Source organism: Pleurodeles waltl, chromosome 6, assembly GCF_031143425.1.
Source record: "Pleurodeles waltl isolate 20211129_DDA chromosome 6, aPleWal1.hap1.20221129, whole genome shotgun sequence".
Classification (NCBI taxonomy): domain Eukaryota; kingdom Metazoa; phylum Chordata; class Amphibia; order Caudata; family Salamandridae; genus Pleurodeles; species Pleurodeles waltl.
The window spans coordinates 1,437,601,222-1,438,177,937 of record NC_090445.1 but is presented as its reverse complement, the minus strand read 5'-3'; the positions used below and the strand labels follow the sequence as shown (position 1 = coordinate 1,438,177,937).

General features: G+C 44.3%; 1 protein-coding gene and 1 non-coding gene across 2 annotated transcripts; both read left to right on the top strand.

Moving 5' to 3' along the window:
- Window positions 1–156,695: 156,695 nt before the first annotated feature.
- Window positions 156,696–574,570, top strand: LOC138300931 (inhibitor of nuclear factor kappa-B kinase subunit alpha-like). The gene is made up of 21 exons (XM_069240833.1): window positions 156,696–156,951; window positions 171,401–171,495; window positions 177,126–177,240; window positions 190,141–190,210; window positions 204,437–204,525; window positions 208,559–208,648; window positions 229,621–229,745; window positions 237,925–238,032; window positions 280,689–280,824; window positions 286,062–286,256; window positions 302,866–302,968; window positions 314,595–314,718; window positions 317,026–317,177; window positions 317,359–317,420; window positions 363,615–363,724; window positions 374,036–374,085; window positions 404,783–404,879; window positions 408,298–408,445; window positions 466,085–466,224; window positions 557,463–557,562; window positions 573,302–574,570. Exons 1-21 carry the CDS (start codon window positions 156,847–156,849, stop codon window positions 573,326–573,328), a joined length of 2,241 nt encoding a protein of 746 aa, XP_069096934.1. The 5' UTR covers window positions 156,696–156,846; the 3' UTR covers window positions 573,329–574,570.
- LOC138302252 (U5 spliceosomal RNA) lies at window positions 514,458–514,573 on the top strand. Its single transcript, XR_011205346.1, has one exon. It is a non-coding gene; the product is annotated as a U5 spliceosomal RNA (small nuclear RNA).
- Window positions 574,571–576,716: the final 2,146 nt, after the last annotated feature.

Genomic DNA, 576,716 nt, shown 5'->3' with positions numbered 1-576,716 from the left:
GACTTAAGAGCTTGCCTCACATTGCGGACACAAAGATGACACAATCCCTTAGTAAGTGCGGGTCAGGATGTGAAAACAAAGGAAAGCTCTAGAAGGCGAAAGTAGAAGGGTATCAAATTAAGAAAGAAATAAAGAAAAAAGGACTGAAAGAAGGAAAGCAAAATGAAGGAAGGGAAGAAAGACAGAGAGAAAGTAAATAAGAAAAACTAGTAGGAAAGAATGAATGAAATGAAAGAAAGAATATTAGGAAATGTAGGAATGGAAAGAATTATACAGAAATATAGAGAAATGAAAGGAAAATGAAAGAAAGACAAAGAGGGGAAATAGAAATGGACTGAATAAACAAAAGAGGAAAAGGGAAATAAAGCAAGACACGAGATGAAGAGAAAGAGGGAGATGGAAAGAAGAAAGGGCTAAATAGAATAAAAGAGAAACCCTTGGAAGCAAAGCTAATCATTCTGAGAAAACTACATGAAGTCCACCTAGTATCAAAGTAAGTCCACACATAGGAGGTTCTCTGGAGCCACCGGTGAGCTCTATCAAGGTTACACCCAAGAAAAGAAGATAGGCAACCAAGCAAATCCAAACATGAAAAAGGCCTTGATGGTCCATTGGAGAGTAAGTGAGGGGAGCGCATAGGATTGGGAATTATAGAATCAGTGGTATACCAGTGACAGGGCGGGGCAAATAGTGGATCCTGGTGAAGTTAACCTATTTCTGCCATGTGAGGTCTTCTTGCTTTTGAGTTTTCATTGCGCTGATGTCAGTGCAGTCTTTTTTGATGAACATGTCAACAAGTAGCACCAACTTTAGAAACACACACTCGCTGTGTGCATAGCGGCCATCTTGGTTGTGTGATTCTCTTTGAGGAACAATAAAAAAACAAGTTGCACCAACAGTAGAAAAGTACATTCGCACTGTGCATGTCTTTGATGTATTTAAAATATTTTTTTAATGCTTGAGTTTTTGTGTAATACAGATTGCAAGGTCTGGCGGCCATTTTTGTGTGTATTTATTCTGCCTTAATGAAGCTCATTGAAACAGGTGAATGACCCTGGCTTCACAGGGATCTAGTTTTTAGTAAACCCATTCTTTTTCCAGAAAAAGGTAAAGTTTTGCACTACATCAAGATAACATTTTGTAGATTAACAATTTTATGCTTGGGAAATTCATAATGTTGAGACTTTTTATGTGGAATGGCCCTGCATGATATGTTCGTCAGTCTGTGAAATGGTCTAACTGGTATAAATTCAACATTATTGGCATTGGCGTTAAAGGAAAAAATGTGCACACTTCATATGTTGCAACCACTCTAGCAATTTCATTATGTTTTCTAGATTCCTCAAGCAGTACTTACATTAATAATCCATTGAACATGCAAAACGGCATTCCTCCTCCCTATTTTTTTATGCATCCAGACTTCTGTAAAATGGGCAAAATGGAATGAAAATGTCCTTACATTATACCAGAGTTTGTGCCACTACTATAGGTGCTGAAAGGAAATTAGCACTGCTAATGTACACCCAAAAGATGGAAATTCAAGAAGGTTAGAGAACCTGAAAAGGAACAAGGATTGAATGAATTTGAGGTTGCCATGATTACATTGGATTTACATTACTTATCAGTTGTCAGTAACATTATGGAAAGGTACTATTTTGGAGAAGAGTTAAAAAAGAAGATGAATTGGTTGAAGAGCATGTTACAATTTTAAGAGTTTTCCCAAATGCTAGTAATAAAGGTCTGAGAGTGGTACTAATACATGTAGTTGATGGAGAGGAGAGACTTGTTGCTGGTCCCTCCAGAGGCTAACTATTCCACAATTAAAAAAGAGGTGTTGGTGGTAAGTTGGGCAGTAAAATAATTCCAAAGGGGGGCATGGACATGATGGCAGGTTAGTAAGACTCATCCTGCCGTCTCTCCTGCATGCCAGTTTTATTAGTCTAATCCATGCCCATCAAGAAATAAGCAATATGGATGACTGAGAGTTGCTTGGGGGATTTCTGGTGGCCTCTTGTTTGTCTGTTTCGGGGCAGCTGTAGGTGCTGGAGAGGTATGGTGTGGGGAGCTGAGGCAGTGCTGGACCGGTGGCCGGGCATGGGTGGGCTGCGATTGAGGATCCTGGGAGACAAATGGAAATGCACAGAGTTGAGTCGACATTGAGGAGTTGTTGACCCTCTGAGAATCAGAAAACGGGCTCCATCATGAGAAAGAGGCACTGAGCTGCTGTGGGGGCCGACTGACAGTCCTCAGCGTTTAAGGGGCCCAAGACCACGTGAACTGAAGTTGTGAATGCGTAGAACCTACCTCGCTGGTGATGAATGTGGGCTAGCTCTGGAAGAGGCAGGGAAGCGCTTGCACCGAAGAGACTCGATAGAGCATGGCACCTGCGGCAGGGCCACTGGTGTCGAGGCTGGTACTGTGGGACCCACTAAAATTTTGAATACCGGCTGCCGGTCTCATAGAGGGGTGCCCCTAGTGCCTTGGGGAAATCGACTCTATCTGACACTATTAACAGCAGACCACGGGGTCTTGAAGGTCATGAATGTTGGGAGCTGTTAGCGGCCCCTGGCTATAGGTGGAGGCTGCTGGCCCCCAGAAAATATTCACTGACGTCAGGAACAGCAGGGGAGCATTTACACTGGCACACCTCACGCATTCTTGGTCCTGCGGCTGTGGGGTCCTACAGCTCTGTTTTAACTGGTGTAAGACACGTTATGATGATTGTGGGGATTTTGATGTGGGCCTCTCGGCCAAGCGAGATGGACCTCCTGTGTGGACTGACATAGCTGTTCCTGCTCCAGAGTGATTGTCCCCCATGAGAAAGGCTCTTCCGGTTGCATTGATGGAGTTGGGGAGCTGCGGCATACATCTCAGAGGGGGAGGTACCCTGGCGCCGGTGGTGCTTTGAGGGCAGTGGGGTGGCTTCCCTTATGTCCCTCAAGGAGAAGTCCTCATTGAGGCCTCCTCAACTACCTGGACAGATCTCAGTGTACCCCCCCCGTAGAGCCTAGTTCCTCCATGACACTTCCAACATCTGACTCTGCAATTTTATGACCGAACTACGAGACGAACTTCGACAAGACCTCATCAAAGGCCTCACTGACCTAGGCTCACACCTGAGGGCTAAAATAGCTGGACTACAAACTGATGTGGAGTAGTTGGTCCTCTGAATCCTGGAGACAGAGGGAGGGCTGCGGTTCATGACAGTGAGCCAGTCTACCACAGCGGAGAGATGTACCGTACTAGAGGAGCAACTTAAAGGCGCCATTGATAAGCTGAATACCCTCGAAAACCTCTTGAGGAGAGAGAACTCGTGGCTTAAAGACTAAGGGCCTGATTATACCTTTTGCCACAAAACTTCAGAAATGCAGTTTTTCAGGAAAAGTATAGCACAGGGTTGCGCCATTCCGCATCTTCAGCTGGGCGCCATATTAAAGGAATGGGTCAAGCCAGCGCTAAACATGGGCTAACGTCTTAAAAGAAAACACTAGCTGGGTGCAGGTGGCGGTAGGGAAGTAGAGGTCATCAAAAAATGACGCTAGCCTGGTTAGAGGCAAAAAAAAATGCCTCTAACCAGACTATCGCCATTTCCTGGCGCACAACCACCAAAAATATTACTCCTGTCTTAGGAAAGACAGGAGTCATGCCCACCATTCCAGTGGCCAGCACAGGGGATAAGTGTCCCCTGGTCATGGTCATTGCACCATGTGCCATGCAGGGGGCCCGAAGTTAGGGCACACAATGACAAAAAAATAATAATACTTACCCAGACTTACCTGGGATGGGGTCCCCCATCCTCCAGTGTCCCTCTGGTGGGGGTGGGGGTGTTCCTCTTGCTTGGGGTGGGCACCTGTGGACCAATTCCATGGTATTTAACCATGGAAATGGGTCCAAAGGTCCCAAACGCCTGGTCTGACCTAGGCGTTAAAAAATATTTTGCCCCTCCTCCCACCCTTGCATCATTTTAGCACAGGGGAATAAATATGGGGCTATTGGGATTGCACCATTTTCTAGATGGGAATGCCTACCTTGCATGTCATTGACGCAAAGTAGGTGCACGTATCCAAAAAAATGGTGCAAACTCCTATATTTTGATGCTAGACGTGTCGAACGTCAAAATATACATATGGGGTTAGGTTTGCACTGAATTTGCATAAAAAATGACGCAAATTCAGTGGAAACAGAGTATAAATCTGCCCCTAAGTGAAAAAATCTCAGACTCAAATATTGATATTCTTTTTTTTTTGTGGAAATGCTCTCATCCCTTCTGAGTGACCAACACCCATATATAGAGTACATTGCACAGGTCCCAGGTACAGACCTGCCGCAGAGGCCCAGGGACGAGCTTGTTGAATTTCAATATTTTACAGAAAAAAGGAAGTTCTTCAGCAAGTTAGAAAGACTGGAGACATCAGCTTTCAGGGCTACTCCATCACAGTCTACTAAGACATCTTTCAGCTTACCGTGGAGCGCCAAGTTTTGCCAATCATGAAGAAACTCCGAGAGGATGACATCCAATGCAGGTGGACATATCCCTTTGGCCTCTCCTTTTAAATTGGGGACAAGCTCCATGTAATCACGGGGTCCAGAGAGCAGTGGCTTTGCTGGGACTGCCCACGGGGGGCTCGTGCAGGGACTCGCAGCTGGAGGACTCTGAGACCCCGCTGTGGGAAGAAAGCCCCAGACACTAAAGCCGCCCAGGGAGCCACAATGAAAGTATAACTTCCAGAGTGAACCCTGGGTCCAAAATACAGAACCGATGGACCGGAACTGTGTGAAGGGCCCGGACTGCTGGTGTGTCGCCCAGGGGATCAAGAGCAGGTCCGGCTCTGCACCTTGGATATGCAGGCGGGACTGTGCGGCCCCAGTTGCAGAACTGTCTCCCTGAACCCTTGATGGATAATGCAGAGGTCAAATATGGATAAATACCATTTGAGGTTGGACGCCCCTGGGGCCAAGACAGCTAAGGGATTGACTATGTGTGCTTGTGGTGGGCAAGTTGACGAGGGTCTGCCTTCATTCCTTCGTTTCTTACTCAACCAGCATAAAGACATGGGTATTACCAGATGAAGGCATATGCCTGGCCAGGCAAGAGCTGGGGGAGACCAAGTTGTTTCTGGCTGGCAGTCTCGTGGTACCTGGATAAAATGTACCTAGTCTGGGGACCGATGGACCTGTCGGAGAGGACGGCCTTCTTGCTCTCTGGCCGGTGAAGCCAGGGGCAGATATCCCCTTTACACAACGAACTTTATGGGGAGACAGTTATCTCCTTGTTGCTTCAATTATATCATGGTATGTCACCCTTTGTTGTTTCCTGATTGTTGCTTTGTTTCATGTTATTACACAGTTTTTGATTTGGTGAGGTGGGTGGGAGATTGTCCACTGCACAAAAGGTTGGTTTTATGTTGAGCCTTGGCTTCTCATCTCACACAGGTCTCTCCATTCCCAATTCAGAGATGGTTCGAATAGCTGCACTCAATGCATGGGGCCTGAACTAACTTAACAAATGGGGAGCCATATGGCAGACCCTCCAGGAGTCCTGCCCAGATATCATATGCTTCCAGGAGACCCATCTCCTGTGGAAAGACCAGGGAAAACTTAAACACACTGCATATCCAACAGCCTACTATTCTTTCGCTGATACCAAGCAACGGTGGTGGCAATTTTCCTGGGATTCACTGTCCCTCTCACAATCTCTCACACTAAAGAAGACAAAGATAGTAGATACCTCATACTGGTTAGATCGCTTGAGTGAAGCCCTATAATTTTAGCCACTGTATATGTGCCCAATTTGGCACAGGGCTTATTTCTTTTGTAGTTCTTGGAGGATTGTTTTGCAGACTGGCCCGAGGGGGGATTGTCCTTATCAGAGATTTTTAATATGGTGTGGAACCCACACAGGGATCGGGAACGAGGGACAGCAATATGCCATGGCGCTTTTTCTATATAGTTGAAGTAGGCTCTAGCAGAGCTATTCTTAGGGTTTGGCTGGCAGGTAACACACACAACTAATTCTACTCCCATGTCCGTCAGGCACACTCCCATACTGATTATATTTTACTGAGCAATGCCATGATGGGATTGATGTGCATGTGGAGATTGGGCCCATAGTGGTTTTTGATCATGCTCCTTCCTGGTTCGTCTGGATCTAGGGGTGCAAAAACAACTTTGTGGCTGCCGACTCCATGTCTCCTTATTGAGGCGCTCAAGAATTAGGGACGAAGTAGGTCAACAAATCTATGAATACTTCGAACTTAGTGAAGATGGGGATGTTTCTATCACTAGGGTCCGGGACACCTTTAAGGCGATCATCAGAGCATGTTTTATTGGAGCTGCGGTGAAGATTGTAGATTCTGTAGGCTAAAGGGGCAACAGCTGCAGCGAGAAACCCAGGAGCTGGAAAAAGAGAAGATGCAGAACCCTTACTGCTGCGTCACCTATTCCCTTATTGTGGCCAGAGGGCCACTTTAGCAACATGGCAGAGTTTTCCCTGCTTTACCTTAATAAATGCCCCCATGTCACTGGCAATAAAGTAGGCACCCGCTTGCTATGGCTTTGAGGGACAAAAGAGAAAACTATTATGTAAGGGAACTACAGGGTTCCAGCACTTGCAGATGTGGAAAAGGCTGCGGAATTCAGACGTTTTTATCCAAACCTCTATCCTGGGGATGCCACCTCCTTGAAGCATTGGGATCCTTTTCTGGAGAGGGTGCAACTCTTGGGACTCACAGATGTTCAGAGGGATTCACTGGGGAGATGGATTCTACCTGAGGAGGTCAAAAAAGCTATTCAATCTCTGAAACTTAATAAGACTTCTGGCCCAGATGGTCTTATGTCCAAGTTTTACAGCACATACCCTTCCACTTCAGAAAATGGGCTCGGGTCCCAAGTTTTTATAGATGATCTATTCTAGTTATGTTCGCTCCACAGCCAGAGTTACTCTGAATGGCAGTCTTTCGACATACTTCTCTCGCTCTATGGGAACCAGACAGGGATGCCCCTGTGACCACTTTTTTGGCCTACTAATAGAACCCCTAGCCTGTTTGATTTGGCAATATACAACGGTAACTGGGATTATGCTAAGGCAACGATAATTCAAAATCTTGCTCTTTGCCAATGATGTACTTCTAACAGTGGGCTCCCTGAACACCTCACTCCCAGCGGTTGTAGATCTACTCCAAGCCTTTGAGCTGGCCTCTGGCTACAAGAGTAACCATGAGAAGTCAGAGATATCAAACTTGACAATGGAAACTGGGGAAGCAGTCAGACTGACCCCGCTACCCCCAATCCAATGGACCAAGTGTTCCTTTTACGTATTTGGGAGTGCAACTTCCACGGACCAATGAGAACTTTTCGATGCCAACTCCCCCTCTGGTAGCAGCTATCACAAAAGATTGAAACTGTTGGGGAAACCTGATGCCTTATTGGCTTGGCAGATTAATACAATGAACATCCTTCCATGCCTTTCCTACCTGTTCCAGGCCCTACCAATATGGATAGACCCTACCTACTTGAAAATAAATCCAGCGGTGATGGAAGTCTTTCATATGGAGGGGAAACGCCCCCAGGGTCTCTCAGAAATGACTGATCCAACCAAGATAATTTGATGGTTTGGCTGCTTCCAGTAGTCTGCACTACTATTCAGCAGCTCAAATACAGGTAGTAGTGGAGATGCCCAGGATGGCATCTGAGAAGAACTGGCAGCCCACGAAATATGCCACTATTAGGTGACATCTAAGGGACTCTGTGTGGCTCGATAGGCCCCCCCAATGCATACATCAGCACCTCAGTGTCCCCCGCTTTCAAGACAATTGTACATGGGGTTGCGAGGTCTGGTGTTCTATCTGTCCCCTTATACTTTCACTCACTACAAAGTGGCTTTTACACCAGTCCAAGAGGGTCAATCCTTTTACAAATGGAGAATGGGAAGATGTGACATGGTCTTTAATACATATGACAGTGCGGTCCCCAAGACATTTTTGAAATGTAAAACATAATTCGATATACCGCAGTCTGAACAGCTTCGCTATGCCCAGATCAGACATTGGGTGACACACCCCTCAATTTGAGCTGGGGCTACCAAAGCCAAAACACTATTTGAAACAATGTTCCCTAAATTAGTAGGTACCAGAGGGCCATTTCCAGGCTCTAGAAGATGTCATTGGCGCAGGACGCCTCATCACCATGGCATCACAGCAGGCATCACAACAGGGAATCAGAATGCATCTTGGTAATACAGATCACAACTAAACCCTGGAAGCGACTTGGTAGGGATAGTCACTATTCCTCCAAGTCCAATCTGGAACATGAAATACACACCCAGATATGGTACGGTTGGCCTAAACCCCCCACCAGACTTCACTGCATGCATTACAATGATTCTCATAGATGATGGAGGGGATGCAGAGAGCGGAAAGAAGTACCGCACATATGGTAAGAATTCTTGGTGGGCTGTCCCTTCTGGGAGGACGATTCCAAATTATTAGGCAATGCTTTGTGCTACCTGAGCCCTCCAACGTCAGAGGTGATGCTGCTAAACCTTAAACCTGCAGACCTAAGGGTGATGACTAACCATGAGTGGCAAATGAGTCTTCAGTGCCTAGGGGCTGTGAAACACACCATAGCTCACAATTGATCAGTGGTATCATACGCTGTAGACCATACTTTCTAAGGAACGTTTGACTATTAATATGAATAGCACTTATTTATTACATAGTATCCAATGGAAACTGTTATTTGGTCAGCTGAGTGATGGCCCCCCTCCCTAAGCACTTCTGACATGCTGAAGGGCTCTGTGCCTTTTTCACTGACGGATGCGTGAGCTTCTATATCTATTTTCATTGGCATTCCTGTCTTGAGTGTATGCTAAAACATGTACAACAATTCTCCATTTATCTATCTGAATTGTCACTATTGGTGGACACTCAGTGGTAGGCTGTTTTTCCTTCTGCAGTTGTGTTTGGTAGAAGGTGAGAGGGACAAAGGTGAGCAAAGGAATATATTTTATTTGCAGTGCGCCAGGTATTTTTCATTGCTTGTACAATCTGATTACTGTAACTTGAACTTATATGTTATCTAAGCTTATAAAGGCCATGGTAAAACTAAGGCTAGGTTTTGTGCTAGTTTCTGGTGTCCTGGACTTGGTTTGGAAGTAGGAATGAAATTCCAAGAATGTCATGAGTGCAAGTAAAGTGATAACATTTAAAAACAAGAACAACTCGGAAAACGATGCCTACCAAAAGGACCTGCACAAGAGATAGCCATGGATCTGGTTTCCCTCATAAGATATGAACATTCCACTCCATATTTATTTGTGGTGGTAGATCTTTATGGTGTGGTGTTGTGGTGGTAGCTCTTTTTTCAAGGTGGCCAGAAATCGGATGTGTTTCAGATATTTCTTCAGGAGCTGTTATATGTTTCCTTCGTAGACCAGGAGGTGCCCCTAATGGTATACTGACAGATAATGGAGTACAATTTTGCTCCTATGAGGGGAAGAAGTTCGTATGGCATTGCTCATGAGAAGTCCTCTCTGTATTATCCACAAACCAATGGTATAATAGAAAGATTTAATAAAACCATTAAAGAGGGGTCACAGATTGCCAAGTACTGTGAACTAGACGGAAGAAAAAAGTCTTGGCTTATTTGGCTGCAGATATATTGGCTCCACATACCACTACTGGTCATTTTTCTTTTGAACAGTTCAGAGGAATGAAGCCGTATTCAAGACTTGTACCTGGCTGGATGAAATGGAATAAGGGAGAAAGGTTGGGTTAGTGCGTCTGTTGAAAATTAATGTAAAACAAACTTGAACTTCACAGTTAAAACCTTGGTTTAACTTTTAGAGCCAAGGAAAGGCATTAAAATCATCAAGAATGGTCCCAAAACTTAATTTGGCAGAATTTTGAATATTAGAGCTAAGTGACTCCGTTGTAAAAGTACAGCCAGGAACAGAAGAAAGATGATTCTAGAGTCAATGATGGATGAGATTACTCTACTAAGGGTGTAAACCTGAGTTATGAAATTGGAAGTCCTTCTCACATTGCGTGCCCTAAAGGAATTGCCAGGATACCGAGCTATTTGAGAAATTATGTATAAATCTTACTGGAATCTCAACTTTTAAAGATTTGTGGTATCTTGCTTGCTATGCTCATGCTCATGCTCACCACTGGGGGAAAACAACAGTTCTTTGTAGTGAGAAGGCTGAGGTTGATTAAAGAGGATAATTGCTTCATAGTCACTCATTCTTAAGTGTCTTTTCCAGGAGGAAACCACAAAGGCAATGAAAGGCAATCCTATAACTTCAGTGGAGATGGAAACCATCATGCCAAACCACAAAGACTGGTGCAAGGCCAGCCTGTCGGGACAAAAAGCCAGTAGGGAAATACCTGCTATAGAAAGCAACAAAAAAAAAAAAAATAGCATGGGACAAATGTTTCATTTTGCCCCTGTGAAATTTAAAATCCTGCTTTAGCCTAATTTCAACTGCTGTGACCATCTTTCTTCTCAGTCCTAATCAATGCTACCAAGTTGTGCTGATATCTGATGCATATTGCTTCACTCTCAGTGCTGGAACTTCTTTGTTTTAATCTCATCACATGGTTTCCGTTGGAGACCTATGTATGAAAACCTAGAAATTTGTGGAACAGGGAAAATCTTGTTGCCCAACCCTAGACCTTTTTTTACATTTGTTAATAAGCATTTGGAAACCTCAAGTGTTATAGGAGCAGAATTTCTTTAACGTCCCAAATCATGCATTACTGCACTATTAGCACAGATAACACATACAGGCCATAAGTGACATGTAGCAAATCAAGCTGTACAGTGAAGGGTGCAGGGGAGTCCAGAATTCTCAATACTCACGGATAGTGGTTAAGGAGTAGGAGGGTGAGGCCTAGGGCTTATGTTTCTCTTGTGCTGTTGCTTCACTGTAGGGTGGCACCTGGGGAGCGACAAAAACACATGGATGGGAGGGAGAAACAGGGCCACTCACAGGGGACAGCAGGCCAAAACCAGTGAGATGTGTGCAAGTGGTAACCATTTCTTCACTTCTTTTTCCCAATATTTGTTAGATAACCACTTAGTTTTAGAAAATAAATCGGTGGGTTGGAATGTTTCTCGGAGTAATTACCAGTGACTGTTAAATCAAGTATTCAACACATAAAATGTTTTGTTTTTCTATGCACTCACAACAGTGGCCACATAGAGACTACCTGTGTGTATGCACCAGAAGACGCCCTTGTCTCTTCTTCCATCACTAAACTGTGCAGTGATTGGCTTGGAAATTTAGGACCATTCCTGGTGCTCAGGGCTCTGTTGAGCTTCACTGGAATAGAGGGACTTGTTCTGTCTGGCTGCACAATTGTGAACCTATTGCATAAGCTGTCACTCAGCTCCGGCTACCTTTGAAAATTCAAAAGCCTGAGCTTTTGCCCTTGTAGGACCACGCCCCTTCCATCCCCTGCCGTACCCATCGCATCACAGCTCTCCCCAGTTTTTCAACTGTAATAAAACAACCCTTCCCCATGTCCAAGCCTGTTCATGAATATATTGTTTTAACAGTGGGATCACCAACAAGTCAAATACTCTTAAACAGTGGTGGGGCGTGGGCAAATAAGAAATGAAAAACATAATTAAAAAACACTGAGCTATTAACATTGGTCTGAACCTAACATGATTTAAGGACCAGCTTACAGTACAGGTTGGAGTTCTATCCCGCAGCATTATTCATAAATCCCTCACACAGCGCCATTGTGTAAGAATATTTCCCTTATACCGGTTTACTGAGCAAAGAATGCACATTTGTATGGAATGTATGCCCTGTGTGAATGGTATCTTTGTTCACTGTCCTCCCCCTTGCATCTTAGCCACGGTGTGGGGAGGGGGTACGTCCTACAGTATGTTATCTTGCCATGCAGTCTATAAGGAGCAGTGTCAGTGCCAGTGCCTTCAGCCTGACCTCTGCAAATGTATTCACCCATCTTGTAATGTGATTCTAGTCGGGATTGTGTGGCTTTCTGCTTCGGAAATGCAGAGGTTTATAGTCCAGCAGAAGAAGCAGTTCAGGACTGGAATAAAGTATGAACAGCTGAAACTCGAAAACAACCTAAGTTTCCAAAAGCGCTAGTGGAGGTCTGGAGCAGTACATGAAAACTCGAAGCCCTCATTTTGAGAACCTCTAAATATTGATTAGGGAGGAAAAATAAGTTTCAGCCCACATCACTAATACAACTAATGTGGTATTAGAAGATTGAACTGTTGAGGGCTCCATTGAAGACCATGGAATGGATCAAGGCCAATAATAGCTGGGACAGGCCTTCTGCTCCAACATTCCAATGTTTGACTTTCTTTTTCTCTCCTAAAATTTAGAACATCCTATCCTTAGTGGGTGTGATGATCTAATAGCTCTATAGCCCTTATGTGTCATGCTACCTGGTTGTTAAAGGCCCTCTCCCTCATTAAAGGTCCCCCGTGTCCAATATTGGTCTCCATTCTTAATGAATACATTGAACTATAACATCAATGACACATCATGAACTTAAGTATACCAACAGTATCCATAATTATAGGTATGTACCTTCGGGTCTGAAATGATTGCAGCAGTATCATCCCTACACTTGGATTGTGGGCCTAAGTCTTTGGGGGAACCCAGAGGTAAGCAGCTCTAGTGGTACTTAAACTCTACATGTCCTTCAGATCAGGTATCCACTGACATGTAGCAATTGCAGACAGGGCCAGACCAGGAACCAAAAGCATTCTGGGAAAACATTATTTAAACCAGTCTGACACTCCATTATGTAAGTGAGCCAGCCTGAAAATTACTGGGGAACTTTGTGGACATTGTGGGCCTGATTCTAACTTTGGAGGACGGTGTTAAACCGTCCCAAAAGTGGCGGATATACCACCTACCGTATTACGAGTCCATTATATCCTATGGAACTCGTAATACGGTAGGTGGTATATCCGCCACTTTTGGGACGGTTTAACACCGTCCTCCAAAGTTAGAATCAGGCCCTGTGTATTTTAAAAAAAACTCTTGCTAAAAAGCAGTATGTCTAAGGTGCACTTCTGAAGGGAAAGTAATACTGAAAGATGTCAGAATCTTTAAGAAACAAAGAAGCAATTTTTGTCCAAAGCAGAAAATAAGTTAGGTAACTATAAATAATGTGCCACATACAAATAATGGATGCACAGCAGGTAATATTTATAAAGAGTGAGATGCAAAGCCTACCTGATACATCGTACCCCGATGAATAAATAATTAGTGCACAGTGTACAACATCTTTTCAAAGCCTCCTATATTTCTGTAGTTTAGTATGCACGAAAAATGTTTTAAAATGTCAAGAAGGGCATGAGATATACACTAATATGCTCTCATTTTCAATATTTTATATATTTACATAATAGGTAGGTGACAAAACCAAATAGTGCAAGAATCCAGTGATAAGAATAAAAAATGCCCCAAAAATAAATTAACAAGTTACAATACAGTTCTATATATAATAGAATTTCTTAGCAATCAGTAACTAAAGGATTTTGATTGCTTCAAATTGGAAATTGTCTGGGTCATCCTTAGGACGGGAATACTTTAACTATGTTGCAGACATTAATTGTATCAGTCAAAGAGGATGTCTGGAGCATCCTAAAATTAATAGAAAATGTAACAACAGGAGTGTCCAATAAAGGAAATTTTTTTATGTTTGGGCGAGTTAACTGGCACCCTCACTATTAAGGGATTTCAAATGAAAAGGCAAAACGTATTTTTGGGATTTTCCAAACATAAACAGTCCCACCATTGAATACATTTTCATGCAAAATTCTATAGGAAGAGAAATACTGCTGGCTTAAAATTGTTTGTTGGGACATGTTAGAAGTTCGGTCTCTAGTTTGCAGAGGTATGCACCTTGTCCAAGTAGGGACCACAGTCCTAGTCAGAGTAAGTCAGATATACACCCTAACCTAACCTCTGCTCACCCGCTGGTAGCTTGGCACAGAGCAGTCAGGCTTAACTTAAGGCAATGTGCAAAGTATTTGTGCAAGACTTAATTATAGTAACACAGTGAAAAACACCACAAAGAGACTCCACACCAGTTTAGAATCATAGAAAATACGCACCTCAGTAAAACAAGACCAACACTACAAAAATCCAATGAGAAGAAGTTGAGATATGAATTTTTAAAGATTAAGGCCCTCATTATGACTTTGGCGGTCTTTTCAGAAGTCCACCGAAGCCACGAGTGCCAGAAGACCGTCAGTGCTGGTGATCTTCCGACCACCATATTACGAGTACTGAAGGATTTCTGCCACAATCTGAGCAGAAATGCTCCAGTAGTCGTGCTGGCAGTCGGAGGCGCAGGGGCCGTTCCACCACCAGCCCCGCCCCACCAAAAAGACTCAACCAGCCGTATTACGACCTGTAATATGGCCTGGCGTTGTCCTGATGGCGGGCGCTCCCGGTGGTGGAAGTGTGTGTTCCCTGCCAGAAGACCTCCTCACCGGACAAGATAGGTAGATCGTCTGACAGGGGAGGGGGTGGGAGGGTGGGGGTGTTGTGTGTGCATGTGTGCATGTGTGAGTAGGTGTTGCCTGCGTGTGTGAATGTAAGTGTGTATGCATGTGTGTATGGGTGTTTGAATGCATGTTTGACAGCGTGTGTGTATGTGTGTTTGAATGCGTGTGCGATTGTTGAAGTGAGTGCGTTTTGGAATGTATGTGTGAATGCGAGTATGGATGCATGTGAGTGAATGCATGTGAGTGAATGTGTGTATGGATGCATGTGAGTGAATGCGTGCATGTAAGTGTTGATGAATGAGTGTATGCAGGGTGCATGTGGGTGTGTGTGAATGCGGGGAAGGGGGCTGTGGGTGGGGGGAGGTGGGTGCTCCACTGGAAAAGGGGTGGGGGTGCTGTACTGGAAGGGGGGTGGTGGGTTCTGGCACGGAACGGGGTGGGAGGTATTGGGATTGCAGGGTGGTTGGGGGAGTTGTCTGCCAGTGACAGGAAAGAAAGTTCCCAGCACTGGTAGCCTTTCTGCCAGTTTTTTTTTGGCAGTGCTACCATTGCGGAAACCCTGGTGGAAAGCTGACTCGCCGTACCGCTGACGGTCTTCAGTGGACCGCCGGATAAGAGATGCTAATTTCCAGCCCAGCTGTCCAACCACCCTGGCAGTACAGGCGGGATGTGGTGGGTTAGCAGAGTCCGACCCGCCACACTCATAATGTGGCGGTCTTTACCGCCGGCCCATCAGCGGTGAGACTGCCACTGTGGCTCTGGCGGTCTTTGGACTGCCAGGGTCATAATGAGGGCCTAAATCCGGAAACAGTGTTTAGAAGTCAATATCACTAAAAGGTTACTTGAGGTCATGCTGGACCGGGGTGAATCCAAAGTTCAGGTCAACCACAATGGAGGGCATACCGGCTACAGGACTCAAGCAGAATCTGCCAAAAAAGTACCTTGGATGGAGCAAGCTTCGATGTCGAGGAGGGATGAGAAGTCAATGCATCGGTTTCGATCCATGCCATCAGGTAGATGCGTCAGTGTCGAGCCTCACAGTCAGGTCCCGTGTCGGCATTGAACTCCATTGAGATGTATGCGATGTGTCATCAACGAGCCATGCAGCAAATTCCTTGGATCGGCGCTGCGTCGTCCTTAAACCTCGCAGTCGGGTCCTGAGTCGTTGCTGAATTGTCAATGCTTCGGCGCCGGAGGACACTACGTTGGTTCTCAGCAGCGCAACAGCTCAGATGCATCGATGTTTGCAGAGAAACAGCTGTAAAACCCACTGGATTTTGACCAGGACTGGATTGGCACCTCGGGTAAGGGTAGGACTTACAGATGGCAGAGTCCAGCAGCAGGAGCAGAGTTGCAGGCAGCCTTTATTGTCCCTGAGACTGCAGTAAACAGGAGGCAAGCCAGCAAGCCCTTGGAGTCATGTGGTTATGTAGAGTATGCAGAGAGCAACGTCCAGTCCTTCTTGCTCCCAGGCAAGAGGCAGCAGGCCAACACAGCAATTTGAGAGAGCAGAGTGGCCACGCCTCCTGGCAGCACAGCAGTCCTTCTTCCTGGCAGAATGTCCTTCAGATACATATACCCACTTGAGTCTTTGAAGTGGGGGGAGGAACTGCAAAGAGAGGCCTTTGAAGTGCACACATTTCCTGCTCTTTCTTCCCTGGTTCCAGAGACTCTACTGGGGGTTATGTAGCCTTTTGTGTTGATAGAGACACAGACCTATTCAGGTGAAAGTGTCAGCTCCTCCCTCCCATCTAGCGCAGGAAGACTCATCAGTCTGTTGATGGCCATCAGGAGGGAATGTCACACCCCAACTCTCTTTGTGTTTGACTGCCTAGAGGGAATGCACAAGGTCTAGCCATCACCCACCCCAGACGTGTATTCGAAGATATGCAGAGGCAAACAATGGTAAGTAAGAAAAAGCCAACTATCTAAGAGTGGCATTTTCAGACTTATAATTTAAAATCTGACTTTTCCAAAAGTTATGATTTTAAATTATGAAGCCAGAGACACAAAACTCTAAATTGTTTGAATACATTGCACCCTGCCCTTGGGGCTAACCAGGGCCTACCTTAGATGTGCCATATGCAATACAAAGGAGGGTGTGGGCCTGGAAAAGTGAGTACACTTGTCAGGTTGAAATGGCAGTCTAAAACTGCAAATACAGGCTCTGCAGTGGCAGGCCTGAGGCATGTATAAAGGGCTACTGTAGTTGGTGGCAGTATCAGTGCTGCATGCCCACCAGTAGCATTTAATAAACAGGTCCCAGGCACATATAGTGCACTTTACTAGGGTCTCACAAGTACATTAAACATGCAAATTGTGGATACTCCAATATCACCATGTTTTAGAGTGCAGAGCACCTGCACCTCAGCACTGGTGAGCAGTGGCAAAGTGCATAGAATCCTAAAGCCAGCAAAAATGAAGTCAGAGAAACAGGAGGAAAAAGTTAGGGAAATCTACACCAAGGATGTCATGTCTAACAGGACATAAACCCTTTCGCTCTCCCCATGCCAGACAAGAGTTCATCAAAATGTTTGTGCTGCTAATAATGTGATTTTTATTATGCCAGCATTCCAGAAGATCACAATTATGACAAGGCATTTCTCAAAATGTAATGCTGTCAAGGGTGATCACCCCTGCTTGAAACAAGAGTCTGCAAACTCTGCCAGAAGATAGCTCCCTTTGTGTGTCTAAGGTCTGCATAAGGTGCCAGGGTTGTTATTCAGCATGTTAGGACATGTGAGGGTTAGTTAATACACAAGCCTATGCCTCAGACATTAGAATTACACCTTTGTTTATAGGTATTGTCATAGTGCCAGTGCTCACACAATGAAAACTACACTTTACCATGGCAGTTTCTACATTGACTCAATATGTAAAACATAACTACCACGCATGAAAGCCCTACGACTGGATATGTAAATCACCAATGTCATGTGAAAGATCACATTTCCTAAGTATACAAATAACCATTTGTAGAAAAGATGTCCTTTCTGCAGGGTCACCCTTGATATTTTGACTATTGCTGGACCCTATGTTTTTGCTGGATGTACAACTCTGTGCACATCACTCTTCCTTAAACTGCCCGTGCCCCTCCATTCCAACATGCAGACATTGGCATACCTATAATCGGCATATATAACATATCTATAAATCCCTAGTATATGATACAAAGTGTACTCAGTGCTTGAAAGTTAGATGTCACTAGTAGATTGCAGCACCCATTGTGCCACCCACTACAGTGATAGCACAAACATGACTGCACACCTTCCATTTGTAGCCTGGCGGTTATAGTATTAGCCTGCAAATCTGACCTGTCATAATAACCCCTTTTGACAGGTCTAAACCTTTCTTTTAAATATTTATAATCAAATGTAGGCCTTATTACACACAAGACCAGATGCACTGTCATTAAAAGTAGGACATGTAGGAATTTAAAGTTGAATATGACCTTACAATGAAAAAGCCCTAAAAGCTGTTTTCACTGTAGCAAGACTGGCTGTGGAAACACTGTGTTACATTATTACATTTAATAATGTTTATTTGGGTTAGGAAACAGCTACAAAAAGAATTAAACAACTATAATAGTTTTTAAAATACAATTCAATTGTGAGTGAGGATTTTTTTTAATAAACATTAAAGAAAAGGTACTTTTGTAAGGCTACCTTTTCCTGGCCAAAACCTCTGGACACCCATTTGCATTTGTTCTCCCACTTGTGCCAGCCAGTAATTACCATTTGACTATGTGTGAATGTGTGTAAATTCCTCCCAGGAGCAAACAATAGGCTAAACTGGATGGGCAGAGATAACACCTTTGAACCTGAAAGAACATGTAGGGTGGTGCTGTGAGCATCATTCCTGATAATACAGTGTCAAATACTGCTTGAATGTCAAATCCAGCTTAACAGGTCTACTAGGGTTTTACATGTAACCCTTGGAGCGCACCTCAAAGAGCCCCCCCCGCCCCACATGCAAATGTTAGCTGACACCTGTGCAAGGCCCTTCCTTTGTCGCCCCCAGCTAGGTAGGCTCCAATCACAGTGGGCATCTTTTTGACATTACAGTGCCATATCCTGCTGACATGTCCAAATCCTGCTTGACAGGTCTGCTGGGGTTTTACATACAACACTTGTGGCACATCTCAAGTGGTGAGTACAGGATGGCAAAATAATTCTTGTATATCCACTGTCTGGTTACAGGAAAGACATACTTTGTCCTATAAAACTTCTATCTGGGGGTATATTGGAACAGTGATGCTTCAAAATACATTTTAGTGTTAGATGGAAGATTACACTAGGATTACTATAGTACATTCCCTATCACTCCCGAGGCCTCAGAGCCCCATTTAGTATGGCCGAAAATGTTTGTCATCTTGAGAATGAGCTGTACCCAGATGACCAGTGGCAACTGGACCAAGACTAAACACTTTTGCTGGCCTCTGCCCGACAACCTCTGAGTCTTTCGAAATGTACCCCTGTTGTAGATTCATAGGGCTAAGGCTGAAAATAAAGTCTTTGATCAAGACAAATCTGGTTGGTGTATCTGCCATTCTCCATCACAGTCAACATCAAATTGTATCCCAGTCTACTATGACCATTGACTATGATTGGTGCTTTGTGCTTTTTTGCACTATTTCTACTTAAACCTTTTACAAATCGTATCTCCGGTTCTCCTTGTTATATTGTTTATTAAATGTTATTCTATTTTTCAATTTTTTATTCAACTTTTATGTTTTATATTTTGACTTTATTACTATTTTGGTGCTACATAAAAAAATTACATATTGCCCTAAATAAAGCTTGTGTTATATTAGGCTCGAGTTTAGAATGGAATGTGGGATTGAAATGTAGAGGGCTGGGGATGGAATGCTGGTGTTTGAAAGCAGACAGTTGCCACTCTGTGTCCCCCCTGCTGATTGTGTACTACTTAAGATTAAAGAATTTACTGTATAAATACAGCCAATGTGAAGTACCTTCTTCCTTCAGCTTGTCTCCTCTGTTCACAGGTACCAGGGGACTGAGCTCAGTTTAATTTAGTTACTTGGAGAGATCAACTTGTCAAGGGCTGTGATTTTTCCTTGAGGTAGGCACTCGCTCACCTCAAATAACAATCAAGTTTCTTACACCGGAGTACTATATTTGGGTGTTAGAGACATTCCCAGATTTGTCAGTCATTGAGAATATAATGAAGAAGGAAATGCAAAGCGGATCAAAAATATTTTGTAAGAAATTTGTTCATTTGATAATTAAGGCTATAGTGTGCCCAATAACTAAAGAATGATCCTAGCAGCTGAACAGAGAGAGCCGGTGTAATTAAATAACATGAGCTACAGCGACTTGGGAGCTATGATCCTTTTTCCTTGGAGAAGTATTCCTTCTTGGGTAGTGGACAGCTAATGCCAAACGCGGTTCTTTGTCCTGATTGTCCCCATCATTTTTGGAATGCAATCTAAAGGGGCCTGTATCAATCATTCACAGGCATCTCATGCACAGGATCCCATGGACAGAAGTAAGCTGTCCTTGGCCAATCTGTCTCGCGTTTACTGCCGTTTGGAAGAATTTTCTACATTACAAAGTTCAGGTGGGAACTCCAATATACGTATTGCATATTGTTGCGCATTGACTCCATTGCTGTTTGAACACCTACAATGACTGTGTTTGGTAATCTTCTTACTGTAATTACTGCCACCAGCATTCTAGATGTTCTGTTGCTGTGGACAATGCTTTCACGATGTAAACTTTTGATTGTCACTATGGTGAGGTTATGAGTCATCAGCTTCTTCCTAAAATGATGGCATGCCCACCTGAAAGCCACAGCATCCTTCTCGGTTTGTGAGTACCACTTCTGTGCGGTATATGCATTCGTTGCTAGTATACCTTACACAGTGACCTGAGTGAGGAAGCAGCCCTACTGGACTTGTACCAAAGATTACTTCTATTGTTCATAGTGGAACATTATATGCCATGTTGTGGTATCTTGTTAATTGCATTGTTTAGAAGGCGTATTCAGATGTCACAGTCAAACCCATGTGTGCTTTTGAGAGGTATCTAGAAGGTATAGTGAGTTGTGCACCGCTGTCAGTGAAACACAGGCTGTAGTTTACTAGTCCTAGAGAGCCTCTCATTTCTCCTACTGCATGGGTCGACAGAGGCATTCTTCATTACTTCTGCTTTTAGTGGATCCAGATACAGACTCAACAAAACAACATGGATCTAGATAATTCAATGCAGCGTAACATGAGTTGCCATTTTCTTGGTTAAATGTAGGTCTGTTATATATGGGGGAATGGAGCACCATCTTGCCTGTTGTTCCTTTTCGGTGACTGCACGCACGAGAATGTTGTTACTTACATTGGATAATCTGTAAAGTACAAGTCAGCCAGGAGTGGCCAAATCTGCATTGCTTAAGAGAGGTCCATTTAGATCCTAGCATTTGCCTAGGGCGAGGGATCCATGAGCAGGATTAGAATTAGCAGGTATGTGAACATTAGCATCACACAGGACTCAAACAGTAGAACCGAGATAATGTGCCTGTACCTACTGTAAACACATCCCTATGCGTGCTCCCATGGTAATATTTGGCAAGCAATGATTTTCAACTGTGTTCATTTGTATAAATATATTTTCCTTTTTCATAGTGTTTTTTTTTTACAATATCAGAGCTGTTTGTACCTCTCCCACTTTATAGTGTGTCTTACGAAATAAAAGTTGTTTATACTTCTCCTATTTTATAGTGTTTCACAATAGCAGAGCTCCTTGTACCTCATCTGTTTCATAGGGTGGCTCACAATAATATTACTTCTGCAACCTCTCCTATTTCATAGCGTGTCTCACAATATCAAAGTTATTTGTACCTCTCCTATTTTACAGTGACTCACCATAGCAGAGCTGTTTGTACCTCCTCTATTTCGGAGTTTGCTTTACAGTATGATTGTGGGGTCTTTCCACTGCTAAGTAGATGAAATCATATGTCATTGTAGCTTTTTTATGCTTAGGCTTTACAGCAGAACAGATTCACGTTTATTTCAGTAAACTAAATGTTCTTCTAGCTATTGGTTAATGTGAGCTACATATTCATATACCAACGAGTTAATTAGCAGTTTGAAGATTGCTACACAATAAATGTAATTTGACCACCTTTCCACAGTCTTTTTTGTTCACGTCGGTTTATTCTGAAAGATGTAAAAATCATTGGTCTGCTATAATGAAAACCCAGGTAGGAGCGTATACCAAATCTCATTAAGGTTCTCTGCATGCAAGACTTGTCCCCACTGCAAACAACAGGAAAGCTGCATGGTCAAATGCTGGTTGAATACTCAGCCAGCAAGCATTTGCAAAGTAAATGGGTTTCGTCTATGGGAAATCTATTGGCACTGTCAATGTTTTTTAGACATGCTATCTAGCAGTACAGGCAGTTGAACACGGGGGAGGGGTGTGGGAAGCAGAAGGGCTGCTGACACATGCACTCTTATTGAGTACATGAAAAAGGTTTTTAAAAAGTATGTGAAGGAGCACGAAGCCAGTGGAAGGAACTGGTCGCAGACAGGTAGATGCTACAAGGTCCATGCTCCAAGGCAGGAACAAACACTGAAGCCCCAGGAATAAGCAGGAGATGAGCAGGAGGTGCTGACCAATAAAAAGTAAGGAAACGAGAGAGATGTCAAAGCCAGCCAATGGTAAATAATGGTAAGTAATTGGCGGGCTCTAAGCCTCTTTTAAGGACCCTTCAGCCCAAGACCAATGAATATCTATGTGATATGGGAGACTCAGGTTCTGCAGCGGGCCCAATCATTTTGCATTAAGCCACTGATGCACTGTGCCAGGTGAAACATAAAAATGTGGCTCCCCTTCATTTGTTTATTTATTTATTGCACTTATGTGTATGGGTCTTTTATACATGTTACGGCATGTTCTGAACCATTTGACCAGCCAAGGAGGTCTCAAGAATGTGAAAAACAGCAACTCTGTAGCCTTCCCTCAGAGTGGGGAAGTCCTGTTAAAGATTTTCAGATTTAGGTACTATCAGGCCTAACCATCTTCCTGGAATGAACTGACCTTAGGTTCATGTCAACTACCATAGGCCCTCCAACCTACCATGAACCCTTCCTATGCCTGGGGAGGCCCTGCAATTGTACAGAGTGTCCAAGCAGTTTCAGTACCCAAAGAATTTGTACCTGACAGAGCCGGGGTGGGGTGAGGTAACTCGTACGGGAGGATAGGATTCGCACTGGTGAAGCTAATGCTCCCTACATCTGTAGATACCTGGCCTACACAGTTATTCCTTTGTTTCTTTTGATGTTGTGAGCTTGTCCAGACTGGTGTCCAGGCAGAAATTATTTGTAAAAGCACAAGTGCAGGGCCTAAAGTTTTGTCCAGAAACCCATGTCCGGCACTATCAAAGATTGAGCCCCTTGAGTGTGGCAGTCTTAAGACCAACCTCCACATTACCAATTCTAGGCCGGCCGACGGCCTAGTGGTGTCGGCGGTCATAATCCTCCAGGGCAGCACTGCCCTGGGGATTACGACTCCCATGTTCGCCAGCTTTTTCAAGGCAGTTCCACCGCCATGAAAAGGCTGGCGGAGACTGGGTGCCGGGAGCCCCATGGGGGCCCCTGCACTGCCCATGCACTTAGCATGGGCAGTGCAGGGGCCCCCATGGACAGCCCCTTAGCGCTGTTTCCACCCGCTGGCCTAGCAGGAAACCCAGTCATAGGGCCAGCGGGTGGGAAACCGAAGTGGTGGTCTTCCGGCCCAAAGAGTTTGGCGTCACCCGCCAAACTCATAATGAGGTCCTGAGTGTGGAAAATGCCAAGGCTGCATAGTCTTGGTTCCACTTCATGCCTCTTTAATCCACCACTAGATACCCCATGCCCCTTTATCTCAGTCTTGCAGGCTCTTTTTCAGAATGTCACTCTTTTTGCCTTCTTCTGTCTCCTTTTTGTGTTTTTCTCTCTCTTGCTCTGGATCAAAGTCTGTAGAGGAAAATTACCTGATACCAAAAATGAGGCCGGACCCACAACCAGCAGGATACATTAAGCACTGTTCCTGGCAATAATTGTGAAATTAACAGCTTGAAAATGGCTACCAAGGGCAACCTTCACCTTGTGACTTTGGGGGGTTTCTGGGACCTTTTACAGGAGAACCTTCTTCTCTTACCCAATAATCCAGGTCCCCTAATAATAATGACCACACTTATACAGCACACTATAGCTTTATCTAGTCTAAGATGATGAGAAATCATATTTCCCAACTTACTACTGCTTGTTTTATTATACTCAGAAGGATGAAATGCAGAGTTGGGCTTCTGGGCTTCAAAGTTCAAGTTACACATATATTTCTAAAACGGATGCTTTAGTCCACTTTGGTATCCTACTTTGCTGGAAACATTAAGGGGTCTGAATGTGCATGGCAGTCACTTGTAGACTGATATTTGGAAGGGGACGAGGAACACATTTTGTCCCGTTTAGAGGATATATGTTTTGTTGTTTTCTCGGGTGTGTAGAAGGAAAGGAATAAAAGATTATGATTTTAAATAGTTTTGCGATATCAACAACGTTCATGGGGGGAAAATGTAATACATTACAGGTTTCTCAAGATTATAAAACTGTTTTGAAACAACTTCCACTATACCCTTCTTTGTTGGATATTACTATTTGTACATCAGTTGAATACTTCTTTGAAGCACAAATGTCCGATATTATGTATTTAAAAGTGAGGATGCCCAACAGCTGGTTATCAGTGATATGAGTTTTAGATCAGGTAAAGTTTGTTTTCTTAGTTTTGTTTAAGTTTTTATTTTAGCCAATGCTTCCGTAAAGCAGCAAGTCATGTAATGTAAAATGTTTCAGGAGGACAGGGAGAGCAAGGCTACGAAGGGAAATAGCCTTTTCCAAGCAATGGCTTTACGATGTGGTCTTTATCATGCAGGTGCCTTTACCGGGAATGTCATTACTATACAAGGTGGCATATAAATTAAGCAGACGTATACATATATATATATATATATATATATATCTCACTGAAAAAAACTAAGGTTACATGGACGTTATAGTTAGGTTCTGAATTTACTCTCATAAAACTAGAGAAAATCAGCAGTTATAGTTAATTCAAGTAACTATAATTTGCGCCCGAGGGTAACTATAACTTGCATCCTCGCCATGCACAGTTTTCTCATCAATAATAATATCAATGATGCCATAGAAGGTGTCATCAATGAGGTAATATGTGGAATAACTAGCTGTGCATGGTGATGTCAATTTGTGTGAGTAAATTCAGAACTATAACGTCCCAGTAACCTTTGTTTTTTAGTGAATTTCTATGTTTTTTTAGCATGCACAGATGAAAATATAACTGGCGCCAAGCACGGCCTTCGGCTGTGTGCAGCAGTGGTTGGCTGCTGGGCCTGGCCTATGGCCATGGCCGGCAGCCAACCCTCCTGCATGCACCCAAATCCAAACTGTGCACAGCCTTAGGCCATGCACAGAAAAAGGTTGGATGGATTGGATTAAAAAAAAGAAAACAAATCCTCTGGATCCACAAATCCAACAGTGGATCTGCAGGTCCACGGATTGGTGGATCCTCAGATCAGACAAAAAATAATAATTGGGCTATTCTTTTTACCCACAAGGGGTCCAGGACCCCTCTACGTGTCCTATGGGGGTCAGGATACCTGTATCCTGACCCATTATGTGTTTTTTTCACTGATTTTGTTTCCTCTCCAAGCCGATGCAACAAAAGAAAATTGGCAGCCATAACTTTTCGGTCAGGTTGCGGCCAGCCAATCAGGGCCTTGCTTTTCTCCAAATCCGCGAATCCGAATACGCGGCCCTATATATCAATATTTTAAAAACTCAAATATCTCAAAACTACTGAACAGATTTACACCAAATCACAAAAACCACACTTTCTGGACCAAGAGCTAGCTTTCTGCCAAATTTGTTGACATTCTGTCCAGCCCGTCAGGCTGTAGTCGTGTCTAAAATCTCTATGGGCCAACCCCTGCCACTCCTGCTGCGCACGTGCCCATAGGTAACTATAACTCGAGCCCTTGCTATGCACTGCTAAATTCCCCATATTTTACATCACTCATAACATCCTCTATGACATCATTGATAATATCACTGCAATATTTGCAGTAACATTATTGCTGAGAAAAGTGTGCATGGCGAAGGCGTGAGTTATAGTTACCTTAGGGCCGAGCTATAGTTACTTGAAAACTATAACTGCTGAATTTCTATGGTTTTGTATACCTGCAATGTGAGCTGTAACTTTTGTTTTTTAAGTGAATATATATATATATATATATCATACCACGAAGCTCTTTGCACGTTCCAAAGAGAACCAGGACACTTCCGTATACTGTTTCCAAATTTTATTCACAGCAAACAAATGAAATCCAACGAGTTTCGGCACTCTGCCTTGATCACGGATAGAGCAATGTTTCTCCATCTCATTTAAATATACTAATACATCAACATAAAAAGAGGACTAGTTCGATACATGCCAATGGCGGCCATCTTAATATACCTCTATTTACCTAAATAGCAGCTTCATTGATAGAATATATCTTTAAAATTAGATCATTTACTGCACAATTCTTTATAAAAAAAACTTCAATTCCTAACAATTTCCTATATAATGTGTTTCCTATTGCAAAAAACTTCCAATTTTATTCCTAAAGACATACCTTTATACCTTTATACACATGCATTAAATCTTATACATGATGTAATGCTGCCCAGGTGGCCAAGATTACTTTACCATGCTGCTGTCCTCTACCTAATTTTTCCTTTCATTACTTTTCCTTCTTTTCTTTTTCTTATTCCTTTTCAAACCTTCCTCCCATTCTCGGATCTAATGTAGTCCTCATCTCGTGTAAATCAAAAAAACTGAAAAGAATTTTTAAAGAAAATTTAAACAAACAATAATATAGCTCAACCCAAACAAAAAAAGAAATTTTATAAATACACCTTCAACATACATTATTCATCCCAGATGTGTGCTTAGTTCCTCACTGTAATTCAGTCCCCTAGGGTCCAATGTCTCAAAGTCTATAATATAATGTGACTCCAATATATCCTCAACTTACATTCTCTATTCCCTCCCTGTTTGCTCTGATTAACCTGGTCAATAACCACAAACTTCAGGAGATTCTCATTGCCCTCATGGTGGCTAGAGAAGTGCTTCACCACTGGATAACTCTTATCATTATTTTTAATTGCCCTTCTATGCTCCAACACCCGCTTCTTAGCAGTATGTATCGTGCTTCCTACATATAGTTTGTTACATGGGCATATAAGGCAATACACACAAAAACTTGTCCCACAACTGTAACTTCCTTTGATAATAAAGGCCTTATCTCGCCCCGGTATTTTCAACTTTTTACAGTTATTACTCGCCTTACATGCTTTGCCCTTCATACAACACGAAAATCCATTTCCTAGGTTTGTCCTAGTATCATTCTCTCTTAGTATTTCATTTCTGCATAGGTCATCCCTAAGGGACCTACTTCTCCTAAATGTTATTTGTGGTCTTTCTTCAATGCGTTTATCCATTAGTGGATCGGTTTGTAAAATATGCCAGCTCTTATTGAATATCTTCCGTACCTCATAGGCTAGGTTACTGAAGGTTGTTACAAATCTAACCTTATCCTCACTTCTGTCTTTGTTCTTACATGGTAGAGTAGATTGTCCCTCCTTAACTTCTCCACTTTACGACTAGCTAGTTCAATAGTCTTAGAACCATAACCCCTCTCTTTGAATCTCTCACACATCTTATCACATTCTTGCTGAAAATCCAACTCATTACCACAGTCCCTCTGAGCTCTTAGTAGCTCCCCATAAGGGATACTCTGTAACAGGCTCCTCGGATGTGCACTACGAGCATCCAGTAGACTGTTACCCGCTGTTTCTTTTCTATGTAATTTTGAAATCAGACCACCTGTGGTTGCTGTAATTTCCCCATCTAAAAACTCCGCATGTTTAGGATGTAAAAGTTTTGTAAATCTCAAATTGTACTCATTTTCATTCAATTTCTGTACAAAATGCACTGCTGACTTCTCATCACCCTTCCACATCACAAAGATGTCGTCTATAAAACGACACCATAAAATTACATTCCTGCCAAATTCTGTCATTGTTTCAGATACCTGTTCTTCCCAACAGCCCATGAATAAATTTGCCTAGCTGGGGGCAAAACATGTACCCATTGCTGTACCCTGCAACTACTTATACAGTTTGTTGTCAAAAATAAATAAATTGTTCCTAAGACAGAACTTCATCATATCACACAGCATTTCTGAATTAAAAAACAATGACAATGATCTTGCCCTCAAAAAGTGTTTGGTGGCATTTACCCCTAGATCGTGATCTATGCAGGTATATAAACTGGTAACGTCTAATGTTAATAGGAGATAATCATCCTCACACTGGATGCCCTCAATGATCTTCAGAAAGTGTGTTGTGTCCTTTAAATAAGATGGTAATGCCTCAACAAAAGGACGTAAGAAGTGATCTATATACTTTGATGTATTCTCTAAGAGAGAACCCATGGCCGAAACTATCGGTCTCCCTGGGGGGTTTGTCCTATCCTTATGGACCTTAGGTAGAAGATATAATACTGGAATCCTGGGATGGTCACATTTAAGGAACAAAAATTCATCCCAATCCATTAGACCTTTCTCCCTCCAGTCAACCAACATGCCATAGTATTCATCATTCATCAATTTGATATCCTCATAGCGAATTTGTTTATAACACTCGCTCGAACTTAACTGTCTTAAACTTTCAGCCACATATTTGCTAACATTCTGAACCACTACATTGCCACCCTTGTCAGACTGTCGGATAACAATAGACCGATCTTTTTTTAAATCTTGAAGAGCTTCCCACTGTACTTTCGATAGATTCATTTTACCATCTCTCCCCTTATATCTCATTCTTTTTAGATGTTTGATGACCTCACGTTTAAATACATTAATAGCATTACATTGAATCGCTGGTAGGAATGTAGACTTTGGCATCAAATTACTGGGACAAGGATCATCTAAAGAAATACCCAATCCTTCCAAATTCAAAATTGCATCCTCATGTACAGATATCCCATTATGCAAATCTGCAAGTGTGTGCAAAATCTCAATGTCTGAAAGGCACAAGTTACTGTATTCACATCGTACTTCCTTTTTCTCCAGGCTACTGACTTTGGTCTGATACCATTTCGTCAATTTTAACTTGCAAATTAATTTAAAGATATCTATTCTAGTTTGTACATAATTAAAGCAGCCTGTTGGGCAGAAGGAGAGGCCCAGGGCCAAGAGACTCTTCTCATCATTGGATAACGTCCTGCTTGACAAATTTATAACATCCAAATTATTTACTTTCGAGCACGGGTAACCACTAACCACTCCCACCAGTCTTGAGTTTCCTTCTCCGTCTTCTGTTCTTTGCCTGTCTGTTCCTCTTCTTTTTCCTCTGGGCCCACCCCCACTGCCTCTCTGAGACTGAAAATCTTTGTACTGATCCGTACGTCATTGATTCAAAAGTCGAAATTGTTTAAAAAAATTAGATCTCTCTGTTCCCTTATCAACTACCACACCCTTAGACAATGTTGCATCTGATACATCTGATAAGTTACTGTCTGAAACATCACTTTCCACTAGTTCCTCTGTGGATCCTGCTGTAATTTCTAAGTTCTTCAAGTTTACTTCAGATGCTTCTTCTTTATACATATGATCGTATTTCCAGTGGAAAGTTAAAATACGGCCTGCCTGATAATCCTTAAAATCTCGTATGAACTTCCTTTGTTTTTTGGTCGTAATGCCTTCCTCCATCTTCACTAATTTCTTTTCCAAACTTCGCATGAAGTCTTCCAATGTCTCTTGAGTAACAATCATTAATAATTCCAGACGAGTCTTATCGATCTCTTCTAATATTTTACTCCTGTCCCTAGCTGCGTCTTTGATTAGTATCCGCATCATGTTTAATGAACTTTGTTTAGAATTTTCAGCCCATTCTTCTAACATTTCTAGGTCAGGATCTTCGTACATTGGTATGGTGTAAATTCTCAAACCCCTGGGGACTCGTTCAACTACGATGTATTTCTGCAATGATTCTACCTCCCACCATTTGAAAGCTCTCTTTTATGTAATCTTTCCAACTTGTCATATACCGTTTGTAGTTTCACTTCAGCTCCAATACTGCCTTGACCAGATTAAGTAGACTGTAATTCCTCCATTTGAGAAAAAAACATCTTCCTGGATTTCTCTTTTCGTCGGGCTTCCCAATCAGGAGCCATGTTTGCTCTGATATACTACAAGATACTTCTACTCTACTCCACACTTGGGCAGCAATACATCATGTATAAGATTTAATGCATGTGTATAAAGGTATATCTTCAGGAATAAAATTGGAAGATTTTTGCAATAGGAAACACATTATATAGGAAATTGTTAGGAATGTAAGTTTTTTTTATAAGAATTGTGCAGTAAATGATCTAATTTTAAAGATATATTCTATCAATGAAGCTGCTATATAGGTAAATAGAGGTATATTGAGATGGCCGCCATTGGCATGTATCAAACTAGTCCTCTTTTTATGTTGATGTATTAGTATATTTAAATGAGATGGAGAAATGTTGCTCCATCCGTGATCAAGGCAGAGTGCCGAAACACGTTGGATTTCATTTGTTTGCTGTGAATAAAATTTGGAAACAGTATACGGAAGAGTCCTTCTTCTCTTTGGAACTTGCAAAGAGCTTCGTGGTATGATATATTTGGGCATTCCCTGTGCCCGACCAGGACCGCTGTGTTGAAGCGACCACATTATGGGGATTAACTTTGGTGAACAATATATATATATATATATATATATATATATGTATAGAGAGAGAGAGAGAGAGAGAGAGAGAGAGAGAGAGAGAGAGAGAGATTTTACTGACCTTAACTATATCCTTGAGAAAGGCATGTATAGTAATGTCACAGAACAGCTGTATGAACAGTTCTCAATGATACTTCAAGGCAGGCCTCAGCTGTTAATTTCATGCATATTACCTCACATATAGGTGTCTGTTCACATATCAGCAAACTAGATTAATTAATATAAATGTCAATGTTTGACATTTTCTAGTTTGAGACGCAGTGAACATAGGTTTTACTACAAAACAGGAGGAGGTTGCAGTTGTGACACATCAAACTGCAGACTAAACTCAATACCGAAGTAAAACGTTATTGTGGTTTAAATTGGTAGAAAATGCTGCCTCGGAGATGGTTGCATCTCAGCTTCCATAATTACGGGTCTCCAACCCTTCGTGTCAAATATAGACTTACTCCAACCTGTGGTTGGAAAATCATGACATCACTGCATTTTGAGAGCAAAAGCATAATATTCTAGTGAAGGTCAGAGTAGCGGACATTCATGTTAACCTTCTTGTCTAGCTTCTGTGCTCTGTCAGGGCGACATGTTGAAAGGGAAAGCATGTCAACCCTTTTGTAAGAGGGGACCTATATCACTAATCCCACTCCTAGCCATTTTAACCCTGTAGGTGCGACTCTGAACACCCCTGCTCGTTCTCTGCATGTGCGTGCACCAGGCTCAACATTTATGCCAATCAGCATGCCATCCATTCGCTGAGGGGGCAAGCTGTGTGTTAATGTGCCAATATATTTGCAGGGCAACCGGAATTATGCGATTCTACAGCCTCGGTGTTTTTTGACCTGTAAAGGATTTTGCGTACTTGCCAAATAAATCAACATAAGCGGCATAATTTTCAGATTTCAACAAAATCGATTGTAGCTCAACTGGATCGCAGGTTACTAAAACAATCAAAACATCCTTTGAAAAGGATTACCGGTCACGTTTTAGTTGATGATTAACGTATTCCCGAGATAAGCTGATTCTAATTAGGTGAAACATTTACCCAAACATTATTTCTATGTGTTAAAATGAGAAAATGTGCTGTATTGTACTTAGCATTCTCTTGATAACTATTTTAGTCAAACTAGCCGCATAAATTTGTCTTGTGTTGCCACATAATTCTTTTGGCCCTACATATATCTAGAAAATAATAAGCACCTTTACTCAGTATCAGGCCTATGAGTTATACAGTTCCTAAACAGCGAGGCTTTGTTTCGCTGTGCCATTTCCCTATATCCTGCAATCCGATAGATGATTTGCATTGTACCTATATGTCAGTTTTCAGATTTGCCTCTCTTTATCAGTGGCAACCACTATGGGCCTGATGTGCAAAATGTTTGAACAGTTTCAAACCCTGACATTCAGTAAATCTAAGGGTTTTTGACGGGTAAACACTTGTTGTAATTCACTTAATCCAATTAAGAAAAAGGTTTTCCGAAATGTTAAATGGGTTAAGTAAACATTAAGACATTGCTATTTGAAAGAGTAAGGGCATCGCTTCCTAATACGGATTCCTTAATAGATGGTTCAATGTTTTGCGACCAAAATCGGGATCTAAAACATTCATATTTGACCACCAATTAAAACTTGATGGAAAGCCATTCGCAAACAGGAATGTGACAAAATGTTTTTCGTGAGTAGGCAGTGGTCTATGCTTTGTTTAACTTTCTTTTTTTTTTTTAAAAGGTGTTCTGATTTCCGAGGAGCCTTTTACAGGACTTTTTGGCATACATGTCATGTAATAATCTGAACCCGTCCTTTACATATCAGGTGCATAATAAAGAAATGCATTTTTTGGATGTGCATGTCGAGATAAGAGATGGGAGAGTCCATACTTGTCTGTTTTGTAAAAAGACAGCATTGAATAGCATCTTACATGCCCAGAGGCATCACCCAACAAAATTGAAGTGGAGTATCCCCTTTGGAGAACTCTTCAGTGCTATGCAAAATTGCTGTAGTAAAGAGGCTTTTGACAGGAACAGGATGAAATGTTACATAGGTTCAGAATTAGAGGTTATCCCAGGGAAGTCCTTATGGCTGCTAAAGAGAAGGTGGACACACTGAAAAAAGATGATCTCTTAGTGCAGAAGACTAACCCAGTAAAAAAAAAAATCACCAGGTGAGATTGGTCACTATGTATATTGCAGAATGAAGTAGAATCAAGAACATGATCACTAAACATTGGCATCTTCTGAAAACTGATCCGATAATAGGATAAAAGATCTCACAATACCAACAAACTACCTATCGGAAGGCAAAGTCTGTGAAAGACATTCTAGTTCACAGTTACATGAGGGTGAAACACAAGGGTTGGCTTTCTGAACAAAATGGCTTTTACAGATGTGGGAAACGTTACCCATGCAGGAATAGTAGGAATGTTAAATCTTACGTGTTACCAAATGGCAAGGTGAGAAAGATCAATAACTTCATTACACGCAACAGTGCTTTTTGTGTTTATGTGCTGACATGTACTTGTGATCAATTTGGATGAAGAATTGTTTGTCCATATTGGTTAAGTCTTCATAACTGCTTTAGTTTTTCTCCTTCAATCATTTATGTGATACATAGAACAGACTTTGTGATTTAGGTTTTTCTGGTCCCTTGCCGCCTACCTAACATTTGCGTTCCACTCTGAAGGTATGGGGTGTACACACCCTTCTTCTTTCTGAAGATCGGTGTTTTTTATGAACAGGTTTCTAGCTACATATCAGCCACTGGGACCAGACTGAGTATGGTACACTCTGGAATCCTGTATATATATGTGGAATCCTTATGTTAATATGGGGGCAATCTTGTTACCAAGACGATTCTTTTGTACATATTTTCGCAATAACATACACACCATTAATAATATGTGACTTTTTGTTAATTTATGTTGTAACGATCTTGCCAGTCACACATTGGCCACTGGTCCTGGATTGGGTATGGAATATTTTGGTGGGTTTGAGCATGTTTTATTTTCATGCCCTGAGAAAGATCTTTGATAGATCAAAACATGTTGCCATTAAAAACATTGTGGGCCCGATAACCAGACTTATGGAGTGTGAGTTTTGTTTCCCTAAATAGGGTTCCATTTCTTTTGAAAGAAACGCTGCACTCCTGGTGGTTCCTTTAGGAAAATTTAATTTACTTCAGCAAGCTTCATGCAATAACAGACGCCACGTTGTGTTTTAACTTTCGTCTTCCCTAGGTGGTGATAATCTCTATACATAAGTTGTTGCTCTTAGCCTTCCTTTTATTCACACAGAGGCATTCTGGGAATTGTGGTACAATATATATAATCTGTGGGAGTCATCATTTTAAATATAGCCAGCACTACAAGGTGCTGGACTGGTGGGAGGAACATTTATCCATGGTTTAGGAAATGGAGAAATTCAATAATTGCATTGTGGTTTGGTTGTGCTACACAGATGCCCTCTTCCTCATTTGGGATGGGACAGAGGAAGAGTTGCAGGCATTCACACAACATTTGAATAGGAATTAGTTAAATCTGACCTGGACTGTTATCTTTATAAAAAAATTAATTGACTTCCTTGATATCCGCATTGAGGCAGGATGGGGCGAAATTATCAACTTCTCTTTTTAGAAAGGAGACACCAGGCAATACAGTGCTGCATCCAGCTAGTGGTCACCCAACTTTTATGAAGTGCAATATTCTGTATGCGGTACTGGTGAGAGCGAAGTGGGCATGTAGCACAGGGGCTAAGTTTCAGGAAACATAAAAACACATTATTGACAGGTTCAGGGCAGAAGGATATCCCATGGGGGTGCTTGGAACAATGATCAAGAAAGTAGATTCTAGAGACAGTGGAAGTCTCCTGCATAGAACCCCAAAGAGACAGGGGGATGGATTGGGGGCACTTCTAGGATGATAAGGGTCATTACAACCCATAAATGAGACTCCAAAAAAGAGGGATATCCTCACAAATAGATGAGATTTTCTAAATAACGAACAAACAATTAGGGAACATATTGGTCAGACACCCAAGATTACTTACAGGAGATGTAAGAATCTCAGGGATATGCTGGTGCACAGCCATTACCGACCATCTAGAGGTAAGTCTTGGTTGAGCACGGAGCCTATGGGATTTTTTTACTTGTAGAGCCTGTAAGGTGTGCAAATACAGTCCACAGAGAACAACTATGAGGGCAGCTTTCAAGAAGAACCTTACAAAATACATAACTACATAACTTGTAGGACTGAGAATGTAGTATACTGCATAGATTGCCCCTGTGCCTGAAGATACATAGGGAGTACCACCTTTCCGGTTAAGAAGCGTGTCTTGGAATATGTAAGAGCTATTGTTATCTGAAATCACAGATATTCAGTGGCATGCCGTCTTCAGGCAATTCATGAAAGTGATTGGACTCAGATTAGGTTGTTTGGTCTTGACAAGGTAAAGAGACAGCAGAGAGGGGGAGACTGGGGTGCTATCTTGAGGAGAATGGAATCAAGGTATATCATTCATTTGGAGATAGTGGAACTAAATGGTTTTAACATCAATGCAAAATCAGCTGTTCATTTGAACACATAACCAGTGGAGGTTTAGAGCATCTTTCTCCTGAGTGTTATATCCTTGGTTTCTTGCTTTCTTCCCCTCCAGGTGATTCATGCAAAATGTCTTTTGTAGGGGAGGTCTTGTGCCTCCGGTGATTTTGAAAGCGTTTTTAACATTTACCTTTAAAGCCTTCCTAATTTTAATTTTGGTCTGTTTGCTCACTGGGTCAATTCACAAGCACATCCCTTCATTAGGGATATGGAAGATGGGTGGAAGTTTTTGTGAACCATGTTATATCTTAGTAGGAAGTCTTTGCCCATTAAGGGCTCAATTGTTGGAACAAGAATTGACCAAGAATTCATTTTAGGAAGCCTGTGCCTACTAGGGCTTAATTATTGCTACTAGAACCACCCCATAGGTCCTTGTCCTCACATGAGAGCAATGGAAATTTAAGGACAATTGGGATGTAACTTGACAGTCTATTATTTCTTTTTTTATTTAGTTCTAGGAATGAAATTTGACATGATTGTAATTAAGGAATAGCAAATAGGAATGATATGAACTGAATATGAGTAAAGGGAGAGAACGACTATAGGTTGTGAAATTAATATTTTTTTTGTTGTTATTTTGGAATTGTACACTATCACTTTAAAATGGAGGTGAGGCAATGCCCATCCATGAGCAAGGCTCGGGTTGTGTGAGCCAAAACACATTAATCGGTGGCGGCATGCCATAAATTAGTAATTTTGATGGAAACAAAAGCTCCAAGAAAGTGTAAACTGGAGTATATGTATATATGTATATATATACATATATATATATATATATATATATATATATATATATACTCAAGTCGGCCTCCCAATGGAGGTAACAGAGGACGCTCACTCTGTGGAATAAATTGCAGATGAAGTTTATTGGAAATCCGGTGGTCTCGTCAACGCTTTTCAGCACTGGCTGTGCCTTGGTCACGACGCTAGCAGAGATTCACTAAGTTTATTATAATTATACTAGGTGGCAGAAAGTGAAAAGGGACAAAAATAACAAAAAACTAGGTCTTCCCATCTTGGAGCAGAGTCTCATGTAAAGAATATGATACTCCAACGGACATAAGCCGTCCAACTAACATCCAAGACAATTGTTCATTACCAAAGTATAAAAAAAATTACTTATGACATATACATTTTTCCATAATATGAAAAATGATCCATGCATGATGCGTGTTACCACTACACGTAGAACTTAACATCCCTCCATGAGGCCCCCGTGGGCCATAAATCAACAAGTGCATCCCAAATATTACTGATAACATGCAGACTTATTGATTCAAAGAATAATCCACATTTTCTGTGCTTAACCATTACACTTAAATGGTAACATCCCACCATAAAGCCCCAGTGGGCAAAAGAAATCCGCAACATTGCATTGAACTGAAAACTAAAAATAATACCAAATTTAGATTGCTTCAACAATAAATGAAATTTATACATTTTTATACTCAGAGTAGAATAAGCTACATCAAAATCTATATTGTGTCACATCATTTTCATACCTGAAGCAACATAAAAAACATTTAAAAAACCATTTGTTAGGAGTTAAAACAGAAACAAGTAAAAAAGTAGTAATTGAGCACAAGCCCTTACTCAAGCCAGACACTACTACCAGGCACGTATATTTCAAAGATGAACATACAATTCCTCATCCATATTTAACCCAAAAAGGTTCTTACTATCCAGATAAGTCTGGATTCCCACACCCCCTATCTCCTCCTCTCGGATTTTTAGGGACGTGATTAATGGCACTCTATGTTATTAACATGTGGTCTCCAGCATGAACCTTATGGAAATGGCGAGCAACCAGGTAACTGGGATCATTATTCTTGATTGCATGCAAATGCTGCGATTTGCGTCTATCTACTCCCAAGGTACAGTTTGGGGCAAGGGCACAAAAGGGCCTATATAGCATATTCTGTTGTACAATTCAATTATTTCTTAATGCTGATACTTCTGTTAAATGGTGTACATATTTCAGTCATGTTTTTCCAATTTTGCATGCTTTGTACTTGTGAGATTTCCGAAAAACAGCTAGAGGCTTAAGCCATTGTTGTATGGTAGCTGTCACCTTGCTCCTAACCAGGAAATCCTTCATGGAGAGGGCTCTTCTATAATTAATATGTGGTCTCGCAGTGTCACAGTTATCAATTATGGCATTGCTCTTACTAAGATTCCAGTGCCTATTCAAAACCTTCCTTAAAACAGGATGTTTAACATTGAATGTAGTTAAGAACCTGATAACATTGTCACTCTGAATGTTACTTTTCTTCTCTCTGGGCTTAAACAGAATCGTTTCTCTTTTCACCTTAGAAGCACGGTTCTTGGCTGCTTCCAAGGTGCCCTTAGATTAGCCACTAAGCTTGAGTCTCAAAATCATCTCTGTGCAGCATCAAATTGTTCAAAAGTACTACAGATACACTTGGCCCTCAGCAATTCTCCATAAGAGATATTCTGTTTCAAAGCCAAAGGGCGAAAGCTTTGGGCATGCAGGGTGCTGTTTCCAACTGAAGGCTTTCTAAACACTGTATTAGTCAATTTGGAATCCTGTACAAAAAAGTGTAATGTCCAGAAAATCCAGATGATTCCTGCTCACGTAGCACGTAATGTGCAGAATCAAATCATTATAATTTATGATCTCAAGAAATGTGGCAGCTGATTCGTCGTCACCTGTCCACAAAACAAAAAGATCATTGGTATACTTTGTCCATAAAATAATTCTATCAGTCCTTTCACTCATTTCTACACTGTGCACCACCTGCTCCTTCTACCAGCCCATATGCAAATTTGGATAGCTGGGGGCAAAGAAGGTCCCCATCACAGTTCCCCTGTTGGAACAACACACCATTAAATAGAAATATGTTACGTGTCAGACACCACTCACTCATACTAAGCAACATGCTGTTATGTGATAGATACTTCAACGATTGTACTCTCAGAATATTTTGCACTGCCCTCAGCCCATCACACTGGTGTATGCTTGTGTACAAGGAGTATACATCCAAGCTGATCATAAGCATGTCTTCCTCCCAAGTCATATCAGAAATTATTTAAAGAAGCTCATACGTATCTTCAATATAAGATGGGAGGCTCTGTACCAGAGGTTTCAAAAAGTGATCAATGTAGGTGGAAGTACTCTCAAACAAACTACCGATTGTCGCTACGTTGGGCCTAGCAGGAGGTTTCTGAACATTCTTGTGAATCTTGGGAATAAAACATAGAAGATAGGGAGAACAGGTTTATCATTCCGCATAAAGTTATGCTCTTCCCAATTCAATAATTCAGACCCATTCCAAGCAATGAACTGGATTTTGATTTAGCTGGTTCTATTCTTAGTATGAAAAAGCATATATGTCAGTTATTGTTGAGACAAGCCAAGTTTGTTTTTATTTTTAGTTTTCAGGTCGATGCAATGTTGTGGATTTTTTTTTCACCCACTGTGGCTTTACGGTGGGATTGTTATCATTTACACATAGTGGTTTAACAAAGAAAGTGTGGATTAATGCTTTGAATCAATAAGTCTGTATGTTATCAGTAATATCTGGGATGCATCGTTTTATTTATTGTCTACTGGGGCCTCATGGAGGGATGGTACATTCTACATGTACTGGTGACACCTGTCATGCATGGATCATTTTTCACAGCATGAAAGAAATGTGTATGTTATAAGTAATTTTCCTTTATACTTTGGTAATGAACTATTTGTATTGGCCGCTAGTTGGAGTGCTTATGTTAATTGGAGTATCATATTCTTTGTATGAGACTCTGCTTCAAGATGGCAGGACCTAGGGGCAGATTTAGGAAAAGTGGTGCTGCATCAAATGCAGCACCACTTTTCTTGCTCCCCTTAGCGCCTCCCTAACGCCACCATGTGCGTGCCGTATTAAAGATATGGCGCACCATGGTAGTAGTTAGGGAACTAGTGCCAAAATTCTTTACGGTAGTTTGGCACTTTTCAGGATTTTTTTTATGCTAATCCTGCAAAGCACATTGAGGCCCATCATAATTAATGGTGGGCCTCCTTTTAACACCTGCTCTGTGCAGGCGTTAAAAATGCCATAAAAAATGGCTCAAAGAAATCTTTTTGATTTCTTTGCACCATTTTTTCAGCCCCTCTAATAGAGGAACGCCTCCACCCTTGCATACATTATGCCTGGTGCAGGCATAATGTGGCACAAGTGGTTACAAATTGCCGCAATGCATCCATTGCACCATTTTGTAAATCTGGCAGGGCGAATTTGGCCTTGTTGGGCCACATTAACGTAAAAAAAAAAATGATGCTAATGTGGCGCAAGAATGCTCTAGACCCTCTTACATCTGGGCCATAGTCTTTTGTTATTTTTGTCCATTTCCACTTTCTGTCACTAAGTATGTTTATAATGTTTATATTGCACTGAGCAACTCTCAGCCAGAGTCGTGACCAAGGCACAGCCAGTGCCGAAACGTATTGAGACTGACAGATTTCCAATAAACCTAATCTGGAATTTGTTTCACAGATTGCTGCATCCTCTGTTACCTGCTTTGAGAGGCCGACTTAAGGATATATTTGTGACGTAACGCCACTTTTCGTCTGCAAATCGGCCCTTGGGCTGCCCGTGGGTAGTACGCTGCTAGACTGTTTCATATGCATGCATATGTATATATTCACTGAAAAAAACAAAGGATAGAGGGACATTATAGCTAGGCTCACATTTCAAGCATACAAAACCATAGAAATTCAGCAGTTATAGTTAGAGTTACCTCAAGTAACTATAACTGGTGCCCCTGCATATCATAACAGCCCTGGAGAGGTGGTGGTCCCCAGGATAGAGGGGGGGACACGCCCCCCCCCAACATAAACAATATAAGCCCTGGAGAGGTTGCGGTCCCTGGGGCAGCGGGAGGGGGCCAGGAGGCCACCCCCACACACACCTTTAAATAAAACTGCCCCTGGGATTTGGCCCACCCGGGTCTTTATAATAAGGAAGCACGGGAGACCGTGCATGTTTTTTTTAAAACATTTGACGGGAGCTCTGCCACAGATCCGACCATAAAAAAAAATAAAAAAGCTTTTTAGCCTTGGGGAGTCCCACTGGGACCCCACCACCAGAGCTAAAGGGTCAGGGTGTTCGTATCCTGTCCTCTTTTCTACTGTTTTATATTTTTTTCTGGTATTCAGCTTCAGCTGAGTCCCAAGATGGCTGACAACAATTCTGTTGTTGAAGTGTTATCAGCCAGTCAGATCTCTGCACGAAACCGGGAGGGGTTGCGAATCTTTCGCGTCCCTATATGTACAAATTTGGATTTTCTTAAATTTCTCAAAAACTACTAAATGGAGTTACACCAAATAACAAAAAGGCCTCTTTCTGGACCAAGAACTACCTTTTTGCCAAATTTGGTGTAATTCCATCCAGTGGTCTCGGCGCTATCGCTGTTCAATTTTTCCTATGGGAATTAACATTGGAAAAGCTTCAAATTTCACCCCCTCTTTATCTCTGCCCCTGCTTGATGGATCACCCTGACATTTTCCAGATAGCAGCTCACATGACTGTCAAATTCTTTTGGAAATATTTGTGAAGATTCGTAAAGCGACACCAAAGATATAGGCAAGCAATTAAACAGCTTTTTCTAAAGAAACTAGGCCCAAACTATAAGCGTGGGAGACCGTGCATGGTTTTAAAAATGTATTTACGGGAGCTCTGCCACAGGTCCAACCGTAAAATAAAAATAGAAAAGCTTTTTAGCCTTGGGGAGTCCCACTGGGACCCCACCAACAGAGCTAAGGGGTCAGGGTGTTCGTACCCTGTCCTCTTTTCTACTGTTTTATATTTGTTCCTGGTACTCAGCTTCAGCTGAGTCCCAAGATGGCTGACAACACTTCTGTTATTGAAGTGTTATCAGCCAGTCAGATCTCTGCACGAGATCGGGAGGGGTTGTGAATCCTTCGCGTCCCTATATATCCAAATTTGGATTTTCTTAAATTTCTCAAAAACTACTAAATGGATTTACACCAAATAACAAAAAGGCCTCTTTCGGGACCAAAAACCACCTTTTTGCCAAATTTGGTGTAATTCCATCCAGGGGTCTCGGCGCTATCGCTGTTCAATTTTTCCTATGGGAATTAACATTGGAAAAGCTTGAAAAATTTGTGAAGATTCGTAAAGAGACACCAAAGACATAGGCAAGCAAGTAAACAGCCTTTTCTATAGAAACTAGGCCCAAACTATAACTAATATATATATATATATATATATATATATCGCGCGCCCTAGCGATGGCTACACGCCTTCGATTGATACAAACATATTATCTTCACACAGCCTATCTCACACCCATCAAACTACACAGAGCGGGCTTACGCCCCACAGCGGAATGCCCTCGCTGCAGAAACCCTACATCCGACTTTTTCCACATGGTATGGACCTGCCCAGTCATGGTGACATACTGGGAGGCTGTTTTGCAGGAAATCTCCGAGGTCCTACAGGAAGACATAGAGAGGAAACCTCTGCCCCTCCTACTGGGGATCATGGGCGACACTGGGTTGAGGAGACCGGACCGAGCTTTCCTTGGGGTGGCGTGCCTGGTAGCCAAGAGGGATATAGTGGCGGGCTGGAAGGCTATAAGTGCCCCATCACTGACTAAATGGAGAAGAGGGGTAGACTGGTGTGCGCAGAATGAAGAACTTGTATATGAGGCCAGAGGCTGTCCAAACAAATATAATAAGATATGGGGGAAGTGGGAGGCTGCAGCAGGTCCTTAGATTAAACAAAGTATAGCCACCAATTATATTGTACTGTCTGGGAGTATGGGCTCGGCTGTTGTTAGATGCACGATGGCATCCTGTTACATGTGTGTACCATTGTATTTACCCTTTTTTTTTCTTTTTGCAAAATAATAAAAAGTCTTTATAAAAAAAATATATATATATATATATATATATATATACACCTACTGGTGACCGCCAGTAGGTAGTTATAGTTAGGACCTAGTTTTCATAGGAAGAGTGTTTTTTGTTTTGCCAATAACTTTGGTGTCGCTTAATGAATCTTCACAAAATTTTCCAAACTTATATTACAGTCAGTTCAGCTTCTGTCTTGAAAGATTTGGAGTTATCCATCAAGTGTGGGCTGACAAAGGGTTCTCTGTTAATAAATGAAAACCAAATTTTTAAATATAGGGACGGGGATCTTCAGCGGATTCAGAGGAAAAGCAAGGCCCTGATTGGTTGGCAGCAACCTGACAGAAAAGTTGAGGCTGCCATTTTGCTTCTCGCATTACCTGGGGGGGGGGGAGCGACAGTCTAAAAGCTTTTGAGAGATCAGGATACAGGTATCCTGACCCCATAGGGGACGTGGGGGGGTCCATTAGGGAACCCTCAGGGGCAAAAAATAGCTTTGTTTTTTTTCACTGGATACGCAATTTCAAGGATCCTCCTCGGATCCTCCTTGAATCATGGGAAAAAGCAAGGCCCTGATTGACTTGCCGTAACCTGACAGAAATATAAACCGGTGCCTTAAAAAAAAACATAGAAATTCACTGAAAAAAAACAAGGGTTACAAGGATGTTATAGTTAGGTTGACGTTTTACCCATACAAAACCATAGTAATTCAGCAGTTATAGTTATACTTATAGTTGTACTTATCTGAATAAACTATAACTTGTGCTGGAAAGCAACTTTAGGCCATGGATTATTGTTTCTTAACATAAATATAACCCTAAATATAACTATAACTGTTGAATTTCTATGGTTTTGTATGGGTAAAACATCAACCTAAATATAATGTCCTGTAACCTTTGGTTTTTTCAGTGAATATATCTCTCTCTCTGGAAAATGTCACTTACCCAGTGTACATCTGTTCGTGGCATGAGACGCTGCAGATTCACATGCTGTGCATATCCCGCCATCTAGTGTTGGGCTCGGACTGTTACAAGTTGTTTTTCTTCGAAGAAGTCTTTTCGAGTCACGAGATCGAGGGACTCCTCCCATTTCGGCTCCATTGCGCATGGGCGTCAACTCCATCTTAGATTGTTTTCCCCGCAGAGGGTGAAGTAGGAGTTGTGTATATAGTAATAGTGCCCATGCAATGGATTAAGTATGTATGTACATAGTGTGATTAAAAGTGATATATTTACAAATTTACAAATGTACAAGTTTATTTTTATCAACTTATAAAGGCTACAGGCTCCCGGGGAGGTGGGAGGGCGCATGTGAATCTGCAGCGTCTCATGCCACGAACAGATGTACACTGGGTAAGTGACATTTTCTGTTTGATGGTATGTGTAGCTGCAGATACACATGCTGTGCATAGACTAGTAAGCAGTTATCTCCCCAAAAGCGGTGGTTAAGCCTGTAGGAGTTGAAGTTGTTTGAAATAATGTTCGTAGTACTGCCTGTCCTACTGTGGCTTGTTGTGTTGTTAACACATCTACACAGTAATGTTTAGTGAATGTATGAGGCGTAGACCATGTGGCTGCCTTACAGATTTCTGTCATTGGTATATTCCCTAGAAAGGCCATGGTGGCGCCTTTCTTTCTAGTGGAGTGTGCCTTTGGTGTAATAGGCAGTTCTCTTTTTGCTTTAACATAACAGGTTTGAATACACTTAACTATCCATCTAGCAATGCCTTGTTTGGATATTGGATTTCCTGCATGAGGTTTTTGGAAAGCTACAAACAATTGTTTTGTTTTGCGAAATTGTTTGGTTCTATCAATGTAATACATTAGTGCTCTCTTTATGTCTAATGTATGTAATGCTCTTTCAGCTTCAGAGTCTGGTCCTGGAAAAAACACTGGGAGTTCCACTGTTTGGTTTAAGTGGAACGGTGATATAACTTTTGGCAAAAATGTTGGATTTGTGCGTAAAACCACTTTATGCTTGTGTATTTGTATAAAGGGTTCCTGTATGGTAAAAGCTTGTATTTCACTTACTCTTCTGAGAGATGTGATAGCTATTAGGAAGGCTACTTTCCAGGTTAAGTATTGCATTTCACACAAGTGCATGGGTTCGAATGGTGGACCCATGAGTCGTGTTAATACAATATTGAGGTTCCACGAAGGAACTGGCGGTGTTCTTGGTGGAATGATCCTTTTTAGACCCTCCATAAATGCTTTTATGACTGGGATTCTAAATAGTGAAGTTGAATGTGAAATTTGTAGATAGGCAGAAATTGCTGTGAGATGTATTTTAATGGATGAAAAAGCTAACTTAGACTTTTGTAAGTCTAGTAAGTAGCTTACAGTGTTTTTCGCGGACGCGTGTAATGGTTGAATTGGATTATTATGACAGTAATAAACAAATCGTTTCCATTTATTTGTGTAGCAATGTCTTGTAGTAGGTTTTCTAGCCTGTTTGATGAACTCCATACATTCTAGTGTAAGGTCTAGATGTCCGAATTCTAAGACTTCAGGAGCCAGATTGCTAGATTGAGCGATGCTGAATTCGGGTGTCTGATCTGTTGTCTGTGTTGAGTTAACAGATCTGGTTTGTTTGGTAGTTTGATATGAGGCACTACTGACAGGTCTAGTAGTGTTGTGTACCAAGGTTGTCGTGCCCAAGTTGGTGCTATTAGTATTAGTTTGAGTTTGGTTTGGCTCAACTTGTTTACTAGATACGGAAGGAGTGGGAGAGGGGGAAAAGCGTAAGCAAATATCCCTGACCAACTCATCCATAACGCATTGCCCTTGGAGTGAGGCTGTGGGTACCTGGATGCGAAGTTTTGGCATTTTGCGTTTTCTTTTGTTGCGGATAGGTCTATTTGCGGTGTTCCCCAGTTTTGGAAGTAGGTCTGTAGTACCTGGGGATGAATTTCCCATTCGTGGATTTGTTGGTAATCTCGACTGAGATTGTCTGCCAACTGGTTTTGAATTCCTGGGATGTATTGCGCTATTAGGCGAACGTGATTGTGAATCGCCCAATGCCAAATCTTTTGGGCTGGAGCTTAATCATACCAAAACTAAAATCATGACCATGGGACGTGGTCCCTCTAAAGGATATACCATCCTTTATAAAGGGACTCCGTTTAGCAAGGTTTGCTCCATTGATTACCTGGGGGTCAGAATTAGTAAGGACATGCAGAGGGAGGCCCAGATTAATAAAAGCTCAGCCCTTCTAGCACATAGATCTGGGTCAAATTTGCGCTTCCACAAGTTGACCGTCGAGAGAGTAGTTACTCCAGCACTAAAAATTTATCGGGCAAAGGCCTAGAGTGCTGTGGCTTATGGGGCAGAAATCTGGGGATACTCAAATGCTGGTAAACTTTCAATAGGCGAAAACAACTTTGTAAGATCACTCTTGGCTTGTCCACGTAATACTCCTTTGTTACCAATGTTTTGGGACCTTGGACTTGCACGTATCTCAGACATTATTGCTCTAAGACCGCTGCTTTTCTGGGTACGTGTTTGGTCTACTCCTGAGCTACTCACATATAAGGAATCCATCCAAGATATCTTAGATAGACCTAACGTGCTTACTATCCCTTGGTTTAAACACATATCTAAATGGTTTTGCATTCTGGGTCTTAGTAATTACTGGAGCCATCCTCATAATTTAAGGAAAGAGCAGAAGCATCTAAAAACAGCTTACTGGGCGTATGTCAGGGGAAACTACTTACTTCATTTGTCTCATGGCAGATTGACTTCTCAATTTCTTGACATTAAGTGGCATCCGTGTTTTTAACTGTTTATGGATCTTATTACTGATCCATTAAGCAAGAGTTTGTATATTCAGTTCAGATATGGATGCCTACCCCTTAAATCTTTTGGCAATTGGCGGGATTCTGCTCCGAGTACTGATCTATGCCCGAGTTGTAGTATTTCTCCGGAAACCATTGTGCATTTTATGTTCATATGCCCAGCATATAGGATTGCTCGTCAGAGATGGCTACGTCCAGTTTGCAAGAATATGGGGATCAGATGCTGTATAGATGCTTTAAGGATTATGATGAGGGACACATCCTGCACCCTGTTCTGTGCAGTTAGCAAGTTCCTTGCGGCTGCATGGCATACACAAATTTGCCAGTTAAAACTTTTTTCTTGATTATTATGAGGCCTATGATTAGGGTATTAGCTCATTGAATTATATTTTGGCTATCCTGAGGAATAGGGGCTAGGTACTTATGCACTGTGTGAAGAGGAATATCTCCTTGATTTTAGTATTTATGTTTTATTCTTTTATGTATTTTTGGAATGCCAGATATTTATGATTTTAAATTTTGTTCTTGTATTGTGTGATTTATGCTTTGATGGTTTAAATTAACCGAATAAAGCGATGTGTTGATTGATTGATTGATTGAAATAGCTAGGGAAGATGAGAAAATAGGATGGTTACACCCAGTACCCATTTTCCTGGCACCAGGGCACTCAGGGGCTACCCCGCTGTAATCGCATCAACTGGAGTGTCCAGGACTGTGTCCTGGGGCCTCAGTTATAATGGACCCAAAACTGCATAACAAAGTACTCCTCTCCAGCACTTGACGCTCTCAAGTTAGCAAGGCAGAGCCAAAGCTTACTCAAGGAGGTGAGATGAGTTTAGACATTTAGAATACAGAGTACAAACAGTGAAAACCAGACATCTCTACAACCATTTGGCCCAGAGTTCTGGCTCCAAACAGTATTATAGCACCTAGACACTAAGCACTATACAAACACAGTTAGCATGTAGACACACAATCAGCATTGCATATTACAGACTATGTTGCACAGGGTTGCTCTCATTTGCTAGAGCCAGGATACTAATCAGTGTATGGTAATGGTGTTGTTTCAGCATATGATGTGAAGTCAAACTTCCAGATTAGCCCCAGAGCCCACCACCCAAAGAACAGAAGTGCTCTCCTGTCCTTAGCAAGGACACTGCTCTGGTGGCGTCAGGGATTTGATCACAGGTGCCTGATGTCTTGGCACAGTTTACTGGAGTCCCACTAAACCAGTAGCCACTGGCTAGCTGTAGGAGAGTATTAGCTGGCCAGAGTGTCAGTAGCCCCATGTGTCACAAAGAGAAAGGTAGAAGGCCTCTACCACAGGACACTCTTCCCCAGCTACAGATTGTAACTGTAGGTATCCCAGGCTCCAACACCACAGTGGAGGGGTCTGGGCAGAAGTGACCTCATCTTCAAAGGCTTGGTGGAATCAAGCTTCCCGTCTTCCTATGTTGATGTGCTGCAAGGGTCCTTATCTTGAGCAGCTGTTTGCATTTTCCTTGTCTTCCAAGCCGTTGCTGCACAAACAGCTGGTCCTCTGCTTCCGCATTCAGGCTGATGATTGATACTTGTGCTCTTTCCCAGCTGGCAAATTCCTTCACAGCAGAATCCATCCATCACTGAGAAAACTCTCAAGTTCAGACGCGGTGAGCAAGCTTCCTTGCCTTTACACCGTGGGACAACAGCTGGCTTCTGCAGATGCTTGTTAGAACCGAAGATCATTCTTGAACAGCTACAGACCACTAAGACCAGACTTTTACCACCTCTGATTCATAGTCTGATCCAATTAGAGAGTCTGCTAATTTTGAATCCTGGGTACCCCTCCAATCATGAGGCCATTCTGCATCATGCTCATTGTGTACGTAATACATGTATAGGATGAGTTACTGGGCTTCAGGACAGGCTCTTGGTATCAGCCCAGGCTATTCTCCAGAGAGGAATTTTAATTAACTCCAGGCCAGGAGGCACTGACCATCATCCCTCCTAGCAGAGATTGGGCAGCTAAAACAGATAAGAGCAAGTGTCTACCCCAGCCCACCAAGCCTTTCCAAGGAATCGGGAGGGACTCAGGGGTGCTGGAATGGCAAGCAGAACAGCTCAGCTCACATTAAACACAATAGCTCACCTCACCATTCACCCTCAGGGAACCTACTGGCTCTTAAACATGCATCCCAGGAAGACAAAGGCAAAAGGACCACAGGCAAAGAAGACTGCACAGACTTGATCAGGAGGGTGGCTAGTAGCCCCCCACAAGGATACATGTATCCCTGACCATATATTTATCGCTGCCACCACTGTCAGTCTTCAGTCTACCACTGCCTTGGTAGAGAGGGCAGTAGCCACTCTCTGTGAGATTGGGGTGTACTATGCAGCGCCCGGTCAACCTCAAAGCTAAGATCTAGGGTCTCAGTCCATGTAAACAGTGAGATCCTCAGTGGACATACGTTTGTCATGTTCACTGTGGTAGGGATCCAGAAACCATACAGTAACTTTTAAATGACTTGCCTGTAGAACACCATAAGGCAGGGGAAGCACACTTTCCAAAGACATGCTGAAGATTTACCCTCCCACCAGGGACCCCCCACTTTTTACCATCAAACATTATGAAGTGTCCATAATGCATGCTAAAGTGAAAAGGGGAAACTTGGCACTCTTACATACATCCACTTAACAATGTTCTTGTCATCTGAATGAAAGAGTGACAGTTGTGTCACCCTGACAATCTCTTCCGCTACACAAACCTTGTGGTAATCCCTGGAATATTCCATCCTATATGTGGCAAGTTTGTTATTATCGAGACAATTCCTAGAGCAATCCCGTTCTAGAGTTGACACTTTGTATCTAGAGCCCACTCTTTCTATATTATTCTAAATAATAAAATAAAATAAAACAAAACTCAGGCTGCAAATATCTCAGTGAAGCTTTATTTGTATTTTCATACACACCGTTTAGTGAGTTAATAATATCATGTAAGAATGTACAGTCAAGAACACTGCAATGTCACAGTCTAACATTGTAAAACAGGCATTGCCTATAATGTTGTTGCTCCACAAAGCATCTGAAGTCTATCAGAGAATCACGTCAAAATTAGAGATAGTTTGTGGGAGGGAAGGAATGGGAAAAAGTGACTGAGGGTCAGACAATGGAGTAGAGAAAAAAGATTGGGGCTAGTGAAACGGATATTGCCGAGTGACAGCTGTAACCAACCCCGCCAACAGTGTGGCATGCAGCCCACTAAATGCTTCTAATGTTGGACCCCCATGAGGTAGAGTAGTCTAACCATTTTAAGCCACATGAGCCTTGGTGGTGCAATGGTTGGAATTGTCTAAGGGTTGGAGGCTTCAAGCCTTCAGTGCTCCTTGTTTTTGTGTGCTTCCAGGATACAGGTTTCAATTGATCTAGGGGTGGAAGCTCCATTTCAACTAGTGAGAGGGTGGACGCTGCAAATTTTTGATGTCCATGGGGTGGAGTGTTCGGAGTTCAGTAGTACTGAGTTTGGGTGTACAAAGGGTTGGCTTTTCCTAGTTTTGGGTGTTCATATGGATCTGTGCACCCAATGTTAGGTACTCTAGGAACGTATGTTCCTAGGGTCGGGATGCTCTGGAGTTGGGTGCTCACAGGGTTGGGTACTCAGGTGATGGCTGTACCAAGAGTTGGATGCCCTTGAGTTGGGGTCTCTAAGGTTTAGATACTTCTAAGGATCTAGGGCCTAAATGTGCCAGAGTGTGGGTGCTCCAGCTGTCATCTGTATCTAGTTTTAGGACTTTATAGAGCTGACTCCTCTTGTAGTTAGTTATTCTCGAAGTTAGGTGCTCTGGGGGTAGGTGCTATCTGGATTGTCTGATCCTTGGTGGACTGTCTGAGGCCTTGTGGAGACCAGTTCTGTTCACAGGACTGACCTGTCAACAATAGCAGCAAGAATAGCAAGACAGGAATGATAAAAAACAGCAACTCTGACAATATTAAAACACGTGAACCATTACAAAAATTATACAAAACTCCATAAATTCAATAACATCATTAGTAACTCGTTTAATAAAGTGACCTGTTAAATAGATATGTGTAAAACATTAAAAACAGCGCTCTCTTCTATAAAACTATATCTCAGCTCTAAAATACATTATCTATGACCTGTATCACAGAAGGAGTATTGGCCTCTTTCGAACATTATAATACAGTAAGCTAGTTCTTGGTCTGCCTCTGAAGGCTTTTGGAGCAGAAGAGGTTGTGGTCTATTTCAAGGATATAATCAACCTTTCTAGTTCACAGCACTGACCTGCACTTGAACATGGAATCACTCTTTCGGCTCAGGTAGGATACATAAATCGATAGAGTAATGCGCAAGTCGAGTGCAGACAGGTCTATGGTAATAGCAAGTACTTCATGCAGGATGGTAAAAACTAAAATAACAAGATATATTTAATCACCATGCCTGGCAATAAACGGCCTCATAGGAAAAACAGAATCTGATCTATATTGAAAGGTGATTTCTGGAGGAAATGGTGAAATAATCTCTAGACAAACCCTGTATTCATGGAATGTGCTTTATGTTATGTCATCTATTATTATATCATCTATTATAAAGAGTGTATGCTATATTACAAAGTTTATTAGAGTGTATTATGGAGAGTATGCCATATTTCGCAGGAAGATTGGAATTGGTTTATTGCAGGGAGAGTATGGTCTACTAATGAGTACAGGAAAACTTTACCTTAGGAGTCTACAAAAGGAGATAAGGACTCCATCGAGATGTATGATCTGCTAAATGAAGGCTGTGACCTATTACTGAAGAGTACAGTATCTCGTTGGGGAACGTGACCTATTACAACGGAATGGGGCGAGTTACAGTGAGAATCAGATCAGCTACTTGGAGGGTGTGTTCTTTTGCCAGGCAGTATAATATCTTGTGTATTAGATGACCTGTGATAGGGAAAATGGTTTATCAGAGTAATATATGACCTGCCCCAGGAGGATGTGATCTACTGAAAGGTAGGTGACATCTATTGCAGTGGAATATTCTTACCTAAGGGAAGACAATGAACTATTACAGGAGGATATGATCCATTAGGAGAATATTATCTATTGCCGAGAAAGTGGAATTTGTCAAGTGTGCTGAAATGTATTAAAGGTGGTATGGCCAATTACATGTTTGACACAATCCATTAGGGGGTATCATACAACAACACAGACCACAAAACATATTTTACAAAAATACAGAATCCAAAATGTAGACTTCCAAAGTCTCTACAAACACAAATTTCTCCCTACAAATTATTTGGCCCGGACATAAACCATCTCACGAAATATGCAAGGAGTGTAGCAAATTAATTCAGTCCTACAACACAAGGGAAGTGATTTGTTCAAACTGTTTATAGGAAGGTATGTATATCAGGTTTAGATGATTAAGTGGACTTTTTGGTGTCAGTATACTTTTTAGAAAATATGTTTTTGCAGTTTGTCTTTACAGTCTGTCTTTACATGGAACCCTATGCATGTTTCTGTTACAGGAAGGAGATGCTGTGACCTATTAAGAGGGGAAAGTCCACGGTTCATCAGATAATGTATGCTTTCTCTAATGGGGTGATAAGGTCCATGAAGAGAGGATGTGATATATTACTGAATGATCCAGTCTGTTATGCCGGAAGTGATAGATAAACAAAGGTAATCTGTGTTCAGGAAGATATGGGCATATGCTGGAATATGATCGAATACAAAGGGGAATGTTCTATATAAACTTCATTATCATCTGAAATTACCTTCTGTCAGGCACTGGCATTAGGCACCACAAAATCACAGTATAGACTTTATAGATACCTGTGCACAACACTAGGAATAATATTAGTGATGGTGAAAAAGCACTTCAGTGTTCAGAGGTGATTTGAAGAGATGACCGTCTCTTGATTCATTGCACACAGTGATCAAGGTGCTACATGGTGAGAAGAGGCCGTGCACAGAGAGAGATACACGTATTGCCAACCTGTACATCCCGGTTGTCGATTTGCTGCTCTGTGCTCCAGTGCAAATTCCACTCCTTCACATTCCTGATCATTCCCATCCTCACAGCTCTGATTATTCTGACCAGTACCCTCATTACATCTATTGCCCACGTCAGTCACACATTATCTCAGAACATTCCTGAATAGCGCTGGCAATCCACTAAAACAATCTTTGGTGGTGTCAACCCCTTGAAGTGCCCTTCACACTTCAAACAAGGAAATGCCTCCCATATAATTCAACGAGATGCAGTAATGTCAGAAGTTTTAGCAGGGCCTGGTTGAAAATGCAATTCGGATTCCCACATAAAACAAACACCTGTTTCTAACATACAAAAAAAATATCCTCAAGAGAAAACACAGAACCACCAGCATCTGGAATCGTCTAAAGATATAGCTGTATTTTCCTTCCGCATCATTAATAGAGTGTATGCTTACTTTAACATATGTACATTTTGTAGCAAGAGAGTGGGGCCCCAGGAGAAATTCGAGGCCTGGGGAATATTGCCACCTTTGACTTCACCTATCTGATGGCCCTGATGACATGAACGTCAATTCACCAAAATGCCAGGGGTAGCGGAAGTGACATCACACACTCTTTGACCTTCAATTTCATTCACAGCACACATGCTTACACATACACACCAGGCCTCAAAAAATCTATTTGCCTTCCTGCTATGGCAAGTCATAATTTATCAGGTCGAGCTATTTTTTAGAACCTACTTGCACCCTCTTGGAGTTGAGGTTCTGTTCAGTCAGAAACTAAAGATTAAGATGTCTTTAAATCTTGTTCTTGTCACATTCCCTCTGTCTTCAGAGACAGAGGTCAAAAGTCAGTTTGTCTACCTGCAATTGATTTTCCTTCTTACTGTAGAGTTCCAGAATTTTGTAAGGTGAACTTCTGACCTGTGAGAAATAAAAGGCTGTAGGGTATCAGGTTTTTCCTATCACACAAAATGTATATAACTAAGTCAACTTTACAAACATTTCGAAATAGTTTTTCAGTAGCTGTGAAAGACCATTTTTATTCTTTTGTGAGATAAAAACAATATTTTAATAGGATGAAAAAACTCAGAATGCTTTACTTGATGATGTGCAAAAGATAAATATATTTTCTGAAACCCAATTTTCACAGATTATTGTTAATACCCTGTACCGTTTTATTAGTAAAGCTGCAAGTTAGTGGGAAGGTTTTTGGACATTTCTTGGAAATGTATCTGTAAATGACAGTGCACTACCACATCATGCTTTAGTGATATATTTATTAAAAGTGAGTGTTTAAACATAAACTCAGAAAAACTCCTGCCCTGATGGCAAAGCTATTAGTAAACTAAGATTCAAGTCACTGATTATGTGTACCCTATATGTGGGCTAGATTTATTATAAATGAAGAAAATGATTAGTCTATTTAATCAAACAAAACCGTTTTTTTACAGCAGAACTGCTGAATTCACATATATGGAATGCACTCCTATGTGAGAATGAACAAAAAGGGGACTCAGCAAAATAAAATATTTCCCAAGGATCACACAATTCGAGACCTGCTTCCTGGTCAAGTACATTACAGTTAGGTCGAGTAGATTATTCAAGTTACTTGACTTGCAGGGCTAGTAAAAATGTCATGATTTTTTGAGGCCTGCACACATTCACACTTATACACACTCTCTTTCACACAAACACACACTGACCCTCAAGCACACACACAAAATGCACTTAAAAGCATTTTTTACTTACCTCAGCTGCCAGGGACAGCCATGGTCTAGCTAATTGTATTTTTATTACACTTATAGAGAATAATTAGACATTATTTACTATTAGTGTAAAACAAATGAGAGAAAACAATGAGAAGGGAGCCTCAACCGACATCCGTAAGGGTTGCAAACACAGTTCCAGGGGTCACAAGGGACAAGCCAGGGGTCACAGCTAGGACCCCCGGTGACCCCTAAATGACGGCCATGCCTGAAGAGATCACCAGCCAGGTAAACCTTCCACATTCTCCAAAAATATTTTAATCTTCATCAAACGGGTGTGCCCTCCCAAATAATTGTATATCTCCCTCCATGAAGACTGAAAATGTTGATGCGTTTGCTCTTCTCCCTTCACAGCACCATAGCACAGGTGAGCCTTACTTGCCTGTATAGAAGAAGAAAGTTTCCATTTCCTAGAAATATCTGATTGAGCTCAAGGTCAAATGAATAATAAACTAAACCAAAAGTATGAGTGGGCTTTTTGTGACTTTAAGGTCAATGATTGACAACATTACGCGCAAAAACGGGACCACAGCTGTAAGATGGCATAATGCCTCGTCTGCCTATCCTCTCCAGTGAAATTACTCAGTGTCTCAGTCCATCAAATTGCTGCTACCAATGAGCTCAAAATTAACCCAATCCTCCCTTCCAGTTGCTTTCCGATTTCACGGAAGCCTCCGTAACCTAGAGACTGATAGGTGATGTAATCCAGAAATAGTTAGCCCACGTCATACAATTGCAGGGTTTAATACACTGTTACCACGCGACTCAGAATAGGCCATCTGTGGGCTGAGTTGGTCCCTGTCCAGGGAGCAGTGAACCTACTGAGGGCCTCAGCTGTTTCACTCTATCATTCTGGTCTAAAATGATGGAGCATCGGAAGGAATATTAGCATCTGGAGGAATATTGGCGTACAGAGAACTGGGAGATTTCACAATAGGCCTATGCCTTTCAAAGGCAAGCAGCCAATGGGGCCGGGCATTCATTTGGCTTGCTCAACACAGTCCAACGTTTGGCAACAAGTTGTTGAGACAGTCTTGCTCTAGGTAGGTCAAACACCCTCTCAATAAACTCTTTATAGTAGTAGTGGTGCACACATCCACACACTGCACGGGAGACGACGCAAGGTTTCACTTATCTTACCTAAATATATTATTTACACCACCTCTGACGTCACTGTGTACAGTCAATGCATCGCCTCTCTGCTGTGACTTGAGCCCCCAAAATCCACTAGTAATGGGTTTTTTGGGGGAAATCTGCTCACGCTGCAATTCAATTAAGATAATCCTCATAGTTTAGACAAAACACATTACTAGCAGCAGTCAGTGATGGCGTTCACTTCCTGCTGACCTTCTTTCAACTACAATGTGCATAGAGTTTCATCAAGTACTCTTTTTGACAACATACAGGATGGATGGAGGCTTAAGTAACCCCTTTCTTTCCAATTCACAGAGTAAAACATTTTCAGAACACGTTTTCTCCCCAAAATGATGAGGTTCCTTCCCTATGTGCATGAATGCAAACTGGAACCTAAGATGGCGACATGTCATGCAGAAACGTCTTCTGAAGATGACCTCCATGTGTGGCTAACTCATTAGAATACTGTTCGCATTCCTAGGCTACGTGGTACAACTTAATGCTATCTAAGTTTGGCTTTCAACTAATTTGTTTAACGCACCTGATAATGATTTGTAGTTGAAAGCTGCAGGGCTGGAAACAGTGTCTATGAGGACATGGAGTGAGGTGGACATCAAGTGACCAGGCCTCTTTAGCCCAGGCCTCGCCCAGCAGTCCGGGCTACTGTTGCTTCTACAAAGTGGGTACAAAGCTGTAAACCTTTCGCCTACACCTCTAACCTATAACGCCTCCTATCACCTCTCATATACAAAGTCCTCTTCTGGTTTAAGCCAGTCTTTTCATGCTGGGATCACCACAGAAGTCGGCTTTATACAGCGAGGTGATTCCAGAAGCCATAGCTTCAACTCGGCGAAGGTTCCTCCCATCTACTGAAATATTTCAAAACATTCAAAATGGCTCCAAGGGCTAAAAACATTCCACTACCCTTCTCCCGCCACTATTCCTCGTCAAAACAGTTGAAACAAAAAACATACGTTATTCCGATAGTAACTGTCTGACGGAGCAGGCCTTTACAGCGCCAAAGTACCATTAAAAAACCCTTCTGCTGCAGAAGGCTCAGTTCTGAAAGCATTGATGGTGGCGTCTATAACGCTAGTGTGAAGGGTGACATACGGAGTCATCCAAACTGATGTAGGGAGCCGGTCATGGTGTTGACGGTAACTATACGCAATCCTTCATGGTGCAGAGGGTACCTGTAAACAGTGTCCATGGTGCAGAGTGACCCTCTACGGAGTCATTCATGGTGCTGAAGGCGACTCCGCACAGTCCTTCATAGTGCTACTTGGTCCTCAGTTCCAGTAGAAATCACAGCACAGAAGATCTATTCAACCACTCCAGGACAAGGGAGACAAACACTTGGCAGACTCTTGTGGAGTTAACCTGGACCCTAAAAACAGTAATAGAGAAAGAATAGGATGCACAGCACGACAGTCACCAGCGCCACACACCTAGGAAGGAAGAAGACAAAATGTCAATCAACGGGTGCATCATGTCATAGCAGTAACATACATTTAGGTATTAATATGTCTGGTCCAGAGGCTTGACACTTGGAGAAGGTAAAAATACAAAGCTCCTCCTCATGCATATCTGGTTAGTGCTTAGAAGCCACAGCACACAAAGTACGCAAGGTGTCTGTGCGAGGCAATATCCTGAATGGACACCGTAATCCTCTGTTAGCCTCTGAAAGAAAAATATCTAATCCACTGAGAGGTATTTTTAATTCACTGTCTCACATATTTTTTTATTACACTCTGCTAACCATTACCCACAGCATACAGTTCACAGTAAGATATCCCTCTAGGTAACACCTAAGAGCTCCTCTCAAATTCTGTGGGAGTTTTAGCCCACACCACTAACCTAGGTGTGAGTGATGTGAGGAGGAACACGATGACAAAGCATGTCACCTGTGGGTAGGTGTGGGTTTTCTTGCTAAAAACAGAGATTTTCTTTTCCTTTTTTACTTTCCTCCTTTCTTTCAGGGTCTAACAGAGGATTAAGGAATATTGCCTCGTACAGCCCAGTGCGTATTTTGTTTGTGTGATGTGATATAGCAGGGAGTTATGTGGTTGGGGTCTATAAGTACTCCATTTAGGTCTGCTTTGTGGAGCGCTGCTTTCAGGAGGCACATAGAGCTGCCTTCCATGCTGTCATCGAGAAGCCTGGCGAATCTGGCCCCTCCAGAAGGCCTCAACTTCATATTAGCAGTGCCCACCGATGCCTGGCTCAGTAAGCCCCCCTCGTCAAAAATCAATGCTGTATCTACCCAGTTTAAACACCCCGGGGCTGAGCCGCAGAAGGGCAGTCTGTTGTTTTTGCATTTGTCGCCCCAAGTAGGAAGGGTATGCCCCGACGTGGGTCCCGTTCTTGCTATGCCACCAGATTCAAGCTAGCCTGGTTGATGAAGGGTGTTACCCTGAAACAGGTTCCAGGGTGCTTGTTTCTGGTTCAGGAAGTACCTGGCCTGGCAGTTCGGACTGGACTGTTCCCATTGGGCATAGAGCCAAGGCTGATTTGCATATGGCTGGGTCCAAACTGGAATGGCATGGCAAGCAAAACAACTGACGGATTAAACCCAGATCTGTGACTGGGGTGAATGTTTGATTTGCTCTGCATTTCCTTCATCATCTGTTGTTTTTGCATTTGTCACCCCAAGTGGGAAGGGTATGCCCAGACGTCGGTCCCGTTCTTGCTATGCCACCAGATTCAAGCTGGTGTGGCTGATTAAGGGTGATACCCTGAAACCAGTCCCGCGATGTTGGTTTCTGGTTCAGGGAGTACCTGACCTGGCAGTTCAGGCTGAACTGTTCCCACGGGGCACAGGGTCAAAACTGATTTGTATACGGCTGGGTCCAAACTGGAATGGCATGGCAAGCAAAAAAAACTGATAGATTAAACCCAGATCTGTGACTGAGGGTGAATGTTTGATTTGCTCTGCATTCCGTCCATCATTTGTTGTGTTTGCAGAAGGGCAGTCTGGCAGAAATTCAAACCAAAATTAATTCTGATATAAATGGATTCCCTGTAGACTCTAAAGAAGTGAGTTACTATATAAAGGATCACTCCATAGCATAGGATCTGGGATCATGAAGTTTGATGTAGAAAAATGATTCACAGGTATTTTTCTCAGACTTCCACTAAACAGTCGTTTATTAGTGAAAAAAACACTAAATATTTTTAAGGGAAGAGGATGGTGGACTACTATATCCTACATTTCAACCCAGACAAAATCATGTGAATGGAACCTGATGGTCAACTAAAGAGATACAGAATGGTGAAGGCTATAGACATTCAGTTGACTAGTGAATATTATTTAGAAAAATTACAATTCTATTTTGTAAATACAGTCTAACCTTAAAGTAACACATAGGCCCTACTATACATTTGTAACATCTCACAGCTACCACACACCATCAACTGAAGCAAGTCTTACTTTTAATGTATCATAACACCAAACGAATTCTCATTATGTGGCTATTAAGACTATTTATAAAACTGCCAAAAGTCTGGACTTCCCTTTCAATACTCTGAATGCTACTTTTGAACATACCCAGCTCTCACACTTCCATTGCACACATAATCTTCTTTCTGGTACAAGTGTATGTCCAAGAATTAATCTTAGATGTATTTATTAGGAATAACTTGTACATTTAAATTAGTATTGACAACCGGTGTATATTTTACAGATTCAGCAACAGCAACTGCAGTTTTAATTGAGTTGCACTTACATCTAGAAAACATACTTTTATTGCTAAGTAAGTTAACCACAAATCTGCATTACATTTTGGAAAACATAATATAAATGTATGTGTCCTGTGGAGATTTGTGGAGATTGGTCAATGGGAGGAAACATTATAGTCTCGATCTGATTCAAATTCGCAAAGAAAAGAACAAAATATATAGCATACGCTTACCCCAAAACCCAACCCGATTTATACCAACTGTTGCTTGGTTTAGTATAAATTTATTCCAGTAGTTTTTGAAATATTCACAATACAATGTCTTAATTAGGAACATGTTCACAAACTGATATTTGAGCTTGAACACCAACCTGCTTAGTAGAGAAGAGGTAATATTTTCACAAACCCGCACCCCCAATTTACACTCCTCACTTGGGCAGAACATTTTCTGTGACCAAGGGAGGGCTTCTAGGAAACCACCTACCATAGAGTGTGACTAGGATCCATCACGGAACGGAGGAAAGTGTGGAAATTACAGTTATTTATAGAAAAAAGATGCAGCATGATTAATACACAAAAAGGGCCCCTTCATGAACTTATCTAAGAAAGTTTGGTAATTTCTTTTCACTTAAAACAGCCACAAAATGCATGCAAATTCATACATTTTAAAGAAGGTGCAGCACATGAGTTTGAAATGCGATCTCTGCAAGATACAGCCAGTAACGAGCATCAAAGGCCCAGGACATCAAGAAGTCTGAAAGATCCCAGTCATTAATCTGTTCACTGCTCCAACACCCCTGTGCCATTACAAAATGTGGTGTTAGGTTGTTCAAATTGATAGACCTTTTTGTCTTTTCCAACCAAATCTGTTTTTTCAGGTCATTCTGACTAAGTAGAATTGGACCCCTCACATCAATATTTCACAGCATCCCGAAGATACCATTAAAATGCGGATCTGTTTTTATTTTATTTTTGGTAAATGTGCTTAATATTTTGTTGTATCTTTTGATCAAACATAAATCACGGTAACGTAACCAAGTAAAAGTTGCAATGAGTGTCTAAAGCTGGAAATGTTTTATATATATGGGTTTTCCTTTGTGATGTGGCCTCCACAATCAACTAAATAATACTGGCGCAGATCAATGAATTGAGGTAGAATCACTGCTTAGGGTGCACTGTTAATTTGATGACAGACATCAAACCCACAACCAACTGAAAGGTATAAAAATTAAGGACCAGATTTACCAACATTTGAAGCAATGCAGCAAGACAACTTACTGCACGGTGTCAAATGAACAGAGCAGGAGTGCAGCATATTTACTAAGATATGGAGCCTTCCTGCCCTCTCTCTGCACTGGTGCACGGTGTACAGCCTATCGCCAACACAACCACCTGTGCACCATGGTGCAAGGGTGCTTGTATTAAAGCCAGGATTATCATTCTGCACAAAAACAATCCTCAGAGGCTTTTCCTCTTTCTTTGTGTGCTGCACAATGCAGCACACATAGAAAGAGGAAACAACGAGGATAAATATACATATTTCTCATTCCTATGCCTCTGTTGGGATGGTGCAGCATTTTGACGCATTACCAGGTTTACTACCCTTAGCAAATCTGGGAATGCACCAAAATCCATGGGTAGATGTTTGGGAAAACCCATGCTCTAACCTTGTAATGCCTTCCCAACGTAGACAACGGAAGGCAGCGATTTGAGCTTCCTTGTGTTATCCTGGATTTACTGAGCCATGCTCAGCCATGCAAGGTGGATTTTCGTGGTTTATTAAATATTACTTAAGCCCTTGCATTGCCTTGCATCACTTTGCACAAGGGCAATGCAAGGGCTTAATGAATCTACCCCCAAGTAGTTATTAATTCTGTACAACCTAATTTATCTACTGGTGCACAATAGATGTCCCTGGTTCTGATTGGCTGGCAAGGAAAAAATGGTGAACATGAAAGATTTTCACCAATTTCTCCTAAAATGCAGTAATTTCCTTGAGGCTTTCTTATGGATGAATGTATCACTGACAAGGCTTGATCCACATCTGTATTTCTCTGGGTCACTTCAGTAAGGGCCATCCGACATGTGTGGTCTTTCAAAGAGTTTCATATGGCCACAGGCAATACACTGAGTGCAGTGCATTGAGTACATTTTGAAAGCAACTGAGAAGGAAATGTTGGTGCAGGGTAACTGTATTATGGTTATAGATATCACTCCAAGGGTGAATGGGGCCATATTATAACCATATATTTTCAACATCAAAACAGCCTAAGGTTTCACAATTGGTTGCCAGACCTCCCTCACACTGGTTAGCTGGAAGGGACAATGTGTTAAACATAGTGCTTGCCAATTTTCAGAATTTTTAACAAAAATATGCTATTTCCTTAAAGTCGTCCTCAGACAGTATCAGGCGGTTGCCAAGGCTTGATGTACATTTGTTCCCTTAAGTCTCCTGAGTATGGGGTAGCAGACTTGTGCGGGATTTCAAAGTGCTTAGGGTGCCCATGGGTGATAAAATGAGTTCAGCGCATTCTGTGAATTTGAAAAATACTAGTTTAGGTGTCTGTTGCCTGGACTCAGGTATCATTGTTAGGACCACAGTTACCCTGAAAGGTGCATGCCTCTCTGGTCGCACATTTTGTCTTTAACTGCCGTGCAGGGGGGCCTGAATGAGTGCGCAATACAAAGGCATTTTCTGCATAGAAACATCAGCACATTTAGAATGGCAAATGCATAATGTAAAGAAAACAAAAGGGAAGCTGTTGCTCAAATGAAAGAAAGTGGGTTCTGCCATACATGGCAGTGCTGGCCTTTGAATTGGTAATTTAAGTTGATGTGATAAATGTTTTCCAGTTCATTTTATAGCTCAATAAATAACTTCTTTCTAATCTGCTGACTGCAATCTGCTCTGCTACAATTAGTCTGGCATGTTCAGAAAACATGTCTGAGAGGCAGGTAGCGCACTGAAAGCGTTGCTCTCTTCATCACGTCTTTGGCAAAGCTTAGTTTTTACCCATTGGTTCCTAGGGATCATGTTTGCAGCGTAGACAAAAGATGTGGTAAATGTGCCTTGAAATATATTTGTTGGAGCATGCTGAACCTTTAAAGCTGAGAGACATACTTAAAAACAACATATTTCTACAACTTTTAATTGTGGAAAGGTGGAGGGGAGTATGGGTTCCCTTTTTTGCCCCTCCATGACATTGCTGTGACTTACTGTCTGGAGCTAATACTTGAGCCACTGTAAGAGGCTATCAACAATGCCTCCACCACGGAGCCTGATCTAGGTAACAAGGGTTGGGAGACTCTCTCATGGATATTGTACTGGCAGATTTGGTATAAAACACCTAGATCTCATTAGGTTAGAGATTAGGTTCATCATGCTAGGATATTAGGGTTCATTTCACATCTATTTTACATCTCATGTTATGGCAAGATGGTGGGGATCTATGTGTTCATGACTCTCGATTTTACCATTCTGTTTCTTGCATTGTTCATTATCCTAATCATTGCAGCCCATGCAATTGATAGTAGATTGCAGTCTTGTTAATAAAACCTATTGAAAAACTTTACTGCATCTCTTTCATTGCCTGTGTGAGACTTGTTGCTCAAGTGAGAAGAGGATACTCTCCATTTAACCACGTCTCCCCTGAGATGTTGCATTCTTGAGTCCATGCTTAAAGGCTGCCACAAATCACCTTTTTACTCTATGGGCTTTTGGTGAGGTAATGCTTGTGAGCCGGGAGGGTTGGGCCAACAGTTGTGACTTGTTGTAGGATTGGCCTAGTCACCTACAAACAAAAGTGCTGTTATTCCTAAACCACTAGTCTTGCCTAGAGCAAGAGACCAACTACGAAAGCATTGCCATTCTTCAGTTGTAGTCTCTATGAATGGTGGGTCAGAGGTTGTTATCAATGACTTACGAGTTTAGCTGAATGTAGTGCGTGTACAAAACAACTGCACACAAAAAATGACGGCCCTAAACTGTTATTGCTGTCAGCCTGAAAACAGTCTAGGTGTTCTTTATTTTCGATCACTGTGGTGACATGGCTCAAAAGGTATTGTAGATATTATTCCATGCGTTACATAGTGATATGTGTAACACATAGATTGGAACCAAAATAAAACGTATTCTTTTCACTTTTTTCTGCAATTAACTATATTTTTGTAAAGTGCAATTAGAGGTTCAGAGCTTTCAAATCTCTTTCTCAGCCTGCTCTTGATACACAACATTTGTATAAAGTGATCTGGGCTGGCTCTAAGCTGGAGAATGCACAACATGGACACAATGCAGTGTGAGATTTCTGCACCAAATGTCAAATATCACAACCAGTACTACTCTGCAACCTAACAGTACCTATCCTTCTTTAGCTCATCTTCTAATCTCACCAGTCCCCAGCCTTAACTCACATACACCCCCTCCTAATTAGCTCACATAACTCCTACTAATTTAATCTAGCACAAAAACACTGAAGTAATTGCATGGAATAGTGTCCTTGAGCGCTCCAGACTAACCCCAATAAAAAACAACAACCACTGTATTAACCATTCACTTTGGGTTCCTGAGCACCGTGCTGCCAGGCTTAAAATGCTTCAGTGCCCCATGTAAGATAATAAGCGCAACATAACTACAATTTGAATTGTAATACAATACCTGTAAGTGTCTAAGGTGCTTCTAAGTCATGACTAGCTTGTATTAATTGCTTGTATTAATTATTCATGTGAGAGCTATATTTACTTAATTTGAAAGATGGGTTTACAAGTTGTGATGAAGTTTTCAGTGCTGCAAAAGAGAATTTGTAGGCACTTCAACAGTGCACCCACCCTCTAAGCATTTGAGAAGGAGAGGGTTTTTTAAAGTACATTTGTGTTGTTAATTAGCATCAATATAGCACACTTAGGGGGATGAGTGAATGTGCCATTCCTAATAAGCAGTGAGTTTTGGGAACTGGTTGAGACTACAGAGCTGTGTCAAAATGTTCATGTATTTCCTCAGTTGTTATGAATGCTAATTACGCAGCAAATATATGCACGTTTGGTAGTTGATATTGCAAGTGCATTTTGTTGACTGTATGAGAGTTGTATTTAAGCTAAACATGCAATGAAACAGCAACACTGGAAGTAAAGGGGAGTGAGGGCTTGATTACAATTTGGTGCAGATTGCACACCCACTAATAATATTTTGCACTGAATGTGGTAATTAGCAGGTGCACCTTTTGAAACCACCTCAGAGTTGCAGTGCTCAGAATGGGGAAAACATGCATTACATGTAAATTTCACATTTTCATAAGATCAAGATGCATATATTGGCATTTTAAACTATTTGCATCAACTAGGTTTTACCTGGAGAGAACCCAGTAGGAACGATAATGCAAATTCAGGTACAAATGTAAGGTAACAATTGAAATGGCATGCGGAGGTGGCTGCCCACAGAGACATTTGGTGGGGGAGTAACTGAAGTGTTGGAATCATGTTGTAAATGCTTCTTGACTCATTAGCTATAAATGGAATATTTATATTATTTATATATTTATATGTTTATTATATATACTAACTCTGTGGAGAGCTTGTTTCTGTTGCACTCTTCTTCGGGCACAATAATTTTAAACTGCAAAGAAGCCGCCCTGCACGATATTGTAAAAACAGTCACCACTCAGCTCTCACCCCCGAGAAGTAGCTGAAATTCATCGCCATTCGCCAGGTACCAAAGAGATACACACGGAGGCCGGAGTGAAACGCGTCCTTGACAGCAGGCTTGGCTGCACTGGAACGCGTCCTTCACCGCGGGCTCGGCTCGGCTCCCAGGAAACAAGTCGAAGAGCTTCAAGAAATGTCCAGCCAACCCGGGTTGTGTATAGAACAACTCGTCGCCAAAATATTGGGAATAAGAGGTCCGGGAAGGGTTCAGCCAGATTGGCCAGGCTTGCGGCTTGGCTTCAAGAATACATTTACACCATTGAGTTTTTGCAAGGGTGGAGGAATGTCCAAGCAGATTGCTGATCTCGGCTGTCACTGAACTGGGAGGATGTGGATGATGGTAGTGTGAGAGATACTAATGAGGAGGGAGCTGTTGCTACTGTTCATGATGTAGTAGACAGTGGGACTGGTTTATTTTCGGCAAAGCAGTGGGAGGAGAAGATGAAAGAGGATTTGGTAATGAATGATGTAATCAAGATGATTAAAAATGGTGGAGTGAGGGATAGTGTTCTAGCCCCACTCATGAGGCCATATTTGAAAGTTCTAGAGGATTTATCTGTTTATGATGGTACTGTGGTTATGAAGGAAGACTGTTTTATTCCTCCTGCGGGGTTGCGTTTTTGCATCTTCCAACTAGCGCATGAGGGTCATCTGGGTCAAGGGCTGACCATCAGAAGGGTGAAAAACAACTTTTGGTGGACAATCAAATCAAGGAGTGGGTTCGGAGTTGTTACTTATGCAAGGAGAGTGAGAAGAAGTGGGTTTTGGAGAAGTGTGAAAATGGGCATTTGGAGGACCCTGGGAAATCTTGGCATACTGTATGCTTAGACTTTATTGGCCCACTGAGGGAGTTGCCTTCAGACATGAAATTTGCAATGGTGATGGTGGATATCCATTCAAGGTGCTTGGTGGTGGAATTCTTAAGAGATTCACCACAAGGACTACCATCAATGTTTTAAAAAAAATCTTTAAGGAGGAGGGGGCTCCAGTTGTTCTCTTTACAGACAATGGTACACAACTCACCTCATATGACATGACAGAATTTCTGAGAGCCTGGGGAGTTAGACATTCTTGCACTTCCTTGTACAATCCTAGAGGGAATGGTGTGGCTGAAATAGCAGTCAGAATGCTTAAAGGAACTGTGCAGTTGGCTTTGACAAACCATTGTGATGTCAGAGATACCATTTCAAACTGGGCCTTCTGTACCATGCCACACAGTGTTACCCAGAGGGTTCCTTTTGTGGACATGAGGGGGTGGCTGCCCAGCACCAAGCTAGTGCCGCATTGGTTAAAAAAATTATTGTGTGAAGAGACAGTTGTTAGAAATTCCATTGGATCTTCAAAGAAAGGAAGTGAAGAACTTACCACATTGCGAGTAGAAGTGGGGGACTGGGTCAAAGTGAAGTCGGGCAGAATTCAAGGAGGTTTAAATAAATTCAAGGGTCCCTTCCGGGTTCGACAAGTTGCTACTCAATATTTGATTTTGGAAAATGGCGACAGGTGGAACTTCAGAAATGTTGCCATATACTAAAAAGAAGGAACAACTGATAAAAAATTGGATGAAGGTTGTTCAGGGGCGATGTTCATAAATGATGATGAAGTTTTAAGTGACGCTGAACACATGTCGTTGAATGATTGTGTTGAGAATGTTGCAAATGAACATGGTGCCGATGAGAGTGTGGAGGTGTTCGCTTCCCAGGAAAGGGTTAGAAAACCACCATCTTACTTGAAAGATTTCATCAGATGAACTTTGTGGCTAGGCAATTTTACTGATATGAGGTATATAGAAAATTCTCAGTCTACTGTGTGAATGTTCTTAAAATAACAGGTTTAAACGTCTTTTTAGATATTTATTGTTAGGTTTGTACATATTGTTTGTTCAATATTACAGTATTGTTTTGCAATCTGTTAATGAACGGGAGAAGATGGGTTGTGATGCATGAGTGTTCAGTCTGAACATTCTGTGCATCATGAGTCACAAGCAGTGGAGAACGGAGATTCGATTACCGGCGGTTGAAGCGGGAGAGGGAGAAATGCCGGGTTGTGTATTAGAGGAATAAACCTTACCAAGGAATCTGCTGGTGTTCCGGACCTCTTATTCTCAACAATGTCATTCAGGGGTTGCCAGAGGTCGCAGTTGCGACCCCTCGCTCTCCCTTGCGACCCCTGGCCTCTTTAGTGACCAAACTTCACTAGAAAAAGGGAAATCCATTTCCTGCTTTCACTTGTCCTTTTAAAAGGGACTGTGGCTGCGATTGTAAACAGCTGCTCAGAAACTGTTACAAATTGTCTGGTTACAGAGCAACCCACCTTTCAAGCCTAGGGTCCACAGAAACCTCTCTTCATTGTAGACATTTGACACAACACTGGACACACTGTGTCAATTTCACTTAAATAAACCAGAATCGAAACAAGTTCATAGAACTTGCAATGCTGAAAGAGGGGTCCCTGTGGAGAAACACCTTAGAAAATTTTTATAAAATATTACAATATTCTTTGCAGGCCTGTGCTTTTATTTAACAGTTAAGTGTATTGTGGGTGACTGTGTGTGCGCATATGTATGCGCGTGCATATGTGTGTGAGCGTATGCATATGTGCGTGTGTTCAAGGGAGAAAGAGAAAGTGCGTATGTGAGTGAAGATGATATTTTTATCACCTGTATGTAGTTCTTGTAAAAAGTCTGGCACACTGTATGTAATTCTTGGTTTAGGGAGTACACCCATTTTAAATTCGGTATACACATTGACATACGGGGAGGGGCAACCGTTTGAAATAAAGGGGTCAGCCCCTAGGAAGCGCCAAGGTACATATTCCTTGGCACATCAATGGCTTTGTTCTACTTAGTTTCAAACTTGACCCCTTGTTTTTCAACTTTGCCTTGGAGAAAAATCCCCTCAAGGCCTCGTAGCAGAAGTCTATGAGTGTGATTGAAGCATGCACTGTTAAAGCCAATGCTGTTCCTGATCTTTTCATGCGGCACTACGGCTGCCATTGGGGGCAGTAACTGGACTTTGGGGGCAGTAACTGTCCATCTGGCAAATGATGGCTGCCACCTGATATGATGGTAGTCGCGCCGGAATATGTGTAATAACTTGCACCACTGTCCATTTTTTTTTATAACCCTGGTTTTAAAACTTTGGTGATGTCACTACCTATGATATTATCATGGTCAAAGGTCATGTGACATAACTTCCTGCTATGAGAACAGGGGTGATGTCAAGTCCCATGATATCATCACTGGTCAAAGGGCATGTAATGTCACTTATGCTACCCCTGGAAATTTGGTGAATCGACGCCCATGCCTAATGCCTGCCTATTTACAGATGGTGGAGAATTGGTTGTGCTGCTTCCAGTTTTTGTCTGTTCCTCCACGTTTGCACACATTGTGAGGGGTTTTCCCCTAGAAAATTGGGTATTTCCACCTCATGAATAGAAACCAGCCCACCATTTACACCATCTTTGACCGGTGGATCATGTTTTAAAAAATTAAGCAGTGGTAGGATATAAAATACAGATACTTTAGGATAAATGTGGCTTCATTAGCGTAAAACTAACGAACGAGAGAGAGAGAGAGAGAGAGAGAGAGAGAGAGAGAGAGAGAGAGAGAGAGAGAGCGAGAGAGAGAGAGAGAGAGAGAGAGAGAGAGAGAGACTATCTCAGCAGGATATCCAGCTGTCAGATTGAGATTTTAGAACATAGGTACTTGATAATGGGTTGCTTCCTAAACATTTGAATAAAAGGGCGCTTTTTTCTGACAGGTTAACATTTCTTGCTTTCTTTGGCACCCAAATATGTGCGAGCAGTACAAAACTACTGTCTCAATTACTCTGCCTCCCTGCGTGTCGGAGAAACAGCAATGAAACTATTAACGTAAAGAATTTCCGCATCAACAGGCTGTAACCAGTATGCAACAAAATAAAAAAATGTAATAAACCTGGAAGGTGAATTAAATGTGTTGTAAATACTATAAATACAACCGAAATTTAAAAAGTGACAACCCTTCCAGTATACATTATAGATGTTATATAGAATAGATCAGTGCTGAAAAAAAATCACTTTGCAATAAACTGTGCTAGAACAATAACTTTTGGTAAATTTCATTGTAACATGCGGCCATATGTCAGCAAGGTCACGTCGATGGGTCTGGTATTGCCTGGACGAGGAGCAGCGTCAGTCTGGCCAACCTCACCCCACCTCTTGCGGACAGGACGTGCTATAAAAATGCGGCGTCTTGAAGGTAGTCTTCAATATGGGTTTATTGATATAGAATTGTCAGCTCACAACCAGAACGACTGGCATCGAAAGGCATAATCTCCAACTCTCAGACTCAGGGAAAACTTGCATAACAAGAGGCACAAAATAGGAATAAGCACATGAAATAACACAGGCCCATTTCATTCAATGTTTGCGATCAAACGTAAGGTAAGCAGGATAGCTGTCCTTTGTCAAATTTCCAGATGTATAATTACAGGCCAAAAATTTAGTTCTGCTCAAGAATGTTAGGAACAGTCAGTCGATCAGTGAGAGTATTTGCCTTTTTTGTAATTACCCACTGCCCTTAAGCAGTTTAATGTTTAGATCTATAATTAACTTATACCTATTGCACAGCTATACTTTTGTCTTTTTTAGGGTCGAGCCTGCTTTGCATGCGCTCGCGCACGCGTATCGCAGCGAGGCGCTTTAGGGTTTAGAAAAGGGCTCGGAGCCCTGTCGACGTCACGTCAGTGTTTTTCATTGGTTCGTGGGCTTGCCTAATAAAATCTGCTTGCTTTCATTAGTCGAAGGCATGCATACGTCATGCCTTTTCCGGTGGCTAGCCCTCCTCGAGCGCATCGACCAAGTACAGAAAACATGCGAGGCTCACTGTTTTCTGTCCGGTTCGTGGACTACTTTTTCTCTAATTTACTAGCGCGATTTCGCTTGGCAGAAGTCGAGCGCTTTACATAGTTAATTGCACTTTTTCGAGTTACGTACATAAATGCACTTTTGCCGATAGGTGAAAAGTCGGGTTAGGAGTTTACAACGCTATCAGCTCTAACATGAGCAAACGCGAGACCCGTTGCATTGCAAATGCTTGTTTTCAAATTGGTTGAACCAGAAGGATGGCCCCACGTTCCTTCCATATTTAGTGGGTTTTATTTAAGATGTTCTTGTGATTTTTGCAGAGACAGTTCTACACTGAAAATCCTAATGCATCATGAAAACCCCATTGGTTCACCCCATATGTAACTTGTTCTATTACTCAATATGCATTCAACCTTTAACATTTCATGGCAGGGGTGTGAGTTTACAGTGTTTTAGATGTTGTGTTGTATCTGCAATAGTCCGTACACAAACCTTAACTGAAGCTTAACTAAGGTTTTCCCCAGTGACATGCATATTATAGAGGCGGTAATAGCTATAGCTATGGTTATGGTTAGATCATTTACACTGCAGGAAAAGCAAATTTTGCTTTGCTGATAACTAAACCTTCCTTGAATATTTGCTTACATTGCGAAGGGAGTGAGAGTGGTAAGGTTAACGGGATGTCCCAAAACAAGATTTTAGCATCTTTAACTCCCAGAAGGGGGCTAGTGATACGCTACAATAAGAACTAATGGATGGAATGACATCAAATTAGGTAGCCACATTTCTCTGTGTGATTTTCTAAATGTAATGTGAGTGCTTTGAGCAGTTTTCTGTAGTACCGGTGCAAAAGCACCTACAGTAGTCGCATGTTCACGGCTTTGCAATCTTATGAATGGATGCAGAATCTGATTGTCTGTCCATGGATGCTCAGACACTCATTTTGGCATGCTGCATGGTCTTAAAGAGCTGCCACGAAGATCCCAGACGTTGTACTGGTAAAAGTGTTACTAGGGAGCAAGGATCAGGATGGTAACACTGCACTCCCAGGGAGCACTGTGGCCTTCGCTAGGAGAATTTTAAATACTCCTTAGCCCTCACAGACAAAAGGATATATATAGCCATTGGAGCGCTGAGACAATTTACTGTCAACAAAAACTTAGTTTCAGATTGCATTAGTGCACCTCTACTATATAAATTTAGCCCTAACCCCATCCCTGCCCAAACCCTAATCCAAATACTTCATTGGTTGCAGTATATACTGCGCAAAGGGCCATGCCTTGTTCACTGCAGTAGGTGCATGAATCAGTGGAAGATCTTCTTATGAATTGCACCCAACTTTGGCTCTCCATGACAAGTCTAAGTGAAACATATCAAAAAACTAAATATACCCACTCAGGTTTGATCCTGGAAAGTTGTTTGCAGAATGACCATGGAGAGAGGGAAGCCATACAGAGTATTGCATATTCCTATGAAATTCCCAAAAGAATTTTATGATACACAATGAGGAAGGATTTCAATAGCAATGATGACCAGTGGGTGTGGGGGGTGAGGAAATTCCCACAGAGCGAGAGCAAAAACAATGTGTAGTCAATGCTTAGTGACAAGGCCACAAACCTTGCCCAATGGGTCTTGTGGCTGCAGGGTTGAACGCAGGATATGCCAGAATACCTACCAATCTTCCCCTGTTCCTGCTAGACACAGGCAAAGGTTCAACCCAGTGTGCATTGGGGAGGGTAATTTTGACAATGGAAATGGCTGAAAGGTACACCCTGTGTCCAGTATATATTGGGAACAGCCATTTGCTATGCCGAGCATGCACTAGGGAAATGAAGGCCACACCCTGTGAACACCACACTGTTCGCTGGGCATATTCAAAAGTGGTTTATTCTGGGCATTATCAATACAGTGAATTGCACATCAAGTGTGGCCAAAGTTGATCCCCTGCACCCACTGAGTAGAAGGTGCTTTATGCTGGGCGCTCAGCATGGTCAAAAGATATACCCTGAGTCCGATACCAGATGAGCGTGACAAAACACCAAGATTACCACTTTCCGAAGCAGGAAGTAATGGGTTTCAAAAAGTATAATAATATAAAACAGAACAAGTCACTTAAAACATGCATTAAAGATTGATATATTAGTATACTTAAACAAGTAACTTTTCAACATTGTTTTAAAAAACTGAAAAGAAATCCTTCACAAATATCACCATAAGTGATGTCATGGTTGCAACTCACTGCTTACGGCATCTCAAACATCATCAACATCATCACTGGCAACATCATCTATAAGGTATCCAAAAATATAATTATATTGCATAGATTGCAAAAGAGATGTTTTACAAAGAAAACTTGGATTAAAATCCTGTGTAAACACTATTAATCCTCACACTCGTGCACTACTAAGATTATTTTTCTGTAATGAACTACAGCTACCTTGTCAAAGCTAAGGCCATACTCCATGTGAGTCAACAATTGAATCATGTGCGAGATTCTGCAGCCTCTCTTTAGATTGGCAGCCAATTATTGAGGCTCCTCGTTAAAGATCAAGCCTTGCGCTCTGTGAGCCAGGTAACAGGTGAACACAGAGCAGGGCCATCATAAGAGGGATTAAGATGGGACATAATTTTCCAATCCCCGTGATTTTGAAGGACCCTGCACTCCTGATTCAAAACGAATGTGTAGATTTTCCAAAAGAAAAATCTCCTGTTTTTTTAGGGTTTGCATTGAGACAGCCTACGTGCATATTGTGTGTCCTTCCAGACCACAGACCCCCATTCTATGCCAGAATCTGTAAATATGGGGAGCCATCAGTGCCATCCATAATTGTTGTGTGTGTTTAGACGAAAGTCAAAATCATACAGAACTTGCTATCATGAACTCAGACAAGGCTGCATGCTCTCCTATGGTTGGAAGGTGAAATTTTCTGCATTAACACTCTGCACAAAATATTCATAGAAATTGTCATAAAAACCTCTCTTGATTGGATGTTATGCTTATATTCCAAAACCTAAAACTCAAATTCACCAGGCATGGTTGGCAGTGCAAACAAAACTCTCCCATTGACCCATACATGTTGCACACAATATCACAAATTACATAATCAATTGTGTCAGTGGTGACACCAAAAAGTATACTTCTAACAAAGCCTTCAGTCACCAGTTAGACAAAGCCTTGGCCATTGCCGGTCATCTGTGGACTGTTTCTGCAGACAGATGGGCACTTAAGTGTACAAATCAAAAGGGACAGAGGACCCAGCAAAAGCAGGATGATATTCCTAAGCAGCAGTCACTAAAACCGTGACAGTGTAACAAGTAGATAAATCCCAAAGTGTCAGGTCCAGGAAATCAGGAGGATTGTCCAAGATTTAGGGTTAAAAGGACACACATAACAAAATATGCGACTCGTAATACGTGTCCGGGGAGTGTGGTGACCTAAGGATAAGATTAGCTCAGCGAAAAAACAGAGAATCCAGATGCCAGTCTGGCATTACGAGTCGAGGTGAGATCTCTTTGAGTTAGTGACAGTATCTGTAGAAGAATGACACGCCAGGTAAGTAAACTTTTGTTAGAGAGCAGAGTTACACAGGCTACCAGCAGTTGAAGCAAGCTGCAACATTTATCGATCGTGCAACCTCCAGCTCTTAACATTCCACATGGAGTGCAAATATTCTACATTATATATCATAAAGCTCTCTGATGCAATACCCATTTCTCCTCATAAAAAAGAAGCAGCAAAATTAATGAATTAAAATTCAAATCAGCAAATGCTTTTTTGATTTGAAGAATATGCCTAGAATATAAAAATGCAGTCTAATGTTACAGCTTTTATCCCAGCATTGTGAGCTATACTCAGTCCAGAAACAAACTCAATGCTTGCTATACTTTACTCCCTTCAAGAACCCCGATCATTGAACAAGAATGGGCAATACCATTTTATGTTGCCATTGGGACCTATTGGCTTTGCCAGTGCCTTTTGGCCATGCTCTAAATCAGTGGTTCTTAACCTTTTGACTTCTGTGGACCCCCACTTTATCATTATTGGAACCCAGGACCCCCCCTGAATGATTATCGGAACTTTGGGACACCCCCACTAAGTCATAACTGGAAGCTGGGGTCCCCGGCCTAAACATTGTCGATGATTTGAATCGCAATACACAAAAAATACAGAAACAAGTATTCCATCAAGCACATACACAAATTATAGCACATTTTGTTAAATTTACAAACAAATTTATAGATAGATATAATTAGAATTATAGTAAGGAGGCTGGAGCTTTCTAAATTCAACTGAAGCCACACATCATATATACTATTTTCTATTTGATGCACCTGTACTGCTCCCCAAAATCAACTAATTTAATTTTTAGTCTCCAGTTTCAAATTCCTTGACATTTACAGTATGTTTTAAAATTTGCAATAGTACATTTAGTCACTTTTTTATATACACTTATATAATCTGTTATTATTATTTAATTTTACAAGAAGTCACGGACCCCCTGAGGAGGCTTTGCGGTTCCCAGGGGCTCCCTGACCACAGGTTGGGAACCACTGCTGTACAGTTTCAGCAAGAAAAAACCCAAGAACAATGCTAAAAAAAAAAGCATGATGACGTGGCTTTGTCCTTTTTTTAGTCTCATGCATGTTCTATTATGCACACCGCCTACAAAATGATACAGGTTTCAGTTTGTTATTTACTGACACATGATGGATTGATAAATTAGAAAAAATAGAAGTAGCACAAAAGCACTTTTAAGGTAGATACCAGCAGCAATTTGTTGACAGATAATCCTAAAAAAATAAAACTACAGTTTAAAAAAGACCACTTGTGGAGGCAGGGTGCAACCGCAGGGTGGGGTGGAAAGCAATGGGGAGCAGGAGGGTGGGAAGGAGAAAAGCAGCACCAGTGAGAAAGAAACATAGGGGGAGACACACACAAGGGTGAGTGCAACACGCAGATGGTGGTGAGAAGCACACAGGTAAGAGCAACATGGAACGCAGCAGAGGAGTGAAGAGAAGTAGACAAGTGAGACATTTGGAAAACATATGCACTTTCATTGAACTCTTAACCAAAAAGTGAAATGTAGTTCCCAAAAAGTAAGCATGAGTAAAGAGGCTATGCTCTGGGAGAGTGACAAACACAGAAGATAAAGACAGGCCTACACAAGATACCTAATATAAAGCAAGCTAATAAGAGTGACACTAAAACCAAACAATGGTAAGCAATGAAAAGGCTCAAGAGATCTTTTGCAGCTGTCTGGTAGGCTCGACCTAAAAACAAATTCTTGAGAGTTTTGTGTGCTGACAAAAGCGAGATTCCTCATTGTTGACTACAGATTTGAGAACAGAAACAAACTGACAAATACTAAATTGGCAGGTGGTGTGGAGATGCAGCAGAGTGCAGGAATGGTCACGAGTGTAGCATTTCTCAGAAGCCTTTCTCTCCGTGAGTTGCACTATTTCCAAACAACGTCTGCTTTTTGGCATTGAACTATAGACTTAGGGGTATATTTATACTCCATTTGTGCCAAACTTGCATCATTTTTTAAAGTAAATTAGGCGCAAAACTAACTCCATATTTATATTTTAACGTTAGACCTGTCTAACATCAAAATATTAGAGTTTGAACCATTTTTAAGATGCATGAACCTACCTTGTGTCAATGAGATGCAAGGTAGGCATTCCAATCTAAAAAATGGTGCTAACCCCATAGCCCCATATTTATCCCCCCATGCTAAAATGATGCACGGGTGGGAGGAGAGGCTAAATAATGGTGAAAAGCTTGCTTTGCACCAATATTTAACGCCCACCCTATGCCCCGGCGTGCGCCATTCCATAAGTATGGGGCCCGGCTGGCGCTCAAGAATGGCGCAAGCTGATGCTAAACGTTTTGATGCAAAACTGCATTAGTGAAGTTTTGCATAAAAAAGTATAAATATGCCCCTTACAGCCTTCTTGCATGCTTTTATTGCTTGTAAGGCATCAGCACATTGGGATCAAATACGATTGGATTAGAGAAGAACACATATTGATATGGGTCAGGGACTCTGAGACAATCTCCATAGCGCTGGCTGTGCTACTTCTGAGATGTGTCAGAAATCTTACAACCTCCCAGCGTCTCTATGTCAGGTACACTCGCCTCTTACCACTGCCCCTATCACCCCATGGCAGAACCGTGTCAATGCCACACTTACTCTAACTCCGCAGGTCCCACACATACGTGTCAACAAAACTCCGCTTCTTTAGCGGCATATTGGTGGATGACATCCTGAACACTGTTTCCTCTTACCGTGATATCCCTTAAATGAGGAATACACTGTAGTCCTCCAGGGAAGGGTGTGGTGACGTCCTCTAACCCCGCTCCCTTTCCCCTAAAAGCCCGTAGCACTGGAAAGCCATTGCTCCTTCTTGGGTTACTGATTTGATTGAGAAGAAAGCGCAGGGGTGATGGTGAGAAATGTGCCTGAGGTTCAGACAAAGTAAAAATGATTCGTCATTTCCTGTTTTAATTTTTGCACATATCCGGAACGGAAATGAATGAAGCACGTTCGCTGCAGATGACGTTCTCTGTCGCCGTTCTCTCAGATGAAAGGATCCTCATTTTAGTGCACGCCATGTCCCAAAGATGGATTCATCAGAAGCTCAGGTGCCGCCGCCATTTCCTTTCCGATCTGCGCCAGCTTCCCCTAGTTGCTACCTTGTCCAAGCTAGGTTTCCTTACCTGCAGCTACAGCCCAGTGTCCAGGACGGGCCTGTTTTTGTCTCGATGCTGAGCTTCACTACTGAGCCTGGGGACGCATTGGCAGTGTCCTATTCTGCATGCAGCGGAACTCCAGCTGCTTCTTCCATGTTGTGTGCGGTCGAGTCTCCAGCTCCGAGGAAATCCGGGTTGGATCAACTTTTGGAGCTTTACTGGGTGGTTCGGACCAGCCGTCGATTAGGATTATAATGGATTGACATAGGAGTGTCTAATAACGGCCCCAGTGAGCCATAGCAGATTGTTAGAATATGCACATTGTATACATTTACAAAAGTAGAGTCTGAAGGAGATACTGCTACAGTCACTAGTGTTCATTTAGAGCCAGATGTACAAAGCCTTTTGCATGTCGCAAACTGCGAAAAACGCAGTTTGCGGCATGCAAAAGGCCGAACGCCATGCTCATCCCCAAATTGCGAGTCGGTACTGGCTCGCAATTTGGGAATGCGACTCGCAAATAGGAAGGGGTGTTCCCTTCCTATTTGCGACCACATCGCCATTCAGAGTTGCTTTGTGACCACGAATGCGGTCGCAAACCAACTCGCAATTACCACCAGTGTCACACTGGTGGTAACTCATTCGCAAAAGGGAAGGGGTCCGCATGGGACCCCTTCCCCTTTGTGAATGCCGAAAAAAACGAAACCAAATGGTTTCGGTTTAGTTTTCATTTTGCAGCTCGTTTTCCTTTAAGGAAAACGGGCTGCAAAATGAAAAAAAAAAATGCTTTATTGACAAAGCAGTCACAGACATGGAGGTCTGCTGACTACAGCAGGCCACCATACCTGTGAGTGCAGGGACTCGCTATGGGGTCGCAAACTGCGACCCACCTCATGAATATTGATGAGGTGGGCCTTTGCGACCCCATAGCGAGTCGCAGGTGTCTGAGACACCTTTCTGCATCCAATTTTGCGAGTTGCAAATTGCGAGTCGGTCAGACTTGCAAATTGCATGTCGCAAAATTGGAGTTTGCTACATCTGGCCCTTAGTGCCTTAGCGTAACTGCAACCCCTGTAGCCTTGTTGCTCATTCTATTCATGTCACATATCTGCATCTAAATCGAGAAAGTGTTGACTAGCTTGTTCATTGGATAAAGATGAAATTCCTGTAACAACTGAACAGTACCTTCATTTTTTTCTCATGATCTCCGACTTTGTTATGAATAAATATATATTTAGGCAGTGCCTTTGTTTAGGGAGCTCGCTTATTTTATGGCTGCTGGAGGAGCCCTTGTCGATCAAATCTGTGGCTCAGTGATAATATATTTTTCTCTTGTTAATAAACCCAAATTCCGATTGCCATGTGCATTGGTTTTACTCTAACAATACTTATCCTAGATACTTGGAATAGATCACCAGTTTGTGGGTTAATGTTGGAGAATTATCTGCTAAGCACCAGGAACCTGTGCTATTTGAGGGGTTGCCCTCATTGATTCCAAACAGCTTCATAGCAGCCAAAGAGCCAAGGTTTTCTGGAATACAACTTTATGCTGAAAGTTGTGCATTCTCATATGGTGAGACTGATGCCCCTTGTAATACAATGATTGAGGAAAGCTGTTTTGGTTGTGAACTCAAGCAGTGTAGTGTGCTGCATCTACCTGCTCTGAGCACTAATTTTATATATATAAGACATAGAGTGAGTGCCTGGCTCTGAGCACCGGAATTTTATAGGTAGCCAGCATAGTCATGGTTTAGAACATCCAGTGTTGTAAAGACAAGGTATAGAGAGATTCTTTGCTCTGTTTACATAGTTCTTCGGGCTACGGTTTGAACAGGCGTCCCATCTAGAGCAACACTGCCCAGAGCATGCAAAGGCAACACTTGTCAGGATGAATCTCATGGGACTGATAGAGCAGAGACATATACAGCACTCACGGCCAGGCCCTGGCAGCCCATATTTGGGGATCTCCCAACTTAGTGGTGAATCATGCATGGCACATCATGTCACGAGGGCTGCTCTCAGTGATCTGAGACAGCTATTTACTCACAGGTTCTATAAGCACACCTCATTCTGAGACACCTCTTTCTGCCAGCTATTTGTCCCTCCCCCTGCACAGAGTAGCAGGAGAAAAGGTGAAATCTCCTGGCACAGTTACCAGTGGCTGCCTGCTGCCACCCTCCACCTTGCTGTAAAATGATTAGGTTGCAAGCTCTATTCCCTCCTGGGGGCAGCTGACATCACTGCCAGGACACACCCTATCTCCTACTAATGCCAGGCTTCCAGGGTAGTCTGTCTGGTTTCGATGCTAATTTTGGTTAATATGAACCAAACACATACTCACAGAGACCTCACTTCCTAAAACTTCACTGGGGCACAAGTCGTTCACTTCTCTCCGCTCTCTCCCAACACTTCAATACCAACCCTTTGCAAAGTGTAATGTGCACATAGCAGGCCGTGGAGCAGGGAGGGCCTTCATAAGGTAGTGTGCCACTGGTTGAGAAAAAGTCTCTTGAACTTTCTATCCTGAAAGGGGCTTTGGGTAAGGATCTTCATGTGAAAATACCCATCATAATGTCTCTCTCTATGTTCTTATGGTGTCAAATACCTGTGAAACATGCCCAGGCGATGTACCCATTACTGTAACATCTTAAGGACAGTGCTTGCAATGGGATTCATGGAGTGATTTCCCCCCAAGGCATGCTCCCAAAATCCCAGACCACAAAAAAAAACACCTGGAGTGGCGACTCTACTTAATACACTTTTTGGCCGTCACTCGACACAGACCATTTTGGTTTTGTTGCTAACACTGTGTTACAAGTGGCTTTGAACACAGGGGGATATAAAGTTAAACATCGATTGATATCAGAGCTTCCCCCTTTCAAGTTTGCTGCTGTGGTGGATGCATGGGAGAATACCAGACCTACCATCAAGTATGTCTGAAGACTGACACATAAAGCATGGGTCTTTCTTTGGTAATAATACACTATTGGGGATTAGGCTGGGATTATAGAAGTCAGAAGCCAGCATATCAACACGTCACAATATTGTGATCAGAATACTGAGGGACAAAATATCAAAGGTAAGTTTGTGTAGACTTTCTATACATAACTTCAAGTATATGTACCTTGATGTTATATATGTCTTGAAGGTATATAGATGTGGAGCTCTATACCCTAATAATACTCTATACTCTAATAGTAACTCTGTACCCCCCTGTATGCAGTCACCTCTTCAATATTTGGTCCCTCGATTTTCTGATCAGAATAATGTGACCTGTCAATATTCTGGAACACATCCAGTATGGGCCCCAGGAGCAGGGAATTTTCTCTAAAAAATGAAGCAAATAATCTGCATGGAGAATAAACAAGATATTATTTGCACCTGCTAAATAACAGTATCCTTAGGATTGTTATTTAGCTAGTGCAATAAACATCTCCAACCATGCGTTTCCCCCATATTATTAGGGGAGCAGGCAGATGTTGATCCTTTGTTGACCAAAGTCCACATGTTTCAGTAATAACCAGCTCCATTTCTCAGGTGAATTTCATTAGGTTTTCACCTGCCGAAACTGACCTGGGTAATAGTGCCAGTGATTACTTGGTGCGGTTTTCTTGGACTTATTTGTAATTCTGCCTGTAAAGGAGGGGCCTAATAGACAATTTCTGTGAATCTGGCCTTCTGCTGCAGCAGTGGCATAACATAAAATGATGGTACCCCCTGCATAATGTGAAAAGTCTTCCATATCCCACACATATTCCTTGGCCTTGGAGGGTACGGGGGCTCCCTGAAAGGTCATAGGGCTCTTGAAGAGTGGACCAACCCTGCACCACAGGGGCTGCAGGAGCCTGCGTTACGTCCATGTTCTTCAGATGCAGGCTCATGAGGGAAAGTCTTTGGAGGGAGGAAGGTCTTTGAGAGCTATGGAGGGAATCTAAACTTCATCTGAAAGCTGCAGAGAGTGAAGTGACAGGTTCCTTGGACATTTGAATATAACATATAAGCTCGTCTTTGCATGTTAGTGAGTGATTTAATAATAAATAAATCAGTGATTTCTCTTCTGAGCTGTTTTGCTATAAAGCCATCTGCCTCAGTATTACATTTTTTTGCAGCTTCGAGCGGTCTTTTCCAAAAAACGTATCTTACAAAATACTTTCCCACTTAGCAAGTAAATTTTGAACTTTGCTGGGCCAAATGTCCTTTTAACAGGGAATTGAATGTACTTGTTAATTAACACGTATGAAAGTATTCCGCCGTCCCTATTATTTTAGTATGGTTGCTTTACATGCTTTAGGGGGTATACACTTCTGGCGTCATCAATAACAAGACAGCTGTATTTACAACATAAACTTGTATGTCTGAAGTCTGAGATGAACCCAACTGTTCCTCTTCGCACCAGCGAGTAAATTCAGTCAGATTAATCGAAGAAAAGGTCCCCAGCTAACAAAGTGTCAATACAGTTTTATATCAGACTGAACTCCATCTTAGATACTTGGCATGGCGCACAAGACTGTGCTTCTCTTGAGAGAGAGGCATGACGGAGAAATACCCAACATTTATCTTTATTCGTTAGGACAACAATTTTGATTCCGAAGGGGTGTCATGCAGAGTTCAAAGTGTGTACAAGCTCTTACCATGTTCGTGTCAGATAGTTCTATAAAATTGCCCCCAAACTCTCTTCCATTTTGAGCACTGGGTAGTATTAGGTCTGCACAGGCTAATCCCAAGGAAAGACACCCTCACCCCACTCATTCTTATTTACACTAAAGGTTGGACAGCCTACAAAACATCTCAGTCAAATAGAGAAGGAAAGATGGTTTATGGTGTATTTCATACAATGGCTGTGAACTTGGACACCAAAAATATATAAAAAAGGATGGGTGGAATGTTTGAATTAATCCCAGCTACAGGTAAAAACTCAGGCTGCACACCAGCCCACTGCAAATATTGCACACCATGCTACCTCAGTTTGGACCCAGCCACATGCAAATCTGTCTTAATCTGGACAATCCAGCACAAACTGTCTGGCTAGGTTCTCTCTGAATGGAAATACAAGCAACCAAGGACTGATTTCACCTAGTTAGGTCTCACTAGCCAAGTATAGCTTGGTTCATGGGACTCACGCTAGGGTATAACTGTCCCAGCTAGGGCGACACACTACACTATACACAAAAGTGATGGCTAGAATGCTTGGATTAATCTCAGCCAATGGTAAATGTTTGGGTCGCATCCCAGTCCATTGTTATTGTGCACAACATGCTACCTCGTTATGGACCCAGCCATATGCAAGTCAGTCTTGACGTTGCACCAACGGGAACAGTTCAGCCAGAACTGCCAGATCAAACCCTCACTGAACCAGAACCAGGGACAGCTTTGGGGGGTGCGACCAGTGCAATTGCACTACGCCCTGTCCTGGAAGGGGGGGCACTGTGATTATCAATAAGTTATGATTTGAAAGCACCTGATGCAGAGTACCTTTCAAGCAGCAATAAAAATGTGAAGATAACTCTTGTGAATAATGCTCCTGCTAGAGAGAGATGGGAGTTTTGTCCAGTGGCAGTTGTGACGACATAAAGGAAAGCAGATGGTTAATATGCCGGATGCAAAGAACAAATCTGTATTTTATGTGGTTAACAGTGGATTAGTAAAGCCAGCCTTTACCAGCACTTTAAACCAAATAAAATATATGTGAGAGGGGCTATGGATAGATGAGGGGCACTTTGGACAGTTGGTAGTGAAGGAGTGCAAGGAGTAGTTCAGGGTGGGGGTTGTACCATAAAGATTGTCACACCGGGTATCACCAGCGCTAAAGCTGGCCCTGACCGGTACTCAAGCAACCTGGGACCGGTCCCAAGCTCTCTCCTAGAGACCCTGTAAACAAGCGGTGGCCCCTCTTGTCCCACCACATTGCTCAGGGTCCCAGTGTGCAGGGCTGCTACTGAAACATCCAGCCCAGGCCGCTTGCGGTTTCTCATTATGACCCGACTGGGTGTCCTTGCATCCTTCTCTCAGCACCAAACTCCGAAGCAAAAATAATGCTACTACACAGTAGCGCTTTTGAGGTGCTTAGGTGATAACTGTAGTCAGAAGTTTTCCTAAAATTTGAGAACAAAAACACACGTCCATTAAAAAGAAACACCAGCCTAAGAGCCTGTTGCTCACTCAAGGCCAGGTTTTAATCCTGACAGAATGATCACACTCTGAAAGCTCAGTACTCAGTTCCTTGGCCTGTATCCATTCATTTGTGGACAGACTGACGACAGCTCAGGCTTGTTCACTGCTGCAGGGCGCACGTGTACCCAAGTAGAGCAGTCTGGTTTTGGCACAGCTGCAAATGATTTATCCAAAATATCAAGGCATCGCCTAACATTCACCGAGCCCTCTGGGATATGGGAGGAACCCTAACTGGAATCTCTACCCCCTCAGGGTTCACATTCTAGGAATTGAAACAGGTGGGGGTTTAAGATTTCGGAAATTATGCATTTCAATAACGTGGAGATTTGCAAGAACTAATAACTGAGGACTTTACGAAGAAAAGTTAGCTGTGCTGGATGGGTTTATGATGTACTGATAACAGTATGGAGGAAACGATGAAACTGCAGAACAAAAGGAGAAAATAGCAGGGCTTTAAGTGGTCTGGATCCCTCCGGGTCTCAGATGTAATAGTAATTAAAACAAGCATTTGCAGTGCAATAGGTCTCGCCTTTGCTTGAGTTAAAGCTATTAGCGTTGTAAGCTCCTAACCGGACGTTTCATGCCACATAAACCAAAAATGAAAAGTTAAACAGTTTCCCATAAGCGAGCCGATCGCCGCCATGAGTACAAAGCAGACACACAAAAGGTAACAGAAGTTTGCTCGCAGTGGAACATATTGGCAAAAGTGCAATTAGCCATGTAACCGGCAAAAGTGCAAATGTCCATGTAACAGGGTCAAAGCCATGCAAAGCTGTCCACTACTACCCAGCGAGATCGCGGTGCTTAGGAAAAAGTAGTCCAGAAACTATACCGAAACCATAGAGCCTTGTGTGTTTTCAGCAGTTGGCCGGTGCACTCGAAGAATGACGTATACATGCCTTTCACTAATTAAATCAAGCAAATTTTAAAAGGCAAGTCCATGAACCAACCAAACTGATGGGCTTGACATGGGCGTGATTAAAAGCCCACAGGGAGATTACACCAGGGACATATCACTTTGGGGGCTCAACCCTAAAAATGGATATTGAAACAGGTCTCTATCAAGCCCTATGTTCATGTCCTTAACCTGGTAAAAGCACTGATAGATTTTTGAACGATGAATGTAAAACACTTTAAAACAATCAATGCCAGTGATTTAGTTCCTGTTTATATTTCAAATGTTTTATTTAATCTTGCATCCCTATAGAGGGTTTGCTACATTAAAGATGCTGGATTTTTGTATTTTTTGTGTGTAACACATTACCCTTGTTTTGCGCATACCTCAAATTGAGTCGGCTCCTAGTGTTTATAATGGAATAAGATTGAGACCTCTGGAGTTTAGGCTGAAGCCAGTGTGAGGTTCTCACTAGGCGTGTCAGTAGGTCAACACGGTGTTCAGAACACATGATCATCCAATCCTTGGCATCACTGCCGAGCACACAGAGGGTTGGTCATGTATTTCAGTTGCAAGAGTGATTCTGTGTGAATGTGTATGAAGAAGGTACACAATTGCCGAAATGTTGACAAGGTGAAAGTAAAAGAAAATCCTGTGCTTGCAGGGGAGTAGCCGCGTTGTGCGTTAGTGGGTGGTGAACTGAAGGAGATGGAAGGAGATGTGTTCAAAAGAGTGAAACAAGGGCACAAGAGAGGAAATAAATTAGGTGCAAGATATGCAGATGGAGATGTGGATAGAAAAGGGCATACATGTCTAAAATAGAATGAACTTAACAGGAGTGATTGAGACATTCTGAAACCATTACCCCTTCCACGGGCATCAGTAATGTTTCATTCAGAGTCTCACAATTTAAGAATTGAAACATTTATTATTATTTATTTATTTTAATGGGCTACTAATCATTGACAAAGCCAATAGTCATGGCTGGTTTTAGGTGTATGTCAGTTGTGTTATATATCTGGATGCAATAAACGAAAGCTCAGAGAAGCAAATACATGTCAGGTGGCACACTGTGGAAATCAAAGAAATTTATTTTCCAAGCTACACCCTGAATTACATAGGACACTCCCCTTTTTGAGATATCCCCCTTTTTCATGCCACTAAAAGCCCTGGAAAATAGCAATAAAAATTAGAGATAAAAGAGGCTGTAGGAGATCGATGTTGGAAAGCACAGATGAAAAAAACAATCTGGCAAAAGAAGGCAAATGGAGAGAGGGCAGGCTAGAAATGATATAGTGAAGAGAGTAAATCAATCAATCAGTTTTTGTAAAGCTCTGCTACTCATCTGCGAGGGTCTCAAGGCACTTGGGGAAGGTGAGGGACCTCATCCAAAGGGCCACGTCTCGTGGTTCTTCCTGAAGACGGTGAGCGTTGGGCTTTGTCTGAGGTGCGGGGGGAGGTTGTTCCAGCTCTTTGCTGCAATGTAGGTGAAGGATCGTCCTCCGGCAGTGGTTTTGCGAATACAAGGGATGGTGGCCAGGGCCATCTGGGCAGAGAGGAGGGATATGGGGGGGGTGGAAGGAGTCGTGGTGGTACAGGTAGGCTGGTCCTGCTTTGTGAAAGGCCTTTTACGTGTGGGTGAGTAGCTTGAAAGTGATTCACTTCTCGACCGGTAGCCAGTGGAGGGTCCTCAGGTGGTGGGAGATGTGTTCTTGACGTGGAAGGTCCAGAATGAGTCTGGCGGCAGAATTCTGGATGAGTTGTAGTTTTTTGATGTTTCTAGTTGAGGTGCAGGCATAGAGGGCACTGTCGTAATCGAGCTTGCTTTTGACTAAGGCGTGGGTGACTGTTCTGCAACAGTCTGCTGGGATCCATCTAAAGATCTTCTGAAGTTTGCAGAGTGTGTGTCAGCAGGAGGAGATGACTGAGTTAGGATAGGGAGGAGTCGAGGATGATGCCTAGGTTGCAGGCATGGTCAGTCGGTGCATAGGGGGAACTGAGGGATGTGGGCCACCAGGAGTCATCCCAAGCTGAGGTGGTGTTTCCAAAGATGATGAGCTCAGTCTTGTCAGAGTTGAGCTTGAGGCAGCTTTCTCTCATCCAGGTGGCGACAGCTTCCATTTCTGAATTGAAGTTCGTTTTGGCAGTGTCCGGGCCTTCGGTGAGGGAAATAATGAGTTGTGTGTCATCGGCTTATATGACACGATGCTCATACCGTGGCTTCTGACGATGGCTGCGAGAGGGGCCATGTATACGTTGAACAGTGTGGGGCTCAGTGAGGATCCCAGGGGGTCTCCACAGTTGACTCCTGTGGGTCTGGACATGCAGGGCGGGAGTCTGACCCTAAAGGTACAGAAAAGAAAAGAAAGAGGGTGGCGAGAGGAGAAAGAGAGACATAGGAAAGGAAGGCAGAAAGAGAGAAAAAGAAAAATGAGTGGAAACAAAGAGAAGGAGGGTTGGAAAACTGAAGGGAGGATAGAAAGATGGAGAAGAGAGAAAAAGGATGAGGAGCACATTGGCGAACGGCATGGGAGCAAAACCAGAATTAGTAAAGGAACGTGAAGGATAATAAGATAGGATATTCGTGGATAATGCGAGAAAACCTTGCAGTTGCTATCATAGCTCCGTCGGATAGGTAGGCTAGGTGCCAGGGACGCAACAGGTTTCCCCACACAGGAAGGAGCCCCTCGGGACCCTCTGTAGCAGCAGTGTCACTGCGAGATCGTCAAAGCCGGTGCAAATACAACCAGCGGTTGCTGTCGTGGTGCGGGCTGCTGCTCGAGAAATGAGAAGTTCCCCCAGAAGAAAGAAACAATGCAAATTGTACTTTTTGTTGCTGCTGGTGTAGAGAATTCCGGGCGGAAAGACACATGAGGAAGTTACAGCAGAGACAAGTGAGAAAGAGACAGCTGCGTGCGCGCTTGAGTGTGTATGTGAGAGAGGGAGCGAGACATTATGAGAGGGGTACAGCAGAAACGAGAGGTGGGTTCTAAAGAGACAACACATAAGTGTGAAATATACCTGTGGGTGTGTGAGGAAGACAGTGAGGGCTAAGGAAGTTGCAGAAGAGACAATATACACGGGCTGAAATTAAGCAAGTAAGAAAGAGACAGCTGCGTGTGAGAGAGAGAGAGAGAGACAGAAACGAGAGAAGCGGAGAACAAAAGTTTCAAAAGACTAAAATGACAAAGATACAACTGAGTGTGCGCATGAGAGGGCAGTGCGAACGTGCAAACATGAGAGGGAAAAGGCGACCAGTGTAAGAAAAAACTACGGGGTAAAGTAGGCTAAAAGTATAGAGTAACAGGCTTGTGTATGAGAGGTCAATAGCAAAGAGACAGACGTGAGAAAGGTATGTTATGAGACACACGTGAGAGAGGAAGACATCACGAAAGAGATCTAGAGAAAGCAGACGCATGACCCAGACACATGTGAGACTAAGAGAAGAGAGAAGACATCAAGAGGTAAGCGATAGACAGGAAAAGAGAGACAGCATTTGAGTGACAAGAAGGCGTGCGTTTCACAGAGAGATTTCAGCTGCAGTCGAAAAACATCCAAAGATCAGTGACTACAGCATGGTGCTAACTAAAGACGTGTAAACCCCACTATGTCCGCGTCCTTGGACTTAGCACGGCCTTTATAGTGGGGCGATAATGGGGATTATTGTGGGCCCCTCGCAACCAAGGCCTAAGTTCTTATGATGCTCTCTGCCTTTCGTTGGGACTAGGGCTCAGACCTACGAGCAGCAATGCCAGGCGAAAGAGGCCAAGCACGGTCTGTAAGGTCAGCATCTGAGGAGTACAAGCTGCCAGTGTGGGACAGGTGCACAGTGAAAAGAATGCCTGTAAAGCTGGGGCGTGTGTTTACGAGCCCATCTCTGTCAAATTTTGATGCTGGTGTGAAGAACTCCGGGCAGAGAGACACCAATGTGTCTGGAGAAAAAAGTGGACTGGGGGTGGGGGTGGGAGGGTGTTGAGCGAATCAGAGGGAGGATGTGTAAAGGCTGGGAAAATACCCCTTCGCAGAGACAAGATGAGAGGCGCGCGCGCCTGCGTTTGTGTGAATGGATTCTAATTAGACATGTGAAGGAGCGTGTCTCCGTGTTTCCGTTACTAAGTTATTTTCGTTTTTTATTGTACAAAATCTCAGTAGGTGAAGCCCATGAATACAGTTGCAAATGTGAGCAAGCAACCATTCCCCCCTTCATAAGCTGGCACAGTTCAATGGATGTAGATATCTCTAGTATGATATGATGGTCACGTGTTCTGTGACATGTACATTTTGCGACATATGCACTGCTTAATTTAAAAACAAGTGCTAGGGCCCTTCCAAGGCTACAGCAGCTTGCACTACCTATTGCCCCAGCCAGCCTATGCCAAAGCCAGTGCCAACACAACCGCTGCCAATCACTGTCTCACAAGTGTGGGGATTCCGATGGCCACACAAGTTTTTAAGAATGGACTAATCGGCTGGTATTATTAGTTCTGAATGAATGCTAATTATTATACACACTGTCAGCTCACCTCAAAATAGACAAACAGCTTCACTATGTAGTGAACAATCTTAGGAGATGGTGCTGAAAATAAAGTGCCAGTTCTGAGCTCTAGAAAACACCCGCTCAAATTAAGCCCTGGACATAAATAACCTAATATTTTTGTAAGGCAAAACGATGTGCACGTAATAATAAAATGGTTAGTGCATACTTTATTTGCGATACTTGGCATATTCTTTCGTAGTTTCACTGCCATCTTTGTTGTTTGGGTGCTAAGGTATACTTAAATGTCTTTCAAAGGGTACTTAAAAAAAGCAGGTTAATTTTGTTGGTAGCCTAAGGACATGCAAGGCTTGTTTCCTTCCAGGAGTAGGGCTGTCATCGTTGAATTGATATGGGGTCCACTGCTATGCACATTCACTTTTGGATATCCATCCCTTTTTCCCACCACCTCCATATCAAGACTATGGACCCAAGCAGATATCCCAAACTGCATCCATTAAAGAATGACAAAATCCATTAGCTTTTGAGGCTTCACCAGATACAAGACCCAACTGCACATAGACTGACATTCCCTGAAAAATATGGTGACTTCAGACAACTTGCGAAGAAAGCACCACACTCCGATTTAGGCTGTGCTGGTGTCTACAGGGTCTCCCACGTTGTCTTTTCAGGTATTTAGTATTGCACATTTGTTGACGTTCATATTGATATTCGTGGCTGTCGTGCTAATAAGGTCGGATAAGGCAGCTTGTTGAGGAAACCTCTCTCAAGTGTCTGCAAAGAGTGCCACATCGCATCTGAAAGTTACAAACACTGCTTTTGAGGGAGCAGGGTGGGGGGGGACATCTCATGGCACCTAAAATCCTTACACCTTTCTTATTAATATTGTCCAGCTTGCTCCAAAGTCCACAATGAAGAGTATGTGCTACCAGTTGAGTTTTGACGCATCATGCAAGTCAGATATACATATGACAGTATTGATGTGTGTCTTGTGCAGCCCACAAAATGACACAGTTATAACGTCTATATATTTTGACTGTAAAGTACATCTCCCATCTTCATTGAGGCTGTTTTTCAAATAATGCAAGCTATTAACTCTGGATCACCAGAGTGCCCTGATCAGCTTGTATTCCCATCTTAAAGGACTGATTATTTATGTTCCTCTATGTCAGCTTGCAGCTTTATCTTATATGGCTAGTATATTGCTGCAGGATGGGAACCATGCATGTTTAGTTCTGTTATTAAAAAACCTGCACTGGATCCTGCAATTCCAGGCACAAATCACCATATTTCCCTTCTTGACAGTCTCAGCGGCTCTGAAGTACCTAAACAAGCACCTATATCAGTTCATCTCTTAACAGTTCTTTACTCAGTCCCAGGCAATCTGGTTTCCATTCGAGCACACAGGCTGCCCTCATCACAGCCCAAAATACTTTGAGAATGCTCTAGGACCCAGGAGGTGATGGTGGCCCTCATCCTTCTCGACCTGTGTTGCCTTTCACACTGGTAGCCACTCTGTTCTAATAAACAAGCTGGTGAGTGTTGAGGACGGTGATGTTACACTGAAGTAGTTATTCTCCTTTTGGAGAGGTATGAGCCAAGTAGTAAACATGCCCCCAGTAAGGTCTACTACCAAAAGAGTCTGTCTCAGAGTGCCATTAGGATTTTCTTTAAACCATACACTTTCAATCTTTACACAGCTCCGTTAGCAAAACTGACCCAAGATTTACACCTATCCAGCATATTCTATGCGGATGGCAATCAAATTAAGACTGGATATGCAAAGCTCTGATGCCAATCTTTCCTTTTGCCCTGCCATTGATAACGTATTTGATACCATCTTCCACTAATTAAAAAATTTAAGAAAAAAACCTGCTCTGTTCATTCCAAAAGATGGACCCAGCCACATGCAATTCAGTCTTGGTCCTGCTCTAATATGAACAGTCCAGCCTGAACTGCCAAGTTTCGTCCTCACTACACAGGAATTAAAGCAAACCAAGAGCTGTTTTTTCTGCTTCTGGCTTCTCAGTTGGGTGCGAAACCGGTCTTCCATTGTTTGTGTTCTGGTTCAGGGAGGACCTGGTCTGGCCTGTCCTAGACTGTTCCTATTGGAGAAGGATCAAGACTGATTTGCATATGGCTGTGTTTGCACTGAGGAGGCATAGTGGGCAAAAGAACAATGTTGGAATGCTACCCCAAGCGACTGCCAGCAGTTAGACATATTGCAAGCATTCCTCCTATCACCTTTGGTATGTTTGATGTAACACACATGAAGCTTAACCCTGCAGTCTAAATTCAAGCTCGAGGAACTATGTTATCTGTGGGATAGCTCAGACTCATTAGGACTCATTAAGGCACACATTAGGAGATTCTATGGGAGCAAGATGTTGTGGGGGCCCCTTCGTCAGACCTTGCATGGCAGCACCACAGTGCTTACTGTGAGGCAGTCTGGTGGCGCATTAGAAAGGCATGAGGGGGAATCAAGACTACGCAGCCTTGGTATTCGGCAACCCGACTTTCAGTAGTGGCAGCCTCTGACTTATGAGTAAAACTTTGGACCCAGCACTTATTATTTCACACATTAAGCACTAAGGCCCCCTAAATTTTTGTCACACCACTGTGAGATGGCCTTACACTAGAGTGAGGATACATTCATCTCCTTTTCCTTTTCTACGTCACTTTGGCAGATGTTGACCAGTCTCCATATACTGTGGGCACAGGCTTGAATGGCTGACATTTCCTGGTTATTGGAGAGAAGAAATCCAAGTACATTAGCAATGAATGGGGGTGGAGGCACTTTTATATTTGAACTATCTTTCTTTAAATATGGAATGGCATTACAAAATGGTGCAGTGGCACTTGAACTAGGGGTATGGGAGGTGCAGCAGAACCCTCAGCTAACCTTAAGAGTTCAGATGAACAATGAGTGTACAGAGGGTTTTGAAGTGGTTTTTTTCTAGAAGCATGCAGTTGTTTTCAAAAGCGGACTTAAATCTCAAGCACTGCCAATGCCAATGCCAATATGTCTGACTTCAAAGGAATGTTGTAGGGCAAGATGACGCATTACAAGTAAATGAGTACCCCAAGGCTCCTTTGGGAGCCCCACACATTTCAACATCTACATGGCCTCGCTTGCATCCATCGTCAGAAGCCACGGACTGAACATCGTCTCCTATGCCGACAACACCCAGCTGGTAATCTCACTCACCGAAAAACCTACAACTGCCAAGAAGAATTTCCACACCGGGATGGAAGCTGTCGCCACCTGCATAAAGTAGAGTTGCCTCAAGCTCAACTCAGAAAAGACCAAGATCCTCATCCTCAGACCTTCCACATCAGCCTGGGATGACTCCTGGTGGCCTGTTACACTCAGCACCCCCTCACCCCAAAAACCACGCATGCAACCTCGGCTTCATCCTGGATTCATCGCTCGCCATGACCCAACAGGACAACTCTGTCCTTCAAATGGATCCCAAACGACTGCCGCAAGACTGTAACCCACATCCTGGTCACCAGCAGACGTGACTATGGCATCGCTCTCTATGCCACCACCACCCAGAAGAATCTGAAGAAACTACAGCATATCCAAAACGCCCCCGCCAAACTCATCCTTGACGTCCCCTGCCGCAAACACATCACCAGACACCTAAGAGACCTCCACTGGCTCCCCGTCAAGAAAAGGATAAATTTCAAACTCCTTGTCCATGCATACAAGGCTCTCCCTGGCCTAGGACCCACCTATCTCAACCACTGCATCACCTTCTACTCCCCTGCCAGACCTCTCTGCTCCGCTCAACTGGCACTAGCCACCGTACCCCGAATACAGAAGACCTCAGCCAGAGAAAGATCCTTTGCCTACCTCGCGGCAAAGAACTGGAACACCTTGCCTCTTCACCTCAGGCAGTCACCTTCGTTACCTCAGTTCAGAAAGGACCTTAAGACCTGGCTCTTCGATTGAAGCACAGAGGACCGACCCCACAACGCCTTGAGACTTTTATGGGTGAGTAGTGCGCTCTACAAATTCCAATTTGATTTGAATAAATAGCATGGGAATAGATATAAATTTATGTGGAAGCTAAGAACTGTACAATAACATTGGTGTAGGTTAAAAGGCTAGGTGACTGTACTGTCAAGCCAGGGCTAAAAATCCATGTAGAGTAATGACTGCCTCCTCTTATCTGTAGGGCTGACAGCCAAATGATCATACATTATTTAGCTATCTAAGACACCTAAATAGCATTCCATAGTCATGTGTGTTCCACCCGAAAGTTCAAGCTTAAGCAACTGGATAAATAAACAAAATGATCACAGGTGCGTGGAGGCAGGCACATTTTATGTGGAAGTACACACTTTCTGTTGACCTAAAACATATATTCCTGGCTCCAAAGAAGTGGGTGGAGCCAAAGGCCCTCTCTAATGATGCTCACATAATTGCCAGAAAACAGCTGTACTTTAAATTCAAACCATAAAATCTAATAATAATTATTTTAATATGAAGATGTTTCATTATCCTTTCTCTGACTGAGAAGTAAGGGCATTTTGTGGCTCTAACAGTGTGAAACATAATCTGGATGGGCTTATCTTTGTCAAACCACTTTAAGCAAACATGCATGCCAAATAAGTTATGTTGAAGCCAAAGTGGGTATTTACTTATGAGATGCAAAAATCAAATGTAATTGATGTGCAATGAGTTTTTGCCTGCACTTTGAAGACATTTTTTCTAATTTTCCTGCATTGGTTCGCCATGCAAATCCACACAAGACTCTGATTTGAACGGCTCTTCTTAAATAGGATGGGACTTCTGATGTACATAAAATGGTGGCAACCGACAAAGAGTTTTTTCTGATGGAGCTATGGGAGGCTTTATAGGTGGAAGCTTAACTGGACACACCACCTATAAATGAGGAGGCGAAAACCAGGGTTAAGCAAAGCGAGACGTCCACCAGTTTCTGTGCATGTCATGAGGACGCCAAATCCTCAACGAGGCCTTACATTTACTTTCCATGATAAGAACAAAATAAAAAGTGCCCTGATTTATTATTTCTCAGCTTTAATTATGCCCTGTATTACTTTAAAATGAATGAAATTCCAAACGCATAATGAGTGTATTTTATTATACAAGAGTTATGCCCAATATATTATTATCAAACTATAACATATATCTTTCCTCACATATTGCCAATTATTTCATGAATCAGGCAGTATACATAGGTTATTGGGTATCCGGCATGTTATCTTTTCCATGCATTATTCGTTTTCACCCTTTGTTAGGAAGAATTTGGTAGCAGGTTTGGACGTGGATGATGTCACAGGAAAGGTTTCCTTCATGACTCCTCGGGCTCTTGAAGTAATATCTAGTCCCTTAATGAAAGGGACTTCCCAAATTGACAGATTTAATGAAAAGTGGATCCTCCTCTTTGCTCTTCAAAGTCTCCATTTATTGTGCAGTGGTGAAGAAGGGGTGGGAGAGGGTTGAAGGGGTGATAGGCTTACCCTGTTGTTCTGCCCCTACCAATAGCTAATGACTGCAGTAGTGATGGCCTTGCCAGACAGCCTAATGGAAGATGGAAGACTGAAGTGGAAGATATCAAACTGAAGGAGACTGAAGGGGAGGATGCCTTATCCCAAGACATGAGAGTTGCAGAGGCGGTGATGTAGGTCAGGGATACAGGCCTGACTGAGTATTAGGGCTGTGGTGGGCGACAGACCTACCCAAGTGAATTACTGAAGAACAGAGTCAGAGGGACTATGGCCATACTCTGGAGGCAGTGGATGGCAAAGGGTGGGTGATGACCTTACCCTGACGGTATAGACATTCTTTGGCAGGAAGTGTGGGGCATGCTCTGGCCGAACCCAAACATCTAGCCGTTAGAGGAGGACACACAGAAAGAAAGGCAGCATGCTGTGTTTTATGGGTACCACTGGTGACTTTAACCGCTTGAGTGCCTCGGACGAGGTGATCTTGTCCCAGGCACCAGTTCCCGGGGGCCTTGGACGAGATCACCTCGTCCTGCACCCGGGAACTGGGGGGAGCGCTAGACCATTTGTGTCCCCCTTGGGGGAAGATCGGCCGATTTTAGGTCAATCAGCCCCCAAGGGGGCAGAAACCACTAGGTACAGGGGATTTTTTTTTTGCGCCAATGTCACGCAAGGGGAGGGACCCCGTAGGCAAGGGTCGCTCCCGGATGGGGTTGTGGTGGGGCAAATTTATTTTAGGCCATTTCTCCCCCCCCCGGGGGCAGATTGGCCTATTGTTATTAGAAACCTCTAGGCGCCAGGGCAAATTTCTTTTGTGTGTTTGTTTTTTTGGAGATGGGGACGACCCATTAAGCAAGGGTCGCTCCCCTGGGGGGCAAATTATATTTAGACCATTTCTGCCCCCATTGGAGGCAGATCGGCCAATTTTAGGTCAATCAGCCCCCAAGGGAGCAGAAACCACTAGGCACCGGGGATTTTTTTTTTTTGCGCCAATGTCAAGAAAGGGGAGCAACCCCGTAGGCAAGGGTCACTCCCCGGGGTGGCATATTTATTTTACGCCATTTCTGCCCCCCCCCCGGGGCCGGCTCAGCTAGAGGCCAAAATCCACAGACAGGCACTTTGTAAAAAACACCTCTGTTTTCTGTGAAAAAATGTGATGTGTCCACATTGTGTTTTGGGCCATTTCATTTCGTGGGCGCTAGGCCTACCCACACAAGTGAGGTATCATTTTTATCGGGAGACTTGGGGGAACGCCGGGTGGAAGGAAATTTGTGGCTCCTCTCAGATTCCAGAACCTTCTGTCACCGAAATGTGAGGAAAACGTGTATTTTTAGCCAAATCCTGAGGTTTGTAAAGGATTCTGGGTAACAGAACCTGGTCAGAGCCCCACAAGTCAACCCATCCTGGATTCCCCTAGGTCTCTAGTTTTAAAAAATACACAGGTTTGGTAGGTTTCCCTAGGTGCCGGCTGAGCTAGAGGCCAAAATCTACAGGTAGGCACTTTGCAAAAAACACCTCTGTTTTCTGTCAAAAAATGTGATGTGTCCACATTGTGTTTTGGGGCATTTCCTGTCGCTGGCGCTAGGCCTACCCACACAAGTGAGGTATCATTTTTATCGGGAGACTTGGGGGAACATAGAATAGCAAAACAAGTGTTATTGCCCCTTGTCTTTCTCTACATTCTTTCCTTCCAAATATAAGAGAGTGTGTAAAAAAAGACGTCTATTTGAGAAATGCCCTGTAATTCACATGCTAGTATGGTCACCTCGGAATTCAGAGATGTGCAAATAAACACTGCTCCTCAACACCTTATCTTGTGCCCATTTTGGAAATACAAAGGTTTTCTTGATAGCTATTTTTCACTCTTTATATTTCAGCATATGAATTTCTGTATACCCGGTATAGAATGAAAACCCACTGCAGGGTGCAGATCATTTATTGGCTCTGGGTACCTAGGTTTCTTGATGAACCTACAAGCCCTATATATCCCTGCAACCAGAAGAATCCAGCAGACGTAACGGTATATTGCTTTCAAACATCTGACATTGCAGGAAAAAGTTACAGAGTAAAACGGAGAGAGAAATTGTTGTTTTTTTACCTTAATTTCAATATTATTTTTTTTCAGTTGTTATTTTCTATAGGAAACCCTTGTAGGATCTACACAAATTACCCCTTGCTGAATTCAGACTTTTGTCTACTTTTCAGAAATGTTTAGGTTTCTGGGATCCAGCATTAGTTTCCCGGCCATTTCTGTCAATGACTGGAAGGAGGCTGAAAGCACAAAAAACGTAAAAATGAGGTATGTCCCAGTAAAATGCCAAATATGTGTTGAAAAATTGGGTTTTCTGATTCAAGTCTGCCTATTCCTGAAAGCTGGGAAGCTGGTGATTTTAGCACCGCAAACTCTTTGTTGATGCCATTTTCAGGGAAAAACCACAAGCCTTCTTCTGCAACCCCTTTTTCCATTTAAAAAAAAAAAAAACATTTTCACTGTATTTTGGCTAATTTCTTGGCCTCCTTCAGGGGAACCCACAAAGTCTGGGTACCTCTAGAAGCCCTAGGATGTTGGAAAAAAAGGATGCAAATTTGGCTTGGCTAGCTTATGTGGACAAAAAGTTATGAGGCCTAAGCGCGAACTGCCCCAAATAGCCAAAAAAAGGCCTGGCACAGGAGGGGAGAAAAGGCCTGGCAGCGAAGGGGTTAACAAAGTGTACAGTTTACTAATTTTAGCTATAGTATAAACTGCTTTAGTTGTCTAAAAAAAAAAAAATTTTTTTTTTGAAAGGTACAATACAACAAAGTACAGAGAGTGTTCTTTGTGTCAACTCCCTTTATCCATTTATTTTCATGCATGTGTCTCAGTTTGCAGTTCCTTGGATAGGCTGTCCATCGAAGCAATGTAATTTCATGGATGATTACATTGCCCTATTTGTATTTCCGTTAGGGTTTCATGACCGGGCATTAACTAGTCCTTCCTTTGGACTACAGATATATAATGTATTTGACAACGTATGGGTGTTCTTGGTGGATTAAACTTGGTGATAAAACAACACGTTAATTGTTGAGTTAAAGTGGTCTGGTTAAGATACTTTTTGGATGCCTTAACCTTCAGCAAAGACAAGGTGATATTCACTCATTACTCTTGCATATACATTTGTTTTTTTCTGCTCTCATGATATGTTGTTGGATTTACAGCAAAAAATTAAAGCATACACATGGCAACGCATAGGCTGTCTTAAAGATTCAACAAAAAATACTGTGCAATTTTTGCTGTTTATGTTTTTAACTGTTCCACTTACAATGCAAAATTCATATTCTGATTACTTTTCACAACACTCTTCTTTAAGGGCACAGCTTAACTCTGCTGACACAGTCTGTTCAGCTTAGAGGTCCTCCTTTCACTTTCCATATTGTTATAGACTAAGATGCTGTTCATAGCGTGATATTCTTTGTAGGAAAGCTGAGAGCAACTCGAAGTCCCACAACTATTAGTAAATACTTCTAACACAAAAAACAAGTCGATTAGCTTTGCCGATGCTCGTTTCACCAGCAGCTTGAATGGGGCAGCAAATACTGCATTTGCTGCATCTCTTCCATTCAGGTGACATGTCACCAAAGTTCTTTACTGGAGAATGCACCCATACCCAAAGGACCTTCTGCGCTGATGAAAGAAAGTTAATACTGTTTCTGAACATGTCGCTGCCGGGAACTATGTCTCAATGCAATAAACATGAATGTCTTTGCCATAACTCATACAAATTCATAAAAGGGCATTAAATCTTTTTAAGAACTATTTCAATCACTGGAATAGCAAAGACCACAGGAAACAACTGGCGAAGGTTGCTTCATACCAGTAGGAAGAGATGGAATCCCTAAAATGCACATATTGTGATGCTCTTGCCTTCATTCTACCCTCATTTTCGTCAATTAATGGGTACTTTACTGCAGGATCATCCACAGTACTTAAACAATTTAATGAATTTTAATGGAAAGTTTATGTAGGGCTAGTGTTGTAAAGCAGAAGACCGATATTACAATGTGCAAGCCGAGAACTACAATGAATGGGTGACGTGGCACGAAGTTGGTGAGGACATTTATTTGGTATGAGGGCACATAATGAGTGAGGGGTAACAAAAGAGTGGAAGCGAAAGTGGATATGGAAAAAGAGCAGAGTGAACAGGGCCAGATACTGGATGAGGACGGGGGAGATAAGGGCTCAGAGTTGGTGAGGGAGCTTGGAATACACGAGGAGAGACTGCATGGCTGTGTGGACACAGTGGGTGGGCACGGTGAACAAGAGGTAGACAGTACTAGAGGGTCTGCGAAGTGAATAGAGGTGCATTCTCATGGGTGGGGGTAGAAAGAACAAATGGCATCTAAGTGGCATATAGTAACACCTTTATTATGTCTTGCAACAAATTGGGGATCAGAAGCCAGAAAAAACGAAAGAAGGTAACACAAAACTGATGATTCTAAAGTGGTGAAAACCTAATGTTTTTTCTTAAAAATGCGAGTAGAATGTAGGCAGATGTAATGGAAAGGGGATGGGAAAAGTGGTCCTAAGTTAGAGAGTGGAAAGAGGTATGCAGCTCCAGCCAGGAGTATAGGTGATACGACTGAGGTAGGAGCACTGGTATTGGGATGCAGCTAGGCATGGCGGTACTATGTTATAGGTGTGGGTGTAGGCTCTAGAGTATAGTTGAGATACTAGAGATGGGTAGAGCGTGGTACATGAGCTAAGATAGAGGTACTAGAGCAAATGCAGGGTATAAGTACTAAGGTATAGGTGGAGTAGAGATGCAGATGGTAAGAAAATACATAATTGAGGGACAAGGAGGAACCAACATAGGCATAAGAAAATGAACGTGAAAGTGGAGAGAAAAAGGGTGAGGGTGTCCCCTCTCACAAACAAAACAATGAGAGGAAGGAAAGGGAGAGTTAAGGAGAGTGGTGGGGATTCTCCCCCTCCCCCGAGGAGGAAACAATAGATCTATTAGATCTTAGGATAAGAACGGTGGTGATTTTTTATGACATGCACCATGATGGGTTAGACATCTTAGCAAGGCATTAGATTTGTACATATCTGAGGCTACATGTTTACAGAGAGATTCTAAAGAACAGATTTCCCGAAATCTGTTCAAAATGCAAAATCACATCCAATCTTTTTTGGAAAGAGTCCATTGAAATTAATAAATCAGACCACTTTGGGGGGTTGGAGAATATTGGCGGGGAGGGGGAGCCATGGAAATCTACAGGATGTATTTAGCACATGTAAAGGGGCAAGGAGTAACAGGTGGGTGATAACAATCACACGAGGGCGAGCAGAGAGGCGTTTGATTGGTCACACAGAGTGAGTAACAGGGTACCAGAGAGTGAGAGGCAAAGAGTGGGTCGGCGAAGAAAGTGGGTTAGGAATTTCAGAATTGACGAGGAACACAGGATAACACAACAGTGAGGGAGGAGACACAGTGCAAGTGGAATGGAACTCACTGAATTAGTGAGGAGGCCATAAAAGAGAGATTGTGACACACAGTAGATGATAGCCACATAGTGGGTGGGAAAAGAGTGGATTAGGGGGCACAGGCTAAGTGTTCTGGGATCAGAAGCATAGACTGTGAATGAGAAGCACTGAAAATACCGGTATGATCATATATGTGGGAATACGAAAAACTAAGAGGAATAACTTCAAACATTAAGGGCCAGATGTAGCAAAGGGTTTTCCCATTCTGTGTCAATGGGAAAATGTGTTTGTACATATGGCCCTAAGTCACCAAAGAGGCAGACCTGAATCTGATGGGATGAGTTTCTCATTTCCTGTTGTCATGCAATTGGCAGGCTAGGGGTCAAAGCATGTCAAATAATGAAAGTACATGAGAAAAATCCACTCTCACAGTTACGACTGACTAGACTAGCGTTTTTTTGGAGGGTGACGAATAACCAAGAAGTTAAAAGTCAGATTGGTGAGGAAAGAGAGAGAAGCCTAGAAATACTGACCCACAAACATTGAAAAGGCTAAGTAGAACAGAAGATAAGTTTGACTGTATATGTCTTTGTACCAGTATTATAGTGAAACAATTAAAAAGTGTATGTATATTTGTAATTTACAATACCATTATATGGTTTAATACTGAACAATTGTACTGAAAGCTTGAAAAACGTCTTACGGGTGTTTATGCAATATTTTTTCCTCAATGTTTTGTCCAGTCAAAATATCGTGTCAAGAATATTGAGGGCAAACAATTGTGCAGGTAAGTTTATTTGGCAAACCACATTTTTTATGATATATAACTCTACATATATGTACATATATGTACCTTGACAATATCTATATCGTCAAGGTACACATAGCTGTGGAGTTAAGAATAGTATACTTCCCTATTTGCACTTACCTTCTCAATACTTTTGTACTCAATATTATTGACAATATTTTTCCTTGCGCTATATATGTAGAGAGAGAGATACACACATATACAATCCCCAGTTACTTTATGTGCAAAAATGGTGGCAGGTAGTGAGAGGAATGAGCTTACTACCAATATTAGATGTCATTTAATAAGTATTGGCAAAGCCAATTGCTATGGCATTTGATGATGGTTCACAGAGCTGGACATGTTGTGATTGGCTGTGGTCTTGCAGGTATATTTTGACAGTGCTTTATCTTTATGAACCAACTTGTCGGAATGACGGAGTATGACAAAACATACAAAGATGACCGCACTTGAGTTGTGCGAAGTAAAAACAGGAATAACAGTTTAACAGAGCAACGGATTAAGTCTCAGTTGAGTTTCGGACACGCTTCAAACAAAGAGGCAGCACGCCACCTAAAGGCCGGAATTTACCAAGAGTTCCCTCCTGCCATTTTGCAGTTTGTGTAGCACTCTAAACGTGCCAGAGCTTTGTTTAGAGTTATATTGTTTATTTAAGAATTTTGTCTTGGAAACTGGAGTACTATAGCAAATGCAGTACTATACCATTAAAACCCCAACCAACTATTTTCAAATGTTTATGGTGAGACTACATATTTTCTCTGAGGCCCACTTTCATGGTGGAGTACTGTTTAAGTGGTTGAGGGCATCCTGTCCACTTATTAGTAGGGGGGGGGGGTGTATAACTGTGTCAGGCCAGAATGGCTATCTGGGCAAAAGGGTTTTTCCCGAATATGGATTGTACACATGATCTGCAGTGCTACTTGAGAAAGCAGAAAAGACAGCAGGAGTTGCTGGAGAATGTTTGAATTTTAAAAGAGCGCGATCGCAACCACTGTTTTTCTTCTGTCTCGATTTTTAACTACTAAATGCCCCTTGTTGATGTCCCTGCATGGTGGTAGGACCATGGTCTTTAGGATGATTTAATATTTATTGATCAGAACAGGAGGAAAGCACATAGTATGAATTAATCTCAGAAACAGGTAATGAGTTGTTGCTACATTCCAGTCTATTGTTCTACATCTCATCTGTTCAATTACAGATAAGGGCGAGCCATATGCATATCAGTGTTGTCCCACCCAAAAAGGGACAGTCCATACTAAACTGACAGGGCAGTTCCCTGCTGAACAGGGAGACAGTGGGTCCCGGAGCACAACCAAGGCTGATGTTAATCGCGTTGGTCCTTGCAGGGGGCGGTGGCTAGGGTTGGAGCACAGCGAGACGTTCAGAATACTGGGAAGAAGTATCAACCAACCACTTTATTGCCTCTCTCAGTGCGACACCCTAAGCGCAATGGGTATGACCATACATGGTTTCCCTGCTCACCGAGTCATAGGATGCAAACTGTACATCACTAATAGGACTCAACAAGACTGAAACTGGATCGTTTTGTCTTTATTTCCCTTTAGAGGAGATCTGCCCCGGCCCGGCACTTCAGCCTGGATGAATCTTCATGGAGTTGCACCAAGGCTGATTTGTATAAGGTTGATCCCCATCTGAACTGGCCCAGTGGAAAAAAGGATGCCCGGGAATGTTGCACAGAGCAATCATTACCAGTATCTGAGATAATTGCAATCGTTCCACCTATCACTTCTTCTGTTTTCCTCAGTAAGTTGTTGTAAGTTTAGCGGTTATTCCAGATGTGCCCCCCCACACCCCAGATGAGTGTACTCTGCTTGCTGTGCCTTACTGAGGACTACTCTGGCCTATGGTTGTTTTGGTTCCCTTTCGCAAGCTGCATGGCCTAGCAGTTCGGGCTGAACTGTTCTATTGAAGCAGAATTGGGGCTGAATTGGATAACTGGATAACCACTGTTAGGAGTGTCATAAAGCACAAAAATGGACTGGAATGCAGCACAGATTAATTACAGAGCCTATTACCCAGTGTTTTGTAGTAGGGGCCCAGTTTTCTTACAAGCACATCCATTATTTACAGAAACAGTGGTTGTTAACTACAGTTCTTAGATACTGGCAGCCTCTGAAATACTGGAACACATCATTAGTTCTGCAAAGCAAACTGGAAGTGCTTGGGCGGAGCTATGCGTTGGTCTCCAGATGTGAATCACTGCAGGACAAGAACGAGGAGCCCAGACGAGGGCTGCACCATGCATTGTTTCCTATACTTTTCTTTTCCTTTATTCCATTAGTGACATAATTTCCTATAATGTGCAGGGTGCCACGACAAAGGCGGCAGCTGCAGAGGGGGCTCCCCCACATTCTTGCCAAGGAGGGCATTCCTTCATGAGTCAAGGGACAGAAATAGCGATGGTAAGAGGCAGGCCCATTCCAGCTGTGTGGCCAACACCTGATACCCAAAGAGCCCCACAGAGACGCACTAAAGCACACCATGACTGCCTGGAAAAGTAGCCTCTCCAGAGGCCACAGCTGCTGAAGCCTACTACAGAGTCACTGCCCGGCTGGACACCAAAAGCAGCCCCCGGAAAAATATGTATCAGACCAAACAGTGTGTGATTCAGACGGTGCATTTAATGGCGCTCCTTAAAAAATATATTAACTAAAGGCTATAGATAGGTTTTACAGTTAACTCGGAAGGAGAATCTGCTATTCTAATACCAGAACCTACATATCACTCTACTAAGACAACTCATTATTGTAGTCTCCTAGTGTTCCAGGAATGTTACTCAAATATCTCTCCTCCAAGTCTGACCAAACCTACTCCACTCGGGCCAACCAAGCTGCACCTCAGAGCTCAATTGCCTCCCTAACATTCTGAACAGAAAGATCTGCTAAGCACCTCTAATTTGGCCACTAGCACCTTCTGTGTACTAAGATCCACAAGCAACTGTGTTAAGTTACCTCATCTCAGGCTTAGCACACTCTACTGTTTTAGTACTGAGAATGAGACCCAGCGTTCTTCGTTTACAATCCTTTGACATGAGGGATGCAGGACTATTCCGGTATCAGATCCACACATAACTGCCATTATCTCCAGCAAACTTTCTATTCTAATATTGAGGCCCACACACAGCGCTACCAATGTACCCCCATCTCTGGCCTAAAAACCTGCTACTCTAATATTGGATTTACCGACAGCTATGCCTGTGCCCCTAAATTCCTAACTGGAGCAATCCGTGAAATTACAACTTCGAGATCCACAAGTAGGTCTGCGGATGCACCTCAATATGGATGCAGCCTCTCTCCCTTTTTGCAACACAAGGACTGAAACATATTTATGCCAGCATATCCCAATTGTGACTTACAGATTCCCCTTAATTCTAGCACTGATGCCCACATACAGCTGCTCTGAGGCACTTAAACTCTGACCTGCTGCATCTCATTTTATTCTAGCACTTTAACCAATGCACTGGGCCCTGCTGGTGCACATCAATGTTGTTCCCAGCACAGGGACCCATATATGGTTCTGCTAATCCACCTCAGTCCTGCCCTGCAGTACCCATGCTATTCTGCTGCTGAGACCCAATGCCTGGCACAAGTTAGTGGGTGGAAATTACCTTGAGGATGCCATAATCAATGGAGTAAAGGATCCTGGGGCTAACCCTACCCACTTCGAACATTGTCAGGATGGCCGAAGTTTTTTTAGCCACACTCAACTTGTGCTTTGAGGGCTAAGGTGTGTGTAGGGTGTGTGTACTATGGCAATGCTAGTGTACCCCCACATCTAGCACTAAAATCCAGTTTTAGGCAGCCTCTGTTACCCAAGAAACACAAAGACAGTCTGTACAACAAAGCTGAGCTTTCCGCAACCAGAGAAAGGATTCATACAAGTTGTATTGCCATTCTGTTTCCCTCCTTTGAAGTACACCCTAAGTGTCATATGAAAAGCCCCATCAGACCTGTAAAGATGGACTTGAAACTTTAATGTAAAAAAGGAGCCTCCCAGTTTCCCTAGCACATTCTGTCATGTTCAGAGAGGCCATCTCTGCCCGTTCAGGTCACCCTATTGTTTTGCTCCGTGAAGCAAGATGACATCTCATTCCCACCTATTTAAATTCAAATTACTGGCTGGCCGGAGTGAAATAACAAAATGCAAGTTTGGCTTTCAGAGACTTCAAGCAGGGCAAACCCAACTTTGTGAGAGCTACTTTTCTGTACTATTGAGAAAAAAAAACCTCTGACTTCACCACTGAACTGGATTTTAATAACTACTGAAAATAGTTGTCTAATTGTTTTTCTAGGTAGTCCCATTCCTGATACAGGACTACTATTTAATATTGCATCCAGGTGTTTTCCTAGGGAACAGCAAGTCTTGCTGCAGTGAAAATAGCTTTGCATTACTAGTCACTGTTAGGACATGTTTAATAAACTTTTACATGTCCTATTTTTAAACGGCATGCACCCTGCCTTTTTGAGGAATAAGCCCCACTTACTGGTGACCTAATTATTTAAGGTTCAACTCTATTTATTTGTTTTACCAAGGTAACACACACACTCAATTACAGCCAATAGCCAGTGAGGCATAACCCAAGAGAGAAGCAGTGACAGTACTGTTGTTTATGGTAAGGGAAATTAGAGAGGGAGTGTTGAATGGAGGAGAACAGTGTGTAGTCATGAGGAATAACAACGCCATTTCTGGACCTAGTCAACAAACTAAAAGTAGTATATACAATTGGTTTGTTCTGGTAAGTCTTGCTGTCCAGTAGACCCACCATCCATAAGGGGTTTGAGAAGTGGAGGTCATATTTGTAATGAGTCACAGCATTTGCAGGTTACTATGGCAAGTGAGTTACCTGAATTCTTGTGAAAGAAATGTTATGCAGGGCCCCCACATTTTATCAAATACATAATCTCCCTCACCTTGTACTATAAGCCTGTATTAGCATTCAGTCTCTTGAACAATGTTCAGAAATTGTTTTTCCTTCTAGGTCCAAAACTGGCTTTGCAGTAGCCGAAATATTTTTCGTCCCAAACACTAAATTGCTCAGAAATCCCGTTCTTCTATCATCCCAATACTGATCTCCTCCTTCTTGGAAAACACCTTTGTGACTAGAATTACCAATGAAGGTCTGGTTTTGTGGTAGCCTATATTTGTTCACTGCCATATACTGCACTGCCTAGAATCCCCTACTTGCTCTGTTATTTACATCATTGCAGGCCAACAATTTTGGGATCCGCACCCCTATTGCTCGCAAGTGCTAGCTTAATCACGGATTCAAAAGGCCAGGGCACTCCTATGAAATAAGATAAGAGTCTGTGCAGTTAGGGTCTTGGTCTTCGGAGAATCAATATATAATCCAAACAGAGTTAAAGTTCAGTGTCTTTATTCTTGTGCGAGGTTTTCATACATGTTCATCACATCAGAAAGATTCCATATGTGGTCATCACAACAACATCCAACAGCCAACACGTGTTTCGTCTCCGAGAAATTAATCTCATTGACTTCCTCAGGGCAAAGTATAAGTAAGGTGTTAACATGAATAAATGGCTTATCCTAATCAAGTAAAACTCTTCAAGAGCTGCTGTTACCAACATTCTTTTCCTTGTATGCCCCTCCCCCTCTCCCCCCCACGAGTCCAACACAGATGCTCAGCAGCTGATTAACAATGAAGGCGTGCCACCCTGTAACGCTCATTCCCTTGCTGTTAGGGGTCCTAGTAAAGGAGCAGTGTCACTTTCAGGTTCTAGTAACTGAGTGACAGCAGGGAAACTCAGCTCCTCGCAGCTTAATGTACCCCTAGTGCTAAACTCCCTGACATTGCAGGCGATGTTTCAACCCTAAAAACGTTATGAATTTCCTAGTCAAAGCTGTCTCACTTTCGTGCTTTGGCTGTGGGCTAAAATATATATCAGACAAAAGAGGGGCTTAGGGACTTTGATCAAATGAAAAAACAACATTCCTTACGGGGAAAAAAAACTGAAAAGAACTTTCTGTTCAAAACTTCAGATAAAGTGATGTCATAGTAACAATTAAAAAATCTAAAAATGACTCAAAGTTGCCTGGGGTGATGGCCTGCACCGCCACGGCGCTCTCCAAAGTACTTCTCATAACCTCACAAATAACCTTATCAGTGCAATCTCAGGTGACATCACATGATACATTTCGTCAGTAAAGGCACTTTATGCCCTAAGGTTCACTTGTGTCGACTATTAGCCATACCCAGCTTGATCTTGGCCAATAGACTGCTTTTTTGGAGATGGAGAGTGGGAAGGAGTATTAATCAAACTCAGCTGCGTCAGCATCACCTAGATACTACGTCTGACCTTAAGCAAGGCCCTGTTAAGAGAAGCTGCTCTAGACGTCATCCTGTACTGAACATTCCCTATCCCAGGAACTCACTAGCTCAGGATGTAAACCCTGAATTTCGATCCCACACTCACAATATTCTTGCACAAGACTTCCCATTGTGTTCTGAATGCTGGATTTGAGTTTTGACACAGCTGTTCACTCAGCACTACTGTCTTCAACATTGTAGGAGGCTGGACTGGCTTGTAGTGAGTACCAAGGGGTACTTGCACCTTGCACCAGGCCCAGTTATCCCTTATTAGTGTATAGGGTGTCTAGCAGCTTAGGCTGATAGATAATGGTAGCTTAGCAGAGCAGCTTAGGCTGAACTAGGAGACGTGTGAAGCTACTACAGTACCACCTAGTGTCATATGCACAATATCATAAGAAAACACAATACACAGTTATACTAAAAATAAAGGTACTTTATTTTTATGACAATATGCCAAAGTATCTTAGAGTGTACCCTCAGTGAGAGGATAGGAAATATACACAAGATATATATACACAATAGCAAAAATATGCAGTATAGTCTTAGAAAACAGTGCAAACAATGTATAGTTACAATAGGATGCAATGGGGACACATAGGGATAGGGGCAACACAAACCATATACTCCAAAAGTGGAATGCGAACCACGAATGGACCCCAAACCTATGTGACCTTGTAGAGGGTCGCTGGGACTATTAGAAAATAGTGAGAGTTAGAAAAATAACCCTCCCCAAGACCCTGAAAAGTGAGTGCAAAGTGCACTAAAGTTCCCCTAAGGATAAAGAAGTCGTGTTAGAGGAATAATGCAGGAAAGACACAAACCAACAATGCAACAACGCTGGATTTCCAATCTGGGGTACCTGTGGAACAAGGGGACCAAGTCCAAAAGTCACAAGCAAGTCGGAGATGGGCATATGCCCAGGAAATGCCAGCTGTGGGTGCAAAGAAGCTTCTACTGGACAGAAGAAGCAGAGGTTTCTGCAGGAACGAAAAGGGCTAGAGACTTCCCCTTTGGTGGACGGATCCTCTCGCAGTGGAGAGTCGTGCAGAAGTGTTTTCCCGCCGAAAGAACGCCAACAAGCCTTGCTAGCTGCAAATCGTGCGGTTAGCGTTTTTGGACGCTGCTGTGACCCAGGAGGGACCAGGAGGTCGCAAATTGGACCAGGAGGTAGAGGGGACGTCGAGCAAGACAAGGAGCCCTCTTAGCAGCAGGTAGCACCCGGAGAAGTGCCAGAAACAGGCACTACGAGGATGCGTGAAACGGTGCTCACCCGAAGTCGCACAAAGAAGTCCCACGTCGCCGGAGACCAACTTAGAAAGTCGTGCAATGCAGGTTAGAGTGCCGTGGACCCAGGCTTGGCTGTGCACGAAGGATTTCCGCCGGAAGTGCACAGGGGCCGGAGTAGCTGCAAAAGTCGCGGTTCCCAGCAATGCAGTCTAGCGAGGTGAGGCAAGGACTTACCTCCACCAAACTTGGACTGAAGAGTCACTGGACTGTGGGGGTCACTTGGACAGAGTTGCTAGATTCGAGGGACCTCGCTCGTCGTGCTGAGAGGAGACCCAAGGGACCGGTAATGCAGCTTTTTGGTGCCTGCGGTTGCAGGGGGAAGATTCCGTCGACCCACGGGAGATTTCTTCGGAGCTTCTAGTGCAGAGAGGAGGCAGACTACCCCCACAGCATGCACCACCAGGAAAACAGTCGAGAAGGCGGCAGGATCAGCGTTACAGAGTTGCAGTAGTCGTCTTTGCTACTATGTTGCAGTTTTGCAGGCTTCCAGCGCGGTCAGCAGTCGATTCCTTGGTAGAAGGTGAAGAGAGAGATGCAGAGGAACTCGGATGAGCTCTAGCATTCGTTATCTAAAGTTTCCCCAGAGACAGAGACCCTAAATAGCCAGAAAAGAGGGTTTGGCTACCTAGGAGAGAGGATAGGCTAGCAACACCTGAAGGAGCCTATCAGAAGGAGTCTCTAACGTCACCTGGTGGCACTGGCCACTCAGAGCAGTCCAGTCTGCCAGCAGCACCTCTGTTTCCAAGATGGCAGAGGTCTGGAGCACACTGGAGGAGCTCTGGACACCTTCCAGGGGAGGTGAGGGGAGTGGTCACTCCCCTTTCCTTTGTCCAGTTTCGCGCCAGAGCAGGCTAAGGGGTCCCCTGAACCGGTGTAGACTGGCTTATGCAGAATTGGGCACATCTGTGCCCAAGAAAGCATTTCCAGAGGCTGGGGGAGGCTACTCCTCCCCTGCCTTCACACCATTTTCCAAAGGGAGAGGGTGTAACACCCTCTCTCAGAGGAAGTCCTTTGTTCTGCCATCCTGGGCCAGGCCTGGCTGGACCCCAGGAGGGCAGATGCCTGTCTGAGGGGTTGGCAGCAGCAGCAGCTGCAGTAAAACCCCAGGAAGGGCAGTTTGGCAGTACCAGGGTCTGTGCTACAGACCACTGGGATCATGGGATTGTGCCAACTATGCCAGGATGGTATAGAGGGGGCAATTCCATGATCATAGACATGTTACATGGCCATATTCGGAGTTACCATTGAGAAGCTACATATAGGTAGTGACCTATATGTAGTGCACGCGTGTAATGGTGTCCCCGCACTCACAAAGTCCGGGGAATTGGCCCTGAACAATGTGGGGGCACCTTGGCTAGTGCCAGGGTGCCCTCACACTAAGTAACTTTGCACCTAACCTTTACCAGGTAAAGGTTAGACATATAGGTGACTTATAAGTTACTTAAGTGCAGTGTCAAATGGCTGTGAAATAACGTGGACGTTATTTCACTCAGGCTGCAGTGGCAGGCCTGTGTAAGAATTGTCAGAGCTCCCTATGGGTGGCAAAAGAAATGCTGCAGCCCATAGGGATCTCCTGGAACCCCAATACCCTGGGTACCTCAGTACCATATACTAGGGAATTATAAGGGTGTTCCAGTAAGCCAATGTAAATTGGTAAAATTCGTCACTAGCCTGTTAGTGACAATTTGAAAAGAAATGAGAGAGCATAACCACTGAGGTTCTGATTAGCAGAGCCTCAGTGAGACAGTTAGGCATCACACAGGGAACACATACCTATAGGTCACAAACTTATGAGCACTGGGGTCCTGACTAGCAGGGTCCCAGTGACACATAACAAACATACTGAAAACATAAGGTTTTCACTATGAGCACTGGGCCCTGGCTAGCAGGATCCCAGTGAGACAGTGAAAACAACCTGACATACACTCACAAACAGGCCAAAAGTGGGGGGTAACAAGGCTAGAAAGAGGCTACTTTCTCACAAACATCCACTGGGTCTGTCATTTCAAGCTTTGCAAATACTCAGCACGTGTACTGACCGTTAGTGGTAATCTGGTCCCATTATCCCACCAGCAATAAAGTTCCATTATGTCATGCATGATGTCACTGTGGACGGTGGTGTAGTTATAGTTGCTCACCTCAACTTAACTTGCACCTTTAAGAATTGCTTTCCTTTGGGATCTTAGCAATGATGTCTCTTCACCTGAAAGTTACTATGTCCTCATCTGAGCACAGAAATGCAGATGTCTTAAAAAGAATACTGAACAGAGTTATTAAAATAAGGATACAGTCTGAGTAAAGTTATAGCTTAACACCAGGTTTGCTGTAGTTCAATTCAGCCGTATTCGCTGTAAAGGAGCGCAAAAACTCCTATGAGCATTGAGCTCGGTTTTAGCATAAACGCTCTAAATGTGATCCTCACTGACAAATATGCATGAAATTTGACCACACTGTCCTTAGCTGGTATGGACGAAGTCACCGCAAAATTATATGTATATTCATCAAACTGTCAATACCAATTCAAGTATTATATCTAGTAACAATCCAAGTACCTATCGACCAGATTTACCAAACATAATCATTACCACAAACACTTTGATATACATCACAAATAGAGGATGGAAAGCCTGTGCTGCCAACAATATCTGAGATTTATATAGAACACCTGTCACTTACTAAACTGACTCTACAATAGTCGTTCTCACAAACCTGCAAGGACCTGCAGTGCCTCCCAGTGGAACAAATGGTACATGCCGCCAACTATATAGAACTATTAAACTCCTATAAAATAAAGCGTGTTCTGCAACCTCAATCTAATTTTAGTTACTGGGCACTGGCGCCGCTTTTGCGACCCCCTAGCCTCAGAAGTGGCCAATTTAGTGCCAGGAACACAGTGACTACTTGTCCTCCTGCAAGTCAGCAGGGTCTCCGCTCTCTCTGTTTTCTGTCAATCTTGTAGTAGGCTAATAGTGAATAATTACATATTGGAGAATAATTAGCTGCTGAAGTAAAGACAAAAAATGCTTTTATATGTTGTGTGCGTACTTGCGGGTGAGAGTGTGTTTGTGAGACAGAGATTGTGTGCAAATAAATGTGTGCGAGTTAAAGAGAAGGTCAAAGTGTATATGATTACAATTCCGCTACCCCTGGCATTTTGGTGAACTGACGTCCATGCATAAACACTTGGCAGAGCACTCATATGTCTTCTAGAGATTAAATGTACTTGGTAGGGTGTGGCTCCCTATGGCGGATCACGAGCCATAGACAGGGTTAATAAACACCTGCCCAGCAGCAGCAGCGCTTAATTTATGCTGGTGACTGCAGGTGATTGGCCAGAACTCCTTTTTAGAGTCCAGGATTTTATTTTTATCATCAGACTTGAACCTTCAGCAGTAACGAAAAAGGCATAAAAGGGAGGAAAGAAGGAGCGAGAGAAAGGTAGAAACAAACCAGCACTGTCAAAGCCACTAAGGCTCACAGATGCAAGAGCTATTGGATTTGCCAATGTGTTATAGCCATGGTGTACACCAACGAGGCTCCTGTTAAGCACTGATCAAAGTTAGTGGTGTGGAGTGGAGATGTGAAGAGTTGAGTGTCTTAGAGTTAAATGGAGTGTTGTGGAGTAGTGTAGAGTAGATGCAGTAAACTGTCAGAGCAGAGTTTAATTGAGTTGAATGGAGTGTGAGGCGTAGAGTGACATGGAGGGGCGTAGAGTAGCCTAGAGTGAAGTGGCATATAGTGTCTTAGAGTGGAGAGTCAGAGTATTATAGACTGGTGTAGAGTGGAGTGGCATAGAATGGAGTAAAGTGTTGTGGAGTGGATTAAAGTGGCTAAGAGTATAGTGCGTAGGGTGGGACAGTGTAATTGAGTTAAGTAATAGACTGTAGTGGAGCAGAGGAAAGTGGCATGAGTGGCAAAGAGAGTTGAGTGGTGTAAAGAGAAATGGCATAGAGTGAAGTGGTGTAAAGTGGCACAGAGTGGAGTGGGATAGAGTGGAGTGGTGTGTAGGGGTGTAAAGTGTCAGAGTGGCGTACAGTGAAGTTCAGTAGAGCAGCGTAGAGTGAAGCAGTGTTGGGGAGTGGGGTAAGGGGGCATGGAGGGAATTGCATAGAGTGGAGTACGGAGTCTTCAGAGTGTCAGAGTGGAATGGCATAAAGTGGCTTACAGTGGAGGGGAGTAGAGTAATACAGAGTGTTGTGGATTGGAATACTATGTCAGAGTGGAGTGGCATATAGTGGCATACAATGGAGTGGTGTGGAGTGTTGTAGAGTGACAGAGTAGTGTGGATTAGGGTGTTGTATACTGGGGTGTCATACAATGGAGAGGCGTACAATGCAATACATGGTTGTAGAGTACAGTGGAGTGGTGGCAGAGTGGAATGCCAAAGGAAGAATTGTGCAGAGTGGATTAGAATGGCATAGAGTGGCAGAAGTGGGGAATAGTGGAGTAAAGTCGCAGAGTGGACTGTTGTAGAGTGAATGGGCATAGAATGGAGTGTTTCAGAGTATCACAGTGGAGTTTGTGGAATGGCGTGGCGTAGAGTCAGAGTAACGTGGTGCATAGCAAAACAAAGTAGAGTATCAGAGTGATGTGCCGAGGAGGGGCTGAGTGTAACATGTCATAGAGCGGAGTGGAGTGGCACAGCAAAAAGTGGAGTAAAGTGTCATAGTGGAGTAGCTTACAGTAGAGTAAAGCGGCATGGAGTGTCGTGGAGTAGCATAAAGTTTAGATATGAGTGTTGCGGAGTGTTGTAGACTGAAATGGCATAGCATGAAGCATCACAGAGGATTGGCAAACAGTGGCATATAGTATACAGTGGAGCAGCATAGGGTGTTGGAGAGTATTGAAGGGTTGAGTCGAGTTTCACAAAGTTGAGTAAATTGTCTCAGAGTAGCGCAGAGTAGAGTGTCACAGAGAAGAGTAGTGTGTCGCAGAGTGGGATGGTATAGAATGGAGTAAAGTGTCGTAGACTGGATTAGAATAAAGTGGTGTAGAGTGCCGTAGAGTGGAGTGGAGTGTCACAGTGTAAGGTGGAGTAAGTGTCCTAGACTGTAGTGGAGTAAATGGCATGGAGTGTAGTGGAGTAGAGTGGAGTGGAACAGAGTGGAATGTCTTAAATCAGAGTGAAATGGTGTAGAGTGTCAGAGAGGGGAGGCATAGAGTGGAGTACAGTGGGCTAGAGTGAAGTGGCACAGAGTTAGGTTGAGTGGATTGTCATGATGTGGAGTGTCAGAGTGGAGAGCCGTAGATGTTGAGTGGCATAGAGTAGACTGGAGTAGAGTGATGTACAATGCAGTGTCAGGGTGGAGGGGCAAAGAGTTGAGTGGTGGCACAGAGTGGCGTATAGTAGCTTGGAGTAGAGTGGAGTGATGTGGAGTGGCATGGGGAACTCCATAGAGTGGAGCAGAGTAAAGTGTTGTGCAGTGGCATAGACTGGAGTAGAGTCATGGAGTGTTTTGAGTGGCATAAGATTGGAATAGAGTGTTCTATTTTACAATGGCATAAAGGGGGTTATTACAACCTTGGAGGAGGTGTTAATCCGTCCCAAATGTGACGGATATACCACCAGCCGTATTACGAGTTCCATAGGATATAATGGACTCGTAATACGGCTGGTGGTATATCCGTCACTTTACTGTCACTTTTGGGACGGATTAACACCTCCTCCAAAGTTGTAATAACCCCCAAAGTGTCTTAGAGTGGGGTGGCCTAGAGTGATATGGAGTAGTGTCAGAGTGGAGTGCCATTGAGTGGAGAGTTGTAGAGTGAAGTAAAGTGGAGTGGCATAAAGAGTAGAGTAGAAATATCAGAGTGGCATACAGTAGAGTGGAGTGGCAAAGAGTGTTGTGGAGATTCGTAGAGTGGCCAAGAGTAGAGTAGAGTGTCATGGATTAGAATGGTGTGTCGTAGACTGGAGTGGAGTGGCATAGAGTGGAGTAGCATAGGGTGGAGAGGCACTGAATGTTGTAGAGTGGAGTGGCATAAAGTGGAGTGCGCCTAGTGTGGTAGTGTACTGCCATTACAGGCAACACATATTAACTGAAAAGACCATTACAGTTGCAAATACAGTTTTACTGATAAAATGATACAGCACGCAATCTGTGGAAATGGCATCACCTAGTGTATTGTGTTGTTTTGCTCGTATTAATATATTGTTTGCACCAAACCTCAGAATTACAAAGATGTTTTAGGTGTGGTTTCCTAATTAGGATTCTTTCTGAAATATAGGCACAGCTAATAAGCAGACACTTACATTTTGTTGTGTGCTAGGAAAAAAATGTTTGCTTCCCCCGCACCCCACAACTGTCACATAAATCTGCTAAAATGCCATGGGCACTGAAAGGGTGCTCATCACAAATCCTTTCATAGTGCGTCAGGCCAATGAAACTGAACATTCCCCAGGAGTTGACCCTGTTTTTAAACCCCACAAAATGTGCTGTTGGTGTACTCATTTGTCATAAATGACCTTCTTTGTGCCAGGGCCAGCAGTTTGTCAAGGGCACCCCCATATGCCATAGTTGCCCCTTTATCTAAAAAAATAAAATAAAGAATAATAAGACAGGACCAGGAATTTGGAATTTCTGCTGTCTATATACACAATAGATGACACTTATCCCAAAACGTTACGTCGGTATGTCAAGGTAAGCATTGCATCATGGCTGCCACCCTTCCATATGCCAGATTGTCCACCTATATGATAAAAAGTACTTCCACTGTGCTAGTACCAACATTTTCCAAGTAGTGTCCACATGCCAATAATTTCCTTAAGTACACGAGTAATTTTCCCGAGATGCCATATGTGTGAAGAATGACCTGCAGTATGTCAGTACTGGTGCCCTTTATGCCAAGAATTACTGCTAGTATTTTGTCACATGTGTCTCTCGTGCAAAAATCAGCTCAAGTATACCAGCACCAGTATTTTGCCTTGGTAGTTTCTACAAGACAATTAACTGCAGTAGACCAAGGACAACAAACTCGCAAGCATCACATCCTGTTCTTACTCACATTCACTCATTCATTCTCAGTCAAAAAAAATTACCTCTTTACACTCATTTTTATTCATTATCACTCACTAACATTCACTTCTATTCTCAGTCCCTCATTTGGGCTCACCTATACTTACTGACAATCTCACACAACTGCACCCACTACGTTTCACTGGCTTTGTCACACTTGTCACACACGTGCTTCTATACATCCAGAGACACATGCAAATTCATACTTATTCTCACAGCAAACACACATACCACGTACATTTAAAAATATATTTAATTACCGCTATAAGTCATTAGGTTGTATGTTTTTGAATTACAAAGTCCCACTTTGAGAGCTTTCCTTAAGCAGAAAGGTTAGGTGTGCAGCCACCTGAACTAAGGTGGACGAGCACCAACCTTGCATTGATGGTACTACCCTGGCGGACTGTTGACCTAACTCTAAATCGGCCCCATAGTTTGCAGAGGGTCATAAATATTAGTAAGTGGAACCAGCACTTGAACAGCATGGCTTGCTTTATGGAAGGGTTGAGGTGCACTCCCAGGTTTTTAGGTCACGCCTGCAGGCAGCATGCATGTGCTGTAACCCACCCATTACTTGTCACTCGTAGCCATCATATTCACTTCTCTGCTGCCTTCTAATTCTGCAGTGCATGCCAATTCCTGCATCACTTCTTGTCCTTTCTGTGGCGCTTGAACCAAGTACACATTGATTAGGCTTAATTAGTGTGCGTCTGCTGCTCGTGCTGCGATTCGGGTACTATTTCTTTCACTGCTGCCACCTGCCCGATTTCCGAGTTGGACATTACTTGGCTTGCAATTAAATTACATAAAGAAATCAATGGTTTCTCGACAAAAGGAAAAAGCATATCCATATCCTCATATGCTTGCTAACAAGAACTCCGAAGAAGAGATAATATAGCCCATAAAACAAGCTTCGCTGCAAGACGCCGGAGACTTAAGACCGAAAGCGCCACTTGTGCAAAACGTGTCAGGTCGTCATGGACTTTTTCAAACACCCTGAAAATAAAATGAAATGTTGTGTCTATATGCAGTGTTTGCAGTCCCACAGACATTTCAGTTCCACTGAAAAATTGCTATCTAAGTGCACCAAGGAACATTACCAAGCAGTTTAGCACTTTGGTCACACAATAAAATCACTCATACCATAGCTGTTAATACAGCACCTTGCCGTATCTTTACCTGTGGCAGCTGCTGTCAATGAAAAGTGGTGGGGTAGCGAGGGTGAGAATAAATTAAAAAATAAATAAATAAAAGAATACTTAGCTGCTGTTGCTGGCCGTTGCCTCTGTGCTCTTCTTGTCTTCTCCTGGGCTTGTGCACACTGCCCAAGCGCCTTGACTCCCCTCTGCCAATCCAGACGCTGCTGTCATTCTGGTAGTACTATTACTCAGCATGAGAAGCACCAGGATTGGTCTGAGCGGGCTGGTTTGTCACTCTCTCAGGGTCAGGGAGCCTGTGCTCACCTGGCTGTGCAACACAGCTCAGGTTGAAGAAATCTAAGTGCGCATGTTGGTTTGACCATCCTAAGACAGCCGGACAAACCGACATGAGCACTTGTAATGCCCACTACTCCTCCTTCCTGCTGCTGTCTGTCAGGACAGTCCCCGCCCTATGATTCTGCCGGCTCAGTGAAATGATTATGATAAAAACAATTTTTACTAACCTTGCATCTTGCTGGCTCTCAGCAGTGGGGCGACGCTCCGCTGCCCCAACATAGGAGTGGCACACTTTACACACTGTGGTGTTTAAATCCACTTAGCACCCTTACATTGCGTGTTTAATTGCCAATACAGTTACCTCTCTTCAATCCTGAAACACACAAGTGTTGGTGTTCCTGCTAGAGTCATATTTAGTGAGTGAAACTTTTCTTTCACCATTCAATCCCTTCTCTCATCTGTTTGACTGAATGCAGCTTCCGTGGCCAACTTCTGTGACACTAATTAGTACACCTATTCTTTTCAAAAGTGGATCAGCGCCGGCGCTCTTTGAGCAAACTGGTGATCTCAGTGGTGTGGCTAAAGTTCTAGCCTGGTTTTGATATATATTTAAGTAAAGAACGGGTACCTCAGAGTAAGCTGTGTTGAGATTTACCCTGGGCAGAGTGCATGGAGTTTCACTCTGCGGAATTCTGCGGAGCAACCGAAAACCTCCGCCGAATTTTGCAGAGTTCATGGGCTGGGAAGAGAATTGCTCAGCCACCGTTCAGTGACAATGCCTTAGGCTAATGAGTGCAGTACAGTCCTATTTCTATGGCCAAAGTTTTACAGCTGACGTGCTTTCCTTTCACACGCTGTGGATCCGGTAGCTCAGCAGGACAATATGCCACAAGTTATCCAGTAAATTCAATGTAAGGTGACAAACTGGCAAACAAAATTATCGCCAGGGAAAGAAAAAAAAACATGTATATCCAGCTCTAACTCTTTCAAAGCACTGTAGGAACACAAAATCAATGAGTTGCAAAACAGATAAGTAAATTAAGTATCCAGTTATAGCATGAAGCTCTTGTTCAAATTGTCCCGCTACTGTGTTAGATCTTGTTTAATTCTATATACATAGGATGCACTGATCAAAACTATTTGCGTCAACTACATAACTTTGGTTAACAGTGCAGTTGTGTATTCATTTAATGAAAAAACAGTTTGAACGGGTCTTTTTAAAAAAAGGAAATTAAAAAAAAATTACTGAAATAGGGCTGTCTAGGGTATAACATGATTAGCTACAACATACAGTTTGTTTGAAACATCAAATACGTATTCCAGCACTTTATCTAAATACTACCTTGTGGAAAACTAATAACGGAACCACTGAGAGCTTCATAATGTTCTGCATGTAAATGCTGTGCGTCATCCCTAATGCAGGAGTCCCACTCTGATTAAAGAACGGGGTCATTAAGTGAGCAAATTGAAGATGTGAATATTTCACTGGTGCGGCTTATTGTTGTGCTGTTTGCACTTAAGGTATAAAAGAAATGAGGGACGCGGGAAGTGGAGCGTGGAGGGGGGCGAAGACAAATTAAACTCTGCTTTAGTGGAGGATATTAGGGCACATGCACGAACAAGGCATTTAATTTTGATTTTAATGAAAAACAGAAATATTTTGTAGATTCTTACCTCGGGTTTTCCCTCATGAAATACATCTCACAAGCGGGCATGCAGGTCGGGCATGAACTGTGCGTGTGGCCTGCTTTTAATTTATCAGTTGGAGACTGCAGAGATAGAGCCAGTGCTTAATTTGTGCTTGTTGTTTCCGGTGCTGAGCACCGGCACTTATTTTTGCGGGCCGGGGCTTATTCTTCTGCCTCAAGCATTTGCTGCGAGCAAAAGACACGAATGGGAAAGACGGAAGAAGGAAAAACTAAAAAGCGTCATAAAAGGGAGAAAGTAGAAAGTTGCAGGATGAGCTGAAGGGGCAGGGGTGGCCGTAAATGGATTGAAGAGGCCCGAGATGGCTTCAGGATTATGCTGCCTCAGTGTTCAGTGCTGGCAGATTTAATTACAGCAGGCTTGTGTTTAAGAGAAGGGCTTTGAGCACTGACACCTCCTAATTTACAAATTAAGCACTGGATAGAGCCCCTTGCACACTAAGACTGAGTAACGGTCTTCGCAGAGAACATACAAAACAGCCAAAGCGCTCCACGTTTGTCATTGTGTCTGCCCCTTATAACCTTCACGCGAGCAAGACTGCGGCACCACAGTTAATGACTCTAGCAGCAGCCAAGGACAAGGAGCCGGATCCAGACTCGGCATCCGTGTTCTCCAATCACAGGACAGAACTTCCCTTCCACTGGGAGCGGCTCTCAGATCTGTTATTGTCTTGCCGTCAGGGATCAGGCGACAGTGTGCATGATTTGCAGTGCACCGGCTGGCAAATGTTCAAGTAATGTGCAAAGTCTAGAATTAATAATAAATAAAACATACACATCACTACTTTCACTGACGAAGTGGTCTTGCCACGTGGAACAGAGCTTGAGGTCTTGGCTGTGTGTTGTACTCGCTAGTCGCGAGCGGTGTTCTGGTGTTGCCTAGCGCGACGCGCAGAACGAGCTCGGCTGAAACGAAAAAAACAGTTCCTGCGTGAGTGCCGCCTCGGACGCGTTTGGAGACCGGGGGCACATTTTATCACCTAATAAATTTTACTAAGCTTACCACGTTTATGTTTTCCCTCGCTTACCTAATTTGGCGACGAGGGTCATCTCCAAACGCAGCGGACCTGCGCGGCAAATTCAGGCATGGCTGGTTTCTCCTCTGTGATTCTTCACTGTTGGAGGCAGTGGCGACGTTAGAAACACCAGGAAGTCGTTAAAAAAAAAAAAAGTCATTTCAGCACCTCGAGGGAGTGGCTTTGTTTCCTGGAGGTACTCCAACTGCCTGCAAAAATCAGCCCAACGCAAACTAAGGAGTTTGTTTACTACAAAATATAAACAGAGGTATGGATCTGGTCTACAGATGTTAAGAGCTTTGCCACTTTACGTTGTCACAGTATATGCGTACAGACAACGTGTAACAGACTTAAGACAATATTCTCAGAAGCTTTTTAAACTTTGTTGTGAACAGATGCTGTTGGAAATCAAACAATTGTTGTAAAAGGAAAAACCTCAATTTTTTATTCTGGTGTGTAGTGGATAATTCATCAACATTATTTTTTCGTTGTATTTTTTTTTATTATTTTCGAGTAGCTTCACCATGCAATCGGTTCTGCCACCACCACCATTTTTAGACAGCCCAGGTGAACCAGCTATATGTTGGAAACAATGTTTGATGCCTTCGAAACATATTTAGGGGCGATTGGAGCATCACGATACAGGCCAGAACGGAAAAAATGTCTGCTGCTCCATTCTATTGGCTTTGAGGGTAGAGCGATTTTCAAGCACCTACCTGAAGTACAAATGGAGGATGATGAAATGGATGAGTATGAGTCTGCGGTGAAGAAAATGAGCAACAGATTTGATGCTCCTCCCAGCTTGGTGGTGGCTAGACACAAATTTTTAAAAAGAGAACAACGTTCAAGTGAAGATGTGGACACATATATTTCGGCGTTGCGCCTTCTAGCTGCAGAATGCCAGTTCGGAGTGCTGGGTGATCAACTTATTAGAGACCAGTTTATTTGTCAAGGGTCAGACAAGTCTACAGACAGAAGTTATCATCGCTGGACAATCCAACATTGGTGGAGACGATAAGAATTGCTAAGAGCATAGAATCTTCTATCAAGTCTTCTAAGGAAATAGAATTGGCAACGTCTAGCAGAGTCAATGCTGTTGTCAACAAGGATGACAAAAAGACTGGGATCAAATGTAGTGGACTGAAAAACAATAAGTTTGCCAATTCCAATGTGTTTTTTAAACAAATTTTTTTTTGTTTTAGATGTGGTAATTCTATGCATCAAAAAGGATTTAGGAGTTGCCCAGCGTTGGGTGTCCAATGTAGGAGTTGTGGCAGGTTGGGGCATTTTGCAAAAGTTTGTCAAGGTGGTAAACGAGAATCTGTCATGACGGTGATGGAAGAGAATGATGAAGCGGTGGAGCACCTTATGGGAGAGGTTCAGGACATGGTTTTGAGTGTTGTTGAGGGAGCGGCTAAGACTGGTGAGCCGGATAATTGTGTGGATCCCTATGTTTGCATAAGAGTGGGAGACAAGCCGTTGCGTTTGCTAGCAGACTCAGGGGCTAGGATCACCATGATTACTCTGGACTTGTTCAAGCTGAATTAGGGAGAGCGTGTCCTTGAACCGCCAGACAGGGCTCCAGTGTCCTACGAAGGGAGGAAGATTGAACTTTAAGGTTTCTTTGAGAACATTCTCGAGTTTAAGGGGAGACGCATATTTGGTAAGGTCTATGTAGCAGCTAGAAAGTTGAACATTTTAGGCTGGTTCCATCAGGTCCTGTTTGGAATGGTGTTGCGGCCTGGTACGTCTGAGCAGGTTGCAGTACTAAGAGATTCGGGGGAGATTGAAGGCCTTCTCAATGATTTCCCTTTGGTCTTTTCAGGTGAATTGGGAAAGTTGAATGGGTTTAAACATAAAATAAAAGTGAAAGCCAATGCGATTCCAGTCAAGCACAAACTAAGATCTGTTGCTTTTAGTGTTAGAGAAGATTTAGAAAGAGAAATGGAAAATGTACAGAACAAGGGGATTATAGAACCAATTGAATCCTCTTTGTGGCTCTCTCCATTAGTAGTGGCTAGGAAAAAGAATGGGGAATTAAGAATTTGTGTGGACTTGAGAGCACTCAACAGGGAAATATGGGTGGACTCACATCCCCTCCCCAATATCAACGAAATGTTGTCCACTATCAAAGGTGCGAAGATCTTTACGAAGTTAGACTTGGCTAGTGCGTATCATCAGGTAGAACTTGATCCGGAGTCCAGGTATTTAACAGCTTTTGTGTCGCCTTTTGGTGTTTTCCAGTGTTGCCGTATGCCGTTTGGGCTGGCATCGGCGGCTTAGGTGTTTCAAAGAATCATGTGTACATTGTTAAAGGGGATTTCCAACGTGGTAGTTTTCCAGGATGACGTATTAATTCATGCACCTGACCAGCAAGTGCATGACAAGATTCTAAGACAGGTGTTACAGAAATTTATGACTTATGGCATTGTTCTTAGGAGAGAGAAATGTCATTTCATGAAGTCGTCGGTTGAATATTTGGGTCATGTAATAAGTCAGGCGGGGGTTAGTCCCAAACCTGGTTTGATTGATGGGATCACAGCTGCTCTTCAGCCTACAGACAAGGCTGGGGTTAAAGCGTTTTTGGGTATGTGTGAGTTTTACTCTCGATTTATACCGGAGTATGCGAGTCGAGTGAGAGTTTTATCCAATTTATTGAAAGACAAGACCAATGTTGTGTGCGGTTCAGAATGTGAAAAAGCGTTTGAGGACATCAAAATCCAGTTGACACAGGCCAAGGCGCTGAAACGGTATGATCAACGTTTCCAATGTTGTCTTACGGTTGATGCCAGCAATATTGGCCTGGGTGCAATGTTGACCCAAATGATTGATAGAGTTGAAATCACCATTGGTTTTGCATCTAGATTATTAAGAACACCAGAAGTGCATTATTCTGTCATCGAAAAGGAGCTGTTGGCTTGTGTTTGGGCCTTTGAAAAATTCAGGTGTTAGGTGTGGGGGAGACACTTTCTGTTGAAAACAAATCATAAGCCGTTAGTCTCAATTTTGAAAGGGACTAACGACAAAACAGGTACACCCAGAATTGCTAGATTTGTAGCGAGATTGATGCAGTATGATTTCGAAGTCAGGCATATACCTGGGGGGCGTAATGTAAGGGCAGATTATCTGTCAAGATTTCCCAGTCAGTGTAGTCCGACGTTTGATGATTTTGTGGACGACGAATGTTGTATGATTGCAGCAGTTGAGGTTGAACAAGTGTGTGTATGTTCTGAGTCAGAGTGGAAGGAGAAGTTGGCAACTGATAGTGACTTGTGCACAGTTATGAGGTGTATAGTTGAGGGCTGGCCGTATGAGAGGGACTTGACGACGGCCATTCAGCCATTTTTGATGAGTTGACAATTGAGGATGGTATTCTCTTGAGGAACGACAAATTAATTCCCCCGGAGGGGTTGAGGTGTTCTCTATTGAAGAAAGCGCATGAAGGTCATTTGAGAGCAACAATGACCAAAAGACGAGTGAGACAGCTTTTGGTGGCCTCGCATGGACAATGAAATCGAACAATTAGTAAGGAATTGTGTTGTGTGTTCCAACTCTGACAAGAGTTTGAAACCTGTGACACCACCCCTTATGCCTATATCGTGTCCTGGTGGTCCTTGGCGTAAATTGGGGGTTGATATGGTAGGACCTTTTCACTCGCTAAATTGTAAGTTGCGGAATGCGTATGTTGTTGTTGACTATTTTTCCAAGTGGCCTTATGTCAAATTTGTTCAGGACCGGAATGCAAAGACTCTTGTGATATTCTTGAGGGAAGTGTTTATGAGTGAAGGGTTTCCAGAGGAAGTCATTTCGGACAATGGAGTTCAATTTATGTCTGAAGAGTTTAAAACATTTTTGGAGCAAGGTGAGGTTAAACATCTGAGATGTTCTCTTTATCAACCCCAAACGAATGGTTTGGTTGAGAGATTCAACCGTGTATTGGGGGACTGTGTCAGGTGGGCGTTGAAGAATGGGTGTGATGTGCAGGCGTCGGTCCAAGCAATGCTGTGGTTTTACAGAACAACTCCTCATTCCACCACGGTGGTATCTCCTTTTGAAGCTTTGAAAGGTAGAAAGCCCAATACGCAAATCAAACCTGGGTGGATGTCCAAGTTTTTCGAAAATATGCAGGTTGGAGACCGTACTGACCTCATCAAGACTAATGTGGAAAACAAGAAGTGTGCACAAAAGAGATACTTTGACAGCAAGAAAGGGGCTAAAGAGTCGCTTATTGCAGAAGGCGAATGGGTTGCAGTAAAACTGCCTACTTTTGTTAAGAAAGGCAATCCCAAATTTTCTGAACCGGTTAGGGTTGAACTGGTCTTGGGTCATGCTGTAAGAGTTCAGGGCAATAAGTGGTGGAACAAATCCAAGATTGTCAAACTGAAAGGGAGATCGGATCCTCAGGTCGTGAGCAAGGGTGATTTAGTAAGGCAGTCTGACTTGAATGTAAGTGGGACTGGTTTAGTGAAACAGTCTGATTTGCGTGACAGTGGTGGTGAAGGTTTGGTCGTGCGCAGGAGTAACAGAGTAAGAAAATTGCCTTGGAAACTGCGTCAATGAGTTAACGTGTGAGATTTTTCTTGAAAACTGTATCTATGAGACAATGTGTTCGCTGGCAGCGTTAATTATTATTTGTTTCTTTTTGGGTGGTTTGTAGTATTTGTAGATATTGGGGTATTCTTTCTGTTGGGATGGGGGTCGTGATGGTTATGTAAAAAAAAAAAAAAAAAAAAAAACACAAAAAAAACCTCAATGTTGTACTCGCTAGTCGCGAGCGGCGTTCTGGTGTTGCCTAGCGCGACGCGCAGAGCGAGCGTGGCTGAAACGAAAAAACGGTTCCTGCGTGAGTGCCGCCTCAGACGCGTTTGGAGACCGGGGGCACATTTTATCACCTAATAAATTTTACTAAGCTTACCACGTTTATGTTTTCCCTCGCTTACCTCACTGTGCTCACAGGCACCGGTAACCTCCGCTTTGTGGCAGATGGCGGAGTTATTGCCTAACTCCGTGCTCCAAGTGGAGGTGAAAAACTCCACAAACTCTGCCAGCGGACCAAAGTTTACCGCACACCTCTAGTTGAGACCAGTCAAATGTTCCCTCAAAACTCCCAGTTGGACATCTTGCCTACTGAACATATACTGATGTATGGGGTATACATTAACAGCTAGAGTGTTTCATACACATTACAATACACCATGTGCAATGCTAACAGTATTTGTATAGCGACCTCATGCCATTTGTATGCCCTCCAGGTGCTTCTTTCGACTGTGGAAAAAAACACAAATCTGCACGTCTCAGCTAGCATTTTGTGATCTTTGTTGTGCATAAATCTGACTTAAAACTACTGTGCAGTTTTGCCATTATCTGTCTTTGTGCTGCATACCTGTACATGTTCGGCACCACTTCCTTTTAAATAGAGTGCTCGGGCAGCAGCGATGTTTCCGGCCAATGCTTGCACATTTATGAGGACATGCGTTTTCCTGTTTGCTTTTCGTCGCATAGGATGCCAGCACAATGCGTTTGTGTACTCACCACCCCATAAAAATTTTAAAAAAACACTTGTCTGCAGCCACCAGATGGTTTCACAATGTTGATGATGACACTGTGCAGAGTACTCTTTCCAATCAAACCGCCTGTTTCTGCCAGACTGCTGCGTGCAAGTACGAGTGAATATTTGTTCCCTGAATACCTCGAGTGCTGCTGTTCTTGCTGCCGTGGAACAAGGAGAAGGAAATAATTGACAAAGCCAAGTGAGCTCTCATAAGCGAGACCTACTAGCTTTGCCAATGCTTGTTAAGCTCTGGAATGGAAGGACATGATGCTCACTACGACAACAGTGCTTAGAGAGACCGACATGTTGCTTTCAGTGGTGACATAGCAAGGGTCTGAGCTAGTCAGTGTTTTGGAAGAACAACTGTTTTTTGGGTTGTAACTGGAATGACAGCACCTGATGTAAGCCAGGAATATAAGCCAGGATAGAGGTATTTTAGAAGAGTTTGATGTGGGTGCAGAAGTATCATGTGAGATTTCGGGTGCATTAGTAAAGCAAAAACAACCGTGGCCTGACGGCGTGGGATGCTCAACTGTGGAATGGCGGAGGTAGCCACAAATCATTTTAAGATACTTTGGTATTGCTGCATATTGGTCGCAGTCCTGGAGCAGGAGGACGGTGGGGAGATGCTACAGCTTTGAGGACCACTAATAAAACTGTATCCGGGTTGACTAGGATGTGACATCAGTGGTCTGGATTAAGCTGCATTAGTGAAACCCAGAGCTAGGTCTACAAAGGGCTTTGCAAGTTTAGATTGATTACCATTCACATATTTGTCTGGGTTCCTAGTATTGGACAGCACGGGCGTTGCAAGCTCAGAATTGAGGCGCATTGGCAGGGTGGTGTCTAGGTCCTAAAAGCGCAATAGCAAAGAATGTTCCAGGTTACAACTGAGGCTCAAGTGACAGGGGTCAAGTACTGAAACAGCTGGGTCATTGGCTCAAGATAAGGGTTGAGGTGCTCTAGCAGGTGGGATGAAAGCTAAGTCTGGTGTCCACTGGTGGAGCTGAGTCTGGGGAAAATGTCCAGCAAAAAAAAAAAAAAAAGAAGTAGGTCACCTGGATCGATTCACTGTTAAAAGGACAGCGAGGCAGGTATAAGTAAAAGGGCCTTGTGATGACCACATTCCAGGATATGGAAGGATTATAAAAGAATGTCCTCGCAGGTAAATGGAATGGCACTGGGCGAGCACGCTTAGACATTGTGAATAAAAGATGATCCAGGATTCCCATTTAAGATTAAAGCTGGGGGATTACGGTCAATAACCTACTGCTTGTCAACTGTATTCAGGCTTGTTAGTGACTGGTGGAGCTGAGTCTGGGGAAAGCCGAGTCTGAGGAAAATGTCCAGCAAAAAAAAAAAAAAAAAAAGAAGTAGGTCACCTGGATCGATTCACTGTTAAAAGGACAGCGAGGCAGGTATAAGTAAAGGGCCTTGTGATGACCACATTCCAGGATATGGAAGGATTATAAAAGAATGTCCTCGCAGGTAAATAGAATGGCACTGGGCGAGCACGCTTACACATTGTGAATAAAAGATGATCCAGGATTCCCATTTAAGATTAAAGCTGGGGGATTACGGTCAATAACCTACTGCTTGTCAACTGTATTCAGGCTTGTTAGTGAATACCCAAAAACGGGTAAGCAAAAGCAAACTAAAATCTTTTTTTTCTTTTTCTTTCTTTCTTTCTCTCTCTCTCTCTCTCTCTCTCTCTCTCTCTCTCTCTCTCTCTCTCTCTCTCTCTCTCTCTCTCTCTCTCTCTCTCTCTCTCTCTCTCTCTCTCTCTCTCTCTCTCTCTCTCTCTCTCTCGTCTCTCTCTCTCTCTCTCTCTCTCCTCTCTCTCTCTCTCTCTCTCTCTCTCCTCTCTCTCTCTCTCTCTCTCTCTCTCTCTCTCTCTCGTCTCTCTCTCTCTCTCTCTCTCTCTCTCTCATCTTTGCACTAGGGTGCAGAGATGTGTGTGGTACTAGAGAGTGCTGCTGTGCTGGGAAGAGAGAAGCAGCATCACATATTTGTAGATATGGCACTGTCCTGCTCTCCCTTTTACACAGCGCAGTAAGTTGCTGCTAGAAATGCATGACAAAATATTAAATTTGCTTCGAGCTGTTCGACATCTATACAGGCATCACCGTTATACGGTGTCAACAAAAGCTAATGAACTAACAGACTACTTCAAAAATAAAAAAATAAATAAAAAAAAATAGCTGGAAAGATTGCAACTAAAGGTCTATAACATTACTGCGTTGTTAGGTAACCAGGAGCACCAAAATGACAAAATGTGATTTTGCTTGGTGATCTGATCATCCTTTGACTAGAACGAATTGCTGGAAGAGTTTCGCCAGACAAGCTTCCACAATGTCAGAGATGCATATGCACAGGACACAAGTACCAGACGAAACGAGACAACACAGATGTGAAAAAATACTTTATTATTAGCCACAAATGGATAAAAACATAAATATAAACATTTGATAATGAAAGTGTGAACGTGCAGGCTAGAGATAAGAGATTAGAATTGTTCTCTCAACAACAATTCAAGAGGCAATGAGAGTAATGTAGAGTACAAACAAATGTTAAATGCGGTTGAGAAAGAATACAGAACCTCTGAGAAGCAAAGGGAGTAGAATGCTGATGGAAGAAAAATGCGAACGATTTGATAATGAAGTAGCAAATTGTGCATGGGAGAGCTGGACGATCTGGCGAGAGGATATACGAGGAGCAAAGGAGCACAAAGAGAGGTAGACCAAGAGATAAATGAGAATTAAAGGACATATGAACATCCAATAATGAAATGGTGAAGATTTCAGTGGAAATAGGCTCTGTTTGCACTGACTATTTAAAAGATGCACACAGGACATCACATGAGAAGACACAAATTTTATATTTTGGAGAAGACATCAGGAACATTTTAGGAAACATGATGCACTTGGAGAGGACACAAAAAGTCCTGCTTTAAAAGTAACACCTTAACCGACTTATTTGTTTTAAGGGGACAGTACACATGAAATCTATTAAACACAAATATTTTTATGTTTTCACAGATGTGTAAAGTGGTTCTGAAAAGGTAGTGGTTCGTACTTCAAGGGACCAAATACTAACCACTTCTCACACGGAGTAAGAACTGCAAGTCCCATCTGTAGAACCTTTATCAACATTCATTTCTTTCAGGTCTGGGACAGCTCCAGCCGTCACTCTGTTTTTTTCAAACCTATTTTGGTAGCCTGTTTTGTGTGTCAACTGCCACTAATTAGTGCTGCCAAGGAAGGTCACATAGTGAGCTAGGACAGAACTGGGGATGAGACTGTAAAATGCACTATTTTCATGTGCAAGATCCTCTGAATACAGGTGTGAGTGTCAAGCAGAGTACCTCACAAATTGAGGAAGGTATTGGCTACACTTACAGCCCTGAATGTGGGAGTAATGTGTGTGAACCAGAAGAAGGCCGAGGCAGTGTGTCACTATGTGCATAAACATGCCACTTTGTGTACCAGATAAAAAAAAAAAAAAAGCAGGACACACCAGTAACAATGGTGACAACTAAGTATAGTTGATGTTCATCTACAAACGACAACCTTTGAGACAGTTGGACATAAAAGGACCATCAGTACTCAATACTAGACAAGGCAGATGGGGCCTGATAGTGTTAAGCTGTGTTCCTTTAAGAAAAGTTATACAAGCTAGGACAGTATGAACCAGCGGGCTAATCAAGAACTTCTGAAAAAGACAGTCAGGTCCGTGAATTATCACTAAGCTACTTCTTCAACCTCTATACAGAGCTGGTTGGTGCTCTACTGCCAAATAACAGCATCAAGATTTATCAGTGATAAACAACTTTACTTGAACGTTTCCTCTGCTTTAGACATTCAGCGCCTCAAACACTGCCTGCACATCATTCAGATCTGAATGTCCAGTGCCTACCTGAATCTCAATCCAAACAAGACAGCATTTTGGTTATTTGCCAAGAACAACAAACAGTACAAACCTGGGTCATTGACACGAACCTTGATGGCTTCAAATCCCAACTTTCACCGAATGCCAAGCCACTTCAATTCACCCTGGACACCAACCTCACCATCAAAGAACACCTTGTCAGAAACACAGACGGCATGGCACCAGCTCTCTCTTCAAAATAAAGTAAAACTGTGTCTTTCACAAAGCAACTTCATAACTGTTGGTAAAGCCTTCAGACTCCTGCATCTGAATGGTGGTAATGCCCTGCTCATTGGCCTTTAAGACTCCATACTGACACTACTTAAAGGCTTCCTGCACGCCGCAGCAGGTCTTATCCAGTGTCTGATGAACTATTATCACATGACTCCCATCCTGATACAACTCCATTGGCTCCCCTTGCCTGCCCGTACCATACTCAAAACCAGCAGCATCATTTACATATCAATCACAATCAGCAATACCACTTTCCATGCAGACACGCTCACCATCTCTGGTGGTTCTCAGCACACCCACATCCAGGAAACATCAGACTGCAGACTAAGAAGAATCAGGAACAAATCCCCATATTCATGGGAACCGTACCAAAGCTGCTCCAATTATTGTAAGTGTTGAAGACTCACTTCTTTGAAATACAATGCATTAACCATCTATGACCCCCAGCTACCTCTCTTGGACTTTATGAATGTCTCCACGACAGCTTCGGACACCAGACCCAACCATACACCACTGAACCCGCTTCCCCGGACATCACCCTCAACAACTGGACCCACATCAACACGGAAGAAACCAAATCCATCATGAACTCTATCCACTCCGGCGCCCCTTCGGACCCCTGCCCGCACTTCATCTTTAACAAAGCCGACGACATCATCGCCCCGCACCTCCAGACCGTCATCAACTCTTCTTTTTCTTCTGCTACCTTCCCCGAATGCTGGAAGCACGCTGAAGTCAACGCCCTACTAAAGAAACCTACGGCTGACCCAAGCGACCTGAAAAACTTCCGCCCCATCTCTCTTCTACCTTTCCCAGCCAAGGTAATAGAAAAGACTGTCAACAAACAGCTGACCACCTTCCTGGAAGACAACAACCTGCTCGACCCTTCACAAACCGGATTCCGAACCAACCACAGCACGGAAACCGCCCTCATCTCAGTCACAGACGACATCAGAACCCTGATGGACAACGGTGAAACAGTCGCCCTCATTCTCCTCGACCTCTCGGCTGCCTTTGACACCGTCTGTCACCGCACCCTAATCACCCGCCTACGCTCCACCGGGATCCAAGGCCAGGCCCTGGACTGGATCGCCTCCTTCCTCGCTAACCGCTCCCAAAGAGTTTACCTCCCTCCGTTTCGCTCAGAACCCACCAAGATCATCTGCGGCGTACCTCAAGGCTCATCGCTCAGCCCGACACTCTTCAATGTCTACATGAGCCCCCTCGCCGACATCGTACGCAAGCACGACATCATCATCACCTCCTACGCCGACGACACCCAACTTGTACTCTCCCTCACCAAGGACCCCGCCAGCGCCAAGACCAACCTACAAGAGGGTATGAAGGACGTCGCAGATTGGATGAGGCTCAGCCGCCTAAAGCTGAACTCTGAAAAAACGGAAGTCCTCATCCTCGGCAACACCCCGTCCGCCTGGGACGACTCCTGGTGGCCCACGGCCCTCGGCACCGCACCGACCCCCGCAGACCACGCCCGCAACCTCGGCTTCATCTTGGACCCTCTTCTCACCATGACCAAGCAAGTCAACGCCGTGTCCTCCGCCTGCTTCCTCACTCTCCGCATGCTCCGCAAGATCTTCCGCTGGATCCCCGCCGACACCAGAAAAACCGTGACCCACGCCCTTGTCACGAGTCGCCTGGACTACGGCAACACCCTCTACGCCGGGACCACCGCCAAACTCCAAAACCGCCTGCAACGCATCCAAAACACCTCGGCCCGCCTCATCCTCGACGTACCCCGCAACAGCCACATCTCCGCACACCTGAGACACCTGCATTGGCTCCCAGTCAGCAAAAGGATCACCTTCCGTCTTCTCACCCACGCACACAAAGCCCTCCACAACAAGGGACCGGAATACCTCAACAGACGCCTCAGCTTCTACGTCCCCACCCGCCCCCTCCGCTCCGCTGGCCTTGCACTTGCTGCCGTCCCTCGCACCCGCCGCTCCACGGCGGGTGGGAGATCTTTCTCCTTCCTGGCGGCCAAGACCTGGAACTCCCTCCCCACCAGCCTCAGGACCACCCAGGACCACTCCGCTTTCCGGAGACTCCTAAAGACTTGGCTGTTCGAGCAGCGATAACCCCCCCTTTTTTCCCCCCTAGCGCCTTGAGACCCGCACGGGTGAGTAGCGCGCTTTATAAATGTTAATGATTTGATTTGATTTGACCTTCTACAGCACTTACCTGCCTTTTGGCTAGGTTCGAGCTATAAAAATACCAACTACACAGATGTACACATAAGCATTTCAGAAGCACTTGTTATGACCCTTGGTAAGGCTGATACACTATGCTGTAGTGGAAATGCATGTGCTAAGGACTTTAGAGACACTGGTGACTTCCTGTGGGTCACTTACTGTCCCACAGAACAGACCATGTGCAGACAGAGAAAGAGATGTTTTCTCCAGGTATGTGGACTTTTTTTTAAAGTATTTTCACTAGCTTGTGTGCTCTACTGTAAACAGTGAGCTTTTCTAGATATTGCTTCTCAAATACATTTTGAGTGGAAAATGTATGAGCGCTTGCTAGACACTTAAAAAATATATTGCAGTTTGAGGTTTGTTTAGTAAACAGTTCTAAGCCAGCTAAAAAGTTAATCTAAAATGGTTAGTGTCTAGAAGGCTTGTTCGTAATCAGTCACTTAGCCACGTTTTGGGGGGAGGCAGGGGTCCTTGTACAATGCACATCATGAGTGCGGGTGGGTTTAACTAAAAAATGGGCCGGGGTGCTGAAGGCTCAAATTGAAGCTTGTGTACATATTGAAGCTGTTTTGTAGCACAAGATGGAGTCCCAATATGACGAAGGCGGGGAGGTTGTGGGCTTGGATGGAGTCTTGTATACATCATAAGGGTGGAGGGGAGCAGTACCTCTAGATGCAGTGTCACGTATGCATTGCATGTGGCAATACTGTACAGCAGGATGATGTTTCTTGTACATACTGAAGTTTATGTGTCATAGCATCATATGGAGTTTCATGTATATCACAAGGGTGGGGGCTGTAGTTCAAGATGGTCTCTTGACAGCAGGGGTATTGTAGGATTGGATATAGTCTCATTCATGTGTTAAGAGGTATGATTTGCATCATCAATCTGTGTTTGGTGTATCAAGGAGTGTGGGGGGTATTGTAGTTTAAAGTGTACTCTCTTATGTCTCATAAGGGTGGGAGGTTATCCTCTAAAGTGCTGTCTCTAAGAAGTTATAAAGGCAGAATGTTGTAGCAAGAGATGAAGCCTTGATAACACTTTGATACCTCGCATAGAGATTCATTTAGGGCATTAGGGCTACTGTACCCTAAGTAGTCTCAGACACCTTGTGATACCTCCTCATGCCCATATAAGGCTATGCATTTGTTAAGGCATCGGATGAAACAAGGTACCCCTAAACTCAACTGGAAGTGCGTTTTTAAATATTTGTTCTAATTAACAAACACAAACCAGTTGTTGGCGTTGACCCGCTGGTTGTTCTGCTCCTCAGGGATATCGCTGGTGGGTCGGGCCTCCTCCAGCTCACTCTCAGAGGCACACGGCTGGTAGGCTGGCTGCTGCCCCTTACTTCTTCGGCTCCCAATGAACTCAGACATTTTCTGTGGTTCCCCACTATCTCCATCCTCACGGTCCGAGAAGTCTAGAAGGGTACTGGATGCCTCACTATCCCCTCCAATTCCAACAGCTTTCCCACCAGGTTCCATCTCTGCTGGCACCAGGGGCTCCTCGCAGGACATTACGACTCTGTGCTGAGGCGCGACGAGGCACTGGAACTTCAGGAGACAGGAGCTGCTAAATGCTACAGGTACACAGTCTTCAGACAAGACAGCCCACCTGTGGGTGTTTAAATAAAAGAAAATAAAAACGATGACTACACATAGTACGACTTGTCATATAGCACAACTCACTAACTGAACTGTCTCTTTAATTGGGAATAAAAAAAATAAAAGCCTCGGACCAATGTAGAGTATAGCTGTGAAAAGACCAAAATTAAATAAACATGCTATTTTACAAAGTGTACTATTATGGTCACTTGGCAGTTTATATTAACGCAGTACGACGCTTATAGAGTTTGTTTCAAAAGTTAGGGCAAGCTTTAAGTTGGGGAATGGCGAGAAAGTAAATTACTTTGATTTCTATAGAAAGCACTAAAAATGGAGAAGATACTAGAGGAATTCCCTCCAAAGAACAGTGGAATCCCATCAGAATTTATCACTTTGAATAGAAGTCGGAGGACTTTCAGTGGCCACCCAAAATCAAACCAGGTTAACAGGGAACACCGATTTGAAAAATAATGTAAACCCGATCTAAATATATTAACATGTGATGTTGCAATCAATGAGCCTAAAGGCAACTTAGTCTGAGGCGTGCACTATGAAAGTCTTTTTAATTTCTGCTCCCAATGTTTTCAGTTAAGGAAAATAAGGCACAGGGAAGTTAATTGATTTCCAGAGGGGAACATTTTGGTCAAGTGGAAAAAAGTGTTTTTTTCCGGACCATCATTTCATAAACTACACTTCAGGCTCCCTCCTTTTTTCTCTCCCTTGACACATCATCCCAAAACTTTCCTGACAGATCCCGAAGTTAGCGTCATATTTTCTAGGAAAAACTTGTGAAGATTCATCAAATTTCACCAAAGTTATTAGCAAGACAAGAAAAGTCTTTTATATAGAAACTAGGTCCTACACACACACACACACACACACACACACACACACACACACACACACACACACACACACACACACCCTTAATTTTTATGCTTATGTGAAATACATATAGAAACAATCATGTTTTGTACATTCACTGCTCCCACTTAACATTAGCGTTGTAAATTCCTAACTTGACTTTTCTTGCCATACAAACTGAAAATAAAAAGTAAAACGATTCACATATGCAAGCCAATTCAAAACGCCGCCATGAGTGTGAAGGAGACACACAAAAGGGAAAAGAACTTCACTCGCAGTCAAAGTTATCGGCAAAAGTGCAATTATCCATGTAACAGGGTCGATGGCCAAGGCGGTAACAAAACTGCCTTAAGGAGAGACAAACAAAGCAGTTACCAATGGAAAAAAAATGGATTTTTTAAGGGCAAGCCCATGAATGAGTGATGGGCATTTGGTGGGTGTGATTAAAATCCCAGATACACCCCAACATGTCGGAAAAGCAGTGCTTGCACTCTGCTATGCTCGACCTAAAAAGCGGTTAGGACATGAATGTGGATTCTCCATATCACATTCCATGAATCCAAAGACACCACTAGGCTGGCTCTTGGTGTCACCCTTAAACACACAGAAAAAAAGGATAATACAACAGATGAAAAGGACTCTCAGAGACCCATTTTATTTGTGTCCCTGCTTTTATTTATTTATATTTGTTTTTGTATAGCACGTCAAAATTATTGCCTAAAGGTGGGATAATAGTACTTTAACATACAAATAGTGATACAAAGAACTTGCTCATTCAAGTGAAAAAGGCAAAACTACATTCTTCAGGAATGAGTCCCCAAGAACTTAAAGTCACAGAAAAACGTCAATGTTTACTGGCCAAAGAAAAAGCCCAGTTAACATATCATTATGGCATGCTAGATGCTGCTGCATTTGTACTTTGTTAGTTGTTAGCTGACCTATGGATGTAAGCCATTTACTTTGTGTAGTAAATTTAAAACGGTTGTATGAATTTCTAAAATTTTATGCAACTCCCATGTGGGGTGGACTGGGTTGGGGGAAATGGACTGCATTTCAGTGGGAGGGCGGGAGGGGATTGTGGTGGATTGCACGGAGTGGGGTGAATAGGACTGATGTGGGGTGGACTGGATTGAAGTGTGGTGAAATTTTGGAGTGGGGTGGATTTTTGGAGTGGGAAGGATTGGAGTGGGGGAGATTAATGTGGACTGGAGTGGGACGGATTGGGTTGTGGTGGACTGGAGAGGAGTGTGGTGGATTAGAACGGGTGGAATGAATTGGAGTGGGAGGACCGGGTTAGACTGGATTGGAGTAGGATGGATTGGACAGGAGTGGGGTGGATTGTGGCAGATTGGAGTGGGACAGATTGGAGTAGGGCGAACTGTAGTGAGATAGAATTGGGCTATATTGGATAGGTGTGGGGTGGATTGAAGAGGGATGAAATGGGATGGAGTGGATTGGGGTAAAGTGGATTACAGTGGGGCAGAGTGGAATGGGTAGATTTTATTGAAGTGGGGCAGACTGGAGTGGGGTACATTATTTTTGATTGGAATGGGGCAGATGGGAGTGGTGTAGATTGTTTTGGACTGGAGTGGGGCAGATTGTTTTGGACTGGAGTGGGGTGGACTGCGGAGGATCCTATTAGAGTGAGGTGGATTGGTCGAGGTGGACTGAATTGTAAAGGGGTGGACTGCAGTGGGGCAGACTGCTCTGAATTGGAGTGAGGCAGACTATTTTGGATTGGAGTGGGACAGATTGTTTTGGGTTGTAATGGGGCGGATTGGAGTGGGCCCGATTGTTTTGAATTGGAGTGGAGCAGATGGGAATGGGGTGGACCGGAATGGGGCAGATGGAAATGGGGTGAACCGGAGTCAGGCAGATGGTTTTAGATTGAGTGGGACAGACTGGAGTGGGGCAGGTTGTTTTGGATTGGAGTGGGGCACGTTGTTTTGGATTGAAGTCAGGCATATTGCAGTAGGGCAGATTGTTTTGGATTGAGTGGAGCAAACAGTTTTGGGTTGGAGTGGTGCAGACTGTAGTGCGGTAGATTGTTTAGGACTGGAGTTGGGCAGACTGTTTTGGATTGGTGTGTGGCTGATTCGAGTGGGGCATATTCTTTGTGATTGGATTGGTGCAGACTGGGCAGATTGTTTTGGACTGGAGTGGGGCAAAATGTTTTGTATTGAATGGGACAGATTGCTTTGGATTAGAGTGCGGCAGACTAGAGTGCGGCAGACTGTTTTGGATAGGAGTGGAGCAGACTGGAGTTGGGCAGATTGTTTTGGTTTGGAGTGGGACAGATTGCTTTGGTTTAGAGTGGGGGAGATTGTTTTGGATTAGCGTGGGATGAATTGGAGTGGGGCAGACTGATTGTTTTGGACTGGAGTAGGGCAGACTGTTTCGGATTGGAGTGGGGCAGATTATTCTGGGTGGAGTGGGGCAGACTGGAGTACACTGATTGGAGTGGGGTAAATTGTTTTGTATTGAGTGGGGCATATTGTTTTGGATTAGAGTGGGGCAGATTGCTCTGCATTAGAATGGGGCAGATTGTTTTGGACTGGAGTCAGGAAGATTGTTTTGGATTGGAGTGAGGCAGACTAAAGTGATGCCGACTGTTCTGGATAGGAGTGGGGCAGACTAGAGTTGGACAGACTGCTTTGGATTGGGGTGGGGCAGATTGTTTTGGTGTGGGGGAGATTGTTTTGGATTGTCAGGGGATGGGATTGGAGTGGGGAACACTGGAGTCGGGCAGACTGTTTTGGACTGGAGTTGTGCAGAATGGAGAGGAGCAGATTGCTTTGGAATGGGGCAGATTGTTTTGCATGGGAGTGGAAAAGATTGGTGTGGGCAAATTGCTTTAGATTAGATTGTGGCTGATTAGAGTGGGGCAGATTGGTTTCGATTCGAGTGGGCTGGATTGGAGTAGAGCAGATTGGAATTGGGCATATTGTTTTGGATTGGAGTAGGGCAGATTTTTGGGACTTTAGAGGGGAAAGACTGTTCTGGATCGGAGTAGGGCAGATTTGAGTGGGGCAACTTTTTTTGGATTGGAGTGGGGCAAATTGTTTTGGATTGGAGCACATTGTTTTAAATTAGATTGGGGCATATTGTTTTAGACTGGAGTAAGGCTGATTGTTTTGGATTGGATTGGGGCAGACAGTTTGGGATTGGAGTGGGGCAGATTGGCTGGAGCAGATGGAACAGGGGCTGGAAGGACTGGAGTGTGGTGGATTGGAGTGCATTGGGGGGGGAGTGGTTTGGTGTGGACTGGAGTCAAATGGATTGGTCTGTGCCAATTGGATTGCAGTGGGGCGGATTGGACTGGAGTAGGGTGGATTGGGGTGTTACACAATTATGAGTCAAAGCATCATTTCTGAAATTACACATAAAAAAGAAACAATGTCGCTTTGCAATATTTAGAACAAGATAATTGTCATGTTGTGAGAACAGTGCCCACGAGCAAAAACAAAACACAAGGGCAAAGTGAGAATAAAAGACTTGGTAAAATAAAAGAAAAAGAGTTACTATCAAAAATAAAAAGTAGTAATTTTGTTTCACCTGCTGGGCACGTTTTTGCCAGTCACGCGTCTTTTGTTTGCAGGGGCCTAGAAGTTAAAAAGAACTACCTCAATCACAGCAGACAGGTACTGATTAAGTTGAATCAATCAGTGCTTGGTCCTTGTTCCACAGACAGGAACGGAAATGATGCTAGGCCTGCAGTGACAAATTACAAGATTATAAAGAAGAGTGCCAGTAAGCCAACAAATTGGTAAGCAAAATGCGGGCTCCAAGCCCTTTTCTAGCTGACCACAGAGCCTTCCTTGTGAGACGCATGAGTTAGCACACGCTACTGCAGTCTCAACCCTAAAAAAAAAAACACAGAGCTGGAATGCTGTAAACTCCACTTGCAGTGGTTTGATTCTAAAAGTGTTTACATGTTGCAAAATGTAATAATTTGCTTATATTCACCACACTTCAACTGTGCTCCTATATTATATGCAAATAAAGGCAGAAGATTGGATATAAGATTGGAGACTTGTTTTAAAGGTAGAACATACGAAAAGTATTTGAAATCGGAGAAAACAAAAAAACTAGATGAAGATTACCGGCAGTTTTAATAAACTACCATTTAATTTACTTTCAGAATAAAATGGACCCAAATATATTGGCATACATACAAAAAGGTTTGATACAGTTTTGCTAAATGATTACGCATTTTTTAGAGACAACTTTAAATAGCATTCGCAAGACATCAATTAATAAAATATGTTTAATGCATGGTGCTATCTAAAGTAAATAGATTGATACATAAGATAGAAGGTTGTAAAGCTGTTATGGACAACATGTAACAAATAATTAGGAGCCCCATTCTTCAAGAAAGGCATAAAAGTGCATGTCAATGCCGATTTACCACATTCAATGAATTCACAAAAGACTACAGAAGTATGACTGGCAACCTGCAAATGGTGCAGGTGTCCAAGCATGCTCCTAGCAAATATTTGTGAATTTGCTTTTCGCATACACAAATATAAAAACGCATTTATCTTTGTTCAGCTAGAAGGAGGAAAAGCCAATGTTTGTATTCAGAACTGCAGCTTTAATTATGCTCTGGATTCGATCTTTCCTCTCGCCTGCTGGCTTCGGCTGCATGAATTGTGACGGCAAAACTCAACTGTGATTATTTATTACAGTGGCTACGTTTTTTTTTTATTATTACAGGAGAAGGAAATTAGAGACAGGCTTTTTTTTTTTTTTTTATACAGGGATTGCAGGCTCCCATGTATGATATTTAAAAAGCAGGCACATATTTTCTGTTAAAATTAAAGCTGACATTTTTCCACCTGGGTTAGAGCCTATCTGAAAGGCTGTCCAGGTAAACTATGAATTGTCTGCGGACATTTGATTTCAATCTAGACTTTCATCAGCGTGTGTTCAAGTAAGGAAAACAAGCAGTAGCAAAGCCAACGCTTAGGGGTTTTTCTATAATGAGTGTTTTCTCATATTTCAGTAACACAGAATAGGTACAGTGGTGCCAAGCTCCCCCGTGATATAGGACTATTTCAGTAAGCTCTGATTTTAGCTATGATTAGGAGGAGTCAATCCGGGCACAGAAAGCTGAGGGTGAGAAAAGTGGGAGATAGTTAGCTAGAGAGGTCAGAGTTGATTGACTGGATAAGGGACCTTTACCTTCTTTGACCAGGTAAATGTAGGGAGCTCGGGCCGGTTGGAGAGGGAGTTCGAGATTTTAACTTTAGCTCCATCGCTTTTCCTGACTGTTGCCCTTATAATTTCTCACTCTCCACTTCAATGGACAATTTCTTGTAATGTTCACACAACATTTTCAGGAGCGTCTTGTATGATTAACTACTAAATACAGATAAAATGGATTTGCTTAGTGTTGGAGATAGCCTTTTCTCCACAGTCACCCCAGATTTTTCACCTTTGGCTGGACCCTAAATATTTGTTGGCTTTAGAACTGTGTGCACCTTACCCCTACTAATTGGTAGTAATGTTCCTCTGCTCCACCTTTAAACTTGGGTGAATTGGAACTGGTATACTCCTAACTGGCATACTTATCTTGCCTATAAGTCTCTAGTATTGCCATGGACCAAACATGTTGTGATCAACCTCTGATTGTGAGGAGGTTGGGAAGTCCAGTTTGTAACAGTCCTGATCTGCCAGAGGTAAGTGCACCTCCTTCAAGTAGCCATGATGCTGCCAACACATGATAGTGACTAAGCAAATAGTGCAAGGCCCTTCCAGGGAAAGGAGTTAGAGGACGGGAAACTGCAACCTGGTCTGAAACATGCTCGCCTCCAGCTCATCCAAGATCAACTTGGAAACTTCCATCTGCAGGAGGCCGATGCAACATGTATAAGGAACAAAGTGTACCCAGAGCCTGGAAGTTAAATGCCACTAGTGGAGTGCAGCTCCTATCGTGCCATCCACTATGGTGGCAATGCAAACATGGCTTAGATCTAACACAGTAGCCTGACTGTAGCAGTTTAAAAACTGTAATTTGATCAGTCAAAATAAACCCTTTTGTAAGGTTCAAGCCATCCTTTTAATTATCAATAATCACCCCAATATAGGCCTTTTAGAACACAAGTTGAGGTGCATTTAAAAATAGGACTTGTAGAAATGGAATGTTAACATGTCCTTATCGTGACTTGTGCACAAACGCTATTTTCACTGTGGCAAGTCTAGGTGCCCTATGTAGAAAACAGAGTACAGATTAAAATAATATTGCATCTCACAAATAAAACCAGCCAGAAAAATAATAAAAACTATCCTTAAGAGTTATTAAAACTACAATTCAATAGTATTTAATAAATATTAAGGAAAAGTGAGTTTTAAAAAGTTACCTTATCTCTGCCAGAAGTTCTTGGAGACTAATTTGTATTCGCTCGCCACCTTTTCCCAGCCAGTAATTGGTGTGAAATGCCATCCAGGAGCAAACGATAGTGTGACCAGAATAGGCAGAGATGACACTCTGAACTCCACAGAATATGTAGGGTGGATGCTGTGGGAATCCCTTATTTTTGTTTTAGAAATCTTTTTATTGCATTTAAGGTGAACTAACATAACTGCACAATTTAGAATATATTGTAGCACAAGTACATCAGAGTAACAGATTCACTCCCCCCTAACTTCAAAAAAATGCAAAGGCAAGGATGGTCAAATGCTTCAAAGTATTAGCCACCATCTAATGTAACATCAACCATTTATCACATCGGTGTTATTCTGGCTGCCTGACAGAAACTTACCACTCAGAGCAGGCGGAAGGGTGTGAGGCATGGGGTGGCAACAAAAGTCCTGTCAAAACATCAAAGGCAACCATTAACACCCCCACAGCATGGCATGCTGGGCATTCCCGGCAACAGTGCATGCGCAAATCACGTGGGCAACATAACACAATGGCTCTGTGGGACAAAATGCAGTAGAGATGCTTTTTCCTCGACTAGCCACCTGACCTCCCTACCATACCCACTACAGCTTCTGCCTTAATGAATAAGACCCTTCAACCACTTGAGCAACTAGCTAGCATTAGATCTGCCTAATTGAGCAAGTGATAATGTGAGAGTGAGTACCCGCAATACTCAGTGGAAAGCAGGTGTCTTGGAACAGTCAGCAGCTGCTCTTTCAGACAGCAGTGATGTCAAGAACTGCTGCCAGCTTGGCTGACATAGCAAAGTCTCTAGCTTTACTCATATGATGGTCAGTTTTTTATTTTTGTTACTGAGGGCAGGTTAACACAAACAGCTGCTGCCTAGTACCCCCCCATCCTTGCAACCCTTCATTTCATATGATGAGCAACAAAATCTGGAATACTGTTTTGCTAATAGGCGAGACCCGAGGTACGCTTTCAGTTTAAGAAGTACAATTAAAACCCACGCCATTTGCCCACTATGCATCGAAATACTGGCACACAGGGCGCCCAGGTTTACAGCTGCACTATTTTGGCAAGCCCTCACAGTAAGAAAGTCTGAAGGCCAAATTTGGCCTCAAAAAGTGGGTTAGACCTCAGCATCCCCGGACTACAAATCCCAGAATGCAAATTCAAATTTTGGACTGGAGCATTAAGTCACTTACGAACTTCAGAAACTAGGAAAGCAGCTGTAAACTTAACAGGTCTAGTTTTAATGTTATCTTATTTGCTGTGGGGATACAAATACCACCATGCTTAGTTTCTGACTAGAATACAGAGGCACCCTCATTAAGTGAGATCTTTTGATCGCAATATGCACCAGATCATAGTGCATACCGCTGCCAGAGCCACTGATTGACACTTCTGTGCACTGTGTCCTTCCCGCCCCCCCAAAACCAATGTACCCACAGAGGGCAGGCCTGTCTGTATCTATTCAGCAAGTTACCTGATCGAAGACCTGCAATGCAGTCCACAGAGGTTTGGAATTTTATAAAATATCTACTTGTCCATGGAACAGGTTGCTTCATAAATCTACTTGTCCTGTAAAAAAAATCCACTTGTCCCTTTGGTGACATGTAGTGTGGCGACACATTATTACAGGAAGCATATTATACAAGAGCTCTGATAAAAGCCTCTCTGATTAAGCCAGGGCTCGTGATATTTTAGGATTTGAAAACTATCAATTCCCTTATTTTGCCATCGCCCAGCAGATCTAAATACTGTGGCTGGAGATAGGGGCAAGCAATAGTTCCAGAGATGTAAAGCACTTTTGAGTCTGTGCAAACCCACTCACTTTCATGTTTTAGGCGTTTTCATTAGCTCTTTTCCAATCATAAACCAATACTGAGAAAGGTTGGGAATGGATTCCTCACAAGGACAGAAGGAAAACGTCTTCCAGGGTTGGGGAAAAAGTGGTCTACTTCTGTAAAATCATTAAAAGTCATGAATCTGCACTAACGCAAGGACATGTACCATGGGTGCACTTTGTGATTTTCTTTAAGGTTTGTGCCCCTAATGGGTTATCCAAGACCTTTTGTTTTTATTAAAATTCTCTCTCTGTTTATTGGCTGACTTCGCTGTAAGTGACAGCATTCTGCTCTTTCACAGGGAGGATTTTGGCACAAAGTAGTTTTGTTCATGCCAGGACCTACTGTAGGAATGTGTGCTTTTTGAAGACAAAAATATTTTTGCCAATGTGTGTTGTGAAGGTCCCACAACAATAAAGTTTTTCAAAAGTCATGTCAAAACAAGATACACATTGACAAAGCCAAAAGGCTGACCACCAATGTCAGACCTATCGGCTTGCCAATGCTTGTTTATTTTCCATAATGTTGCTGAAACTGGTATTTTGAATATATGAATATTTTTGGGAAATACTAGCATGCATCAACACATTTTCCTAAAAGATGGTTCAAAGAATTGCCACCTAAAATTTCACAGTAGTTTAGCAGAACATTGCTTCCCTAGTTGCATTTTTTGTTGACATTTTATTTTGAAAGCAAAGAATCATCAATCTTGCTTTCAAGATTCTGAAGATATTTGCATCTAATCTGGCAGCATTCTTGGAGCATTAGACATAGCTTCTTATTGTTAAACTTTACAAATGTTTGTACACATTTTTATATTGGGAGCACTGTCAGAAGTGCAGTCCGAGTTTACAACACTTTCTTAGAGTGCGCAACCTAATAATAAAGGCTTTGCATTAATGAATCATAAATACAAGTTCAAACACCATGGACACAAACATTACCTTAACTACAGACAGTGCCCTTACATTATCCATAATGTTATGCCTGCAAACTGGCAGCCAAAGTGTTTGTGCTACAGAGGGTTTGGGCCTACTTGCCCCAAAGACAAAAACATGAAAACTTGTTGACCTTGACCCCAAAAAATATGTCCTGGGCATCCGGCTATAGAAATTCCACATTCCTGAGTCTATAATGTTCCAACTCAACACTACAGCAGTTATGCAAAGTTGTAATTAAGCTTGCCAGTGGAACAAAAACAGCCCTGAAGATCCACAAGCCTTAATCTACTATGTTTTTCCAACCCATTTCGCTCGCTCGTTAAAGTAAAAAAAAAAAAAAAAAAAAAAAAAAAAAAAAAAAATCAAGAACAAGCACACGCAATTGGTCTAATCACTAAAGGACCTGAGATATTGAAGTAAAAACAAATTTAAAAAATGAAAAGCACACTGAATGACTGTCCTGGACTCCCATTGTTGATGTGAAACGTTCTTAATGAATAGTAATTTGGAAATTGCATAGGGATAAAACTTCATAAAAGGCATTTTCTGTTTCTATTTCATTTACTAAACATAAACTAGCAGCGTTTTACATCCGATGAGTTACTTTATCCAATGTATAAATATCTAATTCTATGCTTGTTTCCACTGCGTTCTGCCCCCCATCCAAAAAAACCTACTCATTTACAAACAGCACTTGACCAGAAGAGTCATATTAGGAAACATTTCTTATTTGACTATAAACAAGCTGGCCACAAGAAGGCGCCAGATCGAATACATTTCCAACAAACTGAAGTCCGTGAGGTACAGCAATGAATAGAAAACAAACTGATACGTATTAAGAGAGTATCCATGAGTTAAAAAAATATGAGGTTCAATAGTAAAATACCGTAGTAATAAGCAGGCGGGTCCAGATTTAGTCCAGACCGTCTTCAAATAGTTTATTTTCTTGAGAGTGAGCGTTACTTACGGGGTGCAATGAAAAATGAAGTTGCTTAAACACAGTGAGTTTCCGTTGTGCTCACTTTGGATGTGGAATAAAGCTGGGTATGCTGGACTACCTGGCAGAGCGGGTGTGCGACCATCCACCGGGTGAGGTCCAGTCCAGGGCATAAAATAGTTAACCAGCTCTCTTAAGCTCCAAGGGGTGAATCTCCCACCGTGGGCTGCGATTTACCCGATGAAACATTACCCTCTCCAGCCCCCTACCTCAACCAAACCATGCACAAAGGAGATATAAAAACAGTCATGCATTAAACATGCATTTTATTTCCTGTGGGCAAGTTTGTTTCTCCTAATACAATTAACCAGAACTTCAAAATCCAGATATCTGATGAAAGAGGGAGACGGACTCACTGAACTCAATGAAAATTAACAAAATATTTGCAAATGTAGGGTCCTTACTCACCCTTTCTGAAAATCGCTTCTACTCTTGATATCATTTATGCAAAATAAACAGATAAATACCATAATTGGCTCCCTGCTAAAATTAATTACTGAAATTAACATCACATCTATGCTGTTAACTGCAATTGTGTGCTTTTAGCAAATCACTTATGGGTGCAGTGTTATGGGATTCATAGAGTGCCAGCAGATTTAAACCAATGAGATACAGATAAACATTATCAGTTAGTAGGTGCAGTTTAATGCGAGTATTTTCATAAATAGTCCATACAATTGTACGAGTGTGGATGTCGTATTACATTCGGGAGGTTTTATGTTAAACACATTTATAGTGCTTGTCTGCACAAGCACCACTTGCATTAGATGTGTATGTTTGCAGTGCCACTGTTATAAAGTTTAGTTGTGCACATACTATTTAGATCCAGGAGAGGTGTTCAGAGCGAGTTTTGTAAGCTGCTGCTTCAGGCTAGAAACGATTTTGTGGCCGAAGATTGAGAACATATGGCAAAACATGGGGAGGGCTGGAATTAGAGGAGGTGGGGAGTGGGGTTGATGGTTGAGGTAGGGGGAAGGTCACGACAGTTCATTCTGTGAAGCATAAATGTTATACCTATTATTCCCCTTTGGATTTACGGACCGTTTTCGTCAAACAGTAATTATAAAACATCCGGCGTTGAGAGTGAGCACATGTGCATTACAATAAAACTACAGAGTTCACATAAAACAATCACAACCAACTTAAATAAATAAAAACTAATGAGAAAAGGATAGAAATAAATAACAGCAGATCTAATCTAGGATGGTATGAACTCTGGCGGAGGTCAAGGACAATGGGACCACCTTCAAAACGTTTGCTACAACCTACTCTTTCTGTCTAGATCATCACTGGGTCCCCACACTAGGTTAGTGGGGTTCCCAAAAGAATAATATCTCCCGCCATTTAGTTTCTTTTTAATCTCTATCATGACTGGAACGTTTGTTTTATTGCTGAGTAGTTCGTGTTCTAAGGGTCTTAGTATTGCAGTAGGACCGCTAAGCCTGAAAATGTGTAAGGCATTATACTCTCTGGAGGCTAAATATATGGCTACACTGCATTACTTTCTTCCATTCGGTTTTCATGTGGTTATGCCCTCTGGGGGCTGACTATATGGTTACACTGCCATGGTGTCCTCCAGGGGCTGTTCTGAGCATTACAGTCAACATACTGCAATATTTGCTGCACTGTGCTGTCCTATAATGCTTTACAGGGCATTCTTTTACAAAACATGTTTGCTCATACTCTTTCTGTCTAGATCATAACTGCAGGGGTGTGGAATTTTTTTACAAATCTGCTTGGCCAGGGGACAAAATGTAACAGAAATCTGCTTGTCCTGCAAAGACATCTGCTTGCCCCACATGCTCCTTAAATCACTAATGTACATCTGCACAGTGGGAACCTGCATCTCCATCCTAGGGCCAACTCATAGCTGTCCAGCTTAAAAAATACTCCTGTGTGATACTCTGATACATGTGTGGATCACAATAATAGCACTTCTTGGCAGAGCATATTAACTGTTCATGAGGCAGCAAAACCGCATAGCAGAGCTGCTGTGGTTCATTGAGGCAGTGTTCACAAGTATATCCTCAAGTACACATTCACAAGAGGCAGTAATGGGCAGTTAAGTCAATCTTCCCTTTTACACTCCTGGGTGGATGTAGTGTGATTATACTATTGTGGACTCATGGCTACATTTCCACATTCTTCACCCACACCAGGAGCATATGCAGCACTGGCAGTAAAAGTACAGGTTCTCTTGTGCACAGTACTGGTATAGTAGTGGCAGAAGCAGAGTCAGCTTCTATAACAAAGAGATGCAGCTCAGCAATAAATGTTCAAGTTTGTCTCACTCAGATATGTAGAACATGTAGCAGCTATTAAATCTTCACACTCAGAGTTGGAAACACTGTCCTGGCCGCTTGGGGAGTCAAATGCTAACTGACAAATGAGGTTTGTTTATGTTTTAGCTACAAGGATTTAGAAATCCAATATTAGCTTGTCAGCTGAACAAACACCCAAAAGTGCCACTGCTTTATTTTACTTTTATCTCCGTTGTGGTGTACTATGGCCATCTCATACCCCTTGCTGCAGCCTCCCATCTGGTACTCCCCTGAAAGACCAGGAAAGGTCTGTAGGAGGGAGATCGCGAGGGGGTTATACTAATACCACAAGTAGAGCACAACCAACTCACTGCACAAACTCTCTCTGCTACCTACCCATAAAAGATGTAAATGTTTTAAAATACAGAAGGGCCCATCACATATATTGAGTTTTATACTCTAGCAATTAATGGAGATCTACAACTCTCCCCAACAAATCTTCCCACGACTTTAGACAAATACAATAGAAACACACATTTTGCACGGACAGGAAAAAATACTGTACACACTATCAATAACAGGAACATAAAGCAATGTATACAGCACTGTTGGTTGCGGACACAAAGTCCCTCTAGTAGAGGCTCCCACCTTTCAGTCCAATGCAAATGTAAATACATTTAGACAAAGATGTGGTACTGTTTCTTCACAGAGGGCACATCTTTAGCCCAAAGCAGTTTGGGGCTGGGTTGCTAAAAAATATGTGCATGATAATTTGGGAATTGGTCGAGTCTTATTAGATGCCTGGTCCACTCTGAGGGGGAGCCTTTTACCTCAGTACTACTGAAACAACTTCTGCAACCAGATTATGTGTGTCCTATTTCGGACCAAAGACAGAAAGTAGACATTGGAAATGCTGGAGTACCATTCGACCAAAGTCACAAAGTAGACATTGGGAATGCTGGAGCACCATGCATAAGTGTGAGTGAGCCACATACTTACACTTATAGTGGCAGCAGGTGTGTAAACCCACTGAGCTATTTTTCTTGCTCATATGTCCTATTTTCCCCTTCCTGTAGGCTCTATGTTCTGCATGTTGAAGGATAAATGTTGGAAAGTGGCAGGTGCTTTGACCAGCACTTAAGAAAGCATGTACCAAGATTTATGCAGCAGGTGCAACCACATGCTGTGCTATGTTACTGATATGTTCTCTTCCCTCACACACCATAGAATGACTCCTCCCCTTGTACCTAGCTGCAAAACCCAAATGTTGAAAGGATCATGGTTCAGAGCACAGCGTTCCTTGTTGAGGCTGTGAGGAAGACAAATTCAGTTGGAACTGGCAGAAAGGTCCTTGCACACACGTACATCAAGTGAATATTTGTCTTAATTGGTGCAGAAGCAATGGGCGATGAGCCGGCACTTGACTGCACCACTAAGTATAAACAGAGACTGGGCCCGTCCACTGGCATTCCACATTTGTGCCAGGGTCTAATGCAGTAGGTCACTGGATGCTGGTAGTTTATGAACTGCTTCAGCACCCCAACCCCGTCAGAAAGAGGAGAAAGTGTAGACCATATGAAAACTTACCTTCCTGCCGCACGCACCGAAAGGAGTTGGTCACATGTACTTATGACCATGGAGAATTGCAGAGAGTGCCTTCTGGGACTGAGATCTCTGAGCACAAGGCGCCCACATGGAAAGGAATGAGATCCTCGGGTGAGACAATAACCTACACTTCCCTACATACTAGAATGAGGAATGCACTGGAGCAAAGTACAAAGAGAAGACTGCAAAATTACAGGAGTGAAAGGCCCTCTTCTCCTCCACCCCTACCACGACCCCACCCCAGCTGCTTACCAGAGAATGCTGGAAGTGCGTTGCATGGGAGCAATGTTCTTTTGCCAATTCGGGTGCAGCTTTTCTAGGGCATTGGGGCATTGAGATTGCCTCCATTTCAGGCCCTTGCGAAATGCACATAGATTCTTATTTTTTCTGCACAGTGCTGCTAACCCACCCCACCCCTCGTTTTCTGGCCATTCACATGCCATCATTGTGATGCTTTACTCATTGATTAAAATATACGTGTAATATAAACCATACAGGATCAGTCATTTCAAACATTCATTTCTGTCAGGAGTTCTTTTACGCTATCTGATCACATTTAGATAAAATCTCACTACATCTGGCAAATTCACACTGTGCCAGTGGATTCACTCTACTGATGTACACATAGTATGTGCTGACTGGAGACAAAACAACGCACACCTCTTAAAGGTCTTTAGTAAAACATATAAACTGTTTCCAAAAATAGAATAATATCTGGACATCTGCTGCATAAATGTTTTCCAAAACTTACAAGCTCGCAGCCAGGTCTCAGCTCTGATGGGCACCCACGTCGGCCTCTTTTACTTTGTTTTTGTTGCAGACTGCCCTTCATCATTAAAAACACACCATTCGTACCCTTTAAAACTGGGGTCAGCTGGAAGTCTCACAGAGACCACGTCAGTACCGCGGTTGCCCTGAAACAGATAAATCGGCTCTTAAAGCCACTCCGATATTATGAGATTTTAAAACAAACTTCATGAAATGTTCTCCATCCATTATAGAAGCTCAAACCTGTGAGTGAAAAAGCATTTTTCTTTCCTCTTTCATTTCCTTAAATTCACTAGTCACGGTGAAACAGGTGAATGTTTGTTTTAAAGTTTGGGTAGTTCTCAGTGACGGTCTCCACCCGCAACTCCAGCACAAAACCAACCGCACTTGCGCTTCTGGTATTCCAGGCACGGCCGCTCAGTGGGAGACACCTGCATGCTGAGCTGCAGCTCGGGCCAAAGCACCAGGTAGAAGAGGCAGTCCCGTCAGCGCAAACAGGCAGCCGAGGCCCAAAGCCGGTCAGGCGCAAAGAGGCAGAAGATGTGCACGATCAGCTCGCTAGGCAGCGACGCAGCACTCACCTCCCCACGCAGCGCACCCATGGGCGCCCCTGCTCTCTCCGACCCTGTCACAAGCTGCTGCTGCCGCAGGTTCCAGTCTGCAAACACGACAACAACATTCAATGACGTTCGATTCCCTACGTTGTTGGGTTAATTTGATTGATCCTGATTGGCTGTTTGCACAAGAGTGCTGCAGCTCAATAAATGTTCATTTTAATTTAAGGTCTACTTGTCTCACGGACAAAAAAGAAATGAACACTTCTTGCCCCTCATGGAAATCCCCATGTCTCGGGCGTCGGGCGATAGGAATCCTGCATCCCTGTCACTGGGTCCCCACACTAGGTTAGTGGGGATCCCAAAAGAATAATCTCTCCCACCATTTAATGTCTTGTTAACCTCTCTCATGGCTGGAGCTTTTTTTTTTTTTTTTTTACAGCTGAGATTAATTTGTGTTTTAAGGGTCTCGTTTGTAATATCATTGCAGTAGGCCTGCTACCCTGAAAGTGTGTAATCCACTATGCCCTCTCTGGGCTAAATATATTGTTACACTGCATTACTTTTGGTAATTTTCTTTTCATGTGGTTAGGTCCTCAAGGGGCTAACTATATGGTAACTTGACCATGTTTCTTACAAATGCTATTTTTACTGTGGTGTCCTCTGGGGGCTGTTCTGAGCATTACAGTCTAATACCAAAAGTTTATTTCTGATAAAATTGTTTATTGGGTTTATAGGATAATTGTATATATGTTTTATTAATCTCTTTGTATTGCAATTATTACCATGTTTCAGGCCAAATTAACATCGTTATTGAACTACGACTGTTTGAACACTCTTTATATATTTTGGTGACCCTTCTAGTTTAGTTCTCTTGTTACTCCTCCGTGGCTGTTTAGTGTCTTTAGTGGCAGGGTTGGCCAATTTATGTTGCAAGAAAAGGCATGGAGGAGTCTGTCCACTCTTGAGGCCAGGCTGTGGTTTGTGTGTTAGAGGGAAGGAGTGGTTTATCCTGGGTGCTGCGCATGGGGGTGAAGGAAATTGACACTTTTTATATATTATATATAATTATATGCAAGGCCACTGGAAATATGTGGCAGGGAAAGACCAAATTATGAGGCAGGGTTGGCCAATTTATGTTGCAAGAAAAGCCCAGTTATGAATTTACATCGCCAATAGCTCTAACTTAAACAAATACCTATTGCATTGCAAATGCTCCTTTTAAACTTGCGTGCAGTTGTAACCTGTTCTTTCTAACCTAAATCTTGCTCATCCTCACATTATAGGTGTGTTGGAATTGTGGAGTGCAGTTCTGTTGCTCTGATGGGTATGTCCTTTGAGTGAGGTCACGCCAAGCACTGTGTATGCTTTGCTAGCTCTGTACACTGTGCAGGAAGATTCTGCCATTTGCAATGTACAAAATTTCATGTATAAGCCATGAGGTTTTCCATTGCTAGGCACTATGTCTGCAGTGATTGCACCGCAGTATTATCTCCTCTCTATGTCCTGTGATTGTAGCGTATGTTTAACTTTGATTTGCTTGCCTTGCCCCTTTCACGTAGAGTATTTCATAAGACATAACTGAGGATGTACTTAAAGGGAACGTGAGGGAAAACTGTGAAGAAAGATGATAAAAAATATTTAGAAACACGTTGAGCCATATAGCCTTACATTACCATATTTTTGAGCTACCTCTAATACTTCTTTTTAGCCAAATTTTAGGAGACATTATGTTGAAAATGTGACTGTAGTTTGTGACCATATTTTTGTGTTTTCTTTAGGAGAGTCCCAAACCACCAAGGAAACGCAAGGCTTACCTGCTACACCACAAATGTATTCGAATATGTCATTAGTGTCCTTTCCAAACATCTAGATTTCAAACTCATCTATGTGGAGAAAAATCTCCAAATTAAGATATGGCCATATATACAAACATTTTGCAGGCCAGAACATGGAAGTAGGGTGGGCTTTGCATACTTTTTTGTTCAAATTATAACAAGCACTGGCAAAGCCAATAGCTCTCGCCTTTGAAAGACCTATTGGCTTTGCCAATGTGTTTTAGCCACGCGGTACACCAGTGTGGCTGCTGTTCAGCATGTCTAAATGTTAGTGACGTAGAGGAGAGTCACGTGGAGTGCTGTAAAGAGAAACAGTGAAGAGTAGATTAGAGTGTTGTGGAGTGGCAGAGTGCCATGCATTGGCGTGGCATACTGTGGGGTTGCGTAGAGTGGCACAGACTAGAATACAGTGGCATTGGATTCAGCAGGTATACAATGCAGCGTCATATAACACATTGGCATAGATTAGAGTGGAGTGGTGCAAAGAGCAGAGTAGATATGAGTGGCTTAGAGTGCAGTGTATAGTCCCATAGACTGTAGTGGAGTAGAGTACATTAGAGTGCAATAGAGCAGAGTGGAGTGGCTCGGAGTTCAGTGTCAGAGAATGCAGTGTTGCAGAGTAGAGTGTAAGAGTGTTGTGAAATAGATTGGCATAAACAGCAGTGGCACAGAGTACAGTGTTGCAGAAAGGAGCGCAGTGGCACAGAGTGCAGTGACAGTGCGCAGTTGTGTAGAGTGCATTGACATTGAGTCCAGTGGTGAAAATTAAATTGGCGTAGAGTGCAGTGGCAAAGAGTGGAGGTGCGCAAAGTGGAGTAGAGAGCAGTGGTGTAGAGTAGATTGCTTCAGAGTAGAGTGCAGTGGCACAGACCAGAGTGGTGCAGGGTAGAGTGCTGTGTGTAGAGTGGCAGAGTGTAATGGCATAGAATGCAGTGACATACAGTACAATGGTGCAGAGTATATTAGAGTGGTGTACAATGGACTGACGTTCGTTCAGGGGCATAGAGATGAGTGTTGCAGAGTAAAGTGCATCAGGATAGAGTGCACTGGCATAGAGCGCAGAGGGATAGATTGTAGTGGCACAGAGCAGAGGTGTACAGTGTAGATTGGTGCACCTAGACTGGAGTGGTGTATAGTGCAGTGGCTAAGAATACATTGGTGTAGAGCACATTGGAGTAGAGTGGTACAGGGTAGAGTACAGAGGCGTAGTAAGAAGTGGCATAGAGTGGTGTGGTGCAGAGGAGCAAATTGAAGTGGAAAAAAGTGGAGTGGTGCAGTGTAGAATACAGTGGAGCAGAGTAGAGTGGAGTGGCATACAGGGGAATGTGCATAGTATGATAGTGCGCTGCCACTACAGACAACACATTTTCAATTGCAATGATCATTACATTTGCACAGACAATTTTACTAATAAAACTATACAGTGCAGAAGAGAAAATGTGTGGAAACTGCATCACCTAGTGTAAGGATTTGTTTTGATCATATTAAAGTATTTGTTTCCAAAGCACTCCAGAAATAACAAACAAATGTGCTTCATTTGCGTTACTAATTCTGAAAAACGTACCTAGCTCATTTAAATGTTGTGTGGTAGAACAAAAACTCTTTCCTACTCCCAGTATCCAGCAAGATTGTCACATAAATTCTCTCACTTTAAAGTTGGAGAAAGAAAAGTAAACAAACACCCACAGAAAGCAGTGCCTGACATTTGACCTCGGCCTTTGAGTACACAGCAAATGTGACAAGATGAGAGGAAGATTTAAAGGCCTGTCATTGAAAGGAAGTTCACAGAAGGATACAGTAAAAAGGGCTTAGGCAACGGGAGGGACGAACTGAACCTGGAGAGCCTAATGCAAGTAAAGCCAGCAAACAGAAAGCCAAAAAATTTAAGCTACAAACCACAATGCCAATGCTAATCAACAGGTGTAATGCATTCCTAGGGCAACTTTCTGAAAGGCCCCCAAACATCTTTAGCAAGCCAGAAATCTGTGCTGTCTGGTAGGCTGCAACCTAAACAAGCATTGACATAGCTAATACGTCGTGGCAAGCCGAGAGCATTTGGTGTTGTCAATGTTGTTGTCTTTTAGCCATGTTTAGCAGTGGCATTTTGGCATTTACTAAATGTAAGCTCAGCCTTCCATCCTTCAAACCAGGAAATGTGGGAGTTGTGTTACAGAGGCTTGTTAACTCAAACTTTGGATGTACTGGAATTGCATTTAGCAGGGGGAATAGCATATCTCACATAGTAGCTCAGTGGGATTTGTAACTGCTGCAGAGAACTGTGTTCCCCTATAAGTTAGTGGAACATAACCTTTTATTCTGTTAAGAAGCTTGGAGTAAGTACCACTGAGCTGGACAGCAACAGCACTTTTTTCCCCCAATTGCCAAATAACTGCAAATTGGCAGGGCATCATTTTTCATTAGTTGGACGGGACAGGAGCACACCAACACTACGACTCTCAGAATGCATTTATTTGTATGTTATAGATTAGGACTGAACCACAATGATTAGCAGGCATTGCGTGTTTGTTTACTCTGTGTAAATGACCTATAACTATCCCATCCAGTGCCTTCGACTCAGTGTTTTAGGAACATGCAACTGTAACAATAATTAAGTGTAGCAAAGTCTGAGAAGCTGCTGAACACAGAAATATTTACCTGCAGAAATTGTTGTTGGGATCTAAAACCAAACACCATGTTCAGATTTTGAATAGTGCATAAAAGCACTTACACCCGAATAAAAATATCATTGGTATGTAATCACTGTAACAGAAATTACAACCGCCTCACCACACAAAAAGCAGATATTAAATACATATATATTTTTTAAGCACTCTGACCCTAGTGGGGCGGAAAGCCATACACGCAATGTTCCCCCTTTAAAAGGGATCTGTGTGATCTCATTGAAACAAATTTGGGGCAAAATGAAAGGTCCTTCTAATTAATTAAGAAGCAAATGGCTTGGATCAAAGGGGAAGGGGGCTTTAGTGCCTTTGTACGAGGTAACTTCAGGCCTGATGAAGCGGCAGCCCCTGCTGTGTGCAAATGGCAGCTAGGGACAACACCACCCTGGCAGTCAGCAGAGAGACCGCCTTAAAAAAAAAGCCACAGAAAGAGTTGTAAAATCCAGACACACACAAGGGCGGGTGGGGAAGAGAAGAAACAGGGACAGGGGCAGGTGGGGGGTGAAGAAGAAAGGAAGGGTTGGCTGCAGGGAAAAGAAACAACAAGGGACGGGGATATGGCACACAACATAAAAACACAAGCACTCATATGGAGTGCTTAACACAAAAAACCAAGGAAGTAATTTGTAGCGTACAGGGCGTGCATGCTAAAACACTGTCAAGGAAAAAACACTTTGGTATTTATAGTTTATGTTTTTGGTTCAGTTCTTAGATTTTCTGTCTATTTTTAGGGCAGTGCATGCTGTGTCTCTGCATTGATATTAAGTTGCTTGTACCACTATTATTGTCTTTCTTAATATCTGCTGCATGGAGAGGTAACGTTTAAAGTCGCTGCGTTAAAGTGAGCTAACAATGCAAATCACAGCAAGAGACACAATGCAACATAAACTGAACACAGCAAAAAATGAACACGTTTGGCCCAAAGTTCATCTGCTCAGCACCTGATGCCGGCTTTTAATACGTTTCCTGATGCCCATAGTGTTGGTGCTGGAGGAAGCTCACACTAGACCGAAGTTTGGACTCCTGCAGGGAGTGAGCTCCCAAGAAAGCAAGTACCCGGGGAGACTGCTCCAGTCCAGACCCAGAGCTTGGACTTCTCAAGTGGGTGATTTGATTTCCGGAGGAAGCAGGAGCCTTGAGGCGCCTCCACACAGACCCTGCCCCCACTCCTCTCGGGCGCAGATGTCTGTTTAATTACTGTTGCGATGGGTTCTGGCTGCAAAATGCGAACAGGCTGGGTATTGGACGGCTATAAGAAGGCAGCTCAGACTCATATCTCCAGTCTCAGGTATACAAGCATAGCACACCTTTCACGACTTATGTGAGGCAGAATTTCAGGAGGAGACGGAAAGCCCATACTCCCAAACTATGATCGGCACCGCACGCACAGAGTTAAAGGGAGAGTGTGAGGGCTAGGAAACCAAGAAAAAAAAGGCACTATGAGCTCTGAGCAAATTAAAACAACAGCTCTCCCGAGGAGGGCTCATAAACCAAGGGAAAAAGTCCATAAAATTAGGGGTAGTGTATGGATATTGTTCTTGATTGCAGCTCTCAGGGAGGGGGTAAACACAGAAGAGGAATGAAAAAGGCATGCCATGGGACAAATGAGAAGAAAGAATAGCAGAATGGCGATGGAGCCAACAAATGGGAAGCCTACGGGCAGGCTGAACCCCAAAGAAGTAGATATAAACTAGAGGGGTCACCCAAACATATCAAGGGTGTTTAAACAGTCATAGTGGAATAAGGATGTTAAATTGTCCTGAATCATGGTCATAATTGCAATAATGAGAGATTAATAAAACGTATACAATTATCATATAAACCCCATTAAAAACCTTTATCAGAAATACATGTTTGGAATTAGACTGTAATGCACAGAACAGCACCTAAAGAACACCACAATGAAAATAGCATTTGTAAGAAACATTGTCATGTTACCATTTAGTTAGCCCCTAGAGGGCATAACCACATGGAACAAAAATGACTGAAAGTATTGCAGTGTAACCATATAGTTAGTTCCCATAGAGCATTGTACATTACACGTTTTCAGTACTAAGAGCCCTACTGCAATAATATTACAAACAACACCTTCAAAACACAAACTACTCTCAGCTGTACAACAAATGTTCCAGCCACAAGAGAGATTAAAAAGACACTGAATGAAGGGAGGTGTTATTATTTTAGGTGTCCCACTAACGTAGTGCGAGGACACAGAGATGATCTGGACAGAAAGAACAAGTTGCGGTGAGTATTTTGAAGGTGGTCTCATTGTCCTAGGACCTCCACAGTCTGAGTTGTGAGCAAAACCGTTTGTAAAAGAATGCCCTGAGAAAAGCATTATGGGACGACTGAGCGCAGCATACATTGTAGTATGTTGACTGTATTGCTCAAAACAGCCCCTAGAGGACATCACAATAAAAATAAAATTTGTATGAAACATAGTCATGTAACCATATAATTAGCCCCTAGAGCAGGGGTCTTCACACTGAGGGGCCTCAAGAGATCTGGGGGGCGCCAGGCTCTGGATAAAAGCAGCATTATACAGATAACAGGGCTGTGTTTCAAGCATAAACATGTTATGGCATTTTTAAAAAGGTAACAGTACTTAACGGGATTGTTTAAATAAGTCTAGCCATATTTAAACATTGCCATCTTTATAAAATAATTGTGAAAAATTCTGAGGGGGGGGGGCAATGATTTTTATTTTTCAACTGGGGGAGGGGCGGAATTAAAACGTTTGGAGACCACTGCCTTAGAGGGTATAACCACATGAATACAGAATGGCACAAACTAATGTAGTGCAGTCATATACTAGGCCCCTATGGAAGTAGTGCCTTACACGTGTTCAGGACTACTGCAACACTAAGCCCCTTAGAACACGATTTACTCCCAGCTATTAAAAAACAAAAAAAAACACAGCTGTAAGAGAGATTAAAAAGGTACTAAATGGTAGGAGGGGTTATTATTTTGGCATCCCCACTAATGTAGTGTGAGGACCAAGAGGTGGCCTAAACAGAAAGTGTGTGTCACACTGAAAGTTTTGGTGTTGGTCCCATAGTCCTAGGACCAGCACAGGCTGACTTATGGGCAAACATGTTTTGTAAAAGAATGCTTGCAAAGCATTAAGGGGCAACTTTTCCCCAGTGCAGTGTATATTGCAGGATAGGCTCTCCTGCTGTGCCTGGAGAGCTGCTTGAGGATTTCTGTGTTTTTTTTAAGTAAGGCATTTAACAATTATAAATGTTTTTGTGAAAACTATGGAGTGTAAACGGGAGAGCCAAAAATAATTGATCTGATTAGGTAACAGTATGAACATCGTGACCAGCGTTTCAATACCGCAGATGGAGTTTGCGCTGTTCCCACTGTGAGGACCATGGCTGCCATGGCACACAAAAGGGAGAGACCAAAAAAAAAAAAAAAGTACATGCACGCAGTATATCCACAATCGTGCAATTATCCATTTAACAGGGTCAGTCTGCAAGGCAGTAACAAAACTGCCCCAAGGCAGGAAAACATAAAGCAATTACCAATGCCATCAAGGGATTTTTGAAAGCCAAGCCCACGAACGAGTGGGCGTGATTAAAAGCCCACAAAGATTACAACAGGTTAAATCTCTTATGCGCTCGACCTAAAAAGGCTCAGCCTCCTCCCCCAAACAAAAGTTCACCAGCCGCCACGGCTAGACATATAACAAGTTTCCAACGTAAAATAAATCACTTTTGTTCAACCTTTACATTGTAATAGGTTGAGCAATCCGAGTCGGATACTACTCAAAAGAGATAACTCCAACCATAACCAAACTGCACTTACCCCGCAGATTCATGCAGTCATCACAGCCATTCATGCAGTCATCACAAAGGGGGCCAGCGCCTCAAATTCAAGCACGGGCCCGAGTCAAGGAGGGGGAAAACGTACTCGATGGTGGGCAGGTGCCTTCATGCCCTAATTCCTCTTCACGGAAAGTGAACAACCTCCTCATTAATTAAAATGATGTTCAATAGAAATTATTCGACAAACGTATTTCATAGTGTTATATCGAACTGCTGTGCTCCGCCAGATTCGAAGTAATGTACTATGTGATTACTCGAAGTAATATACTATCTCCAGTGTGGTAGGACTTCGCCATCTCTTTTTATGAGGAAATAACCCCGCCCCTCATAACACACCTTTCCTCAAAAGAACACTCACCTCACCAACACGCTGCCTGCGCCCTAACCGTTTGAAACATTTCCGCAGCCTTCACTGTAGAAGACTGGAATTAAATGAATAACGAAGATAAGCACGCCATGACCAGTAAAAGAGGACTTAGGCTTCAACGATGCGTCGTGAGCGAACACCTCCTAGACATTTGATGTCCCTGTTTATTATGAAATCAAATACACGATGTGCAAATACCACGAACCACGACTTAATTATTAGAACAAACGAGGGAGATTTATTATTTTAAAACTGACAGTTTCGCTTTCTCGTTTTATGAAATATATTAAAATATTTATGTACAATTCAATATTTTTTCATTTGGTTAATATTATTATAATTATGATGGAATCAACAATCTTATGTATGTTTTAATATCCTTTTTCTCTTGAGTTTCGCCTTATTCTGAGCATTTACCTTTGTACGCCAACATGGCAGCTTTGGAAGTCGTGTATCCGTCTTCTAGTTCTTCATGGAAAATGAAATTAAAAACAGTGACGGAAGGGCGCAAAGACCAAAAATGTACCTCGACTATCACTTGGCTAAGAAGAGGCCTTCCTTTCTATTGGATAGAAGTGTGGGCGTAACTATTTTTCCGGAAACGGAACGAGGCTTGACACTCGGGAAGCTACGAGGAAGAGTGCAAACTTTAGTTTCCGTCAACATACTTTTAGACGTCACGACGTGCAGCCAATGGGAAGTCGAGATAGGTTTGCGCATCCAATGATCACGCGTCCGGTGTGGGTGGTTGTTATTCCCTCCCCGCCTGTGCGATTACCTGATGTGTGACAGGTTATTCGGTACCACGGAAACGGGCACGGAGGGCCATGGAGAAACCACCCCTACAGCAGGCTGTGCATTGCGGACCCTGGGAACACCGCGAACGCCTTGGCAGCGGGGGCTTCGGGAACGTCATCCTTTACCGACACCAGGTATTAACGGGGCTTGGCTTAAGGGGCGTAGAACGAAGGGACGATTACACCTGTGGCTACACAGGGCTCCATTCCTATGAGGAATAACCTCCAGCTCTGCAGGCAGAGAGAGGGAGCGCAAGGTGGGTTGGAGGAGGTGTGAAGTAAGTGACAGCATGAGTGTTTTACCTGGGATGGGTTCTTTCTTTCTTAGCTTATGTAGTATTTACATACACTAACCTGGTGCAGTTTAAAACGAAGAAAGTCTTAAATTGCGTATGAAGAGGGTGGTCAGTGTATTGTAAGCGTATACATTATTTGTTTATTAGGTACCACTTTTCTTCCATGGTTCTGAGGAGGCCCTCAGTTGATAGGGGCGGAAATCTGTTGACATCGTCTTTGGGGGAGTAGCTTGAAATTTAAATAGGCATTTAAATATGACCGCGCTTTAAATGGGCCAGTACTGAGTACTGGCACTTTTTTATATTGAGAGGGAGAGTACCTGCACTTCATGGGAAAAACGTAATACATTTAATTGGAGAGTACTGGCACTTCTCAGAAACAAGCAGGTACTCTGGTACAGAGTACCTGCACTTCTATTTTTCTATTTCAAGCACTGAAATATGTGTATGTGAACCACATTTTCAGAAAGAAGAGGACGAAGTGTCCTTTCGATGTGCTGTCATTTAAACTATCTCCATTGTGGACTGATTCATAAATGAAGGACTGCAACCACATCAAATTGAGCAAATTGGAAGATTGGAGTAAGATTCTAATTGTTTTTATATAGCGCTTACTGCTCCTGGTGAGGAGTCAAAGTGCTTTTCGGTGCGTAGCATGATACTCTGGAACCCAAAAAGATTAGTAGTGGATTAGTATGGGAGATATGTTTTTTATATTAATATAGGGAGGTTTGAGTTAATTTGAGCAGAGGACATGTGAGTCTGTTAGTTGATTTGAAAAGAATAAGAGGGATAGCGGAGTTAAGAATCCAGAAGTGTTGACTGGGGGATCATAGTAGTGAGATGAGGTTGAGATGAGTAAAGGAGAGGTTGGAGGATGTAAGAGTCTGTAGAAAGGTGTTAGGGAGGTCATAGTAGTTAAATGGAGTTTGGGATGAGTCAAAGGAGAGAGAAATGAAGGAGAAATTATTAGGATTGTTTGAGAGTTCATTATCATAAACTGAGGTTTGGGGTGATCCAGGAGGAGTAGAGGAGGGAAGAGTCTGGGAAGGATTATTTTGGAGATCATATTAGTAGAAAGGTTTTGGATTGAGTCAGAATGGAGATAGAGGATAGATTGATAGAGATATAGGGTGATGGTTAGACAGAGTAAAGCTTTTGAGAGAGAGAAATGTGGGATTTTTCCCTCTCATACAGTACGATTAGGGTAGTAATATATAGATACATGATTACATAATCAAGGGAATAAATGCGTAAGGAATATAATATATTGAGATTTAAAGTTGTATCATATAAACACAGGCTTTCAATAGTTACAGTATTCAAAGCTATTTTATTTGTATACTTTTATAACACTATTATATCTTTCCTCCTCAGTATTTCAGTAGTGAAATGCTTGTAGATAAATAGTTAAGATAATATTTACATATTGTGATAGATAAAATAGAAACAGATTCATAAGCATCTAATCAAGCAACTTGTATAGAACCTATGCAATGGCCTATAAACATGTCAAATGTAGAGAAATATATACATACACACACACACATACACCTACACATACAAATAGATACATATATTTATTTCCTTGAAGTAAAATATACATTTGTTAAACAGGCCTAAAGGGTATCTGTATATTTTAAGATAAAATAGTTATTATACAAATTTGTACAAAGAAATACACACATCTAGATGTATGCACATAATCAAATTATAAGATGTTTACATACACTGGGATATGCAGTCCGCTGCTGTTTGAGCATGGTGGTTAGGTAGAAAAGAGACAACTCTTGAGTAGTCTTCTGAAGATAAGATATTTATCCATGGATCTTATATTTGGGGGTAATGAATTCCACAATTTGGCAGCTTAAACAGAGAAGGATGTACCCCCTGTTGTCTTTTTCCTGTATGGTGGTGTTTTGAGACAGGGTGTTAACCTTAAGCTGAGGTTTCTTTTTTCAATATATTTGGTGATTTTATTCCTGATGAAACGTGGTCTTGTTCCATGTATTGTTCTGTGGGTGATACAGAGCAGCTTTAAGGTGGATCTTTTGGCAAACAGTAATCAATTTAGGGCCCTCAAGACAGGAGAGATGTGGGCTAGTGGCCTTACATGTAGGAGTAGTCTGCTGGCTAAGTTCTGAATGCGTTGTAGTTTTTTCATAGTAGGTAGAGATAGAGGCCATGGTACAGGCCATTGGCGTAATCCAGTTTAGATAGTTAAAGAGAGATAGTAGCCTGCGCCTTGTGTGGAAATCTGAGGTGGGGAAAGATGCATTGCAGAGTTTTCATGGTGATGAAGCTTGATCTTGCTAATTTGTCCACTTGAACTTTCATTGTTAACTTGGAGTCCATGGTAATTACAAGGTTTATAACTTCCTTAGATAGTTTAGGAGGTGGGCCCAGATTGTCGGGCCAGGCGCAGAGGCGGTCATACTTTTTCCAATCTCCACATGTGGGTATTTCTGTTTTGGAAGCATTCACTTCAAGATGGCTCATCTGCTGATCAATGTCTCTGAGGCAGCTGAAGATTTGTGAGTTTGTGATGTCTTTGGGGCATTTGTTTGTCACCTGCATAGTTGTAGCATGTCAGTTGAAATTCATTGATCATTGTTGGTAATGACATCATGTAGATGTTGAAAAGCATGGGTGAGATGAATGATCCTTGAGGGACCCCCGCTTTTGTGAAGTAGGGTTTGTATGAGAAAGAGGGAGTGTGGATGACATTAGTTCTGTTTTGAAGGTAGGATATGATCTACTCGAGAGCAGTCTTACTCTATGCCTGCTTCAGGGTCTTTGTATTAGAGAGTATTGAACAGCACTTTTAACTAGAAGTCTGGCACAGTTTGTGTCTGTCCTTTTGAGTTCTAGTGATTATTATGTTATATGGTTTTTGAAGTAGATATGATGTTTTCACATTTCAGGTGCTTAGTGCTTCAAGAAACCGGCTGATGCGTGATGTTGATGTATTATTAAGCGATGCATTCTAAGAAATGCTTTTCTATTCCTCCAGTGACTGAGGTATTCACTGGTGTAACAACAAGTGTAACATTTGTCCCTTCTGCTGACATTGCCCATCATAGGCATGGCAGTGTCCCCAACCCCCCGAAAAAGGGAAACTGTCTTCCTGTTCCCCTTGAGGGCTGGTCTGCCCCTGGGTGGGAGAGGGAGTAGAGAGATCCCCCTAGCACCGGAGCATTAAAATAAATAAAAATAGAGGGGTGGAGCCTGCCCACTACCATGGGCCCTGCCCCCAACTTAAGAGGGTAGCAGTCTTCCTGCTCCCCCTGTGGACTAAAGCATCTCATCCCAATAGCAAGCAAGAGGGTGTTTGATTCTTTTGGTTGTTGATTTTACAAATAACCCAGGAGAGCTTGGTTAACTCCATATATCGTTCCACTTGCAATGGTGAATGGCTGCACTTTTTGAGCTTGGGTAGGCTACCACTTGGAAAACTTACCAGACCTGGAAAGTTCTGAAAACTAGATATCTGGGGCATTCCAGGGTGGTGTGTTTCACATGCAGTTCACACCATTTTCTTACCCACAATGCCCTTCAAACCTCAAACAATGGCTAATGACACATTTCCCGCCCATTTCAGTGAGGAAAACTTCTGGAATCTGTGGGGAGCTACAAATGTCCTACTGCATAGCATTCCCCAAGTCTACCGATAAAAAATAGTACTTAACTTGTGCGGATAGGCCAAGACACCTTGACGCAAACGGCCTTAAAGTGCTACAAGGAGAGATCAGCAATAAGGACAGCTGTAGGATTTGGGGCCATGCTAAAATGTCACCCATAGTAACCTACCAACCACAGACACTTTTGAAAAATAGACAACTGGGGGATTCCAGGGTGGTGTGCTTTTTGCAAATCCCATGATATTTTCTTATCCACAGTGTCCTGCAAATCTTAAACTTTGCCTAAAGTCATGCATTTTTCCTAAGTTTCTGTGATGGAATCTTCAGCAATCCACAGAATTCCTACCACCCAACGTTGCCTTATTTGTGGCGATAGAAATGCTGTGCCATTTGTGTGGTTAGGCCTAGTGCCAGCAATAGGAACGGATCCAACCAAGACCAATAGGAGTCCCCACGCAAGGGCTCCCTTTAGCCCTGGTTCAATCTGTTCCTGTCGCAGACACTAAGCTCAGCTTCACAAGTGTGGCTTCTCTTTTATCGGCACAGGTGTGGCAATGTTGGGTGGTAGGAAGGTTATGGATTAATGTGTTTCCCGGAAGTTTCCATCACAGAAATGTGAGGAAAATGTGTTTGGTTTAGTCAGAGTTTGAGATCTGCAAGGGATTTTTGGTAACACAGCCTAGTGAGAGCCACACAAGTCGCCTCATCCTGGATTTCCCTCTGTGTCTAGTTGTAAATAATGTATAGGCTTGCTAAGTTCCCAGGGTGCCAACTGAGCTAGAGTCCAAAATCCACAACTACCCACTTAGCAAGAAACAGCTCAGTTTTGAGGGGAAAAATGTGATGTATCCATGTTGTGTTTTGGGCCATTTCCTGTCGTGGGCACTAAGCCTACCCACCCAAGTGAGGTACTGTTTTTGTCAGAAGACATGGGAAATGCTGTGTGGAAGCAAGTTTGTGGTTTCCCGCAGATTCCAGAACTACCATCACTGAAATGTAAGTTAAATGTGTTTGTTAGTCAAAGTTTGAGGTTTGCAAGGGATTCTGGGTAACAGAACCTGGTGAGATCCACACAAGTCACCCTATCCTGGGTTTCCCAAGGTGTCTCGTTTAAAAAAAAAAAATGTACAGATTTGCTAGGTTTCCCTAGGTGCCGGCTGAGCTAAGATCCAAAATCCACAGCTAGGCACATTGCCCAAAAAAAAAAGTCAGGTTTGAGTGTTAAAAATGTGATGTGTCAATGTTGCGTTTTGGGCCGTTTCCTGTTGCGGGCACTTGGCCTATTCACACAAGTGAGATACCATTTTTATCAGGAGACTTAGGATTGTTATGGACAATTCTCTGACCTTCGAGACCCAGGCCAGTTTGATGGCCGATACCTGTTTTGGGCTTTTGAGGAGCCCTAAACATATTCTCTTTATTATTATTTTTTCTTAGTTTTACTCCAATACGCAACAGATTATTGTCCAGGTTGCAGTTTTATCTGGGCTGGATTATTGCAATCTTCCCCCTTGGCATGATTCATTGCACTTTATCAAGTTATATTAACAATAACATTGTGAAGAGTGGACAGTATGATGAGACTTCTAACTCTTGTTGTGGTTTGTGAGACAATGGCTTTTTGAAGGTTCCCTCACCTGATGCCACTCTTATAGCCGTGGGGTAGCCCTTATTGTCAGCCTCCATTGAGTTACTCCACGCACCCCCCGTCACACATCATTCACCAACAGTCAACCCAAAGTGAACCCTTGCCTACGTTTGGCCCTCATTTAGGTGACAGGGCTGACTTTCCTTCTATCCAAGGTGTATCCCCATTCAGACCCTTGTGGGTAAACTCCACCTGAGTCAACCTAGTGCAGCAGCCCCAGGTCAACTGCTTACTCCACATATTCAGCGACCCATGATCCACACCCAATTTCAGTTCCAGGTGTGCACCTCCATGTCCCTTCAAACAGTGACAGTTTTCCTCTCACCCCTATCCATGAGCACCCCACCTTCCATCGTAGTATGCACTTTATAATACGTTTTGTACCATAATACCATCAAATCCCTCATTCAGAACCTAGTTGGTGCTCCTTTTAGGTAAAGATGTGCACTTTCTTTCATCCAAAGTGGGACTTCCTTTCCGGAAACTAAATCTCAAAAATATACCTCTTTATTTTCTTTTGATGAAATTGAGAAAGGAAAACTAAAATGTAAGCAATTTATTGCAATCAGTGTTAAAATAAAAATACAATTTTGCACACACACACTAGAAAACGAATAAACAGTACATGTGACGGCACAGAAAAAGAAAATTAACGACTATTCGTGCAAATCTTGTTCAGCATGAGTTGTTTTTTCTTCTTATTTTTGTAATGGTACATACGCATTCATAAAGTTTTAAATCAGTGACCAAGAAAACAGAAAGACATTTCAATAACTGCAATTTCATTACAAGACCGGAGACTCCCGTTATGCATTATTCCTTTAATACTACTCCACGCATCACTTAAAAGAAAATCACATCACAAGGAAAACATTCTAAAATAGAACGTTCATTACACATAACCAGTCAATGTAGACAGCATTCTGCCTCTTTTAAATGCTCCTCCTTGCATATAAGTATCATTTTATACCTGCTCTTGTATATTTAGTAATCTATTATACTTTGTATGTATTTATTGTGTTTTTGTCGGTTTTCAATTCATGGTTACCTTATTGAGTTAGCATTTAAATGTACCTACTTGTACTATTTATTTAATTTGGTATTACATGCAATGTAGACTTTACTGGTGAGCGCATAGACCACATTCTTACCCCTTTTTTCGGACTGTTCCAAGAATTAATCTTGGTCTAGAAGTCACGATCACAGGCTCTCGCCCTCAGAATTCATGATTCAGTTTCACACGTATTAGTGGATTTTCTCTTAAATACGACCCCCTTCACCATTCTCTCTCGCGGCAACCTCACTGTGTTCAACTTTGGTGAAGACATGATCCGACCGGGATCAGGCCGCAATCGGCTTCATCCGAGATACATAGGCCTTCACAATCCGCGATCGGCTGCAGCCAAGACGCAGAGCTCACACAGGCGGCATAGAGCCATTAGAGGAATGCGTTGGGACACGGCAAGCCATCCCAATGCGAAATCCCAGCTCTCCATTTTAAGTTGGTGACAACTCCATCGGATTTCCTAATATTACGCTGCTGTTTTGGGAGATCATAACGCGTCATCTGTGACAGTTACGATCTCAGCTGATCGTTATCCCTCTCAGCTGATTCCTTATCGCTATTTCATCGTTCTCCTTCTTTAACTGACAAATTTACACTAATTCCTGTTGAAACGTGCTATATTATTAACACTTTTAAAATAACAGAGCCATAAAAAAAAGATAGTCTACTACGTTGAATGTTATTACTGTGCAGTATGTCTGATGATGAAAGACAGTCCTTTGGCCTTTTTCAAGGAAGAATTAATGAAGAAATTATTTAAAAAAATGATTCACCACAAAATGCGCACATGCGTTAAAGCATCTTTGGAGCAAGTCATGTCGACCAGAAACACTCTTAATAATGAAAAAGAGTGTGAATCCTCCTCAAAGGTTTGTGAATCCATCTTGCAAAAAAGAAGCATTACGAACAACAAAGGGTAGGAGAATAAGAAAAATTCAACATATTAATGAGCCAGAAAGAAAGAGCCTGGTTTATGAAGAAAAAAAAAATGGGTATCCAAAGCACCTTCAACAGAACGGAGGCCATAAGCACCTGAAAGAGAAGTTGAGGTCTAAGAACCCTACAACAAATGGATGCTATACGTGGCACAAAGATGAATACTACCTCTTGGAATAGATTTGATTCACACACTCCCAGTGACATGCATTTTTCTGATGTGGGTGAGGAGGAATTCCGTACTGAAAAACCTCTGGACAAATATGTCCTGGATCCTGATGGTGATGAATCAGGTTTGATCTGGACAATTTATTCATGGAAGAGGATCTTTCCCCTTCTCAAAGGATGTGGTTCATGGATCCTCTGGGGGAGGAGATCTTTTCACCAAACAATAATAAACACCCAAGAAGTACGGAATGGTACCCACAAGCACGTGTAACAAAATTCATTAAAAATGGATTTGCAATCCTCTCGACAAGAGAGCCAGAAACATTTTAAAAGTTTAATGCTCCCATCCTGTAATTTATGATCAAACTTGTCTGACCCCCAACCTAGACCCGGAACTGATTACCTTTCTATTCAAGTTAGGTAGAGACCCGAGAAAAAACCTCAAAAGGTCACTAAAATGTGGTTTTAGCGACCTTTTGAGGTTTTTTCTCGGGTCTCTACCTAACTTGAATAGAAAGGTAATCAGTTCCAAGACCGATTCCTAGATGTAGTGGTTCCTTTGGCTAGGATCGTTGATATGATTGAGGAGGCTCACATCAATGAAATACCTTTAGAATTACCTTTTAATTAGAGGATGGAGCCAAAGGACAATGGTCCTTCAGGGCAACGCTAATGCTAAACTAAATACTGAAAGGCAAAGAGTTGACTTACTAAAGATCAGCCCGAAACTTGGTGATCTGGCTGAACGCTAACCTTCTCTAAACCCAAAAGGACTTCTCTTTGTAGAAGATATGATTATGACTTAAGGAAATTATAATTGAAGAATCGCTATTACTCCGGAAGCATCACTACTGAGTTGGCATAAGTTGAATGATAATGCCTTGTCCTCCGTGTGAATTCCTCCAGTCACAAACATCTGTCACAAACAGCTAAGATGCTCATTGTGTATGCTTAATAAAGGCCAGCAAATACACAATATGCCATTTGGTAATTATCCAACCCACATCTAGAACCTTTTCAGGAATCACAGGGTGATGGGAGTTACTGGGTTCATGTTGGGGAACGAGAAGAGTTTACCTCTGGAGTCCAGTGACTTAAATTACTGTTCAACCCAAAACATATGACTAAGTAATGACAGGGTGAGGTCCCTCTAGCTTTGCCCGGGTAAGCTGGAGAAAACCATTCTGCTCACTCCTGTCAGGTATGGGGTCACTTCTTTCAAGGAACTTCCTGGGACCCAAACATAAGACCATCCCTCAAACAAAACAAAAAGCACACCATGGATTACAGAGTTGGCAAAGTGGGCTAAATAATTGTGATCACCTAATGCTGTTGCAGCCCTTCATTGCACCAAGCATTTTGTGTCCTTGAGGTAAAACCATTAACCATAGTTGCAATTCTTCTCCTTTCCAAGCCGCCTAAAACTCTTTGTGGGCTGGTCACTAATTCCTAGTTACATGGGGACCATACTGGCTGCCTAGAGCAGTTATCCAGGGATTGTCCGGGTAGGGTGCTCACACGCAAAATCAGACTCAAGAAGCAATTGGTTTTTAACACTGCAGAAAGAAATAGGGACAAGAGGCTTCACCATACAGGTAGGGTCCATAGCATAAACTTGCAAATAAGCCTTACTGGTTTGCCTGTCTAAACCATGTGAGGTAATGTGGATTATTATATGGCGGGGTTGTGAGATCTCACCATGCAATAATGAGACAAATCAATATCCAGTCTGGTTTGTTTGTAAAACTTTAGCTCAGTCCTGGGTAGCTGTAGCTCAGGGCAGTCAGGCTTTATCTAAGCAACAAATGTAAAGTATTAAAAAGTACAAAAACAGTCGAATAAGAGGAAAATGCAACATATTAAAAATGCAGCACTGATTTATTTTAAAAAATGTTTGTATTTTGTTTCTTTAAGTTGACCCCACAACAACAAAAATCCACCAGCGGCTTCCCAAAATATGAATTTCCAAAGAGACAATAAATCACTGCTTTTTGTGATTTAGGGTTAGACACAACAAGCAATTTGAAAAAAAAACTATATGGGCATTCTTGAGAGGGCAATTCTGATAAGAAGTCAGTCTCAGGGACCAGTCAAGTCCAGGGGACAGTTACCTTTGGGTGTAAACATTTCTGCGTCCTATGGGCAAACCACCATAGACGTCAATGTAGTGGTCCTGATGCAAGATGCTGAAGATGTTTGAGGATGCTAAGATGATGTCAAGGGGCTTTCCTGTGGTCTCTTCTTGGTTCTCCAGCATGGGAAGGTGACTGGCCTTAGGGGTCGATGTCCCACGAAGTCTGGGTGAAGTGCAGCACAAAAACAGTTGTCATTGGTCTACAGTTCCCTTTAACTTGCAGTAAATTGGGTGGCCAAACTGCACTCTGATGACTCACACAGGCCCAGCAGACTCCGTGCATGTTTTGAGTGGTCAAAACATGATCACCCAGGTAGCACCTCAGTGCCCAGCATCAGTCAGGCTTGTTGGCGCTGGGCACTCAAGGGTGTAAAAGCTTCTCAGCTTTTAACACCCAGTGGCAGTATCTGGGAGTCAGCCAACTGACTCTTAAGTCACTTTTGCGTTTGGGGCTAATGGGTAACGTTTCCATGTGCGGAGCACCACAGGCCCAGTCCTTTATTCAGTAGTGCAAGGGACAGTCCGTGCAGTCCAGTCTTTGCAGCCTCGCTTTGCTGTGTCCAGGGAACAGCAGGGCAGTCTTTCTTCTGTTCTTTCTCCTCAGTATAGATGTGATCTAAAGTCTGGGTGCTCAGGGTGCTACTTTTATGCCCTCCACAAGCCTACAGGGATGTGGCGACTAAGTAGCCAAAGGGCTGCCAAGTCGCCTCCCATCTAATGACTTCTTCCTGGGAAGTGCAGCGTCTGGCTATCCCAGAATGCACTATTCTTCCAACTCTCAACCTGGCAGAAGTCTTCTCTCGGTGTGTGGAGCTCCCTAGTCCAACCAAGAGATGTGGCTACCTGGGGGCTACACTTACTCTTCTTGAAAATACTATTTGCAATGGCTTTTCCCTCTCTGCCAGAGATGCCAGCCTGTCTGCTAAAACAAGTAGTTAGCCCCTTTTAAGGGTATCTACCACTTGCCCTTCAAAGGCAACTTCTTGTTTGAAGTTTGCCTTTCATTCGGCCATCCTGCCAAGAGGAGGTCCTACCTTTTCCCTTGTAAGATCCTTTGTTTACCTTCCTGAGAGTCATTCACACCGCTCTCCAAGAGGGCAGCAGGCTGTCTTGAGGGCGGCTACTTAGCTACTTTAGACAACTAAGTGGCAACTTTCTAAAGCTGCCATTTGTGACCAAGTGACATTACATTTTATTTGAGCAATAAGTCAGGTTTAATGCAGTGATTATTTTGATACCTTGAAGTACAATGTTTAGTAGTCCATTTTGGAAGTGTGCACAGCTGAGTTGTCAGTGGATAATTCCATACTCGCCTTTGGAGCTACTAGCCTGCCTATAGTAAAAAATGACAATGAAGGGTTTTTATTGCCAGGACATATAAAAACACGTCCTTTTTAATGTAGAGCACCCTTCCCTAGGGCTCATTAGGATTTCCTTAGAGGTAACTTATGTATATTTTAAAGTAAAGTTTATGGTTTGTCATAAGTTTAAATGACAAAGTCGTGTTAGCAGTTTAAAAACTGCCTTACCAGTCTGCAGGGGTGGACATACTTCGCTTTGTCACACTTGTGGCTGCACAATCAGTGCTGCAGTATCAAGGACACTTAAGTTACAGGCCATGGGTACCATATGCAAAGGACTTATAAGTAAGTTATGTAATGCAATTGGAGGAAAAAACTGTTAAACATACTATTATGGGTTGGAGCACGTGCACTGAGTCTTGATCAGCATGGCCCAGTGCACAATTGTCATAACACCAGTACTGCACAGTCAAAAATGAGGGCAATCCAGAACAGAAAGGGGGGAACTTAAGGTAAGCTTAAGAATGTATAATTTTAATTGTGGAACACAGGATTCCTGTCTGATCCATTTTCCCAGAAAAAGTAAAACTTGGAAACTGCCTCCCTCTGGGGTGGTGTTCCTCCTTCTAAGACCCACAAAACCTGCCAGCCCCATCACAGCTAACTCAGACTTCTAGAGTTACTGCCATTATCAAAGGGGCTTTTTGCAGGAAGAGCCCTAAGTATTTTTTTCACCCTTATTTTATTTCTTTATTTTTATGCTCTCATTTTGCGAATACCTTTACCTTTCCCAGAGTCAGGTACCCCTTGATGTTTCTGAGCATTATAAATAGGGGTCACAGTGTTCCATTTTTACTGATATTTTTTTTTTTTTTTTTATGTTTAAAAACTTACCATAAAATTAGGAGCCATAATTATAAAATATCATACAAGGTGATTTCCACACATGGTAATGTGAAATAGCAGAACAATATGGCTCCATGGAGAAGTATAGACACAAAGATCAACGTTTTAGCAATCAAATAAAAAGAGTTTACTGCTCACTCCTCTTCTCACTGAGGATTAAAGCATGGAAGGAGCTCTACTATAATAGCCAAAAAATGTCTGAAAAGTGTGCCAGATCTCTTTGATACTAGGCATTCATTGTTAGACACTGTCTGTGAAATTGTTGTGTTGGCCAACACTGTAACAGCCCAGGGCTTATCTGTGGTTCAGCAAAAGCTCTCTGGTAGTAGAGAAGAGGATACTGTTAAAGGCAATGTCCAATATATTTTCCTGTGCCTCGTGTTCTGTAGCATGTGTCCCTCCTGTTGGATGCAGCACAGAGAATAACTTTGTTAGCTAAGGCTATAAAAATGATGGCTGTTTAATAGTCATTTGCTTTCTTTCTTTGATCAAACCAGGAATCATCTCAGATATCGCTGACATAGGATAATCTGCAAGTGTGTGTGTGTGTGTGTTTTGTTTTCTAATTTCTACCCACATTTGCGTATCCTAGTTACATGCTGCTGTATTTGCCTCGTAGCAGTTTTACTTTGACGTTTGACTTTGCTACTCCTCTGTAGCTGAAACCTTTTTTTATCCGACTAGAACAAATATGCTGGCAGTGGGTTCTCATTCCATCACGTTGGAACACCTTGCTCAGGCTCCTTAATGTTAAGCCCAATTCCCCATCAGAGGGTCACACTGATTTTCATTGATAACATGAGTACCAATTTCATGATTAATAACTTCAGTGCCTACCTTAAGTGCTTCCACACCAAGACTAAGTTATGAAGTGCTGCATAAATAAAAGGTAGCAAAATGCAGTTACAGCAAGGCAAAGTTTAATGCAAATTGTTATAGTCTATCTTTGCCCTGCTTGAACAACCTTCTTTTCCTGTGAATTTTAAATCCCAGTGCCTACAGAGAAAGTGAGAGTTATTTTCTGCAACCCACCACTGTGTGTGGTTCGTTGTATGCAAGAAGCTATCCCCACAATCCTTCCACCCTTTCTCACTTCTGTGCCTGTGTTCCAGACACACTCCCAACCCACTCCCACGTCCCTCACTTGTCTACTAGGCTAACTCTGTATAGCAGGGAATATTCCAGTGAGGAATACTTTGCATTGAACTGGCTGCATGCTCCATGAGCAGGGCTCGAAAAATCATAAAAATGTTACTAGACCCGCAGGTCGAGTAACTTAAATAATCTACTCCACCTAACTGTAATGTACTTGACCCATAAACGGTCTCAAATTGTGTGATCCTAGGCAAATAGTTTACAGAGTTGCCTTTTGATTCATTCTCACATATGATTGCAACTTCAAATATGTAAGCTCCAGCATTTCTGCAGTACAAAAAAACCTCTTTTGTTTGTTTAAGTAGGCTTTATGTTTGCTTCATGAATCACAAGAATCTAGCCCACATATCTGTGACTTCTAACCGACATAACCTAGGACTTCTTTTAGTTTACTAACCACATTGCCATCAGGGCAGGAGTGTTACTCAGTTTGTCTAAACACTCAATTTTAATAAATATAATACTAAACCAAGATTTGGTAATATATTGTCATCTATACACAGTAACTTTCCAAGAAATGTCTGAAAACCTCTCCACGAACTTGCAGCTTTACTGATAAAACAATATAGCGTATTCATCTTTGAAAATTGTGTTTCAGAAAACATATCCTTTGCACATAAACACATAACATATTCTGATTTGTTTTCATCCTATTAAGACATTCTTTTCATCACACAGAAATGTAAAAACGGGCTTTCACAACTACTGAAATATATTTTGAAATGTTTGCACAGTTGACTTAGTCATTTAAATGTTGGGTGTAAACCTGACACCCTATATCCTTTTATTTTACATTCTAAACAGCGGGTCACACAGTTCACTTTACAAAGTCATGAAACTCTGCAGTCAGAAGGAAATGTAATTGTAAGAGAAACTGACTTTTGACCTCTGTCTGTTAACACAGAGCAAATGTGGCATAAGAACAAAATTTAAAGGCATCTTTTATTGCCCCTCCACTTTTCAACTGAACAGAACACCTGTTCAGTGTCAACTCGCCAGAAGGGTCATGTGAGTATTAAAAATAGCTCGACCTGATCAAATAAGACTCACCAGTGCGAGCGGTCGAGTGGATATTTCGAGCGCTGAGGGTACCTCAGAGGTCCACATGCTAATAAATCAGCCACCACCTTGGACTGTCTAAGGAAGAATTCCTGAACTTGCCACATCGTCATTACTTATTCTCTATTTCGTCTTGGAAGGGCAGCTTGAAGGACTCCACTGTGCACTTGAGATCTGCTTTTTATCTACATACTTTCTGACAGTCCCATAATTCATAATGTCTCATTACTGTTACTCTGGTCACTTAAAGCTCCTTTTCTTTTTCTTCCCATAGGAAACCGGTGTGAAGATTGCAATCAAATCATGTCGACTGGAACTTAGTGCGAAGAACAAGGAGCGATGGTGCCATGAGATCAAGATCATGGGAAAGTAGGTTTACTTCAAGCAGTAAAGTCCCTGAACTGATGGATGACAGGATTAGTGACCTCTGAATGTGCTTTCTTTTTAAAAGACCTGGAACAGTTCATAAGACTGCCAAGCAGCCCCCAACACCTTTATTCACCAAGTCTCTCCATGCAGTTTCTGTTTCCGTCATCATGATGCCTGGTGTATTACTGTAGTCCTGGAACTAGTTAGGTTGTCTCTTCTTTTCCACAACCAGGACATGTTGAGACTGGACTTTTAAAGCTCAGCTTCTGTGCTTTACTATAACGCGTTACTCCCCTCCTCCTGAGTCTTTGTTAAAAACAACTTTCTTGAGAAGACAGGTGGACTGAAAGTAATCGATTATATGAAAGAGTGGTTGTGCTTTTATCTTAATTCAGAAAACAACTATTGTACCTGGTTTTACTTTCTTGCTTTTTAATGGCAATGTTGGTCTGTTTTGCACATCCTCTACAACTTAAGCAGATGCCCGCCTATCCTACATAGGAAGTGTCAGAAGTGGATTTTGAGAATATGCAGCATATGAATGCCTGGCTGTGCATGTCATTTCACAGAGCCTAGGGCAGGGGGAGTTGGATATAACTAGTGGAGGCCCAAAAACATACTGCGAGTCTGATCTCGGCACTGTCCTTGAACACAGCATGTCACATCATGATGCAGCCCTCATGGAGAGTGGGCCATAGTTGTGGGAACTTTCTGTGAGAGGTGGGAGTGCAGATTGTCCGATGTCCAGGAGCAGGACAGTTTTGTCCGTGACTACCAGGAATAAGCTTGGTGTCAGTGGCAAAGGGGTTGGAGAATCTATGTAGGGAAACTAAAGGTCAAGATTAATTGATGGAGACCAGAGAAGAAGTACATAACGTGAATAATGGGTTCCATTGCTAATGCACTGTAGTTGGATTACCAGTGTATTCCCTTTTGGCAGTTGACGTGGCATGAGGTGGCAAAAGTAAGCTGGTAGTGGCCTAGAAACCAGCATGACACAGTAAGGATCAATGATCAGCCAGACCTATCTCTAAAAATGATAGGTCTTCTTTCTCAGGAAGGTGAAGGAGAGTTAATGTAAGATCAACACAAAAACAGAAGATGCTAGCTGAACTGTGACACTCTCCCAAATATTTTATAACATTTCTGATCTAGACTCTTATAACCCTGCAAATTCTAGCAAGTCTTATTTTGTGGGGAAGAGGTTTGTGTTTTCAGCTGCCATTGGGAAACTTGCTTACTGCAAATCATTTCTGTTCATACAGTCTATCGGCTTAAGTGAACACAGTGTATCAAGTTGCATTTAAGATGTCTGAATCTTTCTTTGCTTTTTCGGTGACCCACGGTGCTGGATGGGACACTCCATTGGATTGTAATTTTAGATGCAGAATTTGCCTCAGATCAGTTCCAAAAGTAGTAAAACTCCCAGCCCTGAACCAAAATGGTAAATGGTCACACTGAAGTTAAAAAAAAAAAGTGAAATCAGGGTGCCAAAGCAAAGTTCAGTAGGCTCGGTGTATAAATGCTCAGGGGTGCCGGGGGATCCAGAAGTCCACGTTTCTAGTGCACTGGATACTAGATTGTAGGTGGAGCAGGGAAGGGTTTGTGCTTTAACTGACCCATAGTCAAAAAGAGGGATTTTGGGTAACTTATGCAAGGCACTCCAGCAAATTTCACAGTGTGAATCAACCTTCAAGGCCAGTCTCTTCGCAATTTGCAGACTAGATTCTCAGTTTATGGAGGCATGCACAGGAGTGAGTCACTGTCTGGAGTCATGTGTTCCAATGTGTTGTAGTGGCATTTAGGGCAAGTGGCCAACCATCACTTTAACCACACCTAACTTGAAACTAATTAGGTCTAAGAAGATATTTCTAACAGCTACTGAATCGATGCAGCTGCCCCCCCCCCCCCCAATGGGACCCTATTCCAAGACTTGAAATGGAGAGAAAATCCTGTCTCCCTCCTCGGGGCTGTTTTTGGATAGATGGAGTCACCCTAGTATACTGGGCGAATGCAACTGTCAATGTTCAAAGCTTATTGCAGTGTGGAAAGAAACGCTGCAGCACCTCAACATATGAATCTGTTATTTCTTTGTTCATTGCAGCACTGCACTGCTGCAAACTCCTGGTGGCTACTTGGCATCTCAAACTAGGGAGAGACGTCTTTGATATCTGGCTCCAATCATCGGGCCTGGTGTTAGCTCAGGTCCTTGCTACTTCTCTCACTGAGCAGTTAGCTTCACCACCTTCTAAGCAGATTAAAAACGGTGCACCGCTCAAGTATGTATGCAGTGGATGTTGGAAATTATGAACTTGATTAAAAAAAAAATCAAATGAAAGTCATTCACTGGAAAAAGACACAGTGTTGATTCTGGCTCAAATGCACAAACCACTGATATCCACCATTTAGGATTACCAACGCATCCTATATTTGCTCGTCATGCTCAAAATCCAAGTTGACCAACTACAATGAAATAAAGAAAATAGAGAAAAGTTAGTCAGTTGATAACCATAACTGGGAAGATTCAATGGATTTGGTCCATAACCAGAACTAATTTTTAGGTTGAGCGCGCAAGTGCCTGGACCTATAGTAATTATTGTTGGCTTTTAACCACACCCATGTCACGCCTATCACAGTAACTCATTTGTGGGCTTTCCTTTAAAAAATCAGTTGATGTCATTGGTAAATGCTTTATGTTTGTCCCACCTTGAGGCTGTTTTTGTCACACTTTGCAGACTGTCCCCTTACATGTATTATTGCACAATTACCTATATACTTCAGCGTGAGCGAACTTTTTTTTTTTTGTGGTCTCTCCCCTTTGTTCTCCAGGGCGCTCACAGTGCGAACAGGCACAACAGCATTAACTCAATCTGCGGTATTGGAGCGCTGGTAACATGGTTCACAGTTACCTAATCAGAGTCATTTCTTGTGGCTCTTCCCTCAAAAAACATGAAATTGGTAAATGCTGTATATAAAACAGAAATCCTCATCGCGAAAGCGGTTCTCCCGGCACAGCAGGGGCAGAAACCACTTAGGCACCAGGGATTGTTGTGTGTGTTGTGTTTGGGGGCGCAGCCCCTTGGGCAAGGGTCCCTCCCCATGGGGGGGGCGCATTACTGTTGGCCATATCTGCCCCCCTGGGGGCATATCTGCCTATTTTTGGAAGGCCCATCTGCCCGCAAGGGGGGCAGAAAGCCTACCAGAGACCAGGGAAGATTATTTTCTCAAAATAAGAGGGTGGGGTTATGGCCGTACCCCGCCCCCCATCCCAAATAAATGGGGACAAAGTTGTTCTGCCCACCGGTGGGCAGATGGGTCACTTACCCCGGATCCACTCCCCGGGGGTGGGGCAAGAAAGTATGCTAGATGCCAGGGAATTAAAAAAATATATATATATAAAATAGTGGGGTGGTGGCTACCAACCAGTATGGGCCAGGTCATGCCCCCACCCCAACTGAAGGACGTAACAGTCTTTCAGCTTTCCCTCCGCACACTAAAACATCTTATCCCATGGCAAGCAAGAGGATATTTTATTATTTTGGGTTTTGGTTTTACATTTGGACCATGAGAGATTGGCTAACTGTCAGAATTGTCCCACTTGGAATGGTGAGGGCTGCACTTTTTGGTCTTTGGGGCGCTGCCATGTAGAAAAATCCAGAAGACCTTGACACATCTGAACACTAAACATCTGGGTGATTCCATAGATTAATACAAAAATTTGGTGCTCGGGTTTGGGTGAGGGGAGGGTCTCCGGGACCCCCTCACCATGTACCTAACGGGCCTAAGCTTTTTTTTTTTTACTATAACAGTTTTTTTGTGGGGTGGGGGGGGTAAATCTCCGGGACCCCTTTACCAGGCACTTAAGGGGCCTAAGAGTATTTTTTTATTTTTTATTTTTTTAGAAGTGTTTTTTTAATTTTTTTAATATGAGGGTTTTTTTCATGGACTTGGGACTGAGGGCCTGATTACGATCTTGGCGGATAGAAAACTCTGCCACAAACATGACAGCTATTCCGTCCGCCATATTATGATCACCATCGTCCATAATAGGATTGTAAAACGGTAGACGGGATATCAGTCCCATTTGTGATGGAGTAACCCCGTCAGCCACGATTGTAATCAGGCCCTGATTCCTAAAATGGCTGCTGCCACATCTTTGGTGATGTGGTAATAGTCACTCAGACCATTTCTTTTAATTTGTCAGATCCGCGGATACTCTGTGAAGAGAAATACCTATAAAATTTGAACCTGAACGCCTCAAAAACTACTGAGCAGATTTACACCAAATCACAGAAAGCACACTTTCTGGCAAATTTGGTGTCATTCTTTACAGCACTTTCTGCAGTATTGCCGTTCAATTTTCCTATGTTTAAAATGATTGGAGAAAACACATTTTGGGACCTCCTTTTTTGATCTGCCCCTGCTGAATGGATCACCTCGAACATTTTGAGGAAGGAGCCGAGGTGGATGAACATTGTTTTTTAGAAAGTTTTGTAAACTCGTCAAATGGTGCCAAATTTATCAGGAGACAAAAAATTATTTTCTTATGGAAACGTGGTCTTAATTATAGCTAACTAGTGGCAACTGCCACTGATGATAATTAAAAAAAAAAAAAAAAACACCTCCCATCATCTTAAAAGCCCAGTGGTGTTCCGACGCCCATAAGTGCTTCTAGAACTCTGGCTGTTCCAGCAGTCTTGTAGGTGGGTTGGTCAGGAACATAAGCCATCGCTAGGATGTAGGAATGGTGAAAAAAAGTAGGAAAACAGTCTGATTTCTCTGGACTTGTGAGGTGACATCCTCTTCTATCCCAGTATTAAACAAAAAGTCTAGATATGTTTCCGAGTCTCGTCAGATATAAGAACATGAGAACTGTCAGCATATCTAAGGTATTTTGCTGCACAAGAGCTTTCTACTGTACTTTAGTGCTGGCCTGAGAGGACAAATCTTAGCACCATGGTTCTTTGTTCAAGGCCAGTGCCTTTCATTTACAGGAAAGGGAGCTGCTTTTATCAGACATGCTACGCATGCTGTTCTGTCTTATGCCATTAACCATTCTGTTTATGGTGGGGGAAGACATTGAGAAAAGGAGCCTGGGTGAAGTTTTAGGCTAATCCATTCCTACTATCAGAAGTTGAGCTTCAACCAATATAACAGCTTTCAGGCTCCTGTCGTGGCCATTGTGGCTTTTGGTATAGAGCAATAAAGCTGAAGGCCATTCTCCAGCTAAAGGATTGCAACCTTGAATTTAGGTGAAGGTACAGGAATTGGTAATAGGTGTCAGGGTTCAGGCTTCTTTGGTCATATCACTGCCAGCTTTTCTAGCATGCTCCTCCACTCTATTCTTTTTGCTAAATAACAGCCGACCTAACCATTTACTGGCCTTGAGCATCATCGACCATGGGGAATGCAAGACTAAGGCCTGTCACTCCAGTAAGCCAGCAGATAGTGCATTATCCTTATGTACTACTGCCAGTGAAGTAACAGTATAGCACTTGGACTTAGTAGACAAGTCAGAATGTTTCATGTTTGAATATTAGTTCATTAGTAGGTTTCATTTGGGCTCCAATTAGCTGGATGAATTGCTGATATTTAATGTCATTGTTTTCCTACTATTTTTCTTCCCTTAGATTGAATCATCCCAACGTGGTTAAAGCCTGCAGCGTCCCAGAAGAGATGAACTTTTTAGTGAATGATGTCCCCCTTCTAGCCATGGAATACTGCTCGGGAGGTGACCTGCGAAAGGTGTAGTACACAACCATTTAAAAAATGCACAGCTGCCAACTTAGTGAAAGTCATTCCACAGTAAGACCAACTCAGTTCACTGAAATATATTCCCTACATTTTCTTATTCCCTGCCTTCTGATTAGCAGCCTTAAATTATAACCATCATACATCATTTTGGCACACTTGTTTTCAAATTTATTTCTTCACTTTTTTCACCATTGTTTTGTGAAGGGGAGGGTGGGAGAGCAATTGGTTAAGAGAGTTAGAGTGACAAGAATTGGTAAGACCAATCTGTCTCTTTGCCAATGATGAGTGAGTGATATGATTGGCTTTTCCGGGGCATGACATGCTATGTTAAAAGTGTATAAAATAATTTTCTGAACTTTGAAGTTAGCCGCCTTGTTGCATGATGAGGTGACAATACAAAACATCTCCACGCACAAAGCCTCTGTTTTGCAGCCCTCAACCCCCTTTCCCTGGATCCAGACATCCTCAGTTTTAGGGTGTGCCATATGGAGCGGGATTGGGAGCAAGAATAAAGAAACCTGGAACCTTGTGAAGCATTTTCTCTTTCCCAAGACAATGAGCCTGTTGTGACACTAATCTGGAATACAAACAAAGAAGGGCTAATATGTCAGGATTGCTTAGAGAAAAGTTGCTCCTGTGTACGGTACTCCCATCATAATACCAAAAAAACAAAAGTACACAGTTCCAGCCAATAGACTAGTACAAATGTAAACAGTAAGTAATAGTCTATGAGTCTGCTCTTATTAGAACAAGAGCCCTCACTCACCAAATGGTGACATGCTTCATCATCGGGCTTTTGCTCCTCGTCAGGCCGACACTGCAATGCCTGACGGGCCCCTCGTGGGGGCTCTTAGCCGGAGATCTTTTGAGTGTAAAGAATGCCGGTAGCTGAGTGCTAGTATGTGGGATTGGTATATGGGTCTGTGAAAATAAAAATGGCTAGGGGTCTGGAAATATCGTATTTAATCAACCCAGACCCCTGTCATGATTAAAAACAGAGTGTGGGTAAGGATTAGAAGTAATGTCTAGTCCACCCTCAGAAACAAAAAAAACGTCCGTCCCTGAATTAGGGGAATGTGGAGAGTTAGAGTACAGAACTAACTATACTTCTATCATCGGGGTCAACATGTTTCTCGCAAAAAATGTCTGTTAAGATCGGTGCGATTCGTCAGGACTAAAAAACGTACCTAATCCACATGTTATAACCCAATACTGGATTTCTTCGTACCACAAAAACCCTCCTTGTATTAAAGGATGGGCCCCATCGGGATAGCGATAAGCATCAGTGGTCCAGGCTTGTATAGTCAACCCGCTCGTATGGCCACCGGGTGGATAACCTACCCCTGCTCCGTGTCCCAGTTTTGTTTCTGAGGGTGGACTAGACATTACTTCTAATCCTTACCCACACTCTGTTTTTAATCATGACAGGGGTCTGGGTTGATTAAATACGATATTTCCAGACCCCTAGCCATTTTTATTTCCACAGACCCATATACCAATCCCACATACTAGCACTCAGCTACCAGCATTCTTTACACTGAAAAGATCTCCGGCAAAGAGCCCCCACGAGATGCCCGTCAGGCATTGCAGTGCCGGCCTGACGAGGAGCAAAAGCCCTATGATGAAGCATGTCACCATTTGGTGAGTGAGGGCTCTTGTTCTAATAAGAGCAGACTCATAGACTCTATTACTTACTGTTTACATTTGTACTAGTCTATTGGCTGGAACTGTATACTTTTGTTTTTTTGGTGACACTGATATGGCCTGCAGCAGTGTGAGGGTCCCATAATCTGGAGAAGAAACTCCCCCTGGCTATGCATTACCTAGTCTGGTAAGATGGGTGCTAAGTGTGCAAACTATCATAGACTTTCCCATAACAGAAAACGGTGGGTCAAAGCAACATTTGACACCCTATCTGCAACACTTACCTGCGACAGAACCAAGTGGACTGCAGTGCAGGAGCACTGGTAGGCTAGTGGCCCATTGAGCCACTAGCGGCCTGCAGTTTGCCACAACTTACCTGCAGGTCGACTCTCTGAGGCTCTGTCCTTCTGTAGAAGTGCTGTGGAGGCTGGCCCTGCATCTCACTCCGAGTGAAAATTGCTGGATTTCTTGCTAGGGACTGCTGATATATTAGAAGTTGCGGGTTACTGGGCCTGAGCCTAAAGGGCTCTGAATTTTCAGACCTTCGTAGTGCAGTTAATCTGCCATGGTGCGGAATCGAGAGAGGAGTGATGGGCACACTTGGAAGGGAGACTGATTGGGGGGCCTTGCTCACCTCTCTCCCTAATCCCACCCAACGCCACACATAACCTCAGCATCAGCGACCTGAATCCTCCCACCCCCACCTGGAGACTAAACCGAGAGAATGAGGAGCCACGCTGGGAAATAGACTCCCCTGCATCAGCTTGCTACTGGAAGTGGTCATTATTGTGGCAACAGATGATGATGAAGAACACGTACTGTCGTGACACAACTGCCTGTCCTTTGAGGCTGTAAAACCACTCTGAAGACTGCAGATTACAGACATCACCCTTGCTGTTGCTGATGGGCAGACATAGCATTTGGCATCAAAGCTCCTTGTTTCCTATGCTGACTGTGTAACAGAATCATGGTTAAGATTAAGAACCGTCTGTCCTGTCTGCATGGCTCCCACATGGCTGACTCATCACATAGAATGGATGATGAGCTGGCAGGAAATTGAGCATCCACAGCAACAATTCTCTAAACAATTCAGGACATGATAGTCACTTGTAATGGGCTTGTCCTTCTCACACCAGGATATGAAGCTGAAGGAAGAATCTCCAGAGCAGAAGACATGGTCTGGGTCCTTCAGAGCACAATCACCACTTGCTGAAAATTTAAAAGCAATTGCAAAATAGAGCAGAAAGTGTTGGATGAAGGTCTAGGTGCAGTAATTTCTGGATAATAATCTCACCCACAAATTCCTCACCTTTTGAAGAGCCCTAGGCTGGATTCTGAATTTCTCATTTTAGTTGCTTCTATACATTAATAGGAGGTGCCATGGAACTGTGCCATGACCTCCCACCACCTCTGAAAGTGACACTGTAAAGATGCATATAGGTGTGCTTCTGTGCTCTGATTTTGGTTCTTTCTTTCTGCACTCTTCAACATGGATCTCAAGCTCTGCTCCCTACTTTGTCTACCTTTCACAAATGCCAAAATCATCTTTCCTCGGACAGTGATAGACAAAATGTCTGTTTTGAAATTTGCAGGCCTTAAACCAATCTATGACTGCAGGAAGCAGATTTCCATCAGGGATTCATATGATGTCTGCCTGTGGTGTTTAAGGTCTAAGTACGATTGTGTCATAAGTGCTCCCTGATGCCTACAGAGGTAATTAGGAGCTGGAGGCGATACTATGCATCAGAGAGCACAAAAGGGGAGGTAAGCTGCACTCCCAAGTATAGAAACCGTTTTTGCTCTAAGTCATGTGCCTATTCCTGCTTCAGATCCCTGCCCCGCTTTAAGTCTCTAGGCAACTTGAAGGGGCGGCCCAAGGCAGACCGTGACATAAGAGCAGGATATCCTAGTGGGATTTGCCTCCATCTTGCTCCTCCTACACCGGGGTCACACCATGCAGTTGACATGCCAGAATTGTGTCTCTGGGACTGGTCCATGTCTGCCCCAAGTTTCTCAAACCTTCCTCAACCCACAGCAAATTGACGTCTTGAGTAAAGCCATGCTGCAACTCATCAGGTCGATTCTGATTCTTTCTGAGATCAGTGACTCACTGCTGAGGGCAAAATTCACCCCAGTCATTTGGGGCCAACCTACAGATGTTGATAATCCTTCTGTTATCCAAGGACCCCAGGGGTCATTGACACATTCCGAGGGGATCCGGAGGCATCTGAAGGCCTGAGCCGATAGGGAGGCACTTCTCCAGCTGGGGCCTCTCTACTGAAATACAGGAGTGTTTTTATATTTATTACTTCAATTATGCAGCAGTTTTAAAAGCTTTGCAAAGTTCTTTTTATAGTTCTGTATATCTGCAAGTTTTGAGGTAAAAATATGTGTCAAGATAAATCTGGTGATTAATGGACCTGCTGGAGAGAGATGGGAGTTTTGTCTGGTAGCAGTTGTGACTCATGTAAGGTAGCACATATGGTTAATATGCATCCTGCAAAGAATGTGTATCATGTACCTCAAAGAACAGTAATTTATGTGCATAGCACAGTGGGTTACTGTTTTTGTCACAGAGATTCCTTTGTTACTGTGCAGTTCATAAGTTACTATCGCAGCCTAGCACAGTGAGTTGTGAACTGCCAACCTGTTCTGTGGCAGGCCATTCTCCTTACCCTACCTTACACCCTACCTTACAATGATGATGGATACATCGCCTCTGGCACAAGGGGAGATCAGGGGCTCTGTTTGTTTGGTTGACTCTGAGGGCCTTCTCCCCCCCACCCCAACTACCACATGGAGGCCTGTTTCAGATCTAGGTAGATGTCACAACCATCATGTGGTACAACAATAAACAGGCAATGTAGGATCATGATCCTGTTTTAGAAGTCGCTGTTTCTCTGACAGCCAAATATTTTGCATTCTTGACTGAATGCCAGTGTGGACGACCAGAGCAGATGTTCAGCTGACGGACCACGAAAAGCTCAAGATGGTTCAAGGCCTCTTCACCCAATGGGGCTTGCTTTGGTTGTATCTTCATCACTGATGAAAACACTCAGTGTCACAATAACTGCCTGCTCAAGGCTCCCTGAGAGACTTGTGTCTCTCAGGGAGCCTAGAGATGTGGGGTGAAATTCTCCTGTATACCTGTCCACTCACTAACTCTCCTTCCCTAAGTTCTGAAGAACAGAAGAAAACACTGACTTCAGATGTTTCTGATAGGTCTGGATTTGGCCCGGTCCGTGTGCTATCCCAGTATTTTGGGCCTGAGCATAGTCTCCCTAATACATCCATTACCTTTTGGTAGGACCTACTGTCTCAGCAAAAAGGCTGGTTCTGCACCCAAATCTCTACAACCATCATTTCTGTGCGTTGAGATTGAATGGCAGCAACAAAGCAGTTTTTATTTACCTGCTGCAGTATTGGATGTTGTTCTGCGGTTAGATTGCTTTATACCAAATCTAGATATGTGGGTCATTGGGAAAAGTCTGTGTCCTGGTGAAAGGCTATCAAATTGATCTGCTACAGGCCAAGTTATATGGTGTTTTGGGTGTGCTCTAGCTGGGCCAGCAAGCTTTTGAGTGTGCATTGTTAAGTTATTTATTGGCTTTTTTCAGGCTTCATAGTTTTGACTGACCAATCTTCATTATTCAAGTCACCAAATTTGAGATGCGCTTTCTGAAAGGACTTTCGTACATGTTCCTGCTGACGCATTTCGCTATGCCTCAGTAGGACCTTAACTTGATCTATAGGATCCTGATTTGCATTTCTGTTGAACACATGCATAACTGTTCTCTGCTCCTGCTAGCTGTTAAAATGGTGTTCCTCACTGCAATTGCCTTTGTGTGCCATTCCAGTGAGCTGCAAACACTGTAAAAGCATCCTCTGTGCACCACCTTGTTCCATGACAAATTATTGCTGCAGCTGTGTGCTTCATTTGAGCAGCAAGTTACGTTGCCCCTCCATGTGGACTAGCCATTGACTAAGGTTTTTTTTTCTGCTTCACATACCTGTATGGAGGTGGATAGGCTTGCCCTGGAACCAGAAAAGAATTCTCAGTCTTTATAGTAAGCGGAGGAGTATCCAGTCAACAACTAGCTGTTCTTGAGCTTTGCCAGTGCTACTTTGGGAATTGTGGTGCACAAACTAACTCTAATGATCTTGGAATATTCCCCCCTCTTTACCCTGGTGATTGTGTTCAGAGCACCTAGTGGACCAAATCTGAGTTTGCCGGGTGGCCAAGGTGGTGCTTGCTGGACACGGGTGGCCAGTAGCTGACTGCAGAGGCGATGGATTGCCCTATCACTGTTGCAACACTACAGGCCCTGAGATGTTCTTAGATATACATTAATGAGTCAGCTTATGGCTCTGAGACCAAGACCTGGATCTCCTCTCATACTGCTTTACAGTAACGATAAGCCTCTGTTCTAAGTCTATATCACACATGGTCTTTAGTTTCGGTGTCAGATAGTTCTGGAGTGGAGGTGTACGATGGAAGGTGTCGGGCAGGGATTTGGTCGGAAGTTGTGTTTCTGTTTTTTTCCAGCAGATAACATTCTGAACGGAATTGTTGGATTACCAAAAAACTATTGCTACTATAAGCACCACATCAACAGATACTATTTTCAAAGTTGTCTTATGAAATGTCAATGGCCATTTAATAAGAGTAAGTGATTGGCAGTATTACTGTATGTTACACACCACTCTCCTTATATTGTCCTCCTGTAAGAAACTCGCCCTCTGGGTATCAAAAGTAGGTTCCTACGTAGATCCGTTTTTTCTGTGATGTTCATTTGGAATTCACATCAGACTCTAGGTAAGTATTGATACTCCTCCACAAATACCTCCATTTCACTTTTACCCAGATCTGAAAGAATTACAGGTGACCTTCTGTCCTAGTATCTGGATTGCTTCATGAAGAGAATTGGACTTTGCTTGGGGTCTGCGTACCCTTAACACACACCTCCACCCATCTTTTCATTTTCCTCTCCTATACTTGAAGGTGATCTTTGACCGAGAAGTGAAGCTTCACATTGCTGAAGAAGACATTGGCATCACATAAGTCCTGCTTCAGGACCAAATCAAGGCAGCAAACTCACCCCAAAGCTTGCTCCTTCAAGAGGTAAACTTCATGGTCTAAGTCCTCCGGTAAGTCAAAATCCAAATGTAAACACAATAAAGCGAAATGGGGCTCATCCCCCATACCACCACTCTCTAAAACTTCGGTGCTCTCATCAAAGGTAAAATAAGGACAATACTCTCAGTGGATAGAAACACCACGAAGGCTGCTGGGTCTGTGGATCCTGACAATCACACTCGAACACGCAAGGCAGAAACTCTAGTGGGGGGAATTTTAAATGCAGACATGATAGACAGGGAGCTAGAAAGGAATTCTGATTGGAAAATTATGTGCGTAGAGGCATGCCAGACTCTATGCACATATGCTACCTATGGAAATTCTATGTAGCTGTAGCATAGAATTGCCAGTAGCACCTAGTCTTGAGCAGGAGAGAGGTTGTCTGGCATGAGCGGAGATAATCGGTGTTTACGTGGGCCCATTCTACTTGACGAATTAAGTACTTGACTTCGTTCTAAATTGATACTGAGATTGTCTGGATTGCTGCTCTAGATCAGCTGGGTGTGTACTTGCATTAGTGATAATATGTACCTGTGCTATCGTAAAATTTAGCCTATGGATGACTGACTATGGCTATCTCAATTTGTGACTATAGCTCTAGTAACAAATTATGTTCTTTCATATAAAGATGGTAATAAAGATGATTCCACTCATAGAGGGTAACCCATAATATTCCATATATGTGTGTGTGACTAAAAAAAGCAGCCCACCCCTGCCAGACCATGAAGTAAAGAGTAGCCCTAAATACCGTAGGCAAAGACACATTAACAAGCCGGTTGACTGTCACAAAGCTGCACATGTGATAAGCATGTTGTTTGTGAGTGTGATTTACAGTACCACCCTATAGCACGTGCTGTGTCATTGAACTTTTTTTCCACTAATCATCACCATCCCACCATGATGAATGGTATTGTAAACTTATGTGCTTATGTTCCCTAGATCTTGAAATTCAAATAAGGAGATGTAGGAAATTCCGGTCTTTCCAATATATAGACATACATAATAACATCCGCTCATAGAATTAGAGTGAAGGATGCTTATTCCCCATAGGAATGTCCCTTACCAATTCTCTGCCTCCTAAAGCGGGCAGGAACATGTCAACACTTTCAAAGGATGATGGGGGCCGTGGTACTCCTAAACGTCAAGTAATATGTTTATTCTCATTTTAATCATACCTTAGGTACCACTTAATATAAAGGATATACCTGTTGGATACCTCAAGGTATTTTTTTAATATAAACTCTATCCCTGTACTATACAGGAAAAGAATATATCTTAAGAACTCCCCCATTAATTTTAGTCAAGTCAGCCTTGGTATGTACCAGCTTAGCAGGGCGGGATGAGGTGGCCAATGAGGAAGCATGCTACACTACATGGATGAGACCACCACATCCAGAATGTTCCAGTAATTTGGGGACAAGGAATTAGGAATAGGAAGTATGCATTCTGTCAGTACATTGTGATTACTACACTCGTGATTTAGGATGTGTCTCAAGAGTAAGCGCTGTGTCTAACCCCTCCCTTTCTCTCAGTGTGATGCGATGACCCTGTTTTCCTCACTAAATATCCTACGTTAGAGTCTGGTTATTCAGGCTTCAACCAGCAAGCTTGACCCCCAGTTGATTCCTCACCAGTTCCCAGATATAGGGAGTCTAAGAGGATTAATATGTTTGGAAAACAAATGTTTTCTTCAGCTACACTAGCACTGAGGTTGGTCAGTGCAGTTATTTGTTTATTTGACCGATATATGCATGCCCTCTGGGATGTGGCCAGGTGCTCTTGCCGGCAGTCCTGGAAGACCTTAGGGCCTAATCAGAGAAGACCATTTTGGATAGCAAAGATACAGCCAAATATATGATTCATGCTGCCCTGATTCTACTGATGATTGTCTGGGAAGGGGCAGTTGACCCCAGTTTAGTGCTCTGCCACCATGCATGTATGGGCTCTACAGGGTCTCTGGAAACGTACATGTCTCTCACATAGATACGCCTTTCAGTGACTCACACCTGTTTGGCAAGAAAGCCAACTCTGCCGTGGAACATTTTAAAGAGAATAGGGCCACAGCACACTCTGTGTTCTTAGATCCCTGACAAACATTTTCCTCACCAGTTTAGGAAATTTTAAGGCTACTCTAGGGGCTTGCATATAGGCAATGTCAACTTCCCCAGCCTCTGCTTGCAATCGCCCCAGTTATTTTGAGGGCGAAGAGGAAGATAGGGCATGTAGTGTGCCGGTTATCAAGGACTTCCACCCTCTTCCCCTTCACTAAAAGCCACCAAGCTGCTTTAGCTTGCCATTAACTGTTCAGACACTCTGTGGGAGGCAGGATAAATCTTTCTCCCTGGGTTGCATCCTATCATGTCCAACAGATGGGTCCTTAAATCTCTCAGCAAGGCTATCCCATACCCTTTTTTTGTGCTCCACCACATCAGAGCAAACATCAGAAGAAAACCTGTCCATTCTGTCACAGGAGATGTAAGTTTACTTTCCAAAGGAGTTTTCCAGAGGCTTCTCAACTGTAAAATATGGTAGGATTTCTAGCATTTCCTCATGCCGAAGGATGGGGACCTTCTTCCCCAGAATACATTCCTGCAGAAGGACAAATTAAAAAATGCTCACACTGGCCCAGATCCTGTCTGCCTTTGTCCTGAGCAATTGGATGGTGTCCTTGGACCTGCAGGATGTGTATTTTCATATACTTGTCCTTCTGCCCCACAGATGTTCCCTGTGGTTCAAAGTAGGCCCAGAGAATTTTCAGTTTGCCGTGTTCCCCTTTGATCTCACAAGTGTCCTTTGGTGTTCACAAAACTAATGGCGATGGTCACTGCTCAGCTTAGAGTTTGGGCCGACCAGTTTTCTTTTGCATCGATGACTGACTGTTAAAGGCAGACTCACCACAGTCAGTCAGCATACCTCTTAACATTGTTGAGGTTCACGATCAAGGAACCGAGGTCGCTCCGGACTCCTTTGCAGAGGCTTCCTTTCATTGGAGCTGATCTGGATATGATTCAGTAAAGGGCCTTCCCTCCATTGCAACTAGTTCCAGTATATTCAGGCTATGATCCCGATATTTTAGCCTTTGTCCTGGATCTTGGTGCGAGTAGCTCTGAGACTTCTTTGCCTCTTAACCTCCTGTATCCTCCTTGTTGACTAGTCCAGGTGGCATATACGAACTCTGCAATTGAATGTGACACACCAGTGGGCCCGCACCTGGATACCCGACATTCACATTTCAGAGGAGGCTGCACACAATCTGCAGTGATGGTTACTTGACTACAGTTGGGCCAGCAGCAGGCCACGTTCCCCTCCCACCCACCCAAAGCAGATGGTGATGATAGACGCTTCAGTTGTAGGTTGGGAAGGTCATATGGGAGTAGCGAAGCTCATAGGACTATGGTCTGTGGCTGAAACCCAGCTCAGTAGCAGTCTGTTTGTGTTGAGGTCAATTCGTCTGGCATGGAAGACTTTCTGTCTCCAATGAAGGGGAGTGTGGTGCAATTTCTCAGGGACAACACCCCCACCGTGTGGTACTGCAACCAAAGCAGCAGCTGCTCCTCTGCTAAGCGGAGGAGCGTCACCCCCCCTCCCCTCCCCCACCACCACCAGCAGCAGCTGCTGCAAACCATTAACAACGAAACAATTATAAAATATTATCATTTTGTTGTTAAAGGGGTGGGGCCATGGGTTGTGCTGGGGATGAGGGACAGTGCACTGTGCACTCCCCTCAGTGCGCATGTGTGTTTAGCTGGCCAAACACATGCACACTGTGCTCTCTCCAACCCGGCACTGCTCTAGGATTGGCGGCATGGCAGGATGGGAGCCTGTGTCTGCTGAGGGGACGGAGGAGCGGCTGGCAGATATGTTTTTTTTTTTTTTTTTTTTTTTTACTATTTTTATTTTTTTTGTTATTAATAATTCCCCCCGCCCTGGCGCTGCCCAGCCATTTTTAACCCCCACGAGCCGCAACTGTCGCCAAGCTTGGTTCTAGGTACCATTCCAGGAGGCTTTGTGCCTATTGAGTTGACTGGATCATTAGGGCCTTTCTTTGGTAGGTGAATCACCGGTCGGGATTGAATACAAGGGCAGTTGAGATCAGCTGTCTGCATCTGGTGAATCACTAATCACATCAACATCCCAACGTGGTGCAAGGCATCTTTTGACAGTGGGAAGAACCCTGGCTAGGTCTGTTCAACACTTTCAAGAATGCAAAGAGTCCAACGTATTGTGCACTGGAGATTCTGCAAAAAGAGACTCTATGAGAGAGAATCCAGCTGGAATGTAACACAGGACTCCTGTAAATATTCCTGCCCATGCCTTGAGTTCCAAAGAAAAAGTTCAGAAAAACTGGGCCCAAACCATCCTAGGGGTTCCAGGTTCGGGAAAGAGTGTGATTCCCAGTACTATGGACATGAGCATCTGCACCCCAACAAGGCTACCTCTTCGGGCGGACCTATTGTCACAGCAGCAGGGTATGTATGGTTCTTCATCCAAAACTGCACTATCTACAAAACTTGTGTGTAGTTTGAGTGGTGGCAGTTAACGCGTTTCATCTACCACCCAAAGTGGAGGGATGTTCCCTTTACCTTGATAGGCTGTTCCACAAAGTCCATTATGCTCGGCACCAGATCAGATTTATGGCTTGGAGGGGAGTCTACAAGTCAGACCCATTACAAGCCAAACCTTTGGATATTCTATTGTTTAGGTTGTCTTTGGCCCAGAAAGGCCCTACTGTAGGCACAATAAAAGGTTATTTCTCAGCCCTTTCAGGACACTTGCATTTGCCAGACCCGTCAGCCTTGTTTATTTGTCCTGTTGTGGTGCAGTTCATTAAAGGTTGGGCACACATTTTGTCACAAACAGTTTGTGATACTACAGCAAAGGCTTAACTTGGTCTTGATGTTTCTCATGTGTACACTGTTACAGCAGCTTGTTGTTTTTTTTTTTTAAGTCTAAAGATTTTTTTCCTCATTACAATCACTTCAGCCTGTTGCCTGAGTGAACTTCAGTCACTGTCGGAGCAATTGCCCTACACACCTTTTTTCCAGACAAATAAGTGTTGAGGACTCTGGTGGTATTGATGCCTAGAGTTGTGCTTCCCTTCTACGCTGGGCAATCCAACACCCTAACATGTTTCTTTGCCCTACTTCCCCCTTCAAAATAGGAGCATTCTCATTGGTTGGACCCCAAAAATGGTATTAAACTTTTATATTGATAGTACCAAGGAGCATGATGTAAACGATTAGCCGTTTGTGCTGTCCTCAGGGCCAAAAAAAGAGAAGACCGTGTAGAAGCGAACCCTGTCAAGGGGGTAGCCTTCTGCATTAAGATCTGCTACACATCAGCCATGAAGCAGCAATGGAAAGGTCTGATAGCCTGTTCCATTAAGTCTACAATCATTGCCTTGGCAAACAAAGTGCCTGTTCTTGACATCTGCCAGGCTGTGATATGGGTACCATTGCACACATTCCCAAAGCACAACTCCCTTGAAAGACATGTTTGGCAAGAAGGGCATTTCATCCGTTCAATCCTGCAAGTTTTTTTGGACGGAGTCTGTTCCTCAGAAGAAAGTTATGTTAAGACACAAGGGTGGCACTACTATGCTGCTCTGCTCCATCACTTCCGGTGAGGTGTGGAGTAGTCATGGAGTCACACTGGGCCACTTACCAGTGCTTGGAAGCAGATCCAGTCTGAAGCCTAGGACATAACCTAAGGTGAGTATTCTAAGGTTTGATAAATTATTCATCAGGAAAAGCTTTACCAAAGGTAAATAGCTTGTTCCTCCTGCTCATCCTTGTGGTACCCTGTCCTTTAACTCCTCACAACCCAGTTAAATCATTAAGCCTATCAAGAGATGTACTGCAGACAGCCACTATTGTTGCTGTGGTTGAGATAACTGAAGATATGGTCTATTTGGTTTATTTTCTGAGAATTTCATTAAACATTTTGCCTAAATAATGCCATTGCACAGATTTAAAACCCAATTTATCAAGTTAGTGATATGTTTTTTAAACTTCTTGCAAGTACTAAGCATAGAGTGTATGGTGAGATGGTAGAGATTTAAAAAGAAAACCCTTTTTATTCTCTTGACGTGTTCTGTGTTCCTGTTGCAGCTGTTGAACAAACCTGAAAACTGCTGTGGACTGAAGGAAAGCCAAGTGCTTTATTTGCTCAGTGATGTAGGTAAGTGCTTCAGAGCTCATTCTACTCTACTATTGTGTCATAATAGATTGGAAATGTAACACATGCATCTGACTGACCAGGCAGTACAGAGTTTTTCCACTCCTAGAGTACTTTTCGCATGACTGATAACCATTCCCTATGCCAGTTTAGTCCCCAAATTCATTCATGTGTGCTCTTTATTTTTCGTGTTTCAGTTGTTTTTAATGCTCCAAGCTCTGTACTAAAACAGTTTGCTGCTTTTCCAGTTTGGAGAGGGCTTCAGGTCAGAGTACCAAAAGCATGCATCAGAATTTACACCCTTAATTGCGCAATCTCCCTTTTCCAAATTACACTTCAAAAAGTAGTGTGGATGAGCTTAATTAGTCTTCAAGCTCTACAGCTGTGATTAAACCAGCCTAAGGAAGAATTCCCTGCAGCTTTAACAGTTGAATAATGTGTGGTATTTACCATCATGGTGTGAAGGATCTCATCGCCCTTTGATTCTTACTCATGTTGCACATGAAGGTGATCCAGTGAAAAAGGCTAACATCTCTTTTGCCTTTTTAGGTCTCGCACACAAGCGATTTGACCTGTTGTAATCTATCTATGAGCTTTTAACCACGCCCACTGCATGCCCATCACTCTCTCTCGTTCATAAGCTTGCCTTTCAAAAATCCTTTGTTTTCATTGGTAAATGATTTGTTTGGCCCTACTTGGGCCGGTTTTGTTACCGCCTTGACATCGACCCTATTACATGGATAATTGCACGATTGTCTATACGTTTGACTGTGAGTGAAATTCCTTTACCTTTTCTGTCTCTCCTTTACGTTCATGCTCATGGTGGCTGTGGCACTTTGAATCGGTTTGCTTATGTCAACTCATGTACTTTTCATTTTCAATTTATGTGGCAAGAGAAGTCCAGTTAGGAATCTACAACGCTAATTGCTCTAACTAGAGCAAACGTGAGACCTGTTGCATTGAAATGCTTGTTCAGGTATTTCGCTAAACTATATGGCTATTAATTGGGCCACTTCAGATAGAGAGAGAGGTATGTCTCGCTCTGCACACTAAATGTTCACTGGTTTTGCTCGATTTTTAATTTTAGACTACTCGCTATTTCTCTGGGATACTTTTGCAATTTTACACTCATTTCCTGGTTCCACTCATTAGCCATCAGGTACAAGAAAATCAAAATAACCTGTTCACTCAGGGCACACATAAGTGAATCCAAGGAAGGACGCAAAACTGATAGACGCTCGGTTAAGGGTGATGGGTGAAGGCATTTAAACAATTTATTTGAGATCTAGAGCAATCTGTTAGAGGTCAACAGAGACACAAAGGACTTCTAAAAATTTGTAGCACCACAGTTGACATTGCATCCAACAAAATCATATTCCAAAATTATCTCCATATTAACTCCCCTTGCAACCATGTGTACAAATGCATGTGTATTTATGTGTGTGTGTGTGTGTGTGTATATATATATATATATATATATATATATATATATATACATATATATATATATATATATACACACGTCTTATCTGTGTGTGTAAGAAATTGGGAATATAAATTGAGGGAGGTGATTACTCACCTCAGATAATAATTAAAATCCTTATCTGTTTGAACCACTAAAGTCACTAAACTGACATAGCTGCCAGGGAATTGAGCCCATGGTAAAGAGGAGACCGGCTTAACTTAATGCCAATGTGTAACGTTTTTATGTAGTACTAAAATAGTAATACAGACACAATGCAGAACAATTAAATTCCCAAAAATAATTAGAAAAACAGAGCAACAATTAATAAACAAATTTACACCACAATGATAAAAAATACAGCAAGGGGAACCAGAGATATACATTTTGAAAGTTTTAAGTACAAGTAGCGCTAAGAAATAAAAAATTCCAGTGATCATCAGTAGGTTCAAAAGGACAGGACCTAGGTGCAGTCTGCCACCGACCTCAGTGGAGCTCAGGTCGAATACACTAACATGTTCCGTCCTGATAAAATATTGCCCTTATGACTTTAATATTCTTTTAGTCCCAGTCCACCATAGAAGTACACTTAGAACCCTCCCCCACCAGGATTTCAGGGGAGGCAGCTTGGACTGACAGGTTAGTAGGCAGAGGTCAACATGAGTCTAGCCCCTGTCCATTTGCCGCTGGTCAGCTGAGCAGTTGTAGAGAAAGGCCCCTTGTAATTCTACTGTCCCTGTAGCTTTAACAGGTGGTCACCCTTATGATTCTTGGAGTCCACTTCTTTGTTGTATGTACAAGAGGACAAGCAGATCCAGTCCTCTAGGCTTCTCTCAGGTTTCAGACAGCAGGTTTAGTCGTCTTCTGATCTTCCACAGCTCCCGTGTTTTCTTGAGTGGATGCCTCTTTCCCCTCTTTTGGAGCAGGTTGCAGTGTTACCAACCTCATGAATATTAATGAGGTAGGTAACAAATTGTGACTCACTTTGATTGGTGGTTACGATGGAGATGATAGGTTGCCAAAGTCCGAAAACAGCTAAATCTGTGATCACCTTAAAATAAAATAAAATTTTTAAAAAAGGAGCCAGCTTTCTTAAGGAAACAGTGCTTTGTTCAATTCCATTTAAAAAAAGGTTTACTTTTCTTTTAAGTTTGAGAGTTTGCAGTTGTCCACTACGTGCTCCCCTGCAAACTTTTTTTAAAATTCAAAAAGGGGAAGAGGTCTTACGAGGCCCCTTCCCTTTTCCGAATGTGTTATCAGACTGACTCTGGAATCAGTACTTTTGAATTAGTATGGGAAGGCACTCTCATTTTTGTATTCCATAAAAGTTTACAGACCCCTAAAATGGGTTTAGTACGCTTAAAGGAGCATTTCTTCAGCTGCAGACTCCTAATTGTATGTTTATGACTAAAAATACGCTTTGAACAGCTGGCCCAGAATCTGTTATTAATTGATAACGTATTGATAAGTGTGCAATACAAGGAATTCATAAATATGAATGGATACTTAAGATTTTTGGTAAAGTGTGCTTTGTTCAGTGGGAAAGACCCATGATAAAAAAAAATACTATCAAATGCTAATGTGATAAGAGTCCATACAATTCAAAATTATTGGATCTTTCATAGATTCACATGCTTGAGTCATTCCAGATCGTCAAAGTGGGAGTCCCACGGTACTATAATAAAGCAGTGTATTTCATTTTAATAGACCATGATGGCAATGAACCATTGGTTTTATAAATTATCTATATCCTTTTTTCTTTTTTAAAACGGACCAAACTAAAAACTTTAGCCAATCAGACAAAAGCACCCTATAGAACACTCCCAAGAGAGGCCTAATCCCTCAGATTTTCTACTGCACTTCGAGTGATGGGCGCCAACAAAAATCACACCAATGGCTCTGTCTGCCAGTCCAATGATGGTAGAGGCAAGCACGAGGGAAGACATCGTCGAAGCAACCATTGATGAGGGACCATTGACGATAAGGATTTCCTTGAAAACAGCATTTCTCCCAATGTCTTTAATCCCTATAAGGAATAAATCTACTACAGAAACCATTCCCCTAGCCCACACATAACCAAGCAGTGTTGCCATACCCACTGGCACACCTCTTGGATGACAATGACTCGGACGAGGAGGGACCTTTTGGAGATGCTCATAGCCCATCCAAACTTCAGGTAAAGTGTCAGGGAGACGATGAGCATAACAGGACAGTATCTTGAAGAGCACTACTGTACTGCTGGAGGGTAGACTTAACAATAACAAGAGAAATATATCGCTCATGATCAACAAGTGCAGCAAGAAATACCCATTCAGATGCCTATGTCTCTAGAGAGCAATCTGCAAAATATGCTCAAAGACTATTACCTCAGGTTTCCAGAAGCTATGACCACGGTTCTAACAACACAAACACCAAAATATACCCATACAATCACCAAACTACACTCAGAGCACCTCATTCACCAGCTTACTTCCCGGCAACGTAAAAGATCTCTGGCAAAGTGCCTCCACTGAGGGGCCCATTGGGCATTGCAGCACCGGCCTAATGAGGAGCTAGCCCAAGGATGAAGCATGATACCCATTTGGGTATGTGAGGGCTCTTGCTCCTGTGCAATAGAATTCTCCTGATCCTTAACTCAGCCAAATACTGACAGTGTAACTTAGATCTTTCTCTTCATTCTTTGACTTCCAGGTGTAGGAACTGCAGACTGATAGTTTAAAAATGCCTCATCCCAACACCATCCCCTCCAACGCCTCCACCAGAAGACTCTCTGCTGGAAGACATCAGCAGCTTCCATAATCTGATGGAAAGGGCAGCCAAAAGGTTTGAATTTTCACTTCTCACCAAACAAGCAGATTGTTTCCTTTGTGATTTCAAAGAGCCGACCAAAAAATCTGTCCATATCATTGATTTTATTTGGGAAGAAGGCCTCAAAACCATGAAAAATCCAGCTACAGTTTCAGCAGACATCCCAAGACTGGACAAAAAATACAAGGCACCAGATGATTCTCCAACATGTTTGATTAACCAACCAAAACCAGACTAATTTGTATCCCAAGTGGGCCAACGTCACTCTAGAAATCTGTCCACTCCAGTTTCCACTCCTCCAGAGAGGGATGGTCGTAGTCTAGACCACATCGGGAAGCGATTCTCTTCCATGGCCGCCACGACAGTTAGGGTGGCCAACTCCTTAGCAATCTTAGGCTGTTTCGACTTCCAAATGTGGTTGGATATTTCCACATTTATCTACTTATTACCAGAAGAAGCCAACTGGAAGCCTGAAAGGTTCTGCATGAATATGCAAAGAATATCAGCAGAAATCATAGATTGCGTCATTGATGTTTCATCAACGGGATTCAGGCAGCTGGCTCGGTCCTCCGAAGACAGGGATGGCTAAAAAAGCCACCTCTTTCCATCCAGAGATTCAGCGTTAAATACTAGACATGCCTTACGACAGCGAATCACTATTCTGTAAACATGTGGACAATGCACTCCAGTCGATCAAGGCTGACACTGATAGAACCAAGGCCCTGGGTACTCTTCAATTCGGGAAGCAGCCATTTTGGGGAGCCAGGGGTACAGGAGCCTAACTCCTTTAGAGGAGGTTACCAGCCCTACATACAGCAATATCAGTCTGTCCAGAGCCAGTACCATCCACAATATTCACAACCGTACAGATAACCACCAGTGGCAGCATATAAACGCAGCCAGAGAAAAATTATCTCCGAGGCAGCGAGTCTACAAGAAAAAAGTGACCTATCCAGGGTGCTGGCTACCCCTGCAAATCACCAACGTAGCTTGACTATCCAGTTTCAAATTAGCTTAATCAATGGTCCTGTATAAATTCCGGCAGGTGGGTGCTCGATGTCTTTGCCCGGGGACACACCCTAGAGTTCACCATAATTCCACCAAATACTACGCCAAAAGGAGCACCACCTCCCCATTTAAAACAACTGCAGATACAGATATCAATCGTGCTGGGGAAAAAAGGGCTATAGAAGTAGTTTCCAAGACTCAAAGGGTCATCACTTTCTATTCTCACTTCATCCTTATCCGTTGAAGTCAGGAGATTGGCGCCCTATTTTAGATTTTCAGAAGGTAAACACGTTCTTAACCCCTTCGCTGCCAGACTTTTTCCCCCTCCTGTGCCAAGCCTTTTTTTGGCTTTTTGTGGTAGCTCGCGCTCAGGCCCTCATAACGTTTTGTCCACATAAGCTATCCATGCCAATTTTGCATCCTTTTTTTCCAACATTGTGGGGATTCTAAAGGTAACCAGAGTTTGTGGGTTCCACTGAAGGAGAACAAGAAATTAGCCAAAGTACAACTAAAATGTGGATTTGTTGGGAAAAATGGAAAAAAGAGTGCTGCAGAAGAAAGCATGTCCTTTTTTCCCTGCAAATGGCATCAACAAAGGGTTTGTGGTGCTAAAATCACCATCTTCCCAGCTTTCAGGAACAGGCAGACTTGAATCGGAAAGCCAAATTTTTCCACACAGTTTTGGAATTTTACTTGGACATACCCCCTTTTTGTGCTTTCAGCCTCCTTCCAGTTAGTGACAGTAATGGGTGTGCATATCCCATTTTTGTGCTTTCAGCCTCCTTCCAGTTAGTGACAGTAATGGGTGTGCAACCAGTGGTGGATCCTGGACAGCTAAACATTTCTGAAAAGTAGACAGAATTCTAAATTCAGCAAGGGGTCATTTGTGTAGATCCTTCAAAGGTTTCCTATAGAAAGTAACAGTTGAAATAAAAATAATATTGAAATTAAGTTGAAATAAAAAGCCATTCCCATCTACGTTTTCTTCTATAACTTTTTCCAACTGTGGCAGATTTTTTAAAGCAATATACGTCTGCTGGACCCTTCTGGTTGCGGGGATTTGTAGGGCTTGTAGGTTCATCAAGAGCCCAAGGTACCCTGAGCCAATAAATTAACTGCACCTTGCAATGGGTTTTCGTTGTATACCGGGTATACAGCAATTAATTTGGTAAAATATAAAGAGTGAAAAATAGGTATCAAGGAAACCTATGTATTTCCAAAGTGGGCACAAGACTATGAATTTAGAAGCAGTCGTTATTTGCACATCTTTGCATTTAGGGGTCCCCGTACTAGCATGTAAATTACAGGGCATTTCTCAAAATGACTTTCTTTCTTACACACTGTCTTACATATGGAAGGCAAACATGTAGAGAAAAATAATTGACAGTAACACTTGTCCTTCTATTCTGTGTTCCCCCAAGTCTCACAATAAAAATGGTACCTCACTTGTGAGGCTAGGCCTAGTTCCCGCAACATGAAAAGCCCCAAAACGCAACATAGACACATCACATTTTTCCATTGAAAACTGGTGTGTTTTTTTGCAAAGTGCTTAGCTGTGGATTTTGGGATGTAGCTCAGCCGGCACTTAGGTAAACCTACCAAACCTGTAAATTTTTTAAAACTAGACACCTAGAGGAATCCGGGATGGGGTGATTTGTATGGCTCTCCCCAGGTTATGTTACCCAGATTCCTTTGCAAACCACATAATTTGGTAAAAAACACTATTTCCTCACATTCCAGTGATGGAACGTTCTGAAATCTGAGGGGAGCCGCAAACATGCTTGCATCCAGCATTCCTCCAAGTCTCCCGATTAAAAATGGTACCTCACTTGTATGAGTAGGCCTAGAGCTTGCAAACACAACTTGGACACATCCCATTTTTCTAGTGAAAAAAGGCAAATTTTTTACAAAGTGCCTAGCTGTGGATTTTGGCCTCTAGCTCAGCCGGCACCTAGCAAATCTATGCATTTTTGGAAACTAGACACCAAGAGGAATCCAGGATGGAGTGACTTGTGGGGCTCTCACCAGATTCTGTGTCCCAGAATCCTTTGCAAATCTGAAAATTTGGCTAAACACTTTTTCCTCACATTTCGGTGATGGAAAGTTCTGGAATTGGAGGGAAGCCTCAAACTTCCTTCCACCCTGCATTCCCCATGTCTCCCAATAAAAATGATACCTCACTTGTGTAGGTAGGCCTACTTCCCGCGAAGGAAACACCCCAAAAATTAATGTGGACACATCACATTTTCCCACTGAAAACTGATATTTTTTTTTCACAGCACCTAGCTGTGGATTTTGACCTGCAGCTCAGCCGACACATAGGCAAACCTAGCAAACCTATACATTTTTTTTTTAGAAACTAGACACTAAAAGGAATCCAGGATGGGTGACTTGTGGGGTTCTCACTGGGTTTTGTTACCCAGATTCCTTTGCAAACCTCATAATTTGGCTACAAAATCTCTTTTTCCCCCTGATTTCAGTGTTGCAAAGTACTGGAATCTGAGGGGAGCCCCAAAACTCCTTCCAGCTAGCATTCCCCCAAGTCTCCCAATAAAAATGGTACCTAACTCGTGTGGGTAGGCCTAGTGCCCATGACAGGGAATGGCCCAAAACACAACATAGACACATCACAATGATCTATTACAAAACTACCTGTTTTTGCAAGGGGGACATCTGCGTTTTTAGTCCTGGGCTCGGCAGCCATCTTTGGAAAACTACCAAATGCATACATTTCTGAAAACTAGACACCCGAGGGAGTCCAGGGAAGTGTGACGTGCGTGGATCCCCCAGCGTTTTCTTACCCAGAATCCCCTGCAAACCAAATTTAGCTAAAACATCGCATTTTCCTCACATGTCTGTGTGGGATCACTGCACCAACACAAATTTCCTACCACCCAGAGCTCCTCTCGGTCTCCCAATAAAAATGATACCTCACTTGTGTAGGTAGTTTAAGTGCCTGTGACAGGAAAAGGCCAAAAACAGGTAGAAATTGAGGGGGAACCAAGGTGGGTCCGAAAGGGCAGTTTTTTTCCCCAAACGTTTTTAGGCTCACAAGTGAGGCAGAATGTATATCGGTATAGATGCGACAATGCTGGGTGTTAGGAACGTTGTGGATTCGTACGGATTGCAGAAGGTTCCATCACACAAATGTAGGGAAATGCATGATTTCAAGCAAAGTTGGAGGTTTGCAGGGCATTGTGGGTAAGAAAATGGTGTGGGGTGCATGTGAAGCACTCCACCATGGACTCACCCAGCTGTTTAGTTTTCAGATGTGTCTAGGTCTGGTAGGTTTTTCTAGGTGGTAGCATACCAAAGTCCAAGTGCAGCCACTCACCATTCCAGGTTGGAAGATATTGGGAGTTAGCCAAGCTCTCTTGGCCCATATGTAAAATCAAAACCCAAAAGAGTCAAATGTCCTCTTGTTTGCCACTGGGATGAGATGCTTTAAGTTGCAGCGGGGCTGAAAGACTGTTACTCCCTTCATTTGGGATGGGGGGCATAGTTATGCCCATAGTGGATGGCAGCCCCCACCCCTCTATTTTTGCTTTCCCTGGCACTTAGTGGGCTTTCTGCCCCACCCCCGGACGGGGGTGGATCAGGGGTAATTATCCCATCTGGTGGGCATAACGATTTTGTTCCTATTCATTTGGGGTGGGGGTATCGCCATACACACCCTCCTTAAAAAATAATAATAATAATAATCTTCCTCGGTGTCTAGTGGGCCTTACAAAAATAGGCCAATCTGCCAACAAGGCGGCAGAAATTACCAAAACGAATGCCCTTCCAAAGGTATCAAGCCCTTGCCCAAGGGGTTGCTCCCCCAAACAAAACGCAAACACACAAAAATACCTGGTGCCCAAAGGGTTTCTGCCCCTCCTTCGGGGCAGGTGGACCTAATAAAAATAGGCCGATCGCCCCCCGAGGGGGTCAGAAATGGCCAAAAATAATATGCTCCCATGGTTAGCATCCCTTGCCTAAGGGGCCACTCCCCTTATGTAAAATTATGTCTAGTGGTGTCTGCCCCCCTTGGGGACAGATAGGTATGTTACAAACAGGCTGATCTGCCACCAAGGGGGGCTGAAATGGCCTAAATTATAATGCCTCCCCTGAGGAGCGACCCTTGCCTAAGGGGCCACTCCCCTTAAGTGAAATTGTCAAAAAAAAATCCCTGATGCTCAGAGAGACATGAAAGGAAGGAAAAGCCTTTCCTTTCCATGCCTCTCTGACCTCCCCATGCCTCTCTGACCTCCCCCTTCCAGAGGAGAAACAAATCAGTTTCTCCCCGGGACGCGCTTCCAGCGTGATGGGGTGACCTCTGATGACGTCAGCACACTTTGTGTGCTGACATCGGAGGTCACTGGGGGGTCAGGGGTCGCAGCGGGAGCGCTTCTGCTGCTGTCCCTGCCCGGCAAGGGGGGGGAGGAGGAGGGAGGGAAGTGTTAGTGGTCCACGAGGGACCTCTAGCGCTTCCCCCGTGGGTCACAGCCAGGACGTAACGGTTACATCCATGGCACAGATTTAACCGTTATGTCCGTGGCATGCAGGTGGTTAAAGAAACAATCTTTCCACATGGTTGCTCTTCAGGATGTACTACACCTTCTCAACCAAGGGGTTCATGTGACGGCCCTAGCTCTCCAGGTTGCATGTATCTCATGTAAATCCAACAACAACCTTAACGTTCTTGGGAGCGTTGTTAGATACAGTCCACAACAAAGCTTTCGCAGCGCAAGACAGACAGACAAAAATTCAACAGCTAGTGAAAAAATTGGCCCAAAAAAAGGGTCAGTTTCTGTTTGAATATACAAATCACTGCTCAGAATGCTCTCCCCTTGCATCCCTCTCGTTCCGAATTGCTGTCTTCAAATGCGGCCACTTCATGGGTAGCTGGACAAACAATGGCTTCAAACACAGGGATCGTTCAACGACATAATTGAGAAAACTCCAGCAACGAAGCCATGCTTTGGTGGACACAAAAAATCAAACCTATCCGAAGGTCTAACATTGCTAGCACAAACCCCCTAATATGTCATAACAACGGATGAGTCCCGGGAAGGATAGTGCGCTGCCTACTGGACCTAACAATCAGCAGCACATGGGACTACCAACAAGCAAAAACGCACATAAACCTGCGGGAACTGAAAGCTATTGTCTTGGTGTTAAAATTTTTCCTCCTCAAGATATCCAAGTCAGGAGCTAATTCTCACAGACAATACCACCAGCATATTTTATATCAGCAAGCAGGGAGGCACACGTTCACCAGTGCTATCTCATCAAGCTGAAGAAATCTGGGACTGGGCTCCCCAACACCAAATAATGCTCAGAGCAGAATATGTCCCAGGAGCATCCAGTATCCTTGCATACTCATTAAGCCGGACCAATATCACCTGCCACAAATGGGAACTCAACCACAAAATTCTGTACACCCTCTTCCATCGTTGGGGCAAGCCAAAGTTAGGCCTGTTTGTGACAAGAGAGAACCGGAAATATCAATTCTTCGCAAATCGGCAGCCATTAGTTGGAATTTGGGGGAATGTGTTTTTGATAAGATGGTTAGAGATATCTGTTTATGCTTTTCCCACTATCACATTGATTCCGTGGTTCCTTCAGGAACTGAAGGGAGTCTTACTGAGTTCTCTTCTGTGCTCCCAGGTGGCCCAGTCAGATTTAGTTCACAAAGCTCCTGCTCCTGTTGGAACAACCCCTCGTTCAGCTGAAATGAATACAAATGCTGCCGACGATGAACAAAGGCAAGATCGTCATCCCAGCCAGACATTGCTGGACTTGTCAGCTTGGCTCCTGGGTTCAGTGAATTTGCCATGTTAGAAATTCCTTCAGCCTGCAGGGAAATCCTTGCAAAAAAAGATCAGAGACCACTGACAGAACATACAAGCTCAAAATGAAATATTTCTGCATATGGGGTGAAGAATCCAAATTTCACCCTTTCACATCACCAGAGGAGCAAATTCTCACATATCTTCTCCACTTTGTGAGATCCGGATTAACCCATACTTTGAGTTCATCTGGCGGCAAATTCCAGATTTAGACAATCAAGTAACACTTCTTCATTATGGTCCAGTAGAATTATAAAGCAGATCCTCAAAGGCCTGTTAAGGACATTTCCTCCAGTAACCAATTCTAAGTTTATGTAAAGGTCCCTTCAAACTTCTATTTGAATCAACCACTAATAATACGGGCCTGTTTTCCAGATCCTCAAACCATGGCAGAAAAGTCATTACATTTGTTAGATATCAAAAGGTGTCTCAAATTCTACTTACACAGAATTCCTCAAATCCGCAAAGCGGATCAGTTATTTGTGGCTTATGGAGACCTATGAAACGTTTTCCCAGTTTCTAAACGGACCATATCCAAATGGATTGCATCTGCCATCCACTTTTGTCATAGGCAAGCAGGAAGACCATTGCAAAGTCAAGTCAAGTCCCATTCCACCATAGTTGTCTCCACTTCCACGGCTCCTTTTGCTGGTGTGCCTATTCAGTTAATCTACAGAGTAGCAACATGGTCCAGCAGGCACACCTTTACACAACATTATTGCCTAGACGCAACTGAAAAGACTGATGTGACTGTGGGACAACTGGTGTTATGACATCTGTTTCAGTAAAGTGAGTCCTTGATACTTATCTTTCCCACCATCTGCTATGTTGTCTTGATATTATTTTTGACTACTGTTTACCACTAACTATTCTAATTCAAGCATGTAAATCTATGAAAGACCCAATACTGGAGAATACATTTAGTTACTTACCTGTAACTTTAGTTTTCCAGTATTGGTATCTTTCATAGATTCATATACGACCCACCCTCCTCCCCTGAGAGGCTCTCCTTTTAACTAAACATTATTTTTATTCCACTTGGGCTCGAAATGCTGAAGGATTCCCCATCTCCCATCTTGGGAGTGTTCTAGACGGTGCTTTTGTTTAATTGTCTAAAGTCTGTAGTTTGGTCCTCCCTTTTTTTTTTTTTTTATTACAAAAAAAAGAAAGGATTCACATCGGTTTTTATAAAAACCAATGGTTCATTGCCATTATGGCCTATAATAATGATACGCATTGCTTTATTTTAGTACTGTGGGACTCCCACTTCGATGACATGAATGATTCAAGTATGTGAGTCTATGAAAGATACCAATACTGGAGAACCACAGTTACAGGTAATTTTCTTACATGTCACCAGTGCCAAGAGTCAACCTCCTCATGTCCTGCAGGTAGCAGATCACACGTAGGATTTCATTGGTGCGAACAATGCAGAAAAGATTTCATGCAACAATCCACACAAATTAAGTCCTTCATGTTTTGAAAATTGTGTGCAATATGGCAGCGGTTCCCAACCTGTGGTCCGGGGACCCCTGGGGGTCTGCAAAGCCTCCTCAGGGGGTCCGGGACTGCTTAGAAAATTAAACAATATTAACAGATTAGGTCCACAGCTTTCAGGAATGAATTGGTGTGGGGGGGGGTCCCTGGACCCCAATAATGAGTCAGTGGGGGTCCCTGGGTTCCAGTAATCATAAAGTGGGAGTCCACAGAAGTCAAAAGGTAGGGAACCACTGCAATACGGTATATAATCAGAAGAGCTCCATGAATAGGCTAGTAAATGGCACTGTTACTTGACAGCCCATTAGATTATACCAACCTGAGCAGGAATATGTTGTCCATGGAAAGGGATGCACCCACTTTCAACATTTTGCCCATTCATTTATGCCATCAGATACAGAAATAATTATTTCTGCTTGTGGCTCAATTTAGAAGGCTGTGTGGTCCAATCTTGCTTTAAAAATATGAGACTGCCTAGATACATAACTTAGTGTTAGTGAAATCTGCCAATGCCTAAGCACCTCGGCACCGGTTGCCTGCAGATGGATTATTGATTTCTACATTTTTCCTTTAGAAACAAAGTATTTTTTTACAGGCTTGGCCACTCCTGAGCTTTTAGTCTTACTTGTTTATTGTCTACAAATGATCCCAAGTTGCAGGTAAAAATGTTATCTTAGATGAAATTGTATTCCTCCCAGGAAGGTGCTGTGAGGTCTTTCTTCAATATAGAGACATTATTATATGTTTCTTTGGGAAATGTAAGTGTATACGTGTTCTTGTTATTTCTTTAATTTAATGTGTATACTGATTTATGTGAACTTCCTTGAGAAAGACACCTGTACCTCAACTAGTGTAGGTATTGCAAATTGGTTCATGCCTTATTAAAGAGATGCGTTACAATGGTAAGGTGCTGGTAGGTGAGGATCCTGCTTATTCCCCTAACCTGGATGTTAACATTGCTGATATTGGTGCTGCTAACATATGGTGAAGGGAAATGTAGAATCAAGATTATGTGGGCATGGCCTACATTTGGCATAAGAAAAGGATAGTCACTGGCTCCTGCATCAAATCTCCCTCTCCCTTCTTGGAGCCTGTACTTTCAAGCTCACCACTAATTACTCACTGCCACTGACACAAACGGCACCATCATCCGCCACATCGTGGATGAAAACAATCTTCCTGGGAGGACCTCTGGGCCAGCAGTTACTCATCATTGTTTCCAGCAGGGAGTAGCAGAGACCCCCACCTCCTTGTGTGCAGGGAAACTAATACTTACCACTCTACCTGTCAAAACTGGCAGATTAACCACCCAGGAGCTAAGCAACAAGGATGCTTCTAATAATAAATACAGAGAAAGTTTACAATATGAATATTACTTTATTATATTCATAATGTTTTTTGGTGTAATTCACGATAGCTAAAAGAGAGTCTGCGGATGTAGTACACATTTTGACAATTTGTCCGGGTTAAACTACAACATTTAGATTCTTGTGTAAATTAAAAAAAATGCATATCCCTTCAAAAGGTTAGTTTGAAGTGCACATGAGACTTGAACATATATAAATGTGTCTGTCATTGTAGATATTGCTTTTTCCCTAATAAACATTGTGGTTTGCCTTTTAGGTTCTGGTATCCAATACTTACACGAAAATCGAATAATTCATCGAGATTTGAAACCGGAGAACATTGTCCTCCAGGAGTGCAGTGGCAAGGTACAACGTGGGAGTTAAGTGGACGGGTTGCAGAGACATTTTAGAATGCAGTGCATTGGTGTGTTTCACTTGTGTATTATGGCTTTCCCAAGTTCATATAAGTGTACCTCTTGTGCATGTCAATATTTGGTGAAACACCTTTTATGGTCAGAATGTCATGGTTACAATTTCACTTTATCACAAAGGAGAGTTGAAGGTACAATCATTGTAAATCCTCCTAGCAGAAAAACATGGATGGGGTTGTGACGAGGTTGTATCTGACCTTGGCACCAACCTAAATCCTAGGTTACACATGTTTGCAACTTGCTTTAAATGAGGAAGTCTTTACCCATAATTTTGTGGCATGCTTCATCATTGGCAACCTCACCCCACCCTGTTAAGGTGGTATGATGAGGACAGACTCAACCTCAATGTAGTTGTTAAGATAGAAACTGGATAAAGATGGTATCTATCTTATTTATCTAAAAATACCCCCCCACAAAAAAATCATTATTAGTAGGTACCTTGGGTGTGGTTAAAAAAATAGAGTAGATGATGGATGGGTACAGTGGCACCTTCATTCATTCAAAGCCAACGTGTTTCTGCTCATACTCATCCTAATCTGTGGTCAGGGACATTCATGACGGCTAAAGGGATCCCCTGCTCATAGAGCTATTCAAAGCATGCATATGCGGGAAAAGGAATTTCCTTCCTCTGCAATATTTTTGAATAAGATAACCTAGGGCATAAAAGATAATGTTATCTATGTACACAATGCACAAAAACAGTTAATGTGAGTTCTGCACTGTGAGCTCTTAATAGCATGTGAGTAAAATCACACTGGTTATACTGCACTGCAAACAAGAGAGTAAACTCATTCATGCACATTGTCACTTACCTTAACTTAGGGTTGTTAGGGCTTCCTGATCTGGGTCGAGGAAGACACCCTCTGTAGTCACACGCTTCACACAGGGAAGGTCATTGGTTAAGAGAATACCAAAGATGATCACACACAAGTAATGCTGTGCCATCCATTCAAGCGCGATATTAGAATTGGAAGTGGGGCAGCCTATTTGACATGTAAATAGGAAGAGCGTGCTCACCACATACATCTACGCATCCATGAAAGGTCATGCAAAAAACTCAGTACATAAAGCATAGCCATGCTGCTGCAGTATAATCACGACAGTAGTGAATACCCCTAAGTGACGCAACCTACACGCTGTAAAGTGCATCCATGGTAATCAACATTGATGGCAGTGGGACATCATATGTAGTTCAAAATACTAACTGCACACAAGCATATGTAAGCACATACTAGGACTTTCATGTGAGTAATCAGTGTTGTCTTTGTGAGCATGCATAGCTTAGATTTGAGATTGAAATGAGGGCCCCCGCTACTTGGCATAGCTTTCATGCTATGTTGGCTCCTATTGCCTTGAGTGCATGTAAGAGGGTGCTTTCATTCATGGTTACAGTTTCACCTTACCTGTGTGGTGAACAGAAACTCTTGCCTTTGCCAGACCACAGCTCCAAACAATAATTTAACCATCATAGCTTATGTGATCACAGTATAGTCAAATCATGTGTTTGTGACCATTGGTAGAAGCACAAACAGAGTTTTGGTTCTGTTGTAACCACAATACTGTCATAACTTAACTTAATTTTTGGATAGAGGGACATTTTAAGTCTTAAAGTTTTTTTTTTTCTTTAATCTCCGAATGTACTAAATTTTTCCAAAACGCATCCTCTTTTGCCATGTTTGTTATTTAAACAACCATTATCACAAATACGTGATTTTTCAATTTATTGAACAACTACTTGAAGATTTTGGAAGTTTTAATATTGTTGAAAATGCCTGTTTTTAAAAATGTTAATATTTTTTGAATGCATCTTATGCCTATAACATAGATGAAGTAGGTTCAAATGTCACCTCACAAAGAAATCACCTCACGAACAAATTAAACATCTGCCTAATTGGGGATAGGTGGCTGAAGTTTTGATTTTCCTTCGTTCTGCCATTTTAACATTAATGTTTGTTTTCTGGTGACCTAGTTTTACTAGACGACTCCAGGATCTGCAGAAAAAAGGTACAATCTTACAAGAATACTGTCAGGAAAAACAAACCAATAGGTCAAATTTAAATATGTGAAAAAAGGTGTGCTCTCCGTCGTTGTATAGAATGAAACTGAACAAATATTTTGCCATGACATTTACAAATACTACATAGGTGCCAAGGGTCAACAATGGTTTCACGCTGGATGACAGGGACTTCCCTACCATGGGAGTTGGTCTTGGGACCTTTAGGCAGTTGAGGAGCATTTTGATGTTCAGATTCCTTAACATAGCGCATCAGATGAGAATGGTTCGGTGCTTGGTCTACTTGTTAGTAATTCAATAAATAAAAAAAGTCAACCTTTTCCCCTCCTTCTAAAGTGCCTGCGCCTCCCAGGCTGCTGTTGCAGGTGGGCTCCATTTGATTTACTATTGACCAGTAGCAGTGGATTCCTACGTTCCTACCTGGCCTCCTCAGATACAGTCTCAGCAGAGTACAGGGTGGACAGAAATTCTAATGATTGGAAGAGTTGTCTAAGTCATGGCCTGGGAGCCTTTGAAGGACCTATCCTAGATATTAATCAAACAAATGTTGATTGCATTTACTATTCCACCCCTGGCTTCCTCTGCATGCTGTGCTGAATAAAAATTGTTGTAGAGAATTCACACACAGACTAGTGATAGATGAGTCTATTTCTGTAGCTAGTCTTCTTGCCTTTTCCTGCCTAATCTTGGGTTGCTGCCGGGGTTGTGCATTTCCAAGGACTGAGGGGGATTCTACCGGCTATGGTTGAGCGGGCCAAGTAGTATTAGTAGAGATTTTGCTTTTTTCACGAGGCAGACTACTCATGTTTTAGAAAAAGAATGTGCTTTGCTGTTCAAGCACTTTTTTTCTTGCGCTCCTAAGTTTGCCATGGGACACTTCTCCTCAGAGGCCTAGCAAATGTTAAACAACTTGTACTTTTAGGACACTAGAAACTATTTTCCTCATAAAAACAAATACATTAGCCAACTCTCATGGAAATAATTCTATTGTCCTCTTAGACAAATGGTGCTTCAATGTTTGTTGATAAATAATCGTACTACCCTTCACAGCACATTGAGGGCCATTGGCCTGTAGAAATTCCCCATCCCAGGATGACTTGCCCTTTACCAGTGACCTTTGATTTACCACTGTTTGACTATAGGAGAGTGGTCACCAAGACTCCTGTTAATGGAGGGCTTCCTTCTCAGCTTGTGACTAACCTACAGACAGATGGTATTTTTACAATTATTATTATTATTATTATTATATATACAATTAGATTTTTAGATGCACATCGTAGAATAGTTTCTACCACAAGTGCTTCCTTGGGAGTATATTTGAGAAATGCGCCAGGAAGAGGGGGAAGGTCTTAAAAGCAAGAACCTCAAAAGGGTGACTTTGAAATGTAGAATGGTTATAGGTCTCTGAAATTTTCACCCCCAGCTTCTCTTTACTACATGAGAAGTCATTTTGTTGTGACTTTATATGCAGGTTGGCCATTATGTTTAGCCTCTCCCAAAAATCCAAGTTGACCATAGAGGAAACAGCTATTTGCTAGCAAACCTGTGTGGTAGACTATAGTGCAGAGTAACGAGTTCCATTTAGGAACCTTTCTGGTAATAAGTGCCCATATATAATAAAAAAATATATAACCTGTTTCATTTAGATCAAAACAGTGGGTCTAATTAAAATACAAAGCTTCTGATTTCCCTTTGCTCGGCTTGTGGCAGTCTAAACCTCGGTCTGTCCTAGCAACAGTAGCTAGGATAAGATCAGGCCTGGAGTTGTGTCCTCCTAAAACCATGAAATGAGATTCTCAAAAAATCTGCTCATGTCCTTACCTAATTCTGTCACATTCTGTCATCTAGCACCTCATTACTGATATTAAAATTGGCATCTAGAAATTGTGGACTTCATTTTCTGTTGTGGTCAATTTTTATTACCTTTGTGTAACCTGTTGCTGTCTGTTTGCAGATTGTTCATAAAATAATAGACTTGGGGTATGCCAAAGACCTGGACCAAGGCAGTTTGTGCACTTCTTTTGTGGGAACGTTGCAGTATTTGGTAAGATGACAATTTGTGAGCACTGTGTATTGTTTTACTTGCTTGCTCCCAGCCTTTGTGTTGCTTAGGAGGCTTCCGGTCTGCACTGGATGGAAAGAAGTTATCACATTTTGAGGGTAGTGTAGGTCTTGAAGACCATAAAATCAGAGCCGCCCTGTAATGTAATTCTCTGCACACAGAGCCTGTGGAGTGATGGAAAAGAGAGCCATCACAAGCTCACAGGACCACGCTTATAGATACACAATGATCTTGATGATGATGATGATGATGCAGGCAGTGGTGGTGCTTGTAGAGTAATAAAATAGGGTCTGTGGCCTCTGGGAATGAATCTTGTTTCATCCTCGCACATCCTCATAGCAAATTGCAGTTACTCACGAGAGCAAGAAAACATAACGTACTGCTCGTCTGCTGGCAACTAGCTACGTCATATAGTAATTTACTAGACACTGCAAAGACAAGTATCATTTCCCTGGCTCGCTCCCAGAAATGTAGTTGTTTTGTCCTAATTTCAGTCATTGGCTTTGGTTCTTATCAGATGGTCTCATAGAGAAACGGTAATCTCTCCCTAGATTACCACTGGCGTAAACTCATTAAAACAGTCAGATGAATATCCCTCAACTTTACTGACTTTTTTATTTTAATGTTTGCATCTCATTTATTTCCCAGAGGTTATCAGTTGATTTTAGATGCTTATGCTCATTATAATTGCCCATCAACTTTGTTAAAGTTCCAGTTAGTATCACTTGTATATCGTGATTCTAGATTGTGGTTTAAATAACCCTTTAAAATGATTCCACCAAGACACATTAAGTTACATGATTAATGTTTAAATATCCCCTTATCTGTCAGATGGGTGCCCCTCCAGGACCCCATAATCAATTATGTATTAACATGGGTTGAATGAATGGTCTACTTTGAGGAAGCGATTGGTCTTTAACATTTATAGCTGTGACCTCAGATATTGCCATATCACTGGCATAATAAAGGCCCCTTGCAGTCCCTGCAGGCCAGAGGGCCCCCTTAGCACAGTACATTGTGCTCGGGTGGTGGGCCCCTGGCCTAACAGCACCTGACTGCCTGGGGAGGGGTCCCCTCCATGTACCTTGCAGGGCCCCCCCCCTCAAGTTTATTTATGCCACTGTGTCATATCACCAGATTGTTGGTGGCAATATTAAATTCTTCTAAGCCCATATTTGGACCAACACTGTACATTTAGGTTTCCTGGAAGTAAGTGATTTCCCACATATCTAGATAACCTATGTAGTAGGATTTGCCCCAAACCTGCCATGTTCCAAAACAATTATTGTAGAATTGAAGACTTTTGAGTATTCGTCAGTTTCGGTTTTGTGACCAGGGTTGGCGGCCAAACCTTTGCCAGATACCTTCAATGTTAAATCTTTGTTTATTTGATATTGTGCCATACATTACCTTCCGTAATTAGAATCATATGTTATTAATAGATTTTTATAATGGTTCACATTTTTCTGGAGTACACCAGTTGCATCCCTTAAGATTAAATATCTACCCACTTTTTGATATTATTTACTTGTGGCTTAGCTGTCTTCTTGTACCCTGTCTTTTGTGATCTCTTATTACAGACAAGCATTTGCAATGAAATGGGTCTCGCGTTAGCTCGAGTTAGAGCTATTAGCGTTTTAAATTCCTAACTGGACTTTTCTTGCCACATAAATTGAAAATGAAAAGTAAAACAGTTAACATAAGTGAGCCGATTGAAAGTGCAACGGTCGCCATGAGCCCAAAAGAGAGAGACGGAAGGAAAAAGAAGCTCACTCGCAGTCAGTTGTATCGGCAAAAGTGCAATTATCCATGTAACAGGGTCGGTGTCCAAGGCGGTAACAAAAACGACCCAAGGAGGGACAAACGTAAAGCATTTACCAATGATAACAAAAGATTTTTGACAGGCAAGCCCATGAACGAGTCACAGTGATGGGCGTGCGGTTGGCGTGGTTAAAAGCCCACAGATAGATTACAACAGGTCAAAGTATATGTGTGCTCGGCCTAAAAAATGACCTTTGTTTTGTAAATAGATCACTTTATATGGGGATAAACTACTGAGCTGATGTTGTTAGAATTAAAATGGGCATGTTCCTTTACATTATGAAGTACTCCCACATAATATTGCCTTAGTTTCAGAGATAATTGTGGCTTTGAGCTATGTCCATATTCAGGTTTCCTTAGTTTGTTTTCTTATTTGCCAAGTAGTCCACTGTTTTATCCACAGTTTTAAGTTGAGTGAAAGCCTCAAATGCAAAGTCTTGGGACGTGGTTTATCTGATCCTGCCATTGTGTATTATAGAGTAATCCACAAATATTTATAATGTAAGCTATCATGTTCGAAAATGGTTGAGCTTTGGTCCCTGACAAACTAGCAACACAGGTAAAATTTGCCACCTTGGTTCTGAGATAATTTTTCTTGGAATAAGCATTCTCCTTTCAAGCATGGGCTCTAGATAAAGGTTGATCTTTTGGTTCATCCTCTGCTTTGCAATAACTCCTTAATTTCTTATCTGTGTGAAAGCACAAATATCAATAACAAAAGTAAGCGTTTTACTGTGGTGTCATAAATAAAGTTTAAATCGGTTTCCTAGTTCCCGGAGCACATTTTAAATCTAAATTATTCATATCATGTTCACAAAAGACAGTTATTTATTTACTCTCATAGGTTTGCACCTATAGTTAGAGTAAGTTTTGTGCTTTTTTTTAATGATATTCAAGGGTTAATATCCTCGCTCATGGAAATGTATGCATAGATTTCTGCATGTGTAAATGTCCACGGGCAGCTCCTTCACAATGTGAAAAAGCATTGCCCCACTGGCTAAGAGCCAGCTGCTGAAAAATAAAAAAATATTTGAATATTTTGTTTATTTTTCAGCTGCTGGGGAGGGGTGGAGCTGGGCCATGAGGGGTGGAGAAGGAGTGGAATGAGTGACTTACGCACTCATGTCAGTTTGGCTGGCCGTATTTGAACAGACTCCAGTGAACTGTCTGAGTGGCAGAACAAGCCGCTCAGAGCAATCCTGGCGCTGCTCACATGCTACGTATAGCATGAGAGCAACACCTTGATTGCATGGTGAGCCTGTGCTGGTATCCCAGGGACTGCTTGGACACCATCACCATCATGAGAGGAGCGAGGCGGCTGCAGCAGGAACAGGTACTTTAAAAAAATATATACATATATATATTCTATTATTCTATCCTGTTCCACAAACATGCAAGCTTGTGAGCGTTATACACCGTTTGCAGGTGTTCTGACCCATGTGAGTAGATTTCCAAAGTGTAAAACCACATTCCGAGAATCGAGAGTGTGGGTTTACATTAATAATTTGGAGGTATTTGCAATCATAAATGAAACCAACAGTCCATGCATTTTTGTTACTCTGAGCCCTTTTAAAGAAAACATGCTCACTGGAGGATAAAAAAATAAATAAAAAAAACAATGAAACATTCAATCATGATAAAGTAAATTTTAAGTAAAGCACCACTGAAGAAATGGTATTAAAACACAGGAATCCATGGATATTGTTTGAGTGATTCCAGAAGTTGCTCTGTTCCATCATGTACAATAATGTTAGTCTGGTAGTTCATTTTTTGGGGTCAAGTTTTAAAAAAACTAAACAAAAAAACTATTATAGTTAAAAATAAAATTATGGGTTGTGGCCCAAAACATGTGAGTAGGATGTCCATAAATTCTAAAAGCACACCCCTGATGGAGAAACTAGCATTACAAGTACTTATTGTGGGATGCTCCCTGTTATTCATATATACTCCCATACATTTACACTTTGCAGCCAAAATCATAATGAGGAATACAGAAGAATAACCATGCACAGAGATTTTGCAGGTAGCATGACCCACAAATTCAACTGTTCTTGAGTCAGAGTCTGCACAAAAAGTTTAGCCTGCGTATAAACTGATTTCCTGGTAGCTGTCTGGCCAGTATCTGATTACTTACATGAGTGGGTCTGGTTGCTTTTCCTTGATGGAATTAGCCCTAGGTTTACAAGACACATTCGCTTTTTGTGTGACCTCGTATAAAACTTTGTTTTATACGAGGTCACACAAGGGCAAATAGGCACATAGTTGACAGAGTTGTAGAGGTGTATAGAGAAGGTCCTTCTTTCTTTAATGTATTCTAAGTAAAACCTTAGAGGTCTCTTTCTTCTAAGATATGGGCAAGCCTTTCTGCTTCAGAACTGTGTTTTTTGATGACTATCTATAATCAGATTGTTGGGACCCTTATTTTGATGTAAACAAAAGTTAAAGGCTCATCTGTACATAAAGCTTGTAGTGCACCTTCCTGGCTGAAGTGTAGCTTGGTATGAAAGCAGCTGTCCACACATGTTGATGATATGTTTTATGCATGTTTAATAGGGAAGAATCACTTATTTAGATATTACGATCTTCATTTACCATGGGAGGGATATACTCATACCTGCAGGAAATATTTTTGCAAGGCTTAGTCTTTTAAAAAAAAAATGTATTTATCATGATACAAAAGTAATAGTACGTATTCAAACAAAGACTGTATGAGGATCTCTTCAGTACACACACTACTCTATGCCATGTCTCACCCATGTATTGTATATGGTATGGAATCTCCCTCTGTACCACTCTGGCTTGGGAAAAGAACAATTCTGGGAGTGTAAGGTCCCCATGGGTACACACCAAAAGAGATTATTCCCAATTTGGGCCCATTGCCAACCAATGGATGTCATGCTGCAATTGGGCAGCCGCATAATACAGGAAGATGTCTGGCAACCCCAGTCCCCCTCACCAACCAGGGTAATTTTAACACATCTAACTTCATCCTGCTGTATTTTTGCCAGCCCAAACGAAGCAAAACATCTAGACTATGGAATGTCACCATGGGAATCAGGCACATAGGGGGGCCATTTTGAGTTTGGTGGACAAACTCCACCCACCAAACTCCCGACAGGGAGGCTGCTGCCTATGCAGCGAGCTCCCTGCCAGAGTTATTAAGGGTTTCCCGCTACGTCGGCGGGCAGAAACCTAAGTTTCCGCCTGCTGGCCTAGCGGAAATAGGCTACAGCATTGTCTCTGGTTTGTTATCGAACTAGTGGCAATGCTGTAGCCAGCAGGGGGCACCAGCACCCTCGCAATGTTCACAAAGCAGACAGTGAACATAGCGATGGTGCTGGGCAGGGGGGCCCCTAATCTGCCTATGCCAAGATCCCATGCCATCCCCTTCACCTGTTCTCTGCCAGCCTTTTCATGGCGGTATTGCCGCCATGAAAATGCTGGCGGACAACAAGGTCGTAATCCCCTGGCAATAAGGATCGCTGCCACCATCAGACCGCCGGCATCCAAGATCCTAGCGGAGCTGGTGGTTCCCTGGCAGTTGACTGCCAGGGTTAGGCGATGGTAAGACTGCCACCGCTAGTGTGTCGGTCGTAAGACCGCTGCACTCGTAATCAGGCCCATATTGTTCTGGGGAACATAGTGGCATCTGGGCAAGAGCACCATCTCTCCAGCTAGATGTGACCCATGATGGACAGTGAAAGAGTCTTCAAGAATGCCACAGAACCATGCAAACCTGCTCCTGCTCTGCCCTTATTGCAGTCATACTGCACCGCTGGATCCCTAGAGATCCAAATTTCCAGCTACCGAAACCTGTCCAGGTCCCATCGCAACCCCGACCTGGTAACAGAGACACTGATATGCACCTCAGCCAACCAAAAGGGTACAAATTTGATTTCTAAACATTTGTGCATAGCTCACACAGCCAGTTCTGCCATTGCACAAGACATAAACCGAGTGGGGTCTCTCTAGTACAACAACACTTAAGTGTAGAGAGATACTTTGGGCATTTGTGTCCCCATCCTGACCCTCTAATTATGCAACCAATACTTCAACCGGGAGGCAAGGGGCTCAGCCACCAGTGCAAATAGCATGGGGAGAGCAGGCATCCCTGTCTAGTCCCATTATCTAGGGCCATGTATGAGATGCCTGTGCGCACCCTAGTCCATGATTCCGTGTAAAGTAATTGAACCCAACCAATGAAATTAGGACCGAACCCCAAATATTTCAGGACCGCCCAAAAATATGTCCAGTGAACAGAGTCGAATGCACTCTTCAGGGCCAGTGCATAATCTGCGTCTGAATTCTCCTGGGCCCTCATAACATGCACTGACCGCCCAATATTATACATTGTGCTTCTACCAGGGATGAACCCCACCTGGCCCTCATCTATAAGGGACTGAATGACTCCCATTAGTCTGTTGGCCAGGGTTTTACTCTGTAGCTTAGCATCTGTATTCAGCAAGGCAATTGGGCGATATGATGAGACCCAGGTGGGGTCCCTACCTCCTTTGGGTACCAAGACCTTCTGATCCTCCTGCATTGCGGGTGAAAAGCAGCCAATTCTTCTGCCCTCATCAAATACTCCCACCAGTTTCTCCAATAGGAGCCAGGGCATTTTGAGATTTAACTCTGCTTGAAAGCCATTCAGCCTAGAGGTTCGATCTCTGACTGTCACAAACAAAGCTTCCTTCAGCTCTGGCACACCTAGCAGGACATCCGAGGCCTCCCACTGCATGGGCGCAAGCCGTGGAAGACACACCCCCTCCCCAAAAAATCTCTGATATCCCATTCAGTCACTGTAAAGGGGTTGCAATCTGCCCGTTCCAAGTACTTTTTGCAGAGGTCATTAATGTGCTCCCTCTATCGTACCTCACTCCCATTGCTCCACTGTAGGGATAATATAAGAAGCACGCCAAAGGCGGGCAAACTAGTCCTCCTCCAGGAATAACCTGTGTCTGTGCCGTCTATAAGTGTACCAATCAGGCTGGGACCAGGTTTCTTCAATCTGGTGTTGTATCCAACAATTGTTGGGAACACACCTACTCGTCACCACCCATGCCTCCAGACCAGCTAAGTCTTTTCCCTTATTTAATAGGACTGGTTCAAGCTGTTCCCACGCCCCAGAGATCTGCGATATACATTCTTCCTGAAGAGTCATTATGTAGGCCTCTCGCTCCATCGCTCTACTGTCCGTGGATTCCGGTTGTCCAAGAAGTAGTGTCTGGTGACACTTGTTAGAAATGGGGTTCCAGGTTGGTTAGGGTAGGCACCTCAGCCAGGCAGGGATCGCCACTCTAGTCAGGGCAAGGGAGCTACAGACCTAAGATAACCCCTGCTCACCCCCTTGGTAGCTTGACACGTGCAGTCATGCTTATCCCAGAGGCAATGTGTGAAGTGTACAAAACACACACACACGTGACACATTAAATACATAACTAAGAAAACTCCGCAACAAGTTATATAAAATAAAGTGTATTGCACTAAACATAATTAGACCATCAACGATGTGTCTCAGTAATGCTCTGCTACACAAGCAGTTGTCAGAATATCATAAAAATTATTAGTACTCTGCAAACTAGCACTAGTCGGGTAAAGACATTATTAAGAATAAATGCATCTAGAATGAAACCTTCCCAAATGACAAGTCATCATTATCACCACCATAAATACACATATTCTGAAAACCTTTCTATATGGCATATTTCATAAATCCACCCTGCATGGTGTGTTCTGCAGCCCCTGAGAATGTATACATGTCCCCCCAAACTGGCAAGTACTACGTGTTACATAAATCATTTCATACAATAATATCTAGCAGAGTATGAGGAACAAGCACATCCTGGTGAAAGGAAACAAGATCATAAGGATAACCACTCCATGATTCCTCTTATATAAAAATCACAGCGCCTCTGCACTTCTTTTATGAGGAATGCTGTAACCGGGGATGCACAGGTCTCAGTCTAGGAGCTCCTGCGCTCCTCTTCTGATTAACACAGTACTTTTTCCCACCTGCGGGAACAGGGCCTAATTCATGGTTTCCGTCCTGTCCAAGTGTATGGCTGATGCAACAAAAATGCTCCCGAAGGTATGCCGCCACAGGGGAGAGGCACACACACTGCCGTCGTCATTCCTCTCTGGGTTCCCCACATAGGACAGAACTCTAGACAGTCACCCGCCTCCATGCAGGAGCGACTGTCGGCAACTGCGGCCTCCGCTCCAGCTGTGCTTGTCAGGGGGGTACTTCTGGAGCCCTTCAGGGCCACCGGACAGCTACCTTCTCAGCCATGAGGCGGCCTGAACTGGGGGAGGCTCCTGACATCTTCGGCCGCAGACCAGCTTCTCTGCTCATTCCGGTGGCCAGACTTCAAGCAGGAAACTCCTGGGCCGGGCAGTGAGCGATCTTCCAAGTGGATGCCTGCTTGAGACCCATGGGCACCAGGTAGGGTGTGCCTCAATCGCACCGGAGGGGACACAGCAGTCGGCTTCGCAACATTCCTCCTTCAACACAGTCCTCCTGGACGTGAGAAGTGGCCTGCAGCGGGTGACACACAAACACGGTAATAGGGGCACCCATCACGAGATCCTTGTACACTGGGGGCCATGTTCTAGCAAGAATATATACCACTCACCTCGTGATAGGAAGCATGAAACAGCGGGGATGGGGGAAATACCACCCAGCCCATAGAGTACAACCGGGGAGGCACGGAGATGCAGGGGGCCAGCAGCAAGCCAGCACATCAGGGTCTTGGCAGGTAAAAGCAGTCCCTCTTGTGACCTAGCAGGTCACAGTTCAGCATAGCAGCAGGTCAGTCCTAATGGTGGTTCCCCTGACATAGCAACCCCTTCCAGCAGTATCTGGTGCTAAGTCCACACAGTGTCCATCAGTGTCCAAATTGTGGGGGATAACCCCTCTGTACTTATACTATTTTGCTCAGCTTTCACAAAGGTGAGGAGGTGGGTTACGACCAGCACCAACCGGTTCTAGGAATGCCCCCTTCTCCAGCACTGGCTCCAGACATTAGTAGGGGGTAAACGAGCCCTTTGTGTGAGGGCAGGACACAGCCTGTACAAATGTAAGTGTGCCCGCCTCTCTCAGCCCAGTAAGACCGTTTATTATACAGATGCAATCCTGTTACATCCCCACCCTCCCTATGTACTGGCTGTCTGAGAAGTATGCACAAAACCCAGCTGTCACTCTGCTCAAGACGAGGATTGGAGTCAAGTTGCAAAACACCTAAGTCATAAGCACAGAGAAATGCTCACTTTCTAAAAGTGGCATTTCTATAATGGTAGTAAAAAATCCACCTACACCAGTGTGCAACATTTCTCACTACCCTTCCAAACATTCTGAACATGCCCACGCTATTTCTCATAGATCAGAAGATACCACTTAAATATATGTCAAGGCATTTCCAATGCACTCGTATGAGAGGAGAAGAGCTCACAGTACTAGGACATGTAGTACATAAAGACATACGTCCTACCTTTTACATACACAGTACACTGCCCCTAGGGCTATCAATGGCTTACCTTAGGAGTGACTTAGATGTAGTAGAAAATGGAGTTTAGGCCTTGGCGAGTAGTTCGACTTGCCAAGTCAGGGTGACAGTAAACTGTGCACTCAGGCTCTGCAGTGGCAGGCCTGAGACAGTTTTTAAAGGTTACTTCTGTGGGTGGCGCAAGCTGTGCTCCAGGCCCTCTAGTAGCATTTAATTTACAGGGCCTGGGTATAAAGGATACCACTGTACAAGGGACTTGCAGGTAAATTAAATGTCTGTGTATGCCAATCATACCAAGATAAGAGGGAAGAGCACATGCACTTTAGCAGTGATCAGCATTGATAAAGTGCTCAGAGCCCTAGAGCTGACAAAAAGAGGTCAGAACAATAGGAGGAGGAATGCAAACTGTTTTGGGATGACCCTGCAAAAAGGGCAAGGTCTAACAGGCCTCACCTGTTAAAATCTGTCTGCAGTCCCCACAGTGGTATTGGAGGCCTGTTCAAGCAAGCATATTAAAATAGAAAAAGCAGAAGAAATGGGCTGATAGTAATCTGTTAGAATGTACAGCAGTGTTGAATTACCCCATTCTCTCCCCCCACCCTTACTGAGCACAAAAGTCTGCAGTGGGTAACATGCACTAGGGAGTGAAACTAATAGATCTTGGTGGTAAGGTGCCTTCCAAAAATCCAACATGTCAAATTTCATGGATATTTTTGAGAGGGCCGTCATCATTCCAGAATGGAGTCCTGGTCTAGGAGGACCCCCTCCACCCATTCAGTCTTCACAGTCGAAACCCATGCAATATTGGTAGTAAAGGTTCCAATTTGCACCCCCTCCAAAACTTCAGGCAGGTGCCATGGCCCCAAATCAGCGATCGCCACAGTGTGCCAGTGACTATTTGCGTTACTGGAGGGTTTGATATAAATTCACCCAAATCCTGAACACAACAACAGAAAAATGTATATATTACTACAGATACAGACTGCATAGTGTATTGCAGGTAAGGTTTGGACAACCAGGCACTCCCTCTTACAAGTGTGGCTCTCCATCCGATCCAAAGCTTAGAGCGTTCCTGTTCTCCTGTACAGGATAGGAACCCTGCAACAGTCCTGTAACATCACCCGTTCACCCGATTTGTATTGAACCAAATCACATGGTACCAACATTCAACATGAACTTGCGAACAGCTTGTGGAAAATGTCCCAGGGACTAGCAGCCTTAATAAAAACTGGTATAATGCAGTGTATTGTATCCCAAGTATATGTCACCTGAGCGGGAGGGTAATCTCAGACCCCTTGACCCAACCACCTCTCAAGAGTCGCCCGAATCCTCTAGCCCTCGAGGCTTGTTTAGATCAGTCTCTACTATTCTCTCCTGTGACCGTGCCAAGGATCCAACTTTAGGCCCCAAAGTACCAACTGCTGTACCACCACAAAGTCCACACCTGCTGTCCCTGCCGCAGCAAGGAGCATCATATCCTGGGATTTCTTCCAAGCAGAGAATAAGTCCCAGTCCTTCCCCCCGAAGGGGTAGTCCTCAGTGTGCTGTGCTTGGTGCAAATCTCCAGCCAAGCCCAGATATCCTCCAGAGTGTCAATAAATTATTCCTCCCTTGTGCAGTCACCCGCAGGTGGTCCTGAAACAGCGGCATGTATTTAAGCTTCATAGCTCGAAGTTTTTGTTTAACTTCTAGATATGATTTCCATTGAGTCTGGACCTACTGGGTAAATGGCAGTGATACTATTATCAAACTTTTGATGCACCGACTCTCTGACCACGCAAAGGATACAATCCCAGCCTCTATAATTGAGAATTTGCGCTATAAGGGTGACGGCAGCGCACCAGGCGGCGGAGCCCGGACCAATGCCTGGTGCACCCATTGGATCACAAACCGTTCAGAAAGCCCCTGTGGCCTCAACTTTCGCTATAGCCAGCCTTCCAAAATTCACTCTTTGGTCGTAGTTTCTGCTTGTTCCTGGAAACACAAAAAGCACAAATTATTGCCACGGAAGTGACCCGCCGCATCATCTGCTGTATTGTCCAATATATGCTCCTTAGCCATCATCTGTACCATTTGATCCTTGAAGGTCACCATCTCTGATTTCAGTTCAATTATGTAGCCTTATGCCACCTGCATGCACTCTGCCACCTTGAGCAGGTCCGCACTAAGCCAGTTGACCTCGATGGAAACCATGTCAATCTTCCCTTCCAGTAAAGTGCGAGAGAACCTGATAGCCGCCATAATTCTGCCTGTGAGGGCTCATCTGATACGGTCTGTTCTTCGGCAGATCTCTGTGAACCTGTTTGCCTGGTTGCCCACTGTGGGGCAGCCTTGGGAGTTGTGTAATGCATTATGATGTTGCTCTGAGAGGGCATCGCTGCCCTGTCCTTGCCAATGACCCCAAAGCAGTCAACTGTGGGTAGTGGAAAGTCTCACTGGACAAGCACTATTGCAGTCTCACTCATCAGCCAGCCACAGAGCTAATTTCTTCAGGACTCCCACCTCGCTGAAGCCAGGTCGACTCGCCAGCATCAGCCAGGCTACAGGAACAGTGCAGGGAAAGGGCTTTCAGGAAACGCTCCCATGCTTGCAAAGTGGGGCCTACTGTAGCCGGTCCTCACCCGTGGGCCACTCCTCACACGCCAATGGTCAATCCACTGGGGCCAAACCAACAGTCTCAAACTTCATGGGCTGGGAGGAAAGAAATCGGGGGATGAGGTGCATCCAGGTCTCCAGTCCCCTCCTAGCACCGGTTGAGGTGACCAATCCAGTGCTCTCACAGGGGCGACATCAGGGCTCTCTTCCCACGGGCTGCTGCAGCAACTCCTGCCCAGGTGAGAGACCGCCCCAACAGGCCACACCTCACCTGCTAGTAATCCATCCCCCAGGACAAGGCCAGCCGTCATGGATTTCATGGTCCAATAGGAAAGAAAGATGGGGGCAGGGAGGGCGGTGCTGCGACTCAGGTTGCAGCCCCTCCCTGGCCAAACAAGACCACTCCAACACTGGCTGTAAAGCTGAGTCGTCTTCTTTTCAGGCTGCCCCAGCCACACCCTCCATGCGGAGTGCTGCAGGCACACTACCATTGGGGGCTGGGGCTGGGGGTGGTAGCAGACAATGCAGCTGTGGGTCTCTACTCATGCCCATGTCTGCCCAGTACCGCCTTGCCACAAAAAGTTTGCTATGGGTATCCTTACTGAAACTCTGAACTGTATTGTGGGATCAGGGGTAGGAAGTACTTTCTAAGGTTCTGACCTTCTTGTACTATCATGCCAGAATTGCTGGCCTGTTGGTAAGTGTTTCCAAATTGCAAGCAGTAATAAACTTCAGAAACCAGATTATAGGGGAGGACATTTGTCAAACCTTTTGTCTTATGAAACGTTGCATGTTGTGGTGAATTTCTGTGTCATTAAACTGTGTCTTTAAACCATTTTTTAAATTCCTTCGTGTGTGGCGTTTTACAGAGAGCCACACACTTTATTGCTGGTTGCTGTATTTCTCTTTCCAGGTCAGCCTAAGTCTCTTTCCTATACTTGAGTACTTGGAGCTATTCTTGTAATTCTGGATGGCCATGGAGGAATCCCTCAGTGGAATACAGCTTTTTTACTGCTGATGTGCAAGTTCCGGTCCACAGGACCCCATTGTTCTTGTTAGTAAGTGCTACAGTTCTTTGCACCTTGAGGCCATATGTATTGTCTTCTCTCAACGAAATCGCCCTTTTAGGATTCACCTTTCTCATATTTATCACTTTCAATGAGATTCCTGAAAAGTGAGCTGCTCCAGAGAGGTTGTAATCCTGGCAGTTATGTGTAAAAAACAGCCCATAGAAAAATGCTAGCCGACTGGTTACACCAGCTATGTGGGAAATACAAAGCCAAAATATTCATAACATGTGGCTTTACATACACATTCTGTACAAACTCCTGCCACCTAGTCTTGGGCTTATACACCTACAAATTGTTTTTCTTTTGAAGGAGTACACCAGGAAGGCTGGTAGTCTGCTGTATTTTTCGCACTTCTTTCAGACCCACATGGTTCAATTTGGATACTGACTACTTGGAAGAGCAACCCATTCATCGACTACTGTCGCTCTGCTTGACCAGACAACTTCGGAAGAACGCCGACTACAGCTTGGTGCCTCGGACATTGGGGACCTCCCTACTCCCTTTGGGGATCACTGGTCCTTTCCTTGACAACCGGCAATAGAGAATACATACCGGAATGCATACTGGAAGGGGTGATAGAACATAACCCTTCCAACATTGCCTGAGGTGCAACTCCAAGTATCTGTGATCAGATCTCCACAACATCTGCTTCTCCCTAAATCATGACAGCCGTTCCTGTGAGTTCTACCGCACTTCCACTCTGAGAAGACCGTAAGGTACCACAAAGAGGTGTGCTGTAGACACCGCAAATTGCAGGTACAACCATCCTCCATAACTTCGGACGTCTTTGAAGAAAGGGATATCTTCAAAACAATGACTTTGCTCCATCTGGAGTCCTGTCAGCCTAACCAATACCTAACCTGGGATGGTATCCTTGAGTGACTCTGAGCATGAGAAAGAGAGTGTAGAACTGATGCTGAAGACTGCTGGCCTCCTAGACCCAGAAGATTCTTAGGGTTGTAAGTGCCAAACCTGTCTCTGAGAATTATGCAACAAAGCAGAGGTTGCACAAAATGTCTCATGCCGTAGTAGAGCACCACTGTTATGAGATCAGGCTTGGAACACCGAGCATGGACAAAAGAAACAGTTGCTTCTAGGGCCTTTGCTGCCTTTGGGCTCTGGTCAACACTAAGAAAAGTCTTTGAAGCCAAGCAGGCCTCCACTGAGATGCATCGAACTTTGGCAGCCATCACACCCCTCCCAATCTAAGGTCATTGAGCACCCTTGTTCGCCCAGAAAGTTGACTCTGAAGGCACCACCCAATCTGGCAGCGAAGATCATAATGTCGCCGACTGCTTTATTAACAGCCGGATCTGAAAAGCCAGAATCACAAGTATTGTAGGAGGAACTTAATGCCAGAATAAACATCTTCCCCTCAATCTCCAGTTCGGCATGAAACATCTCTTTTGGCCTCCAGGTTGACAAAATGCCAGAAAAGATAATAAGAGAAGGACACGGGGCTGCAAAGTCCATGTATCCACTCCAAATTAGTGCAGGAAGCACTTTTTGCAAACAACCGCCCAGGGGAGTCACCAGACCAGCCACAGTTTTGTCAAAGACATCTGCACACCTTCCACCCACAGGCAAGCATGGGATTCACCAGTGGCCCATATAGAGGAAACAGCAACGTAAAGAGTAGAGATGGCTTCAGTAAAGGCACTTCCCTCTAAACAGGGACTCACAGTGGCTTCCCTCTGAGCATGTGACACCTCTCTAGTGGAGAATACAAGATTTCCTCTGGAATTATATCACATCACACCAGTGGGTTTTAGCAGTTTCTCACCGTGGCCACAGCCTGGAGCTTCTCACAAACACTCTGAACAAACCACCCAACACATGTCCTCAGCCGAGACCATCTCTGGCTCCTCAAGGAAGAGGTACAGGCACTCTACAAAAAGAGGCAATGGAGAGGGTACCTCCACACCATTAGGGAAAACAAGTAGCTCTTTACTTCCTCATTCCCAAAAAGGACTGCTCCCCTGGGTCCATCCTAGACCTCAAGGCTCTCAACAAATAGATCTTATCAGAACACTTCCATCTGACAACTCTGCTGGACATCATCTTTCTGCTTTGACAAGGTTGACTACATGACGGTGCTTGTTAGGATTGAAAAATCCCCAGCATAGTAATAAATATGCACCGCTGCAATGAGTACCCCAGCTGCATGGGTATCTGTATCCCTGGTACTGATTTTCGGTCATGCACGAATATGGATCATGCAAGTGCGCCATGGCCTAAACCTGTCCCATGGTGATGCAGTCTTATTAGATTATGAGGGTTGCACCAAGTGCTACCCTCAGAGTGGTAGATAGCTAGTGCCTTTACCTGGAGTTAAGTGAAATGAGCCTGGTGGTGTCAACTTACCCATGGGTAGTTTCATAGTGTTTCATAGGAACGCGTAGTAGCGTGAACAGGCATGTTACCCGTGTGACTAGAGTGGTCCTGCTGGCCCACTTGTGTAATGTTCAGTGGCTGTGTACCTTACTCACCCTTGCCTGCATGGCTTATGTGATACCAGACAACGCATTATACTTGCGTATGCATGCTAGTATGTGTGTGTGCTTGTGGGTGGCACATAACATTGAGGCCTTTGAGGTCCATTTCAGATGCCCAGGGCATGGAGAAGCTAGTGTAGGTGAGTACTCTCCCATCAGAGAGGATTGCCGACATTCCTGAGGGCTAGGGTGGGCTCGCCATACCTGGGGGGAAGGGGAACTGAGCATCCTCTGTGTACATCAGAGGTTTATTTGATTCCAGGAAGAGTTACTGGTCATTGGGGCCTGGGCTCATCGTAAGGAAGATGGTGAGCCTCATGAAGGTGGCACTGTAGACAAGAGAATCTTGATAAAGAGAAAGGCTTAGTCCTTTGAACATTTGAGGCATATTTCAATGGAGACTGACAACCAGGTATGACTCTTGGTTACTCCTTTGAACTGAGTAGTAGGTCAGATTAAAGATGTGAACAAATAACAGGGCAAATGAAAGAGAACTTCAAAGAAGCAGACAACTACAACCCAAATTTCAAAGGCTCAAATGTGACTGGATTTGGACTATAAAACAGTGAGAGCCTGGGTCCCACTTGTTGTTGAACTGCACTATTCATAAGGAGAAATACGGTCACCAAGGCTTTGAGCTGTTGCAGCTAGGACTAATGTTAATACCCTTGGAGGATGTGTCCGCAGCATCAATCGCACAACAAATGTTGGCATTCAAGTTGGTCTTACATTCGGACACTCTCTTGTTCTGAGAGGTGTTTGGCAAGTTCTTGCATCTTCTCCAACTGAAACCTGCCGTACCCAGAGAGGTCTGCCAGTCTTCCAGCTGTGTGAGCAGCTACCACTCATGATGCAAAGAACACTTTCCCTGTGCCTGGAGCACCAGCCTTCTGCCTGCTTGCCAAGACCAGTGCGAATCCTGGGAGGAGGTTTAGGAGAGAGCCAGGTGTGGAAGGAAGGCCCAGCGGTGATCCTGGTGAATAGCTTCTCATGGGCATAGTGTGAGGCACCTGGTCTATTCGAAACCGGTGTTGTTAGACAGCCGTCCGTCTCTCTGCCAGAAGTCAGTAATGCCTGTTGGGCTACTGTGAAATAGTGAGCATTGCCTGGTGCAGCATTTAGCATTGGGGCTGTCACTTGTGTCCAGAACCCTTGTACGCCAGGATGGAAAGACCATATTTTGTTTAGGCCATCATCCATTGCCACTGAACTGAACCTGCTGGGACCATCACCAGTTGCAACTGAAACTGTCGGCTGTCGCCTAGGTCTGTGACTCCTGTATGCCAGAGAGGGCCACTAGGACTGTTGGGACAATCACCGGGGGCCTCTGACCTAGCTGGGCCATCGCCTATTCCAGTTCCCCCCCCATTTCTCCACACCCCCATATGCTAGGAGGGAGCACTAGGCCCGTTGGGCCCATAGTCCAAGTTGGAGGAGTCCCTGTAGTTAGAGGAGGGACTTGGAAGCTAGGTCAGAAGCCGTCCTGTAGCATTGCCGCTGCTCTACCAACTTACTGGCAGGGAATGCAAAGAAGAAGCGGCAGCACCTGGAAGCCGTTGCCACCTGCGACCGCCTCAGCTTTCTGCCTACAGAATCCTGGAGGATACGGTGCTAGCTTATTGTTGGCTTGAAGGCCCGCCATGGCTGCCAAACTCTTCTGAAGGCCTCTGTTGGGTAAGAGTACAGCAGAGCCGCAGACCCTTTGAGAGACTCACATGCGCTTGATGGGTTAGCATCCACAAAGCTGAACCCAGACTTGGATGCTCATTGCCAGTGTGGATAGTGCCTGTGGAGTTGCCTCCAAAGGTTCGCCAGAGAGTATAGAGAGAACACGGCCCAAATCAGTGCTAGAATGCTAGCCTTAAGAAACGTTCTGTGTGACTGACTTAGTGTGCTGCATTCAATTGCAGAATATAGATTCTTCTTTTCTTAGCAAAAGAAAATATTGGAAGGACAGTGATACATTGCTGGGATCACTGTGATTTTTTTTTTTTTTTTTAATTATGAGCCTACGCATACTTTGCACCTACCTTCCACCTGAAAAACCTTGCGATTTCGACCTACACTACTACTGATATTTATAGTAAGTTAGGCCCCAGGACAGCAGGAATAAAAGACCACAAACCCACTGTTGGACCCAGTAACCCCTGCTTGTCCCGTGGCCCTTTGAAAGGCATTCTGTCACTTCCAAAAGATATCTCCTTGCACATAACATCCACCACCGACCTCACCACCAGTTAAGATTACTTCCTTTAAGGGTCATCACTTCTCACTGAGGATTCATGAAGTGATTCACCGTCGTGGCTGTCCTTTTGCAAAGATAGAGAGCACTTCCTCCTTCTCCTGTCTCAGCGATTGGCTGATCAAGAGCAACAACTGACAGCAATGCCTAGAACACTCTCAAGCTGCAAATTCTCTTTTCTATAACTTTGGATTTACCAAACATGCTGCCAGTTCCCACTTCTAACCTCAAAAGATCCAGCCCTTCCTGGGATTTGTTTTGAATGCAGTTGTAGGGAAAGCTTACCCCAGCCACCAAAGAGTGTTGACATTCCAGCAGATGCTGCCTCTTTTTCAACCCAGTCATCCTGCTCTCAGTCAGAACTGTGATTCAGGTTCTCAGAACAATTACCTTGTGCCATTCCATCATACTACGCACTAGACTTCCCCTACAAGCATGCATCATGCAGTTATGGTCACGAGGTGAGGGTTGTGGGGAAAAACCTGGTGTTGTTGATGGCCAGCACTTGCTACTCTCTGTAATGGTAGAACAGGAACAAACAGAGTAGATCTTTGCCATACCCACATCTGGAGGTGACCATTACCATCAGTGCTTCCCTCACAGTCTGGAAACCTCATCGCAACACCATGACTGTGTAGGGAGTGTGGCCCTCTCAACAGCAGTTTCTTAGAAATAATGTAGAACATGCAGAAACCGAGTCGCATGCACTCTCCCAAGCTCTCAGCACCAATGCAGATGATTTGGCACAGGCCGATTCACCACAGCATCCAATTCTAAGTGGAGCGTGTTCTGGTTGTGGATGACAACTTTGTAGACCTACTCAGCAGGAGGTGTCGGCATGTCCATGAGTGAATTCTCAGCCTGCAAGCCCTACACAAGTGCTCAGAGCTCAAGTGCCCCCCACAAATAGACGTTTGCCTCCCACGAAAACTCAAAATGCCCTAACCCCACTTCCAGGTACCTGCATCCACCGTCCACAGGCATTCCACTATGCATGAACTCGTGACGAATCTTTGCCTATGTTTTTTCTTCTCTCCCCTGTTCCCGTAAATTGTGAGAACAATGAGCAAGCATATATGTCCCTCATCCTGGTGGCCCCCACCTGGGCATCCCTGATACTATATGTTTTTGGAAATGTCAATCAGCCCCCCATATGCAGTTTTCCGCTCAGGCAAGACTTTCTCACCCAGAAACCAGACCAGATCAGACACCAGGCAGCATAATTTGGTAATCTTGCCCCTGAGGTCCTAGAGTTTAGCTATCTGAACCTCCACCAGTAATATATGACCATTTTGCAGGAGACGCGTAGGCCCACCAGCGGCCTGTTACACAGCAGAGTGGAAAAAGTTTGACCATTATTACCGTACCTGAATTCTAGACCCCAAGAAGGTAAAGGTGCAAGCCATTGCTTGCTCTCTTTTACAGCTGCAGAAAACTGGCCTTCCTTATATGTCTGTACTTTTGCACCATGCTACTGTAGCAGCTTATAGGCAAACAGGAACTATTCATCACTCTTTAGTATTCCAGTAGTCAAGGCTTTCTTGAAGGGTTTCAAGAGAGTCATGTCTCCTTGAATACTTCCTGCCCCTGTGTACAACCTCTGTATAGTCCTCCCAGAGGTCACAGGGCCACCATTCGACCTTGACACTCATACTCTTTACAGCTGCTGTCCTGGAAGTTAGCCTTCTTAATTATCATAACACGCTTTGAGTACATTAGCTAGTTGTAATCACTCACCTTAGAAGAGCCATTCACTCAGGTTCACAAATTCAGGGTTGTTCTTGGTATCAATTCGAAGCTCCTCCCAAAAAGTAGCTTCACCCTTTCTCCTCAGTCTGAAAGTGGTCTCCTTTCCACAACCAGATTCAGAAGTGCAACAAGCTTTTATACACATAGGTGCCGAAGGAGCTCATATGTACTACATTGACAGAACCAAGCTTTTTCGTAATCCGATCAGCTCTTCGTTGCGTTGACAAAACATTACAAAGAGCCATCCCATCTATAAAGTAGGTATTGCACAGTGGACAGTCAGGTCCATCCAAACTTGCAAAGAGAGTCTTACCAGTTAACCCCCCTCCAGCACACCCTACCTATAAGAAGCTGTCATTCTTAGGGAAAAATTCACTAGCCACCTGGTTAACAATGCACACTTTTACAAAGCACTATTGTGTGGAAATGTTAGCCTGTCAACAGGCCGTGATTGGCCAACCTGTTGCAAGGACTTTGTCCCAGACAACTGCATCATCTACTCACTAGCTACAGCTTGTGGAGGGCACTACTTTTACAGTCTTTGCAGAGCTTGTGTATCTATAGCCACATACACTAGGAACAGAAAATGTTACTTAACTTGTACACATCTGTTCAGATTGTGTACTTTTGTACATTAACATGCACCCACACTCCTTCCCTGAAGCTTGTGATGATTGCAGATTTATTTATTTTTCAGTACTCAGTTGACATTGCACAATATGTGTGGTGCCACACTCCAGGCTCATTCAGCGATCAATATACATTCTCACCCGCTGAGCAAAAAACAATCTAATATTTCACACTGTGGGCTAAGCGAGGAGTCACAGCATATCTTGTGACTCGAAAGCTTCTTTAAAGGAAAACAAATTGCAGACGCTTTAGCTCAACAGTAGATGGCAGGAGTATTGAGAGCATGTGAGTCTACAAACCTAAATGCTACTATCAAATGACTACCTGGTAAGTAATATTCTGCTTAAGCATAATTAAATAATTATTTTTCTTTGGTAATTGTTCATAAACTGTTTTCAAGCAACAACTGTTTATGTATGCAGATCTGCCAACTTTTTGCACAGTGTGAGGAGGGGATGTGACCATAAGCGGGGAAGAGAGGGCGGGGCTTAGTTCAGAGCAAAGCCTGAGGTACTTCCAAATCCACAGCCCCTCATCACCCAACTAAAAAACAGAATCAAAGCTTTTTAGGCTGCTACCCATGTCCTGAGGAGGTTTCACACCTTGTAATGGACATTGGCTGCCACCCCTTGAAACAATTAACTGTAAACCTGCACTGTGTGTGAAAGGAGTGGATACTGCGTGACACATGGTGACACTGTGTGAGTTGGCAGGTCTGTGTATGTAGGTTTCCAATACTTCTCAACATTGTACCCTTCATTCTCAACCAGGCAGTGCTCTCATTGTGTATTCTTTTTGATGAGATAGCCCACCTGGCCTTATATATAGAAACATGTTCCTTTCCTTTTAGGCCCCCGAATTGTTTGAGAATAAGTCCTACACTGTCAGAGTTGATTACTGGAGCTTGGGCACCATGGTGTTTGAATGCATTGCTGGCTTCCGGCCTTTTCTGCACAACCTACAGCCTGTTGCATGGTAAGAAGTATGATAACAAGCCATTACTTACATGCATAAGTCTACCAATCAATCTTAAGTGCTTATGAAAATGTTTTTTTCTATTCTCATGGCTACTTTTAACTGCAGATTCCTCCCCTTGTAAATATTCCACAGGTGTCAGATTGGATCTAGAAACTTTAAAGCTGTTCTCCTGTGTATTGTAGATTGTATTGTTTCTCTCCCAGAAGTGACAAGTGGAGCCACACATAAGCACCATCCATCCATCCATGTATGTTAATGTGAGTGCTTTTCTTTCCATGCCTCCAAACTCTGATCCGGAGCTTCTTTTTTGTCTTTTAACTAAGATGTTTTCCACTTATCCAGTGTACATGGGAGAATGACATTCTCCCCCTAAAACATCAGGGTTTAAATCATATAGGGCTCCAAACAAAAGGAGCACACTGCCTACACGCCAGCAACAAAGTATGACGCCAAAGCATCATGGTACATGCAGTCGAATTCGTAGTCCGTTCAGAAAGTAATACAGTCTTTCACCTCCATAGGTGCAGCAAGTGCTGTATATTCCTGTACACGTGTTTCTGGGTTTACCCCGTCATCAGCATGGAGCAGCATGGTATAGGGGCTTGCTTAAAATGCTGCCAAATGCCTTCTCTGGTTTATGTACCGCTCATGGTGAAAAAAAGGTGCCTCACTTGCTGCGCCTGGGGAGGTGGAAGACTTTATTACTTTCTAAAGGGCTACGAAGAGACTGCCGCAAACAGATGTCTGTGACAGACCCTCACAAAGTTTGTTTGTGATGCCTGGGGTCAGACCGTGACTCAGAGGCTTGTGACGACTGTGCCCAGATGAACCTGAGAGACATACAGAACAGAGAGACTAAACTACATTGCCAAGCAAAAAGACTGCATGCCACAGCTGGTCAAAGTTGAAACGAAGGTTCAGTTCCTTAAGGTATTCCAGTGGCAGCTCATCATCAAAATAGGAGTCTTCTGATAAGTCCAAGAAAAAACAGAAGTAGTCAAAATGGGAATTAGCCCTTTCCCGCCATTCTCTGACTACAGGTAGGGCGCGAGAGTGTCAGCTCGCCACAGAGTCTTGCTCCGGAGCTCAGTCTGAGCCCGATTCCAAGCGTGGTCCCAACATACAGTGAATTTCCTAGTCCTTCAGCAAAGTTACAACAAGAGAGGCAATGCAGCATGTATTTGGCACATTTCTGGCTCAGTGTGGCATGCCTTTGGTCCCCAAGCATCCACAGGGACCTCCTGCCAACCCCCACAGGGCATGTCCGCCCTTGTCGCTGTCTATGATAGAGCCATTTGGAAAACTTATTTTTTTCATCCACCAGCCTAGCCGTCAGATCTGTGAATGTTCACTGCCTTCTGTGCCGCTATTGTCATGCCCTTTGGGATTTTAAAGCACAAGTTTTACCAGCTTTTCGGGACGATCTTCGGCACTCCTTACCCAGGCTATTATGGACCGTTGTGATGCAGCAAAATTTGTGATTCGCTCTGGATGGACAAAACTGATTTCTTAGGAAGAGCAATGGGCACTAGTGTGACCCTTTGGTACCACACCTGGATGCAGCTTACAGGCTCTTCCAGGGCTGCTCAGGCATCCTTAATGGACAAGCCTTTGACAGCTTCCACCTTTTGAGGAAAAACAGTAGATATTAGAACATTTCAATGAGAGCAGATCCACAGCAGGTTACTTGGAACTTTCTTCTACTGCAAGACAATTCCCTCAGTAATTTCACCCTTTCTGTGGCTACGATAGAGGTTTTCCATTTCACCAAAGCCAAGTTACTGGTGGCCAGCACGCCTTTTAACCATTTCTTGGCTGGGATCGCTGTTCTCAGAGACAGCATGTATCTCAGTTACCTGTCCATCAAGCAGTGCAAAACCACTGTAGTGTGCCCTCGCTGACACATAGCCTGGGTATTTCTTTCCACTTCACCGCACCTTCCACCACCACAATCGGGTCATCTGTTTAGGGACCACCTGTCCATCTTGCAGCAGAAAGAGTAGGCCATTTTTGTCCAAAGGACTAAGGGTGTATCTCCTCTACTTCCTTGTGCCAAAGAGATACTGATACTGTTGTCCTATTTTAGGACTTCGCCCACTGAAAGTCTTCCTGCACAAGGACAAATTCAGGATGTTCACACTTGCTATAATACTGTATGCCCTACACCCCGTAAACTGGATGGTGGCATTGGACTTCAAAGACGCTTGATTTTAATATGCCCGTCCTGCAGGCCTGAAGGCACTACCTGCGGTTCAAGTGGCTCAGGAGCATTTATGGTTTGCAGTGCTCCTTTCGGGTTAACTAGTGCTCCCTGAGTATTCACAAAAGTTATTGTGGTGATCACAGCACATATGTGAATGTTGTGGGTACCAGTCTTCCACTACCTAAATGACTGGTAGCAGAAGGCAGGCTAGCCATAGGCATTTGTTAACTACATCAAGATTATAGCAAGCCTCTTAATATCGTTGGGATTCACTAGCAACATACCAATTTCCCACCTGACTCCCTTGCATACACTCCCTTTCATCAGAGCTATTCTGGAAACAGTAAGGTTTTGTGCCTTTCACCAGAAACGAAGAGTCCAGGACATTTGAGCTTTGATCCCAATGTTTAAGCTGCTCTAATTGCAGATGACTGTGAGACTCTTGGGGTTGCTGGCCACGTGCATCCTATTGGACAAACATACCAGATGACACGTGGGGTCTGCACTGAGGACTCAGATCCCAGTGATACTATATTGAGGACATCTGTCTGATTATTGTGCAACTTGCCACTTGGAATTAAACCGTGATTCAGTTTGTTCTCTCCCTAGCTGAGAAAGGACTTGCTTTGGGCACTATTAAGGGCTATATATCAGCTCTTTCAGCTTTTTTGTGATTGCTAAATCAGCCTTTATTATTTAAATTGCCTGTTGTAATTAGATTTCTGAAAGGTCTGCAACATTTGTTTCCACCAAAACCCTTTGTGATGCCTCAATAGGACCTGAACTTGTTTCTTGCTGTTTTGATGTGCACTCCTTTTGAGCCAATTCACAGTTGTCCTATGAGACTTTTGACATTGAAGACAGTCTTTCTTATTGCCGTAACAGTGGCTGGATGTGAGTGTGTGATGCAGGCTTTTTCTCTCAATCCACCTTATGCAGCTTTCTTCCCAGATAAGTTGGTGTCAAAGATTTGAGCTTTCTTTTCCACCGAAAGTGGTCACTCTATTTTATCTAGGAAAGGGTGTCACCTTTCTAGCATTCTTTGCTCCACCTCATCCCTCTAAGGAGGAAAGAGATTTCATTATTTGAAGCCTAGAAGGTCAACAAAATCGTTGAATGGATTGGATTTAATAAGCACTGGTAAAGCATGCAGGCTCACTCCACTTGGGCCAAAGCGGATACCACTGCATTAGCATGGAGAGTGGCTGTCCTGGACATTTGTCAGGTGGCTACTTGGGTGTTGGTACACACATTCACAAACCACTTCTGCCTCTACCACCAGGTTTGTCAACAAGGGAATTTTTCCCGCGGTTCTGCAGGAGTTTTTTTTTTATGAGCCAGATCACAGACCCACCTCCTTGGAAGGTGTTGCTATTGTATGTATTCTTCAAGTTGAAGATTTTGTGGTTAGAAATATCCATCGGAAAAACAAGGTACTTAGCTTCTGTAACCATTTTTAGGTTGCGCGTAGCAGTGCGCAAGTGCTGTATTCCGACTTGTTGTTATCCATCTGTGGGCTTTAGCCACGCCCATCTCACGCCTCTCACTTTCACTTGTTCAGGGGCCTGCTTTAAAAAAATCCCTTTATCGCTGGTAAATGCTTTAGGTTTGTCACGCCTTGAGGCCGTTTCATTATACCTTGCAGACTGACCCTGTTACATATATTCTTGCACAATCGGTCACTACAGTGTGCGCACACTCCTTTTTAGGGTCGAGCCTGCGTTGCTCGCGCATGCGTATCGCAGCGAGACGCTTTTGTATTTAGAAAAGGGGTCAGAGCCCTGTCAACTTCATGTCAGTGTTTTTTATTGGTTCGTGGGCTTGCCTAATAAAATCCGCTTGCTTTCATTAGTCGAAGGCAAGCATACGTCATGCCTTTTCCGGTGGCTAGCCCTCCTCGAGCGCAGCGACCAAGTACAGAAAACATGCGAGGCTCGCTGTTTTCCATCGGGCTCGTGGACTTCTTTTTCTCTAATTTACGAGCGCGATCTCGCTTGGCAGAAGTCGAGCGCTTTACATAGTTAATTTCATTTTTTCGGGTTGTGTACACAAATGCACTTTTGCCCGATAGGAGAAAAGTCAGGTTAGGAGTTTACAACGCGATCAGCTCTAACATGAGCAAACGCGAGACCCGTTGCATTGTAAATGCTTGTTTCATTTGTCTCTCCAGTTTGTCGTGACCGCATTTAAGGTGCAGCCTCTTGTTTCCTTTGCCCCTCATGCGAGCAATTACTGCTGTTTACATCGTACATTCATTTTAATTCAGGGCGGCTAACTTAAAGGTGCCGCCTCGTGCTTCTTGGTATTTAAATCGCACATTCATTTTAATTTGTGGCGGCTGCATTAAAGGTGCCGCCTCTTGTTTCTCTTGTTCCCCCAACCCCCGTGACAGCCCTTATTGCTATTTACATTGTGCATTTATTTTAATTTATGGTGGCTAACTTAAAGGCATCGCCTAGCGCTTCTTGGTATTTACATCGCACATTAATTTTATTCTAGGTGGCTGCATCAAAGGCACCACCTCTTGGTTTTTCCTTCACGCACCCCTGCATTCATTTAAATTAATGGCGGCTGCATTAAAGGGACACCTAGGGGACAGCCTATGCTACTACACCCCATTTCTGCTTTGTGCGTATTCCAACAGTAAATGTTGCAGGCTTTTTGCAGCCATCATATTGCATGTATAAAAACATTTAAGTAAACATGTTGCTCTTGCTTACATTTCACATGCTTTACTTAATCTTTCATTCTTTGAGTGTTTGCAAATATTAGCATTCCACTGCATACAAAAAACGAAAGTAAAATAAAAATGCAGTTTTCAACGCCAAAACCTCTAAATTTCGCAAATGCGAGACCTAATGCATTGCAAATACTTGCTCTTTTGAGTAGTCTCTCTATCCGCAGATTCTCCACCGACCCTCGCACCTCCCCAGTCTGTGAACTTGGCACTTTTTTACATCTAAAGATCGGTACACTGGTCATGCCAATCTTCTAAGCGTCTCTGCGTCTAAGGGTTTGGACAGCCTAGAAAGCAACTGAAGTCATTACCCCTGGGTGACGCTTGTATGCAGCTCCGCTTGTCGCTTCCAAAGTGGAAATATGTAGTTGCAGAGATGTACGATGTCACCTACCAGCGCACAGGTGAACTGCTTTAAAGTTCCTCATCCAGTCTGACTGACACCTGGGGAATAGTCTGTGGGTAGAGTATCCACCAGAAAGATCACTACGGAAGATATGTAACTTGTTCATTACTGCCATTGTAATTAACTATTAATTGTATATACTGAGTTGGATATAGTTAATGCAGTTTTGCTGCACACTTTAATGAAGTTATCCATGAAAATACTGGCATTACTAATGAAAAAGAACATAGGAGGAAGACTATTGTGAGTTAATAGTGGAGAAGGAAAATAGTTCAACCACAAGAATTTTCTCCCTAAAGATAGCAGCCTCAAATCTTTGTCATCTTCTCAAGAGAGAGATGTCCACAAACGCAGCAAAAATAGTTACAGCAAGTACAAATTAAATTTTCCATAAATCCCTTGGCAAAATATCTTTGTTTCATTGAATTAGAGCCCTTAAAGAAGTATTGCACCAAGACCAACTCCAGACCTCATCCTGCTTGTGACTTGGGCTACCTCCTACATCCAGAGACCATTATTTCTCATCTATTGAGACCTGCACCAAGTTGTATACAGCATTCATTAGGACATCTACAGTGCTTTATAGAGGTCATATGAAATTACAACTTTGGTAGGACATGAGCCTACTACCTTCCTGCATAAGTAAATTTCTAGACCTTTGAACCGAAGGGGTCAAACACTTGTTGTCGGTTGCTGTTTAGAACAAAATTAGGCTGGCTGTGCTCTTTAGAACGAAAACGTCACTGGCATTACAACCCAAAGTCAATGGAAAAAACAATAAAATCACTAAAGAAGAATTAAGAAATTAATGGTGAACATCACTGTATAATATTGAGGTTGGCATTTTACTTTTCATTGGGTAGCAATATCTGACTTGAGTTTGTGAAAAGAAAATGTGTCTTCTATTATAAAGACAGAGAAATTGTCAAAGCAGGTTCTTTTACTGCACAAAGCACATTTTCATTCCAGGCTCTTAGAGTATGTAAAAAATAGACTGTCAGATCAGGAGTGGAGGAGAGGCTACGTGCTTAACAAGGTTTATGATCTGTTACAAAGCGCAAATCTAGTGCATTACAGACAGAAGCTAGTCAATGGAACTTGATTGAAATACTCTTTAACTTAGCAGGAGTAACCTCAGCGTCTGAACACCCATCAGATGTGCCGAGGGGGATAGAGAAGGAAGAGCCTTGCGTACATCCTAGTTTCTTATGAAGCTTTGTGTCAAGAGGTAGAGTAGTCTACTCCAAAGGGGAAGTGATGAAGAGCTCAGGGAAGGGTGCCTAATGTACTGTACTTAGGATAACAACGAGGCTCAAAACTTATGAAATTGCTGCTTCCCCTTTCTAAATTAGACTACCTCGTTGGTGGAGATGTCAAGGCATTTTGTAATCATTTGAAGTTGAAATGACCACCTGCTTTTACATCACTGAGACACAGACTCAGAAGAGTGTTTTGGGTGAGCATTTGACCCATCCCCCAAGTCCTCTCTAATCCCTGAGCAACATTGTTCTCTCTTGGGTAGCCTGCTGTGTGGGAGTTGTTAGAGTCTTTTGTCCTGCAAGGGTTTTTCTGTCCTCTGTGCATGATCCTGGAGTTGATCAGAAGGTTTTATTGTTAAACTTTTCCCATTATTTTCCCTTCCTGTAATATATACCTGTACCTAAAACTAGCAATGCCATATTTGTTGAAATGTGTACTATGCTTAAAAGTTGCAAAGCCAGAGTTTGTGTAATAATTTTAAACCTAATACCATTAATACACGTCTGGAGAACCTCTTAAATAGCTGCCATTCATGAAATGTATTCAGGATGATTTTTGCAAACAACAACAGTCTCCAGTTATATTTTATCATCTTATATCCATCTCATGTTTGAAGAGTGCTACCAGCTCATTATGTAAGTTTGTAGCTGCCTTGCAATATATATATAGGCAATGTGACACAGACTTGCAATGCCATGCGCTTTGCAAGCAACTTCTCAACATTTGGTCACTTTAACTTGTCTGTTATCTGGTTCCAGTCGATTTCATGTTGACTGATTTCAGACTGCTCAATCCAAAGCACTGTACTGGGTGCTATAGCTATGTCTCCGCTCAATGAATAACATAATATTTTAAATATATTTACCTCCCTGCTGTCAGTGAGCACCATATACAGAAACGTGGTAAAATTAAAGAACAGCATATGCCTCTTCATACTGGTCATAGTTTTGGACAGTCCTGGTTCCAAATTGCTCAGTGCAAATTTGCTGCTTTCTCCCTGTGCCCCTTCATGCATAACCACACCGTCTCCCAGGATCTTTTCATTTCCCTGTTTAATCACATAGGCCATCAAGACTGCTCACACCCAGGCTTACAAGCTTGTTGTACTACTCCCCTGAATGGTTTTAGACTCTGCTTTCTGGCTGGTCCCACAAACACTGACCGACGTATGGTTCTGTGATGTTCACCTTCCTTGTGTATGTGTTTAAAGGCATATCTCATTTTCTGCTGACCAATAGGAGCATGCCGATGTAGATCGGGTAATTTATCTGTTCTTATTGTTCCCAGTCTATGGACCACAAACAAGTGACTAAACACATTCACATAGCCCTCTGACCAGTCCATCAACTTTGGCTTCACATGATCAGTGATCTCAATAGACTGGAGATTACTTCACCCACTTCTGCATTCCGATAGTCACATAGAAGTGCATGCTGTCTGATCACATAAAGGCATTATGAGCTGCAGCCTTTTGGTTTTGTTTCCTGTGAACCAGCTACAACTGAGTGAATGTTTTAATTCATGTTTCCTTCCAGAGCTAAGCTATTTATTCTTCTATTTTTTTGAACAGGCATGAAAAAATAAAGAAAAAGGACCCCAAACACATTTATGCCTGTGAGGAGATGGCAGGCGATGTTCGGTTCAGCTCGCACTTACCACAGCCTAACAGTCTTTCTAGGTGAGTGGGAATATGATGGTCTAGCCAGATGGGACAACAGAAGGCTTTGGACCTTCCTGTTCTGCCTGCATAGCATGCCCCAGTAGGTGTTTCACCGATATAGTGAATGCAAAATCACCAATATAGTGAATGCAAAATCTTTTGCGGTATCTGGGGGCTATGTAAGCTGCCTCCATCTTTAGACTTAGTTATTACTTGTGCATATTGAATTGTAGGACAGTGACTTTTGTTGGGCTTATACAGTGAGAGTAGTAGCCTTTTGTCATATCCCATACAGGTGTCCAAGAGGCAAGCATAGGTCACTAGGCCACAACCTTCGGGGCCTATACAGCAAGAGTTGGTAGCCTGTTGTCATCCCATTTATGTGGCCAGAGGACAAAGTGGGGTCACTAGGCCACAACCTTTGGGAATAAGGCATTTTACCCCTGCTGTCCCATGGCCTGCCTTACTGTGGTTCTGCAAACTGTATCAAGTACAACCCTTTCCTCACTTGACTCTCAGTAGTAAAGAATGTGAGAAGTTATTGGCTTCTCAGGGAGGTTTGGGTGGGGTTTCACAGGCTCCAGAATCAATACAACTGCAGAGTAAAAAAGTGCCTTTCCCAGAGTTCATCTTGGTAGAAAGACAAGTACTTTATTACACAGAAAACAAAGAATTCCACTACACAATCAATAATTCACGACTATATGATTCACAGATGCAAGTCTTTGTAACCCAGAGACTTTTGCCGACTAGCCCTGCTCTCATCCCTCAAGTTTTCCCTCAGTTTCTAGATCCTTCCTCGTACAGGTTTAGCATTCAATGTAGATCGGTGGGTGCAGCTACTACCCCAACCCCTCTTTGATCTAAACATAGCACACAATCTCTCAAGCTTAAGCTCATTTAGTCTCTCACCAAGTTCATAGTAGCAGTGCGGGTCTGCATTTTTTCCTCCAGTGGTAACAGGATCTCTGGCAACAGAAACTTCCAGTAGGCATATGAGAGTCTTCTTAGGAACTGCACAGCAGCCGGTCACACAGTGCATCACTTGGAGGGTCATGGCAGGGGAGAATGCTTGTCAAGGGGGCATGTTTTCTGGTAGCAGGATGCAGATCGCTGCTCACCTTGACACTCCAGTTCGTACTCAGTTCACAACGCAGCTCACTCTAACACTCCTGTGTGTGCTTTATGCTTATTCTTGAGCATGACTGACACACCGGCAGATGAGGATTCTTTGGCGCGGGGTAGCAGACGCTATCCTTGGTACACAGTACCTCAGGGCGACAACCTCTATTCTTCATGAGGCACCCCCAGGGAACCTAATCTTCCGGACTGGCTTAGCCCCAACGTTACAATAAAATTACAACATTTCCCTCAGTATAAAATCACATAACCCACTCAGGCTTCACTATACGTATACCAAGCATTAAAAAAGATTCACCACATCCAAATACCACAGAAGTCTGGAAAGATATATATGGCCTTAATACTCTTACAAAAAATAATTTCACACAAAAGAATTAGGGAGAACAATTTGGACATAAAAATAAGTAATAAGACTTGATAAACCAGCATATCTGCTTATTGTATCATCAAGGGTCCATGACAATATCATATACCTTATAGAGACCTCCTGTGCACTGGAAAGCTTGATCGAATGTTCTGTCGATGTGTTTCTGTAGACTGTCTTATTAATAACCACCTTCTTAAATTTAAGAACATCCAACAAATCTAGTGCAGGTGATAGTGCTCTTTCTTCATCAGGTTTTTACCAACATTGGTGTTGGTCACATATTAGTTCTGTTCTTTGTAAAAGGTGTAGTTTGTAATTTATTTTGACTTGCTTTTATTTACTATTTTCTCTCAGAATTGTGTCTCTTATATTTGGAGAATAGTGGGTGGCAAGAAAGTATTTAGTTTGTATTTTAGTATGGTTTCATGTACCTTATTGATGATGAGTTGACTTGTATGTATTTCATAGGTCTTCTAACAGTTGGTAATATTTTGTTTGTGTTTTTTGTTTGTGACTTTTATGGCATAAAATTGCCGAAATAAAGACCATGAACTGAACTGTGGTTTGTCTTTTACCAGTATATTAGGAGTATTCTTGTTGCAGTACGGAAGGGTGTGTATCTAATTTCCCTTCATTCTTTCCGTTGTCTGCCTTGTTTCTAACTTTGATCCTATATTGTACTTTCTGTGATGAAGAGGTCACAAGGTCATGTCTCAAAGTCACTGAGTCTTGTACCAAGTCAGGAGCTTACATTTGTGCAAGATCGTCTGTACCCCTCATATAGATAGGCATGTCTTCATTGGAATTAGTTTGTTGTTATAATTGTTTTAGAGAGCTTATTAAATGGTGAGGGAGCATTTATTCTTGCAGTTTCTTTAACTGGTTGCACATATAGATGGGAAAGTCTTGTGCAGCATTTCTGGCCTCCAACAAACCCAATGGATTTTGTTAGTCAAAATCTATTTGCATGTAGCATCATTTGGCTCTGTATTAAAAAATGTGCATGCATTGTTTCCAGTCTTCTTTCAAGGAAAGAAACAGTTCCTAGGAGTGCAAACATTGATTTAATGGTGTCTACCCAGACCATATTCTCTGCCCACATGTTCCCTCTCTGAACAGTTTTGGTTTCATTCCATTTGCTTTTTCTTTGCTGAAATCTGCTCTCTGATCAACAAACGTCCATCGTCTCAGAAGTTCAAGTCCATTGTCAGTTCTTAGTAGTATTACAAAATTGTCTAACTTTTTCAATAGTCCACTTCATTCAGATTTCAACAAGAAAGGGAATGCACCCCTGGAAGTGGAAAACATCATTTGATCCCAAATTGTATGCAAATTTAAACAAATGTACATCCTTGCTATAGTCCCGCATGTTGGCCAACCAGTTGACCAAAAAAACGTATCAAGATGTAACAGTTGCATGGATTACATTACTCATGCTTCCATTTAACTTTAAAACAGAAAAAATGTTTGTTAAAATTGTTTTCTTTTCTTTTTAGGACTTTTGAGAAAATAATACTTTCACAATTTCTCACTGATCATCTTCTAATTATCCATGACGATCATCCTTTAAAACAAATGTAATGTCCAATCTTCCACTGAAACATAACATTTATTCAGATTCAGTCCGTCATTGCATTTCAGAAAAAGTACAGACATTCAAATCATCACAGAAGCCTACTTTTTTATAATTTAAATCTTTAAACTTCAAGATCTCTAGCAGCGTCCTTTGTTCGCAGAAAGTTATCTGATTTGATAAAAGCAGTGTCTTGCATCACTTGGATAACCACCACCTCTCTTGTCACTCAACTGTGGACTGGTTTTGCACCTCTTACCACTGAGGCTTTATTGAATACATTGTTGATGTCCTCCAAGTCATGGTTACCTTGCAGATAGCTGTTTTACCACCTAATTCTAAATGTGAGTAGATCCTTGCTCCCCCAAGCACATATTTCAAAAGTAAATGGATTCTTTCCTGCACCTTGGGAACGTAAACATCTCAGCAGAATTATCTTTTGCAAAAGGAGTGGGGTATAATGTAATGCATTATTCCACAGAAATAATGAATCTTCTTAAGCCTGCTATTATGTGATACCCAGCTTGTGTTGACATTATCCTCACTTTTAACTATTTAGCTGTTTACCCAAGTCTGCTTTCTAAATTGATCTCATTTTGGCAGCAGTGCATCTCTGTTTTTGTAGCAAGTTATCCAAGTCTACCAACTGATTCAAATGCCAACAAGGTTCTAATTTGCACATTTATTAACTTCTCACACTTGCATCCCAGTAACAATTTAATACACTGCTTAATTAACATTCAATCCGGAGACCAGACCACATTCCTAAACCAGGTCTAACTTTGAGAGGGGGTGGAATGAAAGGTTTGGTGTCTTTTTTTATATGGTAGAGCATTTCCCTGATGCTGGTAGATGATCTAACAATAGTCAATTTAAAAATTACAATTAAACACTTGGATATGGCAATAATCACATCTGTATGTGCCGCCGTGAGATTAATTGCAGTTGAACAACATATACAGCCATATTTTCTAAAGATTGGTCTAAGTATATAATTTAGGATGATCTTTAAATAGGAGGCTATTGAGTAAAAAATGCATCACAATATATTTAACCTTCAATCTGCAGGGCAACCCCCCTCAGTGTCTTAGATTAAGTTCATCAGTCCTTGGATTCTCCATGCTGGGTTTACAGCTGTTAAAATGCCTATCCTCAAATCATAATCTAGGGAAAGATTTGAATATTTACACCTGTTAAAAGTCCTTTCCTTCTATTATAAACAAAGGTATGCAAATTGCTCAACCATCAATGGAGATTTTCTTCATTGAATAGTCTTTGCCCTCTTTAAACCCTTTTTCCTAACTTTTAGATTTAATGCGCTGTTATAAAGATGAAATCATCTTTGGTGATCCGTTGATCCACGGTACCATTAGAAATCAGTACAATGATAGATATAGACTGGAAAGGACCTAGGACTTTCAGTTTAGTAACATATCCTAGTAGTTTTTTAAAAAGAGACTTAACGTAATTTCCAACTAATCAGGTTGTGTTACCCTTTAGAACACTCCTGTGAGAAGCTCTAGTCCCTCCGATTTTCTACCACATGTCATGTGAGGGAGTCTCCAGTGCGCTGTACCCAGTTTTACCTCAGGGGTCTTCAAACTGGGGGGCCTCAAGGGATCCCAGGAGGGTGGGGGGGTGATGCTCTGTCCAAAAGAAGCATGATTATGCTAATAACAGGGCTTTGTGTTAAGCTGAAAAACAAATGAGCAGCAGTAAACTGCTCTGTAATGGGCCATCACTAACATGTTTTGTCATTTATATCCAAGTATGTGTCAGAAGGGAAGGAACTCCAAATGCTCTAAAAAAAAAAAAACACCCCACTTCTAATAATCACACTGTGGATACTTTTACATGTTAGTTAGGCCAGCCTGACCAGAATAGTATGTTTAGCATCAACTTAATTGCAACATTTAAGTAAGTCTAGACATATTTAAACGTTGCCAATGTGTTATAATAATTGAGAAAAATTCAGAGGGGGGGGCGGTTATTTTTATTTTGTTTTCCCTCTACTGGGGGCGCTGCATTAAAAAGTTTTAAAACCACTGTTTGCCTGTTCAAGTGTTAGTTCAGAGCTTTTCTTATCACTATATACATATGTGTGTGTGTGTGTATATATATGTGTGTGTATATATATATATATATATATATATATGAGTGTGTGTAATGTCGGAGACTTCTGGCTGTAGATTCCTTATCTTTGAATTCTTACCAGGCATCAGACTGGATCTGGAACATTTTTTGTGACTACCCCTGCATACCGGTAGTTGGCATTGGTCGGCTCCTCGCAGATCTGTGACGGAAGTGACATCTGCTTCACCTAGATGGGCACCACCTCAGTGTGCTGACGTCAGTTACATTTCTTTCTGTGCCAGCCAGAGCAGATCCGGAGAAGAGCTGCCACTCTGTCATTTTGTGACAGGATTTTTATGATGTTTTGTTGCTCTTTTTTGAGGTTTTTCCCCTCCTGGTGTGTCAAGGAAATGTCATTGAGGAAGGCAGGTTTTAAACCCTGTGGCACATGTCACTGCACTGTATAGGTGATGGACCCAAATCGGTGTTGGTGGTGTCCAGAGCGCGACCACAACTCCAAGTTGTGCTCCGACAGCTGGGTCATGGCATGGAACATCGATGAAGGAACATCAGCATTTGAGGGATAGTTCTTCTGAGCCTATGCCAGGCTGACTTCATGCCTCCCCACCTTACCAAGAGCTGGCGTGATCCCTGCTCAAATTAAAGATTTTTACGAGGCCACCTTATTTTTGTGCGGACTAACCCCTCCGGAGTGCTTTCAGGTCCCACGAGGTAGACGGTGGCCCCATCTGATTCTGCCCCGGCATCTCCAACCCTGGCTCCATAGATCTGGACCAGCGCCGGTCATGCCAAAACAACATTCCCCAGTGCTGGTCCCATTGTGATCAACGACTCTGACACTGAGCCAGAGCTGCGTCATCTGACACAGATTCCGGAACCAACAGGACCCTTGTATCCTAGTTTGGTGCCTCAGCCTTATTCTGAAGGGCAAGCCTGGGGGAAGAATGGGAAGGGTCACTGGACCCTTTAGAATACCAGTCAAAAGAACAGAATATGGACTGGTGTGAGGAACTGGGTAATGCCAGCAAACTGGGCACGTCTCCAGATACCGGCACGCCTTCTCCCCCAGCTTTGGCTATGGAGGAGGGAGCTACCTATGCTATAGTGGTGAAGAGGGCGGCTGAGGTCCTGGACCTCGAGTTGCCCTCAGTGGCAGTAAATACCAAGATGTTGATAGAGGTGCTTCAAACAGGAGCTTCCTCCTCTGAACCCCAGCACCCTTTCAATGAAACCCTCACAGATGTCCTTCTGGGAACCTGGTCCAAGCCCAAAACAGGAGCTCCTGTGAATAGGACGGCTACCCGCTGCCCTGCCTCATGGGACCCAAGGTTCCTCACTCAACACCTTAACATGGAGAGCTTGCTGGTTCAAGCTTCTACTTCCCATGGCGCATTCCCTGCTGCACCCCCGACAGGGAATCCAAGAGCCTGGATAGTTTTCGTATGAAAATGTTTTCTTCATCAACCTTACATTACAGTCAGTGTACACCACATGCTTATTTGGCTGCTATTCCAACGCACTCGGACAAGGTTGTGCAAGTGCTGTCGCAGTTCCTGGAGGAAGCCTGGACCATTCTCTCCCTAGCAGTCAAAGACTGGAGAGACACAGTTAAGTTCACTATATGTTGTGGTTTGGAAACGACAGACTCACTGAGCAGAGCGGTTTAACATCTTTGCACTCAGATGCTACACTTGGCTGAGAACGTCTGGCTTTTCAGGGCCAGCCTTCTCTCATGGACAAGCCCTTTGATGGCAGTCGTCTCTTCCGAGACAAGGCAGACTCCACGCTGGAGCGATTTAAGAACTTGCAGGCTACACCCAAGTCCTTGGGCCTCTCAGCTTCCCAGCGTCATCCCCAGTCTGCCTCGGAGTCTTTTCGTGTCTATGGAAGGGGCTTTCAACCACGCCAATGCTATCCCAGCCACCAGCCCTCGCAAGCTTCCCAGCCTCTGCATGAACAAGTACCCAGTTCTTCTCAATCCCATGGATTGAGTAGCTAGCATTCTGCTCCAACCGCCACTCTCCATTTTATTGCAGTATTGCAGTATGAATATTGTTAACAGAATTGAGCGATTTAAACTGTTTGCTTTCGCTTGCTTGTTGTGGTGTATGCAGTAGTGAACAGCATTATACGATTTACCAGTAGAAATATATAATTTATTGTTTTCCTTGGCAGTATTGGGCGTATTTTACAATACCCGTTCCATCCCCACTCGTGTTAGGAGTCCGTTTTCAATTACGGTTACTCTCGGTCAGGAGCGCGAACCCGGAAGCGTATTTATTTCCGGGTTCGGATGCATGCGAGCAGCGTACTCGCAAGGCGTCAGTACTGGAAGACGCTGTAGCCATAAAATAAGGAGTTGCGGACTAATGGGGTGAGTTTTGGTTAGTTCAAGTCTTCATTTAGTGTCGGAATGACAAAGATAAGATCTGGGTCGGACATTAGATCCAAATGAATTACCGCTAAGTTTGACCTCGGTTATGCTTTTACTGGTTCTTCGTATTGCAACTGTATAAGAGGATTAGCTGAAATGCATTGACGCTGGATCATATATTTAATAATTTTTTTATATTGGCAGTTATTGAAACACTACCGGTGTTATGGATCAAAATTTGGAATGGAGGAATTCACAATTTTGACTGTTGATGATTAGTGCCTGAATTAAGAAGGTATTCTGTTGTTGTATTACTTGATTGATGACATTTCTGTGCACTTTAGGGGGCATGTAGCTCGGTGTTAGATTGGTAATGATGTAGGTGTCTTCACTTCTAGGTAGCAGGTTGGAGGTTGTTGGTGGCTTGTTGATTAGTAATCACTTCAGTTACTTTGGCTATGGGTTTGATATCACTTTTTCTTCTTTTCACTCAACTCTGGTGTTTTTTCATTTTAGATTTCACTTCCCTTGGGTTTTAAGTATATATGCACTTTGCAGTTGACGATTGAGCATTTTGGTTTCAACTCATTATGTTACATTTTACTCTATGATTTCTAGCCCTGAAGAAGTCGTAAGGGATATAATTATTTCCCAAGACGAAACACGTGTTGGCTGGAAGGACTATAACCTGTGGATTACAGACTGTGAAATGTGAATCAGATTCGGAATAAAAACTTTGGATTCATCAATTAACTTGACTGGTTGACTCCAGGACCATTGTGATATATTATGGACTGATGTATTGAAATTAATATTTTTTTGTGAAGTGTTCACTTAATATTCCTGTTTTTCTGTATCACAAGAAGGGACCCTCGCCACATTTAGTTTGTATTTGGAGGTGTTTTTTCCTCCGAGGGTAGGGTGTTTCCCTGATGAGGTTCCCCGATATCTACTGTGGGTAGATTATTACCCGTAGCGCCATATATCCTTAATTCACACCCCGCTTTGTTGTTCTGCCACTCTCCAAGCAGCAGCAGCCTCCAAACCTTTTCTTATCTTGCCTTTTTAGATCATGGGCATCCAATTGGTGGCAGGATCGGCCACCATCCCCACCACTAGCAGTCCATAACTTCGGACAAGTAGGTTCTACAGATTGTTTGGAGGGGCAGCTCCCTCCCCTTTGAGACCACCCCATGTCCATTCCTCCATTGTATGACTCGCTGATGGAGTATCATTTGTCTTTGCTCTGCGATGTACTTGGGGCTCTCTTGCCCAAGGGAGCCATGGAGAGATTTCCAATGACAAAAGTAGGTTGTAATTGTTACTCCCTCTACTTTCTGGCCCCCAAAAAGGACACAGGTCTTCTCCCTATCTGAGATCTCTGAACCCTCAACTTCTTCCTCAGAAAAGAGAAATTCAAGATGCCCACAATGGCTCAGGTCTTGTGTGCCCTGGGCCCAGAAGAACTGGATGGTAGCGTTGGACTTACAGGATGCCTGTTTTCACACTTCTGTCCTGCCTGACCACAGACGTTATTTGCAGCTCATGGTATACTATGAGCAATTTCAGCTTACAGTGCTTCCCTTTGGCCTTAGCTCACCCCTCTGCTGTTCACCAAGTTGATTTCGGTGGTCGGAGCTCATCTGCGCAGATCAGGGGTGTGAATCTTCACCTATCTCAACTACTGGCTGTTGAAGGCTGGCTTGTCCCAGGCTGATGTGTCCCACCTCCTGCATCTGTTGGGGTTTACTATAAACATGCTAAAGTCACACCTGACTCCCTCTCAGACGCACCCTGTCATTGTCATTGTAGCTGTTCTGGACACACTGCAGTTTCAGGCTTATCCTCCGAAGTGGCAAGTCCTGGATATACAGGTAATAATACCGATGTTTCAGCCACTGTCCTGGGTTTCAATGAGGCTGACTCTTAGGCTGCTGGGCCTCATGGCCTCCTGCTTCCTGCTAATGACACATGCCAGATGGGGGCTCTGCAGTGGGACCTGAAATTACAGTGGGTTGGCATCAGGAGAATCCCTCTGAAATGGTACAGATCTTGGAAGGAACTACAAGATACCTGCAATGGTGGCTAATGAACCGCGATTGGGTCAGAGGCACACTCCTCCCTTCACCAGCCAGCTCTCACAGTACCCACAAAGGCATCACTTCTGCCATTAGCCAGCCGCCTGGGAGAGGTGGAGATCAGAGGAGTCCAGACTCCACATAAACAAGCTGGAGCTCCATGCAAACCGACTAGCATTGAAAGCCTGTCTGTCCTCCATCAAGAGAAGGCTAGTGCACAAGTGCAGGTGTTAAGGGACAACACCTTGGCCATGTAGTACTGCAGCAAACAGGGCTGGGTGGGGTTGTGGACCCTCTGTCAAGATGCTGTTCGTCTCTGGACATGGCTGGAACAGCAGGGCATATCCCTGGTGGTTCATCTTCTAGCAAGTGCCCTGAACTCAGCCATTGATGCCTAGCGGATCACGAGTGGTGTCTCCAACCTGAGGTGGCGCAAGGTCTCCTTCAGCAGTGGGGAGAGTCTTGGTTATATCTGTTCACCTCTGCTGAGAACACGCAATGTCAGCAGCTAGATTTTCCAATGCAGCTCTTGCACTGAGATGCTTTTCATCTCTAATGGAGCTTAGGACTTCTCTATGCCATTCTGCCCATAACACTCTTACCCAGAGTTCTCAAGGAGATCAGGAAAGTCATCCTTTTGGCCCCAGACTGGGCACTGAGAGTCTGGTACCCTGAGTCACAGAACATGAGTGTTGATCCTCCAATCAGGCTGCCTCTTTAGGAGGATGTTCTGTTACAGCAGCAGGGAAGTGACCTCCACCTGAACCCGTTATCTCTCTGCCTTCTCGTTTGGAGATTGAGCGCTGGACATGACAGCTTTTGACCTTTCGCCCAAAGTCTGCAATGTTATTCTGGCAGCCAGGCGTCCCTCCACCAAAATGGTATTCAACGGTTGCCGGAAGCGATTTGTATCATACTGTACAAAATAGTCCATTGATACAGTTTCTACTTCCCTTTCTGAAACTTTGCTTTTGCTCCTTACCCTTGCCCAGCACTGCTCTGCTTGGGGCGCTCTCAAGGGTTATCTTTCTGCTCCGTCTCACTTCTTGCAGCTGCCTGACCAACCCTCTTTATTTAGGTCCCCTGCATTAAATAGATTTCTGAAGGGCCTTGTACATATATGCTCTCCTTTCATTATGCCATGATATGTGCTCCTTTAGAGCCTCTCCACAATTGTCCCCTCCGACTGCTCACAATTAAAACAGCTTTGCTGGTGGCCATTACATCTGCCTGGAGGGTGTGAGCAAGCTGCAGGCTTTATCTTCCAAGCCTCCATTTTTCTCAGTTTATCCAGACAAACCTGTGCTTTGCACCAGGGTCTCTTTCCTGCCGAAAGCAGTAACTCGATTTCATGTGGGCTAATCTACCACCATGCTCACCTTTTGCGCTCCTCCACATCCCTCTAATGTAGATGAGCGGATCCACGGTTGGACCCAAAAAGAACATTGCCATTCTATCTTGATCGAAGAAGAGTTCCAGATGGATGACTAACTCTTTGTGGGGTATGTTGGAGTGAAGAAAGGTCGGTATGTTTGAGTGAAGAAAGGTCGAGTGGTGCAGTAGCAGGCCATCTCTCGATGGGTCGTTCTCTGCATCAAGATCTGTTATACACTGGTGAAAAAGCAGCCTCCTGAAGGCTTACAGGCTCATCCCACCGGAGCTAAAGCAGTGACCACTTCATTAGCAGGTGGAGTCCCAGTCCTGGACATCTGCAAGGCAGCATCCTGGGCTTCCCTGTACACTTTTACCAAGCACTGCTGCCTGAACAGTCAGGTCCATAGGAACCAGCATTTCGCCCATTCGGTCCTCCAGGACTTCCTAGTTTAAATTTGTCCACAGACCCTCCACAGAGAATGGTATTGCTTGGGCATCTATTCTGAGGTAAGGAATCTGCGGCTAGAAGTCTCTATCAAATGAACTAGTTACGTACCTTCGGTAGTTCCTTACCTGGTAGAGACTATATCTAGCCACAGATACCTTACTAACCCAACTCTTCTCTCTGCAGACAGATTTCTAGGGTCAGGAATGATCTTTCAGGGCCCTAGGTTAGACACTCCAGTGTCAGTGCTGTTGATAGCACCATGCTTCTGGTGTGGAAAGTCATGAAAACTAACTGGCGTCAGTGTGCGGACGTGGCCCCTATATAGGTAACGCAGGTGCCACTTATAGCGTAGCGATGCCACGTGGAGCCAACCGGGGTACTCATAAAAAATCTTCTTGATCCAGTCAGACACCTGGGGAGAATCCAAATCAGAAATCTTTAAAAAAAAAAAAAAAAAAAGGAGGGCCATCTTTGTCAGCGCAGGAGTAGCCTCCTTCTTTAAAGCAACACAAGAAGCGGAAAGAACAACATTTCTCTTAAAAAAGCAACCATTCTGCCACATCCTTTCACCAGTGAAACAATTGAAGAGCGTGCTGTCCAAAATATCACCTGTACTACCCAGCCACCTCTTGGATAAGGATGATTCTGATGATTATGGACCTTTTGGTGTCACTCACAGTCCTTTAGAACTGCATGTCAAACACCAACAAGATGATGATGATAAGGACTATTATGAGCAAGGATATTACCCTTCTTAAAAAGAATACTTTCAACAGGACTATCAGAAGGAAATGATATGTCTCCCTAGATCACCTGTCTCTGCTCTGCAGTATATGATGACAGACTATTGAAAGCGTTTCCCCAACTATGTCATCTTCGCCTAGGCAGAGGGCTCACCTTCAAAGTCTTCTCCTTTGCTGACGTTCCCCCCGCAAACACCAAGAACATTACCTCTAACGCTGTCTATGACGCATAATCCAGAGGCAATTCCCTTCCAGGATACTTCATCTTCAGGTGATGAAAGAGAAGAGGGTGAGTAGCGTGAGGTTCATGATGAGTGGGATGACTACCTTATACTAACACCGTCATCTCCAACGCCGCCTCCCACAGATTCACCTCTTGAGGATATAGGGGATTTCCATAATCTCCTGGAGAGACCAGCAAGGAGGTTTGAACTTCCCATGCCAACAAAAGACAGACTGCTTTCTATATGATTTAAGGGAACCCTTCCGCAAGACGCAGGAGTCTCCAAACTTTTCAGTACCAGGGCCACATCGTATATTTTACAAATCTTTGTGGGACGTAAAAAAAAGTTTCATAAATGAATTAATAAAAATTAAATGAATGAATAAGGTTTACTTGGATCTTTTTGTAATCAGCATGATATGATTCAGAACAAAAGAGAAATGTGACAATTACAAAGATACAATGCCGTGCTCGAGCTGAGTTCATTATTATCGTAAATATAATATATAAATAAATATATAATATAATGTATAATATATAAATAATAATATACATAATTTAGAAATACGTGATAGATAATATATAAATATTATATATATATATATATGTATATAGTACAAATATGAATGATAGAGAAGATGTACGAGGCTCTGCTGCCAACTACAGGCTGCCAAAGAAATTGCATATTCTTATTATTAATAGCTAAATATATAGCTAAATAGATATCCTATTAATGCTAAAGTTGCTGCGGGTCGAATAAAATCTTCTAGAGGGCTGGATGTGGCCTGTGGCCTGTAGTTTGGAGACCCCTTCGCAAGAGCACCTGGGCTCTACCCATTGTCTGCTACATCAGGGATGAGGGAATTAAAGCCGTGAGAAATCCAGCCACAGCATGGCCTCATTGGGCATCCAAAACTGGACTCTGATCACCCACGGCTGCTCAGTGTCGCTCAAAACAAAAATGTCTGCACCTATATCATCAGTTCCTGATAAAGAAGGTAGGCACCTTGAGCACATTGGAACACATTTTTCCCTCAATGTCATTGCTCACAGTGCGGGTGGTAAACTCTTTGGCTGTCCTGGGGAGATAAAATCGCTAAATGTGGTCGAATAGTGCTCCATATATCGACAAGCTTCCTGACAAAGTGAGGACTGAAGCAAAACATATACCACAGGAAGGAGAGCACGCTTCATCTGAGATTGATTGCGCCATGGGCATTACCAACACTGGTTTTCGTCACTTAGCAGAAGTGGCAGTTGAGACAGGTCTGGCTCAAAGCCACTTCTTTAGGCCAGAGGTTCAAAGTAAGATCCTGGACTTGCCATACGACGGCAAAGCCCACTTTGGGAGACATACTGATGATGCCCTCCAGGCAACCAAGACTGTCACTAGTTCAGCTAAATCATTAGGAACATTGCAGTATAGCAAAATACCTTTTCAAGGCAAGGCACACTGAGAAGCAGGCAACCCTACCATACAGGAGGTTACTGACAATACCAGTACCCAATTTACACAACGACGTCTCAACAATTTTGCCCCAATACCAGCAGAGGCAACCACCACATGCAGCCTATTCTAGGCCACTTCAAAAGGGAATGTTGGGTCGGCAATCAAAAGACACAGGCTGCCGCCAAGGACTAATTACAGGCACTGGTTACACCCCCTTTACTACAACATATCTCGGAGGGAAGATAGCCAAACATCTTCCAGCAGTGGGAGAAAATCACAACGGACGAATGGGTGTTAAATCTAATTCAATTTTACCACACATCGAATTCATTCAAAACTGCTACCAACCCCGGCTCAAAAGTCTGCACAAAACATCTACAACTCCTCAAGTTAGAAGTCAAGCTCATGCTCAGAAAAGGAGAAATAAAACGAGTTCTGGAGTCCAGAAAGGGAAAGGTTTCTCTTCCCGTTTCTTCTTAGTCCAGAAGACGTTGTGGGAGTGGTAACCAGTTCTGGATCTGAGACACCTGAGCACCTATCTCAGGAAGCAAATTTTCCTCACGGTAACCCTCCAGGATATACTGCAACTTCTAAACCAGGGAAACTATACGACAGCCCTCAGTCTCCAAGATGCATATTTTCATGTCCCCATTCACACGTGACGCAGAATATTTCTCAGATTCACAGTAACTGGCAGCCATTATCACTTCAAAGACCTCGCATTTAGCCTCAAATCCGCCCCTCGCATTTTCACAAAGTGCTTTGCACCAGTAGAGGCTTTCCTGAGACGAAGGAAGCATCAAGTGTTTCCTTATCTTGATGACTGGCTAGTCAAAGCACCTTCCCGCCAGGCTGCACAGAGTTCAATCACTGCCTGCATGCACCTGTTCAACAAACTGGGACTTACATTAAACCCACAAACATCAGTTCTCCAGCCATCAAAAATAGTAACATTCTTAGGAGCTACGCAGGACACAACATTCCACAGAGTGCATCCCACACTGAAAAGACAAATTAAATTGCTTATCCCGGCGCAACTGGCACAAAGAATAGTCCCTTTCCGTTCAGTTCTTCAACTCCCTTCTAGGGATGATGTCATATTTCATTCCTCTAGTTCCATTGTGCTGTCTGCTTATGTGTCAGTACAAGAAGAATAGGGCAGGCAGTGGATACAAACAGCAGGATCTTTTGATGATCTTATCTAGGTTACATCAGGCATGATTGCTGCTTTATCCTGGTGTACTCTAAAACAAACCTTTCAATAGGTCTTACCTTCATATCCCAAGCTTCTACATTGGTCATCCCCACTGACACTTCCTTAGAGGGTCGGGGAGCTCATCTGCAGGATTTGCAAGTTGGTGGCAAATGGGAGCCCTGTCAGCTACTTCTACACATCAGTCTGCTCCAACTCAAAGTAGCATAGCTGTCCTTGAAAGCTTTTCTTCCTGGAATATGAAATTCTGCAGTGCTCATCCGCATTAACAGCACAACGACCATGCATTACATCAACAAGCAGAGTGACGCAAGATCTCATCTGTTATTCCAAGAAGCACAACATATTTGTGAATGGTCAATCCATCATAAAGTGCATCTAGGAGCAGAACATGTTCTTGGGAAGCAGAACGTCATAGCAGACTCTGTAAGCAGAATGAGAACCGCTTGCCATGATTGGGAAGTGGATCAGGATGTCCTGGAGGACATATTTCCTGTTCACAACTTCTCAGAACCAGAAATGCTGGCTCTACCCAAGCTGCCACCCACAACTAGGATCGTGGAGGATTGCTATTTGGATCGCATGGTCCATAATCTTTGTCCAAGCGTTTTCCCTGGTCCCCCTCCTCCCAAAGGTTCTCATGAAGATGAAAGCGAACCTTGCAGGAGCATTCTTATAGCTCCGACATGGAGATGCCAACATTGGTTCACGGAGTTGCTCTCCTCTCAGAGATACAGCACGTCCAACTAAAGCTGCTACCGTCTCTACTGGCCATAAGCAAAGGTCGAGTACTGCACCGGATCCCAAATCCTTGCACTTGCGAGTCTGGCTCCTGAATTCAATGAATTTTCACATCTAAACATCCCATGAGAATGCAAAGATATCTTAGCCAGAGCTCATGCTGACAGTACTGATAAGACATTCGGCCTCAAATGGAAGTGTTTTTTGCATCTGGTGTCAATTTTCAAATGTGCATGCAATATCATCTGCACAGGAAGAGATCCTCCCTCATCGCCTACATTTAGCAAAATTGGGTTTCGCTCATGCATCCATTAAGGTTGACTTGGCAGCCATTTCCCGCTTCAGTAGGTCAGCGACATCACCATCATTGTGGTCTAGCGGACTCATCAAACAATTCCACGAAGGACTATTTAAGGTCTTCCCGCCAGTGCGGCATCCTCCACCTCTTTGGCAACAGAACACTGTGCTTTCACAACTATTAAAAGGATCTTTTGAACCCATTCATAAAGTGGATATTACATTTCAATCCTAGAAGTTGGCTCTTCTCTTGGCTTTACCATCAGCTAGAGTCGGTGAGATACAGGCTTTCACAATTCAAGAACCTTTCTTGCTGTTCAGGAAAGATAAAGTGGTTCTTCTAACAAACCCTTTATTTATTTTAAAAGTTCCATCCGACTTTCACCTAAATGAACCATTGATTTTTGTAAATATTTTCCCCCAGACTCTGATGCCAGCAGAAAAGGCATTGCATTCTTTGGATGTCTAGAGGTGCCTGAAGTTCTGTCTTGACAAGATGAAGCGCTTCCACATACAACCAACTCTTAGAGGATAGCCTTACCTCGGAGTGCTATATGCTATCAAAGCCGAGCATAGCAAAATAGATATCTAACACCATTCACTTCAGTCATCAGACAGCTGTCATGCTGTTTCATACAACAGTGCTTGCTCATTCCACAAAAACTGTCAACCAGAACAGCATTATTTGCCAGTGTGTCTTTCCAAGACATATGCAGGGCTGCATCCAGGAAGAATTGACACACTTGCACTCAGCATTTCTGCTTGGAAGCCGCAATTCACAGAGATGCAGCAGTGGGACAAGCAGTATTACGCCATCTTTTCCAGTGGAGGTGAGCCGTTGTACTGAGTTTTTCCCACTATCCTCTCATCTGTTACACATATTTTACATACATGCGTATGAATGCATATCTATATACCTCTCTCTCTCTGTCTATATCTAAATATATATATGTTCGGTGGCATGTGTAGCTGCGGATACACATGCTGTGCATTATCCTGCCATCTAGTGTTGGGCTCGGAGTGTTACAAGTTGTTTTTCTTCGAAGAAGTCTTTTCGAGTCACGAGACCGAGGGACTCCTCCCTTTCGGCTCCATTGCGCATGGGCGTCGACTCCATCCTAGATTGATTTCTTTCCGCCATCGGGTTCGGACGTGTTCCTCTTCGCTCCGTATTTCGAATCGGGAAAGTTAGCTAAATATCGAAAATTAGACGGTATTGTTCGCGCTCGGTACCGGTTTAGTGTTAGCATATCGACACCGACAGTAGAAGCGCTCCGGTGGCCCTTCGGAGCTTCCGCTCTTCAGCAGGGCCTGGTCGGCCCGACCGCGTCCATCGACGAAACTAATGGACCGGACACCCTTCCGCTTCTGTCCGAAGTGCCACTCGAAGTATCCTTATACAGACCAACACTTGGTCTGTAATCTGTGTCTATTACCAGAACACAGGGAGGATACTTGTGGGGCCTGTCGGGCATTTCGATCGAAAAAGACCCTACGCGATCAAAGAGCCAGAAGACTACAGATGGCGTTGACACTGATGGAACAACTCAACGTCGAAGAGGAGGAAAGAATTTCCATCCTGGGAACGGACTCTGATGATTCCGAAAGTGAGCAACCCGCGACGACGCAGAAAACAGTGAGTAAAACTGCCCCGTCCAAGACTCACGTAAAGATCGTAAAGGCCAAGGGGATGCCACCGCCAGCAGGCCATGGCTTAACCCATCGAAAAGATGGTGACCAAACCTCGGCACCGAAAAAGGCCAAAGAACTGCCGAAGATATCCGACTCCGGTTGAGATTTAGGCTCAGAACGATCTCGGCACCGAGAGTTCGACTCACCCAAGGTGAGAAAAGTTACGTCGGAACCGAAAAAGACTTTCACGGAAGCTTCAGTACCGAAAAAAGCGGCTTCGGAGCCGAAAAGAAGCTCTTACACGGAAGAGCAAGGACTTTCCAGCCAAATGCAAAAACACAGGTTTGAGCAGGAAATAGGTACGGGGGAACCAGACCAAACTCAAAGGAGGTTGCATATCCAGAAAGAGACTGGGAAAATACAAACTCTTCCTCCAATTAAAACCAAAAGAAAGCTGGCATTTCATGAGTCAGAAATGCAGCCAAAGGCAAAGGTGGCAAGAGATAAAACACCACCACCAAGGTTTTCGCCACAACCTTCTCCACTGCATTTACCACAGCTGTCCCCGGTAACAACACCCCCAATGCAGTCACCGACCCATACAGGGATGACAGAGGATGATCCCGATGCATGGGACTTATATGATGCTCCGGTATCAGCCCAGATTGCTACCCAACAAGGCCGTCACCTCCAGAGGACAGTACCGCATATACGCAGGTACTATCAAGGGCAGCTACATTCCATAATGTAGCAATGCATTCAGAGCCAATAGAGGATGATTTCCTATTCAACACCTTGGTGTCCACCCACACTTCTTACCAGAGTCTGCCAATGCTCCCAGGCATGCTTAAGCACGCAAAACAGGCCTTCCAGGAGCCAGTGAAAGGAAGAGCTATCACACCCAGGGTGGAGGAAAAAATATAAACCTCCCCCAACGGACCCTGTGTTTATAACACAGCAGCTTACGCCAGACTCAGTCGTTGTAGGGGCAGCAAGAAAGAGGGCAAACTCTCAATCATCAGGAGACGCTCCACCGCCTGACAAGGAGAGCAGAAAGTTTGATGCGGCCGGCAAACGGGTGGCAGCACAGGCAGCCAATCAATGGCGGATCACAAACCTTACTGGCTCGCTACGACAGGGCACACTGGGACGAGATGCAACACATTGTACAGCACTTGCCCAAAGAACACCAGAAACGTGCCCAACAGGTTGTTGAGGAAGGACAAGCAATATCCAACAACCAAATAAGGTCCGCATTAGACTCGGAAGACACAGCAGCACGAACAGTCAAAACTGCGGTAACCATTCGCTGGCATGCATGGTTACGAAGCTCAGGATTCAAGCCAGAAATCCAACAAGCTATGTTAAACATGCCTTTCAACCAGGAACAATTTTTTAGGCCGGAGGTGGACACAGCAATTGAAAAATTAAAAAAGGAAACAGACACGGCCAAAGCCATGTGCGCGCTCTACTCCCCACAAAGCAGAGCCACATTTAGGAAGCCACAGTTTAGAGGGGGGTTTCGTATGCAAACAACAGAACCTTCCACCTCTCAAACCAGACCCACCTATCGGGGACAATACCAGAGAGGAGGGTTTCGAGGCTCATATAGGGGTGGACAATTCCCAAGAGCAAGGGGAAAATTCCAAACCTCTGAAACAAGTCAAACCAAACAGTGACTTCAATGTCACAAAACCCCAACACTTAACACCAGTGGGGGGGAGACTTACTGCATTCTACAAAAACTGGACACACATAACTACGGACGCATTGGTCCTAGCCATTATCCAACATGGTTATTGCATAGAATTCATAAATTTCCCACCAGATCTGCCCCCAAGAGCACACAATATGTCCAAACAACACTTACACCTGTTACAAATAGAAGTCCAAGCATTGTTACAAAAACAAGCAATAGAGTTAGTACCCAACCATCAAAAAGGAACAGGCGTCTACTCTCTATATTTCCTAATTCCAAATAAAGACAAAACGTTAAGACCCATATTAGACCTCAGAACGCTGAATCTCTTCATCAAATCGGATCACTTCCACATGGTAACACTTCAAGACGAGGATCCCTTACTCAAAAAAGAGGACTACATGTGAACATTAGATCTCAAGGATGCCTACTTTCACATACCCATACATCCTTCCCACAGAAAATAATTAAGGTTTGTAATACACGGCGTGCACTATCAATTAAAAGTGTTACCGTTCGGGATAACAACAGCCCCAAGGGTATTCACAAAATGCCTTGCAGTAGTAGCCGCTCACATAAGGAGACAGCACATGCACGTATTCCCGTACCTAGATGACTGGCTAATAAAAACCAGCACTCAACAATAGTGTCTTCTTCACACGCAATACGTTATAGAAACTCTACACAAACTAGGGTTTTCTATAAATTACCAAAAATCACATCTCACATCTTTTCCCTCAGAGAAAATTACTGCTTCAAATGGTAAATCCACTCACCACGCCTGTAGCTTTAGTAAACTCCCGGGCGACGCTCAGCAGCTTGTTCTCACGCAAAAAACTAAAAACTAGGGGGAAAAGATCACTAGGCACTGCATTATGTAACGCCATAATCCAAAGGTGAGGTTTGTAATGAAAATTATAGGCATGATGTCTTCATGCATAGCCATTGTCCCAAACGCAATATTACACATGCGGCCCTTACAACAGTGCCTAGCAAAACAATGGACACAAGCACAGGGTCAACTGCAAGATCTAGTGTTGGTAGACCGCCAGACACAATTCTCGCTTCAATGGTGGAACCCTATAAATTTAAACCAAGGGCGGCCATTCCAAGACCCAGTGCCTCAAGACGTGATCACAACAGATGCTTCCATGATGGGGTGGGGAGCACATCTCAACCAGCACAACATACAGGGACAATGGGACAATCAACAAAAACAACTACACATAAATCATTTAGAACTGTTGGCAGTGTTTCTAGCATTGAAAGCATTTCAACCACTGATAGCCCACAAACACATTCTTGTCAAAACCGACAACATGACGACAATGTATTACCTCAACAAACAAGGAGGGACACACTCGTCACAACTGTGTCTCTTAGCACAGAAAATTTGGCATTGGGCAATTCACAATCACATTCACCTAATAGCACAATACATCCCAGGCATACAGAACCAGTTGGCTGACAATCTAAGCCGAGATCACCAACAAACACACGAATGGGAAATTCATCCCCAGATCCTACAAGATTACTTTCTACGCTGGGGAATGCCAAAAATAGACCTATTTGCAACAAAAGATAACGCAAAATGCCAAAACTTTGCATCTAGGTACCCACACCCTCAGTCCAAGGGCAATGCGTTATGGATCAGTTGGTCAGGGATATTTGCTTACGCTTTTCCCCCTCTCCCACTCATTCCTTATCTGGTAAACAAACTAAGTCAAAACAAACTCAAACTAATACTTACAGCACCAACCTGGGCTCGCCACCCGTGGTACACAACACTGCTAGATTTATCAGTAGTACCTCACATCAAATTACTGAACAGGCCAGATCTGTTAATGCAACACAAACAACAGATCAGACACCCGAATCCAGCATCGCTCAATCTAGCAATCTGGCTCCTGAGTTCTTCGAATTTGGACATTTAGGCCTTACACAAGAATGTATGGAGGTCATTAAACAAGCTAGAAAACCCACTGCAAGACATTGCTCCGCAAACAAATGGAAAAGATTTGTTTACTACTGGCACACTAATAAAATTCAACCACTGCATGCTTCCGCAAAAGACATTGTAGGCTACTTATTACACTTACAGAAGTCTAAGCTAGCATTCTCTTCAATTAAACTACATCTCACTGCAATATCTGTCTATCTGCAGATTACACATTCAACATCGCTTTTTAGAATCCCAGTCCTCAAAGCATTTATGGAGGGACTAAAAAGAATCATACCCCCAAGAACACTACCAGTACCTTCGTGGAACCTTAATATTGTATTAACACGACTCATGGGACCACCATTCGAACCCATGCACTCTTGTGAGATGCAATACTTAACTTGGAAGGTAGCCTTTCTAATAGCTATTGTAGGAAGTTGGCTCTGTATGCACTATTTCAAAGTAAGGAATAGTATGCACAGAGTCCAAGGGTTCCCCTTAGAGGTAAGATAGTGGCAAAAAGAGATAATACTAATGCTCTATTTTGTGGTAGTGTGGTCGAGCAGTAGGCTTATCAAAGGAGTAGTGTTAAGCATTTGTTGTACACAGACTCAAAGACAATTCCAGGCCAATAGTTTTTTGTATAGAAAAATATATTTTCTTAGTTTATTTTAAGAACCACAGGTTCACATTTTACATGTAAGACTTCAAATGAAAGGTATTGCAGGTAAGTACTTTAGGAACTTTGAATAATCACAATTGCATATATACTTTTCACATAAATCACATATAGCTATTTTAAAACTAGACAGTGCAATTTTCACAGTTCCTAGGGGGAGTAAGAGTTTGTTAGTTCTTGCAGGTAAGTAAACCACCTACGGGGTTCAAGTTTGGGTCCAAGGTAGCCCACCGTTGGGGGTTCAGAGCAACCCCAAAGTTACCACATCAGCAGCTCAGGGCCGGTCAGGTGCAGAGTTCAAAGTGGTGCCCAAAACGCATAGGCTTCAATGGAGAAGGGGGTGCCCCGGTTCCAGTCTGCCAGGTAAGTACCTGCGTCTTCGGAGGGCAGACCAGGGGGGTTTTGTAGGGCACCGGGGGGGACACAAGTCCACACAGAAAGTACACCCTCAGCAGCACGGGGTGGCCGGGTGCAGTGTGCAAACACGCGTCGGGTTTTCGATAGGTTTCAATGGGAGACCAAGGGGTCTCTTCAGCGATGCAGGCAAGGGGGGGGCTCCTCGGGGTAGCCACCACCTGGGCAAGGGAAAGGGCCTCCTGGGGGTCACTCCTGCACTGGAGTTCCGATCTTTCAGGTCCTGGGGGCTGCGGGTGCAGAGTCTTTACCAGGCGTCGGGATCTGGGAGTCAGGCAGTCGCGGTCAGGGGGAGCCTCTGGATTCCCTCTGCAGGCGTCCCTGTGGGGGCTCATGGGGGGCAACTCTGGCTACTCACGGTCTCACAGTCGCCGGGGAGTCCTCCCTGAAGGGTTGTTTCTCCACAAGTCGAGCTGGGGGCGTCGGGTGCAGAATAGCAAGTCTCACGCTTCCGGCGGGAAACGCAGTTGTTTTAAAGTTGCTCCTTTGGAAACAAAGTTGCAGTCTTGGGTGAACAGAGCCGCTGTCCTCGGGAGTTCTTGGTCCTTCTAGAGCAGGGCAGTCCTCTGAGGCTTCAGAGGTTGCGGGTCCCTGTGGAAAGCGTCGCTGGAGCAGTGTCTTTAGAAGTGGGGAGACAGGCCGGTAGAGCTGGGGCCAAAGCAGTTGGTGTCTCCGTCTTCTCTGCAGGGTTTTTCAGCTTAGCAGTCCTCTTCTTCTTAGGTTGCAGGAATCTGAGTTCCTAGGTTCTGGGGAGCCCTTAAATACTAAATGTAAGGGTGTGTTTAGGTCCAATGGCTACTAGCCCTGAGGGTGGGTACACTCTCTTTGTGCCTCCTCCCAAGGGGAGGGGGATCACATTCCTATCCCTATTGGGGAAATCCTCCATCTGCAAGATGGAGGATTTCTAAAAGTCAGAGTCACCTCAGCTCAGGACACCTTAGGGGCTGTCCTGACTGGCCATTGACTCCTCCTTGTTATTCTCATTATCTACTCTGGCCTTGCCGCCAAAAGTGGGGCCGTGGCCGGAGGGGGCGGGCAACTCCACTAGCTGGAGTGCCCTGTGGTGCTGTAACAAAGGGGGTGAGCCTTTGAGGCTCACCGCCAGGTGTTACAGTTCCTGCAGGGGGAGGTGTGAAGCACCTCCACCCAGCACAGGCTTTGTTACTAGCCACAGAGTGACAAAGGCACTCTCCCCATGTGGCCAGCAACATGTCTCGAATGTGGCAGGCTGCTAAAACCAGTCAGCCTACACGGGTAGTTGGTTAAGGTTTCAGGGGGCACCTCTAAGGTGCCATCTGGGGTGTATGTTACAATAAAATGTACACTGGAATCAGTGTGCATTTACTGTGCTGAGAAGTTTGATACCAAACTTCACAGTTTTCAGTGTAGCCATTATGGTGCTGTGGAGTTCGTGTTTGACAGACTCCCAGACCATATACTCTTATGGCTACCCTGCACTTACAATGTCTAAGGTTTTGCTTAGACACTGTAGGGGCACAGTGCTCATGCACTTGTGCCCTCACCTATGGTATAGTGCACCCTGCCTTAGGGCTGTAAGGTCTGCTAGAGGGGTGACTTATCTATACTGCATAGGCAGTGTGAGGTTGGCATGGCACCCTGAGGGGAGTGCCATGTCGACTTACTCGTTTTGTCCCCACCAGCACACACAAGCTGGCAAGCAGTGTGTCTGTGCTGAGTGAGGGGTCCCCAGGGTGGCATAAGACATGCTGCATCCCTTAGAGACCTTCCCTGGCATCAGGGCCCTTGGTACCAGGGGTACCAGTTACAAGGGACTTACCTGGATGCCAGGGTGTGCCAATTGTGGAAACAAAAGTACAGGTTAGGGAAAGAACACTGGTGCTGGGGCCTGGTTAGCAGGCCTCAGCACACTTTCAAATCAAAACTTAGCATCAGCAAAGGCAAAAAGTCAGGGGGTAACCATGCCAAGGAGGCATTTCCTTACAGCTATCACATCACATCACTTAGAAGAGTAAGTGAGATACAAGCATTTACTATACAAGAACCCTTTATACAAATACATAAACATAAAGTGGTTCTACGTACAAATCCCAAATTCTTACCAAAAGTCATATCGCCGTTCCACCTAAACCAAACAGTGGAACTCCCAGTCTTCTTTCCACAACCAGACCCAGTAGCCGAAAGAGCCTTACATACATTACACATAAAGAGAGTACTAATGTATTACAATGACAGGACAAAACAATTTCATAAAACAAAACAATTGTTTGTAGCCTTCCAAAAACCTCATGCCGGTAATCCTATATCCAAACAAGGCATTGCCAGATGGATAGTTAAATGTATTAAAACTTGTTATATCAAAGCAAAAAGAGATCTACCTATTACACCGAAAGCGCATTCCACTAGGAAAAAAGGCGCCACAATGGCCTTTCTGGGGAATACACCTATGACTGAAATTTGTAAGGCAGCCACCTGGTCTACGCCTCATACATTCACAAAACATTACTGTGTAGATGTGTTAACAACACAACAAAGCCAAAGTAGGACAGGCTGTATTAAGGACATTATTTCAAACAACTTCAGCGCCTACTGGCTAAGCCACCGCTTTTTAGGGGAGGTTACTGCTTAGAAGTCTATGCACAGCATGTGTTTCTGCAGCTACACATGCCACCGAACGGAAAATGTCACTTACCCAGTGTACATCTGTTCCTGGCATGAGAGGCTGCAGATTCACATGCGCCCTCCCACCTCCCTGGGAGCCTGTAGCCGTTGTTAGTTGATTAAGATTTGTAAATAAATATTATTTTAATATACATTGTGTACATACACACCTACTCCATTGCATGGGGACATCTGGTATACTCTCAACTCCTACCTCACCCTCAGCGGGGAAAACAATCTAAGATGTAGTTGACGCCCATGCGCAATGGAGCCGAAAGGGAGGAGTCCCTCTGCCTCGTGACTCGAAAAGACTTCTTCGAAGAAAAACAACTTGTAACACTCTGAGCCCAACACTAGATGGCAGGATAATGCACAGCATGCGAATCTGCAGCGTCTCATGCCACAAACAGACATGTGTATCTGCAGATACACATGCTGTGCATTATCCTGCCATCTAGTGTTGGGCTCAGAGTGTTACAAGTTGTTTTTCTTCGAAGAAGTGTTTTCGAGTCACGGGATTGAGTGACTCCTCCTCTTCGGTTCCATTGCGCATGGGCATCCACTCCACTGTTAGATTGTTTTCTTTCCACCGTCGAGTTCAGACGTGTTTCCTCTTGCTCCGAGATTTCGATTCAGGAAACGCTGTAAAACTTTCTTTTCGTCGGTATTGTATCGATCAGGTTTATATCCTTCCATCGACACAGCCGTACCATCGGGAAAACAACTTTGTTCGCCCTTCGGGATGCGCGCGCATCTCAGGCCTATTCGGGCTGTCCGCGTGGAAGCCTCATGGATCGGACTCCATTCCGATTCTGTCCTCAGTGCCACGCGAAGTACCCGTACAGAGACCAACATCTGGTTTGCAACCTTTGCCTTTCCCCAGATCATCGGGAAGAAAACTGTGAGGCCTGTCAGTCCTTCCGATCGAAAAAGACTCTTCGAGACAGGAGGGCACGAAGACTCGAAATGGCTTTGAGAAAGGGCGAACATCTTGACGTAGAGGAAGAAGAACTGATGCAAACAGCAGTCTCGGTTCGAGATTCCGAGACCGAACAGGAACCAGAAGACGACAGACCGGTCACAGCAGGACAACATGTGAGTACGTCCGCCCCTGTACCCTCACAAAAGAAAAAACACAAGGCCTTGGGTACCCCACTGCCGGAAGGCCATGGCTCGGCCCGAAAAAAGACTGGCGGTGACGAACTTACCAGTTCGGCACCGAAAAAGGCCACTCCTCCGAAAACATCGGAGACAACAAAAAGCTCCATGTCCGACTCCAGTGGACACCTTTTTTTTGGAGTCGAAAATTAGAAAACCACTTTCGGAGCTGAAACCTTCGTCCTCATCATCTTTTTTGATCCTGAGAAAGCATGCTTCGGAGCCGAAAAGGCCAACTTACACAGAAGAACATGGACTTTCAAAGAGACTTTAGGAAACCCACAAAACCTCTGAAGAGGAGTTAGAGATACAACCAATACCAGAGGTTATGGATGAAAGGCAATCCAGGATCCACATCCATAAGTAAACAGGGAGAATTCTGACAGCACCTCCTTTAAAAACAAAAAGGAAGCTAGCTTTTCAGGAGGAACTGGACACTATGCAGCCTCCAGCAAAAGTGCCAAAGCCAAAGGAGAAACCACCACCTCCTCAAACTTCTCCTTCTCATTCTCCTCACCTACCTAACTCCCCTCCTACTAGTCCTACACCAGTGCAGTCACCCACTCACTCTTATGATTCACAGCAAGACAATGTGGATCCATGGGACCTTTATGACCCAGATCCCATTCCTATTAATGATCCAGATACCTATCCCTCTAAACCATCAACTGAGGATAGTACTGTCTATAACCAAGGTATAGCTGGGGCTGCAGCATATCATGGTGTCACCATGCATACAGAACCCGTAGAAGAGGATTTCTTATTTAACACTCTATCCTCAACACATTCTAGATATCAATGTCTTCCGATGCTCCCAGGCATGGTAAAACATGCAGATCGGATATTTAGTGAACCTGTTAAAGCACGTATCATAACACCTAGGATAGAAAAAAAATATAAACCTGCACCCTCTCACCCTGATTATATCACCCATCAGGTACCTCCTGATTCAGTGGTAGCTAGCGCTGCCAGGAAGAGAGCAAATAGTCAGTCATCAGGAGATGCACCCCCTCCTGCTAAAGAGAGCAGGAAATTTGATGCTGCAGGGAAAAGAGTTGCGTCCCAGGCAGCAAATCAGTGGAGGATAGCCAACTCGCAAGTACTATTAGCTAGATATGACAGAGCCCATTGGGACGAGATGCAAGACATAATCCAGCATCTCCCCAAAGAACACCAAAAAAGGGCACAACAAGTAGTGGAGGAAGGGCAAGCCATTACTAACCATTAAATACGATCTGCCCTAGATACAGCAGATACCGCTGCTAGAAGTGTCAATACTGCGATCACTATACGCAGGCATGCATGGCTCAGATCTTCTGGACTCAAGCCAGAAATACAGCAGGCTGTATTAAATATGCTGTTCGATAAAAAACATGTTTTTGGGCCAGAAGTAGATACAGCCATGGAAAAATTGAGAAAGAACTCTGCCACAGCAAAAGCAATGGGTGCACTCTACTCTGCACCATACAGGTGGTCCTTTCGAAAACCTCAGTTTCGAGGTGGATTCAGATCACTGAAGCATCCACCTCACAGGCAAAGCCAACCTACCAACCGCAATACCAACGGGGTGGTTTTAGGGGCACATATAGAGGACAGTAATCCAGAAGTAGAGGAAAATTTCAGGCCTCTAAGCAGCCTCCACAGCACCCAAAACAGTGACTTCTCTCATTCCCTTCCACTCCACACCTCTCCTGTGGGGAGAAGACTACAACAGTTCCACACAAATTGACAGAATATTACCACAGACAATTGGGTGCTATCAATTATCCGCAATGGCTATTGCCTAGAATTAATACACACTCCTCCAAATATCCCACCAAGGTCACACAAACTATCCACAGAACACACCATTCTGTTACAAGAAGAGGTCCAATCTTTACTACTCAAACAAGCAATAGAATCGGTGCCACAGTCTCAAATAGGAACAGGAGTTTACTCACTATATCTTCTAATTCCCCAAAAAGATGGCACCCTCAGACCAATATTAGACTTCAGGCCCCCTCAATCTTTACATCCTGTCAGAAAATGTTCACATGGTAACTTTACAGGATGTCATCCCACTACTACAAAAACAAGATTTCATGACAGCCTTGGACCTCAAAGATGTGTATTTTCATATACCCATCCATCCTGCACACAGGAAAAATCTCAGGTTTGTCATTCAGGGAAAATACTACCAGTTCAAAGTGTTGCCCTTTGGAATAACAACAGCTCCAAGGGTATTCACAAGTGCTTAGCAGTAGTGGCAGCCTACCTAAGAAGACAACATATACATGCCTTTACATATCTAGACGATTGGCTAATAAAATCAAACAGTCATACGCAATGCCAAAATCATACGCATTATGTAATACAAACCTTGCACACACTAGGGTTTCTCAATAAACTACCAAAAAACACACCTTTAACCAGCACAAATACAACAATATTTGGGCACAATATTAGACACTCAGCAAGCTCTAGCATATCCAAATACACAAAGGATACAAGCTTTCCAAAATATAATCACACAAATATAAACAAATCAACAAAACACTGTCAGATTTGCCATGAAAATTTTAGGAATAATGGCATCATGCATTGCAATTGTGCCATACGCAAGATTAAACATGCGGCCCTTACAACAGTGCCTTGCACAACAATTGTCACAGGCACACGGTCAACTTCAAGATCTAGTGTTGATAGACCGCAAAACATACATGTCCCTCCAATGGTGAAATTCCACAAATCTAAAAAAAGTGCGGCCATTTCAAGACCCTGTGCCTCAGACCATAATCACAACAGATGCATCAATGATTGGTTGGGGAGCTCACCTAAACAATCACAACATTCAAGGGCAATGGGATGTCAACCACAAACAGCTACACATAAACCACTTGGAGTTATTAGCTGTTTTTCTAGTACTCAAAGCTTTTCAACCTCTTCTCACACAGACGAATGTTCTTATCAAAACAGACAACATGACAGCAATGTATTATCTCAACAGAGATGGCCCAGAAAATTTGGAAATGGGCAATCCACAACTAAATTTATCTATTAGCACAATACATTCCAGGGATAGACAATCAATTAGCAGATATCCTCAGCAGAAATCACCAACAATCTCACGAATGGGAGATTCATCCTCAAGTACTCCAAAAATACTTTGAAAAGTGGGGAACACCAAACTTAGACCTGTTCGCAACATGCAAAAACACAAAATGCCAAAACTTCGCATCCAGACACCCACATCCCCTATCCAAGGGCAATGCTCTATGGATCAGTTGGTCAGGGATATTTGCATACGCTTTTCTCCCACTCCTTCCGTTTCTAGTCAACAAGATGCGTCAAACTTCACTCAACATGATACTCATAGCACCAACATGGGCACATCAACTGTGGTACACAACATTATTATACCTGTCAGTAGTACTACACTCCAAAACTCCCAACCAGACAAGATCTGTTGACACAAAACAGAGGTCAAATCAGGCATCAAAATCTCAACACACTCAATCTAGCAATTTGGCTCCTGAGGTCTTAGAGTTTGGATATTTACAATTCTCATCAGAATTTATGGAAGTTATTAAGCAAGCAAGAAAACCCACTACTAGACAGTGCTATGCAAACATATGGAAAAGATTTGTATGTTACTGTCAAACCAAAAATATAGACCCTCTTACAGCATCAGTACAAGATATTGTATGTTATTTACTTCATTTACAAAAATCTAATTTAGCATTCTCTTCAATAAAAAATCATCTTACTGCAATTTCAGCATATTTACAAAATATACAACATAGCTCTTTATTTAGAGTTCCTGTCATTAAAGCTTTCATGAAAAGTTTAAAATGCATCATGCCACCCAGACCACCACCAGTTGCTTCTTGGAATCTAAATATAGTGCTTACACGACTTATGGGACCACCTTTTGAGCCTATGCATTCATGCCAAATTCAATTTCTAACATGGAAGGTTGCCTTCCTAGTGGCAATAACTTCTTTAAGAAGAGTAAGTGAAATCCAAGCCTTTACTCTTGAAGAACCTTTCTTCCATGTACTCAAGCATAAAGTTGTACTAAGAACAAACCCAAAATTTCTCCCAAAAGTTGTATCACCATTTCATGTAAATCAAACAGTGAAATTGCCAGTCTTTTTCCCACAGCCAGATTCTGTGGCAGAAAGAGCTCTAAACACATTAGACATCAAAAGAGCTTTAATGTACTATATAGATAGAACTAAACCGTTTAGAAAGACTAAACAACTATTTGTAGCTTTCCAAAAACCTCATACAGGCATTCCATATCAAAACAAGATTTAGCAAGATGGATTGTAAGATGCATCCAAACATGCTATATTAAAGCAAAAAGACAGCTTTTAGTTACTCCTAAAGCACACTCTACAAGGAAAAAAGGTGTTACAATGGCTTTTTTAGGGAATATACCAATGGCTGAGATATGTAAAGCTGCCGCTTGTTCAACACCACATACATTCATGAAACACTATTTTGTCGACGTGTTCTCACGACAACAAGCCACAGTAGGCCAAGCTGTACTAAGAACATTATTTCATACAACTTCAACTCCTACAAGCTAACCACCGCTCATTTATGGAGGGCAAACTGCTTTATAGTCTATGCACAGCATGTGTATCTGCAGCTACACTTGCCGTCGAACGGAAAATGTCACTTACCCAGTGTACATCTGTTCATGGCATGTTCCGTTGCAGATTCACATGCACCCTCCCTCCTCCCCAGAAGCCTGTAGTCGTTGAAGTTACAAACATTTGTACATATGTGTATACATTTACATTAGCATGGACATCTCTTACTATGTACCTATATACTCTATCACTCCTTCCTTTACCCTCTGCGGGAAAACAATCTAACAATGGAGTTGATGCCCATGCGCAGTGGAACCGAAGAGGAGGAGTCACTCGATCCCATGACTCGAAAAACACTTCTTTGAAGAAAAACAACTTGTAACACACCGAGCCCAACACTCGATGGCAGGATAATGCACAGTATGTGAATCTGCAGCGTAACATGCCACGGACTGTTCAATCGCTATTCAATCATGTAAATCTATGAAAGAGCCGGTACTGGAGTAAGGAGTTCATAGATTCATATGCTTGAATGATTCCCCGTCATCAAGATGGGAGCTCCACGGTACCATTAGAAAAAAGCAATGCAATGATAGGTATAGACTGTAAAGTCCCTAGGCCCTTCAGTTTAGTATTATATCGTAGTCATTTTTAAAAGAGACTAAAGTTGAGTACAAACTATTCAGGTTACACACACCACCCTTTAGAACACTCCTGTGAGAAGCTCCAGCCCCTCAGATCTTTTAGAGCACAAGTGTAGATAAACACCAAATGACAGAGAATGTTCGCTCCCCAGGGGAGAGGGGTGGGTCGCATGTGAATCTATGAACAATTTGAGTGATGGCGAACTACAGTTACTGGTAAGCAACTTATTTTCTTTTCCACAACCGCCCTTATTAGTGATAAGGAGGAATGACCACCATATTCTTTAATCAAAACTCTTTAACAGGATTAACTGTACTTTTTTTTTTTTTTTTTACATTAACATAGAGAAATGAGGAACTTGTGATAGATCGTATGAGAAAAATATACCCAAATATGTATATGTTGGCACTTGTTTGAGTTTACTTCAAGCCACCAAACCCTTTTTCAATGTTTTCTTGCAAAAATCAGTACATTGTTTTGCCTGTGTTATTTACTAATTTATTTAAAGTGCAGTATTGTGTAACAGCTGTCCGTATTCAAAACCAACTTCGCAGTAATCCATCACATTTAAACCTTCTGCATAGTGCAAGCATTTAATTTGCCTCAGCCCAATTTTAGGCGCAAAATCTGGTACTTGGAGTAGGGCATTTGGGAAATTAACTAAATAAGGTTGGTCTCAATACAGAACCCTGCTTCAAGCCACTATTTACTCTAGTATCTCAAAATCTCCCATTAAGATCTCACACTATCTGCACCCAGTCATCTAAGTTATGTCTTTGTGCAGAACCAGCATTAGGCCACTTTGGATATTCAACGCTCTTAGCTTTTGCCAAAGTGTGGCTCGGTCTACTATCAAAGGTAGAACACCAACATACCATAAATACAACATCCCACATAGGTCCATTGTAGTATTTATAGTCAAAGACCAAGAAAGCATTCAGTGCTCAATTGTGCTGTTGGATGTTACTGTTCCCTGGGTGGTGGTGGTGTGTTTTTCTTATTTTTTTTTTTTTTTTTAAATAAAACTCAGAGAGTAAAGTTCAGGAAACATATTCTTTTGACTTCCTATCTCCTCAGCATGTTTAAAAGTATCAGTGGCCTTTCTGGTGGAATATACTGAGATTAATTGTTCAAACCCGACCATGAGATTTTGTCCGTTTTACAGGTAGAAAAATGGTGTAAATGGTCATATGATCAATTTGCCTGTTAAGTTCCCTTTTTATGGCTTGTCGCTATGTGGGGTGGATAAAACACCTGTGCCCAAGATGGCTGACAAAAACAATTTCAATGCTTGTTAATGTAATCTTCATATCAGGTGTGAAGTAATCAGAAAGTGGAAACATAAGAAATTAATTAGAATGCTATACCAACATAAAAAAATTATTTACTGCTATATAGCTTAATCAAATATCGCTTCCAACCATAGTCACGCTTTTCGGAAGTCCTGCAATTAATCTACACACTAATTCTCATGTCACTCTCAAAGACCAGAAACATCTCTTTCAATATTATCTCCAATAATGTGTGCACCTACTTGCTCAGGAAAATGAAATGGTACTGGTGTTAAATTTCATACATTTGTAGTGATAGTTCATACTTTGATCCATATGATAATAATGGTTAAAAATTCAATATCTCCTATTAATAAAATTCTGTTAGTAACTAGATCATGAACATAGGATTCATGTTTTGCAGGTGTTATTTACTGACAGCTCTGATATTTCCTTAATCTTGCACCCTTTTTTCCAAGCGTGGACTTGCCAGTGCACATTTAGGGCCAGATTACAAGGCTGGTGGCCCGAAGGCTGCCAACCTCATGGTAGCTGTTGGACTGCTGGGGCTGTGGTGGTCCGACCGTCACATTACAACGTTGGTGGGCAGACCCGCCAGCCTCCCAACGCCCCTGCAAGGATGTCAGATACTGAATGCCTGACGGCAGTGCATGTTGCAATCAGCCAGGGCAGCGCTGAAATCGGCTTCGCCGTGCTGATTACAACCTTGTTCTCAGCCAGCCTCTGCAAATCAGCCCAGTGGGAAAGCCATAATGGGGCCAGTGGGTAGGTCAACCGCATCGCGGCAACCATCTCGTCGGGAGTTTGGTAGATGGGTGTTTCCATCTGCCAAACTCTTAATCAGCCCCATAATCTTGATAGTAATGACTCTTCTATAGTTTAACTACTGTATGAAAACTTCAACTCTGACAGCTCTTTTTGTTTGCTTGATTTATTTTCCATCTCTCAAATGTGATGGGAGGTTTCTAAACAGTTCTTCAAGTGATGTGAAATTTTCAGTTGACTTAAACGTAAATGCTTGCATATTTTGTGAGGCTCACAGGTATAATTTTCTAGGATCACCCACCCCTACCGCACACAAGTCCAAGTTTGCCCTGCTTGTATTTTAACTGATGCATGTGTAGTGGAACAGTCGAATTTGGCCTACTTTTTGCTCGGTACGCACTGTGACCATTCATTTGTTCAAACTATTGTAGTGCAACACTTATGTTTACAAGCTTTAAAGGTACATGTGGATGCTTTTTTATATCCCTGCTCACACAGCCAACAGAAAAGAACAATGAGATGGTCATTCGAAGAGTAGAATTCACTTAAATAGATGTGGTTAGGGATGGTGTGACCTGATCAGCCAGCTGATTACTTGTTTTTAGGGCTGAATGTACACCTCCTCCTAACTGGCTGACAAGATCACCTTCTCTGGCGGCTCTCTGCACACCAACAGCCAGGACACAGAGTGAAGACAAAGAAGGGTGAAAAAGAAAAACAAATTAAGCCAACATTGTTTTCAGTCTATGCACCCTGAATCAAACAACATTCCCATATTCATCAGAACCTCCCAAATGCTGCTTCAAATCAGAAAATAGTTGTTGTCCCCCCACTCCCACACCCTTAAAGGAACAGTACATCATGAAACACTAAATAGTCCATATGCCATCTACCCCTCAAATCACTTGTTGACTATATCCTCGCATTTGACTCTGCACAGCAGTCCTTTGTCCAAGTTTGTTCTATACAAGTACCATATACATATATCAATTAAGGAAGACCTCTCTTTCCTACAGCTTAACACCCAGGATGTGACCAAATGGAGCAGTGTTCTGCAGGGGTTCGCTTCCATCATTCCTTTGTGCATAATAGTCTAGATGTCTTGTCTTTGTGCAGGAGGAGAGTTATGCTCCTTCCTAGCCCATTATATGTCTGAGAATATTTTTAGAACAAAGAGCTTACTGTCAGCTTGTACTAGGTAATTTTCACCGATTCTTTGGAGTTCTTTAAATATGTTACGTTTGCTGGTCTACATTAGTAAGTTAGCGTAAAGAATCCAAAGGGCTCCATTGTTTATACCCTTTCCAGTGCTGTTGATGCATTTTTCAGTTTATTATCCAAAAAGAGTAAACTTGATAATCATGTGTTAAGCTTTCTAAAATATTTTTGTCAGAATGCACTGAAAAGAAATTTGAGCTCACGTGTAGTCACCATCTTGTTCTGAGCTATGCTGCCCATTATTTTTATGAAGGTAATTTGTTTTTCCCATACACCCCAATTTGTTGCCGTTGGAAATTGGTTTTCATTTGACTGTTCTTAATAGGACTGTCGAGGAGACAAAGGAGGTGACAAATGCCAAATAATTTGTTTAGGAATGGTAAGATTTTGTCAGGAATCATATTGGAATGATCTCTTTCATCATCTACTGGAGCTGCATTTTTTGTTACAATTTGTTATGTTTCAAAGTTCCCTGAAAATTTTAGTTTTTTTGAAGGATTTTGGAATCTTCTTCCTTTTGCGAATACAGAGTGAAGAAGGAATCGTCTGCATAAGGATAGAGTTTGCTGTGATCCGTTTCCATTGGAATGTGTGTGTGTGTGTGTGTGTGTGTGTGTGTGTGTGTGTATAAAAACACACTTTCTCTTTCTCTCTTCTTTCATTTATTTATTTTCTCTCTTCTCTCTTTTCTCTCTCTTGTCCCTCTCTTTTCCCTCTCTTACCTCTCTCCTTGGTGTGCACTTCTGTGCCTTCTTCTAAATCATGATCTTTCAAAATGTTCCTTTTCTTATGTTCATAATCAGGTTGTCTCATTTAGGAAGAGGTCTGAGACTCCTACTCTAAATCCTGCCTACAAAAGCTTTCAAGGCCTTTCTCAGAGTATGGAGAGAGTCACTGAAGTCCTCTTCGTTGGGCAATCCCTTTAGATCACTGGGATTAGGGCTTTCTCTTGTAGAAAACATCGTTCATCCTCCACTGAGGAAGAAGATGAAAATTGAAGAAACATAGGCAGCCGAAAATTCCAACATAAGGCTTCATCTCAAGGTTCAGTGAGAAAAAGGTTATCATATACATCTTAAAATATGATACTAGTGTTGGATAAGCCACTATTCTGTGAAAAGAGCAACCATAGCTCAAAAAAGTTGCAGATGATTGTGAATGCATATCATCTTTTTATATATTGAATCTCGCTTGTTTTGTCACTCTGTTTTGCAGGGTGGATTTGCTGTGTTTCGCCAGCAGTGCAAACTGTTACATTTCAAATTAAAATATTCTCCTTAGAATTGGTTGCTGGTTTCCAGCTGTTCCCTTTTCTGTGCTATTTCTACCTCACCCACCAAACAAAGAACCCTTTATCTCATTCCCTCAATATTTTTGAAAGAACTGTTTAGTGTGTAGCTGTATTGCTACTAAACTAAAATTATAGTCAAATGCACATGGAAGAGTAAAAGGCAGTGCAGCACCATATCTACAGCCACATAAAAAATACCAGTAAGGTGAAGGAGTAATTGGAATGGGAAGAATCAATGTTTGTGGCTATTCTGGCCCACTGGTTTTCATGACATGCTCCATAGTAAAGGATCAATTTCTTTACATAGTAGTTTAAGCTTTCCTGCTACTAGGAGTCTTGTAACATATTTGGGGCCCTGGTGGGTATTCCCCCCACTCCAGTAAAGCCCCCAAATGTGTCTGATGCACATATATATTTTCTAGAGGTATTATGTTTACCACTACTGTACTAAAGGTCTGTGAAACTCCTCAATCTGATTGAGACTTCTAGCTGCAGATTCCTTACCTTAGAATTCCCTTGTGTCAGCTTCGAATCCGGATTTTTCTGCTGAGCAGTACCCTGCGCGCGCCGTCGGGTGGCATCGTTCGGATCCACGTGCGTCGCCTGGCTCCACGTGGTGTAAACAGCGTCATTGGAGCCGTCTGTGACATCACAGTTGTCTATATAGACGCCACCTCGGCGGGCGTACGTCAGTTCATTTCCTTCTGCGCCGGTTAGGTGCAGATCTGGAAAGAGCTGCCCTTTTTCTTTGCTGTTCGTCGAGGTTTTTTGGTTTGATTGTTTGAACATGTCTTCTGGAAAAACTTGATTCAAACCGTGTAGTGCATGTCATCGCACCGTGTGGCTCACGGATCCACACAGAGTGTGTTTCTGGTGTTTGGAAAAGGATCACGACTCGACTTCGTGTTCTGACTGTCGGGCCATGGCTCTTCGGTCAACGCGACTCCGAGGAGGTCACGGGTCCCGCATTAGGAGGAGGTCGCAGCACCGCTCCTGGAGCCCCAAGTCCTCTTCCTCGCATTCGAGGTCATCTGATCATTCAGGTAAGAGGCACAAGAAGAAGTCCAAGCGGACTTTGACTTTGCCACGCCCGTCGGCTGACAAGGCGTCCTGAGAATATCGACGTTCCGAGTGCGCTTCTGCGTAGCTGTCGCCAAGGCCGACTTTGCGTCTTCACCCTTTTCCGGGGACCAGAGCTACCCCCACTCAAAGAAATTTTACGAGGCCATGCGTCTTGTTTTTGAGCAGGCTGCACCCTCTTGTGGGTCTTCGGGCCCGCGGTGTTAGCAGGGGCCCCATTGGGTTTGACGTTGGTGGCTTCAGTGCCGTTGGGGACCCCAGGATCCGATAGCGGATCCAGACCGGCGCTGGTCCCACACAGTTGACCTCGTCCGGCACTGCATCTGGTGTCGACGCTTCCTCCTCTACCGGCGCCCACTGGTGGTAGCCCCATCCTCATTCCGGATGATCCGGAGCGACATCGTACGACGCTGACTCAGACTTTGATGGAGCCGATTAGGCCCAGACCATTGCCTGAGCCTTATGTTTGAACAGCCAGGCGCAGGAGAGGAGTGGGAGGGGTCTGAGGACCCTTTGGATTGTGTATTGGAACAGGACTAGTATGAGGATCTAGGGGAAGCCAGTAGACTGGACACATCTCCTGATCCTGGCATGCTCTCTCCTCCTAATGTGGCTACAGAGGAGGGAGCTTCTTATACTATGGTGGTGCGTAGGGCAGCTGAGGTCTTGAACCTAGACTTGCCCACGGTGCCAGTCAGGACGAATCTCCTGCCAGAGGTGCTTTATCTGGGGGTGACTACACCAGAGCTGATGTTGCCATTCAATGAGGCCCTAAACGATGTCCTTCTGGGAACATGGTCCAAAGCCAGCACAGGGGCTCCTGTGAAAAGGACGGTCGGCCCCCGCCATAGTCCTGCTCCAAACGACCCTAGATTCCTTACCCAACACCCCACCCCGGAGAGCTTGGTGGTCCAAGCCTCCAGTTCCTGTGGTGCCTTCCCTTCCGCTTCCCCAGATAGGGAATCAAAGAGGCTGGATCAGCCTGGAAAGAAAATGTTTTCTTCCTCAGCCTGGCATTGAGGTTAGTAAACACCTCTTGCCTATTGGGCCGTTTTTCCCATACTTATACTTTATGGGATACGGTGGCACAGGTGCTGCCCCAGGTCCCGGAGGGTGTACAGGACACTCTCACCCAGGCTGTCAAGGATGGGAGAGATGCAGCCAAGTTTACAATCCGCTGTGTATTAGACACGACCGACTCGCTGGGTAGAGCGATTGCACCAACAGTGGCCCTACGTGGCCACGCCTGGCTACGTTCAACTGGCTTTTCAGGGGATGTCCAGTCTAGTTTGATGGACATGCCCTTTGATGGCTCTCGCCTTTTTGGTGAGAAGGCAGACTCTGCACTTGAGAGGTTCATGTATTTTCGAGCTACGGCCAGATCCTTGGGCCTCTATGCGCCAGCTCGTCAGCAGTCTCTCTTCCGTCCCTTTCGAAGCTTCGGAAGGGGCGCAGTACCATGCCAGCCACAACTCAGCCACCATCCTCAGGCTTCACACCATCCCGGGAGAGCACGTGGTCGTGGTACCGTCGGACCCTTACGCTCTGGCCAGCGGTTGGCCACCACATAGCCCCCCTCCACTGCGCATAAGACCTCCTAGTGTGGTTCAGCAGGATCATGTCCGTCCTGTTGGAGGGAGGATTCAATTTAATCTCTCTCACTGGCATTCCATCACAATGGACAAATGGGTCTTGCAGATCATATGGAAGGGCTATTCCCTCCCCTTCCAGTCTTTCCCTCCTATCTCTTTGACAAAAGAATGGCTGATGGAGGACCATTTGGTTTTGCTCCGCAAGGAAGTTATGGTTCTCTTGGCCAAGGGAGCTATAGAAAGGGTCCCGATGTCAGAAGTAGGCAGTGCTTGTTATTCCCGCTACTTTCTGATTCCCAAAAAGAACAAAGCCCTTCGCCCTATCCTGGATTTAAGGGGCGTCAATCTCTTCCTCAAGAAGGAAAAATTCAAGATACTCACTCTTGCTCGGGTCTTGTCTACCCTAGACCAAGGAGACTGGATGGTAGCGTTGGACTTGCAGGATGAGTATTTTCACATCCCCATCCTGCCTGCCCACAGGTGTTACTTGCAGTTCATGGTGGGCCACGAGCACTTTCAGTTTACCGTGCTCCCCTTCGGTCTCACCAGTGCCCCTTGGGTGTTCACCAAAGTGATGGTGGTGGTGGCAGCTCATCTGCGCAGGTTAGGGATTTCAGTCTTCCTCTACCTAGACGATTGTGAGAGGTCTGTGTTGTCTGTGAACAACTGCACTACCTTCCCTTTCACAACAGGAAGAAATGCTTTTAATGCTAGCCGGATTACCAGAAGCTCCAACAATTTGATATGGAGCCAGGATTCTGCTGGAGACCAGCGACTCCTCCCAGATGGCCGCACCATACCAGAAGTGATGCATCTGTCAATACTGTGAGATCTGTTTGAGGAAGGGAGAGGAGTCTGCCTTTGACCCAATCGCGGTTCACTAACCACCACTGCAGATCCTTTGCAGTTCCCTCCGAGATCTTAACCACGTCAGTAAGATTCCCCTGATGCTGTGCCCACTGGAACTTCAGGTCCCTCTGCAGAGCCCTCATATGCCATCTGGCATGCTTGACCAATAGGATGCAGGAAGCCATGAGTCCCAACAGCCTCAAAGTCTGCCTCACGAAATCCAGGATAGAGGCCCAAACATCGGTATCAGAACTTGAATATCCTAGACTCGCTGCTCGGGAGGATAGGCCCAATACTGCACTGTGTCCAGAACAGCACTGATGAAAGTGAGCTTTTGAGAGGGAGTCAGATGTCACAGACATCTTTTCACCTCTGTAGAGAACATGCAATGTCAGCAGTTTTGTGCGTTGGAGTTTCCAAGGGGGCTATCGCTAGGTGACTCTTTTCGTTGCAAGTGGAGTTCAGGCCTCCTGTATGCCTTTCCACCCATACCACTTCTGGCCAGAGTTCTCAAGAAAATCAAGAACAACAGTGCCCAAGTAATCCTAGTGGCTCCAGATTGGGCACAGAGAGTCTAGTATCCCGAGCTTCTCAAGTTGAGCATCAGTCCTCCAATCAGTTTGCCTCTCTGGGAGGATCTTCTGTTGCAGCAGAAGGGGAAGGTTCTCTACCCGAACCTGTCAACTTTGTGGCTTCATGCGCGGAGGTTGAGCGGCGACAGTTGATGGTTTATGACCTCCCTCCCGAAGTCTGTGATGTCATTCTGGCAGCCAGTTGTCCCTCTACTAAGTCGATTTACGCCTGCCGTTGGAAACGGTTTGTTTCATATTGTACAGAGAGGTCTATTGATCATCTTTCTTCTTCTCTATCTAATGTCCTTTTGTTCATTCTTTCACTCACCAAACAGGGTTCCGCCTTAGGGACTCTTAAGGGCTATCTTGCTGCCTTATAGTTTTTTCTACGCTTGAATGACCAACCGTCTTTGTTCAAATCTCCCGTTGTACAGAGATTTTGAAAAAGGCACATGTATATGTTTCCACCTGTGCCTTTATTCATGCCCCAGTGGGATCTTAATCTTGTACTTACTTTTCAAATGTGTGCTCCTTTTGAGCCTTTATATAACTGCCCTCTCCGGCTGCTCACTATCAAAACAGCCTTTTTGGTGGCAATTTCATCTGCCAGGAGAGTGAGTGAGCTGCAGGCTTTATCATCGAAACCGCTGTATCTCACAATATATCCTGATTAAGTAGTCCTCAGAACTCGTTCCTCTTTCCTCCCCAAGGTTGTGACCTCTTTCCATCTGGGTCAAAATATCACCCTGCCCACCTTCTTTGCGCTACCTCTAAGGAAGAGGAGCGCCTCCATCGGCTGGACCAAAAAAAGAGCATTATCGTTCTATCTTGACCACACAAAAGATTTCCGGGTGGACGACCAACTCTTTGTGGGATACGTTGGTGCAAAGAAGGGTCGGGTAATACAGAAACGGTCCATTTTTTGCTGGGTCATTCTCTTTAGAAAGATTTGCTACAGTTTGGCCAAGAAGCAGCCTCCGGAGAGGGCTTGAGGGCTCACTGTACAAGATGAAAAGCTGCTACCACTGCCTTAGCCTGTGGCGTGCCAGTACTTGACATCTGCCAAGTGGCAACGTGGACTTCCTTGCTCACGTTTGCAAGACATTACTGCCTGGATAGCCAGGTGAGGAGAGAGGGGCTTTTTGCCCGCTCAGTCCTGCAGGACTTCCTGGTGTGAAATATAGCCACGCGACCTACCACCAGGAGTCATAGCTTGGGTATCTATTCTAAGGTAAAGAATCTGTAGCAAGAAGTCTCTATCAGATAAACAAGTTACTTACCTTCGGTGACAAATTATCTGGTAGAGACTCCATCTAGCTTCTTAAAGGCATGTCTTTTTTTTTACAAACAATCAAGCGTAAAACTAAAATGTTTGTTGGTTCTTCCATGACTCTGCGCTTCTGGCGTGTGAAGTTGTGGAAAAATAAGTGACGTACGGACGCCTAGGTGGCGTCTATATAGATAACCGTGACGTCACAGGTGGCTCCAACGACGCTGACGACGCCACGCGGAGCCGGATGACGTACACGGATTCGACCGAGGCCACCCGACGGCACGCACAGGGTGCTTCTCAGCAGAAAAAATCCAGATTTGAAGCTGACGCCAGGGAATTCAAAGGTAAGGAATCTGCAGCTAGATAGAGTCTCTACCAGATAATTCATTAACGAAGGTAAGTAACTTGTTCTTCTTTTTCTAACTGCACACATCTCAGCTGACCAGTTTGTTGCCAACCACTGTTCACAAATCTGTCTTACTTTACTCCCAGGCTTATTTAGTGGCCTTGTGCAATATGGCTATGTACGATGTAAATCCATTTGTCAAGAAAGCTTCCTTCTGTATTAATAAAAAGTTAGTCTAATACACCACCCTCTGAGAAACACAAGTGCCATACAAGTTCTCCGTCTCTCTTAATTTGTTTCCTTATGAGCCACACTCTCAGGCTCTTCAAGTTGTTCATAGCCTGTATGGCTTCATTTCCACTAAAAGACCTTAAACCTTCACGGCATGGCAGTAGTCTTTTCCTACTACCGCTGACCTCTCTGGTAGTGCAACTCTGATTGCATAATTTCAGGAGAGACTGGGCATTTCAGGGAGGTTGATACTGGGGAGAAGTGGTTTGGTTTGATTCCATCCCTGCTTCCTCTTGCTCCATTTCTTCCCAAGGAAACAGGAGTATTTCAAGGCAGGTACCCCTGTGATGGGCAGATAGGAGAGTACTGTAACAAGACCTTTGTCTGACAGGAATGATCAAAAATAGCACATTCCCATAAAGAGATAAAAGTCTGTTGAAAGAGTGAATGATCCTCAGAATGCCCTGTATTCTCCTTCCAACAAGTCAAAATGTAATATCAGTTAGCTGAATCTACTTACTACGTTGTGTAAAGTGGTCAGGATGGTGTATTTGTATACATGCATTATTTAATGAACTGCAACGTAATAGTATTACATTTAATTATGATGTTTGAGACTCTGCTTTGATGTAGGCCTTGGGCCACTCTGTCATCTCAGGGTAATTGTAGAGCCCATGGAGAACTGGCTTCAACTCATGCTGACCTGGGATCCACAGCAGAGAGGCGGAGGCCTTGAGCCCCAGACAAAGCGACCTGTCTGCTTTGTACTGATGGACCATATCCTAAATATCAAGGCAAGTACAAGTATTGGCTCTTGTCTAATTTATTACTTTTATGTGTTTGGATCTAGTCACCGATTCTTGCAATTAGTGTTCTTGCTCACAATTTATTAGAACTGCTGCGTTTCTTAAATTCTAAAGATTGTATTAGATTTTCTCCTTTTTACATCTTTTAAAATGATTTTCAAGACCCCACTCTCTTAAATCTGTGAATTATTCACCTGAATTGAATTTTTATTTGGTTCAGTTTAAACGTTGAGATATTTCCCTGTGTTTTTATTGCCTATGGTAACTTTTTGTTATTTTTTTATTTTGCTTGTGTACCAAGATGTCATGGCACTGCCTGATACAGACAAAAACTTCAAAAGTTGCAAAATTGACTTATCCATCAAACATCTTGATATTTTTATGTGCCTAGGAAATGTGAGATGGCCAGCATCCTTCTGAAGGTGTAAGGTCAATCAATTTGAAAACATTGCTGTTTGAATTCCAAAATCATTGCTACTCATACAGACGTTCTGTTCTGAAAGGGCTGGATTTTACCAAGTAAATGATTGCAATTTAAATAATCTGTGTGGGAATATATTGTAGCCTGTTGGTCCGAAACATTATACCCAAAATGCAGATTGATTTGAAATGTATCAGTTGACGAACCAGTGGGCAAGATCGAGGAACCAATAATGGCCGTCAGTTTGCAGACAACAACCATTCGTGGTGGTTAGATGAGCTTTAGTGTTCTTTGTATTTTACCACTGAGTTATCCTATGCTGATGCGATCCTATTACTGTGAATTTACTACATGTTTGTACAACAAAAGCATAGATGCCACTACATCCCAAGTAACACTTCAGAGAATACAAGTATATTAAAAGAGTGATAATTGTGCAATGGCAGGATGCAAATCACCACCCCCTTAACATGGATAGCTGAGCTCAGGATGTATTCAAACAGAATTGGGGACACATACTTATTCCTACTATTATAGTAAACTGAAACAGTTGTAATAACATTGTATTATAGTCTGTTGATACAAAACTCAATAAAAGTATATTAAATGAGTTAAGTACATTGGGAAGATTTGAGTAATAGGAGTATTGAATCAGTTAAGTACAAGGGGAAGATTCGATAAGGGGTATTGTTAGTATTTATACATTTTAATAGTGTAAGTTGTAGGATAAGGGTTTGGATTAGGTTTTGGATTTAGTATTGGGGTGGACTTGACCTTAGCTTTCATGTTAAATTAAGGGGTAGTATGAAGTATGGGGTTAGCTTTAGTATTATGGTTTGGATTCGTTTATTCAGCTTAGGATAAGCCTTGGAATAGGCTAAGGTAATATTTTGGTTTGGGGGTAAGATTAAGGATTTGGCCTAATTACGATTATCACACACAGCGTTGGAGTTGGCTTTTCCATTTGTTCTCAGGAAAGGTCATTTATATATAGTGGATTATATGTATTTTTAGTTTGTGGCCCTCATTGGAAGTGGGCTCTTAATTCCAGTGGGGATGGTAATTCCATTTACTGGCCCCATCAGAATTCTGATATACATATGGACACCACAGGTAAGTGTACATTCACCTGAAAGCAACCAACATCCTTGTCTCCAGGCGTTAACTGGTATTCCTGGTCTTGGTAACTCAGGGGGATGTGAAATACTGGCTCATTTATCTGACCATTGCAATAAAAGCTATGCAGTGACATAAAACTTTTTCAGATGCCCCAGCTAGCCTTGTACCTAGAAGAGCTCCCATAACAATGTTCTGCTTTGAATCTTTTTGTAATGTTAAGGCATGTATAAGAATGTGCACCTAAGTGACACTCTATAGGAGTGGTACCCACAAGCAGAGCTTAAGGTTTCTCGATGCCTTAGCTGGAATTGCACAACCCATAAATTATTTAGTTGCTTCCACCTGGTGATCGTCTGAGATAGATGACATCACACCTTGGTTGGGGCCTGGCTAGGGCTACTAGGTTGGTTGAATTGTTCCTCGGAAAAACCTAAAAATGATCAGAGTGTGTGACAAATTGTTCTCCATGACTAATTTGAAGTTGTGCAATTGGGCTGAAGTAGCTTTTAAACATGACAGATCAAAGTGATGAACACAACCCACACTTGACCTTTTTGTCATTATGTTAAATCTGCATCATTTGCCTCCATTGTACACAATAGTTGTATTTACTGTTGTTTAGGCTCCAAGAGAGTCTGTTCTCAAACATTTTCACAAGCATTCTACTAGATTTGAAGTATGAAGTATGGTTTACCAAGGTTACATCACAGTTGGGAAGATTTGCAAGCTGGCCTCCTGGATGACTCCACCCCACTTGTAAAAACAACAAGGTGATGGATGGAATGCTTGAATTAATTTCAGCCTCTGTATCAATTGAGGTGGCATCCCAATCCATAGTTTTCACCCACCATGCCACCTCATTTTGGGCCCAGCCATTTGGAAATCAGTCTTGACCCCTACTCCTTATGTGAACAATCAAGCCCGAACTGCCATACCAGGTCCTCCCTGAACCAGAACACAAGCAACCTAGGGCCAATGTAGCACTAGTTACGGCTCTTCAGCTAGGTATGGCTTGATTCCAGTGGCAAAGTGAGCCCAGGACATATGTCTTGGCATAACCCGCACACTTAGGGCGTCAAATAAAATACCAAGGTGATGGATGGAATGCTTGAATTAATCTCTGCCTCTGAATGTCATTCGGGCCACATCCCAATCCCTTGTTTTTCGCCTACTGTCCCACCTCAGTTTGGACCAGCCATATGCAAATCAGTCTTGACACTGCTCCTCATGTGAACAGTTCTGCCGAAACTGCCAGGCCTGTTCCTCAGTGAACCGGAACACACGCAACCTAGGTCTGCTTTCACTCTAGTTAGGCTCTTCAGCTAGGCATAGCCTGCTTCCAGTGTCGCAGTGACCCAGGTAACCCAGGTTCAGGGAGGACCTCACTTGGTAGTTCACGCTAGACTTTTCCTACAGGAGCAGGGTTAAGAATGATTTGCATACAGCTGCTCGAAATTCAGGTGGCATGCTGTGCAAAATAATGATGGTTTGGGATGCATTCAGTCCGTGAGTGTTTTATATACTTATTGTGTCGCCCTAAGAGGGACAAGTATGCCCGGATGTGGGCCCTGTGCGCACGTGTCACTGGAACCAAGCTGTACCGTCTGATGTGCCCATAACTAGAGCTAAACCGTTACTGAGTTGTTTGTATTCTTGTTCAGGGATGGCTTGGGTTGGCAGTTTAGGCTGGTCTATTCCCATTGGAGCAGGTCCAAGACTGATTTGCGTACAGATGGGTCCAAACTGAGGTGGCTTGGTGTACAAAATAATGGTGGTTTGGGTTGAGACCCCAGTGATTTCCAGTGGCTGAGATTAATTCAAGCGTTCTACCCATAACAATTTTGTATACTTCACACCACTTGTGAACATTATACCTTTTGTGATTTATCATTATCATAAAATGTTTCGGCAGTTCCGCCATAAGAGCATAGCAAGGTAAAAAAAAAAAAATACTCTTACACAGACATATGTTCAATAAAACATATACGACCATACAAGATAAACCAATAAAAAAGTAAAAATTAGATGGAGATGGTTACAACGATCCACTCCACAGCCCGTCCAACTCTGCTATAGATCTAAGAAATGGGGTACTGAGCTCCCACACAAACATATAAGCTAAAACCATGGCCCACCTCTGAACCCCACCCTGGTTTGGTAGCCAGAGATGCGCTGACAGTAGGTCAAAGACCGCATAATTGACAGAAGCCAGTGCTTAAGATAATGGTACATACTGTCTTTTCCTGATCTTCCAAACTGTCAGTAGGAAGCGCAAGATGTCATAGGCCAAGCTGTGTCTAGCATCAGACTTCAATATTCTCAGTGCAGTTCGGTGTTCCCTCGCCCCTAAAAGCCGGCACACAGGAATACACAATTTTTTCCTGCTCTTAATGCAGGCCCAACAGAAAAAAATTATATGCTCTTTTGGCTCCCTGGCCGCCCCACACAGTTCACATGCATTCCTAGCAGACTAGGCCTTATTAGCCCGGGTACAGGTAAAAGCTGCAATTGGTAAGAAGCTAGATCTTATTGGAGATACAATTTCCTGGCAAAGGGGGACCTATTTCATCTAAGGATTGTTCTAACCTCAAGGCATCCTTAAACTGGAAGAAAGAGTTAATTAAGGTTCTGTGCCCTGGGAGAACCACAAGTTGGGCCAATTTATGCTGCCAACACAACCGTTTTAGTTCTATCTTTCTGATGACTAGGGCTATCTCTGGTTTCTCCCGCAGTGCACCACCTCCCAATTCCATTAATAGATCTTTAACAAACCTTAACCAGGTGATGTTTTCAGAACCAGGAATGCCTATCACCTGCTTAAGCCCATCACGGTATGAATATAACTCAGGGGAGACCCAAAGTCTTAGCCAATAAAGGATTGACCTGATCCCCGACCCCCAACGTAACGGGCTTGAGATCCAGGTCCAATCAGAGCGGGAGTAGTTTAAGGTACTACCAGGAAGCCCTAACAAAAGCTACACTAAGAATAGCTATATTACTTGCCAATGGAGGTTCGAGGCTGAAGAACTGTTCCTCTTAAGAGTTGCAGCAAAACGGGATGTAAAAGCACACTAACAAAGATATTATTAACAGCTGTGGGTCACAGTAAATATTTAATTTAAAAGAACATGTGCTCTGTTGAACAGTTTATTGGAGATGCTCTGTGGTCTTGGTTCTAGCCACACTGTAAAGAGTAACTCCTTGAAAATACATTTATCTGCTGATCTCATGAACATGTCCTCTTTAATTTAACCCTTCTTCCTCCTTGCCTTTTACGTTTTAAGAGTGACATTGGCTCCTGACAACCATAATATTTTAATAAATTTTAATTGATTGTCAACACTGATTGGTTTCGATGGCCCAATTAAGTATAATTGACTCATCACTGGAATAGTATTCAGATTTTTTTTTTTTTTATTCAAAGCACTCGACTTATGCTTTTTATTTCATTTGTAAATAAATCATAGAAATTGTGTAGCGTGAATCACTCTTCTTGGGGAGGGGGTGACAATAGAAAGAGAATGTATGAATGTTGAGTGTAAAAGGAGGGAGGATGCTCCATGTGTCTGATGTCATTATGAGGTAGTACCAAAGGAACATCGTAGTAACTAATATTCAACAATTACAGCTGAAGTCCTTGCAGTTGTACACTATAATATGCTTTACTCATTATGATCTCTTCCAGGTAGTGCACATTCTGAATATGACCTCTGCCAAGATTCTGTCCTTCCCTCTGAAACCTGATGAAAGCCTGCACAGCCTGCAGTCTCGGATTCAGCAAGAGACAGAGATCAATGCCTGCAACCAGGAGCTGCTTTTGGAAATGGGTGTATCTCTTGACCCTCGCAAACCAGCCTCTCAGTGTGTCATTGATGGAGTGGTGAGACCCTTTTGTTTTTTGATGAGTGTCACAATGTATGCCTTACTGTTTTGGTTACATTTGACAATGCTTATCCTGTTTCAGCATTTTTCTCACGTAGTTGGGTCTGTAGTGATATCTGCTGCAACGGCCTATTCCAAACTCTTTTGTGGCAGTAGTGTTTTTTTTTTCATTTTGCAAGTGAACCAAGCATGAACATTTCCATCCCGTGTACAGATACCACTTGCATGCCAATTTCTATTGTACTAAACCTCTTCAAAAGATAGAAGTGTAAAATAAAGTGGCTATAGGTAATGACTTGCTTACACTTTCGCTTACACAGTTCCTCCCCTCTGCATCAGCTTGTTTCAGAGAAAGTTGTGGTTCGGTTCAAAACACTGAACAAAAATGATTCCTCTCAAGTGGGGTGCTTAATATATTCACTGAGATCTCCAATTCATGGAAGTGACAACAATGTTTACTATACTAAAACCATGTACTCCACAAACCTAAGCTAATGTTCCTAGTGGGAGCCTGGCTACAACTTTGAAGGGAGCGAGAGAGAATGTAACTTTACCTGTAAAATATCAGGATTTTTTTGATTTATTGTTTCTAATACCAAAGAAAGCTTATACCCTATTACCCATACAGCTTATGATTACTGACACATTTAACAAGTGAGTCTGAACATAAGTTCCAATGCCCACATTCCAGATAGCTATTCAGTGATAGTCAGAAGGCAGGTCAATGATCGCTATCAAATTGAAGAAATGTAGTTTCTTATAACAATGTTGTATTAAATGATCTATTGATAAATTCTTAAGGAATAACGTCTTTTTTGCCCCCTATTCTATCAGCTATTTTTATGGAGTATGTTTATCTTGTCACATGCCCAGTTTACCAGTCTTTCCTATAAAAGTCTGTATTTATTGTTGAGATTGTAAGATTAATTCAGCAGTACTGTAAGCTGTCCAGCTTTGGATCTTTCATTAATTCACATGAATGAATCCTTTCACACTGTCAATCTGGAAATCTCCTGTAACTGTAAACGGCAGCAAGCAATGTCAAAATAGCTATTGGCCTCAAGAAAAGTTCTTTTTAGTACCATATCCACATTATTCGAAACAACACCAACTTCAACCAATGTCGTTAAGGTGTAGAACGCTATGCTTCCCCTAGGGCCCCCCCATACCTAAGATTTGTGTTTTAGGGCATTTTTATTGTGAGCTCTGCTCTTACCTATTTCAAGCCTTAATACTTTTGGATTTCGACTTCTGTTTCATTCAGTGCATTTGTCTTCATCCATGTCGCAAGCCATCTCAGTTTTACATCTGCATGACGTTACACTCTAAGACACTTAGCGATCAAAAGGAGAATGGTCTTGTTTGTTCCTCAAAAGAAGAATGTGCTCCCCTCCAAAAGGGTATGTTCCCTCGTTATAGATGAAGAACATTCATCCATGATGAAGAAGCCCTATTTTATTACGTTGTTGTCAAGTACAGTCTCACAGGCGAAATCCTCCAGTCTTGTTAAAAAGAGCCTGTTGACTGTTGCAGTATCGACAATCCCGTCAAAGACAACTCCTAGACAGTCATAGCCGACGATTCCAAAAACCCTGTCTAAGGCTAAACCAGCCTCCTTGTCGATCACGAAAACTACCGCCATGTCAGTGGCAATAGTACTGATGACGATGATGGTTTTGCCTCTTTTGCCTTTCCTGAAGGCTCTTCTAACCTATTTGCACTCGCAAATATTTAATCATTCATGTGCATACAGGGAGTGCAGAATTATTAGGCAAATGAGTATTTGGACCACATCATCCTCTTTATGCATGTTGTCTTACTCCAAGCTGTATAGGCTCGAAAGCCTACTACCAATTAAGCATATTAGGTGATGTGCATCTCTGTAATGAGAAGGGGTGTGGTCTAATGACATCAACACCCTATATCAGGTGTGCATAATTATTAGGCAACTTCCTTTCCTTTGGCAAAATGGGTCAAAAGAAGGACTTGACAGGCTCAGAAAAGTCAAAAATAGTGAGATATCTTGCAGAGGGATGCAGCACTCCTAAAATTGCAAAGCTTCTGAAGCGTGATCATCGAACAATCAAGCGTTTCATTCAAAATAGTCAACAGGGTCGCATGAAGCGTGTGGAAAAACCAAGGCGCAAAATAACTGCCCATGAACTGAGAAAAGTCAAGCGTGCAGCTGCCACGATGCCACTTGCCACCAGTTTGGCCATATTTCAGAGCTGCAACATCACTGGAGTGCCCAAAAGCACAAGGTGTGCAATACTCAGAGACATGGCCAAGGTAAGAAAGGCTGAAAGACGACCACCACTGAACAAGACACACAAGCTGAAACGTCAAGACTGGGCCAAGAAATATCTCAAGACTGATTTTTCTAAGGTTTTATGGACTGATGAAATGAGAGTGAGTCTTGATGGGCCAGATGTATGGGCCCGTGGCTGGATTGGTAAAGGGCAGAGAGCTCCAGTCCGACTCAGACGCCAGCAAGGTGGAGGTGGAGTACTGGTTTGGGCTGGTATCATCAAAGATGAGCTTGTGGGGCCTTTTCGGGTTGAGGATGGAGTCAAGCTCAACTCCCAGTCCTACTGCCAGTTTCTGGAAGACACCTTCTTCAAGCAGTGGTACAGGAAGAAGTCTGCATCCTTCAAGAAAAACATGATTTTCATGCAGGACAATGCTCCATCACACGCGTCCAAGTACTCCACAGCGTGGCTGGCAAGAAAGGGTATAAAAGAAGGAAATCTAATGACATGGCCTCCTTGTTCACCTGATCTGAACCCCATTGAGAACCTGTAGTCCATCATCAAATGTGAGATTTACAAGGAGGGAAAACAGTACACCTCTCTGAACAGTGTCTGGGAGGCTGTGGTTGCTGCTGCACGCAATGTTGATGGTGAACAGATCTAAACACTGACAGAATCCATGGATGGCAGGCTTTTGAGTGTCCTTGCAAAGAAAGGTGGCTATATTGGTCACTGATTTTTTTTTGTTTTGTTTTTGAATGTCAGAAATGTATATTTGTGAATGTTGAGATGTTATATTGGTTTCACTGGTAATAATAAATAATTGAAATGGGTATATATTTTTTTTTTGTTGAGTTGCCTAATAATTATGCACAGTAATAGTCACCTGCACACACAGATATCCCCCTAACATAGCTAAAACTAAAAACAAACTAAAAACTACTTCCAAAAATATTCAGCTTTGATATTAATGAGTTTTTTGGGTTCATTGAGAACATGGTTGTTGTTCAATAATAAAATTAATCCTCAAAAATACAACTTGCCTAATAATTCTGCACTCCCTGTATATTGGACTGTGAGCTTAAGGCTGCTGTCGACGATGAAAATAAACTATTGGATGAGGCATGTAGTGCTGTGCAATTGAACGTGTGCTACATGCCAGAATACGAAGAAGGGGTCTACGAAGATGAGAAAGGAGACTCATGCTACTAATGGGATATGAGGAATAAGATTTTCATTTGACGGCCGTCCAAGTGACTGTGTGCCAAGGTATGAGCCCAGGCATCATACACTGAACATGTAACTCCGGTACCAGTTGCCTGCATGACCACACTGCAGCAGCTGATTCAAATATTCTGAAAATTGGTTCACCTTCAGCATCTTTAACCTCCTCAGATCCTCTAGCAGGACTTCTGCCGCCACCTACACTATGTTAACTGACACAACCCCTGGCAGGTCTACGAAACCTCACCCATAAGGGCATACTTAACCACCAACTGCACATCAACCAATGTCATTACCGGAGCCCTGCCCAGTGTCTCCAACACAGGAATGTGATCTAGATGAGGAGAAAGGCTGGGATATGTATGAAGGAGAAAAGGACGACGAATAGAGAGACTTCATCTTACTCGAGGAAGGAGAAGAGATCAAACTTCCAATGTCTTTGGTAGAGCAGCAGTGTTTTGTGTGTAATTTCAGTGAGCAGCCCAGTCCTAGATCATATGTGAAAATAGGGCTCCAACCCCTGCAGAATCCATTCTCTATACAAGCAGTGGTGCTGCACCTCAATAATTTATATATACGGTGCCAAAGTCTGCACCAGCAAGTTTAAACGGCCAACCAAAGCCAAGCTCTGTTATTGCAGCAAGGTGGTGAAAAATCCTATAACACAGGCCTCCTCCCCACAAGATTGCAAATGGGGGGATATTGCAGAGTTGCACAGTAATCTCTAGGGTGTCGACTTCCTTAAATGCAGCAAACACACTGGCCAACCTAAGCTGTTATGAGAGCCAAATGTGGCATAGAATCTCACCTCTGATACATTTAATTCCTAAAGAAAGGAGAAAAGAAGCTAAGGCTTCAGCTTCCATCATTGATGCAACAGTGGAGGTAATAAATGCTGTTTTTGTTGTCAGCTTGCAACAGCAGCGATACATCAGGCAAGTCTGGCCCAGGGGCACTTTTTTCTGGCCCAAAGTGCAGGGAAAAGTGCTTGATATGTGTTTCAACGGAAACAGCTTGTGTGGCAAGCATGAGGACAATTCCTTGCAAAGTATTAAAACTGAAAAGCGTACAACATACATGGTAGCAGCCCTGCAAAGAAGATTTGTTCCTTCCATTATCTTCTGTGACTCCAGTTGTTTCCAGGCTTACATGGGAGATTACAGTCCACATGGCAGACAAGGGTGACAACACTTCCCATTCAGACAATGTTGTTATGAACATAGCTACTCATGAGGCAGAAGTAAAGCCTACAACATGGTGGCATTGAAGACGTTTCCGCTCATTGATTACCACAAACACATACAGATTTGCGAGTAGTGTCCACCATTCTAATGCCCATACATCTGTAGAAAACAGAATTTCCAATTTTGTCTCTGCATGGGCACAGATTATCACTGAGTGCGTGCTGGGTGCCTTAAACCATGCATGTGTAGGTTCTCCTCCCAGGCTTGACAGTTATTCTCGGTGATGTATACACCCAGGTATCGGAAACCATTTGTATGTACCCTGAGTTCTGTAGCCCAGGACGATGGGACCTCAGGGCGTGGAGAGGCGTAGTCCTCTACCAGGGCTGTGTCATCAGCCTCTGGTGGGCTCTCCAGTCAAAAAAGACCTGAAAAACATCATCGGTCCTGGTCAACATCGAGAGCGTCTGTGTCCAGAAAAAGTGCAGTGCCAGCCTGTTCATTTCTCTCCATGGGTCAACGTTGAAAAGACGTTGCACGTTGACGTCGGTGCAAATAAGATCGACTAAGGCACTCTCGTCGCACTGAAGAGCATTGACGTAGAGGAGATTACTAATGACTGTGCTCCCTCAATGCTTGCCGTCCAGGTCCTTATTGAAGTCGACATATCATGGTCATACAACGGCAAGATCCAGATCGACATTGAGACTTGCTTGATCACAGTCAAGACAGGCTTTGATGTCGATCACCCTCAGGAAGTAGATCAGCGAACGAGGAAGGTTGACGTCTATCACCATTTCTGACTCATCATGAATACAGGAAGTGAGCCATCCACAGTTCACCAGACTGACTATTGGCACACCTATCCTCCGTCAAGGTAGGCGCCAGCTGACGGTCCTCCAGTGCCATCAACGCTTCCTCCTCCTCAACCTATCCTTCGGCCTCCTACAGCACCAAGACCTAGGATGCCTTCTCCTATACCACCACCAACGGCCCCTGCAAGCCCCTGATCCTGGTCTCCTTCAAGACATCGTTCAGGGCGCTACTCCTGGTATCATCACCGGAGTTCAGGGCGTACCTCTTCAGCATCGAGATACCACAGATATCATCACAGAAGTTCCCTATCCAAGCACTCCACTGATAATTCCTCCTCAAGTACAGGGAGATATTCACCGACTCTCACAGATTCTCCACCTCAACGCACCTCACTGGTGGATGACATTTCAACTTTCCACAATGTATTAGTGCGAGGTACAAGTAAGTTAAACATTACATTGTCTGCACCTTCATCTGTCATTTTCGAGACATTGCAGCAGAGATCAGCTTCACGTCCTTTGCCAGCCTTGGTTCCAGGTCTCTCAGAGCCAGCAATGGACCTCTTCCTAACCCCATCATCAATCAAGCCTGCATCATCAATGCTCCAGAAAAAGTATTGTCCTTCAGATCAGGATATGGCCTTCCTACGCACTGACCCAACTCCAGACTCTGTTGTGGTGGTAGCTGTGAAAGCAGCATGCTACAACCCCCTACACCCACAGTTCAACAAGACCAAGAGCCAAAATCTGGACTCTCTTGGGCGAAAAGTCTGCAATACTGCAGCAACCACAATGAAGGTGGCAAGTGTCACTGCCTTATTAGGCAGATATGACAGAGCCCTTTGGCAGTCACTACAACAGTTTGTTGACTATCTCCCCAGAGATAAAAGAGAAGCCTTTAATGAGATTCTCGGTGAAGGCCTAATGGTATACAACCAAATCAGTAGTGCAGTTGCAGACTTCTATCTCCTGGCGGCACACTAATACTACCATGGGGTCACTCTCCGAAGACATTCCTGGCTCAGACTCATCTTGCTGAAACCAGAATCTCAACAACTGATACTCAATTTGTCATTTGCGGGTGCAGAATCCCAGCAGTATCAACGATCCTACCAGCCCTACGAGAGGAGAGACAAGCTAGAGGAAGGCCATACCAACTAACTGCTCAGGCAAGCAAGCAACCTACAGGATCAAAACCCTGAATCATCTCTTCCCCCCTCTTCCGTTATCCACTCCGGTAGATATCTGGAAGAGTGGCAAAACATTGTGCAAGACACCTGGGTTCTGAATATTGTTTGCAATGGATATTGTCTCAGATTCACAGTCCCCCACCGCCCATTCCGCCGAAGCCTTCCAGATTCAGCATCCCACAATTACAATCAGAGATACGCATCCTTTTACAGAAACAGGCGGTAGAGCATGTTCCTCCTCATCATCAAGTAACTGGGATTTATTCCAGGTGCTTTCTCATCAAGAAGAAAGACAGGAACAAATTCAGGCTCATTCTCGAACTCAAACTGGCCAACAAGTGGATTTGGCAAGAACAATTCTGGATGCTGTCATTACACCAAATCTACCATCAGTTACATCAAGGGGATTGGCTCTACTCCATCGACCTTCGAGACGCCTACTTCCATATACCAATAGCCAGGAAGCATTGGAAATTCTTGAGATTCATAGTGGGTCACAACAATTATCATCAAGTGCTTCCATTTTGCCTAAAGTCAGCACCCGAAATCTTCTCCAAATGTATGGCAGTAGTTACTGCCCACCTTCGAAAACACAAAGTGTTCGTCTACCCACATCTAGATGATTGGCTAATCAAGGCGATCATGTTTCAAGAGGCTCAACTTCACTACAGTTGGATTTGCAATCTCCTTCAACGGCTGGACCTTCAGATCAACCAGGCGAACTCAACCGCTGTCCCAGTACAAATGATACGGTACTTGGGGGCTTCCATCAACACCCTCACAGCAAGCATGTGTCCTTCGGAGGACAGGTACTTATCAATCCTTCGGAAATCTCTAGCTCTCATGAAAACCTCTCATCCAACCGTAAGAGCAGTATCCTCTCTCCTCGACTTGATGTCCTCCTGCATATCCCTCAGAGCAATTGCCTGCCTTCACAGGAGACCATTACAGGAATGCCTCGAGGACCAGTGGGACCAGATGACAGGCAGTTGGGACAGCAGGATTTAGCTTTCCCATCACTCAAACCTGTCATTGAAATGGTGGTGCTCTCCAACCAATATCCTGTGGGTAACACTATTCCATCAGGACATTCCTCTTCAAACATTAGTCATGGATGCCTCTATCCTCGGATGGGGAGCCCATATGAACCACTTACATATTCTGGGTCTCAAAACGGCCAACAAATGGATTCAGCTAGAAAAGTTCTGGATGCTGGCATTACACCAACTTTGCCCTCAACTACAGCAAGCGGATTGGCTCTGCTCCAACGACCTTCAAGACTCATATTTTCATATACCAGTAGACAGAAAGCATTGAAAGTTCCTGAGGTTCATAGTGGGGCACAACTGTAATCAGTATCAAGTGCTTCCGTTTGGCCTGAAGTCAGCACCCAGCACGTTCTCCAAATGCATGGCAGTAGTCGCTGCCCATTTCCTAAGACACAGAGTATTTGTCTACTCATTTCTAGACGATTGGCTGATCAAGGCGTCCACATATGAGCAAGCTCAGCTTCACTACAATTGGACTAGCGATCTCTTTAAATTCTTGGGTCTCCATGTCAACCATGCGAAGGCAACCTCTGTCCCAGTGCGACCGTTACACTATCTGGGGGCCTCCTTCAACACCCTCCAAGCAAATGTGTGACCTTTAGAGGAGAGACGCTTGTCAATCCTTCGGAAATCTCAAGCTCTCATGAAAACCTCTCATCCAACCGTGAGAACAATATCCTCTCTCCTAGGCTTGATGGCCTCCTGCATATTTCTCACACCGAGTGCCCGTCTTCACATGAGACCCCTACAGGAATGCCTTGAGGACCAGTGGGATCATTTGACTAGCAGTCGGGATCACAGGATTCAGCTGCTTCATCATGCAAAGCTGTCCTTGAAATGGTGATGCTCTCCAACCAATCTCCTGTGAGGTACACCATTCCATCTGGAGATTCCTGCACAGACCATAGTCATGGATGTGTCTCTACTAGGATGGGAAGCCCACATGGACCACCTCCAAATTCAGGGCAATTGTTCACAGTGAGAGTAGTCATCACATCAGTCTCCTAGAGCTGCGTGCAGGTCATCTAGTTCTGAAAGCATTCCTTCCATCGTTCACCTCCAACTTCCTATTTATTCAGATGGACAGTACAACAAGCAAGTACTGCCTTAACAAACAGGGAGGGACGAGGTCCAGGCCCTTGTATCACGAAGCCCAGACAATCTGTACATGGCTTCTAGCCAGGGGCTTGTCAATAACTGCGACCCATCTTCCAGGAGAGCACAATACCCAAGCCGATTCTCTCAGCAGACTCATCCATGAAAACCACAAGTGGGCCTTAAACAGCAATGTTGTTCAAGACATCTTTCAGCGATGAGGAACTCCAACCATCGATTTGTTTGTCACCGAAGAAAATACCAAATGCCAAAACTTTGCATCAAGGTACTTCCAACCAGAGACCCTGGGGAATGCCCTATGGAACAGTTGGTCTGGGAGGATTCTCTACGCTTGTCCACCAGTTCCCCTAATTACAGCAGTTCTTATCAAGCTATCCCAGTCGAGAGCCAAGAAGATACTCATAGCTCCAAAGTGACTGTGTCAGTGGTGGTTGATGAACCTTCTTCAATGGCCCAACCATCCACATCTCAGGCTGCTATGCAGAGCGGATCTATTAACAGAATTTGTTGGTCAGATGATGCATCCCAATCTCTCCTCTTTGAGTTTGGCAGCATGGCTCCTGAGCTAGTACAATATGGTCACCTGAATCTTCCACAAGACTGCATGGACATTCTTAAAGAAGCGAAGCATGGGCCACATATGCCTTCAAATGGAAGAGATTTTGCATATGGATGTTCATCGAAAAAGAAAGACCCTTCCACCTGCCAGAAAGGTGTCATACTTCCATGCTTACTCCATTTGGCACAATCTTGTTTGTAGTTCTCTTCTATAAAAGTCCATGTGGCAGGTCTTACTGCATACAGAAAATGTCCTTCACAAACCTTTTTTCAGAATCCCTGTCATTAAGGATTTCTTAGAGGATTTGAAGAAAGTCTTTCCTGCCATTAGGTGCCCTTCTCCTCCTTGGGAGCCAAGTATAGTGCTTTCATACCTTATGCAGGACCCTATTGGACCCATACATAAGGCCTCTCTTCAACACTTATCTTAGAAAACAGTTTTCGTAGTGGCCATTACAGCTGCTCGTAGAGTCAGTGAAATCTAGACACTCATTTCAAATGAATCGTAAACAGTATTTTATTCCAACAAAGTAGTCATGAGGACTCACCCAAAATTCCTCCCAAAGGTGGTTTTGGATTTCCACATTAACAAAACCGTCTCTTTGCCTACATTTTTTCAGAATCTCTCTACTCCAGCGGAAAGATCACTCCATTCCCTGGATGTTAAACGAATTATCAAGTTCTGTCATGACAAAACACGAACCATCCGCAAATTGGACCAGTTGTTTAACAATTATGGTCCTCTGCGCACAGGCTTTCAGCCACCTCAAAGCAGTCCATCTCGCGATGGATAGTCTCATGTATTCTATTCTGCTATCAAAAAGCTAACAAAACACTACCTATTAGACCAAACATGCACACTACTAGAGGGAAAGCATCTACTGCTGCTTTGCTGTGCAATATCCCTATCCCAGAAATTTGCAAGGCAGCAACCTGGAAATCCGTTCACACATTCACTAAACACTACTGCCTAGACTCTGACGCCAAAGAACATGCTTGAGTGGGGCAGGCTTCCCTCAGGAAATTATTTGCTTGAATGTTGTCCAGTTCTTCCTCTCTCTCTTCCTCTACTGGGATGGGCTTGCTATTCTTCTGTTCAGTGCTTATGACTGTACATGGAAATCCCCTACGAGAGAAAGAACGGTTTCTTACCTGTAACTCCAGTTCTCTCGTAGGGGAATTTCCATGATAACTCATAAGCAACCCTTCTTCCTCCCTGGGAGAATAGACAGAGGTATCGATACACACTGTATAAGTCTAGCTGCGCCTTCCAAAAGAACTGAAGCAACTACCATCAGCTGTTCATGATGGGTTACCGGTGGTCTCTGAGTTCCTAAAGGCATAGGCTCCTTTTTAGCCATAAAATAGCAGCCTATAAGGGTAGTGGCATGCTTTCTCCGCTTACTGTGGCTAAGGAGGATGGAGAGTCTTTTGCTGTGGTGGTGATGAGGGCAGCTGAGGTCCTGGACCTTGAGTTGCCCTCTGTGGCAGTCAAGACCACTGCACTGACAGAGGAGCTGCAGCTGGGAGAGACCCCCCTCTGAACCGCTACTCCCTTTTAATGAAGCCCTTAGAGACGTTCTGCTAGAACCTTGGTCCAAGCCCAGCACATGGGCTTCTGTGAACAGGACTGTTGTCCACTGCCCCACTCCAGGGGACCCCCAGGTCTGCCCATGTTCCTGGAGGAGGCTCGGGCCATTGTTTCCCAAGCTGTTGCTGACAGGAGAAACTCGGTTAAGTCCATGATCAGATGTGGATTGGATACTACAGACTCGCTGGGCAGAGCAGTTTCATGGATGGTGGCCTTACGGCGCCACACTTGGCTGGGAACGACTGGCTTTTCAGGGAATGTCCAACCCTTGCTTATGGACAGGCTCTTTGATGGTTCCTGTCTCTTTGGGGACAATGCAGACTTAGCGCGGGAACTCTGCAAGGGAAGCAGCACTACAGTCAGGTACTTAGGCCTGTCCATGGCCCCCTCGCCAGTCTGCCTTTTGCCACTTTCATAGCCCCAGAAGGGGCTTCCATCCACGTCTTTACCCACCCAGCCACCGTGACATGCAGGCCTCCCAGCCTCTGCGTGGTTCCAAATGCAGTACCCACAGACCCGTGACTCGGGCCAGTCCACCACCTCCACAGCAGCTGCAGCCTCCCAACCCCTTTAGTTTGCCCCCTTACCATCATGGGTACCCATAAAAAGAAAGGATATGCCATCACCTGCCCTACTGGAGGTCTATAACATAAAACTAATGGGTTCTTCAAATAGTTCGGAGGGGCTACTTTCTCCTCTTCGAAACTACCCCTCCGCCTATGCCACCCTCTCTCGACCGGCCTTTGGGGGACTATCTTACCTTGCTCCACCAGGAAGTAACAGCTCTTTTGGCCAAGGAAACCATAGAGAGGGTGCTGATGCCAGAAGTAGGCTGTGGCTGTTATTCTCGCTACTTTCTGGTGCCCAAGAAGGACAGAGGCCATTGTCCTGACCTAGACCTTCGCCCTCTCAATTTCTTCCTCAAAAAGGAGGAGTTCAAAATGTTCGTGCGCGCTTAAGTCCTGTCTGCCCTGGATCCTGGAAACTGGATGGTAGCGTTGGACTTGCAGGACACATAATTCCACATTCATGTCCTGATTGCCCACAGGCATTACCTGCAGTTCACCGGCCATGAGCACTTTCAGTTCCCTGTGTTCCATTTTGGCCTTACCAGCACCCCTCATGTATTCATCAAGGTGATGGCCGCGGTTGCAGCTTATCCGCAGAGATCAGGGGTGCCAGTCTTCCCCTATCTAGACGACTGGCTGTTGAAGGCGGAGTTGCCCCAGGCTGTTGTCTCCCATCTCCAGACTAACGCGGACCTCCTGCATTTGCTGGGGTTCATTATCAACGTGCCAGAGTCACACCTGACTCCCTCTCAAACGCTCCCTTTCTTCAGAGTTCTTCTGGTCCAGGATATGCAGGCTATGATACAGATGTTTCAGCCTCTGTCCTGGATTTTGGTAAGACTGATTCTGACTGACTCTGAGGCTGCTGTGCCTCATGGCCTCCTGCATCCTGTTTGTGACTTATGCCTGCTGGCATATACATGATCTGCAGTGGGACCTGAAGTTCCAGTGAGCAAAGCATCAAGGGGATCTCTGACATCCCCAGATCTTGGAGGGAACTGTAAAAGACCTGCTGTGGAGACTGACAAACCATTGTTAGGTCAGCGGCAGACCCCTCTTCTTTCCCCAACCAGATTAGACATTGGTGAGAGATGCGGCACTCCTGGGATGGGGCGGCCATCGGGAGAGGTGAAGATCAGAGGCTTCTGTTCTCTGGCAGAATCCGGACTCTACATCAACGTTCTGGAGCTCCAGATAATCCGACTGGCTTTGAAAGGCTTTCTACGCGCCACAAAGGGAAGGCTAGTGCAAGTGTTCCTGTCAATACCACAGCTATGTGGTACTGCAACAAACAGGGCTGAATGGGGTCTTTGACCCTCTGTTAAGAGGCCCTGTGTCTCTGGACATGGCTGGAATGTCATGGCATATCCCTAGTGGTTTATCACCTGGTGGGCTCTCTTAAAGACAGGGCATACAAACTCAGCTGAAGATGTGAAGCAGATCACAAATAGAGTCTCCATCTGGAGATGGTGCAAGGTCTCTTTCAGCAGTGGGGAGGGCCTTGGTTAGATCTGTTCACCACAACCTAGAAAGTGCAATGTCAGCAGTTTTGCCCGCTGGAGTTTCCAAGGTGGCTCTTGCTCGGAGACACGTCTTGACTGGAGCTCAGGCCACCTGTACACCTTTCCACCCATAGCACAGCTGCCCAGGGTTCTCAAGAGGATCAGGAACGACTGGGCCAAAGTCATCCTTGTGCCTCTGGACTGGTCTCGGACAGTTTGGTATCTTAAGCTGTTGAGCATGGCCATCGGTCCTCTGATCAGGCTGCCCCTACTGAAGCCCCTTCTGTTGCAGAAGCAGTGGAGGGTTCTCCACCCGAACCTGTCAACACTCCACATTCATGCATGGAGATTGCATGGCGACAGTTGACAGCTATCGAAGTCTGCAATGTTATCTTGGCAGCCAGGTGTCCTTCTACCAAGATGGTATACGTCTGTCGTTGGAGCACACTTGTGCCATGGTGTGCAGAGTAACAGGTTGACCCTCTTTGTACTCCGCTCTATCAAGTCCTTCTCTTGCCCAACAAGACTCTGTTCTGAGCACTCTAAAGGGCTATCTTTCTGCCATCTCAGCCTTTCTGTGTTTGCCAGACTAGCCGTCCCTCTTCAAGTCATCTGTTGTGAATAAATTTTTTAAAGGTTTGCAACACGTTTCCTCCCTCACTCTTCATCATTTCTCACTGGGGCCTTAATCTGGTCTTAACTTTTCTGAGCGCTCCCTTTGAGCTATTGCACAATTGTCCTTTTAGGTTCCTTACCATCAAGTTGGCCTTCTTGGTGGCAATAATACCTGCCTGAAGGATCGGTGAGTTACAGGCTTCGTCATCCAAACCTCTGTACCTGAACATCTACCCAGACAAGCAGGTCTTCGCACTAGAGCTTACTTTCTGCCGAAAGTTGTCACTCCCTTTCTTGTATGCCTGTCCTTCACCATGCCTAATTTTCACGCTCTGCCACGCTCAGCATGATGTGCCCAGAAAGAGCATTGTCATTCTGTCCTCACTGCATGAAAAAGTTCTGGGTGGACAACCAACTGTTCATGGGGTATGTTGGAGCGAAGAAGAGCAAGACCATGGCAGCAGTAGACCTTCTTCCAATGGATCGTGCTCTACAATAAAATCTGCTTTGCATCGACCAAGAAGCAACTCCAAGAGAGCTTTTGTGCTCATTCCACCAAAGCTAAGACTGTGACCACTGTGTTAGCATGCAGAGTTTTGGTCCTGGATATCTGCCAGACAGAAACATGGGCTTCTCTGCACATGTTTACCAAGCACTACTGCCTGAGCAGTCAGGTCCGTAAGGATCAGCAGTTTGCCTGTTCACTCCTGCAGAACTTTTTAGTATGAAGTTGTGTCCCAAACCCACCTCTGGGGGGAGGGGGAGTATTGTTTTGTGTATCTATTCTAAGTTAAGGAATCTGCAGATAGAAGTATCTGTCAGATTGTCACGTTTCTTATATCTTGCTGCAGATTCCTTACTGATCCACTGATTCTCCCAGGTTTGCAAACGGATTTCTAGGGACAGAGCTATTCCCTTTAAGACTCCTAGTTTTCCACACCAGTGGTCAGTGTTCTGCATGGCTATGTGCTCCCGGTGTGGAAAGTCGTAAGAAAAACTGTTGTGAGTGGGCTCGGGTGGCGCCTATATAGGTACTGCGGACGATGCCACAGGGAGGTGAACAACGCCACTTAGGGGCGTGCAGGAGTACTGCTCACGAAACATTTCTGGATCCTGTCTGACACCTTGGGATAATTCTACTGAAAGGAATCTGCTGCTAGATCATCTGATAAGGGGTTACCAAACCTAAGTAATTTGTTCATTAGGTGAAGGACGTGTATGCATAATCCTCACCTCCGTGTCCTTAACAATAGCTTTGAAAATTTATATTCACCAGTTTCTTTTGCATCTTCCTTCATTGTTCTAGTGAACAAGTAGACCACTCACACTGTGGCACACCTAAAGCCGTCTTGATGGAATCCATGCTGAAAAACTGAAAACAGTCACAACAGAAGATACTGCAGAAAATTAACAAAATGAGGGGTTACTTTTTTCTATATAAATTATGGTTAGTGCTCTAGAAAACTAAAATGAGGGCACATTTTTTTTTAATTATAAATTCTCATATATATTACTTATCAATGTCTGAAAAAAGTCTGGTGTGATGACTAAAACATGTATGTCCAACACCAGCAGCAACTTGTCTGTTGATTGTCTATTGTTCTGCTGGAGCTTTACCACGGTGTTCCAGTGAAAAACTAGAGCTTTAACATTCTGTATATGACAAAATCATGGCACATCAAAATACCTCAAAGCTGTAAGACTGAAAACATTGACTTCAGAAATAAGCAAAATGAGGCGGTTCGTTTGTCATAGCAATTGTGGTTAGTGCTTTAGAAAGCCAAAATCAGATCACACTTTGTGCAAATTCTCAAATATTTTCCAGATCCAGATCACTAAAACATTCTGAATTGCAGAGTGAAACATGCTCTTTCAACACCAGCAGCAGTTTGTCAGTTAACTCCCTAGTGATCAACTGCAGATTTCGAAACAACAGCAAGAGCACTAACATTTTCTATTCAAGACAAAAGTGAGGTACTCCTGTATTTTCTTGATATCTCAACTATTGATTTTTAAGCCTTTCCTGTGGAGCATGCTAAAGAAAATGAGAACTGAGAAGTTGACACAGGTATAAAACTAGTGGGTTAAAAATTTGAGTTTCTCATAAATTGAGGCATTATATATTTTTAAACAACCTAAAAATGTTAGAGGGAGATGTCTTTGTGAGTACACCATCTCCTTACCCCATCTGTTCACTCACCCTATCTTAAAAGCTCCCTAAATAAAAAATAGTAAAGGTTTTGGTAGACAACTCTCTGCGTACCTGCAGTGGACCCTGTGGAGAATGGGTACAGGCCTAGTAGCTAAGTCCTGCTGCGCATGGCCGGAGTTTTCTTGGCTTCCAACAGTTAATTAGAAATGAAATGCGGTGTAAAAATCAATGGGTTTATGTGAAAATTCGAAAATAACCTTAAGTAAAAAAGGGCCACGTTAATAATATTGTCAAAGTCTTGCGCCTCACTCACCTTCTTAGTGGTTCTGTCTGCTTAAAAAGTATCCCATTTCAGGCAGTGCGCAGCTTCCTCGTTCCATGGTGAAGCAAGATGTCTTAGAAGCACAGCCCCTACTGTTGAAGCACTGTACTATTGCCGTTTCTCCACTTCTTCTGCTTCTCTTCTCATTGGTAAAACACAACACTCTGCTATCTCCTCGTGGCCTTGGTTTCACTGACATCCACATCGTTCCCCTACAGCTTACCACTTCCATGGCTAGCCCCTCCCCTGGACCCCCTTCATTCCACTTTGCAAAGCCTGACCCTCAGAACAGTTCATTGTCTTTGACTTCTCTTGGTAAGACTTCTTGTAACTTCAATAATATCTGTTCCCTGTAGTTGTGTGTGCCACCACCATCCTGCTTGATGTCTTTTGATCTAGGCCTGTTGCTGGGCAAGCGCCGAAGCATCTGAGTACTCTTTAATCCTCTAACTTTTATTCTCTTTTTTGCAGAGGGGCTGGGACAGCTACATGGTATATTTGTTCGATAAGAGCAAGACAGCATATGAAGGTCCTTTTGCTTCAAGAAGTCTGTCAGAGTGTGTGAATTATATTGGTAAGGTATTGTTTTAGTTTGTCTGTCAAAGGCTGTTTTAAATGTATTTTTTGTGTGTCTTTCCCCTCTGCCATTACAGGAGGTTGGTCATACATTCTCAGCAGTCCTTTCAGTGAATACATATTTTCTTTTGCAACTATTGTTTACAATTTGATAACCATTGTAAAACTTTAACGACCCTAGGCAGGATGCTGACACACTTTGCTGAAAATATTTCTCTACTATCCCACTACACTCCCCAGTGCAAAAAGCAAAAATCATTAATCTAAATATGGCTCTATCTTTTTAGGTCTTTAGCAAGACTCCCATAATCCTTTCCTCCACCAACTTGTCCTTTATAGTGCTATGATCATTCAGTGGCTGCTCCTAATGGCAGTTACCATACTCTTGTAACACATACTAGATAGGACCCCTTAGATGATGACTGTCTTCAGGGAATTTAATGGGTTAAAATGTCACCACCTTACTCCCCAAGTTACCTGAAAGTCTTGTGGGGGCTGGCACCATTCTCACCGAAGCCTTCATTCTTAGAAATGTAGTACTTCATTGTCAGGATGGGAGGACAGAATGGGGTGTTCTCCCACTGGCCTCACTGTTAAGATTTCTTGTTCCCTGTGTGAAACTGTGGAGCATTCCAATCAATGATCTAAGGCGTTCTATCACTTGTTTCAAGTAGAGAAGCAATGTGAGAAGGGATGTCACAGAGCGATAAATGTTGGTGTGTAGGGGTGAAAATCCTTGCATGGGAAAGTTAAAATCCTACCCTTTTTATAAGGTCATGGCACTCTTCTTTACAGCCTCGTAATTAGTCACTGAAGGGCAAGCTTAATTTCAGTTCCTCTCTGTGGAGCAGTGCCAAAGCACTGATTGATTTAACCTAATCAGTGCCTCTCTGCTGCTCCCGAAGGGCTTGAGGTACTGTTTTGTTGTTTTTAACTTCTAGGACCCTGCAAACAGAAGACTAGTGACTGGCAAAAAAGTGCCTAGCAGGACAAACAAAGTGCAGTTTTATTTTCTATAGCCGACTTTCTTTTATTTTGCAGAGTTGTCTTTGCTCACTTTGCACTCATGTTTTCTTTTTTTTTTTTTGCTCTTGGGCACTGTTCTCAAAAGAGGACGATTATCTTGTTCTAAATATTGCAGAGCAACATTGTTTCTTTCTTCTGTGTAATATTTGAAATGATGCTTTTACACTCAGTTGTGCAGTAGACCCCAATCCACCCCACTCCAGTCTGCCCCAATACAATCCACGACAGTCCACACAACCTCACCCCTCACCAGTCCACCTCACTCCAGTCCAAACCACTCACCCCAATCCAATCCAACCCACCCATCTGCAATACTCCCAAACCACCCCTATCTAATCTGCCGCACTCCATTCCAAACAATGTACACCACTCCAAATCATTCTGTCCCACTCCAAAACAAGTATGGTGCACCCCAACCCAAAACAATATGCCCCACTCCCATCTACCCCATTCCAGTCCACTCCACTCAAATCCAAAACAATCTGCCCCACTACAATCCAAAGCAATCTACCCAATCCAAAACAATCCGCCCCACTCCAATCCAAAACAGTCTGCCCCACTCCATTCCTCCCCACTCCAATCTGCCCCACTCCAATCCAAAGCAATCTGTCCCGCTTCAGTCCGCCCCACTCAAATCTGGCCCACTCCAGTCTAATCCACTTTACCTTAATCCAATCAACCCCACTCCAGTCCACCCCACTCCCATCCAATACACCCCACACCAACCCACTCCAATCCTAATGCAATCTGCCACACTCCAATCTGCCTCAGTCCAATCTGCCCCACTCTAATCCAAAACTATCTGCCAACTCCAATTTGTCCCACTTTGATCCAAAACAACCTGCCCCACTCATTCCATTTCAATCTGCCCTACTCCAGTCCATTTCAATCTGCCCCACTCCAGTCTTCTCCACTTTAATCCCAAACAATCTGCCCCACTCCAGTTCCCCCATTCAAATCTACTTCACCGCACCCCAATTCAATTCATCTCATCACAATCCACCCACTCCAATACAGTACACCCAAATCCAGCCAGTCCAACCTTCCCCACTCCAATCTAATACACCTCACCCTATCCAGTCCACCCCAGCCCACCATAATTAAATACCCTCCACTCCACTCCAATCCACACCACCCACTCCAATCCACTGCACTCCACTCCATTACACCTGACTCTAGTCCAGCCACCCCGCTGCGGGCCGATCGACTCCAGTTCGATCCACCCCAATCCAACGTACCCCACTCCAGTCCATCCTGCCCCACTTCAATCCATCCAACCCAACTCCAAACTAATCCAACCCCCCGAATCAATTGAACCCCTCTCCTGTCCAGTCCACCACATCCAATCAAGTCCATCGCTTCCCAGTCCCTCACTCCAATCCATTCCACCCACACCACCCCATCCATTTCACTCAATACAATCCACTTTAATCCACCCCATCCTAACCCAGTCCATAGTAATCATCCCTTCTCCAGTCCAGTCAACCCTACTCCACACCACCTTAATCTACCCCACTCCAATCCAATTAAGTCCACTCCACTCCAATCCATCCCACTCCACCCCACCTTAGTCAAGTCCACCCCACCTCACTCCAATTCACCCCACTCCAAACCTCCCTACCCCATTACAGTCCACACCACACCAGTCACCACACGCAGCCCAATCCCCACACTCTAATCCACCCCACTCAATCTAATCCACCTCACACCAGCCTACCCCACCCTAATTGGATCCACCCCACTCCAATCCAGTTCACCCTATGCCAATCCACATTACCCCGCGCCAGTCCAGTCTACTTTACTGCAGTGCAATCCACCCCCTCCAGTCTACCCCACTCCAGTGCAGTCCTCCATTCAGTCTACCCGACCCCACCCAACCCCATTTCAATACACTCCCACCATTCGAATCCACCCCACTCCAATCCATCCCACTCTACCCCACCCCACACCATCCCAGTTCAGTCCACCCCACTCCAATCAACCCACCCCACTGCAATTTACCCCACTCAGTCCAATGTACCCCAGGCCAATCCAGTCACCCCACCTCTATGCAATCCAACCCTCTCAAATCCACCACAATCCAATCCACTGCAATTCAATCCAACACACCCCACCCCATCCCACCCCAATCAAATCCATTCCACTGCAATCCACCCCATTTCAATCCACCCGCTCCAATCAGCCCCACTTATAACAATCCACCACACTCTGCCCCAATCCACCCATTCTGTCCCAATCCACCCAACTCCAATCCTGTCCACCCCACTTCAGTCCAATCTATTCCACCCCATTCCAAACCAGACCAGTCCACCCCACCGCAGCCCTATCACTCCAATCCAGACTACCCACTCCAATCCACTCTAATCCATCCTGCTCGAATCCGCCCCAGTCCAATCCACTCACCCCCTTTCAGTCCACTTCAATCCACCCCACCCTACCCCGATCCAATACTCCCCACCTCATTCAATCCACCCCACCCAATCCATCCCACTCTGCCCTAATCCAATCCACCTCACTCTGCCCTAATCCAATCCACCCCACTCTATTCCTGTCCAATTCACCCTACAACCTCAATCCACTCCAACGCACTCCACCTTATTCCACCCACTGCACTCTACAGCACTCTTTGCCACTGAACTCTACTCCCCTCTATGACTCTACTCCCCCCCACTCCACTCTACTCCTCCCTATTCCACGACACTCCAACAAATCGACTCCACTACCCCACTCCACTCTGACAGTCCATGCTACTAAAGTTCTGCCATGCTGAACCGCAGCCACACTGGTGTACAACATGGCAATACACACTGCCAAAGTCAATAGCTCTTGTATAGATGGGACATATTGCCTTTGCCAATGCTCATCTTTTTTTTTTTTTTTGTCCTGCCCGACCTCTCATGCATTGAACTTGAAATCTTCATATCCAATCATGTGCCCCACAATTTAGATTTGTTGCACTACCAGCAGAGCACAAGGCTCCGCTAGTCAAAAGGTGTGCCTACACCCACCTATAGTTGAGGGTGATTTCCATTCCTTCAAAAGACTTCGGATCTTGAAGGCTCTTTCACTTCTCTCCAGTGTCATGCATGTTGTGTTTGTGTAACATTTCTGGTCGTGGGCCTTTTTTTGTATTGTCTCTTTCAGTGAGAAATAATGAATGTGTAACAGGATTAAGTATCCTTTCCAAGAGTCGTGGGGCACATCTTTAAGTACAGTTCAAGACATGCAGTTATGTTAGTTGTGCTGATGTGGCAATTTCCATTTAACGTAGACAAGTGAATGACAATTTCATTCGGTGCTGACTCCTTTTCAACACTACTGCCTCTTAGCTGCAGGCAGTTTGCTGGCTTGTTAGCACTGTGACAATTTAACTTGCATGTTCCCTTTATAGTTGGTCTCGAGGCAATACAGCACAATTAGCAGCAGCCTTGAATGATTAATTTGGTAGATGACTTTGATCTCGTATGGTCAGGTTGTGGTTGTCTGATTCAGATCTCAAAAGGAACTTTGATAAAGTTATTAGTTTACCCCAATTCTTCTTAGTCTGAACAACATTTATCACAAGAGTTCTGATCTAGTGAGCCTTGTAATAAAAAATACAATCTTCAGGAAATGTGAGTATCTGACTGACATCCAGTGTAAATGAACAGCATTGTACCACAGACTTAAAGAACCAGCATTCATTTTTCCAACTTGGGCATTAATCACTTTCCTATTATGTTATTTCCCTTGGACAGTGGTCTAATTTAAGCACAAGCTCATGGGGAGTCCATTACTGCATGAGCAGGCTGAAAGTCTAGTGTAGTAAGATAAAATTGTCAAAGACCTAGGCCATGATATATGGCCATACATTTGTATCTCGTTCTTGGACAAAGGAAATAATGAATTCTGAGATAATGTGTGATTGTCTGTTTCCGAATGCTCATTTGGACTACACTATTTAATGTGCAAAAAATATCCTTATCCATTATGAAAGCCTTGAGTAGGCTTATCCAGAACCATCAAAGTTACTTTCTCTTTCCCTTAAATAAGTCATGCACTGCCAAGTTAATACCACAATTACTGGGTTTGCTGATTGATCAGGAGTTCTCCTTCATACATCAAATAAATGTGGTCTGCAAATCAGCATTTCTTCACTTCAATCCTAAACGGGGTCCTTCACTTCTCTCAGAAATTGCCCTATCCAATGTCCCACCTAAAGTACTGCAAAAGTATTGATAATGGTCTCCCAAACCAGTCACTCAAAATTCTGAAGAGTCCTGAACCATGCAGCACGCCCACTGTTTGGTTTGAAGCAGCATGATCATATCACATAGTGACTGAGACCCCCAGTGGCTCTCATAAAAAGAAAGATCAGACTTTTAACCCCCTCTTGTGTCACTTAGAAATAGCCACATGGTTGCTGCCTAAACTACCTTTCCATTGTGTTGTCCTTTAACTTTGAGCCAAAAGTCTTAAAGTATTCCAGTCAAAATCACTTCAGTTAAAATCTGTGGATTATTTGTCCAAAGCATTCAGAGGCAGGTTCTTAACATACAGGGCACCTTAATGAAATACAGCTTAGAAAGCAAAATTACTGTCTTGATTTCAGGTGATCCCCAAAACCCATGCCTTTTACTTGTCCCATGAGCTACCTCATTAAACATCCATTAAGTTTGATTCTGAGGTTTTGCCGGTCAGGAGCCTGCTGCTCAGGTGCCTCAAATTGTCAATGTCTTCTCCTTTCCAGGTTTCTTCTCTAAGGAACTGACAACCTATTGGGCCATATACATTCAAGGGATACTGTGACTCCTTTTCACGTGAACTGGGGCAGTCCTATTATCAATATGAATACTCTTGTTTGCCAGGACCACAAAACATTTGTGCTCCATTGGATAACTAAGTTAATTGCTTTAGGCTCCAACTCTTGAGTGAGGAGGAGCAGTCAGGGTTTATTGAGATGCCTGAGGGATGGAAACCCAAATTCTGTTTGAAAGATTAAATAGCATTTGGTACATCAATGCCCAGCCAATTATTTAAGTTAAAAAGAGCTTTGAAGTATATAAAATAGAACATTTAAAACAAATACATACATAAAAACAGGAAGGTGCTAGTGCCTTATATGGATAAGATTCAACCCCAAGTGTTATTTTAGTTCTACCAATAAACTTGATGGTTTGGGTTGACTCTGGGATCCTCCAAAGCTCTTGGCATTCTAGGATGCAGCAGGAGATAAACATTTGCAAATGGATCTGAAAGGTGAGCAACCAACTTGCATATGTAGACTATGGACCCCTGTATGCTACTTTGCTATTACTCTGATAGCAAAGGGGGTGGAATAAATGTATCCAACCTAAATTATAGGGGAGAATCCGAGTAATAGACATAATATCAAAATTGTGAAACCCACCACCCAAGCAACTAGGGTGCCTCCATCAAAGAATTTCTGGTGCTTCTGGGATCCTTGGTCATGTCTTGTGACAATAGCATCTCTTCATCCGTGTACACTTAGGGATAATGTCAAGAGCCTTAAGTCACTGAAGTCCAACTACCATTTAAAGACAAGTACTCCTCGTAGTGGCTAGGATCAGCTGACTTAATGAGCTAGATCTTATGAGATGGGTTCTGGGGTTCCTTTTTACATCTGGTTTTTGTATCTCACAATCTTATCAATTGTGGGCACGTTTTTCCAGTGGGGATTGTGGTACCTAGAGGACCTGGGACATCTACATGAGTAACAAGTGAGACCTTGTTTTGTAAGAGTAGGTAGCAGCCACAACTTAGTCAGTGATATCTCTGCAACTGTAAGAGCTAGAGTGATGGGTCAGATGATATTTGAATCATGTTTCCTTGCTCCATCCAGTGAAACCCCACCTCAGGCTTGAGTTTTCCATCATTGACTATTTCATAGTCTCTCTTACTTGGATCATTTCCTGTAGTAGACTGCAGCCACTAATGGGAAAGAGAATAACCAGTGTAAGTTTGGTAGCATAACCTCATCAATGGAAGCAACTCAACCGCAGGCCAATGAGGATGAAGTGCTCTGACCAATTCTCACTCACCCCAGGCACCACAGTAACTCAGATATCTAAGCACAAGTGTGACCAGGAAGAACAGGACAGCAAGCAAGAGAGAGGGCTGCATGTGAGTTTATGAAAGATACCAACGCTGGAGAACTGTAGTTCCAGTGAACCAGCACTTTTCTTCTCCAGTTTTAACTTTTTCATGGATTCATATTATTGAATCAGAAGAGTAAGCAGTTTAAATAAGCATCAGATATAAGAAGGAGGGAGAAGTAGGTTCACCTGAGCGGAAAGTCTGCGAACCACTGACTGTCCCGCAGCAGACTCCCTCAATGACTAGGCATGGGCAGTAGTGCTTTGTGAACGTATAGTGACTTCTCATAGTAGTCGTTTTTCGTGCGTCAGCCAGGAATACTTCTGCATACATCGCCATTGTGGCTGTTGCATTTCTTGAGGAATAGACACTTACCCTGACTGACAAAGTTTGGTGGGCTTTGTTATGACAGAATGTAATTGCCACCGAAAGCCATCTGGCAATGTATTGTAGTTGAAAGAGGTTGAGTAGTGATGTTGAATGGATTTCGTGTTTCAGAGTTCCAAGAGGCTACCTATTAAGGTGGAATAAATAAAGGGAGCGGATCGAGGCTTGTGGTACGACATGGCAGAGATGTTAGGGAGTGACCTCAGAGTCAATTTTCACATATTGAAATTCAGATATAATAAAGGATTTAAACCATTTTTAGAACTACACCTTGTATTTATTCATTCACATTCCATTGCAAAAGATTTTGAGGAGCGGTCCATGATCTGATGTTGAACGCTGCTGATGAATCTTGGGGCACCAGAATGCGGACAGTCACCTACATCCAGAATAGAGTGTCATTGAGGATTTGTAGTGTTGTGTTTCCATGCTGCAATTAAAACTGGCTATGGATCTGTATGAGCTAAGCAGCTTGTTGTTTGAGATCTGAGCGAGAAGTTGTGTAGGGGTTTCTTTTCCTAGAGATTTTCAAAGGAGGTGTAGCTTGGAGACTGATCTCCGGTTTTGGAAGTTGTTGAATATTATATTTTACTTTTTCTTCAGAATTGTGATCTGGTCAGTCACGAGAGAATTAGACGAATATAAATGTTCGAAGTGTGTGTGGCTGTAGATACACATGCAGTGCAGACTCCTGCCATCTAGTGTTGGGTCCAGATGTGTGCTAGTTTTTTTTTTTAGGAAATCTTTTCAATCCTGAGGTAGACTTCTCCTCTTCGTGATAATGCAGATGGGCAATTATTCCATTGTTAGATTGTTTTCTTTCCGCCATCGGGTTTGAACATGTGTTCCCGAATGACACTGTTGAGGAGCTCTTTTTGGTTCATGGTATCTTCAACTTCACAGGTTTAGTTTTTGATTGTATGTCACTTTTCCCTCGCATGTCAACGTTCAGCTAGTCAAAAGAGCTCTCCTGTACTAATTTGATAGGACAAAAACCTTTAGAAAGACTCAACTTTTTGTTGCTTTCTCCCAACCTCATAAAGGAAAGCCTAATCCATATCCGGCCTCTCCAGATGAATAGTTAGATGAATTCAAACATGTTATACCAATGCTAAAAGAACTTTACCTGCTCCTCCTAGAGCACACTCTACTCGAAAGAAAGCTAGTGAATCTACATGAAGTGTTTTAGATTCACATGCACCCACTAACCTTCCCAGACACCTGTGGCTGTTGCAGTTTCTCCTACCTTGTCTTTTTCCTCTTATGCATGGACATCTTTTTTTCCTTATCACTTTGTTTCACACTCCATCCTCACCCGCCGAGCAGGAAAACAATCTAACAATGGATTAGAGCCCCATCCGCATTATCACCAAGAGGAGGAGTCAGTCTACCTTGTGACCCAAAAGACTTCTTAGAATAAAAACAAGTTCCGCACATTCAGACCCAACACCAGATGTGAGATGCCACAAACAGATGCTTATAGATTAAGGAGCATTTTCTTTACTGAAAAAGAAACTGATAATATTGAGGAATAATGTGGCTGTATCCTGAGTACATATTTCTGTCAGGTGTCCTGGAACTGGGGCACCAGTGTACGTGAAGGGTTTCACTGAGAATATGATTTGTGGAGGGGAGTACGTATCAATTTGTTTGAATGTTGACCATTGTGGAACCGCTCTTCCAGGGATGTACGGTGAAGCTGGTGAAAGTGTTTTTTCACATCATAATGATCTTCCTCCAAGTGAAGGTCAACTATGTTATGATATTTGCAATTGTAGATGAGCTCAGTTTTTCTGCTTCTTTAGTTGGTTTTACGTAGTGTTTAATAGTTTTGAAAAGTGTTTTCTGACTGTTCAAGGCATCACATATTTAATTTTTAAAATACTAGCATTGAGAACGAGGTATTAGAGAGCTTATTTTGTTTTACTTGTTTGAGTCTGAACAGCATTAGAGTTTAGTTCATTCTTTAGAGATTTTCCACTTTTCTTGTAGTTATCTTCCTGGTGATTTTTGTGGAGATTTTTCCCTGAAAGATTTTTGTATGAGGACGGCAAGCTTGTTAATAGTGTTTAGGGTGACTTATTCTTAGTTATTTGTAAATTCCTTTATGGAGGTGTGAATGGTTATATATGTGTATTTGTTTGTGAGTTCTTTAGAGTGTTGATGACAGATGTTTTTCAGTGTTCTCATCATAATTTTTGTTGGTTTAGTGCGACCCTTGGTGTGGTGAGTTAGAGTAGTAATGTGGTAAGGCAATACAAAGTGTGCTGATCAATCCTGAATAGTTCTTCAGAATTAGTGGAGCAATAGCATTATAAAATGTAGTGTATTCCTCCTATTGTGGAGACCAGTAGGACCGACCCATATAGTGTTTTTGTAGTGAGCATAATTGTTTTTTTAGTTTCAGTGAATATTTTTATTTATATTCTAAGGAATGTTAAACTTAACTAGAATAATGTTTGTGAAGTATTGTGTTAACATAGAGTTGATGAAGTCTGTTTGGCGCTCATGGGATGTGAGTAATGGCCCTATACGACCTCTGTATTTATGAGGTCTTTCTTTTTTAACTGGATGAGTTACATTTGACAAAGTCAGTCAGCTGGAGATCACCATAAACTACATGATGCACAAGTACCAGAAGAAGACATAGGAAAGTTGTATGTGCAGGCTGGAATGTCAGCAGATTAATGACCGCCCTGCCTTCCAAGAGTCCGAACGGGGCACATTTTGTGTTAAATCAGACTGCAACTCTGATTGATTGGAGCTATTTATGTTGAGCAAACCAAATGTAGCATGCAGCACCTCCAGTGGGATTACATAACTGTCAGCTCCACTGGAGAAAAACACTGTGTAAACCAGCCGACAAGTAAGGTTGGTTGGCCCAGCATTCCAGAGGCCCATAGAGGATTTTCTCTTCATCTGATACTTACCATCAGACTCCATCCTCCTGCTGCCTGATTGTCTGGTTCATATGTCTCAGGATTATGAACTATTATCCTCCATAAATGTAAACTTGTCCCAAACCTCTGAGGCTGCCGCGCGGTGGCGGGTAGCAGTTTACAAAAATTCCTAGTAAAAATAAAGTAGATCATTGGTGTCAGGTGCACCCACCATGTTCCCCTTGGTGAAACAAACTAAACCATCTTGGTAGACTGTACATTAGGTCTTGACAACACTGTTAAAGATAGTCAGTTGATTTTAGCTTTCTACTCTCTAAACCCTCCGCATTTTTCTCATACCAAAAAGAGATGCCAGTGGGAACCATGTCTATAAATTATGCCTCATTTTAGTCACTGGGGAAGAATTGTTAGAGAGGATTTAATTTATATGATTTATCCATACACTCCTTGACCCCAGAGAAAAAGTTTAGTCATTTTGTGATAGTGAAATTTAATCACTGGGCAAGGGTGTAGTGACGTTGGCAATATTATGTTCCAAGTTGTCATACTTTATCTGTATCAATTGTTGCCATTTTGGCAAGCACCAAAGGTATTTATGTTTCCAAGTTGTTCGAGAAGAGTGAAATTTTATGATGTTTTCCTGCGCGTGTTTCCATTTTGGAAAGTTGAAAGGGCCTTAGTTGTCCTAGCTAATTTGATTATCATGTCAGTCTTATTACCGATTTTATGTGATTGTAAAGATTGGTGCATATTTACCAGGTTCCTTTTAAAGTTTTTCAGTTGTGAAATTTTGTAGGGTTTTTTAATTGTATTTCATTATTCAAGCAACTAAATCAAATATGCAATGCAGTATGTTTTAGGTGCCTTTCATAAAGGAAAAAAAAAACTTGTTTTATATCTAAAATAAAAATTAAGATGAGCAAATAGGTTGATCTTGTTGGTAGTATAGAGTATGCTCTCACAACGAAAAGAGTTCTAGGGATTTATACGAGACTCCAATCTGCGTCTTCTTCCTTTTGAAGGTTGAGCTTACGACTTCTGTAAGACCCCTTTAGCACAGCTTACTGATACACTGCCAAATATTGGATAGGATGAAAGAAAACGCTTTCACATTATCAGAGTGTCCTTGGTTCAGAGTGAATAGAGTACACGTCAGATTTATTGCATGTATTGATTGTAACCAATTCAGTTTTTAATCATACTTTTTTTCTGAAGTTCAGGACAGCAAAATTCAGTTGCCTATCGCTCAGCTAAAGAAAGTGTGGGCAGAAGCTGTGCATTATGTTTCTGGATTAAAGGATGACTACAGCCGACTCTTCCAGGGGCAAAGAGCTGCAATGTAAGTGTGTGAAACCTGCAAATAGGTGTCAGTGCGGACTCTTTCAGGGAAAGAGATCTGCACTGATAGAATTTGAATTGTGTCTGCCATCTACAGACGCAAGTGTTCAGTAAAGACCTTTCCTGAGCACAGGGATTTAACATGATGGCTGTCATCATTTTTTCTTAATGAAAAAAGGGAACAAGGCAAAGCATTCTAAACTAATCAAGACGTCCAGCATGTTTTCCTCTGATCAAAAAACAGTTACCATTTGCAGTGGTCAAAGAGGAATTTGGGAGTGAGTATACCACCTGGGCTGTTTTCAAGGGTGAGCAACTGGCTAGCATCTGATCAGAATCTCAAAACCATGCAAAGCATTAAAAGCATCAGAACAGAATAATGTGCCGCCCTCCACACTGTCAATCCTGTCCACATTTCCATCTGTATTTTCACAGCATTAATCTCTTTCATCTACATTCTTTCTATGCACAATTCATGTTGAGGTTGGATGAGTAGAAGTCTATAAAAAGTGAAAAACAACTTGTGAGTGTCATCAGAGGAAGATCTGTAGTCATTCACTGGTAACATTAAGAGGATTACCAAATACCTCTAGATTTTGCAACACCGCCATTTTGTTTTTGTCTGTCATTTCGGGCTACCCTTCTGCTATTTGTTTTGCATATGGACACAACTCCTGGCACAGTCATACACACAGTATGGTTCCAAGCCATCTAGTTTTCTGGATCTTTGTCACCTCACCTGGTACCTCTGCTGACATGTATCCGCACAAGCGTACACATTGAATGGCATCATAGTCTTGTAAGTGATAGTGAAAGATGCCTCAAAACATAACTACCTGAACTGAAGTAATAAACATCAGTGCACCTCTACAAAAAAATAATAATAATAAGATTGTCACTCACCATACATCCATGCACAGTAAAACTCCACACAGATTCAAAAGAATCTAATTGGCTCACTATACAATATTCTATACAATAGTCCACTTGGGCCTTACTGCCCACTACCAAGTCTGACTGATGGCCTATGGCACACCTACGGGGAAGGAAGCTGCCACTGAAGCTCTGGCACTGAGTATTTCCTTTGATGTTTAATTCGGGGCTGAAACCTGGCAGTCAACCCTCAGGAATTATTTTTAAATTAATGTGAAGCTCTGATGTTCTCTGTGGATTTGGCTACTGCTGAAAAATCTTCAAAGTTATGATTCTGTGGCTAATGGTTTGCTGGGGAGGCAATTGTTACGCTCCTTTAGCAGTAGTTCGCCACAAAGTTTGGTCTCCTTAAATTTATAACTAACACTTTCCTAGGCCTCTCATTGGAGGTTGTCTGCTTGGCAGACTCCTCAGTAAAGAACTCAAGTGACATGGCCACTTTGTGGGTTGAGTGCTCCAAACCAAAGTGATCTTCACTCTTTCTGAAAACAAAATTAAACGTAACAGCACGTTTTATCTAGTTACTAAAGTTTACATTTTGTTTTTAATTTTGTGTTTTCAGAACTTATTTTCAAAAGTAGGTGGGCACGTTATTCATAAAGGTACCTATATTTTTAAATCAAAATGCTAAGAGTTTTCAAGATCCAGGTTGGTTAGTAGGTATTGTTTTTTAAGTTTGAATCCTGGGGGGATACCTTTCCTGGACTACTATTATTATAGGTAGTAAGTTCTTAGCCATAGCACTAGATTTGTAATTATAGATTTATGTGTGATATACCATTTCGTCCCAAAAGGTAAAGATGGAAGAAAATAAGCTACTGATCAATGTAAAGGATTCACAAAATAAAGTAATGTTAACATGAAACTCATTGGCACTTTATCTCTGATGCTGATAGCCACATGTTTTATTCGCCTTATGTGTATGATTCCCTATCAATTAAAAGTTGTAAGTAATGCATCTGAATCTGAATGTGCAAGCCTTTGACTTGGATCTCATTCTAAGTTTTAGCCATTGTCAAAACTGAGGGAGTTAGTGCGCTCAAGTATTTTTACAAGACCATATCATGCTTGGCCAGTTGATGGGTAGGAGATAGGTAGTTGTTTGACTAGAGTCTGTCTTTACTGTCTACACTGACAACCCCACATATGTTTAGACCAGTCTGTCTATGTTGTATGTTCGGAAAGCAAATGTCTGATGTTTTTGTTTCCCAAGGCAGTAGTTGTGCAAGAGGTTATGGCTGCCAGAGATGATTGAGGTTCACATAATGTACTGGATGTGCATTGCTAAGGGAAACTGTGAACACTGATGTGAATGGCACATTTCAATCCCTATTCTTGGAAAATTGAGCTGATTTCTCTTTTTCCTCTTATGCAGGCTGAGTCTCCTCCGATATAATGCTAATATGACTAAAATGAAGAACACAATGGTGTCTGCATCACAACAGCTCCGAGCTAAGCTGGACTTTTTCCAGCAGAGTATCCTCATTGACCTAGACCGTTACAGTGACCAGATGGCCTATGGAATATGTATGTATGAGAACCAGGGCATTTCTTGCTCACCAGACCCAGATTACTTACAAACCCTGCCATCCACCCCACCTTACCCAAAAATGGGATTGTTTCATTGCCCCTTGGTAGGAACATGAGTTCTTGACATATTGTGGTGTTCATTCCAATTTAATAAACTGAAACAACTCTTTCCTTTTAGCCTCAGAAAAGATGCTTAAAGCCTGGAAGGAAATGGAAGAAAAGGCAGTCCAGTGTGCAGAGGTGCGTGACAAAGTAACCTGACTCATACTAGTGAAAGGACAGTCTTTTAGCACTGTAGAGTCAGCATTCATAATTCACATGTGTGTGTTGATCTGAAACATGAAGAGGAAAAAGTTCCCTCAAAGGGTTGTGAATATATGGAACTGCCTCCTAACAAAACTGATGCTGACAGAAATAATTAAATGGATTAAAAATATGCGAGTGAGGGAAAGGGACGGATTAGTAGTTACTAAGCAAGTGTGTAGCTCAAGCTCCTGAATGCTCTGCTTAAGACAAGCAGGCAAAAAATTGCCAATTTCTCAGTCTTCAAGTGCAAATTGCTCATGTTGATATCTACTACTTAGTTCATTGTATACTCCTTGTGACATATATTTGACTACTTCTTACTACAGATTCCTTACATTGTGAATATCCCCTGACACCAGACTGGATTTTGAACACTTTTCAGAATAGCCCCTGTTTGCCGTTAGGTGGCGTCGTGTAGCCCGTCTTCGACTTTGCTCTGCCCCAGAAGTGATGACTGGAACCATACATAGGCACCAAAAATGCGTGCTGGCGTCAGTTCCTTTTTCTCTGTACCGTTGTAGGGTATACTGAACTAGCTCCTCTTTTTTTTTTCTTGTCAGTTGACAAACTATTTTCTCTAAATCTTTTATAGTGTGTAAGGGAAATGTCACCTCCTAAGACACCGCTGGACATTGTGTAATGGCCGCTTCCACTCAAAGTCTAGAACTATGACCCTGTTCCGTTCTCCAGGTCGGTCCCACGACCTGTCCTTGTTGCACTCCAAGTTTTCTGGTAATTTCAAGTCAAAGAAAACACAAGTGCAAGTGGACCTTGTTCCAACCTAACTGGTGTACCTCGAAGAAATTGCAAGGGTGCCCTAGTGCTACCCAGTCTCTTTCTCGGACCCCTACCCAAGAACTGATTCTGCAACTTCTTCAAATGCAGCAAGAGTTTACAGGGCCAACAGTGCCACATAGATGGTGGCATTTAAAGATGCCTTGCTTCACATTTTCTGCACTTTACTGCTTACCCCTAGCATGCTTTTGGGCCCCATAGATCCACAAAGGCCTTCAGCTGGATTACCACTGATGGGTCCACCCTTAGCGCCAGCTATACCTTCCGAACACACTTTGGGTTCAGCTCCAAATCTAGAGCTGATTCTGCACCTGGTGCCACAATCCACACCATTTTTCTGCTGCATTGAAGACTGCACCAATACTGGAGGAAGACAGCGAGCCCATAGTGCTGTCTGGTTCAGATCTGTATCTGTCTTGACCTTGTAGAAGATGCACTCAAGTTTAACGCCTATGTTCCAGGCACTAGTTCCTTCTGATAAGATGATGACTCTACGTAGAAGTTGCCCACTTCAACACATTTTTGGGTCAAACTCTAACAAGGGGCAGCTTATAGCTAACTTTACATGGATCTAGAAGAAGTAGGTGGGTTAGACAAGTCCACTAAAACTGGGTTGGGGTATACCGGCTGGCCCCTTTCCCACCACCACCCACCGCCACCCCACCCCCAGTTGTCCTACTGAAGAGTCTGCATCCATCACTATGGTCATTAGAAGGGTGGGGTAGCTGTTGGATCTGCAACTTCCTTCTGTTTAACTAAAGACCATTGTTATCATGGAGGATCTGGAACAAGGAGAATCCTAAACAGAGCCTCCGCTTCTTTTTAATGAAGCACTTACTGACATCCTCATGGACACTTGAGCGAAACTTTGCTCTTGCATACTAGTCAACAGACAAGTGGTAGATCGTCACAGGCCAGCTCCATGTGATCCTGACTGACCCAGCATACTACTCCAGAAAGCCTTGTGGTACAGACCTCCAACAGTAGGGTTAACTAAAACTCCTTCCCTGTTGCCCGACAGAGTGGCAGTTGAAGAGAACGAAGACCTTCGGAAATTGAATTGAAACTTTGCCAGCAGTCCCACAAGACTTCAGGACCAATTTAGCCCAGGCTGTTCAGGATAGCTAGGTTGCAGCCAAGTATATCATCTGATCTGGGCTGGACACAACAAACTGCCTAGGCAGGTCAGTGAGCACCTGCAGTGTTGCAGTGTCACATATGGATGAGATCCATAGTTTTTTCTGGTGATGTCCAGGTGTCACTTATGGATATGCCCTTCGATTTGTCTTCCCTTTTTTTGAGAGAAGGCTTACTGTGCCCTGGAACGCTTTAAAGAGAGGTGAGCAACTGCACGTTCTTTCAGCCTTTCCTCGTTTTTGCATTCAAACAAGGCTGATGTCCCCCACAGGAAGAGCTTATACCCCAGTGCTTTTGAGGCTGCAGCTGGGGATCCAGCAGGCAACGTCCAGGCCTACCTGGACTCCTCCGGCAACTGCTTCAAAGCCCCTTTAGTTTGCCTTTGGTGGCACACATAACCCTGTATGAGGCAGGATCACTCATTTTCTCCACGGGTGGCTATCAATAATTTCTGACATGCGGTTTCTACAGATAGTTCAGTAAGGTTATGCTCTGACAATCATTTCCTTCCTGCCTCTTCCACCTTCATCAGAGCAGCTCTCGGAGGAGTATTTTCCATTTTGCTGCAGGAATTCAAGGCCAAAGGAGCCGTAAAGAGAGTTCCGCCCCCGGAAACCAGGACTAGGTATTATTCCAGCTGTTTCCTAGTACCCAAGAAGAACAGAGGCCTTCGCCCCATCTTAAATCTTCGGCCTCTCACCTTTTTCCAGTGGCAGGACAAATTGAAGATTCTCACTTTCGCCCAGCATCTCTCTGCTATGGACCCAGGAGATTGGATGATGGCGTTGGACCTGCAGCATGCTTATTTTCATGTTCCCGTCTTATAGGTCCTCAAACTCTAACTGTAGTTCAAGGTCGGCCAGAAGCACTTTTAGTTTAATGTTCACTTTTGGTCTGACCAGTGCCGCTAGGGTGTTAACTAAGGTGATTGTGTTGGTAGCAGCATACCATCTGAGGTCTGGAATACAATTTGCTGCCTAACTCGACAACTGTCTGCTGAAGACGAATTTGCCAGAGTCAGTTGTAGACCTCCTCCAGATGATAGCTATAACGAAATTTGTTCTGCCCATGTAATTCGCCTGGATTGTTCTTTTTGTTCACCCGTTTGGGCTTTTTGCTGTGAATGAAACTCACAACTGATGGCTCACCCATGGTACATATATAGTAAATGGACTGTGTATGCTTCCGTTAGTTTCTTCCTCCTAAAATGACGCCTTTGCCATGTAACAAGGATACGGGGCACGTGGCTGGTTACACATGAACATGTGTGCACACGTGAGGCCTGTGAGTGGGGTACTACTGTTGTGTGCATCCCAGTTACTGTGCACAGGTAGTCTGGTCCAGAGGGGACTTTGCAGGACCAGATATTGACCTGGAGTAGTGCAGGAATCTGGCTATTTATATAGTATATACCAAAATGAGTTATACTGTGCAAAGAGTCCAGGTATTCACTTATGGGTGGACAGGGGCTTGCTCTAGCAATCCCAAGGTGCTTTTTTAGGGGGTAGTGTGGTCGAGCAGCCTCAGGCTTATCAGAGAGGAGTGTTAGGCATTTACCGTAGGCACACAGTCAATAAATTAGACACTCTTATTTAGGCATCAGGATCAGTAAGATCAGGTAAGTACATTTTGCAATAGAAATACTTTCAGGTTTCAAATTTCGACAGTGCATTTTCAGAATCGCAATGTTATCCAACAGAGGAAAAACAAATACTGCATACAGGTATAGTACAGGGACTTACGGGACCAATCTACTGGACTTAAGGTAAGCCTGAGGCAAGGTCCAAGGCCACACCAACAAGCCACACCGGCACTGGGGAGGTCAGATGTGGTACAGCGTCAGGTCCCCAGTGTTAGTCTATGGGGATTGGTCCTGTTAAAGAGAGACTGCAGGTTTGGATTGGGAGGCCAGTCAAGTTGAACCAGCAAGTGCCTGAGCTCTCATGATGCTCGGGGATGTGGGGACGCCTCAGGCACTCTTCTCCATGGCCCAGGGGCGACAAGTGCAGAGGTGTCTTGAGGCAACAGGTTTTCTCCACCAGGGGCACTCGCGGTTGAGGGGGGCCTGCGAACAGAGGCTGCAAGTGGCATTTCTGAGTCCACAGTGAGCACGTCCAAGGTGAGCTTTGTCTTCGAACGGCAGGGGACAAATACATCTTTGTTGAAGGCAGCCAGTCCTCCCAGGATTTTGGAGGCACAACAGCTTGCAAGACGAGGCGACTTTGGTGCAATTCGATGGGAGCAGCTGGCAGGGCTAGGTCCAAGCCAGGTGCTTATTCCTCAGTCTTTGCTTTTGCGGGTCTTTGTGTCCTTCTTTATAGGTCAGCAGTAATCTGATTTCCTAGTGCCAGGGGCACTACTAAATACTCAATACTGAATTTGGGGGGGTTTAGGGGAGTGTAGGGTAGTAGCCAATCGGCTACTTATCACTGGGCTCACTACACCCCCTACCTGACCACTTCCTGTGGGAAGTGGGCATAACCCTTTCCCAGAGTTACTTGTCTTGCCATCACCAAAATGCCAGACTTTCAAAAGTTGTACCCACATCAGGCAGCTCACATGAGGGGTGGGACTGGCCTAAGAGGTAGGTATGCCTCTTTGACTACTAATTTTCCCACCTGTCCACATGTCAAATGGGTCCTGGGGCAGGGGATTTGTCATCTCTCCTTTGAATGTAGTCAGACCTGCATACCAAGGGCGGTGGGCTTGTTTGAAGCCCCTCAGCCTTAGAAAGCAGATTTGCAGGTCATCCTGTTGGGTGGGATGTGTAAACATCTCTCAGATCAGGCTTTGTTCCTGACCGCCTGAGAGCAAAGGCCCTCACCCTTATGGGTCAGAATCTAGTCTGGTGCTGGCAGGTTGGCTAAGAACAGTCATTCAGCACACCATTATTTGGTAGGTTTTCAGGGGCACCTCTAGGGTGCCCTCTGGGTGTATTTATCAATAAATCCATCACTGGCATCAGTGAGGGATTTATCAATAAATCCATCACTGGCATCAGTGGGGGTTTATTAATACGAGATGTGCGATACCAAACATCCCTATGTTAAGTGAAGCTAGCATGTAGCTGAGAAAGTCATATTGACCAAAGTCTAGGGTTTTCACCTTTCATTTGCATCAGCCACCTGAAAGGTCTGTGGTCAGTATGAGCAAGGAAGTGAGAACCAAACAGTTATCGTCTCAACTTCTTCAGTGGCCAGACCACAGAAAAGGCTTCCCTCTCACTGGCACTCCAGTGCTGCTCTCTGGGGAGTGACCTGCTAATGAAACCAGCAAGTTGGTCATGGCCACCATCATTAGTTTGGAATAGGACCAGTCCTATTTCATGTTCACAGGCATCTGTCTGCACTATGAACTGCTTTGGATAATCTGGAGCTTTTAGAATGGGTGCTAAGCACATTGCTTCCTTCAGAGTGCCAAAAGCCTTTAATTAGCCAGTTTATTTTCCTTGGCATTTTCTTGGAGTTCAGTTCTGTGAGTTATGCTACAATGGTACCATATCCTTTCACAAACCTCCTGCAGTGCCCAGCCAAGCCAAAGCAATGAACTGACTTGGGTCTGAGTGGTTGGAGCTTCCCAGTCTAACATTGTCTGGATCTTGGGTTGTAGTGGTTGAACTTGACCTCCACCAAGTATATAACCTTGCCTTGCCCTATCTGGAACTTGTTTGCCTTGATAGTGAGACGTGCACTTCGCAGAGTTTCAAGAACCTTGCCATGCTAGATCAGTTGATCCTGCCAGGTGGGGCTAATGACAGCAATATCATCAAGATATACTGCACTAAAGGCTTCCAACCCATCAAGGAGGTTATTCACCAACCTTCAGAAGGTGGCAGGGCTTTCTTTAAACTAAATGGAATAACCGTGAACTGGTAATGTCCATCTGGGGTCGAGAATGCAGATCCTTCTTTTTCTCCAGGGGTCAGACCAGTCTGCCAGTAACCTGCTGTCAAATCAAAAGTACTGAGAAACATGGCTGCCTCTACCCTGTCAATAAGTTCACCTGGTCTTGGGATAAAGTATGCATCTGTCTTGGTGACAGCATTGAGACCTCTATCGTCCACATAAAACCTCAGCTCTGGTTTAGGCTTGGGGGATTAAGACCACTGGGTTGGCCCAGGGTCTGTCAGAGGGCTCAATTACCCCTAACTCCAGCATCTTGCTTACTGCAGCTCTTATGACATCCTTTACTTGGTGAGACCGTCTGTATATTTTGCTTTTGACAGGCATATGGACACCAGTGTCCACATCATGGACACACCAGTTAGTATGACCAGGGATGAGGAAAAGAGCTCAGCATACTGCTGAAGGATCTGCCTGCAGTGTGATTGCTGTTGGGCAGTGAGGGTGTCTGAAAAGACCACTCCATCAACTGACCCATCTTTGGGGCTGTGGGAGAGGAGGTCAGGGAGAGGCTCACTGTTCTTCCTGATCCTCATCAGTGACCATCAGCATGGTCACATCAGCTCTGTCATGGAAGAGCTTTAGGCGGTTCACATGGATGACCCTGTGAGGGTTCCTGAGAGTGCCTAGTTCGGCCAGATAGGTGACCTTTATCTTCTCCTCAAGGATAGGGTATGGGCCACTCCATTAGTCCTGGAATGTCCTGTGAGCCACAGGCTCAAGTACTGAAACCTGGTTGGTACTTCCTCTTGGCAGCCTTTCGGTCATACCAGAGCTTTTAGAGCTCATGGCTGGCCTCAAGGTTTTTGGATCCATCCTTAAATGTAGGCCAAACACATAGTCCACAGTGTCTTGCTTGGGCTCTTTTAAAAGGTCTCTCCCAGCCTTCCCTCGCTAGGCACAGTGTCCCCCTTACAGAATGTCCAAACAAAAGTTCAAAGGGGGAAAACCCTACTCCCTTCTATGGCATTTCTCTGTAAACAAAAATCAAGCATAGTAGGAGGATATCCTATTTTTCAGAGAGTCCTGCAATCATGCCCTTCATGGTTTTGTTGAATCTCTCAACTAAACCAGTTGCTTGTGGGTGATATGGAGTGGTAAATGTATAAGTCACTCCACATTCAATCCACATTGCTTTGAGGTATGCAGACATGACGTTACTACCTCTATCTGATACTTCCTCCTTTGGAAAGCCCACTCTAGTAAAGATACTGAGTTGGGCTCTAGAAGCTGCATGAGCAGTGGTAGCCCTAAGGGGGATAGCTTCAGGGTACCTGGCGGCATGATCCAGTACCACCAGTATGAATCTGTTCCCTGATGCTGTTGGAGGGTCTAGGGGCCAACAACGTCAACGCCTACTCTTTCAAAGGGAATCCCAACCACTGGAGATTGAATTAAGGGGGCCTTTGTGTGGCCACCTGTCTTGCCCCTGGCTTGATAGGTGACACAGGAGTTAAAAATGTCTTCACCTTCTGGGACATACCTGGCCAGTAGAAGTGAGGTACCAACTTATGCCACGTTTTGGTCTGGACAAGATGCCCAGCTAAGGGGATGTCATGAGACAAAGTGAGTAGGAATTCTATATACAACTAAGACCCTACCACTATCCTAGTGAGACCAGGTTTGAGGTCTCTGGCCTCTAAATACAGGAATCCCTCCTCCCAATAGGTTCTGAGTGAGCCACTGACATCTCCCTTTTTCTGGTCAGCAGCTTGCTGTCTCAGGCTCTCAAGAGTGGGACAGGTCCTCTGTCACTGGTACAGCTCTTCCCTAGAGGGTCCCTTGGGCCTAGGAGCTCTGCTGTGTAAGGCCCAAGTTCTTAGGGCTCATTTCCCTCAAAGTCTCCCTGAGGAGAGGGGACCTGATCATGTGGCTGATCAGAAGCTGGGCTACTAGACTTCCTGCCTTTTCATTTGGAGGACTGGGCCATTATTCCAGACTCCAACACCTCTTTTTCACCCTAGGCTTTGCATTGTGCTCTGTTTTTCACACACACCTATTCAGGTATAGCCAGCACAACTGCAGTATTTCTTTCGACCGCAGCCCATGCTGGGGACCCCAGGTCATTTCCTAGCAGACAGGCTGCAGGAATTGCAGAGGACACCACCTCTTTCTTCAACAGGTGTACAGGAACCGAAAAAATTATCATTCGATGAATGTCCAGGTGGTCTGTTTGGCTGACCAGTACATCTCCCATGTTAATGCCAAGTTCCCTGGGTCAGTGCATGACGTGTACATCATGCGAAATAGCAGCATCCCTTATGTGATGGAACAGCTACAGAGACACCGTGTGTGGCTAATTGGTGACTCTGGTTACCCCCAACCTGTCGTGGCTACTCCACCCCACCCTAAGAGACTAAAGCTGCTTCTGTGAGCTCTTTGACGTAGTCAGGACCACCTAAGATCCCATCTGGAGACTTAACCACTGCAACAGAAGCTGCAGGTGCACTGGGGGATACTTTTTGGGAAAGTCAGGTCTCCAGTTCGGTGCCCATTGACTTTGCAATAAAAGCACCAAGCCTTCTTGGGATCACACTTCTTACCCTGGTACCCACCCTTGGTCTGTGTATTTTCTCAGTCCCCCCTTCCTGAACAGGTTTTTTGGGGGCCTTTAGAAGACTCTTTGTTTTTATCTTTAGACTGGTCACCATCTATCCCTTGGGGAGCCTTAGCAGCCGCTTTCTTTTGGTCACCTCCATCATGAGTTGTCTTGGATACCTTAGTCTTAAGCAGTGGTCTGTCTTCTTTACCATTTCATGGGGAGAAATTGGACCTAGGTCTACCAGGTACTGATGCATTCTTTCAGAAACACAGTTAGTTAACAGATGCTCTTTCATAAAATGAATATAAAGACCAGCATAGTATTTCACCTGGTTCCCTTTTAACTAGCCACACAGTGTTTTTTACTGAGAAGTCAACAAAATCTACCCAGGATTGACTAGAGGTTTTTCTAGTCTCCCTGAACCTGATCCAGTATTTCTCACTGGTGAGTCCAAAGCCCTTAATCAGGGTATCCTTCATGTTGGCATAGGACTCACCATCTGCCTCATTCTGTGTCATGAGGATATCCCTACACTTTCCTACAAAGAACTCCCAGATTATAGAGCCCCAATACTTTTGGCTACGTTTCCTCATTTTACAAGCTCTCCTCTCAAAGGCTGTAAACCACTTGGTGATATCATCACCTTTATGTATATTTGGCGACAGTCCCTTTAGGGATGTGTTACAAAGCACTCTTCTTTCCGAAGTAAGGCACTCAGGCAAGGCAGAGGTGTAACAGGTTTATTTAGTTCAGCTGTATAGAAGAAAACATTTCAGCCATACAGGTGCCTAGCCATAGCTAGTCTCTCTGAATATCACCTCCCTTAGAACCCCACTACGAAAGAAGGTTCTAAAAGAATTAGTGGAAGTCACATTCCAGCTTGGTTAAAGGAACGACAGGATACCCCACGCCTCCCTCTCATATATTAGCAACAACCACAACAACAAAAATATAAGAAACACAATGTTACTATTGTAAAGAGAACATAAGAAACATAAGAACATTTTCTTCAGTAGTGCAATCTAGAGCTATAAAGATGAGTGTAAATGATACCATAGAGAAGTTCACATTAGATCAAAGTCCATTTAACAGTATAGTCACTCAAATAAAAAGGACTATTCACTCCTCTGCTAAACCTTCTAGAAGGTATGATCTTTTCCTTGCTTTCACCATATTTACCTTTAAACATGAGCAGTACTTTCAACCTTTCTTTGTTCACCGCTCTGAGCGTGATTCTCCCCACCCTCCAAACACTTTCCTTTGTAGAACATCTCTCTGTTTAGGTTCCACTCTTGATGATCATCGGTTTCGACTGCATTATTGAAAACTTCGATTACCTTCTTTGGGTTAAATAATTTTCTATGATTATTCTTCCATCCTGGTTTCTTTATCACCTGCTGTTTGTTTAAGTGAGTTTCTTTCATCAAAATACATTTTACAATCTCTTAACTTTCTATCCTCTCTCAATCTCCATTCATCCGAAGCTGGACACCCCTCCCATCACTCAAAAATGTATTCACCCTGCAGGTTCATAAACAATATTAGGGTGTCTTCCACAAAAATAAAACAACAATATTTCTCCTGTGATGGTGAGAGGAGCGAATCTGTACACCTTAACTCTTTTAGACACTTCCTCTCTCTAATTTAGTTGATCTCTTTTAGCCAAAGAAATTGTTTCTTTCAACACACAGTTAAACCTCTCCATCACCCCATTGTTTTCGGTATGATGGAGAGCACACTTCTTGTGTCTGATACCACACCCACTGAGAACATTTTCCATCTGTTTAGACACTAGCTGCACTACGTTGTCCGTTAGTAAAGTCTTGAGAAGACCTTCCCTTGTTATTAGTTCCTTTAAAACTTTGAGGACATGTATACTTTCAAGGCCTCTGGAAAAACAAATCTCTGGCCACCTGGAGAATATATCCATCGCTACAATGACATAACTTTCTTGACCATTCACATGTCCTATATATCCAGAGCAATATCTTTCCACAGACCCTTAGGGTGCTTTTTGACCACCATGGGTTGTATTCTTGTTTTTATGACTTTCTTACTCACAGTACACTGTACACATTCCCTTACTAATCTTTCCACTTGAAGATCCATTCCTGGTCACCAGATCGAAGAATGTAGTCTTTCTTTAGTTTTGGAGATTCACAAATGACAATTGTTTGCTAGATCTAACAACTCCTTCTTAATTTGCTGGGGGTGGGGAGGACTAATCTGGGTCCTATAAACAACAGCCCATCAATTACAGCCAACTGGTCCTTTACCCACAAGAAATCTTTGCGTTTTACTCCAACTTCTTCTTTGTTTTTCCAACCAATTTGCAACAACTCCATCACTTTTTTGTAATGTCTCATCCATGCTCAATTTGTCTCGACACTTTCCCCTCAGGGATTATTTAATAAACAACTTCACAAACAGACTCATTTTGGTCATTTTCTCCGATTTCACTTTTCTGATCAGTTTCCACTGTAGGTACTAGTCTATCCCGTTCTCTGCTCAAGGGATGTACATAACATCAAAGTTGTTTTTCCCGCAAACCTACTTCCCACTTAGTGATTCTTGAAGACACAGAGTCAATCTCTTTTGACTTGAACACTTCACACAAAGGCTTGTGATGTTTTCCTTACAACAAATGTACTACTCCACAAAACTTCTTAAGTTTTTGATCACCCAGTGTATTTCCAGAGCAATCTCTCTCTACCACAGATTATCTCCTCTCTACTCCTTTTAGACTCCTTGAAATGAACATAATGCTATTATGTGCTCCAATTCCACCCTAGTGAAGCAGAGCACCCAATCCCTTGAAACTGGCATCTGTGGTGATTATGGAACTTTTACTGGGATCAAAACTTTTTAGCTTTTGGTGCTTGAGCTAATCTTTCCATTAATCTGACAAACTCTTAACACTCTGAGCTCCACACAAACTCACCACCCTTCCTCAATAAACTCATATTAGAACTGATTTCTGCAAAGTTATTAACAATCTTGTTGTAGTATTCAGCCATACCTAAAAAAATCTCAGGAGTTCTTCTTTGGGGGGTGAGGGGGAGTAGGAAGGAGAAACCGTGCTTTGAATACTGTTGACGAGTTCTGCCTTTGGAACTACACCATCTTCTGTTATGGTGTGTCCCAGATAGTCAGTGTTCTTCACACCAAATTGACATTTTTCTAACTTAACAGTCAACTCATAGTTACATAGTCTGCCTAGCATCTGTCTTACCCTAGCATTGTGATCATTCTGATCCTCCCCATATACCAGTTGTAGGAAAGTGCCTCTTTTCACATGGTCACCTCACCTCCCCTGCCCCCCCCTCCCCCACCCCCCCCCCCCCCCCCCCCCCCCCCCCCCCCCCCCACACACACACACACACACACGCGATTTGCCTGGTTTCTTGTGCAATTTTCAACTGAAAGAGCGCTGGGTCCCTGCTAAACAGGTCCCCAGTGCCAGATCTCTTTCCCCAAAACTGCATAGTTGTTTTACCCAATTGGCAAATCTTTAGCTACCACTATAAGTCCCTAGTAAATGGTACCCCTGGTGCCTAGGACATGGGTTACTAAAGGAAGGCCCCTGAAGGCTGCAGCACAAATTGTGCCACCCTCATGGACCCTCTCACTAAGTGCACACAGTGCTGCTTTCCCAGGGTGCATGTCCTGGTGTAGAACTAAAATGAAAACACGACATGTCACACAGTCTGTATGCCTTTTCCCCTTAATACTGCATGCAGTATATGTAAGTCACCCCTCTAGCAGGCTTCCAGCTCTAAAGGCAGGGTGCATTATATTACATGTGAGGGCATACCTGCATGAGCAGATATGCCCCGGCTATGTCTTTGTCAATTCTCAGACATAGTAAGACAGGGAAGCCATTTTAAGATCATGTGCTGAACACTGGTCATTACAATTCCCCAGCTACATGATGGCTTCACTGACAATAGGGATGTTTGGTATCAGACATCTTGTATTAATAAACCCTTACTGAATCCAGTGATGGTTTGTTAATACATGCACTCAAGAGGGCACCTTAGAGGTGCCCCGTTAAAAACCTACCAACTCCTAGCATGGGCACCGACTGGTCAAAACCAGTACAGCCACCTTAGACAGACTTCTGTCCCCCTGAAGTGAGAGCCAAGGCTCTCGGGCGCAGAACAAAAGCCTCCTCTGGGCAGAGGTGTGACCTCCTCTCCCAGGCAGAATGATATTCCAGGGCGGGGGATTTCAAAGTCCTTGCTGCCTTTAAAATGTGACCCAGGCCTCTCCAGATGGTAGGAAAGGCAAACCCACAGTTCCTGACCCCACTTTTGGCGGCAGGACTGATGGGAAAATTAAGTAAATTAGGAGGGATGCCCACTTCATGCCAGTCCCACCCCTAGGTTGGATGAGCTGAAGTGGACACTACTTTTTAAATTCCTCCTTGTATGGAAGGAATTAGGCCAGTAGGGTTAAAGCTATGCCACCTCCTAAAGGAAGTGGTCATAGGAAGAGTGTAATCACCCTAAAGGTGAGTAGCACATTGGCTACCACCTGGCACACCCTGTAACGCCCCTAAATTCAGCATTTAGGTGGCTCCCTTGAACCCTAGAAGTCAGATTCCTGTTGACCTAAGAAGAGCCAGACATCACAGAAACCACCCCAGCAGAGAAGACTTGAAGACACCAACTGACTTGGCCGCAGCCCTCCCGACCTGTATCCAGCCTTCAAAGAACCTGCACCCAGAAGATGACTTGTCCTGCAGCCCACTGACCTCTATAGCCTTTGGAGGACTGCCTGCCTTCGATAAATATGAAGAACTCCCGTGGACAGCAGACCTGTCCTAAAACCATCTTCATGGAAGAAGTCTGCAGAGGAACACCGAAACCGCCGCCTGGAACCACCTCTGCACCCAACACCCCTGGCCCATGTCCAAGTGGCCCACCAGTCCTGTGAAGGTTCCCCATTGCTTCTGACCAAGAGTCCACCGTTGGCTGGCCCCTGCCATACTGCACAGTGACAACTGCAGTCTAAATCTGAGGACTCCCCCTGACCCCGACCCACCCGGTAAGCTGTTTCCAATGCCAAAAGACGCCCCTGGCCTTGGGGAGATGTACCATGTATGTCCCTACGACCCCTGGCATCTCTGATTACCTGGGCAGCTGTGGGTTGACCTCACCTGGCCTTCTGGCCAGAGCCTGCAGCCTGTTTCTGAAAGTGATTTCGTCCATTGAATAACACTGGGCGCCCAACACTCTGTTGGCACTCTGCACCCGGCCTCCCCTGGCCCACTGAGAGTGTAAGTTTGGTGCCTCCTTACCTCATCTCCTGGAGATCAACCTCTGACCCCACTTTACTCACCGGTAAGCAGCGCGCTGCTTCAGCGGATAACCCCTGTCTCCATTGGATAGCATTGGGGGCCCGATGCTGTGTTGGCACTCTGAACCCAGTCACCCCTGTGCCACTGAGGGTACAAGTTTAGTCCTGCTTTGTCGCTCCCCTGGTGCTTACCTCAACCCATGGAGACCAACCTCTGACACCGCTTGTACTTACCTGGGAGCAGCGTGTCTCCATTGATTAACACTGACTCCGACTTTGATCTCTGCACCCAGCCACCCCGAAATATCTGTGGGTGCCCTCTTGATACCAACCTGAACCATGCCCTGTGCTAGTCTAAAACCCTGAAGGCTAGCAGCTTAAGTTGTGTACTTACCTATGAAACTGCATTCTTGTTTTCCTCCCTTAGATTAACATTGAAGACTCTACAAATTGCAGTATGTGTTGACTTTTGAAACTGCAAAATATTTTTTATTCAAAAACTGCTTACCTTGTAACAAAGTTCTTTGGTTCAAAGCAATATATAGAAGCAACTTTTATTTTTCTAAGTTGGTCTCAGATTTATTCTTTGAGTGTGTCTCTCATTTATTGCCTCTGTGAGTACAACAAATGCTTAACATGACTCCTCAATAAGCCTAACTGCTTGCCCACACTACCACAAAATGAGCACTAGACCTATCTATTTCTGCCTCTGCAAGCCTTTGGGGATCTACTGGTCTCCCTGCACATTGTACTTCATTTTTAGCACACTATGAAGAGAACCAGCGTCCTACACCAGTACATCATCCTGGTAAGTACATATTCCATCATTCCCACTTAGAACCTTTTCTGTTGCTCGTTGGAAAACTGACTCTTCAGGGACTAAGCCAAACAGAAGTCTGGCATATAGTAAGGTAACAAAAGGTGTTATGAAAGCAGTAAGATCTTTAGACAATTTATCCAATTGAATTTAGTGGGAGGCTGATGTGAAGTTTATCGTACTAAACATTTTTGCTCCCTTTAACATTGTCAGGAGTTGTGAGATATTGGGAATTGGATACCTGCCAACTATCACACGCTTGTTTAATTGTCTAAGATCAGCACACAATCTCTGTCTGCTATTACATCTTCTAGCTGCAACTACTGGTGCTGGCCATGTAGTACCTTCTACTTCTTCATTTATTCCCTGAGACTTTAGTTTCTCCAGTGCGGTGGGCACCTCCTCTCTAACAGCAATGGGGAACCTGCAAACCTTACTACAACAGGGTTGTGCCCCGGGAGTCAGTCGAATTTTGTGACTGAAGTCCTTCATATACCTTAACCTTTCACTGAATACTCTGGGGAAACTTTCTCTTTAAAGTATCTTGGAAATCTGCAGCAGTTAGTAGGTGATCACTGACTTCACTTTTGCTTTGAAGATTTCTTTTTACAATGATGGGAGGATCACTGGTGGGATCTAACATCACACCTAACTCTCTTTGATGTGACCAACTTATGCTATCCCCTTTTTCGAAACATACTTTTTTCAGAAACTTAAAAAATCGAACTATATTTCTAAAAGGCCTAACTAACTAAAGTATTTTAAGTTCTAAACTGTGTGGACTGGGGGAATTTTTAATCAATTTAGAAAAATAGAATAGTGGCAAAAATGTTTCCTAACTAAAGACAATGCGAAGTACCCCTATACAGACCAGCCCTTGGTTTGTAACTTGTGCCTTTCTCCAGACCACTGGGAAGAAAATTGTGAGGCCTGACGATTGTTTCGTTCAATAAAGAGCCTGAAGACTTGAAATGGCGTCGAAAAGCAATGAACATCTCAACGCCACTGAAGAAGAGTAGGGGCAGACAGCATACTCCATCCGAGACACAGACTCCGAACAGGAATCTGAGGACGACAGACCCATCACAGCTGGCCAGCATGTGAGTATGTCTGCCCCTACATCCCTTCACAAAAAACATACTAAGGCCTTGGGTACACCACTGCCGGAAGACCATGGTTCGGCCCGGAAAAAGACTGTCGGCGACCGACCATTGGGATTGGCGCTGAAAAAATGCCACTCCTCCGTCCACTTCGGAGTCGAGTAAAACTATAAAGGGCTCCGTTTCGGACTCCAGCAGGAAACCACAAGTTTCGGAGTCGAAAATTCAAAAGTCAGCTTCGGAGCCGAGACCTTCCACAACATTTTTGGTACTGAAAAAACAACAAACTTCGGAACCGAAGAAGACATCATATGCAGAGGAGCAAGGACTTTCCAAAAAATTAAGAGAAAGCCATAAAAACCTCTGAGGAAGAGTCGGACATTGAGCCCATTCTACAAATTATGGATGAGAGACAATCCAAGATACACATCCATAAACAGACGGGAAGGATTGTTACTGCGCCTCCTTTAAAAACAAAAAGGAAGCTGGCTTTCCAAGAGGAACTGGACACTGTACAGCCACTAGCAAAGGTGCAAAAGCAAAAGGAGAAGCCAATACCTCCTCATACTTCTCCTCCTCATTCTCCACAACTGTCTGTCTCCCCCCACAGCAGCCCTCCACCAATGCCTTCTCCAACACACTCTTTATTCACAAGAAGACATAGTCGACCCATGGGATCTTTATGACCCTGATCCAAACCCAGATAATGACCCAGATACTTACCCATCCAAACCATCTCCACCTGAGGATACCACAGTATACAACCAGGTCTGCAGCTTATCATGGGGTAACAATGCATTCAGAGCCATTGGAAAAAGATTTTTTATTTAATACATTATCTTCAACACATTCTAGGTACCAGTGCTTCCCAATGTTACCAGGCATGGTAAAACACGCAGACCAAATTTTTAGTGAGCCTGTGAAATCTAGAATCATCACACCTAGAATATAAAAGAAATATAAGCCTGCAACCCCCGAGCAAGATTATATTATTCATCAGGTACCTGCAGATTCAGTGGTGGTTAGTGCAGCACGTAAGAGGTCAAATAGCCAGTCTTCAGGAGATGCACCTCGTCCTGATAAAGAGAGCAGAAAATTTGACGCTGCTGCGAAAAGAGTTGCCTCCCAGGCAACAAATCAATTGAGAATTGCTAATTCTCAAGCACTGCTAGCCCACTATGATAGAGCCCATTGGGATGAGATGCAGGATATTATACAGCATCTCCCAAAAGAACATCAAAAGCGGGCACAACAAGTGGTAGAGGAAGGGCAAGCCATTAGTAACAATCAAATAAGAACTGCCCTTGATGCTGCTGATACAGCTGCAAGGAGTGTTAACACAGCCATAACAATCAGAAGACATGCTTGGCTATGCTCCTCTGGTTTTAAACCAGAAATTCAACAGGCTGTGCTTAACATGCCTTTTGATTAAAAAAAAAAAGCACCTCTTTGGCCCAGAGATGGACACTGCAATTGAAAAATTAAGAAAAGACTCGGATACTGCAAAAGCAATGGGTGCTTTGTACACCACACCATATAGGGGGTCATTTCGCAGGCCTCAGTTTCGAGGCGGTTTTAAAGCACAATCCTCCGAGGCTTCTACCTCACAAACAAAGCAACCATATCAAACCCAATATCAACGAGGTGGGTTTAGAGGAACATTTAGAGGTCAATAGTCCATAAATAGAGGTAAATTCCAAACCTCTAAACGACCAACAACAAAACCAATGCAGGGACTTCCTTCCCTCCCTTCCACTCCACACATCTCCTGTGGGGGGAAGTCTCATTGGCAAAATATCACCAAAGGCAACTGGGTATTATCAATTATCTGCAATGGCTATTGCCTAGAATTTATAAACACCCCTCCAAATATTCCACCAAGATATCACAAGTTATCCCTAGAACATACAGTTCTGTTAAAACAAGAGGTACAATCTCTACTACTCAAACAAGCAATAGAATTAGTTCCACAATCCCAACAAGGAACGGGGCATACTCACTATACTTCCTAATTCCCCCAAAAGATGGCACCCTCAGACCAATATTGGACCTCATGCCCCTCAATTTGTACATCTTGTCAGAACATTTTCACATGGTGACTCTGCAAGATGTTATTCCACTGCTACAAAAACAAGATTTTATGACTGCTCCAGACCTCAAAGATGTGTATTTCCACATACCCATCCACCCAGCTCACAGAAAATACCTCTGGTTTGTCATGCAAGGAAAACACTACCAGTTCAAAGTGTTACCTTTTGGCATAACAACAGCTCTAAGGGTGTTCACAAAGTGTCTAGGGGTATTAGCAGCATACTTAAGACGACAACACATCCATGTCTTTCCATATCTAGACGATTGGTTAATAAATTCAAACAATCATACACAATGCCAATAACATACACGTTATGTGATATAAACTCTGCACACACTAGGATTTTCTATAAACTACCAAAAGTCACACCTTCAACCAGCGCAGGTACAACCCTATCTAGGTGCTATCCTAAATACTCAACTAGCTCTAGCATATCCAAACATCCAAAGGATACAAGCTTTCCAAAATCTAATTCCACTCATACAGCCAAATCAACAATACACTGTTAGATTTATCATGAAGATTTTAGGAATTATGGCATCTTGCATAGTAGTAGTCCCACATGCAAGATTAAACATAAGGCCCTTACAACAGTGCCTTGCACAACAATGGTCACAGGCACACGGTCAACTTCAAGGTCTAGTGTTGATGGACCGCCAAACACATATGTCCCTTTAGTGGTGGAATCGCAGCAATTTAATGAGGGGGCGGTCGTTTCAAGACTCTGTGCCTCAGACCATGATTACAACAGATGCATCAATGATTGGTTGGGGAGCTCACCTAAACAATCACCCCATTCTAGGGCAATGGGATGTCAAACAGAAACAGCTACACATAAACCACTTAGAATTATTAGCTGTGTTGCTTGCCCTAAAAGCATTTCAACCTCTTCTCAAACAGAAGAATGTTCTCATAAAGACAGACAACATGACAACCATGTATTATCTCAACAAGCAAGGAGGGACACATTCATCTCAACTGTCCCTTCTACCCCAAACAGATGTCCTCAGCAGAAATTACCAACAAACACACAAATTGGAGATTTATCCCCAAGTACTTCAAAAGTACTTTCAAAGGTGGGGAACACCAAATATAGATCTATTCGCAACAAGAGAAAACACAAAATGCCAAAACTTCGCATCCAGACACCCACATCCCCTGTCCAGGGTCAATGCTCTAAGAATCAACTGGTCAGGGATATTTGCTTACGCTCTTCCCCCTCTCCCACTCCTTCCATTTCTGGTCAACAAGTTGCGTCAAACGTCACTCAACATGTTACTCATAGCACCAACATGGGCATGTCAGCCTTGGTACACAACGACCTATCTGTAGTACCTCACTCCAAACTCCCAAACAGACCAGATTTGTTAACACAAAACAAAGGTCAAATCAGGCATCCACACCCCAGTGCTCTCAATCTAGCGATTTGGCTCCTGAAGTCATAGAATTTGAATACTTAAATCTTCATTCTGATTGTACGGAAGTCATTAAACAAGCACGAAAAACCCCAACTAGACAGTGCTATGCAAACAAGTGGAAAAGATTTGTCTACTATTGTCAATCTAAGACCATAGATCCACTTACAGCATCACTACAAGATATTGTATGTTACTTACTTCGTTTACAAAAATCAAATTTGGCTTTTTCCTTAATGAAAATACACCTAACTGCAATATCTGCATACTTACAAACTATTCAACATACTTCTTTATTCAGAGTTCCTGTTATCAAAGCCTTTATGGAGGGATTAAAACGCATCATTCCACCCAGAACACCACCAGTTCCATCATGGAATTTAAATATTGTACTTACAAGACTTATGGGACCACATTTTGAACCCATGCACTCTTGCCAAATTCAATTTCTAACATGGAAGGTTGCCTTCCTTGTGGCTATTACTTCTTTAAGAAGAGTTAGTGAAATACAAGCATTCACTCTTGAAGAACCTTTTTTCCAAGTACACAAACATAAGGTTGCACTAAGAAAAAATCCAAAAGTTCTACCAAAAGTAGTTTCTCCTTTTCACATCAAGCAAACAGTGGAATTGCCAGTCTTCTTTCCACAGCCAGATTCTGTGGCAGAAAGAGCTCTTCATAACCTGAACCTAAAAAGAGCTCTTATGTACTATATAGACAGAACTAAACAGTTCAGGAAAACAAAGCAACTTTTTGTTGCCTTCCAACAACCACATACAGGCAATCCTATATCAAAACAAGATGGATTGTTAGATGTATACAAACATGTTATGTCAAAGCAAAAAGACAACTTTTAATCACTCCTAAAGCACATTCTACAAGAAAGAAGGGTGCAACAATGGCTTTTTAAGGAAACATACCAATGATTGATATATATAAGCAACTACATGGTCAACCCCTCATACATTTACTAAACACTATTGTGTTGATGTTTTCTCACAACAACAAGCCACTGTAGGATAAGCTGTCTTAAGAACATTATTTCAAACAACTTCAACTCCTACAGGCTAGCCACTGCTTTTTGTGAGGTCTAACTGCTTTGTAGTCTATGCATAGCATGTGTATCTGCAGCTACACGTGCCATCGAACGGAAAATGTCACTTACCTAGTGTACATCTGTTCGTGGCATGTAGTGCTGCAGATTCACATGCACCCTCCCTCCTCCCCGGAAGCCTGTAGTTGTGTAAGTTACTAACATGTGTACATATATATATACATACACATTTACATTTGCATGGACATCTCTTTTCTCTTATATACTCTCACTCCTTTCTTCACACTCTGCGGGAAAACAATCCAACGATGGAGTCGATGCCCATGCGTTATGGAACCGAGAGGAGGAGTCACTCAATCCAATGACTCCGAAAAGACTTCTTCGAAGAAAAACAACTTGTAACACTCCAAACCCAACACTAGATGTCGGAATGGATATCCATAGCATGTGAATATGCAGCACTACATGCCACACACAGATGTACACTGGGTAAGTGACATTTTCCATATTTGGGCACCACAATCAATACGATCAGGTAAGTGCTTTTTGCAAGAGAAATACTTTTAGGTTTCAAAAGTCGAAACTTAGTGCGTTTTTCAGAAGCGGCAATGTTATCCTGTGGAGGTAAAACAAATAGTGCATACAGGTATAGTACAAGGACTTAAGGTAAGCATGATGCAAGGTCCAAGAGCACACAAACAGGTCACACCAGGCGGCACTGGGGCGGCATGGTAGAGTACAGCATTAGGTGCTCAATGTTATTCTATAGGGATCTGTCCGGTAAAAGAGAGGCTGCAGGTTTGGACTGGAGGGCCAATTGGGCTGAACCAGCAAGTGGGCTCAGCTCTCGTGATGCTTAGGTATGCAGGGACACCTGAGGTCCTCTTCTCCACCGGCTTGGGGCGATGGGTGCAGAGGTGTCTTGAGGCGTTGGGTTTTCTCCACCAGGAGCACTCGCGGTTGAAGGGGCTTGGGAACACATCCTCAGGTGGCGTCGATGAGTTCATAGTGGGCAGGTCCAAGGTGGGCTTACTCTCTGGAGGGCTAGGGGAACCACGCTGGCACTGTTGGCCTACTTCAGCTCAGGAGAGGTGGCACGGGTGAAGTGGTGCTTTCAAGTGTCAGGAATTCAGCGGTCCGCAGTCCTAGCAATTCTCTTGACGCAGGGAAGCATCGTCTGCTCCACAGGAGTTCATGGGTCTTTGTTGAAGGCAGGCAGTCCTCCTAGGCTTTTGGATGCTCAACAACTTGCAGGAAGAGACGATTTTGGTGCAATTCGATAGGAGCAGGAGACAAGCCAGCAGGGCTGGGTCCAAGACAGGTGCTTCTTCCTCAGTCTTTTCTTTTGTGGCTCTTTTTGTCCCTCTTCTTTGTAGTCCAGCAGGGATCTAATTTCCTGTTGCCCGGTGCTCCCCTAGATACTGAATGTAGGGGCGTTTAGGGGAGTGTAGGGTAATAGCCAATGGGCTGCTTACCCCTGGGGTCACTCACCCCACTATATGACCACTTTCTGTGGTAAGTGGGCATAACCCTGTCTCAAAGTTCCTAGTTCTGTCATCACCAAGATGGCAGACTTTCAGAAGTTGTATCCACTTCAGGCAGCTCATCTACGGGGTAGGGCTGGCCAGAAAGGCAGGCACGTCTCTCTGACTACTCATTTTCCCATCTGTCCAAGTGTCAAATGGACCCTGAGGCGGGCGGGTTAGCATCTCTCCTGTGAGCGAAGCCAGATCTGCATACCAAGGGCTTCTTTGAAGTCCCCTGCCTTGGAATGCAGATTTACAGGTTATCCTGTTGGGTAGGGGGTGTGAACACCTCTCCCAGAGAAGGCTTTGTTACTGAGTGCCGAGAGTAAAGGCCCTCACCCTTGAGGGTCAGAAACCAGTCTGGTGGTGGCAGACTGGCTGAAACTACATCGGTAGTTGGTAGGTTTTCAGGGGGCACCCCTAAGGTGCTCTCTGGGTGTGCATTTATTAAAAAATCCATCACTGGCATCAGTAAGGGATTATTAATACAGATGTTTTATACCATACACCCTTTTGTTCAGTGCTACCATCTGGTAGCTGGGGAACTCGTATTGACCAGTGTCCAGCACGTGTACCTAAAATGGCTTCCCTGTTCACTCACTGTGTCTAAAGACGCGACAAAGACACAGCAGGGGCATATCTTTTCTTGCAGATATGTCCTCAGACGTAATATAATGCACCTTGCCTTAGGACTTTAAGGCCTGCTGCAGAGATGACTTCCATATATTGCACACAGTGTTAGGGGACAGGGCACCCAGGCTGTGTGCCATGTCATGTTTTCACTTTTAGCTGCACCAAGACACTCATCTTGCAATGGCAGTCTTCATGTGCTAGGTGAGGGGTCCCTGAGGGTGGCACACCACGTGGTGCAGCCCTTGGGGGCTCTCTTTGGTACCCATGCCCTAGATACTAGGGGTAACATTTACTAAGGACTTATAGGGGTGACATAGGTATAGAGATCTGGCACTGGGGACCTTTTTTTTAGCAGGAACACACTGCACTTTCAGTCAAAAAGCATCATATACCAGGCAAAAAAGTGGGGTGACCTTGTCAAAAAGGGGTATTTTTCTACAGCTATAATGCTGGTATATACTCATAGGTAAAATCAGTTTGGTTTACTGTCTTGTCTTTAGTGACACTTCATTGTGCACATAGGAGGAATTCTGCCTTAGAGTGCAGTTTTACCTCCCCTTTGGCCTACAAAGTCCAGTGACATATTAAAATGGGTGGAAACATGTGTGCCAAGATCAAATCTGAGAGTTCTAAAAAGGTATCTGTCAAACTTATGGTCTTCCCGAGTTGTCATATTTCTCTGGCTCAGCTCCAGGTCAGAGCCCAGGCATTTTGTCACCCTTCTGGGCCAAGCTAATGACATTGCTGTCGAGCAGCACAAACAAAGACCTCACCACACAAAGGGAGCAATTAACAATGATGCTTCATTCAGCTCCTAAGCATCAAGGGGTGGGGAGAAGAGTCTGCATCCATCAATTAGCAGTCACACTGTACCAGTGATGGGCCAGTTCAGGCCCAATGAAGAAAGGGGGAAGTCCAGACGTCTAGTGCCCACACAGGACCACTTAGAAGTCTTGGTGGGAAAGGCCGTGGCATTGAGGTCAGTGGTTGGGGGGGGGGGGGAGGCCCCCAGAGATGTGACCCCTGGATAACGCCATCATGAATTAACCCAGCATACTGAGCAGGAGGGTTTGGAAAGGGACAGAGAGTTGATGTGGCATCCTAGGATTGGCCGTTGTGCCTTGCTTCTAGAACTCTCACTCCCCACCTAGTCTTCCCTAGGGGGAGAGGTTGTTTTTAGAGTCGAGCCTGTAAGACCATGTGCCAGGCACTGTTATTAACAAAAAGTCTTGAAGCCTGCCCATTGCTTACCAGTTGTTGGCTTGTGTGGCACTTTTTTTAAAGCCTCGTAATTCATCACTTCAGGCCTAACACTATTTCCGTTCCTCTCTGTGGAGCAGGGACCAAGCACTGATTGATTCAACTTAATCCGCGCTCGTCCGCTGCTCCCTACATGATTGAGGTACTATTTTATCTACTTAATTTCAGTGCCATGCACACAGAAGGCATTTGACTGGCAAAAACGTGCCCAGCAGAACAATCACAACTGCAAAGATTTATTTTCTATCATTACCTTACTTTTATCCTGACCAGTCTAATCCACCCCACTCCAAGCAAGACCACTCAACCCAATCCAGTCTACAACACTGCAATCCTCCCAACCAACGCCACTTCAATTCACCCTACTCCAGTCCAAAACAATCTGCCCCCCTTCAATCCAAAACAATCTGCCCCACTCCAAACTTCTGCACTTCAGTCTGCCCCACTCAATCCATGTCAGTCTACTCCACTCTAAACAATCCACTCCATTCCTGTCGTCCTCACTCTAATCCAAAACAGTCTGCCCCACTACAATCCAAAGCAGTCCGTCCCCCTCAAATCTGCCCCAATCCAGCCTTCTCCACTCCCATTTTAAATAATCGGCTCCACTCCAATCCAAAACAGTCTGCTCGAACTATCTGTCCCACACCAATCTGTCCCACTACAATTTACCCCACTCTAACTTGCCCCCTTTAGTACAAATAAATCTGCCCCACTCTAATCCTCCCCACTCCAGTCTGCCCACTCCAATCCTAAACAATCTACCCTAATCCAGTCCAGAACAATCTGCCGCTCTCCAATCTGCCCCACTCCAATCCAAAGCGATCTGCCCCACTCCAATCCAAAGCAATCTGCCCCACTCCAATGCAAAACAGTCTGCCCCACTCCAGTCCACAACAATCTGCTTGATTCCAAAACAGTCTGCCCCCTCCAGTCCAAAACAACCTGCCCCACTCCAATCCAGAGCAATCTTCCCCATTCCAGTCCAAAGCAATCTGCCCCACCGCAATCCAAAGCAATCTGCCCCACTCCAATCCAAAGCAAACTGCCCCATCCAGTCCAAAACAATCTTCCCCACTGTAATCCACCCCCACTCCAATCTAAAACAATCTGCCCCACTCCAGTCTGCTCACTTCAATCCAAAACAATCTGCCTCACTTCATTCCACCGGACTCCAATCCAAAACCATCTGCCCCACTCAAATCCAAAACCATCTGCCCCACCCCAATACAAAACAGTCTGCCCCACTCCAATCCGCTCCAGTCTGCCCGCTCTAATCTGCCCCACACCAATCCAAAACAATCCGCTCCAGTCTGCCCTACTCCAATCCAAAACAATCTGCCCCACTCCAGTCCAAAAAATCTGCCCCACTCCAATATAAAGCAATCTGCCCCACTCTAATCCAAAACAGTCTTCCCCACTCGAATCCAAAGATATCTGCCCACTCAAATCCAAAACAATCCACGCCTCTCCCATCTGCCCCATCCCAATCTAAAACAGTCTATCCCACTGAAGTCAGCCCCACTCCAATCCAAAACAATCTGCCCCATTCTAATCCAAAACCATCTGCCCCACCCCAATCCAAAACAGTCTACCTCATTTCAGCCTGCCCCACTCCAATCCAAAAACTCTCCCCGCTCTAATGTGCCCCACTCCAATCCAAAACAATCTGCCCCACTCAAATCCAAAACAATCACTCCAATCCAAAACAATCTGCCCCACTCCAATCCAAAACAATCACTCCAATCCAAAAAATCTGCCCCACTCCAATCCACAAAATCTGCCCCACTCCGATCCATAGCAACGTGCCCCACTCGAATTCAAAACAATCTGCCCACTCCCATCTGCCCCACCCAACTCCAAAAGTCCACCCCACTCCACTCCAGACCACTCCACTCCAACCCATCCCCTCCAATCTAAAACAATCTTCCCCACTCCAATCTAAAACAGTCTGCCTCACTCCCATCTGACCCACCCCAATCGTAAACAGTCTGCCCCGTTCCAATCTGCCCCTCTCCAATCTAAAACAATCTGCCCCACTCCAAATCGCCCCACTCCAATCCAAAACAATCTGCCCCACTCAATCCAAAAAAACAAAACAATCTGCCCCACTCCATTCGGCCCCACTCCAATCCAAAACTGTCTTCCCCACTCCAATCCAAAGCAGTCTGCCCCTTGAATCCAAAACAGTCTGCCCCACTCCAATCCAAAACAGTCTGCCCCTGACCAATGCATCCCACTCAATCTTCCCCACTCCAAAGCAAACCAGTCTGGCCCACTGCAGTCTGTTCCACTCTAGTGCTAAACAATCTGCTCCACTCCAGTCCGCCCCACTCCAATCCGCTCCCTCCAGTCCAAAACAATCTGCCCCACTCTAATCTGCACCTTTCCAATCCAAAGCAATCTGCCCTGCTCTAATCTGGCCTCACTCCAATCTGAAACAATCTGCCCAGTACAGTTTGTCCCATTTCAATCTGCCCCACTTCAATTCAAACCAATCTGTCCCGCTCCAGTCTAAAACAATCCACCTCATCCCGTCTGCCCTACTTCAATCCAACACTATCTGCTCCACTCCAATCCAAAACAATCTGTCCCATTCCATTCTGCCTCACTCTAATCCAAAGCAGTTTGCCCCACTTCAGTCCAAAACAATCTCTCCCACTCCAATCCAAAACAATCTGTCTCATGCCAGTCTAAAACAATTGGACCCACTCCCATATGTCCCACTCCAATTCAAAGCAATCTGCCCCACTCCAATCCACCCACAATCTGCCTCACTCCTGTCCAATCCAAGATAGTCTGTCCTACTCCAATCTGCACCATTCCAATCCATAACAATTCACCCCACTCTAATTATTATTATTATTATTGCTTGCAAGCAAATGGTGATCACTAGCCCGCACTACCTCTCTTGAGTAGGCCTTGGACACCTCTGATAGAGTTGAGCACTACAATGGGCTGTTTGGTTCCCAGTGAAAGGTTGAATGTTGACCCATTACTTGTGCAGGCCACACAACTAATGGCCCATTTTCTCACAACGACAAACCTTTTACATCCTTGTAGTTCACGATTAATTTGCCAAAATCACACCTGGCTCCTTAGTAAAGGTCCCTGTCCAACGTAGCCATCCTGGACATTGTGCATTTTCCAGCTTTTCCTTCTGACCAACAAGTTCCAGACGAAAAGACTATGATCTTGTCAGAGTCACCAGATCCTCGGGATCTGTGCACGTTCCCAACACTTCCACCACAAGACAGCTCCAATACTCTGATTAGATTTGCCACAGAGTCTAAGAGAGTCCAAGTGGGGAAAAGGGGATTAGGAAGGGAACAGCTGGGAAGGAGACCTGCAGGAAGCAAAAGGTGAAAAAACAACATCAAAATTACATCTCATGAAATCAGTGCCATGCTACAACTCTTAAGCTTTGTCATTTCTGAAAACATGAACAACCCTAGAATAATCTTAAAACTGACTAGGCTTTAGATGACCGAATACCTGAGGAGGAAACAAGAAAAGTTAAATAGAACTTTCAGATTCAAGTACTTTCTTTAGCATGAGAATCAGGAAACACTCTGGGCAATTTCTAAAACAATCATATGAATCTTGAATACATATCAGGAACACATAGCATTACATCTAGAACTCTGGTCTTGTGTTCTTCTCAAAAAACACCTTGGAAAGACTATTGCGCCAATTGTAGGTTTTTATATGTGTTTTAACAAGCATGGGGGTTGAATTAACAATAGTTCATTTTATACAGGACTTGTATACAGGGTGTAGAGCAAGAGTAAGGTATGGGATGAGAGTCGACCCTACCAGGCCTTTTGCCATACATAGAGGGGTGCACCAAGGCTGTGTTCTTGCTCCACTCTTGTTTTAATGATATATAAACAACTTAGAATGTGAACTGGCAAGCAAATGTAAAGACCTTCCCCAAATAGGTAATCGTGCTGTCCCCGTACTCCTTTACGCAGACGATGCAGTACTTATGGCTAGGACACCGTTAGCCCTTCAAAAACTCTTAACTACTTGTATAACCTTCATGACAAATTTGGGACTTACAGTCAACCTTTCCAAAACTTTTAGAATGAAATGTGGCAGGAAACAGGGTAAGACCTATAACACTACTATCCATGAGGACAAGGTGGAGATAGCTCGTGCTTTCTCATATTTGGGTATAATGTTTGACAAACAGGGTACTTGGGCACACTGTGTGAAAACAAAAAAAGATCAGATCATTAAAACAACGGCGGCCTTGAAGATTTTTTCTAAAAGGCTAGGGGGGATTACCCCGCCGAACATGGTAAATATCTATAAAGCTAACTGCATCTTGGCTGCTATGTATGGAGCAGGTATTTGGGGGTATACCAATTGTAATTCGATTCAGATAGTGGAGAATGATTTCCTCAGATACCTGCTAATGGTACCAAATAGCACATAATCATTCATAAGCCATGCGGAATGAGGGGTCTCTTTTGCGGTTGATTTGATAAAGATACAGCCACTATTACTATGGCACAAAGTGTGGACCTCCGAGCATAATGGACTAAACAAGGCCATTCTATCTGTTTGTATGAGGCTAACACACTCGCTTAGAGTTCCCTGTTTGAGATACATCATGACCTTTTTCGGAAATTTGGGTTGCAAAGACTATTACTTAAACCCACAATCACTGGAAAAAATAACCAGGAAAGAACTGAGGGCCTTGACATTGAAGCACCTGGAAGAACAGAGATGGGAAGTTGAATCAAAAAAACCTAGTGTTATGTCTAATCAACTAATCTTGTTTACGGATGCTGTGCAGCCTTATTTAGCAAGCGTGACAAACCCTCAACATCGATTTGTCCTTACAAGATTACATTTAGATACTTTCCATCGTTTAGTAACCTTTCCGACTATGAATGATTGGAGTACACCCCTAAGATCATGCCCCTGTGATGCGAAGGCAGACCAATCTACGACGCACGTGGTCCTCTTTTGTAAATTTTATGATAAACAAAGAAAATGTCTCTTATTGCCTTTTTTAAGATCGACTAATTTGCGCCAGTGTTGTGATGCGTATTTTAGCCTACAGATTTTATCCTCTATTGAAATGTGCGGAATTTTGGCAAATTTTCTATGTACAGTACTGACTGTAAGGAAGTCTATGGGCGCATTGGCCTAATTTTATTGGAATGTCTGGAATTTTTGGCAAATTCTCTACTTTTTAGAATTAACTGTAAGGAAATTCATGGGTGCATTGGCTGAAAGTCGAATAAAGTCTGTTTGATGATGATATGTGTATTAAACACCATAAAGGATTGTGCACCATGAAATCACACGATGTAGATTTAAGGAATAAATCACGTGACTTGTCAACTCAAAATGCTACCAAGGAAAATGTCTTAGAATGGTAACGCACAGCAATTTACATTATTTATACACAAGGAAAAGAATTGCGCGTCTTGCCGACTCGAACGCCACCATGACACTGCCAAGAAATTGTAGCATGCCATGAATATCATGAATTAACCTCAAAGAAAGAATCGCACATCTTGCCGACTCGAATGCCACCATGAAAATGCCTCGGAAATGGTAGCGTACAACGAATATCAAGAATCACACACAAGGAAAGAATTGCGCGTGTTGCCGATTCGAATGCCACCATGAAAATGTCAAGAAATGGTGGCGCACAATGAATAACATGAAAAAGCACTCAAGGAAAGAATCGCGCGTCTTGCCGATTCAAATGCCACCATTAAAATGCCTCAGAAATGGTAGCGTACAATGAATACCAAGAATTTCACACAAGGATAGAATTGCGCAAGTTGCCGATTCGAATGTCACCATGAGACTGCCAAGAAAATGGTAGCATGCAGTGAATATCAAGAATTACACACCAGGAAAGAATCGCGCGTGTTGCCGATTCAAATGCCACCATGAAAATGCCAAGAAATTGTAGCGCACAATGAATAACATGAAAAGCACTCAAGGAAAGAATCGCGCGTCTCGCCGATTCGAATGTATGCACACAAATGCCATGCAAAGTCTAAATGCACAATTACACGCGCATGAACAAAATGTTATTAACATCAGGAATTAGGCCCAAGAATTAGAGCGTCATTGAATACGGTGTCCGGGGCCCAGCCCAACCTCCGCCTTACCGCCTTGACTAAGAATCACCACTGAAGAATAAAGCACAGAGGCCTGGAAGGTCAAGGTAGGCCACCGGAACAGGAGCTCAGGAAGTTGCTGCTGCTCTGCACCGGGACCTCTGAATAGTGAGCACGTGGAGCTGGGCTGACTCCCTTTTATAGAGTTTTGGCCCAGCCGACAACCACACCCAGGCATGCTACCGGGAAAGCTTCTAGAAGGCCCTGGAAAGGGACCACACCCTGACTCACTTTGAAAGCCTGCAGCAATACATTGCAAATGAACAGTATTTATAAGCACCTTAAGAATTAATCTTCTGGATTGAATTCTGCAATGCAAAAGGTTAAACAATAACATATCATCACAATGCATAAATTACAGTATCTTGATAGTGTTGGGTTTTCGCATTCTAGTCGCCCGTAGAGCTCGCACTGTCCTGGTGTTGACAGTACTCCCTTCTCCCATGCGCGCTCTAGGGGCTGGCTTATCTGGATTGAGACGATGAAAGCGTCTCAGAAGTACTGGAGCATGAACATCAGATGCGGAAACACGTGAATTACTTTCAGGTCCATAACCTTTCCATGAGATTAAATACCATAGGTTACGCCCTCTCAGTTTCAACTCCAACACTTTCTTGACTTCGTCTTCTTCTCCCCCCTGTACTAGAACAGGAGCTGGATGAGGGGGGATCTTTTGGACAGCCTTTTTTATGAGGGAAGTATGGAACACTGGATGAATCCGTAATGATTTTGGCAATTGCAGTTTATAGGTCACAGGATTGATTTGCTGAAGAACAGTGTAAGGACCTATAAATTTGGGGTTATACATGTGCTTCCTCTTGAAGTCTATATGTTTTGTGGAAAGCCACACTTTGTCACCTGGTTGATACTGCGGTCCCTCACAATGTTTCTTGTCATAATGCTTTTTGTATTTCTGTTTGGCTTTCTCTAAATGCTGTTGAATCGATTTCTGAGTTTGATGCAAATGTTGAATGGTTTCTGACACAGCTGGAGTGAGAGAACTTTCTTGAGGAATTGTGATGTGCAAGGTGTGAGGATGATAGCCAAACAACCCAAAGAAAGGTGTAACGCCAGTAGAAGTGTGGAAGGAGTTGTTGTAGGCTAACTCAGCTAACCAGTGCATTGATGTCCAAGAATGAAGTGCTTTCTCAGCGTAAGCATGTAGGTATTGCTTCAAAGTCTGATTTAGTCTCTCAGTTTGACCATCTGTTTGAGGATGGTGGCTCGTAAATAGGGTATATGTCACTTGGAGTGTTTTACACCATGTCTTCCAGAAGTTGGAGGCAAATTTTGACTCCCGATCGGAATGGATCACTTTTGGCAGTCCATGATAACAAACCACTCTATTCAGTAAGATAGTTGCCAGTTCACTAGAGGTAGGTCATTTCTTACAGGCAATGAAATGTCCATATTTCGTGAGACTATCTACTACCACCAGAATTACTGAATGCTGTTGAACCACTGGCAGACCTGTAAGAAAGTCTAAAGAGATGTGCTCCCACGGACGACTTGGGGTTGGGAGTGGGTGTAGCAACCCTTTCGGTTTTGAATGACTTGTTTTAGTGCGAGCATAGACTTCGCAGTTGTTTACCATCGTTTTTACATCCTTTGTTAAGGTAGGCCACCAAAAGTAGCATTAGGTTAATTCAAGAGTTTTAGGAATACCTGGGTGACCTGCCGTAGGTATAACATGCAACCAATGAAACACTATCATGCGAATGTTGGTAGTGGGCACGAACAAACGGGCGTCATGAAAGGGTAATCCTTGCTTGATTGACCTTTTTAGATCTGCTTGGGCCCATGTCTGCCATTTTTCAACAGTGAATGAATTGCGAATGTCTTCAAAGAAATCTTCTGTTTTTATGATACATAGGACTTTGTCAGGAGCAATGATAGCCCTGGAGGGTTGAACTGCAGGCAATGTGGTAGACTCTTGGCGGGACAAGGCGTCAGCTTTGCGATTATCTTTACCAGGCCGGAAAGTTACCACAAAATCAAACTCGGCAAAAAACAGCATCCAGTGTAGTTGCCGAGGAGTAAAAAGTCTGGCGGAACTCATGAATTGAAGATTACGGTGATCAGTATATACTGTGACAGTATATTTGGCCCCCAACAAATGATGCCTCCATTCTTTAAAGGCGTCACAAATCGCCAGAAGCTCTTTTTCAGCAATTACATAGTTCTGTTCGGCTTCGTTCAACTTCCGAGACATGTAAGCTACAGGATGAAGCTGACCAGTGTCTTTGTTTCGTTGTGATAAAACGGCTCCTATAGCCACATCTGAAGCATCAGCTTCCAGTATGAAAGGCCGATCCGCATCTTGATGAGTCAAAACTGGGGAAGTGGAAAAACCTCTTTCAGAGTTTAAAAGGCTTGATCAGCTTCTGGGGACCACACAAATTTTTCTATTTCTTTCTTAATAGCTTAGTAATTGGAGCCACTGTCTGGGAGAAATGGTTGGTGAACCTCCGGTAAAAATTTGCAAAGCCCAGGAAACATTGTACATCACGAACAGTCTTTGGGGTGGGCCAATCAGATACGGCTTTTACTTTCTTTTCTGCCATCACCATACCTTGAGGGGTAAGGATAACCCCTAAAAACTCAACTGTGGTAACATGAAACTCACATGTGATTAGTTTGCAATATAAATGGTGTTTGCGAAGGGCTGCCAATTTTTTTTTGGACATGTTGAACATTTTCATTGTCTGAGTACATCAAAATGTTATCAATGTAGACTATGGTAAAGATATCGAGGTACTCTCTAAGAACGTCATTTAAGAAGAATTGAAATGCTGCTGGAGCATTGCACAGACCAAAAGGCATGACGGTGTATTAAAAAAGGCCATATCTTGTTTTGAATGCCGTTTTTCATTCGTCACCCTCTCTCATTCTGACCAAATGATAAGCACCTCGAAGATAAAGCTTTGTGTAAATTTTTGCTTTCTTTACTTGTTCCAGTAAGACCGGAATTAGAGGCAAAGGATATTAGTTCTTGATGGTGATTTTGTTCAAACCCCTATAGTCGATACAAGTTCGAAGCTCCCCGTTCGCTTTTGGAACAAAAAATAAAGTAGAAGCTGTGGGAGACTTAGAGGGGCGGATGAAACCATTCTCTAAGAATTGATCCAAGTATTTTCGTAAATGTTGATTTTCATGTTCTGACAGGGCATACACAGGACAGTTGGGAAGTATCGCACCTGGAACTAGATCAATTTGACAGTCATAAGATCTATGAGGAGGTAAGTTCTCTGCTTCCTTCTCATCAAATACATCTTCATAAGATGAATACTGTTTGGGCAACTGAACTTCTTTCTCTGCGGCGGTAGCTATGTAAGAATTGCGAACTTCTGATTCTTGAGTCATTTGGAGACATCGTTCTTTACATAGCACGGATGAGAACACGACCTTTAGTTCTGCCCAATTAATCTCTGGATTGTGATGAGTTAACCATGGCAAGCCAAGCATGATCCCATACTGGGGAGCATGGATCACATCCAGGATAAGCTTCTCTTTATGTTTCTTTCTTTGATTTTTACCTTCACAAATTACTGACAAGGGTACAGTTTGAAGAGTTACCGGACCTCCAGTCAAGAGTTTTCCATCGACTGCCTGGATGATTTCTGGGGTCTTCTTTTCAATACATGGGATCCCCCATGCACGAACCAGTTGGGCGTCAACAAAGTTCCCGGTAGCCCCAGAATCGACTAGAGCCTTCTTGAAATATGTCTTTTTCTTGACCTGAATTCTTATTCCCAGTTTGAGATGTCTGGATTGTGAAGGGTCCACGGTGACACCCAAGAGCAACACTTCTCTGCATCTTGGGTGTTTTAGTTTTCTGACTTGACTGATGCATTGGCTGCAACCTTCTGAACTGGACCTTGTTTGTTCTTTGGTTTGATTGAACAGTATTTGACGAAATGACCTTTTCGCCCACAGTAGAGACATTGTCCATGTTTTCTGCGTAGGTCCTTTTCATCTTTGGTCAAAGGTCTCCTTATGGTTCCAATCTCCATCGGTTCAGGCGTTCTTTCTTTCGGATTTCTTGAGTCTCTGTTGTCGTGAAAACGCCATGAATATTTTTCAGTCTTTTTACGCATTCCTCTTCGTTCAGTTAAACAATGGTCAAGCCACAAGACAAGGTTTATTAATTCTTGACAGTCTGTGGGTTGGGGGTTGATTTGCGTCAAGATATCTTTTAACTCCTCTTTCAGTCCTTTGTAAAACAAGGCTGCTTGTTTTTCCTCTGGCCAGGATGTCTCAGCGACCAGCTGATTAAAGTTGGCTAAATATGACACTAAGTCCTGATTCCCCTGACGTAAGTCTAATAGTTCACGATCTGCTGACAATGTTACAGTTCTACGATCAAAAACTCTCTCAAACTCACAAACAAAATTTCTCCAGTTGTACAACAGGGGACTATCTTTACGCACAAGAGGAATAGCCCAAGTAGCTGCATCTCCAGACAGATATGACAACAAGAAAGCCACTTTGGACTGGGCATCGGGAAAAGTATGTGGTCTACAAGTGAAGTGTAATTCCACTTGAACCAGGAAAGATTGCGCTTTCATGGGGTCACCTGAGAAACGTTCTGGGGGAGCTAAGGGAATGGCTGAAGGAACATTGAGGGAAATGTTAGTCGGATTACCTCCAGAAGTCTGAGAAGAAGTACCTGGCCAAGACACACCTGTGGGACTTTGTTCTTTCTTCTCAACCTTATCCTGTAACTGACTCACTCTCTCAGCTAGACTATTTGTTAAATCTTTTGATGATACCACTTCCGACTGGAGCTGGGTGATAGCCTTGACTAGTTCGTCCAGTGTGGCCATGCTGAGAACATACACAAACCAGGAGGATAATAATTTGTTGGCTCACTATTCTGTCAGAGTCACCAGATCCTCAGGGTCTGTGCACGTTACCAACACTTCCACCACAAGACAGATCCAATACTCTGATTAGATTTGCCACAAAGTCTAAGAGAGTCCAAGTGGGGAAAAGGGGATTAGGAAGGGAACAGCTGGGAAGGAGACCTGCAGGAAGCAAAACGTTAAAACACAACATCAAAATTACATCTCATGAAATCAGTGCCATGCTATAACTCTAAGCTTTGTCATTTCTGAAAACATGAACAACCCTAGAATAATCCTAAAACTGTCTAGGCTTCAGATGACCGAATACCTGAGGAGGAAACAAGAAAAGTTAAATAGAACTTTCAGATTCAAGTACTTTCTTTAGGATGAGAATCAGGAAACACTCTGAGCAATTTCTAAAACAATCATATGAATCTTGAATACATATCAGGAACACACAGCATTACATCTAGAACTCTGGTCTTGTTGTGTTCTCAAAAAACACCTTGGAAAGAGAATTGCGCCAATTGTAGGTTTTATATGTGTATTAAACACCATAAAGGATTGTGCACCATGAAATCACACGATGTAGATTTAAGGAATAAATCACGTGACTTGTCAACTCATACACGAGGAAAAGAATTGCACGTCTTGGCGATTCGAAAGCCACCATGACACTGCCAAGAAATGGTAGCGCACCATGAATATCATGAATTAACCTCAAAGAAAGAATCGCGCATCTTGCCGACTCAAATGCCACCATGAAAATGCCTCGGAAATGGTAGCGTACAATGAATATCAAGAATCACACTCTAGGAAAGAATTGCACGTGTTGGCGATTCAGATGCTAAGAAATGGTAGCGCACAATGAATAACATGAAAAGCACTCAAGGAAAGAATTGCGCGTCTCGCAGATTCAAATGCCACCTTTAAAATGCCTCGGAAATGGTAGCGTACAATGAATATCAAGAATCACACAAGGAAAGAATCGCGTGTGTTGCCGATTCGAATGCCACCATGAAAATATCAAGAAATGGTGGCGCACAATGAATAGCATGAAAAAGCACTCATGGAAAGAATCGCGCGTCTTGCCGATTCAAATGCCACCATTAAAATGCCTCGGAAATGGTAGCGTACAATGAATACCAAGAATTTCACACAAGGATAGAATCGCGCAAGTTGCCGATGCGAATGTCACCATGAGACTGCCAAGAAAATGGTAGCGTACAGTGAATATCAAGAATTACACACCAGGAAAGAATTGCGCGCGTGTCCGATTTAAATGCCACCATGAAAATGCCAAGAAATGGTTGCGCACAATGAATAACATGAAAAGCACTCAAGGAAAGAATTGCGCGTCTCGCCGATTCGAATGCGTGCACACAAATGCCATGCAAAGTCTAAATGCACAATTACACGTGCATGAACAAAATATTATTAACATCAGGAATTAGGCCCAAGAATTAGAGCGTCATTGAATACGGGGTCGGGGGCCCAGCCCAACCTCCACCTTACCACCCTGACTAAGAATCACCACTGAAGAATAAAGCACAGAGGCCTGGAAGCTCAAAGTAGGCCACCGGAACAGGAGCTCAGGAAGTTGCTGCTGCTCTGCACTGGGACCTCTGAATAGTGAGCACGTGGAGCTGGGCTGACTCCCTTTTATAGAGTCTTGGCCCAGCCCATAACCACACCCAGGCATGCTACAGGGAAAGCTTCTAAAAGGCCCTGGAAAGGGACCACACCCTGACTCACTCTGGAAGCCTGCAGCAATACATTCCAAATTAACAGTATTTATAAGCACCTTAATTATGAATCTTCTGGATTGAATTCTGCAATGCAAAAGGTCAACAATAACATATCACCACAATGCATAAATTACAGTATCTTGAGAGTGTTGGGTTTTTGCATGCTAGACGCCCGTAGAGCGCGCACTGTCCTGGTGTTGACAGATCTTGATGTTTCAGCCTCAAACCTGGATTTCTGTAAGGATGGTTCTTAGGTTTTTTGGCCTATTGTCTTCCTGCATCATGCTTATCGACCATGCCAGATGGCATATGTGGGTTCTGCAGTGGGATCTGAAGTCTTAGTGGGCTTAGTAACAGGAGATCTTTTCCATCTGTCTCGGAGGAGACTTCAAAAGATCTGCAGTGATGGCTGTGTCATAGTTGGACTCTAGCTCCTAAGTGAGACTGCTGGTTTAGGGAAGACGGCACTTTTGTTTGTAGGCGACTGAGTCACTCCTACAACAAGTCACAACTGTGGGCCCAACTCTCACTGCTCACAAGCAGTACCTCACTAATAGCCCAAACAGTAAAAGGTGATTTCTGGCAGCCTTATGCATGAACTGTAGATTAGACCTCTGAGGGAAGTCGTAGTGGAACAGAAGTTATCCTTTTCTGACGTTAGTAATAATTCTCAGTCACACACAGGCAATGAAGGGGATGCAGGAGTGTTTTCAATATACTAATTGAAAATACTTCAACCTACGATAAAATGCATGAGCTGCAAGTATTAGGTTAATGAGGACCTAATCTCTAATGAGAACCAGGTATGATACACCTAATCTGCCAGTACCATGTCCATTAGAAGCTCCCCCAACCCTTGTTACCTTGGAATTAGGTCTATAGGTCAGACTCCGTGGTGACACAGAGGCTGAGTTCTGCAGCAAGGCGACGTGCAGCATAGATGGTATCTGGAAGGAATCCCTCTAAGGGCCCTGTCTGTGTGAGATGTATTTATACAGAGCATGTAGGATGTCTGACACAGGTTTGTTCCCAAACAACTGATAAGGCAGACTTGTGGCAGAAATTATACAAACAATCCCCAACAAGTGTACATTATGTTCCTATCACACATAAGTGAGGAAGGAACATGATGTTAATACCTATCTACATCACTGATCATGACGCTGATAATGACGCCTTCAAAGAGTGGCACTGATGATACAAATCAATACATTTCTATAACTATAAACAATGGCAGCCATCTTAAAATAAATAATAAAATAAATGAACTAAAACAGAGCAAGTTAAGTAGGTTAAAAGTCACTAGGTGATGGTGGCACAGGCCTGCAAACCAAAGGGCTAAACTAATCTCCTGAGTCACAATAAAAACTAAATTGGATTCACCACAGCTGCTCAGCCACTATTCAACCAGCTGTGGACTCCTCTCCCTACCTTATTTGTAGCTGACAGTGGTAACAGATGATTCACTTCTAGTTTGTGGAGGATGTCTGAAAGGAGTGGTGATTAGAGGGCTCTAGTTTCTGGTGAAGACCCACCTCCTCAAAATGAGCTCATGCTATTAGCTTGGTGTTTAAGGCATACCTGCCGCCCATCAGTGGAGGCTGTTTCAATTTCCCATGGACAACACCACTGCCATATGGTGCTGCAACAAGCAGGGGCTGTGTGATGTTCCAGGGCCTGTGCCAGGACTCTCCTCACCTCGGCTATTGGCAGAATCGACAAGTCATTTTCCTGATCATGAAACACCGGGCAGGATGTTAAAACGCTAGAGTTGACTAACTTGGCCACCAGCACCTCGCTGACCATGAATGGCAACTACATCCAAAAATAGCATAGGATGTCTTCCATCAGTGGGGACATCCTTGGCTAGATCTCTTCACCACCAGCGAGAATGCGCAGTGTCAACAGTGGTGCACTTTCAAATTTTCAAGAGGTCTCACTCAGATGCATTTCGTCTAGAGAGTGGCACAGTACTTCTGTATGCTTTCCCGCTACTGCCACTTCTGCCTCAAGTTGTGAAGAAGATCATGAATGACTGGGACCAAATCATCCAAGTAGCTCTGGATTTGACCAGGAGAGTTTGGAACCCAGAATTTCTGGACATGAACATCTGTCCTCCGATACGGCAACTGCTTCAGGAGGATCATTTGTTGCACAGCAGTGCAGGGTCTTGCACACAATCTACACCTCCATGTATGGAGATTGAGTGACGATGGTTGAATGCTTTTGATCTCCCTTCCGAGGTAGTGGATATTATCTTAGCTGCCAGGTGTCCTTCCACAAAATCTGCAGGGCGCTGGGACAAGTTTGTGGCTTTTTTCCTCCAAGGGCTTGCAGTATGTACTGTCTGCTTTCTTGGGGTTACTGCACTAATGTTCACTCTTAAAATCATCCATTGGGATGCATTTTGTAAGTGTTTGGTCCATTTGTTTATCCCGAAGCCTTTTGTGATTCCACAGTGAGCCCTTAACTTGCTCCTTACTTTCCTGTTGTGAAACCCTTTTTAATTTGTTACACAGTCTTCCCCTTTGTCTGGTGACCCTGAAGATGTTTTTTCTCATTGTGATAACATTAGCCCATGGCATGAGTGAGCTTCATGGCATGAGTGAGCTTCAAGCACGGTCTGTCAATTTAGCTGCCTTATACCGCTTGTACTGGCGCTCACGACCAATGCAGCCTTTCTTCCAAAGGTTGTAATGGCTTACCATGTCAGCCAATCCATCACTCTTCCAGTGTTCTGGGCCCAGCCTCATCCCTCGAAAGAGGAACAGAGGCACCATTGTTTTGGCCCCAGGAGAATTCTCAGCTTCTACATAGCTCATACCAAAGACTACAGAGTGGACAATCAGCTCTTTGTGGGATTTTCTGGGTAAAAGGCAAAGCAGTGTAGAAGCGGAACTTATCTAGATGGATATTTCCCTGTTTTAAAATCTGCTACGCAATGGAGTAGAAACTGGCGCTAGAAGGATTGAGGGCCCATTCCATCATGGACAAGGCTGGTACCACTGCTCTCGCATGGGAATTACCTGCCCTGGGCATCTATCAGGCTGCAGCGTGGACATCAGTACACATACTCGCCAAGCTTTAATGCCTTGACAGCTAGGGTTGACAGAAAAGGCATTTTGGCAATTCTGCCTTTTTGTCTGTGCCAAAAGAACTATAACACTCTTTCTGGTGGATACTATAACTGCAGATTCCTCACCACACTTTTACTTCCCTATTCAGTGGAATTGACTCTTTTTCATCTAAAAAGTTCCCAGTACTAGAGACCTATACATTGGCATAAGTGATTAGTACTGAGCTCCGCTTCTGAGGTTGTGGACAATATTCAGAAACAATCTGTTTTGAGTGTGCATAGGTGGCGCCTATGTATGGCTCCAGGTGTCACGTTTGCGGCGGAGCGGAGTTGACACAGAGCTGCATTATGCCACCTACCAGTGCGCAAGGGCTATGCTGAAACTTCTTCTGGATTTAAACTGGTGCCTAGGGATATTCACAATGTGAGGAATCTGCAGTTAGGTAGTATCCACCAGAAAGACCATTACTGAAGGTAAATAACTTGTTCTTCAGATCATCATGTTCTTTACTTTTTGTGCTACGCATTTCTTGAATATAACCTACTCAACAAAAGTGTTAAATGTTGTTAATGTCATCTGAATCTGGTAAAATTAAAAGGGAAACCAGACCCTGCATGGTACAATTGACATACAGATGTTGTACTGTTGTTCTGGAATCTGACTGTTCAGCACTTTTTTGCTTTTCCATTTCCATCTTAGGAGTTTGCTTTTTACTGAACAGTGTTATGTTCAGTCATGTAGCCTGTTTAGGAAACGCAATGAAAATGCAGCCTCAGTGAATTTTAAAAATAAACAAGCAATAATATTCTGAATCCCAAACCCTACGCCTGTTGGCTGTGGAAATGTGTACAAAGGGAAACTGGAAAGATTAATTTATAAGGGTTGCTCGCCTGTTGTCTGCCTCATTTGGTCAGAATCTGCAGAGTGCACTGTGCACAATAGGAGTGTTCATTCCTTCTGAGGATAGTCTTTGTTATAATTGAGTGAGGTTCCCCTAAATACACCTTTCCTTCAGAACTTGAGAGGACAAATGCTTTCTGTGGAATGTCAGTGTTTCTCCTTTGGAGGGATTACGCATTCTGTTATAGTTTCCTCTCCTTCAGTACATCGCCATATGTAAATACTTCTAGATCCTACTCTGCATAGTTATACAAGTTGTTCACAATTGGCTTACAATATGTGGTTCGCGTTTGCAGAGACCCTGTGAAGGGTTCTTGTTAGACCCACCCAAATGATGTCCTCTCCCTGCGCGAGGACTCAGATATCCATTCCTACCTTCAATTGCTGTAGATGAGGATTTGGTGTACGCACATAGTACCTTTAACACTTAGGAATTTCTGATGACGAGGTGGCCATTTTCTTGGTTATAGTAGGAATGCCACTAAATAGAGGTGAAAGCAACTTGCTCTGTGTGTAGTTTTATTTTTGTTTTAATAAATTTAGCACAGGCTTCAAAAAGGGCATAAATCGCTTTGCGTGAACACTAAATTACGGTTGTATGACACAATGACCCATGCATGCCTTAACAACGCAGTCGAACCACAACTGAATCTTTTCCACACATGCCTTTACCACGCAAGCCTTTACAATGAATTTTGTTGTAAAACCATGCTTAGTAAAGTCATATGTGGAAACGGCATGTGTGGTTATATCATACAACCCCCACTCTTAAGCCAAAAAACCTACCCCAACCCCCCACCCGCTCTGAGGCCAAAAACTACCCCCAGCCCTAAAAACCACCCCCCCCCCAGTTTACATAAAAAAACTAACCTGACCCCACCCACCTGCGGCCCTAAAACCTCCCCACCCCTAAAAACAAATCTACGCTGACACCCGCATTGAGCTCTAAACCCTCCCCCTAAAAACTAAACTACCCTGACCCCCACCCTCCCTAAGCCCTAAAAAAATAAACTACCCCACCCCTAACAAATAAACTACCCCTACCCTCCATCCACTCTAAGCCCTAAATCCACCCCACCCCTAAAAACTACCTCCCAAACTCTGCCCCAGCCTCACTTACCTCACCGCGTCTTCCCCTGATCCACTAGACCGTTCTGCCTTTTCTCTGCAATGCGTGGTTAAGGCAGTTGTTGTTTAGGGAAGCATTGTTCCGCTTGGGTGGGAAACACCTGCATTGTTCAGGATGCTTTGCTTAGTACGTTTCCCCCAGATAACATTACTCAAGGTAAGATTTTATTTGGATGGGCACAGGGAGATTAAGTGGTTTACTCAGAATTACAGGACGCTGATTGGAGTCCAGACTCCATTCTGGTTTCCAGCTCGAAAGTCAGCAGCTCTGCCCATTGGACCACGTCTCCTCCTAGTGCTGACACTATGCTTTGGAGAGCTAAACCTCTTTGTACCCCTTGAAGGAAATTATTACATTTTTCTCATTTACATAATTTCAACATTTTAGTTTAGTCCAATGTGGAATGGTGCTGCTTGTAGCAGTTGGGTCCTAGAGGTTTGTTTCTGTTGCAGAAAGATTTTGCTCTGAGGAATTTGCATGGTTTCCTTCTCTTCCTTCCCTGTATGAGGAAACCTGATCATTTGGGTTTTGTTTTTTTAATAGAACAAATCTTGTTGGGTTTATAAGGCATATACGGCTCATGAAGCAGACAAATAAGGAAGCAGAAAACAGAGATAAATAGATATGTAAACAAAAGCATAAACTTGGGGAGTTCCCCCACCCATGCTCTTGCAATATGATGTAAAGTTTTCCTGGCTACTAAATCCCGAGGTCCACTTTACACCATTTGCCGTACATAGCATGTGGAACCTAGCACTATGCCTCTGTATTCTGCCCACGCCTGCCATATCTTGTAGACATATCTTGTGGACAGCCCCTGGTTTTATACATCGCCACCTTCAATCCCATGCAGTGATCTAGACCATTCTTCGATGCTGCCAGTGATGGGGAGGCGGGGTGCAGCCTTCCACTCCCTTGCAGTGTCTCACTTCACTAGGGTCAAGCTCACAAACAGCAATGCCTGCTTGTAGGGATTACTGCCCAGCATGTCGCTGATGTGAAGGAGTGTGAGCGTCTTGTCCATCTGGATCATCCAGTACAAAACCCTACACAGACAGGATGTCACCCCCTGCCAGAATTCGATTGGGAGCCTGCCAAATCCACACCGTGTGTAAAAAAAATAATAATAATAATAATAAAAAAATATATATATATATATATAAAAAGAAAAAAAAATCCACCTTCTGTGTTACAACAAAGACATGATGCGGAGGCAATCACACCCATTCTCCAGAGCCGATGACAGGTAAAATATACCCTTTGAAGATACCAAAGTTGAATCAGCCGAAGTCTTGCAGCAGTGGCCACACACCCACCAGATCTTCTGTCCAGTCCTCATTGTCCAAAGCCCCTACGTCTGCCTTCCATGTACATCGGAGAGCAGTGAATGTGTCCGAACAGTTGGAAATGAGAGTCTGATAGATTTTGGCAATTTTGTTGTTACCCAGATCACCCAGGAAGTGCTTACTCTCCAAAGGATTAAATTTGGTAAGGTTAGGTAGGGCTTCATTGTATGGATTTAATGCATGTCAGAACTGTAAGTAACAAAACAAATTGGCCATGATGGCGTGGTATTCTGCCTACAAGGCCTGAAATGACTTAAGGAATGTACTGTTCGTGACATGGCCCAGAGTGGGGATCCCAATCAGAACCCATCCCCGAACCCTCCAACGCAGTAATCTGCAGCAACAGGCGGGCGGCCCCTGCCACAGCAGCGTCCTGTGTCAGCCTCCTTAGCCACCCCATTTTTCAAAGTACGTGCCTCCATTGAATCAAAACTTGTTTAGTCGCCAGAGGGAGGCCACCACAGTAGTCCCCACCGTATAGGTAGGAAATGGGGGGGGTATCTCCCATTGCCCATTTTTCAGATGAGTATACGGGGTCGCCCTGGGTATCATACCACCAGTCATTAATGAGCAAAAGATGTGATGTCTGATAGTATGACTCCGTGTCTTCCACCGTGATGACCCCGCAATATGTGTATTGAAAGCACTTACCAAGGGCAATTCAGGGTGCCACGCCCTCCTAAAAGAAACCATTAAGAATAGAAATCAGAGGGTGGAACCATTTACCTGAGATGGGGTACCGAAAATTCTGTAGTTGATATAAAAACCGGGGCAGCAACACCATTTTGAAAATTGCAGATCGACCAGTTAAGGACAGAGGCAAGACCGACCAGGCCCGTAACTTCCTCTCTTCAGTGAGTCAGAACTGGTTCCAAGTTGTGCGTCCACACCAATGTCTCATCTAGGGACACAAAAACACTTAGGTATTTAAACCCACCTTACTCAATCCACTAGCCCAACGCCCAGCCAAGATCCTGCGGGCAGCCACTGACCAGAAACACTGTAGATTTGGCAGCGTTGAGATGTAAGCCAGAAGGTTCCCCAAAAACATGTATGATTTGTAATATGAGTCCCGGAGGTTGCAGGGGACCCTCTGTTTTTTTAATTGTGTTCCCAATCTGTTATCTCTAGCCGTTTAAACTTGTGACCAGTATTCATATCATCTTTGACGTGGAAGGTGCCTTTTTAGGGAGTATCATTTCAGCTTTTAACCCCCTCCCCTCAACTACACCGCATTATACAGTTTTCTTTAAGATGAATAAGGTTTTGGGGGACACCCCTTTCTTTTTCCTAAATTCGTTCAATCTTTGCCTTTAACAACAATATTTAGCTATACAAATATTCCAAATCCCTTATTTGACGCGTTATTGACAATCTGTAATCTATATGCATGCAAGACATTTAAATTCTGCTTAGGTTGTGGGTATGACTTTTGTTCCTCCGTGAAATTGCTTGTCACTTATAATGGACCTCACCATGGCAAAGAGGCAGCTATTGGCTCCCTTGCATGCTAGGCATGGCCTTACCCACTACAAATACTAGTTAGTTTCGGTGCTTCTGTCAACCTCCATAATTTGTCCTCATGTTCAGATCAAGTTAATAGACCTTCTTGAAGGGTGTTCAAATAGTCTTCAAAACTGCCATCTAGGCTACACTATATGCTTTCTATAAGTGCTTTACATTGGAACATTAGTTCCAGTGCTGATATTCACTTTGGTCAGACCCTTTTAAAATAGTTTTTCATAGACAAATTCTAGGAATCTAGTTTCTGTCTCCCCTCTGTGGAAAAATTCTGCATGTAAATCTTTCCATTCATAGGACTGAACCACTATGTGATAAAAAAAAAAAGCATTGGCATAGTCAGTAGGCCTTATAAGTGTTTAGCCATGCAGCACATTATCCTGAGTGCTGTGCCGCCAGGGATTGAAGAGCTATACAATTACTTCACACTGGGCCATGCAATTTGCTTTAGGAAGTCCCTAACAAGAGCAGATGTCTCAGGCTATTTCATACATAAACCAATGCATGATCTAGAACGTGGCCCTCTTCTTTACAGGTGTGCTTTGCTGCCCGTCCAAGGCACATACACGCCAAAAACAGTAACCTCATTTTAAAGAGCGTATTAAAGGGACAATAACCGAACATCAGTGATCCACAATCACAGTTTAGTATATTCTAACAACACAGTTGGCTACGTTGGTATCACATTGCTTCCAAATAAAACAGTGAATCTTGTTATGCAACTGATGCGATGGATTGTTACCAAATATTGCACATAAATTAACATTCTCTGAAGCATTAAACGGCTTCCCCCTGCATTTCAGATAACTCTTTTTATCTTTATTGTTTACACTTTTAAACTAGTGGAATGCATACTCTGCAATTATTCATAATTGCAGTGCAGCCTTATTTTTTGGAAGGCCAATGATTGCACTGAAATACAGCTGAGCACAAACTGACAGAAGCCCGTGGCATGTTTTACATCCCCTGAGCATGTGCAGCTTATGAACCAAAGATGAAATTAATAAGACTACAGTATAGTCAGTAAATATACATGCTTATATGTAGCTGGTAAAGAACATAGAAACAAAATAGGAAAGGAAACAATGTCGTACTATGGCAATGGTTGAACTCCGATGAATCGAAACAAAATACAGAAAGTAAACAATGCTATATTGCAGCAGTGGTTCAACTCCCTTCATGAAGCGTACAGGATCGTGTGAACAAAGAAGCCCTTCATGAATGTGTATGGGTGAACATATAAAAAAAGTGTGCGCCATCAAACCGTCAATTTAAAAAAAGAGTAGGAGGACATGTAACAGGGCCAATCGCCATGAAAGTGAAAAACGCACCCAAAGGTGGTACAAATAGCATTGTTTCACCAATTTAAAGAAAGGAATTTAAAAAGGCACACAAAGTAATTAATGAAAAGTAATGGGCGTGATGAAAGCCCATAGAGTAGATAAAGCATGTCTTGAAGACTTAGCGCAATGGCTACCTAGGCGCGACCTAATAAATATATTTTAGTTACAAAAGTTACTGTGATAATCTTAGTTTTTCAGTCCCTGTTTTGAAATACAAAACAAAGGTGTGGCTTCATCTACTCCAACTCCTTGTGTTTAGGGCCTAGTGCTAGGCAGAGCCACTCCCATGCTAATTTAAGAGTGCCTTGTCCGCCATAACTATACTGTTGTCTGTTGCTGATGAATTTGAAGTACTAAATGTAGGTACTGTTTATCATTAAACCGAACATTAAGTAGTTATAAATGAACATCCTGTGGAGGGTGGAAATTTGTCTTTTTTTGATATCAGAAAGGGACTGCATCTTTGTTCTCATTGTCTCTCTCCACTTTAGGCTGCAGAAATAAGCTACCTAGATGAAAACATCATGGTCCTGCACACAGAAATTGTGGAACTACAGAGGAGTCCGTATGCCCGACGCCAGGGGGATGTCATGGAGAACCTGTAAGCAAACTTCTCATCTATTTGGGAAGCTGTGGGATATGGACAAAACAGGGATGATCTTATTCATGGGTGACAAATGCCATGTCTGTAACAAAGGGTTGACTAGTTCAGATTATTAAAAACATTTGATAAAGCACAAGTCTGTGAGGGGAATTAAGGGATGAACAGGCAAGTATAAAATACAGTTTCAGTTTTTTTTTCTTTTCCATTATGTCCAGCTTCTCCTACATCTTTCCGTGATAGCTTCCCCTTCTTATGTTGTGTTCTCTAGTGTCCACCTGCCAAATCTCTGTGAAGTCGAACCTCCACTGATGCTCGTTGACAGTCCATCCTCTATTGCTGTCCCAGCCCTTTTGGTTGATTTTAGATGCACTCTTGCCTTTCCCTTCTCTCTGATACCCCTATTTCGAATGCATTCTCCAAAGACCAGCTTGACCCTGCTCATGTTTCATTGAATGCACACCTATGTCTGTAATAGGTTCCTTTTGCTTTGTAGCTAGGTTTATACTATACAAAGCTACATTAATAAATGCATACAACACTAAGTACTGCACCAAGCAAACTCACTGTTACATCATGTGGGTATAAAGATATCTCATTGCCATTACTCTGATTAGTCTGAAAAACATGTGTAAAGGCACTTAAGAAATGCCAAAAGCTCTATAGTGGCGTACACATATCAGAGTTGTGCTACACGAATGCTGACACACACAGTTATTATTATGGTTGAAATTCTTAAGAGCTTTTATCCTGGGGTTCGAAATTCTACTCGCATCTTGTTGGGTGCTTCTTCAATCTGTTCAGTAGTTTGTCTTTAAGCGAGGAAATTTGGCACTGCTGACCAGGTCTCCTTTGCCTTTCTTAGTAAGGAAGCTGAAGCATGAAAACTATTTATACATATTATATCAAGCTAATCTCAACATTTGTGCTGTCATTATTGACTATTTATTTTGCCTTTCACTTTCAGGTTAAGACGCCATATTTTTTTTTCTGAAACTTTCTATGTTGAGTATTTTCTCCCTTCCTGTAACGTCTCTTCCCATCCAATGTGGCGCAGCTGTGTACTCAATCCCTCTGACTCAGACACAATACCATTACTTCACAGTCCCACACAGACAACGTGCCAGCTGTTTGGCTTGGACTCTGAGCAGAGTCATCTGTATGGAGACGATAACGGGGATTTGAGGGGCTGAGTTTCCATCATATCACGTTAAGGAAAACTGGTATGTTAACCTGCAAGTTGGCAGAGGGCTGAATACCTCACCACATACTGGGTTTCTATCCCCTCCTGCATTGGCAACTGAGGAAAGTACATCTTTTGGCAGCATGTTCAGGAGAACTGCTGAAGTCCTTGACCTCCACGTCCTCACTATGAATGTAAATATTAATGTCTTCACTGAGGTCCTTCAGCCTGGGCATGCACCTGTTCTAGCTCTAGAATCAATGGCCTTGCCGCACGCCGCCACAGACCAGCTTCAGGTGACCTTTATTTATTTATTTATTTTGAAGTCCACATCTAACCTGTGAGAGTTTGGTGGTGCAGGCATTCATCAGCTGAGTGAACCCTGACTCCTTTCTGACTATTCCAAAGAGTCCAAGCAAATGAAAAAGTTTGGTAAGAGAATGTTTTCATGGACCAACATTACATTTAGGTTGGCCAATGCCGGCTGCCTCATGGAAGACTCTTAACAGTAGACTCGGGGACATGGTTGCTGAGATCTTTCTGGCAGACTTACGGGCCTCCTTGGCCCAAACCATTCAAGAGAACCGGGATGCTGCTAACTTTATCATCTGATCAAACCTACACATCACTGATTGTCTAGGGCTGGGTAATGGGTTAATTGTGGTGCTTTGGCGACACACATGGATGAGATCCACAGGAGTCTCTGGGGACATCCAAGCATCCGTAATGTTATACCGTTTGACAGATTTCATCTATTTGTTGAAGAAGTGAACTCGTCCCTTAGCCCTAGGAACATTTTAAAGAGAACTGAGCCATGGCACACTCCATGGGTATTTCAGCACCAGTTCTGCCACCTCCCCAACAGTTCCATGTTTTTTGGGGGATATACCAGGTGCTTTGTTTATCAGCAGTTCCTGTACCCCATTGCCCTTACAGCAGGCCTCCCAGTCCCAACAGACATCGACCAGGCCCTCAGGTACAGTGTGCGCCTAAGCCTCCTCTCCAGCAACAACTTCAAAACCTCTATAGTGAGCTATTAGGGGGAAACAACTACCTTCTAGCCCTTCCTCCAGGGATGGCAGAACCTCACGTTCTATCTGTCCTGCATCTAGAAGACTTGGATGGTGGTGCGGGACCTACAGGATGCCTGTTTTCATACTCTTGCCCTCCAGGCCCACAACCGCTATCCACGGTTCAAGATGTGTCATGAGCCTTTTCAGTTTGCTGTGCTCCTTTTCGTGTTCACCCGTGTCTTTTTGGTGTTTACAGAGGTGATGAAGGTGATTGTTGTCTGTTTTCGGCATTTGGGGCTACTGGTCATCCCCAACCTCGACAACTACCTGTAGAAGATGATAATGAACCTCCGTACATTGCTAGGGTTCTCAATCAACTTGCCGAAGTCACACCCGATTCCTTCACAGAGGCTTACTTCTATCAGTCACCCTCGATAAAGTATTCTTTCAGGCTTTCCCTCAGAATCAACAAATGCAGGACATTTTGCCTCTGTCCTGGGTCTTGGTGAGGATGGCTCTGAGGCTTCTTGGTCTGCTGGCCTCCTAAGTCCTGCTTGCCAACTATGGCAGATAGCACATGTGAGCCCTGGAGTTAGATCTGAAGTCCCACTGGGAACAGTAGCAGTGGACCCTCTCAGATTCCCTTAAGGTTTCATAGGATACTGCAAAAGATTTGCAGTGGTGCCTGCTCAACCACATTTGGACAAGCAGAAGACCTCTCTCCCTACCCCACCCGGAGTTGATTGTGGCAATGGATACGTAACTTCTGGGTTGGGGAGGTCATCTGGGAGAGGTGATCAGAGAACTGATTGCTGGAATTGTGGACATTTCACTGTGTTGAAGGCCTCCATGCCAACCATCAAAGGGAGGCTGGTGCAGGTTCTTATGGACAACACCACCTCTGCATGGTAATTTAACAAGCAGGGTGGGGTAGTGTCTTATGCTAGGAGGCTCTGCACCTGGAGGTGGCTGGGTCTTCAGAGCACCTCTCTGGTCATAACTTCCTGGCAAAATCACGAAACGACAGGCTGGATGAACTCAGCAGGTGAAGCATAGTGGCTCACAAATGGCAACTGCACCCAGAGGTAGCGCGGGCATTTTCTGGCAGTTGCGAGACCCCTAGCTTGTTGTTTTTGGCACCATTGAGGATGTGCAGTATAAAAACTTTTGTGCATTGGAGTTCTCCAAAAGGCTGTCTCTTTCAGATCTATTCCACCTAGAGTGGAGCATAGGTCTCCTGCATGCCTTTTTGCCACTGTCTCTTCTGCCCCAAGTTCTGAAGATGATCAGGAATGACTGGACCCAAGTCATCTTAGTGGACCTGAATTAGGCCATGAAAGGGTGGAACCCCGAACTTCTGGGTTTGAGCATCTCCTTCGATCACTCTGCCGCTTCAGGAGGTCTTTCTTTTGCAGTACCTTTGCTGGTTCTTGTTCCCATGTCTGCACAACTTGCATCTCCATGTGTGGTGATTAAGTGGCAGCAATGAATATTCTTTGATCTCCTTTCTGAAGTCATTGATGTGTTCTGGGCGGCCATGTGCCCTTCCACAAAATCAGTGTGCATTGGATTGGATGGATGGATGGATGGATGGATAATTTTGTGGCTTAGCGCAGCATGCACCAGACGGACCCATTGCATGCCAAACTGTCACATGTCTGTTGTTTATTTTGTCTTTGTTCCAACATGCACTTGCAGTGGACACTGTTTTAAGATTAATTGTCAGGACTTTAGGATTTTTACTTTTGACGAACCAGCCGTCCTTTTACAAGTCATCTGTTGTGTAGAGATTTCTTAAAGTTTGCAACACATATTTCTGCCAAAACCCTTTGTGATGCCACAGTAGGACATAAATATGGTTCTCACTTTCCTAAAGGGCATCCCTTTTGAGGCAATACACAGTTGTCCACAATGCCTCTTGACCTTGAAAACTGTCTTTCTGGTCGTGATAATAGTGCGACACATAAGGGAGCTTCATGCCCTCTTTTTTTCAGCCTGCTTTTACCACTTTTTCTCCTGACAAGCTGGTATTAAGAACTCAAGCTGCATTCCTGTCAAAGGTAGTCATGCTTTTTCATGTTGGACAATCTATCACTCGTCTGACGTACTTTTCTCCTCCTCATCCCTCAAATAGAAAGAGAGACTCCATTGCTTAGACCCCGGAAGAGCACTGAGCTTTTGCATTGATTGTACCGCGGACCATCAGGTCGACAGATCAGCTCTTTCTCTGGTTCTCTGGAGCAAAGAAAGGCAAAGTGTTGTGAAAGCAGACCATATCACGATGGATAGTCCTCTGTATGGAGATCAGCTGCGCATTGGCGGAGATGCAGCTTTCAAAAGGGCTGAGTGCTCATTCCAACAGAGCCAAGGCTGCTACCACTGCGCTGGCACACAGAGTGCCGTGCCTATCCTGGAGATCTGTCAGGCTGATACGTGGGCATCAAGGTACACATTCACAAACCACTGTTACCTTGACCATCTAGTCTACCAGGTTGGGGATTTTGCCTGTTTGGTCCTGTAGGACTTTTTGATCTGAGCCCTTCAGCAGCCTCACCATCGCCTCACCGCTGCTTTGGTATCTTTGACAAGATGAGGAATCTGTGATTAGAAGCATCCATCAAAATAACAAGTTACTTCCTTCGTCAGCACTCTTTTTGTTGGATAATCTAACCACAGACTCCTCACTGCCCTTCCCACCTTCCCATCCCTTGCAATGGACTGTTTTCCATCATAAAAAGGTCCCAATTTAGTAATCTGCACAGTTATCCTCACAATTATCTGATCGCCCCTACGCCTGAGGGAAGCAAACATGCTTACAAAAGAAACTGACAGCGCACATGGGTGGGGCTTATGTTCCCTTTTCACTTCTGGAGCAGAGTGAAGTTGGTGCAGAGATGCACAGCGCCACTTACCAGTGCACAGGAGCACTGCCTTTTGAGTTTCCAGATGTAGTCTGGTGCCTGGGAATATTTACAAAGTGAAAAGGCTGTAGTTAAAGTATGTACCAGAAGGAGCATTACAGAGGATAAATAACTTGTTCTCTAGGCTATTATCACTTGATTGGAGTATGATCTTCCTCCTTTCTGACATGTTGTAAAAGGGGAATTTATTGGACCATTTTTGGAAGGAATACATCATGGAACTATCCAGCAGCTTAGTCCTTAGCATTACACAATGATTCATGAAAAATCTCTTTTGAAACTAAGTCAGTGCACAACTTTCACTGTGAGGAAATATGTTCCCAATGAGGTAATTGGATCTGCAGCCAAAAGGATTTGGACATCTCTTCAGTGGACTGATTAAGAAAGCGTATGTCCCAAAATGCAGACTATTAGATTAAAGTGGGCAGTTACTAGGGCAGAGGCACCTATGATTCCTTGTAGTTCTGGGAGAGCAATGATGGGCCTTTTCTCCTCAGGCAAAGTGGGTGAATAGGTGAACCGGATCTAGCAATTTCTCTTCTGTAGATAAAGACAGATCTGAATGGTGCTTTAACCCCCCCCCTATATATTCAGATATGATATATTGAGTAAGAGCTATTACGTCTAAAATAGGGGAGCAGTCTGGAATCCAGATGTCCATCTTTTCGCTTAAATAAAACCTCTAAACTTTTTTTACTTTAGTTTGAGGCTTATCCTTGCTTTGATTACTTGCATACAAGGTTTAGGCTTTAGCACCTGCAGGCACCCATTACTGTGGGGATGTAAGACCCTAGAAACACACTATTTACATTTGAAAGTCAAAGCATTGATGCAGGGCACATCAGTTTAGTCAGAGAACCAGTGAGTCTGGCTGCCTTTGAAGATGGCTGTGACTGAACTTGCCTCTCATCGTGCACAATTGCAAGAGTCTATTTTTTGGGGTAGTTGGGGCGAAGACCTGAACGGTGAGAAGAGCAAGGTGAGCATTCCTGTTATCAGGAATAACTCTTTGAGAGTGTTTCACTGGATTTTTAGTTAAGATAGAGTGGGCTGTGGAGACATTTCTCCATACAGATCAATGAGATATTGTAGAAGACATAGGAATTGTTATGAGTGATATCTTTCTTAGAAAATAAAGTTTTAAGATATTTTGATGAACTCCTGCTTGCATAAATTCCAGTTGACAAACGTATTCCTCTTTGGAATTTGTATATCGTTTGCATCATCAGTTCAGCTAGCTTCATCTTGTCTGAGAAGTAGTCCACATTTGTGTCGTCTGAATGATTTTTACCAGAGTGTTTATAAATTATTACATATGCATATTCAAAAGATTTTCACAAATTATTTTCTTGATGTAAAAACCCTATCCATATACCCAGGATTTCAGGAGAAACTGATATTCTGCTTGGGGTGTACAACGTCATTGCTCTCATAGAGCAGATTGTTTCCATTAGTGACTTATCCACTGAGAGGATTGTTTCTCATTTATTCCCCATTTGAAAGATACCTTCTGTAAGAGAGCATCATTATTCCAATCTTCCCACTATTCCAACTCTTCCCCCAGTCCCCCCCCCCCCACTCTAAACTACTGTCTGCACTACCCTGTAGACCATTCCCCGAAAGCTGGCCTGATCCTGTGGGTTGAAACTTCCTGTGGTTATGACCCACATGCGACCAAACTCTGTTCTTCATGTTGCTTCAGACAAAGCCAGTGCTGAAGATGTCAGCTCCCATGCACTCTGTAATCCTACCGCACCAGCACTATCCCCGGATAATTTCAGCATTTCTTCTGGGATTATCAAAGACTGCAGACGGTCTCAGAGCGGCAAAAGAAAGAGTTCAGTCCTGCTTTTATTATAAACCTGTACCACAGCCCTCTTTAGGGCCCAGAGATCTGCCCATATGTAGATATTTTTCAGGATCCACTTTGACACCCTTGTCATGCGTGGAAAATATTATGAACATACAGAGGATGATGAATTGGGGATTGATATCCTTTTACTCTCCTACACCACAGATGCTGATATTTTCCTGGACTTACAGCTCTGTCTCTTCCTCCCATTCCCCTACTCCGATTCCTTCTCCTCCCACCCCCCTTAATCCACTAACTTCGGGGACCTCCAGGACTCCGGTTTTCATCTTTTAATCCTTCGCTCTCACTAGTGTTACCTGAAATTTACTTTGGGCTCTCGCTAGTATCAGCTCATGCTTCTGGAGTTTGGCCTGATGACTACTGCAAGTTTTCTCCATGGGGTTTTCTGTTGTGGCAGCTTTGCTGCGAAGGTCAGGAGTCCATGCATTCATGTACTTGGATGACTGGCTAGTAAGTCCATGCCTGCACCTGTTGTGGAAAATCCTCAGCATGGCTGTTGCTCAATGCTTGAGCTTTACAATACACAGAAGTCCCACGTTAACCCCAAGTAGAGGCTGACTTTAATAAATGTCTCACTTATAAAGGTCTATCCTCCTCTTGCATATATTTGGGATATGAGTCTTCCTCAGACATCGATCCCAGCTCTGCATATGCTTTGCCTATTAGCCCTGATGGACAGCACACTGGATGATAAATGAGAGCCCTTCATTGGTGCCTAAAGAGGCAGATTTTCCAACCTCGTTGGAAACTCTTGGCTATAGTGCAGATTTTGGCTTCTGTTCTCCCAGGTCTGCACTGATGTATGAATCACTCCAGTCTGCCAGCAGGTTTTCGCTTCAGTCCTTAGTTGCAGGCTACCATAGTTAAACCTCGAGCACTCATGGTTTAGTGCTTATAGGCACCATCACAGTGCATCTTCACATAAACGTATTATAGCTGCTGGCAGTCTCTCTTGTCATGATTTTTTTTCTCTATTCCATCTCTGAAAGTACCACTCAAAGTTTCATCATACAATGCCCCCACCATAACTAACAATGCTGTATGGGTTTGTGGACTCCGATTTGGGAGATGGTTTGTCTGTGACTGTGAACTCAACAGTGGGCATTTTTCCAGTATCAATTTTCCTCGTGGAAATCTTCAATATGAACTCTGAGTCTCCACTTCCTAAAGAACAATGAGTGGAAATTTAATCTCAAAGTGACAGAAATAATTCTCCCTAGGCGGAGGTGGCATGATTTGTATCTTTTGGCCAAGGCCCAGAAAGTGTCATCAGTTTTTTGTGCCATGGCGTCCCTCTGTAAGTTTTTGTGGGGAATGCCTTCAGGTTCAACTGGCTACAGGGACTGCTTCACATATTCCAGCCGTTCTTGCTGCTGTTGAAGTTTCTGTAGGATGTGCTGGAGGATTGAGCCTGGTGGATCTCATTATCCTGGACTGGGCGAGGAGGATTTGGTACACCGTTATGTTGAAACTCAGCATTTGGCTCCCTCTTCTTGTTCCACACAGCATGGACCTGTTGTGGCAGCAGGGCTGCCTGGTCTCCCTTAATCTTGTTTTGCAAATGCTATGACTGCAGAGGGTGCGGTGTCAACTAGAGTCCTTCTGCTTGCCACCCAAGGTTGCGGGCATCATTCTGGATACCAAGATACGTGCCACAAAATCCATTTATGTGGTTCACTTGGAAAACTTTTTTCAGCTGTGCAAATTAGATGGTCTTAACTTTTTTCAGTCATGCCTTTATGATGTTCCACACTTCATACTGTTCCTTACCCTGTAGGACGTAGCAGTGGCTACTGAGAAGGGTATTGGTTTCACTCTGACTTCTGACTCTAAAAACCATCTTCTCAGAGGCAATGACTTCACCGGTAAACTCCAGTCCTGCCTGGTACCACCACAGTTCATGCTTGTTAAACTGGTTCTTCGTACTTGATCTGCTTCCTCACTGAAAGTGGCAAACAAAGAGGAGCAGCGGCCCGCATCAAATGGATCTCAGGCCTGCATGTCTTACTACATCGATCACACAACACAAGACAGACTGGATAATCATCTCACTGTGGGCTTTGCCCGAGGTAAGAAAGGCAAAGCAGTGACTAAATGCACTATTTTGCATTGGATTGCCTTTTGTTTTAAAATGTGCCAGGTCTTGGTTAATGGAGACCCTCTAACTGACATTCTTCCCCATTCCACCAGGAGTATGGCTACTTCTAGCACTCTAACCATAACTGTCTGAGAGTGGAGATCTGCCGAGTGGCTATGTAGCCATGTTGACTTACTTTTGCTAAACATTACTGCCTCCCTGCTCAAATGTGCATTGGGGTATAATTTGCAAATAGGTTTTTTTTTGTGCAATATTTCCTTGAATAAGCAGTACTACTTACTTATAGCTTATTTAAAGGTTCGCTTTAAGGATGATTAATAGGGTGAAACATCTGTGGCAAGAAGTATCCATCAGAAGGAAAAAGTCACTTACTTAAAATAACATTATTCCTGGTAAATACTATGTCTTTTTGCAGATTCCTTGCCTCCTTCCTTCCTCCCCTGTGAATTAGTTCTGTAAGTAATGCAAACCTTATATACTACACTGTCCGTGTCACTGATGATGCTTTTCCTCTCCGCACACCTCAGACGGGCACAGAAAAATTACCAAAAACTGACAAAAGCTCACCAGTTGGCGCCCTTTTGCTCGGATGTCATCACATACTAGCTGGGTGGACTTGCAGCTGAAGCCTTGTGGCACTACTTGGCAAGGATGGAGACCTGTTGATGGGGAAATATGTTTCCATATTAAGTCTGGTGCCTGAAGGATATTTATAAGGTGATGAATATACAAGAAGGTAGAAAATCTACCAGAAATATGGTTACTCGAATAGCTTCCCAACACTTTAATTGTTCTTTCAGTTATTTTCATTTGTTTTTATATTTAAATTGTATATTCCGTACACAGGCACTTCATTTGACTAATACTATGCATGGATAAGAAGGCAATTGAAACAGTTGGTGACATAAAACTGTGAAACAGTCAAAGGGTCTTATGTTTGCTCTTCTCTCCAAGCTCTGCCTTTGTGTTTGGCAACAAAGGATGAGGCATGGGGAGGATGTGTTGTAATTGCCTTATGTTCACATATATTATTAACTAGATGAGGTTAAATGTTAGTACAGTTGAATGATTGGTAACGGTCTAATGATGTAACTCTATGAAGGCAGAGCTTTCTTTTTCAAGGAGGCACTTGCTGATGGCTGCTAGAGTCCAAGTAAGTTTTACAATGTGCTTTCATGTTGTAGGAGTATCTGATTTTTTTCCTCCTTCCCCTTTCTGTGTAGGGAGCAAAGGGCCATGGAGTTATACAAGCAACTGAAACCACGATCACCAGGTAGAAGATGCTACAGTTCTTTGAATGCTTTGACCAGTACATATGTTTGTGATATTAATACTCTGCAAGAGAGTAACTGAATGCTGAACAGCAGGTCTGAGATGCATTTAAAGATTGGTGACTAGGTAGGAAGTAATCTTGGCCTTCTTGTGTAGGGTGTTACTGCTCTTTGAAGAGGCAAGTCTTCAGTTTCTGAATTGCAGGAGGATAGGAGCTATTCTGTATCTGTGTGACTATATCAATATTATCAGTCATTTAGGTTGGCAGACGTAAAGTCCTCAAAAGGATAGGACCCCCAAAGTATCTTAGGTTAAGATCTGTCGGAGAGTAAATTTTTTTCTAGGTGGCTACGTCAGTGAAATGCCCATGGGAGATTTGTAAAAGCTTTCATCACTACTGATTAGGTGGACGAAGTCACTGCACATTTAATAGAGACTCTCTTAAGGGTGTTTGAAACTGAAAGACATTTTAATGACCTCTCAAAACTCTTGAAACAGTTAAAGCTGGCAGGTGACACTAAGTAGCACCATTCTTGGTTATGCATCCTCTTTCAGATATAATTGTGCACGGACAACAGTTATTTTTTTCTGTGACCTTAGAGGCAGATCAGGTGTTCACTCTTCCTTGGTAATTGTCGAAAACAAATGCTCTTTTTCTGGCACTATACGTAGGGCAGTGAAGCCCTCCAAAAATATTAGACTTTAAGTGATCCTGTTCCTGCCACAAACAGATGTCGACCTTGCCAGAGAGTGCTTGTTTGTGACATGGTCACCCCAACCTTTTGCCTGGTATTCAATGCAATTTTTACAGAAAGTGCAATGGGCTCCTGCTAACCAGGTCCCCAATGCCAGATCTCTTTCCCTAAAACTGTACAATTGTTCCCCAGTGGGCAATACCTTTGGCTCCCCTCTAAGCCCATAGTAAATGGTACCTCAGGTAACTAGAGTATGGGTACCGAAGAAGGTCCCCATTGGCTGCTGCATGTATTGTGCCACCCTCAGGGACCCCTCACCTAGTTTATCCATGCTGCATGTCTTGCTGCAGATAAAAATGAAGACATGACACAACGAAGAATGTGTGCCATGCACACTAGAACAGCATGCAATACATGTAAGTCACCCCTCTAGCAGGCCTTCCAGCCCTAAGGCAGAGCTCATTATATTACCTATGTGAACGTATCGGCTAGAGCAGATATGTCCCTGCAATGACTTTGTCGATTCTTAGACATAGTAAGTGATCAAGGAAGCCATTTTCAGTGCATGAGCTGGACCCTGTGTACATGATGGCTTCACTGATACTAGGAATAATTGGTATGTATCAAACATCTTGTATTAATAAACCTTCACTGATTCCAGAAATTGATTTATTAATACACGCACCCAGAGGACACCTTAGGGGTGCCTCCTGGAAACTCTAACAACTGTTGGTGTAATGGCTGACTAGTCTAAACCAGCCTGCCACCAACAGACATGTTTCTGACCCCCAAGGGTGAGAGTCTCTGCTCTCAGGCTGTTAGGCACAATGTCAGCTCTGGCACAGGTGTTTTATCATACCCTTCTCGACTGGATGACCTGCAATGACCCGCAAAACTTGCACCCCCCCCAACCGCCCCTCTCCAATAGCCCTTCTCCCCCCACCCTCCAAACCCAGGGACCATTTGGCACCTGGATAGGTGGGAAAATTTGTAGTCAAAGAGGAATGTCCACCCTTAGGTCAGTTCCACACCTAAGGTGAGCTGCCTGATGTGGACGTGAAATGTAAAAGTCTGCCATCTTGGTGATGGCAGAACTAGGAACTCTGGGACAGGGTTATGCCCACGTCCCACAGGAAGTGGTCATATAGGGGGCGTAGTGACTCTATGGGTAAGTAGACCATTGGCTACTGCACTGCACTTGCTAACACCCCTAACTTCAGTATTTAGGGGAGCCCCCAGCACCAGAAAATCAGATTCTGCAGACCTGAAAGAAGGACACTGAAGAGATGCGTAAAAACGAGAACTGAAGTCCAGTGACTGACTGCATCCTCCTTGCCAGCCTTCTTGCTGACTTTGACAGTCGAGCCAAAGATGCCTCGTTTTGCAGCTGCTTGTGCCTCCAAAAGCCTGGGAGGACTGCCAGCATTCACTCAGGAACCAGGAACGCCTGTGGAACAGTGGAGCTGCTTCCCTGCATCTTGCAGGCACCCTAACAAGAACTGAGAGGACCCCGGACCACAAAAACCCGACAGCACCTCTGCACCTGTGCCTCCTAGCCTGAGTTGAAGCGGGACAGTGGTGTCAGCATGGTTCCCAGGCCTCCAGAGACAAAGCCCACCTTGAGTTCCCCCACTGTGGACTAACCAACGATGTCTGCAGCCTATTTCCCCCACTATCGTGACTACCTCTGGTGATGAAAACTCTATCGTCCACTGCACCTCTGCACCCGGCTGGCCCGGACTGAGGAGAAGAGGGACAATTGTGTCCCTTTGTCCCAGAGCCTTGTGACGCCTTGTAAGCCAGCTTGTTGATTCGGTTGGACTAGACCCCTGTCCTCGCCCACAGCCTCTTTCTGCAGGCCCCCATCTACCGTGGCCACCTCTGGTGACAAACTCGACAGTCCAAGACATCTCAGTGCCTGGTCATCCCGGACCGAGGAGAAGAGGACCAAAGGTGTTCCCATGTCGCCGAGTATCGCAAGAACTGAACTCTCTTGCTGGTTCATCTGGACTGGTCCCCCACGCCCTGCTTGCAACATCTTTCTGACGTGACCGATCCCCTTTGAGTTAAATGGGGCACCCAACACTAAACCACAACACTGCACCCAGCCGCCCCAGTGCTGCCTGAGGTAACCTCTTTTTGTGGCCTACAACCCGCCCCATACTCACCTTAATTCTGGAAGATCGGTCCTGCAAGTTGCTGTGGAGTACCTTTTTGCCATAAATGTTTCCTCAACCATAGGCTAATATTGCAGCTTCAGAACATTGCACTAAGTTTTTACTTGTCAAAACTGTGGTAACTTCTATTACAAAACGTACTTACCTGATCGCATTGATTCTGGAACCTAAATATATATAAAGATACCTATTATTATTTTATTAATTGGTGTGCATTTCCTTATTGAGTCGTGTGTGGCAATTATTTACTGAGTGCTTTTAGTAAATGTCTAACACTCTCCTCTAATAAGCCTAAGTGTGTTCGACCACACTACCTCATAAGAGAGCATCTTTAGGATTGCTGGAGCAATCACTTGACCACTTATAAGAGAACACCTGCACACTTTGCATGGTATACCTCATTTTGGTATACTTTATAAAGAGCCAGCTTCCTACAGACCTCTTATCCCTGCTATATTGTCTACGGTTCGGTACAAACAGGACTCCAGTTCCTCCAAAATGTGCAGCCTCAGCCACTCCAACACAATCTTAATGAAGTGGGCCTGAGACAGTGTGGGCTATTTCCACTCAGTGTCTCTTCCACAGATAAGTAATCAAAGTGAGATCTTACAAAACGCAAAGAAAACACATCATGATTCCCTTGATATTGCTCCCATTTTCTGGAAAGGTGCAAGAGTTGACTCTGACCTTGATATAGTCTTTGGAGTAGATTTCAGTATTGAACAAATTATGCCTTGAGTTTCTGGTGCCATCAGCTGACTGTTTTGACCAAAGCAATGTTTCAGTGATAAAAACCTAACACAAACCCTTGCCTCGTGGACAGTGGTTTGCAATGATGGATTTTGTTAGTTCCTACTTTGATGCTGTGCAGATGCCCTCTGTTGCTTTCGGTAAAAATGGTGGTAGAAGTGACAGATAAAATCTCCTTCCTGCTTATATTATTTTAAGTGCACTTTATTTAGCACTGCAGAATACTAGTGGTTTGGGCACCTCTCCTTAGGTCATTTTGAATTCTCCTTCTGGCTCTCCCTCTGAGATGATATTTTTTTTCTTAATGTCTGTGTTCGGAAAGACAGCGAGTGTCCTTGAACTATCTTCTACTGATGGAGATGTGAAGGCTAATTTTGTGGTGGAAATACTTCAGCGCTCTCCTATTTCTCCTCTGAATCTTTTCTTTCCTTTAATGATGCATTGTTGGATTCAGTTCTGGCAGCCCGGACAAACCTACTTTGCCCCCTATGATCATCCAGCCGGTAGCTCGACACCGTAGGCCAGTACCAGGTGATCATCTCAGGCCAAGAGTCTTGTGATTCAAACTTGCTTGTCCAGACAAAACCCCTTTTCCTTCCTTTATATTCATCATTATAAGCAGCCCTAGTTCATTGATGCTATGGGGAAAGTGTTCGCCTCTGGGAGTTTATATTGCCACATTTTTAATACCACAGGCTTGTCCTCTTTGCGTTTTGGCCTAATTTATTGTTGCCCAGTCTTCTGGATTCCACACACCACCTACTTTGCAAAGATGGTGCATTATATCCAGGACGCAGCTGAACAGATCCTGCTTTTAGGATCACACATGGTTCATTCTGTTGCCTAATCGATGGATACTTCTGATGCTATCAATGGGCATACCTCAATGTGTTTAAGTGTTTTTTTTTTTTGTTGTGGTGACGTGCAGGTGCATGTTGTGGACATGCTTTTAACGGCTCATTCTTCTTTGATTATAAGGCTGATGTGGAGTGGTCTAAGCATGGATACAGTGTGCATGATTTTATGCCTAGCATACTCAGCACACTGCAGCTAACAATACTAGAAGTTCCAAGTTTTTTTTTTTTTTTCAGGGTCCAAATCTACCATCAGTGACTGCCCTCTGTCTGTGCGGCAGTCACATCCTTTTCTTTGTGGCGTGAAGTTGTGATTCCAAAAGCAGATCAACCAATAACATTGTCCCCTTTACTCCTCCCCTGCTCTGCCTTCTAAAGCTGCTTTAATTTACATTCTGTTGGGGAAAGGGATGGCTTCTTTCATTTTGTTGTATGCTGGTGGACCATCATGTTGGACCATTTGGTCTTGCAGATTGTAGAGACTGGTTACCCCCTTCCAGGGTTCACCTCCTCACATTCCTCCAGTTTACATCAGCCGACCATGCTCATATTCTCCTCAAGGAGATTCTGACTTTGATGAGCATGTGGGTCATAGAACTAGTACCTAGAAGCTAAATAGGACAGTGGTGCTGCTCCTGTAACATTTTGGTCCTCAAGAAGGATAGGGCCTTTCTGCCTGTTAGGATCTCTGTGTCCCAAATTCTTCCCCCTGCAAGGATACGTTCAAGATGCTCTCCCTTTCTCAAGTCCTGAAGCCTTGGAATCTGAGGATTGAGTAGTGTTCCTTTATCAGCAAGTCCTACCTGCATTTCATATGCTGATCTTGGAGTCGAATAGGAATGTAAACGTTTTGTGCACTAGTGAAGTTGTGTATTATAAACTATGTGCATTATGTGGGTTTACATTTTAAAGTGCTTTAGTACATTTATCTTAGGATATTGCATTTGAAGAAAATTCATCCATGGCGTGCTAAATTAAATTATCTTTTTCTGGCTTAAATTAACTAGGCCCCTAAACCATTTTGTTCAATATGGATGACTCCCCATGCACATTTGCTGTTTATCATTCCTGCAGCACAGTCAAGCAGAATCATATTTGTTTATTTCTATTGATGATGTTCTTGCTGTCCTCGTAGAAAACCTAGTGATGTTGCATACAACTCAAGGTGCTGCCGCTAACTCACTGCACTGTGTTGGTTCACAATTCTTTACTGTTGTTTTCTAACTAGTTTGTCCTGGCATATCTTGATGATACTAGCATAGAGGGACTGAATCAATTTTCATGTTGTCGGATAGTGTTAAGATGGTAAGGTAACATGATGCTTAACAGAATTGTGCTCATTTGCTCACACCATGATGATTTAGCACGTTCGTGTTCGTCTTGAATAAGAAAAACAGTGTTTTTTTTATTTCCACAGTTGTGACTTGTGACCGGCAGTGGTGGCTGGTGCTGAAACATCTTATTTGAAGGAGTTTATCTGCCCTTGTTAACGCTTGCACTAACCATGGTTGATACAGATGCTTCTTTCTCCAATTGAGGGAGTCCTCTAGAACCCTTTCAGATTTGGGGCCTGATGGTCCCCTGTAGAACTAGGGTGCTTTGTAAATCTGCTTGAGCTGCAGGTGATTTGTTTGACCCTTAGGGTGTCCTTCACCTCAGTCTTTGGTCAGGTGATTCGAATCCTCACGGATAACATAACCAACATGTATTTCACCTAAGAGTGTTGTGGGATCTTGACCCTGTGACTGGAACCCCCAAAGTTGTGGTACAGAATAGAGACTTACAATGTCATGCTTTCTCTTTAGGTAATCTAGGCTACAGGTTGTGCATTCAGTCTTCGTCCTCTGAGGCGTGCCTCATGTGAACCTCTTTGCCACTTCTAAGAATACTCTTTCTGCTGTGTTTTACCTGACTGAAAGGGGCTCCAGGGGAAGTATTTCCAGCTGCACTACACATTCCCAACCATTCCCTTGATTTCTTCCATTCTAAGACAGCTGAGGCAGGACCGTACTCAGGTGATCCTCACTCAGAACTTCTCTGCACCCTTACTTCCCTTTCCCTCCTGCTCAGTGGAGGTCTACTCCAAGAAGAGCTCTTGGCAGGCATAAGGGCACTTTCCATTAGGGTAGTGGTTCTTAAACTTTTGACTTCTGTGCACCCCTCACCCTTGTAGCCCTTGTAATCAATACTGGATCCCAGGGACCACCACTGAATCATTCCTGGGAACCAGGACCCCGGCCTTAGTATTTTCAGTGATTTGCACTGGAAAACAGTACACATAAAATGCAGAAACAAACATTTATCTGACAGATACTTAAATGATGAAATAGTTTGTATACATTCACAAATAAATATAAAAAAAACAAAAGTTTCATTTTAATGGTAAGGTTAGAGATTTTCTAAATTCAATAAAGGCCACTCATCATCCATACTGCATTCTGTTTGATGCACTTGCACTGCTCCCAGAAATCAGTCTGAGAATGTTAGTTTAATTTTTAGCTTCCAATTTCAAACTCCTTCACATTTACAGTACGTTTTCAAATTTTCAACTTTACATTTTGCTTCTTTATTTAAATACCCTTTGTTAATCTGTTCATTTTACTTAATTTTCTAAGCAGCCGTGGACCCCCTGAGTAGGTTTCATAGACCCCAGGAGTCCCGGGACCCGAGGTTAAGAACCACTGCACTGGGGCAAAGACTGCTTCTTCGGCATTATACAGGTCTATTCACATTCTGGGCAATTGCAGAGCCACAATGTGGGCGTTGTTCCACACCACCACATGCACTTGACTGTGAAGTCTGCAGATATGGTCATTTTTCAAGCTTCATACAGCAAGACTTTTTTGGTGTACAAATCCTCAGACACACCTCCTTGGAGATACGGTATAGATAATAATTCACAAGGTGGGAAATCTGCAGGTAGAAATACTTGTTAGCAGAAAAAATGTATTTGCCATTGGTAATAATAATTCTGGTGAATACTCATATACTTGCAAATTACTCTTTGACCTGCCTGTCTCCTTACCCTGAGAAGTGGTCTTGCGGGTTTTGGGAATAAAATCACAATTTCGTTCCCCTCTTAATACTGAATCCCTTCTGACAAATGTATCTATCTCATCTTCGCCTTTAACCACGTGGAGAAAAGGACAGGAACTGATGTCATTGCATAGGATGATGACTTTGTTTTATCATGTCCGTGCAAAGATACGGAGGTGAGCCCAGAGTGATGTGGTGCCACCTGCTATTGCTGCATAGGCGGCTGCAAGAGTTTCAGAAATAGTCTTATGGCTAGAGGAATTCACAAGGTGAGAAATCTGCAGGTATACAGAGTATCCGCCAGAAAGATCTTTACTGAAGACAAGTAACTTTTTCTTTGGCAATTAAGAGGACCTGAGCTTGCCCTTGTTACATACTTTACAACTGATTGACTTGGTCAGGCAGTTGGCTCAAATGTGACACTTAAGAGACACACCTCAATGAGATCTACGAGTGTCTCTGGGGTTTCTTTCGTAATGGATATGACCTTCGATAACACTGCTCTTGAGCAATTTAAAGACAGTAGAGCCACAGCGCGCTCCTTAGACCTGTCTGCTCCATCACATCTGTTTCAACAGCGGTTTTACCCCCTCCGTGGCTGTGGTAGTGGTTTTCAGTACCTGTCAACCCATATAACTAGCACAGCAGACCGACAGCCTTTTCATGGCCAAGCCCGCAGTACCCACAGGCAGCATGGACAACAAGAGCAGCAAGCAGCCCAATCTCCTTCTTAACCAGCTGCAGCAGCCACAAAACATCTTTAGCTTAGCCTTCCAGACACACACCCGCCCAGTTTGAGGCACGTTTCAACATTTTCTCACAGGGTGCAAGCCATCACTTTGCACAAGTGGGTCCTGAAAGTTGTCCAGCAGTCTGTCCCTCTAGCAGCAGGAAGTGCAGGTTCTTTTTTGCCAATGGGGCCTTAGAAGTAGGAACTAGGTGTTACTTCTGCTACTTCCTTGTGCTGAAGGAGGATGGAGGCCTTCGGGCTATTTTACTATTTCCCCTTCAATGTTTTCCTGTGGAAGGACAAATTCATGATGCTCTCTGTAGCCTAGGTCTTGTCTGCCTGACCATGGAGAATGGATGGTAGTGTTGAACCTACAGGACGCTTATTTACACATCCCTTTTGTAGGCCCACAGGTGCTATCTTTGGATCACGGTGGGGTAGGATCACTGCCAGTTGCTGTGCTATTCTTTGGCATCACCAATGCCCCTCGGATGATCATGAAAATGATGATGGTGGTTACAGAGCATCTTCAGAGGTCAGTGGTTCCAGCCTTCTCCTACCTCGATGACTGCCTGCTGAAGGTGGGCTCAGTCAAGCAGTTTCGTGCCCACCACGCCCCCCCAGACTAGATAATCCAGTACATTAAGACTATTATCCCAATGTTTCACCCTCTGTACTGTGAGGAAGACTCTGAGGCTGCTGGACTGGTGGCCTCTTGCATCCTACTGGCCAAGCATGCTAGGTGGCACACAAGGTCTATGCAGTGGGATGTGAATTCCCAGTACACAGTAGTAGGGGAATCTCTCAGACCACGTCCATATTTCAAAGGAGACCGCAATTGACCTGCAGTGTTGGCTACTGGACAGTGATTAAGTCGGCAGCATATCACTCTCCTTCCTCTACCCCAGAGCTAACAGTTGCTTCCCGGTTGGGGAGGCCATCTGGGACAGGTGGAGATCAGCGACATTTGGTCTCTGGCACCACATCAACCTCTTAGCATTTGCAGGCCATCTGCTTGGTGTTAAAAGCATTCCTTCCTTCCTTCCATCCAAGTGATGCTGGTGCAGGTGCTCATGGACAATACCACCACCATGTGTTACTGCAACATGCCTGGTGGGGGGTGTTCATGGTCCCTGTGTCAGGAAGCATTATGCCTTTGGAAGTGGATGGAACACCAGAAGGTTTTCCTGTTGGGGATCTCAACTCTGGGGCAGACAAACTCATCTTCCAACGAATAGAGGATCACAATTGACAGTTGCACCAGGAGATGAAGCATGGTATCTTCTGTGAATGTGTGGAACATTGGCTCGATCTGTTTGAAAACAGCTGAGATCAGGCAGTGTCAGCACTTTTGCATGCTGGAGTTTACCAGAAGACTTTCTCTCGGGATGCTTTCTGCCTAGAGTGGAACTCAGGACTCCTATACTCATTTCTGCTGATAACTTTTCTTCCTCAAGTTCTGAAGAAGTTCAGGAATGACCAGGCCTAAGTCATCCTAATGGCACTGGATTGGGCCAGCAAAGTGTGGTACCTATTGCTCTTGGGCATGAGCATCTGCCCTTTGGTTAGGCTGCTGCTTCGGGAGGGTCTTCTGTCACAACAGGAGGGCAGGGTCCAGCATCTCAGCCTGCACAATCTTCTCCTCAGTGATTGGAGATTGAGAGAGGACAGTTGGCTGCATTCAACCCTTCCTGTCAAGGTTGCCAATGTCATCTTGGCAGCCCGGCATCCCTCCACTAATTTGTGGCTTGGAGTGGTACTCAGCGCAAAGACCCACTTAAGGCCAAATTTTCCAAAGTGATGCCTTTTCCATTTCTCCTAGACCAGCAAGGACTTACGTTGGGCACAGTGAAAGGTTACTTGGCAGCTCTTTTGGTTTTGTTGTGTGTGGCAGATTAGCTGTTTGTTTAAATCACCTGTTGTGATGTGTCTTTGGAAGGTTTGCAGCATACATTTTTGCCTATTGCTTTCCTCAGTTTGGACCTGAATTTGGTGTTCTCATTCCTCATGTGTACACACTTTAATACAATTGCCCATTGTGGCTTTTTATGCGCAAGACGTTTTTCCTCATTGATGCAGTGTTAGCTTACCCTAAGCTCTTTCCGCCAATTCGACAAACTTTCTTTCTAGGCAAGTTGGTCTTTAGGACCTGAATTTCCTTTCTCCGAATGTGGTGACTCCTATTCGTGTTGGGCAGATCCTCACCCTGCTAGCATTCTTTGCTCTGCCTCATTACTCCAAGGAAGAAAGCCTCTATCGGTTAGACCCCAGAGGAGCGCACAGTTTTTCAATCATACCAAACCTTATCAGGTGGAAGGATTCAGTGGAGGAAAAACCAGGCAGGGCAGTGCAGAAGAGAACCATATCTTGTTGGTTCGTGCTCTGTATCAAAATCTGCTACTCACTGGCCAAGAAGCCGTCCCCAGAAGGCTTAGAGAACATGGCAGTTGGTGCCCTAAGTGCAAAGGGGTTACTCCGAGATGGGTTCCGTGCTCACTGTGAAACTATACCTGACAGATGAGTCCTAATCACAGCGAAACCTGGTCTTTGGTTGCTTGTGTTCTGTTTAGGGAGAACCTGGCCTGGCAGTTGGGCTGGATTGTTCCTTCTTGAGTAAAATTGAAACTGATTTGCATATGACTGGATCCATTCTGAGGTGGCATTGTTGGTGAAAACCCATGGATTGGGATTCTGCCAGAGCGTTTTCCAGTGGCTGAGATTAATTCAAACATTCTATCCATCACCTTGTTGTTACAAGCTCATTCCGCCAGTCAAGGCTGCTTCCACTGTCTTGGCATGCAGGGTGCCTGTTCTGTATAATTGCCAGGTACTATGTGGGCCTCTGTTTATACGTTCATGAAGCCCTACTGCCTAGACATCTAGGTGTGTGGACAAGGGCACTTTGCCTGCTTGGTCTTGCAGGTCCTTTTGGTCTGACCCAATTCGCAGACCCACCACCAGAAGGTTATACCGTTAATTTCCCTTCAAAAGGTGAGGACGCCCGATTAGATGTATCCATCAGAAGAGCAAGTTACTTACCTTCAATAACACTCTTTCTGTTTCATACTCTATCTCACCTCAAATTCGTCACGATCTTCCCATTCTCCCCGTTGTGTGAACTGGGCTCTTATTCGCTGTCTAGAAAGGTCCTAAGTCTACAGGTGTGCACACTGGTTGCAACCAATCTGCTGATGGGCTCTCTAGGAAAATGCACTGTTGGCATGCTCACCCCCTACCTTTTGCCTAGTGTTGATGCCAGCTTTGTTTGGAAGTGTGCTGGGACCCTGCTAACCCAGGCCCCAGCACCAGTTTTCTTTCCCTAAAACTGTATCTTTGTTTCCACAAATGGCACAGCTCTGGCACACCGTAAAGTCCCTTGTAAAAGGTACCCCTGGTACCAAGGGCCCAGTGGCCAGAGAAGGTCCCTAAGGGTTCCAGCATGTATTCTGCCACCCCCCGGGGACCCCTCACTCAATACATGCACACTGCCTTGCAACTTGTGTGTGCTAGTGGGGAGGAAAGACAAAGTCAACATGGCACTCCCCTCAGAGTGCCATGCCCACCAACCACTGCCTGTGGCATAGGTAAGTCACCTCTCCAGCAGGCCTTACAGCTTCAAGGCAGGGTGCACTATACCACAGGTGAAGGCATATCTGCATAAGCACTATGCCCCTACAGTGTCTAAGTCAATTCTTAGACATTGTAAGTGCAGGGTAGCCATACTGAGTATATGGTCTGAGAGTTTGTCATTACGAACTCCACAGCACCATAATGGCTACACTGAATACTGGGAAGTTTGGTATGAAACTTCTCAGCACAATAAACCCACACTGATGCCAGTGTGGGAAGTATTGAAAAATGTACACAGAGGGCATCTTAGAGATGCTCCCTGTATGTTAGCCTAACTGATAGTGTAAGACTGACCAGTCTGTGCCAGCCTTCCACTTCCAGACTAGTTTCTAACCACATGGGATGACTTTGTGGTTCCCCTAGACCTGAGTTTGCTGGAGATTACTCCCCTCAAGGCCTACCTGCTCTTGATTTCTCCGAGGACCCTGCTGACAGGTGGCCCTGCACATGCTGAGACGAGCTGATCAGCGGAATTCTGAGTACACTGTCCAATAGCGGGACTGCCTGCTGGGTTCCGGTAACACCTAATCCCACGGACAGGTAAGCACTCTTCTCTTGCCCCTTCTTTTCTATTGCACTGCACCCCTATGGTGCTAAGAATAAGATTGATACATCGAGGGGAACCCACTCTTGGACTACCCCTGTCACACTGCATGCAACATTGAGGCCCTTGATGCTGGAATAGTCCGGGGGCTGCCAGTCTGCATTGCCAGGCATGCGTGCCCGTTCTTTGCTGTGGGCTATGGTGTTGAAGACCTTATAAGAGGTAGTGGTGTAATGGGACCTGAGTGCTGATCGCTGAGGGTCAGCTTCCCGTTTCGCTGCTGCTGGCCTGTGGGCGAACACTGACGTGTGCCATAGGGTGCCACCTGGCCCCACTGCCTCTCCCATTCATCTCGTAGGCCGCGCAGTGAGATAACATGATGACGAAACCCAAGTTTACCAGTCCTATGCCGCAAGACCATAGCGGCCCGTCGCCCATCCCACCATCCCTCTTGTTCCTGCAGACCGGAGCCCTAGACACCTTGAGTCACCTTGAGGCCACTCTTCATGACCATTCCACTCAATTTGAAAACGTACTTCAAGCAACCCAGGACACTAAAACATCATTAGAGACCAAAATTGACAGTCTTCCTAGATGTGGATCTTCTAACGGCTGATAATCGTAAGCTGGCTGATCGGTGGATAGACAGAGGGCTCTGTGACCAACCGAAGTCCCATGGTACAGGTGCTGCAGGCACAAATGAAACTGCAAAGCGAGGAGGTGGCCTTTTTACATCGCGGGCGCTCTCAGCGCAAGTGTCTGCCAGCTGGGATTTCCTGAACGATTGAAGGGGCCCCAGTGTGGAGCTATTCATTAAAAACTTGCTGATGGACACGGTACCGGCTGACAAAGTTCCTACATTCTTCTCAGTGGAAAGAGCTCATTGGATACCGGCAGGCTATCATCACTTCACCACCCCCAGGGGCCCAGCCTCTGCCCATCATTGATGACTTCTTAACTTCTGATATCACTACTTGGTGCTCCAGCAGTTTAGGGTGAAGAGCCCCTGGAAATATGAGAATGCTATGACAGCTGCCTACCCTGGCTACACGGCTGAAGTGCAAGGCCTCTGCGAATCCTATGTCCGGGTCTAGCAACATCTCAGAGATTTAAACTTTAAATATGCTTTCTTCTTCCCAGCAAAACTACGAGTAATCGACGGCGAGACAACCCATGTCTTCCTCACTCCAGAGCAGACTACATACCAAGGGCCTGATTCATGCTCGTCCCGAAGACTCGACCGCCGGAGAATGGTTGACGCTCTGACCCCTCATATGAAAGCGACCCACTCCAGGTTCAAGCAGGGGAAACAAATGAGTGTTGAGAGAGGCTTTGCAGCACAGCACGAACCACTTTGCTCTGGTTGCAAATGGAGCGGCCCTCAGAGTTTGGCCCGGACATGGGTGGCCCTCAACAGCTGACGTCCACTGGAGCCCGAAAATATCTCCACAGTCTGCAGATCACTTATAATGTGCATCCACTTGAACCCTAGGGGTGCTCACCAGCAGACGTGGCCTACAGGCGCAGCTGGACATTGCTAAGGTAAGCCACTGTGATTTGTGCAAGCTCGATGATGAGACCTCTGACTTCTCCACGTTCCACAGAGACTCTAAAGCGAGCATGATTTGCCCATTGTACAGTTTTCTAAGTTCTTGGTTATTTCTTGAGGGAGCCTGTGGCCGGGGACTCGAATGTCAAGTGATCTGGAGGTGAAGGAGGTGTGGGCAATTTCTATGTTGTTTTTGCAGTTTTTCATTTGTTTTCATGGAGCATTTGCATACAATTAAGCACTCTTTGGGTGTATGTTGATGGTGGAGGGGATTAAGCTGCTCTGTTGGAAGCAATATAGGACATAAGGCATATGCTGCATTTGCCTGCAGATCCGTTGTCTGGGACACTCATTACGGTGGTATGCCATTGGCACTCACACAGATAATCTTATATAGCAGTACAGTGTGCTAACATGGAATGTACGTGGTATGTCTACTCCTGCTAAGCGATACCACATTCATGCCTACCTCAAGCGCCATCACACGCAGATCGCCATGTTGCAGGGAATACAGTTCACTGCTATAGAACTACAAAAGGTCTGCCCAAAATGACAGGGACATGTTCATGGAACGTCCTCATCTGCATATGCTTGAGGATTACTTATGTGGATTGCTCCCTGGGGTCCCCTATAACCACAGTGCTAACAAGGTGGGGGTCGGTATGGACGTGGCTACTCACCCGTGAGGGTCTCAAGGTGCTGGGGAGGGAAGACCTCATCCGAAGAGCCACGTCTTGAGGGTCTTCCTGAAGACGGTGAGGGACGGGCTTTGTCTGAGGTGCAGGTGGAGTTTGTTCCAGCTGTTCGCTGTAGTGTAGGTAAAAGATCGTCCTCCAGCTGTGGTTTTGCGGATACGAGGGACGGTGGTCAAGGCCATCTGGGTGGAGCTGAAGGATATGGCGGGGGTTTAGAAGGATACGTAGTGGTTGAGGTAGGCTGGTCCTGCGTTGTGTATGTCCTTGCACATGTGGGTGAGAAGCTTGAAGGTGATTCGCTTCTCGACCGGTAGCCAGTGGAGGGTCCTCAGGTGTTGGGAAATGTGTTCTCAGCGAGGGAGGTCCAGAATGAGCCTGGCGGCGGCGTTCTGGATGAGTTGAAGTTTTTTGATGTTCCTAGTTGAGGTGCCGGCGTATAGGGCGTTGCGTAGTCGAGCTTGCTCGTGACTAAGGCGTGGGTGACTGTCCTGCGACAGTCTGCTGGGATCCATCTGAAGATCTTCTGGAGTTTGCAGAATGTGTGCCAGCAGGAGAAGGTGACAGTTTACCTGACGGGTCATGGATAGGGAGGAGTTGAGGAAGATTCCTAAGTTGTGGGCGTGCTCGGTCCGTGCAGGGTGGGGCACTGAGGGATGTAGGCAACCAGGAGTTGTCCCAAGCTGAGGTTGCGTTTCTGAAGATGATGAGCTCCGTCTTGTCGGAGTTGAGCTTGAGGCAACTTTCTCTCATCAAGGTGGTGACAGCTTGCATTCGTCAGTGAAAGTTCCTTTTGGCCTTGTCTGGGTCACTGGTGAGGGAAATGATGAGTTGTGTGTCATCGGCATATGATACGATGTTCATTCCGTGGCTTCTGACGATGGCAATAAGAGGGGTCATGTAAACGTTGAACAGCGTGCGACTTAGTGAGGGTCCTTGGGGGACTCTGCAGTTGACTCCTGTGGGTCTGGAGGTGTAGGGCGGGAGTCTGACCCTCTTCGTCCTCCCGGAGAGGAAGGAGTGGATCCATTCCTGGGCTCTTCTGCGAATTCCTATGTCGTGGAGTCTGGTGCACAGGGTGCTGTGGGAGACCATGTCGAAAGCTGCTGAGAGGTTCAGGAGTATAATTGCTGCGGTGTGGCTGCAGTCTAGGAGTAATCGGATGTCGTCAGTGGCTGCCACTAGTGGTGTCTCCGTTCTGTGATTGCCGCGGAAGCCGGACTGGAAGCTGTCCAGGGAGTTGTTCGCCTCAATGAAATTCCATAGTTGTGTGTTGATTGCTTTCTCTAGTACTTTGGCGGAGTAGGGTAGCAGTGAGATGGGCCAGAAATTCTTTAGTTCTGATGGGTTGGCCGAAGGTTTCTTCAAGAGAAGGCATATTCCAGCGTGTTTCCAGTCCTCAGGGAAGGTGCCCGTGCTGATGGAGCAGTTTATAGTGTTACGAAGTTCGGAGGCGATGGATGCTCTGGCTCTGGTGTATATGTGGTGCGGGAAGGGGTCAGTGGGGCTCCGGAGTGGGTGCTGTTCATGATGTTGACTGTTTCCTCTGTGGTGAGCGTGGACCAGTCGTGGATGGTTTGGGCGGGTTCTGGAGGGGTGGGTCAGTCGCAGGTTCCGGTGCCAGGTGACAGAAAGTTGTCGTAGATGTCCTGGATCTTGTGGTGGAAAAAGGAAGCGAGTTTGTCACAGAGGTCCTGTGACGGGGGATGCAGGTGGCTTCAGAAGGGGGGTGGGATCTGTGAACTCATTGATGACTGAGAAGAGTTCCTTCGAGTTGTGTGCAGAGGAGTTTATGCACTACCGGAGTGCGTCCTTTCTTGCGTTCTTGATTTTTCGACAGTGGGCGGCGTTTGAAGCTCTGAAGGAGACAAGGTCTTCTCTGGATTGGTTGTTCCTCCATTTTTTCTCTAAACGTCTGCGGGTACTCTTTGATTCTTGGAGTTCGGTGGTAAACCAGCTGGCCTTCTTAGGTACGCGTTTGGCCGATGTCAGCCGGAGAGAGGCTAGAGTGTCTGCGCATTCGGTGATCCATGCGTTTAGGTTGCACGCTGCTGTGCTGGCATCGTCGTCCAGGGAGGGATTTGGCAAGCGATGAGAAGAATTACTCATTGGTGATTTTGTTCCATTTCCTGTGGGGAGGGGTCCTGGAGGTGCGGGTGCGGCTGCTGGGAGCAGTGATTGTGAAGTGTATGCAGTAGTGGTCGGTCCAGTCTGAGGTGGAGATGGTCTTGATGGTGATCCGGTTGCTTGAGGTGAATATGGGGGAGACCAGCTGTCTGAGGCCGAGGGTGGAGAGGTTGTCAAGTAGAGCAATGGTGTTTGGGTCAGTGCGGTCCTCAAGGTGGAAGTTCAGGTCACCGAGGAGGAGGTAGTCGATTGATGCCAGAGCATGGGGGTGTAGCAATGTCTATGACATCATATATGAAAACTGTGGTTGGAGTGGACCAGGAAGTAAAGGTGTTCCATGGTGGTGCAGTGATCTTCTTGGAAAGCCTTGACACGTAGTGAGGACTTGAGTACGATGGTGAGTCCTCCACCTGGGCAGGAGGTCCGGTCCCTCCTAAGGATGCTGGAACCGTCATTAATGACTATGGCGATGTCTGGACCTGAGGTGGGGTTGGTCCAGGTCTCGGGGAGGAAAGCGATGTCCGGTTGGGTGGTGTTGATCAGGTCCCATAGTTCTGTGGTGTGTTTGTGGAGGGAGCAGATGTTCAGGAGCAGGCAGTTGATGGAGTTGTGGAGGTTCTTGGTATCTTTGTGTGCGGAGAGTACCTTCGGTTTGTTGAGGTTGGCGCTGAAGTTGCAGTTCCTGCAGTTGAAAGGTCCATGGGTCTCTTTGGGGGAGATGGTGCAGCAGTTGTTGAGACGACCAGCGTTGAGGGAGATATGGGTCTCAGAGTTGTAACTGAGGCAGTCCAGGGGGTGTTTTAACAGAGATCCAGGGTTTCTGGTGCTGTGCGCGGACCAGGCACGGAGAGGCGCAGCTGGGGACAGCAGCAGATGCCTACCAGAAGGTCAGTGCAGTTGCCCGCTCACAGTGCTGCGCCCGCTATTAAGAAGGGGAGGAGAGTGGGGGGAGCAGTCAGCTGGGAGGCGGGAGTGCGGGAAAGGTGCTTCGCGGGGGGAACGGGTTAGAGGAAGAGGGGAGAAAAGAAAAAGCACTAGGGAAAAACGAGGGGTGATAAAGGAAAAAGGCAGAAAATGCAAGAGTGAAAGAGCGACAGAGAAAAGGAAAAGGAAAATACTTACTTCTGATGGTCCTAGAGCACCAGGGATGAGGCGCAGGGACGAGCCTGCGGGTGGAGGATGGCCTCGAACTGAGTATCCGGAGACTCTCAGTTCGTCCCAGGCAAGAGGTAGAGGCAGCAGCAGCCAGATAAGCTGGGGAGGGCAGCCCTGACAACTGACAATTGTAGTGATATATGCTCCTAACACCAACCAGTTGGATTTGTTTCACACTCTCCATCACTTTTCTGGGGTCCCCAAGCATCCAGCCTCTGGTGGTGGTGGGGGGTACTTCAACTGTGTGCCGGATGTGGACTGGGTTCCACCCCTCTTTTGTGCAATGCGCAATGTGTTAGAACAACAGACAACTCCTATAGTTGCCTGACCCGAAGATGATTACATGACATGTGGCAAATGGGTCACCCGGCGGACCGTGAATACTCATTTTACTCCCCCATTCAGGGCATCTGCATCAGATTAGATTTCATTCTGTGCACTGATCGGCTGGGACCGCAGATTTTGGGGTCAGAATATTTAGCCCCACTCTATCAGGTCTCTGCCCGTTGCATTTACTGCTTCAGTGGTGCAGACCACGCCCGAGAATTCCCACCTGGCAACTACAGACTGCTTGATCCCCCATTTCAGGATGATCAATAGAAATGTATTACTCGATACTTAGATCTCAGCAAGTGGTCCACTCCATCCTGGGCTCTGTAGTGGGATGCTCACAAAGTGGTTGTGCAGGGCCACTGCATGGCTGCCACGTGGGGGGGTCTGCTGCGTACTATAGAACAAATTGGTGATGCCTGAATGGAAGCTGTGCCCTTTGTAGATGGAAGTGGCTAATCGTACAACAGGGGTTGAGCATCTTCATCAACTTGGTCAACAGAATAAGGCAGGGGAAACATGTTTGGGAGGACATGACTAAACGTTGCCTGACCATGTTGCATGCGAAAGGCGATTGGTTGGGCAGACTGCTGGCGTGGCTGGTCTAGAAGGACCAGCAGCGTGCTCTGATTGGCGCCATTCTCCAGGACAATGGCTCACTGGTGACGACGCAGGTTAATATCAGTGGTAGTTTTCAGGCCTATTATCATTAACTGTTTGGATCCGGGGGTGTCCCTGTTCCTGCTTTGACACATGGATTCTTGAATGGTCTGCTGATACCCCCACCTGTCTCCCCGTCAAAGGACCAATCTGATCTCCTCCAGCTGGAGTGGCTCATCCAGAACGCCAGAAGGCTAATATGGAAAATAAAAAAAAACTATGATCATTGCTGCTTTCATTTGTCAGAATTCTGCAGCATGTAAGGATACTTTTTATTTTATTTTTTAGCTGAGAATTCTTATTGGCAACCTTAAGGAGCAGGGTCTTTGGGCCAGAGTTTCTGGGCTGCATTCACACGTTATACTCAAAGTCAATGGCTAGAGTCAAGACCGGCCAGTTGATATTGGACAGCTTTTTCATCCAAAGAACACCAGACCGGGTTGTTCGTTGTCACAATTGCTTTTTATGATGGTCATGGAGCTGTTGGCTTGCCAACTGCTTTTACGAGCACAGAATTGGCAGATCCCAGAATTAGATAACCATCACATTGTGTCAGTATGCGCTGATGACGAGCTGATCTTCTTACAAGAGGTGGGAACCTCCCATCTGTACTTGATGGATTTATTAGACAACTTGGGCATTATAGCTGGGCATAAGGTCATCTGGCCCAAATCCTGTCTGTTCCCTCTTAATCCTACTCCTGCACCCCATAGGAGTGCTTCACTTGAACACCGCCTCAAAAGGTTTCATGATACCTTTAAATACCTCAGTTTCCAAATATATCAGACTTAACTGGGCCTTTAAAGAGGTCCACATAGTTAGGTCACTACGGTCATTTCAGGGATACCTACCTTTCTGGCGCTTGGCGCTTGATGCCCCTTTCCCTGCTGCAACAAGTAGCAATTGCTAAAATGCTTGTGCTGCCCACACTACTATATTTTTTGCTTCCACCGATGCTCCCCAAATCTTTCTTTTGGGAATTAAGTGGTCTTCTACTAGACTTGATATGGGAAGCAGGCCATCGTTGGATGGCTCCTGCCATTGCACAGAAACCCTTGCTATAGGGAGGGCTTGGCGTATCAAACTTTGAATTGTTTTACACAGTGGTGCAGCTATAGTGGGCAATGCGATTGCTGGATGCAGCTCCCTGCACTGAACGGACGGTCGTCTGCAAAGTACTTTAGGAGGTGAGTACTTAACCTGGTTGACGGATCGGGGCTGTCAGCCACAGTAGGGGTCAAGGCAGATGGCAATGGCGCAGGCCAGCTGGTGGCGGTTTGTAAATGGTACAAACCGTCACATTCCCTACTCACTGTCCATAATGCTGGAGCAATTACCGGGCATTTGCACACTAGCTAGGACGGATGATTTGTTGTCATGGAAGGTTGCAGGATTGTCCATCTATGAAAGCTCTTCCATGAGAGAGTTCTTCGGTCCTTCCCAGACATGATGGACACATACAACGTGGGTGTGAGCCACTTTTTGGCATATCACGCTATTCAGAGAAAAGTGAAGACTGTAAGGGAGGATAGGGAAGCAGAACCGTCCCCATCCCCCATACTACATGCTCTCCTTGCGTTTGGTGGCATGCGATGTTCTATTTCCATGTTCTACTTGACACTGCTGACTGGCGTGATGGAAAACACTAGAAAAGGTCTGAGTAGTTGGAACAGTGTTCTCCTGTAACCACTGACAGCGAAGATTTAGACACTCGTGTTATAACACATGACGGAGATGTCCAGCAATCCCAGATTTCGTTTCACGCAATTTAACTACACACATCATGCATACCTCTCCTCCCAACATATTAAGCGTATGTTCCCTGCGTATGCACCAAAATGACCATGGTGCAAACTGGTGGAGGTCAGTTTTTATCTCATGGTGTGGGCGTGCCCGCCACTACAATTGACTTGGGCAGAGATTACAGCTACCACGTTGGAACTGACAGGGCATGCTTTGCAACTCACTCCTGAGTTCTGCCTTCTGAGCATTGGTCCCAAAGGAAAGAGGGACAAACACGTGTACAGGTTCATAGACCTTGCTTTTGTTCTCTTGAAACAGCAAATTGCCATGATGTGGAAGGCGCCCTGAATGCCACATACACAGAGGTGGCTGCTCACGCTCCCACAGTGGGCACATGCGGAAGCTAACACATTGCGCTTGCTGCGCTCCAAGGGAGTGGGAAGGGTAGGAGAGGTGATCTGGGACACCTATATACTTATTATTGAGGCCAAGAATGACATCCGCCCACTTTGAGTGGCTCATACCAGGGGTGCCATAGGTGAGAACAGATGTTGATCACACTGATACATGCTCCTTACATTTCTCTATCACATAGTGACCGACATATTCAACTGTATGATGCATGATTACATGATGCTACTGCCAGTGCCACTCACTGCCAGCCACAGTGCTGCAACCACTTTGCTCCCTAGGTTTCATGTCTGGCCCACAGCCTTGTTATTGCTCCATTATTGCATCACATGTACAGCTGTCACTACCTTCAATGCTTTGTGCCTTTTCCTTCCTCGTTTAGTTTCTGCAACTGCTGCTATTGCTTGTGTTATCCAGACATTTTTGTTTTTTAAACTATATTTTTATCAACATTTTGTTATTATACATTTGCATGTCTATTCAACGTAAACATTTGCACTCGTTGTACATGATCATTAAAACAATCCGCGCTTGTGGTGTACATTATTCTGCTTCTTTGTATATTCCTGTGGTGCTCCTATTAACATTTATACGTTTGTCGGGCCTTTACTCCAAATATCCAGCTCTATTGACAATCTGTGCAGCGCAGTCCATTGATCTATAGCATTGATCTGTGTCACGCATATGAGTAACAAGTTAAAGAAGAAAAGACCCGTTCCAGTCTACAACTTGGAGGAGAAACCACACAGAGAAAAAAAAAACAAGAATAAGGGGAGGAAAAGGAAGAGAAAGGAAAGAGAAGGGAAACTAGGGGGAGGGGTAGGAAGGGTATGTAACTGAACAGAGGGTCAACTTTACAGCATGTGTGGGTGAGATTTATAGTTGATAATCTTCGAGGAACTAGGCACAGTGACCTAAATGAGAAAGCCTTGCCCAGGGCGCACCAGTGGGTAAATGGGGCAGCAGTCTTCCCATTCCACCCCCGGACCTCCGTAGCGTTGTGGCTGGCAGTGACTCGTTCGTCTCTTTTTCGCATTTCTCCATGGGGACTGGGTATCAGTGCAGGGATCTCAAGGCACCACCTGGGTGACTTCCTCCTCGGGACCACCTCCCAGGGTGTGCTAACCCTCCCCCCCCTTCCACTTCGGCGTTTGTTGTTCCCTTGGATAGCCCATCCCAGGTCGTTACCAGGTCTTCCCAAATCGGGCCAATGGGAACCTGTCGGATGCCCTTGGCCTCCTAAGCCTTCAGGACCTTCAGTTCGGCCCTGGACCATTTCATAATATCCCTTTTCCAGTCAGCCAACGAGGGGTGGGCCTTCCAGCCCTTTGAGATCAGCCTTTTGTAAAGGGCCAGCGTTAGGTCCAAGAAACGCCCGCTTGCTTTCCCCTTTAACCCAGTGGGCCTGAGACCCAGCAAGCACAGGTCCGGGGTGGGCTGTAGCTCCGCTCCGATTAATTGAGAGAGGACAGCCAGTGCCTCCTTCCAGCCAATTTGAAGTACCGGGCACTCCCACACCATGTGGTCAAAGTCCGCTTCGTCCCCCCAGCATCTTGGGCATGATCTGAGGCCCCCCCGTATATTCAAGATAGCCTGTGTGGTGTGAGGTACGTTCTGTGTAGGTAATTATATTGGATGTATCTTAGTCGTGTGTTACGAGAAATCGCCCGAGGGTATGCCAGTGCTTTGTTCCATTCTGAGTCAGTCAGTTCCCGCCCAATAGTGCCCGCCCAACGGTCCCTCAAGGATTGCAGGGGGTCTAATGCAGCTCGGGCCTGAGCCCGGTATATTTTGGCTAACGGATAGGGTTCCCCCCGATGTCAGCAGGAGGTGCAGTACCCCATAGGCTGCGGGCTCTGCATTTATCGTGCACCAGTGGTCTTTCAGGGTGTGAATCAGTCTCCCAAAAAGTAGGAATTGGCCCCGGGGGACACCCACTCCCGATAGGGCAGGGAATTCCCTCAGCACTCCCCCATCGAACAGCCCACCCACCGTCTCAATCCCCGCTCTCGTCCAAGGGCCAAGCCCGAGGTTCCCCGGGCCCTTCCCCCCAGTTTCCAGAGCCAGCACCGAGAGCGGTAAGGCCGGAGAATACGGGGGGCCCACTCTCTTCATACATCTCTTCCAGCATGCCAATGCGACACTCATCATTATGTTGTTACCAGGTAGGGCTATTTTCCTGCCTATCATACGTGCCACAGTCCATGCTGCTTCCATTATCCCCTGGGGTGTGCATAGGTCTAAGAGTCCACTGCCCGTCAGCCAGCCAGCCGCCCACTGCAGTTGGGATGCCAAGTTATAAGCCTCAAAATCGGGGGCGCCCAGTCCTCCCATTATAGTCGACCTGCAGAGGGTAGTAAGTGCAGTGCGTCTGCGGCCATCATACCAAATTAGTTCTCTTAGCAGCATGTTCAGGTCACGGAACCATGACGGGGGAATCAGCAGCGGTAAGTTAACAAAGTAATAGAGGAGTTGGGGGAGCATAATCATTTTGGACAGTGCCACTCTGGCCATTACTGATAGCTTCAGGGAACGCCAGAACCCAACCGTGGACCTCGGGGATCGTAGCGCCCTGCCCAGATTGCCCTCCCTGAGATCTCCCAGTTCGTGGAATATCTGAATACCCAGGTACTTGAAGGTACGTGTCAGGCATGTTCTGGGCGCGCACTTCCGGGGGTCAGAGGGAACACATACGTTTTGCCGCGGTTTAGATGTAGCCCTGAGACTTCACCGAAGTCTTCTAAAACCCTAAGGGCCCAGAGGAGACCACTAGCACCGTCCCTGAGGTATATTAGTATGTCGTCAGCATACAGGGAGACAACATGTTCAGTTGGCCCCCATACTACCCCCCTCCCGATTCCCTCCTCCCGCAGACGAGCCGCGAGGGGCTCAATCGCCAGGGCAAACAGCAGCGGGGAAAGGGGGCACCCCTGTCTGGTTCCACGAAACACTGGGTATGTTCTGGATATTGTTTTACCTGTCTTCACTCTTGCCAGCGGGGACGAGTACAGCAGGTCCACCCATCTCCCCCAGTTTTCTCCCAGGCCCATTCCCACCATCATCGACCTCAGGTAATCCCATCTAATTGAATCAAAAGCTTTCTCGAAATCCACCGCCAGGAGGAGCCCGGCTGGCGGAATCGATTCTTTGGGCATAATCATGATAGAGAAGATACGCCTAAGGTTCAGGGAGGTGCTGCGACCAGGAATGAAGCCGTTTTGGTCTGCATGTATCAGTATGGGCATATGGGGAAGCAGACGGTCGGCCAATATCCTACTGAGGATCTTAAAGTCACTGTTCAGCATTGATAACGGTCGGAAGTCGGACACCGAGGCTTCCCTGTTGGTGGTCTTAGGGAGTGGCACCACCAGTGCTTCACGTAGTGTGCCTGGTAACTCCCCGCTCTGTACTGCTTCCGCGTACATCTCCGCCAAGCTAGGAGCTAATAAGGATTTGTATTTTTTGTAAAAATCCATAGGAAGGCCGTCTGTTCCGGGGGTCTTCCCATGGCTAGTTGTGCTATGGCATCATTAATCTCTTCTACGGTCACCGCCCCCCCCAGGCTGTCCCTGTCCTCTGGACTCAGCACCCGGAGCGGAGTCTGTCGCAGATAATTGTCAAATGTCATTGGTTCAAGGTTGCTGGGTCTCCTATACAGGTAATAATCTCTGAATGCGTCATTGATGAGGCCTGGGCTAAGTCTGCAGTTTCCCTCTTTGTCTGATACACTTGTGATGGGTTCGCTGTCCCGACCTCCCCTCCTCTGACTGTAGGGATGCCATGTGCCTCTGCATGTTATGACATCTGAGCCTTTCTTCAGCCTGGGAGTGTTCCCTACGGGCACAATTATATTATTCTTCCCCTTGTGTTGTAAGGCCCTGTCTTAGTTCCCCCTCATGTATGACCTTCTCTAAAACAGTAAGCTCCTTTTCTAGCGTTTTCCTCACTCCTGCCGACTGCCCGAGGCAGAAACCCCTCGTCGCCACTTTAAGTGTCTCCCACTCCACTGCCCTGGAAGATGCGGATCCCTTATTAGTTTCGATGTGCTCTGACAGGTAGTTACGTAGCGCCTCTCTGTACGCCTGATCTTCCAGCGCCGCAGGGGCCAGCCGCCATGATGGAATGGGGGGGTCTATCCTGTGATATTCTCAATGTTAACAATAATGGGTTATGATCCGAAATTTTGCGGGCGAGGTATTCGGAATGTGTCACCCCACGAACTAGGCCCGGGGTGCAGACCACCCTGTCAATTCTAGTGTGCACACGGTGGAGGCCCGAGTAGTACGAATAATCCCTGTCGGTCGGATGATGCACCCGCCAGACATCCACCAAACCCCATGCATCGAGCCACTTGACCAGGCTTTGTGCTATCTTAACTGATGCTGCACCTTGTAGGGGTGGGGTGGACCTATCCATGTTTATATCTAGCACTGCGTTAAAGTCCCCTCCTATTAGTACCTCCCCTACATATTGGCGGGTGAGGTGTCTTGATAGGCTCGTCATGAATGGAACCTGGTCTTGATTAGGGGCGTAGATGCTACTCATGACTAATGGGGTCCCATGTAGTTTCCCTTCTAGTATTACAAACCTGCCCTCCTTGTCTATGTTTGAGGTTTCAATTGTCAGGGGGACACCCGCTCTAATCCATATCATTGCACCCCTTGCGTAGGCTGAATACTCCGTGGCAAACACCTGTCCCCTCCATCTCTGCCTAAGTTTCTCTCCCTCTCCCGGTGCCAGGTGGGTCTCCTGTAACATTGCTATCTGCACACCCCTTCTCTTTAGGAATGATAGTATTCTATGTCTTTTGGCCGGGGTGCCCATCCCCCTGACGTTCCAGGTTATGATGTTGTAATCTGCCATCTTGTTCTTGGAGTCTGACAGTTGGGGGACCGGTGCGCCCAGTATTCTAATCTACCCACTCCTGTGCCTGTTCCTGTTTTGTAGTCAGATTCTATTGCCCATGCTGTTGATTTAACTCGAAACTGCAAACCCCAACTCCCCCGCCCCAGGGCACCTCCGGAACTATAGGTAGCCCAAAAAGCTGTGCAAGAATGCAACTTTACCAAACACATAACTGCAGTACTCGCCAGCCAAACAAGACAGGCGAGAGGTGAAGTCAGGGGGAGCGGCCAGGTCCGGAGGGGCCACTCGTTCATTCAGTTCGTCATGTCTCCAGACGCAGCCACGCAGCTGGGCTATCCAAGTTCGTCGGCTGTTTGCGGGGTCACCTTTGGTGCCCGGGATGGGCTCCCTGAGTCCCCGGCGGAGGACACCATCGTGTCGTCGGACTCTGCCCCCGAGCACCCGCGAGGGGACACCTCGCCACTTACTCGGGCCGCCCTTCTGCCTGTTTCTCTCTGCGTTTGCGTCGGCGCCAAACGTGGACGATCTCTGGACCTGTTACCCCTAGGTGAGCGGCTGGTCCCGCCCGCTCCAGCGTCCACCCGTGCTGGTCGTGCCGTTTGGGATCCGCGCCTCTCCAGCCAGTCCCATGCCTCCTCCGGAGATTGGAAGAATGTGGTCTTTCCCTCTACGATCACTCTCAGCCTTGCTGGGTATAGAAGTGAGTACTGGATCCCCTCGGTTCGTAGTGCTCTTTTGACCGCTAGGAATGAGGCTCGCCTGTTCTGGACCTCCAAAGTAAAGTCCGGGAATAGCGTCACTTCCCCATTTGCTACTTTAAACGGGCCTGTCTTTCTGGCTTTCTGTAGGAGAATGTCCCTGTCCTTGTAGTGCAAGAGTTTGGCGATTACGGCACGGGGGGTCTGCCAGGAGCAAGAGGCCTCGACAGCACATGGTGGGCGCGTTCCAGCGGGTAGTAGGGGGTCAGGCATTCCGGTGCAACCACTGTGCTCATCCATTTCTCTAAGAATTCCACCATGTTTGCCCCTTCGGACCCCTCGGGGAGGCCCACCACGCGTATGTTGTTCCTCCTATTTCTCCCTTCCGCGTCTTCAGCACGTTGTTCAAGTCTTGCTACTCTGCCGGCCAGTGAGGTTACTTCCGCCGCCATGTCATTTTGCCTCGGGGCGATGTCCGCTAGAGTGGTTTCCGTTTCTTTGACTCTGTCAGCCAGTTTATGATGTTCAGCTCTCAGGAGTCCCACCTCGATCGCGACTTGGTTGATGTCTCGTTGCAGTGTTGACTTTGTGTCCTCTATTGCCCCCAATATCTTGTCTAGGGTGTCTTGGACCTTGGTATGGGGCTGGTTCAATGGGTCCGCCTCGCCGTCCCCCGGTGGTGTCAGGGGGTCCATGGCTCTGTTTTTGTGTCGGCCCTTGGGGGGCATCGGTCCAAACAGGGGGCGCTCCCCGGGGAGGCCCGGCAGCCGATCTGCACGTCGCCGCGGGAGTCGCCACCGACCCTGGCCCCTCGTTGCGGTCTTCACAGTTTTGATTCCGTTTGTGAGCGCCGCAGGACGGGCCCCAGGCTATCCGCCGAACGCGCTCATCCCCAGGGGCAGGGGTCCACGCTGTTGTCAGTCGCGGTTGCTCGCCGCCTGCGGTTGTTCCGGCCCCTCTGCCTGCTCCCGCCGGCAGGGCCCGCCACACCAGTCGGATCAGCCGATCCCCCCCGCACAAGACACCCACCTCTTCACCGGTGGTTTCACTGTGCTCATGGCCGTTCTCTCACGCCCACACGTCGCCCACGCTCATGGGCCGGCGGCGCTCCAGGATGCCCGGGGACTCCTTGGATCCTTTATGCTGACCCCCATATAGTGGTTCCGAGCTGCCTGCGCCTCTTCTGGGGGGTGAGGTAAAGGGTGTCTCATCCTCTCGCGGCGATCTCCCAGCTTACCACCGCCAGGCGGTCCGCCGGCCACCGACGTTCTTCCAGGGCATAGATCAGTGCGCACGAGGCAGCCCCAATGGGAGTAGAGTCACGGCGGTGAGGAAGGAAGAAAACAAGCAGGCTGCCTCAATGTAGTGGCTCGCTTTGCCAGTGAAGTATTAAAGTGTTCCTGTCTCGTCAGACGGAGCTGTTATGTTGAAATGTCTTGCCAGAATTACAATAAACTCCACCATTGACAGGCTACTGCTGTACTGGAGAGAGCAGGGCTTTGCCTATTGAAGCATTTTGATGCCTCCGTTACTTTCTTTGGCACATAGGGTTATTTTTTAGTTTATGTATGGAATATGCATAGTATTACTTCACCATAATGAAGGCAATCTAGCCACTCTTAATATGTGCGAAGTTTGAACCTCATCGCCAGTTTTTCATAAAACATTTGGTAAAAGCTAGTTGTAGCATTTTCACAATCCAGGATGCTGTTTTTAATGATGGACAGGATTTCCAACTTTTGAGTACTATTCTTTTGAAAAGTTTAGACTTGTAGGAATCCTTGACTTTTGTGCTTGTGTTCAATCTGATCAAGTAGAGTCATACTTGGAAAAGGGTGCCAATCGTGTGCATAAAAAGTAGAGCCATGCCCGCTCCTCTGAATCCAGGTGGTGCGCTCCCTCAGGGGGGGGGCCCGTCGGGTCCCCAGGTGCCCCCCCCCCCCCCCCCCCCCCCCCGCTCTTACCGGGTCCCGCCGTCCAACCGCGGGACTCGGTCGCCGCTGCCGTCTCCCGCGGGCCGCTATCTCCACTCTCGCCGCGGCTCGCCCTTCCACGCGAGGCCGCAGCTTTAAACGGGAGGTAGGGCCGCAGGCCTCTGCTCGGTTCGGGCGGCCCCACGCAGCTCACAGCGCCCCTCGGGTCCGCCGCGGGGGCTTAGCCGCACCGCCTGTCGGTCAGCCGCACGGCACATAGATTTAGTGCGCGATCAGCCCGGGCTGGTGCGCCAGATCGGTGATCTCCAGCTGGCCCTTCCGGAGCTGGAGCGCTAGGCGTCCGCCATGTTCCGGTTCTCGGCCATGACCCGTTGTGTTATCCAGACATGATGAAATATGTATGTGCACCACTTATTCTCAATGATGCTCTATAGGTTTCCACGGTTCTTGATAGACAATACAAGTAAAAAAAAAAAAATGTTGCAGTTACTGTCATGCTTCACTCTAGAGAATGCTCATGTGTGAGTGCTGTACGAATGGTAGTTTTTATTTTATTTTTACTGGACAAAATATGGTCTTTGTCATACATTTGGTGTGACAAACGTGTATCATGCACTTTCTTTGTTGTAACTCTCAGGGAAAAAAAACAATTGTGGAAAGCCAACATTTTGGACTTATTCTTTTAATTCCTTCACCTCATTTTTCTGTACAGGAAAATGTTAATAGTCTGTTTAGGATCATCATAAATTCCTATATGCAGAGTGTAGTCTACATCAGAAGCATAGAAAAGAAAAACTTACTGTTCTCAATTTTTTTTAGCAAAGCTCTTTTAATGGGAATGGTGCTACTTAAACGGCACTCCTTCAACAAATGTTTTGGTGGGTGGCAAAGAATACAAGTAAACCCCTTCTGTTCTCAAAAGAGAACCACATAATTGTATTACTTCTGGGGAAGTAGCTAATTACAATAAGAAGCAGGGAGACAAGAAAATACCTCACAGACTCTGGCCACAAGAGGAGCTCAACCAAAAAACTCCCATGATGGTGACAAAATGTCATGAATAAAAGACCAAAAAGTGAATGTTACCTCCAGAAAAAAAAGGGTCCCCAAAATAAAGAAAGGTGCAAAACGTTGATGAAAGCTCAAACCAATACTTTATAGCACCACTTTTTTAAGACAATCAAGATGTCCTAGAACAGATTACAAAGTCCTCAGTCCTCAGGTTGAAAAGGAACTTTCCTGACTTGCACGAATCCACATTCTTGACCAGTGATTATTGCTTATGATAAACTTTGTTTAAGGGAATTAGCCCACTGACTCCCCTATTAACATAGAGTAATATAGCATAAGAGAATGTCTTCTGGAAGCCCATATGACATATTTAAATGTCATGGGCACAAGCCCCAAATGGTAAGAGAAGCACCCCTATAATGTTTTCAGAGGTTCTCTAAAACACTGGGGAAAATAATTAGCACTGTTGTGCACAGAAACCACTGCAGTCAATGAGTTGAAGTGTGATTTAAAGCCTACCGGATTTTTAATGCCAGACGTTTATTTTAATTGTGTTTGGTTTAAAAGAAAGCAAAATAGAAATTGAGGCTTGTAAATTGGTTTGTTTTGGTCTGTAAAATCAATTTAAAAGAGTGAGAAATGTACCAGTTTAAATTTGTTGTCAGATCCTTCATATATGCACAGGTCTCATAATGTTTAGACAAATCACTGAAGGCACTTTGTTGTTGACTTGTGGTTCCAGAACTAATCCACAACATTTGTAAGGGACCCTGCACTGTATAGTTCATAGTACAAGTTACGCAGACCTGAGAGAAAGAGAAAACCTCCAGGTAAATTGTGTTATCTGAGGGTTTAAAGTATTGATTGCAGTTTGATATTCAGAAGATAAGCAAGATAGTAGAGTGCATCACCTGATATTCAGACTGACCACTGAAGCAACACAAGCATGAGGCTCAAAGCTGGTCTGGGACTTTCATTCAAACAGAAAATGGATTATTAGGGTAGATGGTATGTATGAAGCAGACTGCTTATATCTTTCTTGGTGTGAGCCAAGATATTTTCTGTCTCCCTGCATGGAGTAACCAACATTGTAAATGCGATTACAGAGCATGGCTACAGCGACAGCACAGAGATGGTGAAGATCATCATACAAACTGTACAGAGTCAGGATCGCGTCCTCAAGGAGCTGTTTGGCCATCTCAGGTATACATTATAATTTGAAGCGCAAGTGTTAGGTTTCATGTGTTCATAGACTGTGACATTGCTATTGTAATCCATTCCCTCCATTTATTGAGAAGTAGGTTCCTTGATTAAAAAAGGACATTACATCTAGAAAAGAAACCGTGTAACTGTCATTTAGTTGTTGGTTGATCCAATGGCAGCATTAAAAGGAAAGTGCATTTCGCAAAGAAGGACTCAACACTACAGATCTGTGCTCTCCATCTGACGGGAGGTCTTTGGTGCCTATATGTAAGATGCTGGCTTGGTGTGTGGTGAATACACATGGTATTATCACCTTATACCAGGTCCACGTATCCCCTATTAGTGAAGTGTAGGCCGTGTCTAGGAGCCAGGCTATCTAGAGGTAGCTGTGGATGAGCAGCCAAGGCTTATCTAGGAGACATGCAAAGCTCATGCAATACCACTTATAATCACCCAGCACTAATACACATGAAAGAACCACACAGTGTTACAAAAATAAAGGTAGTTTATTTTAGTGACACAAATAGCAAAATAATATATAGGCTATACTGTTAGCAGGTGAGTAAACACACTAATTATATACCCCTTAGTTGTCATGAAAAAGCAGAAAAAGCAATATAAAACAGTGCAATAGCAATAAACAATAGTGACCCTAGGGGGAGCCCAATCCATATAATAAAAAAATGTAATGTGAATGCTGGACCCCCACCCAGGTAAGTGGAATCTGTAGAGGGGAGTTGGAGGAACTGGGGACCCCAGACTGCCTCCCAGCGATCAGGATAGAAGTGGTAAGTATCTGTTTTTTTCCCAAACCCACAGAGAAACTTTGTGAAAGGACTGTGCAAGACCCAAGCAAGACACAGAAGATGGATCCAGACAGAAGAGGGACCGGCAAATGAAGGGGACCAAGTCCAGTTCCAGTTGAAGTGTCCGGTTGGGGCAGGAGCCACTGCCCACCCTTCTGGAGATGCAGGACCAGGTCGACGGTTAAGACCAGGAGTTGGCTATGCAGCACAAGAGCAGGGGAAGAGTTCCAGGAGTGATGCAGTCGATGTCCCACGTCATAAGAAGAGTTGCAGTCCGTCAGTGGTGTGGAAAAACCACCAAAAAGCCTTGGCAACGGCAAAAGTCGCAGAAGAAGATTTGCAGAGCTGCCAGGGACCAGTAAGGTCCAAGGGGACTCACCCCGAGGAGAGGAGTCCCAGGCATTCCCCCAACAGTCAGGAGAGGAAGAAGTCGTGCATGGAGCCCCCGCAGGCAACTCGCAGGCAGCAGGCACAGGAGTCGCAATGAGGGCCACTCAGCACATCTGGAAAGGAGTCCCACCTCACTGGAGCAGCAGGCAGAAGACCACGCGTTCCAAGGAAGAGTGCTGGAGGCCGGGGCTGCACAGAGCCTGAAGATCCCTCAGAAGAAGAGCCAACAAGCCTTGTTAGCTACAAGAATCGCAGTGCACAGGAGTACCATCCTGCAAGGAGAGACAAAGACTCACCACCCCCAAAGTCAGACAGCTGGTAGAGGGGACCAAGGGGACCACTCAGCAGCACCACCTGTGTTGCAGGATCCATGCAGAGTTGCAGGAGAGAGAATCCACGTGGCTGGTCGTCGTTAAAGCTGGTGCCGGCGGGTGCAGGGGAGTGACTCCTTCACTCCAAGGGGGATTCCTTCTTGCTTCTTGGTGCAGACTGAAGACTTGCTGCCCTCAGAGGATGCACATCTGGGGAAAATTTGCCGTTGCTGGAAGGAGCCGGAGAAACGATGTTGCAGGGCAAAGTTGTCGCAGGGGCTGCAGATTGTAGGTTCCTGTGGAGTTCACTTGCTGTTACAGAGGAGTCCTGCTGGAATTTTGCACATCGAATCTGAGGACCCACCCAAGAGGAAGACCCTAAATAGCCCTGGAAGGGGTATTGGTCACCTAGCCAGGTGACCACCTATCAGGAGGGGGCTGTGACGTCACCTGCCTGACCTGGCCACTCAGATGCTCCCAGTGGGCTCTGCCCTCCTTGGATTCAAGATGGCAGAATCAAGTGACCCTCTGGAGGAGCTCTGGGCACCACCCCTCGGGTGGTGATGGACAGGGGAGTGGCTACTTCAGTTTCCCTTGTCCTGTTTTGTGCCAGAGCAGGGACTGGAGGAGGTCGCTGAACCAGTGCAGACTGCTTTATGCAAGGAGGGCACCAAATGTGCCCGTCAAAGCATACCAGTGGCTTGGGGAGGCTACCCCTCCCAAGTCATATAACACCTATTCCCAAAGGGAGAGGGTGTTACCCCCTCCCAGAGGAAATCCTTTGTTCTGCCTTCCTGAGCTTGTGCTGGTCAAGCAGCAGAAGGGCAGAAACCTGTCTGAGGGGTGGCAGCAGCATGGGCTGTATGGAAACCCCCTGAAAGCTGGTACGAGCAATGCTGGGGGTCCTCTAAGGAACCCCCAGAGTGCATGGAATCATACAGCCAATACTTGCAACAGTATTGGGGTATAATTCCAACAGGTTTGATACCAAACATGCCCAGGTTCAGAGTTACCATTATGTAGCTGGACATAGGTAGTGACCTATGCCCAGTAAACACATAAAATGATGTCCCCACACTCACAAAGTCCAGGAAAATGGAGCTGGAGTTCTTGGGGGCACCACTGCTCATGCATGGTTGCCATCACACACATGCACGTGCTCCCTGCCCTCTAGGCCAGGAGGGCCTACCATAGGTGTGACTTACAGTGACCTGGTTTAGTGACCTGAAGTGAAAGTGTGCATGCACCTTTTCATGCAGGCTGCAATGGCAGGTCTGCAAACACATTTTACATGGACTCCCATGGGTGGCATAGTACATGCTGCCACCCTTTTAGGATCCCCTGGTGCCCGAATGCCCTGGGTTCTTGAGTGCAGTATACTAGGATTTATATGGGGGCACCAGTATGCAAAATGAGGGGTGTGCAGTCCCAGCAACCAAATTTAGAGGTAGAGAGCACAGTCACTGGGGTCCTGGTTCGTAGGATCCCAGAAAACACAGTCAAAAACACACTGACATCAGTCATAAAGTGGCTTTAACCATGCCAAAAAGATGGTGCTTTCTTACACTATATCACAGTGAGAGCTGTTTTGTCCAGACAATAAGATAATGCATATCTACTGTGATAGAGCCATTTTGGGGTATAGTAATGCCCACTAGAGATCTAGTACTATCAGCTGCCCAGCCTCTGATTTTGTGCACAAGAGTTTGCGATTTGTGATAGCAGTATTATTGAGATCTCACATTTATGTCTGTGATTTTGGGGTCTGCGAGACTGTACTATTATAACAATGTCATCTTAGCATCACTGGGTGTGAAAGTGACAGGGTAACTGAAACAAAGCTTTCCGCTTGAGGTCTCTGGTTGTTGAACCTATCTTTTAAAAAGCTTTAATTTTGGATTTTCTTTGCAGCAAATTATTGGGGTGTAAGCAGAAGATCATCGACTTGCTTCCCAGAATTGAGATGGCGCTAAATAATATTAAAGAAGCAGACAGCTCTCTAATGCAGATGCAGGGCAAGAGGCAGCGAGAGATCTGGCACTTGCTCAAAATTGCCTGTGTAAGTGATTTTCACAATCAGTTATACAATTATGTTGAAATGTTAAATGGAGCATAGCAATCATCAGTTTTGGGGCAGATGTAGTGCAGTACATCGATCTCACAAATAATATTTTAACAGGAACATTCTTTGGTCTCAAAGCAAGTTAAGAATAACACTTAATATGGCAAGTAGCAACAATGAACCTGTGGTCTGTCAACAAAAAAACACATTTATCAATGAAAAATACACCATACCAGCTACAAATTGACAAGTGAAAGACCTGCAAAATGCACCCCAGATGATCTTGAAAGATACTTGCTTTAAATGATTTAAAAGCGTTAGCCAGCTATATCTGAAACGTACTCCAAATTCTTAGTTCTGTGACACAGAACCCCTGTTTGTGGTTCTGTACTCAAGGAATATCCAGACTACAAATCTGTTTCAGAATTATTGCCTTCCATGCCAGCAACACCAATTACACACCTGGAAAATTGTTCAAGCATAGATTTCTGGGATTACTTAACAACTTCCTGTCTTTGAGACAACTCCTGCTTGTTAATATGCTTTTCTTTTGCTACATAATGTTTTTAGAAGTAATTACTTATTAGTTTAAATTAAATATTGACTATAATATCTAGAATACAAAAAAGTGGTAAATGAAAGCCTAGGACTGTAATTGAGGTTTTCCTTGTGGTACAGAATCATATGGTAGCTATATACAATTTTCAGCAAGCAAAGTATTGTGAAGGTGGCAAACTAAATACCTTCTGCAAAATCCTCATTTTTGTAGGCAAATTCAACATAAAATCACATATTCCTGTGTCCTGTTTGTCCGTTTTTCTTAAGCTGTTGGTACTGTGTCATTTAGTAGCTAGCTTGGAAACTGATTCTCTAAATGTTTTATGGCTATTGTATGTAAGGTGCCATAGGCATGCCATACAAGGGGGCTGTAACTTCCCTTGCTAAGATGTGTATTACCGATTCCTTTTTTTTTTAATGGATATCTCTAACCACAGATTGAATGTCCCAGCATGCCAGACAAGATCTGGAGAACTTCAGCTGCGCTGCAGCCACAGGTGGAGTCGTGTCGCTGCATGCTGGCTCCATGATTCCATGATCACCATGGTAATGATGGAGTGGAGTCACATAAAAGCACCACCCAAACGTGCTGGCATTTCCTTTCTTTCCATATCTTTTGATGCACATCTGGAGTTCCACTACCAAGTTTTGTTGTTCCTCCAGTGATTTACAAAACTGTTAGACAGTGTGCTAGGGAATTATAGCCCCTCCAAAAACTACAGGTTTTAAACCATCCCAAGAGAGCAGCAAGTCACTGTCAGGCACTGACCTGGTACCTGAGCTCCTGTCACAACTCCTTAAGTTGTGGGACATGTGTGCCCTCATGCACCCGAAGGCGATATGGGATCGGGAGGTTAAACGCTACATCGCTGAACACAAACAAAGGTTGTGATTGAAGCACAGATATTGCTCCCTCTCTAGGTTTCTTTCTCTTGAACAAATACTTTCTTGCTCAGTCTTAAGGTTAGTCAGAGCCCTGACACAAACACAAAAAAGACTACGTAAGACTCTGCCCCATCCCACCTCTGTCGTTCTAAACAAAAAAAAAAAAGGTGCCATGGTGTCAAGATAAACATTGTGGTCAATGGCATGTGCAGCTGTAGATATACATGCTCTTTATACATCAGACATCTAGTATTGAGTCTGAATGTGTACAAGTTGTTTTCCTTCAAAGAAGCTATTAAAGTCAGGAGGTACCCTCCTCTCGGTGATAATGGGCATTGACTCCATTGTTGGATTGTTTTCTTACTGCCATCGGGATTGGACATGTTCTTCAGGGCTCTGGTTCGAGACCGTTTCAGGTTCCCTTTGGACCAGCATACACTTCCATTCTCATAGGTGTTGTTTTAATGCATGTTCCATCCACGTACATCGAAAACAAGAAGAAAATCATACTTGGTCGGTTTGACGAGTTTCGCTCCTGGCCTTTATACCTCGCACGGTCAGGCTTATTTTATTTTCACAATTCCGTACTGCTGATGGAACGGACACCTTCTCAATTTTTTCCGAGGTGCCACACCAAATATCCACACACACACCACCACTCGGTTTCCAACCTTTTTCTATCTCCTGACCATGACGAGGAAAGCTGCGAGACCTGTTGATCGTTTTGATCAAAGAAGACGCTGTGTGATCATCGGGCGCGTAGAAAAGAAATGCATTGCAAGGAGTTGTAAGAGACATCGGACATCTTGGATATTCAAGACATCGAACCAGATGAAGGGCCACATGAGGGTTCCACGGCAGCGGAGGAGGCCGTTTCCATTCCAGACTCCGAATCGAACCCTGAGGCTGAAACCAGCGTGCACACACAGGAAATTACATTGGCACAGCACGGAATGAGTAAAAAAAGGCCCCTGTCATACCCACCAAAAAACATTCAGCACCGACCGAACATAAGACTGCAGCGTCACCACGGCCGTTAGGCCATGGTAGGCACCGAACAACTGCCAAGGATGCCCTGCCCTCTGGGTCGGCACCAAAGGCTAAGCCTAAAGCTCCCGCCCATGTACCGACTCCAAAGACTTTGGCATCAAACCAACTATCAATGTCTTCGGTTCCAACCACACCGGCACCAAAACTCAAGCCCTCTTCAGCATTGAAAATTTCGACACCTCTATCCAAATTGACTTTTTTGCCACTAGAGCTTATTTTACAGACTATGGCGAAGAAACTCGATCCGAAACAAAAGACAATACATATTCAGCCTAATACTGGTCAGATCGTTGCAAAATCATTGAAGCTGGCACCATCCCAATTTAAACGTCAGTCTTCATTCGGGGAAGCCATTGATTTACTGACAGCTCCTAAGAACAAGAAAAACGACATGGCCACCAGTCCAATTCCTCTGCCTTTACCACCCTCTCCTCCACCTTCTTCACCACACCACTTACAATCAAATATAGAAGATATTTTGGGGGGAACTCCGCAAGGATCTTCACAATCCTATGTAGAAGATCAAGGGGGGATGGTGATGATGTACAACAGCCACCATTAGACCCTTGGGACACATGACATTGATCCACCAGGTGATACAGACCCAGAACTATACTCCGCTAAACCGTCTCCACCAGATGATATCACATCTTTTAATGAATTAGTAGCTAGGATCGCTCCATTTCATCAGGTCCCATTACACATGGACCCTACAGAGGATGATTTTTTATTTGAAACTCCATGCTAAAGGGTATGACACTGCATGTAGGTGACATTTTCAAAGACCCTGTCTGTGCTAGGATAATTACACCTATAGTTGATAAAAAAAAATATATAAGGCAGCCCCTTCCGATCCTGCTTATATATGAGGTCAAATTCAACCAGACTTCCTTGTAGTATCAAATGCTCGCAAATGAGCTAATTCTCAAACTTCCAGAGATGACTCTCCTCCATATAAAGGCTGAAAACTGATTGATGCATCATGTAAAAGGGTGAGGGTTCAAGCAGCCAACCACTGCAGAATTGCTAACACCCAATGACTGTTAGCAAGATACAGTAGAGCACAGTGAGATGAAATGGAATTCCTTATTCAACATCTCCCAGAAGAGTTTAGGAAAAAAGGACAACAACTTGTCCAGGAGAGCAAGTTAATCTCAATTAATTCTATTAGATGTGCTCTTGATGCAGCAGATACAGCTGCAAGGGGTATAAACACCAGTGTACTACTACGCAGATAAGCCTGGGTGCGTATATCAGGTTTAAACCTGAGGTGCAACAAACACTCTTAAATACCCCTTTCGATCAAGAACACTTTTTTAACCAGACGTAGACCAATCACTTGAAAAAATGAAAAACGATGCTCAAGCCACTAAAGTTATGGGGACTTTTCAAACTGCCAATAATCGGGGTTCCTTTTGCAGGCCTACCTTCAAGCCAGGGCAATAAACAATCAACATCAGACTTCTCTACCTCTTTTAGGCAAAACCTTTCAGCACCCCCTTCTAGATGGTTTTACAGAGGCACATGTAGGAGAAACAGTTCAATAGGTCAAAGAGGAGGTGTCTCCACACATGCTACCCCTTCCAAATCACAGCAGTGGCTTTCTTCTGATTCCCCCTGATCATACAACACCTATCAGGGGACGTCTACAACATTTCTTTCCCAACTGGCAAAACATAACAGACCAGTGGGTGTTGGATATTATCCAACATGGTTATTGCCTGGAGCTCATCAACACACCTCCAACATACCACCCAGAAAACACAAACTCTCTGTTAAAAATGGTCAACTGTTAAATCAGAACGTACAGGCTCTCCTTCAGAAAGGAGCGCCGTTCATCAAAAAGGAACAGGAGTATATTCACTAAACTTCATTATTCCCAAAAAGGACGGATCACTTCGACCAGACTTCACAGTAGTGAAAAATGAATTTCAGAGTTTTTCACCACCAGGACATATACAAAAGCATATGTTCATGTCCTGCCTTTTTCCTACATAGCACCCTGGGGCCTACCTTAGGGGTGACTTATATGTAGAAAAAGGGTAGTTTAAGGCTTGGCAAGTACTTTTAGATGCCAAGTTGAAGTGGTAATGAAACTGCACACACAGGCCTTGCAATGGCAGGCCTGAGACATGGTTAAGGGACTACTTATGTGGGTGGCATAATCAGTGCTGCAGGCCCACTAGTAGCATTTAATTTACAGGCCCTGGGCACATGTAGTGCACTTTACTAGGGACTTGTAAGTAAATCAAATATGCCAGTAGGAGATGAACCACTGTTACCATGTTTAAAGGAGAGAGAATATGCACGTTAGCACTGGTTACCAGTGGTAAAGTGCACAGAGTCCTAAAACCAGCAGAAACAGCGTTAGAAAAGTGAAGAGAGGCAGGCAAAAAGTTGGGAGATGACCACCCTAAGGCCGTCAGGTCTAACACCTATGCTTTTCCACCTCTCCTCCTTCTTCTATTTGTGGTGAGGAAGCTCAGGCAGACCCCTCTCACCCTCATTTTGGTAGCTCCCACTTCGGCACGTCAACTATAGTTCACAACACCCCTCGAACTCTAAGTAGTTCCACACGCATAGCTTCCCCTACACCCAGACCTTCTCACTCAGAACCATGGAGAAATCAGACACCCAAATCCCAAAGAACTCAATCTTGCAATTTGGCTCCTGAGGTCATAGAGTTTGGATATTTACAATTACCTCCAGAATGCATGATCATTCTTACGGAAGCACGCAAACCCACAACTAGTGCATGCTGTGCTCCTAAATGGAAAAGGTTTGTTTTGTACTGTCAAAACAAACACATTGAACCATTTAATGCAACTATTCAAAATATTGTTTGCTAATTATTCCATTTACAAACTTGTGGGTTAGCACACACTTAAATACTAATACACCTTGCAGCAGTAGCAGTGTATTTACAAAACAGACAACACTTAACGTTGTTTAAAATACCTGTCATCAAGGCATTTATGGAAGGTCTTAAAAGGGTAATTCCACCTAGGGTATCTCCAGCACCAATATGGAACCTTAAAATTGTACCTACTAGACTTACAGGACCACCATTTGAGCCTCTGCATAACTGTCCACTCTTATTTCTATCTTGGAAAGTAGCATTTACTTCACTAAGACGTGTGAGTGAGCTTCAGGTATTAACCATGGAGGAACCTTTTTTCCAAATACATAAAGATAGGGTAGTCCTTCATACCAACCCAAAATTTCTTTCCAAGTTTTTTTTCCACATTCCACCTCAGTCAATCAGTTGAATTACCGGTTTTCTTTACACAACCTGATTCAGTTGTAGAAAGACCTTTACATACTTTAGATGTTAAAAGAGCATTAATGTAATAAATTGATAGAAATAAAGATTTTCTTAAAATTGAACAACTATATTGCTTTCTCACCTTCACACACAGTGAAGGCTATATATCTAAAGTAGGTACATCAAGATGGGTAATTAAATGTATTCAAACTTGCTATGCTAATGCTTAAAGAGTTCTACCCATAGCACCTAGAGCACACTCAACTCATAATATAGGTGCATCTACAGCTTTCTTAGGTAATATACCAATAGCTAACATTTGCAAAGCAGCCACATGGTCAAATCTGCACACATTTAGTCTAAACACCATTGCGTTTATGTATTAGCAAGACAAACAAGCAACTGTTGGACAAGCTGTGCTTCATACTCTTTTTTTCAAACAACTACAACACCCACGGGTTCGCCATCGCTTTTGGAGGGCACTGCTTTACAGTCTATGCAGAGTATTTGTGTCTACAGACATACATGCCATAGAACAGATTATGTTACTTACTCTGTAAGCATCTGTTTGTGGAATGTAGTGCTGTAGATTCACATGCACCCGCCCTCCTCTCCAGACACCCGTGGCTATTGCAGTGTTATATTACAGTTCATATCCATGGACCTCTCTATCCAACAATCTATTCACACCCTATTCTCACCCGACTGCGTGAAAAAAATCTAACAATGGAGTCAATGCTCATGCGCACTATCACCGAGAGGAAGGGCCACTTTACCTTGTGACTCTAATAGCTTCTTTGAAAAAAATAACTTGTACACATCTGGACCCAACACTAGATCGCAGAAGTATGCAGAGCATGTGAATCTACAGCACTGTATGCCACGAACGGATGCTAACAGTATAAGTAACATAATCTTTTCTTTAAGTCCTCCAGTTTCAAAACTGATTTCCTCAGCTTGTTCCGACACACAGTCATTTCTCTGGTCCCATCGTCAACCCTCCAACAGATTATGATATTCAAGGAGGTTGTACTGCATGTATTGATTGAGATTCCAACTCCCTCTGATATGACATATGGAGTTGTAGGGACTACCAGTTGCATTACCACCTGAGGATTCTTTTAAGACCGTGTCTGTCCTCTTATGATTAGTTACCAAGTCCGTACTGACTGCAGTACAGACTTCCACATCTCACACAAGATCCATGTTTTCTCTTGTTGCACCACCACTTTTACTAACTCCACCTGTGCCCATAGAAGACTCTGTGCCAAAACCCATTTCAGACCTCGAACCAACCTCAACCCGATATCACGTTACAAGATAACAAAAGCACTGCTGGTTGTTATGTAGCCTGAGGTTCCATTCTCTTTTTTACTTTGACTCTTACTGTGTACAAGACACACATGGGAACCCACAGGACACTGATGAGCAGGGTGATGGGGTAACTCCTCCCTCACAGTACTGATGATACACTACAGTCAAGTTTATAAAATGGTAGTATTGCTTTACTCTTGAAATAATAAGACGCGATGCCAAAGGTATTCAGCACTCTTAGTCTGGATAATGTATTTATTAAGGCACTTAAACATCAAATAAAAGACACAAATATATGAGAATAAGAGTATAACTCAAGTGCAACAAAACCTGTGTATATAAATACACGTATAAGTGCATAAATAGGGTGATCAAACCTTGCAAAGAAATGTGCAATACATCAACAGAGCATGTGTACATGGGCCAAATAATCAAGATTTAATATGCATCACTGATTGAGTAGTCAACATCCTGGCCAGCACAACTGGGGAGCCCTCAGATCAGTCAGACAGGAGTCTTGATCGGGACCATTAAATGACCCCTGGCCAACGCGAGAGAATTCTAGAAACCGCCTCCCGTCTCTTATATATTTAAAGCTGGCTGTACTCGTCTGCGTTGGAAACACTCTCAGAAGCTGGCCAGACTCCCATGTTTGTTCCACGGCAGAGCCGTACTTTCTTTTTGGCAAAACAACCTCAGCCTTGTGAACCTTATCAAATGCTCATTCCACATATTGTGTTCCAGAAACCTTCCTGTTCTGTACTTATGAAGAGAAAAAACAACTTATGTGAAGAAAAACACCTGTGCTGCCTTGCAACTGCAGCAGGACACAAAATGGAGTCACTCAAACAAGATGGAGTTGATGGTCAAATGATGGTCAGCTCCACGTAGCATCACAGACTCCTTCCCAGAAACAAAGGTTAACATGGACCACCAACTGAATAAGGTGCCTCATTTGCAGCAGTGGTCAGAGGGCAGCTGAGATGCTAGATTTGAGACAAAAACAAACATTCTTATAGAAATTATCCAACTAGGGCCAACTTTGTCTGTTCTGTTCCTACCATGTAATGATGCCCTTACTGATAACTTCTTGGCTATTTAATCCAAACTTGTTTGCCAGTCAGCCAGCTAGTAGCCTGCAAGAAAGACTGCTCCTGATGATCCAGTCTTCCTAAGTAAGCCAACTACCTATGAGAGCACCATTGTGCAGGCCTCAAGTAGCAAGGTCTGTCCCAATTTCTTTCAGACAACCCCACCAGATAGCGAATGCAAAATGACTGATGCATATGGTAGAAGAATGTTTTCTTCTGCAAGCCTGGCACTTGGGTCCATAAACGTAGTTTCATTACTGAGCAGGCATATGCATGCTTGGTGTGACACTGCCAGCACGTTATTGCCAGCAGCCCTGGTGGACTGAATAGGTTCTCTTACTCTGACAACACATGGTGGACAGGCTGCATTGAAGTACCTAATCCATACGGGCTTGGATACTACAGATCACCTTGGCAGGGCTTTTGGCATCAGTGTCATGCTTAGAAGGCAAGCATATGTGGGGTGGACCAGGCATTCTGGCAATGTGCTAGCATCCCTAATCAATATGCTCTTCAATTGGTCCAGATTCTTTGGGTGTTAGACTCTGCACTAGAGAGGTTTAAGGATAGCCAAGCCCACTGCACATTGTTTGGGGTTACAGAAATTAGTGAAACAGTTCCCCCATACATTTAGGAAATTCATAGGCTCTTCCAGGGGGCTAGCCTACAGGCATTGCCAGCCTTTCTAACCAGTAAAGTAGCATATAGTCCAGTCCATTTGGAGCTGTGGATGTGAGACTGGCAGACACTTCAAGGGCAGCCCGGTCAGCAGTCACAATTTCCTCCTCCCTCCCTACAGTGTCTGTCAAGACACTTCAGTATGTCCTCAACAGCTTATGTCAGACCAGTTTGAGGCAGTAAATGGCATTTCATACGGGCTGGAGATCTAATATGTCACACAAAAGGATCATAAAGATCATTTAAAGGGCTATACTTTACTTTTAATTTATTCCCTGCCCTACACTGCTCTTCATTTCTTCCCTGTCGCATCTTCCTCCTGCACCAGAACAAATTTTGGAAGAGCACTTGGCCTTCCTGATGCAGGAGGTAATCTTTCACTCTGTAGGAGTGTCATCGAACAGGTACTGGACTTTGAGTAAAGCAAGTATATTATTCATGGTACGACCTCACCCAGAGAAAGGAGAGGGGATTACGCCTATCCTCGCCCTTCACCTGTTAAATGCTTTATGCAGAGGGACCGATTTCAAAATGTCTATTCTAGCTCAGATCATACCTGCCCGAGACCCTAGAAACTGGATGGTGTCCCTTGACTTCCGGAAAGTGTATTTCCTTATATTCATCCTGCCTTCCCCAGGCGTTACCGCCAGATCAATGTAGGCCAGGGTCATTTTCAAATGTTCCCCTTCTGTCTTACCTTCACCTCTCACATGTTCACAAAAGTGATGGCCTTTGTCACAGCCCTCCCTGACATCACTTGGTTTCACCATCAATGAGCCGAAGTCTCTCCTGAGGCTTCCAGCTATTTGGGCATTTCTGGTCACAGTAGTGGTCAAGAAGCTTCTTCCACAGCATGTCCAGGATATTCAGGGTATGATTCTGATGTTTGGGGATCAGTCCTGGAACTTGCAGTCTGGCGTCATTCACCTTCCGCATCTTCAACGCTGGGTGGCACAAGCGAACCCTGCAATGAAACGTCAAATCCTAGTGGGGTCTGCATCAGGGTTGCCTCTCCACTCTCTTCAGGTTTCAAGGCAGACTGCTCAGGATCTGCAGTGGTTGCTGTGAGATTCTGAGCGGAACCACGACAGGCTGCTCTCCCTTACCCACCTAGAGCTCGCAGTTGTGGCAGATGCATCGCTGCTGGGTTGGGGAGGGGTGGTCACCCAGGCTAGGTGGAGATCAGTGGCCTCTGGTCTCTGGTGGAAAGGCTGCTGCTTATTAACCTGCTGAAGCTTCGGGCAATCCACTTGGCCCACAAAGTCTTCCTGCTTTCCATTAAATGTAGATTGGTGCACATTCCTACTTAAAACACTACTTCCATGTCGTACTACCGCAAACAGGTCAGAGTGGGTACTTGCGACTGTGGTAGGAGATTTGGCTGGAACAACAGAACTTTTTCTAGTTGCCAACCACATAGCAAAGTCTTCTGAATGCCAGATTGGATGAACTGGAAAGCCCTCTTGTAGTAGGTCACTAATGGTGTAACCAGCTCAAGGTGGTGCAGGTTTTCTCTGTAGGGGGAGTCATAGCTAGATCTATTCACCTCTGTTGGAAACCCACTGTGTCAGCAATTTTGCATGCTGGCTTTTCCTTCAAAAGACTCATTAGGAGACTTGTTCTGACTGAAATAAAGCAACAGACTTATGAACTCCTTCCCATCAATACCTCTTCTGCCTTGGGCTAAGAAACAACTGGGCCCAAGTCATCTTATTTGCCCTGGACTGGGCCAGGAGAGTGTGGCACCCAGAGCTTCTGAACCTGAGCATTTGCCCTCTGATCGATCATGCTTTGCTTCAAGAGATACTCATGTTTCAGCAGCAGGGCAGGGTCCTGCATCCAAATCTCCATACCTTACACCTCATTGGTGGAGCAATGTAATGCATTAGAGTTGCCAAATGAGGTGGTGGATGTTCTCCTTGCTGCCAGACACCCTTTCACGCAGTCCATCCAGTCTGGGCACTGGGGCAAATTTGTTGCTTTCTTTTGATTCCTGAGCCACCAACTCTTCAAGCCAAACATTCAGATCTTCTATTTGAGTACTTCTATTACCAGCAGAGACAAACTTTGGGCACAGTTTTTCCTTTCTGCCCTTTTGGTCTTATGTTTACAGGATTAACAGTCCTTGTTTAAGTCACTAGTTGTTATGTGTTCCTTTAAAGTTGGGACAAATTTGTTACCTTCCAGACGATTTGTGATGCTGCTGTAGAACCTTAACCTGGTCTTGAAATTCTTCATGTTCACACCCTTCAAGCTATGCACACCTGCTCCTTAAGGCTCTCTTAAGGTTTGGGAAATGAGTCTTCTCGTCCACCAGCGGGTGCTTTGATTAGAAAATGTCAGCTGGGGTTCTGTTACCACAACCTTTGGGATTCAGTGGTTCAAGTCCTCGCAGGGGTCCCACAGGATCTTCGATGTATCCTTTCTCAGGTAATACAGGACTGACATGGCATGGCAAAATTCACAATTCGTGTCCACAGGGCATGCCATTTTCACCACTGTCTTTATTCATTGCCACGCTTGGCTGTGGTCCACCGTTTTTTCAGACAGTGTTCTGTTCCTCATGAACATGCCATTCGATTGGACTGTCCTATTTGAGAACAAGGCAGACTCTACTCTTGAGTGTTTAAAGGAGAGCAGGGCCACACCATGCTCCATGTGGGTGTCTGCCCCACCTGGCCAACCACATGAGCCTAACTGAATTTGTTGTTTCAGCTGAGGCACCGATACTGCCAGCCAGTCCAGCCTCTCTAAGGTGCCCAACAGTTTTGCTATGGAGGCTGTGGTTCCCACTTTCCCTGTGGTCAAGGTCAATGGACTGCCCAGCCTATTTCCATATACCCGTCCTGCAGGCCCATCAGCGACAAGTGCTGTTTGCGATGAACATTTTTTAGTTCATTATGCTCCCCTTTGGTCTCACCAGTGCCCCTTGGGTGTTCACGAAAGCGATGGTAGTGGTGGCAGCATGCCTTTAGAAGTCAGGGGTGCCAGTCTTCCTCTATCTCAATGACTGATTGTTGAAGGAGTGTTTACTCCAGGCAGTTGTCAACCACCTCCAGACTACATTGAAACTCCTACTCCCTTTGTCATACCACAGTGGGACCTTAACTTGGTCCTTAGGTTTCTCATGTACATTTCCTTTGAGCTGCTTTGCAGCTCCTCCTTGCGGCTTTTCACCCTCAAGACAGTGTTCCTCGTCGCCATAACATCGACACAGCATGTGAGTGAGCTTCAAAGTGTCTTTATAAACCCACGGTACACCATCTTCTTCCTAGACAAGCTGATTTTGCAGACACGGGCATCTTTCTTCCCTAAAGTGAAGTCATTCAATGCCGGCCAGGACATCACCTGGCTGTGTCTGTCTCATCCCGATAAGGAGGAGAAAAGAGACTTGCCCCTTGAGAGCATTGAGATTTTACATCAATCATTCCAAAGAACCCTGGGAGGAAAATTAACTCTTTGTGGGGTTCTCTGGAGCAAAAAAAGGCTACGCTATGTAGAAGATAACCAAGTCCTACTGAATTGTGCTCATCATTAAGACCTGCTCCTCTTTGGCTAAAAAGCATCCTCTGGAAGGAATACATGCTCATTCTATCAGGGCCAAAGCTGCTACTACTAGGTTGCCACATGGAGTCCCTTGTCCTGGACATTTGCCGGGCGCCTACGTGGCTGTACTTCCATACATTGACAAAGCACTATTTACTGGAAAGTCAGATTTGCTGAGAGGGGCATTTTGCCTGCTTGGTCCTGCAGTATTTTTTTTTTTTTGTTAAAGTCCATCCACCTCCTAATAGGCACTGGTTTGGTATCTATGCAAAGGGTGAGAACTCTGCAGCTGAAAGTCTGTTTGTAGAACAAGTTACTTACCTCAAGTTAACACTCTTTCTGGTTGATACTTTATCAACTGCAGTCTTAATTTTGATGAAATCTTTTTCACTATTACCTTGCCGCAAGTGCTGTTTTTTTTCTCTCTGGAAACTCTCTAGTGTATGTGTGTGTATATATCTGTTCGATGGCATGTGTAGCTGCAGATACACCTGCTATGCACAGGTCCTTCCATCTAGTGTTGGGCTCGGAATGTTACAAGTTGTTTTTCTTCGAAGAAGTCTTTTCGAGTCACAGGACTGAGTGACTCCTCCTTTTCGGCAACTTTTGGCGGCAAGGCTGGAGGAGATAATGAGAAAAACAAGGAGGAGTCACTCCCCAGTCAGGACATCCCCTAAGGTGTCCTGAGCTGAGGTGACTCTTACTTTTAGAAATCCTCCATCTTGCAGATGGAGGATTCCCCCAATAGGATTAGGGATGTGCCCTCCTCCCCACAGGGAGGAGGCATAAAGAGGGTGAAGCCACCCTCAGGGCCAGAAGCCATTGGTTACTGCCCTCCCAGACCTAAACACACCTCTAAATTGAGTATTTAGGGGCTCCCAGAACCAAGGAAGATAGATTCCTGCTACCTAAAGAAGAAGAAGGACTGCTGACCTGAAGCCCTGCAGTGAAGACGGAGACGACAACTGATTTGGCCCCAGCCCCACCGGCCTGTCTCCCTACTTTGAAGAAAACTGCAACAGCGACGGATCCAGCAGGGTCCAGCGACCTCTGAAGCCTCAGAGGACTACCCTGCATCTAAAGGACCAAGAAGCTCCAGAGAACAGCGGCCCTGTTCAAGAAACTGCAACTTTTTGAAACAAAGAAGCAACTTTTAAAGACCACACTTTTCCCGCCGGAAGCGTGAGACTTTCCACTCTGCACCCGACGCCCCTGACTCGACCTGCAGAAAACTACCACTACAGGAAGGACTCCCCGGCGACTGCAAGCCCGTGAGTAGCCAGAGTTGACCCCCCTGAGCCCCCAAAGCGACGCCTGCAGAGGAAATCCAGAGGCTCCCCCTGACGCGACTGCCTGCTTCAAGGAACCCGACGCCTGGAAACCACACTGCACCCGCAGCCCCCAGGACCTGAAGGAACCGAACTCCAGTGCAGGAGTGACCCTCTGCCTAATCCAGGTGGTGACTACCCCGAGGAGCTCCACCTGTGCCTGCCTGCATCGTTGAACAGACCCCTGGGTCTCCCCATTGATTCCTATTGAAAACCTGACACCTGTTTGCACTCTGCACCCGGCCGCCCCTGTGCCGCTGAGGGTGTACTTTCTGTGCCTGCGTGTGTCCCCCCCAGTGCCCTACAAAACCCCCCTGGTCTGCCCTCCGAAGTCGCAGGTACTTTCCTGCTGGCAGACTGGAACTGGGGCACCCCTATTTCCATTGAAGCCTATGTGTTTTGGGCACCACTTTGACCTCTGCACCTGACCGGCCCTGAGCTGCTGGTGTGTTAACTTTGGGGTTGCCTTGAACCCCCAACGGTGGGCTACCTTGGACCCAACTTTGAACCCTGCAAGTGTTTTACTTACAATTGAACTTAACATTTACTTACCTCCCTCAGGAACTGTGGATTTTTGCACTGTGTCCACTTTAAAAATAGCTTATTGCCATTTTTGTCAAAACTGTACATTCTATTGTGAAAATTCAAAGTTCCTAGAATACCTGAGTGAAATACCTTTCATTTAAAGTATTGTTTGTAAATCTTGAACCTGTGGTTCTTAAAATGAACTAAGAAACTATATTTTTCTATATAAAAACCTATTGGCCTGGAATTTGTCTTTAAGTGTGTGTTCCTCATTTATTGCCTGTGTGTACAACAAATGCTTAACACTACCCTATGATAAGCCTACTGCTCGACCACACTACCACAAAATAGAGCATTAGAATTATCTACTTTTGCCACTATCTTACCTCTAAGGGGAACCCTTGGACTCTGTGCACACTATTTCTTACTTTGAAATAGTATATATAGAGCCAACTTCCTACAGTGTATGAGGGAGTTAAATCTTCTAATTAGAGGTCTTAATATTATGTAATTTTGTGTACTACAGCTACAAGGAAGCTCTTGTATGAGTGAAACATGGTTGTTTTGGCTGTTATTTTTTATGAAGAACCAGCTAATAAAGAAATGTTTTAAATTACATCAGCTGGCAACTGTTGAAGCATGATTGTTAGACTTTGAACACAAGCTTTTTTAAATTGATTGAATACAACCATTTCCTCTCTGTTCTCTTGTATAATTTTAAATGCTGGGTTGTTGGACAGCAAACCCAAGGAGGTGGGCAATGACTTGATATTGAAAGATAGGGAATTTATTTGTAGTGAGGTAAACTGGTCCTTAGATGTCCTAGTTATTTGAAATCAAATAACAGGCTCATGTTGGTAGTACATGATTTACTCAGAATGTCACACTTTATTCTCACATGGTTGAGAACAATATGAATTTATAGAAAATGTGCTCTAATTTTAGCTTTCAGAGCGCCTTCCATAACCTCTATGTGAAAATCATGAAAAAAAACTTTTCTCTCAAACATGATTAATCAAATCCCAGAAGAGGATCAACATTATTTGGATAAAATTACCTTAGCCCAGACAATTCCTAAAGTTAGTATGATGCCACCAACCAGTGTTTTATATTGTCAACCCCCTCCCACATCTCCTGAAACACAAATTTCTCACACGACTGAAGGATTTACATCCAGTTACAGAAAGCCTGCTTTCTGAGTAATGTTCAAACTTTCTACCAAATTGTTTTCTGTATTGTTTCCCAATATTTCCTATGGGAGATAACAATGGAAATCATTGTTTAGGGAGATCCCCTTCCACCTTTTTCTTGGCTCCATTGGATATATTGCCACAAACCTCTGCAGGACCGAACTGATTTGGATGTTTTTTTTCTTTGTTGAAATGTTTCATGAAGATTCGTCCAACAGCAGCAAAGGTATTAGCAAAAGAAATAAACGCTGTTCCCATTAAAACTGGCCTAATTATATATAAACACAGTGGCGACCATTCGTAACATGTTTGTCTGTGGCTGCCCATGCTGTGCATACTTACCCTAAATCACCTAGTGTTGATCCTGGATGTTGGCATCTTGTTTTTCTTCAAGGAGGACCTTTTGTGACTCCTCCCTTGTTCCAGAAAACATCAGATCGCTGTGGCTGCAGCTCAGATTGTTTTCTTTCACCATTAAGCTTTGGCGTTTAAGACACTGCTCCAAAGTGTTAAAATGTGCCACGATACCTCGGTTTGGTTCATTTGATATTTTTTTTCTTGAGTTTTTCAGAATCTATTCAAACATTCTGCAACATCAACTAAATGTTTCCTCTTAAAGCCTCTCAAGGCTACTCTTGAGCATGCACCAAGGACGTATCCATGTAGCAAACTCCTTTCCATTTTTTCCAAGGTACAATATGAATTACGCCTGGTCTTATCGCCTCAACGTCTGTAATCTCTGCCTATCCCCAAAGCACAAAGAGTCAGCATGCAAAAAACTCTCAGACATATGAGTAATAGATGGTGGGCACCCTACAGCACGTAGTGCAAGGAGACTTAATGCATGGCCGACATTTTCTGAGCCAAAGATATCCATGAAGCTGAAGAGGAAGACGCTGACCCTTCTGTCATCCCTATTGGCCAAGAACTAGAAGAACTTGAAGAGATGGAGGCCTACTTCTCTGAGCCTTCCGAATCAGAGAGATAGGTCAACTCCCTGAACAATCACTGCAGCAGCTTTAGGCCCCAAGATGAAGTCGACACTGCAACTCTTCAGGTCAGTCTTGAAGCACACACTTTTCAAGGCAGGATATAGCTCTCACATTAGTGTTGAGGATTGGACCCTGAGCCAAAGCTCAAGAAGCTAAGCCTTTGAGGAATGTTCTTTTAGGTGCCAGACCGATGTCAAGCAAGATTATGGGCAGTGGCCCTCATAATGCTGCATCATCAACAAGCTGCCCAGGCACAGAGAGGACTCACTGCACCAAAGCCACATCCCCTATCGGCATCGAAAGATCAGAGATGTCTTTACTGGGGAAACTTGCTAATATCCTGGATGAGAAACAGACAAAACTGTTAATTTACCCAGACATTGGCAAAATTTTCACTGAGCCTCCAGGCTCCAGGACTCAACAACATCCCAAAGAATCAGCGCCTCGCTTTCAAGGAATAACCACATTCATCTCCTCCTCTACCACAACCAAACCTTAAGAAGGTCAGACATATTCTATCAGTCCTCTTTATTTCCACCACTACCTTCCACACCTCCTTTATCACCACCACCCCTCTGCCTCCACATTCCATACTGACTGATCCAGGAAGCCATTTCTACTTTCAAGACCGTGTGGAAAAGCCCTTTATGCAACAGGGAGTGGGGTGGGAGGAGCTAAGGATCTTAGTAAGACAATATGGTTGACCTACAGGATGACTGAAGCACTGACTCCTGTGCCAGGTTAGCGTCCCTTCTGTGTACTCTGACACCATTGATGGGTTTTAAAATATTTATCCTCCTTTACAGATCATCAGTACTTCATACCATATATTACTTGTTTTCCAACCATTTATTGTAGTTCTACATGTGATCACAAAGATGAAATCTCCATACAAAAATATCATCGTAGATCTTGGTTATCTGCTTCATCTTAATGATCTTGATTAATTTTGGGCCGCTGCCCTTCCCCCGGGGATATATAATCCTGTTGTGTAAAAAATAGAAGTAATCAGTAAGGATAGATACAGTCCCCAAAACATGTAATTCAAATGTAAGCACTGTCAGTGTCATGCGACCCTGTCTTCATGCAAGTGGTGGATGAATATCGATCCTGTCATGTGGTGAACAAAATGAGATGAACAAATTGTCTCCTGTGGTGATCGCTGTGCATTAAACCAACTAACTTTGTGCTTTTGAAACCATGGGTGAATGTTGTGACCAATTGTGATTCATAGGGACTAGGACGTGCCTCAGAGACCTGTTTCAATCACAGTAAACCTGCGCATTAAACAACACAGCTCATTTCCCATAGCTAATAATGTCGATCTTGTGTTTGCAAATTAAATCAAACAAGCGAGGTGAAAAAAGCAATGTGAAAAGAAAATTTTAACATAACTATTGTGGCAATGAGTTCATGCAAGCATCGTATATTAGTAACCGGTGCTGTTCGCCTCTTTACCATAATTCACTAGTTTAGATAATAAAACACATATTTAGTGCACCTTTTTGCTGGCGGGCGCAACCGCGAGGTGAAAAAACATTAGCATGACTCTAGTGCCAAAGGGTTAGTGCATGTATTGTGTGTTACTATCTGGTGTTGTTCATCTTCTTCTCATAGTGCGCTTGCTTTAGTGAAGCGCATGCTTACTACATCTTCCCCACGTTTAGCGCAACCGCTCAGTTTTCTGAATGTGAAATTAGCACACATACAATTCTCTGTCTGGACCAGAGGTTCTGATTATGCATCTCTTTCCATGCTTTATTTTCTCAGCTGCCAGTCAAATAAGAAATTTAAAAACACTATATTTCCCATAAAGTAAATGTAGTCACATGACCAACCATAGAGATACTACTCTATAAAACCCTGCAACATCATACCACTTCCTCTTTCTTTGCTGCTCCGCAGCCAGTTAAGTGCTCGTTGACTTTACGATTTAATTACAAGGTGTTCAGTGTGTTACGCGTTATTTTCTTGGTAACTGAAAGCGGAACGCGAGTTCTTCTCGCAGTCCCAGAAATTAGTGGAGCAGGAGAGGGAGCGTCTCCTCGTTCTAGTTTTAAAACGGATGTGCATGCGTGTATTGGCACGCACCTGTAATCGCGGCAGAGGAGGCATGGGTACAGCATCGGACGGTGCGCTTCACCACTCTCTTTATAGTTTGACTCAACAAAGTATCAGTTATCCTTCCTCCATGTGCATCATAGTGCTTCCCACGTCATGTTGCATCAGAGAGTGCCCAGGGTCGTGAAATTCAGCACAGGCCTAAAGTGCTTCAGGCGCCTCCCTCCGCTCTCTAAACATAATTTCTGCACCTGCTGGGGTTGCACTCCTCCTGACTATGACTGGAAAATTATATTTATTGTTTGTCATTTTGCCTGCGCTATCATATCCCATCATGATCCCTATGAAGAGGACAGAGGGGATTACCAAGAATTTTCCTTCTCTTTTGAAGAAAACCTGCTGGAAGCACTAGATAATAATGTGCGATTATCAGATAATAAGGCATTAGCCAAGGCCCTCGGTCCCGTGACCTCCCACCTCAAGAGTTTTGCTCATCATCAGGGCTGGCTCCCCCACTTCCTGCCTCTGGTGACCCAGCACCTAAACCATCTGAGCAAACAGAGGAAAAAACCAAGAGTAAAGCCAAAGCAAAGCAATGCCACCCGAGGCCTTTGAACAACTGTCTACGACAGTCCTAGACGAACATGGATATAGCCATCCTCAACCGCATGCCTCCTCTTCTGATGATCCCTTAAAGCTGTGGAACCTTATTGGTTCGGATTCATCCAAGGGCTCTTCGGACAGTGATCAGGACGACGTCCCAGGGCCCAGCAGAAAAAGGCATCATGATCACAGTTTGGAGCCGGTCTCTAACCCCCCAAAGGTACTTACCTTTGATCCAACAGAGATTGTCCATCCCCTATCCACCAACTGGACTCCTCTGCCAAAAGTAGCAGACTATGTTCAGTCACACCTTAGACAAGGTTTTGACAAGGAGGCCAGAACGAGGCTAAAATCAATGTCCCAGACCAGATCCAGATGGTAAGGTGACAATACGCCTGAAGTGGATCCATCTATGGTAAACTTCATGAAAAATGGTCGAGACCCCAAGAAAGGACTGGACAGAGCCTGGCGTTCCTGCCAGGATAAACTACTGGATATTTCAGGGCCCCTTACTAAAATCCTGGAATTGGGATTCCATTCTAAGGAGTCTGGTGTTCCGGTTGACCAGGACATATTGATAGGATGGGTGCAACACTCCGTTTGCCAACTGGGTAATGTCCATGTGGCCATGTCCATGGAAAGGAGGAGGTCGATCCGCATGCGTATTGACCCTAAGTTGAATGACCTGGCAGCCTCTGAGGCCGGTCCGATTGCACAGGGCTTACTTTTTGGGGGTCCTTTTGTCAAAGATCTGGCAAAGTTTACAGCAACGTATAATACGTTGGACAAGGCATACCTGTCTTTGAAAAAAATCTTACGTAACACCCTTTTTGGAAGGGCTGGATGATATAGAGCCCGCTCGTCAGGCAGTGGATTTTACCAGGGCTCCCAGCGTGAAGCCTTCAACAGGTCATGTGGAGGCTGGCAAGACCAATCCCCTGACCAGACCTTCTACCCCTGACCAGACCTTCTACCCCTCCAGACCTGAGGAGGTCATTAGTGTTTCCGTAGGGGCAGAGGTTACCACAGTGGTTCCCAAGACACAGGACATTCAGGTGAGAATTCTACCTTATTCAGAGGTGATTTGAGGGGGGGGGGGGAGAATTCAGTTATTTTTACACAGTTGGGCACTCCTCACTCAGGACGCATGGGTCTTAGAGTCATTTCAGGGATACAAACTGGAATTTTACAGCTCTCTAGTTCAAAATTCGCCCCCTCTACAGATGTCTTTTTCCCTACAAGATCAAGAGCTTGTAGCAGAGGAAATACTTTCCCTGCTGTGCAAAGACTGCAAATACCTTTTGTCTCCTCACCCGGAGGTTTCATCAGCAATGTTTTCTTGGTCAGCAAAAGAGGCGTGGGTTCCAGCTTTATGCTCAATCTAACAAAAATTCAATTCATGGACAATAATATACATGCATTTCAAGATGGAGGGTATTCATGTCCTACGAGATCTTCATCAAGAGGGTAACTGGATGGTCAGATTGGATCTGAAGGACGCTTACCTCTCAGTTCTTCGCTCCTCACAGGCATTTTCTTCAATTCTTTTGGTGGGGGCAAGGTTACAAGTACAAGGCTCTGCCATTCGGTCTCTCATCAGCTCCATGGTATTTCACCAAGTTAATGAGACCGGTGGCAGAAGCTGTCCATGCCAGGAACGTCAGACTAATCGTCTACCTCGATGATTTACTCCTGATGGCCCAAGATCCCCAGACTGTGATTCTGCACCTTTCCCGGATAATCCAGTTATTACAGGAGCTTGGATTTGTCATCAACCAGCAAAAATCTTGCCTGATCCCTCCCCAACAGATGGAATTTTTGGGATTTCAGATAGATTCAGTGTTATCCCAGTTAATTCTCCCCTCTCAGAAAATTCAGAACATCAAGAAGGAATTGAGGTCTGCCTTGCGAGACCAGATAATATCGTTGAGGTCCGTAGCACGGATTGTGGGTCTCCTAGCCTCGTCTATTCGGGCGATATTCCCGGGACCTTTACAAGGTACTTCAACATCTTAAGATTCAACACCTGCGGAAGGGGTTGTCGTATTCAGATCAGATTCAGCTCAGTCAGAGGCTAAGTTGGAGTTGAGTTGGTGGTTGACTCACATGGAAGCCTGGAATGGCAAGGCAGGATTTGGCACGGCGATTTGTGGCACTGCTCCGGATGTCATTTGGAATCGGATCTCAGCAGGTGGGGTTGGGGCGCCAGGTGCGGGTCCCTCTCCACGGGGGTAATTGGATGGAGAACGAGCTTCATCTCCACATAAACTGTCTGGAGTTGTTGGCGGGATCTTTTGTGATCAAGAGCCTTTCCCCTTCCAAGTCAGATTGTTGCATTCTGCTGAGGATGGACAACGTTTCAGCAGTACGCTATGTCAACAGGCTGGGGGCACGAGGTCTCGGATGTTAGCAGAGATTGCCAAGAATTTTTGGCATTGTCTGCAACACCGGATTTTGGTCATTGTGGAGTATATTCCAGGTGCGAAGAACTCAGTGGCGGACTGGTATTCTTGTCACCTCAGAGACTTCAGCGATTGGAGGTTACACCCACAGATCTTTTAATAACTCAATCGCATTTGGGGTCCTTGTTCAGTGGACCTGTTTGCCTCCAGGAACAATTGACAAATTCCTACCTTCTTCAGTTGGCCTCTCGATCCGAAGGCTCTGGCGATGGATGCGTTCTTGCAGGATTGGTCCATCCACAAGGGTTACTCTTTCCCTCCATTCAGTATGATCCCCAGGGTTCTTTCTCTGGTAAATCGTCAGAAGGCCGGGTTGGTCCTAGTAACACTGTTGTGAAGAGCACAACTGTGGTTTCCCTTGGTTCTGGAAATGTCGTGCAACATTCCTCTTCTGAGCCCTCATCTCCAGAATCTTCTACTGGAGCCGAAAGGCCTTCCACATCCTCTGATATCATCGAACCAGCTCAAATTAGTGGCCTGGAGGATTTCAGGAATAGATGGAAATTGCCAGGGGTTTTGGCTCAGGCTTTTGCCTACATTGATCAGGTCTGGTCCAATAATACATTGATCAGGCCTGGTCCAGTAATACCCATAAACGATATGCTTCGACATGGTGTAGTGAAAGGAGTTTGGATCCCTCTCAGGCAGATAGGTGTTCCGTAGTTAATTTTCTGTCTTCATTGGCTGAATCAGGACTGGCTTATAGGTCAGTTAACAACTACAGATCTCAGCGGACCATGTCCCTGTCAATGGTAAGTAAACCAATTGGGGAGGACCTTTGGTATGTAAGTTGAGGTGTTTTTCAATCCCCTTCAACCGAAATACTCGTGTGAGACATCACCATAGTGCTACGGTTTTGTAAATCTTGGCCGGATAACAGATATTTGTTGTGAAAGCAGTTGTCGGCAAAATTACCTATGTTGTTGTGTTTGATTTCTTGGAAAAGAGTTTCAGATGTCCGAGCCTTGGACCTCAAGGGTCGTCAGTTTTGTCCAGAAGGTGTATCCTTCTTAGTTTCCAGACAGACCAAGACTAACATTAGGTTAGTTTCTTACCCAGCTTTTCCTAATGATTATAAGCAATGTGTGGTACATTGTCTCAGGGCTTATGAAGACGCGACTAGTGAATTTCACATGGACCCACAAGGGCAATTGCTCATTGCATTGCAGAAGCCTTTTAGACCAGTCTCTGAGTTTCTAGTCAAGAGCAGAGGGATATTGATCAAGATCGCAGGCAGGACGTTCTCGAGTGCCTCTAGTTCCAGATATTTTGAAGTTGTTTTTTGTAGGACAGAGTTATACGTTTAAATGGTGAACTCACGTTTATTGGAATGCGTTTATTATGTCTATCTCTGCAAAGGTGGAGGAAGTGGTATGATGTCACAGGGTTTTACAGAGGAGTATCTTTACGGTTGGTCATGTGACTATATTTCCCCTAATGGGAAAAGTTGTGTTTTTAAATCTCTTGTTTGATTGGCTTCTGAGAAAATAAAGCATGGAAAGAGAAGCGTAATGCTCACCTCCGTGTCCTTAATAGAATTGAAAGTTCTTAACTCGATAGCTAGAAATATTTTCATTATGCACTAGTCTGACTATTATGACCCTGAGTCAATACCTGGGTTTCTAAACTCCGGTATAACCATTTGTAAGTGAACGCGCTTACCTAAGTATGAACGCATCCTTCTTTCCCCTCATGCTGCCACCATACTTACTGTTTAAATGATCCATTCACCCTAAAAATAGACGACGGACTCTGCGTTATTCACCCTAGGATAGTTCGCGCCATCTTTTAATGGCAGTATGTATTCACCTCTTACACCTCACCGAACCAGCGGTAATACCAAATAAAATAGTATTGAGATATAATAGGCGTACCCAGTTTACAAACGCTGGTAAGGTGTAAGATCAATCGTTAAATGTAATGGAAATGTAACTTAGGGACTCCTGATTATAAACAATAACTAATCCGCTCAAAAATGCTGTATTACAAATAAACATGAATTATAAAATTAATTACAGAAAACAGCTTAATTCAAAACGGCCATTAAGTGGCCTGGGGCTCAACAGTCCACTTTCTTTATCCAAAACGATTCTCTTTGCAATAAGGTTTTTCTGTTGTCAGTCTCCAACACCATAAATTTCAATTAATTGATAGTGTGACCCAGTGTGTGAAAATTTGTTGCTCCTGTCGATTTGTCATTTCTGGTTCAGGTATTGCTTTTGTATTCAGTTATTCTGGCCTTTAATTTTTGTTCTGTTTTACCTACGGATACCCATCCACATGAGCATTTCAACAAGTAAACCACCTTTTTGGTGTCACAAGTGGCTGTAATCCTCAGTATGATCTTCATGACCTTCCATGGATGTGTGATAGTTACTCCTCTAATGATGTTGTTACAGTTTCCACAATTCAAACACGGCATAGTCCCCCTGTGTTTGCGGGGACCTGAGTATCTCTGCGATGTACCAACAGTCCTGTCAGATTTTTTGACCTTTCATATGCAAATAGTAGAAGTTGTCTAAAAATTCCTTTGAAATCATCTTCTGTTTGTGACACAGGCCAATACCTCAATATTATTCTCTTCAATTTAGCACTTAAGGTGGAGAACTTACATACATAGACCATTCTTTCCACTTCTTTGTTGGTCTTTTTTGATGTTAGTAAATCCATCCTGTTTTTGGTGTTTACCCGATTAATAGCTTTCATCATACCATGGCTGGGGTATGCATGTTGCATGAACTTCATCATGCGATCTTTACCCACTTAAAATTTTGTCGAATCTGAAATGATGCATTTGATTCTGAGCAACTGGTAGTATGGTAAATGCATCTTCAAAGATCTCTGGTGAAAGCTGTTTGTCGGAAAGTGCCCTATTTCTTGGCATGGTTATCCCCAATTTTTGCCTGTTTGTCAATGTGTTTGACTGTATTCACTGGGATCCTGCTAACCAGGACCCCAGTGATTATGCTCTCTCCTCTTAAACATTGTTGTTGGAAACTTTTCACCCCACATTTGGCATACTGGTGCCCCCATGTAAGTCCCTAGTATATGGTACCTATGTACCCAGGGCATCGGGGTACCAGGGGATCCCTATGGGCTGCAGCATGTATTATGCCACCCGTAGGGAGCCCATGCAAAGTGTTCTGAAGGCCTGCCATTGCAGCCTGCATGAAAGGTTGCATGCATCCTTTCACTACCAGGTCACTGCACCAGGTAATTGTAAGTCACCCCTTTGGCAGGCCCTCCTAGCCCAGAGGGCAGGGTGCAAGTACCAGTGTGTGAGGGCACCACTGCACTAGCAGAGGTGCCCCCACGAACTTCAGCTCCATTTTCCTGGACTTCGTGAGTGTGGGATGCCATTTTATGCGTGTACTGGACATAAGTCACTGCCTGTGTCCACCTACATAATGGTAACTCTGGACCTAGGCATGTTTGATATCAAACATGACAGAATCATACCCCAATACTGTTGCAAGTATTGGAAGTATGATTACATGCACTCTGGGGGCTCCTCAGAGGACCCCCAGCATTGCTACCACTAGTCTTACTGGGTTTTACTGGCCGCCTGAGTTGCTGCCACCCCACAGACAGGTTTATGGCCTCCTGCTGCTTGATCTGATCAAGCTCAGGAAGGCAGTACAAAGGATTTCCTTTAGGAGAGGGAGGTAAGACCCTCTCCCTTTGGAAATAGGTGTGACTAGCTTGGGAGGGGTAGCCTCTCCAAGCCACTGGTTGTGCTTTGAAGGGCACATTTGGTGCCCTATGTGTATAAACCAGTCTATACCGGTTCAGGGACCCCCCACTCCCTGCTCTGGCACGAAACTGGACAATGGAAAGGGGAGTGACCACTCCCCTGTTCATCACCACCCCAAGGGTGGTGCTCAGAGTTCCCCCAGATGGTCCCTGCGTTCTGCAATCTTGCCTCCAAGGTTGTCAGGGAACTCTTGGAGCATCTGAGTGGCCATCAGGCAGGTGACGTCGGAAGCACCTCCTGATAGGTGGTCACCTGGCTAGGTGACCAAGGCCACTCTTTGTAGTCTTCCTCTGGGATGGGTCCTGAGATTCAGCTTGCAAGATTCCAGCAGGACTCCACTGCAACCTCCACTTCGACTTCTAGCCACTGGAACCTCGGCGGGACCCTTCAGGAACCGACAATTTGCATCCAGGAAGAAGACTCTTCTTGCAACATTGTGTCCGTGGCTCCTTCCAGCTTCTGCAGCATTTCCCCGGCTGTGCATCGTCTGAGGATGGCAAGACTTCAGTCTGCACGGGAAGGAAGATGGAATCTCCCTTGGAGTGATGGAGTCACTTCCCTGCATCCACAGGCACCTACTGCAATGATGACTGGCTGCTTGGATCTCCTCTCATCCTGAGCTGCATGGATCCTGCATCATCGGTGGTGGTCCGGACTAGTGCTCTTGGTCCTCCCTGCCAGCTGTTCAACTTTAGTGGAGATAAGCCCTTGCCTTCCCACGCAGGACAGTATCCCCATGCACCTTGTCTCTTGCAGCTGCTAAGGCTTGTTTGCATCTCCTCCAAGGGAAGTTCAGGCTACTAGCAGCTCCAGCCCTCAGCACTCCTTCCTGCGACGCACAGCCCTCTGCATGGTTCTCGTGCGGCTTGTGACCCTTTTCTGTATTGCTACGTGGGCTCCTTCTGCGACTTCTGTGTCCCCGTCCTGTGGATGCTGCCTTTGCTCCTAGGGGCTCTCTGTGTCGCTGAGGGTCCCCTCTGACTCTCCCTCCAGGATTGAGTCCTCCTGTGCCTTGCTCGTCCCCGGCAGTACCACTTTTCCACTAACCATGGCCTTGCCTTTGCCAAGGTTTGTTGGTGGAATTCTTTCACCAACACCCATCTGCAATCTTTATTCCAGCGTGGGACATCTTTTGCATCCCTCAGGAACTCTCCTCCGGCTCCAGGCCTGCAGTGCTGACCTGTTCTTCATCACTGTTGACCAACTCCTGCAAGTAGCTCCTACTCCTCCTGGACTCCACTGGGGCTCTTGGACTTGGTCCCCTCTCTCCACAGGTCTTTCTCTTTAGGAATCCATCGTTGGTTTCTTGCAGTGTTGTCTGGGAGTCTTCTTTTCTTCTTTTCCTTCCTTTTTGGTGGTTTGGGGAAATTCCAGTGATTTACTCCTGCTTTCCTGGTCGCTGGGGGGTACTGTGTTACTTACCTCTGTGGTTTTCTAGTACTCCCAGCTTCCCTCTACACAGTCCACTTACCTAGGTGGGGGGGTCCTGTGTTCGCATTCCATTTTTTTAGTATTTGGTTTGGGCTACCCCTCGGGTCAGTATTGGTTATTTACATTTGCACTATTTTCTTACCTTTCCTATGCCTATGACTGTTTACTAGTGTATATAATTAGTGTATTACTTACCTCCAATTGGAGGGTTGCCCTTCTAGTATTTTGTGGTATTGTGTGACCAAAAATAAAGTACCTTTACTTTTGTACAACTGAGTGTTTTCTTTGATGTATGTTAGTGCTGTATGACTACAGTGGTTTTGCATGAGCTTTGCATGTCTCCTATATAAGCCTTGGCTGCTCATCCACAGCTACCTCTAGAGAGCCTGGCTTCTAGACACTGTCTACACTGAGAGGAGATACCTTGGCCTGGTATAAGATGTAAGTACCCACCACACACCAGGCCAGCTTCCTACACTGTTGTAATGCAAACATTATTGCAGTCTGTTGGTTTAGAGTATACATTTGTTTCCAGTTTGTTCTCTATTAAGGTTATCCCTATGTCTAGGAATGTGATTTTCTTTTTATCCATTGTATGAGTAAAACCAATACAGTCATCCATCTGGTTCAAATTTTCAGTAGGAATGATCAGATCACCATCGGACCTTTCCAACTAGCAAAAATGTCATCAGTACACCACCAATAGGTAACCAAATGTTTCTGCCAAGTCTGGTTCGGCAAGACGTGATCAAGTTCAGATTTGTGCATGAAAGGTTTTGCATAGCAAAGAGCTGCACAATTTCCCATGGATTTTCCCGTCCTCTGTGCAAAAAAAAAAAAAAAAAAAAAAAAAACCTCTTCAATCCATATAAAGTAGCTGTGCTATACTCTAAAATGTAGTAGCTCCATGAGAAAAACTTTTAAGTCTTCTTTCTTGTTAGTATCTAGCAAGAAATATTCTACAGCATTTATCCCCAGATCATGTACAGTTAAAATATACAGAGAATTTACATCAATGGTGCAAAGTGTTAAACACCATTCTTCTTTTAGGTTGATGACAGCAATTTTATTGAGAAAGTCAGTAGTATCTTTGATGTATGTACTCATACTTTGAATCAACGGCTGCAAATGACGATCCAAGTACTTCCCTACTGGTTGATGTATGGTTCCCCGGGTGAAAACATTCGGTCAAAAAGGTGGTTTTTCAAGGTTTTTGTTAATCTTGGGTAGCATGTACATGCTCAGGATTCTTGGTTGATTGTGTGTCAAATCCCTTTTGTCTTCTTCAGTGATGGTACCTCAGCTGCCCTCTTCAGAATTAAAGTGTGTTTCTTGGAACTCCTTGGCAGGGTTCTGCTCCAATTTCATGTAAGTCAAATTGTCTTAGACTTCAATTTGTAACAGTCTCTATCCATAATAATGACTAGGCTCCCCCTTGTCTGCTTTACAGCATGTTATTGAAAAGGTTTTCCGCGATCTGTTTAATGCTGGCCATATCTTTTATGGTCACATTGGAGTGTCTTGATGTCTTCTTCTTGTAGTTTTTGTTAAATTTTTGTTTAACAATGACTTCAAAAGAACTAACACTTTATGGCTGAAGGGGGCCATAAAGGAAGTCTCAGATCTCAATCTCATGAGGGCATTCTGCCCTTCCTTCAAAGTGCCAGACATGACTTTATTAAAGTAGTGACGTAATCTCAAATTCCTCAAGACTGATTTCTTGCTCTATGATACTGGAATGATAAGTAGGCACAAACAAAGTCCCTTTCTGCAGTATCGCTGTCTGAGCCTCAGTAAGTGGTGTTTCGAAATATTTATGACTAAGTTGTCTTCTGATTCTTGGTGGTGCTTCTCAAGTCGGGTGTAAAACTGTGAACCTTTTCTTTTCTTGCTGCCCCCGCTTCAGGCTTTTTGTTGGCAGCCGGGCTAATTCCTTTTAAAAAGTGGTATTACTAGTTGCCGAGCCTGATGCTTGTTGATTGTTTTAGCTCAGTAGTATATTCGTCGAAAAACTATAGCTGTCTTGTTCAGTTCGGCTGTTGATAGACTCAGTTTCTGATGAAGAGGCTTCCCCCGCTGCAGATTTAGATGACTGAGTATTCTGTCTCTTTCTGGCATGTACTTCAGTCCAATTGTAAACCTCTCAGAGTTTATAGTCTATTGTGTCTCATGTACATTTTCTGACCTTTCTCTCATTAATCTCGACTGTATAACGATCCGATTGGTTGTTGATGTATGTCAGTCTTTTCTCCCAATCTTTTTCTCAATTTTTTTGGACAACTCACTTTTCAATTGGTTAATTTCATTGTTTAGTTCTAGTAATAGCCTAGATAATTCCTCTATGATGAGAATAATAAAGTCCAAGAAGCATTTATTGAGGGTAGCATTCAGTTCTCAATGAATTTAGGGTTGTTCTTATACAGGGTTGTTTTTAATGCTATTCTCAATCATATAGGAATTCTTTGCGCTTTATAGTATTTTATGAGTACTTGTGTTACCATTGGTTAATCTCCCTCTTAGTGAGATACAATAGCTGCTTAATGTTTTTTTCAGTGGATGCTGTACTAGTGCTTGAGTACTCCATTTCTCCTGTCAATTAATACATTTGCTGGACTTCATCTGATGAGAAACTGAAGGTTCACACTATAAGACCCAGTTCTTGAGCCATACCCAGTCCAGTTATCCCCACTAGATGATAGCGTATCATGCTATCATGCAGTGGGTAGCTCAACTTTACCATGTCTAGCTGTACACAGTAGAGGGTGAGGAAGATTTCCTGCAGGAAACCCTCTTCAAAACTGAAAGGTCTGTCAGTTACCTTGGCATGCTTAAGAACACATCAGACACTTTAAAAGAACCAGCCAAGGCCAGGGTGGTAACATTGCTCAGGAAAGAAATACAAGCTAGCTCCCCAGGATCTGACTTACATCAGAAGTGCTGTTATCCCTGACTTACTGGTGGTGCATACTGCCCATAAAAGGCCCCTAACTCAGGATACAGGGGATGCTCCCCTGATCAAGAGTCCAAAAAGATTGATGCAGCAGGGGAAATGGGTATCTTTTTGGGTAACCACTCATTGAGAATTGCACATTTGGTGGGTCCCCTATCTAAGTATGAATGGTACTGTTGGGTGAATATGGTGGAGCTCATGAAACACCTTCCTGAGGCTCGCCCTATGAGAAGAGAGCAGCTAGTTGCTGTGAGTAAGAACATCTGCAAAACAAACATCCTGCGTGGCCTTGATGCAGTAGACACCACAGCCAGGGACTATAACACCAGCCTAGTAACTCCAAAGGCATGAATGTTTTAGGATGTCTAGATTTAGGTCAGAGGTGCAGCAGCACCATCTGAATATACCCTCTGATTGGAAGCATCTTTGAGGCCCCCGCCATGCACAGTTATCTAATCCATAATTTTACTGCAGATATTACATTGACATTACCATTGATCTTATAAAATATGTCATGAGTGCTGTAATTTGTGGGAAAATTAGCAGTGCATGGCAAGGGCTCGAGTTTTAGTTACCTCAGGGCGTGAGTTGTAGTTACTTGAAATAATTCTGACTATAACTGCAGAATTTCTTTGGTTTTGTGCAAGTAAATTCAGAACCTAACTAGAACGTCCCTATAACCTTTTTTTTTTTTCTTTCAGTGAGTTTTTTTTGTTTTGTTTGTTTGTTTTACGTAATTTTCATTACTGTACATTAATCCAACCACCACTATGAATGGCCTTCAGCTGTGCGCAGCCGCAGTTGCCTGCAGGGCCTGTCCTTCATGCAGGCCCTGCGACAAGCTCCTATAACCATCCAACCCCGTGCTATGCACGGCCTTTGACCAACCCCAATAACCTCCCAGCCATGTGCAGCCATGTGTAGCTGTGTGACCCCCCTCCCAGCACTAAGCTTAAAGCCCAGGGGGATGGCGGTCCCCGGGTTTAAAGTCCTGGGGTGGTGGCGGTCCCCCGGGTGGCAGTCTCCAAACCTCCTTCCCCCCCAGCATTAATTAAGTTTAAAGCCCCAGCGAGGTGGCGATCCCTGGGGCTGCTGGGGGGAGGTGGCTGTGGGGAGGAGTAGGTTGGGCATTCCTCTCCCCGCACATATAATCTTTTTAGCCCCGGGTAGATGACCATCTCCGGGTCTGCGGGAGGGGCCAGGGAGCCTGCTCCACATTAACAATAGCAATGCCCCCGCGACTTGGCCCACCCGGGGGTTTCAGAATTAACAACGCGGGAGACCGCGCTGTTTCTTTAAAAAACGTTTGACTGCAAATCCTTCACGAATTTTCAGCAAAAATGTTTTAACAGAGATGTTTTTTTGCCCAGGGGGGTTCCCTCGGGGACTCCATACCAGAGCTTAGGGGTCAGGGTGTCCCTACCCTGGCCCCTTGGCTTATTTTTTTTACTTTTTTCTGTGGGACTCGGCTGAAGCAGAGTCCCAAGATGGCTGCCATTCAAAGCTGTGCATTTCTCTTCACAAGCTTGTTATTAATCACAAATCCTTCATGCCTCTCGATATCTATATTTCTTTTTCTTTTCATATCTCAAACACTATTGAATGGATTTACACCAAACAAGGAAAAAAAGGCATCTTTCTGGACCAGAAGCTTCCTTTCTGTCAAATTTGGTGTAATTCGGTTCAGCAGGTCGGGCTTTAGCCTTGTTCAAAATCCCTATGGAAATTAACATAGGAAACACAACTTTTTTGACCCCCTCCCCCTTATTCTCTGCCCCTGTTTGACGTATCATCCCAAAACTTCCCATGTACAAGGTTCTCTGGAATGCTTTTTTTGAAAAATTTGTGAAGATTCGTCAGACGGCGCCAAAGATATAGGCAAGTCAAAAAACGCTTTTTCTATGGAAACATGGTCCTAACTATAACTCCCTACTGGCGATTGCCAGTAGGCAAAATATATATATATATAAAACCTACTGGTGGTCAACAGTAGGTAGTTATAGTTAGGACCTAGTTTCCATAGGAAAAGCTTTTTTTGTCTTGCCAATAACTTCGGCCCAGTTTGATGAATCTTCGTGACATTTTTAAAACTAGTATGACAGTCAGTTCAGCTGCTATGTTGAATGTTACAGGGTGATTCATCGAGCTGGGGCCTAGAAAAAGGTGGGCGGTGGGGTCCTAAAACGCTTTTTCCCCATGAATTTTCATTGAGATTTTAGACACAACTACAGCCCAAACAGCTGGACGGAATTACACCAAATTTGCCAGAAATTTAGCTTTTTTGTCTGGAGAGCGCCATTTTTGTGATTTAGTGTAAATCCATTCAGTAGTTTCAGAGTTATCAAAGGAAAAGGAAATATGTATTTCTGGGCAGAACATAAGCACATATCTCATGGTGAGATCTAACTGGCTGTCAGCCCTGCAACCAGGAAGTACTGGCAGCCATCTTGGCACCAATCTACATGAAAGCACCCCATTGAAATGCATTGTAGTGAATGGCTGGTTTTGAGGGTCACAAAAAGGAAAACGTATGAAGGGTGGTAACAGATTTTAGTTACAATATAAATCATTAGTTGATGGTACCATACTAATTTTAGGAATAGTGCAGTGTTGTAAGTTAATGTTACCCTGTGAAAAAGCCTTTTGCTGGGATTTTACGAATCATGTTTGAGAGACAACTATTTTCTCATAATAGTCCCATAGGGGTTATGAAAGGTGCTCCTGTAGCTAAAATGAGCGCATGTTTTCTGTAAATTCACACTATCTTTCCGTATGACAGTGAAGTCTGACATTCTCAGTAAAACATTTACTACCAACGGGAGCAGCCTGTCAGTTGATTCCCTTGTGTTCTACTGCTCCCTCCCAGTGTTTTAACCGCTTCTGTGCCTTGGACGAGATGATCTCATCCAAGGCTACAGTTCCCCTGTGCCTTGGACGAGATCATCTCGTCCAAGGCACAGGGGAACTTGGGGGAGCGCTAGCGCGCCGCCCGTGCACCACCCATGCACCCCCTTCCCCCCCAAGGCGGGGATGGAAGGGGAACACCTTCCCCTTCCACCCCCCCTGTGACGTCAGCACGCGAGCGCGCGCTGATTTGTCACAGGGGCCTCCCCCATCGCGCTGGAAGCTCTGCTTCCAGCGTGATTGAAAGAGAAATGCAAAAGCATTTCTCTTTCAATCACTGGGGGAGGCCCAGAGGGGCTTCAAAGGGAAGTAAAAGTATTCCCTTCCCTTTGAAGTCTCTCCGAGGGTTTCAAAAGCCGGATTGCTTGCAATCCGGCTTTTGAAACCCCACTAGACAGCAGGGATTTTTTTTTTTTTACAGAAATTTCCATAAGGGCGCGACCCCTTGGGCAAGGGTCGCTCCCATGGGGGGCATTTTTTCGGGAAGGCCTTTCTGCCCCCCTCAGGGGGGGCAGAAACCTCTAGGCACCAGGGACCATATTTTTTTTTTTTTTTTTTTTCTGTTTCATTTTATTTTTTTAGGTAGGGAGCGACCCCTTAGGCAAGGGTCACTCCCCTTGGGGGAAAATTATATTTAGGCCATTTCTGCCCCCCTTGAGGGCAGATTGGCCTATTTTGATGAGGCCAATCTGCCCCCAAGGGGGGCAGAAACCACTAGACACCAGGGAGTTTTTTCTTTGCGTGAATTTCACGCAAGGGGAGCGACCCCTTAGACAAGGGTCGCTCCCTGGGGGGGCAAATTTATTTTAGGCCATTTCTGCCCCCCCTGGGGGCAGATCGGCCTATTATTAGGCCGAACTGCCCCCGGGGGGGGGGGCAGAACCCTCTAGGCGCCAGGGCAAATTTTTTTTTTTGTGTGTTTTTTTTTTTTTTTTGTTTGTTTGTTTTTTTAGAGATGGGGAGCGACCCATCAGGCAAGGGTCGCTGCCCTGGGGGGCAAATTGTATTTATGCCATTTCTGCCCCCCTTGGGGGCAGATTGGCCGATTTTAGGTCAATCTGCCCCCAAGGGGGCAGAAACCACTAGGCACCTGGGATTTGTTTTTTGGTGCCAATGTCACGCAGGGGGAGCGACCCCGTAGGCAAGGGTCGCTCCTGGGGGGGGGAGTTGGGGGGCAAATTTATTTTAGGCCATTTCTGCCCCCCCTGGGGGCAGAAACCTCTAGGCGCCAGGGGAAAAAAAAATTGTGTGTTTTTTTTGTTTGTTTGTTTGTTTTTTTAGAGATGAGGAGCGACCCATCAGGCAAGGGTCGCTCCCCTGGGGGGCAAATTGTATTTAGGCCATTTCTGCCCTCCTTGGGGGCAGATTGGCCGATTTTAGGTCAATCTGCCCCCAAGGGGGCAGAAACCACTAGGCACCTCGGATTTGTTTTTTGGCACCAATGTCACGCAGGGGGAGCGACCCCGTAGGCAAGGGTCGCTCCCGGGGGGGGGGGGGGGGTGTTGGGGGGCAAATTTATTTTAGGCGTGGGGCAGAAACCTATAGGCGGCAGGGGAATTTTTTTTTGGGTGTTTTTTTTTTTTGTTTGTTTGTGTTTTTTAGAGATGGGGAGCGACCCATCAGGCAAGGGTCGCTCCCTTGGGGGGCAAATTGTATTTAGGCCATTTCTGCCCCCCTTGGGGGCAGATTGCCCGATTTTAGGTCAATCTGCAAGGGTCGCTCCCCTGGGGGGGCAAATTGTATTTAGGCCATTTCTGCCCCTCTTGGGGGCAGATTGGCCGATTTTAGGTCAATCTGCCCCCAAGGGGGCAGAAACCACTAGGCACCTGGGATTTGTTTTTTGGCGCCAATGTCACGCAGGGGGAGCGACCCCGTAGGCAAGGGTCGCTCCCGGGGGGGAGTGGGGGTTGGGGGGGGAAATTTATTTTAGGCCATTTCTGCCCCCCCCCCCGGGGGCAGATCGGCCTATTATTAGGCCGAACTGCCCCCAGGGGGGGGGCAGAACCCTCTAGGCGCCAGGGCAAATGTTTTTTTTTGTGTTTTTTCTTTTTTCTTTTGTTTGTTATTTTAGAGATGGGTAGCGACCCATCAGGCAAGGGTCGCTGCCCTGGGGGGCAAATTGTATTTAGGCCATTTCTGCCCCCCTTGGGGGCAGATTGGCCGATTTTAGGTCAATCTGCCCCCAAGGGTGCAGAAACCACTAGGCACCGGGGATTTGTTTTTTGGCGCCAATGTCACGCAGGGGGAGCGACCCTGTAGGCAAGGGTCGTTCCCGGGCAGGGGGGGTTTGGGGGGTGGGGGGTTCAAATTTATTTTAGGGCATTTCTGTCCCCCCCCCCCCTCTCCCGGGGCCGGCTGAGCTAGAGGCCAAACTCCACAGGTAGGCACTTTGCAAAAAACACCTCTGTTTTCTGTGAAAAAAAATATTGTGTGTCCACGTTGTGTTTTGGGCCATTTCCTTTCGTGGGCGCTAGGCCTACCCACAGAAGTGAGGTACCATTTTTATCGAGAGACTTAGGAGAACGCTGGGTGGAAGGAAATTTGTGGCTCCTCTCAGATTCCAGAACTTTCTACCACAGAAATGTGAGGAACATGTGTTTTTTTAGCCAAATTTTGAGGTTTGCAAAGGATTCTGGGTAACAGAACCTGGTCCGAGCCCCACAAGTCACCCCATCTTGGATTCCCCTAGGTCTCTAGTTTTCTAAAATGCACAGGGTTGGTAGGTTTCCCTAGGTGCCGGCTGAGCTAGAGGTCAAAATCTACAGGTAGGCACTTCGCAAAAAACACATCTGTTTTCTTCCAAAAATTTGGATGTGTCCACGTTACGCTTTGGGGCGTTTCCTGTCGCGGGCGCTAGGCCTACCCACACAAGTGAGGTATCATTTTTATCGGGAGACTTGGGGGAACGCTGGGTGGAAGGAAATTTGTGGCTCCTCTCAGATTCCAGAACTTTCTGCCACAGAAATGTGAGGAACATGTGTTTTTTTAGCCAAATTTTGAGGTTTGCAAAGGATTCTGGGTAACAGAACCTGGTCCGAGCCCCGCAAGTCACCCCTCCTTGGATTTCCCTAGGTCTCTAGTTTTCAGAAATGCACAGGTTTGGTAGGTTTCCCTAGGTGCCGGCTGAGCTAGAGGCCAAAATCTACAGGTAGGCACTTCGCAAAAAACACCTCTGTTTTCTTCCAAATATTTGGATGTGTCCACGTTGCGCTTTGGGGCGTTTCCTGTCGCGGGCGCTAGGCCTACCCACACAAGTGAGGTATCATTTTTATCGAGAGACTTGGGGGAACGCTTGGTGGAAGGAAATTTGTGGCTCCTCTCAGATTCCAGAACTTTCTGCCACAGAAATGTGAGGAACATGTGTTTTTTTTAGCCAAATTTTGGGGTTTGCAAAGGATTCTGGGTAACAGAACCTGGTCCGAGCCCCGCAAGTCACCCTATCTTGGATTCCCCTAGGTCTCTAGTTTTCAGAAATGCACAGGTTTGGTAGGTTTCCATAGGTGCCGGCTGAGCTAGAGGCCAAAATCTACAGGCAGGCACTTCGCAAAAAACACCTCTGTTTTCTTCCAAATATTTGGATGTGTCCACATTGCGCATTGGGGCATTTCCTGTCGCGGGCGCTAGGCCTACCCACACAAGTGAGGTATCATTTTTATCGGGAGACTTGGGGGAACGCTGGGTGGAAGGAAATTTGTGGCTCCTCTCAGATTCCAGAACTTTCTGCCACAGAAATGTGAGAAACATGTGTTTTTTTAGCCAAATTTTGAGGTTTGCAAAGGATTCTGGGTAACAGAACCTGGTCCGAGCCCCGCAAGTCACCCTATCTTGGATTCCCCTAGGTCTCTAGTTTTCAGAAATGCACAGGTTTGGTAGGTTTCCATAGGTGCCGGCTGAGCTAGAGGCCAAAATCTACAGGCAGGCACTTCGCAAAAAACACCTCTGTTTTCTTCCAAATATTTGGATGTGTCCACATTGCGCATTGGGGCGTTTCCTGTCGCGGGCGCTAGGCCTACCCACACAAGTGAGGTATCATTTTTATCGGGAGACTTGGGGGAACGCTGGGTGGAAGGAAATTTGTGGCTCCTCTCAGATTCCAGAACTTTCTGCCACAGAAATGTGAGGAACATGTGTTTTTTTAGCCAAATTTTGAGGTTTGCAAAGGATTCTGGGTAACAGAACCTGGTCCGAGCCCCGCAAGTCACCCCATCTTGGATTCCCCTAGGTCTCTAGTTTTCAGAAATGCACAGGTTTGGTAGGTTTCCCTAGGTGCCGGCTGAGTTGGAGGCCAAAATCTACAGGTAGGCACTTCGCAAAAAACACCTCTGTTTTCTTCCAAAAATGTTGATGTGTCCACGTTGCGCTTTGGGGCGTTTCCTGTCGCGGGCGCTAGGCCTACCCACACAAGTGAGGTATCATTTTTATCGGAAGACTTGGGGGAACGCTGGGTGGAAGGAAATTTGTGGCTCCTCTCAGATTCCAGAACTTTCTGCCACAGAAATGTGAGGAACATGTGTTTTTTTAGCCAAATTTTGAGGTTTGCAAAGGATTCTGGGTAACAGAACCTGGTCCGAGCCCCGCAAGTCACCCCTCCTTGGATTTCCCTAGGTCTCTAGTTTTCAGAAATGCACAGGTTTGGTAGGTTTCCCTAGGTGCCGGCTGAGCTAGAGGCCAAAATCTACAGGTAGGCACTTCGCAAAAAACACCTCTGTTTTCTTCCAAATATTTGGATGTGTCCACGTTGCGCTTTGGGGCGTTTCCTGTCGCGGGCGCTAGGCCTACCCACACAAGTGAGGTATCATTTTTATCGAGAGACTTGGGGGAACGCTTGGTGGAAGGAAATTTGTGGCTCCTCTCAGATTCCAGAACTTTCTGCCACAGAAATGTGAGGAACATGTGTTTTTTTAGCCAAATTTTGGGGTTTGCAAAGGATTCTGGGTAACAGAACCTGGTCCGAGCCCCGCAAGTCACCCTATCTTGGATTCCCCTAGGTCTCTAGTTTTCAGAAATGCACAGGTTTGGTAGGTTTCCATAGGTGCCGGCTGAGCTAGAGGCCAAAATCTACAGGCAGGCACTTCGCAAAAAACACCTCTGTTTTCTTCCAAATATTTGGATGTGTCCACATTGCGCATTGGGGCATTTCCTGTCGCGGGCGCTAGGCCTACCCACACAAGTGAGGTATCATTTTTATCGGGAGACTTGGGGGAACGCTGGGTGGAAGGAAATTTGTGGCTCCTCTCAGATTCCAGAACTTTCTGCCACAGAAATGTGAGAAACATGTGTTTTTTTAGCCAAATTTTGAGGTTTGCAAAGGATTCTGGGTAACAGAACCTGGTCCGAGCCCCGCAAGTCACCCTATCTTGGATTCCCCTAGGTCTCTAGTTTTCAGAAATGCACAGGTTTGGTAGGTTTCCATAGGTGCCGGCTGAGCTAGAGGCCAAAATCTACAGGCAGGCACTTCGCAAAAAACACCTCTGTTTTCTTCCAAATATTTGGATGTGTCCACATTGCGCATTGGGGCGTTTCCTGTCGCGGGCGCTAGGCCTACCCACACAAGTGAGGTATCATTTTTATCGGGAGACTTGGGGGAACGCTGGGTGGAAGGAAATTTGTGGCTCCTCTCAGATTCCAGAACTTTCTGCCACAGAAATGTGAGGAACATGTGTTTTTTTAGCCAAATTTTGAGGTTTGCAAAGGATTCTGGGTAACAGAACCTGGTCCGAGCCCCGCAAGTCACCCCATCTTGGATTCCCCTAGGTCTCTAGTTTTCAGAAATGCACAGGTTTGGTAGGTTTCCCTAGGTGCCGGCTGAGTTGGAGGCCAAAATCTACAGGTAGGCACTTCGCAAAAAACACCTCTGTTTTCTTCCAAAAATGTTGATGTGTCCACGTTGCGCTTTGGGGCGTTTCCTGTCGCGGGCGCTAGGCCTACCCACACAAGTGAGGTATCATTTTTATCGGAAGACTTGGGGGAACGCTGGGTGGAAGGAAATTTGTGGCTCCTCTCAGATTCCAGAACTTTCTGCCACAGAAATGTGAGGAACATGTGTTTTTTTAGCCAAATTTTGAGGTTTGCAAAGGATTCTGGGTAACAGAACCTGGTCCGAGCCCCGCAAGTCACCCCTCCTTGGATTCCCCTAGGTCTCTAGTTGTCAGAAATGCACAGGTTTGGTAGGTTTCCCTAGGTGCCGGCTGAGCTAGAGGCCAAAATCTACAGGTAGGCACTTCGCAAAAAACACATCTGTTTTCTTCCAAAAATTTGGATGTGTCCACGTTGCGCTTTGGGGCGTTTCCTGTCGCGGGCGCTAGGCCTACCCACACAAGTGAGGTATCATTTTTATCGGGATACTTGGGGGAACGCTGGGTGGAAGGAAATTTGTGGCTCCTCTCAGATTCCAGAACTTTCTGCCACAGAAATGTGAGGAACATGTGTTTTTTTAGCCAAATTTTGAGGTTTGCAAAGAATTCTGGGTAACCGAACCTGGTCCGAGCCCCGCAAGTCAACCCCCTCCTTGGATTCCCCAAGGTCTCTAGTTTTCAGAAATGCACAGGTTTGGTAGGTTTCCCTAGGTGCCGGCTGAGCTAGAGGCCAAAATCTACAGGTAGGCACTTTGCAAAAAACACCTCTGTTTTCTTTCCAAAAATTGGATGTGTCCACGTTGCGCTTTGGGGCGTTTCCTGTCGCGGGCGCTAGGCCTACCCACACAAGTGAGGTATCATTTTTATCGGGAGACTTGGGGGAACATAGATTAGCAAAACAAGTGTTATTGCCCCTTGTCTTTCTCTACATTTTTTCCTTCCAAATATAGGAGAGTGTGTAAAAAAGACATCTATTTGAGAAATGCCCTGTAATTCACATGCTAGTATGGCCACCCCGGAATTCAGAGATATGCAAATAACCACTGCTCCTCAACACCTTATCTTGTGCCCTTTTTGGAAATACAAAGGTTTTCTTGATAGCAATTTTTTACTCTTTATATTTCAGCAAATGAATTGCTGTATACCCAGTATAGAATGAAAACGCACTGCAGGGTGCAGCTCATTTATTGGCTCTGGGTTCCTCGGGTTCTTGATGAACCTACAAGCCCTATATATCCCCGCAACCAGAGGAGTCCAGCAGACGTAACGGTATATTGCTTTCGATAATCTGACATTGCAGGGAAAAGTTACAGAGTAAAACGTAGAGAAACATTTATGTTTTTTTCACCTCAATTTCAATATTTTTCTTTTTCAGTTGTTATTTTCTGTAGGAAACCCTTGTAGGATCTACACAAATGACCCCTAGCTGAATTCGGAATTTTGTCTACTTTTCAGAAATGTTTAGGTTTCTGGGATCCAGCATTGGTTTCATGCCCATTTCTGTCACTGACTGGAAGGAGGCTGAAAGCACAAAAAATTGCAAAAATGGGATATGTCCCAGTAAAATGCCAAAATTGTGTTGGAAAATTGGGTTTTCTGATTCAAGTCTGCCTGTTCCTGAAAGCTGGGAAGCTGCTGAGTTTAGCACCGCAAACCCTTTGTTGATGCCATTTTCAGGGGAAAAACCACAAGCCTTCTTCTGCAGCCACTTTTTCAATTTTTTTTAAAAAAAACGAAATTTTCCTTGTATTTTGGCCAATTTCTTGGCCTCCTTCAGGGGAACCCACAAAGTCTGGGTATCTCTAGAATCCCTAGGATGTTGGAAAAAAGGACGCAAATTTGGCTTGGTTAGCTTATGTGGATAAAAAGTTATGAGGGCCTAAGCGCGAACTGCCCCAAATAGGCAAAAAAAGGCCTGGCACAGGAGGGGGAAAAGCCCTGGCAGCGAAGGGGCTAAAGGAAAATTAGTGTGCTAACACTCTTGTAACAAACGGTGGAATCAAACTGGTAAAACTTTAAACATGTAATTTAGAAAGGAACAAAATGAGGGGGGGTCATTTTGTCATAGAAATTATGGTAAACTTCTGTGGAAAGGCAAATTAGTACACATTTTAAGTGAGTTCTGGAATACCTTCCTCTTCTACCTCATTAAAACATTCTGACATGCAGACTAAAACATGCATTTTCAGCAACAGCAGCAGAATACCAGTAAATTTTCTGGTGATCTGCAGGTTTGTTGAAGTGTTCTAATGAGCAACTAGAGTGCCGACATTCTGAATTTATGCCAAAAGTGCTAAACGCCATCTTGATGGAGTCGAAATGGAAAACTGAATGCATTTTTTACTGAGGGTACAGCAGTTAATGAGGAAATTAAGGCGCTTCATGACAAATAAGTCTCGCAAGATGGCCACCAGAGAAAAAAGAGCCCAAATGTAGCAAAAATATCACCCAAACGTAATTCAAGTATAGCTCAACGATTGAATTGTGCAAAACTCTACTTTTTTTGTGGTTTTGCAGTTTTATATAGCGCATACTTGACCCAAAGATATTGGAGTGCTTTACATGAGCATCTGTTACATTAAACAAGGACACATCTATTTTGGTTTTGGTCACAGGATGTCGAGCTGACACCGAAACTCGAACCTGGTTCCCCAGTTGCAAAGTCTTCAGCTCTTGCCATAACACCACATTCTCTCCCCTACGTGTAACCTACAGTCAAGTAGTCAACTGGATAAGTGCTTTGTCACTATTTGAGAACTCAGAAAATATGCCCTCATTTTAGGTTTGTATGGCACTAACCATAATTTATATGGAAATAAGACTCTCTCATTTTTATCATTTCTAAAGGAAATGCTTTTGGTGTTACCGTTTTGATTACAACAAGATGACGTTTTGTAATACATATAGAATGTTAGCAATCTAGTTGTTCATTAAAATACTGTGGGGAGGCAGAGGTCAGGGGCACGGATTCTGGTAACTGAGGACGGGGAGGAGGGTGCAGAGGCAACAAGCTGACCACACTGGGCAGACGAGAGTGGCAGTGGCAGAACAACGGACCATGGAGGGCAGGGGAAAGGGAGACAGGGACAACAAGCCAACTATGTAGGACAGGCAAGAGAGGCAGTGGCAATATAACAGATCATGGAGGGAAGAAGGAAGTGGCAGTGGCAGTACAACCATACATGCGAACAGACCCGATTCAGGCTTGAAACTCCAGATGTTTTTAAGCCTTAAAGGGCTTTATTTTATCTGTTTCCTGCCTAAAACATTCTCTTTTTCTTTGTAAGCCAATAGGGAAAATCAGTTTTCAAGGTTTTGTTTTTCAAACTCCCCCCTCTTACCAAGTTCAAAATGTTGGCAAGTATGGTAAATTGGATCACAGAGGGCTGGAGGAATGGGGTACAAACATGGACTTTGGTAAGAGAGGGCAGTAGGGAGATGGGCAGGGGCACCAAACTGACTTCAAAGGGCAGTTGTCAGAGGTTGTAGCAGCACAATACACCACACAGGGCAAGCGGGATGGCATTGTAGCACAATGGACCATGGAAACCAATAGTGAGGGGATAGGGTCATACACATGGACAACAGAGAGCAGAGGGGAAAGTGGCAAGTGCAGCAAGCTGACTATGCCAGACAGACAGGAGGGACTGTTGCAGCATAACGGACCATGAAGGGCAGGAGGTAAAGCACAGGGGCACGACAACGGACCAGACAAGGCAGGAAGGCGAGGATAGGGTCCTGCACATGGAAAACGGAGGGCAGAGGTCAAGGGGGCAGGAGCAGCAGGCTGACCATGGAGGGCAGGTGGGATGGACACTGGAAAAAATATACCATGGAGGGCAAAAGTGAGGCTATAATTGCATACACACAGACAATGAAAGGAAGGTGAGAGGGGGTTAGGTGAGCAAGCAGACCACACAGGACAGGTTGGAGGGGCTATGACAGCACAGAAGAGCATGCATGGAAAGCAGCAGCTGCAGCACAGAGCAGGGAGGGCAGAAGGGAGTGGCAGAAATATGGACCATGGAGGACAGGAGGGAGGGCATAGGGTCATGGAACTTGGACAGGCAGGGTGTAGGAGACAGGGACAGGGGCCAGCCATCTGACCATGCTGGGCTGGTGGGAGGTGCAGTGGAAGCTCAACAGAACACTCAGAGCAGATAGGAGGGAAAGTGGAAGGTCCATGGTACAAAGTGGGCAATAAGGAGGGAGCAGGGGCATGCACACAGATATCGGTGGGCGGGGGAAGGACTGTTGAGGCAGCAAGCTACGTACAGAGCCTAAGCAGGAGGGCAATGATGGGGCATAGGATTGGGCAGCAGAGGGCATGGATTTGAACAAAGGGTAGGGAGACGGTGAATGGGGCAGCACGCTATTTGTTCAGGGCAGGCGGGAAGGGCAGTGGCAGAACAACAGCTACCCAGGGCTGTAATGAAGGAGGAGGCTCATGGACTGGGACTACGGATGGCAAGGGGTAGGGGGGACAGGAGCATCAAGCTTGGGTGGGAGCAGCACAATGCCAGGCCCTGTGTCCAAATCTCCCTCCACCGTGCATTGAGACAAGCATCTTACTTAAAGTTAAAAGAAAAGCTAGAAATTCACTGAACGAAACAAACGTTACAGGGATGTTATAGTTAGGAAATAGAGTTAAAAAATAAAACAACATAGTAATTCACTAAAAAAAACAAAGGTTACATGGACGTAATAGATGGTTCAGATTTTACACACACACACAACACAACCATAGAAATTCAACTGTTATAGTTAGTTATTTCAAGTAACTGTAACTTGTGCCCTCGGGTAAATATAACTTGTGCCCTCGCTGTGCACTGCTACTTACCCCAGATATTACTTGACATCTTCTATGACATCATTTTTAATACCACTGTAACATTTGCAGTAAAATTATTGATGAGAAAACTCTGTGTGGCGAGGGCGCAAGTTACATTTACCTTAGGGCACGAGTTATAGTTACTTGAAATAACTCTAGAATGGCTGAATTTCGATGGTTTGTGTATGCAAAATCTGAACCTTACTATAACGACCTGTAAAACCTTAGATTTTTTTGGTGTGTGTGTGTGTGTATAAATATATATATATATATATATATATATATATATATATGTATGTTCGATGGCATGTGTAGCTGCAGATACACATGCTGTGCATTATCCTGCCATCTAGTGTTGGGCTCGGAGTGTTACAAGTTGTTTTTCTTTGAAGAAGTCTTTTCGAGTCACGAGACCGAGGGACTCCTCCCCTTTCGGCTTCATTGCGCATGGGCGTCGACTCCATCTTATATTGTTTTTTTTACGCCATCGGGTTCGGACGTGTTCCTCTTCGCTCCGTATTTCGGTTCGGAAAAGTTAGTTAACAAACGGGAAATTCTATGGTATTGTTTGCGATCGGGATCGGGTTAGACATAGCACATCGACACCGAAGAAAAGAAGAGCTCAGGCAGCCCTTCGGGGCTTCCACTCCTTGACGGGGCCTGGTCGGCCCGACCGCGTGCCTCTTCAAGGCTCATGGAACGGATCCCATTCCGCTTCTGCCCCAAATGCCACGCTAAGTATCCTTATACAGACCACATTTGGTCTGTAATCTGTGTTTGTCCCCCGAACACAAAGAGGATACGTGCAAGGCCTGTCGGGCATTTCGGTCCAAGAAGACGCTACAGGACTGGAGAGCTCGAAGGCTTCAAATGGCGTCGACACCGGCCGGACACCCCGACGTCGAAGAGGAGGAGAAATTCTCCATCCCAGATTCGGACTCGGACGAGCCCGAGAGTGAGCAGCCGAAGAGGCAACAAACCGTGAGTAAACCAGCCCCGGCCAAAACTCACTCGAAAATCATGAAGGCCCAGGGGACGCCACCGCCGACAGGCCATGGCTTTACCCGAAAGCACTGTGACCAAGCATCGGCACAGAAAAAGGGCACACAGCAGCCGAAGACATCCGACTCCGGTCAAGATACCGGCTCAGAATATACTCGGCACTGAGATACCGGCTCCGCCCAAACTCGGCACCGAGAGATCGGCACCCCGAAATCAAAAAAGGTTTCTTCGGAGCCTAAAAAGATTGCTGAGAAGGTTTCGGTGCCGAAACACCCAGCCTCGGAGCCGAAACAAAGCTCCTATACGGACGAACAGGGCCTTTCCTCACAACTACAAGGCCACAAGTTTGGACAAGAACTGGAGATGGGAGAGCCAGACCATACACAGAGGAGGCTCCATATACAAAAAGACACAAGGAAAATAAGAACTCTTCCCCCAATTAAATGAAGCGGAAGCTCGCATTCCATGAAACGGAAATGCAGCCAAAAGGAAAGGTGGCTAAAGAAAAAACACCACCACATTTTTCTCCACAGCCATCGCCACCGCCCTCACCACTTCTGTCCCCAATAGCAACACCCCCAATGATGCAGTCACCAACGCACACAGGGATGAGCCAAGATGACCCAGATGCATGGGATCTGTACGATGCACCAGTCTCTGATAATAGTCCGGACTGTTACCCGGCAAGGCCATCACCACCAGAGGACAGTACTGCTTATATGCAGGTGGTTTCCAGGGCAGCTACTTTCCATAACGTAGCATTACATTCGGAACCTATAGAAGAAGATTTTTTATTCAATACCCTGTCATCAACACATAGCCAATACCAAAGCTTGCCAATGTTACCAGGCATGTTAAAACACGCCAAACATGTGTTTCAAGACCCGGTGAAGAGCAGAGCCATCACACCTAGGGTGGAGAAGAAATATAAACCTCCCCCTACGGACTCTGTTTACATTACGCAACAACTAACTCCTGATTCAGTAGTAGTAGGAGCAGCCCGGAAAAGGGCAAACTCACAAACTTCTGGGGACGCACCACCACCCGACAAAGAAAGTCGGAAATTCGATGCAGCAGGCAAAAGGGTGGCAGCACAGGCAGCCAATCAATGGCGAATTGCCAATTCGCAAGCTCTACTAGCAAGATACGACAGGGCACATTGGGACGAAATGCAACATTTCATTGAACACCTTCCCAAAGAGTTTCTGAAGCGTGCCCAACAGGTTGTAGAGGAGGTCCAAAGTATCTCCAACAACCAAATAAGATCGGCTATGGACTCAGCAGACACAGCCGCCAGAACAGTAAACACGGCGGTCACCATTCGGAGACACGCATGGCTACGCACCTCTAGATTTAAGCCAGAGATCCAGCAGGCTGTGCTGAATATGCCTTTCAACAGACAACAATTGTTTGGGCCGGAGGTGGATACAGCTATAGACAAACTAAAGAAAGACACTGACACGACCAAAGCCATGGGCGCGCTTTACTCCCCACAGAGCAGAGGCACAGAACCTTCCACCTCACAGGCCAGACCCACATACCAGAGCCAATACCAAAGAGGAGGTTTTCGGGGACAATATAGGGGTGGACAGTTCCCTAAACCAAGAGGGAAATTCCAAAGCTCAAAAACCCCACAAACTAAACAGTGACTCCAACGTCACAAACCCACAACACCTGTGGGGGGAGACTCACAGATTATTACCAAAATTGGCAAGACATACCTACGGACTCGTGGGTCCTAGCCATTATCCAACATGGTTATTGCATAGAATTCCGACAATTACCACCAAATGTGCCTCCAAGAGCACACAACATGTCCAAACAACACTTGGATCTGTTACAAATAGAAGTCCAAGCATGGTTACAAAAAGAAGCAATAGAACTAGTACCCAACCATCAAAAAGGAACAGGTGTTTACTCCCTGTATTTCCTAATTCCAAAAAAGGACAAAACACTGAGACCCATATTAGACCTCAGAACACTAAATCTTTACATCAAATCAGATCACTTTCACATGGTGACACTTCAAGACGTGATTCCCTTGCTAAAACAACAGGACTACATGTCAACATTAGATCTCAAGGATGCTTACTTCCACATACCCATACATCCTTCCCACAGTAAATACTTAAGGTTTGTAATCCAAGGCGTGCATTACCAATTCAAAGTCTTACCGTTCGGGATAACAACAGCACCAAGAGTATTCACAAAATGCCTTGCGGTACTAGCTGCTCATATCAGGAGGCAGCACATGCACGTATTCCCTTACTTAGACGATTGGCTAATAAAAACCAGCACTCAACAACAGTGTCTTCTACACACAAAATACGTCATAGAAACCCTTCACAAGCTAGGGTTCTCTATAAATTACCAAAAATCACATCTACAACCGTGTCAAATACAACAATACTTAGGAGCAGCAATCAACACACAGAAAGGGATTGCCACTCCAAGTCCACAAAGGGTAAAAGCATTCCAAAATGTAATACTAAACATGCACCCAAACCAACACTATCAAGTGAGGTTTGTGATGAAACTTCTAGACATGATGTCTTCATGCATAGCCATTGTCCCAAACGCAAGACTACACATGCGGCCCTTACAACAGTGCCTAGCAACACAATGGACACAAGCACAGGGTCAACTTCAAGATCTAATGTTGATAGACCGCTAAACATACTCCTCGCTTCAATGGTGGAATCCTATAAATTTAAACCAAGAGCGGCCATTCCAAGACCCTGTGCCTCAATCCGTGATCACAACAGATGCTTTGATGGTAGGGTGGGGAGCACACCTCAACCAGCACAGCATACAGGGACAATGGGACGCTCAACAAAGCCAACTTCATATAAATCATCTAGAACTGCTAGCAGTGTTTCTAGCATTGAAAGCATTTCAACCGTTAATAGCCCACAAACACATTCTTGTCAAAACAGACAACATGACAACAATGTATTACCTAAACAAACAGGGAGGGACTCACTCATCACATCTGTGTCTCTTAGCACAAAAGATTTGGCATTAGGCGATTCACAATCACATTCACCTAATAGCACAGTACATCCCAGGAATTCAAAACCAGTTAGCCGACAATCTCAGTCGAGACCATCAACAAACCCACGAATGGGAACTTCATCCCCAGACACTGCAAACTTACTTTCGAAGCTGGGGAACACCACAAATAGACCTATTTGCAACAAAAGAAAATGCAAAATGCCAAAACTTTGCGTCCAGGTATCCACACCCTCACTCCAAGGGCAATGTGTTATGGATGAGTTGCTTTTCCCCCTCTCCCACTCCTTCCATATCTAGTAAACAAATTGAGTCAAAACAAACTCAAACTAATACTAATAGCACCAACTTGGGCTTGCCAACCATGGTACACAGCACTACTAGATCTGTCAGTAGTACCTCATATCAAACTACCAACCAGACCAGATCTGTTAACTCAACACAAACAGATCAGACACCAGAATCCAGCATCGCTCAATCTAGCATTCTGGCTCCTGAAGTCTTAGAATTTGGACATTTAGACCTTACACAATAATGTATGGAGGTATTTAAACAAGCTAGGAAACCTACTACAAGACATTGTTACGCAAATAAATGGAAAAGATTTGTTTATTACTGCCATAATAATCAAATTCAACCACTACGTGCGTCCGCAAAAAACATTGTAAGCTACTTATTACACTTACAAAAATCGAAGCTAGCTTTTTCCTCCATTAAAATACATCTCACAGCAATAGCTGCCTATCTGCAGATTACACATTCAACATCACTCTTTAGAATCCCAGTCAACAAAGCATTTATGGAGGGTCTAAAGAGAATCATACCCCCGAGAACACCACCAGTTCCCTCATGGAACCTCAATATTGCATTAACACGACTCGTGGGTCCACCAATTGAACCCATGCACTCTTGTGAGATGCAATACTTAACCTGGAAAGTAGCCTTCCTAATAGCTATCACATCTTTTAGAAGAGTAAGTGAAATACAAGCATTTACCCTTTATACAAATACACAAACATAAAGTGGTTCTATGCACAAATCCCCAAATTCTTACCAAAAGTTATATCACCGTTCCACCTAAACCAAACAGTGGAACTCCCAGTCTTTTTTCCACAACCAGACTCGGTAGCCGAAAGAGCCTTACATACATTAGACATCAAAAGGGCACTAATGTATTACATTGATAGGACAAAACAATTTTGCAAGACAAAACAATTGTTTGTAGCCTTCCAAAAACCTCATGCAGGAAATCCAATATTCAAACAAGGCATTGCCAGATGGATAGTGAAATGTATTCAAACTTGTTATGTTAAAGCAAAGAGAGACCTGCCTATTACGCCAAAGGCACACTCCACTAGAAAGAAAGGCGCCACAATGGCCTTTCTAGGAAATATACCTCTGACAGAAATCTGTAAGGCAGCCACATGGTCTACGCCTCATACATTCACAAAACATTACTGTGTAGATGTGTTAACAACACAACAAGCCACAGTAGGACAGGCAGTATTACGAACATTATTTCAAACAACTTCAACAGGCTAAACCACCGCTTTTGGGGAGATAACTGCTTACTAGTCTATGCACAGCATGTGCATCTGCAGCTACACATGCCATCGAATGGAAAATGTCACTTCCCCAGTGTACATCTGTTCGTGGCATGAGATGCTGCAGATTCACATGCGCCCTCCCGCCTCCCCGGGAGCCTGTAGCCGTTATAAGTTGATGAAAATTGTATATTATATGTTGATAAAACTTGTACATTTGTAAATTTGTAAATATATATCACTTTTAGACACATTATGTACATACATACTTACTCCATTGCATGGGCACCTTTACTATATACACAACTCCTACCTCACCCTCTGCGGGAAAAACAATCTAAGATGGAGTCGACGCCCATGCGCAATGGAGCCGAAAGGGGAGGAGTCCCTCGGTCTCGTGACTCGAAAAGACTTCTTCGAAGAAAAACAACTTGTAACACTCCGAGCCCAACACTAGATGGCAGGATAATGCACAGCATGTGAATCTTCAGCGTCTCATGCCACGAACAGATGTACACTGGGTAAGTGACATTTTATATATGTTCAATCGCATGTGTAGCTGCAGATTCACATGCTGTGCATTATCCTGCCATCTAGTGTTGGGCTCGGAGTGTTCCAAGTTGTTTTTCTTCGAAGAAGTCTTTTCGAGTCACTAGATCGAGGGACTCCTCCCCTTTCGGCTCCATTGCGCATGGGCGTCGACTCCATCTTAGATTGTTTTCTTTCCGCCATCGGGTTCGGACGTGTTCCTCTTCGCTCCGTGTTTCGGTTCGGAAAGTTAGTTAAATCTCGGAAAATTTGACGGTATTGTTTGCGTTCGGTATCGGGTTAGTTAAAACAGATCGACACCGAATTTTAAACAGCTCAGGTGGACCTTCGGGGTTTTCGATTCCCCGGCGGGGCCTGGTCAGCCCGACCTCGTGCGTCTTCAAGGCTAATGGAACGGACCCCATTCTGCTTCTGCCCCGAATGCCACAACAAGTATCCTTACACAGATCAGCATCTGGTCTGTAATTTGTGTTTATCTCCCGAACACAAAGAGGATACCTGCGAGGCCTGTCGAGCGTTTCGGTCGAGGAAAATGCTAAGAGACCAGAGAGCAAGAAGACTTCAAATGGCGTCGGCGCTGGCAGGACATCAACACTTGGAGGAAGAAGAAACCTTCTCCATCGCGGACTCGGACGAGGCCGAAACCGAACAGACGCCGAAAACCGTGAGTAAAACACCCCTGGCCAAGACTCACGGAAAGTACATAAAAGCCCAGGGGACTCCACCGCCAGCAGGCTATGGCTTAACCCGAAAATTAGGTGACCGGCCGTCAGCACTGAAAAAGGGCACGCACGTGTCGAAGTCATCCGACTTCGGTCGCGATACCGGCACAGAACAAGCTCGACACCGAGTCAGAGCAATCTCGACATCAAGAGAGCGGCACCGAAACGAGTCGGCACCGAGATATCGGAACACCGAAAGGCAAAAAAGTGTCTTCGGAACCGAAAAAGACAGTCGAAAAGGTTTCGATACCAAAACATCCGGCCTCGGTGCCGAAACCAAGTTCCTACACCGAGGAACACGGCCTGTCCCCACAGATGCAAGGACACAGATTCAGACAGGAGCTAGAGGCAGGGGGAGCCAGATTACACTCAAAGAAGGCTCCACATTCAGAAGGACACAGGAAAGATTAGTACTCTCCCTCCAATCCGAATTAAAAGGAAACTTTCCTTCCAAGAGAAAGACAAGCAACCACAAGCAAAGGTGGCAAAACAAATAACTCCGCCACCATCACCACAGCGCTCACCCCAACCATCACCGGTAGCCACTCCACCAATGATGCAGTCTCCAACTCATACAGGAATGAGTCAAGATGATCCTGATGCATGGGATCTTTATGATGCGCCAGTATCAGATAACAGTCCAGACTGTTATCCAGCGAGACCATCACCACCTGAGGACAGTACTGCCTATACACAGGTGGTGTCAAGAGCAGCCGCGTTTCACAATGTCACCCTGCACGCAGAACCAATTGAAGATGACTTTTTGTTTAATACTCTGTGGTCCACACATAGCCAGTACCAGAGTCTCCCTATGTTACCGGGAATGCTGAAACACTCAAAGCAAGTGTTTCAAGAGCCTGTGAAAGGCAGGGCCATCACTCCAAGGGTGGAGAAAAAGTACAAACCCCCACCAACAGACCCTGTGTACATCACGCAGCAATTGACACCGGACTCAGTGGTAGTAGGGGCAGCTCGCAAAAGGGCGAACTCACACACCTCGGAAGATGCACCACCACCCGACAAGGAAAGTCGCAAGTTCGACGCAGCGGGGAAAGGGGTCGCTGCACAAGCTGCCAACCAATGGTGCATTGCAAATTCACAGGCCTTGCTGGCTAGATATGATAGAGCTCATTGGGACAAAATGCAACATTTCATAGAACATCTACCCAAAGAGTTCCAAAATAGGGCACAACAAGTGGTGGAAGAAGGCCAAAGTATCTCGAACAACCAGATACGGTCGGCAATGGATGCAGCAGACACAGCTGCTAGGACTGTAAATACAGCGGTCACCATACGGAGACACGCATGGCTAAGCACCTCAGGATTCAAGCCGGAAATTCAACAAGCGGTGCTGAATATGCCTTTTAACGGACAGCAGTTGTTTGGGCCGGAGGTGGACACTGCTATCGAGAAACTTAAAAAGGACACCGATAGGGCCAAAGCCATGGGCGCACTCTACTCCCCACAGAGCAGAGGCACATTTCGGAAAACACAGTTTAGAGGGGTGTTTCGAGGACAAAACACAGAACCCTCAACCTCACAAACAAGACCCACATACCAGAGCCAGTATCAGAGGGGAAGTTTTAGGGGACAATACAGAGGGGGACAGTTCCCTAAAAATAGAGGGAAGTTCCAAAGTCCCAAGACAACACAAAATAAACAGTGACTTCAGTGTCACAAATCCCCAACACATAACACCAGTGGGGGGGGGGGAGACTAACAAATTTTTACCAACACTGGGAGGAAATAACAACAGACGCGTGGGTCCTAGCCATTATCCAACATGGTTATTGCATAGAATTCCTACAATTCCCTCCAAATGTCCCACCGAAAACACACAACATGTCCAAACAACACATGGATCTATTACAACTGGAGGTCCAAGCGTTGTTGCAAAAAGATGCAATAGAACTAGTACCAATTCAACAGAAAGGAACGGGGGTTTACTCCCTGTACTTTCTGATACCCAAAAAAGACAAAACTCTAAGACCCATACTAGATCTCAGAACATTAAACATTTACATCAAATCAGATCACTTTCATATGGTGACACTGCAAGACGTGATCCCATTGCTCAAACAACAAGACTACATGACAACACTAGAACTCAAGGATGCGTATTTCCATATACCCATACATCCTTCCCACAGAAAATACTTGAGGTTTGTAATCCAAGGAGTACATTAGCAGTTCAAAGTGTTGCCATTCGGAATTACAACAGCGCCAAGAGTTTTTACAAAATGCCTTGCCGTAGTGGCAGCCCATATCAGTAGGGAGCAAATGCATGTGTTCCCGTACCTAGACGATTGGTTAATCAAAACCAATACGCAAGAACGGTGTTCACAACACACAAAGTATGTAATAGAAACCCTTCACAAGCTAGGGTTCTCACTCAACTACAACAAATCACACCTACAGCCGTGTCAAATACAACAGTACTTAGGAGCAACAATCAACACTAAAAAAGGGATTGCCACTCCAAGTCCACAAAGGGTACAGGCATTCCAAAACGTAATACAGGCGGTGCACCCAAACCAAAGATTCCAGGTAAAATTAGTAATGAAACTACTAGGCATGATGTCCTCATGCATAGCCATTGTCCCAAACGCAAGATTACACATGCAGCCCTTACAACAGTGCCTAGCATCACAATGGTCACAAGCACAGGGTCAACTTCAAGATCTAGTGTTGATAGACCGCCAAACATACACCTCGCTTCAGTGGTGGAATACTATAAATTTAAACAAAGGGCGGCCTTTCCAAGACACTGTGCCTCAATACTTGATCACAACGGATGCTTCCATGGTAGGGTGGGGAGCACACCTCAACCAACACAGCATCCAAGGACAATGGAACACTCAGCAGACACAGCTTCATATAAATCACTTAGAACTACTAGCAGTATTTCTAGCGTTGAAAGCATTTCAACCTATAATAACCCACAAACACATTCTTGTCAAAACAGACAACATGCCAACAATGTATTATCAGAACAAACAGGGAGGGTTACACTCGACACAATTGTGTCTCTTAGCTCAAAAGATATGGCATTGGGCGATTCACAACCACATTCGCCTAATAGCGCAGTTCATACCAGGAATTCAAAATCAGTTAGCCGACAATCTTTCTCGGGATCACCAGCAGATCCACGAATGGGAAATTCATCCAAAAATACTAGAAACTTACTTCCAAAAATGGGGAACACCGCAAATAGACCTATTTCCAACAAAAGAAAACGCAAAATGCCAAAACTTCGCATCCAGGTACCCACAAGCTCACTCTCAAGGCAATGCGTTATGGATGAGTTGGTCAGGGATATTTGCATACGCTTTTCCCCCTCTCCCACTCCTTCCGTATCTAGTAAACAAATTGAGTCAAAACAAACTCAAACTCATACTGATAGCACCAACTTGGGCACGGCAACCTTGGTACACAACACGACTAGACCTCTCAGTAGTGCCTCATATCAAACTGCCAAACAGACCAGATCTGTTAACTCAACACAAACAACAGATCAGACACCCGAATCCAGCATCGCTCAATCTAGCAATTTGGCTCCTGAAATCTTAGAATTCGGACACCTAGACCTTACACAAGAATGCATGGAGGTCATAAAGCAAGCTAGGAAACCAACCACAAGACATTGCTACGCAAATAAGCGGAAAAGGTTTGTTTATTACTGCCATAATAATCAAATGCAACCATTACACGCATCTGCTAAAAACATTGTAAGCTACCTACTACACTTACAAAAGTCCAAGTTAGCTTTTTCATCCATTAAAATACATCTGACTGCAATTTTGGCTTATCTGCAAATTACGCACTCAACGTCATTATTCAGAATCCCAGTCATAAAAGCATTTATGGAGGGTCTGAAAAGGATTATCCCACCAGGAACACCACCAGTTCCTTCGTGGAACCTCAACATCGTGTTAACACGACTCATGGGTCCACCATTTGAACCCATGCACTCATGTGAGATACAGTACTTAACATGGAAAGTAGCCTTTCTAATAGCTATCACATCTTTCAGAAGAGTAAGTGAAATACAAGCCTTTACCATACAAGAACCCTTTATACAAATACACAAACATAAAGTAGTTCTACGCACAGATCCTAAATTCTTACCTAAAGTCATATCACCGTTCCACTTAAATCAAACCGTGGAACTCCCAGTGTTCTTTCCAGAACCAGATTCGGTAGCTGAGAGAGCATTACATACATTAGACATCAAAAGGGCACTAATGTATTACATTGATAGAACAAACAAATTTGCAAAACAAAACAATTGTTTGTTGCTTTCCAAAAACCTCATACAGGGAATCCAATATCAAAACAAGGCATTCCAGATGGATAGTTAAATGGATTCAAACCTGTTATATAAAGGCAAAAAGAGAACTGCCTATTACACCAAAGGCACACTCCACTAGAAAGAAAGGTGCTACCATGGCCTTTCTAGGAAACATACCAATGACTGAAATCTGTAAGGCAGCCACATGGTCTACGCCTCATACATTTACCAAACATTACTGCGTGGATGTGTTAACAACACAGCAAGCCACAGTAGGACAAGCAGTATTACGGACATTATTTTAAACAACTTCAACTCCTACAGGCTGAACCACCGCTTTTTGGGGAGATAACTGCTTACTAGTCTATGCACAGCATGTGTATCTGCAGCTACACATGCCATCGAACGGAAAATGTCACTTACCCAGTGTACATCTGTTCATGGCATGAGACGCTGCAGATTCACATGCGCCCTCCCACCTCCCCGGGAGCCTGTAGCCGTTTTAAGTTGACAAAAAATTAATCTTGTACATTTGTAAATTTGTAAATATATCACTTTTAGCTACATTATGTACATACATACTTACTCCATTGCATGGGCACTATTACTATATACACAACTCCTACCTCACCCTCTGCGGGGAAAACAATCTAAGATGGAGTCGACGCCCATGCGCAATGGAGCCGAAAGGGGAGGAGTCCCTCGATCTTGTGACTCGAAAAGACTTCTTCGAAGAAAAACAACTTGTAACACCCCGAGCCCAACACTAGATGGCGGGATGTGCACAGCATGTGAATCTGCAGCGTCTCATGCCACGAACAGATGCACACTGGGTAAGTGACATTTTCCATATATAGCGAGAGAGAGAGAGAGACAGAGAGATGGGAAGGAAAAAGAGAACACACATTAATATAGAACTGGGAACATTCATCCCATCCATCCAGTATATTCCAAATATGCTTTTACTTGACTATGAAGGCACCCAGCAGCACTTGCTTCTGTCACTCAGGATTAAACGTTTACATTAATTGTGCAGTGAACATGCATATCAAGGATGTTTACAAGCAATTCAGGTACAGCCCTTCAGTTCCACCTGCCTTTCTCACTAGTCATTAAATGATGATACTCCGCTAAAAGCAAAGCAGTCTCGTTAACTTCTGAAAACTGTATACAAATTGTATTTGTAATGGAAACATTAAACCAATTTAGTACTCCTGTACTAATTTTGTCAACAGGACAGTTCATAATGTCTGGCATCTTAAAGAGTGAGGGAATAACAGTATAGAGCACTGGTTCTTAAATTGTGGCCTCATGCCCCCGGGGGTCAGTGGAGCCTACTTAGAGGCTCTGTGACTGCTTATAAAGTCAAGTTATCTTAACAGATTTCTAAAGTGTATCTAAATAAATAAGCACAATTTTAAAACGAAAATTATAAACCCTTCTGTAAATGTGAATTCTTTTGAAGTTGGAGGCTATAGATGAGTTGGTATCCTCAGATTGATTTCTAGGAACAGTGCAAATGCGTCAAACAGAATACCGTATTGATGATTGAACTCAATTGGATTTATGAAAGCTCCAACCTTTCCATGAAACTTTAATTTTTTTTAATTTATTTTGTTTGTCAATTAAATAAAATATTTACTCGTTTGTATTTTTGCTTAATGAGTATTTGTTTCTGTTTTTTGTGTATTCCTTTCCTTTCTGATTCTGATTCAAATCATCAAAAATGCTGATGCCAGAGGCCCGTGGCTTCCAGTAATAATTCAGTGGATGTCCCTCAATACCAATAATTCAGTGAGGGTCCTCTTGTTTCTGTAACAAATACATGGGGTTCCACAAAAGCAAAAGGTAGAGGACCAATAGTATGGAGCATTATTTTGGCACTTCCTTATGCATTGCTTGATACGCTGAAGGCATTGGCTTTTGATGCCAGTTTGCCCTTTGACGGTGAATATAGATTAAGGACCTCAAAGATGTTGTGATGCAGTGGAGCGTGTTAAGGTGTGCAGTATGGTTAGAGGCCCATTGACACATGGGAGTCGTTTTTTGTGAAATACAAGCCAAGGCAGATGTGAGTCTAGTAGTGAAGGTGGTAAATAACCAGAGCGAGGACCAAAGGCATGTAGTGAGGCAGACTGAAGTGTAATGAACTACTAGTGGATCATGTGTTAAGGGTACGGTTCACTTTGTGGAAGCACTTATTTTGGGGGGGGGGAATTTAGTTTCTGCATCGGTTTTACATTTTCTGAGAAGGTCAACGAGGGTTATTTACGGCTAAAGGAACATGGAACACATTTGTCTACTAAGAGGATCTTTGCAAACAATGCTGGTAGTATTAAAGAAGTGTACAAACAGCTTGACTAAAGTTACTTGCACCAGCAAGATGACCTATCCCATGAGAAATGTGCACTTGACACCTGTAGATTTGCTAAGTCGTAGTCAACAGTGTTGAAAGTTGCTGTAAAGTCAAGCAGTATGGTAGTGTCTCTTTTGTTTTGATCTTATGTGATCAGAAGTCCTCTAAAGTTCTAGAGGGCAGTTTGTTCAGCGTTGGGAGTAGTGTACAATACATAAAACCTTTATTTATTGTATGTTTAATATATTTATTGCTAAGAAAAGTGACTATTTAACCAAAGAAATACTGCTTTAGTAATGCATAGAAATTCATGCATACATTGGTCAGTAGACTAGGCCTATTATGACACTTTAACCCTCAAAAGGTACAGTGAATAAAAATGCTGCAGAGAAGTGGCACTTCAAGATTGGAGAACATTTGGCATACTTATTGAAGATAGATTTTCAACAGTGTGAAAAGGTTAATACAGGGTTTTATGCTGTATAAAACAGTCCCAAGTGAATTAACACATACACACTAATGACGGATGTTTCTGCCAATAGGAATGAATAGCTACAAACTGTAGTATGGTTTAACAAATTAGCAAACAGAAGCAGAACAGGCTATTATTATCCTGCTGATTTTATTTATAAAATGTGAGTGCCAAAAATGCTGGATGTAAACATGGAGGAATAACATGAAAACCAATGCTACATAATAAAGTCCGAGTCATAAGCACTCCCTGATAGGCAGTGGGCTTTAGATTCTTTTAGACATTGTACATAAGCAACCCAGCACCTTTTTAAAGTTGTGGATATAAGGTCATTAACTGTGTGATGCCGTCTACTCCGTTCATTTTTTTTTTTCTTCCTTTCAATGCCTTCTTTCATAGTTTTCATTCTTCTTAGACGCAGAGCTCTGCTCGATCCCTTGTGACCTCCAGTCTTGAAGGACCTGCCACCCCCCAGACACCAGTGTGGTGTCCGCAGACTACCTGTGGAAATATTCCACATCCGTTGTCATCAATGACGGACATCAAAGAAGAAGGGTAAGCAAGGATCAATGCTTGCTATGGAAACAGTTTTTTATGGTCTGCTGTTTGCTGTGTTCAACACACACGGTATATAGAGTAGAAATACACAGTCAGTATAATAACCAAAGCATGTATAACTTTGTTCCAAAATGTTGTCTTTGTCTTTCTGGACCAGTCTTTCTAGAAAAGCTAAAGCAGGGCATATCTTTTAAACTTTGCACCGGACAATGTGGCATGTAAAGTGTTTCTCATGTCATTGTTTTACCTTTAGTAAAGAAATTCTAATTTTTGAAGGATACTCTGCCCTTCTGTTGAAAGCCCTATACTAACATAGTCTGTGACCCTGTGGTGTGGAAGTCCAACAGGATGTCTTCCTTCATGTGCCTTAACTAATACAATACCAAGAGTCATCTAACAATCAACAGCAAAGACGTAGTATTGTGTTTAATGGGAGCACGGTTTGAAGACGTGTGGCACTGTGTAAATACTTTAGCCCCTTTATTAATTTAAATTCTGACCTTTAATTGTAAAAATCGATATAATTCAAGATTTAGTGAGAGGCCTGTAGAAATTCGCTAAATTGATGAATGAAGACTTAGCGTTATTCACTAATAAAGAAAATATCTTTCACTTCTGTGTAGGTTTGTCAGAAACACAAGAATGAAAGCGCAGATGGTCCTTGTTTTATTAGTTCAATAGAAAGCAGTTTGAGTGCACTCTGTGACAACTAAAATTGCTGTGTTTTTTTTTTCTCCAAGCTTTATTAACTTCATTAGTTCTTCATCATAAAGATCGTTGTGTCGTGGCCATTTGAATGATGGTGTCACACACATTGCCTTTCTCTCTTTTGTGACCCCTATATCTCCCTGTTCCTTTATGTTTCTCCTCTTCTCTGAACCCTAAGCAATGCCCCCTCCCGAGGTGTGAACCATTTACCTTGCTTTGTTTTTATCTCCTGTCCTGTTAATGATTCATTGACAATCGCAGCCCTGCTTGGATAGGCTGCCTTTGACATGAAGACTATTGTGAAGGGTAACTTTTGCATTCAGCATGCATTCATTGCTGAGAGAATCTTAGATGTTGAAAAACATTTCAGGCTGAATAGAGCCCATAGAGCTTTCTTTGTCACCTGACAGGGTTTCTGTTCTACCTCAACCCAGAAGAAAACTGTGCACATTGCTTCCTTTCCCTAGAAGAGAGCTGCATGTGGGAGACTCTATCTTACATTCTTGCAAGGAGTCTTGCATTCCCTGAGTGGTTCTACTTAGTGTGTCTGCACCGTGTAGACGGATGGTACTTCTCAACATTAGCTAGTCTGTCTCTACATTTCTGTATTCTCACAAAGTCTGATTTGGAAGCTCACTCCTAGTTTGTTTACTCCAGATTAGGTACATGATATATAGACCATCAAAACTATCTTCACTTTGTGAAGTAATTTCCATTTCTTGTTTGCATAATATCTCTTCAACTCTGATTCATCATGTGTTAATTTTTTTAACTTAGGTACTTCCGACAGCACATAAAACAATATTGTGCCCTTAATGCCACATTTCCCAGAGTAGACCATGGAGTACTACCAGTTAGTCCAATATTGGAACTTCCATAGATTCAAATGCTTGAATCGTACTCCCTTGTCGAGAAGGGAGTCCCCGGGTACCTTGTAATAGCAATGCAATGCTTAGTATAGTGCATGAAGGCCTTAGGCCCTTCACCTTAGGAGCATATCCTAGTCTGTTTTGAAAAAAGAGACCAAACACAGGCTTCAGCCAATCAGGCTGCTTTACCCTCTAGAACACTCCTGTGGGAAGCTCCAGTCTCTCAGATTTTCTACCGCACATTGTGCTAGGGCGTCTCCACTTAGATCTGCTCAGTCACACCTTTTCAGAGTTTTTTTCTGGTAATTTGTTTTCCAAAGTTTCCGTGCTTCATTAGTTCTCCATTAAACCAAATATTTTTGTTTGAGGATCCACATTAAGATTGCACTTACTGTCTTTATCCAGACCATTCAGCTAAAGACTGCAAGGTATGTTGGACCTTTTCTAATAAAACTTTAGAGGACAGAGAGCAGAGGCTGCTGATTTGGCTCCAGAAGCTCAAGAAAAGAACCTGTGTCTGGCTCTGAGAGTGACAACTCGTCTACGTCCTCTAGATGATCTCGTAAGAGGGACAGGACCCCTCGCTCCTGTTCCTCCTGTTAGCAGCCCAAGAATACCTAAAAAAAGATCACTCACGAGTCTTACAAAGGTCGTAGTCCTTCAGGATCTCCTTACACTGATTAATCTTCTTTAAAACATAAAGAGAAAAAAAAGGACATTCTATCTCTGCAGAAAGGTTAAAAAGGCACTTCAGAACCCCCTAGAACACCTCTGAGGGGTCATCACTCTTTTAAAAAGCCTTCCTCTGTGCCACCTTTTGGCAAAATGTCGACAAAGGTCACACAGTCGATGAGAACCTCGTTGACGACGACAAAGACATTCACAGCAATGTCGATGGTGGCACCATGACCATGGTCTCAACACTAGCAACTACCTCATCCTTTACGACGACTACAACACCATCGTCAAAGGCATCTACAGCAAAATTGTCAAAATTGAGGAGCTCTCTCTCTTCACCGTCGCCAACAGCGACAGCTGTACCACGTTAACGGCTACTCTTCCTTCGACGACAATAGGACTGACGGCAGCTCCCTTGTCGACGGTGCCAATGGTTTCCACTATGCTGCTTCTGCTTTCGCTAATGTTGTCGACGACGTCGTTGACGAGAGAAAAAATTAAAAACAAGAGAGGAGCAGATTTTTTACACCATCTCACACCTCACCCAGCAAGATATGACCCCCACACCGGCACATTTGCTGAAGGAAGATGATTCTGATGAAAGGGGGCCCGTTGGGGTGGCACCCAGCCCATCAGAATTGCATGTGAAATGCCATGAGGAGGATGAAGTGCAAGATGACTATGATGCCGACATGTATGATTCACAAACATTCTCTGCTTCTCAACAGTACTTAAATCAAGAGAAAAGCATTCTCTTCCACGCCACAGGATGGGGAATCCAACAGGCTTGACACCTTGGGCAAGAGGATTTTCCACCAGCCTTTCATTGTAGTCAGTGGCCACGGCATGGCTTTTGGGCCAATATTTCCACACAGTTTGGAATTCAGTTACAGAAGTGCTGCCCGTGGTCTCAGGGAAGCCCTGAGCCATTCTGTCCCATGCTATTTCCATTGGGAGGGACGCAGCAAAGATCACAATACACTGCGGACTAGACACAACAAACTCATTAGGTAGAGCAATTGCTTTGTCAGTGGCACTTCATTGCAACCCCCAGCTGAGGTCATCTGGCTTTTTGGGGGATGTAAAGGCATCCTTTACGGACATGCCCTTCGATGCCACTCGCCTGTTTGGGGACAAGTAAGATTCAGTACTAAAGCTCTAAGTACAGCAGAGCCCCTGCTCAGTTGTAGTGACTTTTCATGGTCCCACACCAGCCCTATTCTGCCTTCTGTGAATATGGTAGAAGCTACCAGCCGCCTCCATTCCCACCCACCTACAACAGCCAACAGGCTCTCCAGTCCTTTTGTTGCTGTGGATGTGGCTCTCACAAGCCTTGTGGGCACCAAGGCAAGAAATCTGCCCAGTCTGCCCCCCACTGCCCTGCTGGCAGTTTCAGCCTCCATTCCTCTTCAATATGCCCCCTCAAGTGTTTAGACAGGATTTCGGAAACGAAAATATTGTGAGTTAAAATAATGTGTCAGGAATACGAGGACAGACATTTTGTGAAGGTAAATTTCTATAGGTAAGCAGAGTTTTAGTATATATAACTTCCCATATGTGTACCTTGACAATAAATATATCTTCAGGGAACATAGATGTGGAGTTACGAATAGTTACTAATATAATTACCTTCTACTGCACCCCCACTCAGTTATCCAAATACACCGGGGTACACAACTCACTACACGCTCATCTTTAAGCCACACGGCCTACCCCACACTCCTACTAGTGGAGACCTACTATGTATAACTGTTCTGTTGACCCCATGGGTTATTTGGTTTGGGCGGAAACCGGTTGTTCCTCTGCTCTGATGGTATTCTGTTTGTTACTGTTGATACGGAGTCTATACATTAGTTGCCTGATTGAGTGCTGGAGCCCCGTTATTATATGTAAAGTCCTGCTCCTATGGACCGCGTAGATAGTTTGCTGCTCCAACTACCAAACACTACCATGAATACCTACATTGCCCTTACGTGGAATGTGCACGGTATACTAACGCCAAAACGTAGGTATTCCATATACTCCTACCTTAAAAGACACTCGGTGCACATCGCCTTTCTGCAAGAAACTCATTTGGCGCTCCCAGAGGTCCCCCGTTTGCAGTGGCGATGGAGAGGTCAGTTATATGCGACAAGTCACTCCACTTACGCTAGGGGCACTCTGGTTTGGATCAGACCAGGCATCCCCTTTGTAGCAGAAGACCAAATAATAGATGATCAGGGGCAGTACGCGTTGGTACGGGGGCGACTTGCCGGCCGGGCAATAGTACTGGGCTCCATATATGCACCGAATGTGGACCAGGCCTCCTTCCTTCACACTTTATCTAACCAGCTGTAGGGGTGGAGCGACTATCCCTGGTTATTGGGAGGGGACTTTAATAGTGTACTGGATCCGGACTTAGACCGCTCCTTCCCCCCGTTGCCCACAGCGCCCACTGTATCAGCTGCACGTGCATTGAATGTCTGGACTAAAAATTGGCACTTGCTAGACATATGGCGCCATCGCAATGTTACTGATAGAATTTACTCATATTACTCTGCCCCGCACTCCCTACATGTGCGCCTTGATAGAATACTATGCACACAGAATTTATAAACTGCAGTACTGGACACAGACTATCTGGGTCACACGCACTCAGATCACAATCCGCAACTCGTGCGTCTGGGCTGGGTTGTCTCTCCCCGACTGTCCCCACTTGGCGACTTAGGCCTGAGCTCCTGGAAGATGCAGCATTTAAAGCATCATTAGTTGGGGCAATTCCTGAATACTTTGCACACAACAAAGGTACGGCATCTTCAGGCCTGGTGGAATGGGATGCCTTTAAGGTTTTTATTAGGGGTCACTGTATGGGAACGCAGTGGAATCTGCGACGCTCTGTGGAGCGTGAACTTGCCCAAATGGAGCGGATCTTACTGCGACCTGAACTGGAGACTGCCCAAAGTCCCACTGGGATAGCACTATTGTCAACGGCTTGGGCCAAACACCTATCTCTTCTGGAGTGGTTTTGTTGTTTAAACTATGCCGCTCACTCGGCGCGCACACATACTTCTGCGGATAAGTCGGGCAAACTCTTGGCTTTGCTGACTAGGTGCGAACGAAACCACGGGCCAACTGTAGAGATTCGCTCGGTGGCTGGTATTGTGCTTCATACACCCTCAGACATACACTCAGCGTTCACACAGCACTATAGGGCTCTCTATGACTCGGCTACATCACTGCATCGGCAGACCTGTGCAGAATTCCTCTCAGCAGCTACACTGCCCCACCTGACAGCAGCCCAGCGGACCGCATTGAAGGAGCCCCTTGAGTTCTCCGAGATCCAGGCTAGTATACACAACTGATCAGAAATAAACACTAGGGCACACCGAATGTATCCAATATGCTATGATGTATACCGTTGATGATTCCATTTCGAGAAATGGTTTAAAAGACATGTTTATTGTTCATCCAAAAGTGTTCCATAAGGCAATAACCATCATACGTCACGAGGAAAAATAGCCATGATAGTGTCCATCATATATCCCGAGAAACAACAGCCAACACGTGTTTCGTCAACATGACTTTTTCAAGGCAAAGCAAAGTTGATACCAAATATCAAGCATGTCGAAGAATAAAGTTCTGGTGTATCAATATGGCTTGTTGATGCAACTCCTAATACCCATAAGTATAAATCGGGTAAGTAGAAAGGAAGGCAGACGAGACCATGATAAGCCTGTCAGTGCCTGGTGAGCGTTTTTTCCGTCCTGTTTCGTATACACAAACTATCTGCAGGTAGAACTCCTGGTCCAGATGATCTACCAGACGGTTTTTATAAGACATTTTCCTCTATCCTTGCGCCTCATCTCCTCCGCATATATGAAGAGTCTGTGCAGAGAGGATTTTTGTCGACGTCACATAATGAGGCGCTGCTGGTGTCACTCCCCAAACCAGGCAAGGACCCAATGGAGCTTGGCTCATATCGACTATTAGCAATGCTCAACACAGATTATAAAATGTTGGCCAAGACACTAGCGACGCGTTTGGCGCCCATGGTGCCGGACCTAGTGCACACAGACCAGAACGGATTTGTGCCTGCACGAGATACATCTCACAACATTAGGCGGTTGTTCCGTGTCATGCACTATTCGAAACAGGACAGGCCATTGGCAGGATGCCTTGTTCTCGACCTGGAGAAGGCCTTTGATTCCTTGGAATGGACATTCCTTTTTGAGGTCCTGTAGCGATTTGGCATCGGACCTCGCTTTCTCCGTATGGTTAGGCTACTATACACTAATCCCCAGGTCCGGGTCAAGATGGGGGGGGAGTATTTCGGAGCCGATTGAGATGCACAGGGGCACAAGACAGGGCTGCCCCCTTTCTCCGTTGCTGTTCTCCCTCGCCATGGAGCCCTTGGCTGCGGTGCTACGCGATCAGGGCCCCCGCTGGGGCATTGTGCTAGGAGATGGTCTACAGACTGTATCACTGTATGCTGATGACCTCTTATTGTATTTCAGGGATGTCACAATACTGCAGCAGTTTGCCTCACTTTCTGGATTAAGGGTTATTTGGACAAAGTCCTGCCTCTTTCCCTTCGATCCTACACTCCCAAACCCAGGGTTGCACCTCTCTGGCGTTGCAGTTCCTTGGCAACCACACACGTTTAGATATTTAGGCATTCATATCTACCACCGTAGAGAGGACTTGTTTGACGGTAACCTCAAGAGGGCGGTGACTGCCATCAGATTCCAGATGGCCTTTTGGCAAACTCTGCCACTATCTGTGGCAGGCAGGGTTGCCCTCTTGAGTTCTGCACCTACAACACAGGGGAGGGGGGAAGGAAAAGAGAGTGACACACACAACATTCAACACCCCCACCCTCACCCACAACAACACACACACAAATACATGCTGAAACATTACATTTACACCCCCAACCCCCCTGGAAGAACGCAAGGACAAAAGGAAATGATTGTAACCATTGTAATCAATAAACACCCATTAGTCAAAAATGTATATACACTATAAACAAATATGTACACCAAGAATTCAAGTCCAGGTACTGCACCTATATATTCCGTGGACCACTGGGCCCAAAATGCATGGGCGAGGCCCACACTCGATACCCGATCGAAACGGAGAGAACACTGCAGGGGCATCAGATCGAAATAAAACAGGCACCTCCGAGGGAAGGGAAGGGGGGGGGGGGGGCACCACAGCCGGATGAGTGCACGATGCCAGCTCCACTAGGGGGCTCCATGCCCATTGATGTATCCTGGGGAGTGCAAAGCCACAGTCTCTCAAGTCTCTCCAGTGGGTGGATTGCCCACTGCTTTGCACTCCCCAGGATAAAGCAGCGGGCAACCCACCCACTGGAGAGACTTGACAGACTGTGGCTTTGCACTCCCCAGGATAAAGCCACAGTCTCTCAAGTCTCTCCAGTGGGTGGTTTGCCCACTGCTTTATCCTGGGGAGTGCAAAGCTACAGTCTGTCAAGTCTCTCCAGTGGGTGGGTTGCCCGCTGCTTTATCCTGGGGAGTGCAAAGCCACAGTATCACAAGTGGATGCCTTTCTTCACTGGTTCTCGAGGGGGCTTTGTGCCCAGAGTGCTTCATCCTGCCAAGGATTGAGGTAGTGGATGTATCTCTCCACTGGTTCTGGATGGGGCTTTGTGCCCAGAGTGCTTCATCCTGCCAACGACTGAGGTAGTGGATGTGACACTCCACTGACGGTGGGGCAACATCGAAGCTGCCCAGGCCCCTGGAACTGACCACCAGCCTCGTACGAATTACCACTGGGGATGGCAGCCATGTCTGTGGTAGTGCCACTGGCTCAGGATGTCGCGTGGCGCTGGCGGTGCTTGCGGCCGGGTCTGTTGCGGCGGTGCTTGCAGCGGTCATTGGGCCGGCGGTGCTGGTGGCTGGCTCACTGACTGCTGTGCTGGTGGCTGGCTCACTGACTGCTGTGCTGGCAGTGGTGTCAGTAGTGGCGGTGCTGGTGGCGGGCTCACTGACCGCGGTTCAGTAGCGGCAGTGCTGGTGGCGGGCTCACTGACCGCGGTGCTGCTGAAGGGCACAGTGTCTGCAGTGCTGGTGAAGGGCTCAGTATCTGGGGTGCTGGTGGCGGTGTCCGAGCGCAGCAGTGCATGTGGCGGTGCCGGTGGCGGTCTTGTCCGCTGTGGTGGGTGGCGGCCACATTGACTTGCCTTTCTTTTTCAGGCCCTTCCCCACCTTGGATGGTGGCGCAGCTGTCTTGCCACTCCCAACTATTGTCTTGGCTGAGCCCTTGGTGGCAGGTGTTTTGGCCTTCTCCCTCTGGGATGTGGGCAACTTCTTCTGTTTTGGAGGTGGGGGAATGTCCTTGGACTCGCTCCTTGGGACACTGGCAGCCCTGCTGCTTGGCGCACTCCAGAATCCGGATATTGCTGGCACCACTGTGCCCGGTGATGTGGTGGCTGAGGTGCTGGGTTGGGACCTAAAAAGGCGGGCCCTAGGGGACAGACGGGGGGAGGTGTAGGGAAGAGGTCAACATTTGAGAGGAAAAGCTTTTTTGACACACTGGGACAGGTAGATGGAGGGGGTTTGGGAGTGGAGGAAGAGGTAGTGGCTTTAGGCGGTGTTCGTATGCTGACTTCGGGTGAAGGTGCATGGGCTGGAGGCTGCCGTGAGGTGGATGGCTGTTGGGTGGGTGTGTGACTGCGTTTGTGTAGTTTGGGAGGAGGGCTCACAGACACACTGGGAGAGGACACAGGGGATGTGTGAATGGTAGTGGGGGTGGTGAGTGCACGTGAGCGGTGTGTGGTGATGGGCATGCTGGTGATGGAGGTAGTGGCTGAAGATGTAGTGCATGCAGGTGTGAGTGGAGACGTGACAGAGAGGGAGGAGGGAGACGTGGAGGAGGGGGACACAGTGGAGGCAGTGGATGTTGGTATGTGTGCATGGGTATGATGCTTGTGTGAGTGCTTGTGGGATGTGTGGTGCTTATGTTTGCCATAGCCACCCTTGTGTGTTGAGGTGTGTGCATGCTGGTCTGATGGTGTGCTTGGGTTAGGCTGAGTGTAGGAAGTTGGCTCTGTATATACTATTTCAAGGGTTCCCCCTAGAGGTAAGATAGTGGCAAAAAGAGATAATTCTAATGCTCTATTTTGTGGTAGTGTGGTCGAGCAGTAGGCTTATCAGAGGGTAGTGTTAAGCATTTGTTGTACACACACAGGCAATAAATGAGAAACACACACTCAGACTTACTCCAGGCCAATAGGTCTTTATATAGAAAATATATTTTCTTAGTTTATTTTAAGAACCACAGGTTCAAGATTTACAAGTAATATTTAACTTAGGTACTCTAGGAACTTTGAATAATCACAATATCATGCACAGTCTTGGTAAAAATGGCAATACGCTATTTTAAAAGTGGACACAGTGCAAAAAATCAACAGTCCCTGGGGGAGGTAAGTAGAGGTTAAGTTTACAGGTAAGTAAAACACTTACAAGTCTCAAAGTTGGGTCCAAGGTAGCCCACCGTTGGGGGTTCAAGGCAACCCCAAATTACCACACCAGCAGCTCACGGCCGGTCAGGTGCAGAGGTCAAAGAGGTGCCCAAAACACATATACTTCAATGGAGAACAGGGGTGCCCCGGTTCCAGTCTGGCAGCAGGTAAGTACCCGCGTCGGGGGGCAGACCAGGGGGGTTTTGTAGGGCACCGGGGGGAGGGGGGGCACAAGCAGGCACAGAAAGTACACCCTCAGCGGCACAGGGGCGGCCGGGTGCAGAGTGCAAACAGGCGTTGTGTTTTAGATAGGAAGTAATGGGGAGACCCGGGGGTCTCTTCAACGATGCAGGCAGGCACAGGGGGGGGCTCCTCAGGGTAGCCACCACCTGGGCTAAGCAGAGGGTCGCTCCTGCAGTGGAGATCGGTTCCTTCAGGCCCTGGGGGCTGCGGGTGCAGTGTTGGTTGCAGGTGGGTCGCTTGTTACAGGCAGTCGCGGTCAGGGGGAGCCTCTGGATTTCCTCTGCAGGCGTTGCTGTGGGGGCTCAGGGGGGTCGTCTCTGGCTACTCATGGGCTCGCAGTCGCCGGGGAGTCCTCCCTGAAGTGTTGGTTTTCCGCAGGTCGAGCCAGGGCGTCGGGTGCAGAGTGGAAAGTCTCATGCTTCCGGCGGGAAACGTGAAGTCTTTAAAGTTGTTTCTTTGTTGCAAGAAAGTTGCAGATTGTTGAACAAGGCCGCTGTTCATGGGAGTTTCTTGGTCCTTGGTTGCAGGGCAGTCCTCTGAGGCTTCAGAGGTCGCTGGTCCCTGTTGGATGCGTCGCTGTTGCAGTTTTCTTCGAAGTTGGGAGACAGGGTGGTAGGGCTGGGGCCAAAGCAGTTGTCGTCTCCGTCTTCACTGCAGGGCTTCCGGTTAGCAGTCCTTCTTCTTGTTAAGGCTGCAGGAATCTAGTTTCCTAGGTTCTGGGGAGCCCCTAAATACTGAATTTAGGGGTGTGTTTAGGTCTGGGAGGGCAGTAGCCAGTGGCTACTGTCCTTGGGGGTGGCTACACCCTCTTTGTGCCTCCTCCCTGTTGGGAAGGGGGGCACATCCCTAATCCTATTGGGGGAATCCTCCATCCACAAGATGGAGGATTTCTAAACGTAAGGGTCACCTCAGCTCAAGACACCTTAGGGGCTGTCCTGACTGTTGGGTGACACCTCCTTGTTTTTCTAATTATCTCCTCCACTAGCTGGGATGCCCTGAGGCGCTGTAATAAAAGGGGTGAGCCTTCGAGGGTCACCGCCAGGTGTTACAGTTCCTGCAGGGGGAGGTGAGAAGCACCTCCACCCAGTACAGGCTTTGTTCCTGACCACAGAGTGACAAAGGCACTCTCCCCATGTGGCCAGCAACATGTCTGGTGTGTGGCAGGCTGGCAGAAACTAGTCAGCCTACACTGGAAGTCGGGTATGTTTTCAGGGGACATCTCTAAGATGCCCTCTGGGTGTATTTTACAATAAATTGCACACTGGCATCAGTGTGCATTTATTGTGCTGAGAGGTTTGATACCAAACTTCGCAGTTTTCAGTGTAGCCATTATGGAACTGTGGAGTTCGTGTTTGACAAACTCCCAGACCATATACTCTTATGGCTACCCTGCACCCAGGTTTTGCTTAGACACTGTAGGGGCATAGTGCTCATGCACATATGCCCTCACCTGTGGTATTGTGCTCTCTGCCTTAGGGCTGTAAGGCCTGCTAGAGGGGTGACTTACCTATGCCACAGGCAGTGTGAGGGTGGCATGGCACTCTGAGAGGAGTGCCATGTCGACTTAGTCAAGCTGGGAGGCAGTGTGCATGTGCTGGGTGAGGGGTCCCCAGGGTGGCATAAGACATGCTGCAGCCCTTAGAGACCTTTCCTGGCATCAGGGCCCTTGGTACCAGGGGTACCAGTTAAAACGAACTTACCTGAGTGCCAGAGTTGTGTCAATTGTAGAGACAAAGGTACAGTTTAGGGAAAGAACACTGGTGCTGGAGCCTGGTTAGCAGGGTCCCAGGACACTTTCAAATCATAACTTAGCATCAGCAAAGGCAAAATGTCAGGGGGTAACCATGCCAAGGAGGCATTTCCTTACACTGAGGTACTGGGGATTGGGTCTGGGTGGAGGAAGTTGGAGGGGGGAGGCTGGACACAGGGACAATGGCTGCCATCAGTGCAGAGGCCAAAGCCTGAAATGCTTGCTGTTGGGCTGCCTGGCCAGAATGAATGCCCTCCAGGTATGCATTTGTCTGTTGCAACTGCCTCTCTACACCCTGGATGGCATTCAGAATTGTAGACTGCCCAACAGTGATGGATCTCAGGAGGTCGATAGCCTCCTCACTGAGGGCAGCAGGGCTGACTGGGTCAGGGCCTGGGGTGCCTGGGGCGAAGGAGATGCCCACCCTCCTGGGTGAGGGCCACGGGACACACGCTGAGGGCGGTGCTGGTAGTGGGGGTGGTGGCTGTACCTGTAGATGCTGTGGGCACAGAGGGGCCCGCCACCGCAAGGGAGCTCCCATCAGAGGAAGAGTCGGTGTCGCTGGTCTCAGCTCCTGTCCCCGCCGTAGAGCTCCCCTCGCCCTCCGTCCAACTGGTGACTTCAGACTCCATTGTCTCACCCTCCAGGGCCATGTGGGATGCAGCTCCGTCCTGCTCCGGTGGCACAGCTCCTCCGCCTGATGATGCTAATGCACACAAGAGCAGGGAGACCACAAAAAGGGGGGGGGGGGAGAGAGACCTGTTCAGTGCATACAATATGGCTACCGTCGGTGGACACTACAGACACAGCAGCCCTCTGCACTATGCCATGCACTTAGAGTTCCCTAATAAACCACAGGGACATGGGGTACATGGCCTATGCCAGATTGCTGCACACATGGAAATCACAGGAGCCTGACTAGGTGTAGATGGCTCTTACCACTGGTGGGGATGGAGTGCCACTTAGCCTGCCTCACAAACCGTCCTTGCCTACAAAGCTCGCCCTAGCCTAGGGGAACCCACTGCCCTGCTCCCCCACCCAGACACCTCTAATGCGCGCAGAGTCAGATGGATGTGACGATACTCTCCCCCTTGTGGCTGCTGTGATGCCCTCAAGCGCCCATCCAACTCCGGATACGCCACCACCAAGATCCGGAACATCAGGGGGGGTCATGGTGCGACGGGCACCGCTCCCACGTTGGGAGGCCATCCCCAGCTGGGCCTCCGCCATCTTCTTGCTCCAGCGGCGAATGTCCTCCCTTCTTTTACGGCAGTGAGTGCTCTGTCTGTGGTGGACCCCCAGGGTCCGGACGTCCTTGGGGATGGCACGCCAAATATCCTTCTTCTGGTGGGCACTGACCTAGAGGAATAGTACAGGGGAAAATGTAAAACTTTAACCGTCCGGACCATCACAGTCATTGTCCCACGTTCCCACTCTTGCCCTGACGCACATACACTCACCGTCCGATCATGCAGGCCTCATCTCCCCCCACCCCCGCCCCCACCCATATCTTCCATCCACACCACTCCAAACAGGCATTGCCCATACAGCATGCTCACAGGGTACTCATCTGGTTTGTCTGGAGGACCATAGAGTAGCGTGTACTGGGGGAGGACCCAATCCACTAGTTTATCCAACTCCTCCGATGCGAAGGCAGGGGCCCTTTCCCCAGACACATGAGCCATCGACGCTTCCAGACTGAGGTCACGGCAGCACTTGCAGTGTAGGTCCTCTCCGGTCAAAGATCAGGGATCAAGTGAGTGAACAGACAGAAAATGCCGGTCACGTCCGCAGCGGTGCGTACCGTCACCGCCGGCGTACATCATCATTGGCTCCTGGAACCCATAGGGCCCAATGTTAACCAATGCAGGAATGCGCTGCTGTCTTCGACCGCGACGGTGTAGAACGCCAGCGCAGTTACCTCATATCCCCTCGTCCCACATTACAGGTCAGGCAGCAGCCGTTTCAGGGGGCCACATGGCATTAAGTTTCGATGCGTCACACATATATAGGCCTTGCCTAAACACAGAGACAGGCACATAGCGTATTGACAAATGTGTGCAATAAAATTGTTTTTTTTACTACCTCAGTGTTGGCTGACTCTGTGCTCGCTGTTCTCATCCATAGGGCACGTCCACTGGGGCAGGTGAGGAGATGGCGGAATCCTCCAGTGTACAGACCGCTGGTGGACCTGTCGACAATGGAAGCGAGACATGTAATAGTCAGCCACAGACTTGATCGTGCCACAATTCAGGAACTGTGTGCCCAGTTGGAGCCAGGCCTGATGTCAGCTATCCGCCATCCCACAGGAATCCCCCCTCTAGTGCAGGTCCTGTCAGTACTCCATTTCCTGGCAAGTGGGTCTTTTCAAACAACAGTGACCAATGCATCAGGGATGTCCCAGCCTATGTTCTTCAACGTGTTGTCCAGAGTGTTGTCTGCCCTGCTGAGACACATGCGCAGCTACATCGTGTTCCCTCAGGTGGAGGATTTGCCTACAGTGAAGGTGACTTCTATGCCCTGGGACATATCCCCAACATCATAGGTGCCATTGATGGGACACAAGTGGCCTTGGTTCCCCCCCCCCCCCCCCCAAGGAGTGGACAGGTGTACAGAAACCGGAAGAGCTACCATTCAATGAATGTGCAGATGGTGTGTTTGGCCGACCAGTATATCTCCCATGTGAACGCCAAGTTTCCTGGCTCAGTGCATGACGTTTACATTCTGAGGAATAGCAGCATCCCTTATGTGATGGGGCAAGTCCAGAGGCACCGTGTGTGGCTAATAGGTGAGGACAAGGACCCTATACCCTGTGAATAGTTGTCTGGGTATGGGGTTGTCCCTAAGGGTTAGTGTGTGTCTAACAGATTTCCCTCGACATTTGCAGGTGACTCTGGTTACCCCAACCTGTCATGGCTACTGACCCCAGTGAGAAATCCCAGGACAAGGGCAGAGGAACGCTACAATGATGCACATGGGCGAACTAGGAGAGTGATAGAAAGGATCTTCGGCCTCCTGAAGGCCAGGTTCCAGTGCCTCCATAGGACAGGTGGTTCCCTATACTACTCACCAAAGAAGGTGTGCCAGATCATCGTGGCCTGCTGTATGCTGCACAACTTGGCTTTGCGACGACAGGTGCCTTTTCTGCAGGAGGATGGTCCAGGAGGAGGTCTTGTGGCAGCTGTGGAGCCTGTGGACAGTGAAGAAGAGGAGGCAGAAGAAGAGGACATAGACAACAGAAACAACGTGATCCAGCAATACTTCCAGTGAGACACAGGTAAGAAGACATCACTGCCTCCTACATCTGATAAAATTGTTAGACCTATCATCTGTCTGTCACTTTCACCCAGTGTATGGACCCTGAATTGTCACCTTGCCTTTTCATTTAACAGATGTGGCTCCCACTGTGTGACCTCTGCTATGTTACCTCATGGACTAGAGCTGTGTGACATAGGTATGTTGACAATAGAATGGACATTGCTATTTTCCTCAGTTATTGCAAATACACATTTGTGAAAGCACAGACTGATTCCAGATTGTTTTGTGATTCAAGGGTGTTTATTTAAGTGCTAAATAGTGGAGGGGGTTGTAAAATGGTCAGGGGTGATGGTGGAGGAATGTCCATGGCAGAGTCCAGTTATTAGTCTCACAGGTGCATTGTCCAAAGGGGCAGAGGAAGTGGAGCTAGGGCATTTTAAGGATGGACAGGGTGACAAAGTGGGACAGTAGGATGACATTCAGGGTTGTCTCATTTCTTGGCGGGGTTCTTGGCATTGTTCTCTGTCTTTGTCCTGGATCTCAGGGACCGCTTGCGGGGTGGTTCTCCATCTGCAAGCTGTGGGGTGCTGGTGTCGTGGTCCTGTGGCAGTGCCTCCTCTCCACTAGTGCCGGTGGAGGTGGTGGGCAGTTCATCGTCCAGGATAGTGTCAGGGGCCCCTTGTTGTGCCACAGTGTCCCTCCTGGTGTTCACAAGGTCCTTCAGCACCCCTTAAATGGTGCCCAGGGTGGTGTTGATGGATTTGAGTGCGTCCCTGAACCCCAAATACTGTTCCTCCTGCAGCCGCTGGGTCTCCTGAAACTTGGCCAGTACCGTTGTCATCGTCTCCCGGGAATGATGGTACGCTCCCATGATGTTGGAGAGGGCCTCGTGGAGAGTGGGTTCCCTGGGCCTGTCCTCCCCCTGTCGCACAGCAGACCTCCCAGTTCCCAGGTTTTCCTGGGCCTCTGTCCCCTGAACCGTGTGCCCACTTCCACTTCCCCCGGGTCCCTGCTGTTCTTGGGGTCGTGGGTTTGCCTGGATTCCCTGTAGTGGTGGACACACTGCTGCTTGACGTGTCCTGGGACAGAGGTATGGGCCCTCTGGGTGGGTGCTGTGCTGGTGTTTCCTGAGGGGGGAGTCTCTGTGGTGGCCTGTGACTGTGTCAGGGGAACTGACTGTCCCGAGGTCCCAGATGGGCCGGGCTGGTCATCTAGATCCAGTTGGACAGAGCTGCTGTCATCACTGTAGGCCTCTTCTGTGGGGGGTTGGACATGTCTGGAACCTCCTGTCCGGTGATGTTGGGTAGGGCTCCTGCAGGGGTGTAAAGGCATGATTATTGCATCTGTGTGTGCCATGGTGTGCAATGGGTGGGTGACCCTGTACCCCAGTGCTAACATTCTTGTGTAGGACCTTGTGTGATAATTGTTTTGGGGTCTGTGTGGGTATCTGTAGTGGACATGCTTTGGTGATGGTTTGTGATAATGGGACATATGTGAGGAGTTGGAGTGATGAGGGCGAGGGTGGGGGTATGTGATAGCATGCAGGTAGGGTGGGGGATATGGTAGTTAAAGATTTGACTTACCAGAGTCCATTCCTCCTGCTACTCCTGAAAGGCCCTAAGGATGCAGTATAGCCAAGACCTGCTCCTCCCATGTTGTTAGTTGTGGGGGAGGAGGTGGGGGTCCGCCGCCAGACCTCTGAACTGCAATGTGGTGTCTTGAGACCACAGAACGCACCTTCCCCCGTAGGTCTTTCCACCTCTTCCTGATGTCATCCCGTGTTCTTGGATGCTGTCCCACTGCGTTGACCCTCTCCACGATTCTGCGCCATAGCTCCATCTTCCTAGCTATGGAGGTGTGCTGCACCTGTGATCCGAATAGCTGTGGCTCTACCTGGATGATTTCATCCACCATGACCCGAGCTCCTCCTCCGAAAACCTGGGGTGTTTTTGCGGTGCCATGGGGTGGTGTGGGTGATGTGTGAGGTGGTGTGTGTTGTGATGTGTGAGGGGATGTGTTTGTGTGTGTTGTGTGAGGTGCGTGGATGTTGTGTGAGTGATGGTGTTGAGTGCCTGTGGATGCTCGTTTGTTGATGGTGGTCTCTCTCTCTGGCCTTCTATCGCTAATCTGGTCGTAAGGGTTTGTGAGTGATGTGGGTGTGTGTTTTATATTGTATTGAGTGTGTGGGATTGGTGTGTGTATGTGTATCAGGTGTGTGTATTTCGAATTGTCCAATGTGGTTGTGTTTTGTAAATGTGTGTGTGTATTTTGAGCGCGGCGGTGTGTACCGCCAATGGTTTACCGCGATTGAAAGACCGCCGCGTGGATTCGTGGGTCGTGATAGTGTGGGCGTATTCCTGTTGGCGTGACGTGGAGGTTTTGTTATCGGCAGTTTATCACTGACCTTTGGTGTGGCAGACTTGTGTACGTGTCTGGATTTTGGCGGATTCCGAGCTATGGGTCGTAATAGCTGTAGCGGAATTCCGCGGCCGTAGCGGTGTGTTGTCGGTCTTCTGCACAGCGGTAAGCGGGATTTACCGCCAATGTTGTAATGAGGGCCTTTATATGCCACTGGAGCAGGGTGGTCTCTCAGCACCTAATCTGGAACACTATTATTTGGCACCCCAGCTCCACTGGGTGTCCAGATGGCTGGCGGGACTTCATCTCCCTGACACGGCAACTACTGCTGGGCCCTGGTCCCTCGCACGGGTAGCACACTTGTTTCACCCACTCACATTCTCGGCGGCGCCGGAGCAGTTTTTCCTTAAGGTGGCCCACAGCTGCTACCGCAGGTCCCTGCGCCTCACGAGGGGAACTGTCCTGTTCACCCTGGCCCTACTGGGAACACCTCGTAGCTCCGGAGTCACATCTGGAACTGAGCTTCGGGTGTGGCATGCTGCGGATCTGCGCACGTTGGGCGATCTGTACAGTGATGGCAAGCTGATTTTGTTCCCAACTTTGGTCGCTGATGCGGGCCTTCCGGCAGGACAGTTTCTGTTGTCTAACTCACTATTGCGATCTTTATCGACTGACTGGGGAGACTTAACGACTGCCCCCCAACCCATCTACTAATACAATATATACAGGTAATGGGGCGGGGCAGGCACCTGATCAGGTGGTTCACGGATGCACTGCGAACTCACATGATGCAGGAGCATGCCGCACTGCGTACTGCCTGGGAGAGCGAATCGGCTACTCCCTTCACGGACTCGCAGTGGAAAACTGTTCTCTCTAGCCATACTACCATACCTCGCAACTCCAGATTTCGACTTATACAATTCTACATTATCCATAGGGCATACCTTACGCCAGCTCGCATTAACAGATATTTCTCTCGTTGCGAAGCAGCTTGTCCCCGTTGCAAACATCTCAATGCAGATATAATTCACATGCTGTGGTCCTGCCCCTCCTTACATATCTACTGGAGAGCCGTGGTAGATTGTTTATCAGCATGCACAACATGCACAATATCGTTCACATGGGAGGCCTGCGTACTGGGTTTATTCCCCTGAGGCCCGCGTCACAGGGCCACCACAAGATTTTTAGATTTGGGTTCTGTGACGGCCAAAAGGCTGATAACCCGCAGATGGAAATCTGTAGAGGCACCTATTGAATTGGCCTGGAAACAGTCATTTGCGATTTGGGCGGGCGCAGAGGGGGTGGCACTGAAGCGGGAAGATGCACTTGGGCTGCGCAAATACCCCCTATCAGACAGCTGGGAGGCGATGTTGGCACACTTACAAAATCCAGACACAGGCTCTGATTCGGAGGAGACAGACTAGTATTTAGGACGGCCTAGCGTCCAACTAAAACTGGTGGCACTCTGAGGAGGCCATCGGAACGCTTACCGATTGTTGCACTCCCATCCCAAACATGTAAACCAAGACAAGGTAGACACTAGGCATCTGGAGCTAAAATACGGCCCCAAAATACATGAAAACATGTAGGCACAGTCATGCTATCATCAAATACTTGTAGATAAGGTACTCCATTGTTTAAGAATGTTACTGTTTTTATTTGTTGCTAGTTTAGGATCAGCATTTATATATATATATATATACCTTTGTAATTGCATATACACTTAAACAAAAGGTCAAAGGAAGAGATAAGAAGACTACCACTCTGTGTTTACCCCAGAGACCCAATTTCTTCTCATACGGAACACTCATACTTAGACTCAGGCGAACCCCAACGACTGCAAAATGTAATGTATATGTTTGAATACTTCATCTATTGCTCTAGCTAATACCATTACACATGTCCTACTACTTGCTGTTAATCCTCATTAATATGCAAAATGCCTACCACTTATGAATATCTGTTTCATAATTGTCATCATAGAATCAAACTGTTATGGTATAACTGAAATAACAATAAAAAAGATTTCTGAAAAAAATGGGTCAGCAGTAGGATCAAGCAACACCTACCCAAATGGTAGTCCATAACCTCAGACAGATTGGTGCGTCAGATTGTTCAGTGGGGTTATGTGCTTCTGTTCACAGAAATCTTGGCGCCCATGCCACTGTCCTTGAATTGGCTGACATAGTCACCTCTCCCTGTTAAGTCAGAGTGAAGGCTCTTTTGGCCAAGGAGCCAGCCAGAGGGTGCCATCATTAGAAGTAGGTTGTGTTTGCTATTTCTGCCACTTTCTTGTGCTGAAGAAGAATAGAGGGCCCTGGCTTATACTAGACCTGCACACTCTAAACTTCTTCCTAAGAAAGGAGGAATTCAAGATGCTTATGTTGACTCAGGTCTGCTCTGGAGACTGAATGGTAGTGCTGGACTTTGAGGGTGCATATTTCCATATTCCCATCCTGCCGGCCCAAAGCATTATCTGCTGTTCATAGTGGGTGTTAGAAATGGGGTCTCTAGTTGGCAGTCGGTTTGCACCCTGTCCAAGTAGGGACCCTCACTCTAGTCAGGATAAGGAAGATACCCGCTCAGATAACCCCTGCTCACCCCCTTGGTAGCTTGGCACGAGCAGTCAGGCTTATCTCAGAAGCAATATGTAAAGCATTTGCACATAACACACAGTAATACGTGAAAACACTATAAAGGGACACCATACCAGTTTTAAAAGAATAGCCAATATTTATCTATATAAAACAAGACCAAATAGGATAAAAATCCAGCATACAGTAAGAAAAATATGAATTCTGCAAGATTTACTCCAAACTACAGTTCCTTGAAGTCGATAGCTCCACCTGAGGCTATCACGGCGTCGTGATCAACAAAACCAACAGTTCAGGCCGGTCACAGCGTTGCGGGCCAGCTACGGTGTCAGGAAGACCCGCAAACAGTACCTTGGATTTGCAGGGCATCGTGATCCTCGAGGTGAGCTACGGAGAACGGCGCCGCTGACGTTGCAGTGTCGGTTCCGGAGTCGGTGCAGGCATCCTCGGGCCCTTGAGGGCACACGCGTTGCAGATCGAACTCCAAGCTGATAAAGTCAGGTGCGCCGGTGTGGATGGCGTTGGGGCTGCGGTGCGAAGCGGGACGATGTGACGTGCGGTGCCCACAATCCACGTACAGGCAGCGGCTCGGTGACGGCATCCAGCGGCGTCGGTGAGACCAGGGCTGCGTTGTGAAGCGGGTCGGTGCGACATGCTGTGTCCACAGGTCACGGTGCAGGCAGTGGCGTCGTCATTGCTGAAGCGCTGTCGTCTGTAGGCCCAAGCCAGCGGTGTGGGACGGGACGGTGCTTCGTGACCCTAACGAGCGGTGTCCACAGGCCACGGTGCAGGCAGGATACCTGGTGATGACACAGGAGCCGATGGTGCTGGCGTCTGTGGACCGGGGCTGCGATGCGGGACGAGACAGTGCTTCGTGTACCTCACGAGCGGTGTCCACAGGCCACGTTGCAGCCAGCAGTGCCGGTGTCAGCAGGAGTGGTGGCGTCGGGGATGCCCAGGCTGCAGTGTGAGCAGGCGATACCAGAGTGCGGGACCCACAGGTCGCAGTGCGCGCAGCAGCTCGGTGAAGTCATTCGATGACAGCGTCGGTGAGACCAGGGTCGCGGGGCAATGCGACTCCGTGTAGCATCGGCAGGTCACGGTGCAGGCCAGCGGAGTCGTTGGTGGCGTCGCAGTGGTTTCTCCTATTGAACAGCACAAAACACACAGTTCCCAGTGCTGCAGGTCGAGGAAACTGAAGTCTTTGGTTTTCCTGAGACTTCCAACAGGTGGCAAGCTTTACTCCAAGCCCTTGGAGAATTTTCTCAAGCAGGACACACAGGAAAGTTCACCCTTTGCACTCTTTTCAGGCAGAAGCAGCAACTGCATGCCGGTCCAGCAAAGCAGCACAGCAAAGGAACAGTACTCCTCATTCAGCTATTCAGCTCTTCTCCTTGCAGAGGTTCCTCTTGATTCCAGAGAGATTCTAAAAGTCTGGGGTTTTGGGTCTTCTTCTTATACCCAGTTCTGCCTTTGAAGTTGACAAACTTCAAAGCAAAGTCTCAAGTGTTTGCAAGATCCTTCCTTGTCCAGGCCAGACCCCAGACACTCACCAGGGGGTCAGAGATGGCATTGTGTGAGGGCAGGCACAGTCCTTTCAGGTGTGAGTGACCACTCCTCCCCTCCAGCACAGATGGCTAATCAGGATATGCAGGCTACACCCCAGCCCCCTTTGTGTCACTGTCTAGAAGAGAGGTGTGAGCAGCACAACTGTCAAACTAACCCAGACGGGGAATCCACAAACAGGCAGAGTCACAGAATGGATTAAGCAAGAAAATGCCTACTTTCTAAAAGTGGCATTTTCAAACTAACAATCTAAAAACTAACTTCACTAAAAAAAAATATTTTTAAATTGTGAGCTCAGAGACCCTAAACTCCACATTTTTATCTGCTCTTTAAGAGAATCTGCGCTTAAAGGATATTTAAAGGCAGCCCCCATGTTAACCTATGAGAGAGCTAGGCCTTGCACAGTGAAAACCGAATTTGGCAGTATTTCACTGTTAAGACATATAAAACACACTAGTATATGTTCTACCTTAAACATACACTGCACCCTGCCCATGGGGCTACCTAGGGCCTAACATACGGATGCCTTACATGTAGTAAAAGGGAAGGTTGAGGCCTGGCAAGTGGGTACACTTGCCAAGTAGATTTGGCAGTTTAAAACTGCACACACAGACACTGCAGTGGCAGGTCTGAGACATGTTTACAGGTGATAGATGTGTTCCTTCTGGGTTGGAGTAGCCATCTGGGAGAGGTGGGGATCATAGGACGCTGGAGTCTAGCAGAGTCTCAGCTCCACATAAACCTGTTTAACTTGAGAGTGACTTGTTTGGCAATGAACGCCTCCCTTTCTTTCATCAAGGGTAGTCTGGTTCTGGAGCATGCTAGCAAACCGCATCACTGCCTTGTGCAATAAACTGGGCAGGGTGGAGTCATGGATCCTGTATGAAGAGCCCTGTCTCTGGACATGGATGGAACGTCAGGACATTTTCCTGGTCATACATCCCCTGGTGGGTTCTCTGAACACCAAAGCGGACAAACTCAATGCCTTGTGGATTACGCATGGTGTCTCCATCCAGCTGTGTGGTACAAGGTCTCTTCCGTGACTAGGGAGAACCTTGGTTAGACCTATCCACCACTGCCAAGAACATGCAATGTTTGCACTATTGTGCATTGATGTTTCTAACAGGGCTCTTGCTTGGAAATGCATTTCGTTTTGGGTGGAGCTCAGGACTCCTATACACCTTTCTGCTGATTCCATTCCTGTCCAGGTTTTTCAAGATCAGGAACATTTGGGCCCAAGTAATCCTTGTGGCTCCGGATAGGCCACTGAGAATAAGGTCTTCCGAACTCCTGAGCATCGGTCCTGTCATCAGGCTGCCCGCTTAGGAGGATCTCCAAAGGCAACAACAAGGTAGGGTTCTACACCTGAACCAGTGCACACTCCGCGCCTTCATGCGTAGATATTGAACAGCAGCAGTTGACTGTTCTTAATCTCCCTTCAGACATCTGTGAAGTCATACTGACAGCCAGGTGTCCATCAACAAAAAACTATATGCCTGCTGTTTGCACCAGAGTGTGGCTTGGAGCCCGGGAAGGTTTTGCTTTGGACCCAGTTAAAGGGTATCTTTCTACCATATCGGCTTTGTTGCTGTTGCCGGATCTGCCCTCCCTGTTCAAGTCACCTGTTGTGACTCATTCTCTGAAAGGACATCAGCATGTTTTTGTAAAAATGGTACCTTAATTTGGTCTTAACCTTCTTGATGTGTTCACCCTTCGAGCCCTTGCATAGCTGCTCTCTATGTCGCTTGACTATAAAACTGTCTTCTTGGTGGACTTTACGTTGGCCAGGAGAGTTAGCGAGCTACAGGTGCTCTCTTTAAACCCACCTTACACCAACTTCTTCCTAGACAAACTGGTTCTCCTTATCCACGCCTCTTTTCTATCAAGGGTGGTAACTCCTTTCCACGTCGACCAAAGCATCACGGTGCAAACCTTCTTCACTCCGCCTCACCTTTCTATAGAGAAGGAAAGACTCTATCACTTGGAACCACAAAGAGTCCTTCTGTATCAATCACACTAGCAAACACTGGGTGGATGGTCCCCCCTTCCTTTGGTTCATCAGAACAAAGAAAGGGAAAGCAGTGCAGAAACCAACAATCTCTGCTAAGCACTGGTAAAGTAGCAGCCCCCTGAGGGCGGGGAAGGTCACTCCACCATGGCCAAGGCTGCTACTGCTGTGTAAACTTGTGGAGTCACTGTCCTGAAAATCTATCAGGCGGGAAGTGGGCTTCTCTGCACACGTTTACAAAACACTATTGCCTTGACAGCCAGGTCCATCCTGATGGGCACGTTGCCCATTCGGTCTTCCACAACTTTTTTTCTGAGCCTCTTAGCAAAACCGCCTCTTGGGAGATATTACTTAGGTATCTAATCTAAGGTAAAGAATCTTCTGCTTTATGTCTCTATCAGATGAACCAGTTACTTTCCTTCGGTAACACCTTATCTGATAGAGACTCTATCTAGCTGCAGATTCCCTACTGATCCTCCCACCCTCCCTGCTGCTGTGAATCGTTTTGACTAGAAATGTCCCTGTAGGTCTGTAGTATTTTCACACTGATCCATCAGCCTTCTGACATGGTTCTATGGTCCTGTTGTGAAAATGCCCTGGTGTGGTGCCTATATAGGCACTGCGCGCTTCACTTCTGGTATGGGCAATGCGGAGCCGATTAACACCACCTACTGGCGCAGAGAGGTACAGTCTAAGATTTTCCTCATCTAGTCTGACGCTTGGGGAATATTCAGGGTAAGGAATATAGATAGTCTTTACCAGATAAGGTGTTACTAAAGGTAAATAACTTGTTCTTCAGAATCTCCGGGTTCCACTTTAATTCTGTGATGGAGAAATTCAATAACTTTAGCCCTACATAGATTTTGTAACCTATCCCCTGCCTTTACAGTAGCAGCACTTCTTCCACACAGCTACTTGGTAGTGTTTAGAATAACCATTTTTTGAAAGAAAAGGAACTATGCCCTCATCTTCTTCCATAATGCATGACACAAAAACGGTAAACTGCTATTTATATAAAATATATATTTAAGAAGGAAAAACAGCAAACTCAACCATATGAAATATCTTTCCAGTGATTTTTTTGTGAAAACTCTTGTTTGAATTTTCTGAATTGATAGTGATGGGTCACAGTGCTGTCCAAATTTCATTAAAAGCCATACCTTGTACTTCTAAAATGCTGGACTAAGCTTTACAGAAACCTGAACACCTCACCCCTCCTCCCAAAAAATCAGCTGCTCTCTCCAAGACCCTCTTGTAGGAAAATAGACCCTTGTTTACAGTACCCCCCCCACACACTTTTTGCCTTATATCCGATGCTAACTTGACCGAGTGTGTGCTGAGATCCTGCTAACCAAGCCCCAGCACCTGTGTTCTTTCACAAAACTGTACCATTGTTCCCACAATTGGCACACAGCTAAGTTCCTTGTAAAAAGTATCAGTGGTACCAAGGGCTCTGTGGCCAGGGAGCGTCTCTAAGGGCTGCAGCCTGTATTGTGCCACCCTAAGGGACCCTTCACCAAACATATGCACACTGCCATTGCAGATTGTGTGTCTTTGTGGGGAGAAAAAGGTAAAGTTGCCATGGCATTTCTCTCAGGTTACCATGCCCACAACCCACTGCCTATGGCATAGGTAAGTGACCCCTCTAGCAGGCCTTTCAGCCCTAAGGCAGGGGGCACTATACCAAAGGTGAGGGCATAGCTGCATGAGCAATATGCCCCTACAGTGCCTAAGTCCATTCTTAGACATAAGTGCAGTGTGGCCATACTAAGTTCATGGGCTGGGAGTTTTTCATTACAAACTCCACAGCTCCATGATGGCTTCAGTGATGTCTGGGAAGTTTGGTATCAAACTTCTCAGCACAATAAAACCACACTGATGCTTGTGTTGGATTTATTGTAAAATGCACACAGAGGGAATCTTAAAGATGCCCCCTGAATTTTACCCAACCCTTTAGTGGAGGGCTGGCCTGTCGGTGCCAGTCTACCACTAACAGACAAGCTTCTGACCCCATGGGATGAGAGTCTTTTTGCACTCTTGGGTCAGAAACAAAGCCTGCTCTGGATGGAGGTGCTTCATTCTCCCCCAGAAGGAACTGTAACACTTGGTGGTGAGCCTCAAAGGCTCAGGCCTCCTGTTACAGTACCCCAGGGCACTCCAGCTAGTGGAGATGCCCGCCCCCTGGATCAAGCCTCACTTTTGGCAGCAGGTCTGGTGGGAAAATTAGGTAAAACAGGGAGGAGTGACCACTGCAGCTAGGACCACCCCTATGGTGTCGAGTGCTGAAGTGCCCCCCTGCTTGCAGAATCCCCCATCTTGTTTTGGAGGGTAGGGACCAATAGGGTTAGGGATGTGCCCTACCTCCCCAAAAGGAGTGGACACCAGAAGGCTGTAGCCACCTTCAGGAACAGTAGCCATTGGCTACTGCCCTCTGACCCATGTCACATACTGAAATCTAATATTTAGGGGCTCTCCCTAACCTCACTTACCAGATTCCTAGCAAATTCAAGAAGGACTGCTAAGTCAACCCCAGCAGTGAAGACTCCAGGAAACAACTGACTTGGCCCCAGCCCTACCGGCCTGTCTGCAGCTTCAAAGACCCCTGCTCCAAGAAGGAGATGCATCCTGTGGGACCAGCGACCTCTACAACCCCACAGAGGAATGTATGCCCAGCAGAGGACCAAGAACTCCCAAGGACAGCGGCCCTGTCAAAAAGAAATCACCAAAAGGACTCAAGAACCACCCCGATCCGCGAGTCCTGTCCACTCTGCACCCCACACCTGCACGTCAGCACCGGTCCAGAGAAGGTCACCAGGTGATTCAGACCTCAAGTCCATCCTGGGTTGCTCCCACCCCCTCCCCCCCAACAATGCCTGAAGCCTGAATTCAGAGGCTCCCCTGACCACAATCAGATCTGATGAAATTCCTGACACCTAAAAGTACTCCTCCATCTGATCGATGGTCCAGCAACGTCTAGCGAGCGCCTCTCCTTCCTGCCAGCCTTTGGTATAGTAAATACAGAGCCAGCTACCTACATCACTGCCTTCCCAACTCACCTTTCCCAATTTCTTTGGAGACTGGTTAGAGGCACCCCCTTCTATCTCTCTGTCCCTCTGGGTTGTTTTTCAGAATTCCAAATCTGTTTCATATTCCAGATTCAACTTCTTGAATCAACAAGAGCTTGCAGCGTATTAAATGGAAAAACCAGAGTTACTTGCAAGTTCTATTTATTTCTTCTGTGCAATGCAATGTCATCCTTATGCCTTGCTTATAAGAGAGCTTCCAACGTTTGTTTTTTATTTATTTTGAACACAAACTCTCAAGAGCAGAGAAGGGAATGGTCATAGAAGTATATACTAGATTTAAAATGGCCTTTTTTTGTGTGAACTTAGTCTTTGGAAAAACTGTTTAGCACCCATTGCCCCAATCGTTATCCCTGCAACCTCCTGTAATACGCGTTGCTTTTTATACAAATGAGAGTTCCCCTTATCCACCTACTCTTAATTGTGATTCACCATGACTCTGGTTCAGTACCAAAATTCAGTTCCACCTTTTTACAGAACCAACACTTCCGTATGGAAATAAAATGCCTCATTAGTCTAGCTTTGTTTCCTTGGTACAGCAGTCCTTTGAATTTGCTGACAAAAATCTCTCCCCGAGATACATTAGGCATGCCCTGTTAAAAAAAAACGACATATAAACCACAACATCTCTTAATCTGAGAAACTCTCCAAAGAGAACTTCTGCTTTGTCGTTTTAAGATTATGCCTTTCCTCATCAATGACATAATAGTAACTACTCTGATAAAGTCCCTCAGTGGGATCATGGCACCATATACATATGGGGGATTATTTTATTGATTAATTTTGAAAGTTGGGAGTACTTTGATTTCTTAAGAAGTAAAAACATGGGGCCTGACTGGAGTTTGACAGGTCGGTTCACCTTTACAAATGTAACAAATATCCATTCTGCCTTTTCATAGGAGCCATAGCATGTAATGCACTTGTAACAAAAGGGACATGATCTGTCACGTTTCCGGGTACACATCTGCCAAACTCTAAATCACGCCCATAGTTCTTATTCATTTTTAATCAGCTATAAATGTAAAATATGTTAGTAGCATGTGCGGCTGTAGATACACATACTCCTGCCATCTAATGTTGGGCCTGGATGTTTGCAACTTTTTCTTCAAAGACATTTTGAGTCTAAAGACTTGCTGTGACGCCTCCCTTCGTCAGTAGTGCACCAGGGTGATGGCTCTACTTGAGATTGTTTTCTCATGCCATTGGGTTTGAATTTTTGAGTCCCAGCTCTGCTACTGACGTGCTTCCCACCGGATTCTTCTGGACAAGCCTTTGTGTCCTCCATCCCATTGACTTTGAAAACAGTATGATCGTAGGATTTTCACCCTTTCCCAAGCCCTTCTTTCAAGGCACTGCATCAACAATGTGATCAACACCCCACTTATCGATATCAATGGGACTTCAACACTTTTAGGTCGTATTCCAGCGAATCACTAAGGCAGGTGGGGCAATATATGGAATGGAAACCCTTTCAGTTTTACCCTAGGTGCAATGCAAAGTACCCCTTGTAAGACCACCACGGCGTGAGAAATCAGTCTGTGCCCCCTGGACACTGAGGTAGCAAACACCCAGCTTCGAAGTTGATACCAAAAGGCCTTCACCGACAAACCTCAAGAACGGTGCCAGTGGAAACCTTGATGCCAAATTGTGACACCACTGCAGAATTTACCCAGATGACAGAGATACCTGCTGAGGCAAACCAAGATTTTTATCTATGGGGAAGATTCTTCCCAAGCTTCCTGCTCCTGAGCCCTTACACACTCCCTTCTGCATACTGGAAAACAGAAGTTGGCCTCCAGTGAAGAAGAGTTGTCCTTACAGCCACCTACACCTCCAAGTCCCAAAAGGTTAGAGAAAGTGCTAAATGCATACCACCTCATTCCCCTGCTCCTACCTGTCTCCCTTCACCAAAGCCACTTTCACAGCCTCAGTCTCCACAATGCCCTCATAAATCTCTCCTCTGTGATTCAGATCATGGCAATCCTTATCACCCTTAAGATCTGTAATTTGAGTCCTTACTGCAAAGGGAAGGGAATGACCCTTGGGAGGGCTGCATTGTGGATCCCACAGATGAACCAGACCTACTCCCATACCTCACAAAACTCTCCTCACTGAAGTACACCACACCTTATTGTGCTATGATTCAGAGTGCCACCCACCCTCACAAGGTAGAGGTGGGCTTCATCCAGGACGAGGATGATTTTCTCATGAAGATCTCGAAGAATGAGACTAGTACAGTACCTCCATATGCTCAAAGGAAAGTCTGCAACAGCTCAGCTATTTTTTAGAATCCATTTCAAACCGGAGTCATCAACCCAAAGGTTGAAAAGATAATCAAACCTGTGCCTCATGGCCTAGTGTACATTCACTGACAAGTGCCATCATACTCACTGGTTTTACATAGAGCACGCAAAGGTCCTTCATCAAATGCAACAAGAGCTAACCCACCACCTGGCAAAGAAAGCAAGTGGCTAGATACTGCTGGCAAACATTTGTAAGTGGGGCTACCACTCAGTGGTGCATCCAAATTTAGTTTGCCTGGACCCACTATGACAGGCATCACTGGAGCAAATGCAAGACCACTTCAAACACCTGCCTGGAGTACAGAGAAAGAGGGGACCTGTAGGGCAAATTAATTTTCAGTGTAAACATTAGAAATGCCATGGATGCAGCAGACACTGCTTCCAAGAATCATTAACCACGGTATTCTCCCATGCTGCGATGCATGACTCCATATCTTCAGTGTCTAGCCTGAGTTCAATAGCACCTTCTCAATGTGTCATTTAATGGGGAACATTTCTTCTGCCTTTATGTTGAAGAAATGCTAGAAAAAAAAAAGTAAGGACATAAACATTGCCAAATATTTTGATGCTGTACAGGCGTTTACAAAAAGCTCCACCTTTCGTAACACAGTTCCAGAGGCATATCTAAGGCAAATGCATCCACCCACAGACAGGACTTCTAGCAGCAAAGGGGTATACTCCGTCTACTTTTTAATACCCAAGAAAGACGGGCCTCTCTGCCAATCCTTACCTTTTGGCTGCTGAACTACTACATCCTGTAGGAGCAATTTGACATGACTAGGGGGTATACTCCCTCTACTTTTTAATACCCAAAAAAGACTGGCCTCTCCACCAATCCTTAACTTTTTTCACATGAACTACTACATTCTCTAGGAGCACTTTGACATGACTACATGCCGGGATGTCATTTCACTGCTCAAAAATGTGTATTTCATGGTGGTGCAGAGCTTAAGATGCGTACTTTCTCATCACCATTTATCCTGTCCATCAGTGGTAACTCCAGTTTGAGGTAAGTTTACAGCACTGCCAGTTCATATGTCGAGTGGTGGTGACTGCATTTGCATAGAAACACAATTCACGTCTTTATACATCTAAGACAAATGGCTCATCAAGAGTGGCAGCAAACAGTAGTGACCTAGCAGATACTCAAACAGCGGTGGCTTTATTCCACAAGTTAGGATTTATGATCCACATCAAAATTTCCCTCCTCCAACCCTAACAGCGCCAGCCTTACCTGGGGTCCTCACTCAGCACTGTCACCTGGCAAGCATACCCCCCACCAAGAGAGGGTGATTGCATTTTAAATGCTGCTGTCTATTTTTAGGCCGAGTGTTAGTGTACGAACCCTTGTATACTTTTAAGTAGCTATTTCATTTGTTAGTTTCAGTGTCATTTAAAAACCCTTGCTTGCTAGTGGTCAGTCATGCCTCTTTGTCCCGCCTTCTTCTGTGTGGGAGTAGGGACCAACTACAGTATAATTATGCTTTGTCCTGTGTATCTGGTCTGTAGGGGACTTTCTTTTTTTTTTTTTTTTTTACTTTGCTTCCTGCTCCTGTCCAGGGAAGTTTCCCTTTTCATTTGCAGAGCATTCTTGCTCTGAGCTTAGCTGTAAACAAGTTATCTTGATCACATTTGGTCTTTTTGGGCTCTCAGCACCCTCTCTCATCTGCCTGGCTCCTGCCCTTCCTTGGCTTGGATTTTCTTTACTAAGTGTGCCTGCCTGTGGGGTGCTAAGAGCAAGGGCAGAGGATCGCCGGTAATTACTTAATGCCTAGGCACCCAGCTCTGCCAGGGCTCCGAAGTCCTTAAAGACAGTGGCCACTTCTGCTCCATACTGGGATCCCAATCGCACATCAGTTCACACACTCCAAGCCCTCAGCCGTGCCAGTAACCCCACACGTGTTGTCTGCCAGAGCACTTCAGTTTTTGCAGTTTGTACACACTGCTGCTCCAGTAATGGGACCATGGGCGCAGCTCCATCAGTGCACCTCAGCTCACACACTCCAAGCCCTCAGCCATGGCAGTGCCAGGAACCCCACACGTGCTCTCTGCCAGAGCACCTCAGTTCTTGCAGTCATACACACTGATGCTCCTGTACTGGGACATCGGGCGCAGCTCCATCAGTGCACCTCAGGTCACACTCTCCAAGCCCTTCAACTGTGCCCTGCCAGAACCCCACACACGCGGTCTGCCAGAGGACCTCAGTTCTTGCAATCATACACACTGATGCTCCTGTACTGGGACCGCAGGCACAGCTCCATCAGTGCACCTCAGTTCTACCCCGGCAAGGTCACTTCCTTTCCTATACTACGACCCCGCTCACAGACTGTTTTATTACAGCAGCTCAGTTCTAATATTCAGTCCCACTGCCAAGCCAATACTGGACTCAAAAAGAGCAAAACACTGCGCAGCCAGTGCACCTCAAGTCTAACATCTAACGTCACTGTTGATGGGAACCACCACAGCTCTGCCAGAATCCATCAATTCTAACATTCAGTGCACATTTCTTCTCAGGACTCCTCACTTCTGTGCTTGAGAGGCAATGCCACTCCCATGCTGGGCACCACTCGCAGCTTCACCAGGGCACCTCCAGGCTAACACTCAGCAACACTGACACACCAACACTATGTTCCACACGTAGCTCCATTAACATACCTCACTTCTGACCGTATGTATCCACTCCTATTCCAGTACTACAGCCCACATACAACTCTGTCAGTGCACCTCAACCCTAACCTGCAGTGCCCCATTATTCCAATACCAGGAATTACACAGTGCTCCATTTCTCATTTCTCACCCGCTGCCTTTCTATTATTCCAGCACTGGGCCTAGACACAACTCTGTCTATATCCCCAATCCTGATGTGAATCACCCTGATATTGCTGTATTGGGGTTCACATACAACTCTGCTAATGCACCTACTGCTGTTCTGCAGTGCCCCCTGCTGTTCCACACTCTGACTCTGTTTGAGGATGTGGGGAATCCTATTAAATCTATTCTTAGCTGCCATCTTTAGTTGGGAGGGTCTGTTTCACTTATCTCACTCCTTCCTTTCTTTTCTTTACTATATTTACTCTCAATGTTTTCTTTCTTCCCCACTTTTCCCTTTCCAGCTCTTAAAATACACATTTGTTCTTTCTTTCAACTGTTTTTAGGTCGAGCACGCAAGTGCTCTGGCCTGTTGTAAACTGTTGTTGTAATCTATCTGTGGGCTTTTAACCCCTTGGGTGCCCAGGACGAGTTGGTTTCGCCCTCGGCTACCGTTGCCCGCTGCTGAGGACGAGACCAGCTCGTCCTGCTATGGGCCCTTGGGGGGGAGCGCTAGTGTTCCCCCGAATGGCCAAGCACCTCCCTCCCCTGGGCAGGCATGGAAGGGGAATCGCTTCCCCTTCCACCCACCCCCCTGTGGTGTCTGATGACATCAGCGCGTGATTGTGCGCTGACCTCATCAGAGACCTACCCCTCAGAGGCAAAATGCAAAAGCATTTCTCCTCTGATCACGTGGAGAGGGCGAGAGAGGCATGGAAGGAGAGGAAGGACCTTTCCTCTCCTTTCATGTCTCTCTCAGCATTTCTGCTGCCTGATCACGATGCAATTGAGCAGCAGAAATGGCACTAGACACCAGGGAATTTTTTTATGCTTGATGTTTGTACATAAGGGAAGCGGCCCCTTGGGCAAGGGCCGCTCCGTAGGGGGGCAAAATATTTTATGGCTGTTTCTGCCCCTGGAGGGTCAGAAACCCCTAGACACCTGGGAGATATATATATGTTCAATGGCATGTGTAGCTGCAGATGCACATGCTCCACATCCTGCCATCTGGTGTTGGGCTCGGAGTGTTACAAGTTGTTTTTCTTCGAAGAAGTCTTTTCGAGTCACGAGACCGAGGGACTCCTCCCATTTCAGCTCCATTGCGCATGGGCGTCGACTCCATCTTAGATTGTTTTTTTCCGCCATCGGGTTCGGACGTGTTCCTTTTCGCTCCGTGTTTTGGGTCGGAAAGTTAGTTAGAATCTCGGAAAAATCATCAGTATTGTTTGCGTTCGGTATCGGGTTAGTTACAACAGATCGACACCGACTTTTGAAGAGCTCCAGTGGCCCTTTGGGGTTTTATCGATCCCCCGTTGGGGCCTGGTCGGCCCGGCTGCCTGTCTCTTCAAGGCTGATGGAACGGACCCCATTCCGCTTCTGCCCAAAATGCCATAACAAGTATCCATATACAGATCAGCATCTGGTCTGTAACTTGTGTTTGTCGCCGGAACACAAGGAAGATACTTGTGAAGCCTGTCGAGCGTTTCGGTCCAGGAAGACACTAAGAGACCGAAGAGCAAGGAGACTGTAAATGGCGTCGGCGCCGACAGGACTAGAACGTTTCGAGGAGGAGGAAGAAACATTCTCCATCCATGAATCGACTCGGATGAGATCGATCCCGAAGAAACGCCGAAAACCGTGAGTAAGACGTCGAAACACAAAACTCACGAAAAAACCACTAAAGCCCAGGGGACGCCACCGCCAACAGGCCATAGCTTAACCCAAAAAATAGGTGACCGATCATCGGCACGGAAAAAGGGCACGCTGGGGGCGAAGTCATCCGACTCCAGTCGAGATACCGCCACACAGCAAGCTCGGGCTCGAGATAGTGGCTCCGAGCAGGTTCGGCACCGAGATAGAGGCACCGAAATGGGTCGGCACCGAGAGACCACGACGCCGAAAGTAAAGAAGGTTTCGTCGGAACCGAAAAAAAGCAGCCGATAAGGTTTCGATACCGAAACATCTGGCCTCGGAACCGAAAACGAGTTCCTACACTGAGGAACAAGGACTGTCCTCACAAATGAAAATACATAGATTTGGACAGGAATTGGAGACAATGGAGCCAGACTACACCCAAAGAAGGCTCCACATCCAAAAAGAAACAGGGAAGATCAGCACTCTCCCTCCTATTAGAATGAAACACAAACTTGGCTTCCAGGAGAAAGACAAGCAGCCACAGGCAAAGGTGGCTAAACAAGTAAGCCTGCCACCGTCTCCACAACGATCGCCGCAAACATCACCGGTAGCCACTCCACCTATGATGCAATCCCCGACTCATACAGGACCGCAAGTAGTAGAAGAAGGACAGAGTATCTCCAACAATCACATACGGTCAGCAATGGATGCAGCAGACACAGCTGCTAGAACTGTCAACACAGCAGTGACAATAAGGAGACATGCATGGCTGCGTACATCAGGATTTAAACCGGAAATACAGCAAGCTGTGCTGAATATGCCATTTAACGGACAGCAGTTGTTTGGGCCGGAGGTGGACACTGCTATCGAAAAACTTAAGAAAGACACTGATACGGCCAAAGCCATGGGCGCACTCTACTCCCCACAGAGCAGAGGCACATTTCGAAAAACACAGTTTAGAGGGGGGTTTCGAGGGCAAAGCACAGAACCCACGACCTCACAAACAAGGCCCACTTATCAGAGCCAATATCTGCGGGGAAGTTTTCGGGGACAATATAGAGGGGGACAGCTCCCAAAAAGTAGAGGGAAGTTCCAAAGCCCCAAAACTCCTCAAAACAAGCAGTGACTTCCAAGTCACACATCCCCAACACATAACACCTGTGGGGGGGAGACTAAGCAAATTTTACAAACATTGGGAGGAGATAACAACAGACACTTGGGTACTGGCAATTATCCAGCATGGTTATTGCATAGAATTTCTCAAATTCCCTCCAAACGTCCCACAGAAAACACACAATATGTCAAAACAACATATAGATCTTCTAGGACTAGAAGTTCAGGCATTGCTACAGAAAGAAGCAATAGAATTAGTACCAAACCAACAGAAAGGAACAGGAGTTTACTCTCTGTACTTTCTCATACCCAAAAAAGACAAAACTCTGAGACCTATATTAGATCTCAGAACATTAAATACCTACATCAAATCAGATCACTTTCACATGGTGACATTACAGGACGTAATCCCACTGCTCAAACAACAAAACTACATGACAACACTAGACCTAAAGGATGCATATTTCCATATACTGATACATCCTTCACACAGAAAGTACTTAAGGTTTGTATTCCAAGGGGTACATTACCAATTCAAGGTGTTGCCATTCGGAATAACAACTGCGCCAAGAGTTTTTACAAAGTGCCTGGCAGTCGTAGCTGCACATATCAGAAGGCAGCAAATACATGTGTTCCCGTACCTAGACGATTGGTTAATCAAAACCAACACGCTAGAACGGTGTTCACAACACACAAAGTATGTCATAGAAACCCTCCACAAACTAGGTTTCTCAATCAACTACACAAAGTCACACCTTCTGCTGTGTCAGACACAGCAATACTTAGGGGCGACAATCAACACAGCAAAAGGGATTGCCACTCCAAGTCCACAAAGGGTTCAGGCATTTCACAATGTAATACAGGCCATATATCCAAAACAAAAAATACTAGTCAAAATGGTGATGAAACTCCTAGGCATGATGTCCTCATGCATAGCCATTGTTCCAAACGCAAGGTTGCACATGCGGCCCTTACAACAGTGCCTAGCATCACAATGGTCACAGGCACAGGGTCAACTTCTAGATCTGGTGTTGGTAGACCGCCAAACATACACCTCGCTTCAATGGTGGAACAGTATCAATTTAAACCAAGGGCGGCCTTTCCAAGACCCAGTGCCACAATATGTAATAACGACAGATGCCTCCATGATAGGGTGGGGAGCACACCTCAATCAACACAGCATCCAAGGACAATGGGACAGTCAGCAAAAACAGTTTCACATAAATCACTTAGAACTATTGGCAGTATTTCTAGCGCTGAAAGCATTTCAACCCATAATAAGCCACAAACACATTCTTTTCAAAACAGACAACATGACAACGATGTATTACCTAAACAAACAGGGAGGGACACACTCAACACAGTTGTGTCTCCTGGCACAGAGAATATGGCATTGGGCGATTCACAACCACATTCGCCTAATAGCACAATTTATTCCAGGAATTCAGAATCAGTTAGCAGACAATCTCTCTCGGGATCACTAACAGATCCACGAATGGGAGATTCACCCCCAAATACTGAGCACTTACTTCCAGAGTTGGGGAACACCACAAATAGATCTATTTGCAACAAAGGAAAACGCAAAATGCCGAAACTTTGCATCCAGGTACCCACAACATCAGTCTCAGGGCAATGCATTATGGATGAGTTGGTCAGGGATATTTGCTTACGCTTTTCCCCCTCTCCCACTCCTTCCATATCTGGTAAACAAGTTGAGTCAAAACAAACTCAAGCTCATACTAATAGCGCCAACATGGGCAAGACAACCTTGGTACACAACACTACTAGACCTCTCAGTAGTGCCTCATGTCAAACTACCAAACAGACCAGATCTGTTAACGCAACACAAACAACAGATCAGACACCCAAGTCCAGCATCGCTGAATCTAGCAATTTGGCTCCTGAAGTCCTAGAGTTCGGACACTTAGACCTTACACAGGAATGTATGGAGGTCATAAAACAAGCTAGGAAACCTACCACTAGACATTGCTATGCAAATAAGTGGAAAAGATTTGTTTATTACTGCCATAATAATCAAATTCACCCTTACACGCATCTGCCAAAGATATCGTAAAATACTTACTACATTTGCAAAAGTCAAAGCTAGCTTTTTCTTCCATTAAGATACATCTTACCGCAATTTCAGCTTACCTGCAAATTACGCACTCAACTTCACGGTTTAAGATACCAGTCATAAAAGCGTTTATGGAAGGCCTAAAGAGAATTATACCACCAAGAACACCACCAGTTCCTTCGTGGAACCTCAACATTGTCTTAACACGACTCATGGGTCCACCTTTTGAGCCCATGCACTCTTGTGAAATGCAATACTTAACTTGGAAAGTTGCATTTTTAATTGCCATCACATCTTTAAGAAGAGTAAGTGAGATTCAAGCATTTACCATACAAGAACTATTTATTCAAATACACAAGCATAAAGTAGTTCTACGGACAAATCCTAAATTTTTACCAAAAGTCATATCACCGTTCCACTTGAATCAAACAGTAGAATTACCAGTGTTCTTCCCACAGCCAGATTCTGTAGCTGAAAGAGCACTACATACATTAGACATCAAAAGAGCGTTAATGTACTACATTGACAGAACACAACTAATTCGAAAAACAAAACAATTATTTATTGCTTTCCAAAAACCTCATACAGGAAATCCAATTTCTAAACAAGGCATTGCTAGATGGATAGTTAAATGCATTCAAACCTGTTATCTTAAAGCAAAAAGAGAACTGCCTATTACACCAAAGGCACACTCAACTAGAAAGAAAGGTGCTACCATGGCCTTTCTAGGAAATATTCCAATGACCGAAATATGTAAGGCAGCTACATGGTCTACGCCTCATACATTTACTAAACACTACTGTGTAGATGTGTTAACAGCACAACAAGCCACAGTAGGTCAAGCAGTACTACGAACATTGTTTCAAACAACTTCAACTCCTACAGGCTGAACCACCGCTTTTGGGGAGATAACTGCTTACTAGTCTATGCACAGCATGTGTATCTGCAGCTACACATGCCATCGAACGGAAAATGTCACTTACCCAGTGTACATCTGTTCGTGGCATTAGTTGCTATAGATTCACATGCGCCCACCCGCCTCCCCGGGAGCCTGTAGCCGTTTAGAAGTTGATCTTGAACATTTGTAAATTTGTAAATATATTACTTTAAACTACATTATGTACTTACGTATTCACTCCATTGCATGGGCACTATTACTAGCATACACAACTCCTACCTCACCCTCTGCGGGGAAAACAATCTAAGATGGAGTCGACGCCCATGTGCAATGGAGCCGAAATGGGAGGAGTCCCTCGATCTCGTGACTCGAAAAGACTTCTTCGAAGAAAAACAACTTGTAACACTCCGAGCCCAACACCAGATGGCGGGATGTGCACAGCATGTGAATCTGCAGCAACTAATGCCACGAACAGATGTACACTGGGTAAGTGACATTTTCCATATATATATATATATATATATAAATATATATATACACACAATTCCTCCAAAAATGTAGACGAATTCCCGGACAACAAGTAGAGGTCAAATAGTCACTTTAATTCAAAATTGCCTCCTCTCAATACAACGCTTTTCAGCTGAAGCCTTGCTCACGTATACAGAGGGAGTTGGCTACACACATTAAATATCCATACCTTACATAAACGTAAACGAAGGACTAACATCACCAGTTACTGACAATTCTCGAACCATACAGGCGCCATATTTCAATGTCCAGAAATACATAAACTAAGGCTTAATTCATACAATTCCTATACCATTATAAAGTATTATCTTAAGCATTTTAATTTTAATAGTTACCTAAAATAGACATTCAATCATAAAGTATTAAAATGAATTTAGGAAATACAAAGAACAGTTCTTGTTCATTTATATAAATACCACAAACAAGAGAGTTCTATTATAAATTATTATAAAACTCCATTATTCACAATCTATATGAATATATAAATACTTCCTCTAATGCTTAAGAATAAGTCAGGGCATGCATGCCCAACCTTAATTAAGATCATCCAATAAGTACGCCATCCAAACCTTAGGTGAAAAACCCAAAATCAAATAAAATAAACCCTACAATAAATGCATCAAAAAAAGCCCTAAATTACCAATGTGTGTGCAAACCCCAATCCACTGTTGTGTTAAAAATGTCAAAATATTTTAAGTGCATAAATATTATCAAAAGGTTATTTTTATATAAAATTATTAAGCAGCAGCAAAAGTCCAGCAAAATAATTCAGTCCAAATATACATTCATTTCCTGACTAGAATTTAAACCTATGGGGGTCAGGGTGTTCAACCTAATAATCATCTTAGATTCCAGTATCCTCATTCTTCTCTCTCTGTTGCCACCCCTGACAGAAGTTTTGACCTGATCCATAACAGCAAAACTCAATAACCGTTCATCCCCATTGTGTTTCTCATGAAAATGTCTTGCCACAGGATAATTACGGTCATGATTACGAATGACTCTAATATGCTTCAGAACCCTTTTCTCAGCTTTGTAAATAGTGCTACCCACATAATTTTTTTTTGCATGGGCAGACAAACAATAAATACAGAAATCTGTATTACAGTTATAATGGCCTCGAATCTGATAAGTCCAATGTCCCTTATCTCCACTGATTTCACAGCAATTGTTGCTGTACCTACAAGCTTTGCCCTGTTTGCAACAGAAAAACCCAGCCGGGTAGTCTGGCAAGTTAGTCTTCATGCTAGTGCTTGTGACCAGATTCTGGCTTAAATCTTCTCTTAAAGATCTGCTCTTTCGGAAAGTGATCAGGGGCACATTCGAAATATCATTGATCAAAACAGGATCAGTGTGTAAAATATGCCAGCTTTTGGTCAAAATCTGTCTCATAATTTGTGCCTGATTAGAGTATGTGGTGATGAATCTGACACTGTGTTCATTGCTAACTGCATCTAACCTAGGATAAAGCAACTGCTCCCTTTCTATGTTGTCCGCCTTCCTTTTGGCTTGTGAAATGATCTTACTGTTGTAGCCTCTAGCCTGAAAACATTTAACCATGATGTAATTTTCTTGCTGGTAATCTTCCTCATGCTACAAATTCTGTGCGCTCTCAAAAATTCTCCAAGAGGTATACTAGCAATAAGCTTTGATGGATGTGCACTGTATGCATTTAAAAGACTATTTCCAGCTGTCAACTTCCTGTGCACTTTTGCCCTTAACAATTCTTCATGTACCAGCACATCAACATCCAAAAATTGAATACGTTCCTTACTACATTGTTCGCTCAGCTGTAAATTGTATTCGTTGTTATTCAAAAATGCCACAAACCTCCTCGCAGATTCCTCATCACCCCTCCAAATCACAAAGATGTCATCGATATAACGACACCACAAAACCACATTCTTATCAAAGTGGACATTTGTTCTTCCCACCAGCCCATGACCAAATTCGCATAGCTTGGTGCAAAGCATGTCCCCATTGCTGTACCCTGAATCTGTTTGTACAGTTTATCATCAAATAGAAAGAAGTTATTATTGAAACAGAAGCTGATCATATCACAGATCATCTCTGTATGCATCAAATATGAGAGTGATCTGGCCCTTAGAAAATGTTGAATCATTTGCAACCCTAATTCATGTTGAATGCATGTGTACAGACTGGTGACATCCATGGTGAGAAGAAGAAAATCTTCTTCCCACTGGATGCCATCAATCATTTTCAAAAACTGAGTTGTGTCTTTTATATAGGATGGAAGACTCTCAACAAAAGGTCTTAAAAAATAATCTATATATCTAGATGTGTTTTCCAAAAGCGACCCTATAGCAGAAACTATTGGTCTGCCAGGGGGAGTAACACTATTCTTATGTATCTTAGGTAACAAATACAGTATAGAAATTACTGGTGAATCACATTTCAAAAATTTATATTCCTCCCAATTCAATAGACCTTTTTCCTTCCAATCTATCCACATCTCAAAATATTTCATAATAGATGCTTTAACATCAGTCATTTTCACTTTGATATAACATGAATCATCATTCACCTATCTCAAACCTTCTGTTAAATAATCAACTTTATCCAAGACAACCACGTTACCTCCCTTGTCTGACTGCCTGATAAAAATACTACAGTCATTCTTTAGTCCTAGTAATGCTTCTCCTTGTAAACTGGTCAGGTTATGTTGTTTGCCATTACTCCCTTGATATTTGATCTTCTTTAATTGTTTAATCACATCTCTTTCAAAGACATCTATGGCATCACACTGAATAGCAGGTAGAAACACTGATTTGGGTTTAACTGCAGTCGGGCAGGGACTATCCAATTCAATACCCAAATCCACCAAATTAAACATGGGATCCTCATGTGCTATGATACCATCATGCAGCATTGAAAATGTATGTAATACTCCAACATCAGAGATATTTAGTGTACTAACAGGTTGCCTGCCCTCCACCCGTTGTTCCAATGTGACCTTTGTTAAATGCCACTTCTTCAATTTTAATTTCCTGACCAACTGAAACAGATCATTTCTTGTCATTACATAATCAAAGTCAGTCCTAGGACAAAAAGATAAACCCAGTGCTAGAAGACTCATCTCTTGTTTGGTTAAAGTCCTAGACGACAAATTAACCACCGTCTTTTTATCATTTTCCGAGCTCTGGTTGTCACGCCTGTTTGCCTGGACTCTTCTTTTCCTTGCTCATATCTTTGCTGCCCGATTCCTCTTCCTCTGCCTCTTGAACCTCGACCCCTACCTCTTTGGGGAAATACTTATTTTCTTTGGTCTGTCCTTCCCTGATTTAAAAGGCGAAATTGCTTAAAAAAATTAGATTTACTCAGATTCTTATCCGCAGCTGCTCCTTTCTCTAAGAGGGAATCAGACACATCCGACTGACTGCCATCCAAAACTTCACTTTCTTCCACTTTCTGATGTAAAATCCCTGTTATTCTCAACCAATGGTTCTTTCTCATTTTCCACGTACAGATGGTCATATTTGCGATGGGGGGTTACAATTCTACCTGATTGATAATCCTTAAAATCACAAATAAATTTGCGTTGTTTTTTAGACATAATATCCTCTTCAAGACTATTCAATTTCTTCTCCAAATCTTTCTTACATTCTTCCACACCATCATCCGATGTAAGGGATAAAATTTCAGTAGACACTTTGGGGGTCATTCTAAGTCTGGCGGGCGGCGGAGGCCGCCCGCCAGACTTCCCCCTCTGAAATACCGCTCCGCGGTCAAAAGACCGCAGAGGGTATTCTAAGTTTTTCCCTGGGCTGGCGGGCGGTCGCCAAAAGACCGCCCGCCAGCCCAGGGAAAAACTCCCTTCCCACGAGGATGCCGGCTCGTAATCGAGTCGGCGGAGTGGGAAGGTGCGACGGGTGCTGTTGCACCCGTCGCGTATTTCACTGTCTGCCAAGCAGACAGTGAAATACTTGTAGGGGCCCTCTTACGGGGGCCCCTGCAGTGCCCATGCCAGTGGCATGGGCACTGCAGGGGCCCCCAGGGGCCCTGCGACCCCCCCTACCGCCATCCGGTTCCCGGCGGGCGGACCGCCCGGAACTGGATGGCGGTAGGGGGGGTCGGAATCCCCTCGGCGGCGCAGCTAGCTGCGCCGCCTTGGAGGATTCCAAAGGGCGGCGGTACACTGGCGGGAGACCGCCAGTGTTGCCGGTCTGACCGCGGCTTTACCGCCGCGGTCAGAATGCCCTGCGGGGCACTGCCGGCCTGTCGGCGGTGCTCCCGCCGACCCTGGCCCCGGCGGTCTAAGACCGCCGGGGTCAGAATGACCCCCTTTGTCTATTTCATCCACAATTTTCTTCCTATCTTTGGCTGCATACTTGATCAGAATTTTCATCATATTAAGTGAGCTGACTTTAGAGTTCTCAGGCCACTCCTCAAGCATGTCAGGATCCGGATCCTCATATGTGAGTATGGTATAAATCCTCAAGCCCCTCGACACTCTTTCTACGTCGATACATCTTTGTAGGGATTCAATCTCCCACCACTTGGAAAGCTCTTTTCTAGAAAGTTTCTCCATCTTTTCACAAAGCAACTGTAATTTGAGTTCAGAGCCACCATTAGCATGACCCTCCATCCTGCCCCTAGGATCTGCCATATGGGCAGAAAAAAGCTTACTGGACTTTTCCTTGCGCCGCACCTCAAGAGAGGAAGCCATCTTGATATAATTGTAATTGAACCATCAACTGTGGACTCTTATGTGTTCCTAGTCCACTCCACCACCACAAGTTTTCCTAGATGCAATGCCTTACTTCCATACGTTGGATCCCAAATATAGAATAGTTCACTTGGTCATCCCAAAAATAAGAATATTCTACAGTTACCTAAAAGTAATAGCTGAAACTAACAGCTATAATATGAAAAAATACAAAAAGAAATAAAATGAAAAAATAATGATGATAATGGAAAAAATGAAAACCAACGGACGACCTAATGCCCTAATTGGCTGTACGTATAAGGCTCCACAACACTCCTGAAATACAGTGCTCTCTTCGCACAGGCTGTATTTCGCTTATTGGACACTACTGGTGGTCATAGTCAGATAAAAATTATCTTAGGCTTCTCAAATGGAATTCCAATTGTTCCATATAATCAGTAGTAGCAGTAACTGTTCATAACGCTGTTCCAGAAGATTAACAAGGTGCATTCACAGATTTGACAGATTTACAACAGAAATTCTTTCCTTAAAGCCAAGTGCAGCATTCAGCTACTAACAGTTATATTATTGAATTGGATGTCACCATAAAAGCACTTTTAACAAGTATAATACAGGGATCCCACCTGCATACTTGCTAACGCTTCCCTGTAATGTCGCTAACTTGCTCGTGTGCCGCTGGAATACAAAGACAGCAATCCGGTGCTGTACCGCTGAGTTGCCGATGTTTCAACGTAGACCTAAATATATATATATATATATATGTGTGTAAAATGTACTTATATTTATATCATGCCACTGTCTAACTGCTGACTTTGAAACTGGTGAATAAAGTTTGAATCCAACATAATTAACCTCCTGTGATCCTGGGAAAATCACTTAATCAACCCTTGCCTAAAAACCACAAGCAATAGCGAAGCCAATACGTCCTACTTATGCAAGATCTATTGGCTTTGTCTATGCTATTTCTTAGTCATTGTAGGGGCTAAATTTCCCCACGGTGTCTTCCATTAGGAGAGAGCACCAACTATTTACTCAATAGAATATGAGTAGCGTTGGTCTTCAGTTCCATCAGTTTAATCGCTGCAGCGGGTTACAGACACAGGAGCACTTGCGTCTCCTCGTGCAAAGCAGTAGCAACCCCCAACCCATCTCCCTGGTCACCTTTATACTGTAAATTCCACCTCCCTCCCCCTGCGTGCATGCTTAGTTAAGTCCATATATGTGCATAACCCTTACCCTAACAAGTTTAGGCAGATCAGCAGGATGCAGGTTGCAAAAATAACAGAAACGGTTTCAACTGACAGGATACAGATAACGTCTTGTCGGACAACATTCCACAAACTGAGGCGCCTTGAGCTAACAAGTCACAGATAACATCTCTAGCCCATGAGCGTGACCAAACAAGAATTCCGAGAAAAGCAAGTCAAAAGGTCAAACAGAAAGAAACTGTCATTGTAAAGAAAAAATGCAGCTCTGCATGTAGTCCATACATTAAAGAGAAAGACACGTTGCACAAATGAAGCCCTCATGTCAAGTTAAGAATTTTGCGTTTTCACAAACAGCCCTTTTTTTGCTATGAGGTGAACATTTTGCATTCAAATTTCTATTCTACACATCTCATAAAACACTCCCAACTGAGCAAGAAAAGCATTTGTTGCATGTACGTTAACTGGGGGTGGACGGCAAGCTCCCATACAGGTGGTACAAATGACTGGTAGACAATTTATACAGAGGCAGCATCCCAGTACTGCCCCAGCAATTATGAGTAAACCTATGAATACTTAACAACCCCAAGTAGTAAGAATCCCCCAGAACCACCCTGATACAGTCCATGTACCGGTATCTTGATGTATTTCTTCTGCTATTTTATGTAATTTATTTATTGCCAGGTGTACAGAAGGGGCATTATCCGGTATATATACGCAACAGGAAGACCCAATTATGTGGCATACACCACCACGGTCAGCCAGTATGATATCTAGGGCAACCCTTTGTTGAAGAGTTATCAGCCTATTGGCTTCCATCTCAACCGTTAAGTTGGCTAATGCTCCTGCAGTCTCATTTATGACAGCTTCTACTATGTGGGTGAGTCTCCTAATGTCCCTACTAGCCAGACCTGCTCCTACGGGGTAGAACAGGGCCAAAAAGAAAACTGTGGCTACCTCACCTGTGTCTGTTTGGTCAAGTTCTCTTTTCTGCAGGTGATTATTTTTATGGTAGCTAGGAGGTGCAATATAAACAGGAGGTGTAAGTAAAGCTAAATAGCAAGCACCAGACCATTCTGGTGGGAGGCGAATATAGGCATTCTTGCCACACACAAACACTGTGGCTGGAGTGGCCACAAATTCATGAGTGCCTGTCTCATTCAATTGTATTGATGCTCAACATTTAATCTGGCCAATCCATTTTTGTCCCTGGCAGGAGTAACAGAGTGGGGCCTTTACACTAGTTAAAATCACTCTAGTTCATAGTCCCTTCTTTATTCCTGACCTGGTGTAGGAACTATTATAACTTTCATACTTCTTTTCCTCCAGTTCATTGCCCCTCCACCCATTGTCTATTCTGCATGTATTATTTAATCTTAAAAGGAAACCAAGGTACCCCAGTACTTCCTTTGTTATATATCTTTTTAGGAGGAGTGCTGTCATTGCCATGAACTGCCTTAGCCAGCAGGTACCATTAAATTAAAAAGGAAGAGTGCCAAATTGCATACTACCATCAGTGGAATGGGGAAGAAACCCACAGACGTAACTATTGGATTTATTAAAAAAATTCTGAACTGCCCCCATCATTTTAATAAAAGTGTTATTCATGTAATCTGCCCTGTGGGCTTCCTTGTGAGGAGCTAAAGTAACAAAATGATGATCAGGAGGGGGTGCAGTTGTTGGTAGTATCTTATGCATGGGAGCATGCCATTCAAGCACAAAAAACATTGCTAATGCAAGGGAGCACACGGAAAACAATGTGGTAAATAATACAATACAGTTTTTCCTTTTGTTCTCCCCTCCCTCCTCCCTAGTTACATTGCAGTACCTATTCATTCCCCTATCTACTCTATCAAGCAGTATTTACAATAATCCCCAGTGTCCTTTATTTCAAAGCCTCACTGGTCAGCTTATGTACAGGTCCGGTCGTTGGCGGTCTTCACCACCAACATGGTGTGCAGTCCTTTCTAGGACTGTTTCTTCTGTTAAGTCTCTTTGTAATTCACACTGGCTTTCTTTCTCAAACAGTATCTGGGTCCGATCAGTTCCTGTTCAAACAACTCTGGGGGAGAAGTGCTTTTATCTGCATGATCCTCAAGAGTCCTTATCTCCCCGTTCAGAATCACTTCTCCATCTCCAAAGGGCACTTGTTACGGAATGTGTTCAGTCTCTGAATCTGGTACATTGTTAAGCACCCATTTATCATAGGGCAAAGGCAAAGGGCACCTCTTCACATGTGAGGCGTGAATCCAGTTCTTTTTACCGTCACACTTCACAGCAGTTTGGGTCACAAGGAGGATTTGGAATGGGCCCTTCCACCAGGGCAAAAAGGCTGGATTTGTTCTGGATATTTTTCACAAATATCCAGTCCCCTGGCCACAGGGAATAGCCGTCCCCCTTGAACGTTCTGGGTAGTGTCTCCTTGACCTGTTTGTGAATAGAACGCAATTGTTCAGTGAGTTGTACACAATAATCAAAAAATAATGGATAATCAATGTTGGATAACATCCTTTTCCTAGGCACCCCCCACAAATTAGCTGGTCGCCCCATCACAACCTCGTAAGGCGATACTTTAGCTCTAGAATGTGGTGTATTTCTAATGGATAGCAGTGCTATGGGGAGTGCGTCTGGCCACTTTAACTTTGTGTCAGCACATATCTTTGCTAGCTTGCTTTTTAGGATACCATTGTAGCGTTCCACTTGGCCTGCTGCTTGTGGATGATAGGCACAATGAAACTTCTGTTGTACTTTAAACCCCTACAGACCAAATCCATCACCTGTCTGGTAAAATGGCTGCCATTGTCACTCCAAATCGTTTGAGGCAGACCATATCCAGGAAAGTACTCTTTCATCAGTACCTTGGCCGCACTGGCAGCAGAGCAATCAGTCAGTGGATAGGCCTCCACCCATGTACTGTAAGTGCACACCACCACCACCAGCATGTACCTTTTCTTATTCACTCGTTCCATTTCCATGAAATCCATCTGTAGAACTTCAAACGGTATGTCTGGGGGTGCAAAGTTTCCTTTGGGAACAAGGGTGCCTTTCCCTACTTTGTATGTCTGGCATATTATACATCTTTGTTCATGTGATCATGCACATTTAGTAATGTTCATGTTGTACCAGACCTGGTCTAGTGTGTCCACTTTAGCCTGTGCACTGATATGAGCTGGCACATGAGCTGAAGTAACAATAGCATTTACATAGGCATCGGGTAACATCCACTTTTTCTTCCTTGTTTTATCCACCCAACACCCTTCTTTGTCCAAAGTGCCAGTATTATGCCATAACAAGTTCTTCCGGTGTTGCTGCATTTTGGATTTCTTTTACACTTTCTATTGTCTTATTCATCATGCCTACTTCCGGTGTCCATCTAGCTGTCCCTGACACATACATGGGTGTCTCTTCACTTTGAGATGTCTCTTTTGCTACTTGATCAGCAAAGGCATTGCCTCTTCCTATATCATTCTCTATTTTCTTGTACGCTGAACATTTGATCACTGCAATCTTACTAGGTAGTGTCAGGGTATTCAATAATCTCACAATCAAATCCCCATGTTGTATTTTTGTTCCGTGTGAAGTCATGAACCCTCTTTCTTTCCACAATTTTGCAAAGGAGTGTGCCACCCCAAAAGCATATTGGCTATCTGTGTAGACATTTACTCTTAATCCCTGGCTCAGTTCACAGGCTCTTGTTAGAGCTATCAATTCTGCCGCTTGTGCAGAGTTTTGAGGTATTTTGTTAGTCTCTACTACTGTCCTGAGTGTAGTGACGGGATGCGCAGCAGTAGCCATTCCACTGGGTAGTTTGAAGCAAGATCCATCCACAAACAGTTCCCCTTCCCAATCTTTCAGTGGTTGATCAGTAAGGTCAACTCTCCCTTTCGTCTCTTCCTCAGTGGTGGTATTGCAGTCATGAATGTGTTTGTCAGAGACTTCTTTGTCTGGGAGGGGTAACATGGTGGCTGGATTCAGGACATTACATCTTCTGATGGTGATATGGGGTGCAAACAGCACCAACTCATACCTGGTCAATCTAGCATTGGTAAGATGTCGAGTCTGTGTTTTGTTTAATAAAACATCTACTGCATGAGGCACCATTCAACATGTTCAGTTAAAGGAGCCGACACTGCGACTTGAGCAGGGAAACTATTGTGGCGAAGCCTTTCCTGTCACGTGACCTACGACTAAATTTACATACCAATAATTCAGTGTCACTTCCGAGTCCTTCTGTTGTTTCTTTTTGTGGCAACAAGTGTTTTATCAATTTACTGTATTACAACAATTATTATAAATTGGTTGTATTTTAAAGGGTTTTCTAGGATGAACTTAGTAAACTAAATCACCCTGACAGTCTGTGGAACGATGTTTCCTTGAGCCACAGATGGCGGCCATGAAAGGCATACTCTGACTTCTCTTCAAACCGAATAAATCTTTCGCCGTTTACTAAAGATTTCTGTGGAGATGAACATTTAAGAGTTTAACTCAATTTGTAAAAGCCCTGCCAAGTGCAGGGTTAACCATATTTAGTAAATAACTATATAGTAGGGAGATTGATTATTTGCTGGTTCCTAAAGTGTGACAGCATTCTTTTGTTATCCATTGACGCTTTGGGAGTGATTCTTACTGTGTTAACCTATAGCCCTGGTACATAACATCTAAGAAGGACGCGTGCTGCACAAAAAACTCCATATCATCCGAAAGGATCCACTACCATGTGGGAAGCAGTAATATATAACAACTGATAAGGAAGGATCAATTGGTAAATGAAACACGTAACTGTATCCAATCTGGGTTTTATTTATGGATCAGCTCTTGCTTCTCCTATTTGATTGTTTATTGAGATTTTATTCAAATTCCCTCTGTGACTTAATGGTAAAGATGTGTTAAAGTATACATTTACAAACATATATATATATATATATATATATATATATATATATGTTCAATGGCATGTGTAGCTGCAGATACACATATTTTGCACATCCCGCCATCTAGTGTTGGTCTCGGAGTGTTACAAGTTGTTTTTCTTCGAAGAAGTCTTTCGAGTCACGAGATCGAGGGACTCCTCCCCTTTCGGCTCCATTGCGCATGGGCGTCGACTCCATCTTAGATTGTTTTTTTTCCGCCATCGGGTTCGGACGTGTTCCTTTTCGCTCCGTGTTTCGGTTCGGAAAGTTAGTTCGAATCTCGGAAAAATCGACGGTATTGTTTGCGTTCGGTATCGGGTTAGTTACTACAGATCGACACCGATTTTTTAAGAGCTCCGGTGGCCCTTTTGGGTTTTTTCAATCCCCCGTCGGGGCCTGGTCGGCCCAGCCACGTGTCTCTTCAAGACTGATGGAACGGACCCCATTCCGATTCTGCCCAAAATGTCACAACAAGTATCCGTATACAGATCAGCACCTGGTCTGTAACTTGTGTTTGTCTCCAGAACACAAAAAAGATACGTGTGAAGCCTGTCGAGCGTTTCGGTCGAGGAAGACATTAAGAGACCGAAGAGCGAGAAGACTGCAAATGGCGTCGGTGCCGACAGGACAAAGGCATTTGGAGGAGGAAGAGGAAAGCTTCTCCATCCAGGAGTTGGACTTGGACGAGCTTGATCCCGAAGAAACGCCTAACCTGTAAAATAGGTGACCGACCATCGGCACCGAAAAAGGGCACGCTTGTGTCGAAGTCATCCGACTCCGGTCGAGATACCGGCACACAGCAATCTCGAGCCCGAGACAGCGGCTCCGAGCAAGTTCGGCACCGAGACAGCGGCACCGAAATGGGTCGGCACCGAGAGATCATGACGCCGAAAATAAAGAAAGGGTCGTCGGAGCCGAAAAAGGCTACCGAAAAGGTTTCCATTCCGAAACATCCAGCATCGGAACCGAAATCAGGTTCCACACAGAGGAACAGGGATTGTCCTCCCAAATGCAAGGACATAAGTTCGGACAAGAACTAGAATCAATGGAGCCAGACTACACTCAAAGGAGGCTCCACATTCAAAAGGACACAGGGAAAATAAGCACTCTTCCCCCAATTAAGATGAAAAGAAGACTTGCCTTTCAAGAAAAGGACAAGCAGCCACAGGCAAAGGTGGCAAGACAGACAACTCCGCCACCATCTCCACCACCATCAGTGCACAAATCACCGGTAGACACGCCACAACTGATGCAATCCCCAACGCATACTGCAATGAGTCAAGACGATCCCGACGCATGGGACCTTTATGATGCGCCAGTATCGGATAACAGCCCAGACTGTTACCCAGCGAGACCGTCCCCACTTGAGGACAGTACATCCTACACGCAGGTGGTCTCAAGGGCAGCAGCTTTTCATAATGTCACCTTGCATGCAGAACCGATTGAGGATGACTTTTTGTTTAATACACTATCCTCCACTCATAGCCAATACCAGAGCTTACCTATGCTACCGGGAATGCTAAAACACTCCAAACAGTTGTTTCAGGAGCCTGTGAAGGGCAGGGCCATAACTCCAAGGGTGGAGAAAAAGTACAAGCCACCGCCTACAGATCCTGTGTATATCACGCAGCAATTAACACCAGACTCTGTGGTAGTAGGGGCAGCTCGCAAGAGAGCAAACTCTCACACCTCAGGAGACGAACCACCTCCTGACAAGGAGAGTCGCAATTTTGACGCTGCATGAAAAAGGGTTGCATCACAAGCAGCAAACCAATGGCGCATTGCCAACTCACCGGCACTTCTGGCAAGATATGATAGGGCTCATTGGGACGAAATGCAGCATTTCATAGAACACTTACCCAAAGAGTTCCAGAAAAGGGCACAACAAGTGGTGGAGGAAGGACAAAGTATCACAAATAATCAGATACGGTCAGCAATGGATGCAGCAGATACAGCTGGAAAGACAGTAAATACTGCAGTAACAATAAGGAGACACGCATGGTTGCGTACATCGGGATTCAAGCCGAAAATACAACAAGCCGTGCTGAATATGCCATTTAATGGACAACAGTTGTTTGGGCCGGAGGTGGACACTGCTATCGAAAAACTTAAAAAAGACACTGATACGGCCAAAGCCATGGGCGCACTCTACTCCCCACAGAGCAGAGGCACATTTCGCAAAACACAGTTTAGAGGGGGGTTTCGAGGACAAGCTACAGAACCCACAACCTCACAAACAAGGCCCACTTATCAAAGTCAATATCAGTGGGGAAGTTTTCGGGGACAATTTAGAGGGGGACAATTCCCAAAAAATAGAGGGAAGTTCCAAAGCTCCTCAAAACAAGCAGTGACTTCCAAGTCACGAATCCCCAACACATAACACCTGTGGGGGGGAGACTAAGCAATTTTTACAAACATTGGGAGGAGATAACAACAGACACTTGGGTACTGGCAATTATGCAGCATGGTTATTGCATAGAATTTCTCAGATTCCCTCCAAACGTGCCACCGAAAACACACAATATGTCAAAACAACACATGGATCTTCTAGGACTAGAGGTCCAGGCATTGCTACAAAAAGGAGCAATAGAATTAGTACCAATTCAACAAAAAGGAACAGGAGTTTACTCTCTGTACTTTCTCATGCCCAAAAAGGACAAAACACTGAGACCTATATTAGATCTCAGAACATTAAATACCTTCATCAAATCAGACCACTTTCACATGGTAACATTACAAGACGTAATCCAACTGCTCAAACAACAAGACTACATGACAACACTAGACCTAAAGCATGCATATTTCCATATACCGATACATCCTTCACACAGAAAGTACCTAAGATTTGTATTTCAAGGGGTACATTACCAATTCAAGGTGTTGCCATTCGGAATAACAACTGCGCCAAGAGTTTTTACAAAATGTCTGGCAGTAGTAGCTGCGCATATCAGAAGGCAGCAAATACATGTGTTCCCGTACCTAGACGATTGGTTAATCAAAACCAACACACTAGAACGGTGTTTACAACACACAAAGTACGTCATAAAAACCCTACACAAACTAGGTTTCTCGATCAACTACACAAAGTCACACCTTCAGCCGTGTCAGACACAGCAATACTTAGGGGCAACAATCGACACAGCAAAGGCGATTGCCACTCCAAGTCCACAAAGAGTACAAGCATTTCACAACGTAATACAGGTCATGTATCCAAACCAAAGAATACAAGTCAAAATAGTAATGAAACTACTAGGCATGATGTCCTCATGCATAGCCATTGTCCCAAACGCCAGATTGCACATGCGGCCCTTACAGCAGTGCCTAGCATCACAATGGTCACAGGCACAGGGTCAACTTCTAGATCTAGTGTTGATAGACCGCCAAACATACACCTCGCTTCAATGGTGGAACAATACAAATTTAAACCAAGGGTGGCCTTTTCAAGACCCAGTGGCTCAATACGTAATAACTACAGATGCCTCCATGATAGGGTGGGGAGCACACCTCAATCAACACAACATTCAGAGACAATGGGACTCTCGGCAAAAACAGTTTCACATAAATCACTTAGAACTATTGGCAGTATTTCTAGCGTTAAAAGCTTTTCAACCAATAATAAGCCACAAACACATTCTTGTCAAAACAGACAACATGACAACAATGTATTACCTAAACAAACAGGGAGGAACACACTCAACACAGTTGTGTCTCCTGACACAGAATATATGGCATTGGGCGATACACAACCACATTCGCCTAATAGCACAGTTCATTCCAGGGATACAGAATCAATTAGCAGACAATCTCTCTCGGGATCACCAACAGATCCACGAATGGGAGATTCACCCCCAAGTACTACACACTTACTTCCAAAATTGGGGAACACCACAAATAGACCTGTTTGCAACAAAAGAAAACGCAAAATGCCAAAACTTCGCATCCAGGTACCCACAAGATCAGTCTCTGGGCAATGCGTTATGGATGAGTTGGTCAGGGATATTTGCATACGCTTTTCCCCCTCTCCCACTCCTTCCATATCTAGTAAACAAGTTGAGTCAAAACAAACTCAAACTCATACTCATAGCACCAACTTGGGCAAGACAACCTTGGTACACAACACTACTAGACCTCTCAGTAGTGCCTCATATCAAACTACCAAACAGACCAGATCTGTTAACTCAACACAATCAACAGATCAGACACCCCAATCCAACATCGCTGAATCTAGCAATTTGGCTCCTGAAGTCTTAGAGTTCGGACACTTAGACCTTACACAGTAATGTATGGAAGTCATAAAACAAGCTAGAAAACCAACCACTAGACATTGCTATGCAAATAAGTGGAAAAGGTTTGTTTATTATTGCCATAATAATCAAATTCAACCCTTACATGCATCTGCTACAGACATCGTAAGCTATTTGCTACATTTGCAAAAGTCAAAACTAGCTTTTTCATCCATTAAGATACATCTTACCGCAATTTCAGCTTACCTGCAAATTACCCACTCAACTTCACTGTTTAGGATACCAGTCATAAAAACCTTTATGGAAGGCTTAAAAAGAATTATACCACCAAGAACACCACCATTTCCTTCGTGGAACCTCAACATTGTCTTAACACGACTCATGGGGCCACCATTTGAACCCATGCACTCATGTGAAATGCAATATTTAACATGGAAAGTTGCATTTCTAATTGCCATCACATCTCTAAGAAGAGTCAGTGAAATCCAAGCATTTACCATACAAGAACCATTTATTCAAATACACAAGCATAAAGTAGTTCTACGGACAAATCCAAAATTTTTACCAAAAGTCATATCACTGTTCCACTTGAATCAAACAGTAGAACTACCAGTGTTCTGCCCACAGCCAGATTCTGTAGCTGAGAGAGCACTACATACATTAGACATCAAAAGAGCGTTAATGTACTACATTGACAGAACAAAACAAATTCGGAAAACAAAACAATTATTTGTTGCTTTCCAAAAACCTCATACAGGTAATCCAATTTCAAAACAAGGCATTGCTAGATGGATAGTTAAATACACCTAGGGCACACTCAACTAGAAAGAAAGGTGCTACCATGGCCTTTCTAGGAAACATTCCAATGACTGAAATATGTAAGGCAGCCACATGGTCTATGCCTCATACGTTTACCAAGCACTACTGCTTGGATGTGTTAACAGCACAGCAAGCCACAGTAGGACAAGCAGTACTACGAACTTTGTTTCAAACAACTTCAACTCCTACAGGCTGAACCACCGCTTTTGGGGAGATAACTGCTTACTAGTCTATGCAAAGCATGTGTATCTGCAGCTACACATGCCATTGAATGAAAAATGTCACTTACCCAGTGTACATCTGTTCGTGGCATGAGACGCTGCAGATTCACATGCGCCCACCCGCCTCACCGGGAGCCTGTAGCCGTTTTGAAGTTGATCTTCAACATTTGTAAATTTTTAAATATATCACTTTAAACTACATTATGTACATACATGTTTACTCCATTGCATGGGCACTATTACTATAATACACAACTCCTACCTCACCCTCTGCGGGGAAAACAATCTAAGATGGAGTCGACGCCCATGCGCAATGGAGCAGAAAGGGGAGGAGTCCCTCGATCTCGTGACTCGAAAGACTTCTTTGAAGAAAAACAACTTGTAACACTCCGAGCCCAACACTAGATGGCGGGATGTGCAAAGCATGTGAATCTGCAGCGTCTCATGCCACGAACAGATGTACACTGGGTAAGTGACATTTTCCATATATATATATATATATATATATATATATATATATACACAATTCCTCCAAAAATGTAGACGAATGCCCGGACAACAAGTAGAGGTCAAATAGTCACTTTAATTCAAAATTGCCTCCTCTCAATACTACGCGTTTCAGCCGAAGCCTTGCTCACGTATACAGAGGGAGTTGGCTACACACATTAAATATCCACACCTTACATAAACGTAAACGAAGGACTAACATCACCAGTTACTGACAATTCTCGAACCATACAGGCGCCATATTTCAATGTCCAGAAATACATAAACTAAGGCTTAATTCATACAATTCCTATACCATTATAAAGTATTATCTTAAGCATATTAATTTTAATAGTTACCTAAAATAGACATATTCAATCATAAACTATTAAAATGAATTTAGGAAATACAAAGAACAGTTCCTGGGAAGAGGCTAGATGGGCAGCTATTTTGGAGACTGCCAAATCAAATGATACTTCCAAGTTTTGGAAATTGATAGCAGATGACTGCAGCGATCCAGCCTCTTTACCCGGCTCTGCAATTCTTTCTGCAGTATGGGTGGAGCATTTCGGCCAATTATATGATGGTCCACCTGAAGTATCTGTTAGGACCCGCGATGTTCCAATAACTCAAGGAGCCTCCCTGATCAAATTTACCCTTGATGAAACTAGAGCTGCAATTGATTCATTTAAATTGGGAAAGGCCCCCAGCCCTGATAAGATCCAGGGCGATCTATATAAGGCAAGACCTGATATTTGGGCACCCTATCTCAATCTAATCTGCAATGCAGTTGCAGCGGGAGCTCCTGCTCCATCTTCTTGGAATGGGGCTGAGATAGTTCCCATTTTCAAGAAAGGCTGCCCCAGTAATCCTGCTAATTATCGACCGATATGTTTAATTGACAACTACCAAAAGATCTATGCAAAACAGCTTTTGTCCCATTTAGATGAATGGATCTCGGAGTCTGAAGTTTTATCTGATTTACAAGCGGGGTTTAGACCCGCAGTTAGCACTATAGACCAAGCCCTAAGATTCCTGGCAATCAAATGGAAGAATGTAGGCCTGAGGGGGGGAATTTGTATGTGATTTTTATCGACCTCAGAGCTGCTTTTGATCTGATCCCCAGGAATTTGCTTTGGTTAACTCTTTCAAACATGGGGGTCCCATCTGGTCTTTTGAAACTTATTGTCAGATTACATGACAATACTTATGCACAAATCAGGTGCGGTAAGGATGGTGAACTGACAGACCGTGTAGCTATTAAAAGAGGTGTTAGACAGGGCTGTGTTCTGGCCCCGCTCTCTTTTTGCTCTATATTAACAACTGCATCCACTACCTAGAAAATTGTATTAATGACTCACCCAAACTGGCTGGAAAGAAAACTCCATGTCTGCTTTACGCAGACAGTACTATTCTTCTAGCTAAATCACCAATAGGAATCCAAAACTTGGTCAACCAATTCTGCGATTTCTGCAGAGACTATGGGCTGGACATCAACATCAAGAAAACGAAATGTATGATCTTCAGCACCTCAAGGAAAAAAACCTGTGCTAGAATAGTAATGAACTCAATTTGACTATCTAGGTATCCGGCTCTCTAATACAGGTAGCTGGGAGGCAGCTATTGACAAAGGAGCACTTATCATAAGTCAAGAGGTGGGGCTCTAGCTCGCAGAGCTAGAAAGGCATTGAGTCCCCCCCTGAATATAATTGCTGAGATTTATAATGTACAAATCCGTGCGGCTGCCTTGTATGGAGCGGAACTTTGGGGCTCATATAGAAAATGGACCCTTTACAAACCAAAGAAAATAATTTCCTTAGACAGGTTTCCAGGTTAGGAAAAGGTACACCAATGACCCCTCTTAGGCTTGACTTAGGCTTAAATAGAATTAAAAACACAGCATCCCTAAGACCCCTTTCCTACTGGATTCGCCTTTGGAAAACTACCGAACTTGAACCATTCAGGGTGGCGATAAGAGAACTCTTAGCATCGCCCCAAGGTCCGAAGAAAATCCCATGGCTGAAGGAGATGAAAGCTGCTTGGGACAACCTAGGTCTTCCCCTCTATTGGAAACACCCTGAGATGATCCCCTCTAAATCAAGACAACTTGTCAAAAAAAGGTATTGGGAGAAAACCAATGAGGATTTACTGCACCGCAATAGGGCGGGCAGGTTAACATCAGAATTCCTCCAGCTCAAACACGAACCCCGGTCCGAGAGCCTCATGGATCGCCCTATACCTGCATATGCTATTACTCTATTTCTCCAGCTAAGATATGGCATCCTGCCGATTAATAGCTTCACGGCTCGCTGGTCATCAAATATTTCTCTGACTGACAGATGCATATTTTGCCATCATTGCAAGGAAACAACTGAGCATATGCTGTTTTTCTGCCCCCTTTACAAGAGCCCTAGAGGGAGATGGATTATCCCCCTTTGTAAAAACCTATTATTGCAGGACCGAGCTAACGCCACCAGAATATGCAGATACGATACTTCTTCACTGGTAGTTAGCGCAGTCTCCAAATACTTAACTGAAGCCTGTTCCGTCGTCGGTGCATATCAGCCACGGGTTCCTGAATCACTTTTTTCGCATACAGAAGGTGGCTTTTACATGGAATTTACATTTTTGATGTTTCATTTTTAGATACAATAGGTACTATGTCATTGAAGTGAACTCTAGCAAACTTTTATGAGGTCTTTTCAGGAATCTCTTGTTACGAACCTTTATCCCCGTACAGGAAAAGATGAGACCTTAAAAGTTTATAGAGATGCTATTTTAGTCGAATTGCTATGATATTTAGTTTTTTATAAAAACTTAATATCCAAATATTTATTATACAGTTTTTACTGTTTTTAAGTATGCCTAAAGTTTTAATGCCAACCAGCACATTGTCGATATTTATATGATTGTAGGTTTTATGTTTCAACAGTATTTCCTATGTTCAAATGGTGTAATTTTATTATGCAATATTTTATTATGTAAGAGTGTCCGTTTTTTTTTTCTCTTTGTATTTTAATGGTCTAAATTTCTAGACCAAATGAATAAATAAAAAAAAAAGAACAGTTCTTGTTAATTTATATAAATACCACAAACAAGAGAGTTCTATTATAAATTATTATAAAACCCCATTATTCACAATCTATATGAATATATAAATACTTCATCTAATGCTTAAGAATAAGTCAGGGCATGCATGCCCAACCTTAATTAAGATCATCCAATAATTACGCCATCCAAACCTTAGGTGAAAACCCAAAAATCAAATAAAATAAACCCTACAATAAATGCATCAAAAAAGCCCTACATTACCAATGTGTGTGCAAACCCCAATCCACACTGTTGTGTTAAAAATGTCAAAATATTTGAAGTGCATAAATATTATCAAAAGGTTATTTTTATATAAAATTATTAAGCAGCAGCAAAAGTCCAGCAAACGAATTCAGTCCAAATATACATTCATTTCCTCACTAGAATTTAAACCTATGGGGGTCAGGGTGTTCAACCTAATAATCATCTTAGATTCCAGTATCCTCATTCTTCTCTCTCTGTTGCCACCCCTGACAGAAGTTTTGACCTGATCCATAACAGCAAAACTCAATAACCGTTCATCCCCATTGTGTTTCTCATGAAAATGTCTTGCCACAGGATAATTACGGACATGATTACGAATGACTCTAATATGTTTCAGAACCCTTTTCTTAGCTTTGTGAATAGTGCTACCCACATACAATTTTTTTGCATGGGCAGACAAACAATAAATACAGAAATCTGTATTACAGTTATAATGGCCTTGAATCTGATAAGTCCAATGTCCCTTATCTCCACTGATTTCACAGCAATTGTTGCTGTACCTACAAGCTTTGCACTGTTTGCAACAGAAAAACCCAGCCGGGTAGTCTGGCAAGTTAGTCTTCATGCTAGTGCTTGTGACCAGATTCTGGCTTAAATCTTCTCTTAAAGATCTCCTCTTTCGGAAAGTGATCAGGGGCACATTCGATATATCATTGCTCAAAACAGGATCAGTGTGTAAAATATGCCAGCTTTTGGTCAAAATCTGTCTCATAATTTGTGCCTGGTTGGAGTATGTGGTGATGAATCTGACACTGTGTTCATTGCTAACTGCATCTAACCTAGGATAAAGCAACTGCTCCCTCTCTATGTTGTCCGCCTTCCTTTTGGCTTGTGAAATGATCTTACTGTTGTAGCCTCTAGCCTGAAAACATTTAACCATGATGTCACTTTCTTGCTAGTAATCTTCCCACGTGCTACAAATTCTGTGCGCTCTCAAAAATTCTCCAAAAGGTATACTAGCAATAAGCTTTGATGGATGTGCACTGTATGCATTTAAAAGACTATTTCCAGCTGTCAACTTCCTGTGTACTTTTGCCCTTAACAATTCTTCATGTACCAGCACATCAACATCCAAAAATTGAATACGTTCCTTACTACATTGTTCGCTCAGCTGTAAATTGTATTCGTTGTTATTCAAAAATGCCACAAACCTCCTCGCAGATTCCTCCTCACCCCTCCAAATCCCAAAGATGTCATCGATATAACGACACCACAAAACCACATTCTTATCAAAGTCCGGTATCAAAGTGGACATTTGTTCTTCCCACCAGCCCATGACCAAATTCGCATAGCTTGGTGCAAAGCATGTCCCCATTGCTGTACCCTGAATCTGTTTGTACAGTTTATCATCAAATAGAAAGAAGTTATTATTCAAACAGAAGCTGATCATATCACAGATCATCTCTGTATGCATCAAATATGAGAGTGATCTGGCCCTTAGAAAGTGTTGAATCGTTTGCAACCCTAATTCATGTTGAATGCATGTGTACAGACTGGTGACATCCATGGTGAGAAGAAGAAAATCTTCTTCCCACTGGATGCCATCAATCATTTTCAAAAACTGAGTTGTGTCTTTTATATAGGATGGAAGAGTCTCAACAAAAGGTCTTAAAAAATAATCTATATATCTAGATGTGTTTTCCAAAAGCGACCCTATAGCAGAAACTATCGGTCTGCCATGGGGAGTAACACTATTCTTATGTATCTTAGGTAACAGATACAGTATAGGAATTACTGGTGAATCACATTTCAAAAATTGATATTCCTCCCAATTCAATAGACCTTTTTCCTTCCAATCTATCAACATCTCAAAATATTTCATATTAGATGCTTTAACATCAGTCATTTTCACTTTGATATAACATGAATCATCATTCACCTGTCTCAAACCTTCTGTTAAATAATCAACTTTATCCAAGACAACCACGTTACCTCCCTTGTCTGACTGCCTGATAACAATACTACAGTCATTCTTTAGTCCTAGTAATGCTTCTCCTTGAAAACTGGTCAGGTTGTGTTGTTTGCCATTACTCCCTTGATATCTGATCTTCTTTAATTGTTTAATCACATCTCTTTCAAAGACATCTATGGCATCACACTGAATAGCAGGTAGAAACACTGATTTGGGTTTAACTGAGTCGGGCAGGGACTATCCAATTCAATACCAAAATCCACCAAATTTAACATGGGATCCTCATGTGCTATGATACCATCATGCTGCATTGATAATGTATGTAATACTCCAACAATCAAGATATTTAGTGTACTAACAGGTTGCCTGCCCTCCACCCGTTGTTCCAATGTGACCTTTGTTAAATGCCACTTCTTCAATTTTAATTTCCTGACCAACTGAAACAGATAATTTCTTGTCATTATATAATCCAAGTCAGTCCTAGGACAAAAAGATAAACCCAGTGCTAGAAGACTCATCTCTTGTTTGGTTAAAGTCCTAGACGACAAATTAACCACCGTCTTTTTATCATTTTCCGAGCTCTGGTTGTCACGCCTGTTTGCCTGGAATCTTCTTTTCCTTGCTCATATCTTTGCTGACCGATTCCTCTTCCTCTGCCTCTTGTACCTCGACCCCTGCCTCTTTGGGGAAATACTTCTTTTCTTTGGTCTGTCCTTCCCTGATTTAAAAGGCGAAATTGCTTAAAAAAATTAGATTTACTCAGATTCTTATCCGCAGCTGCTCCTTTCTCTAAGAGGGAATCAGACACATCCGACTGACTGCCATCCGAGATATCACTTTCTTCCACTTCTGATGTAAAATCCCTGTTATTCTCAACCAATGGTTCTTTCTCATTTTCCACGTACAGATGGTCATATTTGCGATGGGGGGTTAAAATTCTACCTGATTGATAGTCCTTAAAATCACAAATAAATTTGTGTTGTTTTTTAGACATAATATCCTCTTCAAGACTATTCAATTTCTTCTCCAAATTTTTCTTAAATTCTTCCACACCATCATCCGATGTAAGGGATAAAATCTCAGTAGACACTTTGTCTATTTCATCCAAAATTTTCTTCCTATCTTTGGCTGCATACTTGATCAGAATTTTCATCATATTAAATGAGCGGACTTTAGAGTTCTCAGCCCACTCAAGCATGTCAGGATCCGGATCCTCATATGTGGGTATGGTATAAATCCTCAAGCCCCTCGGCACTATTTCTACGTCGATACATCTTTGTAGGGATTCAATCTCCCACCACTTGGAAAGCTCTTTTCTAGAAAGTTTCACCATCTTTTCACAAAGCAACTGTAATTTGAGTTCAGAGCCACCATTAGCATGACCCTCCATCCTGCCCCTAGGATCTGCCATATGGGCAGAAAAAAGCTTACTGGACTTTTCCTTGCGCCGCACCTCAAGAGAGGAAGCCATCTTGATATAAGTGTAATTGGACCATCAACTGTGGACTCTTATGTGTTCCTAGTCCACTCCACCACCACAAGTTTTCCTAGATGCAATCCCTTACTTCCATACGTTTGATCCCAAATATAGAATAGTTCACTTGGTCATCCCAAAAATAAGAATATTCTACAGTTACCTAAAAGTAATAGCTGAAACTAACAGCTATAATATGAAAAAATACAAAAAGAAATAAAATGAAAAAATAATGAAAAAAATTGAAAAAATGAAAACCAACGGACGACCTAATGCCCTAATTGGCTGTACGTATAAGGCTCCACAACACTCCTGAAATACAGTGCTCTCTTTGCGCTTGCTGTATTTCGCTCATTGGACACTAGTGATGGTCATAGTCAGATAAAAATGATCTTAGGCTTCTCAAATGGAATTCCAATTGTTCCATATAATCAGTAGTAGCAGTAACTGTTCATAACGCTGTTCCAGAAGATTAACAAGGTGCATTCACAGATTTGACAGATTTACAACAGAAATTCTTTCCTTAAAGCCAAGTGCAGCATTCAGCTACTAACAGTTATATTATTGAATTGGATGTCACCATAAAAGCACTTTTAACAAGTGTAATACAGGGATCCCACCTGCATACTTGCTAACGCTTCCCTGTAATGTCGCTAACTTGCTCGTGTGCCGCTGGAATACAAAGACAGCAATCCGGTGCTGTACAGCTGCGTTGCCGATGTTTCAACGTAGACCTGAATATATATATATATATGTGTGTAAAATGTACTTCTATTTATATCATGCCACTGTCTAACTGCTGACTTTGAAACTGGTGAATAAAGTTTGAATCCAACATAATTAACCTCCTGTGATCCTGGGAAAATCACTTAATCAACCCTTGCCTAAAAACCACAAGCAATAGCGAAGCCAATACGTCCTACTTATGCAAGATCTATTAGCTTTGTCTATGCTATTTCTTAGTCATTGTAGGGGCTAAATTTCCCCATGGTGTCTTCCAGTAGGAGAGAGCACCAACTATTTACTCAATAGAATATGAATAGTGTTGGTCTTCAGTTTCATCAGTTTAATCGCTGCAGCGGGTTACAGACACAGGAGCACTTGCGTCTCCTCGTGCAAAGCAGTAGCAACCCCCAACCCATCTCCCTGGTCACCTTTATACTGTAAATTCCACCTCCCTCCCCCTGCGTGCATGCTTAGTTAAGTCCATATATGTGCATAACCCTTACCCTAACAAGTTTAGCAAGATCAGCAGGATGCAGGTTGCAAAAATAACAGAAACGGTTTCAACTGACAGGATACAGATAACGTCTTGTCGGACAACATTCCACAAACTGAGGCGCCTTGAGCTAACAAGTCACAGATAACATCTCTAGCCCATGAGTGTGACCAAACAAGAATTCCGAGAAAAGCAAGTCAAAAGGTCAAACAGAAAGAAACTGTCATTGTAAAGAAAAAATGCAGCTCGGCATGTAGTCCATACATTAAAGAGAAAGACACGTTGCACAAATGAAGCCCTCATGTCAAGTTAAGAATTTAGCGTTTCCAAACAGCCCTTTTTTGCTATGAGGTGAACATTTTGCATTCAAATTTCTATTCTACACATCTCATAAACTCCCTCCTGAGCAAGAAAATCATTTGTTGCATGTACGTTAACTGGGGGTGGACGGCAAGCTCCCATACAGGTGGTACAAATGACTGGTAGACAATTTATACAGTACTGCCCCAGCAATTATGAGTAAACCTATGAATACTTTACAACCCCAAGTAGTAAGAATCCCCCAGAACCACCCTGATACAGTCCATGTACAGGTATCTTGATGTATTTCTTCTGCTATTTTATGTAATTTATTTATTGCCAGGTGTACAGAAGGGGCATTATCCGGTATATATACGCAACAGGAAGACACAATTATGTGGCATACACCACCACGGTCCGCCAGTATGATATCTAGGGCAACCCTTTGTTGAAGAGTTATCAGCCTATTGGCTTGCATCTCAACCGTTACGTTGGCTAATGCTCCTGCAGTCTCATTTATGACAGCTTCTACTACGTGGGTGAGTCTCCTAATGTCCCTGCTAGCCAGACCTGCTCCTACAGGGTAGAACAGGGCCAAAAAGAAATCTGTGGCTACCTCACCTGTTGTGTCTGTTTGGTCAAGTTCTCTTTTCTGCAGGTGATTATTTTTATGGTAGCTAGGAGGTGCAATATAAACAGGAGGTGTAAGTAAAGCTAAATAGCAAGCACCAGACCATTCTGGTGGGAGGCGAATATAGGCATTCTTGCCACACACAAACATTGTGGCTGGAGTGGCCACAAGTTCATGAGTGCCTGTCTCGTTCAATTGTATTGATGCTCAACATTTAATCTGGCCAATCCATTTTTGTCCCTGGCAGGAGTAACAGAGTGGGGCCTTTACACTAGTTAAAATCACTCTAGTTCATAGTCCCTTCTTTATTTCTGACCTGGTGTAGGAACTATTATAACTTTCATACTTCTTTTCCTCCAGTTCATTGCCCCTCCTCCCATTGTCTATTCTGCATGTATTATTTAATCTTAAAAGGAAATCAAGGTACTCCAGTACTTCCTTTGTTATAGATCTTTTTAGGAGGAGTGCTGTCATTGCCATGAACTAACTTAGCCGGCAGGTACCATTAAATTAAAAAGGAAGACTGCCAAATGGCATACTACCTTCAGTGTAATATGGAAGAAACCCACAGACGTAACTATTGGATTTATTAAAAATTAGCTGAACTGCCCCCATCATTTTAATAAAAGTGTTATTCATGTAATCTGCCCTGTGGGCTTCCTTGTGCGGAGCTAAAGTAACAAAATGATGATCAGGAGGGGGTGCAGTTGTTGGTAGTATCTTATGCATGGGAGCATGCCATTCAAGCACAAAAAACATTGCTAATGCAAGGGAGCACACGGAAAACAATGTGGTAAATAATTCAATACCGTTTTTCCTTTTGTTCTCCCCTCCCTCCTCCCTAGTTACATTGCGGTACCTATTCATTCCCCTATCTACTCTATCAGGCACTATTTACAATAATTCCCAGTGTCCTTTATTTCAAAGCCTCACTGGTAAGCTTATGTACAGGTCCGGTCGTTGGCGGTCTTCACCACCGACATGGTGTGCAGTCCTTTCTAGGACTGTTTCTTCTGTTAAGTCTCTTTGTAATTCACACGGGCTTTCTTTCTCAAACAGTATCTGGGTCCGATCAGTTCCTGTTCAAACAACTCTGGGGGAGAAGTGCTTTTATCTGCATGATCCTCAAGAGTCCTTATCTCCCCCGTTCAGAATCACTTCTCCATCTCCAAAGGGCACTTGGTACGGAATGTGTTCAGTCTCTGAATCTGGTACATTGTTAAGCACCCATTTATCATAGGGCAAAGGCAAAGGGCACCTCTTCACATGTGAGGCGTGAATCCAGTTCTTTTTACCGTCACACTTCACAGCAGTTTGGGTCCCAAGGAGGATTTGGAATGGGCCCTTCCACCTGGGCAAAAAGGCTGGATTTTTTCTGGAAATTTTTCACAAATATCCAGTCCCCTGGCCACAGGGAATGGCCGTCCCCCTTGAACGTTCTGGGTAGTGTCTTCTTGACCTGTTTGTGAATAGAACGCAATTGTTCAGTGAGTTGTACACAATAATCCAAAAATAATGGATAATCAATGTCGGAGAACATCCTTTTCGTAGGCACCCCCACAAATTAGCTGGTCGCCCCATCACAACCTCGTAAGGCGATACTTTAGCTCTAGAATGTGGTGTACTTCTAATGGATAGCAGTGCTATGGGGAGTGCGTCTGGCCACTTTAACTTTGTGTCAGCACATATCTATGCTAGCTTGCTTTTTAGGATACCATTGTAGCGTTCCACTTGGCCTGCTGCTTGTGATAGGCACAATGAAACTTCTGTTGTACTTTAAACCCCTATAGACTAAATCCATCACCTGTCCGGTAAAATGGCTGCCATTGTCACTCCAAATCGTTTGAGGCAGACCATATCCAGGAAAGTACTCTTTCATCAGTACCTTGGCCGCACTGGCAGCAGAGCAATCAGTCAGTGGATAGGCCTCCACCCATGTACTGAAAGTGCACAACACCACCACCAGCATGTACCTTTTCTTATTCACTCGTTCCATTTCCATGAAATCCATCTGTAGAACTTCAAACGGTAGGTCTGGGGGTCCAAAGTTTCCTTTGGGAACAAGGGTGCCTTTCCCTACATTTTATGTCTGGCATATTATACATCTTTGTACATGTGATCGTGCACATTTAGTAATGTTCATGTTGTACCAGACCTGGTCTAGTGTGTCCACTTTACCCTGTGCACTGATGTGAGCTGGCACATGAGCTGAAGTAACAATAGCATTTACATAGGCATCGGGTAACATCCACTTTTTCTTCCTTGTTTTATCCACCCAACACCCTTCTTTGTCCAAAGTGCCAGTATTATGCCATAACAAGTTCTTCTGGTGTTGCTGCATTTTGGATTTCTTTTACACTGTTTATTGTCTTATTCATCATGCCAATTTCCGGTGTCCATCTAGCTGTCCCTGCCACATACATGGGTGTCTCTTCACTTTGAGCTGTCTCTTTTGCTACTTGATCAGCAAAGGCATTGCCTCTTCCTACATCATTCTCTATTTTCTTGTGCGCTGAACATTTTATCACTGCAATCTTACTAGGTAGTGTCAGGGCATTCAATAATCTCACAATCAAATCCCCATGTTGTATTTTTGTTCCGTGTGAAGCCATGAACCCTCTTTCTTTCCACAATTTTGCAAAGGAGTGTGCCACCCCAAAAGCATATTGGCTATCTTTGTAGACATTTACTCTTAATCCCTGGCTCAGTTCACAGGCTCTTGTTAGAGCTATCAATTCTGCCGCTTGTGCAGAGTTTTGAGGTATTTTGTTAGTCTCTACTACTGTCCTGAGTGTAGTGACGGCATGTGCAGCAGTAGCCATTCCACTGGGTAGTTTGAAGCAAGATCCATCCACAAACAGTTCCCCTTCCCAATCTTTCAGTGGTTGATCAGTAAGGTCAACTCTCCCTTTCGTCTCTTCCTCAGTGGTGGTATTGCAGTCATGAATGTGTTTGTCAGAGACTTCTTTGTCTGGGAGGGGTAACATGGTGGCTGGATTTAGGACATTACATCTTCTGATGGTGATATGGGGTGCAAACAGCACCAACTCATACCTGGTCAATCTAGCATTGGTAAGATGTTGAGTCTGTGTTTTGTTTAATAAAACATCTACTGCATGTGGTACCTTGACTGTCAATCGGTGGCCCAACACATACCCCTCGCTCTGATTGACGGCAGCTGCAGCAGCCGCTACCGCCCTTAAGCACCGAGGCAATGCTCGGGCCACCGGATCCAGCATGGGTGAGAAGTATGCACATGGCTTGTTCTTGTCCTCATGCAATTGCGTTAGCAGGGCTAAACTGCATCTTTCCTTTTCATGTACAAAAAGCGTAAATTCTTTCTGATAGACTAGGGTTGCCAATACTGGTGCATTGCACAGGGCCCTTTTCAATTGTTCAAAAGCTTGCTCACATTCCTGTGTCCACTGTGAGGGTACATGTACATCTTTGAGGGTGAGCACTACTAATGGTTTGGCAATCAATGAGAAATTTGGTATCCATTGTCTCCAGTATGAGGTAATTCCTATGAAGCCTCTCACCTCTCTCTGTGTGGTGGGTCTGTGCAAGGCACCAATGACTGAAATTCTTTGTGGATCAAGTCTTTTACCCCCACTTTGACAGGAGGTGCCCTAAGTAGGAGACCTTCTGTTGACAGAATTGTAATTTGGAAAGGGATACTTTTTGACCAAATGTGGACAGATGTGTCAGAACCTGTAGTGTCGACTTTTTGCATTGTTCTAAGGTGTTACCCGTCACCAGTATATCATCAATATATCATCAGTATATTGCAATAATACTGTGCCTTCAGGGAGCAGTAAGGAATCTAACTGACCTTTCATCACCTGGAAGAATATCGATGGACTTTCTGTATACCCCTGAGGAGCTCTACAAAATTTATAACATTTATGCCTTAGGGTAAAGGAGAACAAATATTGACTTTCATCATCAATAGGAATGCTGAAGAAGGCATTTTTAAGATCGATGACTGAGAAGTATTTGGCTGTGGGTGGAATCATGTTGAATAATGTAGTGACATCAGGGACAACAGGGAACTGAGGTACTACAATTGTATTAATGGCACGCAGATCAATAACTAATCTGTATTCAGGTGGGGCATCAGGTGCTGTTTTCTTCTCAACAGGGAGTAGAGGGCTGTTGCATGGGCTGCCAAAAGTTTATTTTATTATTCCCTGGTGCAGCATGTGTTGAACAACTTGAAACAGCCCTTCCTCTACCTCAGGGGGTAACTTATAGGGTGGAATCCGAGGTAGAGGAGCTCCATCCCTTACTGGTATTTTAACAGGATCCATTTTTACAGTACCAACGTCATTTTTGTCTGCGGCCCATAAGGAAGTATTAATGGAGCGCAGCTCTGGGTGTGTGTCTAGGAGGGATGACACTCTATAGTTGCGTGAGGCAGCCTGTATGGTTGGATTGGCTATGGTAACATACACACCATCTGGGGAGCAATATATGTGGGCATGCAACTTTTTCAGGAGATCCAAACCGAACAAATTCTCATGGCACCCCTCAGTGAGTACTAAAGAGTGTGGGACAGAAAATGGTCCTACAGTAATGTCAAGAGGCTTGAAGATGGGGCTGTGTACTGGAGTTCCTGCGAACCCAAGCAAAATATTTGTAGACCCAGAGAGGGGCGCCCCAGGGAGAGAGTTGCGTATTGCTGAAGTGCGTGTGGCGCCAGTATCTAACAGGAACGGATTATCCCTATTTTCAACATGCACAGGTACATAGGGTCCTCGCTGATCAACATGTATGGCCACTCTCCCCTTACCTTCTCCTGGGCATCCCTATGACATATAGTCCGTATAGTCATCCACAGTGTAGGAAGTGTCAAAGAAATTGGCTGTTGGTGTTCAGCATGTGATTTGAAATCTTGTCTGGTAACTCCCCCCCCTATTCACTGTTTGGTATCCTCGTCCATTTCCTCTCTGACCTTGTTGTGCGCTCTCCTGTAAATCTGGACAAGCGTCTTCCCAATGTCCCTCCTTTTTGCAAGAGGCAGAAGTGTGTGGGCCAATTGATCTCAGTTCCTGTTGCGCCGGGGCCACTGAGTGTCCCCGACCAACCCCTCTACCACATCCTCTCCTCTCTGTCCCATATTATTACCTTGATACTGTTGAGGAAATGCCTGTACCACAAGCGCTTTTGTCTTTAAGTCCTTCATTTTTTTTATCTGTATGTTCTTTTCTAGCTTTAGACATATTTTCATAGTAGGTGGCCATGACTAATAATTCAGACAGATTTTTTTGTTGGCCACGTACTCTCTGTTGTTTTAATAGCATTACAGACATCCTTCTGTAAATTAGATACAAATTTATCAGCAAACATTTGTTGTCCTGTTTGTGTGCTAAGGTCCTGTCCACTAAAGGAGCGGAATAGTCCTCAAATCTGGTGAAAATATCTGATACTTCCTCATCTATCTTTTGCTTACAGGCGGCTAGTTTGTCCCAATCTACATGTGTGCGGGGTACTATGGTCTGAAGGTGTTTGATAATGAGCGCGGGTGGCGCACTCAGGCGTTCACTGGGTAGGCCACCTGGTGCTTGCATGGTGTCATCATGTTCTAACTGTGCCCAAGTAGCCCCAAATATATTAGCATCATTCACTCTCTTTATTTGCTACCAAAGGGTGAGTGGGAGTAAGGTACCAAAGAACATTTCTATATCTTTAAATGTCATTATGGCCATACTGCTGGCAGCCTCTAATTCCTTGTAAAAACAAAGTGGGATTTTTTCTGTAGTCAGGAAGACTTCTCCTGATACTGAGGAGCTCAGAACGTTGTCAAGGGGTATGTACATACTGACAAATAAAAGATCCTTTATTTTCAGTATCAGGCCTAGGGTGAAGTTCCACACATGGAGAGTTGGTTACTTTTTTCCCTTATAGTCTGAGCATATGTGAGACACCCTGACAAAGCATTACACCTTTCTGTTAGTACATTGTCAGCCCTAAACAGGCTGTATTCATCTATCTGTATGTCTACTGGGAACTCAGTTTGTGCTTCCTTACACATATAGTATGCATATGCTTAAGTATAGTACCCTGCTGTACCGCATTGTAATTTTTAAAATGATGAACCATCTCGGCTACGCATTTTTTACTTCTCCCACTCATCCAGTCTTGAGCAATATCAGGGAGGCACAGCTTGTGCGTGTGGGACCTAGAAGCCTGTTGTGTGTGAAAGTCCTCTTGGCTAAGTTTAAGTGTGGGAAATTCTATATCAAGGTACATTTTTTCGTGGCAGAGAGTTGTGTGCGAAGTTGTTCCCCAAGAAGAAGGTCTGGGTGGAGACGGGACAGTATGGGTGGAACTAGTGGCAGTGGAAGAAGAGGGGGTACTAGTGGTAGTCGTTGTGGAAGGTGTAGAAGTAACACTATATGTGAGAGGTGGCTGTGAATGAGCCGTCACAGCCACATTTTGTCTGCCATGTTGGGCCTGTACATTGACAACTTCATTTTGATTGGGAGGGGGCGCATGAATTATAACAGGAGCGTCCTTTTGATTGGGAGGGGGCACATGAATTATAACAGGAGCGTAAGATGGACGGTTATCAAGGAGATGTTGCAACAACGGGTCAGGGGGTGTTGGATGATCTTCTTCTGTTAATTTTTGGGGCACTGAGGGATACATCTTACTTGTAGCCATACTAAACTCTCTATACTCCTCCTCTATATTCTGTTGTCTTTGTGTGTTAGCGTAATCAGTTAATTTTTGAGAAGGGGACTTGTTTTGTTCTTTTGTTCATTCTTTCAATTCTCTCATTCTAACCTTCTGTGCTTCCTTTTCCCATGTACGATAACTATCCCACATGGCTCCCCGTACTTTCTGTTTATGCAACATTTGCTCAAAATAATAAAGTTTATCATCATCCCAAGAGCCATTTAAAGGCCATTGCTTTTCCCCTCCTTTCCTTGTATATTTGTGCCATAATGGCCCCCAGAGGATCGGGCCCGCACCATTTTTTTTTTTTAACACCAACCAACCTGGACTTCCCTCAACTGGCACAGGCATTGACTCATCCAGACTGAGGGACCCGAAACAAAAACAACAACAACAACAACATTTAGAAATGCATTTCTTGAGCTTGCTCATCCTTATCCTAAAAGCGGATAGTGGGTATGAGAAGGTCTTTTTACCAAATCAAATTGCCTAGGTCAACATTATCTCAAAACCAAGTATTCAAGACGTCAAAAAATCACCCCAAAAGGGTACAAAGGGACATAGAACAGTCTCGCCAATTAGATGCAGTCAAATGGCATAGTCAAGTCAGGGGCCGGGTCTTCTATTCTCAAGACGCAATTTCGTCTGCCCTCCTACTAGTTCTCAGTGGAACAAACTCTTTACAGATGGATGGATGTTGGGAACATTGGATGGCAGCTGCAAGAAACGCATCTTTTGGCAGGGGCCCCCACGATCCGCTGTCTCCGGTCTCCTCCGTCTGTCACAGGCTTCTAGTCTGTTGAATTTCTTGCCATGAGCCTAAGCAGCGGTGCCTCCATTTGTAGGGGCTATATTTCCCCAGGGTGTCTTCCAGTAGGAGAGAGCACCAACTATTTACTCAATAGAATACGAAGAGTCAGCGTTGGTCTTCAGTTTCATCAGTTTAATCACTGCAGCGGGTTACAGACACAGGAGCACTTGCGTCTCCTCGTGCAAAGCAGTAGCATCCCCAACCAATCTCTCTGGTCACCTTTATACTGTAAATTCCACCTCCCTCCCCCTGCGTGCATGCTTAGTTAAGTAAATATATGTGCATAACCCTTACCCTAACAAGTTTAGCAAGCTCAGCAGGATGCAGGTTGCAAAAACAACAGAAACGGTTTCAACTGACAGGATACAGATAACATCTTGTCGGACAACATTTCACAAACTGATAAGGTTTAGGGGATGTCGCCACTGAGGCGCCTTGAGCTAACAAGTCACAGATAACATCTCTAGGCCTTGAGTGTGACCAAACAAGAATTCTGAGAAAAGCAAATCAAAAGGTCAAACAGAAAGAAACTGTCATTGTAAAGAAAAAATGCAGCTCTGCACATAGTCCACACATTAAAGAGAAAGACACGTTGCACAAATTAAGCCCTCATGCCAAGTAATGGCTACTATGCAACATGGCTGAAAGTAAAAAAAAAAATGTTTTTTAAAAAGTGCTATGGCGCGGTCAGCACTTGCTCCATCATAGTGCTTTTTTATTTAATTTTATTTTGAACCATGCTGCACAGCAGCCTCACAGCTGTACCACATGGCAAAAAAAGATTGACAAATCCAATAGGTCTTGCATAGGTGAGACCTATTTATTGACTTTATCAATGCTTTGGGGGGAAAAAGCGATATGATGAGCCTAGCGCTGTATGTGTCTAACTTGGTCATTAGGTCGAGTGCGCAAGCGCTTTGACCTGTTGCAATCTATCTGTGGGCTTTTAACCACACCCACCGCACGCCCATCACTATCGCGCGTTCATGAGTTTGCCTTTCACAAATCCTTTGTTATCATTGGTAAGTGCTTTACGTTCGTCCCTCCTTGGGGCGGTTTTGTTACCTCCTTGAACACAGACCCTGTTACTTGGATAATTGCACGTTTGCCGATACGTTTGACTGCAAGCAAACTTCTTTTTCCTTTTGTGTCTCTCCTTTGCGCTCACGCTCATGGCAGCTGTGGTGCTTTGAATCGGTTGGCTTATGTCAACTGTTTTACTTTTCATTTTCATTTTATGTGGCAAGAAAAGTCCAGTTAGGAATGTACAACGCTAATAGCTCTAAATCCAGTAAACCTGAGACTCATTGTATTGCAAATGCTTGTTTCATACTGGGGGTCCACTTGCAGTGATGACTGTAATGAACTTACTTGGTATGATGGATTCTTGCATTGCCATAGTGTCACTTAAGGCTGCTCATGCGCCCACTGCAAGAGTGCTTTGCGAGGCACTGGTCACAAGCATAGAATGTATTGGAAGATCTAGATTTGGTAAAGACCAAAACTTAGACTGCTCTCAAATGATGGAACAGCAACAATTTGTTGCTCGGAGGCGCAACAATTTGTTGCTCGGAGGCCTTTAACATCACTTCTGCATTATCATCATTGCCTTGCTCACAGATTGAGAAGCCCATCTCCAGCACATGACCATTCGGGGCACCTGGGCCCCACAATAGCACGGCTGTCACATAAACTACGTGGTGCTCTTGACCATCCGTCTAGACCCGACAGCTTTACTCAAGCTCTTCTACAACAAGACAGTCCATAATGCCAGACATCATGACGGCCATTTACTGTATTCAGGCACTGCGAGGGTTTAGGCGTAGGTTTAGCATTCACGAATTCACAAGAGAACAGATCCATTGCTGAAGCATGTGCCATGTGTGGATGACAGTTATGCTGTGCTGTTAAGCAGACCACACTTGGTAACTGAACCCACAAGTCTTCCAGAGGTACTTACATCACTGGGGTATCCAGACTTCGACCTGCTCACCACTCCCTAAAATGAACAATGCCAAAGGTTTGCCTCCGGGGACCCACACCCTTAGTCAGTGGGCAGTTCACTAAGGATGAACTTGGTTTTCTTCCTCTCCCACCCATTCTGTACCTGGTCAGGGAAATTAGTTATCCACAACCGTCATCCTAGTGTGTCAATTTTGAGCTAGACATTCTTGGTACTCTATGCTCCTGAAGATGTCGGTCAGCCCATACAAGCAACTGTTGTTTCAACTGGACCTTCTCAATCATCATCAGGGCCACCTCAGATAAGGAGACCCCAAACACTTCAACCTAGCAATTTTAATCCTGAGGACCAAGAATTCAGAACCTCAAGCTCACAGAGGAGTTAATGCTCCTCTGTGCATAGAGTGCAGGCCCACTATGTGCATCTGTTATGTGGCAAAGTGGAAAATGTTTGTCCTCTGCTACATCAATAAGCACGTAGTTCTAGCCAGTCTTTGTAAAAGATATCCTTTACTACCTGCTGCATCTCCAAAAGGCTGGGTTGGCAACCTCTCCCATCTGCCTAAATGTGGCTGAAATTGCAGCATACAGGGAGCACATGTCCCTTTTCAAAAGTTCTGTTAATTCCTTCATGGAAGGCCATAAAAGGGTTATCCCTTCCAAAATGCCTCTAGCCTGTCTGGAACTTAAATGTTCCACACAGATCATTGGCCCACCGTTTGAACCACTCCACTCCTGTGGTCTACAGTTTTTTTTGTTGTTGTCATGGAATGTGGTCTTCTTTATAGCCATCGCCCTCTTAGACATATCTTTGATTTTTGTAGAATTAATCTCTTCTGGAGGCACATAATGTGCAGTATTCTGTCACTAGTGGTTTGGAGCAGGAGTATCTGTCTTTGGCTCCACCTGTCTTTTTTGGGGTATAATCAAATCATTTGGTTCTATGTCCATCCTTAAGTGTTAGACATATGCTCGGAACCCCTTAAGCATGGTCGTTATTTTCAAATTCTTTTTTGCGCCTTTGGCTCTGGAAGCAAAGCTCAAAAGAAATAAGAAAAACAAAAATCTTTGAGGAGTTTGAGAAGAGAATAATGGACCACACGGAACAGAGAATGAGTAAGTGGTCTGAAACACACCCCATTTCAGTTTTGCTCCAATTGCCACTACAAATTCACACAGAAGGACAGCCACAATGGGTGCATCTTTTTCTCTCCCGAAGGATCACAAGTCGGCGGGTGCGCTACAGGCGCAGATTTCCAGTGGAAGACCCTGAAGGCAAGAGAGAGGCAGAGTTGTGCACATTATGCTATTGTGCAGCACCACCTGGGGTCGCTTAAGGATCTGAGTTTTTTTAGCAACAAGGAAACTCCAGAAGAAACAAAAGTGACACAAAGGGAAGGCTCACTGCAGGAGAGAAAAAACACCTAACAGTATGTTTAAGGACACTGACGCCAAGAAATGCCAGGTAACACACCAAGGGTGCAGTGAGGCCAGGCCAAAAAATCTTCCCTTAAAGAATGCATAGACAACCTTGCTGCTATAATGTCAGTTTCTGAAGAGAGGCCAAATTTAAAAGAACCCCACCGGTCGAGGCCAAAAGACACCATAGGCATCAGGCTGTTGGAATTGGCCTTGACACTGAGAGATGATCAGAAATGCAAGAGAGAGCAGGACTTCTGTGAAAGTGAGGTTTCAACCCTGAAGGGAATCCAGCGATGCTCAACATTGAACAAAAGACCCTAAACAGCGAAAGGAAGAAATGGTGCCTCAAGGTTGTAATGGAGGCCTGGTGAGGAGGAGGAGGAGTAGTAGTTTGATGACTCCTTGAAAACCCTTTTGAGTTTCTGCCAAACCATTGAGGGATTAGGCCAGTGAGCAGGACCCTTCTGTGATGGTGACTTCCACCACACCAGAGCCCCAGGAAGAGGCAGGGGAGGATTTCTTGAAGTACTAGGAAGAGGCAGAAGATGTCCAAATCGATTAAGAATCCCTCATGGGAAGAGAAACTTCAGAAGAGTGGCAAGATCTGTAAACAGATTCTCCCCAAGAGGGAGTTAACTCTTGCCAATCCAGGTCTTTACCTCTGAGTAACGTTGCAGTATATTCTCCCATATTAAAAGGGTAACAGGCACTTACACAGTGCAACACAAGGAGGAGGAGACAATCATGTTTTCTCCTGGAAATGTTTTTGCTCTCTCAGACAAAAAAAGATATTTCTACATATGCTGCACAGCGTATTCGACCAAAGACCTGAGACTTTCATGGAGCCATCTATTGCAAAGGCATTGGCACCAAGGGTAGAAATGAAATACAGGCTTCTACTAGAGATCAAACTTCCTTCAAGGGTAGTGCAGTTGCACAAGTGGACATGATGTGTTGCAAGATGGAGAGATCCGCAGCTACACAGTGGTGCAATGCAAACTCATCCAGTCTGCTAAATTAGAATGCCGACCAACAATGGGTTAAAATCGTAGCCCTGATGCAGCATCAGCCAGAGAAATGCAGAAAGGGTGAAAATGGTATTCCCGGGAAGTAAAAATATTGCCAGCATTTCCCTAAAATACTCACTTGCTGTTGCAGACACGGCCAGTAATCAGCTGTGTCCGGCGAGCACTCTAAGAAATGAAGCCTATTTGAGAGTGTCAGGGTTTGAGCAGCAGGTGCAAGCCTCAGTAATAAATATGCCTTTCTTTGGCTAGCGTCTTTTCGGCAACATAGTTGATGATGGTTTTCAATGAACAAAGAAAGAGTATGAGAATGCAAAGGCTATGGAGTCTTTACAGTTTAAAGGACCTTTTCAATGGTAATTACCTTTATGAAGAGAACACCCACATCACTCGTCTCCTTCACACCACCAAGTGGCACACAAAGCACGCCATCCCAGTGGCAGTATGGGTACCCTTGGAGACACATCTTTCCCAGGAAACCCAGATTGAGAGGACTGCCCCATGAGGATCAGGACCATCCAGCAAGTGACTTAGGACCTTATTTAGAATTTGGCGGACAGGTTACATTGTCACAAACGTGACGGATATCCTGTTCGCTGTATTATGATTTCCATAGGATATAATAGAAGCATAATACGGCGGACGGGATATCCGTCACGTTTGTTATTGAGTACCCCCATCCACCAAACTCTAAATCAGGCCCTTAATAACAGGCACCCTCCTTTGCAAAACACCTGTAGGAAGCAGGATATGAGTCTTTACCTAAAGATAGAAGAAAATCATCTCCGACAAATGCATATTGAACTTCATCCAACATGGTAACTACTTAGAACTGGTAAACAAATTCCCAACAATCAAGCCACTGGTAAAGCCATGCAGCAAAGAACAGCTGAATCTAAGACAGGATGTCACTGACCTCTTAGCAGGTACCCTCAAAGGAAAAGACCAAGAAGTCCACTCTGTCGATTTCCTCCTACCAAAACTAGGCAAAACACTTGGACCCATACTAGAGTTCGGGGAACAGAATATATTTATAAAGACTAATATTAAAATGATGACAATGCAGGGGGTCATTCCACGATTGGAAAAAGGGCAATATATTGTCATTATAGACCACGAGGATGCCTACCTGCACATACCAAAGAAGAGTGGACTGGGTCCTGTCTTTTGGGATGAAGTCCATTCCAAGGGTTTTTACAGAGTGCCTTACTGTAGTAGTGGCATACCTGGGTAGAAGTGGAATAAATGTTTAGGTGATTGGCTGGTGAAGGTGAAATCCTTCAAACGGTGCCAAGACATTATACAATCTGTGACAAGAACACTTCAGAAACTGGGCTTCTCCTGGAACTTAGAGAAATCATCCCCAATTCCAAAGAGGGAGAAGACATTCTTGAGAGTCAGACTAAATTCAATCGAAGCCAAAACCTTTCCTGTAACAAAGAGAGTCCAGACACTGACAGAGCAAGCTTGCCTCTCCCAGACTGGTCAAGTTCCAACCGTGAGAACAGTGAGAAAATGATGGGCATGTTGACATTTTGTACACCCCTAATACTCCATGCAATACTTCACATGAGACCACTTCAGGAATGGTTGCAGCCGCAGTGGCCACAGGCAGCAGGGCATTGGGAGGCAATAGCGGTTTTCCTAAGACAAAATAAACAAAGAGATACAGTTGGGAATACTAACAACATTTTTTTTAATTTACTTTATTATTTTTACATGTTCAGCAGTGTGTTACTCGAACTATCAGTTAAACCGATTTCTCATGTTGTTACACACATAAATTTATACCATCAATGATTCTGGTATCATCTCATTCCATGTTAGTTAAGCCAGTCATTCTGTTACATGCACAGTTTACCAGCCCTTCTACTGCTCCATACAGGAACCCCAGCCCTTTCTATATCAGTAGTTCCCATGCATACCTTATACCCTGATGGGCCAATAAGCATTGTAACTCTTTCCTCAACAATTAACCAACAACCGTCCGTGGTTTTGGGATTAAGTACTCTGGTGTATTCTGTAGACTATGGAGTGTTCTGCAATCCTTTGTGTAAAACTACCTGAATAAGTTGCCTTGGCCCAGGGGCTGTCACGCGGGGTGGGCCTGTTGGGCAGCTATATGAAATGCAGCAAAAGTGGTTTTGAAGGGGAGCCCCAAGCCCATACTCCCACTTTTCTTAGGATAGGAAAAACTAAACATGCAAACTTTGAAACAGATGTGCCCCAATTAGAAGAACTTCATACATCTACTGTTTATACATGTTTTTGTAGCGAGAATTACACAAAGCTGGAGAGGAACTTGAGGCCCACTTCATTAAAGATGCAGCTCATAAATTATTTGATACCGCACAAATATATTATTAGAAATGCTATTTCCTGAGGTGACAGGTGGTCATGGAGGCATTTGGTGAGTTCTTTTTCCCAGTTACATCATTCAGAAACACAAGACCTTGCGAGTTGGGATGAGTACATGGCAGGCGTTGCTTTTCCGGCACACTGATAGATACAGTAAGTGCTTTGGAGGATTTGATTTGAGAGAGAAAGGTCAAATGAGCCATTTCAGGGTTACTAAGTATCAAAGTACCAGGACCTGATGGTTGCATAACCTCCTTTTATAAGGCATTTATAGACATCCTGGTACCTACCTTGACGAATGTCTTCATTTCTTTAGGAGGCTGGCTCAGTATATGGTGTACACCTATAGGTGAGGCACCTTATACTGAGTCCAGGCAACCCTTAGTGATAGTGAGTCCAAATGACCAAACTCTCATAGGGTTGCTGTGGAGAGCAGCTAAGGCTTATTGGAGAGGGTGTAACACAATTGCAAATACCACAAAAGTCAGTCAGTGATGTTCACACAAGAAAGAACCACACCAGTGTTAAAAAAAAAAAATAAAAAAAAAAATTATTTATTAAAACACACACACTAAACTAACATTGGTATATCTCCTAACCGTAGATATACACACACAAAAATATACTTAGAAACAGGTAAGTAAAAGCATAAAATAACATGGGCCCCTAGGGGTGGGGGGGGGGCAATTAAAAATTCAATCTTGGTTAGACAACTAACCAAGACTGACACCCAAGGATCTTTAGGACTGGGGAAGTACTAAAACACCAGAGCTAAGTAACTAGGTTTCCCCAGAGATGTTACCCTGGATCAGGTGTCCATAGGATAACATGGGGAAGTCGCAGTTAGAGGTTTTGTGTTTCAGGACCCTTCCCAGAGGACCGAGAAGAAACCCGTTGTTACAAGGAAGGTTCGAGAGTGCCCCCACCCATGGATATCTAGAGGAGTGGAGTACTTACACCAGGGAGCCCATGTGCATTGGGGTAAAGTTGTGTCGGCACCTCTAATTGAAGTCAGTGGGGACCTTAGCTGTCCAGCTGCTACAGTGACCCGTGGACCAGGTCGGTGAAATGCCGGCTTGGATTCCGGACGAGTAGTAACTGTGGAGAGAGGGGACAGTGTCCAAGCCACCCGGAGTTGCCCAGGGGGTGCAGGAGGGCAATGCCCACCCTTCTTGTGGATACGTCACTGTAGGATGGAGGTCTTGAAGATGCAGCTGTGGAGTCCAGGCAGTGCAGAAGGGTCTCAAGATTAGTCCATGAGCTGTCCCATGTGGGTCGTCAAATTGCAGAGGCGTCAGTGGCCAGCAAGTCTTGGCAAATGCAAAAGACGTGTTGCAAGAAGAGTTGCAGAAGTGGGGACCAGCAAGGTTCAAGAGACTCTGCCTTTACAGTTAAGTCAGGGCCAGCCCTCAGGAAGAAGAAAAGCTAGCAGGAATCAATGGAGACCCCAGGTGGACCCACTGGCAGCAGGCACAGGGAGTCGTGAGGAGGCCTCAGTAGCACAAAAAAGATGGATGTCCTTGCTGCAGGAATTGCAGGGCATATGCCGGTCTTGGAGCTGTGTGATGCTTGAGGCTGTGGCTTCCTGGAGCTAGGAGGTCTTCGGACTGAAGAGCCAATAAGCCTTGGCAACAGCAAACAGAAGCAGTGCACAGGGGTTCTGTCCATGGGGATCCATCGCGGGGACCACTGTCTTCCCAGTTGCAAAGAATACAGGTCAGACCTCTGGATAGCCACAGAACCACCACCTATGTTGCAGAACCTTAAAGAGTCAGTGGGATAGAAGGATCTACAAACCGGTTGTCGAAGTTGAGGTGCCTTCGGATGCAGGAGACTCCTTCATTCCAAGGGAGATTCCTTCTTGCAGTCCTTAGTGCAGGCAGAGTGCATATGACTCTGGGAGATGTATGACCATGGAAGTTGCAGAGTCCTTGCAATAGCCAGGGGCAAAGTTGCAGTAGGAGCCCTCTTACCAGTTGCAGTCTTCTCTTGGTTCCCGGTGAAGTCCAGCAGCAGAACATGGCGTCCAGGTTGCAGAAGTGTCTTTAAGAAGAATCTTGCAGACAAATCTTGGGTGCCACCCTCAGGGGATCCCTTAAGTAATCCAGGAAAGGGTCTGGACAGCTTCTGAAGTGACCTACCTATTGGGAGGGGGGAGTCAGAGACTCTACTCCGCGGGATTGACCAGTCAGATGCTCCCAGGGGCCTCTGCTCATTTTATTTTCAAGATGGCAGCATTAAGTGGCCACCTGACAGGGCTCTGGGCTTAGGTTTGTTGATGCCATTATGCAGTTGGACATCTTGTGTTGTCCACTACATACCTTAAGATGGCTTCCCCGCACTTTCACAGCCCAGAAAATGGGATCTGGGGTTTGTAGGGGTACCTCTTCTCATGCACAAGTACCCTTACGCTTAAAAGCAGGCACCCTTCCCTTGGGCATAAAGGCCTACATTAAGGGTGACTTACAGAGTCAAAGTGCAGTAAGGTTCATATAAGGTAATCCTTATATCTGGGGTGAAAGGTGTATGTATCATTTCACAGAGGCTGCAATGGCAGACCTGTATACACACTTTGCATGGACTACCATGGGTGGCATAATACATGCTGCAGCCCATGGGGGACCGCTGGAGTACCCGTGCCCTGGGTACCTAAGTACCGTATACTAGAGGCTTACAGGTACACCAGTATTCCAGGTATGGGGTGTAAAAAGTACTTGCCAACCAAATTCAGGGGAGAGAATGCTGACACTGGGATCCTGAGTAGTAGGATCCCAGAGTACTACAGTCAAAACACACTGACACAAGGTGGAAAGTGTGGGCAACCATGTAAGAAACATCCTGCTTTCCTAACATTTACATTTCTGAGGCTACTATTAACATAGCACTATTTGCCAATGATATATCATGCTTTTTAACCAACCCAGCTACATCCCTTACAATATCAGTCTGCAAACAGACACTTCAAAAGGATCTTGGAGTTTCAAATCACTTCCAGAAGTTTGATGACGTGAGTGGCTGTAGAATTAGAGTCTAACAGGTTCCATTTGAGAAGGCATAGATGTCACCTGGCTCCAAATGGGATGTATAGTTAGGCGGTACTCCCCCACACAATCGTGGCTGACTGCATAGTTGTTCACATCTCCTGGAATCTCCATAATTAAATGCCTAGGATATTGTACGCATCTGGAACCTTCCCCTACAGTTCCCCTGGTGGTCTTGAAATGTATCCAAAGCAAGCTTTAGAAGTTCGTCTGGAACAATAAAATCCCCTGTGTCGCCAAGATAGTTCTGCTCAAATCTCCCTACATCAGCGGCATGAGCATCCCCGATGTAGGCATATATGTCATGCCAGCTCTTGGTTGGCAATTACCAATTCAAGACATAACTTGTTGTATAGTTGAAAAAGGGGCAAGCAGAGTGCCCTTGAAAGAGCTCCTTTGCCTGCCCTGTAGGGCCAATAATCAACCGAGATCCCTGCTCTCTTCAACTAAAATCACACTAACCTATTGGTGTACATCCATTGGAACATATTGGGCAACAACCTTCCCATCCTCTTTGACACCAACAATAGGCAATCTTGACTTCCTAATGGGATGCACATGCAAAGATATTTGTAAAAAGACCAATGATTCCTCTCCAAGATTAGGTTTGTTGTGCAAAAATGGTGACTTTAAAAGTTGTGATCCATGTTTTGCATAGTTTGGAAGCGAAAGATGCAAATGCGTTGACACAACTCGTGCATTGGACACATGGAAAGGTACTGCAGGCAGCAGGTGGACAAACCTCAGAAGTGTTTTTTCTCCAAAGGGGACATGATTCAATTAATTTCTCGCTTCTACAGGGTGTTAGAAGTGAACAGTAACACTCAACAACACAATCGTACGGGGAAATGGGCTGAGGATTTACAGATTATTATCTATGACAAATCATGGAATAAAATGTGGCACAGGGCAGCCAAATCCTCCTGTGTACCCAATCGATGGATAGTGCTTCCTGCGTAATGTTGAGATGGTATCTAAGACAATCCAATCTGTGAGCTATGTTTGGATGGTCAAGCCTGTGTTGGAGAGGTTGATGTAATGTGGGCACATACTACCGCATGTGATGATCATACAATGAATGAATGAATCTGCACTTATAGAGCAAGCTGTCACTCATATTTGAGCATCCTTATGCTAAGCTGAGGATCAGTAGGAAGCTGTACCTGAAGGGAATGCTTGGTTAGATAAAGGAGTGGCATAGTTCATTGGGGCAGGAAAGAGCCATGTCATTAAAGTTTTTTTGAATAGAACTTCAATTTTAATGAAGTGGATAGAACTTGAGCATAGGTTCCAGGCTTTGGACTTCAGCACTGTGAAACTTTCCCCCCTTAGGATTTCAGTTTGAAGGTTGGGGGTGCTCAAAAGATTTGCTTTGGAGGATCTTAATGTTCTTTTGGTCATATAGTGACGGGACCGGGCCATAAGATATTTGGGACCGGTGTACTTGAATGCTCTGAAGACCAGCAGCAGGATTTTTAATAAGATTCTTTTGTGGATAGGGAACTAAATACGTTTTTTTTTAGGGCGACACAGAACTCTTTTTCTGGGAATTTGTAACATTAGTCTGGCTGCTGCATGCTGTACTGTCTGGAGCTTATGAATTAGATGTTGTGAGCAGCCTGCGTATAGGCTGTTGCAGTAATTGAGTCGTAATGTTATTAGGTCAAAGGCTGCTGCTTTCCTGGTGACAAGTTAGTGGAAGATTTTTTTCAAAGATTTGAACTGCTGAGGCTTGAGGGGGAAAGGAAGGATTGGGGTCAGATTTTACCCCAAGGTTTTTTTGCTATGTTAACTGTGTCAGGGAGTGGAGGGGTGATAGAAGAGATTTGATCTACCGAAAGTAAGATTTCGGTCTTGTTGTTACATTTGAGGTGATTGTCTTGCATTGAATATTGCAAAAAGAGTTTTGGAAACTGAGCTCCGAAGCGAAGGACCTTTTAACCAGAGAAAGAATCAGCTGAGTATCATCAGCATATGATGTTGTGGCAATTCCATATGAAGTGATCAAGGAGATTGGGGGTTAAAAAGAGCAGGAGTAAAGGATGAGCCCTGTGGCACATCCATAGTGACTGATCTTTATGCAGACAACAATTGTCATAAGGCCACTGATTGTATGTTACCAGTCAAGAATGATTTATTCCAGGCTAAGGCTTTATGGGAGATCCGTATATCCTGGATCCGTTGGAGAAGAACGGTGAGAGAAGTGAATTCTGCAGAGAGAACCAACAGTATCGACACAGCGTTGTTTTTCCAGGGCCTAGAGCCATTTTAATGGTTTCAGAAACTTCATCTAGGACTCACTTGATAAAGTGTTTGGGTCAAAAACCTGATTGCCTAATATGGAGTGACTTGGGACTTTTAAGGAAATTTCTGATTTGGTGGTTGACAAGTTATTCCAGTATTTTTGTTAGGACCACGAGGAGGTGGATTGGTCTTAACTTGGACAGGATGGTGAGGTCTGCTAAAGGTTTCTTCTGTAGTGGTTTTACTGTTGGCAGTTTCCAATCTGGGTTGGCTTGCGCTTCAGCTGGGGATGTATTTAGAATCTGGTTTATCAATGGATTGACAATGTCTATGGTTGCATGCTGTGTGGACGGCAGGCATGGTGGTTTCTGGGGAAAGCTGCACTTGCACAACAGAATAGGTTTGTGAGATTGCGATAGGGAGATTTCCTGAAAAGCTGTCATTGCCATATTTGAATTACTGTGGTAATTGTCACGGAGGACATTTGTTATGGAATTAGTAGTGGGTTGTAGCTAAATCCCTGTTGTATGGACTGTATATTGTCCACTAAAAAAGATGAGGTCTAATCACAGAGTGCATGGGATGGAGGGTTGTCTCTTGAGAGGGCTTTAGGTTGAAGGAATACTTTGGAAAGTTTGGAGTTAATGTTATGGTCATGATCGGCTTTTTCGACTTAAGATGTGAAATAAGATGTTTTGAGTTTCTTTGATCAGTTTATGATAAGAGTTTTGTGGCACTCTAAATTGGGACAGGTCGTCCACTTCATAGGTATGACACCATTTCCGTTCAAGCTGTTTAAAGTGATGCTTATGTTCTGTTAGGGTTGAAGAGGACCAAGGTCTGATCACACTGTTCTAGAAAGACATCTTGCCCCACATAAGATATTAAGAATATCGAACTACAGATGGACCCTTTGGGTCGTACTGTTGGAAAATGTGGATGAGAAGAACTTGTCTCCTCTCATCTGTTGCTAGCAAGCTGATTTCCCTGATAGTAATGGTTACCAGACTATGGATTGCTCCAAAATGGAAAGTACCTCTCTTCCTAACATGGGCTTATGGTGGTTGAGGGTTTGGCATATGGGTCCCATGAAAAAGCTTACGGCACTTTAGGGGTTGGACTCCTTTGGCTTGAGTGTGTGTGGACTCCTTTTCCACATCTCTGTCAAAAGTCTGCCATGCGTACTTGTCCCACATGCCCAATTCAAACACCAAAGGCTAGAGGTCGCTTATAACAGTACATTCATCCAGCGTCTGCAGTCTTCTAAGGTCTGTCCCCAGTTTCTTCTGCGCTTTATATAAATGGGATTGTAGGGTGGCGGGTGTTGATGGTCCTAGTAGAGAAATCTGTACCATCTTCTAATTTTGTGTATGTGGACTTTGATGGAGGTGATTTTTAGGGCTGCTGACACAGAACTCTTCTTTTGGGGAGTTGTAACATTAGTCTGGCTGCTGCCTGTTGTTCTACCTGTAGCTTATGAATTAGATGTTGTGAGAGAGAATGTTCATGACTGTACCTTTTTCTAAGTTTGTCTTCATGAATGCTGAGGTATCAATGTGGCTATCTCCCTTTTCTCATGTATGGTGTTTTTCCTGGTAAGGCATTATATAAAGTTGCCCTTATTAAAAAAATAAGTGATTGGCATACAGTAGTTTATAAATGCATTTGCAGTTTTGAATGAATTAACACACATTACTAAATGTAGAGGAGAGGCATTACAGAGTCCAGTCGTACTCCACTTTGAGTTTGAACAGCTACTCGCAGGCAGAATGCAACTCATTAATTAGCCCTGCCAGAGACCCCTCTTGGCATCTTTGGAGACTGAAAAACCTGCAATAGATTAATTAAGAGCTGAAAAACTGGAAGCCTAATCAGTGTAATGAGTTCCTGCTCACCTAGTACTCCCTATGAAAGAGTTCCTATCTTTTGCATTCATTGTGACTGCTGTCTGCCTTTGAACTGTGGTGCAATTATACTACTCGACTAACTTGGTAAACATGGATACTCATCTGTCCTCGATGAGCATCTACTATAGATGTACAAGCTTGGTAAACTCCCTATAAAATAGTGTGCTGCATAAGGGTGGATTTGTTGTATTGCACCTACCATCCTCCAAATTTTTTTGTGTTTCCGATGCCTTGGGATCTGGTAAACACTGTAATGATAGGCTTGTCCTTTTACAAACGTTGATATTCAGAAATTTGTTATTGATTCTACAGTGACTCGGAATCTTGAGGAGGGAGGCTTACTTCTGAGTATTAAATTAACCTACTGTAGTGACATCTGCCTGCTGCCATTTTGGACAGAGTACAGGCTTTGAATATATTGTCTGCAATCTCTGTGCCTTGACGCCCATCTTCTCATATAGTATGACAAGGTGGCTGCAGAGCCATAGGAAGTTGTTCCTCACAGCCTGACCTTCAACACAACAGATGGGCTGGTAAGTCCACGTATTTAGTAAATGCTGCTTTCTCAGATTTGCTTATTTTACATTTCATTAGTTCCACAATTCAACTTGCTAATTGCTTTTAACGGGTTAGGATTGCCACTTTACCCACCTTCTTTATGTGTTATCATAATTTTGATCTGCTGGATATAAAGAGTTTGATTTGATTAATGGTTTATCCAACTTGATGGCTTAATAGATGTCCACTCTGAGAGTTTTGGGTATTTTTTTGAATTCAGCATTTTTTTTCATTTCTACATTAAGATTTCTGTAAGGGGGTATTGACTTTGTACCTCATTGTGAAAGCGCATGAGTGTGGAGAATGTGTGTAGGAGGGTAAGGGTGTATGTAAGGTGTGAGTGTGTGTATGAAGGGAGAGTGTGAATGTTTGAGGGAGAATAAATGTTTAATGGAGAGTGTTTTCACAGACTCTTCTTTTTGGATGACAGGTTCTCTTTGTAGGAAAGTACCATCTTGCCTGGCATGTTACCCCCATATTTCACTGTATATACAGGGAGTGCAGAATTATTAGGCAAATGAGTATTTTGACCACATCATCCTCTTCATGCATGTTGTCTTACTCCAAGCTGTATAGGCTCGAAAGCCTACTACCAATTAAGTATATTAGGTGATGTGCATCTCTGTAATGAGAAGGGGTGTGGTCTAATGACATCAACACCCTATATCAGGTGTGCATAATTATTAGGCAACTTCCTTTCCTTTGGCAAAATGGGTCAAAAGAAGGACTTGACAGGCTCAGAAAAGTCAAAAATAGAGAGATATCTTGCAGAGGGATGCAGCACTCTTAAAATTGCAAAGCTTCTGAAGCGTGATCATCGAACAATCAAGCGTTTCATTCAAAATAGTCAACAGGGTCGCAAGAAGCATGTGGAAAAACCAAGGCGCAAAATAACTGCCCATGAACTGAGAAAAGTCAAGCGTGCAGCTGCCACGATGCCACTTGCCACCAGTTTGGCCATATTTCAGAGCTGCAACATCACTGGAGTGCCCAAAAGCACAAGGTGTGCAATACTCAGAGACATGGCCAAGGTAAGAAAGGCTGAAAGACGACCACCACTGAACAAGACACACAAGCTGAAACGTCAAGACTGGGCCAAGAAATATCTCAAGACTGATTTTTCAAAGGTTTTATGGACTGATGAAATGAGAGTGAGTCTTGATGGGCCAGATGGATGGGCCCGTGGCTGGATTGGTAAAGGGCAGAGAGCTCCAGTCCGACTCAGACGCCAGCAAGGTGGAGGTGGAGTACTGGTTTGGGCTGGTATCATCAAAGATGAGCTTGTGGGGCCTTTTCGGGTTGAGGATGGAGTCAAGCTCAACTCCCAGTCCTACTGCCAGTTCCTGGAAGACACCTTCTTCAAGCAGTGGTACAGGAAGAAGTCTGCATCCTTCAAGAAAAACATGATTTTCATGCAGGACAATGCTCCATCACACGCGTCCAAGTACTCCACAGCGTGGCTGGCAAGAAAGGGTTTTAAAGAAGGAAATCTAATGACATGGCCTCCTTGTTCACCTGATCTGAACCCCATTGAGAACCTGTGGTCCATCATCAAATGTGAGATTTACAAGGAGGGAAAACAGTACACCTCTCTGAACAGTGTCTGGGAGGCTGTGGTTGCTGCTGCACGCAATGTTGATGGTGAACAGATCAAAACACTGACAGAATCCATGGATGGCAGGCTTTTGAGTGTCCTTGCAAAGAAAGGTGGCTATATTGGTCACTGATTTGTTTTTGTTTTGTTTTTGAATGTCAGAAATGTATATTTGTGAATGTTGAGATGTTATATTGGTTTCACTGGTAATAATAAATAATTGAAATGGGTATATATTTGTTTTTTGTTAAGTTGCCTAATAATTATGCACAGTAATAGTCACCTGCACACACAGATATCCCCCTAACATAGCTAAAACTAAAAACAAACTAAAAACTACTTCCAAAAATATTCAGCTTTGATATTTATGAGTTTTTTGGGTTCATTGAGAACATGGTTGTTGTTCAATAATAAAATTAATCCTCAAAAATACAACTTGCCTAATAATTCTGCACTCCCTGTATGTTGTTTTAGTGTATGTGTCACTGGGACCCTGCCAGCCAGGGCCCCAGTGCTCATAAGTGTGCCCTGTATGTGTTCCCTGTGTGATGACTAACTGTCTCACTGAGGCTCTGCTAACCAGAACCTCAGTGGTTATGCTCTATCTGCTTTCCAAATTGTCACTAACAGGCTAGTGACCAATTTCACCAATTCACATTGGCATACTGGAACACCCTTATAATTCCCTAGTATATGGTACTGAGGTACCCAGGGTATTGGGGTTCCAGGAGATCCCTATGGGCTGCAGCATTTCTTTTGCCACCCATAGGGAGCTCTGACAATTCTTCCACAGGCCTGCCACTGCAGCCTGAGTGAAATAACGTCCACGTTATTTCACAGCCATTTACCACTGCACTTAAGTAACTTATAAGTCACCTATATGTCTAACCTTCACCTGGTGAAGGTTGGGTGCAAAGTTACTTAGTGTGTGGGCACCCTGGCACTAGCCAGGGTGCCCCCACATCGTTCAGGGCAAATTCCCCCGACTTTGTGAGTGCGGGGACACCATTTCACGCGTGCACTATACATAGGTCACTACCTATGTATAGCGTCACAATGGTAACTCCGAACATGGCCATGTAACATGTCTAAGATCATGGAATTGTCACCCCAATGCCATTCTGGCATTGGGGAGACAATTCCATGATCCCCTGAGTCTCTAGCACAGACCCGGGTACTGCCAAACTACCCTTCCCGGGGGTTTCACTGCAGCTGCTGCTGCTGCCAACCCCTCAGACAGGTTTCTGCCCTCCTGGGGTCCAGCCAGGCCTGGCCCAGGAAGGCAGAACAAAGGACTTCCTCAGAGAGAGGGTGTTAAACCCTCTCCCTTTGGAAAAAGGTGTCAGGGCTGGGGAGGAGTAGCCTCCCCCAGCCTCTGGAAATGCTTTGATGGGCACAGAAAGTGGCCATCTCTGCATAAGCCAGTCTACACCGGTTCAGGGATCCCCCAGCCCTGCTCTGGCGCGAAACTGGACAAAGGAAAGGGGAGTGACCACTCCCCTGATCTACACCTCCCAGGGGAGGTGCCCAGAGCTCCTCCAGCGTGCCCCAGACCTCCTCCATCTTGGATTCAGAGGTGTGCTGGCACACTGGAATGCTCTGAGTGGCCAGGGCCAGCAGGTGACATCAGAGACTCCTTCTGATAGGCTCTTACCTTTCTTACTAGCCTATCCTCCTTCCTAGGTAGCCAAACCTCCTTTTCTGGCTATTTAGGGCCTCTGCTTTGGGGAATTCTTCAGATACCGAATGCAAGAGCTCACCAAAGTTCCTCTGCATCTTCCTCTTCACCTTCTGCCAAAGGATCGACCGCTGACTGCTCAGGACGCCTGCAAAACCGCAACAAAGTAGCAAAGACGACTACTGCAACCTTGTATCGCTTCATCCTGCCGGCTTTCTCGAGTGTTTCCTGGTGGTGCATGCTCTGGGGGTAGCCAGCCTCCTTTCTGCACCAGAAGCTCTGAAGAAATCTCCTGTGGGTCGACGGAATCTTCCCCCTGCAACCGCAGGCAACAAAAGACTGCATCACCGGTCCTCTGGGTCCCCTCTCAGCACGACGAGCGTGGTCCCTGGAACTCAGCAACTCTGTCCCAGTGACTCCCACAGTCCAGTGACTCTTCAGACCAAGTTTGGTGGAGGTAAGTCCTTGCCTCCCTACGCTAGACTGCATTGCTGGGTACTGCGTGATTTGTAGCTGCTCCGGCTCCTGTGCACTCTTCCAGGATTTCCTTCGTGCACAGCCAAGCCTGGGTCCCCGACACTCTAAACTGCAGTGCACAACCTTCTGAGTTGTCCTCCGGCGTCGTGGGACTCCCTTTTCTGACTTCGGGTGGACTCCGGTTCACTTCTCTTCTAAGTGCCTGATCCGGTACTTCTGCGGGTGCTGCCTGCTTCTGTGAGGGCTCCCCGACTTGCTGGGCGCCCCCTCTGTCTCCTCATCCAAGTGGCGACATCCTGGTCCCTCCTGGGCCACAGCAGCATCCAAAAACCCTAACCGCGACCCTTGCAGCTAGCAAGGCTTGTTTGCGGTCTTTCTGCGTGGGAACACCTCTGCAAGCTTCTTCACGACGTGGGACATCCATCCTCCAAAGGGTAAGTTCCTAGTCCTCTTCGTTCTTGCAGAACACAAAGCTTCTTCCATCCGGTGGCAGCTTCTTTGCACCCTCAGCTGGCATTTCCTGGGCATCTGCCCACTCTCGACACTGTCGCGACTCTTGGACTTGGTCCCCTTGTCTTACAGGTACTCAGGTCCGGAAATCCACTGTTGTTGCATTGCTGGTGTTGGTCTTCCTTGCAGAATCCCCCTATCACGACTTCTGTGCTCTCTGGGGGTTGTAGGTGCACTTTACACCTACCTTACAGGGTCTTGAGGTGGGCTATTTTTCTAACCCTCACTGTTTTCTTACAGTCCCAGCGACCCTCTACAAGCTCACATAGGTTTGGGGTCCATTCGTGGTTCGCATTCCACTTTAGGAGTATATGGTTTGTGTTGCCCCTATACCTATGTGCTCCTATTGCAATCTATTGTAACTTTACACTGCTTGCATTACTTCCTTTTGCTATTACTGCATATTTTTGGTATTGTGTACATATATCTTGTGTATATTCGGCATCCACATACTGAGGGTACTCACTGAGATACTTTTGGCATATTGTCATAAAAATAAAGTACCTTTATTTTTAGTATATCTGTGTATTGTGTTTTCTTATGATATTGTGAATATGACACCTGTGGTACAGTAGGAGCTTTGCATGTCTCCTAGTTCAGCCTAAGATGCTCTGCTATAGCTACCTTCTATCAGCCTAAGCTGCTAGAAACACCTCTTCTACACTAAGGGATAACTGGACCTGGTACAGAGTGTAAGTACCCCTTGGTACCCACTACAAGCCAGGCCAGCCTCCTACACTCTTTACATATACCTTACTTGACTTTCCGTCACATATACCCCATTTTTATTGTGATCATTTCTCTCTCTCTTTTATACCACCTATGCTATTTCAACTTATCTCTTTAATCCCCCATTCTTTATGATATTTTCATCCTATTTCTCCCATCACCACCATTGGCTTCTGCTACATTTCAGGCCACAACTGTTCTGTATTCTATGTTCACTTCAAATTTATGTTGCTTTTTCTGTCTTGTCGTTGTTCCACCCCTCTCAGTTGCTGTCTGTTGTTTCTAGTGCTTGCAAGGTCTTAGTTCATCTGTCACCATTGGATGCTCATATGAGTCCTTTACCAGGTAATGGATACATAAGGGATCCTTTCCTCAGATATCCTTTTTTGGGCCCTATCAATTGCAAATTAGGTATTTCTATGTAGGTTGTAGAGTTCCAGCCCTTTCTTTCCCTCTTTCCACCTTTGCTCCACACTTAACTTCGTGTAGGGGTCTATGCTATGTTGGCGGTCAGTAAATACATTTCATTGTTCAAAAAATGGGTTTGTCATCCCTCATAATGAATCTGCTGCAGTGTCCTTTTCGACCTGTCGTACTCCTGTGGCTATTGATAATATGAAATTGAAGCAAAGATTCCAGTTACTGAAGCATAGATTGGGAATTTGGACATGAGAAAACACGTTCCCTAGTACCTTTTTACTTTCTGTAATTTTAGACACCTTTTGTATCCACATGTGCCATTGGAAATGCTTACTTAGGGAGTCTTTTCAAGAAGTTATTTCAGGGATTATTGTTGAGAAATTATTTTACTTAAGCAGCCTCAATCTCCTTGTCTTTCAGAGAGCCATGCACACGTATGATAGCTGAAAATCAGGAATACCTGGGCCGTCTCAGCACTTTAATACAGGAAGCCAGACAAGAACAGAGTAGCAGCATGATGGTGAGTATTGAGGTGCCACAAAGTGGGCCATTTCCAAGTATTATCTCACTGCCTTTGGTCCTCTAGATCATGTCCAGTAATTTGTTTACTATATTTTCTCTTGGTCTGCTTGCAATATACACCGTTTTAGATAAACAGAGACCGATTTTTTTTTCATAGTTACATTTAACTTCTGAGGCTACTGATTTGAGTAGTTAAATTCGTCCAGAAAGAACCCGCTTCCCTGATGTCAGTGTGATGCCAACAAAGTGTCCTTAATCACAGTGAAGACGTTTTAAAATGTTGTAACGAACATATTTCCTTTGTTATTGAATTCTCTAAAAGAAAATGTACACCCACCTCATCCACCCCTGGACCCTCGTCAACATAGAGGACACCGCAACCACCATGGCCTCCATCCACTCCGGATCACCATCGGACCCCTGCCCACACAATATCTTCAATAAGGCAAACAACATCATCGCCCCCCACCTGTGCAAAACCATCAACAGCTCCTTCGAGTCAGCCACCTTCCCAGAAAGATGGAAGCACGCAGAAATCAACGCCCTGCTAAAGAAACCAAAGGCAGACCCAGACGACCCCAAGAACTACCAGCCGATCTCCCTCCTCCCCTTCCCAGCCAAGGTCATTGGAAAAATTGTAAACAGCCAACTCTCCCGGTTCCTGGAAGACAGCAAGGTACTCGACACCTCCCAATCCGGATTCCGCAGAAACCACAGCACTGAGACTGCACTCATTTCTGCCACAGACGACATTAGGACCATGCTCGACGAAGGAGAAACAGCAGCACTCATCCTCCTGGACCTCTCTGCAGCTTTCGACACGGTATGTCATCACACTCTCCGCACACGCCTCCACAATGCTGGAATCCGCGACAAGGCACTCGACTGGATCTCGTCATTTCTCTCAGGCAGAACCCAAAGAGTCCGCCTCCCACCGTTCCTGTCAGAAGCTTCTAGAATCATCTGTGGCGTTCCCCAAGGATCTTCGCTCAGCTCCACGCTCTTCAGCGTTTACATGGCCCCCCTTGCCAACATCGCACGAACCCACCACATCAACATAGTTTCCTACGCAGACGACACTCAGCTCATCCTCTCCCTCACGAAAGACCCTACAACTGCAAAGAACAACCTCCACAACGGACTTCACGCCATCGCCAGCTCTATGGAATCAAGCCACCTCAAGTTAAATACAGACAAGACAGAAATCCTCATCTTTGGCACCAACCCCTCAACTTGGAATGACTCCTGGTGGTCCACCTCCCTAGGAACCACGCCCTCACCCACCACCCACGCACGCAACCTAGGCATCATCTTGGACTCCACAAACAGCATGACTCAGCAGGTCAATGCCAACTCCTCTTCCTGCTACAACACTCTCTGCATGCTCCGCAAAATCTTCAAGTGGATTCCTGTCGAAACCAGGAAAACTCTCACCCACGCCCTGGTCAGCAGCCGATTGGACTACGGAAACGACCTATATGCAGGAATAACAATCAAACTCCTAACAAAATTGCAAAGAATCCAGAACGCATCTGCCCGCCTCATTCTGGACATCCCACGCCGTGACCACATTTCCCCCCACCTCGGAGACCTTCACTGGCTACCAGTATCAAAGAGAATCACCTTCAAACTCCTCATCCACGCACACAAGGCCCTCCACAACAGAGGCCCAGCCTACCTCAACGACAGACTCACCTTCCACACCCCCACCTGTAATCTTCGCTCCGCCAGCCTCGCCCTCACCTCCATCCGCCGGAGGAAGATCCTTCTCTCACCTAGCCGCCAAGACCTGGAACTCCCTACCGTTCCACCTTCGCCAGACCCAAGACCTCTTGACATTCAGGAAACACCTCAAGACATGGCTCTACGACCAGTAGCTCCCCCCGGGTGCCTTGAGACCCTAACGGGTGATTAGTGCGCTCTATAAATCCTTGATTGATTGATTGATAGTTTATATCTCTGCATGTGTGGCATGCTGAAAGAACTATTAAAAAGAAAATACATTTGCACTGAAGATCATTTTAACAAAGAACATGCCCATGGAAGTGTCAGAATTTCACTGGCCACTTGTGATGTAGCAGTGGTATTACTCCACACCAACCACTTGTACCTCGGCTACTTTGTGACCTCTACACTATGCTCAACCACATTGATGCTCTTACAGTTCTTGGTGCATCTGATGTCCCTGCACAGCATTTGCCTGTGCTTAGTAAAGCAGAGGATGCAAAGGTATGTCAAGCAGAGGTACCATTATTGTTTACTTAATAAAATATTTGAGACACCTCCAGGAAGCAACTTTTCGTTAGAGGACCATTTGTGGGTACTTCTTGAGAGAAATTGTATCAGATCTGGGCAGCGATCTTGTATGACTACCTATTTAAACCGCATCTGTTCATGAGGGAGCTGCTCAGCATCAAAACATAAACGTTGAATGAAGCATGTCCCCTCTTGCTCTGCATTATTAGTGCTCAGTCATGTGGGAGCTGCTCTAGCTGCAAGATAGTCCAGAGCGTGCTGTCCTGGTGACCTAATAATTGCATCTCGTTTGTGGTGGAGCTGTAGTTCTTTATTGGGTCATAATTCTTATGAATAGGACACTGGTGTTTCTTAGGGCACTTTCCGTTGGTACGCCACTGTAATGAGTTATGTTTATTTGCTGGGAAAGGTCCCTGTTTTCCTGTGTAGCAGTTACATTTCTGTGTCCACAGACTTCCGTACTTGATCCAAACTTCTAGTTTGTACAAACCAGATTGATACAAACTAGTGTCAGGTATATTGAGACCGGTGTCAGAGAGACAAAGAGTAAACCATTTAGAACTTTACCAGGTGTGCACATGTGCACATTACTATGTAAGTGTTATATACACTGTCTATTATGCTGTGCTCAATGATCTCTTTGTAGTTTGAACGACTCTTCTGCCTGATGGTGCTAATTTTAGATATTTGCCTCACACTCGTCTTGCTGATCCCAGTTAGGAAAAAGGCAGACTTTTAGAGTGCTAGAATTAGGTCCACAATTCTTGAAGGACAACATACCACTCCTTCTCACACCCCGCTGTCGTCTGCACAACCCTCTCCACCAATTACTCCACCCCCCCAAAAAAAGCTGTATTCCCTGAACAAGGTGGTCTGCTTGATATAGTTCATCATTCCAGGAGTTCTCAAGCAATAACTTGCTTAGTGCGACTTATCGGACACTGAACGTCTTCTGAGGGCGAAGAGAGGATTTCCAGGAGACAGTCAAGGAAGGCATGCTCACTTCTGACAATATGAGAAGTGAGATGGAGGAATTTCTTCTGACCTAGATACCTTAGGTATAACATCTTTCAACAGGCCTCACATCTGTTCCTGAACATCACCCATTTCTTGATTTATCATTTACCGGCATAGCTTTCTTTGGATCTTTTACGGACGTTGAAATACAGAAGATGAAAATGGAAGCTGAATGCTCCAGTTGAAATGGTTTGGCAGAGCACAACAAAAGCAATAATATTGTGAGTCTCATCATCCGAAGATGTTTTATTTGAGGCAAAATCCCATCAAGAGGTGGATTCATGTGGAACTCTCCCAACCAACAGCTTTTAGCAGTGGTTAACAATTGTTACTTCTTTATTCTACAACCATTGCTCAGAGACCCTATGGGAGGGAACGTTTCTTGCCATCCCCCTTCTTGGCAGATAACAAAAGTTATATGGGTGAGAGATGTTCAGCAGAATCAAAAGATGAGATTTTTATTTCAGCTTCCCCATTACAAATTCCACCTAACTTCCTTAAGAGGATGATTCAGGAAATGGAAATACTCCTAAACTAAATGATAAGTCTGATCAGAATAGCAAAATAATTAAGACATTTACTTATGCTGTTATCTCATGAACAACGGCCAAAAACAGGAGTTTTGTCCAATCTTGGATATAAAAGTGGCAAAGTAACTGGTCGAGGAAGGCCAATTCAGGATGTCTGTGCTATATCCTTTATTTTAGCATTTCTATAAAAGGTATTGTCTCTGCATCATAGGCTTACCTGCATGCTTACCATATTTGAATTGTGGAAACTCAAATGCTACTTGAGATTAATAATTGGAAACAAACTGTACTAAAGCAAAATCCTTCCTTTATGCCTGAAGTGATCTTTTTCAAAACATGTGCCTATTCTTGTGGCTTCCCTTCATCAAAAGGGGGATTCTCTTCTACCTTGACCCAGAGATTGACTCGTCCAGGCACTCTACTGCTGATTCAAAATTTGTGAGCAACATTGCATCTTGTGTATGCCCTTGCTCTTCATATCAGCACACACCAAGCATCTCATGTTCAAAAACATTTCATTACTTGTGATCGATGCTACACACATAGTACACAAATGTTTCCTTCAAGCAGTGGACTGCTGTGATTCCTGAAAACGTGTTCTGTCCAGACAATTGCTGTTGCACAAGTTGGCACAATGGCTTGTGTATTTTCCTAGTACTGGACACAATTTTTCATAAGAGAGCCTCAAATGAATGGGTGAAAGTTCAGTGTTGTGAAAAGACCAGAGATATTGACAGTACCTAATGAACATAACTGTACTTTCTCTTTAATGGTGATGTAGCTCAAGTAACACATTGCGAAAGGTCCCATTCCAGCCTTCTCCTCTGGAGCAGAGGAGGGGTTGTTTATTTTTAGGGCTTTGGTGCTCCACCCAACCAGTTCTCTGCAGCATAAAGATGGTGCTTTTCTAATTACTATTCTAACCTTATAATAGTAATAAAAAAATTAGTAAAGACTGGCTGGCTGTCACTTTCTACCCTCGCTTGAGCAAGGGTTTAGGCAGCCATGCAGGTTTTTCACTGACACACACTGTAAAGCGTGTCTGTGCCATCCATCCTAACTTTGTTGGCTACATGTGATAGAGACTTCTAGTTTCAGATTCCTTACCTTTTGCATTTCTCCCAGGCGTCAGCTTAATCCAGAGAATTTTCTGAGCAGTACCCCTGCACGCCATTAGGTGGCATTGATTGGCTCCCCGTCCATCATCTACATCGTTCACAGCGCATATGACATTACGGGTCCTATATAGGCACCACCCCGGGATGCTGACGTTCTTTTCTTTCCGCTGCACTTAAAGCCGATCCGAAGAGAGCTACCCCTTAGTCACTTTTTGACTGGCCTTTTTTTTTTTTTTTTACTTTTGTTGAAGATTTTTTCAAGTTTTCTATTCCTGGTGCATTGAGGATGTCATTGAGGAAGGCCAGGTTTAAGCTCTGCAGGTCGTGTCATCCGGTAATGTCTGTGGCAGATCCGCACCTCGTGTGTCTTTGGTACCTGGAGCGTGGCCACAACCGAAGGTCGTGCTCAGAGTGTCAGGTGATGCATCCGAAGGCTTTGAGGGAAGTGGTCCCTGAAGCTGACGGCGGTCCGATGCTCACCTCCACGCAAGTCATGGTCCTGGTCAAGAGGAAGGTCTTGAGAGTGCTCGCCAAGTATTCCATTATCGTCATCCCACTCCACGTCCATAGGACAATAGGTTTAGTCGAGATACAAGAAGAAGAGCAAGAAGTCGAAGTGTTTTTTGGTTTCTCCTTCTTCATTGCCCAACGAGACGAGGGAGCGTTGGAGCTCTAGGCCTTGTTCCAAGGAACCTGCACCTGGGCAGACTCATGCCTCCCAGAGTTTCCTGGTACCGGAGCAACCCCTGCCCAACTAAGAGTATTTTATAAGCAATGTTCATCATTTTTAGGCAGCCTGACTCCGCTGGAGCAACTTTGGGCCCCGTGGGTTCAAAAGGGACCTCTTCGGGTTCCATAGTGGCAGCTTTGGCCTCAACTGAGGGGCACTTATGAATTCAGTCCTGGATTCAGACTGGCATTGGTTGTACCACTCGACCCTCCCCAATGCCATTCTCAGTGCCAATGCTCTTGGCAGATCCATTCTCATTCCCATTGTTGACTCCGACATGGAGTCGGATTGGTGTAGTACAACTTCAACGCCAGAAGGAGCCTTTCCTCCTATGTCGGATCCTGAGCCAGACTCTTTCTTATGGGCTAGATTATGGTGAGAATAGGAGGGGTCACTGGACCCCTTAGAAAACCAGCTCCAATACCCTGTGGACTGGGGGGCAGACTTGGGTGAGGCCAGTGGACTGGATACTTTTCCAGATACTGGCATGCTTTCTCCCCCTACTGCCGGTAAGTTACTTACCTTTGGTAACCCATTATCTGGTAGAGACTCTATCTAGCTGCAGATTCCTTATACCCATTCATGCCTCTGCGGACTTGCTACTAGGGTTAGGGTGATCCCTTATTCAGGGCCCTTCTTTTGACCCACATTGCACCAGTTCTTGTCATGGCTCTGCGCTTCTGGTGGGGAAACTTATGATAAAAGTATCTGAAGTCAGTGCACCTGGGTAGCACCAATATAGGTGACTGCGACGTCACATCGGGCCCAGTGACACTACACGGAGCTGAATGGAGCCACCCAACGGCGCACACAAGAGGTATTGCTCAGCAAAAGTTTGGGGATCCAGTCTGACGCCTGGGAAAATCGAATGTAAGAAATCTGCAGCTAGATAGTCTCTATCCCAGGGAGGGATGCCATGTTGACTTTCCCTTTTTCTCCTCACCAGCACACACAATCTGCAATGGCAGTGCGCATGTGCTAGGTGAGGGATCCCTTAGGATGGCACAATACCTGCTGCAGTCCTTTGGGACCCTCCCTGGTCACAGGGCCCTTGGTACTACTTGGTACCTTATACAAGGGACTTAGCTGTGTGCTAGGGGTGTGCCAATTGTGGAAGCAAAACACACGTGCTGGAGCCTGGTAAGCAGAATCCCAGCACACACTCAGTCAAGTTAGTGTCAGATATCAGGCAAAAGGTGAGGGGTAACCGTGCCAAAAGGGGCACTTTCCTACACAACCCCCTCCCAAATGAAAGAGGATGAGACTGACCTTTCCCAAGAAAGTCTTCATTGTCTGAGTTGAAGAACCTGGAAAGTCCATCGGCATGGGCAAGCCCAGGTCTGTGTTCCACTATTAACTCCATTCCCTGTTGGGAGATGGACCACTTCAGAAGTTTAGGGTTTTCACCTTTCATCTGCATAAGGCATCTGAGAGGTCTGTGATCAGTTTGAACAATGAAGAGAGTACCAAACAAGTATGGTCTCACCTTCTTCAGGGACCAAACCACAGCAAAGACCTCCCTCTCAATGGCACTCCAATGCTTTTCTCTGGGGAGCAACATCCTGCTAATAAAAACAACACACTGGTCTTGGCCATCATCGTTGGTTTGGACTGCTCCTATCCCATGTTCAGAGGCATCGACAATGAACTTCTTAGAGTAGTCGGGATCTTTGAGAACTGGTGCCAAACACAGTGCCTCCTTCAGGGTGTCAGGGATCTTTTGACAACTAACTATCCAGTTTGCTTTTCTGGGCATCTTCTTGGAGGTGAGTTGCCTGAGAGGGGTCACAATGGACCCATATCCCTTCACAAACCTTCGGTAATATCCAGTCAAGCCAAGGAATGCACTGACTTCAGTCTGGGTGGTAGGAGGTTCCCTGTCAAAAATTGTCTGGATTGTGGGCTGTAACAGTTGGACTTGGCCTCCCCCTACAGGATGTCTCAAGTATACAACTGTACCCTGCTCTATCTGGGATTTGGATGCCTTAATAGTGAGGCCTGCAGGTTGCAAGGCCTGCAGTGCCTTCCCAAGGAGGCCCAGGTGATACTGCCAGGTGGAGCCAAAGACAGACATATCATCTAGATATGCTGCACTAAAGGACTCCAATCCTGCAAGGACTTGATTCACCAACCTTTGGAAGGTGGCAGGGGAATTCTTTAAACCAAACGGCATAACAGTGAACTGATAATGTCCATCTGGTGTGGACAATGCTGTCTTTTCTTTTGCTCCTGGTGCCATGCGAATTTGAGAAACTTTCTTTTTTCCACTCTGGGGATGAGGCTTGGGACTAAGCCCACTGGGCTAGTCCAGGGCTGTCAGAGGCATTCAATAACCTCTAAATTCAGCCTCTTATTGACTTCAACTTTGATGCAATCCTTATCTTGGGCAGGCTGCCGATAGATCTTGGCTTTGACAGGCAAGCTTTTTCCAGTGTCCACATCATGGGTAGACCAGTGTGTCTGTCGCGGGATTAAGGAGAAGAGCTCTGCATACTGCTGCAGGATTTCCCTGCAGTCAGTCTGCTGTAGACAACTCCATCAACTGACCCATCTTTAGGACTGCAAGAGGGGAGGTCAGGGAGGGGTTAACTCTCTGCTTCCTGATTGTCTTCAGTAACCATCAGCATAGTTACATCTCCCCTGTCACAGAAACGTTTTAGGCGGTTCATATGGATTACCCTTTTTGGGGACCTACTAGTGGCCAGGTCTACCAAGTAGGGGACCTCACTTTTCTTTTGAAGGGTAGGGTAAGGGCCACTCCATCCGTCCTGAAGTCCCCTTGGAGCTACAGGCTCCAGAACCCACACCTTCGGCCCTGGTTTCAACTCCACCAGTGCATCTTTTGGTCATACCCCTGCTTCTGGAGCTGTTGGCTGGCCTCGATATTTTTGGATGCTTTCTCCATGTACTCTTCCATTCTGGAACATAGGCCTAGTACATAAGCCACTACATCTTGCTTAGGTTTGTGGAGAGGTCTCTCCAACCTTCCTTTACAAGAGCAAGTGGTCCTCTAACAGGATGGCCCAACAGAAGCTCAGAGGGGGAAAACCTTACTCCTTTTTGAGGCTCCTCTCTGTAGGTGAAAAGCTGGGATGGCAACAGGACATCCCATCTCCTTTTGAGCTTTTCAGGGAGTCCCATGATCATACCTTTCAACAAGTCCATTGGTCTGTGGGTGATAAGGTGTTGTGAACTTGTAGGTCACCCCACATTCATACCATATGTGTATTAGGTAAGCTGACATGAAGTTGGCACCTCTGTCAGAAACTACATACTTAGGAAACTCTACCCTCGTAAAGATACCAGTGAGGGCCTTTGCTACTGCAGGGGCTGTAGAAGACCTAGGTGGAATTGCTTCAGGATACCTGGTAGCATGATCCACTACTCGCAGTATATATTGGTTTCCTGAGGCTGTGGGTGGCTCAAGTGGACCTACTGTGTCCGTACCAACCCTTTCAAAGGGAACCCCAACCACTGGTAGTGAAATTAGAGAGTCCTTTGGGTAGCCACCTGCCTTACCACTTCCTTGGCAGGTGACAGCAAAAGTGGCAACATCTACCCCACCCTCAGAGACTACAATAGCTTCAGTCTGAACCATGATTTACTCTAGACACATTGTAGATCCCACCTTGAGACTGGCTATTTCAGTGATAGCTGGTGCAGTACTAGGGGGATTTTTTTTAGGATCACATTTTTTACCCTTGTACTCATGAGTGGATGGTGAAGAAGTTCGGGCCCACCCTCCTGAGTATGCTTTTGGGGGCCTTTAGAAACCTCTTTCCTTTTATCCTTAGGTGTCTCACCACTCGTCCCCTGAGGAGGCTTAGTAACTACTTTCTTTTGGTGACCACCCCAGTGGAAGTCTTGGTCACCCTATTCATGACCCAGTGGTCTGCCTTCTTTCCCAATTCTTGGGGAGAAATTGGACCTAGGTCTTCTAGATATTGATGCAACTTTTCATAAAACCAGTTACTTACGATGTGTTATTTCATTAACAAATTATAGAGCCCATCATAGTCATGCTCTTCACTTCCAGTTAACCAACCATCTAGTGTTTTCACTGAGTAGTCTATGAAGTCAACCCAGGACTGGCTCTAGGTTTAGTGAGCCCCTGAGCCTAATTCTATACTCCTCAGTAGTGAGGCCAACACCCTCAGTCAGGGTAGCCTTTATGAGATCATAGGACAAAGCATCTTCTCCAGTGAGTGTGACGAGTCTATCCCTACACTTACCAGTGAACAATTCCCAAAGGAGAGCTGCCCGGTGAGATTTTCTTTTCACTTTCCTCATTCCAAAAGCCCTCTCAAAGGCTGTGAACCATTTGGTGATGTCATCACCATCCTCATAGTTGGGGACAATCCCTTTCGGGATTTTAGGGTCACAAGATTGCTGTCTCTCTCCCTATTTATTAAGATGCTGCCACCATTAATGGGTCCTAAATCCAGTTCTGCTCTCTCCTGCTCTATAGCTAGGAGTACATCCCCCAAAGCTTTTCTTTTGACCAACCTTGCTAAAAATCTATCCTCTTCACTGAGGCTATCCTCAGTGGACCCAGTAGAACTTGACCCACCCGGGTGAGGTCTAGGTGCTGTGGGTACTATCCTTCGGGACAGGGGTACAGAGGCCCTGTCCTCCCTAGTTAGGTGAGGGTGGGAGGTCATCATCCTGATCCCTAACTTCTTCCCAATCTGAGGGAAAATCATTCTCCTCAGCAGGGTATTCATTTGTGCACTCTGCCAAGAGCTCCTGGAGCTGGACCTTGGAAGGGTTGGAACGCGTTTTAATCTTTTTGAGACTGCATAGAGATCTTATCTCACTCAACTTGAGATGGCAGTAAAGTGGTCAGGTCGAGCTCCAGAGCTAAGGCCTTGAACTGCTCATTATGTTACTAAGGTTGGGGATTTATTTTAGGAACTAAAACTACTTCTAGTTACTTTACCCCCAAATACAGTAATGTTCAAAACTTTAAAAGAAATGTTAAATGGGACTTAACCAAGGCCCTAGCTGGACTTTTAAACATTTGGAGAATTGTCAATTCAAAAATCAATTGAATCTAAAAGCAATTTTGGAACTTAGTTGCATGATCAGATGTTGGCTGAGTAATCCAGCAAATGCAAAGTCCTAGACCGCACGCTGATCCACAAATGTAGGAACCTGCTCTGTATGTACCTTACCAAAGTAAAGTTTAGTGTGTACAGAGTCCAGTGGTTCCCCAGAGGCCTTACAAAGGCTAAGGTAGAAAATACAAATGCTCTCTTTTGTGTTAGTGTGTTCGAGCAGTTAGGCTTATCAGAGGGTAGTGCTAAGCATTTGTTGTACACACACAGTCAAGAAATGAGGCACACACCCAATTTCTAACTCCAGTCCAATGTTTTACGTATAAAAAAAAAGATCTTTGTTACTTTATTTCTAGAACCAAAAGGATCTTTGTTGTAGGCAAGTACCGTTTAAAGAATGTATCACCTCAAGTATCAAATGCACTTTGTTTGAAATTCACAGATAAAACAGTTTTCAGGTAAGTAATACTTTTCAGTTTCAAAAGTAGACAGTGCAGTTGTCATTTAGACAATGCAGTCCTAGGAGGGAAACGTACATACACAGTTTACAGTTAAGTACTCTAGGTGTCTGCAGGGCAAAGTTTAGGAAGACATCAGGGGTGCACCACCATCAACAGGGAGACAGCCGAGTGCAGAGGTCAAGTGTTGGGCGCCCAATGGAATCCTACTGAAACTGGAGGCACTCGTAAGTGAATGGTTTGCAGGTAAGTACCCGTGGAGGGTTTAGATCAGCACTGGGGGTGGGGGTCACAGCACCAGACACACACCCTCAGTGGCACAGGGGCAGCCGCGTGCATGGTGCAAACACAGTGTTGGGCCCCTTATGCTTTTTAGTGAAAAATTCTGGGTTCACAAAGAGGCTGCAGGCTTGGTCCAGGGGGGCGGCTGAGTAAAAACCACCGGCTGGACAAGTAATTTGAGGCTCCACTGGACGTCAATGGACTGTCGGCTGGGTTCCCCAAGGTCAGGGTCACCTGAGGACTCTCTCTGGTCAGGTGGGCCACCTGAACTGGGGCCGTGGGCGTCGGGTGCAGAGTGGGCAGAACTCGCAGATAAGGAGGGTTCTGGAGTCCTTGTTGGAGGTTTCTTTGTGGACAGCGCCACTGTTCTCGGGAGATCTGGTCTTTAGGGAACGCCGGCAGTCCTCTGGGGTTTGTAGAGGTTGCTGGTCCTGCATGATGCGTCGCCTTTTTGTAGCAGGAGTCTTGAAGCTGCAGAGAGGCCGGTAGGGCTGGGGCCAAGTCAGTTGTCATCTGCAGTCTTCACTGCAGGTGCGGCTTTTTAGTCCTCCTTCATTAGGTCACCAGGAATCTGAAGAGCATTTTTAAGGGGTGCCCCTAAATACTAGGGGTCAGAGAGCAGTGGCTACTGACCTTGAGGTCGGCTGCACCCTTCCTGCGCCGACTCCCTTTGGCAAGGGGGGCACATCCCTAACCCTATTGGCTGTCACCCTCCAAAACAAGTTGGAAGATTCTGCTAGGAGCACCTGGCACCTCGGCTCTGGGCACTCTAGGGGTGGTCCCAGCTGGGGTGGAAACTCCTCCTGGGGTTTACTAATTTTCCCCCTGGACCTGCTGCCAAAAGTGGGGCCTGGTCCGGGGGTGGGCATCTCTACTGGCTGAAGTGCCCTGAGGCAGCAGAACAAAAGGCAGGAGTCTTTGAGGCTCACCGCCAAGTGTTACTGTTCCTGCAGGGGTGAAGTGTGAAGCACCTAGACCCATACCAGCTTTGTCCCTGCCTCCTGAGAGCACAAAGGCTCTCACCCAATGGGGGTAAAAAACTCGTCTAGTAGTGCAGGCTGGCATAGACAGATCAGCCACACACTAGAGAGTTGGGTGAATTTCAGGGGGCATCTCAAAGATGCCGTCTGTGTGCATTTTTCAATAAATCCAAAACTGGCGGCATGTTTTTGATACCAAACTTCCCAATCTTTAGTGAAGCCATCATGGAGCTGTGGAGTTCGTAATGGCAAACTCCCTGCCCATGTACTCAATATGGCTACACTGCACTTACAGTGTCTTGGATGGACTTAGACACTGTAAGGGCATATTGCTCATGCAGCTATGCCCTCACCTGTGGTATAGTGCACCCTGCCTGGGGGCTGTAAGGCCTTCTAAAGGGGTGACTTACCTGTGTCACAGGCAGTGGTTTGTGCTCCAGGGAGGGATGCCATGTCGACATGCCAATGGCAGTGTGCATGTATTTGGTAAGGGGTCAAAAGTAGACCCCGATCTCTTACATTTGTCAATACAACCATACAGAGACTTCTATGTAGGCCTGATCTTCTCTCCATGATGTCAGGCAAGATTCTCCACCCTATTCTTGCATTATTGAGCTTGACCTCTTGGTTTCTGCGTACCTTCAGTATGATTCTGAATGCCTAAAAGGCTGCATCGCCCTTTTGAAAGAAGCTAAATGTCCTTTCTCAAAATCTTTATCTTAAGGTGATGGAAGATTTTGTCTGGTGCCTGAAGAGGCAAGTGGTCTATAGAACTTTGAACAAACAATAGTACCAAATCCCCCTTACCTGAATGAATATAACTTTCAGTTCTACTTTCATGCAATAGTGCATAGCAGAAAGTTTCTCTGTGACATCTTTTTTCATGGTTCCAGTGTTGAAAGTTTATTAATGACACACAACTCATTATGTCCCTCTCAGAAGACCCCAGCATCACCAAATTAACTTCAAAAGCTGCATGACGGAAGACGCCACATGGCTGCACACCAGATGCCCGAAATTTAACGCTGAGAAAACGGAAGTCCTGATTTTCGGACCCAACAACTCCCTCTGGGATGCTTCCTGGTGGCCCAGCAAACTGGTACCCACCACAACACCTACCGACCGGGCAGAAAATCTAGGCTTTATCCTGGACACTGAACTTACCATGAGACCCCAAATCAATACAGTCACATCTGCCTGCTTCAGCATCCTCCAAATGCTCAGAAAGAACTTCAAATGGCTCCCCCGGGACATCAGGAAGACTGCCAGCTAGGCTCTGATCACGAGCAGGTTAGACTGCAGCAATGCCATCTACAACTAAATACCGACCCACCGCACACACAAGCTCCAAACCAACCAAAACGCTGCTGCAAGACTAGTTCTCAACCTTCTTTGCTGCCCCCCCACCCCAATCATGTGTCACCTCCGGGAACTCCACTGCCTCCCGTCCAGAAATGCTGCCAGTTCAAGATACCCTCGCCTACAAAGTGCTACATCAGAAGGGACCTGCCCACCTCAACCATTGACTGCACTTCCACCAGGCAACCAGGAACCTCCGATCTACCTTGCTTTCTCTTATACACATTCCCGCATTTGCAGAAGTGGGTTTGGAGGACACTCATTCTCCTATCTAGCAGCTAACACCTGGAACTTCCTCCCCCAGACATCAGACCAGCCACCACGCTCAACATTCAGCAAGACACTGTAGACCTGTCCCTTCAACTGATGCTCCTGGTTTTTTGCTCCTACTCAGCACCTAGAGACCCTCGCGGGTGATTAGTTTGCGCTCTACAAAGCCTTTTACATTTCATGTGCTAGAAGGCATTAACAAGCTGGAACTTGATTTGACTGTTTCAGATTAATGCACCATATATATATGTAATGTTTGACTTGGAAGTTGAATTTCTCGTGGCTATAGTTATAAAATGTGCCAGAAGAGCTTGATGCTTACTCTTTCACCACCATATTTTCCTTCCAGAGGTTAGCTCTGATTTCTACATTAATCAGATAGCTCTGATTTCAACATTAATCAGAAAATCTCATTCCTGAACTCACAAATTCCTCCATTCTAGCATAAAGATCTTTGAACGCATTAGTTGTTAAAAGGGCTCTGTACTGTTACTTAGAAGCTCAGACATCCAGATGGTCCCTCGGTTCTTAATTATGGAGCTGTTGCTAGATTATTAGTATCTTGCATTTTAACCTCTTAACGCGAAAGAGAATAGGCCCATTGCCCACTTAGCTACAGTGAAAGTAGTCTCTGATGAGGAATGTCCATATTCCAACTATCTGTCACCAGCGACATCCAATCACTCATGTTAGTCAATGGCATCCAGCCTTCTGTTTATATGGTCTATTCATTCAGTGTTGCCACAGTAGCCTCCAACAACACCACTGGCATCAAAGCCTTTCTCAAATTTGTGGCTTTTGATGGTTTCACAAATGCCCAAAAAGCGGCTTAGGCTTCATCCCGCTGTAGAGACGCCTTCATCCATTTTTGGGTCTCCAAGATTTACAATTCCAGCTGAATTTTGAGCTGCCTCTTCTGCCTCAAATGGTGTCTTGCTCGACATCTATGTCCCTATTAGAGAAGGTGCTTCTGCTTCCTAATCAGCCTTGAAGGTGGTGTTCTTCCCTTCAGGATTGTCATTCCCCCACAGGAAGACCAAGTACACTTCATACGCCAAAGAGTCCTAGAATTCTCACATCACTTCATCGTCTTCTACTCTGCACCCTCACCAACAAGAGTATACCCAGTGGATCATATTACTACCTTCCACAATGTGTTGGTTAGACCGACGACTAAGTTGAAAAAGTTATGGCTAGATGAATGGATGTAATGCTTTCATTAATCTCAGCCACTGGTAGTTACACTGGGCTGCATCCCAGTTCATATTTTTTTTGCACACCATGTCAACCCTCAGTTTGTATACTTTAGTACGTCGCCCTAAGTGGGATGGGTAGGACCAGATCTGGGTTTTGTGCACATTGTGTCACTGGAACCAAGCTGTACTCCGCTGATGAGCCATAACAGGGCAAAACTGGTCCTGAGTTGCTTATGTTCCGGTTCAGGTAGCACCTGGCTTGGCAGTTCAGGTTGGACTGTTTCAGTTGGAGCAGGGTCACGACTGATTTGCATATGGCTGGGTACAAACAGCTGTGGCGTGGTGAGGAACAAAACAATGGATTAAACCCAGATCTGTGACAGGGTGAATGTTTGCTTTGTTCAGCATTTCATCCATCATCTGTTTTTTTTGCTTTTGAATATTGTCTTATTTTCCAATGCCCTCTTCTTTTTTTTTTTTCCAGAGCTTGGACTGGAGTTGGCTGACATAATATGACTGAACCATCTAGCTGTCTAACTGAAAATGGAAAAGTGCCTGATCATGAAATGAAGTTCAGGAGTATGTGTACTTCTTTCGATAAGGAAGACTTCCTTCAACAACTTACGCATTCCATGGACATCATGTTAAAAGAGAAGTGCCTCATATTGAGACTGGGGTGCCAGCTACTTTTCTTATCGACTCTGGTGTTTTTTAATCATCATCAGTGTTTTTTTTTTTAAATGACAGCTAAGTTCTAAGAGTTATGGCTAATGGGATGAGAGGGATGGCTGGCCTCATAACCTGGAACATTTGCCAGTCAAAGTACTTTTTCTGAGTACATAGCAGAGGCACAAAAGGGGTTAGACTAATAACACCACAAAGGCAGGCAAGCACATACAACAGATAAAGAGAAGCACTCTTTTACCTATATATATATATATATAATCACAAACCGAAAACATACTGAGTTGTGAACCACATGACCTACTCTTTACTGATAATGCAGACATGAGCACTAAACACCCACAGAGATAAAGAACTTGTCTTGTTGTTCCACGCGATTTCCCTGGGGCTGCAGAGGACATTGTGTCTTTGCGGAGTAGAACGTTTCCCTTCAGAATTTCTTGTTAAAGAGAACTGGAAGCCATTGTCCAGTATTTAGTTAATTGAGGTAGTATGAGGGAAATTGCTTCCCGGCTTTGAATGATGCAGCCTTCCTTGCTCACGCACAGACCTCTTAAAGCAGACCTCCAGTTCAAAAGGGTGCATGGTACTGCTTAATGGCCTTATCGTTGATTCAGTGGTGGAGACCTTTTTCAGAGAGCACCGGCAACCAAATTTTCACATCTTAGGCTCCTGAGGGCCCAAAGGTGTTCTTGTGTGGGCGGTTTATTTGGGAGTCTACCCAGAGAAGTAACTTTTATCTTCTTGACCCTAAGGACTCAGCTTGAACTAGGCTAAAGAGGGGCACGGAGCTGTGTTTGGCATTCTCACATGGACACAGCATATATCCCGGTTTCTGGGTGAGTGTTCTATGAAGTAAACTGAAACCTGATCACAGTAGTTCCGTCTCTGTAAAAGGGCACTGTTTTTTATTTGCATGGGTTACACTTTTAGTTCTTTCTCTGATGAGGACTAACGTATGCAGAGGAGTGTAAAATACTTTCTACTTGTATGTGAATCACCAAGATCTTTCATGTTGGAAGGCTTAGACAAAAGGTCCTCATTAAAACAGTCTATGCAAGAAGATAAAGTGCCATTGTGTTGCCTTTGTTAGTACTGTCTTCCATTAATAGTTTTGTTGATTTCTACAGTGCATACCATACCGCCAATTAAACCATTCCTAATGTTGTTAATTTACTGATGTGTAAATATGTGTAACTGTTTTAATGATTTTATTTTGAGAATGTAACGAAGAGAAACACTTTTATTGATTTCTTTATTGTTCTTTGTGTTATGTTTTTATTGGGCTGTGGCATAGAGAAAGTATTTAAATTATGCTGCAGCCCAGTAGTTTGTAGTTGTTGATAAACTCACTATGTGTTAATTATTTCCCAACTCATGCTGTACATCCTGGCTGCTTACAAGCTAAACTTGTCCTAAGACTAAGAGAAACTAGGTCGGTCTATAAGGACAATTTGTTCTCGAATGACAAAATGATGTCAGATTTGAAGTAAGGGCACACAGATATTGAGTAATCAGATGATTAGTATGATGCTTTTGAGTTTTATAGGAGTAGACAAGGACATTTTCTTTACAGCTCCATAACCAAAATGATGAAACAAAGGCTGGAGAAAAAGTGCTGGTTACAACATGGGAACCAACAGTTGGCCAAAAGATGATAAAGCCATTGATCTGACTACAATAATGATAAAGTGCAAACTTTTGCCTGTCAGTCACAGTTGACGACTCAGTTGATACCATCAGTGTCTTCCATGTCCTCATGTGGTAACGGACAACAATGGCAAATAGGTCAGATTCATCAGATACAAAAGATCAAGATCAGGTGAATCAAGAGTTTCCAAATCCTTTGTAGCTATCCTTAAATCTGTGTGCAAGCTTTGATTGCATTATAAACTTAGTCCACCATTCGGACTCCTTCTTGGGTGCACCGATGTTGAAATTGAAGGCTTGGTATGGACTCTGCCCGGATCCCTCGCTCCATGTTGCTGGCCAGATCCTGCAGACTTCATCACAGCTTCCAAGGACCAGCCTAGGCACCAGACTCCCTGACCAAACTGGCACCACCATTCCCAATTCTTCTCTGTCCTGATCAAAACGATTCCAATTGGTTATTCAGTGATTGGGTCATACCCCAAATGACATTTTCAGTTCTGTGAACCCGTAGTACTCTATTCAGGTAATACTTGCATCTAATTCCAATGTACAGATTGCACAATATTTTCCTCTAGCCGGTCTACAACATTTTGCACCCCTGTCCCATCTGGCACCACTAGCCCCAGTTCTTCTCTGTCCTAATTGAAATGATTCCAATTAGTTTTTTAGCGATAGGTAATGCCCCAAATTAACCCTTCCGTCCCGTAAACATGAAGTACTATATTTGGGTAATTCTTGCATTCAATTCCAATGTACACATTTCACAATATTTCCATCTGAGTAGCTTCTAGCTGCAGATTCCTTTCTGTAGAATATTCCCATAGGCATCTGACTGGATCTGGAAAATCTTGCGCAGTACCCCTGCGTGCCTGTAGGTGGAATTGAATTGCTCCGCATAGTCCACATAGCATATGACATGTGAGGTGCATATACGCTGATTTGAGTTCCTTTCTTTCTGCACCAACAACATGGATTCAGTGAGCGCACACTGGTTGTCATTTTGTCAACTTTTTCCTTGTATTTTTGCTCCCAATGTGCAAACTTAGGGATGTTCCTTAAAACTCCTGTGGGTTTTAAATCTTGTGGAGCCTGTCTTAGACAGATGTCTGTGATGGGCACTCATCTCGTTTGCATGTGGTGCCTAGAGATGGACCATGCCTGTCCCGAATGCCTCACGATGAATCCTGAAGCGATTTGGGAGCAGGTGTTGAAGCTGCTGGTGGCTCAACATCTAGCAGGTCCCGTTCGCATGGATGATTACAGTCTCTCAGTGGTCGTTGGGAAAGTCCCACAAGCACAAAAAGGACAAGAATTCAAAGCGTTTTTCAACTTCATCACTCCGTTCCAAGTCAACACACAAGGAATGGAAATGACACCTAAGCCCCACTTCCACACTCCACTAGCCGAGACTGAGCCTGGGTTTGCTCACGTTTGGCCAGTGTCTGTTTTCGCTGAGGTTCGGTCCATTGCTGCTGTTTCAGGCGAAGCTCATGACATTTGGCAGCTTATTTCCATCTCCAGGAAAGAGCCAGATCAGCGTCACTTAATGTCAATACAGACAC

What these genes read in the sequence shown, in the direction of transcription:
- LOC138300931 (XM_069240833.1), top strand. Translation starts at nt 156,847, where the DNA reads ATGGAGAAACCACCCCTACAGCAGGCTGTGCATTGCGGACCCTGGGAA. An exon ending in CAGCCTAACAGTCTTTCTAG is followed by an intron (nt 238,033 to 280,688) that starts GTGAGTGGGAAT and finishes CTGTCATCTCAG; the next exon opens with GGTAATTGTAGAGCCCATGG. An exon ending in ACTGAAACCACGATCACCAG is followed by an intron (nt 374,086 to 404,782) that starts GTAGAAGATGCT and finishes ATGCGATTACAG; the next exon opens with AGCATGGCTACAGCGACAGC.